Genomic DNA, 556,391 nt, shown 5'->3' on the forward strand with positions numbered 1-556,391 from the left:
AGTCCCAGATTCAGTTCTAAACTTGGCCTTAGGCTAAGGGCTGCCCCAGACCCTGAGTCTAACCCCATCAGAGACAAAACTCCAAACCCAGACCCATCTGAGGAAAGCTGCTAGCCTAGATTACAAAATGCCACTTAAGGGCATGGTTTACAAGCAGAGATCTGTTCTGGGAGATCCTGGGCCTCCCATGGGTACTGATGCCAGAATGTTCCCGGTACTGTTATGGCCAGTGTCTCTACCACTGGTTCTACTGGCTGGCTAGTCAACCCTCAGCAGCCCAGGCTGTGGCCCTTCTAGGCCACAGCATCTAGGCTAATGCAATGAGAGTGGTTTGGTGGCATCTGTCCAGTGAACAACATGGGCCCATGAGGCACTGAGGTTTGGCTCTGTCAGCAGAAAAGCCACAGGCTCCATGGGACCACTGGCTTCAGCCACTCTGAGGCTCTTGCTGAGGTATGGGGTAAGGTTGAGGGAACCCATGGCATTTGTCCCATTATTTAAAAAAAAAAAAAATTTTTTTTTTAACGTTTATTTATTTTTGAGACAGAGAGAGACAAAGCATGAATGGGGGAGGGGCAGAGAGAGAGGGAGACACAGAATCGGAAGCAGGCTCCAGGCTCCGGGCCATCAGCCCAGAGCCCGACGCGGGGCTTGAACTCACGGACTGCGAGATCGTGACCTGAGCCAAAGTCGGATGCTCAACCGACTGAGCCACCCAGGCGCCCCTGTCCCATTATTTTTGTAAACAATGTTTACTGTTTATATTTAGCTAATACATATTTATTATGGAAAATATGGGAAAAAGTATAAAGGAGAAAAAATTCACCCTGTAATTTCATCTACCAAGAGATGACCATTTTGACTTCTTGGGGTGTTTCCTTCTAAATTCTGTTATTTGGTCTAGGCATATGTATCTTTATATGTGTATTTTATAAAATTAGTTGGCTACTCTGTTGATGCTACAACATCCATTGGAGCCCATATCCTTGATAGGCTTCTGGAATGGGTCTCAACTGGTTAAGCCAATGAGCAATTTCCATTCCCCTAGCCATATGATTGGATCATGTATGGACTAATGAGATATAAGGAGACTTTTGCTAAGGGCTATTGGGAAAGAAAGCTTGCTTTCTCTCCTGAGAAGTTTACCAAAAAATATCATCTTCCCTTAATTAGATATGAATAAAGAAGCCTGTGGTGCTGTTGGCAGCCATCTTGACACCATGCAGGTAACTGGCCTAATGACAAGCTGACACTATGGAAAGCAGAATGGAGAGAGATCAGGTCTTGGTGACTTTATCAACAGGATCAAAACTCACCTGAAGCCCTCCCTGCCATTAAATTTTTTTGTTATTTGAGCCAACAGATTTCATTTATTGTTTAAGTCAGTTTAACTTGGGGTTTCGATGACTTGCAGCCCAGAGCATCACAACTCCCAACTGATATTACTGTTTATAGCTTGATTTTTTTAATACCATAACTATGAACATTCTCCATGTCATTCAACACTATGCTGCATCATTTAAAACAACTGCATGATTTTCTATCCTTTGGAGGTAGCATCACTTATTTAACTCATTCCTTGATGTGACATGCTTAGGTTGTGACTCCAGTTTTTCACTATTATAAACAGTGGTTTTGTGTTTTTTTAAATAATATATATTTTTAATATTTTAATTTTATTTTTAAGTAGGCTCCACAGCCAATGTGGGGCTCGAACTCATGACCCAAAGATCAAGAGTTGCATGTTCTCCTCTTGCACTGTTGGTGGGAATGCAAATTGGTGCAGCCGCTCTGGAAAACAGTATGGAGGTTCCTCAGAAAATTAAAAATAGACCTACCCTATGACCCAGCAATAGCACTGCTAGGAATTTATCCAAGGGATACAGGAGTACTGATGCATAGGGGCACCTGTACCCCAATGTTTATAGCGGCACTCTCAACAATAGCCAAATTATGGAAAGAGCCTAAATGTCCATCAACTGATGAATGGATAAAGAAATTGTGGTTTATATACACAATGGAATACTACGTGGCAATGAGAAAAAATGAAATATGGCCTTTTGTAGCAACATGGATGGAACTGGAGAGTGTGATGCTAAGTGAAATAAGCCATACAGAGAAAGACAGATACCATATGGTTTCACTCTTATGTGGATCCTGAGAAACATAACAGAAACCCATGGGGGAGGGGAAGGAAAAAAAAAAAAAAAAAAAAAGAGGTTAGAGTGGGAGAGAGCCAAAGCATTAGAGACTGTTAAAAACTGAGAACAAACTGAGGGTTGATGGGGGGTGGGAGGGAGGGCAGGGTGGGTGATGGGTATTGAGGAGGGCACCTTTTGGGATGAGCACTGGGTGTTGTATGGAAACCAATTTGACAGTAAATTTCATATATTAAAAAAATAAAAAAAAAAAAAAATAAAATAAAAAAAAAAAAAAAAAAAAAAGAGTTGCATGTTCTACTGACTAAACCAGCTGGGTTCCCTTGCTTGTTTGTTTGTTTGTTTGTTTTTAATACATTAAGAGATTTATTGCAAAAAACTGGCTTGTACAACTGTAGAGGTGGGTATGGCACACCTGAAATCTGTAGGACATGCCAGTAGTCTAGAAACTTCTGGGCAGGAGGGGCTGCTGCAGTCCATGGGTGGAATTTTCTCGTCCTCAGGGAAACTCCAGTTTTGCTTTTTGTTCCATAAATCCATGCCTCAAAACGCGAAAGCCAGAAGGTACAGGGAATCCAGTGCCCAGCGACACTCAGCAGCTCCTCCCACAGACACCACTGCCCATGCCTTGGGCACCAGAATTTGAGCCAGAGCATGGACCCTGAAGTCCACAGCTGGGTAAACAATGTTTTGATAACCTAACAATTGGTCCCTTCTCTGATGATTACTTTGGGCCAAATTCTGACAAGTGGAATGACTGGGTAGAAGAAATGCTTTTAGGGTTTTGATTTGTTGAGTCAAATTGCCCCTCGGAAAACTTGGATGAATTCACATTTCCACAGCAGTAAATAGAGTGTTAGACATAGCTTATCATGTCAATAGTCTGGACAAAACTAATTATATTTACAGCCCCTAATGTATTTACAAAGAATGGGTATTAAATAACAACTCTAATCCTATTATTATTATATCTTTACAATCAAGTCAATGAATGTGAAATAGCAGGGTATAAGCAAAGAAACCTGACTTCATCCATTAGGCTCAGTGTCTAGGGCCCATGACACTTTTAGAGGTTATGAATATGTTTTAATTTTCATTTCTTTTAAAATTAAAAGAAAAAAAACATATAATTAATCCAGTCAAGATTGTATTCATTTTTTTTAAATCAAACCAGTTGTAAAATGCAATATTTAATGTATATTTTATTTATTTATTTATCTATCTATCTATTTATTTATTTATTTTAATGGACGAAAAGGCCCAGGAAGGCAGAAATGCCTAAGGGTCTATGAAAGTCATCATGCAGCTTTGGCTTGATGTTGAGAAGGATTCTGATTCCGTCTAGATTTAACAAGAAAGAGCACGGTGATTAATTTGCTGTGTCTGCCTCAGACTTAAAGAGGGGAGGTGGTGTCCTTATCCAGTCATCTTTGGTTTGATGAGATGAGCACAGGGATGTTTCAGGTTCAAATCCCAGATCCACAACCTCATCGCTCTACTTTTCTAAGCCTGTCTCTCAACTTGCAAAACAGAGTGCACAGGACCTTTATGAGGTAAGAAATGAAATAATGAAAGCTAACAAACAATGTTCCCGGTACTGTTCTAAAGAGCTTTATGTGTATTAACACTTTTATCCTCCCAGCCCCTACAAAGTACGTAACATTGCACAGTTCGCCATCATGTGTACTCCAGGGGCTTGAAACCTAGATCAGAATTTCATCCAAAGCAATAAAAGACACCAACAAGAATTCCTCAAGCCTCAGTTTCCCCCATCTTCGAGTCGAGTGGTTGGCCCAGAAACTCCCTTGTCTGCATCCCTCCCGCGCCCCCTGCCGGCGTAAGGGAGCATTGTCTGGCCTCATCCTGCCGTAGCTTCTACGCTCTCGGCAGGCAGAGGGAGCGTGGACACTCTTGGGGCTGGAAAATTAGAGGCCTGAGGGCCAGAGGAGATTTCGGACCAGAGAAGACCCCGAACCTCGCTGGGAGAGAGCTAGAGGCCCCTGGGGAGGAGACAGACAGCTAGGGGCGTGGTCCCTAGCTGGGTGGGGCCTTTAGTGGGGGCGGGGCCAGCCGGTGGACCCAGACGTGGCGCAGGGGCCCAGCGGTTCGCCTCCTTCTTGCGGATCATCTTCGGCCCGGTTCCGATGCACCTCCCGCTTTCTCCACCACCCCTGCTGCTGCTTCTTGCGGCTCTTGCGGCTGCCGTCACCACCTTCCGGCCCGACTGGAACCGCTTGCACGGCCTGGCCCGAGCCCGGGTAGAGGTAAGTGCGCTGGTCCCTAGCTCAGGGACCACTACCCACAACCCTGTGGCCTTTTAGCCTTGGAATCACCGCTCATTTTGACCCGACGACCCTCCCGACTCCCAAATTCCCCTCAGGGCCAGAACCATCCCTCCCCTCTCCCCAGCCTCAGGACGTCCCAGCACCCACCGTGGCAGCCCCCAGACATGCGATCTTGCGGCCTGGAAATACGAACTCCTCCCCAGTTTCCCATCCGGCCGGACAGCGGGTCCCCAGACACACTGGCCCTGTCCCCTAACTCTACTCCGGGCCTGTGACTCTTCTAAACTTGCCCTCTGGAGCCCAACTTTACATCCTCCCATTATTCCAGTTTTTACTGGAATTCCTCCCCCACCCAGTTCCGGTTGTCTCTCCCTTGCCTGAGGGAAGGAAGACTCTGGGCGCTTGCCCCACCACGCAAAAGCCAACTGCATTACCAACACTTAACTCAGCAGTAGTCCCTCATCCTCCTCTGTGGGGAAATTACCCGCCAGAGCCCCTGTTTTGTGTGTGACTTGAATCATCACAGATCCTCTACGGGCCTTAGTTTACTGTCTGACAAAAGGAGGGGGAGGAGGAGGGAAGACTAGAATGGGTGTTCCTGGGGTCTGGACTCCTGCTGGGAGGTGGCACTCTCCCTCTGGGAGTGCTGGGGGAGAGCACCCACCCTCCCATGTTGGGGAAGCAACCAAATGGAGGGGCAGTTCTTCATGGGGTTAGACAGGGACCAGATGGCAGGTATCTCTAATGGGATCTCCCAGGGCAATTCCGAGCTGTTTACTTCTGGTCTGCCTTCACCCTGAGGCTTTAGGGGCCAAAGACCAGGCCTCGGTCTCTACTGCCTGAAAGAAGTAATCATTTCTTTTGGGCATTGATTGGGAGTGAGTCAACAGTCAGTAAGGTGTGCAGGCAACAGCCCCAAGGCTGGTAAGTGCCCTTTGGGTCTCTGGCCTTGCTCTTCTCTCTCCTAATGTTCAGAAGCCTCAGTTTTCCCATCTTTACAGAGTTCCCCCTTTTGCCCATAAGGAACCTCCATCTCCATACCTTGGGAGCTGCTGTTCCAGGGGTAATCCATAGCCCCACCCAACTCTGGGACGAGGGTAAAATGGTCTGGAGGGTGTGGTTGGGGCAGACATGAAGGACTTCTGACCTATCCCTTTTTGTCTCCCTCCAGACCTGTGGGGGATGACAGCTGAATCGCCTGAAAGAGGTAAGTTTGAAGGAAGGGGTCTCCAGCTCTGTCACCACTGAACTTGAGGGGAGGGTAACATCCCAAAGATTGGGTGGGGGAAGTTCCCTGGGATGGGAGTCAAGGGCGTGTGACCTTAGCAGGCTTCAGTTTCCTGTTGGTGTTTGAAGGTGGTTGGGGTCTGATGCTCTGGTTCTTCCCCAGGTGAAGGCCTTTGTCACCCAGGATATCCCTTTATAGTATCCTTTTTTTTCCGTTCTGGGGGAGGGAGAATGGGGAGGAGGATCTGGGAGAATCTCCTTCCACTTAACTTTACAGATAGGGATGACAAATGGTTTTCATCTGACAAGTGGAATTGATTGATAGTGACTGGCCAGAGAATTTCTAGGTGGTAGGCAAGAGAAATTGACTAGTGATGGTTGCCACTGACACAGAAAAAGAGGGCCCTTTGCTTCTTTGAACTCTAATTTCCTCACATGTAAATGTGGATCCCTACCCTACCTGGGCTAAAGAGGCAGCGCTATTCACTTTCTCTTCGTCGGTGGGAGACCCCACCTGCCTCAGGTCACCACAACCCACCTTAACAACTCCAGTCACAACATGGTAATGAAACATCTCCCAGGGGCAGACCCAGAGCTCGTCCTGCTGGGCCACCGCTACGAAGAACTGGAGGTGAGGCCTTGGAAGCCAGACGGGGGGCGGGGCTAAGGGCGGGGCGAGGTGCACTGACCTCCCTCTTCTACTTCAAGCGAATCCCACTCAGCGAAATGACCCGCGAGGAGATTAATGAGCTTGTGCAGGAGCTCGGCTTCTACCGCAAGGCGGCGCCTGACGAACCTGTTCCCCCAGAGTACCTGCGGGCGCCTGCCAGGCCCGACCAAGGCGCTCCGGCCCGCGCTGACCTTTAAGTCCGGGTATGCGGGCCCGCTCCCTCCCTCGCCTGAGCCCTGGGGACAGAATGAAGCGCTCAGTGTCCCGGGAACACCTCCCTCGCTGAGGGCCGACGCCCCGTCCCAGAGCCGGCAGAGATGGAGTTGGGGGTTCTTGCTAACCCCCCTTTCTTCCCTCCCCAGCTCAATTAAATCCTCTTCAGCCTTAACTGAGACTCGACTCCTTTGTTGCGGAAGGGTGGGGAATAGGAGCCCCCCTAAGACTGCCAGCATCCCCAAATACTTGGCTGCTGGAGTGGGGATGTGTGCACACCCTGCCAAGCTACCCTCCATTCAACCCCCAAGACAGGCTGAGAGGAGTCAGGGTCGTTGAAAACCAATAATTTATCAAAACGCAGCGTGTGTATGCAGGGCAAGGTGTCGCGACAGACAGGGCAGCAGTGGGCAGGCGCAGAGGGAGGGGAAGGTGCCTGGATGGTGGGGCATCTTGCCGTAGGCTGGCCGTGCGGGCAGGGAGGCTAGACATTCTTGCCGCGCAGGCGCAGCTCGTGGCGCCTCAGGTGGTTGTAGAGCGACTGCACATAGGTGAAGACGCACTTGGGGTCGGGCTTCTTGCCCATGATCATCATGTCCTCCACCTCCACCAGGGGCACGCAGTCCACCAGCATCCTGCAGGAAGGGGGCACGGGGGTACTTGTCAGCGCTGGCCCCGTTTCCTGTGGCTACCCTCTATCCGGAGGTCTTTTCACTGCTTGCAGCCTGTTGGTCTTCCATAAACTCCAGATTCTTGATTGAGTGCAGGGATAAAAGCTTTCTGGGAAGACAGGAAACCCCAGGGCCCACTGACCCAAGCCTAGAAGCATCACTATGGGGAGCTAGGCCTAGCAGGTGTGGGTGGAGATGGGAGGAGAGCCATGCCCCATCCCACTCCGGGCAGGGTCCAGGTCTCTACCCCTAGCCCTGGAGGTTCCTGACTCCAGACCTCACCCATATTCTCTCTGGAGGGCCACCTCCTGCATATCCTCAATGGCACACTCCAGCTGGCAAAAGCCTCTGGGTTGGGCCATTGAATCCAGAGGGGCCTTACCAATGGCACATCTTTCTCTGCAGCCAGGACCCGCCCCAGTGACCCTCTGGGCATCTCAGATGCCTGGCCTGGTACCTCCTGTAGAGAGGCATGGGAACCCCTGTCCTTGCCCCAGGGGACAATCCTGCTACAGGAGATATAAGACAGTGTGTGTGTGTGTGTGTGTGTGTGTGTGTGTGTGTAGTTCTTTAACCCTTACCCCCCTCCTTGGGTAGAGCAGGGGAAGCAGATGAGGGTCCCAAGCAATACAGACAGGACACCTACAACATGCTCAAGAGTGGGACCATCCATCTGTCATCCTCCAGAGTTCCAGCCATACTTTACAGAGGGAGACTGAGTCACAGAGCAGAATTCATTTGTTTCAGTTCCCATAGCTTGGTAGGTACAAGGCTGGGCCTCCTGGGACTTAAGTGCCCTAGCCCTGGGTGTTGACACCTGTCTGGAGCCCCTCTTCCCTACTGAAGAGTCATCTCCCCACTCTGGGGTGAATGGACTGCAGCTACTAAGCAACTGACAGCCCCAGAGCTCTAAAGCTAGAGTTTGCTCCCTGGCTCCAATTTCCCCTCCTCTCCCAGAGCAAGTCCTCTTCTGCCTTGCCCCCTCCCATAAGTCCACGTTAACTGAGTTTCCTTTGGCAGGGAAAGCATACAGGGAAGAACGGCTCCTATCGGTAACACACCAATGGGCCCAGGACTACCTTCCATCTTGTGCCTTCAAGGTCAAACCTGGGACCATGGTAGGACTGGAGCCTACTCCTAGCTCACCTGGACTCCTTCATAAAGAAGCTTGGGAGGCAGAAGACCTCTGTTTCAGTCCACACTGTACCCTTGATCACCTGTGTGTGCTAGCTAAAGCCCTGCCCTGTTCTGTGACTCAACTTTCCCATCTTTATAGCAACAAGTTCTCTGCCTCATTTGAGACCTTGGGAGCACTTAGATGAGTGAGGGGGTTTCTGACTCTGTTGCCGACGTGCTATGTGCCCTTGGCGTCTCTGCCCCAGACTGGACTTATTTTCCCAGCTATACTATGGTGAAGAAGGCAGCCTCTCTGTGCAGTTTCTTCAAACTGTGGCTATCTCTTCAGGGATCCTGGGCTCCCCAGCGTGGAGCTCCCTCCCGCCTCTGGTGTCTTCCCTGGAGACCTTATAAAGCCATTGTTTACACTGGGGCTCACAGCTCAGGGCTTCAGCTGCCCCAGTGACAGGCCAAACAGAGGGCAATTCGAGCAACAGCACGGCTGAGTCACACTTTCCAACTGGATCAGGGCTGGGCTGGGCCCCTTTCCCTCCAGGCCAGCCTGCTGGGCAGCAGCTTGTAAGTCCATATATGACCTGGAGACAAAACCAAACCCATCCTCCTCTCACCTGCATGGCTTATCTATGGGTGGATGTGTACACATGTGGGCTGCCCCCCACATGGCTCCAGGCCCTGAGGGGCATCTGAGTGCATCCCTAGCTCTGTCCCTGACTCATTTGGGGAATCCCCTCCCTCTGGGCCTTTGACTTTTCTTCTCTCTGCACAATGGGTGGGAAAAGTGATGGGGTAGAGAAAAGAGCCTCTAAGTGGGGAATATGGAGTTCTAGTTTCCAGCTGTCTCTTGACCTAAAACCTCCAAGACTCTGAGCCACCTCTCTCCCTTCTCTGAGCAACTTCTCTGGAATGGACAGTTAGCTCAGGACCTGAATTCCTACTGTAGCCATGAGGTAAGGTAACTAGAGAGAAAATGTCATAGCTGATTTGAAGACCCAGAACCCTAACCAGAAACATCTTCCTGTTATACTGGCCCTGCTCTTGAGCTCTCCAATGAGTGTGGCACCACCAATTCCCCAGTGCCCAAACCTGAGGCCTAGTAGGCTTTCTTGAGCCTCCTTCTCCCCCTACCCCCAATCTTAATCCATCAGTCAGCCTCTCCTACTTCTAAGTTGCTCCAGCTATCTAGCACATTCCTTCACCACCCCCCATCCCTCATCCAGATATTGTTCTAGAATGCTAACCAGACCCCTTCTGTTTGGAAATCTTTTATGACTCCTGTCTTTAGGAGGAAGTTCAAACACCTGTGGCCCCTTCTCCTCTTCAAGCCCAGACTAAACTTCCTTCCCTTCTGCCCTTCATATGCAGACTAAACTTCCTTCTCTTCTCCCCTTCATACCCAGACTAAACTTCCTTCCCTTCCTGAGTATGTATGCTATGCTCTCCATCTCTCTCGCCCCCGGCCCTGTACATAGACTCACCCCGCTGCCTGGGACTCCCTCTCCCTCCTCTAGCCTGAACTTGTTACTCAGATCCTAGCTTGGTTTGCACTTTTTTCAGATAGCTGTCCTGGACCTGTAGGCTGGGTCAGGTACCTCCTCTGGGGTTCCTTCCTGGGCTTCCTCCATCTCAGTCCTGCTCATGTGGGTCATCACTGCCCCATTAAAAGAATGGTCTTGCCTGCTAGGCCCTGAACTACCAGAAGATAGGGCCATGTCTGGCTCCTTCTGGCTCTTCTCGGGGTCCCCTTGCTTCTCCCACCCACCTCCCGGTCTCTCTCTGGGCCCCTCTGAGCAGATTCCAGCATACAGTGCAGGTAGGCGAGGAGGCGTTTCTCACCGTGGGGCCCCTGAGCAGGGGTTAGGACTTTTTGGTTTTTACCAGCCCCTTCTGGACCAGACAGCGGTAGAACTCCTGGATGTACGTGTACACGCACTTCCAGTCAGGCTCTCGAAGCCGCACCATGTCCTCTGTGTCCAGGAGCTGCGGGCAGTCCGCATGGGTCCTGGGGAGGATAGGGGGCCGGGAAGGGGCAGGGAGGCAGGGCCCAGGAGAGAAGAGGGGGAAGAGGCAGAGAAGAGAAAGGGGAGAACACAGAGACACACACATACACATACACACAGAGACAAGAGTTCAGTTACGTTCTCAGTGCTGCAGTCTGCCGGCACCCCCCGCATGCCTCTTTCCCATTGTGGACGTGCCGCTCACTACCCATCACTAATGGTGTGCAATGCAGACAGGGGTGGGGGGCCAGACCAGTCACAGGTGCAGAGAACTCTTGGGGAAAGCGGGAATGGGGTGGGGGGCAATGGCGTTGGCACTGAGGTTGGAGAGGAGGGCTGTGCCCCAGGGAGGGGAGGTGAGGGAGGCGTGAAAGGAGGTGGGGGAGGAGGAAGAGGAAGAAATCTGGGGGAACTGGAAAGAGAAAAGGAGAGAAGGAAAGACAGATGGAGGGTGCTGAGGGTGAGGTGAGCAGACGGGGCAACGATTCCAAAGTGGAGGGCTTGCTAATGTCCTATATAAGCCTCTGGCAACACCTATATAGGCTGGATGGGCACGGTGCCCAGGCCAGGAGCCTCCTTTTGGAATCTCCAGCCGGGATCCCGTGGGAGCAGGAAGCTCTGGTGATAGTGGGAGGAGAGCAGGACAGAGAAAGGGAGAGAGAGAGGGAGTAAGGGGCAGAGGGAGGATGGAGGGGATATGGACAGGGCCACCTGGTGGGCCTTGGCCGGGGCTGGTAGGCGGGCCGGCGGCTCCTTCGTTCCGGCGGGCACCTGGCACACTCAGCAGCAGGTGGGCAGGGTGGAGAGGACAGGGGCTTTCTGGGGAAGGGGTCTCAGCCGCTGTCTGACAGTGCAGCTGGCCAGCTCCAAGGGGCCTTGGGGCAGCTGGGCCTGGCCCAGATGCCCAGTCCCAGATGCCCAGCTGACACCAGCAGGACTGGGGCCCACACTTACTCAGCAGATGAGAAGGCCACCTCAAAGTTCTGACGCCGGTTCTGTGGGCTGAGCTGCCCATAGTCGAATGCCTCAGGGAAGAAGTTGTGCACCAGGGCACAGAAGGCCATCCCGTCACTCCAACTTGAGGAGAAGTTCTGGATGTCCACGTGCTATGTATGGGTGGTGGGAGGACTGGTCAGCTTCCCTATGAGTTCTCTGCCCCCAGCATTTGGCATTCCAGGCATAGGGCAACTGGGGTCAGAGAGGCCCTATAGCTTGCCCAAGGCTGCACAGGGGACGGGCAGTGGGAACACGAGCATCCTTTAATTAAGTTTGTCAACTCCCTTGTCTACTACTTACAGTCACAGAGCAACCAGGAGGCCCAGCACCACCCAGCTAAGACCATGGTTATGTCTCCTTCACTCCTTTCCTTACTTACAGAAATTTACCAAGCCCCCTCACCTCCACCCCTACCCCCAAGAGGAATGAGGGGGGACTCGGAGGGTGAGGTCTGGCTCTGAACTGGGCCCTCATTAGGCCCTCCCACTTAATCACTTATTCTTGGATCTAGGGTATGTTGTGCGTATTCCTTTGAGCCTGTTTCCTCATCCCAAAAGAGGGCTTCCATCGTCCCTGCCAGGTATGGGGACTATGAAAAGCACAGGGGGTGAGGAGTTCTGCCAAGAGGGAGGTGCGGAGCTTCAGGGTGGGGGTTGGGGGTAGGAGAAAGAAGCCGGGCTGCCTGGCCTTGTAGAGCTCACCTCATAACCACGTGTCTTTGCTCGGCACCAGTCCAGCAACATCTGCTTGATGCTGTTGGCATTGGGGACCCCAAAGCTGGTGGAACGCTGCACGGCTGCGCGGGGTCCACCAGGGCTGCTGCAGGGGCACGTCAGGCAGGTCACAAGGCGTGCTGGTGGCCAACCCAGTGGGTTCCAGGCCCCGCCTTCCCTGTCCTTCAGGCCCCTCCCAGCTCTGCTCCCACAGCGCTGTCCCGTTTCTGGCCCCACCCCATGCACTAATTAGGCCCCGCCCCGCCCCGCCCACTGTCGCTCACCCAGAGGCGCCTTCCTTCTCCAGCTTCTCAATCATGGCCTTGCGCGCCTGGGAGGCCGAGGTCTTGGGCAGGCTCTGCGCCTTCATCAGCTCTTTCTTTTTCTCTGCTTGGCGTTTCTCGAGTGCGGCCAGGCTGCCGGGCCGTGGGCTGGCCTCATCCTCGCGGTCGAAGATACTGGGGGGGTTAGGGAGGCGACTGTTAGGCCCCTCCTGAGCCTCAACCCCCAATTGCCAAGGGAAGGGACTTGTCGTGCTCCAGACTCTACACTCTGTGGTATATCCACAACCCACAAGCCGGCCTGCAAGGGAGTCGTCCTTATCACGTCTATTTTACAGGGTAGACTGAGGCTCAAAGGTGAAGAAGGTGGGAGCCACTCTTTTCCTTCAACAGACTTGGCCCTGGAGGCAGTTCTCTGAGAAGGCTCACTGCATGATCAAGTTACAGATGAGTTCAGATTCTGGGCACTAGCAACTAATAATACCTACCAGCATAATAATAATAATAATAATAATGATAATCATCATCATCATCATCATCATCATCTTATGTCTATTGAGCCTTTCCTATGTGCCATTTTAAATTTCACAAGGAGGGAGGGACCCTTATCATTTCCACTAAAGATGAGGAAACAGGCCCCTGGCCTCAGGTTTCAGAGGGCATGGGGGGCAGTGCACGAACACAGGTCTTTCTGAGTCAGAGTTCTTGGAGGCCTGTGGTTTCCAGTATGAATTCTGCTCCTAACAGCCTTGATACACTCTGTATGATAGAGGTGTACTCCTCCCTCATGGGGCTAAAGTGCAAAGGTGCTCTGTGACATGGGATGTGGTCTGCAGACACTGAGAAGTGGCAGTGCCACCAGGCAGCTCATTGGCAGGCAGGCCTCTCTAAGGGCTCAATGCTGTCACTGCCACTGAGAGCTGTGAGACCCTGAGCAAATCTCTGGCCTCCTCAGTGGTGTGGCTGAGGAATAGGTGAGATCATAAGGGGAGCAGGAGTGGTCTGACTCCTACTCTGACTCTCCCTGGCTGTATGCTTATCACCTTAAAGCACCTTGGTCTACCCCTCTGCAGAATGGGTATATAGTGAGGTCCCATGTGGCACTGACTCCTCTGTGGTCTAGGGATGGGTACCTATGCTCACCTGCCCATCTTCTTGGATGATGAAGAGGAGAAAGTCTTGGTTTGCACCATAGTACGGCCACCACCATCTGCAGTAAAGGGGAAGAGGAGCAAGGTGAGGGCTTGGGCCTGGACATCAGGAGATGGGGCAGGGGGCTATTGTGGGGGGGATGGTGGTAGCCTCAGGCAGAGAAGAGAAAGTGACTGCTGGACAGAGAGACACACAGATGAAGGTACGGAGAGAGAGCTTGAGGATGAGTCTGAGGAGGTGGGCAGGCAGTCAGGCACAGGGCGACACCAGGCGGCCTTACTCTCCGAGCGCCTCACAAAACTCGACTCCACCGTGGTGGTGCGGGCCGTCCGTGTGCCATCATCTGGAGGGGCAGGGGATGAGAGGAAGAATATGAGCCATGGGGCCAGTGGGGTGGATATATTCCCACCTGGAGCCCTGAGCCTTGCTTGGCCTCTTACTGGAGTGGACGAGCCGCTCAGTCTTGGTGACAGTGCTGACAGCTGAGCCATCGGCTGCCCGCTGGCTGTGCCTCGTGGTGGTCTCAGTAGCTGTGTTGCCACGGCCCTCCCCTGGCCGGGCCCGTGCCTCTTGTAGCCGCCGTTCCCGTTCCTTGTCCCGCTGGTCTGGGTGGGGGATGCCCCATGCATGCCCAGAAGGGCCACCCATCACCCACAGAGCAATATGTACGGGCACACAAGATGGGGTGGGGGGAGCAACTTGTTAGAAATACTGAAGACACAGGGGACAAGGGCCCTCTCTAGGAGTAGCTGAGGGTAAGGGGATAGCTATAACTTGGCAGGGGGTGGGGGAGAGGTGGTGTGTGGCAATGGACTCAGGCAGAAACAAAGGAATATGGAAGAGCTGAACTCAAAGGGGGAGTATTTGGATCCAAGAAGGGAATTTCTATGGGAATGAGTAGCTTTCAGAGTGAATACGCAGATCCAGCGAGGAAGTAGCGGAATTCAGGGAGGGAGAAGCTGAGTGAGGCTAGTAGCTGAGTGGGTCTTTAAATGAGTCTTAGGTGGGAGAAGAGCAGCTCGAAGAAGAAATATCTAGATCCAAGGAAGGAGTAATTGAGAGAGAAGCTGGCAAAAGGGGTGACTGGGCCTAAAGAAGTAGGTAGGTGGGCATAGGAGCCAGGTGGCCATCAATGGGGCCTGGAGGAAGCAGTTAGATTCAGAGAGTATCTAGAGAAGGAAACAAACCTAGAATCCAAGCAAATGAATAGCTGGGTCCAGGGAGGAAGTAGCTGGGCTCAGAGAAGGGGAAGCTGGGTAGGGGCAGAGCTACAGTGGTCATCAGTGGAACTCAAGGAGAGAAAAGCAGCTGCTGGGAGGAGTATCTGGATTCAGGGAAGGAGTAGTTGGCAGTATGTGGAGAAGCAATGGGATCCAAGAAGGAGTAGCTAGGAGAGGGAGTACCTGGGTCTGGGAAGGAGAAGAGAGGCTGGTTGGGGACAGTATAACTGGGGTGGTCAGGGGGAGAGATGTAGCTAGGGAAGGGAGAAGCTGGATCCAGGGAGAAGGAGGCAAGGGAACATTTGGGTCTCGAGAAGAAGCTGGGTAGGGCAGGTACTGAACTAGCATGTCCATGAATGGACCCCAGAGTAAAAGGAGCAGCTGGGGAATGGAGCAACTGGATCTAGGGTGGGGCAACAGGCTCTCTACCTCTCTTCTTTTGTCGGAGCTCACGTAGCGCAGCCCGGATGAGCTTCCGCTCCTCAAAGTCTGTAGTCTGATCCAGCTGCAGATAGAACCCCTGTCATTACCCACCTGGTGCCTGCTGGTCCCTGCCCCCTGCCAACCCCTAGTCCACCAGATCTGGCCATACCATCTTGTCCAGGATGCTTTCATCCTCGATGGCCATCAGCTCCTCAGTGTTCAGGGGACTCCGCGTCTCTGGTGCTTTGTCTACCCGGGTCTGCTCAGCACCGTTAGCCACTTCCACTTCTGCAGATGGGGGCTCTGCTGGCTCTGGCTCCATCTGCAGGGTGGGGAGTGGGCATGGACTTTAAGGAGGGGTGTGGACAAAACCAACCATGCCCATGCCAATGGTTAGGGGACCAGGCCCTGGGTCTGCTGGCATAGCCTTGGAAATAACTACTAACCAGTCAGACTGCCTGTGCAAAGATGGTCGTCTGGTGTCAGACTCAGAGAAGAGGCACTGACAGCCTTGTTGTAGGGCTTCCCGTGTACGTGGAATTGCGTTAATATAATTAACAGTGTCAATAACGGTGATTTTCATTTGGTAGTAAGCATTGTATAAACACTAGGGATTTTACGTCCCTATTTAATACAAGGGAAAACTGAGGCTCAGGGTAGCTGCATGACTTGCCCACAGTCCTAGAAGTGTGATGTAGCTTGGGGTCTGAGCTGAGCTTATCTCCTAAACCTGAGTTCTTTCTGCTGCTTCATTCCCAGCCTCCTCCCAAGCAGGCTGTGCTCTGTCCTGGAAGTTCCCAAGGCCTGAGCCCTCCTGGGCCAGTGCCCAGGCAGCACATGCCACACACACACACACACACACACACACACACACACACACCCCAAAGGGGCTGGACCAGGGCCCTTGGGCTCCTGACCAGGTGTCTGACTGGGACTGCACAGAGCCAAGTCCTCTCCGAAGCTTGCTCCTGCTCCCTGCTCCATACTGGGAACTACCCTCTAAAGGGCCTGTGGTCCCAACCTAGCACCCTACCCCTCCCAGGACATCTTCTAAGCACTTGCAGACAAGCCCCCAGCCCAACTATCACAGCCCCTCTCCTCCTGGCAGGGCCTCTCAGTCTGCTGTAAGGGTAAGGAGAGCTGAGGTGGCAGCTGCTCTAGGGAGACTCAGCCTGACTGGGACATAGTAGGGGTGGGGGTGGGGACTGGGCCCTGGCCAGGGGCTGCTAGGGCAGCCGCCATGCATGCCTCAGGGCCAGGAGCCTGGCACTCTCTTGCCTGAGTGTTAGAGCACTAGCACTCCAGTCCCCTCTGCAGATATGTAAACTGAGGCTCAGAGAAGGTAGTGGCACACCAAAGGTCAGTCAGCAGGGGCAGAACCTGCTCAAAACCACCCGTCCCCCCAGCCCATAGGGACTTACGAGACTGCTGCTGCGGGCAGGGCCAGCAGAGGAGCGGCGGCGGGTGCTGAAGGCAGGCGGGTGGGCCACAGGGGTCCCGGCATCCTCAGCCGCCTGGAAGAGGGCCTCGGGGTCGGCAGCAGCCAGGAGCAGCTCACTGGGCTCCAGCTCAGGCTCAAGGTCAGGCACAAGTGGGACCCCCAGGCGCAGGCTCAGCACCTCCACCTGCCTGCCCAGTGCATCCAGCCGCCGGCTCAGTGCTGCTGTCTCCACCCGCAGCTCTTCAGCTGCCCGGGCCACTGGCTCCATGGCCGAGGCAGCTGCCTCAGCTGCCTGGGTCACTGCTGCCCGCCCTGCCTCAGCCACTGCCCGCAGCTCTTCCAACGCCAAGTGTAATCGTTCCTCAAGGGCTGCAGCCAGCTCAGACCCGGGCCCTGGTACCCCCGGCATGGTGATGGCAGGGGCTCTGTGGTGGGATGACGATGGGGACAGTGGTAGGGACAGTTGCCTCTGGCTGGCAGTGTCAGAGTCTTTGCAGCTGGCCTGAGGGCAAAGGCAAGGGCAGTGGGCCTGCTCCGCCCCTGCTGGCCTCCCAGCCTCCCAGCCTGCCACCCGCCAGCTGGGGCTGTGGCCCAAATAGAAACCTATTCTGGGCTCCTTGTGGAGGGGGTTGTGGGGGAGGGGTGGCCTGTCCAAGCAGGCAGACGGCCAGGCCTGGTGCTGGCCGTGCAGAGATCACAGACTGGCAACACGGCAAAGCTGCACAGGTTCTGAAGAATTACCTAGGCCAGGGCCCCATGCCCCACAGATGGGGAAACTGAGGCAGGAAGCAATAAATGGGCCTGCCTGGGCCACCATTTGCATTAGCTGTGAGGATCCAGTCTGCCAGACTCCAAGAGCCTGCACTCCTTTGCCTTCATGCCATGCTGTTTTAGAAATCCTTGGACAAATGGAGGAAATGGAGGTACAGAGAGGCGGGACTTTGAGCAATCTGCTATAACAAGCATCTTGTCCCTGAGATAAATATCCTCTGGCCTGTCTGTGGTGCTTGAATACAACCACAGACTTTGAGCACATTTTAGGCACTTTTCTGCTTTCCCTTGATTCTAGATGGGGAAATTGAGATGCGTTAGTGGTATCACATGCAGGGCTCACTGTTTCACCTCCCACCCACTCCAAGGGCCTCAGCTACCATCCCCTCACTCTCTTGGCAGAGAGCAGTTAAATCCTGCTCTGTGGGGGTAAGGGTGCTTTCTTCCCCCCACCCTCTCCCTGTTACCCCTGAGAAGGCCCAAAGCTGGCTCTAGCCATCTCACCTCAACCAAAGTCCCATTCATTCCCTGGTGCAGCACAGAGGACATTACCTGGGCAGTCAGGCGGCCCACTGGGGATCCCTTCCCCAGCTGAGCTTCCAGCCAGCTGATCCCAGGCTCAGGAATGAATAATGGAGGGATGCGGCGTATTCAGTTCCCATGGCACCTGTTAGGCTGCTGCCTCACCTGACTGGCACCCCCTGCCTGTCCCCCCATCAATGTTTCTGTTCAACCCCCCTCCCCCAGAGATGTTGACGCAGATGGTAATCACTAATCTCCAATCTCCTAACCAGCTAGGCTGATCTTGGATGAGCAGATCAGCAGCTTTGCTTCTTGGGGCTGAGCTCCTGTATGGAGTAGGAGCAGGGGCACTGGGGCCATAGGAAGAGGGGGCAAGTCCTCACCATCCTCTCTGAGCTTGAATTTTCCCATCTGTTCATTAGGAATCAACCAACCCATTTTGGACTAAAGACCAGAGATCAGCATGTGAGAAGCTTGAGGCCAGTACAGAGTAAGCTTCTGACACACCTAGTGGCTTGATACACTAGGGTCTGCCTTTAGCTCTGCCACCAACTGGTTCTGGACTGTAGGTAGCCACCTTCTCTCTCTGGGCCTCAGTTTCCCCATGTGTTCAGTGGGGGAGGAATGGAGCAGAGGAATCCTGCTAGCCCTACATCCTGAAGCAGTTTATATAAGATTGATGGATGGTGACGCTGGTGGGGTAAGAAGGGGCTCACCTTAATGCCATAGCCTCCCCGGCTATCAGGGGAGGCATGGCTGAAGCTGGTGACGTGAGTGACGCTACCCAGGCGCGCCAGGGTCCCAGGGCTGCTGATATGGGTGATGGTGCTCTTGCCCCCACTGCTGGTGCTAAGGAGGGTGGGAGGCGCCCGTAGTCCCAGTGTCAGTTCTGGAGGAGGAGAAGGGCTACTGTTAGATCAGCTGGGGTGAGGGTAATGCCAGCCAAGGTTAATGGTGCCCCTTGCTCACAGCACATCCTTTGGAGACACCCTGAAGCCTGACCACAGCACTCGTTCTATATGCAGAGCTGGCTGCAAATGCTCATCCCCAGCAGTGGGGAGACAGGGGGGAGGCCTACCTGCCCTCTGGTTGCCTGTGGGCAGCAGCACTCGGCCTGTGGATGCCTGGCCACGGCCATCCTTGATCTCGATGGTGAATGTGGTCTTCATACTGGCCCCTGGCTCGGCAGTGCCGACAGGCACAGGAAGCAGGGCACTGGGCTCCTCTGAGCGGGCCACGGGCCCCCCTGCTCCGTTTTCAAGGGGCCTGGCAGCCAAGCCCCGCCTCCCGGGGCCCTCCTCCCGGGGGCAGCTCTGAAGCTGGGCCAGGGGCCTGGCTGCTCCACGTGGCTCCTTGCTGAGTCGGGAGGAGGTGTCGCTGGGGCCCCGTGAGGAGGAACTGTTGGAAGAGGAGGCAGGAGTAGTGCTGATGTGGGAGGGGCCCAGGAGTCTTGTGGGGGTCGAGGGACCCAGGACCAACCGGGGTGGACCCTCCTGAAGCCCAGCAGCCATAGGAGAATCAGATGTGAACTTGCGCACACGATCCCGCACGGAGCCAGCCCGCTGGAATGAGGAAGGTCCACTGGCAAGAGTGGTGGGCTCTAGAAGGGACAGGAGGGTTATCAGTGACTGGGTGGGACAGGGACTGCCCCAAGTCTGCAATAGTGGGAACAGGTAGTACCTCGGTTCTGGGCTGGCTGGCAGGGACTGAGCATGGACAGGGAGCGTTGGCAGGGACGGGGTCCAGCCAGGTCTGGCAGTTTGGAGAAATGGCCAGGTGGGGAAAGACAGAGGAGAGTGGATATGGAAGTTCCGCCTCTCATAAGTCTCTCCTTCACACCTCCTCAGCTTCCCAACCCCTTCCTGTATTCCAGCCTCCCCGTCCCATGTTGCACCTCCCATAGCTCCTGGCCTCCCCACTCAGCTGTATCTCTCTTATAGGCTCCTCCTTCTCCTCCTGCACTGACCCTAGGATGACTTGGACACTCCTGGGGGCTGGGGCTAGGCTTGGGCTGGAGGAAGGGTGCCCAGATCCTTCCTGCTGATGGGGATACAGGACACCCCCCGCCCCCCCCTCCTGTCCAGCACTGCCCATGGCCTCAGCTGGGAGATGGGCGCACTCCCTTATTGGGGAAAAGAATGTGCCTGAGGCCCGTTGCCTTTCAAGGCTGCAGGGAGGCCTCTGGCCATGGGATGGGGGTTGGGGAGGGCCAGGCTGGGGGTGGGGACACTTCAGGGCAGTGGGAGGAGTGTTAGGGACTGCCTCCTCTTGAGGAAGCTGAAGCTGTCTAGGCATTAGAGCCCATTTTCCAGACAGGGAAGGGGAGGCCTGTAGCTACCCCTATGGGGACCCTCACCTGCTCTCTTTGTGTCGGAGGGACCTTTGGTGGGGCCTTGGACAGCTGGGGGCTCTGTGGGGCCAGGCAGGAGCTGCAGGGGAGACATAGCATGGGCAGGGCCTGACTCCCAAACTGAGGAGCTCACCTGCTTGGCATCCCTGTCCCTCATCCAGACTCACCTTGTTGACCACCTGCCTCTCAGTGCTGGGGGTGGCTGGCAGCTCCTGGGGCTCAGGGCTGGTGGCCCTGGGTGGGCTGGAGGGTGACTCGGGGCTGCCCACAGCCTCAGCAGCAGGACACCGGGCCTCAGAAGGCTCTAGTGGAGGCTCAGGAGAAGCAGTGGTAGGTGAACTGACGGGTGAGGCAGGTAAGCTGGGTGTGCCCCCAGGTGGGGCCTGCACCAGGAGTGTCACTGTGGTCACATCTCGGCTGGTGCCCTGGGGGGTTGGGGTTGGCTCTGGGACCTCTGCCTGCTGCTTCTGTTTCTCTCGCTCTGGCACCTGTGGGAGACCCACAGGATGCAGTCAAGGCTCCCCAGGCTGGCAGGTGCCCAGGGCAGGGCATGCAAAGCAGAGGGGTTAGGCATAGCTTCCTGTGGGCACACCTGCACATGCAGGGGCACTGGCACACCATGGGAGGTCTCTGATACTCACTTCCTAACCTCCTGGCACTGCCTGGTCAAGTGTGGTTCAAAGAGGACTAGATACTATGCCAGGGGTTGCGGATGACAGGAGACCTCCTGGGGACTCCCAACCTTAACAGATCCCTGGAGCAGAGGCCTCTGACCCCTGATCCTGGCCTGGTTAATCAGAGTGTGGGGGGGGGGGGGGCAGCTTGGGCTGGGGTGGCAGGGAGGGGGAGTCCTTCAAGGACTGGGACCAGCGGCCTCTGCTGGCCACTGAAGGAACCTCCATGGCCCGACCTCTCACCCATACTCCCTGGAGAACAGTGCTCCACAGAGTCAGCTGGGGTGTGATATGTAGAGTCAAGCTAAGGATGTGGGCTGTCTGGAGGGAGAAGGACAGCCTCAGGCTAGGTTTAAGCTAGGGAGGTCAGGTTCAGATCTGCATTTCAGGGAGATTGCACTGGCTACTGAGTGGAAGCTGGATGGCCATGGTGGGGTGAAATGCAGTTATGGAAGCAGGCAGGCCAGCAAGTTGGTAAGGGAGACACACTCAGGAGCTGTGCAGACAGTCTGGCTTTGAGGGGAAGATACAAAGTCTGGATTGGGGGACATGTGGCCAGAGGTTATCCAAGAGACTAGGCAGAGGTGTGAGATAGTGTCCCCCAAACACCTCCCCACCCCATGAGGTACCAGTCTAGCAAAGACAAGTAGGTGCTCTGTGCTGCTGGCATCTGTGGGCACAGGACACTGGGCTACCCGCCCACCTTGCTCACATTCCTTACCTCACACCGTTCCAGCCTGTGTGCTGCCCGCCCCTTGCTCTCTTCTCTTGAGCCACTGTTGGGACGCCCGCTGCACAACCTCCCAGCCAACGTGGCAGCTGGAAGGGAAGGAAAACATGTCAGGTGAGTGGCCAGCAGGTGCTGTGGGTGGCATGCAGTAGTACACAGGGCAGGGCCAGGGCAGGGCACATACCCTCAATCTCCTGGGCCCTTATGCGGCGGATGGCAGCTCGGATCAGCTTGCGTTCCTCATACTCACCAGCACCTCGCAGCTATGGGTGAGAAACAGGCCGCAGGTGCTGGACTGTGGAGTCCAGGTCTTCCCCTGCCCTGCCACATCCCCTGCCCTGGGCCTCACCAGTGCAGTCAGCTCTTCCACGTCATTCATGGACTCCAGCTGCCCTGCCAGCCGCGCCAGAGCAGCTTGCTGCTCCGCCTCCTGCTGCTGAGAGCTGCAGGGACATCATGACTATAACTCCTACTGCCATAGCCAAGTCATGGAGGATGTGGGCTGAGGGTAGGGGCAGGACAGGGTACACAGAGGAACAGGTAGCTAAGCACACCCTCTGGCTACATGCTGGCACATGCATGCCCATGTACGTGAGCACTAATACCACAGGCTCAGACGTGTTATCTACGTGGGTGTGTCCAGGACTCCATGACTGGTGAGTGGTCCATGCCCATAAACATCCCTGTATATTCCATATGCCTGCCTATACTGCCATTTGCACACCCACATGGGCAGCGGACACACCTGTGCTCGTGCCTGCCTGCACAACACAAGCCGAGCCCTGGCACATACTCCTCCCACCTGCATGACCATCCCTCCCTGGCCACTCACTGCAGCCAGTTCTCCTTGTTGTCCTGCCGCTCAGCACGGAAGCGCTTGGATGCCAGGGCCTCCTCCTCACGCTGCAGCTCCTGCCGCTGCAACTCCCGGATGGCTGAGCGGATGCGCCGCCGCTCTGCCAGATCCGCTGTGACCTCCAACTGTGGGGCAGGTGGGGGTGAGGGGCAAATCATTTCGGCTGCCAGGGGCAGAGGGCGGGCACCAGCTGCCCACAGCTTGGCCTGGGCCACAATGAGTGGTCTGTCTCCACTCTCTCTGCCACATGTCTGTCACGAGCCTGCCCTCCCACCCACGCAGGGTCTCAGGGAGACCTGGCTTATGGAACCAGAGCTCTTGGACAGCCTACTGTGCACTATGGTTCACAGAGTGGGCAGCCAGCAACTGCCCATCTGTGCCAGGTGCCAAGCCAGGCACTCCTTCTTGAGATTCAACTCCTGTCACTCAGAGTCCTTCATCAAATTCCCAAGGGCCAGGGAGTATTGCAGGAAGAAGGAGGCTACCCTACAGGGCCCCAACAGTGTCCCTGGGGAAGGAAGGGTGATTAGGGCAGATGGAGTCCACCCTGTGAGCAAGGAAGACTCCCATGTTCTAGTCCCAAAGCACTACACTCTTGCTGGGGGTGGCAGCCTCATCCACACTGGACTGATGGGAAAACTGAGGCAGGGGCAGGTGCTCAGGAGTCCTAGTTTATTGCTTGGCTAGGGGCTATTTTTTCCTGCCTGTACTGGCCCAGCGCTATCCACCGTCAAAGGGGCCAAGGCCCAGAGTAGGAAGGTCAGTCCCTCAGATAATAGAGCTGCATTAGAGTCTACCCAGGGCCCTAGAGAGGGCATCAATGAGGGACAGGTGCTCCCACCAGCTTCTTAGCCCCTTAATTCCTGAGAAATTGGAGATGGTTGGTTTAACCACTCTCAGGAAAGGGCACCTTTTCTGGGCAGAGTCAGTCAATTCTGTTGCCTCCCCTACACTGCTACCACCCACCTCCCCAGCCCAATCTCAAGAGAGAGAGGACTGGCACAGGGACCCCAGGAAGATAATGGCTGAGATAAATCCCCAGTATGGGCCTGAGCCAAATAGGAGCAAGTATAGGCAAAGTGATTTCCTCTGTCCCCACTCCCCAGATCATTCAGGGGGAGGGTCCAGGAACCCTCTACTTCCTTTCTTTATAGCTCCTCCCCCATCATTCCTTCCTGTTCCCGGGTGGGGGTCCAAGTTACAACAGGGTGCATGGGCTGGCCCAACTCTGCCATCACTTGTCCCAGTCTGAAAAGAGTAGGGAGAGCCCCGGGGGACAGATCCCTCCATGGTTCCTTCAGGCTCCACATTGCTGAAGAGCTATGGGAGGGTCCCTGAGGCTCAGGCCAGAACCCCCAGCTTGCTCCAGCTTCAGTCCAGTCCTGGCTGGGTGGTCAGGAGCATGTCCTTAACCTCTCTGTGTCTTGTTTTTCTCATTTGCCAAATGGAACAATGACTCCCACCTCAGGGCAGTGGATGGGGATGGGGGCAGTGACTTGGGGTCCCCCCTTCATAGCTGTACATGCAGTAAACATCACCCCCTCCTTGGTTCCAACCACTCAGAAGGAGAGAGAGGCAAGGGCAAAAGAGTACAAGATACGAGATATCAGTAACATTGAGAACCTATCTAACAGGTCCTGCGCTGAGTCCCCAGTTTGTCCTAATCTCACAGAAACCCTAGGTACCTTATTACTCCCATTTGACAGATGAAGAAACTGTGGCTCAGTGGGGAGAAGTCATTTGCTAAAGGCCAAATGACCTGAGCCAGGATTTGAACCCAGGTTTCTCAGACTCCAGAGTCTGCCTTGGGCTGAAGATAGCTCTGTTGCTGGGGTGTGTCTGCCATGGTGGGTACCTCAAGGACCTTGGCATACTATGTTAGGAACCCTCTCGAGTCTAGACTAGAGATAGACCAGAGGGTAGAGACCGAGACAGACAGAGGATAAAGAGGCTAAGAGATAAAATGACTAGCCCTTTGTCTCCTGGGTACCCCTTCCCAATGCCCTGGGTTCCAGAGACTGGGTTCTTATTTCTGAAAACAGCCTGATGTGGAAACTTGGCTACCTCTGTAATCCCTAGGAGCCTCACTATCCCCATCTGGAAAGTAGAAGTCCCTGGTCCCTGTCTGATACTCTCCCCAAGTGAGTGGGATGGGGCTGGGGGAAGGACAACCTCATTCCACTGATCATTCCCCAGCATGACCTTTCCCCTTTGGGCCTGAAAGCAAAGGCCTGCCCACAGTAACCCTGCTGTGCGTCCTATATTCCCTACCCTCTCAGGCCCCACCGTTGTGTGTGGAGGGGGCTGTGGGAGGGAGGGAAGGAAGTACAAAGCGCCATTGTCCACCAGAGGGAAGGGGAAGGGGATAGGGCGGTTTCTGAAACTGCCCAGTGAAATTCTCCCGGGAGGAAAGAGGGCACTTCCTCCTCCTGGGGGGGGCGGGGGGGGGGCGGGTCTCCGGGCCTTTCTGCCCTCGCCGTTTCGGAGTAGGGGGTGGGGTCTGACCCGCTCTGGCTCTCCCTGGGCCTCAGTCTCCCCATTAGCACAATACAGGAGACTTTCCAGGCATTCGCTCAGTCCCATGGGGGACGGGCCGGCAGTGGAGCGAGGCCTCGCCAGGGGGCGCTGAAGGTCCGAAGGCTCCGGAACCGCCCGCCCTCCCAGGCAGGGCACGGCCCACGCCTCTCCCGGGGAGCCCAGCACTAGGCGCCCAGTCGGGAGCCAGACAGGAAGCCCCCCGCCACCGCCTGCTTTAATGTCTCTCGTTGCGGAGAAGAAATCGAAGTTCACAGAACTTAAGCAGCTTCCCTAGGTCACCCAGCTAGGCAGCGTCGGAGCCTGAACTTGAACCCGGGACTGAGGAGGAGGGCGTCCGGTATGTGGCGGAGGGGCACGCGGCGTGCCTGTCCCCAAGTGCCCCCATCCCGCGCAGGCACCCCCGCCTCGTCCACAGGAATGTGCGGGAGCGTAGGCCGGAAGCGGCTGCCCGGGTCCCCAATCGGCCCGAAGCTGGGGCGCCGGCCAGCTTTCCCTTATAAGGCCCGACCCCGCGGGGAGGGGCCCGGCTTGGGACGCCGCCGTTCTTGCCACGAGGCCGGCGGGAGCCAGGCCGGAGCTCTGGGCGGGACCCTCGGCAATGCCCGGGCGAAGTAAAGGCGGGAGCAACCGGTCTGGGGATGCGAAAGACTTTGGGCGGTTTTGCCGCCCCCAGACGAGGGGCAGCGAGTGGTTTAGTCCTTTCCCAGGGAGGGGGCGGGGCTGGGCCGATTACAGCTACCGCTCTGGCTTCTCTGAAAACCTAGCACCCAAACTCTGCATGGGGTTAGGGAGTGGCGACTGGAGAACCCTGAGCCTCAGAGTGGACCCCTAGAGATGGAGATGCGCGGGGACCTGGCTTTCTTTCTGGAACGCTCTGCGTCTACTACCCCCATCTGACTTCCTGACCTGAGGGGGGAGGTCGAGCTGACGTGGTGGGAACCCGATGGCAGACACACAGAGAGTCTAAGGTGCTGGTCTGACTGCCTTGGGTAGGTTATGGCAGCATTGGACACTGCCGAGTGACCCCTGCGTCCGGAAGAATGGTATGGGGGTGGGTAGGCCACTTGCCTTCTCTTAGGAAAGGTAAATCTTTTTTTGTTTTTAATTTTTTTTTTTTTTAACATTTATTTATTTTTGAGACAGAGAGGGACAGAGCATGAACGGGGGAGGGTCAGAGAGAGAGGGAGACACAGAATCTGAAACAGGCTCCAGGCTCTGAGCAGTCAGCACAGAGCCTGATGCGGGGCTCGAACCCACGGACAGTGAGATCGTGACCTGAGCTGAAGTCGGACGCTTAACCGACTGAGCCACCCAGGAGCCCCAGGAAAGGTAAATCTTTAATCCCACTCCCCCTCCACTGTCCACCCTCACAAGGGTCAAGGGCGGAGCTGGGAGGGTGGGCGCAGAGCTCTGGCCCCTCCAGTGCTGCAGCTTCCTGCCTTTGATAGTGGGTACATGTCTGCCCTCTTTGGTTGCCCTAAAGCCTTTCTGTGCATGGCAATGGGGGAGGGGGGAGGCTATGGTTAGATAGGGCCTCAAGAAAGTGAGGAAAGAGTGGGCCCATCCTTCTTCCACCCTAAGATCTGGGCCCATGCCTCATTCCATCCCCATGCCAACTCTAGGACCTACATATATGTTTGCACACATCTCCAGCTCCCATTTTACAGGTAAAGAAACTGAGGCTCAGAAAAAAATGACAGACTAGAAGTGACAGAGCTTATAAGGGCCCCCAAAGCCTGTCTCTTTTTATGGGCTCTTCTGACCTTGACTTACCTAAGATATGGTCCCCCATGGCCCTCTTTGGGGTTTGTTTGGATCCTGGCACTCTATCTTCCTAGCAGGGTGCCCTAAGGGAGGTTATTTCACCTCTCTGAGCCACAGTGCCCTCTTGGCTTTTGGAGCTGCTGTGAGCATTCTGTGAGATGGTCTAGCACCCAGCCTGACCCCTACTGTGCCCTGGCATTTTTAATCATTGCTGCTACTATTATCATTGGGCCAGCCTCCAGGGGTGGACACTGCCCAAACTGTTGCTTGGGAGAGCAAATCTAGCCTCCCCACACCTGTGGTTACACATGGGCGAGTCCTCAGCAGTTACTGTTTAAACAGGTGGTAGCAGTGGGGGGACTGGGAGGGACCAGGCCTCAGCACCTGGCACAGACAGGCACATGCTACTGGGTCCTCTGCATCAGCCATGCATAACAGGTTTAGCCCTGTTCCCCTGAGCCCTCATCCTACCCCCTCCTCCCTCCCCTCCTCTTGTCAGCTGAGAGGTAGCCTGGACAGGCCCTGCCTCTGACCTGGCTTGCCTGTTATCACAGCAGGGATGATCGGGCCACTTACCAGCTTCCGCAGGGCTCCTTCGTCCAGCCCAGCTAAGGCCTCATCTGCCATCACGATGGCTCCTAGCTCTGTCCGTCCCCTCCTGGTGAGATCCCTGGTGCCTGTGGCACCTGACACCAGCTCAAGGAATCTGCAGGGGACAGACATGAATCAGGCCTGCTGGGACCTCTAGAAACCACAGACACTTGGGCCCTGTGCCTCAGTTTCTCTAACCCATGATAATCTGTTGGTATCCCATTCTTGCTACCTGTGGCTGCTGGCTGGGGGTTGCTCTCTGCCCTAGGGTGGTATGTTGAAAAACTTAAACCAAGTGTGGGAGTCCCTGGTTCCAACACAGCGAACTCAATGCCAGCCTGCTGTGTGGCCTAAACTGGGCCCTCACCCTGTCTTAAGCATCAGAGAGCTTATAGGATTGAGAAGGTCCACCACAGCCATGCTCACCACTAGGGGGTGCCTGCCAGACTCATTTCCTGCCCCACCCACCCATCCCCAGGGCCTGCCCAGCCCCCACTCGGACCAAAAGCTCAGTCTCTGTGGGCTGAGCCCATATCCAAATCCTTGCTGCCACTTGCCCTCCTTACCCCAGGTGATTTAATCCATCGGAGGTAACCTCCTGTCTTCCAATTCTTGAGGGCAGCCCTCTATACACACTCCTCTTTTCTCCTCCCCTTCCTGCCCTCCCCCTGATGCCAGTTGCCCAGACCTCATGAAGCCAGGTGTCCATGCAACCGGCTCCTCCTGCCAATTTACACACTTAGAATCGAATTCCCCAGCTAGAATGGCCTACAGAACCTGACACGTCCAGCCTCTGGATAGGCAAACTGAGGATTGGAGAGGGCGGGGATTTGTCACAAGGGGAAAATAGGATTCCAAAGACCCAAAGAGCAGGAACGGATTTAATCAAAATCTTGGCCACTTCTGGCTTCTGAAGCCCCCTTCCAAAGTGCCCCTAGGGGCTTTTTTTGCTCCATCATTGCATCAAAATGGCCCCCTAAATCCTGGCCCAACCTCCTAGTGCAGCTCCTTCCTTCTTCCTGCAGCCCTCATGTCTATGGAATTTGAGGGCCCACAGCCTGACACACCATAGGTGCTTAGTTAATGTATGGTGACTGAAATGGCCCCAGGATTGCCACCCCCCCTCAATGATTCATCTCTCAGTCATGCCTTCCCCCTCCCCAGAACAGTCACTTGTCGAGTCACCCCATCCGGTAAAGGGGTCTGAGGGGGGCTCCTAATTCATACAGTTGGGGTTCTTCAGACCCTGCCAGTTCAAGTCGCTGCTTGCTTGTCCCATCCCCTTAGGCGTGGGTGGATGTCAACCACCCATCTTTCATCTGGGGGGGGGGGGGGTCCTTGCCTCTTATCTACCTACTTTGGGGTAATCCCAAGGGTGTCACTCAGCAATCACCAGATTTAGGTTCCATGGACACTGAATTCCCCCATGTCTACTGAAGGGCAGGGGTCGCTAATGCATAATCTAGGACGCCCAGGAAGTCCTTAGGGACTGCCGCTGCTGCGGGACAGGGCTCCCTGTCATACAAATAGTCTGGGGTCTCCGGGGATTAAGAGAAGCCTCAGAGTAATGTGGGACCTTCCCCAAGGCGTGTGCCCCCATAGTCTAGGGTCCCTGGGGGTTGTGGAGCCTCCTGGAGGTCCGTGATATCCTTTCCCGCAGTCTAGAACCTTATCTCATGGCTTAGAGCCCCCATGGATGGGTGGGAGCTTCCACGTCTGGGAGTCCCAGAACCCTAGTTCAGATATCCGGGTTCCACCCCCAGGACCCGTCGAGGGTCCTGGTGCCGCCCAGAGGCCTGCACACCCACCTCTCAGTCCGGCCCACCCGTCCGGCGCGGGCTCAGGTTAGGTCACTCGGGATCCGACAGATAGACTAGGAACGGTCAGGCGGAAGGCGCCGCGACCGGGATCCCAGTCCCCCTCAGCAACCGTCCCCGAGATTCTGCAAGCGCCGCCCGTCCAGCCGCGCCAGCGGCCCTGCCAGCCCTGCCCTGAGCCGCCACGGCAGCCAATCCTGGGGAGGGTCCCGCCCATCCTCGTGCCCCATTGGGGAAATTCAATTTGACGACCACGCCCCTGTAGCAGGCCCCGCCCCTCGAGGGCAGGACTGTAGGGGCTTGTAGTCTTGGGGCCACTGCCGCCGGGGCCTTGGCTGGTTGGGCGGTAGTCGGCAGGAGGACGCAGCTTTGCACTAAAGTCGGGGAGGGCGCCGAAAGCCGGGGTAAGTGGCTCGGGATCGTCCGTCTGAAGATTCGCGGAATCTTCAGAACTGCCCCTCTCCGCCATCCTCTTTGTTCGTGAGACCCTGTCTCTTCCCCCGACTCCGCCCCCTTCTCGCGTTAGCATTTGGGCTTGGCTGCCGCCCAGGCTGCTTTTGGGACACCTGGTCCCGGCCACCTCAGAGCAGGGACTGTGACCGGCACACCTCGACCCTATGTTGGTGCATCACAAAGAACATCTCAGGTGGAGCAGGATCAATCACAGTAACTTTTCCCCAGTCGATACACCTTTGAACGGACGTTTCATTCATCTGTCATGCTTTTCCCTCCCCAGCCCCCTGAGGGTGCGCTTCTGGTTGCGCTAGTCCTAAATGGGGAATACAGAGTCCATGGTCTCATTCAACAAATGGGGGAAATTGAGGCCCAGACAGAGACAACATGCCCAAGACAACACCTGGAATCAGCCAGAGGACCCAAGAGCTTAGACCCACTGGGGAAAGCCACTTCATGTCGTGCTGGAGGCCCAGGACCCTCCCACAGATCCACAGATCCAGGGTCATTGGACCCTGCCTGTTTAAGGAACCCGGGAGGTGGGGTCTGGAGTCCTGTCTGTCAAATAAAAACAATACCAACACATTTATTTTGCACTTGCCATGTACCAGGCATACAATCCCTATAACGACTGTTTTGAGCCCAACTGTTAATGCCCCATTTTACAGTTGAGGACGACAGCTGATAGGTAGTGGAACTGTGTGATTCATACCAACACCTTTTAAGTCCAGCATCTGCTTTTACCCATTGTGAGGTGGGGTTGTGGGGGAGTGGTTTCAGTGTACTGTCCCAGCAGAGCCCCACAGCCCTGCTGTCCAGATCCTCTGGGACCACCCATCCCACCTCACCCCCATCTAGAGAGACTCCCAGACTCTTAAAAAGTGTCAATTTCTTTGATCCCCACATCTTGAGAGGTGGTTCCACTTTCCACATGGGAAGACCAAAACATAGAGAGGGAAGAGACTTGTGAAGGTCACACGGGAGGAGGAGCAAACAGAGCCCAATCAAGGCTAACTTGATTCTACTTCAAACCTGGGGTGCCCCTTGGAACAGCCCGTTGGGGTGGGGCACACCTAGGCTAGCTGGGATTCTCAGGGCCTGCCTGAGAATGTGGCTGTCTGCTCCAATGAATGGCTTGCTTCGAGCTAGTCCCGCCCCTCACCCCTCGCCCCTTCCTGCAGGCTGGGAGGAACCACACAGGTGAGTGTGCTCCCACCTACTTAATCTGTCATGCGTGCTCACCAGGTGTTTGCAGTAAGGAAGAGATGCTTGGGTCCTTCCCTGCCGTCAAGCCCTCAGGGCTGGGGTCCTCTTCCAGACCTACCTGCCTGATTCTTCCTTCCTCCCTGTAAAGGGTGGGTGGGGGGGTGGGGATAGTGGTGGTGGTGAAACAAAGATCAAAGGTTAGCCGCATGCAGTGCTGGAGAAGCTTTCAGCCACAGTTTAGGAAGGAGTAAATAACCCATGAGGAGGGCCTGGCATTATCTGAGTACCTGTTGCATGTCAAACACAGGCTTTGCCCTATTGCAAGTTGAGCACTGTGCAAGACAAGTATTACCTGGATTTTACAGAGAAGGAAGCTTAGGGAGGTGAAGGCACCTTGGGCTAGTAATAGCACTCAAATGAGTGGAATTCTGCCTCATGCCTAAGGCCCTTTCCTCCATCTTGCTGCCTCTAGGATGGGGGAAATCCTGGAAGACTTCTTGGAGGAAGTGATGTGCAAACCGATCCTTGAGGAAGGATGCATAGAAATTCATCACCCAGAGAAGAGGGGGAAAGGCATTGTGGTAGGGGAATAGTGTGAGTAAAGGACAGGAGGTTTGTAAGTAGGAAAAGGAGGAGAGATGGGTTGTGGATGGAGCAAGAAATGGAGATAAGGGTCATCCCATCTGTGAAGGGCCCTGAATGCCGGGTGAGCAGAGTGAACATATCTTGTAGGCACTGGGGAAGCCTGGGCCTCATTCTATCCATCTGAAAAAGGATGGGATTGGACTGGCCTGCTTCTGGTCCTCCCGAGCAAGGGGCTATAATAGAAAGTGTCCAGATCCCTCCAGATCTAATCCTGGACTGGCAGAGCAGAGAGTGGCTGGAGCAGCTCAAGGGCCAAGGGTAATATTTTGCTCTAGTGCTTGAGTCTGAGAATAAATATTTTACCAAGCCAGCAGTGCCAGATCCCTGAATTACCCTGGCTTCCTCTCCGCCCCCCCCCCCCCCCCCCATCTAGGGTCCTGCAAAAACAGCCAAGGCCTGGGATCAGGAGGCAAGAAAGGTGATGGGTCTTAGCCCTGACTCTGCCCCAGGCAAAGATTTGGTCCTCTCAGAGCCTTGATTTTCTTATCTGCACAATGTAGGAATTATGGCCTGAGCTCCCTAAGTTCTCTCCCCCCAGACTAGACAACATAAAATACCAGGACTTTCAGGGAGACCCCACCTTGGGATACATTCACAAGTACCTGTGAGGCCAGCCAAGGCCAGAACCTTGGGTCTATGAGGGCATCCGGGGGGCTGCTGGTTACAGGGAAGGATGTAGGGTTAGGCATGGGTCGGGGTTGGGCCTGCTGGTGGGGTCTCACAGCCTAGTCAGAGTGGGGGAGACACAGTATCTGGACCCTAAAAGCTGTACAAAATGAAGCCCTCACTTGCTGTTTGGCATGCTGCGGGGATGGGGAAGGGCAATCTGGTGAAGGGAACAGCATGAACAAAGGAAGGGAGGTAAGACTGTGAGGATTTTGTTGGGGAAAAGTCAAGCAGGTGAAGCTGGAGCATGAGGTCCTTGAGGACAACTGGTCCTTACTGAGGTTGGCAGGATCCAAGGGCTGTGACCTTCCTCCTCATGGGCAGAACTGGAGGCCCCCATGATCATGGCCAGCAGCCCCAGGAGTAGGACTGGGGACCTGTTTGGCAAACCAGTTTGACAAGGCTGTCTCCTCTATGATGTCATCCAGCTGCTGTGTTCTCTGAGCGACAGTGCCAGATAAACTTCCGGGCTTGGAGTAGAAGGGGGCCTGGCCTTAAGTGCTGAGGGATGGGAAAGGAATGACTCTTCCTTGGAAACTTGGAGGCAAGTGGGCTCTGGGAAGGGGAAGGAGGCCTGAGATGCCCACTGTGCAGTGATGAACCCCAGGAACTCAGCCTCATGGAAAAAGGAGAGGATTCTGGATGGGCTGGCCTGGACCTCTTGTGATTTCTGGGAGTTCCCTGATGCCTGACATCCATCTAGGTTCATGACAGGGGCTCCATGGATTGGAGCATGGCTCTAGATCACCCTTATAATACATGAGAGGCTATTTTGTTATTGCCAAGACCCTCACAGCTTGAGCCCTGTGAGGTAGGACCATCATTATACAGAAGAGGAGACAGGCTCAGTGAGGCCGAGCCTTACTAGCACCTCATGCAGGATTTGAACCCAGAATCTTTATTCTTAACCATAGTACCCTGCTTTTTGCCATTTGGGATCTGTACCTGCCCACATGGGCCCTTGTCCTATTTCTTAACTATTCAGCATAGCTGCTGAATCTTGGCATCATAGAATCCTAGATGCCTGTGTTATGATCCAAATAGATAATCTGAGTCCCAGAGAGGACAAGGAACAGGCTTCAGGTCACATAGCAATTTGGATGTGGAGCCACTCTGCACCCCAGATCCCCAGCATCCCAAATCTCTTATTTCCCCCTTGGCCTGGCACGCCCAAGCATGAAATAACAATAGCTGGCACATATTGAGTGCCTATTATGTGCCATTCACTCATTTAATCATCATCACCACCCTGTGCAGTAGGTGCTAAGATTATATCCATTTGATAAAGAAACTGAAGCTCAGAGAGGGAAGGTCACTTGTCCAAGTTGACACAGCATGTTGGTGGCAGGGCTGGGATTTGAACCCAGCTGTGTGTCCCTTTCTCCTTGATGGACCCAATAGATCTCATTGAAAGCATGAAGACCTCTATGCCAGAGCGTAGATGGCCCCTTTGCAGGCTCCAGAGGTGAGCAGTGTCCAGTTCATAGTTTCCACACAGACCTGGTCTCTCTGGAGTGGGTAAAGTGCTGAGGCTGTGGAAATGTTCTGAACCTTCCCAGAGGAGGCGGCCACAGTGGGAGGGAGTGTTTGGTGCAGACCTCAGAGCCAAGTGTAGACGTGGCAGCTGGACCGGCTGCAGGCGAGGGAGGGCAGGCGGGGTGGGGCCCAAACCCAAACCGGCCTCCAAGCAGCTTTCCCAGCCATCCGCCAGCCAGGCCCGGCCCTGCCCACCCTTCTAGCTCCCCATCTGGAAATGAGAGGAGGACTCTGGGCCTAATAATAGCTGAGTGGCAGCAAAGGCAATGCCTGGAGCTGCAGCCAGTGGATTGCTAGGGTCCCCTACTGTCTTGTGCTGGCCTGAAACAGGTTTCAGGACTTTAAAAATAAAAGCGAGTGCTTATGAAGTATATGCATGTGCCAAGCTTTGTGCTAAAGCCTAGCTCACAGTAACTCACTTATTCCTCATGGCCACTCCAATAAGATAAGACTATTATTAATGCTATTTGATGGATAGAGAAACTGAGGCACAGAGACTTAAGCAACTCTCCTCTAATGATTATGGCAGCCTCTAATTGCTGAGCATATACATGTCTGTCCTGGATGCTGCACTAAGCATTTTCTGTGTATTTTTCCCATTTGAGGTATTATGGGAAAAACATTTATTTTTATGAGGAAAAAAGACCCAAAGAGAAAAGGGACTTGCCCAAAGTCATGTGGCTGAAGGGGCAGAGTTGAGACTCAAACCCAGGACTCTCAAACTCTAACCCAGGACTCTCAAACTCTAGGGAAGTTAGGACCTTGGCTTCTGGAATCAGATAAACCTGAGTATGCTGGGACATCACTGCTCCTTAGCCGTGTGGCTTTGGAAAATTGCATCACCTGCCTTAACTTCTGTTTTCTTCTCTGTAAAATGGGGGTTTGGTTGAGATGATACTAATACCACCTGCCAGATAGTAGGTGCCCATCTTGAGGATAGTGGGTTGTTTACATCGTGCATTTACATTATGTATTCACTCATTCAATTCTTTTTTCTTTTTAATTTTATTTTAATGTTTATTCACTTTTTGAGAGACAGAGTGTGAGCAGGGCAGGGGGCAGAGAGAGAGGGAGACACAGAATCGGAAGCAGGTTCCAGGCTCTGAGCTGTCAGCACAGAGCCCAACGCGGGGCTTGAACTCACGAACTGTGAGGTCATGACCTGAGTTAAAGTCGGACACTTAACTGACTGAGCCATCCAGGTGCCCCACACTCATTCAATTCTTACAGCAGCCTCCATGGTAGGGACTCTTCTTGTACCTGTTTTATAGAAGAGAGAGAAATGTGAGGCTCAGAGAGGAGAAGGGACTTGCCCAGGACAAACAGCAAGAGTCAGGATTGGAGGCCAGTGCTGTGATTCCAGAGGCTGAACTCTTCTCTCTTTACACTTGCTTCCTAATACTGAGGCACAGAGTGGGGTGTGGGCTATGCCTGGGTCACACAGCAAAGTAGGTCTTTAGGGACATCTGATGTATGAAGGCCAGGAGGGGAAGAATCATCTGCTAGCCCCAGTTTACTGCAGTCACAGACGCTTCAGGCTTGGAGCTCAAGATGTTCTGTAGTCTCAAATTTCTGTAAGGATGCCCTGTTCTTCCAAAGGCTAGAGCAAGTTCCAGATTTTGAGACCTCTTCCCCCAGGAGGCTAGGGTGCTAGATTCTAGGTTCAGCTTGCAGAGGTGGAAAGATTCCTTCTGGACGAAGAGGTCCATTTCTCAGAGTCACTAGCGAAACTTGGGGCTTGAAGAGTGCTTCAGGTTTTGCTTAAATCCCAATTCTTCCATTCACTATCTACTTCATCTTCCTGGGCCTCAGTTTCCTTGTCTTTCAAATGGGGGCACTAATACTTCCTGTAGTAGATTGTTTGCAAAAATTACTTCAATGCGGAGTGCCTGGGTGGCTCAGTCCGTTAAGTGTCTGACTTCTGCTCAGGTCATGATCTCATAGTTCTTGAGTTTGAGTCCTGCATTGGGTTCTGTGCTGTCAGTGCAGAGCCTGCTTCAGATCCTCTGTCTCCCTCTCTCTCTGCCCCTCCCCCCTCTCAAAAATAAACATTAAAAAAAAAAAATAACTTCAATGCTTTGCCTCCCTGTAAGCAAGCCCATTTGCAATGTGACCTTGAAACCCATCCCATCAGGAGAATCTATTTCCTTACCCCCTGCATCAGGGCTCAGCCATATGACTAATTCTGGCCCATAGAATTCAGGGAAGTTGACACTGCCAGTTCTGAGCCTGGACCTTAAGGGATCCTGTAGCTTCTGCTTGTTCTGTTGGAACCTTCTCAGCTGTCACATGAACAAATCTGGGCTGTGCTGCATGAGGATGAGAGACCACTGGAACAGGAATGAGTTGTCCTAGCTGAGGCTGTGCTAGTCAGTCACCAGCTGATCCAACAGCTGACCACAGATGAATGAGTAAGCCCAGCTGAGACCAGAAGAACCTTTGGCTGAGCCCAGCCCAAATTGTCAATCCATGAAATCATGAGTTAAATAAATGGTTACTGTTTTATTGCACTCAGTTTGGGGTGATTTGTTATGCAGCATTGCTGTGGCAATTAATAACTGGCATACACTTTTTATTAAGTTTATTTACTTATTTTGAGAGAGAGAGTACAAATGGGGGAGGGGCAGAGAGAGGGAATCCTAAGCAGACTCCACACTGCCAGAGCAGAGCCTGACACAGGGCTTGAACCCATGAACTGTGAGATCATGACCTGAGCTGAAGTTGGATGCTCAACCAACTGAGCCACCCAGGGGCCCCCAGTTTTGTTTTTTTTTTAATGTTTATTTGTCTTTGAGAGGTGGGGGAGGAGTAGAGAGAGAGGAAGACAGAGGATCTGAAGTGGGTTCTGTGCTGAGAGCAGAGCCGGATATAAGGCTCGAACTCACTAACCGTGAGATCATGACCTGAAATGAAGTCAGATGTTCAACTGACTGAGCCACCCAGATGTCCCCCTCCTTTATTTTAGTTTATTTATTTATTTATTTTTAAAATTTTTTTTTAACGTTTTATTTATTTTTGAGACAGAGAGAGACAGAGCATGAACGGGGGAGGGGCAGAGAGAGAGGGAGACACAGAATCGGAAGCAGGCTCCAGGCTCTGAGCCATCAGCCCAGAGCCCGACGCGGGGCTTGAACTCACAGACCGTGAGATCGTGACCTGAGCTGAAGTCGGACGCTTAACCGACTGAGCCACCCAGGCGCCCCAGTTTATTTATTTATTTAAGTAATGTTTACACCCAACGTGGGGCTTGAACTCATGGCCCTGAGATCAAGAGTCACATGCTCTTCCAACTGAGCCAGCCAGGCCCCCCCTGGTATACAGTTTCATTCAGTGTAATTAATGTAACAAACTGAAAATCTCAGTGGCTTAACCCAAGCAGAGTTTATTTTTTACTCACATAAAGTCTGATAAAGAGCAGCCCTCTCCTAACCCATTTCTCTTGGTAGGCACCTCTCTTCCAAGCAATGACTCCTTCAGGCCCTCCCTGGAATCCATTTTTGAATCTTCTGCATGTGGAAAGGGAGCCTAAAAATCAAATGAGGCTCACCTACTCTTAATTGCTTTGCCCAGGGGTGACATGTCATTTCATTGGCCAGAATGTAGCCACATGACTCTACTAACTGCAAGGGAAGATGAGGATGCGCCCTTCCTTTGTGCCCAGGAAGAGGGAACATGGTGGAGAACATAAAGCATTGTTTCTGCCACATTCTCTCTCTCACCAGGCTGTCATGAAGGGTCAAGCAGAGACCTAATATCTAAAAAGAATTAATTCCAGGGGTGCCTGGATGGCTCAGTCGGTTGAGTGTCCCACTTCAGCTCAGGTCATGATCTCACAGTTCATGAGTTTGAGCCCTGTGTCAGGCTCTGTGCTGACAGCTCAGAGACTGGAGCCTGCTTCGGATTCTGTGTCTCCCTCTCTCTCTACCCCAACCCACTCACATTCTGTCTCTGTCTCTCTCAAAAATAAATAAACATCAAAAAAAAAATTAAAAAAAAATTATTACCAGCACTAGCACAGGGTGGTTTAAATAAGGGACAAGTTATAGGTGAAGAATCTGAGGCTCAGAGAGGTTGAGGAATTTGCCTGAAATCATACAGCGAGCCAGTTAGTAGCTATTTTGTGGTAGTGAAGCATTCAGGACAGATCTAGAGTTGGACAGGTCTGGGTATAAGTCTCAACTCTCACTTCTTCACTGTGTGACATTAGGCAAGTTACTTAGTTTCTCTGGGCTTCAGCTTTCTCATCCACAAAATGAGGAGAGGAATAGTTCCAACCTCATAGGGTGGGGTGAACATTCAGGAGCTTATGTGCGTCAAGAGCTTAGCTTAGATCCTGGTATGTGAGCACTGCCTAATAAATGTGAGCCACCTGGACAGATGTGATGTTATTTCTGATCTTACCTTGCCAGGGTCAGCACATTTATTATGTTTTGTGCAAATTCTGTCCCTTCCTCCTACCTCTTGTGGTGTGTGTGAATGGTTTTATTTACTTGGTTAAGAGAAGAAAAAATTCCCTCGGTTGTATATTAGTCACTCAACAAACCTTTATAAGCACAAAGCCCCCAAGCACCCATGTCTATTCTGCTGACAGAAGTCTAAAATGCCCTCATTATTGCTTCCTTTAGACTACAGTTTGGCCCTGTAAAATTCATTCCCTTCCCAATCCACTTCTAGGATTGTCCCATCACTGAGAAAGGGGCAGGGCAAGAGGGTCTGGAGCTAATGGGCTCCAGCTGGGGAAAGGCCAGAGCCAGAGCAGACCCTGCTGGGTGTGTGGTCTGGGCATTCTGAAAATGTCTGCTCACACAGAAGGAAAGGTCCAAGATGGGAAAGAGGTGGCCTCCCCTCCTTCCCCATTTGACCCATCTCTGAGCCTCCCTTTGCAGCCAGCCAGTCAGAGGTTCGTGAGCATATGCTGAGACTTGACAGGTATTTTGGAGCTGACGGTCTGTGACTGGAGTTTGAAGGGTAAGAGAGTGGGGGGAGGGGGGTGGGAATGAGAAGGGAGAGGGGAGCAGGAACCAGACCAAAGGGTCCCTATGGGTGGTACTAGCCATATAATTTGTGGGGTCTGGTCCAAAATGAAAACATGAAGCCCCTTGTTAAAAAACAAACAAACAAACTATTAAGAATTTCAAGATGGTAACAGTAGAGCATTAACCCAAGCACGGGACCCTGGGGAACTGCACAGATCATACACCTGTGAAGTTGGTCCTGCCTATGGACCACAGTAAGAAGGACTTCACTGTGAGGACTGTAGGGAGCCACTGAAGGCTTTTGAGCTAGGGATGATAAGATCTGATTTGCATAAGCTTTAGTTGCTGTCTCAGACACCACACCTGGATGATATGGGACCCTCTTCTCTGCACTGGTGGCCTGATTGATTTTCCTGAAATACTTTACTCAGAATGTCATTCCCCTGCTCAAGAACCTGCAGTGGCTTCTACCCCCTAATCAGATCCAGCCCAAACTCCCTACACAGACACTCAAGGTCCTTCATAATCTTTCCTCACACGATTTAGTTAACCTGTTGCTAACACAGGCTGTGTGTGAATCCCAGAGATGATGAACTAGCCTGAGGACACAAAGTAATTACAGGAGGGCAAGCCAGGACTAGAACCCAGGTCTCCTGCCATTTGCCCATCCTGCCTTGGAGAAGTGTGAAACCTCACAGTGTGCTTTGTAACCCCCAACCTCGCACAGAACCTTGCACATGGTAGCTGCTCAATATGCCTGTGGCAGTGAGTTCCTCCTGGAGCACATCTTTGCCAGTAAGGGTGTTCCAGAATCCGGGATGTAGGTAGCATCCTTCCTCACTCCTCTCCATCACCCTTACACCTCTAGATATTCACCAAACCTCACCGTACCCATAGTGCCCATTGGGTCAGGTCCTGCCCATAGACATGTATCTGGCCTACAGGGCTTTTAAAAAGCTTTTTGGGGGCACCTAGGTAGCTCAGTCGTTTGAGCGTCTGACTCTTGATTTCAGCTCAGGTCATGATTCCAGGGTTGTGGGATCGAGCCCCACCTTGGGCTCCTCACTGAGCATAGAGCCTGCTCAAGATTCTCTCTCTCTCTCTCTCTCTCTCTCTCTCTCTCTCTCCCTCTCTCCCTCTCTCCCTCTGCCCCTGTCCCCCGCTTGTGTGTGCTCTCTCTCAAAAAAAAAAAAAAATTTAAGGGCACCTGGGTGGCTTAGTTCGTTAAGCATCTAACTCTTGATTTTGGCTCAGGTCATGGTCTTTGGTTTGTGAGATCGAGCTCTGCATCAGCCTCTGAGCTAAGAGTGCAGAGCCTGTCTGGGATTCTCTCTCCCTCTCCCCATCTCTCTTCCCCTCCCCCACTGGCGCACGCGCACGCGCGCACACACACACACACACACACACACACACACTCTCTCTCTCTCTCTCTCTCAAAATAAAGAAATAAACATTAGAAAAAAATAAAAAAACACTTTTTGAATTTGTTGTTGACATTTGAAAATCGGGAAATTTCACAGGATAATCTGCATTTTTATTTCTCCCTCGTCTCCAGCCTGGGTCTGCATTCCCCCAGGGTAGCTGCTTCCTTCTGAAGTGAATCCTCCAAGGGGTTCTGCCCTAAATCCCCAGTGGACCTGTGGAGATTGGGATCTTGAAAAGAATGCCTTACACTCCACCAAAGACCAGTCAGGATTCTGAAATCTGACCAATCAGGTGGATAACTCCCCCTTCTGGGGGCGGGGTCAGGAGAAGTAAACCCAGCCAAGTCTCTGCCAACAGGAAGGGGGTTCGCCCTGACCCCCTGTCCTGTCACTGATGTGGGTGGGAACCTGTAATGGGTCAGCTGGTTGACAATTAGGGAGTAATTAGTTACCAGCTAATTAATGCACAAGACAGCTAAGGGGCTGGGAGGAGAACGAGGGACTGAAGCTCAGAAAGGAACCTCAGGTCTCTTTCTGGAAAAAAATATATTTTCAATGTTTTTATTTTATTTTTGAGAGAGAGAGAGAGAGACAGAGTAGGAATGGGGGAGGGGCAGAGAGCAAGAGGGAGACACAGAATCTCAAGCAGGCTCCAGGCTCTGAGCTGTCAGCACAGAGCCTGACGTGGTGCTCAAACTCAAGAACTGTGAGATCATGACCTGAGCTGAAGTCAGACACTTACCCGACTGAGGCACCCAGATGCCCCTCTTTCTGGAAAAATATTAAGAGAGGGCAATAAGGAATCCCCAGGGTAATGTTTGAAAACCGCTTTTATGTTGTTGGAGATTTAAATGTCCCCCTACAAAGGACTTGATTCTTTTGAGAAGCAGATGGCTCTAACCAGGCTGTGGTGGTTGGGGCTGGAAGATAAGGAGTGGACTGAGGGAGAGTAAACCTTTCTTACCTTGGGGGGCAAACTGCTTTGTGGTATTTGGAAAGGTTCTTTGTTTGCAAAAACTAGAAACCTCCCTGGATCACATTGAGCAAAATGAGACTCTGCTGGAAGGCCATCAGAAGTGGTATCAAGATTATAAAAATTTCAAGGTAGAAACAACAAAGTCGTTGTTTCAGTTCAAATTGTTTTCTGCTTTCCAGACCTCCTTGTGATCAGCCTGTTGGTTAGAAGTAAACACTTCTTGCATTCAGAGTGTGGTCTGTGGACCAGCAGCTTTGGCATCTTCTGGGCACTTGGTGGAAACAGTCTTAGGCCTCACCCCAAACCTACTGAACCAGAATCTGTATTTCAAAAAGATTTTCAGGGGGATTCATGTGCACTCTGTAGTTTGGGTTTGTGGCCACAAGAATCAACTGGGTGATAGGAGGGAGGAAGTCTCTTAAACCTGAAGGTTCCTAGGCCTTTGAGAAGAGCTGTTGCCTTAGTGGTCTACAGGGGATGGTGTTTCCCAGGGCCCACTGGGGAGAGGTCAATAAAATTGGCAAATAGTCTTGAGATGCTGCCACAAATTCCTGCCCAGGTGCTAGTGGGGCAAGAGTCCAACCTACAGCAGCTTGCGTCCCAGATATTAGATGGGTGGGAGAAACCCAGGCCTGTGACTTGTCCAGGAGGAAACTGCTCAGGACCCAGGAGGGAATGCCCTGTATGCTGCTGGGTCTCTACTTAGAGGGCTCTATTTTGAGGTGCTCATCTGCTTGGCTGAAGGAAGGCAGAGGGTGGCTTGTGCTGATGTCAGAGCTGGGGGGCTTCAACCTTCCTTCTTTACTCTGGGCAAGCAGTTCCTAAAAGCTGCCCTTGGGACAGAATGGGAGAAGCAATATTGACTTGGTCCTATAGAAGTTCCAAAGCACTTTCATCCTCTATCATATTGATCTTCATAATGATCTGGTACAAAGAACCAGCCAAGCATGGATGGCTCCTGTCTCTGAATTCGGGGCACCTGGGTGGTTCAGTCAGTTAAGCATCTGACTTTGGCACAGGTCATGATCTTGCCATTCGTGAGTTCAGGCCCCACGTTGGCCTTTGTGCTGACAGCTCAGAGCCAGGAGCCTGCTTCGCATTCTGTGTCTACCTCTCTCTCTGTCCCTCCCCTACTCCCACTCTCTCTCTTTCTCTCTCTCAAAGATAAATACACATTAGGAAAAAAAAATTAAAAAGGTTGAATTCAACCCCAGGAGTGACTGTGACAGCTAAGGTTAGTGAGACTTGCTACTTAACTTGTGCCTCTTTCTTGGTTTGCTAAAGTCTTGTTCTCAAATTAGCAATTAGGAGGTTGAGTCAGGGGTGAGCTCATCCTTTGGCATTATGAAGTTGTTAATTTAAAGTATGCCCATGTTAGGGGTGCCTGAGTGGTTCAGTCTGTTAAACATCTGACTCTTGACTTTGGCACAGGTCATCTCACCATCATGAGATCAAGCCCCATGTCGGGCTCTGCACTGGGCATGGAGCCTGCTTAAGATTCTCTCTCTCCTTCTCTTTCTGCTCTCTCTCCTAAATAAATAAATAAATAAATAAATAAATACGTACATACATAAATGCATAAATAAATAAAGTATGCCCATGTTAGAGCTCTCTGTAAGAGACAAGTATCCATCCAAGCTTGTTCAATACTCTGTGGGGTGTAAGAGTTTCCTTTTCAGGGCCAACACATTATTGGAGGAAGGCAATTCCTACTTCTTCCACTTATTTCTATCATGGAAGAAAGGACCTCCCACCTGCCACCCATGGGTCCCAGGTGTCACTCAACACCTTGAGGCAGCTCCCAAAATTATAGACAGAGATTCTGGAGGAAATTGTCAGTCTCTACAGGGCTCACCTTTTGTCTCCAAAACTTATTAAATGACATCACAAATAAGGCTTGGCAAATAGGCTGAGGGAGTCTGGTCAGTGAGAACAGACAGAAGCCTGCAGGCATGGATGCAGGCAGGATGGAAATGAAGACCTATGATAGGTGGAAGTGACAACAAAGTGGAGATCCCCAGAAGGAGAATGAACAATCCCAGCTAGCATTACAGAACACTTTCAACAAGCATGGTTCTCCTTTATCCTTGGCAGCCCTGGATGGTAAGACAGAATTATACCCATTTTACAGATAAGGATCCTACGGTCTAACAAGGTCATGGGGCCATACATAACCAAGCCATTATCTTGGACCAGCGCTTAGTGGGTGTACAGTTGATGTTTGCGGAATAAAAGTAGAAAGTGTACATTTGATAGCACTTTTTAAATGATGAGAAATTTATATTTTTGTGTAGTCTTAACTATCTCCCCCACAAGATGCTTACTAATTACAAACGGGCCCTTTTCAACAGAGAAACTTGCCAGATGGCTCCTTAACCAAGTGATCGATGTTAACATCACTGGTAATAAATCACGTTGACAGAATGTAGCCCCTGAATGATGCACTAAGAAGGGTACAGCATTGCTTCTGTGGCATTCTTGCCAAAAATGCATAATCTTGATCCAATTATGAGAAAACATTAGACATTCAAATTGAGGGCTGTTTTGTAAAATGACTTACCATCACTCTTCAGTGTCAAGGTTACAAGAGAAAAGAGAGATTGGGGGAACTGTCACAGATTAGAGGAGACTAAGCAGACATAACAATTAAATGCAATGTGGGATTCTGGATTACAGCAAAAGTAAAACTGGCAAAATTCAAACAAGCTCTGTAGGTTAGTCGATAGTATTCTATTAGTGGTAATTTCCTGGTTCTGATTGTTGTATCAAGGTCGTGTAAGATGTTAATATTAGGGGGAACTAGGTGAGGGGTACAGAAGGTGAAGACTTTAGCAGAACTCTGAACTACTTTTGCAACTTTCTATAAGTCTAAAATTATTTAATAATAAAATATTTTATAAATTTGATATATGAATTATATCTCATTTTTTAAAAATAATAAAAATCTTGACAAAGTAAAGCATTACTATATAGCTTCTTCAGATGACACCTTCTCCTCTACCAGTACTTATTATTTTTCTCTTTGAATTTGAAATGGCATTTAGAATCTCTGTATATTCCACATATTCTCAGCTCAGATCTTCTTCCAAGAAGGTCTACTTGATCTCCACAGCTAGAAATCATGTCGTCTTCCCTTGAACTCCTGTGATACTTTATCTGCACCTTTATTAGGGCATTTACCATCTCCACAATGGACATTTATGATATTTTCCGCCCAGCCCTCTGGCCTAGATCTTCTTCCCTCTTCTGACTCCAACCATGACTTTTCATGGAAGCTGCCATGTTTTTACGGACCAATCCCAAGCCACAGTTGATTGGTCCAGGGGTAGACACCTGACTCAGTTGGGCCAATCAGACACTTTCCGGGACCCCTCCCCTCCCCCCTACTGGAACTGAGAAGTTAATTGATCTGTCTATGGTGGCATGAGTTATGAAACATGGGAGCTGTTAACCATCACTTTCTCTGCTACGTGGGGGAACCCTATCTGCCACTAGAGAGGGAAGACCGGTAACAGAGAGAAGCAGAGAGCGAGAGTGTAACCGAGAGAGACCTAATTCTATTTGTTTTTGGAGTTTTCTGTCCTTGCCAGGTGTAGGTTGGTTGGTTGACCCTACTGTCTACTACATAATCCCTAGAATCCAATCTACCAATAAAATCCCTTCCCCAAAAATCTGTATTAAGGTAGCCAGGATAGTTTTATGTAGCTCTCAACCCAAAGACTCCCAAAGAATATAGCTACTCTGAATGATTTCTGTGGATGTTTTCTCTCTCCCACTCATCTTGGAATTGCCAAATGCCCACTTAGATACAGTTTGCATCAGCCTGCGGCTAGGGAGAAAACTAGAACAATGTGGTGAGTTATAAAGGTAATTTTTTTAAATTGCTAGATTCTGAGATTAGTCCTTATTAAATTTTTTGGTGGGAGTAGAAAGTAATGCTTTATTTTTCCTTTTCTTTAATGTTCTTTGACAAATAACAAAATGTGGCCGCATTTGGGGAGAACACTTTACTGGGATGTAAAATCCCCGAGTCTGGGAAGCACCCAGGTAATGATTCCTCTGGGGCAGAGTTCTCGCCTGGCTCTCAGCACAGCACGGCTACCGACACATGGTAGGGCAAGAGGTACCTCCGAAACGAGTGAGATGAGCTAATGAGTTTAGAAAGCTGTTCTGGTCTCCTGCATGTCACGAGGGGATGATCTGATTCAGAACTGTTATAGCTTGTTCATTCACTTCATTCTTTTATGATTTTCAGATCAGGCCAGATTTCTTTATCTATCTGCAAAATGCCCTACTAGTCTTGCCTGACCTTTCCTTTCAAGTGGGCCTCAGATTCATTTTCTCTCTTTTTTTTTAATTTTTAAAATATATTTTATTTTATTTATTTTAGAGAGAGAGCGTGAATGGGGGAGGAGGCAGAGGGAGAGAGGGGCGGGGAGCGGGGTAGAGAAAATCTTAAGCAGGCTCCACGCTCAGCATGGAGCCTGACATGGACTAGATCCCATGACCCTGGGTTCATGACCTGAGCCAGAATCAAGAATCTGAGCCACCCAGGCACCCCCATTTTCTCTTTTATCCTTACATCTGTCTAGAGGTGGCTTGACTGGGAGGAGAGGTGAAACTCTCTTCTCAAAACGTGGAGGGTCAGCTTACTGTGATGGAGAGAGCACTGGAATGGGAGTCAGCATTGCAGCCTAATTCTGGTTGCCCCTCTGGCTGGTTGCTAATTCTCAGGCAAGTTGCTTTAGTTCTCTGAGCCTCGGTTTTCCCATCCATAAAATGGCGGTGCTGTCTAGCCTACCTTCTGCATGGGGCGGTTAGGAGGGCCTGAGCAGGCTTTTTTAGGCTTTGGCAGCAAACTGTAAACTGGGAAAGGGGGAGAATTGTTTTATAGGGGCAGGTGGAGGTATTTGAGTAGGGAAGTGATGATATCATAGAAATGGGAAGGTGGGGAAGTTGCTCCGTACTTCCTAGCTATTCCTAGCTATGTCTCTTACTTGCATGTGACCTCGCTTCTGTGTGCCTCAGCTTCCTCGTCTGGGGATAGCCACGTCCCACAGTCAGAATCCCGTACTGGACACCAAAGAACACATAGAGCTGGTGAGGGAGAGAGAGGCACTCCAGGTGGAGGAGACTGTAGCAAAGGCTTGGGATCAGGAATTATTGAGGCACAAATGAGAAACACTGGTCTCACGTGTTGTGTTTCATGGGTACAATAAAAATACTTCTCTATCGTGATGAGAATTAAGCAAGATAATGCAGGCAGAACCCTCAGCACAGACTGGCACATAGTAAACTCAGTCATGGCGCTCGTCCTTACTGCTGTCATTTTATTTTACAGGTAAAGGAAACAGAATCTCTGAAAGGTGATGTGGCTGGCCTAGTCACACAGTTATCAGAGTCAGGCAGGATTTGAATCCACATCTTCTTGACTCTAGAGGCCAGGCTCTGGACAACTGTGCTACAGTCGCCTGTTTGTGGGGCCTCTGCTCCCGACCCCAACTGTCTGCCTGACTCAGCAACTGTGGGTGGCCTTACTCCCGTGCGTGGGCAGCAGAGCTGGTAAGAAGCCTCCCAGTTCCTTGAAAACCAAATATGGCCATACCAGGCCCTCTGAGGCCTGACCCCCAGGCTGGGCTTGCTCCTGCCTGCTCCTCTGGGCCGTGGGGCCTTACTCCCCGTACAAACTGGTGGGTTTGCCCCAAAGGACTCTGGGAGAGCCTGTAATCAGATCCCCTTCCTCATAGGATCTTGTTGAGCAAGTGAGACCAGTGTCTTATCCATGCTGTAATAATTCCTAACTCCAAAACTTTGCTCAGGGAGTGCCTCTCTCTAACCAGCTCTTGTGCTTTCGTTGGTGCCCAGTGTGAGGTCAGGAATAGTTACTTCCAGACTGTGTGACTTAGAGTAAGATGCTCATCACATCCATCCATACCTTCCTTCCTTCCTCCCTCCCCTCCCCTTCCCTCTTTTTCCCTCTCCTTCCTACCTTTTCTCCTTCCTTCCTTCCTTCCTTCCTTCCTTCCTTCCTTCCTTCCATCCATCCATCCAGTGGGCACCTACCTGTGCCAGACACTTTATATATAGTCTCTCCTTCCAGACTAGAAGCCTTGCAGACCAGGTGCCAGGAGATAATTATTCAACCAATATCCTTGGGCAAGGCTTGTCTTCACTACAGTCCTGATGAGGCTCTTGTTATCACCTCCATTTCACAGTTGGGAAGACTGACATGAAGAGAGGGGAAGTCCAAAGGATGCCCAGTGGAGATGGGTGGCACTGAGACTTGAACTCTGATCCATTGGACTCTAGAGGCAGTTCTGCCCAACTCTTAATGGATGGACAGACTGTGGTGAAGGTCAGGTCCTAGGGGAGGGCTGGGACCACTTCTTCACTTCTTAGCTTCTGAGTAGTTCCCTTAACCCAGAGCCTTTCCAATGCAACTATCCCTCACTTTCCCTACTCCAGCCTCTCCATGGCTGATCTGATACTTGCTAGGGAGACTAGAAAGGATTAATTCTTTCCCTTGGTCCCCATTTCTGAGCCTTTGAGAGTGCCTGTCCTATCTCATAGCTTGCAAATCCTTCTCAAGGTCACCAGCATCCTTACCTCAGCGCTGCAGAGTAAGGAGGATCTTCCCCATGGTTCCAATAGGGGAACTGAGGCCCCTGCACTGGTCATATGTTACATCAGGGTGTGGCCCAGCTGGGCTTGGAATCTCTTGCTTCAAGGAGCTGAGCACAGAATTAGCTGCTAGATCTTTCTTGAAGCCTGGTATGAAGTGTTTAGAGTCCAGAAGATCCAGCTCTGCTTCTCACTAACTGTGCAGCCTTGGGAGAGTCACTTCACTTTTCAGAACCTTATCTTCTCCTCTGACAAATGGGGATAGGCTGGTACCCATTTGAGAGATATTGGGAAGATGGAAAAAAATAATGCTTGTAAATCACTTAGCACAGTGCCTGGAACATAGTGGGTGCTCAGACAATGAGGTTATTACTGTGCTTAGTGCCTAACATAGAACATCAGATCAGGAGGGCTATCCAGGCCAAGGGTAATTTACTAACATTCCTTTATCACTACTATGTGCCAAACACATTCATCAGGACACAATCCCTATAACTCAGTGCCATTTTACAGATGAGGTGACTGAGGCTCAGAGAAGGAAAGTGACTGGCTCTAACTCCCTGTCCAATCAGAGGAAGAGCCTGGGCCTGGACTCAAGTCTGTGTCTATAATGTCAGCTTTGTTTTGCTGGATTCTCCAACCTTATCATGCGAAGACCCAGAGAGGAAAAGGGAGTTACTCGGGGCTCCACAGCAGCTGGGAATAGGTCAGACCACACCGGGGAGGCCTTTTCCATCCTGGCAGCTCTGCACAGGTCTGGGTAATTCTCCAGTTCTAGGATTAAGACAGGAGCTTACTGACACAGTCACAGTCCTCAGAAGGGTCCCAGAATCTGGTCCACAGTCTCAGGCCAGCTGGCAGATCTCAGCTTCCCCAGAAGCCCCCACTCTACCCTGTGACCACCCCTTCCCCACCTCCAGCTTTCAACTTGTTCCCCCCCCCCGCCCCGCCTTTTTTTTTTTTTTTTTCCCAATCAGTTGAACCTTCTGCCAAAGAAAACTCGTTGATGCCCGCAAACCAGCCAGCCGGGGAGGAGGCTGCTCTGGAATGTCGGAGGGGGGTCACCAAGCTGTTTGTGAGCAGGCCAACACAGAAATGTGAGCAGCTACCTTTTTTGGGGAAAGTCAGAACTCCCTCTGTGGGAAAGGATCCAGGGAAGGCTATCTCAGAGGCTCGGGCCTCAGTTTCCCCTTGATCAACACCCCAGCATTTATGGGGTATGAGTAACTTCAGCTATTGATTCAATAGCTGTTGGTTGGGTGACTGCTGTGTTCCAGGCACTGAGCTGGCAGCTTGGGACACAGCTGACACAGAGCTAAGCCCTGTGCTCAGGGAGGCCTTTTCAGCAGAAGGCAGTGTCTTAGTACGTCTCCCAGTGAACAAAAGGCAGGTGCCCCAGGCCTACAACCCCTGATCAACACTCTTGGGGCTGGTCAGGTTTCAGAACTCAGAATTTTGGGGGTTTTAAAAGGTGAGCTGGGGACGCCTGGGTGGCTCAGTCAGTTAAGCGTCTGACTTGACTCAGGTCATGATCTCACAGTTCATGAGTTCAAGCCCTGCATCGGGCTCTGTGCTGACAGCTTAGAGCCTGGAGCCTGCCTTGGATTCTGTGTCTCCCTCTCTCTCTGCCCCTCCCCTCCTCGCACTCTGTTTCTCTCTCTCTCTCGAAAATAAATAAACATTAAAAATTTTTTTTAATCTGGTGGGGACTGGGCCCACCCATCTCCAATCAAATATATGAATATTGCTGTAGTGAGAAGTTTAAGTATTGAGTCTAAGTGGGGCCCCAGGTTTGGCCTCCACACGAGTTTTCTTCAAATATATGGAAAAGCCCTTGGATATTTGGGCTTTGTGGACTGTAGAGTTGAAGACAAGGGACTGAAGCCCTGATTCATCTCCCCATTTTCTCAGATGAGAAAACTGAGGCTCAGGGCAGAGGAGTCACATACCCCAGGCCCTCGAGCAAGCAAATGGTGCAGGTGGGTAGAATTCAGGTCTCAGTGACTCCACATTCAGAGCTTGTCACCAGCAGGGACCCTGGCTGGGAGAGAAGCAAGGGCTGAGTAGAGAAGGCTCCCTAGCCAAACCTCAGCAGCCCACCAGCCAGTCCTGCCAGGAAGGAGTTAAGAGCAACCTGGGCCTCCGCCAGGCCTCTGCACGGCGGCTCCTTGCAGGGCCTGCCTGTCTGGGGCCTGTTTACCAGGCCACACTTGCATCACTGGCTTCAACGTGCAGTGCAAACACACTCACATTCTTGGGTCATGAGAAATGCACAATTATGATGACATCATGCCCAGAGAGAAGATTTTCGCCAGCCTCCCTTCTGCCCACAGTCAAAGCTGTTTAATTAGCACTCTTAACTGGAACTCTTGTCTTGTAAAAACCAACTGGAAGAATTTATGGGTGGGGGTGATGGGGGTTGGAGTGAGTATGTGTGTGTGTGTATGTGTGTGTGTGTGTTTTAAGGATAAAAATAGCTCATCTGGGACTCCTTTTGGGGTATTTGTGAGTATCAGTGCACCACTGTTTATATTAAATCTATGTCACCCTGGACATTTTCGTCTGAATTTGGCTTGGAGACGGGACGAGAGAAACCACCCATGTCTTTTTGTTCCTTTTTGGGAAGGAGACACGTAGGCCAAGTAAAAGGGCCCTTGGAGACGATTTAGACCAACCATCATTATACAGCCAAGGAAAGGGAAGCCCAGAGAGGGGAGGGCCTTGCTTGAGGTCACACAGGCTCCAAGTTCTCACACCACTCATGCACTTTGCCACGCTGCCCGCAGCCCCTACTTTGGCTTTATGAGTTGGTTTTTCAGGGTGTTGCAGAGAGATACCTCTAGATAGAGCTTCCTGGATATCTTTTGAGATCAAAATGGAGGAAATGGTGGTGTTGGGGGTGTTGGTGTTGGTGTTGGGTGGATGTGGAGGTGGCCTGGGAGCAGAGGAGAGAAAGACTGGGACCACAGAAAGCCTCAACCTCACCCTCCTGCTCTCCCCCACCAAAAGGAACCTACCCTAGGCTTTGAAACATCTGTTCCTCTTCCAGGAACCCCCAGGCTTCCTTTAGCTCCTCCTTCCTAAGAAGTGCCACCTCCTCACTGGCTTCCTTCCATGACCATTGAAGACTTATTTCCCACCATGGGAGCTAGATTTTTAGCAAATGAAAATAGAAGACACCAGTTAAATTTGACTTTCAGAAGGGCACCTGGGTGGTTTGGTTGGTTGAGTGTCTGACTCTTGATTTTGGCTCAGGTCACGATCCCAGGGTTGTGGGATTGAGCCCTGCATCTGGTTCCACGCCACTGAGTGCAGAGCATGCTTGAGACTCTCTCTCTCTCTTTAAAAAAAAACAAACTGACTTTCATGTAAGCAACAAATAATGTTTTAGTAGGAATATGTCTCATGCAATATCAGGATACCTGGAAACCTTAGTCCCCTTCATCTTTATCATCACCATTGTGGCAGATAAAATGCTTCCCCACCAGCCTTCCCTCTCTTTCCTCATTAACTGAACCCTGATTTTTGTCTGGGGTGGGATTGTATCCCAGGCTATGAGTCAATCATGATTAGTCTAAGCTAGTCACAACAATCCTGTTCTCTTTTGCCTTTCCAGACTCCCTTGCAGTCAGGAATGGTCTGGTGGCCTTAAAATATGTCTGTAAATTTTTTTGACACCCTCCTTTTGAAAAGGTGGAAATTCATCCCCACAACCTTGAATGTAGGCTAGACTTAGTGACTCATTTCAAAGAGTGACTTCTGAGGGTAGGTCATGAAAACCATTGTTGCTGTTACCTTGCTCTCTTAGATTATTACTTGCTCTCGGGGAAATTAACCACCATAGTGTGAGGACACTCAACAGCCCTGTGGAGAGGCCCACATGGGAGGAAGTAAGTCCTGCCACTAGTAGCCAGCACCAACATGCCAGGCATGTGAGTGAGAGACCTGGAAAGTGGCTCCAGCCCCAGTCAAACCTTTGAATGTGGGCCAACATTTTGACTTGCAGCATCAGCCAGAGATATCTTTGTATTAATCATATATTTTTTAAGATTTGATTTATTTATTTTTTAAACATTTATTTATTTTTGAGGGAGAATGCGCATAAGCAGGGGAAGGGTGGAGAGAGAGAGAGAGGGGGAGAGAGAGAATCCAAAGCAGGCTCTGTGCTGACAGCAGAGAGCCTGATGTGGGGCTTGAACCCACAAACGACAAAATCATGACCTGAACTGAAGTCAGATGCTTAACTGACTGAGCCACCAGGTGCCCTAAGATTTTTTAAGTAATATCTACACTCAATTTGGGGGTTGAACTTACAACCCTGAGATCAAGAGTCACATGCTCTACCAATGGAGCCAGCCAGGCACCCCTATATTAATCATATTTTAACTTTTCTATATTTTATGATGTTTAAACATCTTTGGGGGGCCTTGCTGGCTGGTAAAAGACTGCCCCACCCAGAGCTAGCTAATTCCTAGAGACAGTAAACAACCTGTTGGTGAGCCCACCTTTTATGTACAAACCAACCAATCCTGAGTCCATACCCCCCTGACACTTCTTTATCTAACTCATATACCAAGCTAATATTTCCCTTGACTTAGATCATCCCAAAGCCAGGTACTAGACAACTAGGGACAGCCCCTGTGCCCTGGAGCCCACTGGAATTACCCAAACTACCCAAACATTACCCTGCCTTTCCTTGCCTATCCCACAGAAACCCTAATGAAGGTTATGGCCTTGGCTTTCTCTTGCTCCTTTCTGCCTCCTGATCAACACTGGTGCTTCCCCCTATGGCCCCACACACATGCTGTGCCTCTTGTTTCTAGGAGAACTGTGAGTAATGTTAAACTTTTCTTTCAGTGGCATCGAATTCTCCATGTCATCATGTAGTCATCTTTATAAATGAAGACACAGGCACAAATCGCCCCTAAGAGATCCTGATTCAGAACCACCAAACTACACCATCCCCAACTGACCCACAGAAACTGAGAGATAGGAAAATATTTACGGCAGTGTTAAGAATCTAGGTTTGGGGTTATTTGTTCCCCAGCAATGGGTAACTAATATGAACGTTCATGTAACCTAGTTCTGACTAGTAAGACATAGGGAAAGTATGCTAGGGTGCTTCTAGGAAGCTTTCCTCATAAAAGGATCAAAAGGGAGAGGAGAGCTCAGGGGTATTACCCTCCTTAAACAAGGATGATACTTATAGAAATGACAGCCATCTTGGGACCATGAGGCCCTGAAAATAAGGTTAGAGGAGTGAAAAAGTAGAAAGGACCTGTGTTGGGGCGCCTGGATGGCTCAGTTGGTTAAGCGTCCAACTTTGGCTCAGGTCATGATCTTGTGGTTTGTGAGTTCGAGTCCCACATCAGGCTCTGTGCTGACAGCTCAGAGCTCGGAGCCTGATGCCTGCTTTGGATTCTGTGTCTCCCTCTCTCTCTGCCCCTCCCCTGCTCATGCATGAGCTCTCAATCTCTCTCTCTCTCTCTCTCTCTCTCTCTCTCTCTCTCTCTCTCTCAAAAATAAGTATTAATTTTTTTTTTTTAAAAAGGACCTGTGTCTTTATAACATCATTAAGCAGGTGGACTAACTCTATGCCCACCTGCATCCAGATTTGCAGACAAGCAAGCAATCAATGTGGTTATGGTTTAAGCTACTGTATCCTACAACTTGCAGCTTAATGCATCCCTAACCAATATGGTCCGCATGCACAATAGCAACTCACTTAACTGGAGTAACTTGTGCAATGACTTCATCTATCTACAAGCTGAAATGAAGCTAAAAGGCCAACTGAGTACCAAAACCAATACCACAATGTCCATACCAAGCACCTTACTCTCAGATAAGCTTTCCCTCACGTTTACTCATAGCCTTTTAGCTTTTACTTTAGACACAATTCTAACAAGCATTTCTAAGGTGTCTTCTTGGGCCACAGTAGCTTGGAAATCAAATTCAATTCAATAATCAATCATTCGCTATTGTGCAAAGCACTGTGGGAGGCCCTGCTTGACACTGTGTATCCATGAATGAGTTTTAAGAGAGTGAACAACATGATCTCGTTGGTCAAAGTAACTTGGCCTGTAAAGTAGAGACCAGAGCGAGCCTGGAAAAAAGAAAAGAGAAAAGTTGCTAGTGAATGCCAATATATTAAGAAAATATATGTTTAAAAAGTATTTTTCCATGGAAAATTCCATTAACAGGACAAATCACTATAACTCTTCTTAATTGTTGCTAATACTGGTTTTCCAAAATACTCCACATACTTGTATGCTTTAACTTCCTGAATCCCTTAAAAGTTTTCACAAGTGAAATAGTGTGCCAGGCCTGGATCTGAGTTCAGAAGAAATGCAGAATGTAGCAATGCTAAGATATCCTGGTGCACAATTATTCTACCTGTATAGATGGGAATCTGAGGCCCAGGGGGAGGGAACAGCCCGGAGTAACACAGTAAACTAGTGGCAGACTGAGGACTAGAACTCAGAATTCTGAACTTTCCCTTTCTCCAGTCAGTGAGGAAGGTAACAGTCATTCCCTCAAACCACCCAGACATTTTCTCTTGTAAGGAGGAGAGTCTTCACCCTGCGCTGTCAGCTTCTCCCCACCCCCCCCCCCACCCCGAGTCAGGAAGCTCTGCCTGCCCAGGATTTTCCTGTGTGTGGGAAAGAAACAGAATGGGCAGATAAATCCTCCGAGGCTTGTTTTCAAGTACATGAGGCCCTCTCCCTGGCCTCAAGGCCCTGGCCAAGATGACCAATCCATTGACATGTGTTTTTGTGTGTTTCTAAAAGTAATTCAAAAGGATGTCTGTGCATCCCTGAAGCACAAGGCTGGACATGGTAGGGGAGGAGAGTATGGGTCATTGTTCCTGAGCACAGGGAGCTGCCTTAGTTTGGGTCCTCCCAGAAGTAGACCCTAAAACAAATATTTAAGTGTCAGGAATCTATCTGGGAAGTGAACCCAGGGAATCCCTGTCAGGGAGTGGGGAAGCAAGACAGGGAGTGGAAGTGAGCCAGTAGGGGAAACATTATCAAGGCAGTTACTGTGGTGAACAACCAGAGCTCAGCCCTACTAGGGACCTCCCAGAGACCGTGTAGGCCATACCTCAGCCATCCCAACCAAAGGGTTAGGGAGCTGGGTTGTCTATCCACCAATTTTCTATCCTTCGATGGCCAAGGGCTACTTCTGGGGGTGCCAATTCTTGGCACTTCCAGTGTGCTCCTGAGGCCAGAACAACACCATCAGGCATTCAGTGAGCAGCCTTTGGTGGGTAGAGGTGATCGTCCATGGGATAGGGGCTATGTCTGCTCCAGGAGTTGACCACTAATTAGTTTTACATTCACAGGAAAAGGTGGACACAGGCCCAGGAGACATGTCTCTCCCTCTGGGGAAGGATGTGAAGGGTGTGTACTGCAACAGCAGGGGCTTTTTCCTGTCCAGGCCTCCATCACCCCTTTCTTCTCGTGTCAGGGAGCCACATTTCTGTGATAGTCAGCTAGTATGCATGAATATCCATCTCTTCCTCTTTGAGGCCCAGCTAGACCATACTTCCCAGTCTCTCTTGTAGTTAGGAGGGGCCATGTTCTCAGACAATGAAATGTGAGCAGAAGGGATGTGCACCTCTTCCAGACTCGGGCCAAAAAGCCCCTCCACATACTGTCGTTTTTCTTTCTTTCCCTTTCTGTGGCCAATTTAGAGGCCAATGGTAGAACGTCTTTAATGATGCTTTGGAGGAAGATGATATCATGCAAATTACTGCACAAATCAGTACTGCTATTTGGCGTTAGTTCTAGGAGGAAAAAGGAACTAGGAAGCACTTTGCCTCTTGATCCAGGCAGAGGGAACAGCATGGGCAAAGGCCACGGGGCAGGAAAGAGAAACCCAAAGCAAGCCAGTGTAATGAACACTGGGAGAGCAATGAGGGACAGTGACATGAGAGGAAGGTGCATGATCCTGATACAAGATTAATGGGTTTGTGGGAGGTTATTTGATGGGTTTGGGACAGACACAGCCTTGGCAGCCTCCCCATCACAGGGGCAGAGCATCAGTTTAAGAAACCAGATTATAACTAGGAGGGGCTGAACCTAGTAACTTAAAATTTGTGTGTGGCTTAGATAGTCATGGAGTTGAGTGGGCTCCATGCCTGGAGTCCCCTGTCCCAGAGTCAGGGCCCCCTGCCCCTCCCAGTGAGGGAAGGGCTTTTCTGTGTTCCAGTCACAGCCCAGCCTCACCTTAAAGGATCATTCCCAGGTCACCTAGCCTGAATTTGGTGAGTCCTGAAATCAGGTGGCCCAGAACCTCTCTTGGGCTGAGTTCCTCTCATCCTACACAAATGACTCTCCAATATCAGACCTACAGGCTCTTCTTGTGGGCTAGCCTGGGAACCTCACCACATCGTTTTGTTAAACCTCAAGTGACTGACTTACTAATGAAGTGTTGGGCCGGAGCTGCTTGCCTGACCTCCGGGGCTGCTTTTTGCCTGCCCCACCCCCTCCCCCAAAGCAATGTCCTCTCGGGAAATGCAGCTGACCCAGCTGCATCCGTGGGAAGGCCTGGCCCCCACACCTCACCCTCCTAGCCCTGCTGAGGCCTCAGGAAATGACCCTTTTAGCAGCCACGAGCGATCCAGAGGACAATGACAGAGGGACGGAAGCCTGTTTGTCTCAGCTAACTTGTCCCCTTGGGTGGATGCCAGCTGCTGGAAATACAAAACTGAAGATTCAGTGGGAAAATATATTTTTTTTAAAAAAACAGACAATCCTATGGGCTTTAGCCAACTTCTGAGGCTCTGAGGGATTTTGTTTTCTTTGTGTGTGTGTGTGTGTGTGTGTGTGTGTGTGTGTGTGTGTGTGAGTTTAAAACATAAGGCTCAGAGCATCAAAGACTCTAAAGTTTGGAAGATCAGCTGTCCCACCCAAGCTGCAGGCCCCCCTGTGGCATCTGTCTTCGTGTGGCTGGGCCCCACCTCTCCACACCATTGTTAATCACATCACTCGGCTCTGGCACTGTCCCCACCCCACCTCCACTCACCACCTAGAAGCCCAAGAGCCCTTCTCAAACCCAAATCAAGTCACCCCTTCTAGGGCTCTGCAGGCCAGCTCTGCCTCAGCTCCAAGGGGCTTCCTCACCACCCTCTTTGAAACAGCACCTCTGAATTGTTCTCTCTCAGAGCACTCATTTTTGCTCTTAACCCCATCTGGAGTGATCTGGTTTGTTTACACATGCCCGGTGCATAATACATATTCAGTAAATGTTGACTGACTGAATGTTTTTCAGTGGTAGTTGCATTCAGATCAGAGTTGGCTCAGAGAATCCAGTGTTCATTGTATTGCAACAAACATTTTTATTGGCTACAAACTGCGCCAGGGCCGGGAGGCAAATCAATCAGGAATTCCACTCATTTATTTACTCATTCATTTAGAGGGTAGAGCCCTGTATAGGTAGTGATTCCATCTGGGGTTGGGTGGGGGGGGGGGCAGAGAACAGCTGGAAAACTTCATGGAAGAGGGGATATGGATTTTCCATCAAAAGAGAAGCCAAATGGGATGGTGGCCTGTCTAACTTGAAGGAACTGTCTCGTTTGGAAAGTGTGAATGTGAATGTGTTTAAAAAAGGAAGAGAACCATGGAGTGTGGAATTTGATTTATTCCCACTTTGGACTGCCAGGGAAGGCAGAGACCTGGTTTTATGTGGGGCTGTAGAGGGGACACTCAACCTTGTTTGCTGAAACAACGGAGGGATGAATGTAAAGGGCTGAAGTGGGGAGGGGGTGAAGTTGTTCTGTTGCCGTGGAGGCCTTGAATGGCATGCTAGGCAGCCCGGATTTTCCTCTATGGGCAAGAGTCTAATAAAAATAATGATTTTGAGAAGCCTGTTTTAAGGCTGATGTCAGTGACTCCTGAATTCCAGTTCTCTAGTGATGCAGACTACCACAAGATGCTTCTGGAAAATACAGTTGCCTGGGACCCATCTTGGGAGAATCTGATTCTCTGTAAGCTGGAGTTGGGGCCTGGTCATCTGCATTTTTATAACCTTTCCACACGTTCTCATCATTTACCAGGTTTGGTGACCACTGAGGCTCAGAGAGGTGAAGGCGTGTGTCCAAGGTTACCCAGCCAAACAGTGGTAGGTGGGGGGCCTTTGACCCAGGTCCATGTGGCCCTCCGTGTTTACCTGCTTCATCTGCAGCCTCCCTCTGGACTAGCTCCTTTCTCCAGTTTTCTTTTCTCCTGGATGCAAGAATCTGGGCCAGGGCTGAGGCTGCTGGCCCTGTTCTCCCTTCCCCTCCCCACCCCCAGCCTCAAAGGTCAGGTACCTCCCAGCCTCCTGCGGGCATGTCCATTTATGGCTCTGTTGTTCCAAAACGTGGCCAAATTTATAAACTCCCCCTTCCCAGAGACACGAAACAATTTGTGCAGAGTATAGTGCGGGGGCAGAGCTAGGAGCTTCATCCGGGGCGTGGACTGCAGCCCTGGCCCAAGCCCAATAAGCTTTGGCATTGGCCAGGCTGCAGTCCCTCCCTGGGCCTCAGTTTCTCCACCTATAGAGCAAAGGAACTGGACTAGATCATTCCTGAAGTCCTTTCTAAGTTTAGACACATCCAATTTACTGCTTACAAATGACAATTTCCTAAATCCACGGGCCCAGTAATTGTAAAAGATGGGCTGGAGGATGGACTGTAGCCTCTAGGCTCTTTTGCATTGCTTCTTTTCTTTCTTGCTTGCTTGCTTGCTTGTTTTAAGTTAAAAAATTATCCAAGGAGGGGCGCCTGGGTGGCTCAGTCAGTTGAGCATCCGACTTCGGCTCAGGTCATGATCTCACAGCTGGTGGGTTCGAGCCCCACAATGGGCTCTGTGCTAACAGCTTGGAGGCTGGAGCCTACTTCGGATTCTGTGTCTCCTTCTCTCTCTGTCCCTCCCCTGCTCGCACTCTGTCTCTCTCTCAAAAATAAACATTAAAAGAAATTTAAAAAGTTTTTTTTCAATGTTTATTTTTGAGAGATAGAGACAGAGCATGAGTCGGGGAGGGGCAGAGAGAGAGAAAGGCACAGAATCTGAAGCAGGTTCTAGACTGAGCTGTCAGCACAGAGCCGGATGCGGGGCTCGAACCCACAAACCATGAGATCATGACCTAAGCTGTTAATTGTCTGGCACTTAACCAACTGACCCACCCAGGCACCCCTCATGTTTTCTTTTCTTTAATTTTTTTTTTTTTTTTTGCTAATATTCCATTGTACAGATATGCTACATTTTGCTTGTTCATTTGCCAGTTGGTGGACTCTAGGAGTGTATCCAGTTTGAGGCTATTAGGAATAATATTGCTATGAATGTTTGCATGCAAGTCGTTATGTGGGTGTTCTCATTTCTCTTGGGTGGATACCTCATTCCCAACATTTTAAACTGCTCTGGCATCCTTCAGTGGAAGGACACACTCTGGTGTTGTAACCAGTCCTCCATCAATGGACATTTAGATTGTTTGCGAGGTTTTTATTCTCACAAACCCTGCTGCTCTGTGCTTCTTTGCCCCTCCATCTCTGGATGCATGTGCAAGAAGAGAGATGGTTGGGTTATAGAATATGGACATTTTACATTTGTTGAATTGTTCCCAAATCATCCTCCATGACACTTTTGCCTTCTCTTCTCTTCAAAGGAACAAGAATGGCGTGTGTGAGAGAATCCACTATAAAGTTATCACCATGACCCCTACCCTTCCCATTGAGCCGGAGGGACTGGACAAGGAGACAGGCCACTTCTGGATAAAAGTCCCTAGGTGTGGCAGTCACAAGATAACTGAGGTCAAGCAGGAGAAAGCAGAGGCTGTTATAAGGACTAGAACTCTTCCTCCCAAGTTCTCCTTTGCAAGCATATAGGTAATGAGCTCTCTGTCACTGGAAATATGCAAGTGGAACCTGGCCAATCATTTGGCAGAGGCTGTAAAGGAGCTCTCAAAATCTGATGGGAAACCGGGCTGTATGGCTTCTGAGCAGCAGTTTGGCTAAGGGGTTAAGAACATGGGCTTAGCTGGCAGTGGCCTCTGGTTTAAACCCCAGCTCTGCCATTTCCTAGCTCTCTTCCTTCCATCTTCAGGTAACCACGATTCTGACTCCTATCATCACAGATTTATCTTGCCCATTCTAGAAATTCATACAAATGTCATCACGCTGAACATTCTCTTGTATCTGGCTTATTTCATTCAATATTATGTTCATGAATTCCTGAGGGTTTTTTTTTTTTTTTTTTTTCAAATCTCCCTCCATTCAGTAGGGGACACTCACCAACATTTCATCTTTCATTAATTTCTTCCATCATTGAGTCACTCATTCAACAAATATTTCTTGAGCCCTTGCTGTGTGGGGAGGGCTGGCCAAACAGAGTAACCCATGGCAAAGACTGATGAACTCTGGGTCTCCCAGAATGTTCTTTGACTCAAAACTATTTTGGATACAAATTACAATGGTGAGAGCCCTACTCTGAACTACCGCAGTACCAGGTAGAATCCCCAATAGACAGAGGCTGCACAGCTCAGGCTCTGGCATCCATACACGGGCACTTAGTTGGTGCTTCATAGAAAATGGCTACAACTGTTCCCTTGGCACAGAAGCACTGTAAGGAGCAGAGACCTCCTCTTTTCTTTTTTTTTAAAGTTTGTTTATTTTGAGAGAAAGAGAGAGCACACACGTGAGTGTGAGCCAGGGAAGGGCAGAAAGAGAGAGAGCAAGAGAGAGAATCCCAAGCAGGCTCGTGCTGTCAGCACAGAGCCCAACAGGGGGCTCAATCCCACAAACAGTGATCATGAGCTGTGCCAAAATCAAGAGTCAAGAGTCAGAAGCTTAACGGACTGAACCACCCAGGCGCCGCCCTCCTCTTTCCTAATCCTTCACCGGACCTATATGTCCGGTACCATTTCAATCTACATTTGTCAATGAGGAAAGGATGCTCAGAGAGGTGAGGTAACTTTCCTGAGGTTGCACAGCTAATGAGTGGGTGAGCCTGAGATTCAAACCCAGTCATGCTGAGTGTCAAGTTTGAGCTTTCACCTCTGCTATGGGGAATCAGCTGATGCCTCCTCACCCTTCCTTTAAGCCAGAATCCCTCTGGACAAAGGTTGTGAACTTTGCTTTGCCATTTCTTGTTGTCTTTCTTCCACTTTTGGGGGGGGTCAACCCAGGATGTTTTCCTGGTCTTGGATTTTGTCTGTTTCAGCTTAAAATCATATTGGAGAGGGTAGGGAGAAGCAGAACTCACCAACAGCAACTCCTGCCCTGCCCAGCACCCTGGGCCTGGGTTCTAGGTGATCTTACTGCAATTTGTCCCCCACCATCCTGCTTCTTGCAGACTGTCTACCTTGGGATCCCCCTGGACCCTCACTCTAAGGTTCTATTAAGTGATCCCTAACGGCAGCATTTTCCTAAGTGATAGGCACAAGATTATACATCTGGGCTAGTTGTTACCAACGCCCTGACTCACCCAGCTCATTCCCATGAGTGAATGAGCCTTTCATTTCAACTGCTGGCTTTTAAAGGGCCACGCATCCATTTTTCCAACCACGTAAAAAAGAAAAACGTGGTTCAAAGAAGTAGTTAAGTTTTCTCCATGGGAGCAAATTTTCCAGGGAAGAAAATGTCAATCTTATAATACAATTGAGTGGCCTTCAAAAAATATTTTTTTAGCACATGAAAGTGGAGCTTCTGTGATAGAAGGAGGAGGGTTTTGGTTGCTGAGTGACACAGGTTCCCTCTCACTCCTTAGCTACCCACTTCTCTGTGACACTTAATGTTTCCACTGGATGTGGAACCCAGTTTGAGAACCTCTGAGAACACCCTGGCCCAGGAATCGAACCCTGGGTCTGAGCCCCAATGTCATGCTTCATTAGTATGTGACCTCAGAAAAGGGAGTGGCTTCTCTGGACTCAGTTTTCCCATCTGGGAAATAGCACAGTTGTACTAAATATAAACTTCTTTCTAGTTCCAAGATTCTGTGTTACTGGGGAAAATTTAGTATGAAGCAGTAAACTGTTGGAAATACAGACTTGTGGAAAAAAGAAACAAAGTTCTCTTGTTTGAGGACATCCAGTAAGAAACCAACGGCTATAAAAGTGCTGTCTAGGGTCGCCTGGGTGGCTCAGTGGGTTAAGCATCTGACTCTCTCTCTTTTTTTTTTTAATGTTTATTTATTTTTGAGAAGGGGGAGGGGCAGAGAGATAAGGAGATAGAGAATCTGAAGCAGTCTCCACACTATCAGTGGAAAGTCCAATGTGGGGCTTGAATCCATGAACTGTGAGATAATGACCTGAGCCAAAGTCGGACACTCAATTGACTGAACCACCCAGGCACCCCAAATGCTTGACTCTTGGTCATGATCTTGTGGTTTGTGGGCTCGAGCCTGGCCTTGGGCTCTGTGCTGACAGCACGAAGAAGCTTGCTTGGGATTCTCTCTCTCTGCCCCTCCCCAGCTCAGGTGAGTGGTCTCTCTCAAAATAAATAAATAAGCATTTTTAAAAAGTGTTTTCTTTTTTTTTTTTTAATTTTTAAATGTTTTATTTATTTTTGAGAGAGAAAGACAAGAGTGTGAGCAGAGGAGGGGCAGAGAGAGAGAGGGAGACACAGAATCCAAAGCAGGCCCCAGGCTCTGAGCTGTCAGCACAGCACAGAGTCTGATGCCGGGCTCAAACTCACAAACTGCAAGATCAGGACCTGAGCTGAAGTCAGACACATAACCGACTGAGCCACCCAGGCACCCCCCGCCCCCCCAAAAAAAAGTGCTTTCTAAGTAGAGGTGCTGTGGGTCTCCTTGCATGAATTGATAAATAAAGGTCAACAGTTTCATTTGCTTCATTGTTAGAAAGTAGGTTAATGGGTGCCTGGGTGGCTCAGTCGGTTAGGTGTCTTGACTCTTGATTTTGGCTCAGGTCATGATCTCAAGGTTCATAGGTTCGAGCCCCATGTCAGGCTCCATGCTAACATCGCAGAGCCTGCTTGGGATTCTCTCTCTGCCTCTCCCCGATTCATGCTCTCTCTCTCTCTTTCTCAAAATAAATAAATAAACTTAAAAAAATTTTAAGAAGTGGGTTAAGTCAAATCATTATGCCGTACAGCTTAAACTTATTCAGTGCTGTACGTCAATTACATCCCAATAAAACTGAAAAAAATGGGGATAATATTAAAGTGTTGAGAAAAATAGTACTCAGGAAAAATGTTCTCATAAATCAATGCAAAAAGTCACTAATGTCATTACCATATGTGGCAAGGGGAAACACTCTAGGGGGAAAAAAAAAGAAGAAAGTAGGCTAAAGTTGTCCCCTGCTATCCCATCTGTGTAAATGATTTGTCAGTAATCCTTCTCTCATGCTGATTATATGAAACATACTAAGTAATGAAAAGTCAAACAACATTAATATAGGAAGATACTGAACATCAGACAATTTAAAAAAAATGAAACATGCACTGCAGCCTGGATAACCAATTATTCCTCTTTGCTTAGATTGATTGGTTTCTTGGGACACAGGGCTTCTAGTGCTAAAACCAGGAAAATCCCAGGCAGACTGGGATGAGCTGGTCACCCACCTGACATATCACAGTTACTTTGTGCTAGACACTGTTCTGAACATTTTTCACATATTAACTTCTTAGATCTGCATCACACCCTTATAAGGGAGGTGCTATTATTATCTCTAGTTTGTAGATCCTCAGGGGGAAACTGAAGCTCAAAGAGGTAAGTGGCTTTTCCAAGGTCACACAATTGGTTGGAGGCATAGCCAAGATAAAAACCCACCCCATAAGTCTCTGATGCCTGTAACTGCTAATATCACATCAACTTGCTCCTAAATTGTGTCTTTGGCAAATCACAGAGCTGTGGCCAGTCTGTGACCAAGGCCAGCCAGGTACTCGGGAGACCCAGGCCTATCAGCTTCTTTGTATCCTGGCTTCCAGCTTGGTGAAATAAGGGGGCTGGTTGGGAACAATTTTTGTAAGCAGGAGAACTTGTCAGACAATCGGGACCCCAATATATAAAACAGACCATAGTCACAAAATTTACGTCGTCAGCATTTAGCTGGAAATTCTTTATGGTGTACAGAATTCCTGAAACTCTGCTCCATAGCCTGAGGCTTTCAGAAACAGAGTGTGAAAACTTGTGGCTTAATTGCTCTCTAAGGACTTTTGGGGCTTCAAAATTAAATCCAACTTTTAATTGAAACATTTCATTCGTTCATGCCACAAAAATGTTTGAACTGCGGAAGATTTGCCAGGTGCTGGTCCAGGCACTGGGGCATCAGAGATGAGCTGGACCAGGATCTCTCCACTCTGGCACTATTATTATTTGGGGCTGGGTAATTCTTTGTCTTGTCTTGTACCTTGCAAAATGTTTAGCAGCATTCCTGGTATCTACTCACTAGATGCCAGTAGCTCCTGCCCAGTGTGACAGCCTAGAATGTCTCCAGACATTGCCAAATGACCCGGGGCAGGGGGTAAAAATCAACCCTGGTTAAGAATTACAGAGCTAAACTTATAAAGATCTCTCATCTCGTGAGCTTATGTTCCCTGGGGAGAGACAGACAGCAAACATTTAAAAAGAAATGTGTGGTAAAGTGAAAATGGTGTGATGAGACAGATGTTACTGGGGACCTTCTTCAGCTGGGTGAGCAGAGAAGGTATCTCTGAGAAGATGATATTTGATCTAGAACTGGAATGTGCAGTGGGAAGGAGCCAGTTATGCAAAGATCTGAAGAAAGAGTGCTTCAGTCAGAGGAAGGACTGAGAGCAAAGGCTGAGAGGCTGGACAAAACTTGGCTTGATTAAGGTACAGAATGAAGGCCAGTCTGCTAGGAACATTGAGGATCAGGGCAGAGGCAGGAGAGATGAGCTGATGGGGTATGGAGGACAGGTAGAAATGGGAAGGATCAGTTCATTGAGGGCCTTACATGTCAAGGGAAGGAGGTTATTTTTAATTATGACCATCTGCTATGTGCTCCTGGAATAGGTCTGGGACACAAATGTGAATAAGATATCCCATAGAGGATGATACAATTAATTCTATCTGGGGTGAGTCTAGGCAGGCTTCATGGTGGAGGTGACATTGACGTACACTTGAAGGATGAACAAGAATCCATTATGTGGAGAAAAGGGAGCAGTGTAAATTATTTCCCACACACTATGCATGCGATTCTCTCTATGCGAGTTGTTAAATTGCTGGCTTCTGGGTCCTATCCCCAGAGGTGCTAGGGCCCAGGAATCTGTATTTAGCACAGCATTGTAATGATTCTGATACAGGTAGAGGTGACCCCACTTTGAGAATACTGCTCTGTCACTTTCCTATCACTTGTCTGGCGCTCAGCGGAATATGAATGTCTGGACAAGATTGTTCCAGTTGGAAGGCATTTACTAGTCTATTGTGTACCCAGACTCAGGGATAGAAAAGAAAGGCAGAAGGACCCAGTCTCTGCCTCTCTATGTCCCCAGTTATCCCTTCTCTTGTATGAGGAAACAGAGACTCAGAGGAGATAAATGACTTCCTCAAGATCACACAGCTTAGAAGAGGCCCATCTGGACACCAAATTCAGGCCAATGGACTCCCCAGTCCAGTTCTCTTTCCCCTCCACTAGCCATATTCAGGATGTTCTTCCCTGGAGATTTATCCATACACCATCCATGAAGCCAGTGTCTACTGATTTGAAAATCAACTCTGACTCGCACCAGAGGGAACGGATCAGTTCATTGAGCAGGCCAGTTGCCAAAAGACTGGGGAGGAGAATGTACACAGGGTGCCTCACACAAAGCTGTGAATGTGCAAGTGTCCCAAATGCTGGTTGTTTTTCTTCCAACTTGACACACATGGAGACGAAGGAAAAATATCCCACCAAAAATGTTCAGACCACAGGAAATATGTTGGCAACTGTCAGAGGTGTGGACAGGGGCTCTTGCAAGAACAGGCTGGTATGAGGCGGGAGCCAGAGATGAGAGTGGGCCTGACTGCTGGGAGTGTGACTAAGGGCCTTCCTTCCCTGAAATCCAACCTCCTTTCCTTGTTAAACCGGGTGTCTTTGCAGCTGAGACCACACCAGATCTGGAACTGGAGCTGTGTGAGTGGGTGATAAGCATGTAATTGTGTAAGCTTGCGATCAAATGAGTCTGTAATTGTGTAAGCGACTGGAGGAGTAATTGTGTTAGCACACGAGTGTGTAAGCACGTAAGAGGTACATGTGCAAGGAGATACGTGTGTGGCACGTAAGGAGGTAAACACGTAAGCTGGTAAGTGTGTCAGGATGTAATTGTGGAACGAGGTCAGGGAGGAAGCACCTAATGTGTGGGCAGAAAGTTTGTAAATAAGTAAACATGTAAGCAGGCAATCATATAAGTGGATTAGCATGTAAGTGGGTAAATATGGAAGCATATGAGCATTTGGCTGCTGCTTGAGGTGAGACATGCAGCTTGCACACACCAAGCTGTTTTCTGAATTTCAACCAGATCATGGTTTTGGCCTGTAATGTGGTGAGGTGACAACATCAAAGACCCATTCTAGAGTTTCTCCTGGCACAAAATAGCCTTAGGTCATTTGGGACATTATTTCTACTCACCACACCGTCAGGCAGGGCAAACAAAGCTTCAGTCTCAGTGTGCTGTAGGGCTGGTTCCCCAAATTGGCCTTAGGTGTCCATGAAGTGATTTCAGGTGGTACAAGGATAAATACCTTTTATTTCCCTATCAATCATTACATGCATTGTAGAGGAAAACTTAAAACTGGTCCTCCAAACATATTAGTGTGGCCATTGTGTTCTTAGAAGGAGTTAAAATTGGTAATACATGTCATTGAGTTTTGTAACATGATTGACCTACTCCACAACTGTGGCCCATATGGATAGCTTCATTTGCGCGCCAGTAAGGGCAGGAGCAAAGTCTCAGCCATAATAACTTCCATTCCATAACCAGGGCACTGGTGGGCAGTCCCATCTATCCACAGTGGCAGCAGCAAGCAGCAGCAGCAGCAAAATCCTGTGTTTCCTTGCTTTTCTGGTATCCAGTGTCATAGGGAGTCCTAGGCCCAGCGGCATCTGCTCAACCCCACCGCTGCCAGAAGGTCTTCAGTGACAGCAAGTGACCCAGAATAACACTTCTCCCCCACATATGGCACCATAAGGGACTGAGCAGGAACCTTAACATCACCAGAGGAGTGAAGCAGATTATTATAGCTGTGCAAGGGCTCAGAAAATTAGGCTGCCAGTGGAACTCAAGCCCACAGAAATAGGCCAGAACCTACACGTGAACAGGGTGATTACCAAAATAGAAGATTTTAGTCGGATCAACAGCCCCCTAATACAATTACCAAAATGTCCAGGATGCAATAAAAAACCATCTGTCAGGGGTGCCTGGCTGGCTCAGTTGGAGGAGTGTGTGACTCTTCATCGTGGGATCATGAACTCAAGCCCCACATTAGGTGCAGCGATTACTTAAATAAATAAAACTTAAAAAATCATCTATTATACCAAGAACTAGGAAAATCATGATTTGGATGAGAAAAGAATCTTAACACATAAGATGAAATAGACGTTTGAATTGTCTGACAAACAGAATTTTAAAGCAGCCATCATAAGAATGCTCCAACAATAATTATAAATTCTCTTGAAACAATGTAAAAACAGAAAATCTCAACAAAGAAATAGAAGTTATAAAAAGAACCAAGTGGTAGCTACAGAACTAAAAACTACAATAACCAAAATAAAAGCTCATTAGGGGAGTGGACATGATAGAGAATAGAATTGTGAACTTGAAGACAGGACTATAGAACCTTCTCAATCTGCACAGCAGAGAGAAAAAGGACTGAAAAAAATACATAAAAGACATCTGATAAAGGACTCATCCAAAATATGCAAAGAACACTTAAAACTCAACAATAAGAAGGTAAAAAAATTAAAATTTTTTTGATTAAAATTTTGTTAAAAAAATTGGCCAAACATTTAACAGACACCTCGCCAAAGAAGATATAAAGATGGCAGATAAGCATATGAAAAGATCATGCAAAATGGCAACCACTTTGGAAGACATCCTGGCAGTTTTTTACAAAACTAAACATACTCTTACATACAATCCAGCAATTGTGCTCCTTGTTATTTACCTAAAGGAGAGGAAAAGTACGTTCACACAAAAACCTATACATAAACTTTTATAGCAGCTTTATGTATAATTGCCAAAAATTGGAAAGAACCAAGGTATCTTTTTGTGAGGAATGGATAAATAAATTGTGGTACATACAGATAATGAAATACTATTCACCACTAAAAATAAATGAGCAATTAAGAAATGAAAGGAAAGACATGGTAAAACCTTAAATGCGTAGTATTAGGTGAAAGAGGTCAATCTGAAAAATTTACATACTGTATGATTCCAACTATATGATATTCTGGAAAAGGCAAAACTTATGTGGACAGTACAAATATAAGTGGTTACCAGGGGTTAGGGGTAGGGAGGGATGAATATGTAGAGCACAAAGGATACATATTGTTATACATTTGTCCAAACTGATAGACTATATAAAACCAAGAATGAACCCTAAGATAACTATGGATTTTTGGTGATAATGATGTGTTACTATAGGTTCATCAGTTATTAATAAATGTACCTCTCTGGTGAGGAATATTGATAAGAAAGGCCATGCATGTATGGGGCATGGCAAATAAGGAAAATCTATCTACCTTCATCTCAGTTTCACTTTGAAACTAAAACTGCTTCAAAAAAATTTTTTTTAAATATTGAAAAAAATTGAACAGAGACTCATGGACCTGTGGGACATGGATCTGTGGGACGATAACAAAGGATCTAACTTTCATATCATGTTCCAGAAGTGGAGAAAGAGTGTGGGACTAAAAAGGTGTTCAAAGAAACAATATTTGAAAACTTCTCAAATTTGGTGAAAGACATAAAAATATAGATACATGAAGCTTAATGAACCCCAAATAGGATAAACTCAAAGAGATCCACATCAAGGTACATCATAATTAAACTTCTAAAAACCAAAGACAAAGAAAAAAATAAAAGCCACCAGAGAGAAATGATACATTACCAATAAAGGAATATTACCTTCAATGATAGCAACTTTCTCATCTGAAACCATAGAATCAGGATGTAAATAGCACAACATTTTTCAACTGCTGAATAAAATAAAAAACTGTCAACCCCAAATCATATATCTGGTGAAACTATCCTTGAGGAATGAAGGAGGAAATAAAACCATTCTAAGATGAATGAAAACTAAAAGAATTTGCTGCTAGCAGACTTGCCACTAAAGAATGGCTAAAGTTTATTCTCTCATCAGAAAGAAAATGACAGAAGGTTTAGAAATTAAAGAGCAATGGAATGGGTAGAAATAAAAGTAAACTATCCTTCACCTCATGATTTTTAATCATATTTTATGATTGAAGCAAAATTTATAATATCACCTGATGTCGCACACAATGTATATAGAGGAACTATATAAGACAATTATCTCAAAAAAGTGGAAAGGTAAAGGGAACTAAATGGGAAATATCATTTCTAGATTTCACTCAGTGTGGTAAATATCAACACCAGTGGGCTGTGATGAATTACATAATTATATGGTAATACCTAGGAGAGTCACTAGAAACACTACAAATATATAAATTTGTATGTTATACATTCTGTACAATATATTGCACACTTCATATGTATATTGTGTCTGTATTCAAAGCAAAATACTCAAAAACATCATAAATCAAACTGGAACTCTAAAAATGTTACCTTTACCTAAATGTTTAACCTATATGAAGGTAGTAAAAAGCAACAGGATGAGAAACAAAGGGAAAAAACAGAAAACACATAATAAAATGGCAGACTTAAGCCTAACATATCAATAGTTACTTCAAAATTATGATCCAACTATATGCTGTCTACAAGCAATTCATCTAGAACATAGTGTATAGGTAGGTTGAAAGTAAAATGATAAAAAAGTTATATCATGCAAACATTAATTTTAAAAAGAAGGAATGACTATATTAATAGTCAAAAAATTAGAATTCAGAGCAAGAAAATCACTAGAAACAAAGAAGGACAATATTTAATGATAAAATGATCAATCCATGAAAAAGATATAGCAATCCTAAATGTATATGCAACAAACATCAGAGCTCCAAAATATACAAGCAAAAGTGATATAACCAGAAGGAGAAATAGATAAATCTACAATTATAATTGGGAATTTTAGCATATCATTCTCAGCAATTGATAGAACTACTAAGCAAATCAGAAGAGATTTGGAGAATTGAACAACACCATCAACCAAAAGGGTCTAAAGGACATTTATAGAGCTCTCCACCTAACCCAAACAAAATATATATACCTTCCAAGTGACCAAGGAACATTCACCAAGATGAACCATATCCTGGGTCATAAAACAAACTTAAACAAATTTTTAAAAATTGAAATCATACAGTGTATGTGCTCGGACCATAATGGAATCAAACTAGAAACCAGTAACAGAAAGACAACAGGAAAATCTCCAAACTCCTGGAAATTAAATTAAACACTTTAATATAATTCATAGGTTAAAGAAGAAATATCAAAGGAAATAAAAAAAAATTTAATGTTTATTTTTAAGAGAGAGAGACAGAGTGCAAGCAGGGGAGGGGCAGAGAGAGGAAAACACAAAATTTGAAGCAGGATCCACAAACTGTGAGATCATGACCTTGAGCCAAAGTCAGATGCTTAACGGACTGAGCCACCCAGGTGCCCCTACCAAAGGAAATTTTTAAAAAATATATAACTCAATGAAAATGAAAATATAACATATTAACATTTGTGGGATATAGCTAAAGCAGTCCTGAGAGGGAAATTGATAGCACTAAAAAAGTCCTTACATTAGAAAATAGTAAAGATATTAAATTAATAATCTAAGTTGCCACCTCAAGAAACTAGAAAAAGAAGAGAAAAATAAACCCAAAGCAGAGAGAAGAAAATAATAAATATAAGAGCAGAGAGACATGAAATTGAAAACAGAAAAACAAACAAACAAAAAAGAAAACAGAAAAACAATGGAGAAAATTAATAAAATAAAAAGCTATTTCTTTGGGGAAATATTTAAAAATTGACAAACCTATGGCAAGACTGACAAAAAAGAGAAATCAATATCAGGATGGAATGGGAGATATCACAACAAATCATGCAGTTATTAAAAGGATAATAAAAGAATACTACAAATAACTTCACTGAAGAAACAACTTCTAAGTTCAGAAACAACTGAATTTAGAAGAGATGAACTAATTCTTCAAAACCTATAATCTACCAAAGCTCAGTCAAGGTGAAATAGATAGCCTTAATAATGCTTTAATTATTAAAAAATTAAAACTTTAAATGCTCTCAAAAACAAAACAAAACAAAACCCTTCAGGCCCTGATGGTTTACTGGAGAATGTTACCTAACAGTCAAGGAATTAACACCAATTATGCACACTCTCTCCCAGAATATAAAAGAGAATTTTTCACTTCCTAACTCATTTTATGAGGCTAGTACTATCCCCATACCAAACACAGACAAAAGCAGCTCAAAAAGAAAAAAACTACAGATCAGTATTTCTCATATATTTAGACACAAAAATTCTCAAAGAATTTTTAGGAAATCAAATCCAACAATGAATAAAAAGAATAATATACCGCAACCAAGTGGAATTTATTCAAGGTATGCAAATCTGGTTCATTATTTGAAAATCAATTAATGTAACCCATCATTACATTTAAAATTGTACACTCAGGCCTAAGTCCAACAAAATATGAACAGAATCTGTCTGATTAAAATTATAAAATTCTGAAGAAACAAATCAAAGAAGCCCTAAATACTTAGAGAAACATATCATGTTCATGAATTGAAAGATTCATTATTACAAAGATGTCAATTCTGCTTACATTCATCTATGGATCTAACAAAATTTCTATCAAAATCTCAGCAAAACATATTTTTTTTAGACAGTGACAATCTTATTCTAAAATTTATATGAAAAGGAAAGGGCTCAATTTTATTTTGTTTTATTTTAAAGTTTATTTATTTTGAGAGAGAGAGAGAGTGCCCATATGTGAGTGGGGGAGGGGCAGAGAGAGAGAAAATCCCAAGCAGGCTTCATGCTTAACTTGGAGTCCAACACAGGGCTCAATCCCACAACAGCAAGATACAACCTGAGCCAACAACAAGAGTCAGATACTCAATTGACTGAGCAACCCAGGCACCCCAACCAAAGCAATTTTTAAAAAGAATAAAATAGGAGGAATCATTTTCCCAATGTTAAGGCATACTATATAGCCACAGGACCTAATGCAGGGAATGTCAATGGAATAGGATAGAGAATCCAGAAATAGATCCACATAAATATGCCCAATTAATTTTTAACAAAGAGCAAAAGCAATTCAATAGAGGAAGGATAACCTTTTCAGTAAATGGTGCCAAAATGGCAAGAAGAAAAAAAGAAAAAAGAAAACCTCACACCTTATAAAAAGCAACTCAAAATGAATTATGAACTAAAGTGTGAAACATAAAGCTATAAAACATCTGGGAAAAATAAAACATAGGAGAAAATCTTTGAAACCCAGGACTAGGCAAAAAGTTTTTAGATTTGATACCAAAAGCATTGATCCATACAGTATGTTAAGTGAAATAAGCAATTCACAGAAAGAAAAAAAAAAAAACAAAAACCCTACATGATCTCACTTACATGTCGAATCTAAAAAAGTCAAACTCATAGAACCCAGAGGGTTAAACAGTGGTTATCAGGGGTTGGGATGGTGGGGTGGGGGGCATGGGGAGATATCGGTCAAAGGGTACAAAGTTGCTGTTATGTAGGGTGAGTAAACCTTGAGATTTATTGTACAGCATGATGACTATAGTTAATAATATTGGAAATTTGCTAACAGATTTTGCATGCTCTCATCACCAGGAAAATAGTAACTATGTGAGGAGGTAAGTTAATTAACTTCACTGTAGTAATTGTTTCACTATATATGTACATCAAATCATCGTGTTGTACACCTTTAATATATACAATTTTTATTTTTATTTTTTAAATGTTTAGTTATTTTCGAGAGAAAGTACAAGTGGGGGAGGAGCAGAAAGAGGGGGACAGAGGATCTGAAGCAGGCTCTGCAATGATAGCAGCTTTAGTGCAGTGAGCCCGATGTGGGGCTTGAACCCACAAACTGCTAGATCATGACCTGAGCCGAAGCTGGATGCTCAACTGACCACCCAGGTGCCCCACAATTCTTATTTTAAAAAGCATGGTCCATAATGGAAAATTGATAAATTGGAGCTTGCCAAAGTTAAAAATTTTGCTCTACAGAAGACCAATAAGAGGATCAAAAGACAAATGATAGATTGGGAGAAAATATTTACAAACCACATATCAGACAAAAGAATAGTATCTTGAATATATAAAGAACTCTCGAAAACTGAACATTAAGAAAACCAAACACTCTGATTAGAAAATGGGGAAAAAACATGTACAGACATTGCATCGAAGAGGATATATACAGATGGCAAAAAGAAGCATGTACGAAAAGATGTTCAACATCATTAGACATTAGTGAAATGCAAGTAAAATCACCACACACCTATTAGAACAAAATAATACGGAATTATAACACTAAATGCTGGTGAGGATGTGGAGAAATGGGATCATTCATATTGCTGGTGGGAGTATAAAATGGTACAGCATCTCTGGAAAACAGTTTCTTTCAAAACTAAAAATGGACCTACCATACAACCCATCAATGAAAACTTACCTTCTTACAGAAACACATATACAAATATTCATAGAAGCTTTATTCATAATATCCCCAAACTGAAAATTACCCAAATGTCCTTTAGTGGATGAATGGTGAAAAAAACCATGCTACATTCAGACCATGGAATACTACTCAGCAATAAATAAGTAAATAAATAAATAAATAAATAAATAAAAACAAAAAGAACCTTAAGAAACTATTCATACAGGCAATCATTTGGTTGAACGTCAAAGTATGCTGAGTGAAAAAAGTCAGCCTCAAAAGGATGTGTACTGCACAATTCTATTTATGTGACATTCATTAAATACCAGCTATAGAGATGGAGACTAGATTAGTGGTTGCCAGGGATGAAGGATGGGTAGGGAGTGGAGTGGGTGTGGCTACAAAGGAAGCAGGAGGGAATCTTATGATGGTTCAGCCACACATGCAATAAAACTGCATAACACTACACACACACACACACACACACACACACACACACATACTCACATATACATACACAGACACAAGTGCATATCTGAATGTGTTCTGTGGATTATATCGAGATCAGCTTCCCGGTTTTGATATCAAAAGCATGGTCCATAAATTGTTAAATTATGCAAGATGTTGTCACTGGGGAGTCTGGGTGGAGTGCATGGGACCTCTCTGTACATTTCTTGTTCCTTCCAGTGAATCTATAATTATTTCAAAATAAAAATATTTATTTATTTATTTATTTTTGAGAGAGAGAACCATGTGTGCAAGTGTGGGGAAGGGGGAGGCAGAGGGAGAAGGAAAGAGAGAATCCCAAGCAGGCTCCAAGCTCAGTGGGGAGCCCAACACAGGGCTTGATCCCACCACCATGAGATTATGACCTGAGCCAAAATCAAGAGTCAGATGCTTAACTGACTGAGCCATCCAGGCGCTCCTGAAACAACTTTTTCAAGTGAATTGATTTAAAGAAAATTATTTTTTTAAGTTTGTTTGTTTGTTTGTTGAAGTGATCTCTATACCCAACCTTGGGCTCAAACCCATGACTCCAAGATCAAGAGTCACATGTTCTTTTGGCTGAGCCAGTCAAGCACCCTAATTTAAAGAAAATTATTAAGTGATGCCTGAGTGGCTTAGTCGATTAAGCATCCGACTCTTGATTTTAGCTCAGGTCATGATCTCACAGTTTGTGAGACTGAGCCCCACACCGAACTGTGTACTGAGCATGGAGCCTGGCTAGGATTCTCTCTCTCTGCGCCTCCCCTGCTCACCCACTCTTTCTCAAAATAAATAAATAAACATTTTTTTATTAAGTAAAGAATAAGGGGCACAACCTACAGTTGCCAAGATGCCAACGTAAATGAAAGAAGCCCATTGGGCATAAAAAATAAAAAATAAAAACCAGTGAAAATAAAGGACAAAACCTACACAATCATCTCAATAGGTACAGGAAAATTTTCTGACAAAATCCAACACCTAGTAATAATAAAAATTCTCAATAAACTTAGAATAGAAGGTTACTACTTTCTTACACCGTACACAGAAATAAATTCAAAATGGATGAAAGACCTAAATGGAAGACAGGAAACCATCAAAATCCTAGAGGAAAACACAGGCAGAAACCTCTTTGGCCTTGCTATAGCAACTTCTTACTAGACACATCTCTGGAGGCAAGGACAACAAAAGTGAAAATGAACTATTGGGACTTCATCAAGATAAAAACTTCTTCACAGCAAAGGAAGCAACAAAACTAAAAAACAACGTATGGAATAGAAGAAGATATTTGCAAAGGACATATCTGATAAAAGGCCAGAACCCAAAATCTATGAAAAAACTTGTCAAACTCAACACTCAAAAAATAAATAATCCAGTTAAGAAATGGGCAGAAGACATGAACAGACATTTCTCTAAAGAAGACATCCAGATGGCTAACAGACACATGAAAAAATGCTCAAGATCACTCATCATCAGGGAAATACAAATCAAAACCACAATGAGATACCACCTCACACCTGTCAGAATGGCTAAAATTAAACTCAAGAAACAAGAAGATGTTGGTGAGGATGAGGAGAAAGGCAAACCCTCTTACACTGTTGGTAGGAATGCAAACTAGTGCAGACACTCTGGAAAACAGTATGGAAGTTCCTCAAAAGGTTAAAAATAGAACTACCCTATGACTCAGCAATTGTACTACTTTTACTTGTATCCTTTATCCAAAGGATACAAAAGTACTGACTCAAAGGAGGACATGCACCCCAATGTTTATAGCAGCACTATCAACAATAGCCAATTATGGAAAGACCCAAAATGTCCATCAACAGATAAATGGATAAAGAAGATGTGGTGTACATATATACAATGGAATATTACTCAGGCATCAAAAAGAATGAAACCTTGCCATTTGCAATGACATGGATAGAACTAGAGTGTATTGCGCTAAGCAAAATAAGTCAGTCAGAGAAAGACAAATACCATATGATTTCACTCATGTGGAATTTAGGAAACACAACAGATGAACATAGGGGAAGGGGAGTAAAAATTAGGATAAAAACAGAGAGGAAGGCAAACCATAAGAGACTCTTAACTATGGAGATCAAGTTGAGGATTGCTGGAGGGGAGGTGGGTAGGGGAATGGGCTAAATGGGTGATGGACATTAAGGAGGGCACTTATGATGAGCACTGGGTGTTGTATGTAAGTGATGAATCACTAAATTCTACTCCTGAAGCCAATACTACACTATATGTTAACTAACTTGAATTTGAATAAAATCTTGGAAGAAAAAAGAAGAATTTAATGAAAAACCTATGGCTACCGTCATTATGGTGAAAGATTGAAATGCCTTTTCTGCTAAGATCAGAAACAAGGCAAGGGTGTCCACTTTTGCCACTTGTATGCAACATTGTACTGGAGGTTCTAGACAGGAATCAAGGCAAAAAGAATGAAATGAAATTAAAGGCACCTTTGGGAACAAAAAAGTAGACCTGTGTTTATTCAGAGATAACATGGTCATCATATAGAAAATCCTAAAGAGGGGCACCTGACTAGCTCAGTCGGAAGAGCATGAGGCTCTTGTGAGTTCAAGCCCCACATTGGGTGTAGAGATTATTTAAAATACATTAAATTTTTTTTTTAATCCTAAGGAATTTCCCTCCCATCACACACACAAACTGTAAGAACTAATGAATGAGTTTAGTAAAGTTATAGGATACAAAGTTAATATAAAGGAAAAAATAGTAGGGGTGCCTGGTTGGCTCAGTCAGTAGAACATGGGACTCTGGATCTCAGAGTTGTAAGTTTGAGCCCCATGTTGAGTGTAAAGATTACTTAAAAAATAAAATCTTAAAAACTGTTTTAAATGTTTATTTGTTTTTGAGAGAGACAGAGAGAGCACGAGGTGGAGAAGGGCAGAAAGAGAGGGGAACAGAGGATCCAAAGTGGGCTCTGCTGACAGAAGAGAGCCTGATGTGGGGATCAAACTCATGAACCATGAGATCATGACCTGACCTGAAGTCAGATGCTTAATCGACTGAGCCACCCAGGCACCCCTAAAAAATAAAATCTTAAAACAAAATTGTATTTGTCTACACTAGCAACAAATAATTTAAAAATGGAGTGAGAAAAATTATTCCATTCACATTAGCATAAAAAAAGAGAATAAAATGCTTAGGAATAAATTTATTAAAAGGAGTGCAAGATTATACACCAAAACTTACAAAACATTGCTGAGAGAAATTTAAGAATATCGGAATATATGGAGAGGCATTCATGATCATGGACTTGTTAGGATGGCAATTTCCCCCAAATTGATCTACACTTTCAATACAATCCCAGTAAAATCCTAGCAGGAGTTTTGTAGAAATTGTCATACCTATCCTAAAATTTATATGGAAATGCAAGTTTCTAAAATAGGCAAAAGAATTTGGAAAATAAAGAAGAGTTGGAGGACTTACACTGGCCAAATACAAACTCAACTGGCAAATTACTAGATATATATCAATAAAATAGAATCAAGAGCCCAGAAATAAACCCTTATGCTTATGGTCAATTGATTTGCAACAAACTGTCAAGACAATTTGATAAAGAAAAGGTAGTTTTTTTTTCAGCAAATGGTTTTGGTACAATTGGATATCAATATGCAAATGATGAATTTACACCCTTACCTCACACCATACTGAAAAATGAATTGAAAAAAGGTTACAGACATAAACTTAAGAACTACAGCTATAAACCTTTTAGAAGAAAACACAGGAGAAAACCTTTGTGTTCTCAGATATGAACTAAAATAATGATCCACAAAAGAAAAAACTAAATTGGGTTTTAATAAAATGAAAAACTTTTGTTCTGTGAAGCACACATTTATAAAAAGATAAAAAGACAAATTACAGATTGGGAAACATATTTTTGAACCATATTATTTGATAAATAAGTTGTATCTGTAACATATAAATAACTTTTACAACTCAATAATAATAACACAGTACACTTTTAAAAAATGGACTAGAACCCAACAACAGAAAATAAGAACTATACACCATGACTAAGTGGAATTTATCCCAGGAATACAAGGTTGGTTAACATCCAAAAGTTAATTAATGTAATACATAATATCAATAGAATAAATAACAAAAACTACATGAATATCTCAATAGATGCAGAAAAAGCATTTGACAAAATCCAACACCTTTCCATGGTAAAAACATTCAATAAAATAGGAATAGAAGGGAACTTCAACATGATAAAAGGTAACTATGAAAAGCTTACAGCTATCATCATGCTTAACACCAAAATTTCCCCTTAGGATCAGAAATAAGACAAAATGTCCACTCTTGGCACTTCTCTTCACCATTGTGTTAAAGGTTCTAACCAGAAAAATTAAGCAAGAAAAATAATTGAACTGGAAAAGAAAAAGTAAATCTGCATTTGCCAATGACATGATTTGTATATAGAAAATCCAAAGGAACAGGGGTGCCTGGGTGACTCAATTGGTTTAAGCGTCAGACTCTTTGATTTCAGCTCAGGTCATGATCTCATGATTCATGAGATCAAGCCCTGCATCTGGGAGCTCTCTGCTGACAGCACAGAGCCTGCTTGGTATTCTCTCTCTCCCCTCTCTCTCTCTCTGCTCCTCCCCTGCTCATGTTCTCTCTCTCTAAATAAATAAACATTAAAAAAAGAAGAAAATCCAAAGGAATACATTAAAAAAGCTTATAGTAGGAAACAAGTTCAGCAAAGTTGCAGGATACAAGATCAATATGCAAAATTACCAATTGTATTTCTATACAGTTGCAATGAACAATCTTAAAATGAAATTAAGAGAATAATTATATTTACAATAGCATCAAAAAGGAAAAAATACTTAGGAACCATTTAACAAAAGATGCACAAAACATACTCCAAAAAAAAAAAAAAAACCCATTGTTGAGAGAAATGGGAGAAAAATCTAAATATATGGAAAAAGATGTCATGTTCATGAATTGGAAAGTCTATACTGTTAAATGGTAATACTCTCCAAAATGATCTACAGATTCAACCCAATATCAGAATCCTAGCTGGATTCTTTGTAGAAACTGACAAGCTGATTCTAGATTTCACATGGAATTGCAAAGAGTAACCAAAACAATCTTGAAAAAAAAAAGTTAGAGAACTCACACTTCCTAATTTCAAAACTTACTACAAAGCAACAATAATCAAGACAGTGTGTTACTAGCATAAGGAAGAACATATAGATGAATGAAATAGAATTGAGAGTCCAAAAGTAAACCCATGTGTCTATGGCCAATTGATTTTTGACAAGGATGCCACCAACGTCATTTAATGGGAAAATAATAGTCTTCAATAAATAGTGCTGGGACAACTGGATCACTACATGCAAAAGAATGAAGTTTGATTCTTATCTCACACCATATGTAAAAATTAGTGAAAAATAGATCAAAGACATAAGTGTAAGAGCTAAAAGTATAAAACTCTTAGAAGAAAATAGAGGGTTATAGCTCATGACCTCGGATTTGGGAATGGATTCTTAGATATGCCACCAAAAGCATGAGGAACAAAAGAAAAAGAGAGAAACTGGACTTCACCAAAATTAAAAACTTTTGTGCTTCAAAGTGGAACAGTTTAAAAGCATAAAGTTGAACAAAAATCAAAAGGGCTACCCTAATGCTTCAATAAGACTCGATTTTATTTTAAATGTTAATTTATTTATTTTGAGAGAGAGAGAGAATGAGAGAACACGAGAGAGTGGGGGAGGGGCAGAGAGAGAGAGGAAGGGAGACTCCCAAGCAGGCGCCAGCTGTCAGCATAGAGCCTGACACAGGGCTTGAACCATGAGATCATGACCTGCGCCATGCTTAACCAACTGAACCGCCCATGTGTCCCTCAAGGCTCTATTTTAAAGTAACATTTTTCCTCTCTTCTGCAAACCTCCCCTCCTCCCTTCTTAGCCTTTTGTTTGAAGAACTCAGTACCACCCTAAAGACCTGACAGAGGCTGGCAGCAAGTACACGATTCCTGTCAAAACCAGCTAGACCCTGTATTTCCCCATAACCCCCTGCCCCAGCCCCTTCCTCTCGGCAGGTGTGCAGTGTTTTGAAGGCCATATCCTGCTGCAGCCTCCTGTGCCTGGCAAAGCAATAAAGCTATTGTTCTTCTTTATCCCAAACTCTGTCTTCATGTTATATTTTGGCTCCAGAGCATGGAGGTCGGTTTTGGACAACAAATTGACAATGCAAGAAAATGAAATGAAAACCCAAAGAATGGGAGAAAATATTTACAAATCATATATCTGATAAGGGACTGATATCTAGAATATATAAACAATTTTTATAACTCAATAATAAAAAAGCCCAATAACCCAATTTAAAAATGGGCAAAAGTGGCACCTGGGTGGCTCAGTTGGTTAACCTTCCAACTCTGGATTTTGGCTCAGGTCATGATCTCACAGTTTGTGAGTTTGAGCCCAGAGTCTAGCTCTGTGCTGACAGTGCAGAGCCTGCTTGGGATTCTCTCTCTCTGCCCCTCCCCTGCTCATGCTTGTTCTCTCTCTCATTCAAAATAAATAAACTTAAACAAAAATGAGCAAAAAACTTGAATAAGCATTTCTCCAAAGAAGATACACAAATAGTCAATACATACATGCAAAGATCCTCAAATTCGTTAGTCATCAGATAAATGCAAATCAAAACCATCATCCAGCACTTCACACTCACTAGAATGGCCATACTCAAAAAGTCGATAACAAGTATTGGTGAGAATATGAAGAAATCAGAATCCTTACACACTGTTGATAGGGATGTAAAAAGTATGCTGCTTTGGAAAACACTAGGCACTAAACAGAATTAGTGCATTACTCAGCAGATACACTTCTAGGTATCAACCCAACAGAAATGAAAATATGTCCACACAAAAATTTGTACATGAATGTTCATGGCAGCATCACACATAATAGCCCCAAACTGGAAACAATCCAAAATGCCCACCAATTGGTGAATGGATAAACAAAATATGGTAACAATGGAAAATTATTCAGCATAGAATATTACTCAGCAATAAAAAGTAATGAAATACTGATACAAGCTACAACATGGATGAACCTTGAAAACTTATGCTAAATGAAAACAGCCAGACACACATGGTCTCATATTATATGATTCCACTTAAATGAAATGCCCAGAGGAGACACATTTGTAGACACAGAAAGCAGGTCATTGTTTGCCCAGGGCTGAGCTTGAAATGGAGGTGAGTGTTTGCACTCACAGGGGAATGTGTTAGGGTGCTGGCAATATTCTAAAATAATTGTGGTGATGGTTGTATAACTTTATAAAGTTACCAAAATTGGTTTAATTGTATGCTTATCTTTGGTGAATTTTATTGTATAAATACCTCCATAAGGCTGGGAAAAAATCAGTAATGGGCCAAAAGTAGGGGGCGGGAGGCATATATGAAGCAGTTTTGGCAATATATAGATAGTTATTGAAGCTGGGTGATGGATAATGGGGAGTTGTAGTGGGTTGAATTGTGTCTCCTAAAAAGATATATTAAAGTCCTAACCTCCAGTATTGTTGAGTATGACCTTATTTGGAAATAGGGCCTTTGCAGGTGTAATCAAGTTAAAATGCAGTCATACTGGATTAGAAGGGACCCTCAATCCTATGAGGATACAATGAGAGAGGTTTAGAGACACAGAGACACACAGGGAGAACCCATTAGGTGAAGACAGAGGTAGAGATTGTTTCCAACAAGCCAAGGAACACCAAGGATTACTGGAAATCACCAGAAGCTAGGAAGAAGCTAAGAAAGCTTTTTCCCTAGAGGCTTCAGAGGGAGCATGTCCCTGCTCATGTTTTTACTTCCTCCAGAACTGTGAAAAAATTAATTTCTGAAAAAAAAAACCTTAAAAAAATAAAATAAATTTCTGTTGTTTTAAGCCATCCAATCTATGGTAATTTCTAATAGCAGCCATAAGAAATGAATACAGAGTTCATTGTACTATTATTTCTGCTTTTCTGTATGTTTGATATAATAAAATGTTAGAAAAGAACATTGCGAGCCATCTCAGAGGCCTCCATGTTAGGAACATTATGGGTCGTAGTGACTATGACACATGCCTACAGAGGGCATACCCTCTGTCTAAACAAGACCTCTCAGCTCCGGTGATTGCAGCACTGGGGAATAAGCATCTAGTGCTGCCAGGGCTTCCAATTTGTCCAAAGAAACTGGGAATCCATATTTTTCTGTGTGATTTCCTAAGTTTGAAATGTTTGTGGCTAATTTAAAATCTTAAAAACTTGTGTGGCTTTTCATTGCAAGACATGGCAACAGTGTGTGTGTGTGTGTATGTGTGTGTGCGCGTGTGTGTGTTTTAATCTTTCAAATCCCCTCCTAAAAACAAGAGTAGGATAGAGATGCCTAGGTAGCTCAGCCACTTGAGCGTCTGACTCTTCATCTCTTGATTTAGGGTCATGTCATGATCTCATGGTTTGTGAGATCGAGCCCCTCGTCCCGCTCTATGCTGACAGCATGGAACCTACTTCGGATTCTCTCTCTTTCTCAAAGTAAGTAAACGTTAAAAAAAAAAAAAAGAGTAGGATAACCAAAGAGCACCCCCCCACCCCTTCCCCCACATATACATTGTCCTTGTTTGGGCCAAACAGTCCTTGTTTCGGCCAACTAAGATTTCTGCTGGTTGGATTTTATACTCAGTTAACACTGGAAATACTGGTTTCTTAAGTGCCTATTATGTGTCAAACACTATGAAGGCATTTTATAGGTTGTATTTCTTTTAATCATCATGAGGTAGGTATTACTCGTGAGGAACTGTTTTTTTTTTTAAAGTAAGCTCTACTCCCATTGTGGGTTTTGAACTCAGAACCCTGAAATCAAGATTGCATGCTCTACCAACTGAGCCAGCCACGCACCCCTGATGAGTAAACTGAGGCAAAGACTTTGCCTGTGCTCTATTCCACTATAACCCATGAATTGTTTTGAAAGGTCTGTATCAACTGGTCTCAAAAGGATGGGCCCTGGAATCAGATAGATCTGGATTTAAGACACAGCTCTCAGGGTGCCTGGGTGTCTCAGTCAGTTAAGTGTCCAACTCTTGATTTTGGCCCAGGTCATGATCTCTGGTTCATGGGATCGAACCCTGTGTGGAGCCCCACATCAGGCTCCAAGCTATCATCATACAAGCCACTTGGGATTCTCTCTCTCCTTCTCTCTCTGCCCCTCCCCTGCTAGTGCTCTCTCTTTCTCAAAATAAATGAACTTAAAAAAAAAAAAAAGACTCAGGGGTGCTTGGGTGGCTCAGCTGGTTAAGTGTCCAACTTCAGCTCAAGTCATGATCTCACCATTGTGATTTCGAGCCCCTCGTCGGGCTCTGTGCTGTGTGCTGACAGCTCAGAGCCTGGAGCCTGCTTCAGATTCTGTGTCTCCCTCTCTCTCTGCCCTTCCCCGACTCGCACTGTCTCTCTCTGCCTCTCAACAATGAATAAACATTAAAAAAAAAGACTCAGCTCTCAAGTTTTTTTTTCCTTGTTGATAACTTGACTTATTGCCATCATCACCACTGGTATACCCTCTATTTTTCAGATTTGGTCTTTCTGTAGTTGGCAATTCACTGCATCCTCATGAGACACAGGAGATAGGTCCAAATCTCTGGCCCCTGCCACTCACAGGGCATTACTTGGATCATCGGAGCTCTCTGGAGTCTCTTTATATTCCAGCCGATTTTGATTTATTTTCTTGTTCATCCTGTAGTAACAGACTATTATTGTTGGCTTTTCTGCTTTCTTTGTTTTTTTTGAATTCTGTTGAAGGCCTAACGTTGCCCTTGTGATTCCCTTTTGCACCTTGTCATTTTTTTTGTTGTTGGATTGACAGGAAATGTTCTTCTCCTTCCTTCCTTTGGTGCGTGGGGTTGGCCGTTTCATTCTTATGCTTGGTTGTTCTACATTTATGCTAGGTTCTCCTGGTGTGCACATCCCATCACCATATTTAAGCCTCCCAGTGATCTATCCCAGGGTTCCTGACCTCTATGTGTGTATATACACATACCCTCCCACCCTCCCTTAGGCAACAAGGAGCCACACCCTTTGGCTTTGGTCATCAAGGCACTGTTCCAGCCAATGGTAGCCCTGGGGTGGCTTCAACATCACAAAGCACTACTTCTGACATCTCTGTGGGTGGGGAGATGTAGAGTTGATGCTGTTGTTGTTCCTTTGACACCCCTAAAGACTGGTCCCAAAATGACTTGCCATGCTTCTTTATCTCCCATATACAATTCTGATGGCAAACACAACATAGAGAGGGAGTTTCTTCCACTCATGCTCCATAGACACCCCTATTCTGTGGTTCATTCTGTTCTTCCTCACTCTTCACCATTACCTAGCATTTTGAATTTCTTACCAAAAAACTCTCTCTAAAGTAATAGGGCCATATTTAAGGCTATGGGATGGATTTATTTATTTATTTATTTATTTATTTATTTATTTATTTATTTAAATTACCCGTTGCTCATCATGACAAATGCACTTCCCAATCCACATCAATCATTTCACCCATCCCTCTACTTACCTCCCCTCTGGCAACCATCAGTTTGTTCTCTATAGTTAAGAGTCTCATCATCAGGGAAATACAAATCAAAACAACAATGAGATACCACCTCACACCCATCAGAATGTCTAAAATTAACAACTCAGGCAACAACAGATGTTGGAGAGGATACAGAGAAAGAGGATCTCTTTTGCACTGTTGGTGGGAATGCAAACTGGTGCAGACATTCTGGAAAACAATATGGAGGTTCCTCAAAAAATACAAAATAGAACTACCCTATGACTAAGCAATTGAACTAGTAGGTATTTATCCAAAGGATACAAACATGCTGATTTGAAGGAGTACATGCACCCCGATATTTATAGCAGTGCTACCAACAGTAGCCAAGTTATGGAAAGACCCCAAATGTCCATTGACTGATGAATGGATAAAGAAGATGTAGTATACATATACAATGGAATACTGTTCAGTGATGAAAAAGAATGAAATCTTGCCATTTGCAACAACATGGATGGAACTAGAGTGTAGTATGCTAAGCGAAATAAGTCAATCAGAGAAAGATAAATACCATATGATGTCACTCATACGTGGAATTTAAGAAACAACAGATGAACATAGGGGAAGGGAGGGTAAAATAAGATAAAAGCAGAGAGGGATGCAAACCATAAGAGATTCTTAAATACAGAGAACAAGCTGAGGGTTGTTGGAGGGGAGGTCAATGGGGGGATGGGCCAAATGGGCAAGGGGCATTAAGGAGGGCACTTGTTGGGATGAGCACACTGGGTGTTACGTGCTCATCATGAGTCACTAAATTATACTCCTGAAACCAATACTACACTATATATTAACTAACTTGAATACAAATAAATTTTTAAAAAAAGATTCTATTTTTTGGTTTTTCTCCCTCCCTCCCTCTGCAGCCTATGAGGAGATCTAAATCATCCCATTTCCCTACTATAAATCCCTCTTATGCACCTTGAAGACCAGTTACTTCTTAACTATCACCAGGCAACTTTTCCATCCACCTCCTTTTCCCCAGTGTCCATGTAGATTTCTTCAGTTTTTGTTTTCCAGTCTGAAATCATTGCCTTCAAGCAGTCAAGACTTCAGTGACTAACCTTCTCCACTGTGTATCCTCATCTTGTTTTAAATCTTTCACTTCCAGTCCAGCATTCACCAGCTCTGTCATGGTCATCACTGCCATCATTCTCTTACTGCACTCTCCTTCCTATGCAGCAGCTGTTGAACTTGGGAACTATACATCGGGTTTGGTGCCATGCTCATGAAGCCTGGGTTCTTCAGTAGGCTGGTGGTATCAAAGATGATGACACCTCCCATGTGACTCACTCTAAGCTTCAGCTCTGCCTTACAGGTCTTGTTGTGGGGATCCAGCTCCAAATCTTGCCCATGGTAGGCCACATCTCAGCTGTGCTTCTTTGAACTGGAGAGCACTAGGCCCACTCTTCCATGGGCTTTGCTGTAGGACAGGTCTATGCAGTTGGCTGGTTCACAGTCCTGCCTTGCCCCCGCAGATCTCCTGAGTTTTCTGGAGGCTCCGGCTCTGTTACAGAAACAAATGGCATTGAACAGGTTCAGCTCAATGGATTCCCCTTAGAAGTGCACAGCAGCCTCAACATTTTCTACATTTCCTTCTGTTTAGGGACACTGTGACTTCTCAGCTGACAAGTTAAACACTATTTGATTGTGGGTAAGATACTAACATTCCAAGCGTCTGTTTCCTTGTGTGTAAAATGGAGATGATATTAGTGCTTAATTCCTGGGGCTAATGAAGAATGAAAGAGACAGTATATGTCAAATGCTTAGTCTGGTTCCTATAAAGGCAACTGGGAACTAGTAAGCATAAGCTATCATTATTGTTATTGTTATTTAAAAATATTATTGATAGGTGCAAGGATTTGTTTATAACTCTCCCAGCACATTCAAAATTAATGATTACCAAAAAAGGAAAAGAGGGGCACCTGGGTGGCTCAGTCGGTTAAGCGTCCGACTTCAGCTCAGGTCACGATCTCACGGGTCCGTGAGTTCGAGCCCTGCGTCGGGCTCTGGGCTGATGGCTCAGAGCCTGGAGCCTGCTTCCGATTCTGTGTCTCCCTCTCTCTCTGCCCCTCCCCCGTTCATGCTCTGTCTCTCTCTGTCTCAAAAATAAATAAACGTTAAAAAAAAATTGTTAAATAAAAATAAAAAAAAAAAAGAAAAAGAAAAAGAAAAACCTAACTAGCACTAAACTTTCTACAAAATCCCCCTGTGAAGAAATCTTTCGGTTTTCTTTTCTTTCTTTCTTTCTTTAAAATGTTTTTTTAACATATTATTTATTCTAGAGAAAGAGAGAGAGACAGAGTGTGAGCTGAGAGAAGGACAGACAAAGGGGGAGACACAGAATCGGAAGCAGGCTCCAGGCTCCGAACTGTCAGCACAGAGCCTGATGCCGGACTGGAACCCAAGAACCATGAGATCATGACCTGAGCCGAAGTTGGATGTTAACCGACTGAGCCACCCAGGTTTTCTTCATTTTCTTTTAAGGCAAATGGATTACAATAGTTGTTTGCCATGTGTACAAATAGCACACGTTCTGTAAAATGCCATGTTGCTTTCCTTGATGGATAACACCTGTTGCCAGGGACAGGCTTCTTCCTTTTCACCATGTGCTGGAGCGGGAACTGTCCAAGAGATTCCTGGCCTCTTGACTGTTTCTCCCTGTCTGTCCAGCAGATGGCCACTGGAGTTTTTGTTTTCCTTCCAGTTCAATGCTGCAGGACTGACTTTTGAGGGAATAAGCACGTTCCAGGGCAGAGTCTGATTTGCTCAACTGGAACTTGATGTCCACCCCTGGGCCAATCAGCTGTGGTCTGGGAGGGTCATCTCTGTAGGGTGCTCTTGAGCACTGACTCTCTGAGAACAAGGGGCTTGGGTCATCAGGGCTGACAGGGTCATCCTGCTCATGCAGTCAGACAAGAGTTGCTGGGATGTACAGGTTGATGCCAGAGATGACAACCATGGCTCCCTGGAGCACATCCCTGGGAGATGTTGTTAATAATTTTCTTTTTTGGATATGCACCAAGTTTATTAATGTATTAATTAATCTAACCCTCTGAGGATTAAGACTTCAAAACAGAAGAGAAAGATCTTCACTTTCTACATCTTTGTGTTTAGTTTTTTTCTTTTTAATACACTTTATTTTTAGAACATTTTAGATTCATAGAAAAATTGACAAGATAGTATGGAGTACCCTGCATCTGATTTCCCTATTATTAACATCTTCCATTAGTATGATACATTTGCTTACAATTAGTGAATCATACTGATACATTACAATTAACTAAAATCCATACTTTATCCAGATTTTCTTAGTTTTCACCGAATGTCCTTCTTCTGTTCCAGGATTCCTCCAGGATACCACATCACACTAAGTTGTCATCTCTCCTTAGGCCCCTCTTGGCTGTGACTGTTTATCATATTTTCTGGTTGTTGGTGACCTTGACAGTTTTGAGAACTACTGGTCAAGTATTTTCTAGGCTGCTCCACTGTTAGGCTTGTCTCATGCTTTTGGGCTATTGGGAGGGAGACCACAGAGGTCTCCATTTTCATTACCTCATAGTAAGCATACACGATTTATGACTGTTGATATTGGCCTTGATCGCATGGCTGATGTAGTGTTTGTCAGGTTTCTCCACTGTCAAGTTACTCTTTGTTCCCCTTTCTATATCGTACACTTTGCAAGGAAGTCACTATGCACAGACTGTGCCTAATGGGTGAAGACTGATGCTCCCCCTCCTTGAGAGCAGAATATCTACATAAATTATTTAGAATTCTTTTGTGTATTAGTCCTAGAGCTGCCAATAACAAATTACCACCGACTGGGTGGTTTAAAACAACAGAAATGTATTCTCTCAGAGTTCTGGAGTCTAGAAGTCTGAAGTCAAAGTGTTGGCAGGGCCATGTTTCCTCTGAAGGATCTGGGAAAGAATCCTTCTGTGGCTCTTCCAGCTTCTGGTAACCCCAGGCATTACTTAGTTTGTGACAGCATGACTCCAATCTCTGCCTCAACCTTCACATGGCCTTCTTTGTGTATCTCTGTGTCCTCTTCTCTTCTTATAAGGACACCAATCACTGGATTAAGGGCTCACTGTAAATCCAGTGGAACAGCTGAAGATCTTTAGCTAATTCTGTTTGCAAATAACCTATTTCCAAAGAAAGTCACATTCTGAGGTTCCAGTGAACATGAGTTTTTGAGGGACACTATTCAGCTCATTCCATTCTGTGCAGAAGACTTGTCGTCTTTTCTCCCTTTTCTTAATTTATTCAATCATTTATATCATTATGGACTAATGGATATTTATTTTTTGCTTTGTGTCATAATCCAATACTACTTTTTTTCTTGCTCAAATTGTTTTAGCTTTGGCCATCAGGAACTATTTCAGTTGGTTCCTGTGACATATTCTCATTAATTTTTTTTTGAGTATTTCTTTACTCTTTGGCATTATATGATGATCCTGGATCATCTTGTGTATTTCCTGCACCTGTCCTAGAACCAACTATTTCTGCAAGGAGTTCTGGTTCCTTTTATTGAAGATCAGCATTAGAAACCAAGATCTGGACATTAGGCATTCTTGTGGCTACAGGAGTGTCATTTCTTTTAGGCCCTCTCAGCTGATAAAGCAAAAAATATTTGTGTTTTACTAACTATAACTATATACACACATGCACACACACACATCTATGCATTTTTCTATATATAGCTATATATATATATAGAGAGAGAGAGAGAGCTGAACATGAGCTCATGTTGATGTATCCAATACCACATGGATCATTCCAGGTTTCTACCTTTGGTTATCTGTAAACTCCTATTCCAACACAGAAAATTGCCACCTGATACCCATTTATTTAACCATTCTATTCCAGTATTCTTATATCAGAATTGTTAACCTGTACCCACATAGGAAACAATGATATCAATAGAGCAATGCTTCTGTGTAGTTCCTTTTGCCTTTAAGACTGGACTTATTCCAAAGATTTGTTTAGATCAGTACCCGATCCCCTTCAGTGAAGTTGTTTCACCTACTCATACATTCATAGAGTCAAATTCTTTTACCATGGCCTGCCTTCCTTCCTAGGATCCCCCAACTTCCTATGTGATTTTTTAAAAATTTGCAGACATTAAGGTTCACTCTTTGTGTGGTACAGTTCTGAGTTTTGAGAATTGCAATAATGAATTGTATCCACCATTACAGGATCATAGAATTTCATTGCCTTAAAATCCCCTGTGCCTCATTATTCATCCCTCTCCACGAACCTCTGTGTGTACTTTTCCAACACCACAAGCAATTAACTCAATTAACTCAATTCTGACACTATCTGCCTGGAGAGAGCTTAAGATCCCACAGGCTGAGGGTTCAGTCCTATAAGACACAACCTCCCACCCCCCAACTCTTCAGAAGCTAATCACAAGTCTGGGTTGTCATTTGTGCTTCTGACCAATCGGCTATAGACAGATATTCCCATGACCCATCCTTGGGTTTTACTAACTTGCTAGAGTGGCTCAAAGAATCAGACAAACATTTTACTTACCAAATTACCAGTTTGTTATAAAAAGATATAACTCAGGAACAGCCAGATGGGAGAGATGCATAGGGTAAGGTATGTGGGAAGAGACCCAGAGTTTCCAGAAGGCATTCTGGAATTCTCTTGTATTTCTATGTGTTCACCAACTTGGCAGCTCTCCAAACCCTGTCCTTTTGGGTTTTTTTGAAGGCTTCATAATATAGGTATGATTGAGTTGAATATCAAGCCCTTCTCCCCACCCTAGAGGTGGGGGTGGTGGTGGGACTGAAAATTCTAACCCTTGAATCACGTGGTTGTTTCTCTTGGCAACAAGCCCCCACCCTTAGGTTACCTAGGGGTTTTCCAAAAGCCACTTCATTCACATAACAAAGACACATTTTGTCACTCTTGTCACTTAGCAAATTCCAAGGTTTTTAGGAGCTTTGTGTCAGAACAGGGATGAAGACCAAATACTTAATTCTTTTTTTTTTTTTTTGTATTTTTATTTAATTATTTTTTTAAATTTACATCCAAGTTAGTTAGCATATAGTGCAACAATGATTTCAGGAGTAGAGTCCTTAATGCCCCTTACCAATTTAGTCCATCCCCCTCCCACAACCCCTCCAGTAACCCTCTGTTTGTTCTCCATATTTAAGAGTCTCTTATGTTTTGTCCCTCTCCCTGTTTCTATATTATTTTTGTTTCCATTCCCTTATGTTCATCTGTTTTGTACCTTAAGGTCCTCATTTGAGTGAAGTTATATGATATTTGTCTTTCTCTGACTGACTAATTTCACTTAGCATAATACTCTCTAGTTCCATCCACATAGTTGCAAATGGCAAGATTTCATTCTTTTTGATTGCAGAGTAATACTTCATTGTGTGTGTGTGTGTGTGTGTGTGTGTGTGTGTGTGTGCGCATACCACATCTTCTTTATCCACTCATCCATCGATGGACATCGGGGCTCTTTCCATACTTTGGCTATTGTTGATAGTGTTGCTATAAATATGAGGTTGCATGTGCCCCTTCGAAACAGCATACCTGTATCCCTTGGATAAATACCTAGTAGTGCAGTTGCTGGGTCGTAGGTTAGTTCTATTTTTAGTTTTTTGAGGAACCTCCGTACTGTTTTCCAGACTGGCTGCACCAATTTGCATTCTCACGAGCAGTGCAAAAGAGATCCTCTTTCTCCGCATCCTTACCAGCATCTGTTGTTGCCTGCGTTGTTAATGTCAGCCATTCTGACAGGTGTGAGGTGGTATCTCATTGTGGTTTTGATTTGCCAAATGCTTAATTCTTATTATAAATCACAATACCACAACTAGCATCCACTGATTATTTTACTGTCTCTACAGTGTTGTGTTGTCCAGCTGGAATCATACAATCATAGCCTTTTCATATCAGCTTCTTTCACTCTGTAATATGCATTTAAGGTTTTTCCATGTCTTTTCATGGCTTAATAGCTTATTTCTTTACATTGCTGAATAACAATCCACTATATCAATGTACCGTAGTTTAGTTATCCATTCATCTATTGAAAGACATTTTGATTGCTTCCCATTTGGGGCAATTATGAATAAAGCTGCTATGAACATTTCCATGCAATTTCTTTGTGTGAGGTGTTGATGATAATTTTGGGGTGTCTAGGGCATCTAGCTTTATCCCCACATTCTCAGCTATAGGATGAGAAACATCATTTACGGGTTTGCAGCTTTACAGTGGTGGTTCTGAGGGTCTCAGTCTATTCCTTTGGCTTAGAGAATCCTTCTTTCAGTCCATGGCTTTGACTACCCAACACATTGACAACTTGCCTGTTACCTGCTCCAGCTTGTCCCCAGAGGGCTCACTAATGTCTCACTGCTTCCTACTCCTCCACCTCCTTTCCACAAATCTCAAAATGAACTCATTACTTTCTATGTCAAATCTGCACTAGGTTCTTTATTCAATCACTTGGTGGGGGCACCCATCCCCCTAACCCCAATGCCCTCCTCTACTTCTCATATCCAGTCAGTTATCCAATTGGGGAGTTCACCCTGAAGTCTCCTCCTCCTCTGTTTCATCACCATTGATGCCACCTTAGGGAAGGTCAGAAAGCTCTTTTGATCTTTCCTTTTGATCTTGGTGCTTTTGAATCTTACCTTTTGAACTTGGAGCTTTATTTATTTATTTTAATGTTTATTTTTGAGACAGAGAGAGACAGAGCATGAACAGAGGAGGGTCAGAGAGAGAGGGAGACACAGAATCTGAAGCAGGCTCCAGGCTCTGAGCTGTCAGCACAGAGCCCAACACAGGGCTGGAACTCAAGGACTATGTGATCATGACCTGAGCTGAAGTCAGACGCTTAACTGACTGGGTGACTGAGCCACCCAGGCGTCCCTGAACTTGGTGCTTTAGACAAACCATGCCATTTGTGCCTCTGTGTCTTTTCATAAGCCCTTCCCTTTGCCAGCGTGTTGAGATTTGGGGGTGATGGTGGGGTTCGTGAGGTTCAGAGCCGATGGCCAAGAAAGATTCTTGAAGACGTCTTTGGTGCAAAAAGGTGATTTTATTAAAGCATGGGGACAGGACCCGTGGGCAGGAAGAGCTGCACTGTAGGGGGGCGGGGCGGGATGGGGACCATTTTATGGAGTCAGGGGAGAGGGAGCTCCAAAAGGATTTTCATATGCTAAAGACTCACAGATTATTGAAGGCCTAGCTATTGTCAAGCTAATGTTGTTTTGCCATCTATCAAAGCATTAACATTAAGACAGTAGGGAGTTCCTGGACTTTAGGCTGTTGATGGGATTGCCTTTTTCTTGTAAACTGCTTGAGACTCTATTCAGTTTAACCATTTTTCCCCATTTTCCTTTGTTTTTGGGCAGCCAAAATTCTTTTCCTTTGTTTTTGCCTGAGGAGTAACACATATCCCACTTTGGGGGGTGGTGTGTGTGCTAGCTTGTATTTTGCCCTCCATTTGCCTTGTGGTCCCTCTGTAATGCCCCCGATTTCGAATCCGAGAGACCACCAAGGAGCCGATACCAATGCAAATGCACGAGGGTTTATTTGCAAGCTTGAGCTTGGGCCCAAGTATACCCGACACAGCGGAGCAGGGACTTGGACCCCTAGGTTAAGAGGCGTAGCAGTTTTATAGGGGCCAGTGGCCAATGAGATTGTAACACACACAGAAAGTTGCATAGTCATGTCAGTCCACACACAGGTGGCCAATTGAATTACAATTTACCCTATAGTAACTGTTTGAATTTGCCTATCACTCTGGTCAGAATTGGCACGCAAGTTTGGCGGGCAAAAGGCGGGGTTTAAGAATTGGCGCGCAAGTTTGGCGGTTAGGGGTTCCGCATTCCTATATGAGCCGATTTCCAGTAAGGGTGTGCTTAGCGGCTTGACTAGGGTGGGGGAGTGTCTTAAGCAATAAGTAGGTCATATGGGGGTTATACATGAGATGGTGGGTGTAGCACAAAATGGAGTTAGTCTTGCTCTGCTTGTCCAGGCGTAGGGGATTTTTGTTAAATTCCTTGGGTCCCACACCTCATCAAGGTAACTTTTCCCTCCTTAACTCACTGGGCAATTCATATTCATCTTTCAAAATTCTGTTCAGGCATCTGGAAAGCTCTGTTTATCTTCTATTTGTACGCTTGCTACCAAAAGTGTGGTGTGCAAATGACCACACTTTTGACATCACCTGGAAATTGGTAGAAATGCAAAATCTCAGGCTCTATTCCAGGAGACCTACTGAATCAGGGGTCTGCCTTTTAAATGATCTCTAGGTGATGCATGTGCCTGTTAAAGTTTGAGAAGTGTAGCCCACTTCTGACACTGCACTTTCATTTTGACATGAGTTGCATTATTTTGTAACTATTTCTGTCAGTTTTCCCCTCAAGACGTGAGTTCCCTGGGGGCACCTGGGTGGTTCAGTCAGTTATGCGTCAGACTTTTGATTTAGGCTCAGGTCATGATCTAGTGGTTCCTGGGATGGAGTCTCATGCTTGGGATTCTCTCCCTCTCTCTCTCTCTGCCTCTCCTCTGCTCAAGCTCTCTCTCTCTCTCTCTCTCTCTCTCTCTCAAAATAAATAAATAAACTTCAAAAGAAAAAAAAGGCTGAATTTCCTGAGCTCAGAGTCAGTGTCAGGGTCAGGGTCCATGTACCATTCAGGGACAAGCCTAGTCTGTGGCAACTGAAATGGGGCCCAGATGTTTGTTTAACCTTCAGGGATTTTCAGACCTGGGTCCAAGCCCAGTGGCAAAAATTATAGAAGTGAGGTTCTTTTCAGCATTATTTTACTTTATCCCCACAAAGATGTTACTAAACAATGCATATCCTTTCCCCACTCCCCCTCCCCCCGCCCCCAGGATGAATTCATAAAAGAATAAATGGAAAAATGAACAAAGGTTTATGTATGAGAGTGTTTATCATTATAAAAAACTAGAAGACTTAAATGTCCAACTAAATGCAACCATTAAAAATAGTATTATAAGAATATATATTAATGGAGAAAGATAATGTGTATTATATAAAGACTTATAAATCTTTATAATTTTTGAAAGTGATAAATTATGAATTAACTTAACAAATCCAAAATATAGAACTCTATGTGGGTAAGTATTAAAAGTAACAGTCTGGGGGCTCCTGGGTGGCTCAGTCGGTTGAACGTCTGACTTTAGCTCAGGTCATGATCTCAGGGTCAATGGGTTCAAGCCCCACGTCTGGCTCTGTGCTGACAGCTCAGAGCCTGGAGTCTGCTTTGGATTCTGTCTCCCCCCTCTCTCTATGCCCTTCCCCCACTCACCCTCTGTCTCTCAAAAATGAATACATGTTTAAAAAAATTCTTAAAAAAAAAACAAAGTAACAGTCTGTCTCCCAGGGACTGTTAACTAAAGGTTAACATTAGTTATCAGATGTTAATTTCTCATCCACACATAAGGAGTGAAGTTATGTCCTAACATGGTGTTTAGTGATGGCTTCTAAAGTCAGTTCATAATGTAAAATTTTATTATTGTCAAAATTACCCCTAAAAGATTTCACATTTCATACAGTTCAGTATATGTGCTCTTAAGATATACTGTACCTTCTTTAGTAAGTCCACCTAGTTTTCCTAAATCAGATCATTTTTTTTCCACTTGAGTACCAGTTTGCATTTAGGGGTCAAGTTGCATTTCCATACACATAAATATACACATGTACACATATATCTCTATGTTTCTCTCTTTTTAATCTCCAAATCCTTTGAGTTATACCTAGGTAATTTAAATTGAACTCTTGTAGCCCATGTCTTGAGCATACTACAAAGACACAAGTTATGTCTTTCCATAATGTCACCCTTATTCTATCATAAAGCAAGGTTAATGTAATTGTTAACCAGGATTCCAAACTCAATGACATTTCAGTAGGCATTTACCTTGGCTTCACACATGTCACACAAAGCAAGGCACAATACAAGCCAGCACAACAAGATACAATAAGGGGTAAGAAGTTAATGAACTGAATACCAAATTGGTCAGTGAGCCTGCAGTTGAAATGAGGACTCAGTCTGGTCCAGGTCTGTTCTAGGGTGTTATTGCTCATGTTGAAGCAGTGGAGGATCTCTGTTATGTTCAGAGATCAATTGAGAGGAAGCTTTTTATTTTATTTTTACTTTATTTTGAGAGAGAGAGCATGAGCACGGGAGGAGCAGAGAGAGAGAGAGAGAGAGAGAGAGAGAGAGAGAGAGAATCCCAAGCAAGCTCTGTGCAGAGCCCGATGCATGGCTCAAACTCACAAACTGCGAGATCATGACCTGAGCCAAAACCAAGAGTTGGCTGCTTAATGGACTGAGCCACCCAGGCACCCCAAGAAGAAGGTTTGACGGAAGTTGCCTTTCAAATTCAGTCAGACATGGAAGGTTCAGCATCTAGAGAATCTGACAGTTGGCTACAAAAGTACTCCCTCCTTTTTTTTTTTTAATGTTTGTTTATTTTTGAGAGACAGACAGAGTGTGAGCAGGGGAGAGGCAGAGAGAGAGGGAGACACAGAATTTGAAGCAGCCTCCAGGCTCTGAGGTGTCAGCACAGAGCCTGACATGGGGCTTGCATCCACAAACCATGAGATCATGACCTGAAATCATGACTTGGCCTGTGCCCCAAAAGTCCTCCCTTCTTAAAGGAGTTTAATCAGCCCTGGGTCTTTGGAGACCATTTCTGGTTCTAGTGATTATCAGCTCTTGCTTTTTCCAGGCTTTCTTGGCTTTGCTGGTTGTCTGAGTGCCACCAGACTATGCTGGTTTCAGTGATATCTGGTCTTAGTTGCAACACCCTTGGCTGCTTATGTCACTGCTTAACATGAGTTACTGCTTGACATGAGTGACTCCATCTTGCTCTCTATACCCCACAAACATGAAACTATATTTTTTCTGTGATTTGCTTTCTTTAATATTTTTCCAAGTCCCTTCATGTAAAACTACCTTAATATTTTTAATAGCTATATCATCACTTATGAGGATACAATACTTTAACCACTCTCTTCCCTTGTTGACAGAGCTTTCCATTGCTTGCCATTTTTTGTTATTATGAACGATGTTGTGTGGAAATTAATAAAAGGAAACCTCATCTAGAATGAAGTCAGGGAGGTGCCTGGGTGGCTCAGTCGATTAAGCATCTGACTTTGGCTCAGATCATGACCCCACAGTTCGTGAGTTCAGCCCCACATCGGACTCTGTGCTGACAGCTCAGAGCCTGGAGCCTGCTTTGGATTCTGTGTCTCTGACTCTCTCTGCCCCTACCTGGCTCATGCTCTTTTCTCTCTGTCTCTCAAAAATAAAATAAATGTTAAAAAAAAAAAAAAAATGAATGAAGTCAGGAAGCTGACAGGGGGCACTCTCAAGCCCTATCACTTCTCAACTGCAGACCCTACAGGAAGAGACACACCTTACATGTGGATACTTCTTTACTATCCCAGCAGGAGGAAGGCTTTCCTCCTCCCCCAGCAACAGCTTAGTCAAGGAGAGACTGTCACAGCTCAGTCAATGAAAAGCCACTATACTTCAAACTCCCAATTTACTCCAATGGACTTTTTGTTTGTTTCTTTCTTTATTTATTAAAAATGTTTATTTATTTTTGAGACAGACAAGCAGGGGAGGGGCAGAGAGAGACAGAGACACAGAATCCAAAGCAGGCTCCAGGCTCTGAGCTGTCAGCCCAGAGCCTGATGCGGGGCTTGAACTCACGAACTGTGAGATCATGACCTGAGCCCAAGTCACTAGTTTAACCAGATGAGCCACCCAGGCACCCCAATGGACTTTTTGTTTATAAGAGTCCCTCCAATCTCCCCCTTTTCTCAATAACAAAGCATTCCTCTTCTTTGTTCTGTGGACTTGCCTCTATGGTTTTGCCATAGGTTGTTTGTCCCCGATTGCAATTCCCTGCCTTCCTGAACAAGCCAATTTTTGCTGGTAAAATAACTGGCAGTTTTATTTTTAAGGTTAAAGTTGTCATGAGCACCCATTAAAATATATATTTGAATTTTTTAAATAAAATAACATTTTATGATTTAAAAATAATGCATATTTGTGATTAAATTTTTATTTATTTTTCTTTTATAATTATTAACTTTTTAAACATTTATTTATTTTTGAGAGACAGAGAGAGGGCAGGGGAGGGGCAGAGAGGGGAGAGAGAATTCCAAGCAGGCTCTGTGCTGTAAGAGCAGAACCCGATGTCGGGCTCAAACTCACAAACCGTGAGATCATGACCTGAGCTGAAATCAAGAGTCAGCTGCTTAACTGACTGAGCCACCCAGGTGCCCCTATAATTATTCTTTTAAAACATAACTTATTTTTAGGGTGGAGTGAATTTTGTTGTCGTCGTTGTTGTTTTGTTTTAGTAGGCTCTATGCCCAAAGTGGTGTTCAAACTTAGAACCCCTAGATCAAGAGTCACATGTTCTACTGACTTAGCCAGTCAGGATCATCTGTGGTTAAATGTTTAAAGAAAATTACAGAAATACAGACACATACAGATGAAAATAAAAAATCATCATTTATTTCATCACCATGACATATGGAGTCTCAACTTTTTAAAATAAAACATTTAATTTATCTTACTAGAATTTAATAGAAGAAAAAGAACTGAAGTGAAACCAAAGTCTCCCTTTGCCTCCCTCAAATTCTTTCTTTCTTTCTTTCTTTCTTTCTTTCTTTCTTTCTTTCTTTCTTTCTTTCTCTTTCAGTAGACTTCATGCCCAGTGCAGAGCCCAGTGTGGGGCTTGAACTCACAACCCTGAGATCAAGACCTGAACTGACTGAGATCGAGAGTTAGACACTTAATTGACTGAGCCACCCTGGTGCCTCCCTTCTATAGCTAAAAAGAGATTCTGAAATAGTAAGGATGGGAACCCTGTGGGGTTTTTTTTTCACTTTTATTTTTTTATTATTATTTTAATTTTTTTAATTTAAAAAATTTTTAATTTAATTTTTTATTTTTTTAAATTTACCTCCAACTTAGTTAGCATATAGTGTAACAATGATTTCAGGAGTAGATTCCTTAATGTCCTTTACCAATTTAGCCCATCCCCCCTCCCCCACAACCCCTCCGGTAACCCTCAGTTTGTTCTCCATATTTATGAGTCTCTTCTGTTTTGCCCCCCTCCCTGCTTTTATATTATTTTTGTTTCCCTTCCCTTATGTTCATCTGTTTTTTCTCTTAAAGTCCTCATATGAGTGAAGTCATATGATTTTTGTCTTTCTCTGACTAATTTCGCTTAGCATAATACCCTCTAGTTCCATCCACGTAGTTGCAAATGGCAGGATTTCATTCTTTTTGATTGCCGAGTAATACTCCATTGTATATATATACCACATCTTCTTTATCCATTCATCCATCAATGGACATTTGGGCTCTTTCCATACTTTGGCTATTGTTGCTAATGCTGCTATAAACATGGGGGTGCATGTGTCCCTTCGAAACAGCACATCTGTATCCCTTGGATAAATGCCTAGTAGTGCAACTGCTGGGTCGTAGGGTAGTTCTATTTTTAGTTTTTTGAGGAATCTCCATACTGTTTTCTAGAGTGGCTGCACCAGCTTGCATTCCCAGGGAACCTTGTGTTTTTGATTAAACTTTGTTTACTTAATAGCTATAACTTTAAATTTCCATGTAATAAAACCTTGTCACCTGCCAAATGAAAATCAGAAGACAACTGTCATGGCTAAGTAGACAGTAAACACACACATACACTTTAAAAAAGATTTATTGAACAGAATAAGGATTTAAACCTGAACCTATTAGAAGAAAGCAATTGAGAAAGGCTGATCCAAGAAAAGATCCAATAAAAGTGACAGATTGCTTGTAGGGATTAAAAAAAAAAAAAAAAAAAGACATCCTGTGAAAATACTTATTCCTGCTAGTTTAAACCCAACAAAGTCAATCGTGAATTCAGAATATTAATCTTACTTCTCTATCCATTTTTTTTTTTTGTCCAATAAGGGATGGGCAGTTTCATACTTGTTAAAAAACAAACAAACAGCACTTTGCTATGCTTCAAACATGTACATTCAAGCACCTTGCTGAATGACCTGAGACCCAGGGGAATCTTGTAACGTTTTGGACTTACTTGAAATCAGATTCCTACTATCCGTGATACCGAATTTAAGGGTGACCATGTGCAAACACGGTTTGACAATCTGCTTTGTGAGCCAGCTAGACCATAAATCAGAATCTCACCTTATTTGATGCATTCTTTTTTCCTGCCCTTTTATTTACTTCAATTTTCACTCAGAGAGACCTGTGGAACTTGCATTTGAGTGGCATGGCTCTCCTGTGCCAGGAAGGCAATAAAGTCAGCTTTGTTTTAGACTATTTGGTGATTTTTGTTTCTCACTGTTTAAATCACAATCATGTCCAAAATCATGTGCATTTTAGCCTGACCATGATTTTCCAGTGTAGCTTGTATCTCACTCTTCACCCCACCTCCCTCCGCCAATTTTTTTTAATGTGTATTTATTTTTGAGAGAGAGAGACAGAGAGAGACAGAGAGAGAGTGTAAGCAGGGGAGGGGCAGAGAAAAAGAGGGAGACACAGAATCTGAAGCAGGTTCTAGGATCTGAGCTGTCAGCACAGAGCCCAATGAGGGGCTTGAACTCACAAACCGGTGAGATCATGACCTGAGCCAAAGTTGGATGCTTAACTAAGCCACCCAGGTGCTCCTTAACTTCCACCAATTTTCTTAACTACATTCTCCTTTTTTGGCAGAGAGTCTTGTATCTTCACTTAAAAAAATTTTTTTTTAATGTTTATTGTTGAGAGAGAGAGAGAGAGAGGGAAAGAGAGAGTGTGTGAGTAGGGGAAGGGCAGAGAGATGGAGGCACAGACTCTGAAAAGGCTCCAGGCTCTAAGCTGTCAGCACAGAACCAGATGTGGGGCTTGAACCTACCAGCTACAAGATCATGACCGGTGCCGAAGTAGGACGCTTAACTGACTGAGCCACCCAGAAGCCCTTATCTTCACTTTTAAGGATTTTCAGATTTTTACTTACTTAATTTGCACAATGACATCTATTTCTTTCTTACAGTTTTTGTCCCAAAGACAGCTAATATCCAATTCTGGTTTTGACAGATTGTATTGTAAGTCTGGTGAATAGCTGTTAGGTTGGATTTTTTTCAAACATTTTCTTGCTTTAGTTCCACCGTTCTTGGCTCTTTCTTTCTTTCTTTCTTCTTTTTGAGAGAGAGAGAGGGCACAAGTGAGTGAGGGGCAGAGAGAGTGATGAGAGAACCCCAGAAAAGTCCATTGGGGTTACCTGAAGCAGGGCTGGAGCTCACCCAATGCGGGACTTGAACTCACGAACTGTGAGAACATAACCTCGGCAAAAGTCAGATGCTTAATGACTGAGCTACACAGTCACCTGTTTCTTTTTTCCTGCTAGTCTTTCCCCTGGACTCCTTTATCAGTTTTGGAGTACTTTCTCAAGTGGTTTTCTTCAGAGGGAGTGTATAAGAGAAAGTTTCAGAGTCCCTGAAATATATCTTTTGTCCTCACATTTGCTTAACAGTATGGCTGGAGAGGGACTTTCCTTTCAGAATAATTTCTTCCATACAAAGTTTCATGTAAGAAACAGAATTTTTATTATTTTAACGATTGGTGTCAGAATTCATTTAAGGGAGGGGACTGTTTAAAGGATGGGAAAATATATACTGTTAAGTTCTTGTGGATAGAAGAGAATGGCAGGAGTGTTTGGGAGAGACCAGGGAGAAAAGGATATCAGCCACACTGCTCATTATGAGACAAGGCTGGAGATTTGAACTGGTTCCAAGAGAGCAGAGGATTGGAGGGGGTGCCTGTCTAATGCCCAGGATGTAGTGAAATATATGGCTGATGTGGTGCTTTTGAAGAAATACATCCATAAATTCTTTAATACTCCTGGGGCACATGGGTGGCTCAGTTGGTGAAGTGACTGAGTTGGTTAAGTGATCAAGAGTCAGTGACTCTTGATCTCAGCTCAGGTCTTGATCTCGGGGTTAAGAGTTCACACCCTGCATTGGTCTCCGCACTGGGCGTGGAGCCTATTTAAAAAATAACAACAACAATAACAAATTCTTTAATACTCCTCTCTTCAAGAGATAGGACTTAGTTCTCTTAAGTGTGGACTAGACTTGGTGATTTGTTTCTAATGAACAGAAGATAAAATAGAAGTAATGGTATGTGACTTTGGCACTGTGGCTTCTGTTTTGATTACAGGATCTCCTCTTTCTTGGAATTCTTGCTCTGGGGGAAGCCACATAACCACATAGAAGTCTAACTATCCTGAGACTGCCATGCTGAGGCGAAGCCCAAGCCAGTCATGTGGAAAGGCAGCGTCACAGAAAGTAACCCAACCTGCCTCCAGCTAGCCAACTGTTCTCAGCTTAGGTGCCATGCATCGACATGAGGGAGTCATCTTGGTCATTCCTGACCTAGAAGATACATCACAGAGAACAACTGAGGCCCCAGACAGATGGCCCTAGGTGAGCTGTTTCAGCCATCTATAGCCATATTAGGCACTCCAGTTGCCTAATATGTCTCAGATATCTAAGCACAGAGATGAATCATCCATCCTATATTCTGCACAATTCTGACCCTATAGAATCATGAGTATATTAAATGGTTGTTATTTTATACTATGAAGTTTTGGGGCGGTTTGTTACATAATAATAAACAACTGGAATAATCACACAATTATAAATGTTAAACTAACTCAGGCATTCTTTTTTAAAATCTATTTCTTTTTATTATTTAAAAAAAATTTTTTTAATGTTTATTTATTTTTGAGAGAGAGACAGAGTATGAATGGGGGAGGAGCAGAGAGCGAGGGAGACACAGAATCTGAAGCAGGCCCCAGGCTCTGAACTGTCAGCACAGAGCCCGACATGGGGTTCTAACCCATGAACCGTGAGATCATGACCTGAGCTGAAGTTGGATGCTTACCGACTGAGCCACCCAGGCGCCTCTAAACTAACTCAGGCATTCTTAAAAATATCTTTACTGGGGCACCTGGGTGGCTCAGTCAATTGAGGGTCCGACTTCAGGTCACAATCTTGTAGTGTGTGGGTTTGAGCCCCGCATCAGTCTGGTTGCTGTCAGCCTGTCAGCATGGAATCTGCTTCGAATCTCCTGTCTCCCTCTCTCTGCCCCTCCCCGGCTTACACTCTCCCATAAATAAATAAATCTTAAAAAATATATATTTGCTAAACTTTTTTTTTTTTTTTTATTGCAGGAATAACACCTGTTTGTTGTATCACATTCAAATATAGGAGTATTGTTTAGGGTTGGGACCTTGTGGTACTTATCTCCATGGCTTCAGTACCTAGCTTAAGGCCTGGACTTCCAGAAGCGTGATAAATTTACTGGATAAATGATTCTTGCCTTCCTTTTCTCATCTCCTTCCTTACTACCTTCCCTCTCACATTCAAAAGATCAAACCCTAAAAGTTCTGAAATGGTGCACCAGGGGTCGTTTTAGCTGCTCTGGGGGCCAAGGGATAATCAGACCTCATGAATGGTGGGCTGGCCAGGTCTCAGGAGAGGGGTGCTGGCTGTCTCTATTCCAAGCCCCTCTGAGCACCCCTCTTGGTTAGAGGTTAGGTTGTGGATTACACGAACCAAACTCTCCCAAGATTTTCTAGAGTAACAGATTTGGGGATATAACAGCTCAACTACAATGTTATGAGGCATTTGAAGGGGGGAGAAATTTCTGGATGACAGCAGGCTGTCTGGCTTTGGGCATGTCACCCATTCTCTGGCCTCACTTTTCTCTTTATGAGTCCCCTTTGCCAAAGCCCAGCCTGGGAAAAACCTGAGGTCATTAAAAGTGGGGTCCAGCAATCTCCCCAAATACCAAGAACAAGTTCACCCCTCCAATGCTTCAAATTCTTTAGAAAATGTGGGCTGACACTGTGGAAAGGACAAGCTACAAAACAGTCCGTACAGAGTGTTCTCTGTTCGTAACTTTATCTGGTCTCTCTGCATAGAACCAAACTGGGGGAGGCTGTTTGCCAATATGTTATCTGTGGTTATCTGAGGGGGTGGGAGGAAATTGTTCCTGGTAATTTTTATTTTCTTTTTGGTGTGCCTCCAGATGTACTACAATGAATATCTATTACTTTGCATAATCAAGAAATTAAAAAAATGTTTTTAGTAGACAATTTGGCATGTGTTCTTTGTCATGCTCAGTAGGTACACAAGCTCTTCTAGGTAGAAGTGAAAAAAGAGAGGGAGCCCTGTTAGAGGAGACTGTGATGTTTTCTAATGTATTAGCTTTCTTTCCATTGCTGTGTAACAAATGAGTTAGGGACTTAGAGCAGCACACATTTATTACCTCACGGTTTCTGTGGGTTGAAAGTCCAGGCATGGCTTGGCTGACTCCTCTTCTCAAGGACTCACAAGGCACCAGCCAAAGTGTTGGCCAGACTTCATTCTCATCGAGAGGCATGAATGGGGAAAAACCTGTTCACAAGGTCACTAAGGTTGTTAACAGAATTCAAGGCTGTAAGATCGAGGGCCCCAGCTTCTTCCTTTGTCTGGAGGCCACCCTTTGCTCCTAGAGGCTGTCTGTAATTTTTGCCATGTGGGCTTTCCCAACATGGCCACTTACTTCAACAAATCAGCAAGAAGAGCTAGTAGAACAATTTTGCTAGCAAGATGGGGTTTTATATAATGCAATGAAATCACAGAGGGACATCCCATCACTTTTGCCAGATGCTATTGGTTAGAAGCAAATCACAAGTCCCACTTCAGGGGGAAGTCCAACTGAAGCCCAATGGATTGCTCAAAGGTGTTGTTATGAACTGAATGTTGTGTGTTATGAACAGAATCGTGTGGAAGCCTTAACCCCCGGCATGGCTGTATTTGGAGATGGGACCCCTACAGAAGTAAGAGGAGGCACCAAAGATCTCACTCTGTCCTCTCACACACACATTGAGGAAAGGCCATGTGAGGCTGTTGCAAAAAGGTAGTCATCTGAAAGCCAGGAGGAGAGCCCTCACTACAAACCAAATTGGCAGGTCACCCTGATCTCAGACTTCCAGCCTCTACAACTGTGAGAGAATAAGTTTTTGTTGAGTAGACCATCCAGTCTGTGGTATTCTCTTATGGCACCCTGAGCTAAGACGGGTGTGAACGCCAGAAGGCACTGATCATAGTGGGGGCACCTTAGAGTTTGTCTGCCACAGTTAATATTGTGAAGTTGGCTGGAATTTTAAGTAAAAATTCCCAAAGCTTCTAGGTAACACACAGGATGTTAAAAAATGCAGACTGTTCTCAGTTTCTCATTCTGTAGGCCAGTGTGTGGCCTGGGAAGTTTTAATGAGCTTTCTCATGGTGACTCTAATGCTGGGGTAGGGAGACCACAGTTGAAGGTTAGAGTCAACAGCTTCAAATCCCCAGCCCTGCCATTTCTTATCTATAGGACCTGAGATCAGTGACTTCTCCTTTCAGCCAAAGTTTCTTAATCTGATATAATGTGGCAAGTTACTGAAATAAAAAAAAAACAACACCCTTTAATGTCAGTAGTTCCTTTCTGCAGCTGAGCCCTAGCAAAAGGAGGCTGGAATTTCTGCCTTATACCCCCATCCCCTTAGTGTTTAATGTTTCAAGGCCATGGAAAATTTGAAATCAGAAGGGGGACAGGATTTGGAACATGTTCAAACATGGAAGTGACCTGGGTCTTGCTTGTCCTTGCATTGCTTCTTTTTGGGGGGAACTGAAATAAACCACTGGCAGTGAAGAAGGGGAAGGTCCAGGTGTATGTCTGAGGAACTGAGGTAAGGGCCAGTGTCCCTGGGTACCAAAAGGAAAAGAAGTCCTCAGCCATAATGTCATGAGAAGGCAGAGAAGCCTCCATGTGGGGCCTGTTTTCTGACATTACAAAGAGTCCATGGCTGGGGTGGGGCTGTATGTGGGCAAGCTGACTCAGGGCAGTATTAAACGACCTATAGAGAGATAAAGACTTAAGGAACTTTTTGCACTAGGGCTAGGGAATAAAACTCACACCAGAAAGGTGTCAAATTAGATGATGGTGTAAACTGTAGAGCACAGCACCTGGCACGAACTAAAGGTTTTTTCTTAAATGAAAGTTATTATTCTATTATGTGAAAATCTCCTGGTTTGAATGCCTATAAAACTCTTACCTCCGTTATTTATCCACCACCATGGGTCCCACTGATTTCCAGGCTGAAAGAGATCTGTCATTTAGAGGATGGGGTTTTGGTTAGAAATCTGAGTAGAAGACCACCTACAAGCTGAGGGACTCAGGTTTTCCTCCTCTGTAATGACTAGAATATTCTGAGTATTAACTGAGTTAACAGGCAGAGGGCTTAGTTCCATTCTTAGCACTAATAAATGATAATTACTAGTACATATTATAATATTGATATACCAAATGCTGTCCAGAATTGGCAGACTGAGTGGCATGGATGTGTTTCAGGCTGTTAACCAAAGGGTATTTGAGAGAAATATACCACCAGAACCAGATTCCTGGGCATGGGGCCTGCATGCATATTTAGGACCCCATACTTAGGAGAGTCCTGTGCTCAGGAGGGCCTCACATTGGCTTAATGCTCTGCTGCTGCCATCTTGAAATTCTTTTTTTAAAAAATGTTTATTTATTTATTTATTTTTGTGGGGGGGAGGGACAGAAAGAGAGGGAGAAAATCTCAAGCAGGCTCTGTGCTGTCAGTGTAGAGCCCAACATGGGGCTCAAACTCACAAACTGTGAGATCACGACCTGAGCTGAAATCAAGAGTCAGATGCTTTACCCAACTGAGCTACCTAGGCACCCTAAGCCATCTTGAAATTCTTAATAATTTTTGAACAAGGTCCTTTGTCTTTTCATTTTGCACTGGGGTCCACAAATTATGTAACTGGACCTGTAACACCACATTTTGACTCAAGTTCATAGTAGTAACCTGCATATAGTTTTCAAATTTTTTACAGCCATTTTTCTTATGTCTCTATATATCTTGAGCACCTTCCTCCATAAAAAATTTCACAAGGTAGGGATAGAAGGTGGACACAATAGGATTAGGAAAAGGGGGAGAACCAGAGGGGGAGAGTATGTGAGGATCTTCTCCATATCAACTTGGTACACAGAGATGTGTAAAAGGAAGTTGGTTTCTTGAAAGGCCCATATGTGAGGAACATGGAAGCTTGACTCAAATTTTCTAAGTGGAAGAAAGACCAGAATGAGAGAAGCAAGGGAGGGGGAACAAGCAGGTTCTGCTTCTCCCTCTTAGGCCCAAGGATAAGCACAGAAAGTAAAGCCAAAAGTACCTACTTATCATAAAACAGGTCCAAATAGGCAAGGTCTGGCTCTGGAGGACAAAATATGATTAGAGTGGGGCTCTTTGCTTAAAAGAGGGGACTGGGAGAGGTATCTAGGCAAAAAGCCATAAATATAGCCTGAGCCCTCGTTCCCTTTTTGGGTGCCCAAGGCCCGAGGAAACAGCAATCCATTTGGCGAAGCGCTAAAAAAAACCTTGGTATCAACTTGCTTGTCAGCCAAGGCCAAGGATGCTTGCTTTTATAGACTTGAGGTTTCTTGAAATTTTCCACATTTACTTTTGATTACTGAAAGATTTCCCATCATTAGAGAAAATGAAATATCTCAGAGTGGCTAGGGGTTTTGCTTTGGGGCAGGGAGTGATAGGAAGAAGCCCTGTAATTAGATCCTCTGTAGGGACCACAGGAGGTTTGATGGTCTCCTGCCACAGGCTGCCTTTCATGGAGACCCCAGCTGGGCCCTGCCTTTGGGATGGCTTTCTGGGCTGTCTCAGCTCAGTGGTGATGGCGGCAGATATGTGTGGGTGGCCTTGGACTCTAATTTCATGCTTGTTTTGTCATAAACTTTTCAAAATTTGTGGTATAACTGATCACATTGTAAAATGAATTTTGTAACATACACACAACAATATACTTCAGCATAATTGTGCTGGTCACAATGCAACCAAAGGATTTAAACATATTAATTCATAGTACGCTACAGGCAATGTGTTCTGAAGATGGGACAGAAGTTAACACCATCTTGAGGACTGTAGTCATTATCTTTTGACCATGTCAGGAAATCTTTGTGGTAAGAGTGAAGTGGGCTTGATGGTCCTCCTATCATCCTCTCCCTCCCTCCCACCAATTCCGCAGTCTTTGAAGCCCTGATCTGTGTATATCTCCAGAGTCCTGGACCATCTAAAACAGCATCTGAAGTTGAATACCTTCTCTGGGAAAACTATTTTCTCCCCAAATCCAGACAGTCCCAGACATCTTCTGAACTTGAGAAATCAGAGTTCCTGTCCAAAGAAGCCAAGCATTGAGTCAGGCAAACGTAGCTGGATGTTTCTGTTCTGTTGCTTTTGCCCCAGGAGAATGACAATAACGAGCCTGGGGCTTCCCGAGGCCCCTCAGTGCTTGCCACTTGATGAAATTTGGCTTTGGCCAATTTTCCCTGACCTAATGACTAGGTCTGATTTCAGCTACTTTCCTTAAGATTCGAAGTCCTGGCAGTCCAGGATGGCAACCTGGGATAAAGCCATAGGTCTTCTGGGATAGTCAGAATTATACTTGAACAGAAAACAGAAAAATACCTTTTATTCTTGTTGGTGTGAATGATCAGGATTCTTAACTGTGACTTAAACCTGCTTGTTGTTGTTGTTGTTTTAAACGAGGAGCAGTTGGGAGTGCTGAGTCTCAATGTGACAGTGAAGTGGTGAGCCACTCATCTGTCTGGAGCATGCCCAGATTGGCCACCTGCTCTGACAGATGAGGAAGAACATGTTTCTATCAATGAGAATTGAGCCTCCTTAATCCAGGCTTTCTGCCACATTTGCTAACAGGCCAGCTGGCATGGGTGGCATCCAAGGACCTCAGCTCACAAAAGAAATGGAATGTGACATGTTTTGCTGCCACCAGCACTCCCAAGAGTGATAGGGCAAATAAGTAAGGAATTGATTTTTCTTATAAAAGAGATTGAATATGATGGCATGTATGCCATTGACACTGGCAAGTTGAGATTAAAAAGATGGCAGGGGAATGGCTGGCTGGCTGAGCTGAGAGGCTTCCAGGCTATTGTTGCCTTAATGTTACTACTAACAACAACTGCCATTTACTAAGGGCTTATTGGGTGCCAGGCACTGTGCTCAGTACTATGTGTCCCAATCCTCACATTCTTTGAGATTGGGACTGTTGCTATTCTTCCTTTTATGAATAAAGAAATTGGCTCAGAGAGGTTAAGCAGCTTGCCAGTGTCTTCAGTTCTGCCAACGCAGAAACTTCTGTGGCTCAGTCTACTGGAGTTAACAGGTTCTAAGTTTCTGCCTCTTATGGACTGATCTCATAATATTTTCTAAACATTACATGTCAGGTGCTGGTAATAAATTGAAATGGGATGGCTTAGGACTTTGTCCATTTCATGAAAAGAGAAGACAACTCAAATGAAATAGGTGAAAGTTGGATTTACTGGCTTGCAAAAAAAGGCCAGGGTTAGTTTAGCTTCAGGAATGGCTGGACCCCGGGGGGACAACGATATCTTTGAGGATGCTCTTTCTTAGGCCCCTGTGCATGTTCCATTCTCAGGCAGTCTCCTTAAGGTAGCAAGATGGTTACCAGCAGTACCAGACTGATAGCCTTACAGTTCTAAATTTGGTGGATCCAAAACAAAAAGAAATGCCTTTCTCCATTGTTTAAACACCCCCGCCCCCATCCTCTCACCTCTCAGAATTAACTTATAGTTTCTATACGATTGGTTTGGCTTAGATCATGTGTTCATCCCTTACGTAAATACCCTGATCAAGGGGCTGCAGGGCTCTGGTAAGTCTTGGTTATGTGCTCACCCTGGAGCCAGGGGTGGTTAGCATACAAAAAGTCCTGGAGGGAAATTCAAAAGAAGTGGCGTTGGATAATGAGAATACAAAAGCAAGAGATGTCTACAGCAGTGGGAACTCCGGGAGCATAAAGAATGGGCACCTGGCTAATAAAGCAACTGATTATGATGGGAGACACATGCCTAGTTCTTGACCTGACCAGTCATCCACCTAGGGCACTGCACTTTTTGTCAGTCCAGCTAGGGGGCAGATTGCTTCGGTAGCATAAAAATTAGAACAGATGGATTAAGAAGGTACTAATATTCCCATCAAAGTATTTGTGGGCAGATTAGGTTCAGCTGTGAAGGAGAGAAAACCTCAATCACCAATTAGGTAAAGAGGATAGAAGCTTGTCTTATAAACAAAGCCCAGAAGTAAACAGTTCAGGCGTATGGTGGCTCCATATTCATCACAAACCTAAGCTCCTTCTAGCTTGTTGTTCCATCACCATTCACACACAGCTCTTTCTCCTTCATAGTCTATGACATGCTCAAGTTCCAGCCACCAAGCCCACATTGCAGTCAGCAGAATGGAAGGAAGAGATGGGCACACATTCTTTTATGGACAAGTTGCAGCAGTTGCTCATGCCCTATTGGCTAAAATGTAGTCAGTGGGCTATACCTACATGCAAGGGAGGCTGGGAAATGTGTTTATTCTGGGCAGAACAGACACAAGGAGACAACCAATCTTTGTCAGAATGTGGCACCTTAATGAACAGCTCTTTGTTGCACAGAGTGGCCTATCCAAAGGCTAAGGACCTGTCACCTGGAAACCAAGCACGTTCAAAAAGCAACCCTAAATATGTAAAATGTAACTAACCATATTCTTTGTTGCCCTTTGAGGATCATTCTTCAATTAGCATATTTTAATTACAAAATGTCCAGTTGCAATTTAATTGCTTCTTTAAAAAATATATTTAGGGGCGCCTGGGTGGCTCAGTCGGTTAAGCATCCGACTTCAGCTCAGGTCACGATCTCACAGTCTGTGAGTTCGAGCCCCGCGTCGGGCTCTGGGCTGATGGCTCAGAGCCTGGAGCCTGCTTCCGATTCTGTGTCTCCCTCTCTCTCTGCCCCTCCCCCATCCATGCTCTGTCTCTCTCTGTCTCAAAAATAAATAAAAACGTTAAAAAAATTTTTTTTTAAAAATATATTTAAATTGGGGTGCCTGGGTGGCTCAGGTGATTAAGCATCTGACTTCAGCCTAGGTCATCATCTCACCGTTCCCGGGTTTAAGCCCCACCTTAGGCTCTGTGCTTACAGCTTGGAGCCTGTTTTGGATTCTGTGTCTCTTTCTCTTTCTCTTCCCCTCCCCCACTCACGTTCTGTCTCTCTCTCTAAAATAAATAAACGTTAAAAATTAAAAAAAAATACATATATATAATTTCTTATAAAGGAGTTCGTTTTTTATTTTAAAAAGGCATATATTTCCCACAACTAGTGAAACAATGCCAATATGTAGAAAGTACTAAATTTCTTCAAACTCTTCAGTTTACACCTAATAGTCTGTTGTGTGTCCACCTTTCTTTCATGATCATTTATTCACTGAGACATTTGTAGGTTTTGTTTTCACAAAAAGGGGCTCACGATATACATTATTCTGTAACTTTGTCTTTTCACTTAAACATATCATGGACATGCCACAAGAGCTAGAAATCTCACTTATTCTTTTATATAGCACCGTAATACTCCAGAGTGTAGCTGTTCTATAAATGATTCAACCATTCCCCTTTGATGGACTCTCAAATTGTTTCCATTTTTCTGTTACCACAGGCTGTGTTGCAGCTAATGTCTCCTACTGATGTCCTTGTATCTCAGTGCTTTTAGTTCTTTGAGACAGTTTTTCAAAGTGGGACTGCTAGGTTAAAAGATGCATTTAAAAATTGTAATTGATATGGCCAGATTATTTTAAAAGACTGGAACAATCCACATTCGCACCAACAATGTACAAAGTTGTCATTTGTCCTAATTATTGCCAGCACTGATCATTGTTTTTAAATTTTGCATCTGATTGACAGGTGACCAATGGTACTGGGTTTTGACTTACATTTCACTGACCATGTGTACACTTGATCCGCTTTCATATGCTTATCGAAATGCCAGAGAGAATAATGGTTTGAAGCATGGACTCAAGAGTCAAATTACTTGGGTTTGTGTCATAGCTCAAGACGTGGGACTACCTATTGTATGACTTGGGCAAGTTACTTTACTCCTCTGAGCCTGTTTTCTTAGCTGTAAAATAAGGACATTACCTATCTTCAAGGGTAAATAATACTTGTAAAGTGATTGAAACAATGTCTACCGCATAGCAAGTTCTAAATAAATGGTTAGTGATAATTATTGTTGATCTTTTACATTTCTTGCATTGCTATTGGGATGACTGTTTTGTAGTAATCAATACATAGGAATTCTCTGTATACCAGGGATATTAATCCTATTTCTGTCACTTGTGTTGGAAAATTTTTCCCATCTGTCAGGTGTCTTTTATAGAACCAAGACTTGTTCTCCCCAAAGTTGCTCATGTAGTCAAATATGTCTATAATTTCCTTGAGGGCTTCTAGATTTTGTTTTGCTTATGATTCCCCATCATAAGATTACAAAGTCTCTTAAAAATGCTTCCAATATTTCATCTTAACATTTAAATTTGTAGTCCCTCTGGCATTGTGTATCTTTTGAGTCAGGGATTTGGTTGCGTTTTAGGCATTTACTGTAGTTCTATATAGTAGTAACATATGATATTTAATTTAGAAACTTCATGGAAAGAGATATTTGGAAGAAAATATAGTATTCACAGAAATAGGTAATCAATTGGGTAGTTTTTTTTTAAATCTTTTAATGTTTATTTTTAGGAGAGAGACACAGCACGAGTGGGGGAGGGGCAGAGAGAGAGAGAGAGAGAGAGGGAGACACAGAATCTGAAGCAGGCTCCAGACTCTGAGCTGTCAGCACAGGTTCGAAGCGGGGCTCAAACTTATAGACTGAGAGCATGACCTGAGCTGAAGTCAGACGCTTAACCGACTGAGCCACCCAGGTGCCCCAATTGGGTAGTTCTGAATACCAATGGGTTTTGATTTTATTCTTTTAATGGAATCTTCTCTTTACATACAGGGAATCCGGGGCACCTGGGTGGTCAGTTAAGTGTCTGACTTTGGCTCAGGTCATGATCTCACAGTTCGTTGAGTTCGAGCCCTGCGTCGGGCTCTGTGCTGACAGCTCAGAACCTGGAGCCTGCTTTGGATTCTGTGTCTCCCTCTCTCTCTCTGCCCCTCCCCTGCTGTGCTCTGTCTCTCAAAAATAAATAAATAAATAAATAAATAAATAAATAAAAGAAACCACATGGAATCCTTTTTTCATATGAAATATTATAAGAAACTCCAATATATGAAGTTCAGCAGTTCCTGTTTGAAGTGGTGAAAGATAAAAGGCTTGAGTTAAGATAACAAAAAGCCTTGTAAACATGGATAAAGTTCCAGAATAAAAATTGAGATTTTATTCTGAAACAATTGGAGAACCATTAAAAGGTTTTAGGCAGGGAGTGACTCAATCAGATCTGCATATCAAAGATTACTCCAGCTGCTCTGTAAAGAACAGACTATAGTAGGACAACAGCAGAGACAGTGACACTAGAATGGCATCACAGTAGTCCTAGCAATAGATACATTGGACAAGGATGATAGAAGCAGACAGTTTTAAGGTATATTTATTTACATGATACACCAAGAGAGCTTAATGACTAACAGGGACGTCTGGGGTGACAGGGGAGAAGGAAGTGACAAGAATAATTCCTGTGTTCTGGTTTGAGAAACAGGGTGGAGGGTGGTGCCATTTATCAAGAACAGAACACTAGAAGAGCAGATTTTGAGGGGGAAAATGATGGGGTCAGTGTGAAGTATCTGTGTGTTCATCAAGCAGAGGGACATCCAAATGCCAGGTGGACTTTCAGATCTAGAGCTCAGGAAATACATCTGGGCTGAAAATAGGACTCTGGAAGTTATCAACATATAGTTGGACACCAAAGCCATGGAAATTGAGATTTTTCAGAGTAGGGCAAGAAAGCCCAAGACATAGGAGGGGCACTGATTCACTTGGGGTTCTCTGACTGTAAGCAACAAAAATTGACCCTGGCTACAAGGGCCTCTGCATATGGTTATACAGGGATATCTTTCGCAGCCATATGTAACAGCCTGTACGGCCAATGGAATTTATTGGAAGGATATAATAAGGCAGTTCCCAAGAATTAGAGAAGCTTAACATTCAAGAAAATCAGGAAATCTGGGCAACTGAGGAAGTCTCAGTAACATGAACTCATATGCCCCTTACAAATTATTTTCTGGTAGCATGGGAGAAGGGCAGTTTCCCAAAGGGAAGGTGAAGTGCTGCTTTCAAAGGAGGAAAAAGGCACTGGGCAGATGAATATAGCTGTCCATTATGTTACATCCTTTGGCTGTCCAGAACATGCATTCTTCAACATTAATAATTTTGGAAATGTTTCCATTCAATATACTGTAGAAAATGGATTCTTCTCCCCCAGGAGAGAACTTAAAAATAATTTCCACGTATCACATTCAGTGTCAAACCTAAGATCTCTGGGTGATAGTCTCTTTCAGTTATTAAACTAAGATGTGCCTTGAAATGTACAACTTATGCATCTGCTGGCATATTTCACCATCACCAACACACCTGTATACATTAGTGAAAAGACACTGCCAGTAGAACAGCTTTCTTATCCATTTAAAATTGTTCTATTGTCAACAGCTACCTGGCTATCCAAAATTTGCTGTCACTAGGCACATGCTTGCAAATGACAAGGGGGAAGTACCTGTACTGGCTCCTTTGCCAATAAGAATTGCTCATTTCCCCCACCCTGGGACACAGAGCAAGTTTTTGCTGCTTGTATTTCAGTCTCAGTTCCAGATCTTCCATGTTCCTCAGGGTCTGAAGCTTAATTCCCTGGTATCAATTCCTGTTATCATTCAGTAATTTGGATGCAAGCAATACAAACCTGCTTTAGCTAACAAATGAAAAGGGAACATATTTTATGGATACATGGGGGTCTATAAAAATCAAAGTAAAACTTGGGATGGCTGGGCCTTGACAACAGGAACCAGGGAACCAAGAGGGATGTACTTGCACCAATTCTGATATAGTTTCCTTGGAACACGACCATCAGAATGACCCGGCTCCTGATTTTGGGTCACCTAAGATTCAAAAGTCATCCCAAAGAAAAGTGGGGATTTATCACTAAAGGAAAGGAGAAATGACTCAGGGGAGGCAAAAATCAATGGATGACCATTATACTAATATTTAAATGATGGGGAGAAGAAAAGTATCTACAGTGGAGCATAGCCAGAAAGGCAGGAAGAAAATGAGAAATGTCACAACACCTAAGGGAAAAAAGAGTGCCAAGGTGTGTTGGGAGCAGTCTGCTGGAAGTTCAGGTAAGAGGTACCATGTACTGGACTTTGCAATAAAAAGGCCACTATCGAACTTGACTGTAGTGAGATAAGAATAATCAAGGATTTCAAAGAAAATGTGATTTTTCCCCCCTTCTACCTACCCAGTGTGAACACTGCAATAGGCCTTAGTAGATCAATATCAGTTAAGAACTGGTGAATCACTGATAAACACTGATACTATGATATCCTGATAATCCAAATACACTCATTTAAAGAGATAGGCTTGGATAATTAAAAAAACAATTACTGAATTCTGAGTTCCTCAAACAAGGTACAATGACCTTGTCAGCTTCAGTCCTGGATGATGAATATATTTACCTAAATATTCACTAACATGAAGATAGGTATTTTATATTTGACAAAATAGGCTTGGTGGTAAGTAACTTGCCAAAGTCAAACGATAAGCAATAAATTTAATTTTTAAAATTCTTTTATTTTAAATAAAGTTTAAAAGTAATGTGAGTAGTGTAAAATATTCAAATACAGAAATGTATAAAGTTGAAAGTCTCATGTAATCTACACTATTTGAAGAAAGCCATTAGTAGACTTTTCTATGCATCATAAACACAAATTTTTAAGTGAGTTCACACTATACATTTTTCTATTAATAGTTTCACGTAATATATCATGGCCATTTTCCCATGTCCATACACAATACATGTACTTTATTAATTTTAACAGACATGTAGATTTCCTTATATGGCTGAACCATATATTATTCAACAATCCTTTACGGATAAACACTTAGGTTTTCCTCTATATTTTTCTACCATGTAATTTTTATGCTTCTGTAGTAACTTAAACATTGTCACTTCTTGTTTCACTTTGTCTTCTGGCATGGAAAATAAATTTCAGTGTGGCCATGACCTCTAGTTTAATAAATATTTGGATTTGTCAAGTTTTGATATTGGTAGATAGTATTTAGTCAGGGCTGACTCAATTTTAAACAATAGAAACCCAACTCAAAGTAACTTAAAGCAAAAAAGGGTATTTATTGGCTCACATAACTGAAAAGTCCATAGGGATAAACTAGCTTCAGGCACGGTTGGATCCAGGGGCATAAACATTGTCATCAGGACTCAAGTCTCTCCATCATTTGGCTCTGCTTTCCTTTGCACTGGCTTCATTCTCTGGCTCATTTGATATGGTGGGCCCTGTTGGTTAGAACTTTTCATACTACAAAGTCAAGCAATCTCAGTAAAGAGAGCTCCTGAGCCTCTCCTCCACAGTTCGGTAAAACTCCTAGGGCTGAGTATCACTGGACCAGCTTGAATCACACGGCCATTCCAGAACCAATTACTATGGTGAAGGAGATGGACCATGCTGATTGATCAGGTCTGAATTACATGTCCACCCAAGAAGCTTAAAGTTAGGCCAGACTGTTTGAACCATGTGGACTAGAAACAGGGAAGTGGTTCCAAGAAACATCAGAGTTGTTACAATGAGATGGAATGAATGCTGGTCAATCAAAAACAACTGATGCCAATGATAAGACCAGATACTAAAAAAGTTTAGTCTGTGTTCAGTAACAGCTGGCATTGTTACTTTCTTGACAATAAAAGTATTCTGAAAAAACGTCATGAGTAAGTTTGTCCTGTACTCAGGAAGCTTGTAATCCATTTGAATGGAATAATCATATCCAATAGCATACTTTGGATGATGCAATAAAGTTTCAATAAAAGTAAAACTCAGTGGCCATGAATCTGACAGCCCAACCATCTTGCTGACATGAAGCAGGACAACTAGCCTCCCACTGGCAAATAGTTCTGTGAGACTACTGAAGTCAGTGGTAAATTTTAAGTTCAGTGGAAAGCTCTTGTGTTTCTTTAGTCTTTTCCCAAGTTGAACTGGAACATTTCTGTCATCTATTATTGCAGAAAAGAGGAATGGACAGAGCTTGTAATCTGCTATACTCCTTCAGATTGGGTAGAAAGGATCTCAGGTGCTGAAAATGATCAAATATATATAGGCATAGAGGCTTACTCTGCATTAAAAACAAAACAAACAAACAAAAAGAGGCTGCTGGTCAAGGAGTACATAGCATGGTCCTTCCAGTTATGAACAGTTAAGTCCTGGGGGCTGGGGGGGAGGTGAGGTGCAGGTTGCTTCTGTTCAAAATTCCCTGGTGGAACTGGGTGTAAGATAGGCTGATACCAGTTGTAGTCTTCTCAAGCACAGCCGGTCTGATTGCAACGTGTCAAAAAAGGCAGACGAGGGCTGAGTCAGGTAAACAGGTAAATAGAGTACCTTCAGCAGGGCTAGCCACACCAATAGCCAGGATGTGATCTGGAAGAATGGGCAGATTAATATCAAAGCTCTGTAAATTAGCTTTTACCCTGAGTCCTCCAGGGTTATTCCATAGGGTTGACTCTGGATACCATTTTCTGATCTTAAAGGGCCAGTCAGGTATAGCAGCTTTAATTTTCCTGTTTATCTGCCCAGGAACTTTCAGCTCAGTAGAAGGCTATATTCTCAATTCAGACTTGAGGTTCTGTTGAGGAGTCTATGCTACATCTGGGAATGACAAGGTTGGGAGAGCCAGATTCATCAAGGTTGGCCCTACTCTCTTTGGTAATCAAGTCTCCACCTTCTGAAACTCAGTCCATCTCTGAGAATCAGCTTATAAACAAGGCCTTAGATTGGTGGGTGGTGCTGCTGAGACTTATATTGAGATCTGAAGCAGGGAGATAGTAGGTAAGATCCTAGGTTTCAGTTTTAGGCTTTCTGCATTTTCAACTATCAATTCTTATACACAGAGTATATTAGACTCTTGAACAGATGATCATCCTCACCTTAAGCCCCTCATTTTGACAGGATTAAAGGGAATGACTGGCAGTGTAGATCAATGTCTTTTTCTGTAATGTACAGGAGAAAGAGAAAATTGAGCTGATGTTTTGAAGGTAGTAGAAAAATGGAGTCTGTAGATAACTTCTTATTAACAAACAATAGTTGTATATACAAGCAGCTAGTCATTAGATTTTTATTAGTTGAGGATGTGCAGGCCTTGTTTGATGATTTGTAGACAGAGTCATGTATCAGGGTTAGTCTAAAGAGTAAGAGACAAAGATACAAAGAAATCATTCCCAACATTTAACCAGTGCATTCATTAAAGTAGTTGAGGACAGCTGCCCCTTAAGTAGACTGTGAAGTAAGAGAATCAGATTTTTCTCATGACAAAAATCGAAGTCTACTTGTTTGACATGATCTGGTCTGGGAGTTCATGAATTGAATCCATCCTGCAGAAACAGATAAGTGTCTTAATGCCTGAGAGTATCTCATAGCAAGGAATGAAGTCAGCCACTCTGAATCAGTGTAAAACAATATTGAGACAGATGAAATTCCATTAAAATATCCACAAGGACAAGACACTGTGGTCTTGTGACATTAGGAAGAAGCTGCAGGAAGCTCTTGAGTCTACTGATAAAATTCTTAGCTGCAGGCTTTGTAGATTTTTTTTCAAGTCAGTCTACATTTTCAGCAAAAAGGTAGATATGCAACTTGAGATGCCCAGCAAGCAAGCTCCATGGCCTGGTCAAAAGGTCTACCTCCAAATAATCCTAACACCTGTAGTTGATGGTACCTGACATCAAAAGGTCCATCATAAAAGAACATCTCTCATTGGTTAGAAGAAAATCTTCCACAGGGTCACATTTAAAATCACATACATCAGAGGATGTTCAAAAATTGTCTCTTGTGGACCAGATGTTACCTGTAGTTAGAGCAGAATATTCATAATTTTGGAGCAGATATGCCAGTGATGGAGGAAATTTTGTTTTTTAAGGTTATTACCTCATTTATCCTGGAAACAGCAGTTAAACTGAATAAAAACCAAGGAGCAGTGGAACTGCCACTGGTTGAGTCATAGTGACTTGCAGTTTTGAGAATAACATGAATAACCAGGTACCTTTTTAGGTAATGTTGCCAGAATTTCAGTTCTGCTTTCATAGTTAATGGTTATCCCTTGCACACGAAGTAGAGTACCATGGCTGATGATGGGAGGTCCAATGTACAAGTTGGTCTTATATGGCCTCAACGAGGCATCATCAACTTTAGTACCAGCTTCAATACCTGGCGATTCAGGTATCCAGGAGATCAAGACTTCAAAGTTATGTATTTCAAGTACCACTAGAGCATGTGGTGTTTGTGATAGAAGTTGGGTAAGGGAGTGTGTCAGTGTAGAGTACGTATGCATTGCTCTCTGACTATATTGAATGTCAGGAATCACTCATTTGAAATCCATCTGGGGGTACAGGGCTGTTAATCTAGGTCCATTTGATACCACTTTCAGCCCACTTGACTACCCTGGGGTGGCAAAGATATGCCCATCTTCTTGCACTTTTCTGACTTTGCCCACAGTAAGCATTCCTAAGAATGTGCAGCATCAACTGAACATGGACTGGGTTGGGTAGAGGTACAGATCAGAATGCCATTCAGGTTGCACATGTTGTCTAGGGCAGTGGTTTTCAAACTGTGTTCTGAAGAATTCTAGGTGTTGTAAAGAAGTCTCCTTAGGGGTCACCATGGTGGTAAAGGAAGATGCTTGTGGCAGGTTTCAGGCCCCCCACTCCTGCTTCATCTACAGCAGCTTCTCTTTTATTCTGGGCTTCCACATAGTTTTCATTGAAAGGGCTTCATGGTCACAAAGCCTTTGGAAAACCAATGATCTAAGAATAAGTTGTTCACAAAATGCTGAAATACAAAAAATAGGTCACAGAAACCAGAAACTGTGAGCAAAGCCTGTGGTAAGCCAAGGTGTTTTCCTATTCATTCTTTCCTTAATATGGACCACATTACAGAATGATGAAGTTAACATTCAACTCTGCTATAAATTCTGATTGCCTCAAATTGGGTTTGTGACTATCAGTGAACAGGGCTATTGGTTTTAAGTGACAATAGCACTGGGATTTTTGCAGTCAGCATACAGCTGCAAAATGCTTTCATTTCTTTGCAAGTGTTATCCCAAGTCCATGGCTAGATGACTTCTCTTCAAGATCTTTGAAGATCTCAATGGGCCACAACTCAAATTCTATGAAAATATTATTCTCCTCCCCCTTTTCTCCCACCATCCTTTTCCTCCTTCCTTCCCTTCCCAATCTCCTCACCCACCTGAGATACAATGCCCTTAAACTAGGTTTACAGCACAATTTTAGGGACAGAAAAATATGTTGTTAAATGTCATGGAATTCAACCAATTTGGGGGCAAAATAAACTTTTCCCCATTCTCTTCCCACATATCCCCACAAACCTTCTAGAGGTTCCTTTCACAGAAAATAAGAGGTAATGGTCAAGATGTAGGACTCTCAGATGATAAAGACATATAAATTCAAGCAGTTATTGACAAAAGTAAGAAAAGAGGGTGGTGGTTTCAAAGATTCCATTTACTCCTGAGTCTTCAGGGCAATCAGGAAGCACTGGCTATACTGCTCCAAAGCAGTTTCTCTATTAAAAGGAATGCTCCCAAAAGAACAGTCTGTCCTTGATTAAACTTACTACACACTAAGCTAAATAGCTCAATGAGGCTCTTTGTTGCAAGTCTTCTGAGATCCTTTAATATGCTACACTCAATTGGGAAGGGAACACGTATTTTACCACCTTACAAGACTACACAAGCTCTACATATAGATGTTGTATGCATGCACCATATACATGCATACACACATATGTGAACAGCACTGCTCTAAAGAAATAGAGGATCCATTTTAAGTAAAATTTGAGGGATAGAGGACCTTAGATAAGATCTCAGTGTCCAAGAGTACTAATAAAACTTTTTAAAAAATTTTACAAAGAACAAAACATGAAAAGGGATTTCCAATCAGGCCATTTGGGAACGTGAGAAGACTATGTGAACAACGGATCTAGAAGTAGCTTTGTGTTTCATGTGGTGTAGTCTTACTGTCAGATGACCATGTGCCATGTTGACTGGATAAATCTACCACTAAGGAGACAATCTGCTTTTAAACCTTAGGGGTAAGTGCCATGGAATTCTGGCTTAGATGGAGCCATCATAAAATTACACTTATGACATCCTGACTGACTGAGGGCACCAGATCAGGAAGTGGGAAACTTTTCTGGGGTTACCAAACTCCAGTCATTTTAACACTGCAGGTAAAGTAGAGGCTAAATTAATTCCATGGAGAGAACTGGACTGGGAGTCAGAAGGCCTGACCTTTATCACTTCGTAGCTATGTCATCTTGGATAACCTTTAAACTTCAACTTCCTCATTTGCAAAAAGAAATTATAATCTATTGTGTTGTTTTGATAATTGAGATTTATGCATGTAAAAGTGCTTTGAAACTATAAAGTGCTATATAAACATAAGGGATTACCATGATAGGTTCTACCTGGATGTATCAAGAGGCCTTTTCTGGAATCTGATTGGAGCTTTGTGAGATGCTGTTAGATAAAGGGATTCCTTGGTAGAATTTCTTACATTTGTGTGAAAAGTTCTGGTTCCTGAGTAATCCCAAAGATGCTGTGAGTTCACTGTGCCTTTGTTTTAATTCCAGTATCTGCTGGTCATTATATCTGCTTTCTATTCAGTAGGCTACTACAGACTTGAAGTGGAAAAAGAATAGGGTCCCGTGATCTGGATAGGACCCTAGACACTTCACGAATTTCAATCATTCGAAATTGTGGGGCATGATCCAACGTCGTTCTTGAAAGATGTTACCATTCTTCAGTGTTGATAACTAAAAATCCCCTGGTCCAAATTTATTATGTGTCTCTGAAGGCTTTAACTGAAGAAACGAAATGCACACTCATGGAACAAACTGGGCCTTTTGCTGTGATAAAATAGCTTCAGCTATCTGGCTTGAATAGTTTGACTTCACTATAAAGGGCTGTGCTGAATCTGGGTAGAACAGGACAGGAGTGGAGGTGAAGGCCACATCATGATGGTTGAATGCCTCTTGGATCACCGTGGTCCACTGGAATGGTTCTTCTTCAGCAGTAAGGTGAAGGAATCACCATGGGCAAAAATCCAGGTACCAGATCTATAGGCTGATGGAACAGTACAAGGAAGGTGGTCAGAAGGTCCAGGTGAACACTCAGCCATCAGGAGGCACAGGACTGGAAGGGATAGGAACAAAACAGGTAAGATAACAAATGCACAGAATTACAAACACAGGACTCCTAACACTAGAGTGGGTCTACTGTCAGGATTATCAGCTGCTGGATGGGTACTAATTCTCAGTAAGCCTAACTAAAAAGCTGACAGATGGGAAAATGGGGAATAATAATAATTTTTTTTAAAAAAGCCTTCTGATTAACAATTAGTGATGATAAGAACAGAAACAGTTCTTTGGCAGGGACTGCTTCCTGACTCTTGAGAACAAACTGTCTCAGGAAAGCAGCAAACAAGGAACTGCCTTAAGTCTCATATTGTGGGGCAGTAATGTGACTGTATTCAGGCTGTTGGGCAGTGGTTTTGTGGGGGGGAGGGGGAAGAAGTGGCTCCATGGATAGCACAAGAACTGAATTTAAATTTACATAGAACACGAACCTAGATTTTGTCCTTCTTCCTTTTCCAATGCCTTGCTCAAATTATTTCAGGACCTTGCACTTTCAAAAGCTTTTACTTTGATTTTAACAAGATGCCATCTTGAGTGGTAGAGAATAAGGTACTTGGGAAATAAGGCACTGTTCTTTGCATCCTTCTGTTAAATACCCTATGCAACGTACCAGTTTCTCTTCCATGTTTGAGGGCTCCCTAAATCTTTTTAAACTTAGAATTAAAAAAAAGAAATACATGAAACACAGAAAGAAACATGGCCCATACTAGTGATCTTTTGCCTAATTAAGAGTAATTAGATTACCACACAGCAATTAAACAAATGCTTACTAAATGTTTATTCTGAGATAGCCTAGTCTCTAAATTACTCCTTTCTGTGAAATGCTTGATTACATATAGTAGTATGTGCAGCAAAGACTCTTAAAACAAAGCCTTTGCTTTCAAGGGCTTACTATCTGGAAAGAGAGCAAATGCTTGCAAATGACTACGAGGTATGCTCTGCATAGAGAGCTAAAAGGTAAACAACATAATACTCAAAAAAAAAAAAAAAAAAAAAAAGATAAAGTTAGGGAGACTCATGAAGAAGAGAATATCTGACTTGAATATTGAAGAAATGGCATTGTTCTGACAGGTGAAGAACCAGAGGAGAGCATTCCAGGGTAGAGAAGAGAGCATGAACGTTAAGTGCAGAGATGTAAGAATAAGGCATTTTGGAAAATAGCAAGTACCGTAGTTCACTTTGGATGGAGCGTCACTAGAACTTGCAATGAAGCTCTGGCAGAAACTCAGGTCTTCAAATTCCCAGTAATAGCGCTGGTGGCAGTGCTTGCTCCATTGTTGTCTCTTCTCAAATCAAGGTCAATAGCCCCCAGATTCAAAAACAAGTATGTTCAGCTCCAGAGTCCCTGTCACATCCTGACGAGCTCTTCAGGTCCCAGGTGCAGTTCTTGAAAATCTGGAAATCTGGAGTCCATGCCGTGGCTACACAGAAAAGCATCTGCTGCAGCTAGTGCAGAACACTGTAGTGAAATCTTTTCGGCCTCCTATCCTGGACAGCTCATGTTTTGTTACAGAATTTCAAGCTTTGAGTTCCAGTTGTTTTTTTTCCTCTTTTCTCCTGAGGAAAGCATCTTCTAAGATCACCACAGTCTTAAGATTCTTTTGAGGTACATCCAGATAACAACAAAGGAGCTAAAAGACCAACACATTTTTCTCTAAAACAGTCCTTTCTCTGGAAGTGAGATCATTTGTCTCTGCCCTTTACGTAAAAGGAATAGTCAATTGATTTTCTCAGACATTTGTATGAAATAACAAAACAGGTGAACACCTAACCAGACGAAATACACTTATATGTATTTATGTTCACTTGCTTAGAGCTGTACCACTGGTAAGCACCACTCCACAAAGAGAAAATGTTTGAAATACAACTGTTCAAACATTTCTATAGTGTTTGCTGGATAATGGCCTGGAATTTGATAAAAGCAGCTGACAATTAACAAAGAAGCAATAACTGGCATCTTGGCCATCTTAGTAACACACTTGCAAGCAAATAGAATACAAAGCAGGCCAGGAAAAAAGTAAGCACTGAAACACTTCCAAATCTACTGATTTTGAAGTTCAGCCGAAGTCATAACAAAATTTCAGAGAATGTTAACCTTCAATTAATAAAGATAAGCCCCCAAACATCTTCAAGAATTCCATGCCTGGTTTAGTCTGTTCCAGTGAGCCAGCTTGCTAAAAATCCACCTGCACCATTAATTAGCTGGACTCGGCAGCACCATTTAAAAATAAGCCTGCTCACTACCAACCGCAGAGACTAAAGATATACAATAGAAGCAAGTAATGGATCGCAACCATGGTCGTGGAAAATGGTCAATGAAAGGGAAAGGTAGTCAGGCACCAGTATAAGCAGCAGAAAAACAAGAGTTGCTGGGCCAAGGATTAAATAGGTTTCTCGATACTAGGGAACACATCCATTTCTAGTTTCAGCTGCTTTATATTGGGTGCCATTAAACCATACCATACACGTCAGCCAGCGTTCAGGCACCCCATGGTAAAAGGAAAGGACTCAGAATAGAAGCCAAGCAGTGGAGTGTTGTTACCCCAAATATCCATTATGCATAGAAACAGCTCACATATCCCAGGGATCCTAACAGGGGCTTCAAATCGGTTGTGAAGGGTCCCAAATGACATCTAGGCCTCAGTTTCCTCCTCGTGGCATTACGGAATTGTAGTTCTTAACTCTTGTGGGTCACATGTCCCCTTTTGAAAACTGGCTGGCGATGGATCCTCATTCCCCCAAATGCACACTCCCACTATTTCTGCATACAATTTCGGGGGAACTTGGGGGCTTCAAACTCCAATCCAAGGTTCCCAGGTTCAAAATCCAAGAACTGGGCAATTGCTAACTTTTCTTACAACTCAAAAAAAAACCCATTACAAACAATAATCATCCCTTACGTACACCGACGCTTTATAGTTTACAAAGCGCTTTCAACCCTACAAACATTGATAGGCAGAGGAGGAAACTGAGGCGCTGACAAATTACAGAGTGATTTGCCTAAGGTCACTCGGCCAGCTGGTGGCTAGGCCCGGAAGCAAACCCAGCTCTTCCGACTCCGGGGCTTGTCTCCCCGCCCCGGAGCTGCCGCCAAAGCTCCCGCCCCTCACTAAGGGGGCATGAGGAGGAAAAGACAAAGTAGAAAGCCCACCACCAACCATCCCCCAGCCCCCTCTTGTCCCCCCAACTGGGTCCTTGCAGGCCCCGAAGGGTGGCGCCAGGCCTCCACGCCGGCCCCGGCCACCCCCGCCTCCCCGGCCGCGCCAAATCCCGCCGCCGCCGCCGCCTCCCCGGGAGCGGGGCGGAGCAGCTGCCCGCCGCCGCCAACCACCCGGACGACTCCTCGTCGAATCGCAAACGCATAGGCCGCCGCCCGAGTTCTGCGTACGAGAAGAAAGACGCGGCGCGAGCGCCAACGGCCACCGGGCGCGCGCCGCGGCGGCCGGGCCTGCGCCCCAAGAGCTGGATGCCAGAGCAGGAGAAAGAGCCGCCAACCGATCGCTCGATCGACCGCGCGCCCGCTCCTTCGCCCTACCAGACCGGGGAGGGGGGGAGGGCGCGCCAGGGCGTCTTCGAGTTAGGGGCCTGACTCCCCGGCGACGAGACAAGATGGCTCCTCCGGTCCGCGCCGCAGCTACCGTCCCGGCTGCGTCGCTCGGCCCGCCCCCGGTACTGTTTCTTTAAATGGCGGAGAGGGTCATGAAAGCAGGAAGAGAGGCGCGCGCTCTCACGTGACAGGGGCGGGCCCGGCTAACAAGATCCGGTCACGTGGAGACACGCTACCCACCAATCAGGAGGCGTCGCATCAGGGCGGGGGCGGGAGGAGCTGTGGCTCTGTGATTGGCCTAATGCACCGCGGAGGCCTCGGGGGCTTGGGGCGTCGGGGAGTGCGCGAGGTGGCTCGGGTTGTGTGCTCCAGCGGAGACAAAGCAGTGGCTGAGGTGGCTGTGGCGGCTGCGGCAGGGGCGGCAGAACACCTATAAACGCCGAATTCTGTGGTGTTGAGTCCTGTCATCTCATCCAGCGCGGCGCGTGGGCGGCTGGTCTCGCGGCGGCGGCAGCGGCGGAGGCGGAGGCAGCACATGGTTCCAAGAGCGCGCTGCGGTTGTTGGGTTCCAATTCCGTGGGGAGGGACAAAGGCAGCTTTGAGCACCCGGCAACGCCGGGTCGGGTGCTGCGCTCGCCACCCTGCCCTCGATCCGGGCCTTGAAAGCTGGGACTAACTCCTCTCTGTGAGGAGGAGGAGGCGGCGGCCTCGGGACTGAGGCCCTGGAAGGGCCTGAGAGCCGGAGGCCTCTGTCTGAGGGAAGTGGGGGAGGGGCGCTGCCCGCCTGAGGTGATTTGGGCGGGTCAATTCTGAGGCGTTTTTGTGGGTCAGTGTGAGGTAATTTGACCCACTACCCTGAGGAGATTGCGACGGGACCGCAAGCTAGGTCTGGTCTGGGCTTTCGAAACGGAAGTCGCCGTCAGCGTCAGCGATTAGGAGACTTCAGTTGGGAGGTGGTGAAGGAAGCGGGAACTAACGCCATATGCACTCCGTCGACTTCGTGGCCGCCAGCCTGGGGCCTCTTTAAGAATCACAGGATCTTTGGTGAAGACATGGGTGGCTGTCCAGTTTTATGACAGAAGGTGGTAGCTTTCCGGATTGATAAATTTCCTGGCCGGAAATTTAGAGGAACAAAAAAGCTCGAAGAACGTGAAGATGGAGCAGTAATAAAACCTCTCAAGTCCAATACTGTCTACTCCAAGACCATCCACATTCGACTCCTTGAGCTATCGCAACTTAAACTAAAGCTTAAGACTACAAATCTATGACATAGTTTTCTTCAGAATATTACATCATAGTCATTAAGAAGATAAAAAAGCTTGGAGAGATCAATTGTAGTTTTAGACATCTCTTTCAATATATTTTGGATAGACACCAGTTAACCTTGTTTAACAGTAAGGAGCACAGACTTAACCAAACCTTTACTGGGAGGAATCCTGGAAAATCTATTCCATTATAAAGTTATAGTTCCCAGTTAGTGGGTGAAGGACTGGAGACCTCACCGCACTCATGGCTTTCACAAATTACAGCAGTCTGAATCGAGCTCAGCTAACCTTTGAATATCTACATACAAATTCGTAAGTATCCTTTAGGTGCCACTGAGGTCACTGATAACTCATTCCTTGATAATACGAAAATCATTTTCCCAGAAAATTCTGCTTTTTTTACTTTTTGGGATGTATCACTGGATGAGTCTTGAGCTCTGTATTGAAGAACTGAGATAAGTGAGATATTTGTTGCTAATCCAGAAGAATACAATCTTCATTTGTTGGATCAAAATTTATTTGATCAAATGCAAATTTTAGTTATTTGAAGTCAATATATTGAGGTGTTTGATAGGAATCCAACAAGTGCTGTTCTTTGGATCCCCAAGAGTTGGACTATTCTCATATCGACCTTCTTTTTAGTGACAACAGCCAAAACAGTTGGGTTATAACAAGTCTTTTTTTTCCTAACAAGAAAAAGAAAAGAATGAAGATCTTTAAATGACAACTTGTGAGAAGAAATTACTAATTTTTGTTGTCAGCAAACAGTTGGCTTTATCTTCCTGGGAAATTCGTCCCTAATTCCAATGAAATTTTTATGTGCTAGGCAGAAAATAGCAACTTGTTTAAACCCATAATTTAAGTAGCCTTTCCCCAAAATGTGTGCAAATCACAGAACACATATGGTGTTTATGTATGAGCTCATTAGGAGATTATCATTATTCCGTGTTGATCTGGAATGTTTCAGGGTTAACTGTTATGCCACTGTCTTGGAAGTAATTCAGTGGGGTCATAACTACTTAGTGTTCTAATACATTCATTCATCACTTTTGAGATGAAGGTAAGTATTCTACCATTTTAGTATTTGCAGAGGTGATGAGCAGCTACATGAATGGCTCAGAGATCTGAAGAACCGCTTTGAGGGTTGAGATGATAGACTTCAAACATCTAGTAACAGTAAAATAATTTTTAGCTTTTTATGGGAAAGGGCAACATGTTATGACGTCTGTAATTTTTTTTGCTTTTTTTCCTATCAAGTAAATAAAAGTTTTGAGTAGTGAATTGCCAAATGGTGATAGTCTGGTTTTATTTTTTGTTTAGGAAGCTTATTAGCGAACTAGAACTGGTTTTAGAGTAGGTACTGTAGGGCCTGAGAGGCGAAGTCTCATGCTACGGAAGATGAATCTGAAGCCCACTTAGATAGGTTGGTGATGCTTATTTAGCTAATTAATAACGTCTTGGGCAAGACCCTCAGTATCCTTTTTTATATTTGAATTGTGTTTAAGAACAAGCATTTGAAGGCCACTTAGATGTTCACCGGTGATTGTATTTAATAATTGGTTACTTCAGTTCTGAATTGTGGAATGAGGGGCCAAATTTGGAATGACAAGACTATATGATAATCTTGGAAGAGCTTCCCCAAAGACTTTTTGATAATAATAGTAACAACAATTAATTGCTTCTTGCCAGTCACTTTTAAATGTGTAAAATAATCCTTATAGTAACCTTGCTGGAGTAAGGATTATTCCTATTTTGCATTTGAGGAAACTGGGCTCAGAGTAACATGCCAGAAGTTACACATCTGCTAAGTGGCAGGTTTAAGGCATCAAGATTTAAGGCAATAAGTTTTACCTGGCCATAATGGTTAGTGTTTTTAGCTATCAGGCAGTACTAACTCTAGTCGAGTATACTTTTAAGGGCTTGTTTTCTTATAAAGCAAAGGGTTTACTTCCTACTTTGAAAGTCTATTCAATTTTAGTTTATCTCAAATTTTTTAATTTGAGGTTCTGGAATACTCTTATATTGCCATTTTATAACTTATTAACAATAGGTGAACAGAACTAAGGTATAGAATAAAATTCTAGTTAAGTCACTTGTTTAAAATACAACTGGAGAATTCTCTGTGAATTTGACTTTCCCATATTGACTTGGAACCACCTGCTTGCATGAACATTTGAGGGTTGAATGTATCATTTTGGAAGCTCTAGATTTTCTAATCTGGATCACACCTTTGAAGTTGTATACTTTAGGATGTATCTAATCCTGCCAGAAGAAAATATGAACCCTGGAATACCAAGATAAGTTGGTTTGTAACCAGTTTGAAGATTTATTTATCACGGTAATGTGACTAGAAATTCATTTCTAGAGGAAACAAATGTTTAAATTTTCCTAAGCCGTGACTTGTTACTCCTTATGATGGTAGATTGATCTTCTCTGTGTTAAGTGATGCAAGGTCACCTTCAGAAATGGGAAGATTTTTCTTAGAGTACCTTCTCCTTTGTTCTTTTACAATTTTTAAAACACAAAACCATTATAGAGTGTCTGACATCTACAATATTGCCATATTGTGAATTATGTAAGGTATGGCCCTTTGCTTACCTCCCGTGTAACGTAGACTTGCAGGTGGAACACAGGCAGACTAGAAGGATAGAAATCAGTGTGGTGCAATGGAGAGAGCATGCATAGGCTTGGGAGCCAGCCAAGCTTGGATTTGACTGCTTCCTGGTTGAGTTTTTGGGCAGATTGATTTCCCTGAGCCTCTGTTTCTTCATCTATAAAATGGAGCTAATCTGACAGTGTTTATGAGGAGTATGTTAAATAATGTTTATAAAGTAATTAGCTCATACATGGTACATGATGATCATTGAATAGATGGTGATTATTGTTTATTCAGTGTATGATTTATATAAACCACAAGTTGGTCAATATGGTAGCAAGTTGCTGTTTGGTGGTATTCATTAGACAGATACATTCTTAGGAGCATTTACTGGAGACAGTAAACATCTGTCTTGAATTTTTTTTTTTTTTTTGTATGATGTCTGTGGTAAGTGTTGATGGTTATTGGTTACATCAGCATTAAGGTTTAAAGCAGGCCTGCGAAATTTTCATAACATGAAAGTCTTAGTCTTGGTTATTTCCTTTTAATACTGGGTGTTGCAATTACGAAATGATAAGAGTTTTTGAATAAAAGGAGTTTTATACAGTTACTGGTCTTTAGTGGTGGGTTTTGTGACTGTTAGTAAAAAGTTCATGGCAATCTAGGTGCTAGACTCCAGATATAGTGATGGTAGTGATGTTCCTTTGTGACAAGATGCGTGTCTTATGTCACTGTTTGCAGTACTGCTAAGTGGTCTGAGAGAGCAGGATGCTTAAGTATAAGATGACTGCTTTCCATGTCTTTTCCTCTTGGCACGTTTGATAAATTATCTTGGCCATATGATACTTTGGTTTGTTTTATTTATATATGTAGTGAATGAACATAGAGGAACCTGTCACCTCTAGAGACTTAATAGTTTGGGGGACTTAAAATCCTGTTGAAATGTGGGTTCATGCTCTAAATATATTAAAGCTATTTGAATGTAAAAATTGTTGCTCTAGTTTCTCAGCTTTATTTTCTAGCAGTTAAGGCAATTAACTGTTGTCAACATCTCCAAGAACACAGCAGAAGCTATCACTGTATGATAGACTTGTGGATAATCTATTGGTTTAAATTCAGGCTGAATATAAATAGGGACACCATATTCCTTATGTAATGAGTAGATTTACCCGTGAATTTGTCACTGGAAATGCTGAGCTGCAAAACTATTTTGATCATGGCACAAATGGCATAAAAGCCAAGATCACTTGAAAGTGAGAGTTTGTTAAAAATCCTTGTCTTTTTCCAGATGGTTGACCTTTCTTTGATAACATGCAAAGAATCTTTACATCTGTGAAAATAATTTTCTTTGATACTTGCTCAGATATCTGTTTCAAATGCTAGCAAGCAATGAGTGTGCCTCTTTGAATATTATTTGAAAAAAGGAGAGAACTTATGCAGTCAGTATGTTTTTGATTCTTCTGATTTTAAAAAACATTTAGAACTCTGATTTTAGAATTTGTTAGTAGGACCCATTAATCAATCAGTTGAAGGTCTGGAGAAGAGATGTGTGTTGTCTCTGACTTTCCCAGCAGTTGTCACAAAAGGCCCCTTTTGTGATGTGTCAGTATACATCACAATAATACCCCTCAGCTACACTTTTTAAATTTTCTTATTTTTTTAATGTTTATTTTTGAGAGGGAGAGAGCACACGTGTGTGTGAGCGGAGGAGGAGCAGAAAGAGGGAGACACAGAATCCAAAGCAGGCTCCAGGCTCTGAGCTGTCAGCACAGAGCCTGACATGGGGCTCAAACTCATGGACCATGAGATCATGACCTGAGCCGAAGTCAGATGCTTAACTGATTGAGCCACCCAGGAGCTCCCACTTTATTTTTTTTAAAAAAAATGTCTATTTATTTTGAGAGGGAGTGTGTGTGTGTGTGTGTGTGTGTGCACACAAGCTAGTCAGGGGAGGAGTAGAGAGAGAGGGAGAAAGAGGATCCCGAGCAGGCTCCGTGCTGTCAGCACAGAGCCCAATGTAGGGCTCAATCCCATGAACCATGAGATCATGACCTGAGCTTATGAGTCTGACACTTAACTGACTGAGCCACCCAAGTGCCCCTCCCTTGGTTACATTTTAAAGATATTTGTTAACTTGTCTGAAATAGTTACGTGTGGAACAGCATTGATACTATGTGGAACAACAAAAGCCATTTGGAATGTTTTCTTTAAATTCTAAATATACAAGGCACATTTCTAAACGTCGTGTAGAAAGCAGTGAAAACTTAGCCAGAGATACTTTGTCCTTGCCCTGTTGAGATCTTGAATTCTGAATGTCTCTCATTTTCATGTGAAGCAGTTTTCATGTGAAGCAACCAGAAATATGTATTGCTGAGAAGCAGTCACCATTTCTTTTTTTTAATTTTTTTTTAATGTTTATTCATTTTTGAGAGAGAGAGAGAGAGAGAGGCAGTGAGCAAGCAAGGGAGGGGCAGAGAGAGAGAGAGAGAGCCACAGAATCCTAAACAGGCTCTAGGCTCTGAGCTGTCAGCATAGAGCCTGATGTGGAGCTTGAACTCACAAACCGCGAGGTCATGACCTGAGCTGACGCCTAATCGACTGAGCCACCCAGGTGCCCCTATGGTCACCATTTCTGTTTGTGATTTCTTTGCCCTGATAGTAAAGGGTATTAGAGTAAGTTTTGAAGACTATTCATATTCACTGTTTTCACTACCAAAGGCCAGTTCTTGATTCTTTGATGTATTCCAGAGATTCCTGCATATAAATTGTAGTCCCATTCTTATGGTTGTTCTGTTTGTTTGTTTGTTTGGGTTTTTTTGGTTTACAGGAGTTTTATTTCTGAATTTCCTTGACTATATTAAAGTATAACTTTTTATTGAAATAAGTATTGCAATAGAATTTGTTATTTTATATAACAATCCTCAAAATTAAAAAAAATTTTGAGGATGGAGAGTAATTCACTTTGTTAAGTTTTTAGCTACTTCTATTCAGACAGGAAAATGACTGAAAGCTTGAGAGCAAATGTTAGATTCACTTTTAAATTATATTACCTTTAGTAAATCACCTTTAATTTTCTAACATTTCTATTTCTTTAGTGTAGTAATCTACAGAATACTTCTTTGTTTCTTCAGATGATAATTTGAAGAATTTAAGATGATTCTAGAAACTTAAATATTTTTAACTAAAGATACATATGTTTTATGCAGGTGTTTTTTTCATAGAAATTGTTTTTCTTTAAAAAAATTTTTTTTAATGGTTATTTAGTTTAGAGAGAGACAGAGCGCCAGTGGGGGAAGGGCAGAGAGAGAGGGAGACACAGAGTCCTAAGCAGGCTCCAGGCTCTGAGCTGTCAGCACAGCCTGATGGCAGGGCTCAAACCCATGAGCATCAAGATCATGATCTGAGCTGATGTCTGATGCTTAACTGACTGAGCCACCCAGGTGCCCCTGAAATTGTTTTTCTTTTCATGTAAAATAATTAAGGATTGGATTTTGGTCAGAAGAATTTGAACTCTATTTTCTAAGTGAATTGGAGATAAATTTCTACTTTTTACTAAGACCTATTTATTGATGCCATCTTGGATTAGCAACAGATATAATCACTGATCTCACGGGGGAAAAGTTCTTCCTAAAATTCCAATATTTTTTTTTCCTTTTAGTAACAGTTTTAATTCAAAATTTGTAGTTGCAAAAATTTGTAGGTTTACTTGAGGGGAAACCAGGGTTTCTGGACAGTTCAGCTTTGGGTGTTTATTTTATAAGCAAATATTTTACAATTTGTTTTAAGTTTTACATGATATAGTAAGTGATCAGAGATCCTGGACACTGGTTATTTAATTTTGGTATATTTCATTCTAAATTTTTAGAAATTTTCACTTTAATGGCTACAACAGTTATACCAAAAAAAAAAAATATATATCAATGGGTATAATTTGTGTATTTTTGAAAAATTGATGATGGTAATGTACTTAGGTTAATGATTTTACATTTTCTTTAATCAAAAGTCAAGGTTTCTAGGGGGACGCATTTTACTCTTATACCTAAAGAGGACTATTATGGAAAATAGCACAAAGAGAGTGTAAGTGGAGAAGTAATTTAAGGATGCATCTTAGGCACACATATTTATTGAGTTATGAATAATAATGGTAATTGTGTATTTATCTAACCCAACTTTGAGCAGCCTCCTGGAAGAGAGATGACCTTGAAGGGGCTAACAGGGACCTTAGAACACACCACGCTATTGTCCTCCTAAGAGGAATTGTTCAACAGGGTCTTGGATTCCCTTCTTTAATGTGGAGAAAGCTGTTTTTGGCTAGAATTGGAAAGTCAGGAAATAGATTATCCTCTCCTTTCTCCTCACTTTCAAATGGAATATTTTGCTTATAAACTGCACAAAAGCAAATGGGTTTTCTTCTTTTACCAATAGATAACACACAAGTACTGATAAAGCAGAATGTTAGCAAGTCACCCTTTGAGCATGCTTAGAGATATGCGGAAACTGATAGCTGGTTAAGGCAATGAAAAATAAAATACAGACATTTTTCTAGACAGAACATGAGTAATGGAAAATGCTGCTTTTAAAATAGTATATACACATAGGAATCTTAATGCTTCAATGTGGGTTTCTTAACATAGTAAGAATAGACATGAGTAGACAGCAAGATTTAATAGATTAACATTTGAGGGGGCTTAGCAACTCTTAAAGGTTTCAAGTTGTGGGGAAATTTCAGTAGTGTAAAGTGACAATGCAAATGGCAATTTTAGATTTTCTAAAAACTTTTTAATATTTTATAACCTTGACTTATTAGGTGTCATAGTTCAATTCTGTAATTCTTTTGCTGATTCTTAGTATTTATCATTTCAGAACTACTCATGAATTCTTGTTTGGTGCTCTTGCTGAACTGGTTGATAATGCAAGGTATGTAGTCTTTTAGGCATACAGGCTGTGCTTGAAAACTTTTTGGGTCCTTGTGACTATTGTTTTCTGAAGACTTAGGAAGGAGACAGTTCTGTAAGCAGCTGCATTCCCTCCTAAGAGGCCTCTTACCCCAAAAGTATTTTTAATAGCGTGTTAGTTGATACTTCTACTTTACTTGATTAACTTTAATTGACCCATTGCTTGTCCTAAAAATAGTGAACTTATGACCTTCCAAGTTATCTTCCCTTGTGTATTAGAGCAAGATAATTGCAGTGAAATGCAAGGAATTAAGATAGGAATTTAGCAATCAAGGTAATGGGACAGACAAGATCTTATTTAATTTGTGTTGCCAAAAATGTACACCATCTAAAGTCTTTAAAATTATGCCAGGGTGTGTTCCTAAAATGTATATTTAATTGACTGTAGTTGATCAAAGTATCTTCTGTTATTAGTAGCTGTGTTTGGAAGAAAGTCTTCAGCACTGTGTTATATTGAGTTCTTAGTGATGGAAGTCTATAAATATTACTGTGCAAGACTAGAAAGTTAAGGTTGCCTCAAAGATAAACAAATAGGAACATCCAAATCATGATTTTGTTCATAATTATGAAAATATTCTCTCAGTTTTGTTTCTGAATGCAGACATAAAATTCAGACACATTGCTTATTGACCAAGTGTTGATGACTAATGAAGGAAGAGGGTAAGAATTAAGAATAGAGTACTTCCATTTTTTTTAATTAGTTAATTTATTTTGAGAGAGAGAATGCATATGTGCATGTGCACATGAGCAGGGGAAGAGCAGGGAGAGAGAGAGAGAGAGAGAGAGAGAGAGAGAGAGAGAGAGAGAGAGAGAGAATCCCAAGCAGGCTCCGTGCTGTCATTGTGGAGACTGACGTGAGGCTCAATCCCACAAACTGGGAGATCATGACCTGGACCAAACTTAAGAGTCAGATGCCTAACTGACTGAGCCACCTAGGTGCCCTGAGAGTAGAAGTACTTTCTAAACAGATCCCTAGTTAATGAGCTGCTGGGTAATTTTCTGTTTGTATCTATATCTATACTATAAATCTATGCTATTATTACTTTTATTGTTATTCACTGGACTGTTCATGAAAGTGTGCTTGTTAATAAGTTGTTTAACCAGAAAAGTTCCATTTTGTTTCAATCCTGGTTGAGTCATAATTTTTGTATTCAATTTAAAAATGCTGTAGCTTAATGGAACTATGACTTTGCCACTTATTAGCTTTGTGAGACCATGGTGTGTTGTGGCAGACTGTCTTTTTTTATATCCTATGGTGAATTGGAGATTCCTAGGAGTATATGTTCCTGTTCATGCACACATTTTGCTAATTTTTCTCATATTTGAAAATGTTTTTATGTTTTTAGGAATAGGTACATATAGAACTGAATGGACTTGAGTGGGTTTTTTTTTTCCCCACTTAAAACTGATGAAACTTAGGGTACCTGGGTGGCTCAGTCGGTTGAGTGTCTGACTTTGGCTCAGGTCATGATCTCACGGTTTGTGGGTTCAAGCCCCGCATTGGGCTCTGTACTGAGCTCAGAGCTTGGAGCCTGCTTCGGATTCTGTGTCTCCTTTCTCTGCCCCTCCCCTACTTGTGCTTTCTCTCTCTCTCTCTCTCTCTCTCTCTCTCTCTCTCTCTCTCTTTCTCCAAATAATAAAAAACCTTTAAAAATTAAAAAAATAAAATAAAACTGATGAAACTCTCCGTGCCTCATTTTCCTTGTCTGCAGTTGGCAGAATTGGACTAGATTACCTTCAAGCTGCTCTTGATGACTGAACTTGTTATTTCAGCTAATGGTTGGAGTCTGATGGAGTGCCCCAACTTCCTTTTAGGTTAGGATAAGATTATGGGCTTGTGAATTAGTATGTTGACTGTAGTGTGTATACTGTGAGACCTGATTTTTCATAGGCTTCGTGGCAGATGATTTTTTTTTTCCCTTAACATTTTGTGACAAAGAAAAATGGACGAGGTACTGGAATATTTTTTATGATTGCAATCAAGTGAGTGAGAGAAACACAGTTGTGAGTCATTTTTTAGTGTGTAAAGGGTGGTGTTCTTTCTTATTCTCTAGATGTTTTTACTGTGAAATCTGTATTTAAAAAATGTATCCAGGCCCTATGTGTCATGTGATTATTTTAAATAGTTCAGAGCTTCAGAAGTGTTTCACAGACACATAAGGAAAACAGTATTACTAAGTGTGAAAGTGTAATGGATACAGAATTTCTGTGTGACTTCCTGAAAATAGACTCAAAATAGTATGCATCCCACTTAAAATATTGTACATTTTGATGGTTGATACTTCATATTTTCAACTGGATCTTGATTTTTTTCTTTTAATTTTGCAGAGATGCTGATGCCACCAGAATAGATATTTATGCAGGTAAGTCTAAGTTACATGTCAGTCCTTTCCTCTGACATTCAGTTCCTTTGAATGAATTTATTGCTATGCCTAAGAAGAAATGCTTAAGAGCATGATTATTCCAGGTCACAGGTAGAAACAGGGCATTCCTGGTCAGGCATATAATAGAAACCAAAAATTTTGGTGTCCAGATCTATAGATCTACTTAAGTAGCCACTGAGAGATTTATGGGTTAATGGAGTAGAGTAGTGGGGAACAAAGTGACCAAGTACCAGTGATTTGATTGGTTGGCTTACTGATTGGTTGATTTTACTGCTACCTGAGGCCAAAAAGAGCTTATTGGAGGCCACTTCCTCTCTCTGCAACCTCAGCAAGGACTTGGAGGGTTGCTGGTGTCAGTTGCCTAAAACAGTTGGGTTAACTGGGTTGGTGCTGGAATTCGCTGAGATGTTCTCAGGCAGAAATGTCAGGTAGAAAGGAGGGCTGCTTTGCTTGGAATTTAAAGATACTAACAGTGTCTACTGTTTTGCTTATTTAATTGGCTCTGCTGTTGGGTAGTAAAATTCTTTTTTTCTCCAGAGTGGGTACAACAGTGGAAGAATTCTTAGTCATTATCATTGGCTTTTTAAAAATTTTAAATGATCATTTTTAGTTTGCTTTCTGTCTGTTCAGTGTTTGTACCAGCATGTTTTTTGGTAATTTGAATGCTAGAAATTTGGAAGGGGAATAGGGGAAGATAGCTTTTAAATCCAATTTGGCTAGCATACTCTGTTTTTCTGACAAACTCTTCTAAAGTCTTCTGAAAGGTTTAGGCTAATATTCTGAATAACATTGACTAACATCTGAGAATACTGGTAGTTTTTGTGGGAATATACAATTATCAGATAGCCCCTCTTCATGGACTCACTCATTGATAAATGGGAACAAGCACATAACTAAGAAGTGATTCTCAGAACTTCAGTGTTATATAATTATGATGAATCTCCCTAGATATGATGGATTTCTCATGCACATTTTCTTTAGAGCAAAGAAAATCATTCAGGACAGCTAAACGTCAGCTATACTGTTTAAATTCTGAAAGCCTTCTCAAAAAGCTATGCCGAAGTGGTGAAAATAAGACTTCTTTTATTTTTAGAAGAAAGGAACAGGAAAAAGGCATAGCAGAAGAGTCTTAGAAGATGGTTACTTAAACCCTAAGGCCAAATGGAGGAACCATTCCCAAGTTACTGTGTATCTTACATCTCAAGTGTGCTATGATGAGGAGCAATTACAGCTACCTCTGAAAGAATCAGCAGTTGTCTTAATCGTTGCACAGATGGTAAAGCAGAGAAAGGGCCTCTACTCCAAGTGACATTGAAAGGAAAAATCATCAGAGCTGAGTCTATTTGAAAGAAACAGTTTTAAACAGAAATCATCTCTGTCCCCTCCTTCCACCTTCGGTGGGTGAATTTCACTAAGAAAATTTTGTCCATTATACTCAAAATGGAGCATAACAGTTGGATTTCAATTTAAATGAAAAGGGCCAACTGTGCATTTATTCTGTGCTCAGTGTTCTTACTGCCGTTGTGCTTTGGGAGGAGTCCAGAGAGGATGTGATGGGGCCTTTTCTAAGTTCTCATTAGAGAACTTAAGTCTCTAATTGGAGAGACAGCACTCTGCAGATGATTAGAGAACAATAACTTGGTCTTAAGGGAGTTGTCAAGGCAGTTAAAGATTAAATGGTATGATAGAATCAGTAAGGACTACAGCATTTTGGAAAAAGACTTGATTTACTCCAAATAGCTCGAGATTGGGAGTCTTGGCTGAGGTATCACTTCACTCTTTTCTACCTCAGAGCCTTATTAACACATTCAACAAGAGGAATAAAAGCAACCTCATTTTACAAGTAGAATAATAAAATCAGTAACATCCTAGTACTATAAAGTTCTTATTGTTGGTACAGAGGGGAAAGTATTTTCCTGTCTCCCGTTCTGAAACTAGATTGATACTGAACTTGGAAATCCCCTCAAACATCAGATTTAGTTTGAATTCACTACAAATTCACATTTTAAAAGATTGTATTTAAACCTAAGAAGGTGACAAAGGAACCAGGCTCTTAAAGTGCAGAGGTGTTCACTCACCCAAAACATTCCTATGAGATGGGGTCATACCATAATGTGCCTGTCAGAAGTAGATTTGGTATTTTTATTGACTTTCTTGACTTCTTTGTATAGGAGTGTCACTTCTCAAAGAAAGGTCCCTTTTGTGATGCCGAATCATAGAAATGGAAAATTAGAGCATGTGAACCTGAAATGTATAGTGCTCAGATGGCAAAAGAACAAGAACTTGGATGTCATTTTATTACAACTTCTGCTGAGGACATTATTTTATCATCTCTGATTTTTGATTTATTAGCTCCATTGTACATTTCTTCTGCTTCTATTTCCTGTCTTCTCCCCAGTGAGAGTTGGATGATGGGATGTGGGATGTCAGGCTGATTTGGAGAAGCTAGACTTAGCCATATTGGGAGGAGCTTAGATGTGCATCCATCCAAATTTGTTCTGATAATCTTACATAGCTGCTACCAGGATCTGAGGCACAACTGCAAAGAAGGCAGTTTGGCTTTGCCCTCCCTGTCTTGGTTCCAAAATGTATGATGGGAGTGGAAGCATACAACCCCCAGCTGCTTAGACTCTCCTCTCTCCAGAACTCCCTGTTCTTCATCAAAATCCTTTGCTTGGAGACTTCATATATCACTCAAATGACTGACAAAGTAAATATCAGGTGTTAGGAATACATCTCTAACTTGTGGAATGTCTGAGGAGATTGTTTTAAGCAGGGATGCAATGGGTTCTTTATTCTCTAGTTCAGTGCTTCTCAAAGAGTGGTCTGTTGATGGACAGCGTCACCTGTGGAGCTTGTTAGAAATAAAAATTCTGGGGTGCCTGGGTGGCTCAGTCGGTTGAGCGTCTGACTTCTGCTCAGGTCATGATCTCGTGGTTCCTGAGTTCGAGCCCCACGTTGGGCTCTGTGCTGACAGCTTGGAGCCTGGAGCCTGCTTTGGATTCTGCGTCTCCCTCTCTCTCTGTCCCTCCCCTGCTCATGCTCTGTCTCTCTCTGTCTCAAAAATAAATAAAAACATTTTTAAAAATTAAAAAAAAAAAGAAATAAAAATTCTTAGGTACCACCTCAGATTCACACAGACTTTCCAGGGTAGAGCCCAGAATCTGTATTTTTAACAAGGTCTTCAGCTCATTCTTAACGCAGACTACATTTTGCTCTAGCTGTTACTCTTCTTGGTCTCCTGCTTAAACCCTCCTGATTACCTAACCTTCTACAGAGAGTAGCAGCTTTTGGACTCTAAGCTCTGTGAAGGCAGTGATCATATCTGTATTGTTTACTGTTGTTTTTATCACAGAGCCAGGCACAGAGGAAGTGCTCAGTAAATGCTCATTAAATAAATGAGTGATTAGGATAAGCATTGTAGCCAGGTAAAGATACCACATTGCATATTTACAAAGTTGAAGAAGTGACTGCTGTGTCAGCTAGTCTCTCTTGGCCCTGAGGCAGTGTTGCCCTTGATCATGGACTTGGTTACTACTAGCTGCATACAGGCTGTTGATCACTGTGTGGCCAGGAGGATCCTCTCTATTGGTGGATCTCTTAACCCTTGTAAACCATATGAAAAATCTTTAAAATGAAGTCTTTGAACAAGAAAGGTATCTCAGACCCCCTGTTAAGTGGTGATTTTGTGTTAAAACAGCCTGCAAATCCTGTTCTAACAAACACAAGGGCCTAGAGTAACTTCCTATTTAGTGTTCCAGAAATGCCAGTAATCTTTGAAGACTTTTGAAATGCACTTGGCTTGAACCAATTTCTGAATCCCGAAGCAGAGTCTTCATGTACATTTTATGGCTGAAGTGTACAGCAAATGGCTCTTGGTTAGATTTAGAACACTTTTACCATGTTCTGTATCTGACCCAGATTGAGTCTCCATGTGATACCTTGCTTCCTCCAGAAGGAAATTTTGAAGTCTTTTTGCACTTTTCTTGCACTTGCTCCTGCTTACTAGATCTCATTTGGATTCTCCATACTTTGATAAGAGGCACTGCCATAAGGAGAAATTTTCTTATCTACTAGTAGTACTTCCAGGAAGATCCTTGTTCTTGAACTTTCAAGAAGCACTTGTTATTAACGTTTTAGTAGAGCTAAATTCCTGAACACTTAGTGATACTTGAAAATCTCTGTGGTTTATAGTACTTTTGAAATAGCGTTTTAAATTACACTAACTAGTTCATTTAACGAAGGTGATCATGACTCCCTTGAATCTTTAGCCTTAGGAGAGGACAAAGAGTGTTTTAAATTGAGATTCCTCAGCTTGGATAGTGTATGAAGTTGGTGAACCTCAGCTTAGGGGAGACAAAAGAGTTCTCAGGAAGTAGTCTCCATAGCAGTCTTGGGCTTGTCTCCGTAGTAGCTTACATAGACCCTTCTTTTAATAGAAGTGCTCTCCTGATTCCAAAGCCCGTGCTGTTCCTCCTTTGCAACACAGTACTCATCATTGGTCAAAGGCACCTTGGAAACTCCAGTATGGTCCCCTTCCCTATTGGAGAATCTTTTCTTTAGTGTTTGTGAGATGTTTAGACCCAGACTACTTTGAGTAACCACCTGCTGCTGCAGAAGACAGCTACCGAAAGAAGAGGTTCTTCCACCTACTGAAATGGCAGTCAGTTTGTTTTGTTCCTTTCCTGTTGACCAGGAAGCCTTGCCATGGCTGCACTGTCAAAGGACTTCTTTTGTCAAAAGACTGCTCCTCCTTCCAGTTGAGCAAGTCCAGCTGGGAAACAGGAAGTTCTCACTACACCTTGTGCCATCTCATTCCTAGGTTAGGGAGCCATTTCAAGGACCCATACCAAGCAGAAGATGTGGCAATGAGTACATATAGCCCAGAAACTAAAGTTAGCCTGGGGCTAGTCACACATAGACATAGCAGTTTGTCTGGATAGTAGCTGTCACCGCTGTGCCCATGGCATGTCTGGCTTGATCGCTTTGTCTGATGGCTACCCCAGACTTAACCCACAAAGGAGATGCTCTGTTGAATTTGAGGAATATTGATAAGGTAGAGTGTGTAGTAGTTGGAATGCTTTAGTGGCTCGGGGTCCATGGCAGAGGGCAGAGGTAGAAGTAATCCAGGTGGAAAGAGGCAGAAGGATGATTGAGGTTTGTGTGAAATACATGATATTTAGTGGTCCTTGGTGTGGTTAGTCTAGTGGACCAGGTATTTCCTGCCCTCAAAGATTCTCTCAAGCTTTGTCATGAACTAGAAAGCATTGGAGAACCTTTGATAGTAAGGCCCACCCTCAAGGGCTCTGACATTTACTTCACACTAGCTAAGGCTGTTAGAAGGAGGAGCTAGATTTGGCATTCTAACCTTTTTGGATCAAACGTCACATTGGTATACATTCTGATTTTACCTGTGTTGCCACCCTCTGATAGGTAACTACCCAGTAATGGCAACTGCTTCTTTTACAGAAAGGCGAGAGGACCTTCGAGGAGGATTTATGCTTTGCTTTTTGGATGATGGAGCAGGAATGGATCCAAGTAAGTGATGAGATGATTGCTTTTTTGGGGGAGGATGTAACTCTTTTTACAAAAAACTTATCGTGTTGTTTTTGTTACCTCACTATTGTGATTAGAAGATCCATCTGGAGAGAGAGGTCTGTTGCAGGATCATAGGCTTAATTCCACTAATGGATTTGCCAGGTCTTGTCCTAGCATGGGAGATAGGATCTGAGTGGCAACCTGAAGTCAGTCAGATTACCTGTCTCTTGACAGTGTACTTATCAGCTTGCACAACATCCTAGAGCTAGAACTACAGAGGTCTCCCTCAGCCTTCATACCATGTTCTGGTAACAGAATAAGGTCATAATGATGGTGGTGCTGACAGGCCAGTCTGAGATTGCCTCCATTTGCCTCATGGTTGTGAATTTCTTTAGAAAATGTTTTTAGTAAACACACAGCCCTGCTTGGATTTAACAAGGTTCAGACCTTTGATTTTTGAGGATCCTGGGAAAGAAATGCAAATGCTTCACTTTCTTTTGTGCCTGCCACTTCAGGTGATGCTGCCAGTGTGATCCAGTTTGGGAAGTCAGCCAAGCGAACACCTGAGTCCACCCAGATTGGGCAGTATGGGAATGGGTTAAAATCGTAAGTATACTAGAAACCTGTCATAGGACTCCATACAAAATCAAGCAGTGCTCTCTTGCTTGTGTCCAATGAAAATTTTCCTGCTCCTTATTCCTTCATCACTGTAACTCTGGAACAGAAGAAAAGTCAAAAAGAAGTGGTAGTTTGGGGACTTAATAACTGTTGTTCTAAATCTGTAGTTTTCCTTACAGATTGAAAAGTATGAACATCTTAAATCAATTGGGGTGAGTGGAGTTGTAGTTTTCTCTTGGCAGTGTGCTCTGGAACCACATCTCTCCTCCTGAGGAAAATTCTTATTTTTACCCTGTGGTTGAGGTGGTTGTTTTTGGGGTTAGGATATCTGAGATGGTAAAGGGTTGTTTCATGTCACAGCACTGTTCCCTGAGCGCCTGCCATATGGGGATCCAGGGTGAGTAAAAGATCTGAACCCTCCCTCCCAGAAGACAGGGTCTCCACTCATATGTCCTGCTGGACTCTGTAGCAGGGACCTACCTAATGTCTTCAAATCTCTTGGGACTTCTTTCTCAGCCCTTGGTTCCCACTTGTTTGGTGTTTGGAATGTGTTGTTCTGATTTTCAGTGAAGCCCCAAGAGAAAGGTTTCTATTTCTGAAGTGCTCACTTCCAGCTGTACATACCTTTGGATGGAATAAGATTTAGAGTTTGTACAAATGGAATTCTGAGTCACGTTTCCAGTCTTGCTGTGGAAACGTGTTGTTTTGTTTGAGAGAGGATGGTGCTTTGGTTAGTTAACAGTATCAGTAGTCCCTCACATGCAGTGTGCTTTGGGTGTGTGGCAGGGGAAGAGAATGCTTACAAAGACATCAGGGACATGGTACCTGGACTTTTTGATTTGTCTTTCAGGGGAGAAACCAAATGGAAATAACAGGCACTTATCATGTGCCAGGCACCATGCTAAAAACTTTACTTGGATGATTTCGTTTAATTCTCATTATACCCCTTTGTGGTGTAGGGACTATTATTTTCATTTTCTACTGAGGAAATTGAGGTTTATGGGGATGAAGTGATTTCCCCAGAGTTATAAAAATATTGGCCCTAGCGTATAGCTGAGATAAGAACCAGGTCCTTCTGACTGCAGAGCTGGAGCTGTTCTCCATCTCACTTCAGTCACACAAACTAAAGTTCAAATCTCACCTCAGCCACTTAATTACTTCTTTGGCCCTCAGTTTCTTCCTTTGTAAATTGGGATTATAATACATACTGAATAAGTTAAGGATTAAATGCTCTCATTGCTGTGAGAGCCCTAGACTAGTTTCTGGATTTTTTTCTTTTTTAAGTTTATTTATTTATTTTGAGAGGGAGAGAGAGAGAAAGCAAGCAGGGGAGGGGCAGAGAGAGAAAATCCCAAGCATGCTCTGTGCTGTCAGCACAGAGCCCGATGTGGGGCCAGAACTCACAACTGTGAGATCATGACCTGAGCCGAAACCAAGAGTTGGATGCGTAACCAGCTGAGCCACCCAGGCACCCCTAGTTTCTGGATTCTTATTTTATTTCTCTTTTGATCTTTCCATGACAGATTTCCTGGCCTGATTCACTGGGTCTGTGGGTTCCGTGGGTTCCCCAGGTGATTCCAGCACCGGTGCTCTAAGTCCCCAATGACTGTAGTCTCCTAGAGTCAGTGTGATAGAAGAAGCCCTGACTTCCCTTCTGGATTATAGGCTAACCTCTTCCTAACTGGTTTTAGTAATTTTGTGACCTTAGGCAAGCTGTTTCATGTCTCTGAAATCTATTTCCTAATCTAGAAAATGGGGTTTTACTCTTTGACATTCTCTCTTACAAAGCAGGCTTAAGGAGCAAACAAAATGTGACTCTGACTGTGCTTAGAATTAGAAGACCAGGAAGTTGAGAGTGTTATTAGCATAATTTAGTACAATGATATTTGTAAAGGACCCATTGAGGTTGGAGCCATCTAGTGTTGAGAGTGTATTTATTTTGATACCAATTCAGATGTTGAAAAAGTGTTTCGGGAGGGAGTGATTTGTGCTGAGAATAGGGCTGAGAAGCAAGGAAGCCAGCAGACATGGTATTTTTGGGGTTGTTGCTCTTCAGCCTCCAAGGTCAGGTTCAAAGAGGGAAGAAAGAGGCACAAAGTGAGAGTTTTTGCCAAATTAGGGCAAGAGTAAGCTTTGACAGAAGGCAAGGTAATGTGCCTCATTTTGCCACCCATAAGCTTCAGAGAAGAAGGAGGAGGGCTGTGAAATTGTCAGGGGAAGGAGCATTGCCAATGTCTTAGGAACTAGAGGATGAAAAACAGAACTTGGCAGCCCCCAGGGTGTCTCTGGATAGTGTCCTGGGTGTTTTCCTGAGCATTTGGGGGAAATGGGACATGGCATTCATTTGTGTGTTTGGCATGCTAGCCTGGTTTGTATTTGTACATAGAAGAGAGTATTGAGGCTTCCCATTGCCATCCTCTCCCTGGGGTATTATGGAGACTAATGAGATAATAGCCATAAAGCCCCAGAAGCTACTCAGAAGAAGGGAGCTAAACAGTCCCATTGTTCATTGGGCAATGAACTGTTAGAACTTCTGCCCTGTTCCACGTTGCCCAGAAAGGCTTGTCCTTGCCTGTTCCTCAGATGATTGAATGTGGCCAGAGGAAGGAAGCAATTGATTCCATTCAGACTTTTGCCTTGTGGAACCCAGCCTCAAGGCACATTTCCCAGAACCAGTTGCATACGGAAGCAGGGACCACCTATGTCATAATGAGCTTGAGGTGGCAAAACAATTTTGAGACAGAAGATGGTTATAGTTCTAAGATATGAGCCAATTATAGGCCTTAAAAACTGTGATTAAGAATTATATTGTGTATGGTTGGGGGGGTCAGGTTTAGCTGAGCTTTGGGGTCATACCGTTGTTTTTTTTGTTGTTGTTTTTTTGTTTTGTTTTGTTTTTGAGAACTTATGAGCATAGATCGTGGGCTATGCCCTTGATGGCTCTGCCATTTGATGAGTGAATGAGAAATACCTGATGGGAACTGGATGTGGTCAGCATGTTGAAGGTGTCAATTCCTGGAGGGAAATTTGATGGTGACACATTCAAAGAGTACAGCAGCCCTTGTGTAGCTGAGATGAACCTGGTGCATGGGCAGCAGGATTACTTGTTACCATTGTGGCAGCAGGTTGGGGGTGACACTAACTTGGGGCTGACGATCGCTGGTGAATGTGCCCTAGAAGGGTGGTGAAGGAGCCCTGTATGGTGGGTAAGTGGGGTCAGGCAAGTTGTGAGGAGTGATGAAAGTTGATGGAAGAACAGAGGAATGAGGGCCGTGGGCCTCAGCTCAGGGTCCTAGGATGGAGGGAGGTCTTGAGAAGAGCCTCCTAAAGGCAGTTTTAGTCACATCCAGAGAGTGAATTTGCTTCTTTTTCAGATGAGTTTTTGAATCCCTGGGAGAATAATCCATTTTTGCTTCCCTTTCAGGGGCTCAATGCGCATTGGGAAGGATTTTATACTCTTCACCAAGAAGGAGGATACCATGACTTGCCTCTTCTTGTCCAGGACCTTTCATGAGGAGGAAGGCATTGATGAGGTAGGTCCTATCCTTATGGTTCGAGTTGCCATTTAACATTTTCCAGATCTGGGGCACCTGGATGGCCTAGTCAGCTAAGCATCCAACTCTTGATTTTGTCTCAGGTCGTGATCTCACAATTCATGAGTTTGAGCCCCGCGTCGGGCTCTGCACTGACAGCATGAAGCCTGCTTGGGATTCTCTGTCTCTCTCTGCCTCTCTTTCTCTCTCCAAAAATAAATAAACATTAAAAGCAAGCACACAAATAGACATTTCACACATCTGACCAGGGTCTTTCTGTAGGTCATTTGCCATCGATGCTGGACTCATTGAGGTTGCAGGATTGCAGCCACACCCCTGTTATTGGATTAGCTGGTTGGATGAATTGGTTGAAGCATCAGGCAGACCTTTTAGTTTAAGAGAAGGTAAAATCTCAAAGCTTCAGCGATCAGTTGTCCTGTTTCTGAGAATGGGGTCATCAAATGGCAGGAACCAAGGATTTGTACCTTCTTTAGAGCTGCAGCCTGAATTCATTCTGGCAGGGTGTCAATATGGAGTTGTTTTATCAAGGGGAGTGTTTTGGCTTCATAACTATGGGTGGAGACCACAGGCTGTAATAATAATAGGAACTAATAATTGGAGCAGCATAGTCTTTCCTATATGATGGTGATTTTGTGGAATGTGCTATGAATGTATTTTCCTTTTGAAGAAATATGTTGCTTTAATCGTCTGTATCAGAAGGTACAAGTCAGATCCCTATAGGGCCTGGGTAGGTAGTGAAGCAGGTGGTGAGTGTATGGAAATCATTGTTGTAAGTTCTTCACTAAATGGCAGATGACAAATAGCCCCAGGTCATCATTGCTATATTGGAAGGAAGTTCTAATGAATCTAGAATATTCTGATTTTAAAATGTGTTGGTAATTAACTATGCAAGCTAAACACATGCTCCATTGATTTTCTTTGTGGCCTGGTGGTTCACATATCTGCAGAGCTGGTCTGGTGAGGTCTGTGCTTCCTCATGGTGGGGATCAGGGATAGCCTCAGTCTTCCCAGCCTCAGACTGGACTCTTACCTTCTTACATGTGTGAGAAGTGGTGACTAGAGCTTTAAGAGGGGGTTAAGAGGGTTTGCAGAGAGAAATCCATGGCTGTTGCATAAATAGGTGAATTTGGTCAGGTTTTCAATCTGATTAATCTCTGGTGGTTAGCTGTGGGTAAATTTGTGCTGGCCCTGTTTAGATGAGCCTAAATCATAGCAAACTAGTTCATGTTGGGAATGAAAGGTTGTCTTTTTCTACTGCCTTTCCTTGGCAAGCCGGTGGATGTATTTGCCTTTTTGGTGCACTGCGTCAGTTCACCCATCATACATGGAGTGAGAGAGGTGCTGTGGCTGGAAAGAACAATCTCTTGGGAGAAGGTAGGGCAGGAGAACTTTTGCCCATGCTGCGATTTTCAGGAATGTTTCCTGATGGACTGTGGGTGGTAGGAGGTGGGTGGTGAAGTCCATGGAAATCATCTGTTCAAGGCCATCACCTTCCCTTGTGGGAAGGGACTTGGCAGAGGTGCCACCTGAAGAAAGGTGGTGGCCTCTGGAGATCAGGGAGGGTCAGTCAGGCTTGACCTCAGGGCCTTGGTGAGTGTGCAGGACTTAAAACGGCAAGCTTCAAAGGGATTTTAAGCAAAGGTGTAACAGTATCAGTATCTTTTATAAAAAGGTCAGTTTGGTTGTTGTGTGGTGATTAGATTGGAAAGATAGAGGTGTTGGAGTAAACTAGTTGAGATGCCCTGGCTATGTGTAGCCTGCAGGGCTGCAGTAGGGAGGCGAGAGATGTAGGAAGAATTGTCACCTCTTTAGCATGTGGGGCCCACAAACCTGATGTTTGATTAGCAGAAAGGGGAAGGAGGGTCACGATGCAGGTTCTGATGTGGCAGCTGGGGCATAGTGGGCTGTCTGGAGCTGGTGAAGAATGGAAGAGAGTGACATCCTCTTCTGCTAGTCTTTGCTGAAGAACTTAAGTTTTCTCCTGGACACGCAGTCGGGTCTGGGTCCAGAGCTTGAGGGGAGGCCTAGGCTCTGGAAACCTTGGTAGCAGATGAGCTCACCTAAAGGAGCATGCAGAGTGAGAAGAGGACTTGGGATCTCAGGGATGCTAACATTTAAAGTGTAGGAAGAGGAGAAAGTGGCAAAAAAGACAGGAGTGGGTAGGAGGAAAACCAGTAGAGTGGTGACATTGAAACTAAAGAAGTGTCCCAATGGCAGGGATGGGTGCCAGTGGAAATACATGCAGTTTAAAGTAATATTATTGTCAAAAAAACAAAAAACAAACAAAAAAAAGCTCTTATCACCTGGGGCTGCTGTGAAAAATGGGAGTTGCAGTGTGAGGTACAGATTCACAGAACACAAATGGAACTCGGTTCCCCTGGTGAAAAACCTAGGTTGAAATTTTTTCCTTACTTGGTGCTAGAAGGTCACTATTTTGGATTGTACTCTAGTGCAAACTCAGCCAAGATTTCAAAATAAGATCATTTTTGGCTGGTTAGGAATGTGTCCAAACCAGCTCTAGGGATGAATACCATCAGACATTAAGCTTCTTAGAAACCAGTAAAATCTCTTCCAACCCTCAACAGTTTTATCACCCTGGCACTTGTTAAAATGCAGTGTCCCTTTTTCCTTAGGTGGAGGGGGGCATGTGATTTGAACCTTTGAGGTATCTGGACTGGTTTGCTCTACAGAGGGGATCAAGCAGTCAGCCATCCCTAGGCTCTCATGGGCAGCTGGCTGGGGGAGGAGTACATCTAAGCCTGTGGGAGTGGCACTTAAGGATACAGTTTTAGAAGAAAGAGGATTTTTTTCCTCTTAGTTTTATTGAGGTATAGTTGATAAGGGTAGGATTTTTAAAAACATAAACATAAGATTAAATTCCATAATATGAAAGAGTATATTAAAATATGGGTACAGTTGGGAGAATAAGTATAAAGTGAACATGATAGCTGCCATGATAGACTGATACTAGGAGTTCCCAGTGTGCCCCTCACCAGTTGTATTCCTTATTGCACCTCTGAAGGAGCTGCCTTCAGGTAGGTTTTGTGATGATTGCCTTGTTTCTCTTTATAGTTTTGTCACCTGTATTGTGTGTACGCATTTTATAGAAGTGGGCTCCTACCATAGGTTTTTTTTCCACTTTGCCTTTTTCACCTAACATTGTTTTTGAGATCCATCCATGTTGATGTTAGTAGCTGTTAGTTTGTTCATTGTCGTCACTACACAGTATTCCGTTGTATAAATATGCAACAGTGTAATTTATCTATTCTGTATTGGATATTTGTGTTACCCTTACATGTTTGCTGGTACATAAGTGCGGAAGTTTCTGCTAGGATATAACCTGGGGATGGAATTGCTGAGTTGTAGGTTTATATGTATCTTTGGATTTACTAGATAATAAATATTTTTTTGGTAGTAGAGTAGAATTATTAGCAGATTAGGAGGATGGCCAGGGGCATCCCAAGGAGGGCACCCCTCATGCAGAGACCCCCCCCCCCCCAACAGCATAAATCAGCACATCCCAGAGGATCTAGTGCTGTGACACTGAGTCTTGGGAAGGGGCAGAAGCCACAGAGCCTCTGGTGCCAAGCTGCAAAGCTTGGACCTCACCACTGGGGCATTGTGGAGCCACTGTGGAGAGGGATGAGATGGATACACATTTTGGGGGAAGGCTGTTCTGGGTCCTCCCTCAAAGTATCTGCCCATGTTTACTCCAAAGGTGATAGTTCCATTGCCCACCTGGAATGCTCGCACCCGGGAACCTGTCACAGACAACGTGGAGAAGTTTGCCATTGAGACAGAACTCATCTATAAGTATTCTCCTTTCCGCAATGAAGAGGAGGTTATGTCTCAGTTCATGAAGATTCCTGGGGACAGTGGTAAGTAGGCTTTGAGCCTGCAGCCCCTAGAATCCAGTAGCTCCAGAGCCATGAGGAGTTTGGGGATGGGTAGGGGGCACCTGGAGAATGAAAGGATTTGTTTCCCAGGAACACTGGTGATCATTTTCAATCTCAAACTCATGGATAATGGAGAGCCAGAGCTAGACATAATCTCAAATCCAAGAGATATCCAGATGGCAGAGACTTCCCCAGAGGGCACGTGAGTGTGGCTGGGAAGGGAGGGAAAGCTCTGGAGGTGACTTCAGGGAGTGGGGGAGAGCTTGTTCCCTGAATTTCCCAGTATTGGAGTTGATGAAGCTGAGCATGCCCATGTCTTCTTGCCCCAAGCAGAGGGATGAATAGGACAGCAGCTCTTCAGCTAAGCCAAAAGAAAAGGTTAATTATCTCTGGTCCCAGTTCCTTGATTTGACAGAAAAAACCAGAGTCTAGAGAGGGGAGAGGATTTGCTGGGTCTGTAGTGGGGCCAGTGGTAGGGCCGGGTCAAGTGTCTGTGGAGTGCCTGTGCTGGAGACGTGAGGGGTGTGGTGCCCACAGTGAAGGAGCAACCCTTCAGGGTGGTGAGAGAAGCCAAGATGTGAGGTGGAAAGGTGAAGGGCCTGCAGAGAGTTTGTCCTACCTTACCTGTGGTCAAGCTGATTGTGGGGTAGGTGATAGCACTCCTTTGTTCCTGCCACCTCTAGGAAGCCAGAGCGGCGCTCATTCCGCGCCTATGCTGCCGTGCTCTATATTGATCCCCGGATGCGGATCTTCATTCATGGGCACAAGGTGCAGACCAAGAGACTCTCCTGCTGCCTGTATAAGCCCAGGTAGGGGCCTGCCCACCCTGGTCTGCTGTTTCCCTTGAGCTGAGAATGGGGCCTCGGCTGTGATTCTCTGGAGCATTGTTGGAATGATGCTAGGAATGATGATAAGAGGCTCTGGCAGTGTTGATTGCACTTGGGCCTTTAAGCTGCTTGTGATTTACCACGTAGAAACTTTTGAGTCCTGAGGGAGGGACACAGATGGCTGATAAGCTACGGAGGTTGGCTGGTGAAGCTCGTTGAGCATGAGTGCCTTCTCTGACATGGAGGGTGCCCTTGCCTGGCACCGTGAACTATCTGAGCCTCTCAGCTTCAGGGCCAAGGGGCCTTTAGACACTACACAGGAGAGCAAAGGCCCTGGCTGATTGCTGAGATTTATTTCTGCTATGAGATTAATGACACACCTGGTGAGTAGTGGGGTTGCTAATCAAAGGTGGAGCAAGGGGCCAGTGGAATAAGGAATTTAGTCTTTTTTGCTGAAATGTTTGTTTTTGACTCATTATCAGTGTAGCCTGGGAGGAGGCAGGAAGGCAGAGTGTTTCCTGAGTTGCTCGGGTTGCTGTCCTACCCCACTGCTGCTTGTGTCTTCAGGTTGCTTTTTCCCCTGTTCAGGATGTACAAGTACACATCAAGCCGTTTCAAGACTCGTGCAGAGCAGGAGGTGAAGAAAGCTGAACATGTGGCACGGATTGGTAATGCCCCCCACCCCCTGGACAGGAGTAGTCAGGTTGGGGTTGTCTGGGGAATACTTGTGGCCACAGCAGGATCCAAAAAAGCTCCGTCCAGCACCCAGGAGCAAGTTGTTCTCCTAAACCACTGGTCTGGTTCCTCTTGTACCCCTCCCCCTGCATGCCAATCCTCTCAGCAGTTTTTCTCCCCAGACTTTATTTTCTCTTTATCAGCCATTTATAGGAACTTATCTAAAACAGTGACAACTCTTCAGCTTGCCTAGAGTGAAGAATCTTACTGTCTTCTGGCCCAAATACTTGTGAAACTGATTATCCTGACTCCAGGGCAAAAATCTCAAGGTCTCTCATGCTGACAGGGCTTCGGGGCTGCTTGATGGAGAGTGATTGGCTGAGTACTTTGATAACTTCCTGCTCCTGCTGAGGCTGTAACTCTGGTTGCCTTGGGCAGTTTTAAGCATGTCTCAAGTATAAATAGTGCCTGTTTTCTTTAGGGCCTCCAAACAAAAGGATGTTCCTTTTCGTACCAACTCTACATTCCAGGCTGGGAGGTTGCTTTCCCAGCTGTCCTATTCCTTGAAAGTGCATACACATCTTGTCCAGTGGGTGCTACACTGTTGGATTCAGGAAGGATGACTAAGAATTTTGAACCTTTGAATTCCTTTTCATGATTTCTTCTGGGTTTTAGCTGAGGAGAAGGCACGGGAGGCGGAGAGCAAAGCTCGGACATTAGAAGTTCGCCTAGGTGGAGACCTCACACGGGACTCTAGGGTAAGGCCCTAGATCTGAGCAGCTGTTGTCTAGCATTTCTGGCATTAGGATCCCAGAGCTGGCCTGGCTCAGCTCCAGTCTAGTCATGAACTCCTTGCCCTAAAGCTGCAAAATGGGATGTTTCCATAATCACTGTTGAATACACTGTATGTGAGAATCTTGGCTAATCATTTCAACATCCTGACAACCATGTAAAGTGGATACTGTTAGTATTCTCAGTTTATAGAAAGGAAGACTGAAGTGAAGATGGTCGCTTGCCCTGGGTCACACACAGTAGTGACAGTCTGAGCAGTTTTCTACCCTTCCCTGTCTGACACACATGTCTGTAGACTATTATTTCAGTTGGGGGTGTTTCCTCCTTCACGTGAGTGAGCCTGGTCAGGTGAAACACAGCTTTTGAGTTTGTCCTCATCAAGACCACTTTCTGTAGAAAGAAGTAAATCTCTGAATGTGGTTTTGAATTCCTGTGATTTAAAGAAGTTTTAGATGTTTGTTATAATATTGCCTGCTGTGGCCCAGAGCACCTCCTCCCTCACTTGTGCCAATGTACATTTCTAGGTAATGTTGCGGCAGGTCCAGAACACAGCCATTACCCTGCGCAGGGAAGCTGATGTCAAGAAGCGGATCAAGGAGGCCAAGCAGCGGTGAGTGCCAGGGCTGGCTTTTGGTTTTTTAAAATTCTGTAACTTTTGTACTCATTATTGACAAAGAGGTTGGGGAATCCTTCTCCCTCCTGTGCCATTTTTGTCACAAAGATTGCTTTGAGAAAACTGTTGATGTTGTGATCCCAAATGCTTGTCACATGCCCACTGCAGGTTTCTTGGCTGAGGTAGGAAAAACCAGGGCAGGGCCAATCCCTGGAATTAAACACCAGACCTTCCTTCCTGGAAACTCCCTTTCTTTCCTTCCTTCCTCCCTCCCTTTATTCCTTTCTTTCTTTTCTTTTTGTTTCCTCACTCCCTCTCTTCTTTTTTTTCCTTCTATCCTCTCTTGTCCTTTTTTGTTTTTCCCTTTTCATTTAAAGGATGTAGAAAATGCTTATTGTATAAAACTTGTAAAGCACAGATCATTTAAGAAATAGGATTTTAAAACTCCCTTTTATTTATATTATTTGGTAATATCTTCTCTTAATATTTTATCTGTGGTTACAAATGTGGAATAATGCTGTAAATTGAGTTTTGGACCTTTTTCATCTGGAATGGGCACTTGTCCTGGCTCATTTGATTATCTCCATGTCCCACCTTATGTTTGGAGCTTCTTGGGGCTCTGGATCTCGAATTCCTGGGTTGCTGCTTCATGGCCTTCCTATCATAGGCATCAATTTCAGGTTTCTTCTAAGTCATTTCACTGCTCCATTCATCTGCTTTCCAGCTCCATGATTTTGTTGATCTGTATCACATGATAGTCTCTTCTCTCACACTCACATACACGTTCATTGTGCCGGTGAATTTTTGTCTTTTTAAGATTAATTACTGTCACGTTAGTAGAATAGGTATAACCTTGTGTTTGGTCCACCATGTAACTATCTTTGCAGCGATTTGTAGCCATTTCACAGTATCCCATTTATACTTAAATCCATCCCTGTTTTGTTACCAAAAGCCAAAGTCATATGCTTTTAATTTGGGATGTTTAGAGTCACTGTGCTTCATGTATCCTCACCAAGTCTAATAGGTTACACACCGAATGGAAATGCAAAACTTTTTGCTTAACATGTCTCAAGTTTCAAGCGTAAGCTAACATATCTTAAACACCATGGTATTTGTGTTTTAATGGGTTGATCTGCTTGAATTTATCTCATGTCTTCTCAGAGCACTTAAAGAACCTAAGGAACTGAATTTTGTTTTTGGGGTCAACATTGAACACCGGGACCTGGATGGCATGTTCATCTATAACTGTAGCCGCCTGATCAAGATGTATGAGAAAGTGGGCCCACAGCTGGAAGGGGGCATGTGAGTATTCCCCAAGGAGGACTTTTCAGCCCAAGGCAGATGGCAGGGAGGGTTTTGGCCAATGGGGTGACAGAGCAATGTCTTCTTTCTCCCTGCAGGGCATGTGGTGGAGTTGTTGGGGTTGTTGATGTGCCCTACCTGGTCCTGGAACCTACACACAACAAGCAGGACTTTGCTGATGCCAAGGAGTACCGGCACCTGTTGAGGGCGATGGGGGAGCATCTGGCACAGTACTGGAAGGACATTGCCATTGGTAATTACCTTTTTGTTCACTTCCAATCTTAAGATACTCTTAGCACCCAAGGGTGTGAATTTAGGAAGAGCGAGAGGCTAGCTCCTAATATGATGTGTGGGTGTTTGCTTTCTAGCCCAGAGGGGAATCATCAAGTTCTGGGATGAGTTTGGCTACCTCTCTGCCAACTGGAACCAGCCCCCATCCAGTGAGCTACGTTACAAGCGTCGGAGAGCTATGGAAATCCCAACCACAATCCAGTGTGGTGAGCCAGTGGTCAGAACCCCCTTCTGACTCCCATGTGATATAGTCCATGAACCTCTTTTACTGTACCCTTGCTGGCCTCCTGACTTGACTAACATTCATGGACTTTTGGTCCCACTGGGGATGTCTGTTTGGTGATGGCCCTGGGAGCTCAGCCTTGGGACTGTGCCAGGTTCTACCTGTCCCTCCTGAATGAGGCAGAAGGTATCTAACCTGCCAGACCTCATTTGGTTTGGTACCACATTGTTAACAGTGTGAGTAGTGACTGAGCCAGGATCCTGTTGGAGGGAGAGGGGCTGGGAGTGTTGAAAGTCCACGATGTAAAGTGTCTATTCTTGCTGGAATTACTGTCCCTGAGAAGAATTACTGTTCTTCAAGGGAGGCAGAGTTGAAGCCAGAGTGAAGATCTTTGCATGGAACGTCGGGGGGCATCTTTGCCTTGTGCCTGCTTGGGAGGAACCTGCTTACAATTGTTGTCGGGTATAGCTGATGTTTGTTGGGGTGTTTTCTGTGTCACAGATTTGTGTCTGAAGTGGCGAACCCTCCCCTTCCAGCTGAGTTCTGTGGAAAAAGATTACCCTGATACCTGGGTTTGCTCCATGAACCCTGATCCTGAGCAGGACCGGTGAGCACTTGTTCTAACAAGGAGATTGTGGGTATCTCCTATCTCTCCCACTATATTCTCTCCACTCTTTGGGTAAATAACTCACTGTACATCTTGAAGTCATTGCTGATATCCTCATATTTCTGTCTTGCTGCAAATAATAAGTGCCCTGGAAATACGAATACATGTCTGTCCTGCAGTGAGTATTAATTCTGTACATTTGAGAACCCTGAGGTTGTTATACTATGGTAAGAGAATGGGTTGCCTGAGGAAGAAGGACCATGTCCTACTTAGAACCCTGTTTTTTAAGTTTATTTATTTTGAGAGAGAGAGAAAGCAGGAGCCAGGGAGGAGCAGAGAGGGAGGAGGAGAGAGAATCCCAAGCAGGCTCTGCACTTACAGTGCCCGACGCAGGGCTTGAACTCATGAACCGTGAGATCATGACCTGAGCTGAAATCAAGAGTTGGATGCTTAACCGACTGAGCTACCCAGGCACCCCTAGAGCCCTATTTTGCTACAGCCGTCCTAGCACCTTTTCTCAACAGATGTGAGGCTTCTGAACAGAAGCAGAAGGTTCCCCTGGGGACATTCAGAAAGGACCTGAAGACACAAGAAGAGAAGCAGAAGCAGCTGACAGAGAAAATTCGCCAGCAGCAGGAGAAGCTAGAGGCCCTGCAGGTACATGGGTCATGGGCAATGGGCAGAGCCAGCCTGTATCAGGGATCTGTCTGGGATGGGACAGGAACCCTCAGTGACTCACTGGTTCTTGAGTACACCATGAGCGTTTAAAAAATTTTTTTAAGTGTTTATTTTTGAGAGGGTGAGGGAGCACGCACAAGTGGGGGAGGAGCAGAGAGAGAGAGAGAGACAGAGAGAGAGAGAGAGAGAGAGAGAGAGAGAGAGAGAGGGAGAGAATCTGAAGCAGGCTCCAGGCTCTGAGCTATCAACACAGACCCCGTTTCAGGGCTTGAATCCATGAACCGTGAGATCATGATCTGAGCCAAAGTCAGACACTTAACCTACTGAGCCACCCAGACACCTGGCCTTTTTTTTTTTTTTCCTTTTTTCTTTTTTCATGATGATCATTTTAAAAAAGCAAACTGTCTTATTTATATGTTCCCAAGTGGTCAGAAAATAAATATCCTACCATAGAGGTAACCACCACTAACATATTCTTCTAATTTTTTATGATTGCCTACATAGTCATAAATATATATATATATATTAATAAAAATATGGAGGTCATGACATATATATAATGTCATCACACACACACAAACTGTTTTTTTAGCACACAATTTTCTTGGGATAATTTTCCAGGAAATTTTAAATAATAAAAGGGTTTGTAAAATTTTATGGCTTTTTATAACTGCTTCCAAATTATCTTCCAGAAGATGTGTTAATTTCTGTTTTTTTTACAAGCAGAACATTTATTTTAGGGTATTTTTTGCACATTTGACAGACAAAGCTATGCATCTTAGAATGTATTTCATATTTCTAAATTGGATAATTTTTTTCCTTTTCTGTTTTTTCAGATTTATTTTTTTCTTAATTGATTTGTCAGGTTTTTGAGATATATTTGAGGTATTAATCCTTTATTGTATTTATTATAAAAGTTTTTTTTTTTTTTTTCTGGCTTCCCTGTCTGTGGAGATGGTCACACTAACCTGGATGTCTTATGCGTGCCTTCCTGTCTGCTGAATCTCACTTGTCCCTTCTGGCCTTGTCCGTTAAGCTTTTCCTACTTTTTCTGGCTTCTTTTGTAGGAATTTAGTTCATTGACACTTTTTCCTGGTCTCTCCAATGCTAGGTTAATCAGACATAGAATCCTGTAGTTTGCTGATGGTTTAGTGACTTTATTTTTTGTCTCCCCAGTGAGAATGGGAGTCTTATCATAGTAGGGAGTTCTATAATAGGCCTAGGTTTTCTTTTTTGTTTTCCCACTGTCCCAGACACATAGTAGGGATCCAAAAAGAGTTTTGTTTGAATGTACCAAGATATGCAAACAACCTCATCATCATGTTTCCTGTGCAGAAAACCACACCTATCCGTTCCCAAGCTGACCTGAAGAAATTGCCTTTGGAAGTGACCACCAGACCTTCCACTGAGGTAAAGCCCAGGCACAGGGGAGGAGCTTTTCCTTAGGTGTCTTGTGCTAGGATCAGTGTTCTCACTTTCTCTGGATCTTTTTTAGGAACCTGCACGTAGACCTCAGCGACCTCGATCACCTCCTTTACCTGCTGTCATCAAGAATGCCCCAAGCAGGCCCCCTTCTTTGCAAGCTCCCAGGCCAGCCAGCCAGCCCCGAAAGGCTGCTGTCATCAACACCACCCCAAAGCCTCCTGTCCTGGCAGCCCGGGAGGAGGCCAGTACATCCAGGCTTCTCCAACCACCGGAGGCACCCCGGAAGCCTTCTAACACGCCGGTCAAGACTGCATCCCGGCCCACCCCCATGGTGCAGCCACTATCACCATCTCTGCTGCCCAACTCCAAGAGCCCTCGGGAGGTCCCTGCTCCCAGAGCAATCAAGCCTCCAGTGGTCAAGAAGCCAGAGCCACCCAGTAAACTCTCCCCAGTGAGATGCTTTTCCAACCTGAACCTACCTTCAGTGGTGTAGGAGTGGAATCAGGCTGTGTCAGAACTGTACTGGGGGAGCTTTCTGTTGCCCTTCAGGAGGAGTCTAAATAATTGAAGGGAGTTCTTCACTGCTCCCTTTGAATATTGGTCTGCCATAAATTTGAGTCACTTCCATCAGCTTCTATGCTGTGGGCATAGGTTGGCAGCCTGGTGGCAGCATTGGTGGGCCGCAGCAGATGGTCAGTATGTTTCAGGGACATCACACCTGGCTGGCCAGGCAGACTAAGAGAGAAGTGAACTGAGAGGCTCCCCCTACGACAGCTTTGAGCAAAGGTCCTCGTGGGCACAGGGACTAGGAGGTTGCTGTGTACTGAGTAATGTCAGGGAAGGTTCAGCCCTGGGGGGGACTGAGAAGCATACAAGTAGAACAGCTCCTTTAGGCCAGATGAAATCTTCCTGCACCTCAAGGGCTGACAGGGCCCCTCACATTCCCTCTCCTGTTGCTGTAGACCACTCCTAGTCGGAAGCGGACTCTTGGGGTTTCTGATGAGGAAGAAGCTGAGGAAGAGGCTGAGAGGAGGAAAGAGAGGTCTAAGCGGGGCAAGTTTGCTGTGAAGGAGGAAAAGAAGGACTTGAATGAGGTAGGTGGTCCCAGGTGAGGTTAGATCCTCCTTCCCCAGGGTTGCAGTCTGCACCAGCTCTGTTTCTGTTTTGTGACCTCAGTCTTCCAGAAACCCAGTTCATCTCTGTAGGACTCTTAGTTATGCAGATGATTTAGAAACATGGTGTCAGGTAGGCTTCTGAGTGAGACTGGCTTCTGGCTCTAATCACAGGCTGGAGATCACATACAGATGAGGAAGGCTTGAAACCCTTTGCTTCCCTGTGTCTGTGATTTTCTGTCCTTTGTGTGTTATCTTGTTTATACAAGGTAGATGATTTAGAGAGCAGCTCTTGGTGAGGCATGGAGATTTAAACAGCCATATAATGCAATATGAAGTGATAGCTGATGACCCTGGGTGGCCACTCATGCAAAAATCTGCTCTTCAAGGGCATTGGGGATGCCTCTAACAGACTGTTCTCCTTGCAGCTCTCGGACAGTGCTGGGGAAGAGGATCCAGCTGACCTTAAGAGGGCTCAGAAAGGTGAGTTTGGGGAGGTTCCTGGCAGCCTGTGGGGGAAGCGGGTATTCGGACCCCTCAGCCAGCAACAGCTTATCTTAAAGACTCTTGGAGGCTTTCCTGGCTCTGAGCTTTTGTGCAGCAATCATTCCAAGTCTGATCCCAAGAAGAAGTCTGAAGAGAACACACCCTTATGTGTATTTTTAGCACAAATTTCTTGGCTTGCACCTCTAGCAGTCACTCATCCTGCTGCTCTTTGGTACCTTCATGGTAGATGGGGAAGGAGACTAGGGTGGCTGGGCTGCATGTTCCTGGAAAAGTGCAGGGCAAGCATCTAGGGATTCTTGTCCCTGCAAATCCTGGGGCTGCCTCTGTCAAGGTGACCCTGGCTGAGTGGGGGAGTCTATAGTTTTCTGACACTCACTCCATCCTCATTGTCTCAGATAAAGGGTTGCACGTGGAGGTGCGTGTGAACAGGGAGTGGTACACGGGCCGTGTCACAGCTGTGGAGGTGGGCAAGCATGTGGTGCGGTGGAAGGTGAAGTTTGACTACGTGCCCACAGACACCACTCCGAGAGACCGCTGGTAATGCCCCTTTCCAGAGGCTGACAAAATTGGCCAGGTGTGGGGGTGGGGGAGTGGGGGGTGGGTGTGTCCCTAGCTTCCCTGCAGACAGCCCATCCTGGGAGTCTGGGAGACACATAATAAATGCTGTGTGCCTCCTAGGGTGGAGAAAGGCAGTGAGGATGTGCGGCTGATGAAACCTCCTTCTCCGGAGTACCAGAGCCCTGACACTCAGCAGGAGGGTGGGGAGGAGGAGGAAGAGGAGGAGGAAGAGGAGGTGGTGGTGGCCCAGCAGGCTGTAGCCATGGCAGAGCCCTCCACTTCTGACTGCATCCGCATAGAGCCTGACACCACTGCCCCCAGCACCAACCACGAGACCATTGACCTGCTCGTTCAGATCCTCCGGTGCGTGTGTCTTCCCACTCGGGCTAGTAGTGGCTCTCCACCTTGTTCTTGCTGTTCTGAATTCCTGTCCCCACCTTCTTTTTTTAGGAATTGTTTACGGTACTTCCTGCCTCCAAGTTTCCCCATCTCCAAGAAGGAGCTGAGTGTTATGAATTCAGATGAGCTAATATCATTTCCTCTGGTGAGTCTGGCCTAATCTTTGGGGTGGTTTTTTTTTTTGTTTTTTTTTAACTGCACATGCCCTTGCCCCTTTGTGCTTGTGATTACAAGCTCTCAGCTGTGTTCCCACCCCCCAGCCAGTACCCCCCCCCCTTTTTTTTTTTTTTTTGCTAAAAGGAATAGGAGACTTACTGTAGAAAAAGAAGCAGCTTAGCTGGATATGATTGTGGTGTGCAGAAGCCGAGCACACCCTACCATAAGATGCTGGGGCTGAATCCTCATAGATAGAAGCCTAGTTTCACATTTTACAATGAATATGTCCTTCTTCCTCTATCCTGGCAGATGGAGTAAACTTGTCCCAAGCAATAGTGAAGAACGTAGGTTCAAAGTGCCTAAAAGTTGACTCTTAGAGGGAGGTAGAGATGTGTGGAAGCAAGCACTGGGTGGTGGTATGCTGTTGTGTCACAGGCCCTATGCTGGACCTTTTAATGAGCAACAAAAGAGAGTGCTGCCTGCAGGGGGCTAAAGATTTAGTAGAGACTGAATTTTTACCAGGTAGCTGGACAAGAGACCAATGAGAGCAGTCAGTGCTGTGGAAGCAGGTAGTTGGCCTGTGGCAGCCTTGGGGAAGGAGAGAGCAGCAGCCTGAAGAAGATGTGGATTTCTGCAAGTGCCTGTGTAAGTGATGGGCAAGGTTTGAGGCAGGGGAACTTTTGTGAGTGAGGTGCCAGAGGAATGAAAGTTCCTAAGTCAAGGCAGCAGGCATGTGGTGAGCATTTAGGGAAGAAGAGGGCCTGAGAGCCAAGTTATGGTGTGTCTTGAATGTCTGATCTTAGCTATAGTAGTTTAAACCTTGTGTGAAGTGGAGGGCCAGCAAAAGTTTGGAGCTTGGGGGTGTTGTTAGTCTGAACCTGGTCTAGGGCAGGGGTCAAAAAATTTTTCTGTAGAGGGCCAGTTAGCAAATATTTTCAGCTTTGTGGGTCTTAGAGTCTCTGTGGCGACTATTCCACTATTAGAGCGTGAAAGCTGCAGTAGATAATTTAAAGGAATGGATGTGGTTGTGCTTCAGTAAAGTTTTATTTATAAAAATAGGCAGCTGATTTGGCCTGGGGCTCTAGTTTACTGACCCTGTCCTAAGAGGATACCTCTGGTGGCAGATTGTTTGGGTGGATGGAAAATGTAAGGGCAAGGGGGCGGGTCCAGTCGTGAAAGGTCAGAGATGAGGGAACGGGAACAGGAACAAGAGTGGTGAAAGTGGACTGGCCAGTAAAAGGGCTGTGTCAGAGGTTGTTGACAGGAAGCAAGTGATGGGGGAGGAGGCAGAGGCCACATGCTTCCCTGTGTCTCAGGTCTGTGGGAAATGATGACAAAGCTATTAACTGGAGAGAAAACAGAGGGTGAGGGCAAGAGAGGTGATGAATTGTGATTTGTGTTGGGCTGGAAGCACCGGCACCTACAGTTCTGGTGATGTCCATTGGGCAGGTGGAGACTGGGGACTCTTAGTCCAAGTTCTCAACTTGGAGGGGCAGGAAGGCCAGGGCTGCAGATGGGATCTGTGACTTGTCTACATCAAATGGGGTAGATATCTTTATGGTTGGAATAGTTTAAGTTTTCAGGGAGGAGTTTCTAGAAAATAGAACTAGAATCAAAACTGCAGGGCTAGTATGTTCAAGATGTCAGGCCCACATGTGGCAGGTATGTGCTTGAGGAAAGAGATGGGGATTTTAACCTCCATTAGACAGTGAGGTTAGGAGTTGAAGAAACAGGCTCAGAGAGGTAGAGTCTGTTGTAATGGAGCCCAGATTTGACTCCAGGTGCTTCTTTAGGACAAGGGTCTTGCCCTTCTCCCAGTGCTGCCTTGCTTCCCTGTGAGATGAGAAGGCAGGTGCAAGCTAAGGAAGCTAGAGGATGGCAGAGCTCATGGCAGCTTCCCAGAAAGCTCCGTACCTCAACTCTTGACCTTGTTGAGGCTGCAGGTGCTGTCTGAAAGTTCCAGGAAAAAAAAACCGCTGATAGGCTGGCTAGGATGGCCTGGCATCCTGTCAGTCAGATTTGTTGCTTTTGGCCTAAGGTTGTTGCCAGACACAGAGCAAACTCTGGGTGCAGTGGGATCTCTGCTGCTCAGACCATAAACACAGCCAGAAGCATCTGAGCCAATGCTTGTAAAAGGAGGTATACCACCAAGGCATCAACTTTATAGTCTGCTGACCAGAATGTGTAAAATAAGTCAAACTGATTTTTTTTAATGTCACAGACAAAACAGTCTAATAGTCATTATGTTCTTGTCTGTCTGTAAAAGATCATCCTTTTTCCCTTCATGCTGGACTAGGAGTTCCATAAAGCCATCAGAAGGTCTTGCAAATGTTAGATTCATATATATGAATATATATGTTTAAAATAATATAACCATGCAAATCTGTGATAGAAAGTTAAAGAGTTAAACGAACACAGATCATGGGCTCAAAACATCACACAATTAAAGTTTTAATACTTTGGAGCCTGCTTGAACACTTAATTTGTGCTGCCAAGGTAATTATTTTCTACACAGAACTTGAAATTTCTCTTGCCATTTTGGTTTAATAGGATAATATTCTAAAATTGTAAGGTAAGTACTTGTAGCAAAATAGTTTTTAAAAACAGCAGTAAGGAACTGCTAAATGCCAAATAGCTCGTACATAGAAGCATGTAAATGCAGGAGTTGATATTACCGCAACGGTCAGTCAGGACCACTCATTTTCATCAAAATGGTTTTATCGTTCTCATTGGTGACTTATGAGTAAATTATGTTATAAATTTGAATTTTAAAAATAAACGTAAAGAGCTACTGCTCAAATTTTTTAATGAGATTCCATGTAACATTGCTTTTGAAGCAAGTTTTCTGCTACCTTTTAAAAGTTTGAAAAGCCTCATGTCTAGAGAAACTGCTAGTTAACATCATTTCCCCACACTTTGGAAGTTTCAGGTACTCAGGAAAGATAGTAAAAGCTCTGATCCTGCTTATATAAGTATATTATACAAATCTGAGGTATCTGCTATTGGTGGGTGCTTGATAAATGTTTCTGGAACAGGATTTTTGGTTCTGACATTGTGGGATGTGACTTGGAATGGACTGCTGAAAGGGCTGTGGTGAAGTTAGATGTGATTGAGCTGGGAGGGAGACTCATCTTTTTTGTGCTAACTGGAGTGGAAGAATCTTGCCTCACATTTCCTGACGGCTTGCTGTCTGCCAAGGCGTTTTGCTGAGTGCTTCACATGAGTAATCTCATCTCCATCCTCATGGCAGCCCCACGAGATGGGCATCGGGTCTTCCACTCTGGAACTAAAGAGCCCACTTGTCCCTTACATGGATATCCCTTCACACATCCTTGTGCCGAGCTACTTGGGGATACTAGTGCCTATCTAGAGGGGCCCTGGGGACCCCTGTAAGCCCATGCACTCACTCTCTGGGTTTCTCCCCTACAGAAAGAGTACTTCAAGCAGTATGAAGTGGGGCTCCAGAATCTGTGCCATTCCTACCAGAGCCGTGCTGACTCACGGGCCAAGGCCTCTGAGGAGAGCCTGCGCACTTCTGAGAGAAAGCTCCGAGAGACAGAGGAGAAGTTGCAGAAGCTGAGGACCAACATCGTGGCGCTCCTGCAAAAGGTGCAGGAGGTGAGCCAGGCAGCCCTCTCATTGCAGCTGGACCACCTGGTGTCTCAGGGAGGGGGGCCTGGGCACCTCCTGCTCCCTTCTCCCCACTCACAGGAATCTGTGGTTTCAACCCTGGCTGCACAGCATCCTGACCAAGAGGGCTGGAGGTGGTGCGGCTGCCTGGGCCTCATCCCAGCCAGACCCACGGTATCAGATTTTTGCCCTTGTTTAGATCTTCTGATTTATAGCCTGGTTTGAAAATCCTCCACGCCATGAAACAAAGATTTTCTCACTGTTCCAGATGACGCCCAGATGGGATTGGGTTGCCTAGAAGTGGGGAATACCCCTAGAGGGTCTCAGTCCTTCATCCAGGCAGTGAAAACTGAGGACATGACTCTGTGTCTGTCTTGTGGATACTGGGTGAACCAGATAGGCAAGATAAGGTCCCTATCCTCATGGCCCAACAGTGGTAAAGGACACAGAATATTGATTATGGGAAGTCCTGTGAAGTAAATACAAGAGAAGAAAAACAGGGAGGCCACTTTACTAGGGTGTTCAGGGATGGTCTGAGAAAGGGGTATTAATATTTGAGCTGAGAGTAGAATCAGTCATACAAGGTTGGCTGTGTGAGTGCTTTAGGCAGATGTAAGAGTAGGACCTGAGGCCCAAGGCAGGGAGTTGTGGGCCATAGGAGAAGAGGCAGGGCTTGTACAAGGTGGGATGTCCCTGGAGGGTTGTGGCACAATCCAGTTTGCAATCCAAGACATTTACTCTGTTGGTTGTAGGAAGGCCTGGAGTGGGGTGGAGTTAGAACCCAGGACTTGGGTGAGAGATTTTGGTGGCCTGATTCTTGGATGGTGACAGTGAGAAACACAGATTTGTAATATCTGAGGGAAAAAGGAAACAGGTGATTCTTCGGTTTGTCTTGAGTCCCTAGGTGAGGGAAGGTGGTAGCCTGTACTGAGATGATGCAACCTGGGGAGGGGGGGGGGTCGGTGCATTTGGCCTGTTTTGAATGTACTGATTCTTAGAAGCCTGCAACACATCTAAGGCAACCAGAAACCTGGGGTAGAGGCAGGGAAGTAGCAAGAAATCTGGGCGTCATCTGTGCATAGAGGATGGGGAGGGGGGAGAATGACCAAGATGGGATAGGCCTGACAGGGCGGAGGGGGAAGAGGAGGGGACTCTGGGCTCAGGCTCCATGGGCTGCAAGAAGGATGGGGAGGTGGTGGGCCCCCCCACCGCTTTCAGGCCCCCAGCTGACTGTTCCCTTCTATTCCAGGACATAGACATCAACACAGATGATGAGCTGGATGCCTACATCGAGGACCTGATCACCAAGGGGGACTGAAGGGCTCGGAGCCAAAAACCAGCTCCTCTGCCCTTCAAGGCAGAGCCCTCGGGGGGTGGTGTTTTGTTCTTGGGTTGGTGGACTTACCTTGGTTTGATTCACATGAAACATTTGTGCTTTTGGAGGGAAAAATACTCTGATTCTTTGAATCTTCCTCCCTAAGTTTATAAATATTTATTTTTTAAAAGAAATAAGATGCTGCACCTGCTGTGAGACCATACATTTTTTTTGGTAACTGTTGGGCAAAGAACAGAGAACTGGGATGCCAAGCTCCTTCTCTTGGCTCCTGGCTTCTCAAGATGTGGTAAATCCAGTGCCACCTGGAAGTCGGAGAGGCTTCAGGGGCAGGGCTGGTCTCTCCTAGAAGATGAACAGTGTTGGGATCTGAGGGGTGGGGGATGGAAAGACCCTCCAGAGTGGTGCTGCTTCTGGGGGCTCTAATCTGGGAGACCTCTGGGGGTAGTGGGTCAGGATAGAGAAACAGCACTGAGCAGGTCCTGTCTCAGGTCAGGGACGTGAATGTCGGCCCATCCAGCTGTCAGTCATTATGGCTGTGGCATTGTCCAGACAGCTTGGGGAAGAAAGAGCCTCCCATTCACCCTCCCCATCTACCACTCAAGTTCTCCCTGTGGCAATGATTTCTTCAGTGAACTGTGGACAGTGACATATTCCACTGCAAAAATTTGAGTCCAGGTTGAGTAGTAGATCTGACTCTGGTGGGTTGCACACTGAATGAATGTTTGAATTCCAAAGGATTCTTTTTGAGAAAGCCCCTTGTGACAGAACCCCTGGTGCTGATTTGGTGGTGACCTCCATCTGTGGGTTTGGCAGAGTCCGGAGAAAGCATGCTGCCTTAGATGGTGCTGGCTAATCTGGAGAACCTGCTGCTGCTGCTTTTACTGTTTTTCCCTGTACCTGGCCCCACCAGTCCCTGCTCTGGGCCAGACAGGAGAGGGGGTCACTGAGGCACAGGGACTCCAGAGGCAGCTCTTCAGGAAACACACCATGCCTTCCCTCCCTTCTAGTCAGGGCCTCACACAGCTGTGTCCCTCAGGCAACTTCTCAGGGTCAAAGACAAAGGCAAGAGTTGCTGAGTTTCTCTTTAGTGGTCATTGGAAAAATTTTGGTTTGATTTCCTCCAACTCTCTTCTGTCCTCTCTTTATCTGGGGACTTTGTGTTTTCTAGAGGCACGAGAACTATGACTTGGTACCACTGGTCTGTGATTCAAACCTTTCTTGGTGTGTTTCTGGCATCTACCTATCCCAGGTCAACAGTGGCCCACATGCCGCTCTGTGGAGTCTGCAGAAAACTGGGAGGCACTGGTGAGGGAAGTCTTTACCCATTTGTGTGTGGGTCCAGAAGCACCTGCAACTTGTGGGTTTGAGGCTTCCCCAAACCACATCCCTGGGGGGAGGGTTATTTAGGGAAATACCACTCAGAACCTGGCCTCTTCTTCTGGAAGATTCTCTGAGTCTTGGGGTTTGTTGAGCTGGTGATTCCTCTCCCATCCAGTTCTCTCTCATCATCCCAGGCAGCATGTGGTTCATTTTTGTCCCCAAACTTACTGTTTTAATCTAAAAGGAAGTTGGTTCTGCATTTTTACCATAGGATAATAGATAATACCCAAGTTTTTTTATTTACACACCTGTAATCAAAATGCAATACTATAAAACTTGGTGAGACTCCTGAACTCAGTCTGTTTTCTTCTCTTAGTAAAATTCAGCACCTTATTTCCTCTTCATTCTTTCTGCTACTATGGCTTTAAACTGTCTTCACATTCTTCCTCATCACCATCTTCCTTTTTCTGTCTTCACCCTCCTTAACATCCACAGAAACAGAAATGCTGAATTTTTTAAACATTTTAGCATGAAATTCTCGATGTATGCACTTTGCTTTTTTTTTTTTTTTTTTTTTTTTTAATTTTAGTACAAGCAGGGGAGAGGGGCAGAGGGAAAGTGAGAAAGGATCAAGCAGACACAGGACTCGATCCCATGACCCTGTGATCGTGACCTGAGCCAAAATCTAGAGTTGGATACGCAAGCTGCTCAACTGACTAAGCCACCCAGGCACACCCCACCCCCTCCACATCCACTTTGGTGTTTATATCCAATCACAGCTGTACTGAATGCAGCCTGTTTCCCAGACGGAGCTCCTGTCATTCTGGGTGGGAAGATAAAATGCAGTGTCTCTCCCCTTTTCTGTCATGGGACCTGCTTGGGATTGTCTGAGGTCTTGGGAGGAGGGCGTGGTCTGGATGGTCTGTGGCAGGAAAAGTCCATAGCACACAGCTGCAAAAAGGTGAATGTACAGCATCACTGTTTTTAAGGAATGGGAGCAATGGGGACTTTTAGTTTTTTTAAGTGACACATGCATACAGTAAAACTTCAAATAGTACAAAAATTTCAAACAGTACAAAATGCTACACTATGAAAAGCAAGGCTCCCTTTCACTCTTGATCCCTGAAAAGAATATTCATGCTGAGCATACAAATATACATCCACTCTGTTCTGTTTCTGCATGTTTCCCACTCAATGTATCTTGGAACCTGTTTCGGAATAGCCATATGGGTCTTTTTTCTTTAGAACAACCTCATAGCACTTCATTGTCTTGGATGTACTGTCATTTAAGAGTCTTCTACTTACAAACATTTGGGTTAACATTTATGGAAAATGCTATGATGTGTGTGTGTTCATTAATTCAGATCTGTATGTATGCATGGTAAATTCCAAAGAGAAGTGGCTGTGTCAAATGGTAGATACTAATATTAAAAATATTAAGGTACAGTCCAGAAAAACCCCCAGTTTTAACTCCTACCAACAGTGTATTCCCCACCCACCCTGCCTATACTTATCAGTATGCAGTCTCTTGCATCCTGTACTAATGTGAAAGGTGAAAAGTGAGGTATTTTTGAATTGATTTGGACTAATTTAAGGTTGAGCATCTTCATTGGTCAGTTGTGTCTCTGATGCAGGGCTGTAGTTCTGAATCTGGGTTAGGGACTCTACAAAAGAGCTTACAAAAAAAGATGAAAAACCAAGGAGTGAAGTCCTCAGGAAAAGGTTCACCTTGTATGATCCCTTCACACCCTAAGTGTCCCATGGATTTAGGATTAAAACCCCCCACTTTAGGGTCAATACCATATTACCTACTAATAGTATTACTAGGTCAGGACAAGGGTTTGATATGTTTGTTTACTCAAGGAAGGCATGAGTTAATAGGTTGAGAAAAACTTTTTTATATCTGAGTAATATTTTTTGGCTGTTCTTGTTGGGTCCAGTTCCCCATGTCTACATGACCACTTTTCAGATGTGGTTCAAGCAGTGGTAGCCAAGAGTTCATAGCTCTAAGGGTCAATTAGTGATAAGACTGATAAAGCTCAAATTTCTTTGCCATTTACATATTCTATGTACTCTTGTATTCTACAAGTCTTGACTGGAGTGGGCAGTGCTTCTTCAGTACTTGTCCCTGTTGGAAGGTGCTTCTCTAGCTGGGCCAGACTGTAAGAGACCTGTTGCTGGGTGGTCACCAAGGTGCCTGAAACATCCCTCACAATTCCACTGGAGGGTTCTGGCCTTTTTTGGAGATGGAAGCTTTCTTTGGATGATCACATTGCTTTTGTTTCCCTGAATGGGTCAATGGCCAGCTTGGTTATGAGAGGCAAGAGCTCCAAGGAACATGCTTTCTCTGCTGCCCTGTTTGAGGCTGCAGACTATTCTCTACCTGTTCTCAGCACAAATAGGGTCACCCTCCAGTGAGCAAGAAAAAGACTGGGCAGAGGAAGGGCCTGGCAAGGCACATCTCACTCAGTAATGAGCCAAAATACTGGTCAGTCTGTGGCCTTTTTCATCTGGAAACTTGGCAATGTGCCAGGCGTAATTAGGGCTCCTGGTGGAACCTGTAGAAATTCTACCAGCTCACAAGGCCTGAAACAAATCACTGCCCATCCTGGCTTATTTAGCCTCAAGGCTAGTTCTCTACCTGAAAGTTATTCAGAGGCACATTATAAATAGCCACTTATCTGGTGCTGGTCTGACAAGTTAGAATGGGGGTCCAAAGCCCTTATTGCCCTGACTCCGAGTTTTTGTGTCCAAGATTCACTGGTCTCTACCTGCTACCTACCTCTAGGCATTCCACTGCTTACTCAGTGCCCATAACCCATAGCTATTCTCATGGCCTAAACCATTTGGCCTGTTTCAGTATATCCTAATGGTGAGGAGGGGCAGGGCTTCCATCCAGCCTCCTTTGGGCCTGCCCTTCAGGTTTCGTATGGTACGTTCTGGCGCTTTGATATTCTGGGTAGCTGCCAGCCAAGGCCTCACACCACTGGGGCAAACTTAGACCACTTGATAGATGGGTCTGACAGACCTATCCTTTCCCCTTTGCTCTTTGGACTCGGCTGAGATGCTTCCATGAGACTTGGTGGGTCCACCTCCTTTCCAAGAAAGCTGTGACCAGCTCTAATCCACCACTTTAAATTTACTTTCCTTCCCTTTACATTTATGTTTTCCTCTAGTGAAGCTCTGGGCTCTCACTCCCCTCCCTAATGCCCCCATTTAAGACAGTCTGCCACTAACCGGGTTTGGGGCCCTGCGGTGGGAAGAGAACCCCTATTTGTTAGAAGGGAAAGCGTTTTTTCCTCTAAATCCTCTATCACAATACAACATGGGCTGGAGAGCAGGCTGCAGAACTGGCTGCAAATTCTTAACCTTGTCCAGAAGACGCGGCCGGGACCCAGCCGCAGTCCCAAACAAGCGCCGGCCTTCCAACCCGCCAACGATTGTGGTCCGTCGTCGAGGGCGCCCCTACGCCTGTTCTCCAGACCCTCGAGGCTGGCACGTAACAGCGCCTGCGTGATGCAGCTGTCCAGCACGTGCGGCTGCCCCCCCGTGCACCCGTCTGAGACAAAACGAGCCTGCCTGTGGGGTTGGAGCCCGGAGGCGCTCGGTGGGGGGCGGGGGGCGTGGAGGAAGCGTTGTGACCTTACGCAGATGTTCAAGGCTGGTCTCAGGGTCGAGATGTGGGGACCTCGCGGCACCACCGCAAGTATCCAAACTGGGGGCAAACAGGGTGGGAGGTATCGTCCCCAGGGGTTTCATATCCTAGGGCATGGGGGAAAGGCCTTGGGGATCCAATGGCCTGCCCACAACCCAAGCAGAAAAGTGGTTATTTAATTTATTTTTTTAAATTCTGGCGCCTGCATATTAAGCCCGAGAGTAGATAAAAAAATTTTCCCTGGTTGTTTCTTTAACTTTTTAAAGCCACTGCAGAAAGCATTTTTTGCATAGATGACTTTGTGGTGTGGTGGTTTTATATCTGCAAGACGGAGGACCTGGAAAGGAAGCTGCATGTTTTACGTCTTAAAATAGCCATTTCCAGGTAATTTTCCTTGAAGGTCCAGCCTACTTGCCAGCCTGTTGGCCTCTCCCAGGACCTGAGACCTCTTGCACTTCACAACCTTGGCCCATTTTCTACTGGTTTGTCTTAGCTTGGTAGAAGACTGTTACTTGGAAGGTAAACATTTTTAGGTTTTGGGGTTTCCTATCATGCTTAGGAAAACCTTTCCTCTTCCCTCCATCGCCATCCCTCAAACGTTCTCTTACTCTTTGTTGAAATACTAAAAAAAATTTTTTTGTCAATGGATACATTTTAGTTTAAGCAGTAAGGCAAGAGTCAAGCTTTGCTTCTTTTTCCAAATGGAAATTCACTATGCTCGCCCCATTACGTGAACCATCTTGGTCATTATTTATATTCCACTACTAGATGGGCTTGAGATGCCCCTTAGACATGTCAGTGAAGACATCCTGTTGGACAGGTGGTTCTGGTGTGAGAGGTGAGGTCCTAGCTGAAACTAGAATTTTGAGCATCATCAACATCTAGATGGATCAGTCTCCCCCCACCCCCCAACCTTTTAAAAAGACTTTTTTCCGGCTATTCTTAGAATTCATTCTGTTAAGTGAAATTTAAAATCATGTTACCCAATTTTTCCCATCCTTGCCTAAGAAAAAGTTCCATTGGGATTTAAATTATAACTGTATTAAATTTAGATGTAAGTTACGAGAAGGTTGACATTTTTATGACCTTAATTAAATATCCCCAGAGGATAAAAACTGGTTTTTCATTTGTCTGACTCTTTAAATTTTTTTTTTTTAACGTTTATTTATTTTTGAGACAGAGAGAGAGCATGAACAGGGGAGGAGCAGAGAGAGAGGGAGACACAGAATCGGAAGCAGGCTCCAGGCTCTGGGCCATCAGCCCAGAGCCCGACGCGGGGCTCGAACTCACGGACCGTGAGATCGTGACCTGAGCTGAAGTCAGACGCTTAACCGACTGAGCCACCCAGGCGCCCCTGTTTGACTCTTTAGATCTTACGATAAGATTTTATAATTTCTTCATACAAGTTCTATAACTTTCTCATTTTTCTAAGCATTTTATAACTGTATTTATCAGTATTGTGAATGGGTTATTTTTTCCATCTCTATTCCTGAGTATTAATATAGAGAAGACCAAACAACTTATTTTCTATGTTATGAACTCTAGCAGTTTTAAAAATAAACTGTGTGCGTTTTTTTCTTTTTAATAGATGCAAGGTGCAAATTTGCCAGTGTGTCAGTTTAATTGCCATTTTGCTTTGGCTAGAACCTCTGACGCAATGAAACAGTGTTGAATAATTATCTGGGTCTTGTTTCTGATGGGATGGAAATCTACATTAGGGTTGAACAGAATATATATTGGCTGTTGGTTTTGGTGAATGGCCTTTAAAATGTGGAAAGAATTTCCATCTTGTTTTAACTTGGGGCTTCAGTGGTGGAGCGGTGGCTGCCAGTCTTACCTGAGTGGAGCACCAGGGGGCACTAGTTACATAGACTGCAATGTGGGTTAGGGGCACACAACTGTCAGGCACACAACCTGGACTGTATGTTTTTTGTGTCTCCCCTCCCCCCCTTTAAGCTGCTATTTTAATAATTATTTTTATTAGACACTGAGTAGCTACAAAAGAATACTGTATTTATAAAATGTTTATATGGTAAGAATATGCAGTGTACACCTATCATCTTGTTTTTTTAAAAATACTTTTTTAATGTTTATTTTTGAGAGACAGAGTGTGAGTGGGGATGGGCAGAGAGAGAGAGGGGGAGACACAGAATCTGAATAAGTCTCCAGGCTCTGAGCTGTCAGCACAGAGCCTCATGCAGGGTTTGAATCCATGAACTGTGAGATCATGACCTGAGCTAAAGTCAGACCCTTAACCAACTGAGCCACGCAGGTACCCCTCTGTCTAACTTATTTTAATAAATCCTTCCCTAGAGGCACCTTGGTGGTTCAGTTGGTTAAGTGTCTGACTCTTGATTTTGGCTCAGGTCATGATCTCACACTGATAGCACAGAGCCTGCTTGGGATTTTCTCTCTCCCTCCCTCTCTGCCTCTCCCCTGCTCATGATCTCTCTCAAAATAAATAAATAAACATTGAGAAAAAAAAATCTTGAAGTCATGAAGATACTATTTTATATTATAGAGGCTTTATAGTTTTGTCTTTCACATATAGATCTTTAATCCACCTGGAATTGATTTTTGTTTTTGTTTTGTTTTGTTTTAATTTTTTTTTAACATTTATTCATTTTTGAGAGACAGAGAGAGACAGAGTGTGAGCGGGGTAGGGGGAGAGAGAGAGGGAGACACAGAATCCGAATCGGGCTCCAGGCTCTGAGCTGTCAGCACAGGGCCTGATGCGGGGCTCAAACTCACGAGCTGTGAGATCATGACCTGAGCCGAAGTCAGATACCCAACCGACTGAGCCACCCAGGCGCCCCTGGAATTGATTTTTGTATATGGTCTGAGGTAGAACTCTAATTCCTTCCTTCTTCCTGATTGTCCCTACATCCTTTAATGAAAAGTCTTATCTTTCTCCATTAATCTGCAGTGCTACCTCTCTTATATATCAAATGTTTAGATATGTATAAATCTGTTTCTGGATTTTTATTGTTACATTTGTCTCTTGTTTTTTCTATGCCAGTACCACACTGATTTAATTATTAGCATTTTACAGTAAGTTTTTATATTTAGTATAGCCAGTTCTACCACTTTTTATGCTTCAAGAGTGTCTTGACTATTCTTGGCCCTTTGTATTTCCATATAAATTTTAGAATTACTTAGTTAAACTCCATTAGAAAACCTGTAGGGGTTTCATTGGAATTGATTGTATGTGATCAGTTTGAGAAAAATTGATATCTTTTTAAGTCTTCCAAACCATGAAGATGGCATTGGTGTCCATTAATTTAGATCCTCCTTTCTTTGTATCTCTCAAGAAAGTATTATAATTTTCCCTTTAAAAGGTCTTATATTTCCTTGATTAGATATATCCTAGATACCTGTTGGGTTTTGATGCTACTGTAAATGATATTTTTAAAACTTCATTTGATGATGGTTTGTTGCTAGCATATAAAAATGTAACTGATTTTCATGTTATTCTAATTTATCTTTAGATTCTTTTGAGTTTTCTATTACATATCATCTGTGAGCAATGATAATTTTGTCAATTCTCACATTTCATATATTTTTCTTGCCTTATTGCATTGGCTAGGGCTGCCAGTACAATGTTGAATGTAAAGGGTAAAAGCAGGTATTTTTTTGTTCTCTATCTCACAGGCAAAGCTGTTTTTTTGTTTTTGTTTTTGTTTTGTTAGATACCATTCATCAGATTAAGGAAGTTTCCCTCTATTTCTATTTTAAAGTATTTTTTTTCCTTTTAAATATCATGGATGTATGTTGGATTCTATAAAGTGTTTTCTGCATCTATTGAGATGACCATGTCGTGTTCTCCTTTACTTTGTTAATGTGGTGAATTATATTTATTACTTTTTCATAGGGTAAACTAACCTTGCATTTCTGGAATAATGATTGTAAGTTTTCTATATTTCTAGACTTGTATATTGTTTTGAATTATAGATCATGTGACACTAGTTTGTAATTTTCCTCTATCCTACTGTCCTTGTTAGGTTTTGGTGACCAGATTATGCTAGTCTCAAGAAATGAGTTGGGGACTATTTCCTCTACTTTTGGGATAGTTTCTGTAAAGCTGGTTATTCCTAGGTCAGCTGTGTGTGGAGAATTTTGTGTATATATGTGAGAGGAGTTTTTTTTTTTTAACTGATTTAACTTTTTTTTAATGATTGTAATACTACTCAGGTTTTTCTAATTTTTGAGTCATTTTTAAGTTATATTTTTCTAGAACCTTATCTCAGTTTTTAAAGTTACTGTTATTTGTAGCGTATTTATGTATTTTTATTTCAAATATTGTTTTTTGGGGTTCATCCATTTCCTCTCTCCTTCCTTCCCTTTCTCTGTCTTCCTTATCAGTAAAGTCTTGTCCATTTTAGTTTTTCAAAGAATCAACCTTAGCTTAAATGGTCCTCTCTGTTTGTTTTTTCTTTAATTTCTGATATTTATTTCCTTTGAGTTTGTCTTAATGTTCATTTTCTTAGTCCGATTGGATGGTTAGCTCATCATTTTTAGTCTTCTTTTACAACATGAGCTTTTAATGCTCTAAGTTTTTCTCTAAGTACTGCTTTACCTCTATCCTAAGTTTTGATATGTGGCATTTTAATGTTTAACTATTTTATAATTTCTGTTGTTTTCTTCTTTGGTCCACCAGTTATTTAAAAGTGTATTTCTTTTTTTTTAATTTTTTTTAATGTTTATTTATTTTTGAGACAGAGAGAGACAGAGCATGAATGGGGGAGGGTCAGAGAGAGAGAGGGAGACACAGAATCTGAAACAGGCTCCAGGCTCTGAGCCGTCAGCACAGAGCCTGACGCGGGGCCCGAACTCACGAACCGTGAGATCATGACCTGAGCCAAAGTCGGACGCTTAACCAACTGAGCCACCCAGGTGCCCCTAAAAGTGTATTTCTTAATGCTCAAGAGTTTGGTCTGAGAATGTGGTCTGTATATTAGTCTTTTGAAATTTGCTGAGGCATTTTGACTGGCCCAAATATGTGGTTAATATTAATAAATGTTCCATGTGCACTTTAAAACTATATATTCTGCTGTTATGTGTAATACCCCATGTGTGCCCATTACACCAAGTTTGTGAATTGTGTTGTTGGAAACCTTGCTGATATGCTATGTCTGTCTGAGCTCTCACTACGTGGAGAGATATGTTAAAAAATCTTCCATTATGATTGTGGATTTATCTATTTCTCCTTGTGATTGTGTCCATTTATCTTGAGATGTTATTAGGTGTATAGGAGTTTTAGAACTTTATGAATTCTACCTTTTATCATTATAAAGTGACCTTTTTATTTCTAGGAGTTGACATACAGAAATACATTTTTGCCTTAAAGCCTATCTTGTCTGTATATTTATGTTTTTAGTGTATTCTTGTAAATAGCATATGGCCAGATTTTTAAATTCCAGATATTTTTGTTCTTACTTGAAGATTTAATTTACTTAAATTTTGTGTATTATTGTTGCATTGATAATTGACTTATGTTTGTCTTATTTTTAAATTTTTATTCCACCTTATCTGCATTCCTTTTTCTTCTTTCTTCTTGCCTTTAGATTGAAAAAATTTCCCCCCACATACAATGTTCTCCTTTGTTTCATAAATGTTATTCTTCCTTTAGCCATTACTTTGTATATTTCACATAATAGTTAACTCATCAAAGTCTACTCAAGACTCTCAGTATTGTTTTAATAAGTTTTTATTAAAAGATTTATTTTCCTTTGGTTCCTGAAAGATATTTTCACTGGGAATACTGACATTATCCCCTCTACTTTGGAGATCTCACTTTGTCTTCTTTTTTTGTTTTTTAGAGTTTATTTATTTTGAGAGAGAGTGCGTGTAAGTGGGGGAGGGGCAGAGAGAGGAAGAGAGAGAATCCCAAACCACACTGACAGTGCAGAGCCCAATGTGGGGCTCAAACTCATGAACCGTGAGATCGTGACCTGAGCCTAAGTCAGATGCTTAACTGACTGAGCCACCGAGGTGCCCCACTTTGTCTTCTTAACTAGGAAGTCAGCTCTAAGTCTGATTGGTGATCCTTGAAGGTAATTACCACTGCCCACCCCAAATCTGGCTGCTTTTAAGATTTTGTTAAGAGTCTTGCAATTTCACTATATTATAGTTAGCTGTGAATGTTTTTTTATTTACCTGACTAGGATGTGTTGAGATTAACTCTGTATGTTGGTGTTTCTCATGATTTCTTGGAAATTTTTTAGGCATTCACTCTTTAAAGATCGCTTCTGCTCCATTTTGATTAGCGACATATGGGACCTTCTCACTTTATTCTCCATGCCTCTTTTATATTTTTCACTTCTTTGTGTCTTTATGTTGCATTCTGAATACTTTTTTAAAAAAATATTTGAGAGAGAGCACGCATGTGGAAGTGGGGAGGGGGCAGAGAGAGACTACCAAGCAGGCTCTGTGCTGTCAGCTCAGAGTTGGATGCAGGGCTCAAACTCACGAACAGTGAGATCTTCACCTGAGCTGCAATCAAGAGTTGGGCGCTCAACCGACTGAGCCACCCAGGCACCCCAGCATTCTGAATACTTTCTTTAGTTCTTACTTCCATGTCACTAATATGCTCTTCAGTAGTGTAATCTGTTATAAAATTATTTTCAGTGAATTTTTTTCAATTTCTGGAAATTCCTTAGTTTATTTAAAAAAAATTTGAAATGTTTATTCATTTTTTTTTTAAATTTTTTTTTTTAATGTTTATTTATTTTTGAGACAGAGAGAGACAAAGCATGAACAGGGGAGGGGCAGAGAGAGAGGGAGACAGAATCGGAAGCAGGCTCCAGGCTCTGAGCCATCAGCCCAGAGCCCGACGCGGGGCTCGAACTCACGGACTGCGAGATCGTGACCTGAGCCGAAGTCGGACGCTCAACCGACTGAGCCACCCAGGCGCCCGTTTATTCATTTTTTGAGAGAGAAAGAGAGGCTGAGCGTGAGTGGGGGAGGGGCAGAGAAAGAGGGAAACAGAATCCGAAGCAGGCTCCAGGCTCTGAGCTGTCAGCACAGAGCCGGACGTGGGGCTCTAACTAACCTCAAGATCATGACCTAAGCTGAAGTCAGATGCTTAACCAACTGATGCCACCACAGGTGCCCCTGTAAGTTCCTTTTTTTAAAAAATGCCCTTCATTTTTAGGAATGAGAATTCTAGAAACCTATTTCTAGAAATATATTACACATGCTTATTTTATATTGTGTCTGATAATTTCACTACATGGAGGAGTTTTATGTCTTATTCTGCTGTTATTTCTGCTGTCCTGTGCTCACATGCCCACTTGTGTGCTGTTTCCTTGTGTCTTTAGAGATGTCACATTGTTAGCTATTCATTTTCCTTGCAACTTCCCATCTGAGATTCCATAAGGTCTGGAATGAAGGGGAGAGACTCCAGAGAGGCTTTCTTTGCTTCTCTTGTGGGACTGGGGACATTGCCATTTTGAGACCATGTTATATTCTCTGCTAGATGTTTTATTTGACCATCTGGGTAGTATATATTTGGGCTATAAAACCAAACCAAGTGAGGCCGTGCTCCTGATTACAAATTCTTAGGGGATTCTTTTCTGCTCTGCGTAGGACTGATCTTGTATTCGATTTTCCTGTATTTGATTTTGGATTCATCATTATATTGAAGGTATAGACCTTTGGGAGTCCAGCTTTACAGCAGACACCTCCTATTAGATACCCTACCTTGGAAGGGGCATTTGAGGCAGTGAAAACTTAGGCTCGCTGGGTACCGTAAGTGGCTCTGAGGGAAAAACAGACTTCAGAGTTCTTTCCATGTTTCTACAGTCACTTAATATTTGGCCCAAGTATTCCTTATATTCTTTCCAACTCATGGATGCTTTTAGGGTATTTTAAAGTGTTATCTAGCATGCCTAGTTTTACATAAGGGAAGGTTATCCAGGTACCTAGTCTACCATATTGGCAGAAAGATAAGTCCTCCTTGAACTGGTTGATGTAATGAGTGATTTACAATGAGACGCTTCCAACACTGACCCATTCTTGCATTTCTGTGGTAAACCTAACTTGGGCATGGGTTTACCAACTGAGGTATCAGTCTTTTGTATGTGGCTGGATTCTATTTGCTCTTTGGGCTTTTGAAAATTCTAAAAGTGAGATTGAAATATATATTCTATTTTCAAAAATATTTATTTCAAGATAGAGCATGAGTTGGGGAGGGGCAGAGAGAGGGAGAGAGAGAATCCCAAGCAGGCTCCATGCTCAGCACAGAGCCCAATGCAGGGCTTGATCTCATGACTGTGCTGAGCCCCAGCCCAGGGGATAAGGGAACCTCAGGCCTCCTCCCCCACAGTCTGTCAGGAGCAAAGATTTGGACTCTGGAGTTTGTGGGAGGAGTTTCCTGGGACCTGAGGTTCAACTCTTCCCCGTTGCATCTCTGAGGGCCCCTTACAATTTGACACTGCAGTCACACTTCCCAGTGGCCCCAGGGAGTGTCCACCTGAGCCTTTGCTCTGGTTGGGCCTTCTGGCCTGGAATTAATTCGACACCTATTTACTGAGCATCTCCTATGTGCCAGGCACAGGGGATGCTACAGTGTATAAGACATGATTCCTACTCTCATGAAGCTCACAGTCCACTGGGGGTGGGGGGTGGGGGAGAGAGTCAACAAATGAGTAAAATACATGGTATTACACATGGTGCCAGAATGCAGTGGAGAAAAATGCAATTCTTTTGGTAGCTTTCTAGCATGTTTGGGCATCTGCAGGTCAAGTCCACATCCCCTACCTTCTTCTTAAGAATTGCTCTATTTTTTGTTCAATTACTCTCTCATGCAAATTTCACAATCCACTTGTCAAGTGTCTGAAAAATATTGGTAGGATTTTGATTTGGATCATGTTGGATTTGTAGATTTGGAAGAACCCACATAACTGAGTTGGCCACCTATGAAGATGGTGTTTTTCCCTTTAACTCAGGTCTTATTACTCAGTAAAAATTTAAAGTTGTATCTATAAAGGTCTTTTGCATCTTTTTGTCAGATGTATTATGAGGCCCCTTACGGCCTTTGTTGCAGAATCTTTTCTATGACATTTTCAACTCAGTGATGGCTAGTGGATAGACTACTGAGTGTAGGCAGAACTTGTGTGATCTGGTCAGAGCGGTTTCTAGAACATCAACCTGATGTCACTCCCTGTTCAGAGCTCTGTCTGGCTTCACTCTAGGTTCTTCCTTTACTTTGCCTAAGTGGACTGGCTTCTGTCACCTCTGGGCCTTGCCCATGCAGCCTATCTTCTCCCCTGGCAGACCTGCTTCCACTGCCCTCCCCCATCTCGGGGTTCAGGTTCATACTGGGGTTGTCTCACCGCCTTGCCTCTTCTAGCCAGTGAGAGCTGCAGGACTCACCAGTGCCTGCCTCCTCACAGATGGGAAAGCAAGGCTTGGGTAAGGAAGGAGTTGTGCAGGGCCAGCCTTGGATCCCACAGTGCTGGGGTTTCAGGGCAGGCAGTTGGAGCCTGGCTCTGATGCCCCTGTGGTGCCCTGCCCCACCACATTCTCTCACCTGGAAGCACTGGCAGTGGGAGGCCCCCACCACAGTGGGCCAGACCAAGCCGTTCTTGGCCAGTCCTGGGAGCTAGTAATCCGAGTTGCTTGGCAACCTGGGACAACAGAAGCAGTCCAGGTCATGGTTGTCCAGTAACCTTAGAATTCACCAAGGTGGGTGTTACCTCAAAGAGAAGAGTGTGGCAGGTGCCATGGCTTGGCTCTAGACAGTCCCAGGCAAAGCTGTGACCCCTCTCCTAGGTGCTGTCTCAGCCCTCCGCAGCCTACCTGGCCCTGACCCTACCAGGTCTTCCACCCCCTTCTCACCCCCACCCCCTCATTTAGACTAGCTTCCCATTGCTGGGCTCAGTGCTGAGCAGAATAAAGCCTGGGGGCTCCTCCCCCATGCTGCCATACAGGTGGTCACCTGTTCTGTGCATCAGCCCCAATCCACCCAGTCACAGACTCAGGGACAAGGCCTTGGAAAACTCCAAATCCAAGGTTTTTATTACCGGTCAGAAGGTGCTCCCTCACAAACAGTGTGGAGAAGAGGTACATTGCACAGCTCTGCTGTGGGCGTGGTGGGGCCACCCTGCCCGCCCTGCCTCTTGAGTGGGCACCCTAAGGCATTTCACATGTTGGTGTTTTCACTTTTTTTATTTTTTTATTTTATAAAAACAAACGCAGTCCTGGAATATACAGAAAAAACCCTGTGATGAATTTTCAGGACCAAACTGAAGTGGGAGGGTTTGGAATGGGGGTTCTGAGGGGCTGGATAATGGCCACTGTGGCCCAGTACCCCCCTACCATTGGCAGGAGCCCTTGGAAGGGGGTCTGAGGAGAGGGTAGGACACAGCTGACAGGAGAGCCAAACTCAGACAGGGGTGCCCTGTCTTCATCATTTTTTAACTTCCACATACCATAGAAATTTAAGCAAAATAGCTATTTTTTATATATTCATATATCATATATATATAAATCAGGCAAATAAAGAGTTCAGGGGGTGCGGAGATGGGCACCCCGGAGGTGCCTGAGGCCGAGGCAGGACACTGGGCCTCTGGTGCCTGGGGGCACCAGCCCAGGCTGAGCCAAGTGTTTGTTCTTATTGCTGATTTGGGGCCTGGTTCTGGGGTGGGGAGCACCTGCAGGCCCTGCCCCCAGCCCTTCCTGACCTCTCTGGGGCTGGGGAGCAGCCCCCGCATGGCCAAAGCTAGGCAAGGGGCTGTTACCCTCAAATCTATCTGGGGACCCTTGGGCATCCCCTCCCCCACAGTGGGTGCTGCTGTAGCTCTGGAGACAACTGACTTGTGCTCTCCTGGGCCAGGTGGCCCTTCCAGTTCCCTTCTCTCTGGAGTCCTGTGCTCCTGGTGACCCTGCTATGTTGAGCTACAAAATGCTCCCTGCTCAAAGGGGTCTAGCTTCCTGATGTCTTAAAAAGAAGGGGCTCTTGCCAGGACACATTTGTGGCAAGAAAGCACACTTAGAAAGTTGTCTGCTAAGTGCTGTACTAAAAATATTTACTAAACATCTTGGCTGGAAAGAAAATGGAGATCGTTTTTTTCTAAAAAAGTCAAAAGTGGCTCCCCAGTGGGGGACAGTGCCTCCCTTGGTGGGGCTGGTGACTGGGGCAGCCCAGGGCCCGGGCCAGCCTGCCTGAGTTGTGGTAACTGGGAGCTGGGGTCCCAGTGGGACCCAAGTCCAAAATGATGGGGCTTGGGTGACCCAGGGCACCTGGGGGCTGGAGAGAATGCAGATCAGCACTTGCTCCTTCCAAGGTGGAAGCCCCAAAAAAGTGTTAAAAAAAAAAAAAAAAAAAAAAGGAAAGGGAAAAGGTGTAAGGGGGAGGGCCACTGAGTACTAAATTGAGTGTATTAAAGAAAAGGTGGACCAGGCTGTACAGGCGCCTGTATTTGCAGGAGGGGATGGAGCTCAGAAGATGTTGGGACACATGTGCCAGTCCTGCCTCTCCTTGGCCTCCCAGTAGCCGCCCTTGTACATGCAGGCCGTCTCCCCGGTCAGTGGGTCCAGCCTCTTCTCGAACCACAGCGGCACGTACACATCGGCTTCCTTCTCTGCTGGGCAGGCACAGTGGGCGTGCGGGTGGGCGGTGGTGTACTCCCAGGCTCTCTCCCACCCTTCCCCCCACGCCATCCCCCCGCCCCTAGGACCCTGCTGCCTTCCACCCTGTCCCTGCGGTACCCCTTCCCTCCCTCCCCCACCCCATCCCTTTCTTGTGGGAACCCGCTCCCCATACCCAGGGTACCTTCTCTCACCGCCTCCCCGCCCAGCCTCACCTTCCTCCGTGCCACAGCCCCGTGAGCAGGCCTCCAGCCGCCGGCGCCGCGACACGCGCTGCTTCTCCTCCAGCCGCTGCTTCTCCGTGTTGGCCTCGTCCCAGTGCCCCTTCTCCATCAGCCGCTGGTCTGGCCGCAGGCGGCTGTCCGTGGGCGCCACGCCCTCCTCGTGCTCGTTGAGGGTCAGGGCCAGCTCCGAGAAGTAGTACATGTTCTCCGCGTTCTCCCTGCGGCGGCACGGCATGGCTGTGTGAGGGCTCCGCACGGCCTCTCCCACCCCGCTGCCCCCAGGGTCCCCGTGTCCACCACCACGAGGAGGTGTCTTTCCTCCTCACATCTTGTGTACTGGCTCCACCGACCCGCATCAGTTTTGCTACCTTCTGCTTCTCTGGGCATTTGCCTATTTCTATCAGTTTTTCAAGTGGATCAGCGTGACGTTGTTTCACCATCCCCTCATTTACTACTGCTTTAATATCTGTGACATGGCGACGTCCTCTTTTGCATTTGTGATGTGGGTTATATATGCCTTCCCTCCATTCCAAACAGTCATGGCAGAGGTTTGTCCGTTCCCTTCCTTCATTGGTTGAAGATGAAACTGTTGATTCTATTTTAGGTTTTTCTGCTTTACTGAGTTTGCTTTTGTCCTCTCCTGCTTTGTTGGGGTTTATTTTGCTGTTCTTTTTCTAACTTCATGAGATCGTTGCTTATTAGCTCATGATTTTTCAGCTGTTCTTTTTGAGTATACACATTTTAGGTTACGCATTGCACTCCAAGTACTGCATTAGATGAATCTCACGGTTTTTATATGTATTACTTTATCAGGCAGTTATATTTTCTAGTATCTAATATCAGTGTATGTTCTTTGATTTGTGGATTAGTTTGGAAGCATATTTCTTGAATTTATAAACATCTGGGTTTTTTTTTAGTCATCTTTATTTCTAGTATAATTGCCATGGAGTCAGACAGTATGCCCGTATAATCTCAGTTCTTTAAAATTTGCTGAAAGGCCCAGTAAATGGCCAGTTTTTGCAGATGCTCCAGGTGTGCCTGAAGAGAATGTGTTTCCTGCAGTTGTTCAGTGTGTTCTACAACTGTCCAGTACATTCTATGGTTCAAACTCTTTTTTTTTTTTTATTTCTAGCCATTACTAAGAGAGGTATATTAAAATGTCATCTCTTGTAGTTAATCCATTGTAAATCAATCCATTTCTCCTTATAGTTCTACCAGCTTTTGCTGTAAATATTTTGAGGCTCTGTTTTTAGGTACAGGATACATTCAAACTTAAAACTCATCTTCCTAGTGAATTGAACCTTTATCATTATGTCCCTTACCTCTCGTCTTACCTTTTGTTTTAAAATCTGTTTTTGTGACATTAATCTAGCTACAGTAGCTTTTGTTTGTTGTATCTATGGACATCTCTTTTTGTATTCTGTTATTCCAGTCTTTATTTTCTTACTTAGATGTATCTCTTGTAAATCACATATATTTGGATTTTTAAAACTTATCTGAAATCTTACATTCATAATGGGAGTACTTAATGTAATTACTGATATGTTGGATTTAAATGTGTCTTATTTTGTTTGTTTGTTTTTTTTTTCTCCTTTTTTGGACCTCAAGTGCATAGCTTTGGATTAAACATGATCCTTGCTACATGACACCCTCTTTTTATTGGTCCTTGCATGGTGTGCTTGTATTAATGCAACTCTGCCACCAGAAAACCCTCTAGACAAAAGGTAGAATCCTGACAAAACCTACATATAATCATATGGAAAACTCATCAATCCATCTCCTTCTCAGGTAGCCATCCACAAGACTCCTGGGTTCATCAGTCCCTTGCTTACCATTGAATGTAATTTTATTGCATCTTTAAATAGTCTTAATTGGGCATGTATGTGTGTACGTGTGTGTTCATTTACATATATGTACATACATACTTGTTTTTAACTGTATAAAAAGAATTCCATGATATATGTAACCTTGTGGGACTTTTTTCCCCTTAATATTACATTGCTAAAATTTATATTGTTGCATGTTTCTGTTGTTTGTTAATTTCAACTACTGTGTAATATTCCCTCCTGTGACTAATACCCCAGTTATTCATTCAATAAATCTGGGTTGTTTAAAGTTTTTGCTTTGGAGTAATCTTATGCATGTTTCCTATTGTACATTTGCAGGAATTTCTCTTGTGTATATACCTAGAAGTGGAATTGCTGGGCTATAGAGTCGGTGATGTTCTTCTTTAGGAGGTAAGGCCAACCTGCTTTCCAACATGGTAGCACCAATTCACATTCCCACTAGTGATGCATAAGAGATATTGTGGATCTATATCATCTTCAACACTTGATACTGTCAGATTTTTTCTTTTTTTTCTTTTTCTAATTAAATGAAGGTAAAATGGTCTCACTGTGGTTTTGATTTGAATTTCCCTAATTACCAACGATGTTGATAACCAGTCCTATGATGACTGGTCATACGTGTTTCTTCTCGAGTGAAATTCTTGCTTGTGACTCGCACTTTTTCTGCTGGATGTTTTTGTCTTATTCATGGGTTAGGTGTTCTTGATTTTTTTAATTATTGTTTTTAATTGTGGTCAAATACTCTTTATGTATTCTCCATACTGATCTTTTGTTGGGTGTTAAGTATTGTGATTCTCTTCTGCAAGTTTATATATTCACTTAAAAAAATTTTTTTTAATGTTTATTTATTTTTGAGAGAGAGACAGACTGTGAGTGGGAGAGAGGCAAAGAGAGAGGGAGACACAGAATCTGAAGCAGGCTCCAGGCTCTGAGCTGTCAGAACAGAGCCTGACGCAGGGCTTGAACTCATGAGTTGTGAGATCATGGCCTGAGCTGAAGTCAGGATGCCTGACTGAGCCACCCAGGCGCCCCATATATATTCACTTCCTTTAGACTGTCTTTTAACAAGCAAAGTTTCTTTTTTTAAAATTATTTATTTTATTATTTATTTAAAAAAAATTTATATCCAAGTTAGTTAGCATATAGTGCAATGATTTCAGGAGTAGAATCCTGGGATTCATCCCCTACATATAACACCCAGTGCTCACCCCAACAAGTGTCTTCCTTAATGCCTCTTGCCCATTTAGCCCATCCCCCCACCAACAACCCCTCCAGCAACCCTCAGTTTGTTCTCTGTATTTAAGAGTCTCTTATGGTTTGTCCCCTCCCTGTTTTTATATTATTTTTGCTTCCCTTCCCTTATGTTTATCTATTTTGTATCTTAAATTCCACATATGAGTGAAGTCATATGATATTTGTCTTTTCTCTGACTAATTTCACTTAGCATAATACACTTTAGTTCCATCCACGTTGTTGAAGCAAAATTTAATGAAAAAAATATTTTAATATAGTTGAATGCATAAGTACTGTTCTGTGTCTTAAGATGTATTTCCTTAAGGTCTAAAAGATATTCATCTATATTTTCCCTTAGAGTTTAACCTCTTGCTTAACAGCAAGTTAAGCTTAATACTTTTTGTAAGACCTTTGCCTTGAGTCAATTTCTGTTATAATGTAAGGGAGAGATTCAGTTAATCTTTTTACATAAGGGTAACCATCTCCCCAACCCCCTTCAGTGAACAGTGCCATCTTTCCACACGATGCCATGTTACTTTTGTTATACACCAAAGATACATACATCCATGGGTCCGTTTCCAGGCTCACTGTTCTATTCCAGTTTCAAAATAAGTCTTGATGTCTAGTAGGGCTAGTCCTTATTTCTCTGTTGTTCTTGTTTAGAAATGTTCTGGCCCTTTATTCTTAAGTATAAATTTAAAAATGATAATATCAAGCAGTGAAAAATCACCATTGCGACTTTGTTTGATCTACTCTTTAGATACTGATGTCTTTGTAATACTAAGTCTTTCTATTTATGAACACTGTATCTTTATCCATTGATTTAGCTCTTTTTTGATATCTCAGTAAAGTTTTATAATTTTCCCTATAGAGATCTTGAATATAAGATTCATTACAAGGTCCTTGATGTTCTCTGATATAATTATATTCTCTTTTTTAAAAAAAATTTTTAATGTTTATTTTTGAGAGAGAGAGAGAGAGAGAGAGAGAGCACAAGCAAGGGAGGGGCAGAGAGAGAGGGAGACACAGAATCCGAAGCAGGCTGTAGGCTCTGAGCTGTCATTACAGACCCCGACATGGGGCTCGAACTCACAAACTGTGAGATCATGACCCAAGCTGAAGTTGGATACCCAACCAACTGAGCCACCCAGGTGCCCCTATAATTGTCTTCTCTTAAATTGTATTTTCTAGTTGTTTTCTTTTAGTGTATAGAAATGTAATTGACTTTTGCATATTAACCTTATACTAAGATACCTAAAATGCTTTTTCTGAATCTACTGAGATTGGTTTTTGGTTTTTTGTTGTTTTTTTTTTTTTTGAGAGAGAGAGAGAGAGAGAGAGAATGAGAATGAGCCCAGGGAGGGGCAGAGGAAGAGGGATAGAGAATATATATTTTTTTAATTTTACTTTTCAATGTTTATTTTTGAGAAAGAGAAACACAAAGTGTGAGTGGGGGAGGGGCAGAGAGAGAGGGAGACAGAATCTGAAGCAGGCTCTAGGCTCTGAGCTGTCAGAACAGAGCCTGACATAAAGCACGAACTCATGAACCATTAGATCATGACCTGCCAAAGTCAGACACTTAACCATCTGAGCCACCCAGGCGCCCAAAGAGAGAGAGAGAATCTTAAGCAGGCTCCACACTCAGTGTGGAGGCCGATGTGGGGGTTGATCTCATGACTGTGAGATCATGACCTGAGCTGAAATCAAGAGTCGGACATCTGACCGACTGAGCCACACAGGTGCCCCTTTTTAAAATAAAAAAACATTTTTTTCTTAATGAGATTTGTTAATGTGATGAATTAATTTATAGATTTTCTAATATAAAATCATCCTTGCATGCCTAGGATTAACTCAACAGGTCTGATTAGTGTTTTCTTTTTTATACACTGTTGGATTGGATTTTTTTGATGTCTTGTTTTGGAATTTTGCTGATATATTCATGAGTGAAATAGGGCAGAACTTTAATTTTCTTACTACTCTTCTTGCTTAGTTCAACATCAGTGTTATCCTGGCCTCACAGTATAAGAAAGGGGGAACATTTCTTCTTTTCCTTTGATCTGGAAGACTTTTATACAATACTAGGATAATATAGTTCTGGAAAACTTGGTAGAATTCACCTCCAGAATTATCTGGGCTTTGTGTTTCCCTTGTGGGGATTTTTAAATTACTGCTTCAGTTTCTTTAATTATTATAGGACTACTCATGGCTTTTTATTTCTTCTAGACTCAGTTCTTATTTTTCTAATTTGTGCTTCTGAATTTTAATGATCTCTTTGTACGTTATATGTCTTATTAAAGTCTTTTTTAATATTTATTTCTAGGAGCACCTGGGTGGCTCAGTAGGTTAAGTGTCCAATTTCAACTCAGGTCATGATTGCACAGTTCATGAGTTTGAGCTCTGCATCAGGCTCTAGCACTGCGGAGCCCACTTCAGATCCTCTCTCCCCCCCTCTCTCTGCCCCTCCCCTGCTCATGTTCTCTTTCTCAAAAATAAATAAACATTAAAAAATAATATTTCTATACTCTCTCTTGATCAGTCTTGCCAGTAGTTTTCTGTCAGTTTTTCCCCCCAAAGAATCAAATTTTGGCTTTTTAAACTCTATTTTATTTTTTTCTATTTCATTAATCTCTGCTCTTATTTAAAAAAAAGTTTAATGTTTATTTTTGAGAGAGAGAGACAGAGTGTGAACAGGGGAGGGTGAGAGAGAGAGGGAGACACAGAATCTGAAGCAGGCTTCAGGCTCTGAGTTGTCAGCACAGAGCCCAACATGGGGCTCGAACTCGCGAACCGTGAGATCATGACCTGAGCTGAAGTCAGATGCTTAACTGACTGAGCCACCCAGGCACCCCTCTGCTCTTATTTTTAAAGTCTGTTTTCTTCTTTCTTTGGGTTTGTATGTTGAACTTTCTTTAATTTCTTCAATTAGAAACTCAGAAAAGAAAGTCTCAAAATTAATGCACTTACATGCCTATTTCAGGCAATCCATTTCCTTTGAAGCGTTGCCTTTGTTACATCCAGCCAGTTTTGATATCTCTTCATTCTCAATTATAGGTATTTTAGAATTCCCATTCTAATTTATTATTTTACCCACGCATTATTTAGCAGCGTAACAAGTTTTTCCAAACATGTGGAGAGTTTTTCCAAACACTGTGGGGCTTTTTGTCACCTTGTTCATAACTTCTGACTTACCGTCTTATCATAGATGTGGTCTGTACACTACCTATGATTTTGTTGAGTCTTTCTTTAGGGTTCAGTACATGATTGAATTTTGCCTACACTCCATGTCTACTAGGGTAAAAAGTATGTTCTCTGATTGTTGCACCTGCAAGCATGTTGGCATCCTGTGTTGTTTTGATCTCCTGCAGATCCCTGTTGGCTCCCCCACTGCCGACCGATCAGCAAATGAGAGGGGTGTATTGAAATCTCTCTGTCTCCCACCACAGTGATGGATTTATCAATTTCTCCCTTTACTATCAATTCATGCTTGTATATTTTTGAAGCTGTTTCATTGCCTGCATAATGGAACTCTTAGATCTTCTTGAAGAACTCAGACTTTTATCATGCAGCAACTCTTCCATCCCTAATAATGTCTTTTTCTTATTAAAGTCTATTTTGTCTGATTTGAAGATAGTTATTGTAGCTTTTTTGGTGAGTGTTTCCATGATATGTCAATCTTTTACTTTCAACCTTTGCACATTTTTGTCTTTGACATCTCTTAGAAGATGCATGTATCTGGATTTTAAAAATCCACTCAATCAGTATTTTGCTTTTTGACTGGTGAGTGTCATCTATTTATATTTGTTATGCTTGGGCCTATTCCCACTGTGTTGATTTACTGTTCTTATTTGTACTTTTTCTTTTTAGTCTTTTCTTACTATTTGAAACATCTTATATTTGTCTCTTCCTTCCAATAAGAACTCAGCATTCCTTCATATCCCTCAGCCTCCTTTTCAACTCTCCTCAAACCCTGTCATGTCAACAATATCTACATCTTAAGTTCTGGATTATTATGGGAATATTTTCTCTTTTTCTTTGGTCTTAGTAATTGTTAAAAAAAAAAAAAACCCACAGCTTTTACTTCATGTGTCTGTTGCGGCAACGTCTGGACTTTTTTCTCCCCCTTTTAAAGTACTATGTCTAATACCTTTTTTATTGTGGGTTTTGTGTGGCAAACCTTCTGAGGCTGTTTGCTTGATGACTTTTTTTTTATGTCGTCATATTTAAATGATAGCTTGGTTGGTTAAAAATCCTAACTTTTTAATTTTTTCATCTTCATTACCTTGAAAATACTACTCCAAATATTGGTTATTGAAAGATCTGATGTCAGGGCTCCCAGGTGCTCAGTTGGAGAACAGGGTCTAACTATTTCTCTCTCCTTTCCATTTTTCTTTCATTCTTTTCCTTCTGGGATTCCAATTAGACACTATTTTAGTGGTTATTGTAGGAATTACAAATGTAGGAAGTACTTCACATGTGTACTTCACAGAAAGTAATACATGTCTGACTTCAGCTCAGGTCATGATCTCACAGTTTGTGGGTTTGAGTCCCACGTCGAGCTCTGTGCTGACAGCTCAGAGCCTGGAGCCTGTTTTGGATTCTGTGTCTCTCTCTCTCCGCCCTTCCCCTGCTCATGCTCTGTCTCTCTCAAAAAATATTAAAAACATTTTTTTAAAGAAAGATCTGATGTCAGTCTGATTCTTCATCCTTGACTGCAATCTTCTTGTACTCCTCTCTGGGAGCTATGAGAATTTTCTCCTTGGTATTCTTAAATTTCACTATAGTGTGGTCGAGGTGAAAGTTTTTCTTTCTCTCTTCTCTCTGAAACTCTACTAACTCTTCAACCCAAGGTCTCCCATCTCTTTGTTTTTATTCTGGGAAATTTATCTCCACTATTTAACTATTTCTCTCTCCTTTCCATTTTTCTTTCATTCTTTTCCTTCTGGATTCCAAGTAAACATTATTTTAGTGGTTATTGTAGGAATTACAATATGCGTACTTCACACAGCCAAAAGTTCATGTGCATCTTGCCCTCCTTGGGTAACACAAAGGCCTTTGAGAAGTTTCCCTCTTCCTACTTATGCGATCACACAGTTGTATTTTTTTGTTTAGATTCTAAACCCCACAAGACATCGCTGTTCTTATTTACTGTTGACTTAGGTTCACATAGTTTTTGTTCTTCATTCATACATCTCAGATCTTCCCTCGGGGGTCACTTTCCTTCTGCAGGAGGCATATCCTTTAATACAGGCCTGCTGGTGGCGAAAGGAGTTTCAGTCATAGTCTGAAAGTGCCTATTTCAGTTTCATTTTGTAAAGGTGTTCTTGCTGGGTGTAGGATTCTAGGCTGGCGGGGAGTCTTCCTGCACGTGGAAGATGTTGTTTGACCGTCTTCAAGCTTCCACTATTGCTGGGGAGGACAGAGCTGTCTGTCTGTCCCTCAGAAAGTAATACATGTCTTCTTCAAATCTGGCTGCTTAATATTTCCTCTTTGATTTAGTGTCAACAGTTCCACTGTGTGGATTTGGTGTGGAAAATTCTCTGATGTTTGCTCTTCAGATATGGTCCCTTTCCTTCCAGACGCTAACTAGAAGGCTGTTAGACCCTGCTCTCCAATGTGACAGGCACACAGCTGCCCTGGGGATCTTCCTGACACTCTGCACTCTTACGGGCTCCTGGGCTGCTGGTGATGCTGCTCCAGGGACTCACTCCGGGTCACGAGGTGGTAAGCTTTCTCCGTTAGCTTTCGTCTTTGCCAGATTGTCTGTCTGAAGTGTTTATTTCTTCTGACCTGGGTTCAGTTGATGGATTCTGTTAAGCCTTCCCAATGGAGTTCTGAAATTCAGTTACTTAATTTTTCCTTTGTAGAGTTTCTGTTTTGTGCTCTTTGGAATCTGCTGTGCCGCTTTTTATAGTTTTCTATTTCTTGTACTTATTTTCACATTTGGTTTTCATTCCTTGGAGTGTGGGGACTCTGTGCTTATCAGTCTGCTTAAGGTCTCTGCATAGGACTCGCTACCACCCGAGACTGTCACGCTTACTTACAGTTGGGTGTCTGGCTCCCACCCTGGGATGCCAGGCACACAACAAGGTCTCTGCCTCCATGCGGACAGAATCTTCCCAACCCCAGGGCCCGCCGCTCACTTCTTGTCTGGCTGAGCAGGGTCCCCTGCCTCCGTCTCCCCCTCCCTCTCTGCTCTTCGCCAGCCCTGCAGCCCCACTCACGGCAGCGGGTACTTCTTCCACAGCAGCTTGGCCGGCAGCGTCTGGTACACTGTCTTCTGCTTCCCATCCGAGCCGGGGCTGCTGGGGCTGCTTTGCACGATCTTGGCGCACTCCATCTGTTCGTCCCACGAACCTGACAGCACGTAGTGGGCTTTGCCTTGGCTGTCACTCACCACTCCTGTTACCTGTGGACATTGGCACTCTGGCATAGGCCTGCACTTCCCCTGCTCCAGACCCCTGGGACCCTGAGAGGCAGCCTTGCTTACCTTCCGGGCGACCTCTTTGGAGAAGTAGCTGTAGGGCAAGAACTTCAGCTGGCACCGGTCCTTGGTCTTATGGTTCACAATCTCGATATCCCCTGTCTGGTGAGTGAGGGTAGTGGTCAGCGGCCCAACTCCGGGCCACACACCCCCTCCCTGAGGGCACCCCCTGACCTGGTCGATCCAGAGCTTGCCCACGATGATGTTATGCACAGTCGAGGTGCTCTTCCTCCACACGTAGTGATTCCCACTGGCCTGGAATTCTAAGTGGATGGCACCTGGAGGCCAGATACAGGGTCAGAGGTCAGGGCTTGTCATGCTAGGCCCCAGCCAGCCTGCCTGCCCACAGTCCCAGGGTCCTGACAAGTGGAAGCAGTATTCATGTAGACTGGGGACAGGACATAGGCCAGGGAGGCATCCAGGAAGCTTGGGGAGGTGGGGAGCAGACTTGCAGAGAGACTAATGTCACTCCTAGAGGCCCGAGATGACTTCTGGGTTGGCAAAACCCTCCCCCTTATCCAGAATGTCTTTCTGTCCTGGGAGAGCACAGGGCTCTAGCTCACCTAGCGGCATGATGGAGAGGTATTTTCCCCGGAACTTGCTGGAGATGGTGATCTCCTGCCAGAGGCTCCAGCCATGCTTGGAGAACACGTAGTGGGCGGCTGATGGTGGGTGGTGGCTCACCTGAGACCAGACCCACAGGACATGAGTGTCTGCTGGACATGGGCCCAGGCCTGCCCCCCAACCAGCCGGCAGGGACAGCCTGCCCTGTGCTCGGCATGAACGGCTCCATGGCCCTGGGAGCAGGCCTGGCTGCTCCTCTACGGGCCACAAACCCATAGCAGCCGCTGGGAAGGATGGTGCTCTGAGTGGAAAAGCAAGGGTGTGGCAGTGGGACCAGCTTGGGTGGCTGTCCTGGCCTTGCTGTGGTCGAGAGAAGAGGGCTGAGGCATCTCTATGCTGGACTCGGGCTATGAAATGGGGTGATGACAAAGCCTGGCCTCAAGGACGCACCTGTGACAGGCTGTGCCGAGCGCTAGGAAGTGAAGTATGATGCTCTCCCGAAGGCTTCTGTGCCCACTTTCTAGTTAGCCTCCCCACTTGCCTGCAAAGGGGAGCCTCTACCAGTGTGCCATGTTACACAGGAGGCCCAGGCTGGGGAAGCCATTTCAACTGAGGGGCAGAGTTGGACCCAGCCTCCCTCCTGGCCGGCATGCTCCGTCATGGGAGTCCATGTCCGTGTCCTGCCCCGGGGCTGGAGGGCAGTGCAGCCAGCTGTGCACACCCACATGGGGCCCCCAGAACCTCCACCTTCCTCTCACAGACACTAGGGTGCCCCTGATGGCTGTCCCACCTGCCAGGACACCCCCATCAACTTCCCCTTGTTTGTTTTTCCTCATTTCTGTGGCTCCTTTGGTCGCAGGCTGCTTGGGCTCAGCCTCTCTCAGGCTTCTCACTTCCTAGGGCACCTTGTCACTGTATCATGGCCTCAGGCTCCTGCCTCGCAGCTCGGCTGCCCGCTGGACACCTCCACTCAGGTGGCTGTTTGGACTGACCAGAGCTCCTGACATGCCCGCCTGCATCTCTCATTGTTTCCTGTCACTGTAAGTGGCACTCACTTCCTTTCTAGTCTCAGAAGCACAGGCCAAACCTGCCAGCCACTTCTTGTTGCCTATAGTCAGGGCCCCACATGCCCTAAAGCCTACCCCACTGGCAAACTCAGGGACATGACCCCCAAGGGGCTGGCCCTGGAACTCTGTGTCATGGCTTCCTGCAGGCCAATGATAGAGTCTTTTTTTTTAAATTTAATGTTTATTTTTGAGAGAGAGAGAGAGACAGAGAGAGAGAGAGACAGAGACAGAGAGAGAGAGACAGAGAGAGAGAGAGAGAGAGAATTAGCAGGGGAGGGGCAGAGAGAGAGGGAGACACAATCTGAAGCAGGCTCCAGGCTCTGAGCTGTCAGCACAGAGCCCGACGTGGGACTTGAACTCACAAACTGCGAGATCATGACCTGAGCCAAAGTCGGGCGCTTAACCAACTGAGCCACCCAGGCGCCCCACAATGATCTAGTCTTAACAGCTGCTCACACCAAATTCTCTGCAGTCCTCCCTGGCCCTCTTTCTTGCGTTCCTCCTCTAATTCTTAGCAAATGCATCTAGAATCCATCCCTCCCCCTCACCAGGCCACAGTGGGTGGCACAAAGCCTCTTCGGGCTTCACTCTCTGCTGTACCCAGGGGGACCCCATAAAACAAGTCAGGTGTCATGATTCCTCCACCTGCCACATGGAGTGGAACCAGAGACCTCTGGCTGCCCCCCTGCTTCCTCTCTGACCTGTGTGCCTTTCTCCCTCTGTGCCTCAGCTGGCTTTCTAAAGGAGCCAGAACCATCTGCTGTACACAGTCCTATCCCTCCCTCCCCCCTCATGAGAACAGGTGCCCCATCTGCTCACTTCCCAGCAGCCTATATAGCACCTGGTACACTGTGGGCACTTCGTCAACTCTACTGAGTGAAGAAATGTGTTCACTTAGTAGTTCAGGCCAAGAACGCTGGGGTCATCCTTGCTGCCTTCCCTTGCCTCCCTCCCTCCCATGCCCTGTCTCCCCACATCCAAAGCATGGGCCAGTCTCCAGGCTCTACTTTCTAAGCATGCCTGTGCTCTGCCTTCCAGCTTCCCCCTGGTGCGGCCACCACAACCGCCTCCTGTAGGGCTACACTGCAGCCAGAATGCGCATTTTAAACTAGCCACCAGACCGTAATCCCAGAACAGTGCTTGGCACACCACTAACATTCAGCAGCCCAAGCAGGAAGCTCTATTTTGGGTGCCTTTACACAGCACTTGCCTGTGTCCTCCCAGCACCAGGGAGGGACCAAGAGAACCACCCCATCTTCAGACAAGGGTGCCAAAGGCTGAGGTGCTACTGCTGAGGCTCCCAGACTGCAGGGCCCGGTTTTGGCTCTGCTCTGTGGGGAGAATACACATCTCTGCGGGGAAGGCTTGGAGAAGGGATGGAAGCGAGCTGACCTCTGTCTCCCCCCACCCCCCCACGCCCAGGACAGGACCCCTGCGCCCCAGAAGCTCCTCACACCCCAGACCTGCACCGTCCCTGACCAGGGACCCCACAGGGTGCAGGCTTCTCTCTGCTTGCCACCTTCCCCACTCTAGCCCACCGGGACTCCCTAAGAGCACCCTCGCACATGTCCCTCGACGGCTGCCACATGGCTCCTGGCTGGGAGGGGGAACGTCCTCTTTCCGGCACACCAGCCCTGACTCTGTCCTTACCAAGGTGTCTCTGGGAGGCCTGTTGGGATGGCACGTTCCTGGACCTGCCCCTGTTGCAGGAGGCCCGCCTTCTGCCTGGACCTTGGTTTGGCCCCGTGGGCACCGGCACATTGGGGTCAGAAGCCGGTCCCATTCGTCTCGCCCTGCCCCCCAGGCCTGGCAGGAGCAGCTCGGGTGGAGTGTGAGTGGGCCTCACCTGCTCGCAGAGGGAGCGCAGGCCCATATCATCGAGGCGGTCCAGCTCAAAAGTCTCCCCCAGCATGGGGTTGAAGGGCTTGGCGATACGGTGCACCGTGGTGGAGTAGGAGGACACGGAGAAGGCGGCCACCAGGCACATCTGCTCCACCGAGCTGGTGCAGTGCACCGCCTTGTCCAGCAGGTGGTGGTACTCCAGGTCCTCTGTCAGCCGCTGGAGCATAGACAGGGGCTCATTAAAGTTGACCTGCGGGCGGGCGGGCGGGCGGGCGGTCAGGCCACTGCTTCCGGCACAGACCTGGGGTGGGCACAGCACCCTTGCCTTCCTCAGATGTTCACAGACTGCTGCTCAGATGGCACCTTCACAGTGAGGTTCCTCTGATGACCCTGTCTACAGCAGCGGCTCCATGCACTCACCTCCCCAGTGCCTCCTGCCTCGGTTTCCTCCACAGCCTCACCACTTTCTGACCTGCTGTACCTCGTACCCTTCATGATGGTTACTGTCACTCTCCCGTCCTAGAATGTAAACGCCATAAAGGCCAGGGTTTCTGACTTGTTGAGCACTGAGTCATAGAATCAGGTAGTGAGTGAGTGAGTGAATGAACGAATGAACAGATTGTGGGTTTTCCCTCTTATTCTGAGCTATTATGCAAGTGTTCTGTTGAAAGCTCCTGTGGATGCCCCTGCCCTCCAACCTGGCCTCAGACATGGCAGGGTTGCTCACTCCTTGTGATGCTGGGCTGCGACCTTTGGCCAGCCATTGGGCACAGCCAGTCTTCCCTGTGTTCTCTCCTTTCATCCTCCCAAACACTGTTATGTGGGTGCTGTTATTCTCCCCACTTTGCAGATGTGGACACAGAGGCCAGAGATGTAAGGGGTTTGTCCCGGCGCACACAGTGAAACCAAGTCTGGCCCAGAACCCCCAAACTCTTCCTCCTGGAGATGCCATCACAGCCCGGTGGCACGAGGATGGTGTAGGTGCTGGGGACAGATCCCAGCACAGAGGGGGGCCTACCCGTCCATACACACGGCCCAATCCTGCCACCCCCTTGTCTATGAGGTCAGGACAGCCAGGACATCGTGACGCTCTGTCAGGTGCAGAGGCACTCTGGAGGTCCCCACATCACTCCTTAGCTCCTTCCCTCAGAGCCTGAGACCTCTGCTGTTGGGGGATTTTGGCAATGTCCTTGAACACAGTTTGATAATTTGTTACATGCTCCTTGGGTATCATCAAGAAAATGACACCCAGCGCCTCTTGCCCTTCACACAGGCCATTACTTTCCATCCACGCAGAGAAGAGAGCCTACCAGGACCCACTGAGGCTGCCCTGCCCCAGCCCCCTACCGGCATGGGGATCTTGGAGAGCTCCCGGCCGATGCAGTTCTTCATGATGCTCCAGAGATTAAGGCTGTAGTTGGGTTTGTCAGGGATGCGGACACGTCTCTTGACTTTGGGGGGGCCCTTGGGCACAAGCGAGGCACCATCTAGCACCTGCCAGAGAGGCAGAATGTGCCTGTCAGTGGAGGCCAGCATGCCCCTTCAGCCCTCCCGCCCTGGCCCTCACTTCTACCCAGTGCGGTTAGAGGACGGAGCTGGCCACTGGCATATGGTTGGCAAAGGGCCAGGCTGGCTCCACCTGAAGCAGGGGGAAGGCAGCCAGGGCACCGAGCCCGCCCCAGCGGCCCTGAGCCCAAAGTGCCAGCCTGCCCTCCAGCCACCCTTGGGGTCTCTCCCTCTCACTCACATTGTCTGATGACGTCCAGTCCACTGAGCCTGTGGTTCCACCCTCGGCTTTTCTGCAGGGAACACAAAAGGGGAGGCAAGTTATTCATAAATCCTGAGGCCTCCTGGGGACATGGCCACCTTCTGTGCAGACACCTCCGGTGAGGTGCCAGGGGCAGCCACCCCAAGGCTGCTTCTCCAGTGGGGCATCTCCAGTTTGGGACATTCAGCTGGGCTGAGGGGCCCAGGGCAGCAATTTGGAGGGGCTCCCACCCACTGATGCCCTGTGGAAGCAGCTGCTCAAGCAAAGTCCCGTGAGGTCCCTGTACACAACCCCCTCCTGGAACTGGCTGACCCAGGACCCAGATGACACTGGGGATGGCTATATCCTCTGGCAGAGCCTCCTAGGCCCTCTGTCACAGACAAGACCCCACTGTGTCCTCACTCTCTGCTGGTCTGATTCCTGCACTAGACTGGGATTCCAGAAGGGCAGGACGTAGATCAGATGCATCCCTGTGTCTGAGTGCTTGTGGAGGGATGGTTGGCCAGAGCAGCAGGGGGCGCTATGGCCAAGGGGCCCAGGCTCTGAGGGAGCCCCAAGGAGGGGTGACCTGGGCCAACTGGGACAGGGGACAGGCACTTGGCAGTCAGGGCCTCAGGGAATGGGAAGGATTTATTGGTCGCTGGGGGAAGGGGAAGGGGACCAGAGGCCACCTTGGCAGAGGACCTGCCTGATGCCCAGAGTCCTCTGCCTGATGTCCAGAGTAGCTGCACCACCAGGGAAGGGGCTGGTTTGGGCCTCGGGGCCATGTCGGGAACCTCGGGAGCCAATGAAGAGTGTTGAGTATAGGGGTCACCCTGTTGGTCGAGTGGCAGCAGAGGGGCCTGGGGCTGTTGGCTGAGGTGTGGCAGGTGGCCAGGATGGGGGCAGGAAGGAGGAGGCTGAGCCGAGGCCCCTGGGGACTGCAGGTATGGGAGGGGTGGGTGGGGACCTGGAGGGATCCAAGAGGGTGACATGCTAGGTTATAAAGTGAAAGGAAATTCAGAAAGGCTAAGCCAAGCTAATTTTGAGAGCAAATTTTAAAATACTACTGGAAAATGGAACGTGACTGAGTTGGAAATACAATGTTGATAGGACCAGAAACTCCGGAAGGGGTTAGAGAGATCCGAACAGCTCTTCCCCTGGAAGAAACCAGGACAGGGAGGTGGTGACACATGTTGGTCCACAGATGCAAAAAAAGAAGCAGCCAGGGGTTTTTACCAGCCTCTGTGACCCCTGGACTGGGCTTCAGGGAGTCCATCCATGGAAGGCAGCGTGGGATGTGGCAGGCAGCAGAACAGATTTGGGGAGTAAGGTTGCTAGAAAGCCTGCACTTCCTCATCCACAAGGAGCTGAGTACCCTGCCTGAGGGCAGCCTGTGAGTGAGCCAGGAGACTCCGTGATTCTGATGTGCCCCATGGGGGAAGGTGGCAGTGAGCAGCACAGGCTGTGGTCAGTTAGGTCACCGTTCCAGGACTTGGAGCAGCAGCTCCTCCCCAGGCCATGGGGGTTGGGGGCAGACACCGGTGGGGCTCAGTGGCCTCCTCTCTGGCCCCCAGTGCTGCCAGACTCGCGAGCCTTCTATTGTTAGGGCCTGAAGCAATGTAATGAGAATAAAAGATCCTAATGAGGGAACTCCTAATTAGAGCAAAATCTACGTTCAAGCCCCAGGGTGCTGCCCTTTGACTCGGCCTGCCCACCCACATCTCTGCTTGTCTGGCACCAGCACGATCTGACCCATGGGCACTTCCTGAGGACCCCAGAGTCTGACAACAGCATCCCAGTTACTACTGTGCTCTACTGGGTATTCAGAAACATCCTGAATGAGCAGGTTTTTATGAAAAAATGAAACCAAGGCTTGGAAATAGAAAATAAATGGGACTTCCTGCATCTCTGGTCTGTTCTGGAATGCTGATGTACTGGAGGGAGTGGCTGGGACTGTGTGTAGCTCCGGAGGCAAGAATGAGCAGCCACTGCCTTCTAGGCCCCGGCCCTTGGGTCACAGCCTCAACCCCCACCTCCTCCGGCTGGAACTAGATCCAGCCACTGCCTTGTTCTCCGGCTCCACTTAAAATTAAACCCTGATTCAAACTCTATTTGGGCATTTTGGATCAAAGGAAGAACAGAACAAATCTAACCAAAATATAATTTGGAGCAAGGCTCGAAAGAAAGCCCCGAGTACAGAGGGTAGGAAGAACAAGGCAGGGAAGGCTAACCCTGGGAGAGGCTCCTTCCAGGGACAGCCAGCCCTGCCTGGAGAACCCACCTGTCCTCCTTGGCCTCGGTGATCACGGTGATGAAAGATGTAGAGTCTTCCATGGCATCGAAGTACTCGGTATCTTCATCTTCCTCACTGTCCTCTCCTTTGGGAGTTAAGAGGCTTCCTAGAGACACATGTAAAACCACCGCCTCAGTCTGCAACTCTGAAAACTCAACTGCCTGAGGAAGCCCAGAGCCCAAACGGTAACTTTCACTTTGGACCCTGCTCCTTGACCCCTCCCCTTGCCCCCTCCCCACTCTGGTCACCTGGTCCCCATTAACCTGGCTGTGGCTGCCCTCCCTCCCCTTCCTGGAATGAGTTTCCCTCTCGGTGCTCTGGCTCAGAGGCCTCCCTACTTCTGGAAGCCTCCCCTGATCTCTCAACATGCCATTCAGTCTGTCTAGGGCCAAGCTTCCCTTTGAAGGACCCCCTTCCTGGGGTACCTGTCACCCCCAGGCCAACCCCAGGGCAGCCCTGCCACAGAGGGCCAGTTAGGCTCACTGGACTCTTATGAGAACTAGAACTTAAACACAGGGAGATAATTGCCCTTTGAGGGTGGCTGTGGGACATACAAAGTCACATAAGCACATCCAAATGTGGGCATGTCAAGGGCTATGTGTATTAGTGGCCTGTGTAAGCAGAGCCGGCTGGCAGAGACAGGAGTAGGCGAAGCACCAGTTGGATGGACAGAGGCTGAGCAGCCCCGGAGCAAGGGACCTAGCCAGGCTGGGTGGCCCTCACCCACTCACCTTCGCTGAAGCTCTTGGTGGGGTTGGTGGCCCGGCCGGGGGCACTGCGGAAGGCCCGTTCGAGACTATTGTGCTGCTTGGCTAGCTGCTCAATGGTCTCTTCCAGGTGGATGCGCTGTTCTTGCTCATACTGTAATGCACGCTGCCATTTCCGGCTGTGTGTCTCTGCTAGTTCCAAGAAGTCCTTGCAGGCCTTGGGAGGGAGGAGTGGCGGTGAGCACAGGGCCTGGGGCAGCGGGCCTGTCCACCCCCACACCCCACCTGCCAGCTGCGGGTCAGCGAGGAAGGCCCTGGGGTGCTCTCACCCCTCCCCCTCCCTTAGTTGGGGTGCTCAGAAACACCTTTGCTGCCCCTTTTAGCTGCCATGGGGACATGGGGACCCTGGCTTTCTCAGAGCCAGCCGGGGGACTGGCATCTGCCCTGGCTGGCGTCCCACAGTCAGGATGCCATCTGAGAACACCAAAGCCGGGTGTGACTGGTGGATGCTGCTGCACCAGCAGCAGCTGGGGAGGCTGGGTTTCCATATGGTTGGGGCCCAAGTTCAGCTGCCACATCCTCACTGTGTGCTGGACCTGAGGTCTGTCACAACCTCTGTCCCCACTAGAGCCCAAGACCTGTGGTGCTCAGGCCAGTCCCCACCTTTGGCACAGAAGGAAGGAAAGCCACATTCTGCTGTACTTCCTGGTTTAGAGAGGTGAAGACTTGTCTGGCAGAGGAGCTGAGACTGGACCTTTCCCCAAGGTTGCCTTCAAGTCTGTACCACATAACTCTGCTTTTAAGTGAGGTTCCCCCTTCAAACTTGTGGCCTACATTCACATCCAGATTCTTTTCAGCTTCCAAGATTCATAGTGGTTCTACCACACTCTTATGAAGCAGGGGTTGGGCATTCTGCCCCTCTCATCCCAGCAGAGAGGAGGGCGCTGGGCTCAGTTGTCCCTGGAGGGCATTGAGGTCCGAGCCAGCAGCCTCTGGATTTGTCCCTTCTGGACTCCTTCAATGCAGTAGGAAGGGACATATATCCTCAGCCCCACCTGCATCACTGGTCTCTGGCCACCACTCCCCAGCTCTCCCTTCCCACTCCTGTTGCACCAGCCACAGGGCTCCACACACATTACATGCTGTCTGACCCTGAGGGTTAGAGTCACGCTTTTCCGGAGGGACAGAGGTACACAGCCCCTCGTCTGTGACACAGGGACAACGTGGCACTATCTTGAGGGCAGTCAGGAGGAACCATGGAGGTCCTGTGCAGTGACTGGCCAAGTAGCACACCACAGACACTCCCTCGGGGACACCACAGGCATCAGCACCTGCCTACCGGCTACCCAACTGCTGCTCAGACCTCTCTCACGTCTCCCCCAGGAAAGGCTCCTGTGCCAGCTCAGTCAGGTTCCCCCAGACACTCCTACTCCCACCCCCCCAATCTCACGTCTGCAAATTAGCTTCTCTAGTGACTGTGCTGGTTTCTCTTGGTCCCGCAGAACCCCCAAACTCAGCAGCGGCTCCGCACATTTGCTGGGTGAGGGAACACCCTCCTAGGGATGGGTGTCGGGGCCTCTCAGGAGAATGGGGAGGGACAGCGCCTCACCAGAGGGGGCAAGCTCCTGTGGGGAAGGGTCCCAGCCTGGGACCCAGAGGGCTGGCCGCCCAGCAGGCCCCAGCAGGCATCTCACTCCTCAAGCCCACCCCCTTGTGCCTTCCCGTCTCTCATCTCCCCTCCCAGCACCCATGTGGAGTGGGCTGGGCCAGGCTTCCTCCCCATACCCCCTCATCCCCACACACCATTCTAAAGATGTGATGGGGGCCCAAGGGAACCAGCAAAGTATAATGAAAAAGGCTTGTTATCAGGAGTGGGAAGGCCTGGGTTCCTGCACAAGCCACTCTGCCCCTCTGAGCCTGTGTCCTGTGATGCAGAACAGTAATATCGGATAGATCCTGTGCTCTCAGGTTCCCTGTCCAGCTTTGCCCAGGAAAATCCTTGAGGTAGGAGGAGTGGGATCATCCCCAATTAACAAATGAGGAAACTGAGGCTCAGTTTCCAGCAGCTGCCCTGCAAGGCTCTGGGGAGGAGGTGTATTCAGTCCACCTCAGATTCAGGGGCTTCCCCACCCTCCCCAGAATGTTCCCGCCTGGCCATACCTAAGCCACTGTAACCAGCTTCTCCAGAAGGGGCAGGGATTTATACTGGCAGGTGACCTGGCACAGGGTGGGGCGGGAGTTAAATCCTTACAAATTTAACAGGCTCTGGAGACAGTAGAGGCCGCACCCAGGGCAGCCGCAGATCCGGGGCTATTTTGAGTTTGCAAATTAAGGATCTATGAGGTTCCCCCACTGGTGTGGAGCTGCATTCATGGTCTGTCATGCAATTTGGGGATGAGGCCACGCCTGACTGGCCTGCGACTTGGAGCCAAGCTTTCACCACCCAGGGTCCCACAAGGCTTCAGTCCTTGTCCTGGGTCCCTGCTCCTCCCTCACCACTGCAGGCCTCAGGCCACATGGCTACCCATTCCAAAGGCCAAAGTAGAAGACACCTCTTTGCTGGGTCTGCACCAGTGAGTATAAGAAGTAGTGGTAGAGGGTGGGGGGCAGAGTATCCCCTGGAGTCCTATGAAATGGGTGGGTAGGGACCCCCCCCCACCCCATTCCAAAGATGGTGAAACCGAGGCTCCGAGGTCCCACAGCAGGAGGTAGCAGACCGAGACCCAGAACTCAGGTCCTCACCCCAGAGTTCAGTCCACCCTGAGCCGTTACTCCCTTGAGACTCCTGTCCCACATCCTCCTTGTCTCCCCACAGCCCTAAGCTCAGCCACGGTGCCCAGTCAAGCTAGTCTCAGTTCCTGCCACCTGTTTGCTGATCAAGTAAGGAGTCCTAACACTGCAGGGGTGCCGGCCGACTCTGCCACTGGCCCTGGCAGCTTGCTAGGCCCTGGCAGCTTGCTAGGCCCTGCTGAGCCGGGTGCACCGTGCATGTCAGAAGGAGGCCCAGTGCTGCTGGAGGAGGAGCACCCTTGTTTCCCTGGGTGGGCATAGGCATGGGGCACACCGCTCCAGGAAAGCCCCTTGCCGGGTCTCCTGTCCCGAGACTGAGGCCCAGGGAGAAGGGGCTGCCCAAGGGACAGGCAGGATGGGCCCCAGAGCCATGCTTCCCCCATAGAGCCAGGCCTGCATGTCTTGGGGTGAGGGTACAGAGGCCCAGGCTGTGCCGTACACACGGCCTTTTTATGGGCAAGACACACAATGGGTGCCTCAAGGTTTTCTGGGTTCTTCTCGGTCTGTGGGTGCTCTGCCCCGTGGCATGCTGCCTGTCCCCCTTCCCCAGATTGGCCTGGCAGCGGCACCACGCCCCTTACCTCCACCCTTGCCCTCCACCAGCACCACTCCTTCATACCTGCCACCATCACTCCCCAGTAGCCCTCTACAGTTCCTGTCGCCATCTCTCTGTCACTGGGCTTTGACACTGATGGGCACTTTGATATCATGTAACTGATGGCATTTAAAACAAGCCTGGTAAAAGAGCCACAGACCACAGTATAAAACAGTAGCCAGAGGTCATGGTAACTACCTCCCACAAATCCACGTCGGAGGACTCTATGTGGCCTTTGGGCTTTCTGGCTACAAAAGCAAAGAGGGAGAGATGATCATAGTGCAGAGATGAATTAGACTGCCTAACTCCCACCCCTGATGTTCTGATGTTCACGCACTCGAAATGCTTTAGAAGCTACCATCTTTTCTTCCAAGAGAAAATGGAATGTTTGGTGTATTTTGTGCAATAGCTGACAGCCTCTTACAGACCTGGCCTCCAATCCTCTCCAGACTCACCCCTCGGAGCCCCATCCTTCCCCACTCACATGTGGCCCATCAGACTCCTAGCTCATCTGCAATAAATGAAATGCCCCAGTCACTGTACGGGCTGTGGGGAGTTCATCCACCCCTTCCACCCTGATGTGCCTACCTGGTGTCCATCCTCAACTCCCAAGGTTTCCTCTGCCGCTGCCCACCTTCTCCAGGCCCCATCCCAGCCACGCCATGGAGGGAGGCAGGTGCTGGCCTGGCCCAGCTGCCCTGGAATGCTGAGCTGGTCTGTGCACTGTGCATTCACTAAGCTGGATTAGGCCTGGGGCCTGCTGGGGGGCCGGCTGGGGGCAGCTTCCAGGGCCCAGGGAGGGGCCTGGCTCACCCACACCCCGAACGTGGTCACATTTCCTCTCTGCCACACGACTCTCAGAGAGCTGGGGCCCAGCCTTAAGAGCGGTGCCCTAGGCCACCACGAAGCCCCTTCCCACACTGTACATGCTCTTAAATGATGCAAGAGACGAGGAATGGACAGAACAAGGAGGCTGGCCTCTTGGGCCGTGGTGTCCTCATGGGAAAAATAGAGGGCTGAACCCCAAGACTCCTACAGAGTCCCTGATTCCATGGCCCATTGGGTAATTGCCCTCTGGGTGGAAACAAGGTTCCAGTCTCCAAGCCCTGACCCTTCCTCCTACCCTCAGGGCTATCGAGAGGGTGCCCGAGATGAAGAGGTGCGGGGTCCTGCAGGCAATGCAGTTCTACCTCTGTGTGGAGGGTGGGGAGCCTGCTGAGCTGCCCCAAAGCAGAGTGAGAACCAAAAAGCCCAGGACAAAAAAGGCAGCCTCCCAAACTGGGGCTAGCTCTGCTCAGCAACAGGCTGGGGAGCCGGTAGACCATTCCTTCCCACGAGGGGCTCTCCCTTCTCAGAAGCCTCGCCTTGGTGAAGGGGGCTGTGAGGCCTGCCCACCTGAGCCGTGTGAGCTCCAAGGGGAGCTGCTGCTGGTCCTCCTGACAGGGATCCGGGGGGATGGACGCCGGGTCTCTGAGCTAGAAACCTTTGTCCAGCTGTGGCCAGGAGGAAGGAGGACAAACTCTAATCGCTTTTGTTGTCCCTAATCCTAATCCTGACAACGATCTCACTGCTCCCCAAATATGGGCGGGTGAGCAGGGCGTGGGGTCAGCCAGCCTGGGCCCCGTGCCTGTCCTGCCTGTGGCCCCAGGCAGCCCCTCAAGCTCTCAGAAGGGTCTGCAGAGCCGAGACCCTGCTTAAGCCTGGCCCCTGTGCAGTCACTGCCGTCCTAGATATGGGCTTGAGGAAGGAGCCAGGGGACTGCTGGACGCTGGGGCAGGTGGCCCTTGGGCTCATGGAGGAGGTGGGGAGATGGGACAAATGCCCAGAAGTTCTAGGCTGAGTGGGTTCCCTGGGTTGACAGGGGCCAGCTTGGTGACTGGCTCTGTATCTAGCCACCAGCGCACAGCAAATTCTGGTAACCATGGATGCAGGGAGGACAGGAGAAAGGGCCGCATTTCCACCTGCAGCCATCCAGGACCCGCCAGATGTCTGACTTCCATGTCTGGCCTGCAGGCACCCTCAGGCTTTGGGGCTCCCAGGTATCTGCCCCCCATGCTGCTGGGGCTGAGGCTGCCCACCCACCATCTACCCCACCATACTGGTCCTCACATGGCCAGCATGACTGTAGTCTTGCCTCTAACTGGCCTGTCATCATAAAAGTAGCAAACAGGAGGAAGTCGTGCAGACTCACAGTCTCTCTGAGCCACTCTGCATGTCCAGAAGCTCACACCTGGGGACACACTGAGGTCAACAACATCCCCTCTCCACCCCCGGCCCCCCACCAAGAAGTAGTAGGCTGTCCTCAGTACACACATCCTAAAGGCAGGTAGGGGAAATGTCGAGGTTCACGCTAGGCCTGCACGGCTCAGAGGCTACTATAGCAGGAGACACACAGCCATCTCAGGCCTCCAAGACCAAGAGTGGGGACCTCTGGAGCCAGGACAGTAGTGCTGGGCTAACCTGGGGCTTGGGGGTAGAGTCCCTCTGGGTCAGGACCAGCCAAAATGCCATGCTGGGTGTTCAGCACTGTCCTGGCCCCTGGAAACCAAGCCTCTCAGCAGGGGCTGGGCCAGCCACCTGCCTGTTCCCGCTCCTCATGCAGCACTCAGAATAGACTGCGCGACTCACACAGGGCTGAGCCCTTCCCAGACACTGAGGGGACGGTTATGGCTTCTCCTTGATGTGGCTCACTCATGGCATTGGGGAGGCAGCTTTTCACTTCAATTCAAACTTTAAAATAGTCCTTTCCACATTCAAAATAGTTTACCCCTTGCACACAGGAACCAGCACCATCTGGCCGCCAGTTTGCCAACCGATTTTAAACAGTTATGGAATCTATTTTTATTCATCTCCCCAGGCCTCAAATGAGCAAGCTGTCAGGAGCAGAATAGTGGTCAGCTGGACAGGAACCTGCCTACGGGCCCCAGAAGGACAAGGGAAGGCAGCTCCCCTCACCGCTGCTCTGTTTGGGTGGGTGCAAGGACCCCTCTGTGGTCTCCAAACAAGGCTGAGAGAAGCCTCAGAGCATTTCCAGCACAAATAGTTCCGATCTGGGACTTTATTTCTGTGGTGCCCCAAATCTGAGTGCTCTGAGTTGCTGCATCTATATTGCATACATCTCCCACCTGGCCCTACTTGCCCACCTGTCCCCGTCTGCCCCCACCTGTCCCTGCCTGCCCTGCAGTTTGCTCTTACAGCTCCCTTCAACTGGAGTTGGAGGCCCACTCCCTCCCAGTCTGAATGTGCTGAGTGCCTCCCTCCACAGGCTCTCCTGCGTCCCTGCCGCCGTCAGGATCCGCACCGTCATCCTGCTCAGCCAGCTCTCCGGCAGGCAGCAAAGGGTGTCCCTCGTGAGCCTCTTCCTTCCTCAGTAAACTGAAAGCCCCAGAGTGTGCTGTCTCGTCAGGCCCTTTGAGGTAGGCCTGATGGGTAACCATCTTCTGTTGGTCAGTACCACTTCCTGTCCCCATTGGGCACTTTTGGTCTTTGGTCTCCCGTGGGGCTCACCCACTGCCCGGCTCTGCTCACTCACTGGCCGCACAAAACTTGTTTCTGGGAAAGGCCCTCCTGCATCCTACCTGAATCCATGGGACTGACCACTGAGTCCATGTCTAGCATTGTGAGGGTGGAGGTGGGGGTCAGACAGCAAGGGCCACCCATTCCTCTAGTGGCCCATGCCCACACCTTGCAGTTCCCTGAGAGCCCTGATCTCTCCCTTCACATCTGATCTGCTGGCCCTACCGTCAACACACAAAGCAGCCGGGCTAGCCACGCTAGCTCCTCGCTGCCCCCTCCAGTCTAAGCCACCACCCCACCCCAGGGGACAACAGGGCCTGCTAAAGGGGCTCTAAGCACCTGCCCCTGCCTTGCCTGTAGCTCATTCTCCAAGCAGCAGGGGGCTCTTGCTAAAACGTGAGTCAGATCATAGTCCTTGGCTGTGGGCTCATTCAGAGTGGAAAGCACAGTGTTCTCCATGAGAGCACAAAGTCTCCTGTGAGTGGCTCTGTCTCCCCAGGCCTCCCCTCCATGATGGCCAGCACTCACCCCGGCCTCCCATTGCTCCAGGACTGCCTGAAAACCCAGAACTGGCTCTTTCCCCACCTCCTTCCAGGTTCCGCTCCGCTCCCCTCCCCTCCAGCCAGTCAGTGCCTGGGACCTCCCACCCCACCCCACCCGCCCATTCTGAAGATCTTTTCGCCTCGGACATGCCCTATCACCTGCATGGTTACATCTCCCCAAGGGGATACAGGTTCTATGAGGCTGGGCTTTGTTTCCTGTGTGCCCAGGGCCTAGACCAGGGCCTGACTGGATCACGGAGGGATCACGGAGGGCCTCTTGTGCCTCAGTGTCCACCAGCAGCTGCACATCGCCCTGTTGCAAAGTGCTCAGTGGGTGCGAGTCAGGCTGACCTGAACTCATAGCTCCTAAGGGCCATGGGGTGGTCACGTGGTTGGAGGAGCCAAGTCCTGGGCCCCAACACAAGTCATGAACTCTGAGGAGCTTCTCACAACTCGAGGGTGGGGGCTGTGTCAGGAGCAGTCTGCCTTGCTTGGGGGCAGCTTCCGCACTGCGAGGGCCCGGAGGAGCAGCCAGTAGGGAACAGAGGCTGCCAGCCCACCGAGGGGGCTCAGCACTGGAGGAAGTTGACACCGGCACCTGCCACACAGCCCTCAGTGCCTTCTAATTGGACTGTGGCTGCCACGGCCCAGAAGAGGAGCTGTGAGCTGGTGGCATGAGAAGGTTCCCAGGGCTCAATGGCAGGGAAGTGGGCCGCATGCAAGTCACAGAAGCACGACTTCCCCAGCCAGGCTCTATCGTCTGGGACCTGCAGATAGAGCCTGCTTCCACAGGCTGGGGGAGGGGAAACTGGCACTCGCATCACTCCAGGCTGGCCCCCTGGAGGGTCTCTTCTGCTGGGGGCAGGGGCCATGAGGCTGGAACGCAGGGCTCAAGGGCGACCCATGGGAAGCCCAGGTCACCCAGGAAAGCCCAGGTATGCTGGGCCTGGAGACAGGTGATGCACTTCAGCCCTTGCGCACAGACCCCACAGCCAGCACTGGGGACTGCCCAGGGGCCAATGGCTGTGACTCCAAGTGTTCATGTAATAGCCAGGCCTGCCACTCTTGGGCAAAATGACTGTTCTGGGCTTTAGGGTGGCACCTGAATAGTACAAATGACGCTGACGACAAGGAAGCCATGATGACACCAACCTCAGTGGCCACTGTGAGGAGCAAAGTACCGGGAAGAAACTGGGGCAGGCTGCCACCTTCCTGGAGGCCCGCCCTACAAGCCAGGACACTCTGCTTTACAGCAAAGATAAATTTACAGGAAAAGAGAATGAAACTGGAGTTTATTCTTTTCACTTTATGGAAACTAACACCCAAAGCATGAGCTACTAATATGTATTAATTCAATCATTTTCCACCTTAAACCGTGTGACCAGCTCAATGCTAGTATACCAGGCACATCTTGGTTCCCAAGAGGGATGCTGTTACAACAGGTGCACTGAGGTTCAAGACTCCTCCATCTAAGAACCAAAGTCATTTAACAGTGCTGTGAGGCTCCTCTGATGGCAGGCTAATCCAGTTACCCAAACAGTAATCCATGCAGGGGGCTGCTGAGCTGCCTTTGATCAGACTCACAAAATCCCCCACCAGGGAGTTCTGCCAGGACGACGCCATGCCACCGCGGCTCCTGCATTCTCACTACCTGCTTGCTCTCAGTCATTCGCTGAGGCTCCTGGACTCCGGGCACTGTGCTGGATGGGGAAGGTCCGGGGCTTCTGACAGGGTGCCCAGCCCAGCAGGAGGATGGGCAAGACGCTGCAGCACAAAAGTCCGTCAGATGCTGTGGCCCCACAGACAGATGTGGCCACTATTCACACTTCCCTTCCCTGCCTGTGAGTGACTTTCCTCACATGTACAGGCCCCACTCTGTGGCCACTACATTTGCAGGATGTGCCCTGGCACCCAGGATGTATAATTAGCACCCAAGGGTCACTCTCTTGGTGGGCTGTGGTCAGCTGGGCTTGAGCTCACCTTCCGGCTGACCGTGAACCTCCCCAGCCCTTCGCCGGGCCTTCTACACACTTGGCCTTCAAAAGTGGGCACGTGAGCTGCTATCCCTGCAGCTCCTTGAGAAGGCTGCACCCACATGTGACAGGGTGTCACTATGTGAGTCCTCTGGACTGTGAGCTCTGGGGGTAGGGCGGAGTCCCTGCCTGGTCCAAGCCCTGGGAAGGCTCAGTGGGAAGCTGCTCAGGTCTGGGTTCAATTCCCAACAGGCAGGACTTTCCTAACTGCATGAACCATGTGGTCACGGCTTCACTAGGTGATAAGAAGAGTGAAAGGGGTTGCCCTGAGTTCACTGCTGTGCTGCGGGCCAATCTCTGAGTCCTAGCAACCAAACCACAAGTAGAGGGAGGGAGGCTGGGGCTAAGTATAGCCCTCCTGTGAAAAACGCAGTTAGTTATGAATTAATTTCATAAAGCACTGTTCCTATTTCTCTGTGACCAGGCTGGGTCATTTCTCTGCAAGGTGGAGTGACAACGATGGCATGGGGCAGTGACACATGGTTCTGCCTGCCAAGGGCTGGGTACAGGGCCTACTTTCTGACTGACCTTGTTCAAGTGGGGAAATGAAACAAGAATGGCTTTGTAAATGGTGAACAGCAGGCAAACATGAGATGTTGCTACTTAGAATTGCTTTTCTGACATGACACCCACTTTGGTTGGAACATCACATATTTGGTGTTCCCACTGGGCTACTGTTGGGGACACAGGTGACTTGAGATCTGGGGGCACAGGGATGCCTGGGTGGCTCAGTTGGTTAAGTGTCCGACTTGGGCTCAGGTCATGATCTCCTGATCTGTGGGTTTGAGCCACACGTCAGGCTCTGGGCTGACAGCTCAGAGCTTGCAGCCTGCTACGGATCCTGTGTCTCCCTCTCTTTCTGCTCCTCCCCCACTCACATTCTGTCTCTATCTCTCTCAAAAATAAACATTAAAAAAAAAAAAAAGATCTGGGGGCACAAAGCCTGGTGAGGGGGAGATGTAGAATAACAGGGGAAACTCTGCACAGTGGGCTCAGTGAGGCACAGCAGTGCCCCTAGGTTCCAGGGGGTTCAAGCCAGAGGAATGGCTTTCCTGACAGGAAGCTTGGAAAGTCTTCTGGCCATGGTAACATCCATGTGGGGTTCTGAAGGATGAAAAGGGATCTACCAGGCATCTAAAGGGTGGAGAAATTTCTAGAAGGTATAGCATAGGCAAAGGCACAAAGAGGTGGAACACTGTGATACTGTTCAACCTTCCTGATCCAGAAACTTCCTCTGCGTGTCCTGTTCCCTCAAACACTTACAGAAAGGGCCATGCTTGACTCGAGGTGAGTCTCACTGCGCCTGGGAGCAACAGCACAGGAATGGGCTGTGTCACTAACCACAGTTCTTGGGGTCTTAGGAATTGTCCAGGGAGTGCTCTCTCCACCCTGTTAGGAGCTATGCTTGTGATATCAGTACCCTTTCCCAAATTTGAAAGAGATTTAATTGTCCCTCTGACTTTTCTCCTGAAGGCTGAACAACTCCAGATTCCTGGCCACTTTGGGGAAAAGTGAAGGCAACACAGCTGATCCCTCTCTATGTGGGAAGGGAATTTAGACATTTGGTGTCTGACAACCGTGTAAACTGCGCTCCCAGAGCTGACTCGGTTCCTGCCAGGTGAGGCAGGAAGCATCAGGAAGGGTCCCCAGTAGAAACACGGGCCTCTGTACCAGCCTGGGCTATTAGCACAGCCTGTTGGGGCCAACGCCACACTTCTGTGTGCACCCCCCACAATGGAGGTAGATGGGAGAGGTCCTCACATCAGCTTCATGCTAGCAGGTGGGCAGAGCCCAGCCAGGAGTATGGCTCTTGGTCACTTGGATCGACTTTCCTGGTGCCAGAACTGCAGTCTTCTGTAATCAACCCTAGGGGCTTGCTTCCCATCAAACAATTCATTATGCACTTATATGGCAAACTGTTTTTATGGCTTCCTAAATACAGACAAGTCTCTGATGCCTGATAAAAGACTGCTATTAAAGACGCCAGTTGAGAAGTTCATTATCTGGGAAAAGCCAAAACTGCTTACTCAAGACAAAGCGGCTTCAGTCTCAGGAGGCGGAGAGGCAGAGCCAGGGAAGCCTCACGTGAGGATGGCTTCTAGGATGGACGGGAAATACAAATGTACCATCGTGTCATTAAATGCTTAATATCTGTGCCTGTCACTGGAAGAAGTGTGGTGACCCAGACCCGTAGAGTCTGGGGGCTGTAAGGAGGCCAGCTGGCCGAGAGGGTTAACACAGGAAGATGACAGTATGACCAATGATGGGATTAACCCGCAGGGTGGCCTCACGGCTGTGACCCAGCAGCCTCTCAGCAGGCAAGCACCAAATACCCCTGAGTGCTGTGGACAAAGGTCTGCACTTGCTGAGCTCAGGGAGCCAAGCACTGTGGATGCTGTGCCTGGGAAGAGGGGCGCATGTCCTCAGCCCCAGGCCCCAGGGTACAGATTCCTAAGGCTTCCTCCTGCACCAGGGGTGGCTCCAGTGGCAGGGTGGGTGTGGGTGGTGGATGTGGTCTACTCGCCCCAAATGGACGGCCCATTGTCCCAGTGAATCAGGCTCGGGGCAAGTCTCTGATGCCCCGGGGTCTCTTTTGCCCAGGGGTCTTGGCCTGCAGTGGGCTCCAGCCTCCACCTTCCCACACTGCCCTGGATGTACAGCCTAGTCCCAACTCCTGACCCTGCTCTGGTATGAACCCCTTGACTTGGAGGCTGGATCCCCCATCTGGCGCTTGCTGGGCACCAGTACTGTCCATTGTCTGTGGCCAGCCTGATGGTCTGCCTGAACCACCTTCTCTGGACATGGGCCGCCTTCTCTGAGGTGGCCTCCATTTCTCCACATCTCCCCTTTCTGGTCCCTTTGCCAACATGCCACCCTGGTCCTGATGTGTTCCTCCTGGGGGCCGTCCCTGGGAGGAGGCTATTGCAGTGAGACCTGTGTCTGCATGGGAGAGGCCTAGAAGAGCATACACATCTCGGGGAAAAACTTACCAGGCAGAAGGGAGAAGGTCCCAGAAGCACAGTTAAGCATTATATTCTCTGCCACTAGGAAAAGACCCTCCCAGCTCCCAGTCACAGCAATGTGATTTCTAGAAACCCATGGAAAGCAATGACCCCCAAGGCTGTGCCTCTTAATTTACAGACCGTGGCTACTCATTTGGCTACTATCAGGTTGGTATGACCCATGATGGCAGGTTCATCTTTAAGCTCTTCTGGCTAAAGGAACCCCCAATGCCCATCTTCTACCCGCATACATGCCCCTGTGGTTACTGGGTCCTGATCCTGTTACATCTGAGTGGTGAATTAGGGGAAAGAGCAGTAGCAGTTGTTGTGGGTCAATGTGGCAGCTGTGTCCCTAATGTGTGGGCAGAGCCACCTGCTCAACTCGGGCCCTGGGCTTCCTCAGCTAGGCCCGAATCACCTGCAAGCCTCGAGATTCCAACCCCCACTCTGGTTTCCATCAGACAATCACAAAGAACACAGGAGGGAGCCAGCTTTGGGAAATGACCTGAAGCCACCAAGAAACGGAGTCCTGGTTTGTCAAGCACCCTGGCCACCCATTCAGGGACTGTGGTGCTGGTGTCGGGGAGCTGCTTCCCTTCTGGGGAGCCCTGGGCCAAGGCAGTGATGCAAGTGGGCACTTACATTGATCATAGCATTTGAGGTGATGCGGAAGAGGGTGGCCCGTTCGTTCACAACCTTCAGCTTCTCACTGCTCTCGTATGGGATTTTGAGGCTGTCCAGCTCACTCAGCGAGCGCTGGAGGGCGGCACCGTGCTTGGCGATGAGGTCATTGCACGTGCTGAGGTCGTCCAACTTCAAGGAGAGGCTCTTGATGGTGCTGTGTAGCTCGCTCTTGTCAGCTGGAGAGGCAGTCTCGTCGTCTTCGTCCCCAGAGTCATCTGTGGAAGGAAAACGAGTCGCCATGGTTATTAACCAACCAGCACAGCACCAAGGGGCCTACATGGCCTGGGCCCAGGAGGAAGGAGCAGATAGAGCCACTCAAAAGAGTGCACTGGATGGTGCCAGCTCCTGCTCCTGGCCAGCCTTCCAGGGTAGGCACAGGCCCTCCTGAGTCAGGGGGAGGGGATGCAAGGGGAGACCAGCTTGATGGACAAGGCCCGGCCTGCACTTTGGGGGAGAAGGCCTGCAGGCACCCGCCTGCATGTGGGGCACCAGTCCCCTAAGCTGCACCTTACAGGCCAGGGTGGACTGTGCTGGGTGGAGAGGTGGGGGCTGTTGTGAGGAGCAGCTCTCGTTGCAGACCAGGGACCCCGGATGAAGGCAGGCTCCTTTCCCTACATCACAGGCTCAGCCTAAACTGACCCACACTTTCCTGCCGGCCTCACTTTGCTCTCTGCCCATGCCCAGCCATGCCCAGCTGCCCCCTGTTCCCTGCGACACTTGAGTGCTTATGCTTGGGGCCTGTGTCTTTATAGCCTGAAACCTCCTCACACCTCCCCTACCTTCTCAGAGGTCTCACCCCTACCCAGCCCCAGCCCAATGCCACCCTATCTTCAAAGCCTGCCTGAAGACCCCCCAGGCCGTACTCCCCTGCCCTGTTTCTGCCCCATGTCATCTTCCCACAGGCCCCACCCAGCTCCCCTGCAGTAGCCGGGCCCCTCTCATTTATCAAATGTCTTTTTGTCCAGACGCTGGTTGTAGCATCTCCATGGCCTTGTCAGGCGAGGGACTATACCACCCCCCAGGGACAGACAGGTAGCTGAGGACCAGAGAGGTGAAGTCATGCCCCAGGCCACCCAGCTAGTCTGTCTGCCTTTACAGCTACCTTCTTCATGCCAGGCTGCTGGGTCCTCTGTGAGTGGGCCAGGCTGGTGCCCACTCTCCTCTGTGCCAACCCCTCTCACCTCTCACAAAGCTGCCCAGGTGCCCTTCCTGGGAGTCCGGGGTGCCTTGGAGCCCAGCCCACTGCCAGCCCTGGCTGTGTCCAAAGGGAGGCAGGGCTATGGGGACCCCGAGGGGGTGCACTGCAGTGGGTGGGGTAGGTGGGCAGCTCGCCTGGCCCCCGCTGCTGCTTTAATAGACGGCACAGGACAATAAAGAACCCAGAACCTGTAACTCCCAGGGGTTTCTGAAATGTCTTTCTTCAGAAATAATCAGCACAAAACTTTTTTTTTTGTAAAGGAAATCTGTAACCCAAGATACAAAATTAAAAAAAAAAAGGAGTATACTGTGACAGAATAGAGTTCTTCCCACGGCAGGCAGGGTGCGTGGGGGTGGCCACGGCTGAGTTACTGCTCTTAGCATGCCCTGAGCTGGTGGCAGTGCCAGGACAGCCAGCAGCGTGGGGCCTGGGTGGGTTGGAAGCTGGGGGTGCAGTGTCCACTGCAACCCTGTCCCCACTGGTCATGGGGGCTAGCGGCCAGCATCCAGGCTTGGGGCAGAGAGGGCTCTCCCTCTGCCCACCACAGCCAGCCCAACTACAGCGCAGAAATGACCCAGTGTCAGGAGACCACACGTGCTGGGTCAGTGTCTGGGCCCCTCGCTTGATCAGTGTGAATGCTGAGCCTCATGGTGGTCAGCAGACAGTGAGAAATGAGAAAACGCAGGTTCTGAGACACCGAGCCACCAGTTTAGGGCCCTGCTGTCAAGGGGGTAGAGCTGTTTCTGAATCCAGGTCTGTCTGGCTTAGAGCCTGGTCTCTCAGTTACAATGCAATCTCCTGTCACCTTTCCAGGTTCAACATGTCCAACAACCAGATTGGTCGGCCACCGACCTGTCAGAACAGCTGCAGTTGTATGCTGGGAGGGGTGTGTGGGGACATGCTGGCTGCGGGTCAGCCTGAACGGGACCCTCTGTGCTCTAAGCAAGAACTGATGAGAGGCATGACTAGGCTACCTCTGAGCATCTGTCTGTGTGGTGGGCAGAGGTGGGTAACCACACCTCTACTTAACTCGTTGTTATGCAGTACACCTTAGTAAGCAGCTCTTAGGGTCCAAGTTCAGGTCCAGTGGCCGGGGACATGAGGATGTACTTGTTCTGCTCCCAAGCTGTGAGCTGTGTTGTTCGGGCAGGGATGGGAAGATTCTTGGGTCAGCGGTTACTGACCAGCACAGTGTATTCTATGGGGATGGGCAATGAGAGTCTATCCCAGAGGGACAGTGAGATCAGGAGAATGAGGGAGGGAGGGCGGGTGTGTGGGCAGGGCAAGAGGGAGGGAGGGAGTGGGTGAGTGACGGAATGAATGATCTTGGGCTTTTCATGAGGCCCATCCACAATTCTCAGTGGCATGCATGGAGGTAGCAGGTCACGCACACCAGTGTAGTGTCTGGAGAGAGGCATGAGCAGCAGGAGTGAGGCACCGAGGAATTGACTGGAGAGGGGGGATGGTAAAGGGCCTCTGGCACAGCTAAGGAGCCTGGGCCTTCATCCCTTGGCAAGAGCGAGAGTGTGGGCATTTAAATAGAGGTCCCTGGGAAAGATGAGATGGGTGGTAAGTGGCAGGATGAGCAGACTGAAGGGCCAGAGTAGCCACAGGAGGCCAGGGGTTGGAAAGAACAGGACCCTTGAGCCCAGCCCAGATGTGCTGATGGCAGCACCCACCCAGCACCCACCGAGCCCCAAGGCCATGACCATCTAGTGATGGCCGCACTCCCAGGCAGTGCCCGTCCCCAGCCAGTCCTCTAAGAGGAGCGGGTAGATGTCACTCAGAAGCTGATGTGTGGCCCAGCCTCTCGCTTTCCCACAGGGTCATGGCTGTTCAGACATATTCCTGAGCATAGTGCTGTGAACCCCCACCCAAGCCTGGGTGGAAGCAGAGCTGAACCAGGAAAGGGACTCTGCCTCTAAAATGATGAACCCTGGGGCACCTGGGTGGCTCAGTCGGTTAGGCGTTTGACTTCGGCTCAGGTCATGATCTCACAGTTCATGGGTTTGAGCCCCTACGAGGGGGCTTTGTGCTGATAGCTCAGATTCTGCTTCTGCTTCTGTCTCCCTCTTTCTCTGTCCCTCTCTGTTTGAATTCTGTCCCTTTCTCTCTCAAAAATAAACATTAAAAGAAAATTTTTTAAAATGATGAACCCTGACCATGCTGAGTCCCCAGGTCTCAGTTTGGGGTCAGGGGTCCTTGCAATGAGCAGACTCACACTGGAAAGAGAGATGAAACTCATTATTAGAGATGTAAATAAAACTAATGTGATACTAGTCAAGTTAGAAAAAAGAATGAATGGTGCTGGATTAGCTTAGGCTTTCTGAAGGATAAACTGGCAGATACCCGTCAAGAGTTCTGAAAATGGCTCTTCAGGGGCGCCTGGGTGGCTCAGTCGGTTAAGCAGCCGACTTTGGCTCAGGTCATAATCTCGCGGTCCGTGAGTTCGAGCCCCGCGTCGGGCTCTGTGCTGACAGCTCAGAGCCTGGGGCCTGTTTCAGATTCTGTCTCCCTCTCTCTGACCCTCCCCTGTTTATGCTCTGTCTCTCTCTGTCTCAAAAAAATAAATAAACGTTAAAAAAAAAAATTTGAAAATGGCTCTTCAGCTTCTCCCTTTCAAGTTTTTTTTTTTTTTTTTGAGAGACAGAAACAGCAGAGGAGAGACAGAGAGGAGGCAGAGAGAGAGAGAGAGAGAGAGAGAGAGAGAGAGAGAGAGACAGGGAAAATCCCAAGCAGCCTCCATGCTGTCAGTGCAGAGTTGGACATGGGGCTTAATTCCATGAACCATGGAAATCATGACCTGAGCTGAGATCAAGGGTTGGACACTTAACCGACTGAGCCACCCAGATGCCCCCCCGCTTCTTCCTTTGATGGGGGGACTCTATTGGTGGGGAATTTGGTCCAAAGGAAGGCAAACACTTGTATGCACAAAGTTGTTCAGACCTATGGCTCTCAAGTTTATGGTCTTGGACTCTCACGCTTTTTATGACCCCACGTATCCCCTCTGTTCAGTCCCCATCTCCACAAAACAGCAAACACGAAACCATCCACAAATGTAAAATCCTATAGAAATTTTGCAGTTTTGTATATTAATACAAGAACAGCAGGAACTGAAATCTAGGGCCAAGTCAAAGCCATGCTCCTGGGCACAGAGGGCCCCCTTGCCTGCCTCAAAGCCCACGTGAAGGCCAGGATTTAGTACGCTGAGCAGTTCTTGGGGGTGGGGGCTGCCAGGTTGTCCTGGGGTGGTATAAAAATGAGGTGGTCAGAGTGAACAGGCATGAATGCTGCTTTGTGTGGCTGTCTTCCTTCTCTGAGCCTTGGGATCCTCGGGTGGACAGCAAAGACACCAACACCCACCTCACAGGTCTGGGATGCAACTGAGTGTCAGGTGGGCCACATCAGGTGGGATTATCCCCAGCGACAGCAGCGGCCACACCGAGGGGATTTCTGTGCATCTGGCCTGGGAAACGAGATGCAACGTTCAAAGAAGCACACCCTGGTTTTCATGTGGTGGCTGAACCCAATGCCCCTCCATGACCTTCTAGAAAATGCTGGTCCTTTAAATGGAGGTCTACCTGAGCACTGGGAGGGTGAAATGTTTTATCAGCCAGGACCCGGTGCCGACCTGGGCTCGGCCCCAGCCGAGTTTCAGTGGAGACTGGGAAGGAGCCAGTGGATCCCTAGCAGGTGGTGTCTCTGCATAAGGCCCAGGGGTTAAGCCAGGAGTGGGGGATTGGGGGTGGGAGAGCTGCACTGCTGAAGTGCTGAGGCAGGGAGGGAGGCCAGCGGGCAAGGATGTGGCCCCAGGCTCAGAGCCGTGGTGGCACCTTCTAGGGCTTCTCAGGGCCACTGTGGAGAGCATCAGAAAATGTCCTACTTTTCTGGGCCCCTCCTCAGCTGCTGCTTTGTCTCCATTCAGAACAACTGGTAGAGCTTCTGGGGAGGCAGACTCTGGCCCTCAGATAAAGGACAAGTGTCTAACGGTGAGGGTGGCTCAACAGGACAAGAGGAGGTGATGGAGGAGCATGGCTCCCAGCCCTCACTGTCTCCTCCACTCACTTCTCCTGTTTTCTTCACAGTTGCTGTCAGCTGATACAAGCATGGCAAGAGCATTCTGGCAGCCTCTTAGGCTGTCGGATGACACAGGATGGTTGTGGCATGGCCAGGATAAACCCAAGAAGGCAGACTGGTCCACAAACTCCCTCCAGAGCATGGATGCTTTTCCGTTGTGCCCACTGCCGTCAGGCCCATGCCTTTGCTTTCAGATGGGAAAACTGAGGCCCAGAAGGAGAGAGGTGCTTGGTCAAGGTCAGACGCTGGAGCAGCAGCAATGGCAGCTGTAATTTGCTTTGACTGAGCCCCCAGTCTGTCAGATATGGCCTAGACCTTGGGCAGGCTCTTTCCAAGTGGCTAAGGTGCATTTGTTGAGGGCTCAGAGCCTGGGTTTTTGGGCAGATGATCCAGATACTTCTCCCAGGAGGGGAGTACCTGGGGAGCACTGCTGCTATCAGAGCCTCCTCCCCAGGCGGTGGGAGGCTGGCCTCTGATCACATGTCACGCACAAGCTGCTGATATCAGGAGCCCACAGCGCTGAGCGCGGGCACTCAGGTCTGCTGGGGCAGAGTGCTGGGGCTCACTTTTTCTCTCAGCACAGCCTGAGGGTGGGGGAAGATAGGAGAGGACGGGGACTGCCTTTACTGGGCAGCAGGTGTGAGCAAAAGGGCCAGTGAAAGGACCCCAAAGTGCACATGGCACCTGCCCTTAGCTTGGTGAGGATCCTTCTGCCCATCCTTCCTGTCAAATCTCTATCCCTTCACGGGGCTCATCTTTCCCCTTCTCTCCGGGACATGCACTGTCATGCTGGCCCTGCAGTGCCCCTCACTGGCTGCCTCCGCCAAGCTCCCTGCAGTCAGTTGCTCTGTCTCACTCATTTGGCTTCAGGCTGGCTCTGCGCCTCGCTGGTGCCCTCCGGAAATGCTGCATGAGTTGCACTCAGACCCAGCTTGGGTCTCAGCAGCTCAGGAAGCAAGGTCTGGAAGAGGCAGCTTCCCGCAGCGATGAAGCAGCTGGATGAGATGGCAGCATCCTATCCTTGCACCCTTAGCACCCTCATTTTACAGGTGAGGAAACTGAGGCTCAGAGCAGGATGGATCCTATGTGAGTGGCAGAGTTGGGGTGTCACGTCCCCCCCTGCCCTGTCATGATGGCCATTTTCCACCCCTCAGTGCTGGCCACACTGCGGGGATCTCTGTGCATCTGGCCTGGGAGATAAGCAGTAAGGCCAGGAGAGACACCCTGGCTTCTGGGAGACCATGCACTATCCTCTAGTCCCGGAGCGAGTACCCACCCTCACCCTGCACAGTGATTTCTCTTTATTGCAGGACTAATGCATCTCATCTTGCCCTGCTGTTCCCAGCCGAGGTCATCTCATGCTCCCTCCAAAACTGTCAGGTTTGCCAGGAGGAGGACAGAGCCAGAGTGTCTGCACTGGGGGGGCCTGAGGACCCTGCCACCCTGCCCTCATCTCCGCGAGACGGCTGAGGCTCAGGGCAGGTGGTGTCTGGGCCAAGGCCACCAGAGTCAGGGCAGGAGCCCACATCCCCACACTGCTGGCCTCCAAGGACACAGCTCACAGAGGACAATGACCCCAGGGAACCTAACTTGAGGAGCAGTGATAGGGAGTACAGGAGAGCTGAAGGGGGCAAGATGAGGGCCTCTGGCAGGATGCAGGCAGCATGGGACTTCTGCACGGGCAATGCTCATGCCCCACTTTGCAAAGGACCGGCTTCTCCCCTTCTGTGCCTCCCAGCAGGGCTGCCAGGGCCATCTTGCTGAACTCCCACCTCGCTTCCCCAGGCCTTTGCTCTGTCTGTGTACGGCTGATCCCAGCACGCTAACACTCAGATCAAACCTTCACAGAAAAGCGACTAAGCAGGAATCCTGGTGAGTTGCATTGCCATCTAGAAATATCTAGAGATGTTTCAGAAGGCTGTGGCTTCTGAAACAAGGACGATGGACATGGAAGATGGAGAAGCCGACTCTGCTCTTCATCTTCCCCAGAGAGGGCGCTGGGCCAAAGAGGACCTGCACCTTCTAGCAAAAACAACTTCTCAGTAACTGCTGAGGAGGAGCTTGGCCTGACATTCCTTGGCCAGTGGCACTCCCAAGCCTCCTTCACTAAAGCAACAGAAGCAAATAGCAGCTCCAGACTATGAAACATGAAAGAACAACTGATCTGGCCTCCAAGGCAGACTCAGGACAAGGCACAGACAGCTCTTGAGACAGCGAGGCCATGTAAAAAAATGTTCCAGCCTATTCTCAGACACCACCATTTCCAGAAAAGTACAGATTCCTAAAATACCCATCAGCTTTCACCAGCTACACACCAGAATGAACTTTTTGTTAGAAGAGAATAAATCCACAAAACTCAGGTTACCAGTGTTATAAAGGCAGCAGTCACAACTTCTCTGTCCAACATGGCCAGGCCAGCAGAGTGTGGCAGTGGCCTCCCATCCACAGCAAGCTCTCTGAGTGTATGAGTTTCCAACACTTAGTTGCTATACTAGCTTGGCTAGTGTTCCCTGACCCCCACCCCAAAATTCATGTCCTTCCTGGAACTTCAGAATGTAAAGTTACATTCCAGTTACAGAGGTAATTGGTTAAGATGAGGTCATACTGGAATAGGGGGGGTCCTTAATCTATGACTGATGTCCTTATAAGAGGAGGAGAAAAGACACAGAAATATACATGATAACAGAGACAGAGACCTAGGGGACGGATGTATTCACAAGCCAAAGATCTATGCCAACTGTTGTCGGCAACACCAGAAGCTGAGAAAAGCCTGGAACAGGTTCTCAGGCCTTTGGAGAGCACGGCTGTGCCAACACCTTGATTTCAGACTTCTGGCATCCAGAATTGTGCAAGAATAAACTTCTGTGGTTTTACGCCACCAGTTTGTGGTGATTTGTGATGGCGACCCTAGGACATGAAAAAGACAGCTTAAAACAACGCTTATTCATTACCTTACAGTTGTTGAGGTCATAAGTTGTAAAATCAAGGTGTTTTAGGGCCCTGATATCAGCCCTAAAATCAGGGCTGAATTCCTCTGGAGGCTCCAGGGGAGACTCTGTTCCTGTGGCTTTTCTGGCTTGTAGAGGCTGCCCCTGTTCCTCGGCCTGTGGCCCCTGCCTCCATCCTCAAAGCCAAGAGAGTAGCATCTCTGCGACTCTCAGACTCCTGCCTCCCTCCTATAAGGATGCTTGTGATTCTACTGGGCCAGGTGGATAATCCAGGAGAGTCTCCCTATCTCAACATTCCTAAATACATCTGCAAAGCCCCTCTGCCATGCACAGGTTCTGGAAACTAGGCCTTGGACATCTTTAGGGGCCACACCAAGTAGCTGTGGCTGAGCTGCACAGCAGGCCACATTCTCACCTGTCCTGCATCATCATGTTTGATTTGCTGCCCTGGGGTGTGGTTCCTGGATGCTCTCTCATTAAATGTGGAGACCTCTACCTGGGCACAGAGGCCTCACAAATTCCTCTGTACCCCCTCAAAGCCCGGCACATATATCTTCCTGACCCAGGGAGGAGCTGGGTTCTGGGCCAGGCAGTCCTGCTTTGACCCCACGTGCTCTGGGTTAAGTGCGCTCATCCATATGCTTGGGGATATCAATACCTGCCCTGGAAAAGGATTTAAGCAGCCAGTGTGCAACCAGGGCAGAACTGGGAGTTACTGGTCTGTGGCCCACCAAGATCCCTGTCACCCTTATCAGTATAGCTCACTTTTGCACAGAACCAGTCTTGAGTTTACTTCAAATCGTAGAGGCTGGGAGCTACAGGGAGAGAGTCCCTGTATATTGGCTGTGCCCTGGCCCCTGCTCCCCACTCGGGCTCTCCTCAATGCCTTTAATATCCAGCTCTGGCTGAGGAGCCCGCTGGGGACCCGCACCAGGGCTGGGACCCTCATTCACCCTCTTTCACTGGGGGGCCTCCTGGGAAGGAATGGGTTGCTATGGAAATAGTGCAGTGGAGCCAGGTAGGCTATTTTTAGAAGTAGAGCTTTTTTTTTTCATCTTTGGAGGAAAATGGATCAGGTTTCTGGGTGGGGAAGCCCTGTTAGGGGCAGCAAACACAAGCTTGGAACTAACAAAAGGCTGTGAAGGCTGGTTTGGAGAGGGCAGGGAGACACGGTGGGGATGCGGGAGTCACAGGCCCTGGGGCCACCCCATATTGTACTACCTCTTGCTTGTTTCTCTGGGAAGCCTGGCTTTGCCCTCACCTGCCCATGAACTCCTTGGGATCAAGGCACGAGATGGCCAGGGGACCCCCCCCTCCCCTCACATGCTATGCTGGAGATATGCTGGAGATGAGGCCCTGGCTGCAAAGGGACCTCAGGACAGGCAAGGCCAAGGCCAGAGGGAGCCAAGCACACACCCCTCCCCCTCTGCACGTGCACCCAGCACTAGACTGGATGAGTTTTATGAGGAGGTGGTGCAGCGATGGGTCCTGACCACATGGAAAGAGGACAGGTCTATGGGGGTGGAGGGACAAGCACAGAGGCCCCAGCAGGGTCCTGGGCAGGGGGGAACATTGAGGAACATTCAGAAGGCTCATCCATCTCTGGGTGCCAAAAAGGCAGGAACTCCCCGGCCCCCACGCTCAGGCCCCAGCTTGGAGCAGCACCTGCCATTGCCCCTCTTTGCTTCTCCTTCCCGGCTCTTCAGCTCACCCTGTGCCTCAGGTGGAGACCTCACAGCCTCGGTGTTTTTCCACTTTGGCCCCATTGCCTGGATTTCTTTCCTCCTCTACTCTGTCTGGCAGATGGCTACTTCCCCGAGGCCTAGGACCCACGTTGTCTCAGTGTCTGTGTGTCCTTGCTCGCCCCAGGCTGGCCCCACTGGCCCTGTCCTGGCCTTCCACAGGGAGAGAGCCCCTGCCCCTGCCACATGGCTGGAGCCTGCATTAGTGCAGCATGGGCCCCACTGCACCTGGGGGCTGAGACCCAACTTCCCAGCGGCAGCTGCCGGGCACTTACATCACCAGCAGGACTAACCCTGACCCAGTGGTGCCCCCTTGAGCCAGCAACGCGGTTAATGGGGACAGGCACTGCTCCCTTTCCTCCCTCAGTGGCCACATCTCCCTGGGGCTCCCAGATGCCCCACCAGGAGGACTTTCATCCCCATCCTGAGCCAGAAGGACTCTGCGCAGGGAGCGCATCCTCGTAGTTTGCAGTCTGGCTGTGCAAAGAGACACCCCACTGCAGGGCCTCTGAGGAGACACAAACAAAGCAGGTATCACTTTCAAGTGAGAACTGCGGGGGCACTGCACTCTTGGCAGAAAACAGCCATTTCCAAGCTGCAACGTTAGTGCCCTGAAAATTCAATTACAGCAGGTTTGGTGGTTTTTCTTTAGATTTTGGGAGGTTTGTTAAGCTGCCGGAATTTGATCGCAGAATCTAATCAGCTGGCTGCTGAGAACAGAAACAGGCCTTGAGGCAGGTCTGCGGGATGTCAAGTGACTTCAGTGGGTCTGAGAATGAACAGCCTGGTTGCTCAGTGACTGCCTGCCCTGAGCTTCCATACGTTGTGTCGCTCCCACATCCAACACAGTACTCGGCAAGAATCACACCCAAAGAGGAAAGGATGGCGTGGAAAGCTAAGGATCATGCCCAAGACCCCAAGGCTCCCAAGAGGTGGAGCTGGAATTGGCAGCATGTACAGAGAGCCTGATGGCACCTCCCACTCCATATCCCTGGAGACGGGGGTCCTGCAGCAGCTTGCCTGCACCCAGCCCTGAGATGAGGCCCATGCCTGCCCTGGAGTGGGCAGGCAGGGAGGCGAGACTTACTGGGGCGGGGGGGGGGGGGGGGGGGAGGGGTGGCGCTGTGCCTCTGGTCCCCTGCCCTGGAGGAGACACACCAGCACTCTGCCCCACTCAGGCAAGGGGGAGAGGGAGGCTAAGAGGTATTTGGGTGCTCCCGAGTGCACAGGGAGCCTCGGACCTCTGACAGAGAAGGGGCTCAGGAGCCCCGGGGTGAGAGTGTTGGGGAGGGGACTTCAGGCTGGGGTAGGGCCCCGAGAGGCCTTTAGGAGGAGGTGGCTGCCTTACAGATGCATATACTATAGAGGGGTGATGCTACAGCGACAGGAAGGAGCCGGAGCACCAGGCCGGAGCACTGAGTATGAGCACTCCTGACATGCAGTGCATGAGGCAGGTCGGAGGCCTCGGTCCTGGACAGTGAAGCACATGGACCAGGTCACATGTGACAGGGAGCCACCGAGGGCTCATGGGCATGGGAGTGGCTGCCAAGGCACTGCCAGTCCTTCCTGACTGGGGAAGGTCTGCTTTCCCCTAAGTAGGTCCTGTGGGGCATTGGTCCTATAGGGAGTTCTGCAAAAAAGGAATCGATGATAGAAAACAAAAAACTTTGGAAAATAGGATGAATGACATCCCTCCCCAAAGGGGGGCAAGTGTGACTCAATGCTTGGAGAAGCTCGGCCTTTAGGGCACTAGAAGGTGGTCAGGATCTGATTGGACGGAAAAATCAGATAATAATAAATAATAAATTGTGAGATCCTAGCAGGCAGATGGAAAACACAAGCCAGAGTACCATCGTTGTCTTGGCCTTTGGTCTGTGACTCATCTCCCCTCCTCTTTCACTGGTGACCAGCACAGGGTGTGTTGTGGGCATCGGGGTCCCAGTGAGACATCTGGGCTCTCTGGCAACTTCCTCTGGAGTGGGGTACAGGGGTGGAACCCTAACTAGGGACAGCTATCAACAAGGCCAAGGGATGGGGGCTGAGGGATGGGTACCCTAGGCTGACATAGAAACTGGGCTTTCCTTCCATTCTGCTGGAGCTGCAAAGAGGCAGAACCCTCATCCCACAAACACATCTGTGGCAGCCAAATCTCTGATCTTCCCGGGAAAAAACACTCACTGGGACCCCTTGGCAGGCTACAGACTCCAGCAAGCAGAAGGCTGGCAAAAATCCCCAAGGGCAAAGAAACCCATCTCCTTTCCTCTCACTTGGAGGGGGCTGGGGCACAGGGTCAAAGCCAGGAGCCACAGTGAAGGGTGAAAAATAAGTACACACGACTGACAGGATGCCCACAGAACCTGGTGCCTCCCCTACTCAGCAGAAGGCTGTGATCAGGAGCCACACACACAGTATTCTGAGGATACTGAACAGCTCTGGAAGCAGGGCCCACCTCCTCCAGGGAAATGAATACTGGCACAGAGATGGAACATAAAAATAGAGGCGCATGCTCCAATTAGGGCAGCTGCTGTGATGCTGAGGCCAACCTGCCACCCACGGCCTCCTCCGTCCGGCAGAGTGCCTAGCCTACCTTGAGCTTCCACTTCTAGGGGGTGTCCTTGAAGGAATAGGGGTGCTGTTCAGGCTCTAGCACTGCAGGGAGCTGACCCCCCTCCCAGGGCTTCTGGTTCACTTGCCTGCCTTGTCTTGCTTGGTTTGAGTCTCGCCCCAGGGTCCCAAGGTGCAGAAGTGGGTTGCTCCCCGGCCAGCTGGAGGCAGTTGCGTGGGGGCTGGGCCCCATGCTACTGCAGCCCCCTCCCCCAGTGTAAGTTTACTGGGGCAAGAAGCTGCAGCTTTCACCTGAACCCTTGGTTAATGGGCATGGGACCAGGGAGAATGATCCTTTAATGGACCACAAGGAACCCCATCTGGGGGTTTTGCTCAGCGCAGACATCTGTCTCAAGGCCAAAGCAAGGGGAACTAAACTCTAAAGCAAGGTCTGGCAACCTACACGTGAGAGAGAACCCACTGATCTGTCCCAGACGGCGCCAGTGCTGTTGAGCAGGTCACTGGAAACTACTAGTTTACATTTTCCTGGCCTGTAAACAGCCACGGCTGCTTATCCTTGGAAACCATCTAATGCCCATGTAACCACACTAAAGAACTTTCCACATGCAGCTGCCTCTAGGCGTCAATGACAAGGAGTGAGCTGAGGCAGGGGGCCCCAGGGTGGGGAGAAGGGTCCCATCACTAGGAGCCATGTCTTCCTGGTTGATCCTCACACCCCCAAGCCAGGCACGGAGGAAATGCTAACTAGGAACCCGCTGAATGAATGGATGACACCAGAGACAACGGGTAGAAAAGTGTTTTGCGAGCTGCAGCAGCATGCAGGCATGAGTGGTGGGGAGGATTATGGTGCTCTGGGATTAGGAGAAAGGTCCAGGTTCAGGGTCTTCCTTTATGCTGCCCCTGGCTCTTGAGTTACGGCAGGAATCCAAAGTGAAGTGAATCACAACCCAGGTGCCCTGTGACTCACCCTCTTGGCCAGGCCTCACTACACAGTCCTTGCAAAGATCCTCTTTCCCACCCTGCAGACCTTCTCCGGGCACCCTTCCCCCTCTTCTGGCTGCAGGGGGGGCAGGTGGGGCCCCTGGCCCTGGCGGAACTCTGCAGGGAGGGCGAGGAAGAGACCCAGGGTCCCTGTCAAGGTGGAGTCTCATACCATGTTCCACTTTTTGGCAGAGAGGCAAATCCGTGTCTTAAACAAACAAGGGGATACAGTAGCCCCTCTCATTTAATTGCCTGAGTAAGAGATGTTCTCCCCTTTCATGAGTCTAGCAGACCTGGAATATATTACCACTGTGACCTTGTACAGCTATTTAATATCTTAACCTTCAGTTCTTCATCTGTAAAATGGGTTAATGCCTATAAAGTGGTCAACACAGTGCCACAAATAGCGGCCCTAATTACCTGGCCATAAAAATGATTCACATTTATGGTAGAAAAACTGAAAAGCTCTGTAGAGAAAAGCATAAAGTAGCAAAGAAACAATCCCCGGCAATTCTTAAGATAACCTCATCTGTCTGTTTGATGCCCGTTGTAACTCCTCCCTGCCTCACTCAAACGTGCTGTGCAGAACAGGGGCTGCCTCCCTCGTTTCAATTCCATGCCTGCCAAGTGACCAAGAACACCCAAATAAGAGACCTTTCTGGGGCCAGGAGAGCAGGTGGGAACTCTCATCACTTGAAAGCATGTGTCCCGGGGGCCTGGAACCAGGTTAACATCGTTACCAGCTCCCCACCAGTCTGCGTCCCTGGAGGCAGACCCTGAGCCCCGGCCAGCCAGGCATGCAGAGACTGAGCGAACAGACATGCCTGCAGAGCTGAGGACCGGGCTGGCAGAGGTGCCACCTAGGGAAGGCCTGTCTCTGATGGCAACACCAGAAAAGTACCCTTGGCAGGATATGTTTAAAGTAAACGGGCTCAGAGTGAGGCTGAGAGAAAGGGGTGGGGGTGGGGATTACTTTTGTGGAGGCTATTTTGGCTCCTCCAAAGCTCCTTTTATTCCTCTCCTAGTTCTGGGTCACTGTCCGTGCAACTGGGAGCCTGGCATGTGCTCTGTATTTGCCAGCATCTGAACATTCTTCCTGAAGGACACCAAGGACAGTGGACAGCCCTCCCTTGTGGGGGCTTTGGGGAAGCCAAAGGTGCCCTTGGGCTGCTAAGCGGGTGTGAGCCCTGACCCAGAACTGATGGGGAGAGGCCGATGTGAGGGTCAGTGAGGCCAAGAAAAGACCTAGAAGACTTTAAGGCCTTTCCAATTGCCAATGTAGTCCTTTGTTTTCTGTTTTCTATGTTCCTATATCATTAGGGAGGGTGCTGGGTGGGCACGTCCTTAGTTTAAGAGTTGGTTTGGACACCAAAAGACTGTGTGACTTTGAGCCAGTCCCTTTCCTTCCCTGGGCCTCAGTGTTTGCTCCTGTAAGAGGAAGGCCCTCTACTGGGCAGACCCCCTCACCTCTGCAGAGATGCCCTGTCAGCTGTGGTTAGATTCACACAGGCGTGCCCTCAACCCTGGGTCAGGGCCAGGGACCCCTCAGCCAGTTGCACTCTGAGGACGATATGACCATGTACACAACGGCTTCCTCTGGACTTGACGATTCAGCAGAATTGCTCATTTATGAAGAAGCCTTGTGAGCCAGGCCAGAGGCCAGGATCCATGGGCACCCCCACCACTGTGAGATGGAGCAGAAAGCTGACTGAGGATAACTGCATCCAGCCAGGCAGGCTGAGCCCAGATCTACCAGCTGGGGAGTCTGATCTGGGGCTCAAATCCAGAGTGGGGAGAAGGCAGAAGAGCTGAGGAAAGGTCTGCAGCAAGAAAGACTCGAGGGAATCATTCATCAGCACCCTCTCCCCTCTGCTCTGTGCCTTCCTCCATCAGTCAGTGTGGAAGCAGCTCCCAGGGAGGCTGTGTCCCTGCCCAGGTCCACCATCGCCTCCCTGCCCTGTCCTGTACCCCCACCTGCTGTACTGAGAGTGGGTGGTCACCGCCCACAGTTGAGGGACCCTACCAGCAGGACCAGCACAAACACCACTGCGGGAAGGTGGCTTCCAAGACTTGGCTTGGGGGGAAGCTATCCAAGTTGCTGCTAAAGAGGAAAATCAATCTGAAAATAATGAGTTCTCAGAAAAGTCCACATTCAGGAAGAAAGCTGCTTAACAGGAGCTTGGCCAGAGACAAACCACGTGGGATTTAGCCGGCCTTTTCCTCGAGAGGCTGAGAGTGAAGGCCATGAACCCAGGCTCCCCACAGCCCTGACCACCTGCTTGCCCAGCCTCCTTCAGAGGAGAACTGATTTCTACTGGGCCAGCGAGCTTCATTCTCAGGTTCTTGGCAGTTACATTTCTTGCTGTAAAGTAATAAATTGGTTTTTTATTTACTAAAAGAAACGGAAATTAGAAATTCCTACATGTGTGATCGTATTGGTCAAGAAACTAAAGGTGACTATTCCTAAAAACTAAAGGGAGCTATTTCTAACTGCCAAGTCCTGGTGACTAGGAGCTGGTTCCTAGGCAGGAAATACCACCTCAGGAAACCTTAACGGGGGCAGGGGGGGGGGGGTGTTACACAGTGGAAGTGAGAGCTACTGTGGGGCCAGGGGAGGGAAAAATCTGCTGAAGGAGGTAGGAGTGATGATAGCCTGCTGAGGTAGAGGTGGGGGTGGTGCGAATGGGAGAGGAAAAACCTCATCTCAGAGCACAGCCTGAGAGGAGGGCCACTTGCCCACACCCCAGTTCTGGGGCCCCCACTACTCAGCAGCTGCTCTGAGTCAGCAGGGGGGCTCCTCACAGCCTAAGCAACATCAGGTCCCCAGAGCTTGGCTGGGACCTTCCCCTCAACTGTGGAGCCACTTTGTGCCTAGGCTCTTCTCACATAGGCTGTGGGGCTGAGAGAGAAACACGGACACGCCCAGAGATGCACACACCACGCAGTCTGCGAGGTGTCAGAATATGATCCGGCAAAATCCAAAACCCCACAGCCAGGTGCACTTGAATTACAACCATTCTGCAGAGAGCCAACATCTTTGGGCCAAGTTTCCACACAAGACCCATTTCAGATAGGTTCCATGCTGGCCTAGTGGTGTTCCCCTTACACAGGTCATTCTGTGGCTAAGAATTTTCTGGTGTCCTTGCCCTAGGGCTACCCATGCTAGAAGGGGGAAAGAATGATGGAGCGTGTAGTGGGGGGCCAAGAGGCCTTTGGAGGGCTGTGCTGAGGAATATCCAAGGCCATTTAGGACCAGAGGGCCTCGGGGCCTTAGAATGGCCAAGTCCTAAAAAGAGCCCCTTTTCTGGAGCAGGTGAGCCTGAAGCAGAGGTCCCGGCAACAACGGCAGGGGCCACTGCTTGCTGACAACACAAGTTACTTTATAGTTCCTTAAGCACTCTGCTAGACAGTTTCCCCTGGGCTCACCACACCGCCGTGCTGTGGGCTCCACTTCCGGCCCCCTTAAATGTCAGGAGTGCTGAGAGGTACCATGAGGTAAGGTTCCTGTCCACAGTCATCTGTGAGCAGTTGTGACTCTGAGCCTTAGCTACTGGGGTCCGAAGAAGGGATGTGCCAGGGCAGTGGGCACATAAGCCAGAAGACAAAGAAGAAACAACTTCTTCACAGTTTGAAAGAAGAAAAGACCCTAGAATTATATAGCTCACAAAAATGTCTTTCAAACTTAAAGGCGAAAGAAAGTTAAATAAAATCTGAGAGAATTTGTGGCTAGTTGACCTGCACTGTAAGAAATGTTAAAGCAAGTTCTTCAAGCTGAGAGAAAATGATACCAAATGGAAACTCAGATCCAGACAAAGGAATGAGGGGTGCTAAAAAGGATAAGTATGTGAGTAAATATAAAAGATTCTGGTTTTATCACTTTTAAGTTTCACTTAGAGATAACTGATTGTACAGAGCAAGAAAAAAGTATATTGTGGGATTTACATCATCTTCAAAAGTAAAACAGGATACAGCAGAGAGGACTGGGGCAATGGAAAAGCATTGTTTTAAGGTTCTTGTAGCTGAAACAGTGTATGACCTGAAAGAAGGCTGTGCTACATTAAAGATGTGTGATGTAAACCCTAGAGCAACCTACCAAGGAGAGAGATGTATAGTTATGGGTTAATAAAGGGGGAAAAAATGGAATGCTAAAAATCATACCACAGATGGTAGGCAAAGAGGAAAAAAAAGTGCTTGAAAATAGACGAGACCAAAACATATAGTAAAATGGTAGATTTAAACCCAACCATATCAGTAATTACACTAAATTAAAATGGTCTCAACACTCTAATTAAAAGGTAGAAACTTTATTGGACTGTATAAAAAAACAAAACTCATGATATGCTATCTATAATAAAATCCCTTTAAATTTAAAAGCATAGATAAAATAATCAACCATACGCTTTCTACAAGAAACACACTTTAAATATAAAGATACCAATGGTTTAAAAGAAAAGACTGGAAAAAGAAACACCAGGAAAACAGCAATTATTATAAGACCAACATCCAAAAGGAGGCTTGAGGACAGAGATAAAGAGGAAAATTTCATAATGACAACAGATATCAATTCCTCAAGATGATACAAATTCCCGAATCTGCATGCATCTTAGGGCAGAGTTTGAAAGTACGTGAAACAAAACCAGAAATGAATGGAGAAAGGGACAAACCTACAACTACAGTTAGAGATTTCAGTACTACTTTGGTAGGAATTAATAGAAGTACAGAAAGTGAATGAGGATTTAGAGGACATGAATCTTCAAGTATCCTTTATTGGTCAACTTGACCTAATGGATATTTTTAGAACACTATACCCTACAATGGCAGGATACACATTCTTTTCAACAATTCACGAAACATTTCCCAAGTCAGTGCATATGCTGGGCCACAAATCAAATCTTAAATTTAAATTATAGGATGCATGTTCTCTGGTTGCTACAGAATTAGAAAGCAGTAACAAAAAAGTATCTGGAAAATACCCAAATACGTGGAAATTAAATCACACATGTCTAAATAACTGATGGGTCAAACAAATAACCACACAGGAAATTAGAAAATATTCTGAAATGACTGATGAAGAAAATGCAACACATTGAATCTGCAGGATGCAGTAAAAGCAGTGCTTGGAGGGAAATGCACAGTTTTAAATGCTTATTGTAGAAAAGAAGAAAGGTTTAAAAGATCTATTTATGATAATCTAAGATGATAATAGATCTGTAAGATCTATTTATGATGATCTATTTATGGATGATCTAAGCTTCTACCCTGAGAAACTAGAAAACGAAAAGCAAAATACACTCAAAATTAAGTAGAAGGAATAAAATGGATAACAGCAAAAATCAATGAAATAGAAAACAGAATAACAATGGAAAAATTAAATTAAAAACTTTGAAAAGATTTTCTTTGACATGATCAAGAAATTGATACTCCTCTAGCTAGAACAATCAAAAAAGAAGGAACATGCAAATTACCAATAACAGAAATGAAAGAAGAAACATCACTATAGCTCCTACTGACGTTAAAGGGGTATTAAAAGAATATGATGTAAAATGTTATGCCAATAAGTTTGACACCTTTGATGAAACGGAATATTTCTTGAAAGAACAAATTACCAGAAATGACATGAGAAAAAAAAAAGCCCTTTAGGAAGAAACTGAATTCAAAAATGAAAACCTTTCCCTTAAAGAAAACTCAGGTACAAATGGCCACACTGGTGAATTCTACCAAATATTTAAGGAAGAAATAGTACAATTAGTATACAAACTTTGTCAAAAAATAGAAGAGGGAGAAATAATTCTCATTGATTCTCTCAATGATCTTACGAGGCACTATTACCTCATCTTATGAGGTACCAGTAATATACATACCAAAAGTAGACAAAGACATTATAAGAAAAGAAAACTATAGCCCAAGATCCCTTATGAATATAGAAGCAAAATTCCTTGACAAAATATTAGCTGATAAAATTCGGCTAAAAAGGATAAAACATCATGAACAAGTGGGGTTTATCTTAGGAATGCAAAGTTTAACATTTGAAATTAATACAATTCGTATTAACAGTATAAAGAAAGTATAAAGAATCAACAGAATCAACTCAATAAATATTTTAAAAGTATCTGACAAGGGGCACCTGGGTGGCTCAGTCCGACTTTGGCTCAGGTCATGATCTCACGGTTTGTGAGTTCGAGCCCTGTGTCGGGCTCTGTGCTGACAGCTCGGAGCCTGGAGCCTGCTTTGGATTCTGTGTCTTCTTCTCTCTCTGCCCCTCCCCCACTTGTGCTCTGTCTCTCTCTATCAAAAATAAATAAATGTAATAAAAAAAATTTTTTTAAAGTACCTGACAAAACTCAATGCCCATTTAAGACAAAAACTCAGAAAAAAAAGGGAGACCTTCTCACCATTACATAAGACATCTATAAAAATCCTACAGTTGTCTTCATACTTAATGATGAAAAGTTGAACTTTTTCCCCTAAGAACAGGAACAAGGCAAATCTGCTCTCACTACTTCTATTCAATATTACACTGGAGGCCCCAGCCAGTGCAATAAGGAAATTAAAAAAAAAAATTAAATGCATATAAGTTAGAAAGGAAGAGGTAAAAAGTCTTTTAGGTACAGACAACATGGTTACATATACAGGAAATCCTGAGGAACCTAAGAAAAGCCACTAGAACTAACAGGTGAATTTAGCACAGGATAGCAGAATAAAAGGTTACATACAACAATTGTATTTCTATAACACTAGCAACAAACAGCTGGAAAATAAAAATTTAAAAATACTATTTATAGGGGTGCCTGCATCGTTCAGTTGGTTGAGAGTCTGACTCTTGATTTTGGCTCAGCTCATGATCTCAGGGTCATGGGATCAAGCCCCACAACGGGTTCCACGCTGGACTTGTTCTCTCTCCCTCTCCCCTCTCCCCCAGTCTCGTGCGCTTGCTCTCTCTCTAAAATAAAGTTAAAAAAAAAAAACTATAAGAGCATCAAAACCAGGTAAATTTAACAAAATATCTGCAAGAAAACACATAGCTTAGAGAAATTAAAGAAAAATAAACAAATATCATATTCATGAATTAGAAACTTCAATCAGTTCTCCACAAATTGATCTATAGATTGAATACAATCCCAATCAACATCCCAGCAGACTTTTTTGTAGGAACTGACATGCCAATTCTAAAATTTATAGAGAAACACAAGAAAGAACAAGAAATAGCCAAAACCATTTGGGAAAAGAGCAAACCTAGAGGACTGACACTACACGATATCATGAATTACTCTACAGCTATAGTCAAGACAGTATAGTATTGGCATCAGTATAGATTTATAATGGAACACAACAGAGTTCAGAAACAGACTTATAAATGTGTGATCAACTGATTTTCAAGTAAAGTGTCAAGGTCAGTCAATGAGAGAAATGCTTTATTAGAAAAAAATGGTGCTTGGGGCGCCTGGGTGGCTCAGTCGGTTAAGCGTCCGACTTCAGCTCAGGTCACGATCTCACGGTCCGTGAGTTCGAGCCCCGCGTCGGGCTCTGGGCTGATGGCTCAGAGCCTGGAGCCTGCTTCCGATTCTGTGTCTCCCTCTCTCTCTGCCTCTCCCCCGTTCATGCTCTGTCTCTCTCTGTCTCAAAAATAAATAAACGTTAAAAAAATTTTTTAAAAAAATGGTGCTTGAATAACTGGACATTCACATGGAGAAAAAAACCAAAACTACTTCACACCATACACAAAATTAACTGAAAGTGGATCTTACACCTAAATGTAAAAGCTAAAACTACAAAACGTGTAGAAGGAAACAAGACTATCTTGAGGAGTCAAAAAATTCTTAGAACACGAAAAGCATTAATCATAAAAGAACTGACAGATCTAGTCAAAATTAAAACCCTGTGCTCCCAGAAAGATATCATTAAAAATGAAAAGGTAAACCCAGAGATTAGAAGAACTTTTTCTAAGTACATATTCCTAAAAAAGAACTTGTATTCAGAATATATAAAGAACTCTTGAAACTTAATAATAAAGCAAACAGCCCCCCTCCCCCCCACCAACAGATTGCTAAAATATTCAAAAAGGCACTTTATGAAAAAATATATACAAATGACTAATAAGTATGTGAAAAGATGCTCAACATCATTAGTAATTCATGAAAAATAAATTAAACCTATAATGAGGGTGCCTGGGTGGCTCAGTCAGTTGAGCATCCGACTCTTGGTTTTGGCTCAGGTCATGATCCCAGAGTGTGGGAGTGTGGGATAGAACCCTGCGTTGGGCTCCACAGTGAGCATGGAGCCTGCTTAAGATTCTCTCTCTCTCTCTCTCTCTCTCTCTCTCTCTCTCTCTCTCCCTCTGCCCCCTTCCCCCACTCATACCATCCCTCTTAAAAAAAACTACAATGAGAAACCACTAAAACCACTAAATTCTCACTAGAGTAGGTGAATTTTAAAAAGACTAACAATAGCAAGTATTGGCATGATGTAGGGTAACTCACATACATTGCTGGTTGATGTAATGTGGTACAAGCATTTGGGAAAATAGACAGTTACTTACAAAGATAAACATACAATATGATCCATAATTCTTCTTGTAGGTATACCCAAGAGAAATAAAAATTTATATCCACAAAATACATGCATTTTAAATGCTCATAGCAGCTTTCTGGCTCATAGCAGCCCCAAAGTGAAAACAACCCAAATGTCCATTAACAGGTGAATACGGGTAATTGTAGTATATTCACACTATGAAAAACCACTCAGCAATAAAAAGGAACAAATTATGTATTCACACAAGAATGAACCCTGAAAACATCATGCTGAATGAAAGAAACCACACATACTATTATTCGATTCCATTATATAAAACTCTAGAACAAATAAAAAGAGATCCGTGTTTGTATGGGGCTAGGTATGAAAGGCACTGACTGCAAAAGGACATGAGGAAACTTTTGGGGATGATAAAAATGTTCTGTATCTTTTTTTTTTTCTTTTTTGAGTAGGCTCCATGCCAGCACAAAGCCCAGTGCAGGGCTTGACCTCATGACCCTGAGATTAAGACCTGAGTTGAGATCAAGAGTCAGACGCTCAACCAAATGAGCCACCCAAGTGCCCCAAAAATGTTCTATATCTTATTTGGAGTGGTGGCTATATAGTTGTATACATTTTTTAAAACTTGCAGAATGGTTCAAATCAGTTCATTTGATTGTACTTAATACATCAATAAAGTTGATTTAAAAAGAAAAAAGAGAATAATCACCTACTGATCCAGTTGTAGTAATATATCATACGGATATGCAGTTACATGTGCAGATATGTGACCAAAGACTGATGTATAATAAATGTACATTTCAGCATTGTTTGCAGTAGTAATGAGTCTATAAACATCTTAGATGCCTTTCAGAAGGGATTGGTTATTAAACTATGATACATGCATATAAAAGCATATTGTACAGATGTTAAAGAGAATCTATGAGCTTCTGTGTGATGTGAAAAAATGTTGAAGACATAGTCAATGAAAAAGATTAAGGGGCAGAACAGTATAGTATGATTCAGTTTACTTTTTAAAAGGATATCTATAATACATACATTTTTAAAGAGCACATAAGAAAAACAGTAGATAATACCAATGAAACCAAATTCTGATTCTTTGAAAATATCAATAAAATCTATATACTTCTAGCCAGATTGAGGAAGAATAAAAAAAGTATAACCTATTACTAATATCAGCAATGAAAGAGGGAACATCACTACAGACTTTAAAAGATAATAAGGAAGTACTGTGAATGAGTCTGTGCCCACAGATTCAACAACTTAGATGAAATAAACAAATCCTTGAAATACAAAAATACAGCAAGTTACTCAGTTAAAAAAAACAAACAAACACACGAGCAGTCTATTAAAAAAATTGATTTTATAGTTAAACATCTTTAAGGAAACTCAGGGCTCAGAAGGATCTGCTGATAAATTCTACCAAACACTTAAAGAAGAAATGGTATCAATTCTATACAGAGTCTCAGAAAATTAAAGAGGAGGGAATATCAACCGATTCATTTTATAAGGCCAGAATTACCTGATACCAAAACCAGGCAAGGACATTACAAAGCAAACACTGAAAAACCCTATAGGCCAATATTCCTCATGAACAAAGACACAAAGGTCCTCAAAAAAGTATTAAACAAATATAATCTAGCAATATATAAAAAGGGTAATACATCATGGGATGCTTGGGTGGCTCAGTTGGTTAAGCATCGGACTCTTGATTTCATTCAGGTCACGATCTCATGGTTCGTGAATTTGAGCCTTTGCACTGACAGTGCAGAGCCTGCTTGGGATTCTCTCTTTCCTTCTCTCTCTACCCCTACCTCACTCTCTCTCAAAATAAAGAAATACACTTTTAAAAAAGGGTAATTCATCTTGATTAACTGAAGTTTATCCCAGAAATGCAAACTTGGTTTAACATTCAAATATCAATCAGTGAAAGACAATCTAATTTAAAAATGGGATTTGAATAAATAAAAAAAATAAGTAAATAAATAAATAAATGGATCTGAACAGCCATATCTCCAAAGAAGATATACAGATAGCCAATAAGTACATGAAAAAAATGCTCGGTGTCAGTCATCAAAAGAAGAAAATAATAAGCGTTGATAAAGATGCAGAAAAACTGGAACTTTCATCCTAATGGGAATATAAAATAGTACAGCTGCTTTAGAAAACAGTTTTTTGGTAGTTATTACACAACTCAGCAATCCTATCTTAGGTATACACCCAAGAAAAACGAAAACATGTGTCTACATGAAAACTTGCACATGAATGTTTATTGTACAGTACTGTTAGTCATAATGTCCAAAAAGTGAAAACAACCAAAATGTCCATCAGCTGATAAGGACTACAGAGAAAGGAACCAGGACAGTGTCGGCACCAAGGTTTAGCTCCAGTGACCCCATTGATCAGATTGCTTCCGTCATTCCTTGAGCTTCACTCCCAACCTGAGTCTGCGAAGAACCACATCACAACCTCAGCCTCTGGCTGACAGCAATGTGAGTGAGCAGCTGGCGCGCAAAGTCTGGCCACAAGCTATGCCTATAAACCAGCACACAGCTGGGTGGCATGGCCCACCTCCTTCAAACAGGGGTGTGGGAGGAACTCCCCTACAAGAGAGGTTTTGGTAGTTTCCTTGCTTTTGCATCACTGCAGGAGCACAAAACCACATCCCTAGCCCCCACCCCCCAACATGAAACAGATAAGGAAGCCAAGGTCCTCTGGAGCTAAGGACAAACTATATACATTGGGACTGGGGTGAAAACTCTGTCTCTTGATCCCCAGCACACTGCACCACTCAAAAATACTGACTGATGACAGCTTGGGAACACAGTAATTCAATTTAGCATCTTTAATCTGTTGAATTGGTTCCTTAATCACATTACTCACTTAACATGTGTTGACTGTTGTGTGCCAGCTACCATGTGGGGTGCTGGGGACACAAGCAGCAGTCCCTAAGGATCACTAAGTCCCCAAGCCTCATTCTCCAGCCAACATCAACCTACTTCTTGGGGTGTCTGGTTCTCTCCTGTCCCAACTGCCCACTCTGTCTGCTAACCCCAGGTCATCTGTCCTGCTGAATCTTACCTGCTCTAAGGCAGCTCTTCTCTTGACCACAACTGCATCTCTGCCTAGAAAACTGCCCCAAAATATCAAACTGGTGGTAAATATCTTTGGAAAACTTTCCCTGAAATATCTCAAGAAGGAAAACAGGAGATGATTAAACCTCAAATGAACCAGATCTTGTTACATTTAAATTTTACTTACTTTCCCTTTGCCAGGCAAAGAAGCAGAAAGGGGAAAAGTCTTAAACTTTCAACTGGTAGAGCAACTGTGATTTGTATGTGATTGTTGTTCAGCGATGCAGAGTTCAGAGGCTAAGAGAGTGAGCTGTGATCCTAACTGCCTGAGTCCAAACAAGCCTGGCTCTGTCAGGGATGTAACCTCTCTAGACTCAGTTTTCTCATATGTAAAATGGGAATAAATATAAAATCACCCTGATATGCTACAGGACTTGATCTACAAGATATCAAAATGTATTATAAAGTGCTTAAGACAGCATGGTACTAGTAAAAGGGAAAAGCTGTCCTATGAAGTGAGAGAAGAGTCCCAAAGAGATCCAAGCATATGTGGAACTCTGATAGTTGCCAGAGGTAATCGAGCAGATCAGTGGGGGGAAAAAGAACTGTTCAATAAACAGTACCAGGCCAAGTAATTGACCACATGGGGAAATATGAAATTAACTACACATTTCACATCTTATCCAGAAATCAATTCTGGATGTATTAAGGACTTCATTGTGAAACTTTAAAACTTACAAGGAGAAAATATAGAAAAATATGTTATCTTTAGGTAGAAACCTAAGACTGAATATATCATTAGACTGATAAATTCAACTAAATTAAAATTAAGAGTGTCTCTTGACAGTGTGGTAATGGCATGAGGATATACATATAGATCAATGGGACAGAACTGAGAATCTAGAAACAAATCCTTACATTTATGGCCAATTGATTTTCTTTAAAAAAATTTTTTTTAATGTTTATTTATTTTTGAAAGAGAGATTGACAGAATGTGAGTAGGAGAGGGGCAGAGAGAGAGGGAGACACAGAATCTGAAGCAGGCTCCAGGCTCCGAGCTGTCAGCACAGAGCCTGATGCGGGGCTCGAACTCACTAACTGGGAGATCATGACCTGAGCCAAAGTCAGAAGCTCAACCTACTAAGCCACACAGGTGCCCCTATAGCCAATTGATTTTCAATAAGGACGCTAAGACAATTAAGTACAGAAAAAGTAATCTTTTTAAAAAATGCTGGAAAACACGCAAAAGAATGAAGTTGGACCCCTACCTCACACCACAGACAAAAACTAACTCAAAATGGATCATCCCCCTAAATGTTAAGGGCTAAAAGTATAAAATACTTTGAAGAAACACAGAAGTTAATCTTCATGAGTTTGGATTAGGCAGTGGATACCTAGATATGACACCAAAAGCACACATGACAAAAGAAAAAAAAATAGATCAATCAGACACTAACAAAATTAAAACTTTTGTGCTACAAATGATACCATCAAGAGAGTGAGAAGACATGAGAGGAAACATCTGCAAATGATACAGCTGATAAAAGACATCCAGAAAATATGAAGAACTCATATAATAAAACTCAAACAGTAGTGCCTGGGTGGCTCAGTCAGTTAAGTATCTGAGTCTTGATTTCAGCTCAGATTATGATCTCATGGTTCATGGGATCAAGCCCCACATTGGGCTATGAGCTGACACTGAGGAGCCTGCTTGGGATTCTCTCTCTCTACTTCTGCCCCTCTCCCCATGCTCTTGCACTCAAAATAAGTAAATAAACATTAAAAAAAAGTAACTTAAATAAAACATGGACAAAGGTTAGAATAGACATTTCTCCAAAGAAGATATATGAATGACCAACAAGTACATGAAAAAATGCCCAACATTCTTAGTCATTAGGAAAATGAAAATCAAAACCACAATGAGATAGCATTTCATACCCACTAGGATGGCAATAATAATAATAATCATAAAATAACAAGTGTTGGCAAAGAAATGGAGAAATTGCAACCCTAATACACTGCTGTCCGTGGTAATGTGAAATGGTACAGTCGTGGTAATGTGAAATGGTACAGTCGCGGCAAAAAACAGTTTGGTAGTGCCTTTAAAAAGTTAAACTGTATAACCCAGCAATATGATGGTATGACCCAGCAATCCCACTTGTGGGCATCTACCCAAGAGAAATGAAGGCACACATCCACACGGAAACTTATACACCAATGTTCACAGCAGCATTACTCATAATGGCCAAAAAGGAGAAATAGTACAAATGCGTATCAACTGATGAATAGATAAAATGAAATGTTGTATAACCACACAATGAGTCATTACATGGTGACAAAAAGCAGAGAAGTACTGATACATGCTACGACATGGATAAACCTTGAAAACATTATGCTAAATGAAAGAAACCAGACATAAAAATATATGACATTTATATGAAATATCTAGAATAGGCAAACCTATAGAGACAAAAAGTAGGTCAGTGGTTGCTTGGGGTTGGTAGAGGAGGGATGTGGAATGACTGCTATGGTTTCCTTTAGGAGGGACAAAAATATTCTATAATTTAGATTATGGTTGTACACCCTGTGAATACAATAAAAAACACTGAATTATACACTTTATATTAGTGAGTTTGTGGTATATGAATATTCCAATGAAGCTATTTAAACATTAGTGTGTTTAGGGGCGCCTGGGTGGCTCAGTCAGTTAAGCATCAGACTTTTGGTTTCAGCTCAGGTCATGATCTCATGGTTTCGCGAGTTTGAGAGCCCCGCACCAGGCTTTGCGCAGTCGGTACAGAGCCTGCTTGGGATTCTTTCTCTCCCTCTCTCTCTCTAACCTTCCCCTGCTCACACTGTTTCTGTCTCTCTCAAAATAAATAAATAAAAATTAAAATAAAATTTAAAAAATAAGTATGTTTATCAGAAGACATCATAAATAAAATGATACAAAAATACAAACTAAGGGTGCCTTGGTGGCTCAGTAGGTTGAGTGCCCGACTCTTGGCCTCAGCTCAGGTCATGATTTCATGGTTCATGGGATTAAGCCCCACACTGGGCTCTGTTCCTATGGGCATGGAGCCTGCTTGGGATTTTTCTCTCTTTTTGTCTCTCTGCTCCTCCCCTGTTCACACATGCTCTCCATATCAAAATGAATGGATAAACATTAAAAAAAATTTTTAAACAAATTAAAAAAAAAACAAACTAAAAGCTTATCGCTGACAAATGGTAGGTATCAAGATCATATAAAGAGCTCCTACAAAAACATAAAAAAAGACGAACTACCAACAGAAAAGTGCATTTCACATAAGATATATATACTCACCAATAAAATGCTTACACTATTCTGATATGAAGGAAATGCCAATTAAGATTATACAGAAATACCATTTAAGGGCCATCAGATTTGCAAGAATACATGTCACAAAACCAAGTGTTAAAGAGAATGGCAATCAAAGGGAACTCACCCATATTTACCCAATGAGAAAGTAAATCAGTACAACCATTCTGAAAAACAATCTGGTATTATTTTTCAAAACTCATCCTTTGTATATCCCATGACTGGAAATGGCTTACCCAGGTAACCCCTTGGCAAACTTTTGTACTTGGAGATGTGTACAGTAATGTTCATAGCAGCAAAGCTCATTACTGCCAAGTATCAGAAACATATCTCATGTCCATCAACAGAGAAAGGGTACATGAATTGTGATATAGTCACACAAAAGAATATTAGAAGCTGTGGAAATGAACAATAGCCACACCCAACAATGTAGATTAATCTTAAAAGCATAATGGTGAAAGAGAAAAAAACAAGTCCTAAAAGATGCATAGAGTCTGATTTTTATTTGAGCTAAAATAAAAAAATAAACAGTATACCTTCCAAACAAAATGATGTTAGAAATAAGACTATATTTTTTAAAAAACCAATCACATGATAAATACAAAATTTAGGATAGTGGTTCACTGCAGGAAGAAGAAGGAAGGTACAGGGGATAGGGTAAGAGGTAAATGGATATACGCAGGTAAGTGGTAATATCCTAGCTAATTCTTGGGCTAAATTCATTCACAGAATTATTCTATGCTTTGCAGGTGACATTCGTTAAATGCACATCATCTCTCTTTTGAATGTGTCCTCTCATGATGAGCCTAGTGTATACTTTTCTACATTCAGTACCATCCCATGGTATTTTTCCTGTTCAGTCAAGTACTTCTCTAAAAATTTACCAATATTTTAAGCTTCAAAACACATGTCAAACTCAAACGCATCTTCCCACGTTAGGGTTTAACAAAATTAAAATTATTTGTGGTTATCTCTGTGCAATAGAATTACAGGTGCTTTTTCTTTTCTTCTAAGTGCTTTTTCTTTACTAAATTTTCTACACTGAGCATGAATTATCTTTGTAATCTGGAAAAAATGTCAAAAATCATTTAAATAGCCAAATGGCAATGATTTGGGACTGCGTCCACTGATCTCACCTAGCAGTGGATGGCTGGCTCCGTGGATTCCCAACTGTGCCAACTGTGTGTTTCCAGGCCTCAGTTTCCTTGTCTGTACCATTAGCGCTAGGTGAATCACCTACAAGATCCCTCTAACTGTGACAGTCATGGATTCTGTGGCTACATGATTTTCCTTCGTATGGGTAACTGAACCCTTCTCAACTTAATGTGTAATTCACATCGATACCTTCCTGATTCAAACTTTGAAAAATATAAAACATGGAAAACAAACGAACGAACAAAATCCACGACTGTAAGGACACATTTCTCATGACAGTAAGAGCTAAACCAAGTCAAGGACCATTTAAGAAAGCTCCAAATTCTATGTAATTCATGGGGAGAATGCAGGAGGCACATTCCAGGAACTGTCCTCCAGGTCCCCTGCAGAATGCCACTACTGAGAACACACACCAGGGTTCACATACTCTCCTTCTTTGGAAACCCATTTGTTCCATTCAGAATGCCACCATGTTTTGGAGCCCCCTCTGAAGTTAACATTCCCCACCCCCACCCCCAGAACCCCTGCTGTTTGCAGGGGGAACATGGGGACTGGGATCAGGGAGACAGCTTGGCATTTCCAATTAAGAGCAAGTGCAACCAGCTACTGATTATCAGCAGCTATCTGCAGCCACTTGGATTAGCAACTTGTCTCTACAGAAGCAACAACTCCTCCTAGCCCTGGGCTGGCAAGAAGAGGCTCAGGAGGGGGAAGGCAAGACGGAAGTGGGAAAGGCAAAGGTGAAAGTGCACACAGGAAAAACAGCACAGGATGTTATTCAATATTCAGGGCAGTGAGGTACTTCTTGTTCTGCTTGGCAAAGGTAGATGAAGATGAGCAGGAGGGACAGCTCTCTATCAGAAAGAGCCACTAGGGGTCAGGGTGAGGTGTAAGTGGGCACGGAAATGGCCGCTGAGAAAAAGTCCAGGGCGGGGGAGACCTGGGAGGGTAAACAGCCAATGTCAGTCAAGAGCAGCAGGAGCAGGGCCTCATGTCAGAAGGCCATTCATATCTGGATCTGGAATCTCTGCATCTCAACTAGGCCTTAGGAAAGCTGAAGGGTGGATTCGGCACAGTCAGGCAAACCACTTCCAAACTCTCTCCACTGCCAATTAGATGACTCCAAGGAGTGGACGAATGGGGGCCACCACAGGCATGTGACCTGCACAGTCACACAGGGCCCAAAGTCAGAAGGTCCTCATGCTTGGTTTAATGTTCAGCTGCCTCCCTCTTGAAACTCTTTTTTTTTTTTTTAATGTTTATTTATTTTTGAAAGAGAGAGAGAGACAGAGCATGAGTAGGGGAGGGGCAGAGAGAGACACAGAATCCGAAGCAGGCTCCAGGCTCTGAGCTGTCAGCACAGAGCCCTACGCAGGGCTGGAACCCACAAACCAGGAGATCATGACCTGAGCCCAAGTCGGACGCTTAACTGACTGTGCCACCCAGGTGCCCCTCCCTCTTGAAACTCTTAATAATTTTCAAACAAGGGGCCTCACAAGTTAGGCAGAGGATCCTGCTAGGGGATGACAGTTCCAAGGACCATTTCTCAGAACCTCACCCACCAAGCAAAGTGGAGCAGTGCCAGGGTCCCAGGCAGTTCTGTCTGGCTTGGGTTCAAGCCATGTCCAATGTAAACCAACAACACTCATAATGCTACCCTTTGGGTTTCCACACAGGGCAGGAAAAGATGTAGCTGATGAGCCACGGAAGGGTAACCACAAATAATAATGAAATTCGTGGGTAGGAGGAAATTCATCCTTTCTAGTTAGTTAAATGCAAGTTAAAACACTAATAAGGCACAATCTTATGCCTGGCTAAAAAATACTCTCTCAGAATGATGGAAGGCTAGTGCAGGGCAGGGGGAGAGGACAAGATGTCCACACCCAGCCCCGAGAGCATGATGGACCAGAACACTTTGGGCCCAGGGCCATGGAGTTGCCAGAGGGAAGCAATCACTCTCTTTGACTCAGCAACAGTACTCTTGGGAATTTGTCCGGAAAGAGACACCAAAGAAAAATCTTATGTGCCAAAGATGCTCAGGCAGCAGTTTGGCTCTGGTGACAATCTGGGAAGAAATGAAATGTCTAACAGAAGGAAAAGATGTTCCACAGCCATTCAACAGATACTTCTTAAGCCTGTGATAACGTGGGAAAGTGCTTATGATGTACAAGCCATGAGAAAATGGTATTTTTTTTTTTTTTTGGTATCTCAATGATGTAAAAAGGATGTTTGCATAAAGGAAAAACACTGACTAAAAATAGAGACCTAAAAATAGCGATGTGAGTTATGGAAACACCAGGATCTTGAACATCTGGAATTGTTGCTTTAATGGTAAACAACCCTTAAAAATAATGAATGTGCAGGATGCAGAAGATTGGCCCAGATGAACCCCAGTTTGGCTAAGAATAAAGTCTGTGTGTGTGTCTGTTGGGGGAGGTGAAGAGTGGGCATGGGGGGGGGGATTTCATCACACAGAAAAGCAGCTTCTAAATGGTTAATGAGCCAAGAGTCATGCTCTAGGGGCCCCTCCAAACAAACTGCGCTGCTTCTGATGCAGGCAGAGGGTGGGACCCAGGGGGCTTTGCTGGCTGTCAGTTCTAGCCTCTCAGGGAAAACATCTGTCCATGAACCAGCTCCCACCGATAGCCACAAGGACACTGGGACCACCAGGCCAGGACGCAGAGCGCTGCCCACGTGGGGATCCCCCTTCCTTGAGTCCGTGGCCTCCTTTGACCTCACCACACCATCCAGCCTGAGTAGCTACTATTTCTGAAGATGTACGTCAGGTGTCATTATTCAACACACACGTCAGAGGAAAACAGGACATAAAAGGAAATTTATCTCTGGCAGCCTGAAGCCCATAACCTCATCTTTATTCATATTGTTCATCTATTTGATCAGATGCTGCTGCTGGTCTGTGCTGACTGGCACTTTACAGGAAAACCAGGCAGCCAGGGAACGACTTGTTTCTGCAGAGGGCAGTGCTGCACGCTGTAGGACACTCACTCATGAGGTCAGAGGAATAAGTACCTACTGCAAACCTCTCAGTCCCCATGAAGACTGACTCAGGCTGCCTCTTTCTCCCATGGCTTGGAGGCCTCTCTCTCTATTTTGCCGGCTTCCCTGAGGCCTCTGCACATAGCTTCACATGGCATCTCTGAGTCCTTCTCCCACTTTGGCCTATGCCAGGCTCCCTGCAGTCATCTCTCTTGGCATGGCACCTGGACAGCCCTCTCTCTCTTTGCCTAGAGACAACAGAGGTCGTTGTGTAATCCTTGGGGCCAAACATTGCTCTTAGGAAGTGTTGATATTAACAGGGCTGTTGCTTATGGTTGAGCTGGTTGCCCACTGCACAACCATAGGGGGCACCTTTCACAACAGACACTGTAGATTTGTTTTTATTACAACAGCAAATGAAGAAAAAAAGAGCACTGCTCTAACAAAATTAGTATACTACAACAGTTTCAGGTTAAGTGGAAGTAAAAGATCTTGAAGGAGGGGTGCCCTTTTCTAAAGATGGGCACCAAGTGGGCTCACTGCAGCCCTGCACACCAACCTGTGAACAATCAGTGAACCAGCTCCCCAGAGAACACATCACACTCTCCAGGCTCCTTGTAGCCACCAATGGCAACAGAACCCTGGCTGGGGCAGCCCAGGGCCCATTACAGTCTTGTCACCTCCATGCTGCCAGTACCCTCCTCACTGGCATGCTGTTGCTCAAGGGCACAGCCATGAATGCACAAGCAGCTTCTATTCTCTACTGTCCTCCAAGTAGAGGCCACTTCTGTTCATGACCCTCTTTTCCCTCTCAGCCCTCAAATCCAGCACAGTGGTCCACTTGCCACCTAGGGGCTCAGAGTTTACACAGGAAGCCTATTTGCAGACAGGGGCTTCTGCACAGCCAGTCCAGAGCACTGGGGGAAGCCCACTCTGCCCACCTTTCTCCACTCTCCCCCCCTTCCATTAGCTCTCTGTTCTCCCTACCCGAAGGCCTCCCCCTTACACATGGTGATACCCACATGCTCTCCCACGTGCAGCCCTCCTCAGTATCCCCAACATGTCGTTCTCTCTACCTGCGACGCCCCTGCATGCAGCCCATCCAACCCACCCACCTACTTAGCTGCCTGCCCACAGTGGGCCCTCCATGCTGGGCTCCCTGCCTACCTACCTTTCTCATCATTGCCCCCTGGCAGAGCTCATGGACTCCTGAGAGCTTCATGCTGTGTGAATAGGCTCAAATCTTCTCCACAGGGCATGAACTCCTGGGTTCTGAATTTGGCCAGCCAGGGCCATGCTCATCATCCATTCCTTCCCAGGGGAAAAGGGGTGGCAGGAGAGGAACCCATGTGGTGGCTCGGAAGGATGTGGGCAGGGCTCCAGCATGCCCAGCCCCTTTGGGCTAGATTCCTGTCACCTGGCTGTGGATGCTGTGTGTTCCATACAGCTACAGTCCACCAGTTCTTAGCATAGAGTGAATGACTAACCAGATTTCCTGCTAAAATAGAAAAAGAAAAATTCTACTGTCTTCTCTTACCATTTAATGCTCTTCACTCTGACCCAAAAGCATTGAAACATTTAAAACTTCCCCCTGGCATTTAGCGTTTTCAATAAGGAATCCCCCCCCCCCCCCAAATCACCACACTTAGCACTTCCCATGTTCTGCCCCAGAAATTGAGGCCCAGGCCTCACCAATGTGGCCTCTAGCTAGGCCAGGCTTGTTCAGAGTCCAGCAGATTCTTGGTCTATACCATTCCCTTGCTGGCCTTCCCCTGCCCCTTGACCACCCATTCTACTGACACACGATAAATGCTGGCAGAGCATGCAGGCTCTGGGTCCCACTTAAGCCTGTGATCTTGGGAAAGTCTTTTAGCTTCAGTTTCCCCATCCACAGAACGATACAGTACAATGATACAATAATCATCATATTTGCCACTACTGATTAAGCCCCCTTATGTGTGCCAAGGGCTTCACATTCCCTTTCATTTCAAGCTCCACAAAGTAATAGTAATAAGGATGAGCAGCTACCATGTGCCGGGAAGGTGGGGGGAGGGGCCTCTCATACATATTGATCCCCACCTCCCTCCTACAGGTATGCAGACAGAGGCTCCCACCAGGCAACATGCTTGTGAGAGAATGTCCTCCTTCCATGCATCACACCAAGTAATGGTGACCACTCGTGAGGTCAGATGTCCTTCCCAGGGCGGACATAAATGGGGTCAATGCTACTCTAAAGCCTCCTTTGTATAAGCCATACACCACCTGCAGAGCCAGCAGAGCTCACATCCTTTCCTGCCTACCTGTCCTTTTGGATCCAACCCACCAGTGAGGCTCTGCTCTGCCTCTTGCCTGTCAAGGGCCCTGACAGCTCGCTCAAGCCTAACTGAGCACCTGCCTATCCCCACCCCCTACTTGCCCACATCCTCATCCTCCAACACCCATCTGGGCACCACCTCCTCCAGGAAGTTCCTTATGATCTCCTACATTTACCTAAGAGCCCCCCTTCCTCACACCTCTGAGCTTCCCTGGTTGTTCCAGGGGAGCCACTTACCATGGTAGGATGAGAAGAGGCAAAGCAGGACAGATTCCACCCCTTGCTCCAGTATTTAAACTTATTTGTATTTTCTTTTAGAGAGTGTTTGTGTGTGTGTGTGTGTGTGTGTGTGTGTGTGTGTGTGTGAGCAGGGGACAGGGGCAGAGGGAGAGAGAGAAAAGAGAGAGAGAGAGAATCTTAAGCAGGTTCCATGTTCAACACAGAGCCTGATATGAGGCTCAAACCACAACGCTGGGATCATGACCTGAGCTGAAATTGAGTTGGATGCCTAACCAATGAGACACCCAGGAGCCTCTATTCCTTCAATCTTGAGTCAGGAGAGTTCCAGTGAACCAGGAGAAACCTGTTTCCCAGAGGGAAAACAGGAGGCTGAGAACCCCGGCTTCAAGGGGAAGACACCAGCCAAGAATGCTCCTGACCACTCAGCCTCAGATGGCCCTTCCCTCCATTCACTTCCATGCTGGTGGGTTGGTTATGGAATAGCAATTTGCAAAGGGCCAAGTACCAGGAGTAGGGGGCACATCACAGACACAGGTGGAACCCAGGCTCCACCTTTGGGAGCTTACAGCCTCTGAGGGGGACATGGCTTGTAGTCAAACAACCTGGGTCCGCTACAGGAGGCAGGCCCAGGAGAGGCCTGAGGGGAGAGGTAACCTTTGAGGGGTTTGGGGAAGCTTCAGGAAGAACTAGGATGGGCACAGGGCCTCCAAGGAAGAATCTGATTAACATGTGAGGGATGAGCAAAGGCATTCGGCTGAGTGGGCAGAGCAGAGTGAGGCTGGACTGGGTGGGCTGTGAGGCCAGGCCCAGTGAGGTCAGAGTTGCTAATCTCCAGGCACTGCACTAGGGGGCCATTCAGTACACACACAGAAAATGATTAGCACAGAGAGCTAGTCTTTCACTTTGTGCCTCAGTCCTTCTTCCCAAGGACCTCAGCAGACACCTGGGAGCACAATGCAGGGAAACACAAGATCAGTTGGCAAGCCCCAAAATGAACACAAAAGAACCCCACCTATGACTTTTTGAAGGACACCATACCCAACAGCAATTCTCAGCTGATGTTCCATGGGAAGCATTCTCTGAGAATGGTACCTGTTCTAGGCCTCAAAGATGCAAAAACAAACAAACAACCTTCATCAAAACAACAGGCCCTCAGAACAGTCAAGTACCTGGCACTATATCATACCTACACTCTAGAAGCTGGAGCATGCTTGCCACTGACTCTGTTGGGAGCCTGTGCAAAGATACCTGACTTGCCTGACCCCATAAACTTGCCCTTGATGATGGCTCATGTTGCTACCATTGCCCTGATCCCCTCCTGTTTCCATGACACATCACCCAGTCTTCGCCAAGCTCAGTTCAGCCTCTCTCCACTGTGCAAGTGCTCCCAATCAGAGCTGGGCTCAGAAGATGGAGGCTGGCTCATGGGTACACAGGGGCTCTTTGAGGCCACAAATGGGAAAGTGGCAACCTCAGCAGAGCTGCAGACAGGCCAAGGTCACCTGGCTCTGACCTCTGGTGAGTATTCATGGCCAGGGCAAGGGGTCCCTATTTTCTGCTCTTTCAGAACTTCAGTTAAGCATCCAACTCTTGGTTTCAGCTCAGGTCATGATCTCACTGTTCTCAGAGTTCACTGCTGGTGGGGAGTTTGCTTAGGATTCTCTCTCTCTGCTCCTCCCCTTCTCTCTCTCTCTCAAAATAAATAAGGTTTTGTTTTTTTTTTTTTAAAGAGAACTTTACATTCCAAAAAGATGCAGAAGTTCTATATACAACTGTCCACATGTGCACACACAAACAAATAAGTGAACGGCCAATGGCTGAATTCAGAGCTTACGAGAGACCCTGAATGGGCATCTCCCCATCTGTGGTTCCTGGCTCTGTTTGAAACACAGGGACACACAGATTGATTGATTGACTAATTAGTAGGTGTGGATATATATTATCTTATTTTAACTTCCCAGCAATCTTGCCAGGTAAGTAGGTTTAATGCCATCTTTTAGACAAGAAAATTGCAGATCAGAAAGGTCAAGAAGCTAGCTGAAGGTCAGGCAAGCACTGGAGGTGTGGTTTGACTAGCCCATTGCCCACTGAGGATCAGCCTCCCATCAACAGACCCCCCCAGGGCTCCTTTTCACAAGCCCAGGTCTGAGGGCAGGACAGACACTAGGCCTTCTCAACCCACTCCTCTCTGTCATTTACAGAGGCAGGAGCATCCCCCCTCCACAGAGGGACAGGGACTTGCCCATGGTCACACAGCCCAGCAGCAGAGTCAGGAGAAGTACTCAGGCCCCCTGACACCCTGGATCCATGGTGGGAACCCACCCCACGCAGAGTAATAGCCCATGTGATGAACCTCTACAGGCCCAGATGCCACCCTGCCACCTAAATGATCACTACCTGGATCTCAGCCCCTAGTGCCTAGGGCAGGCTGCTAGCCCAGCTCTCTCTTCAACCTGTACAATTTCACCGGGACCCTTCTCTGAGGGTAGATGTGTCTGGAATGGCCTCTCATTGCAATACCCTTCAATGTCTCTGAAAGGAGAAGGCCAGTCTCACCTCATTTGCAAGCTGGGGATGAGGGCCCCACCTGTGCCTGTTACACCCACACTTGAGGGGCCAAGAGGCTCCCACCTCCCAGAGCTGACCGCTAACCAGGTCCCCCGCAGGGTCCATCTCTACGCTTCTCATTCCGCTCTTTCTAGCTGGCCAGGTTTGCAAGCATTATCCTGCCCACAGAAATGTTCTGTTTGGTCTTACAGAATGTTTACTCACAGGGCACCAGAGGGACACACTCTGCAGTCTGCCCCCAGGCATCTGACATTGAGGCTGAATCCTGGCTGCTCTTGACCCACTGTGCTGGCTCCTGGGGCTCCTCCCACAGCCGAGCAAGCTCCCTTCCAGGTCCTGTTCTAAGCACCATGCCCACCCAACTACAACTTCCACAGCTCCTCATCCTCAGACCTACTGTGGAGAGTGGGACACAAGAGAGGTAAGAAGGAAGGTCTGGCCTGGAGGGGTCTAGCAGTCAAAGAGGTTACTCTTGGGGCGTGTGGGTGGCCCAGTTGGTTAAGTATCCAACTCCTGATTTCAGTTCAGGTCATGATCTCACAGTTTTTGAGTTCAAGCCCCGCATCAGGCTCTGCGCTGACAGTGCGGAGCCTGCTTGGAATTCTCTCTCTCTCCCTCTGCCCCTCCCCCACTCATGCCGTGTGTGTGTGTGTGTGTGTGTGTGTGTGTGTGTGTGTGTACAAAACAAAAGAAGTTACTGTCATCAGTCCTGAGGTACAGCTGCTTTTTAGCTTTCAGACAAAGATGAGCATCCTCACAACCAAGCAGAAAGCAAGTGGATATGAGGCCCAATGCTCCCTGTCAGCAGCCAAATGTTCAAGAGAATGGTGACCAAGAAAATCATCAGCAGGACAATAGAAGAAAAACAGCTTAATACCTAACTGTATATTCTCTTCTTTTTTAAAAAATTAACTCCAAAATTCACCTTCAGAATAAATTCATCCAAAATGATAACAGGAACATCATTTAAACTTTTCATTAAGAACATAACTGCATTAGAAATGACACTATATCCAAAATAAAAGTTGGAAATCAAAACCAATCTAAAACCAGAAGACATACTTTAGACAAAATTCACTTGGAAGTTTCTGTAAAGGATTCTCAAGATGGAGCCACAGCATCAGCTCCCAGTAAAATAAATTTCAAATGTTTGTAATTACAAACACTCCATGACTTCAGATGGTGTTTTCAGGAGACTCTGCATGATTAAACCTGACTCCAGGGCTGAGGCTTGGAGTCTACAACTTCAAGGATGTCTGCCCTAAACCAGGGCTTTATAAAGCTATTAGTGTGACCAGTCAGCAAAATTACAAGGCTCATTACAGATCAGAGGGAGTTAATTTCTAAAAGGAGCTCTTTCTAATAAATTCATGTTAAGTGAATTTAACTGCCTCTGTGTCTTCTAGATCTAGAGAGTCAAAGAACCCTATTTTTTCTTAGAGTTTGAAATTATAACAAACAATACGGTAAATACAGCAAGTTTCACTCGTGCAAAATCTCCAAAAATGCAAGTTTCAAGCATCAGGAACCGCAAGCAGGAGCTTCACCAGTTTGCAAGGCTTTAACCTTAACAACAGCTAATGTCCCCCCCCCACACACCGCAACACTGACAAAGGGCTCCCTGGCTAGCACGCCTGCACACCCCTGGGCTGTCGTTCAAGACACCCCTGGGCTGTCGTTCAAGACCACAAGACCACATTGCCTGCGGGCGGCATCCTCAAAGCTGGTCCTAGCTTAAACCCAGGTGGCCACTTACACGGACTCTCCTGATCTGTCACAGCTTGCTCAAAGGGCAAAGAGAAGTTGGTTGGATCATGCACTGAGCACAGCTGACACCACGGTTAGCCCCAGGACCCCAGGATGAGGCCCTTGGGGGCAAAGCAGCAATTCTACCAGCGCTCCAGGGGCACGCGGGCCCCAAGCCTACTCTGGGGAACTAAGTGGGGGGGGGGGGGGGGGTTACACAGGGACCGCCTCTTCCTTATTTCCAGAAAGCTCTGTATTATACTTTGTTTCTTTTGCAGCTGTTAATCAGTCGGACGTGTCTAGAGCCACAACCCTCTCTCCAAAATGCCCCGCGCTTGAAGCGAGTCCGGAGCGCACGCTGGCTAGGTACCGGGACAGGGGTTTCCCGAGGCTCTCCGTGCTCCCCACGCAGCGAGGGAGTGACATCAGAGACTCGAGTGGACTGATCATGTAGCCCGCCCGGCGCCAGGCGGGCGGGCGTGCGCAGGGATCCGAGCCTTTAGGCGGAAGCCGGGCAGCACTAACCCTTCTTAAATTTATTCAGGCAGCCGGAGCTGCAGAAGGAGCGCACGGAGGCCGACTCCCAGCAGCCGCGTCCCTTCATCCCCGTGGCGGGGCAGCCTCCGAGTAGCCGGGCGCTACATGGCGCCGGCCCGAGGCCCCCCACAGACGCGCGCACAGCTTGGCGGGCCTCCCGGCGGAGGTGGCGAGTGCTCTCGGTCCCGGCGCCGCGTTACCACAATGCACCACTGCTGCCCGCCCGCCGCCCGGTGCACGAGCCCGTTAACCCCGTCGGCGCCACAGGAGTCGAGCGGAGCTTGAGCTGCGGCCTCCCGGTCTCTTCTCCCTGGAGCGGGGGCCCGGCCCGCCCGCCGCCAGGTACCCCGTGCGACCCCGAGGGCATCCAGGTCGGACTCAGGTGTCCGGCGGGCTCCTCAATTAAACGTCACATTTTAATGAGAAAATCCGGCCGAAGGTGCCGCCTCCTGTAGCAGCAGGATTGGCGTTGCTTTATTTCAAAGGGAAAGGTGCCCTTGAGAGCTAAGGGCACATGGGAAATGAGGATGGCCCAGGGCCTGACGGTGATTCCAAGAAATCGGGGTCACTTCTGAGACCTGGTCACCCTCTGATTCCCCTGTGGCGCCCGGTGAGCCTGGTGCACCTGTTTCTGACCACCTGCAGACACCTGTCCACCGTCCTAGAGGAAGGCAACAGGCGGGGCCCAGGGAGCCGGCTACCTTGGCACTGCTACCGCAGGGCTGCAGGCACCTAGGAACAAGAGTCTCTCTTCTCTCCTCAGACCTCTCTGAACACAATTCGCCTGTCCAGCTGCCGACACGAGTTCTCCGTGGGATGTCTGATGGACAACCCAAACCTAACTGTCCAAGTCTGAGCTCCCAATGGCACCCCCAACCTGTGACCTCATCCTTCCCGCAGTCCTCCCCACCTCACCTAGGACACTGCCATTCTTCCAGTTGCTCAGGACAGAAACCTGGAAGTCACCCTTGACTCCTATGTCTCTTAGACCCACCTCCAGTTGGTCAGCACATCCTGACAAGCCATAGTCTTAGAATACAGCCAGGATCTCATCCCTTCTCACCACCCCCACTACTGCCATCCAGGCCAGACACACCATCATCTTCCCTGCGGATTCTTCCAGAGCCTCCCAGCAGGTCTCCTGCTTCCACTTTGGTCCCTCACAGCCTACACTGAATACAACAGCCAAAAGAATCTGTTCCAATGTATCTCAGACTCTTGTCACCCTTCCACTCTACATCCCCACAAACATACCTATCCTGTCTCCCTCCCTCTCTCAGCTTTAGCTACACTGACACCTTGGCTTGAACACTCACTGGAAGGCAGTCTAAGCCCAGGCTGGCCGTACTTATTGGCCCTGGCTCCCACCTTACTCTGCCCTGTTTGGATCTTGTTTCCCCCACTGGCCTACAGATTCTGGGCCCTAGGACTGGGTTTCAGCCCTTGTTCCACCCCTGACAAAGCCCTCCTCAACACCACCTCTTCACAGGAGTTCAGTCAAGGGAATTTACCAAATGTAATCTAATGCAACTGAGTCAAGTTTCATCAATTTAAAGGTTTTCAAATATTCATTGAAGCTCCTGTTATAATAAACTCAGGGTAAGCGGTGCCGGGTCAATAATTCCCTTCTGCGCCTTTGAAGCAACTGAGTATTTCTTCCACCTAGAGGATCAATCTAGAGCAATTGTGTTAGATTCGCTGGCCCAGGGGATATAAGGCATTTAGCCACTCTGGGCCTTGAATTTTTGGCTACGAAATGAAGAGCATGAGAATAATGCAAATGGCCGCCAGTGGAGGAGTGCTGACTGAATGCCACATGCTGGGCTTCAAGCTTTACCTACATTTCCTGCAGTGCCTCATGGTAATAGCCTTTGGTACAGTCCACCAACATCTTCTTTTACAGATGAGGAAACTAAGACTCTGAGGTAAAGTGACTTGCCTGGGGTCACCAGGCTTGGACCCAACCTGTTCTGGCTGACCTGGGAGGCACACTCTGAACCACATTCTGTGGGGTCCGTTAAGCAGAATATTGCTTCCCAGGCTCCCAGATGCCTCACAAGGAAAAGTGGGGTGAGACTGGAACAGTGCTCTGAGTGCTTTGGGAACCTTTCATGAACACACCAGCTATTTTTAAAAGATTTGCATGTAGAAGAACAATCCAACCCAGGATATTTAACCAGATACTCTGAGTTTCATGGACTCTGGAAGCTGGAAGAATCTTTCAAACTCAGAGCTGTGCCCTCCATCTCAGAGCTGAGGAAGGGGAAGGCACAGGGGCTGAGTACCTGGTGCCTATCCTCACAGTGAGTGGATGCTGGGGTCACCGACCCTGTTTCCTTTGTCCACTTCCCCTTACTTAGAGCTGTATAATGGAGAAGACAGGGAACAAAACACACCCAGGGAGGAAACTAAAACAGTAAAGAGAAATATGAAAGAAAATCATGCAGTCCTACTAAGGCAAACACATATCTTCTCCTTGCTACATAATTGTCTTCTGCTATAAGTGATGTCAAACAATTATCAGATTCTGCTCATGTGAAATATTTTAAAAATCTGCAACCTAGCTTCGCAGGCAGCCAGAACAGCATCTATTTGTCCTTAAAGGAGAAGATACACTAGCTGAAATGTCTTAGTTGACCCAGCAGCGAGAAATCCAAGAGACAGAGCAGGAGATGATGGATGGGTAATTCAGGCCCTGAGGCCTGTCAAAGTTTCCCTCCTGTCCATGTGTGGGTCAGGCTGAACCCCAGTCTGCTCCTGCCCCTCATCTTCATGCGTGCATAGAGGGCAGCTCCTGAACAGCTCCAGGTGGACAGCCACCAACATCTTAAACATGATGTCCTAAAATCAAGTGCACTAACTCTGTAACCTTCCTGAGATCCACTCACCCCAAATACCCTGCACTGACAATCCTGGAGGCAACTTCAACCCTGTCTCTAGGCTGTAATTGACCCTACATCAAGACCAGTTGATTTGGTCACGTCAGAGTTTTTGGCTTCCCCTCATGTCTATGGTGACCACTCCTTTGTCACAGCTCCTCTGGGCTGCTGCTGCTGCAACAGCCCCCTTACAGGCTGACCTCCTCACTTCTACTTGCTACCAGGACATTGTTACACAGGCTCTGTTTCCAATATGTTTCCTCCTTTGCTCAGTAATATGGCAGACACACCCACTCAGCCAAAATTCACACATACATATCTGTGTGTGTTTGTGTGCACATGCATATGTGGGGAAGATAGGTATACTTGTTGTCCATCCCAGTACTGGGGGTAACAGAGAAACTGGTTCCAGGCCTCAAGAGGGGTGGGGGAACATGTGGTAGCACACTGTAAAAACCACGGACGCACATCCACACCCTCCAGCCCAGAATAATGAATCCCCTGGGATTCATCACAAGTGAACAGTGGGAAAGGAGCACAAAGTTCTGCATCCAATGCCATTTGTTGCAAAAACCTAGAAGCAACCTAACAATATAACAGCAGGCAAATGTTTATTTCATCAACTTCGCGGAATATCACGGAGCCATTTAGACTTATGTATGTGATGACTCTGCAGAAATAAGAAACTGTGCTTAAAAAGAAAATGCTAAGAGGAAAAAGGCAAATCATGCAATATATTTATAATTGTGTGAAAACTATCCATACATGGAATGTTAATATAGTAGGATCATAGGCGAATCTCCCCCAGCCTGGGCTCCCAGAATGCCCCAAGGTTCTTTCTTTCCCAGGACCTAACTCGTCCTACTGTGGGGGTTCCTACTTACTTGTGTATCTCCCACACCAGACTGCAAACTCCTTAAGGGCAGAGACTGTGGTCTTTTCTTACTGCTCCCAGCCTCTAGCATGGCCCAGCACATGGTAGGCACACACTGAATGAATGAACACAGGAATAAACAAATAAATCAATTCATTGATAAATCAATCAATGAAAGCAACTTTATCAGGAGCCCTATTTGGCCCAGCCTACACACTCACACACTACCTTCTTGCCTTCCCAAGCTTTCTGTCACCGTCCTTCCCCTCCCAGCAGGTGGCCCCTCATAGATGGCATTTCTGGTGCACACCATCAGGCAGCCCCTTCCCCTCTGCACCTCTGCCCTTGACTGGACCTTGACTAGACCATGCAAAGGTGAGCACAGGCTGAGGAGGTCCCCAAGGGCAGGATCCAATGGCGGCTTCCTGACCTGAGTTGGTCACAGCCCTCCACTGCTGTGGGACTTTGGGACCTTTGGTTCCCCCTCTGGGCCTCAAACTCATCACTAATGAAGGGCTCAGGCCCTCAGGAGAGAGGCATTGACCTCTGTGTTGTCTGGAGAATCAACCTCTCCAAGGGCCTGCCTAGCATACATGTTCCTTGTGGAGGTATCTTAAGAATAAAGTCCTTTAAAACAGCAGTGTTCTAAGAATAGCTGCTCATAGATGCTGACTGCTATCCTCATTAATAAATGATTCTGCACCAAAGCCAAATAATTAATTTCAGAGCAATTTATGATAATGTGTTGCTAGGCAATTAAAATAAACTTCCGAGGGGGGAAAACTTCAATTTGTTGTTGATTATTTTAGATCAGAAAGATGGAATAGGGGAGAGTGCACTTGGTCAAACTAGCTTAAAAAACGGCAAACACAAGATAGAGTTCACTAGGGACAGTGCCTTAGGCCTGACTCTGCCTGCATGTCCCTTCTGCTGCTAGTAACAGCCCCAGAGACCACTTCTCTGGGAGCTGAGTCTGGTGGGCTTTGCTCTGGAGTGAGCCAGGGGCTACTGTATCCCTGCACATGTGTTTGGAAGAAGTGGCCTGCCTGAAGACCAGGTCGCCTAGAGGACCCCGTGGAGAACGAGGGTCAGGTCCCACCAGGCAGTTCTGAGGATGCTTGGCCTCTTTTCAGCCCTTTTTGTTCACAGAAGTGGCTGGCCCCCAGCTGGCCCATTCGATTGCTTATACCACTTATTGACCAAAAGGCCTTTTGCTTGTTGAGGTCTAAATAACACTTTGACCAACAAATCCCTCAAGACATCCAAAGGGCTGGGATTCCCAGGTGATTAGTATCCATTTGTCTAGTCTTCAATTATTTCTTTTTCAAAAAACTTATTTTAAAAAAAAGCAACAACAAAAATGATTGAAAATACAAGTCTATTGCAGAATGTTCCTCCTTCATGGAAAAAAAAAAGTACAAATTAAAGCAGCTCGGAGGTAGGTAGCTTTTTAAGTATATTAAAATGGCCCAAAATGTATTGAATTATTAACACCAAATGCAAATGAGATGGCAGTGAAGCTGGCATGCTCATTCATTGCTGGTGGCATGGAACAACAGTATGCTCATTCCAGAAAGAGATATTACAGCTCATCAAGGTGCTGTGATGATGTTGCCTTTCTCAACTCAGTAATCCGACTCCTGGGAATTTTCCCTCAGGAAATAATTCAAGAGAAGCAAAGAGCATTCAGTACAAAGACATTCATTGCATCATTATCTATAATAGCATAAATGGGGAAACTCAAATGCACAAAAATCAGACGGTAATTCAAAACATTAGAGTACATCAACTCAGTGGAATATTACACAGCCATTAAAATGATCATTATAAAGATAGACTGTTAGTTATAATGTGGGGTGAAAAAGGCAGAGCATAAAGGCCATATTCAATACGATGCCAATGATGTGAAATACAAGGGTATGTGCAGAGTGGGGAAGAGAAGGTAATGTGCAAAAGTCAAAAACAGTTTTGTGAGGGCGTGAGATTACTGGGGAGTTACTCATATTCCAAATATTCTTTATCTTACTGTGGAATCTTTGTCCACAACAACAACAACAATTGAGCAAGCTACATTCAGTCAAATGAATTATTTGAAACCCTTTTCCAAGGGGCCAAAGGAGGTACAGAAGAGTCAGCCAGCCGGGAATAGGTGCCCTACCCTGCTTAGGGAGCATGGAGTATGAGGCAATAGGATGGCAGGGAAACAGGATGGGTGGGACCAATGAACAGGAAGTCATGGCAGTGGAACCAAAGCAGTCCCAGCATCACTCAGGCTGCCCTGGGGAGGCCTGCACTTAGGGTTCAGATGCATGGGTCTGAGCACAGAGCTGCAACCTGCTCACCAGGTGACATGAACCAAGTGCAGGAGCCTCTCTGAGCCTCACTTTCCTGATTCTCATCCAGATACAGTGCTCGCTCCCTATTATCGGCTGAATTGTGTCCACCCAACCCAAATTCATATGTGGAAGTTCAAACCCACAGTGCCTCAGAATGTGACTGTATTTGGAGAAAGAGCCTTTAGAGAGGTGACTAAGGTAAAATGAGGTCATATAGGTGGGCCCCTATTCCATATGACTGGTGTTTTTATGCAAAGAGATCAAAGGGCACCTGGGGGGCTCAGTCGGTTAAGCATCTGATTCTTTTTTTTTTTTTTGATGTTTATTTATGTTTGAGAGAGACAGAGGGAGAGAGCTTGCTCCACAAGGAAGCGGAGGAGGGGCAGAGAGAGAAGGAGACACAGAATCCGAAGCAGGCTCCAGGCTCTAAGTTGTCAGCACCGAGCTCAACGTGGGCTCGAGCTCATGGAGCGCGAGATCATGACCTGATCCAAAGATGGATGCTCAACCGACTGAGCCACCCATGTGCCCTAAGCATCTGACTCTTGCTCTTGGCTCAAGTCATGATCTTTCAGTTTGTGAGATTGAGCCCTGAGCTGGGCTCTGCACTGACAGCACAGAGCCTCCTCGAGATTCTCTCTCTCCAACCCCCCCGCCCCTCCCTCACTTACTCTCTCTCTCTCAAAAATAAATAAATAAACTTAAAAAGAAAAGAAAGAAAGAAAATTAAAAAGAAAAAAAAGAAGAGGAGATCAGGACACACACAGACATGTGCAGACCGAGGGATGACCATGTGAGGAGACAACTAGAAAGCAACAACATATAAACCAAGGAGAGAGGCCTCAGAAGAAACCAAACCTGCTGACACCTTGATCTCGGACTTCTAGCCTCCAGAGCTGTAAGGAAATACATTTTTGTTGCTTAAGCCAGCCAGTATGTGGTATTTCATGGCAACCGGAACAAAGGAATACACCTCCCTTTGCAGAGCCACAAGGATGACATCACCAGCACGGGGCAGGAACTCAAAAGACATTTGGAAAAGTGAACCAGGTCTGAGGCAGGGTCTTGGCACCCCGAAAACCACTGCCTCAGACAAGGCCTGTGCTGAAAGACTGGGCCTCAATGTCTATCGGTGAGTTAGTTTAACTGTGAAGTTTAGAATGGCTATGGAGTTCTGCAAGACAGCTTCTGTGATCCTCATGGCAACTGGGATGAGGTTGGGCAGGAGAGACAACACTGTACATAGCTGGCAAAATGAAAGTTTAATAAAGTTAAGGGGTTTTATTCAAAGCCAAAGAGCAAAAACAGACCAGAGAAGGGTCACTAATGCAACATCTTAAACCTCCAAGCTCCACTTTTCCACACTACTAAAAAATAAGGCTCTGACTGATTGATCTTACAACACGAAAGCTTAGAAATTCCATAGCACCAAAGCCACCATAAATCAAGTTAAAAGATAAGCAACACAGAAAATACTTGCAAAATACATAATTGACAAAGGAGAAAGAACCATAACTCAGAATGAGCTCCTACAAATCAGCATAAAACCACAAATATCTAAACAGCAAAATGGCAATAAATATAAATATACAAGTCACAAAATGTGCATGATTGGTCAATAAACAGATAAAAATAGATTCAATCTCTATCAGTAATAAGAGAAATGCAATGACAACCCACACTGTTGGGACATATAAATTTATGCCCTCTTTTTGGCTGACAATTTGATAGTGTCTGTTGTTATCCATCATGGGTATCCACTGGATATAAATTGGCAATCCTACTGCTAGCAATCTATGCTTTGGAAAAACTTACACACATGCACAAATTTGCATGCACAAGAAGGTCTACTACAGCATTACAGTGAAACTAATAAAATGTAAAGAACCTACTGCCCATCAAGAGAGAGACAATTAGGGGCGCCTGGGTGGCTCAGTCAGTTGAGCGTCTGACTTCGGCTCAGGTCATGATCTCACGGTTTATGAGTTCGAGCCCCACATCGGGCTCTGTGCTGACAGCCCAGAGCCTGAAGCCTGCTTCAGATTCGGTGTCTCCTCCTCTCTCTGTCTCTCCCTTCCATGCTCATGCTCTCTGTCTCTCAATAATAAATGTTTAAAAAAGAATTTTTTTTAAAGAGGGAGATGATTAAATACATTATGACACACTTTAGAATTCCATGCAGTTATTTTAAAAATGAGATCGGTCTATATGTACTGACACATAAGGATCTCCAAAATATATCAGTAAGGGAAAAAGCAAGCTGCTTATCAATATGCAAAATACGATCTCATATATATATATATAACTATGTGTGTGTGGGTGTGTGTGTGCTTACATGGCTTTGTAAAAGCATGGGAAAAATCTGGAAAAGTATCACTGGTAACCAATGCGTGTGTATATTCCTTGGGAAGGAGGTACTGAAAGATGACTACGTTGTATGTTATTTATTCTAGAGTCATTTAAATATTTTACAATTTTGTATTTCCTAATGAATGTTATCGCTCAACAAATTAAAATTGGCAAGAATCAACTCCTGCCTGTGTTGAATTCTGAGACCCTACAAAAGACTCTCTAATGGTGGAAGGTCAGGCATGAAGGGAGGTTCATAATGAGTGAGTTTTGGGAGCAGGAGGGTCCAGAAATCACATCAGAGAAGCCACCACATCAGTGCACACAGACCAACCTGGAAGGCAGCAATCAGAGAGGGGCTGGATCATTTGACGCACCCGTGGCACAATCCCCATGAGGCGGAGGAACAGAGCCGCCCATGGTGACGGGCCCTGCAAAGAACGGACACAGATGCAACCAAGTGTGGGAGGCAAAAGGCTCAGGCACCTGTCATTTGGCCAGGTTGCAGGCCTCACCCCACCCTCAGCCACCAGGCTGTTGGTAGGTGCTCTTGCCTACAGACACCAGTGACCTTGAGAGTAGTGGCTATGGCTCAGGGATGAGGCTCAGGAGGGGCCGCCATGTTGATGTCCAGGCATCCACCTGTGCTCACTTCACCAGGGCTGCTCTGGGTTGCATAGTCCAGAGAGGTGTTAGGAAAAATGTCAGAAAAGGAGAGAGGACGTTGTAGGCAAGTAGAGACTGCAGATACAGGGAAGAAGTGACAGATAAGCTGCTGCTCAAAAGAGTCACCCCTGAATGCAGCAGCCCCATGTGATGCCCTCTCTAGTGCCCTTACTGTGGCAGGCATGAGTCACACCAGTGGCCCCTTTTTGAAACACCCTGCTTCCTGCTCCTGTGGCCACACACCCATTGTCCTCCACCCTCCTCTCTCCCTGCTCCCAGGCAAGATTCAGTCCTCACTCCCATGTTCTTCCCACTTCATGCTGGGTGGGGCCCAAATGATGGTGTCCATGCCCACGACTCATTGTCCTGTCTCCCTGTTCATGTTTCCCCATCTGTACCATCACTATGGTCCTCCCCTTCAAGCCCCAGATATCCATGGCTACCTGGATGACACCCACACTCAACCTGTCCCCACTGAGCCCAGTATCTTGCCTCTGCTCCCTCAGGACAACCTTTCCCTCTCCAGAGAATTCTTTCTGCCCCCAGGTACCAGGCTGGAGACTTGAGGGTCAGCTCCTATGTTCTCTCCCTCACCTTGGGCCCCTACATGCAATGCATCCCAAGTCCTGAGGACGTTAACTTCAAAATAGCTTCCAAATTCATACCCTCTTCTCCCCTCGGGTGAGTAAGCCACCCCCAGCTCACTTTCAAGGTCTCAGATTCTACATTTACCCCTTCTGATCCATCTTTCAAGCTGCCATGGAGACAATTTACTGAAAATACACCATCCACTCTGTCACTTCCCTTCCATGGGTCCTCGATACCCACAGAAGCAAGTTCAAGTTCAAACTCCTTGGCAAACCACAGCCAAACAGGAGGTAAGCCTTGTGGGCCTCAGCACTCCTTACTCCTTAGCTTCACCCCTGCTCCTCCCTCCCTTGCCTTTACTCACCTGGCTGAGATGCCCTGCCTTTCCCTCCCTTGGCTGGCTCCTGTCATCTCTGGATACTGAGTGTGGGCCCCTCCCTAAGGAGCCTTACTTGACAGCTGCCACCCCAGAGAGGGATGGAAAGCTATCTGGAGAGGGTCCTTCCTCAGGGTTCTCCTCACACCTTTGCCCATCACAAGCTGTACTCATCACACTGACTCATAAGGATCTTGTCTGTCCCCCTGCAAATAAATAGTGCCTTGAGGTCCGGGAAGGGGGCATACTCTCTGTATTAGCTTCCTAGGGCCACCACACACTAGGTGGCTTCAAACAACAGAAATTTATTCTCTCACAATTCTGGAGGCTAGAAGTCCACCATCAAGGTGTTGGTAGGGTCATGCTCCCTCTGAAGGTTGTAGGGAAGGATCTCTCCTTGCCTCTTTTAGTTTCTGGTGGCCCGGGGTGTTCTTTGGCCTGTGGAGGCATAAATCCAATCTCTGCTTCCATCTTCACATGGCCTTCCCCTCTGTGTATGTGTCTGAGTCCAAATTTCCCTCTTTTTAGAAGGACATCAGTCATATTGGATTCAGGACCATGCTCGTGACCTCATCTTAACTTGATTACATCTGTGAAGACCCTATTTCCAGTCACATTCACAGGTACTGAAGGGGTAGGTCTTCAATATATCTTTGGGGAGGGGGACACACTATAATCCATAGCCCTTACTTTGGTATCACTATTGCCAAGAACTGTTAATGGATGGCTGAGCCAGTGTGCTCTGGGTCTAGACAGGGGAGGAACAGTCAGATGAAGAAGGCATCTTGAAGTTGGACCTGGAGGAGATGGGAGGGAAGAAGCATGTCCAGGTGGAAGGAGGAAAACTGCATGGGAGAGGAGGGAGAGCTGGGCTGCATGAGAGGCCTTGGCTCTGTGCTTTGTGGTGCAGGGAGCTGGGCCAGTCTGCAGAAAGGCTTTCAGGCTGGGCTGAAGCATCTGCCCTGGTACTGTGGAAGCAGTAGGCAGCCATCAGGAAAGCAGTGACAAGAGCAGAATAAGTGTTCCTGAAAGATTAATCTTCCTGAGGCATAGAGGGGCAAGTCTAAAAGGAGCCCTCCCAATGCAGGGAGTTACCAATAATGAGGAACTAAACCAGGGCAGTGGCAGCGGGGCAAGGAGAGAATCCAGAGAAAATTGGTTGGGAGAATGGACAGGGCATGACCTCAGGCAGCAAGGAGAGGAAGAGGCTGAAGCTTGAAGGGGTTCAGTGGCCAGTGACTGAAAACAGCAGCCCAGGGAGAGCACTGTGCCTGCAGAAGCGGCAATCAGTTTAGCCTCATGAAATACCATTCAATTTAAAAAGCAAGCTCATGGGTACACTCATTAAGTAATCACTGAAGCAGGGCATGTGTGCAAAACAGCTGTAAGAGTCCACACACTTTGTAAATAACTCAAGTTTATGGGAAACAAACACGTCTTTTTATATCAATGCCTGGTACCCTGGCTGTTAGCAGCATGCATTTTGGAAGAAAGGTCTCAAGCCAAGGGAACTAGAAATTCAACTGAATAACCTTTAAATTACCTCATCACCTTGGGCAATGGAAATCAATGCAGTCTGCAAAGGGCTACCATGTGCCAGCAGAGGCCAGATGGAGCTGGTTCTCAGGCAGGGGATCCAGGGGCAGAGGGAGCTGTCCACCATGGGGGCAACTCTGGGATCAGTAGAGGTCCTGGGACTTCGGAGGCCCTTTCTGAGAGAGCTACCAGCAACACCCCAGACTTACCAGAGAGGCATTGCTGAGGCACAGCATTAGGAGAGGCTCTTGCCTTGGGGAATAGAATAAAGACCCTTCTCTCCACTCCCCCCACCTTCATGGATGATTCATTCCCTCTCTGGGCCTCAGGCACTTCATATCACCGGAGGATAGCCTCATTGATTTCCAAGGGCTCTTCTACCTTCCAGCTCTGCTTACGGCTGTGGCTACCACCCCTGTTGCCTGATCACAAGCCTCATCCCGGGTGGGGATGAGAAGATCTGGCAAACCTGAAAGGGAAGGACTCAGACACTAACTCCTCCAAGTTGTGATTCTGTACCGCTGATCCTAACCCCTGCTTTTTCTTCTTCCTCTGGCCACCCAGCGATGGGTGCTATCACCTCAGTGTGAGAAGGATGTACTGTGAGCCTGGAGATCAAGGCGACTCTGGGTGTGTTGCTCCCCTTTTCTGTGCCACCAGCTCATCTGTGAGGCCCTCTCCTCATGCTGGAGAGGTGGGTGCCACGGTCAGACCTTGGGCACCTATGATCTAACATCTGAGAATGTCTCCTCATTCACATGATAGGGATGGTAATAGTTTTATTTCACAGGGTTGTTATGAGGATTGAGTTACTACAGAAAAGCCTGGCCAGTGTTTGCTGCTAGTACCACAGGGTCTGGGGGACATAAGCAGGACGAGAAGACATGCATTATTGGAGGAACAGCAGCAGCCTCTCCCCACAAGAAAGCATCCCCTGCCACAAGTCCTTTCCTGGAAGGGGTTTCTCTGAACAGAGACCCCTCATGGCCTTTGACATTTAGGCTTCCTTCTTCCTGGAGGGAACACTCCCCTTGTCTCCTTTTGCCCAAGCTCCACTGCTGGTCAGCCAAGGTCCCTGGATGACAGCAGACCCAAGTACAGTCCCCACCTTGGGAACACTACCTCCAGCAGGACCAGGCTACTTCAAAGCAAACTACTGAGTCCTTTAATGGCCCTCACAGTTTCAGTATAAACATCAATGTGTGGGGATTTTTGTCTCAATATGCTCAGATTCTTCTAATAAGTGGTGATGGTAGGCCATGGCAAGAGATTTCAAGGATAACATTGAGCCCCTACAATCCTGTGCTGTTTACATACTAGGCAGCTGTTACTTTCTCTATTTTTCATATGATAAAACCGAGGCTCAGAGAGGCTCAACCACAGGATGTAGTTAGTAAGAGGTAAAATGGGAATTTTGAGGTCACTCAATCTACAAAGCGAGGCCTTTTTTCACCTCCTTTACACAACACAGCTGTGACCACCATCTCAAACAACAAGATGAACTGTATTCACCAAAATGAAATTTGTTCAATCGCCATATATTCATTACTATATCATGTTCTGTTGCTGTATATATCTTTATTTCCTGCCTTGGCCTTGAGAAATCCAGTCAGAAAAGTTCTGTTCATGTTTTCCATGCACATTTTATAATTTTACATAGATGCTGGCTTGCATGTGATAAAACCAAGTGCAGGACTTCTGAACAGAGACTGTGAGCTGGATCTAGGACTGTGTAGCATCTAGACAACCGTCAAATGTTATCTTCCTCAGTTACAGAGGAGAACTTGAGCCCACCTTAATTATTGAGGAGGTTTTAAGTTGCTCAGATTGTGAATAAAAATAGGTAGCCTGATGGCATTACAGGCAGAGAGCATGCTAAATATATGCATACACACCCCAACTTGATCTAGTTACAGAAAACTTTGGGCCTATAAATGTATTTTCAAAATAAACAACATGCAAAGCTCAAATATATTGTTTTCCCAAAGCAAAAGCAATGGCTTGCTGCTTGGCCAGCCTGCCATTATGCATTTTGGACTTGATATTTTTATGAACGAAGTCAGCAAGGATCTCAAAGTACAGTTATGAGTCAGTCATCCTTCCTGACAACTATTCTCTAAAGAGGTTTACTCATCTGGCCAAAATACAAAGTGTTGACATGGTAGGTAAAAACTTAACTACTGTAAACAAAAATGCTTTTGGGTGGGAAAAAAGTGGTGAAGAATAATGTAAATCAAGTACATGATAGACATGCAGTTATTATACTTTCTCCGGTATGACTTTTCCTCTCTTCAGAACACTGGCCAGAGATAAATGGTACCCGGTACCGAATGGTACCCAGTAATGCTACCACGTCCTTGGCATACATTTCCATCAGCACTGCAGCACCATTGCAGCTCACACTGACCCTAAAACCAGCACATCATCTCATACATCTTCTCTACCTCTCCTTCATTTCATCAGCACCATCATCAGGCATCCGATGATCCAAGGAAGTTGCCCACCAGAGTCATTTCTGATGCACATAGCTTAGGCTAGACAGTCAAAGCAAAACAAAGACCCCAGCCCTCCAGCATGAGCCTGTTGAGATTCAGAGGCTTCATTTACAGCCACCTGGTTACAATAAGCACTTTACAAGGCTTGGCATCTAGACTTCTTCAGGGCCCTGGAGGACAGTCCCTCCAACTCCACCCCTCCTTCCTTCCACCCCTTCACCTCCCCAACACACCAAAAGTCCTTTGTCGAGGCAGTAGAGCCCCCCAACAGCCCACCCATCAGGTTCTAGGAGTCAAGAGGTCTATCTGTCTGACCTTGCCAGGTGATGGAGATGGGAACCGAATGCTGGTGGGATCGAAGGCAGAGGTGACCCATCAAGTTTAAACACATCTCCCCCTTCAGTGATGGCTCAAGGCAGGAGGGGGGGCAGCTTTAAGGGCCGAGGAAGCTCAAGGCTCCTGGCTGGGTAGTTGCCCAGCCTGACCCCAAACTGCTTACTCAGAGGCACAGGCTGGCTGGAGAAGGGCTTTTCCTGTGACAGGCACCACTGGAGTTTAAAATCCCCTTTGCGTGCTGGGCACACACACACACACACACACACACACACACACAAACACATACACACACACACAGTAGCAGGAAGTGCCTGCCCAGTATCCACTCCAAAGCTCTTCTGCCTGAGTCCAGCTCACTTACAACAGCCAGGTGCACTGAAGTGACCCTTGCCCTTGAAGCTCTGGTAATGGCAGCTCAGGTGCCTAAGGAGACTGGAGGAAGGCAGGGAAAGGGCTTTACCTCTTGATTGAAGCCCCTGGGGAAGGCTCAAGCCTACCTTCCCTGCTAAAAGATGGCTGGCCTCTGTGTGGGCTATATTCCAGTGGCTGGTCTACACGGGGCCAATCCCCTGCACTGAAAGGGGAGAGTATCATCCCTGTGACACCAACCTGGGCAAACATCCCTTCTCAGTATCATATAGTGGGCTGCACCCAGGGTGGTGAAGGGGACATGCTTAGTGACTGCCCTTAGACTTCTAGCTAAACCCTTTGTCCCCTGGCTTGTGAGGGCAGAGGGGCCTGCCCTCTATCCCAGGACTGAGTAAGTGCCAGGGCAGAGATCTGATCCCTCAGTCCTGTAGGCTGCTCAAGATGAGGGCTAGAAGAAATTTACAATAGGTAAGGAAAATTTAAAAGCCCAAGAGATCCCATGCCTCAAGGACCCGCCTGCCCCATGCTTGCTCCGCTTGCCCCAACTCACCCCAGGAAGGGGCTCCCGGGTGTGGAAGTGGGTCTGGCCCCGAGGCTGTGGGGGCTCTTGCAGCTGCCGCCGCCGCCGCCGCCTTCCCGCCGCCGCGCTCTCAGTCCATCTCGGTGCAGTGCCGGCTGCCACCGCCGCGCCAAGCCCGGGAGAAGGACGGCGGTCCCCGGATTGGGTGTGTGCTACCCGGCGGCCCCGGGCCCGCCTCCCCGCCGCGGCCGCCCCTTCAGCACCGCGGATAGCGGCCAGCCCAAGCGCTCTGAGTGCAGCCCAGCCAAGAGGTGCCCTGCGCCCGGCTCCGTACGCCCGCCAGTCAGCCTGAGCGCGGCAGGGGCGCGGCGAGCCGCGTCTTCATTCCTCCAGCCTCCTTCCCACCCGCCTGAGGTGGCCGCCTCTCCCTCAGGGCCCCGCTCCAAGAGCGAAGGGCGCCGCGAGGCCACCAGACAGTCCGCGGAGGACGGGACGCGCCTCCTCCAGCCCGGTCTGGGGCAGGGACTAGCGCTCTCCTCCCGCTCAGCGGGCTAGACAAAGGCGAGCTCTCGGTGTCTGGATGCCAACGGGCGGCGGAAAGCTCAGCTCAGCCTCTTAAAATGCGGGAGCATGGCCCGGAACCCGACCCGACCCTAAGGGCGCTATCGCGGCTCAATCGAGGCCAAAGAAGGCTGGCCCTTCGCCTGAGTCCAGTGGGGGAGGGGCCCTTGGCTCAAGCCCTCATTTCTCCACTGTCATATGCCCCGAGGTTGTAAGGAGTTAACCAGTTAGAGTGTCTTGGGAACTAGGGGAGGGTGAGCCGTTGGGGTTCCATCCCCATCTGGAATCCAATTCCCTCCTCCACATCCTTGGTGCCAGAGCGTCAATCAACCAACAGATGGGACTGCTGGAGCCTGGTGACATCACGCAGAACGCTTCCACGTTTTTCATTTCTGTTCAAATCCCTCCTACTCCTCCTTGCCCCCTGCCAGGAAAGTTCCCAACTGAGAGCAGGGGCCCTAGTTCTGAGAGCCTCTGCCACAGATCAGAAACATGACCTGGGCCACCCTTACCTCTGCCCTCAGTGAGTCTCAGCTTCTCCTCTTGGCTTGTGGGGGTGGAGCAACCTTTGGTTCCAAGTCTGAGATAACTCAGCTTGTCTATCTGGCCAGGAAGAAAGAATCCACAGCGTGGACAGCCACCCCAGCCCTGTCCACTTCATGGCCCCTCTCAGGCCTTTATAGAGTACAAGGTGAGGGGGCTCTTCTTTCCAATCAGTGAAACTGACAACTCTTATCTAATTCTTTCTAAAGCAACCACAACTTTTATGCCTCATTAATTCAAATCCAAAGACATATTCATTTTTGCCATTTGGTTGAGTCCCCAGTTTAAAGGGGAAAACCAATGAAATGAGTTCAAGTCGAGGTTAATAAATGCTATCCAAGTAGACATGAGGCACTCTGCTCAAACATTCACAGATCAAGGCTGCTACACAAAGAGCCCAGAGCTGAAACCTTCAGGAAGAGCACAGCAGGAACAGGACTGAACATTTGCCATCCAGGAAATGTGGCAAGGGGCTGGGGAGAGTCAGGTGGGGGAAAGAGGGGCAGGGACTTCTTTAGTTTCCACATCAAGGAAGAATCACAATCCACATGTGGTGCCTTAAAAAAGAAACAAAACCACTACCTGTACCTTTTAACATCTTTTTTTTCCTCCTTTGAAAATTACTTCCAAGAGGGTTTTTTTGTTTTTGTTTTTGTTTTTGTTTTTTTTTTGTAGCATACCATCAAAATCCAAAGACAAGAAACAAGTCAGGTTCCAGGGCACAGGTTATGTGGGCTTTCTGCTGCACTGGTCACAGGCATCAGATGGGGGAATGGGGTGCCCATCTACCTCCCAAACATCCAACATTTGCCCAGTGGACATGTTGACTAATAGGAGGAAAATCTCAAGTCTTTCTTTGTTCATTTCCTCATTTGGAATTTAATTTCTTGAGGATTTTGTGACAAAGGATTCCTTCAATTTAACTCTTTTAATTGTTTAACTTATGGCACATTCAGCAATCACCAGCATGTCTGCATCCTTACGTTCCAGGAGATCAGAGAGGGACTCAGTGAAGCCCATTTCCACGGACACACATACCACTAGCACAAAACCTACAATTTCTACTGACACAAGAGGCTCACAGATACACTGAAGACCGTGAAACGTTCACGACTTGGAGCAAGAGAAACAATCTAAGCCACATAACAAGATTTTAAATTTCAGTTCAGTTATTCAGTTATTCTCTAGGTTCTGGAAAAGCCAAAAAACTGGAATACATTCCAATGATTCTTAACCACAAAGGCAGGAAGACACATCTGCCCAAGGCCCCATTCCTCCCTCTGCCTCAGGGCTCAAACCCTGCTCTTTGACCTCACTACAAAATCTCTTCTTTGTGGGCAGACTATGTCTGCCACTCCTGCTGACAACTACCAGTGTGGCTGGTAAATCCCAACCAAATCCATTCTTCCCAGCCCAGCTATACTTTGCTCCCTCTGCTATGCCCTGAAAACATGAGCATGTCCTTGGATTGTCCCCTCCTCCTCCCTTACAACCAGCCTGTCTCAGGTTTCACCAGTGCTTTCTCAGCCCACTCTTTCCTTCTCACCCAACTAGGGACCTGGACCTAGCCTTCTTCCTCTCCCTTGTCCACCATAGCCACCTCTTCCCTGTCCCCTCTCTTAACCTCCTCTCTGGCCATATGACTCTTCTTAAGATACCTAGGACAGGTACCTGTCTCTACCTCTGTTACAAGCCTAAAATGCTACCATCCCACTACTAACCATGCAAGGTTCAACTTCCAAGCCTAACCCTCTGGATCCTAGGCAGACATACCTTTTGTATTCCATTTCCCAGGCCGCCCTAGTGACAGTTCTGCTCCCTGGCCATGATGTCTCAGGTCTTTGCCTCATGACCCTGACCATCCCTTGCCAACTCTGAGAATCTGCTCCACTATCCCTTACCTGACATCCAAGTTCCTATCCACCCACTGGAGCTCCAAAGCTCTCCAGAAGTGCTCCCAAGTGCTGCTGTGGCCAATGCTGGGACTGGTGCTGGCAGTGCTTAGCATCCTGAGGCATGGCTCCTCATCTTGGCCTCCAGTTACACTTCCTTGAGTTTTTAGAGTACTCCCTGCCAGTACCATGCAGTACCAGACACTTAATCATTCCAACCATCTATATGACTACCTACCTGTCCCATGCCCAGGCATCTTACCTCTCCGGAAAGTCAGTAAGAGTTCTTGCCTTCTGTTTTTATGGCGGCCTGTCGCTTCCTAGCAAAGTGTTCATAGCACTATTGAGAGGTCCTCAATAGTTCTTGAATGAGCAAACTCAGCATGGGTAATACCAAGAAAAGGATAATTTTAAATCTAGTTTTGAATTTTATCTAATTCATATTTTCTTTGTCTTTCCTCACTCCCAGGCCACATCCTGCCAAGCTGAGCTTGGGATGGCAGGCAGGGGAGAAAGAGGCTCTAGGTTGCCAGAGAATCACAGAACAAGTTCCTTGCCAGTGGGTGATAAAGACAAGACTGATAAGGCATTCTGTGGTATGTTATTGCATAGCTGTATTTGGGACTCTTCAAGTAACTCTGTAAACCAAACGACAGGGCAAATTGGAGCTCACTGACAGGCTGGGGAACAGATATTCTCACCATAGCAATACCTGAAAAACATAGCTGTTGCCAGTGACTGCTCCATAGGAGTGGTGAGGGGCTGGACAAACAACAATTCATTTTCTGAAGAGTGGAAACTGTATTCACTGCTTCTATCAAAGTAGTAACTGACAGTACTCTAGGAACAAAGCAAACTGGCAACCAGCTATAAAAAAGCATCAGATGTGAAATCAGGCCAGGGACAGACTCCTACCTCTGCCATACACTAGCTAGGAAACCCAGGGCAAGTCAGTTTTGCACGTTGGGCTTCAGTTTCCTTGTCTGTAGTAAGAAGGCATTGGATTAACTAATTCTGGCAGTCTCTTTTACCTCTAAAAATTCAATAGGTCTTCAGAAATAAACCCTTATATGTATAGTCAAAGGTTTTTTTTGCTTTGTTTTGTTTTTTTTAGTCAGAGCCTTTTTGTCAAGGGTGCCAAGACCATGCAGTGGAGAAAGGACAGTCTTTTCAACAAATAGTGCTGGGAAAACTGCATGTCCACATGCAAAAGAATGAAATTGAACCGCACCTAACACTATGTACAAAAATTAACTCAAATGAATCAAAGACCTAAATGTAAGATCTAACAGTAAGACTCTTAGAAGAAAATATAGGACAAAAACTTCAAAACATTAGATTTGGCAATGACTTCTTAGATATGACACCAAAGGCACAGGAAGCAGAAGAAAAAATAAACAAATTTAAAAACTTCTGTGCATCTAAGGATACTATCAACCGAGTAAAAAGCCAATCCACAGAATGGGAGAAAATATTTGCAAGTTCTATCTGATATAGGGTTAATAACCAGAATATATAAAGAACTCCTAAAACTGAGCAACAAAAACCCCACCTGATTCAAAAATGGGCAAAGGACTTGAATAGACGTTTCTCCAAAGAAGATATACAAATGGGCAATAAACACATGAAAAGATGCTCAACATCACCAGTCATTAGAGGAATGCAAATCTAAAACCATAATGAGATATCACCTCACATCTATTAGAATGGCTAATATTAAAAAAAGACAAAACAGGGGTGCCTGGGTGGCTCAGCCGGTTAAGCGTCCGACTTCTGCTCAGGTCACAATGTCATGGTTTGTAGGTTCGAGCCCTGCATCCAGCTCTGCACTGACAGCTCAGAGCCTGGAGCCTGCTTCGGATTCTGTGTCTCCCTCTCTCTCTGTCCCTTCCCTGCTTGTGTTCTCTCTCTCTCAAAAATAAAAAAAAAAAAAACATTGAAAAAACAAAACAACAAGTATTGGTGAGGATGTGGAGAAATTGGGAACCACGTGCACTGTTAGTGGGAATATAAAATGGTGCAGATTATGGAAAACAGCATCATGGGTTCCTCAAAAAATTAAAAATAGAATTATCATATGGTCAAGGAATCCTACATCTGAGTACATACCCAAAAGAACTGAAAGCAGGGTTTTAAAAAGCTATTTCTACACCCATGTTCATTCATAGCAGCATTATTTATAATAGCCAAAAGATGGAAGCAACCCAAGTCTCCACTGATAGATGAAAGAAATAAAATGTGATATATACATATAGCATAATATTATTCAGCCTTGAAAAGGAAGGAAATTCTGACACATGCTACAACATGAATGAAACTTGAAGATGTTATGCTAAGTGAAATAAGCCAGTAACAAAAAGAAAAATACTTTACGATTCCACTTATATGACATATCCAGAGTAGTGAAATTCATAGATACAGAAAGTAGAATGTTGTCACGGGGGGCGGGGAGGGGGCTGAGATGGGGGGGGGACAGATTTATTGTTTCTTGGGTATAGCATTTCAGTTTTGCAAGATAAGAGTTCTGAAACAAATGGCAGTGATGGTTGAACAATATGACTATTTAATACCAATGAACTGCACACTTAAAAATGGTTAAAACTGAGGCACCTGGGTGGCTCAGTTGGTTAAGCATTTGACTCTTTGATTTCGGCTGAGGTTATGATCTCACAGTCGTGAGATGAAGCCCCGTGTTGGACTCTGTGGTGAGCATGGAAACTGCTTAAGATTCTCCTCTCTCTCTTCCTCTGCCCCTCCCCTCCTTGCACTCTCTCTCAGAAAAAAAAAAAAAAAGGTTAAAATTTCAGGGGTGCATGGGTGGTCCAGTCAGTGGAGCATCCAACTCTTGATCTCAGAGTCATGTGTTCAAGCCCCATATTGGGTGTGAAGCTTACTTTAAAAAATGTTTGGGGCGCCTGAGTGGCTCAGTTGGTTGAGCGTCTGACTTCAGCTCAGGTCATGATCTCACGGTTTGTGGGTTCGAGCCCCACATCAGGCTCTGTGCTGACAGCTCAGAGCCTGGAGTCTGCTTTGGATTCTGTGTCTCCCTCTCTCTATGCCCCTTCCCACTTGTGCTCTGCCTGTGTCTCTCTCTCTCTCAAAAATAAACATTAAAAAAAATTAAAAATAAATAAAAAATAAAAAAATAAAAAATGTTAAAATTTCAAATATGTGACATATTATGATAATATTATTAATATTAAAAAAATCTTATCTGAAGTATATATATTTATAGTGTGGAAGAGAATTTTTTAAAACATTGAGTATTTAGTTAAGCTTAATATTAGTTATTTCCCCTGTAAATACATTTTTAATGTTTAAAACAAATAAATTCAACGCTGAATACCATCCTTGTAGTTTTGACTGACCAAGGGGCTCTCAGTTAGGTGGATCCAAGCCCAAGAAATCAGATTTCCCTCAGCAGTTGCCAAGCAGCCACATCTACATATACTGGGGGCTCTGTGTCTTCATAGAGTCTGGTAAACTCTCAAAGACTTAATGTTCTCCCTGCATGAAGCCCACGGACAGTTAGGGAAACCTAAGAAAATATTACCAAAGAGAAATGTAAACCTTCAAATATGCAGATGGCTGAAATGTCAAGAGCCAGTAAGAAGAGCCACTTGGCATATCTAGTGTGCCCTAAGCAGCTTGATTGGCAAGAAGGTAACTTCAGAAAAACTATGATTAATAATTTTTAAAAAAATACAAAATGGATACATAGATGTAGCATTTCAACAGAACTGGAAATCTATAAAAGTAATCAGATAGACATTCCAGAATTTAAAAATACAATATCTGAAATTAAGAATTCATTGCATTGGCTTCACAACAGAATGGGTAAAGTAGAAAGCAGGATTAATGAACTCAAAGTCTGGTTAATTATAAATATCCAGAGAGAAAAAAAGATGGAAAAGACAGAACAGAACATAAAGGTCACATGGGCAATCATCAAAAGGTCTAACATACGTGTAATCTGAGTCCCACAGAGAGACAGATAGAGAATAAGTCAGAAGCAGTCATGGAGTGGTGCCTCCTTGGTGGCTCAGTGGGTTAAGCAACCAAGTTGATCTCAGCTCAGGTCTTGATCTCAGGGTTATGAGTTCAAGCCCCATGTTGGGGTCCATGCTGTGAGTGGAGCCTACAAAAGAAAAGAAAAGAAAAGAAAAGAAAAGAAAAGAAAAGAAAAGAAAAGAAGAGAAAAGAAAAGAAAAGAAAAAGCAGCCAAAAGAAAAGAAAAAGCAGTCATGGAAGAAATAATAACCATGAATTTTCCCAAATCTGGTTAGTCCACAGATTCAAGATGCTCAGTGAGCCCTAAGAAGGAGAACTATAAGTCAAACCCTATTTAGGCACATTACTAGCCAGTCCTAAAAATCAACAGAGGGAAAAAAAATAAACTTAAAAGCAGCTGGAGAAAAAAGAGATACATTATTTCAAAGGAGCAATAAGACTGTTGTCTTTTCAATATAAAATAGAGAAGAAAGAAGACAATGGGATCTTTAAAGCTTAAAAAAGGAGGGAAAGAAGGAAGGGAGGGAGGAAAGGTAGGAGGATGGACTGCTAATCTAGAATTCTATACCCAGGGAAAAGATCCTTCAAAAATTAAGGTGAAAAAGAGATATTTTAAGGCAAAATAAAAAACAAGAAGCAAAGAGTTGCACTGCTAGTAGACATGCATCACAAGAAATATTAAAGTTCTTTGCACAGAAGGAAAATGGTCCCAGACATAAGAAAAGTAATGCAGAAAGGGATAAAGAACATCAGAATTGGGGGGCACCTCGGTTGCTCAGTCAGTTGAGCATCCGATTTTGGGTCAGGTCATGGTCTCATGGTTCGTGAGTTAAGGCCCCACGTCAGGCTCTGAGTTGACAGCTTGGAGCCTGGAGCCGGCTTCAGAGTCTGTGTCTCCCTCTCTCTCTGCTCCTCCCCTGCTTACACCCACACACACTGTCTCTCAAAAATAAACAAACATTTAAAAAAATAAAAATAAAATAAAAGAACATCAGAATTGTTTTTTTTTTAATTTTTTAAAGAAATACTTGTTTATTTTTGAGAGAGAGACACAGAGCATGAGTGAGGGAGGGGCAGAGAAAGAGGGAGACACAGAATCTGAAGCAGGCTCCAGGCTCTGAGCTGTCAGCACAGATCCTGATGTGGACCTTGAACTCACAAACCATGAGATCACAACCTGAGCTGAAGTTGGACACTTAACCAACTGAGCCACACAGGCGCCCCCAGAATTGACTTTTTAAATGTAGCTAAATATAAGTAAATATTGCTTAAAATAACAACAATTATAGTGATCTGTGGAATTTATAACATACAAGTGAATGCATATAAAAACAAAAAGAAGAACAAGAAGAGATAAATGGAATTTAACTTGTGAAGTTCTTAAATTGGGAAGTGGTAAAATTACTAATTTAAAGTAGACTCTGATATATCAAAGATTCACATTATAGCCTCTTTTATTAAAAGAATAAGAGAAAGGGGGCATTAGGCATCCAACTCCTGATTTGGGTTCAGGTCATTATATCATGGTCATGAGATTGAGCCCAGCATTGAGCTCCAAGTTGGGCATGGAGCCTGCTTAAGATTCTCTCTCCCTCGGGGTACCTGGGTGGCTCAGTCGGTTGAGCGTCTGACTTTGGCTCAGGTCCTGATCTCACAGTTCATGGGTTTGAGCCCCATATTGGGCTCCGTGCTGACAGTGTGGAGCCTGCTTGGGATATTCTCTCTCTCTCTCTCTCTCTCTCTCTCTCTCTCTCTGCCTCTCCCCCTCAAAGTAAATAAACTTAAAAAAAAAAGATTCTCTCTCCCTCTCCCTCTGCTCCTCTCCTGTTCACACTCTCATAAATAAATAAATAAATAAATAAATAAATAAATAAATAAATAAATAGAAGGTATAACTAAGAATGAATAGAGAAGAGAATAAAATCACCAAAAAATGCTTGATTAATAATAAACAATGAAAGAGAAGGAACATTAATGTTGTAGCATATATCGGAATTTCCTTTCTTTTCATGGCTGAATAAAATTCCATTGTATGGATAGATCACATTTTGTGTACCCAATTATTGTCAACGGACACTTGGGCTACTTCCACCTTTCAGCTATTGTGAATAATGCTTCTAAGAATATGAATATTTGTACAACCCAAATCACATTTTAAATCAACCTTTTAGCTGAAACACAACCTTAATCACTTGTACTTTCAGTGTTCAGACAATGTAGTAGACAGTATGAAGCAGAGAACCTGAAGTCAGATAGACCTGGATTCAAAGTCAGTCTCCGCCACTTGCTGAGTGACTGTAACAAGTTTCTTGGAGAGTTACACATAATGTATGTGAAAATGCCAGGCACACAGCAGGCACACATGGTAGCAATTATTCATGTTATGCTCATGAGGTCAGAGCACCCTTCTGATGTCAGGTGGGCTGGGGAATGTCCCAGACTCTGGGTCCTCAAAGTACTGATAGAGAAGATGCCTGAGGCTTATGATTTTCATATTGTTTGTTTTTTCCCCAACAGGCAAAAAGACAAAACAAAACTTCTAACAGCTGCCAATCAACTTTTATCCTATAAAACATGTTGTCAACCAATGAGAATTTGCCAAAGTGTACTTTACATTGTGCTTAAAAATATTGTTTCTCTTCATCTGACTTTAACTGCCATGTGCCGGTGGCAAACCCAGATTATGAATGATTCATGCACAGACACAATGACTAATTAAACCCAATAGAGACTATTCATTAAAAAATAGAAATGCAAACTTTTACCCAAGGGTTTGCAAGTAAATGTCTGCAGGAAGCATTTGAGGAAGGTTTATAACCTCAGCTTCTTCAGTAAACAACACTGCAGATGGTGGATGAAAAGAATACTTGCATGCATAAACAATTTCTTATCATGCAAACCATGGTGACCGAAGTTTTTGTATACAGTTCCTAAATACTTAGGAGCTGTTTTGTTAAATGCTTATGTATACAGTTCCTAAATACTTAGGAGCTGTTTTGTTAAATGCTTATGGATGTTTTAATCATGAGCCTTTTGACTTTATTTCTATATTTTGGTGATGTCTATCTATGTACCCATTGATTAGGGGATAGGGTAGGCGGCTAGCTGGTATCTTAATAAAACTATTTACTGCAAAGGCTCATGAAATCCCCACTGGCCTGGACCCAGCCCTGGAACATCACTGTGACCCTCTCAGTCTTGCTGCTCTCTGCTAGCTAAGGCATCTGCCAGGCCACACTTTGTTTTTCTCTATCCACAAAGTGAAATTATGATTGACAACATATTTCACAAGACTGTGGCACAGATATGGTAAAGAGATAGGACTGTTAATATCTGGGAACCTGGAAAAGGGCAGTGTTTGAAACGGGGATCATGTTGCTCTTGACTGTCAAAGACCTTCCAAGCAATGGAACTTAAAAACCAATGAAACAGATCCTATTCCCCCTGGTTTCAGGGCAGCCATATGATACAATGAGGCAAATACAGAGATAATAGAAGAAACATCCCTTAACTGATTTTTAAATTGTTGATCCAAGAGCTTATCAGTCTTGAAATGACCCTTAACCACATTTGCCAGTGGATCCTTAGCAAGTTACCACATCTCAAACAATTTAACATATAAAGTATTCCCCCACCTTTCTTTCTCTCTTCTCTTCCTCCCTTCCCCTCCCCCTCCCTCCCTCTGTCTCTCAAATACAGTTTGCTACATCCCTTAGGGGTTGTTGTTTGCATGTCTTAAGAGTCTTGCTGAAAGATTTCCTGAGAGCCATAGGCTTACTGGTTATGAGAGCGATCAGCAGTAGAAACTGTGCTCTGTTTGTGTGCTCTATAAGACGTGTACACAACCTTTCTCTCTTCTCTCTTCTTTCTCTCTCAACCAGCCTTCAAAGTGATATCTACTTGATAGCTCAAGACTAATGTGGAGCTTCTGGCTTTGTCCTCTTTCCTATCTCCCTCCAAATCCATGATGGATTGTGTGTGTGTGTGTGTGTGTGTGTGTGTGTGTGTGTGTGTGTGTAAATTAGATATGCAGCCAAAACTCCTACAAATGGGTGATGCAGTTTCAAGTTGTCAAATCTTTTCTATCCCTTCTCTCCCTTTCTCCCTAAAAAAGGGGTCAAACAGAAGTGCCACATATTTTCATGGGGCAAGGTCTTTCTGGAACCTGGGAGTATGTGGAGGCAGAGGGTGACACTTGAAAGGATAGAGACAATAAGCTCTGCGAGTCATCCAGCCAACCACTGCTTCCAGCCCAAGGATCACACGCAGTCAGTCACGGCAACAAACTACAAGTCCACCAAGCCCAGGGGCCTGTGCCCTCCTTCTGAAGCCCAGTCACCTTGTAGCATGGAGACAGAGTCACCCCCCACCCCCACTACCCTCCTTCTAATGACAGCCATTGTCACATAGAGAGAGATGCACAAGAAACAACATGTGTTCTGAGATTCACATCCCTCCTACCCCCAAATAACATGGCACAAAATGAAATTAAGCTGTGTTCTAAATGGAAGCAGAGTTTCCACCAGAAGAGGAGGCAAAGCTGCTACAGAGAAAGACTCTCAAGCGCAGACTCTGTTCTTAGAGAAAAGTTCATCCTGCCTTGTGCTTTTGGGGTTAAAACTGAATGAAGTCTGTCTACCTTCCGGTCATTAGTGCTGCCTTCCAAAAGGCTGCATTCAAACCATCTCCAATCAAACCACTTCTTTCTCTTTAGGGTGACTTGGACTTGAGAGCCTCCAGTGGACTTTGGAGCCTTAGTCAATGCTTCTCCTATGTGGTGAACCCCAAGAGGGCACTGGGTTGTCCTGGGGCTCTTTTGATTTTTTTTTCTGATTTTGGTGTGCTCTGTAAGTTGATTTTTCTCTCTGAGAGTATCTGAACCGAGTTGGTGAGTTAATGGAAGGGAGACCTTGTTCCTCGTGTTAGCTACTAGATCCTGGAATTGGTTGGAAGATGTGCACTCTGGAAAGATGAGCCAGATAATTTATAAGAGGAAACAGATTTCACTGGCCTGAAATCCTGGTGTTTGAATGCACAGAGGATGCAGTCTCCACCTGCTGGCCAGTCTCAGGCCCTCCCTCTCTGGTCAGGACTGGATTTCTTCCAGAGCCCCTCCCCACAACCTCCAGCATGCATCTCAGAGATGGAAGAATAAACCTTCCAAGATCCTCCATCTAAGCTTAAAAATAGCACAGTTCTTTCCAAGAGGGTGCATCAACCAAAAGCTGAAGCTTCACCAGTCAATACCAGGAGCAGACATTTCACGTTCATTTTTCCTTTATGGCACAGTCTCTGAGATGGCCAACAGATAGTGCAGGCATACAGAGCAACGGCCTCATGACAAGTCATTTTGGCCCTTTCATGGTATTGCATGTAGATTTTCCCAAAGCTATTAAAAATTAATTATCACTCCCAAAGAAACCCTGAATCAAAAGTCAATATTTACAACTTACTAATTAACACGGTCTTTGGCATGAGAGACTTATTACGCTGGAGCCATGGTGCTAATCTAATTTTACATGAAAGGAGACGTGTAAATGCAGGAGCTCTGCAAGTCTGAGCCACAGCAAAATCATTTTATGCTCCTCTTTGAATCTGTCAGATTAAATCATACCAGAGGCCTTGGCTGGTTTGCCAGTCACCCCAGAGCACATTCAGCCTTCTGACTGAGGGCCCCAAGTGAAAGGGGAATAATGTGGCTAGAAGGTCAGGCCCTGGCTCTGAGCACACCATCCACCACCAGCTCTCCATGCTGCAGGGGGCTGGGTTTTCTCCACTGAAGGCTTCTCCTTGAAGGAAGATCTCCCAAGGGAACTGGGTGGGATTCTGCATCCAGTGCCTCAGGAGCAATCTCACAGGGATCGACATGGCACTAGGGAAATAGTAGATAAGAAGGGATGGTATCACTCCCTTCCCCTCCCCTTTCCCACTCAGCAGGACATTTCACAGCTGATCAAACTGTCCCCCCTACCAGCATCATTGCTGTCACTTGTGTTGGTGCCATACAGGCCAGGCACAGTGTTGATACTTTACACATCCTTACAACAGCCTGATTCTTCAAATAATGGAACTGGGGCTCGGGAAGATGGGGGGTTGGGTTAGATCATTTGTCCCAGGTCATGTGGCTGGAAAGTGACACAGCTGAGATCCCAATGTGGTTGGGTTCTGGTACTGAAGACACCATAAGGAACAAACAGGACACAGAGCTTGGCTCTGCCCCATGAAGCTCTCAACTCCCAGTGCTTCTCTCCTCCCCCACTGCCAGTGCACCCTGTCCCCAGTCCTGCCTCGCTCTGACACACTGTTCACCCCACAGCCAGAGGAGCAAAGCTGAGAGAGCCAGGTTCCGGAATAGCACGTTTCTTACAGACTCAGCCCTTCTTGGGATCCAGCGGGGAGTCTGGCTGGGAAGGCCTTTCATGATCCATGATCTTGCCCCTCCAGCCTCATGTTGGGACATCCCCACCCCATCCCAGCCTTCCCTGCTTGGGCCACTCTCAAACTATCTATAGCTCTCAGACAGTCATGTTCCTCTTCACCTCCAGACTCACTTTCACTTGTATTCCCCATACTTTACCAGGTCAATTCCTCCTTGACCTTTAGGCCTCAGCTTACACATCACTTCCTTAGGCAGCCTTCTCTGACCCTCCAAACTGGGCTAGGTGCCCTCTCCAGGTTTTAGCCTTATATGCCATCCACTGTGATTTTCTGTTGTCTGTTTCCTCATGGCAGGCAGCAAGGTCCCTGGCAGCAATGACTGGTTTTGTTTTCCATTAAATCCTCATCTCCTAGCACTGTCTAGCACAGAGAGGTGCACAGTAAATATTTATCATGTACCGACTTAAAATATACTAACTTCTATAAAATTTAGCAAGGAAGCAAGTTTTATAACTCAGAAATATTAAGCACTGCTTTAGATATAAGAGTAAAATTATTCAAAGAACAAAACATGGCCTACACATTACATGGGTAGGAAGGAAAAATTATCTACGATTAAGATGCAACCCCAAACAAAATCCCAAGGGGATACTTTAAATAAAACATATACTGATTCTAAAATTGATACAGAAGGGGGAAATCCCAATACATTTTTGAAATTAAAGTACAGTGTGGGAGGATTTATCTGACCAGCTGTCAAGCTACAGGGACTTTACTGTGGGATATAGGCAGAAGGAATGATAAAGAGATCAATGAAGAGTAGTATTCAAATGCAGAATAAATTCTCCTGGGAAAAAGGTGATACACTTTTGGAACACATAAAATTAGATGCCTACCTCATATCTTGCATAAAAACAAATTCCAGAGGCTATAACTTAAAACATACTCATTAATGGTCTCTCTTTTCCCAAGTGATTTGAATGTCACCTATATCACTAAGTGAATTCCCATAAATACATAAATCTATTTCTGGAGATGACATTCTGGTTTTAAGAATGAAAAACAAGGATTACCACCTACAGCATTTTATTTTTTTTTAAGTTTTTTTTTTTTTTTTTTTTTTTTTGAGAGAGAGAGAGGGAGAGAGGGAGACAGAGAATGAGTCGGGGAGGGGCAGAAAGAAAGGGAGAGAGAGAATCCCAAGCAGGTTCCGTGCTCTCAGCACAGAGCCTGACATGGGGCTTGAACTCACAAACTGTAAGATCATGACCTGAGTCAAAATCAAGAGTTGATGCTTAACCAGCTGAGCCACCCAGGTGCCCTCACCTATAGCATTTTAGTAAGTAACCACAGACACGGTTCTGTGAGACTACTCACTCAGGAGAGGACTGTGGATGCTTAATGCCCACCTCTGAAAATGCTGTCCCCTGCTTCTGAAGCCTCTTCATGGGAGGAAATAGTCATTCTGCAGATACACGCTGAAGACAACTTTCAATTAACGCGGTCCTAAGTAATTACAGTGAACATTTCTGAGACCCACGCTCTCCCCTCCATCACCTGCCTGGCTGACCCAAGTAGGTGTGGCTCTGGGAAGCTTCCAGGGTTCATGGGCAATGTTGGTAAGGTACACCAAGTAGAGAGAAAAGGCACATTTTTCATCAAGGTGCCACAGTTTTTCTATTTCCAAAAGACTCTCCATGAATTGCATTCTTATGCAAACATTTACAAAGGCAAAGATTTTATATGATCAGTCAGATTTGGGGAACAACACTGTTAGGAGTGTTATGGGGTTGTTTATTTACCTTTAGACAGACATATGCTCTCTGAACAGGCCTCCTGTTCTGAGATGTGATATTTCATGTCCCAGGGGAATGAAAACAGACAGAACCTGTGTCTGCAGTAAGCTGCCTTCACTAATTCCCCCAGGGCACCAACGAAGAGGGCAGTATGTGCACAGGTCTCCTACTTCTTGAAGCATAAAAAACAAAAACAAAAAACAAATTAAAAAATATATATAAGACAGTATAATTCCTGACAAAACATATAATCATTTTTTTAAAGGCAAAATGATTGCTCATCAAGAAAGCCTGTGCTCAACATTTCTTTAGGTTGTCCTGGGATGGTAGACTCAGTGTCCTCCAGCCTGGCCCCTCCCACACTTCTGGCAGGCATTTAAATAGTACATCTACTTTGGAAGACAGTTTGGCAGTTGCTTAGTTAAACATGTATCTACTACCCTATAGCCTAGCCATTGCAATCTAGGTGTTTACCCAAGAGAAAAGAAAGCATATGTCCATACAAAGATTTGGACATGAACGTTCATGGCAGCTCTATCTGTGACAGTTAAAACCTAGAAAAAAACCAAATGTCTACATCAACAGGCAATGGCAGACATTCTGTCCAACAATGGAATACTGCTTGGCAATGAAAAGGGAAAAACTAGTGATATATGCCACAACACGAATGGATTTCAAAATAGTTATGCTGGGGTGAAAGAAGACAAATAGAGCATATACTATACAATTCTATTTGTATAAAATTCTAGAAAATGCAAACTACCCTGTTGTGGCAGAAAGCATAAGTGGTTATCTGGGGAGGTAGGAAGGGCTGAAGAAGAATTACAGAAGGGCATGGGAAGACATTGGAGGTGACGAATATGGCCATTATCTTGATTGTGGTGATGGTTTTGTGGGTGCATATGTATGTCAAAACTTATCAAATCAGGCACTTTAAATATAGGCAGTTTATTTCATGTCAATTATACCTCAGTAAGGATTTTTTAAGTTAGTTTAGAGAGAGAGAGAGAGAGAGAGCATGAGCATAAGCAAAGGAGAGGGGCAGATGGGGAGCAGGGGGAGAGAGAGAATCTTAAGAGAATCTTATGCTCAGCATAGATCCTGATGCAGGGCTTGATCCCACAATCCTGGGATCATGACCTGAGCCAAAATCAAGAGTTGGGCACGACTAACTGAGCTACTCAAGCCCTCCAGTAAAGATTGCTTTAAAGACATATATTGAAGACCAAAATAAGTGGCTGTCCATCAAAGACCCCTGTGCTCCCCATGTCCTCCAGCTGGGACAGTGGCTGCAAGCCAGCAGGAACATAAGGCCTGGCACCTTCATGTTGTTGGACATCTCACGGCAGTTTCCCTGTCCACTGGGACTGCCAGCCCCAACTTCCCCTGCTGGGCAGGCACTCCTCCCTAGTCAGCCCATACAAAGCCAGTGCATAGTCCATCATCCACGCAGTGCCACCATTCACGTTCCCTGGGGAATCCTCCCCCAACTGGCTAGGACCTTTGTAGGAGGCAGAGGTGTTCTGACATAATTCAATTTGTGACCATAGATCACCTTCTCAAGATGCTTTTAGGCAGGACACCAGCACCATAGCTAATAAAAATCCAACTCACATGCTTTATTTCCCTCTCCCTGAGGTTCAGCGTAGTAAAACTGCTATTCCAAGAAAGCAAGAGAGTACCTGGACTTTTAGGAATCTGCATTAATTCTTTCAAGCCTGCAGAGCTCCATGGCCATCTACTGGGCAAATGTCCCTACCAAATAATAAACAAAATCATCCTTACTTGTTCCTGTCCTTCACTATGTTCTCATCCAGGGGATGCAACAAGGCCTAGCTTTGAAGCTGCAAAAGTCTGTGTTTGGATTTTTGTGCCACCATGCATTCACTGGATATTTCCTGAGCATCTCCTATGGCAGGCCCTGCACTCAGCACTCTTCTTGAAGTAGATAGTCTAGTTGCGCAGCCAGATGTCGATCAAAGCATCATTACTTCCTAACAGTGATTTCCAAAAAGGCACTGAGCTCCTCCTCTGTAAACAGGGAAAATGTTCCCTCCCTCTCAGTGGGATTACTTGACTCATGGAGATGGTGCCCCAGACATGCCCTGCACAGAACCCAGAACTGCCTATGGTCAGTCTTAGGACCTAGGTGCAGGGAAAGGACATCCCTTAATGGGTCTCCTTCCCTCTAAGCAGCCCAAGATCAGAAGGCTTCAACCCACTTCAGGGGCATTTTTCACAAAGAAACATGAAGAGTCAGTGTGTCTCTGGGGAGTGCAGGCTCCAAAGGAGACGTGGAGAGGTAGATGATAGATTTCCTGGCCGAGAGATCCCCAGGCTCCACACTGGCCTCTCCACACCCACAACTCAAGTTGAGGCCTGAGCCAAGGGACAGATGACTCAGAGTGTGGCAGGAACCACAGAGTTAACCAAATGCAGGAATGGCTGCCTTTGGGGGAGGATGATTTTTAATATTAAAGTAAAATTAATACATGGCATTTACTTTTGGGTTGCTTGGAATGAGTGCATGAAGCCTAAGGAATGGGAAGGTGATTTGACAGAAGTTAGATCCACAAATGCCAAAGAGATTCAGTGAAAATGGTGTAATGGTATCTTAATGGCCAGGGTGCCCTACAGCGGAATGTGGCAAGTGCCAGAGCTACAGCCCAGTGGCATCTTATAAGCATCGGTTTGTTACACAGAGTAGGGGCTGAGTAAAGCTCACTGATGACATTTGCAGCTGCTTTTCCACTCACCGGTGCCCAAATTTGTCCCCAGGAACTGCTGCAAGGATGATCACTTTACTGTGTTTGAGAAGAGATGGATCACTATGGCATACTTACTGCAAAAGCATTGGCATGGGCATGCAAGAAATGATACTGGGTGACTCGCGGTTTTCAGATAACTGCACCCTTCAGTTCACCCAGGGCTGTGAGCCCCTTAAGGGCTGAATGCTCAGCCTGAATAATCATTCAATTCAAGCACCTGTGTTTGGTTTTAAATAGACTACAAATAGATCAAAATTTTTGCTTCATGTTGAATGAAAATCTGACTGGCACACATGAAATACTCCTCTGAAAGGGAAACTGACAAACAAAGGAATATTGAAGAGCAAGGAGATAGCCTGAGGAGTGGGGATGAGCTGGATTTCTGTGTAGGGAGGAGCTGGGAGCAAACGTGAGGGAGAGAGAACAAGCTAAGGTCAGTGCCACCAGGGATGGGCCAGGGCGGGTGGCAAGAACCAGGGAAAAGAATACCCAACCACCAAAGGGGCCACGGTCCTTCTGCCTCAAGTCTGTTCCTGCCGCTCAAGCACAAGACTGAACCCCTCCTTTGTTCCCTTGGCTCTATTTCAAATTCATTCTGGAAAGGAGCTGGGGATACTTAAAGGAAAAAAAAGGTGCTTCCTTTCTATCTGGAGCTTTCCCAGGGAAGGACAGGATATGTGTTGTTGTCAACCAGAGTCACTTCTGTCCAGCCACTGCAGCAACAAGTGCATCTAGGAGGTGCAGGGGGCCAAGGTGGTTAAGACAGAAAAGCATCAGTTTCCTGAGTAAGCTGAAGCCCAGCCGAAGTACAGAAGCAGGCCAGGTGGCAGTGCTTCCTGGGATCACCTTTTGGAAGCTTTGTCAAATGTCTGTGGAATGCCACTCGGTGCCGGGCAGTGGGCACTGGGAGTAAGTAGAAGGTGGTGCTGGCCCTCAAAGAACCCACAAGCCAGATGTCCAAGCTGTTAGGGTTATGCACAGTCCCCCAATAAAACAAGATTGACCAGTCGCCCCCAATTTATGAACAGTTATTTGTAAATTATACACATGTTGTACTATTTGACTTAACCCTTTATGCTCTAGTACCCTCCTGCAGGGCACTCATCCCCTTCTTGAAAACAACTGGGCTGGAGGGCAGTGGAATCAAGAACCACAGTACCGTTTGCACCCCCTCCCCAACACAACTTTTCCTAGGAAAGCATCACAGGAGAGGACAGCTGTATGCATGGACATTATATTCATAACAGGCCATAACTGGAAGCTGCTCGGTGTCCAGTCGAAGGACAGCAGGGTGAGAAAACTAGGGCTAGAAGCAAGCATAAAAAGTGATCAGCCAAGGCCGCAGAACAGCCTGGAATACTAATGCTGTGAAGCCGAGTGAAATGAGAATGTGGTGGTCACCACAACTTCAGCTGTGTGGGGGTAGGAGTGGAGGGTGGGATATGAGTGGGGTCTCAAAGGCATGGCCATGGCTGGAATCATGGCATTACTTTCATTTCTTCTTTCCATTGTCCTTTAATGCCACTACAATGTCTTTAATAGCACAGGAGGTCGTTTACATGAATGGCAGAGGTTGTTTTTTCTCACTAGTTCTCTCTTCCTCTCCTCTTCTGAAAGAGTATCGATTTCCTACCACCAGCTTCCTACTTCCTCCCTCACCTCCCCGAGCTTCCAGACTGATGAGCCAGCCCAGCTCCACTAATGGGGCCTCTGTCTTCCTGCACTTCGAGGCTGTGGCCATCACTCTCCCCGACAGCTCCATGCCCTCTTTCGGCTCAAGGTCCTGTGGGCTGTCATAGTGGACGCCACACCACAGCATTTTTCTCCTGCATTTGGTTATCAATCAATGGCCTTGAGCTGCTGTGGCATCTGAGAGACCCTTCGCCCAGTGTGACAGAGCATTTCTATACAAATAGGAAGTAGTGGGACTTTTACATGAGCTGTGGCAAAGGATTAACACACAGACATTTCCAGGGAGTACTTTCTCTTAACCAACACATCCATTTTCTGCTAAGGACAATGTAAACTGGAAGCTTTATGAGGGATAACTTGGCAATGGAATCAAAATGGAAAACACACACCTGATCAAGTAATTTCTTTTCTAAGAATTAACCCTTCAGAAATAATCACACTAATGCCAAAAAAAAAAGAAAAGAAAAGAAAAAGAAAGAACAGAAATGTTTGTGCCAGTACTTTTTTTTGATAATAAGGAAACATTGCAAACAGCCTAAATGGCTAAAAAGTATTTAATTAAATTATGCTATATCCATTCAGTGGAATTTATGCACCATTTAAAATTATGTTATAATTAGATATTTAAACAGGTGATATTAGAGAATTGTCATTTCAGGTGTATTAGTGGTCCTGAATTTACACTTTTACAAGAGTCCTTGTTTTTTAGAGATACACAGTAAGCTGTTTACAGATGGGGCTTTAAAAAAAATAATAGGTGGGAAAGAAGATTAAAGGAGATGGGGGAAATAGGGAGTGACTGTTTAATGGGTATGGGGTTTCTTTCAGGGGTAATGAAAATGTTTGGCACAAAAACAGACACTCAGATCAATGGAACAGAATAGAGAACCCAGAAATGGGCCCACAAATGTATGGCCAACTAATTTTTGACAAAGCAGTAGAGAATATCCAATGGAATAAAGACAGTCTCTTCAGCAAGTGGTGCTGGGAAAACTGGACAGCGACATGCAGAAGAATGAACCTGGACCACTTTCTTACACCATACACAAAAATAAACTCAAAATGGATGAAAGACCTCAATGTAAGACAGGAAGCCATCAAAATCCTTGAGGAGAAAGCAGGCAAAAACCTCTTTGATCTTGGTTGCAGTAATCTCTTACTCAACACGTCTCCAGAGGCAATGGAAACAAAAGCAAAAATGAACTATTGGGACCTCATCAAAATAAAAAGCTTCTGCACAGCAAAGGAAACAATTGGCAAAACTAAAAGGCAACCGATGGAATGGGAGAAGATATTTGCAAATGACATATCGATAAAGGGTTAGTATCCCAAATCCATAAAGAACTTATCAAACACAACACCCAAAATACAAATAATCCAGTGAAGAAATGAGCAAAAGACATGAATAGACACTTCTCCAAAGAAGACATCCAGATGGCCAACCAACACATGAAAAAATGCTCACCATCACTCATCATCAGGGAAATACAAATCAAAACCACAATGAGATACCACCTCACACCTGTCAGAATGGCTAACATTAACAACTCAGGCAACAACAGATGTTAGTGAGGATGTGGGGAAAGAGGATCTCTTTTGCACTGCTGGTGGGAATGCAAACTGGTACAGCCACTCTGGAAAACAGGATGGAGGTTCTTCAAAAAATTAAAAATAGAACTAGCCTATGACCCAGCAATTGCACTACTAGGTATTTATCCAAGGGATACAATACAGGTATGCTGTTTATAAGGGGCACATGCACCCCAATGTTTATAGCAGCACTATCAACAATAGCCAAAGTATGGAAAGAGCCCAAATGTCCATTGATGGATGAATGGATAAAGAAGATGTGGAATATATATACAATGGAGTATTACTCGGCAATCAAAAAGAATGAAATCTTGCCATTTGCAACTATGTGGATGGAACTAGAAGGTATTATGCTAAACAAAATTAGTCAGTCAGAAAAGACAAATATATGACTTAACTCTATGAGGATTTTAAGACTCAGAACAGATGAACACAAGGGAAGGGAAGTAAAAATAATATAAAAAAAAGGGAGGGGTAGGGGTGCTTGGGTGGCTCAGTCGGTTAAGCGTCCGACTTCAGCTCAGGTCACGATCTCACAGTCTGTGAGTTCGAGCCCCACGTCAGGCTCTGTGCTGACAGCTCAGAGCCTGGAGCCTGTTTTGGATTCTGTGTCTCCCTCTCTCTGACCCTCCCCCGTTCATGCTCTGTCTCTCTCTGTCTCAAAAATAAATAAATGTTAAAAACTAAAAAAAAAAAAAAAAGGGAAGGGGACAAAACATAAGAGATTCTTAAATATGGAGAACAGAGGGTTACTGGAGGGCTGTGGGGGGGGAGGCTAAATGGGTAAGGGGCATTAAGGAATCTTCTCCTGAAATCATTGTTGCACTATACGCTAACTTGGATGTAAATTTAAAAAATAAAATAAAATACAATAAAATATTTAAAAAAAAGAAAAAGTGCTTTGGAACTAGATAGAGATAATGGTTGCATGGCACTGTAAATGTGCTAAATATCATTAATGGTGAATTTTATGTTATGTGTATTTACCACAATAAAAAATAGTAATAGGGAATACAGAACATGGGGTGAGATAAGATTGGCTGTAATTGATAATTGTTCAAAAGTGAGTGATAAGAACATTGGGCTATATGTGTGCATTTATATACATTTATGTAACTTTCTAGGAAGTTTATGCAATAAGTGATGCCGTAGATGTATATTTATTAGCATGGGATGTCCACAACATGCTGAGTTTAGGGACTCAATTACAAAACTGAATACTGGGAATTTCCCCCAATGATGTGAAATTATATACCTAGATCTAAATGCACATATATGCATAAATAAAATGTTTGTGGGGTGCCTGGGTGGCTCTGTCAGTTAAGCATCCGACTCTTGATTTTGACTCAGGTCATGATCTCACAATTTGTGAGTTCAAGCCCCACACCAGGCTTCTTGCTGACAGCATGGAGCATGATTGGATAGATCTCCCCCTCTCTCTGCCCTTCTCCCATGCGTGCGCTCTCTCTCTCTCTCTCTCTCTCTCTCTCTCTCTCAAATAAATAAATAAACCTAAAAAATAAATAAAATGTTTGTAATTCTGTTCAGTAAAGAACATTTCAATTTCACAGCGATCATTTCTGGGTTAGTAGATTTGAGATTTTTCTCCCTTTTATCTATTTTTTCAGTATGGTTTACTCTTTTCTTTTTCCACCGGTATTTTTTATAAAAAAAATAAAGCTTTTTTTCTTAAAAGGCAGAAATGCACTTCTAGAATCCTGATGGAATGGTCCTGGATAATGGCACATTCCTAACAAAAGCCACCTGGAACCTGGCACTTACTCCACCAATGACAATGGCTGTCTATGATGACCATCACCCCATGGAGGGGCAGAGGAGGGCCCAACTTTATTGTTGAACACCTCTGCCAATGACAACCCCAACGGTGACCCCCAGGCACTCTTTCTTGACCATATTCCTCCAGACTCATAGCCACCCTGTGAAGTCAGCTGGGCCAGGACCAAGGCTGTCCCTATTTCAGAGATGATGATGCTGAAGCCAGTGCCCACATACCACAGCTGAGAAACTAAGGCCGGACCCAGCCACATATGGACTCTTCCTTCTCCCAGGAATGATTCCTCATTAGTGGTTAGGACCCTGCTGCTAGGGGCTGAGGCCAGCCGCCTACCCAGGAGGTAAAGACCACTATACATTGATCTTGCATAAAGAAGCAAAACCCTAACACATGTAGTATTGCTCACAGCCAAGTGTTTCCAGCCCCTACTGCATTTCTTGTGAACAGCACCCACTGGAGGGCTAAATACGGTGACCACTGTTGGTGACTTAGCAACTGCCCATTCCTAAGGACACTGATGCTCCCTTGCGGTTTCTCTAGATTAGCTGCCTGGAGTTACCGTGAAGTCCCTCCTGATCTCCCACATTCCCGGTAATGCCCTTCAGAAGGACATGCTCTTCAAACTCGGCTCTGTGAGGATCCCCCTGCAACTTATCCGAATGGCCTGAAGGCTCCACACCCAGAAAGTATGAATGAAAGGAACCACTGTGTCTGGTCAAAGCACTGGACACCCTCTTCTACATTCATTCTTTCATCTATTCTTCCTCCCTCCATCCCTTGCTTTATCCACCCAACAAATAGTTGCTGCATGTCTACTCTGAGATGGGAGAGGCCTAGGCACCAGGATTATCAGGGAAGTCAGACATTAAACATATAAGCACACAAGTGTATAATAACCACAGTGTGGTGAGCTCTACGAAGGAGAGGCACCAGGGGCTGGGAGAGCACCCGCTGCAGGTGGGAAGCAGCTGGGCTGGGCTGGGCTGGGCTGGAAGGTGTCCTACAGAAGAACACTCGTGACATAACAGCCATTCTGTATGTGCGTGACACTGCACAGTGTGTGGGGCTCACACCAGCTGTCTAACTGCCTAGGGGCTCTCGTTTCCCTTCTACAGACAGGAACCTGAGTTCCAGAGAAACAAAGGCAACAGAGGACAGCATTCAGCTGAGGAGAGGGAAAATCAGACCTTACCATGGCATCAAAGCCAGGCCTAACCAGTCACAGGCTTCCCTGGAGCCAGCAGGAGGTGCTAATATGATGGTGGGGCTCTAGGGCTTCTGTGGTCAGGCCCTGAAGGTGACTCTTCTGGCAGAGCTCACAAGACAGCTATGAATAGGAGCTCTCTGCAAAGGCAGAGCTGCCTCATCAATGACAAGATGTCTCATGGGCCAGTCTGGCCTCCCTATTTCTGGTATTTAACAGAGATGAGGAAAGACGGGTTCATTGTAGCTGCAACTCTTCCAAAGCAGGCATGGCACCATGACTCAAGAGCCTAATTAAAATGAAAATCCCATTCCTCAAGAGAGGCCGCCTCATCTCTGAGCAATCAAGTGTTTCCGATTGCCTTCTACAGAAAAATGTAAGTTAAGGTATGCTAGCAGGAGAGGAAAACCCACCACTCAGTCATCTAAAAGCAGAACTCGCCCACCAGGATCTCAGCTTGCAGTCTCTATCCTGGCCCTGCACGAACCCACTAAGAGGATTTCTTCTCTTTCTATAGAAGGCTGCGTCCCAGGCTACAGGAGCTGCCAACTCCTGTCGGGGCAGCCAGAGGTAGCCCACATTCAGCCTGGCTCTCAGGGCTTGTGGCTGCCTGTTGGGTCAGCTTCACTCTTCCCTGCTCCCATCTGGACTAACGCAGCCTACAAGCATGCAGCACTGTGCACACCAAACATCTGAGTGCTGGACAGAATGTTCTTTCTGCATCCAGGCATTAGGGGTACAGCTTTTGTTCTTTCCATGAGAGAAGAAAGGACCCCTAATGTGGGGGCCCCTGGAGAGCAATGCCAGCTAAACAGGCAAGAGCAAACCCAGACCAAGGCCTGTGAAGCCTTCCAGGGAGGTGGGGAACAGGGAGATCATGAAAATGGCCAGGCCCTGCCCCCTGTCCAGCCCTTGCCACCCTCAGGCTCAGCCTTGGTTTCAAAGCTAATGCTGACCTCGGGTGACAGCTCTGGACCAATGGTTCTTAACCCTTTTGCAGTAGAATCTACTTTTCAAATAGATGTCCTTCACCAGACACCACCAGAACAAGGGAAGCTACTTAGGCTGACAGAGTGGGAAGAGGCCAGCCCAGAGCCCCCCAACACTGGCCCAAGGTGCAGGAATTATGCCAAGGCCCTGGGCTGCCAGGGCCACTGTGCCCAGGTGTGCCACACGTGGACCGTGCTGCTGAGAGCCAGTCTCCATTGAGCCCAGCTCTTTCCATGCTCACAAGGCCCTCCCTGACAACTCAGCCACTTTTGAGGAGGCTCCAGAAGTTTCCATGACTCCTGCCTCTGCTTCCAGGGGACTTGTCTTGCCCCCCAATGATTCTCTTCCACAATTCATGGTTATCGCACCCACCTGTTGGCCTGGCCTCCCTTCAGAGCCGGGTGTGAGCTCACTGAGGCTCCTGGATCTGGGCTGGATATGGGCAAGGGGCAGCCACAGAACATGTAGAACCCATACAGCTGCTGTCTACCCTCTTGTTCTTTTTCCTGCTCCTGTTCCTGCTCCTGCTCCTGGTGGGGACAGTGAGGAGCCACTGGATAGAGGCTGGAGATGGTCAGGGTAGGGTCTACAGAAGAGGTCATATCTCAGAAGGATTTCAGAGGGGGCAGGATTTCTCCCTCACTAAACACATTCAGGTTGCCCTCAGGTATGACCCTGTCCCCTCTAGCCACACCTGATGGGACCAGGACTGGGTACCTGCTCCAAGCTGCTCTGGGGCCTCTCACCCAAAAATTTGAAACTGGGGCACAGAGACAGCAGCACAAAGCTGGGCACAGCCAGGGCAGGGCAGGCCCACTGGCAGAACAAGGTTATAGGAGGAACACAGAAGCCCACCTGCACAGGGGAAGAAAACAGAAGGGACACCAGAAAAGAGCCAGAAATGGGAGAGTCAGAAGCAGCAGCTGCCGACACATTTGGTCCCTCTAGGATACACTCTGGGCATAACTCCCTACTTTTCCTTAGGATAGTTTGAGTGGGTTTTAATTCTCTGCCACTGACCCTGAATAGAAAATCATGACAAAATAATTTTTTTTAATGTATGTTTATTTTTGAGAGAGAGATAGAGTGTGAGCAGGGGAGGGGCAGAGAGAGAGGGAGACACAGAATCTGAAGCAGGCTCCAGGCTCCGAGCTTTCAGCACAGAGCCAGATGCTTAAACTCACAAGCTGTGCGATCATGACCTGAGCCAAAGTCGGACACTCAACCGACTGAGCCACCCAGGCTCCCCGACAGAATAATAATTAAAAATTAGTAAACAGGTCCCTGTCTACAAAGGTGCTTCCAGTGCAGTTAGGAGACATCCCCACATGCATGAGACCATCACACACAGATCTGTTGCCAACTGGGGATATGGGCTGAAGAGCCAAGGAAAGTGGGTGGTAGTAATGACTGACATTGATCAACTGTACCACATGGTCCCCTCTCACCTAGAGTTGTTTTGTATTCTTTTATTATTGTTGTTCTTGTTATTTATCCTCATAACCATCTTGTGATACAGATATTATTCTTCCCTTTGAGAGGCAGGGAAATTGAGGCTTTGAAGGTCTCATCCAAAGTCACAAAGTGACTCAGAGCAAAGCCAGGATTCCAAATTTTGCACCCCTTTTACTTATCCACACCCCTTCACAACACCATGCAATTGAAACTCAACAACTTCCTGGGAGTCCAGCAGAGCCCAGCCTTCCACATCTATATCCCAGAGTTCCTAGCCTTGACCTTTCAAAGTTTATCTCCAAATCAAATCTCAAACTGGCAAAGTAAGGTGCAGAAGGAACCCAGGAAGATGTCCCAGACAATGTGTCTTGGGCTTACGTCACATGTCCTGACCTGGCCCCCTGAGCCCTCTGCCTTGGGAGCTAGTGACATAGTGAGCTGACAGCCTCACCTGTGTCCAAGCTTGGCACTCATGCCCACAGATACACAAGCAGGTTAATATCTAGATGGTAACAAAATATAAGCCTATGAATCTGAGAATTACAAAGGAGAGTGCTATTATGTCCTTCAGTTACAAAGAAAGCAATTAGTAATCAAGGTAATTCCCTGGGCAGGAAAACAACTCTTAAAACCATCTTAATGGTAAGACTGTATCAAATGTAGACAGTGACTGTTTTGTCTACTTTTTAGTCAAATGACTATGACCTACTAACCCTCTTATGACGACCACCTCCCAATGCAAACACATTTCAGAATTCCTAGTTTCTGCTGAAATAAGAGGGGCATCTTTAGGCTGGCTCCTGGGCTTAGGAGGCAGGCAGAGGGTCTTAAAGGAAGAGCTGGAAGTCAGAACAGACGCAGCCTATCATCCTCACTGTGAAAATCCAACTCAATTTCTCTGAGGACTGAACATCAATCTCTTTAAATTCTGCACATACGTTCAAACTCACCGGTGACCCATTTACCCTGAGCCTCTTTCAGCTAGCACTGATTTATATGAGTCCCTCGGGGGTAAGCTGCTGCCATCTGTGTGGGTCACAGGGTCACATCTAAATCCAAATTGTCAACACCCCCTACAGAACAAATACCATCATGTTGCTAAGTTCCCTTCTGGTGCCTCTTGCCCTTGTTACTTGAGAACTGACTCTAGCTCATGACCTGCTCTTTACCTTGCAGGGCCTCCTGTCAAGGCCAAACCAACAGGAGTCTCCATCCTTCCATGACCTTCTGAGCCATGCCACGCCCTGCTTCTTTATGAAGGGCCAGAATTTTCTCCCAGCTGAGGGATGCTAACTTCCTCTTTGGTTTTTTCAGACTCTGAATAAAGCCCTGCCTTCTCTGCTGGAAGTACAGGTGTGCCCCCCTTTCTCAGTCACTGCATTCCTATTTCTAATTCCTTTCTACCCTCTTGAGCACCAGTGAGAGCACTGGTTCCCTTAAATAAACCTCATTCCAAAGCACTGTTAATTTTTTAGATGTGATAACTGTATTTGGGTTATGTTAAATTTTAAAGAATGAGTCCTTACTCTTTTAAAGGTGCATCCTGGAGCACATGGGTGGCTCAGCCAGTTGAGTGTCCAACTTCGGTTCAGGTCATGATCTCACAGTTCATGAGTTCAAGTCCACATCAGGCTCTCTGCTGTCAGTGTGGAGCCTGCTTTGGATCCTCTGTCCCCCTCTCTCTCTGCCCCTCCTCCACTTGTGCTCTCTCAAAAATAAAATAAAATAAGATAAAATAAAATAAAATAAAATAAAATAAAGGTACATCTGAAATATTGACAAATGGAATGACATAATGTCTGCAATTGGCTTCAAAATGACACAGGATGAGGGAAGAGGATGGAGGTAGAGACAAGGTTGAAGGACAGGCGTGTGGGTTCCTGAGACTCTTCTGTCCACTTCTCTTTATGTGTTAAATTTTCCATAACAACAAAAAGGTTTTACAAAATCCCCTCCCTGGGATTTTACAGCATCCTTGAGTCCAACTGTCCCACCTGAGCTTTTCTCTGCATCCTTTTCAATTGGCGCATGTTTACTGAGCAACTACTACACTCAAGGTATTGCTAAAGCTGCAGCATAAAATTGACTGGCCCTGCCAATGAGCCCTCAGAATGTTGTCCTGTCCTGCAGAGTCCTGTCCTTTGTTTTAACAAAGTCTCCAAAGCTTCATTTCTCCAACTGGGACTGATTTTTCTCTCCTCCAAGCCAAGGTGGACAGTCAGGGCCTCCCCTTCCCTGGCCACATGGAATGGAGTGAGCCCAGCTTCCTGTCCTGGCATCACTAAGGGGATACCGACTCCTGTTCTTCCCTCACTCCAACTGAATGAGGTGGCCCAGGTGTGGGGCAGGGCAGAGAAGAGTTTCAGAGAAAGAGAGGCTGACTCATCCACATTTTGGAGGGTTTGGGTGAGGTCAACCACTCTGTTTAGCAACTTGTGGACAAAGGACCAAGGGCCAGCACATGTCCTGCCTCCCTTCAGGACCAGAAGCATAGAGAGAAGTACTGAAACCACTAGAGGCTCAATGCATGGACATAGGACACAGCCTTGTCCAAAGAGCTCCAAATCAGAAACCAACTTCCTTTCCAAACTAGGCACAGATATGTTGATTTGTTAAGAAGTCTGTGCAGCATTCTCAGGGAAGTCTGAACTCACAGCCAAAGTGGGGAAGGAATTTCCACCATGAGCTGTTGACCTATCAACATGCAATTTGCTGCCCTCCCTCCCAGGTAATGCTAAATGTTTCTCCTGGGGCCACCATAGAAATGGAAGCCAGTCCCATCAGTCAGTAACACCCTTCACTACCATCAACTTCAATAACCAATAATTCACACCCATATTCCCATTCTCTCAGTTCAGTAAGGACCAGGAAGAGAATCTGATGAGTAAAGGGTATAGCACTCCCAATATAGATACAATCTCTCTTCTCAGGTAGAAAAAAGGCTGCACCTATGCCTGGAAAACAGGGGCCAAGAATTTGGATACGAATGCACCTGGTGATCACCTTACCCTGTCTCTTTTGCCTCTCTATATCCACTGCATTAAATAAAAATGTGGGTAAAACAGAACTAAATCCCCATTCAATGGAAACCAGGAAATTTGGAAATGGAGGAATCAAGCCAGCTGTGGCAAACAATGCAGGGAGTCTGAACAGATGATATTTCTTTCTTTTTTTTTTTTTAACATTTATTTATTTTTGAGACAGAGAGAATCAGAGTGGGAGCAGGGGAGGCTCAGAGAGAGAGGAAGACACAGAATCCAAAGCATGCTCCAGGCTCTGAGCTATCAGCCTGACGCAGGGCTCAAAACAATGAACCATGAGATCATGAGCTGAGCCAAAGTTAGATGCTTAACTGACTGAGACACCAAGGTGCCCCTGAACAGGTGACATTTCTTAACATGAGCATTGTGTGGAACACTTATTAAAAATGGGGATTCCAGAAAAACACAGGGGTTCCCAGGCACCACATGACCATGACATAAGAATCTTGGTGGTCCTCCCCTAAGACTTTTAACATGCTCATCCCAGGGTACTTTATGCCCACCTACCAAAGTTAAAGAGAAGTTACTCAGGTTGTGTGTGTGTGTGTGTGTGTGTGTGTGTGTGTGTGTGTGTGTGTTGTTTAATCAATGCCAGTCAATATTTTACTAACTTAATAAGCTCACAAGAGACCTCATTACACCTTCTGGCCAACTAGGCAGATAGGGATCTTCCTCTTTGGGACTGAGGGATCTGAGAGCTAATAACTTGAACGTGACTGCATTTTCCCTTTGTGCTAAAAAGGGCACAGCCCTGTCCCCACCCAATCTCTAGGGATTGAAGATGGAGGCAGTGGCCACAGAAGAACCCACCATGGCTCAGTACTTGCAGGCATTCTCCAAACATTATAGGACAACTCCTTGCAACAAGACACCCTGCATTTGAGGAAGTCATTCCTTCAAATGGAAAGAGAAGAGTGTTGAGCAGTCCAGGAAGAGACCACCATTTCTCCAGGCCACTTGCATCCCAGCACACAAAGGCAGCAGGTTTTCCAGGAACTATTTACAGAGCCAGAACAAACCCACGTTCCCCAGGAATTTATTTCCACCTCTGGAGACCAGGGCAAACAGGGACAGAAAGAAAGCCTTTGAAGTCCTACCTTTTAGAGGATTTTCATTTGGGAGCAATTGGATGGCAGACTGCCCAGATACTCTTTAGGGTCAACCCCTAGGGCCAGCAGCCACCCATACCCCCCTCACCCCCTTGCTCAAATGCCAGCCTTGGTTGCTCTACAGGCAGAATCTGGGATGCCTGGGATAATTCCAAGCATTGGGCTGTGATGTCAGAATAGGGCTATGACATCAGTGTGTAGATAGGCCAGTCTGGGGAAGCTGGGTACAAGAGAGGGAGCCCCTGAGGGGCTGGACTAGCCCCCTAGAAGTAAGGGCAAGGGAGAGAGGTGGCTGGCTCTGTGGTCACTTATTGTTTCTCTCAGAGCCACACTGGGAGGCAGACCTGCAGATCTTCTAAAAATGATTCACAAGTACTGAGAGGTAAATTGCAAGCATGCTTGCCCATGCTTCCTTAGATAGCAACTTAGGAGCAGAGAAAGTGAACAACCATCCTCTAGCTCCCCCCTGCGTCAAGTGAAAAAATACTCTCTATTTTCTGACTGGGAGGTTCAACTTTGGACCCCACCCAGGGAGTCAGGAGCACAGCTCCCAAATGGGTTGAATATCATGGTCTCCCAGGATATAGTTAAATGCAGAGACATAAAATGCAAGACAATCCTTACATTTGAATTCCAGATACACAATAAATAAATTTTAGTATATGCCCCAACTATTGCACAGGACATACTTATATTAAAACATTATTTGTGAGGCATCTGGGTGGCTTAGTCGGTTAAGCATCCGACTTCGGCTCAGGTCATGATCTTGCAGTTTGTGGGCTCAAGCCCCACATCGGGCTCTGTGCTGACAGCTCAGAGCCTGGAGTCTGCTTTAGATTCTGTGTCTCTCTCTCTCTCTCTCTCTCTCTCTCTGACCCTCCCCTGCTCACACTCTCTTTCTCAAAAATAAACAAACATTTTTTAAAAACACCATTATTTGCTGTGTATCTGAAGTTCAGATTAAACTAGGTGATCTGTATTTTATCTGCTAAATTTGGCACTCCTACCTAAGGAGATTTTTTTTTTTTTTTAATATATGAAATTTACTGTCAAATTGGTTTCCATAGGAGATTTTTTTTTTTAATGCAGGTACCCTCCCCCCACCCTGCTCAGGACTGTTCTCATTCATTCAGATTTATCAGGGCAGGGAGGCCTGGGAACCTGTATTCTTTTAAAGCTGCCAAGATGGCTATTATCAGTAACTACAGCTAATTGTTCTTGGGCATTTGCCAAGCCAAGTGCTAAGTTCTTTCCATGCATTACCTAATAAGTTAGTCCTCACAGCACCTCTAAGGGGTGGTTCTATTATTAAGTCCATTTGACAAAGGAGAGAATGAGGCAAAAGACAGCAAGCAACTTGCCTAAGGTCACACAGCTGGTAAGTAAGGTAGGTAGCCATGGTTTGAGCCCAGGGAGGCTGGCTCCCAGGGACTTAGAAATCTTTGAACTGGAAGGACCCTGGGAGGCACATAATAGAAGCCTCCAGTGAACTGACAAATGGGGAATCTGAGGCTCTGGGAAGCCCATATTCATATTAACCGCTAACTACTGTGTACACGGGGCTAAGCCAAGTTGCAGAGAGCAAGCATCTGGCCCCAGCAGGAGGCTGGCTCAGGGAAAGTTTCCAGAATGGTCTCTCCTTGAAGAAGAAGCAGATTTAAAGGGAAGCAAGGTGTGGGAAAAGGGCTGGGTGCTAGGGAAAAGGGTTTTGCAGGTAAGAGGTTCAGCATGCCTGGCAACAAGCAGTGTGCTGATGAAGAGAGGGGAAGCTGGGCAGGTCTGGAGGGCAGGAGAGAGCCAAAGAAGGAATACGAATCAAAATTGCATTTTGTTTCAAATTAGCCTGCAGCAAATTTTACTTTTTCGTCATACAGTTTTATGCATTTTAACACATGTGTAGATTCATTAAAACACCTCCACAACTAGGACATAGAGTAGTTCCATCACCCTCAAAACACTCCCTCATCCTGTAACTTTGTATCACACCCTCCCTCCACCCCTCACCATGGCAATCACGGATCTGTCCTTCATCTCTACAGTTTTTACCTTTTCCAGAATGTTATATAAATGGAGTCATACAACTTTTTGAGAATGGCTTCTTTCACTTGGCATAATGCCTTTGAGATTCATCCAAGTTGTTGCATGTCTGGGTAACTCATTCATTGTTATTGCTGAGTGGTACTCCATTATGTTGTGGAGCTGAGTTTGTTCAGTCATTTACCCATTGAAAGACATTTGGGTAGTTTCCTGTACTTTGCCATTAAAACCAATGCTGTTCTGTATGCAGGCTGTTGAGTGAACCTAAGTTTCCATTTCTCTAGGATAAATATGCAGGGGTGTGACTGCTGGGTCATATGGTAATTGCATGTTTAGCATTGTAAGAAACTGCCAAACTATTTTCCAGGGTAGCTGTACCATCCAATATTCCCACCAGCAATGTATACGACAGATCCTTGCCAGCATTTGGTATCATCACTATTTTTTATTTTAGCTCATGTAATAAGTATGCAGTCATATATTATAATGATCTTAATTTGCATTTCTCTAATAGCTAATGATAATAATCACCTTTTCATGTATTTATTTGTCAACTTTATCTTCTCTTCAGTGAAATATCCGTTCATTTTTTTTTCCCATTTATAGTTAGATTGTCTTTTTATTGTTGACTTTTTAGATTTCTTTATATATTCTAGATACTAGTCCTCTGTTGGACAAGTAGTTTGCAAATATTTTCTCCCAGTCTGTACTTTGTCTTTCTATCCTTTTGATAGGGTCTTTTGCAATGCAAAAGTTTTCCAATTTGAATTCCAATTTATTAAGGTTTTCTTTTATGGAGTGTGCTTCTCATGTCTTAGACACGATCTCATCTCTGAGAACTCTTCATCTATCCCTACATCCCAAAGATATCCTATGTCGTTGAAAGTTTTATAGTTTTACATTTAAAACTATGCTCCATTTTGGATTAATTTCTGTATACTATATGGTGCTTCGGTTGAGGTTCATTTTTTTTGCCTATGGATGTCCAGTGACTCCAGCATAATTTGTTGAGAAGACTATTTTGCCTGCATGAAATTTCTTTAGTATCTCTGTCAAAAAATCAGTTTGGTGTATTTGTGTTTATTTCTGCTTTTTTTAAATTCTGTTAGTTTGTCTATAGGTCTCTGTTTCTCCACCAACATCATATTGTCTTGATCGTTCTAGCTATATAGTAAAGTCTTAGCATCGGGTAAAGAGATTTCTTCCAGTTTATTTTAATTCAAAATGTTTTTTGATTTTTTAATGTTTATTTATTTTTTTAACTTGTTTTATTTTTTATTTTTTAAAATTTACATCCAAATTAGTTAGCATATAGTGCAACGATGATTTCAGGAGTAGATTCCTTAGTGTCCCTTACCCAGTTAGCCCATCCCCCCTCCCACAACCCCTCCCGTAACCCTCAGTTTGTTCTCCATATTTATGAGTCTCTTCTGTTTTGCCCCCCCCCCATTTTTATATTATTTGTTTCCCTTCCCTTATGTTCATCTGTTTTGTCTCTTAAAGTCCTCATATGAGTGAAGTCATATGATTTTTGTCTTTCTCTGACTAATTTCAGTTAGCATTTATACCCTCCAGTTCCATCCACATAGTTGCAAATGGCATGATTTCATTCTTTTTGATTGCCAAGTAATACTCCATTGTATGTATATATAGCACATCTTCTTTATCCATTCATCCATCGATGGACATTTGGGCTTTTTCCATAGTTTGGCTATTGTTGCTAGGGCTGCTATAAACATGGGGGTGCATGTGTCCCTTCAAAACAGCACACCTGTATCCCTTGGATAAATGCCTAGTAGTGCAATTGCTGGGTTGTAGGGTAGCTCTATTTTTAGTTTTTTGAAGAACATCCATACTGTTTTCCAGAGTGGCTGCACCAGCTTGCATTCCCACCAACAATGCAAAAGAGATCCTCCTTCTCTGCATCCTCACCAACATCTGTTGTTGCATGAGTTGATAACATTAGCCATTCTGACGGGTGTAAGGTAATATCTCATTGTGGTTTTGATTTGTATTTCCCTGATGATGAGTGATGTTGACCATTTTTTCATGTGTTGGTTGGCCATCTGGATGTCTTCTTTGGAGATTTTTTTCAAAATGGTTTTAGCTGCTCTAGTTCCTTTGTGTTTCCATATAAAATTTAGAGTAAGTTAAAAAAATATCTTGCTAGGATTTTGATAGAAATTGTTTTAAACACATAGATCAATTTAGGGAAAACTCACATCTTTACTATGTTGAGTCTCCCAGTCCATGGATATGGTATGTCTTTCCATTTCTTCAGATATTTGATTTCTTTTCATAAGCATTTTGTAATTTTTAGCAAACAGATCCTGTACAAGTTTTGTTAGATTTATACTTAAGTATTTCATTCTGAGGAAATAATAAGTGGTATGGTGTTGGTTTTTTTAAGTTTAAGAGAGAGAGAGACAGACAGAACGAGCAGGAGAGGGGCAGAGAGAGAGGGAAAGAGAGAATCCCAAGCAGGCTCTTCACTGTCAGCTTGCAGCCGGACTCAGGGCATGAACTCATGAACCATGAGATCATGACCTGAGCTGAAACCAAGAATCAGACAGTTAACCGACTGAGCCACCCAGGTGCCCCAATGGTATTGTGTTTTAAATTTCTGTTCCCATATGTTCTTTGCCAATATATAGGTATATGATTGATTTTTGTTTTTTGATCTTATATCCTACAACTTTCTTGAACTCACTTATTAGTTCTATGCACTTTGGGGAGTTATTTAGGTTTTTACTGTTGAGTTTTAAAATTCTTAACATAGTTTGGATACAAGTCTTATATTGAATATATGATTTGCTAGTCTATAGCTTAACTTTTTTGGTCTCTTTGCAGTGTCTTTTGCAGAGTAAAAGTTTTACATTCTTGATATATATCAACATATCAATTTTTTTCTTTTATGAATTATGCTTTTGATGTCATGTTTAAGAGATCATATTTAAGAACTTATTGCTTAATCTTAAGTCACAAAAGTTTTCTCCTATGTTTTCTTCTAAAAGTGTTATAGTTTTGTGTTTTATATTTTGAGTTAACCTTTATATGAGTAAGGCTTAGATCAAGATACTTTTTTAACATATAAATGTCTAATTGTTCCAACATTACTTGTTGAAAAGATTATCCTTTCTCAATTGAATACTGCTTTTGTAACTTTGTCAAAATCCTACTGCCCTTATTTGTGTAGGTCCACTTTTGGACTATTCTGTTCCATTAATATACGTGTCTCTTTGCCAACACAACACTATCTTCATTACAGTTCTTTATAGTAAGTCTTAAAATTGGGAAATTAATCCAACCTTATCCTTTTCAAAATTGTTTTAGATTCTCTAGTTCATTTGTCTTCCCATATAAATTTATAATAATCTTGTCTACAATGAAAAAAAATCTTGCTGGGATTTTTATTGGAATGGCATTAAATCTATTGATCAATTTGGGGAGGACTGACATCTTTGTCAGTCTGTTGAATCTTCTGATCCATGAGCATTGTATGTCTCTCCATTTATTTTGGTCTTTTATCTGCATTTTATAGTTTTTGGTACACAGATACTATATGTTTTGCAATATTTATACCTAAGTATTTCATGGGGGCACATTATAAATTTTAAAAATTTGGTTTCCAAAGGCTCACTGCTAGTACACAGAAATATATTGGGGCACCTCGGTGGCTCAGTCGGTTGAGTGTCCCAACTTTGTCTCAGGTCATGATCTCATGGTTTGTGGGTTCGAGCCCTATATTAGGCTCTGTGTTGACAGCTCAGAGACTGGAGCCTGCTTTGGATTCTGTGTGTCTCTCTCTCCCCATCCCTGCTCACACTCTGCCTCTCTCTCAAAAATAAATAAAACATTTAAAAAATTAAAAAAAAAGAAATACAATTGACCTTTGTGTATTGATCCTGTATTCCATAGCTTTGCTAAACTCACTTATTCTAAGAGTATTTTTGTAGATTTCTTAGGATCTTCTATATAGCTATCTTGTCATTTGCAAATAGGGGTAAGTTTTTGTTTCTTCCTTTCTAATCTGAATGTCTTTGATTTTTTTTTCTTGCTTTATTATACTGGCTAGGACTTCTAGTATGAAGATGAATATGAGTTATGAGGATAGACATCCCTGCCTTGTTAATGATCCTAGGAGTCTTTCACCATTAAGTACAATGTAGGTTTTTTAAAGTTGCTCTTAATCAGGTGGAAGAATTCCTTCACTTGGAGCAATTCCCAGTTTGCTGAATGTTTTTACCATGAATGATACTGAATTTTTTCAAGTGCTTTTTCTGAATCAATAGACATGATCATGTAGTCTTTATTCGGACCATTAAGATGGTGATTACATCGATTGATTTTCAAATACTGAATCCATATTGCACAGCTAGTATGAATCCCACTCAATCATTGTGTATTATTCTACTTATATATTGCTATATTCAAATTACTAATAGTTTGTTGAGGACTTTATCATCTGTGTTCATGAGAAATATTGGTCTGAGGTTTCCTTGTACTATCTTTGTCCAGTTTGATATCAGGGTAATGCTGTCCTCATAAAATGAGGACAGATTAATGCAAATGGTGTTATTCCTTTTTCAAATGTTTGATAGAACTCGCCAATGAAATCACCTGGGCCTGAAGATCTCTTTTTTTTTTCCTCAATGTTTATTTATTTTTGAGAGACAGAGAGAGACAGAGCATGATCGGGAAGGGGCAGAGGGGAGAGGAATACACAGAATCCGAAGCAGGCTCCAGATTCTGAGCTTTCAGAACAGAGCCTGATGCGGGGCTCAAACTCATGAACTGCGAGATCATGACCTGAGCTGAAGTCAGACACTTAACCAACTGAGCCACACAGGTGCCCCTTGATTTCTTTTTTTTTTTTTTTCTTTTAAGCTTTTAAACTATGAATGCAATTTTTTTAATACTTAAAGGATTATTCAGATTATGTACTTGATCTTGGGTACATTCTGGAGTTTATGATTTTTGAAGAACCAGTTTATTTCATCTAAGTTGTCAGAATTGTGGGCAGAGTTACTTGTAGTATTCCTTTATTATTCTGTCATGTCTGCTAATTGCTTCTTTCATTCCCAATGTTGATACTTTGATATTTTCATTTTAGTAGGCAATTGACCTAGTTGGGTTCAAACCATAAGTTCTAATCAAACTCCTCCTGGTGATGGTTTCATTGTCAATTCCCCTTTCCATACCTTTGTAGTGCAGTGAATCGCTCCCTCATATATGCCAGCCAGTGGCCACTGGGACCTTGGTATTCACGTGGGTTTTAGGTCAGTTCTCAAAGTATGCAATTTAGGATCTGAATTATGCATGTGCAGCTTGGATGTGAACCTAGAAGTTCATAAACAACTTTATGGGGTCACCTTACCAAGCTCCTCTCTGTAATATCTTGGTGTTTCCCAGTTCCCAAGGGCTCTCTCTTTCTGTCCTCTGGCCCACAACTGGGGCTTAATTTACTTATCTCCCCTGCCCATTTCCCATAACTGCACCCACATCTGGGGCCAAGTGGATGGGAGGAGAAAGAGAAGACTGCAACAGGTCCTCACTCACCCTCTTGGGACCATAGCCCTTTCTACTGGAGAGGAGAGTTCCCCTCAGAGCTTGAGGGGCCTGCACCTCCTGCTGCCACCATCACTGCCAGGAGAACTTTCCTGTTACTTGGGTCTGAACAAGAGGGCTTGTCCTGGAGCTCTCTCTGTCTGCTTACTCAGCGGTCTCCCCTGAGTCCAGACTGGAAAATACTGGAAGGAAAAAAGTTATAAATTCACCACCTGTTCAGTGTTAATTCAAATTATGGTCTTCTCCAATCTGCTTGTGGCTATTTAATATCTAGGGTGCTTAAACAGCTCTCCCACGCATTCTGTCCAGGTTTTCTAGCTGCACAAAGTGAAGTATTCTCATTTCATCCTACTCAGAACTGGAATTGGGCTGAACTGAATTTTAGAAGACTTACTCTGGCTGTTGGAGTCTCTCGAATCCACAGTCTGGGAACCCAGGTGGCCGAACCAAGGTAGAGGCCATACAGGTGAAGGACAGCAGGCAGATACAAAACTGTTCAGGGCTGGTGCTCACAGGATCTCATGACAGCTGAATTTGAGAGGTGAAGGAGGGCAGGAGTAAACAGGACACTCAGGTTTACTACTTGGCCAACTTCCAGATCTGGAAGATAACCTAAGACTACGATGAGGGCAGTTTCAAGGCAGTGGGCAGTGGGTCAGGTGGGGCAGTGGGAAGAAGCCAGGAGAGGAGTTGAGGCTACAGGAGAGAAAGAACAGCGGTGTAGCCAGGTCCCTTTGGAGTCACACAGGGGTGCATGCAGGGAGGTTGCTAAGTCTGACGGCAGAGAGCTGAGGTGGTCCAGAAGGTGGGCTTTTTGGTTCTATGGAATGAGAAGGAGGCAAGGTCTTTTTCTGGAGTGTAGTGAGGATATGTAGAGTGGCAAGGACTTCAAGAGTCACTAGAAGATAGGGAAGGAGGCTGTCAGGGGAACCCCTAGAAGGGCTGGCACTAATAAAGGCCCAGGAGAAGCCCTGGGTCTGAGGGTGTGCTATCTATATGGTTGGGAGGGATTGACCCTAAAGCTTGACTGTGTGGCATGTGTACCTTGGCTCAGCAAAGGGGCCCTACTAATGCTGCCTGAAGGCAGAATGTGCAGTACTGAAGGGTCATCACCAAAAGAGCAACAGCCTCACTGCTGTCAACTGAACAGCTACCACACTCAAGCTGCTGAGCTGAGCAGTTTGTGATATGATTTAATTTATTCCTCTTGACAACCATAAGTGGTCTTTATCAATAGACATGCTTTGAGGGTAAGGAAGCAGAGTCACAAAGTGGTCAAGCAACACTGCCAAAGTGACCCAGCTAGCAAGTGGCACAGCCAGGATTCAAGCCCAGGGTTATCCATTCCTGGGCTGCCACACGGTTAAGCAGAGGGTACGTGGGTGTGACAGAAGCTAGACAACCAGGTGAGGGAGGAAGACCCTTCCAAGGAGGAACTGAGAGATAGATACTGGGCCAGGCTAAGCAAGGGAGAAAAAAGGAAGAAGGCAGCTGCAGGAGGAGGAGCCAGGGTCTAGAAGGGAACTGGGAGGGTAGCTACTATGGCAACCAGAAAAGGGCCAGCCTCTGACTTCAAATTACTGAGCCAGAGCCCCAGGGTCCAGAGGTAGTTGTGTCGGGGAGGCGGAAATCTGAAGATGAAAGAGTGTGCCAATCAGAGGGCAAGGCCCAGGAGCTTGAGGACAAGCTCCACATCCAAGCTCCCTGTTGGACCTGAGGGCTGAGATGGTGGAAAGCAATCCCAGCAGGGGCACCAAGATGCCAGGATTTGGATGAATGACAGCCTTGGGGAGGTGAATGCTGGAGATGGGCATGACCCTGGTCCTAGTCCCCAGCCCCTCTCAGACCTAGGGGGCTGCCTAGATGTAAGTTCATTTTCCTGATTGTGTTCTTCTCCCTGGAGGTACCACATCTGATGAACCCACAGGGACCTTTTTAAAAAGATGAGTGATTGAGGGGCGACTGGGTGGCTCAGTCGGTTAAACGTCTGACTTCGGCTTAGGTCATGATCTCACGGTTTGTGAGTTCGAGCCCCATAACAGGCTCTGTGCTGACAGCTTGCAGCTCGCAGCTTGGAGCCTGGAGCTTGCTCCCTATTCTGTGTCTCCTTCTCTCTCTGCCCCTCCCCCACTTGTGCTCTGTCTCTCTCTATCAAAAATAAATAAATGTAAAAAAAAATAAAAAAATAAAAAGATGAGTGATGGAGCAAAGGCGCATGTGCAAGCCAGCCCTAGCAGGCCCAGCACAACCTCAGAAGATCCAGCCACTAGATGGCAGCTGTAAACATCAGATAAAGCCTTCCATAGTCAAAGGATACCTGCATTTAGAAGCTACTAAAAGAGCAGATCATCCAGTCCTGGGGTTGCCTGATTCCACATCAGAATATCAAGAAGACTCCATGCCCTTCCTTACACAGATTCTTCTAGCAACACACAAGAAAAGGCTTGTGAATCTGAGATGAAGGAAAGACTCTCCTGAAACACTGGTGAGCTCTGCTCTTTCTGGTGACATGGGGCTCTGCCCATCTCCAGCCCGGCCAGAAGGTCCCCTGATCAGCTGCCCAGGACATCACCTGAGGCCCCAGCCACCAGCCTCCTAGAGCTCCATGTGCTCACTCTTCCCAGGCTCCCCTCATCTGGCATGCTGCCTGAGGCGGGAAGCCTGACCATTCACTAGCTGCAGCCTATGCAGGCGTAGATGTTGTCTTGAGCATTCCATGGCAACTGGGCAGAGGCCCACAGGAGTACACAAGCAGGATGATCCCAGATTGGGGTTTGGCAGGTGGATATGCTGAAAGGTCAAGAGGCCAACAAGGGCCTGGCAAGGAAGGGGCTTCATGGGAGACCCATGGGAAAGGCTGCACAGCGGGAAGGGTGGGTGGACAGAAGAAGGCAGGGGGGTCAAAGGACAAGGGTCTTCGGGAGCTTGAAGACAGATGTGGGGACGATCAGTAATGGGGACAGCAAGATATGGTCAGCAATGACAAAACAATGGAAGACTTGTGAGGGGTAGGGGGAAAGGGGACAGTCCTAAGAGATGGCCAAAGATGATGCTAGAACTTGCAACCTTCAGTGAAGTTGCAGGAGATAAGGGTGAGCAGCAGGAGCCCTGCATGCAGAGCAGCTCCACGTAAAAGAGTCAGGCACTTCTGGGGCAGGCCACCACCTGACACAGGCTTCCCTGAAGCTGAAAAAAGAGCCTCCAAGAAAGAACAAAGGACATGGGGAGGGGAGCAGGGTATGTCACAGGGTGCGGTGTAAGTGAGGGGCACAGAGAGAAGGCTAGGGAGGGAAGAGCCCTCCAGCACAAAGGAGAAACAGAGGACAGTGGCTGAGGATAGCAGGGACAGGTGGGTTCATTTCTTCCTAAGAAGCAGTAAGGACAATAAATAAGGAAAAGAGAACTCCATTTAAAACAAGCCAATAAGTTTTGTTGGTTGTTTCCTTTGCTGTGCAGAAGCTTTTTATCTTTATAAGGTCCCAGTAGTTCATTTTTGCTTTTAATTCCCTTGCCTTTGGGGACGTGTCAAGTAAGAAATTGCTACAGCTGAGGTCAGAGAGGTCTTTTCCTGCTTTCTCCTCTAGGGTTTTGATGGTTTCCTATCTCATCTTCAGGTCCTTTATCCATTTTGAGTTTATTTTTGTGAATGGTGTGAGAAAGTGGTCTAGTTTCAATCTTCTGCATGTTGCTGTCCAGTTCTCCCAGCACCATTTGTTAAAGAGACTGTCTTTTTTCCATTGGATATTCTTTCCTGCTTTGTCAAAGATTAGTTGGCCATATGTTTGTGGGTCTAGTTCTGGGGTTTCTATTCTATTCCATTGGTCTATGTGTCTGTTTTTGTGCCAATACCATGCTGTCTTGATGATTACAGCTTTGTAGTAGAGGCTAAAGTCTGGGATTGTGATACCTCCTGCTTTGGTCTTCTTCTTCAAAGTTACTTTGGCTATTCAGGGCCTTTTGTGGTTCCATATGAATTTTAGGATTGCTTGTTCTAGTTTCGAGAAGAATGCTGGTGCAATTTTGATTGGGATTGCATTGAATGTGTAGATAGCTTTGGAAGCGTCTGCACAGCAAAGGAAACAACCAACAAAACTAAAAGGCAACCAATGGAATGGGAAAAGATATTTGCAAATGACATATCAAACAAAGGGTTAGTATCCAAAATCTATAAAGAGCTCACCAAACTCCACACCCGAAAAACAAATAAGCCAGTAAAGAAATGGGCAGAAAACATGAATAGACACTTCTCTAAAGAAGACATCCGGATGGCCAACAGGCACATGAAAAGATGCTCAACGTCGCTCCTCATCAGGGAAATACAAATCAAAACCACACTCAGATATCACCTCACGCCAGTCAGAGTGGCCAAAATGAACAAATCAGGAGACTATAGATGCTGGAGAGGATGTGGAGAAACGGGAACCCTCCTGCACTGTTGGTGGGAATGCAAACTGGTGCAGCCGCTCTGGAAAACAGTGTGGAGGTTCCTCAAAAAGTTAAAAATAGACCTACCCTATGACCCAGCAATAGCACTGCTAGGAATTTACCCAAGGGATACGGAAGTTACTGATGCATAGGGGCACTTGTACCCCAATGTTTATAGCAGTACTCTCAACAATAGCCAAATTATGGAAAGAGCCTAAATGTCCATCAACTGATGAATGGATAAAGAAATTGTGGTTTATATACACAATGGAGTACTACATGGCAATGAGAAAGAATGAAATATGGCCCTTTGTAGCAATGTGGATGGAACTGGAGAGTGTGATGCTAAGTGAAATAAGTCATACAGAGAAAGACAGATACCATATGGTTTCACTCTTATGCGGATCTTGAGAAACTTAACAGAAACCCATGGGGGAGGGGAAGAAAAAAAAAAAAAAAGGTTAGAGTGGGAGAGAGCCAAAGCATAAGAGACTCTTAAAAACTGAGAACAAACTGAGGGTTGATGGGGGGTGGGAGGGAGGGGAGGGTGGGTGATGGGTATTGAGGAGGGCACCTTTTGGGATGAGCACTGGGTGTTGTATGGAAACCAATTTGACAATAAATTTCATATGTTGACTAAATAGATAGATAGATAAATAGATAAATAGATAAATAAATAGATAAATAAATAAATAAATAAATAAATAAATAAATAAATAAATAAATAAATAAATAAAACAAGCCAATAAAAACAAGGTAGTTGCCTGGGCGCCTGGGTGGCTTATTCAGTTAAGCATCTGACTCTTGATCTTGGCTTAGTTCATGATCTCGCAGTTTGTGGGATCGAGCCCTGCACCAGCATAGATGCTGCTTAGGATTCTCTCTCTGCCCCTCTCCCTCTCTCTGCCCCCCTCCCTCTTGTGCTCTCTCTCTCAAAATAAATAAATAAACTTAAAAATAATTTTTTAAAAACCAAGGTAGTTGCCAAAATGAGCACTGCCCTCGACAGAGATTTTGCGAGGCATCACCATCGCATGGACATGGAGGACTGTAACAGCATCTCTGGGTCCTGCGGATGAGATGCCACAGTAGCTGCATGCCACCAGGGCAGGCAATCCCAGCCCTAGCAAGAACTGGTCCTGTAGGGTCTTGGCCTTCTGACCTCATCCCTTGAGGCATTTTTAGAAGTTACAGTCAGCCTTGGGGCCTGGCTGCCTATAGCACAGCAGGCCAAAGGGACCAGGTATAGCAGCCAGAAGGCCAGGACCCAATGGGAAAGCAAAGGCTGGAGAGAAGTGAACCATGTGGCCTGGAGTCAGCGAGGGGCAGGGCTCAGAGTACACCATCAGGGTGGACCCCACATCCATGCCTGCTGTTGCTCTCAGTTCAAGTGTCCTCCTGACGGTGGCCCTGTTCTGTAATCCTTCCTTCCACTGTTCCCTTGTGAAAGGCTCCTCAACCTGCCCCATCTGATAGGGGTGCTCAGCTTGCCTCTCTCATCCCATATCCTCTGTCCCCTCCTTTGGGAGTACTGGCCTAGGCTGGGCTGCCACTTAATCCAATGCCAGCTCCCTTTTCCCACAATGGGTTCTGGGGCATGTATCCCTGTGTCCTTGGCCTCCTTCTCACTCTGCCTTCAGGCATAGCTCATCTCAACCTCCAATGGGTCAGGGACACCATGGCTGCCTACTCTCAACCCCAGTCAGAGAGCTCCTCCAAGGCTGGGTCCAAGCCTGTGCCTGCTCATCTCTGACTTCCCCACACATGGCCCAGCCCCCAGTGTAAGAGCCTTCACTAAGCAAAAAGGAAGAAATCTAACATTGATTGGAGAAAAGACCATTGGATTTTAGGGCATTTGACAGGACATGATGCTTCAGTGCTTCCAAATCCTTATGATAATTTGAAACATGTGTAAGTAATTTGCAGGCAAATAGGACCTTGCCCAGGAAACGCCCAATGATAGCTGTTAGCCAAACCCTTTTTCAAAGGGGTCCAAATAACTGAAGTATTCAAATCTTCTGATGCAAGGTCCCTGGGCAAAAAGTTCATTCTGCTGTATGGGGGATTCTGCCACTGACCAAAGGTGCTCAGGCCTCCTGGGATGGGCACGTGGCTTCTGTGCTCTGGCTGCTGAACCAGTCAGTCCTCCTGGCTAAACTCTCCCTTCAGGAGCCCTGTGCACACAGCCAGATGGAGGCCCTAGCCCCAGATATTCCCAAGCCCACCCCTACCAGACTGTTCTCAAACCTCCCCTTGGTGACTGCCAGGCTGAGGGACGATGCAGCCCAAATGCATGCCGTGTCCCCAGCCACAGAGAACCCCCACAGTCCCTGAACACATCCTCTCCTCTGCTCCAGACATTCCCACTGCCTGGATAGTCTTCCTTCTTCCCTTCTCTCCTCACCTCCATCTCCATATTTCAAGCTCTTCTCTGTCCCTCAAAACCCAGCTCAGGTCTCAGCTCCTACAAGTAACCTTCCCTGACTTTGTTCCCCTCTCCCACCCATCCCAGTGGTGACAGCCTCCTACCTTACACTGTGCTAACTCACCTGCAAATTACTCTAACCTCCATGGGAACTGTCACGCCTCGTTCATAAAGTTTGAGTTCATGTAGGACTGTGCCATTTGAATGACATCCATTCCCTCTGAAATGTTAATATACAAGAGCACATACTGTGCAGAGGTCTATTAGGGGTTATTTTTTATATAATAAAAATTATTGTGGCCTGGAAATAGGTGGTTCCCTCCTTTTGCCCATTTTAATCTTTTTTTTTTTTTTTTTTTTTAAGTAGGCTCCATGCCCAGCATGGGGCTTGAACTTACAACTCTGAAATTGAGAGGTGCGTGCTCTACTGACTGAACCAGCCAGGTGCCCCCAACTTTTGCTCATTTTAGACAACTGGCAGGTTAAAGCCAGAAATATAAAACTGGAAGAATATTCCAATATAGCAATATACTCAAGAATACAATATTCCAATATACTCAAGAATATTTACAAAGATGGCAAATAAAAATATAGATTAATATTTTTAAAAACTGGAAGAGCTCAAAAGGCCAAGTTTCAGGTGCCCAAGAGATCAGTTACTTCTACAGAGAGCAAGGGAAGATATGCACAGCTGAGGGGTGGGCTCCAGGAGTGTGTCCAGGTCCTGGGCTCTGCAGAAGGTCCACAGCTAGGGCAGGGCTGGCAGGGGAAGGGCCACTGTCACAGCACCCAGACTCCTGACTGACACAGACACTCCTTTAGGAGGTGCAGGCATACCCTCAAGGTGATCATGACTCGTCCCTCTGCATCCACCAGTGACATGTCCCCACCCAGAGGGGAGGGCAGCTGCCTTCTCAGAGATGCAGCCCCCTGGGGCTGCTGTGCCACATTTCATGCTGTTGGAGGTAGGTCATTTTAAGACAGTGAAAGAATATTTTTCCCCTTCCCTTTTCAAACACCCTGGGGTGCTTGACCTTCTGCGGTTGATTCTGTCATATCACTTACTACCAGCTGTGGGCAGGATGATTTATGAGTGCTAGGGCACACTCCCCAACAACAGTGCTGGGATGAGTGGAATTACTAGCACCCATAGCAGTACACACCTCCCATGTGTTATCACATAATCCTCCTGGCAACTGAGCAGGAGTGCCGAAGATGAGGAATCTGGAACTCAGAAATATTCACTGGTTTGACCAAGGCCCCAGGGCTGGATGGGAGCTCACAGAAAAGCCTTGCCAACCACCCATTTTACAGATAGAGTGAGGTCCCAAGGGACACAGTGACTTGCCCAAGGTCAGATCTGACCCTCCTTGACTCAGCACCCTGTCCATAGTACCACAGAACATTCTACCAAATTTGGAAAGTGAATGGCAAAAGAAACACAAAGTAGCCCAGAAAGACAACCTTGGAGTCATGAAGTACCCTTGGGACCCCCAGCCCCAGCCCAGCTCTGTGCTGGAACCTCCCATCATGTCCCCTACCAACACTTTCCCTTTTGTAGTCCACTGATTTGTTTCCCAGACTAAGCAGAAATCGGTCTCACCCCTTTTTCCACTGGTTCTGCTTATGTCTTCCAGTGCCACAAAAACAAAAGCAAAAACAGAAACACAGGTCTGCATCCTTGTTCACATTCTCTGACCCTTCAAAATTTCAATATGAGTAGGCTCTACCTGGCCTTCCCTTCTCCAGATTAAACGTCATCAGTTCCTTCATCTGTTCTAGTGGTGACAGGTATAGAGAAACCACAACACCCCAATCCTCCTCTCCAAGGACGATTCTAGCATGGACAAGGGTGTCCTGGCTGCTCTGCACACTGGCCCCACAACAGATCCTCCAGTGCCAAGCCCAGTGGTGGGCCCTGAGGTCACCATGGAAACAAGATACACAGGATCTCTCTGCCCTGGAGGAACTAAGGTTTTATGAAAAGGATGGATAATAAGTAAATAAACAAGTCAGTCAACTAATAATGAAAAATTGCAGTGGAGAAAATAACAAGGATTCTGTCATGAAGCTGTCCTAAGAAGGGAACAACTTAAAACACTCTTAAGTGTTATTAAGCTGAGACCTGAAGGATGAAAGCCAGGCAGGCCAAGAGTAGGAGCAGGAGTGTTCTAGGCAGAGAAGGCCAACGAGTACAAAGGTCCTGAGGCAGGAGCTGAGTATAGTGAGGAGGGAGACAGGCGGGGAAGGAGGCCATAGACTGTCATACAGCATAAGGAGCTCAGATTTTACCCTAAGAGCACTGACAAGCCACCTGAGATTACTGTGTGTGTGTGGTAAAATATACATAACATTTAACATTTTAAACATTTTACGTATATAATTCAGTGATATTTAGTACATTCACAATGTTGTGCAACCATCACAACATTTTCACTACCCAAAAAGAAATCCTGTACCCACTAAGCAGACACTTCTCAACCTCTTTCCCCAGTTCCTGGCAACCACTACTCTGCTTTCTGTCTCTCTGGACTTGCCTATTGTGGACATTTCATGTGAACAGAATCATAAAACATATGGCCTTCTGTATCTGTCTTCTTAACGTGTGTTCAAGGTTCATCCATGTCATAGCATGCATTAGTACTTCATCCCTTTTCCTTGCTCAGTAATATTCCACTGAATGGACATAGCACACTTATTCATTCATTCATCTGATGATGGACATTTGGGCTATATTCACCTTTTGGCTCTTGTGGATAGTGATGCTATTAACATTCATGTACAAGTTTTTGTTTGAAAACATGTTTTCAGTTCTTTTTTGCTTGAAAACGTGTTTTCAGTTCTTTCAGTGTTCAGTTCTTTCCACTGAATGGAGTGGAAGTGCTAGGATCATAGAGGTAATTATGCTTAACTCAGTGAGAAAGCACTAGAACATTTTCCATAGTAGCTGCACTATTTTACATTCCTACTGGCAATGTATGAGGGTTCCTATCTAACATATCCCTGTCAATGCTTACTTTCCATTGTTTTGTTGCTGGGTTTTTGTTTTTGTTTTGATAATAGCCATCCTAATAGGTGTGAAGTGGTATTTCCTGATTCAGATTTTCATTTTCTTAATGACTAACAATGTTGATTATCTTTTCATGTGTTTATTGGCCATTTGTGTCTTCTTTGAGGAAATGTCTATTCAAGTACTCTGCCCACTAATATTCTGGATACTAGCCTCATCAAAAACATGTCTTGCAAATATTCTCTCCCATTCTGTGAGTTGTCTTTTTCCTTTCTTAATAAATGTCCTTAGATGCACAAAAGTTTTAAATTTTGATAAAGTGTAATTTATGTATTTTTTTTTTTTTTTTGTCTTTGGCTGCCTGTGCTTTTGGTGTTATATCTAAACAACCACTGCCAAACCCAAGGTCATGAAAATTTACTCCTTTTTCTTCCTTCGGGTATTATGGTTTTGGCCCTTATATTTAGGTCTTTGATGCATTTGAGTTAAGTCTTTGTATATGGAGTGAGGTAGGAGTCTAACTTCATTCTTTTACATGTGGACATCCAGCCATCTCAGCACCTTTGTTGAAGAGACTATCCTTTCTCCATTGAATGACCTTGGTACCCTTGCTGAAAATCCATTGATCATAGATGTATAGTTTATTTCTAGACTCTTAATTTTATTTCATTCATCTGTATGTCTGTCCTTAGGTCAGTACCATACTGTTTTGATTTATAGTAAACTAGCTTTATAGTAAGTTTTGAAATTGAAAAGAGTTCTCTTAACTTTGTCTTCCTTTCCAAGATTGTTTTGGCTACTTTGGGTTCCCTGGAATGTTTTTTTCTACCTCTAAGAAAAAAGGTCATTGTAATTTTGATATGGATTATACTGAATCTATACATTGCTTTGGGTTGTATTGTTGTCTTAGTAATATTAAGTCTTCCAATCCATGAACACAGATGTCTTTCCATTTATTTAGGTTTTCATTAATTTCTTTCAGTAATTTTTTTAATTTAAAAATTTTTTAAGTTTTCAGTGAAATTTCATATCCTTGGTTAAATTTACTCTTCAGAATTTATTTGTTATCATACTTAAAGGAAATTGTTTTCTTAATCTCTTTTTTTTGGATTGTTCATTGTGGGTATATAGAAATATAAGTGATATTTGTTGATCTTGTGCCCTGCAGCTTTGCTGAATTTGTTTATTAGCTCTCATAGGGTTTTTCTGTGGATTCTTTGGCATTTTCTATATGTAGAATTGTATCATCTATGTGCCAATAGAAAGTTTTACTTCTTCCTTTCCAATTTTTCCTTTTGTTTCCTTTTCTTGTCTAGAACTTCAAGTACAATGTTAAATAGTCATGGTGAAAATGGGGATCCTTGTCTTGTTCCTGATCTTAGGGGAAAACTTCAGTTTTTTACCATTGAATATGATGCCAGCTGTGGGTTTTTCATAAATGGCCTTCATCATATTTGATGTTTTTATCAAGAAAGGGTGTTAGATTTTGTCAAATCCTTTTTCTGCATCAATTGAGATGATCACATAAGTGAGGATTTTTTCCTTCAATCAGTGAAGTATACTATATTGATTGGTTTCTTATGTTGAACTGCCCTTGTAACTCCTGGGATAAATCCCACATGGTCATGGTGTATAATCCTTTTGATATGCTGTTGGATTTTGTTTGCCAGTATTGTGTTGAGGAGTTGAGGGGTTGAGATGTTGAATCTATATTCATAAGGGATAATGGTCTATAGTTTTCCTTTCTTGTGATACCTTTGTTTGGCTTTGGTATAGGGGCAGACTCACAGAATAAGTTAGAAAGTGTTTCCCTCCCCTTAATTTTTTTGGAAGAGTTTGAGAAAGACTGGTATTAATTCTTCTTTAAGTGTTTAGTAGTGGGGCGCCTGGGTGGCTCAGTCAGTTAAGCGTCTGACTTCGGCTCAGGTCATGATCTCACAGTCCGTGGGTTCGAGCCCCGCATCGGGCTCTGTGCTGACAGCTTAGAGCCTGGAGCCTGCTTCCGATTCTGTGTCTCCCTCTCTCTGACCCTCCCCTGTTCATGCTCTGTCTCTCTCTGTCTCAAAAATAAATAAATGTTAAAAAAAAATTTAAAAAAAATGTTTAGTAGAATTCATCAGTGAAACCATCTAGTCCTGGGCTTTTCTTTGTTGGGAGACTTTTGAGGACTGATTCAATCTCTTATTACAGAACTGCTAAGATTTTCTATTTCTTCTTTAGTTAGTTTAGTAACTTGTGTGTTTCTAGGAATTTGTCCATTTCATCTATGTAGTCTAATTTATTGGTGTACAATTGTTCATAGTATTGTTTTATAATCCCTTTTATTTCTGTAATGTCAGCAGTAATGTCCTCACTTTCATTTCTGATTTTAGTAATTTGAGTCTTCTCTCTTTTTTTCCTAGTCAGTCTAGTGGAAGGTTTGCCAACTTTGTTGATCACCTTAAAGAAGCAACTTTTAGTTTCATTGATTTTTTTTATTATTTTTCTATTCTCTATTTCATTTATCTCAACTCTGATATTTGTTGTTTCCTTCCTTCTACTAGTTTTGGGTTTAGTTTGGTCTTCCTTAAAATGTAAGATGTAAAGCTTGATTACTGATTTGAGATTTTCTGTCTTTTTTAATGTATATTTTATAGCTATAAATTTCCCTCTGAGCACTGCTTTTGCTGTATCCCATAAATTATGGTATTTTTTTAATTTTCTTCTGTAATTGATTTCTAGTTTCATTTCACTGTGGTTAGAAAAGATACTTTGTATGATTTCAATCTTCTTAAACTTATTGAGACTTGTTTTGTGGCCTAACATTTAGTGTATCATGGAGAAATTTCTACATGCACTTGAGAAGAGTATGTGTGTCCCACTGTTGTTGGGTGAGTGTTCTGTATATGTTTGTTAAGTCTAGTTGGTTTATAGCACTCAAGAGGTGTAAGTAATGCAGTGATATGATCAGATTCCCACTTTTTAACATGTCATTTTGCCTGCTGTTTGGGGAACTGACTGAAAGCAGGAAGACAGTGAGGAGGTTTTCAGACATTCAGGTAAGAGGGGATGGTGCCTGGACTGGGGTTGTGAGGGGTGGCAGAAAAGCTAGAGAGCAGGCTTCCTGATGGATGAGAGATAGTCCATAGCCTAGGAAGGGACAGATAGGCCTTGGGATGACCTGAAGGGGGTCCATCTGGAGCACCATCTATGCCCTTGACCCAGCTGGTAGCTATGAGCCAGAGTCAAGGAGAACCACACTAGGCTGTCTTCCCTTATTTGGGGTTACCTGAATCTGACCCCATGTGAAAAGTTGCAAACCACAACTCTTTAACATCAGCCTGAGAACTGTGGGAGAAAGATATTGCCTTGCAGAGATACCACCACAAGAACTCTTTTTCAAGAAATAATCAGGTAACCCCAACCTTTTTATAAAAGCACAGTACCTTTTTGAAGTCTTCACCTTCACATGCATTAGTTCATTTATGTTTCAAAACACCAAAAGGAGAGGAATCCTACCATTTCTCATTAACACAGAGCAAGTGCTACCTTGAATTGTACCTGAATGTTTGCCCTATGTTCCTACCCAGGAGGCTAACCCCTTGAGAACACAAGACATGTGCTATGTCTCCAGCCCCTGACCATGCCTAAGGGGTATGAAACGAAGGAAGGTGAGCCTGAGGCAACTCCCTCAGGGGTCTCAACCCTCTTAGAGGAAGTCCAGGCTTAGAAATTACTAGCACTTCCCAGCTGAGTTAACAAGTACTTCCACCCCAGGTGCAGAAGAAACTCTGTCCATTGGCTGTCCCAGGAAAATTGTTCCAGAATGATGAATCCAATAAATACTACCTGCTACATTATTTTCAGAAGGTTCCTAGAATATGATTCAATTATTTTTTTCTTTTTTTTTTAATACGAAGTTTATTCATCAAATTGGTTTCCATACAACACCCAGTGCTCATCCCAACAGGTGCCCTCCTCAATACCCATCACCCACTTTCCTCTCCCTCCCACCCCCCATCAACCCTCAGTTTATTCTGTTTTTAAGAGTCTCTTATGGTTTGCCTCCCTCCCTCTGTAAATTTTCCCTCCTTCCCCTCCCCCATGGTCTTCCGTTAAGTTTCTCAGGATCCACATAAGAGTGAAAACATATGGTATTTGTCTTTCTCTGTATGACTTATTTCACTTAGCATTAGAACTCTCCAGTTCCACCCACGTTGCTACAAAAGGCCATATTTCATTCTTTCTCATTGCCAAGTAGTATTCCATTGTATATATAAACCACAACTTCTTCATCTATTCATCAGTTGATGGACATTTAGGCTCTTTCCATAATTTGGCTATTGTTGAAAGTGCTGCTATAAACATTGGGGTACAAGTGCCCCTATGCATCAGCACTCTTGTATCCCTTGGGTAAATTCCTAGAAGTGCTATTGCTGGATCATAGGGTAGGTCTATTTTTAATTTTTTGAGGAACCTCCACACTGTTTTCCAGAGCGGCTGCACCAGTTTGCATTCCCACCAACAGTGCAAGAGAGTTCCCATTTCTCCACATCCTCTCCGGCATCTATAGTCTCCTGATTTGTTCATTTTAGCCACTCTGACTGACATGAGGTGATATCTCAGTGTGGTTTTCATTTGTATTTCCCTGATGAGGAGTGACATTGAGCATCTTTTCATGTGCCTGTTGGCCATCTGGATGTCTTCTTTAGAGAAGTGTCTATTCATGTCTTCTGCCCATTTCTTCACTAGATTATTTTTTTTTTCAGGTGTGGAGTTTGGTGAGTTCTTTATAGATTTTGGAAACTAGCCCTTTGTCCAATATGTCATTTGCATATATCTTTTCCCATTCCATCAGTTGCCTTTTAGTTTTGCTCATTGTTTCCTTTGCAGTGCAGAAGCTTTTTATCTTCATGAGGTCCCAATAGTTCATTTTTGCTTTTAATTCCCTTGCCTTTGGAGATGTGTCAAGTAAGAAATTGCTGTGGCTGAAGTCAGAGAGGTTTTTTCCTGCTTTCTCCTCTATGGTTTTGATGGTTTCCTGTCTCACATTCAGGTCCTTCATCCATTTTGAGTTTATTTTTGTGAATGGTGTAAGAAAGTGGTCTAGTTTCATTCCTCTGCATGTTGCTGTCCAGTTATCCCAGCACCATTTGTTAAAGAGACTGTCTTTTTTTCCATTGGATATTCTTTCCTGCTTTGTCAAAGATTAGTTGGCCATACTTTTGTGGGTCCAGTTCTGGAGTCTCTATTCTACTCCATTGGTCTATCTGTCTGTTTTTGTGCCAATGCCATGCTGTCTTGATGATTACAGCTTTGTAGTAGAGGCTAAAGTCTGGGATTGTGATGCCTCCTGCTTTGGTCTTCTTCTTCAATATTACTTTGGCTATTTGGGGTCTTTTGTGGTTCCGTACAAATTTTAGGATTGCTTGTTCTAGCTTCAAGAAGAATGCTGGTGCAATTTTGATTGGGATTGCATTGAATATGTAGATTGCTTTGGGTAGTGTTGACATTTTAACAATATTTATTCTTCCAATCCATGAGCACGGAATGTTTTTCCATTTCTTCGTATCTTCTTCAATTTCCTTCATAAGCTTTCTATAGTTTTCAGCATACAGATCCTTTACATCTTGGGTTAGATTTATTCCTAGGTATTTTATGATTCTTGGTGCAATTGTGAATGGGATCAGTTTCTTTATTTGTCTTTCTGCTGCTTCATTATTACTGTATAAGAATGCAACTGATTTCTGTACATTAATTTTGTATCCTGCGACTTTGCTGAATTTATGAAACAATCATTTTAATTATTTCATTTTATTTTACTCATGAGAAGCTAGAAAGAGGAAACTCATTCTTCCATGACCATCAGTGCTCCTACACTTAGCCAATGGGTGTCTTGAGCCATGTCATCCACACCACCAGCCACACCACCCACCATGTCATCCACCACAGTGGCTTTCCATAGACCTCCAAACAGAAAGCACAGGTCCTACTGGGGGTCCCAGCACAGCCCATGCCTGAAATGGCTCCAAAACCCTCCTTCACTGAGAAATGGAGTGGTATCTTGGGGATCCTGTGTCAAATTCAGCATCACTGTTGACACATCAGAGTCACATGAGTGATGATCCCAAGGAAAAATCACCGGGGGTAAGGGGGAATCCATGCTCCAAATATGTGAGACCAAAAGAGAAGGTCAGAATGATATTAAACGACCACCAATGTGCACTGAGAAGCTAGTGCTGGGGGAGACCCCAATACAATAGACCAGGTATGGGGCATGGTGACTGACATTACCAGTCCCTCTCATCCTGTTTTGTGCTAGAGGTCCTTCCATAGGACTCAATGTCTCCCCAACCAGCCTGTGAGATAATCCTGGAGCGGAGAGGCTGTGATTTGTTCTTACATGGAGCCCTGCCTTCCTAAAAGAACCCCACATAGGTCTGAGAAAACACACGCCATTTTGCTTTAACTTCAGAAGAGTTACAGCTTCCCAATATCTCCTCCCCGAGTGTGTGTGGACCTAGTTTTCACCCATCAGAAACATTTGCTATCACTCTGGGTGGACACGGCTATGGGAGGCAGACATTCTCACACACTGCTACAGTCATCTGATATTACAACCCCTATGGAAGTTAGCTTGACAATCTCTCAGAATTACAAAGGCACACTGCTATTAACCCAACAACCCTACTTTCTAGAATGTATACTTTATACTTTTACAAATGTGAAACAAAATGCAAGATTACTCATTGCAGTGCAGCATGTCATAGCAAAATAAACAACCTAAATGTTCATCAACAGGTTTTGGGTTAAATAAACTATGATACGTCCATACAACAAAGTACTATACTGCTGTAAAAACAAGGAGGAAGCTTTTTATGTACTGATAGGGAAGAAATTCCAAGATACATTGCTAAGTGGAAAGAAAGGAAGGTGGAAGACTGCATTTATTTTAAAATAAGTACCAATTTTAATAAATATGTAAAAGACACAAGGTAGCTCTGGTTGCCTCTGGGAGGGATAATAGGGTGGTTGGCTGGGAACAAGAGTCAAGGGCAGGTGTCACTGCATGTGCTTTTGAAACTTCTGGTTTATGAATCACATAAAGACATGACATATTAAAAAATAAATGCATGTATTAAACAATTAAATGTCTTGCTCAGGATATCTGAGCTTGTCTACCACCTCAGCAAAGACAACAGCTCTGGCTAAATAGCTTTCAATCTCCATAATGGGCCTGGGAAAAAGTCTGGCCCACGGCACAGGTACATGATCCTGGACTCCCACCTCTGCTGCTGCTTCTGGATCTCACTCACTGCAGCATCTGAAGGTTCTGTTAAAATCTAGGAACCATACTTGCCCAAAGAAAGATACACACAGCCCTCCTCATCACAAATATTTCTATCCCAAGACCTGTCCACCCAACCTTGACCACCTAAGCATCTCATTGCTGAGGACACACAGAGCTGAATGGGAAGGGTAAACACATATCCCAACCTTCCAGGGTTGGTCTGGACTAGCCTGGGTCTCCTGGTCACCACCACCCCCAAACACTTTCAAGTCCCACTCTCTCTGTATCCATGACACTGCATGTATACCCGCTCACCAAGTGCTCACTACCTGAGTGGCTGCTCATCATGCAGACAGCCTTGGCCTTGGCCAGCTCCAGGGCGGTGATCCACTGCTGCCGCTCTACCTCCGAGCTGGCCTTGAGGTGGTAGGTCCTTGCCCCACTGGTCAGCACGATACTGCAAGAGTCCTCCGTGTCAAAGTGCGCGGTGGACAGGTTGATGGTGCCACGACAGGTGTGGGCCATTTCACCCTGATTTCTGTAGGATGCAAGAGAAGGTATGGGGTGAGGCTCCCAAACTCAATACCTCTAGACTGCTCAAGGCAAATCCTCAGAACCTCAGACCCTTAGAACTGAGAGAGTCCCTGGAGTCAGAGCAGGGAGATAATGTCTGATGGGATTGACTGGTAGGGGCTTGGCTGAGGGGCGCTCAGTGGGGAGATAGCAAAGGGAGGAGGGCCCGCATTAGTGCCAACTGCAGGGCATGCTGGCTGTGGGTTAAGCCCTTGCAGACATGAGGAAATGGAGAAGGGTGACTGTCTAGAGACCTGTGAGGCAGCATAGACCACTAACTCCAACCCAGCCTCCTTCCACTAAGTCTCAGAACCACAGAGCTGGAGCAGGATGGCAAATACCACTGAAACTGAGATTAGAGACCCAGAACCCCAGAGGGTGGATTTGGAGGCACACCCTGCCAGGAGTGACCTAGGAACAGAGATCCACAGAGCAAGGATGCCACCACACTCTTCTGGCCCCACAACAAATGGGAAGAAGGCAATGGCGGGACTAACACAGTGCTGCCTCATGACGGACATGACCTTAAAACCTTTGCTGGTTATAAGATTATGGAGCTAATGGTACCAAAGTAAGGGGAAATGGAAGTGACTGAAGTGCAGGCCATTTCCAACTGTGACCAATGTCTAAAAACAGATCCAACCATCATGACTGGATCTACCTAACTTAGTCCTTCACATACTTAAAGGAAATTTGGAACCATCACAACATACCAAATCTCTTTTCACAGAGAGTATTGGAAAAGGAAGAGCAATTGGTGGTCAGCATGTAACACAGCCAGTGGCAGAAGCTCATTTGGCAAATTCTGCTGCCCTTTGATGCTGGCTGTTCCTCATGTTATTTTCTTGATTCTTCTACCAGTTCTAAAGTCAAATGACTTGACACTCAACAAGACATTCAGCTTTTATGTGAACAGCTTATGCCTTTTCCAATTCCCTCCTGCTTTGGCTACATTCCTTAGAGAAGATGACATAGTTTATACTTGAGGAAAAGTCCCGCTCCTAGGTGCTGACATGTTCTACTTGAAGAAAACTTCTAATTAACAAAACTGGCAAAGATGAGCATACCTGTTGGAAGCCTGCCCTTTTTGATTCAAGGACTTTTTGGCTAGAGGCTGTTCAGGTGTTAAACAATACAGTAACTAACCAAAAAGGCCACTATGGCTCAGCTCAAAAAGAAGGCAGGGAGGTGGTGACCATTCTAGGCAGGGGGAACAGAAAGGGCAAAGAACATAAGGGAAGGTGAACTTTACAGGTTTCAAAAAAGAAGAAAAGTTTCCATGTAGTAAGAGCATTGAGAACAACAGAGTGAATGAGAAAAAGGTGAAGCTAGAAAATTACATAGGGGCCAGATGCAATACCTTGCGGGTTATGTTAGGATTTAGACTTTTATCTCAAAATTAAAACAGTGGGCCTCCTAGGCCTAATGTTAGGAAAGAAGCAGAGGTGGCCAAGAGTTACAGAAATTCCTATGGAAAACGGGGAATAGAAGTACCTGGTATGAGATGGGATATGGAAGCCAGGCCACTGTGTGGTATCAGAGTGGGATGGAAGTTATCCAGTGGCTATTGTATTGGATTACAACCCATCAACTAAAATAAATACCCCTGAGTTCATGCTGATATAAGCAAATAGTTGAAGGGATAAATAAATGGGGAAGAAGGGACAGATCTTCTTTAATAAAAGTAGATGTGATCACAGATATAGAAACTCACTAAATGCAATGTAGGATTCTAGATTGGATTACAAGATAGAAAAAGACATTAGAGAAAAACTTGTGAAATATGAATAAAGTTGGAGGTTTAGTTAATAGTATCATATCATGTTAATTTTCTGGTTTTGATAATTGTACTTTGCTGAGATAAGATATTAACATTAGGGGAAGCTAGATGATGGATACTTGAACTTTTCTATAAGACTCCTCCTCCTCTTCCTCTTCTTCCTCCTCCTCCTCTTCCTCCTCCTCCTTTTCCTTCTCCTCCTCCTTCTCTTCCTTCCTTCCTTCCTTCCTTCCTTCCTTCCTTCCTTCCTTCTTCCTTCTTCTTTCTTTCTTCTTTCTTCTTCTTCCTTCTCCTCCTCCTTCTCCTCCTCCTCTTTCTTCTTTGTAGATCACCAGTTTATTTTAAAAGTACACAACACAGGAATAGCCAGATGGAAGAGATAAGTAGGAAAAGAGTGTAGAGTTTCCATGCTCTCTGAGCATGCCACTGTCCCCATATCTCCACATGTTCACCATGAAAACTCTGGAAACTCTCCAAACCACAGTATAAGTTATTTCAAAATTAAAAATAAAAATTTTAATGCTGCCATCACACTCTTCCCGGAGTCATAGCTGAAATGAAGTCTGGTGGCCAGAACCTGAACTCACTTGCTGTCAGGCTCAGTGACAGGGTGGGTGGGATATGTTCCCAATGTTACTGAAGAACAGAAGCCCTAAGTCCCTATTATAAGGCCTAGCTCTGGACTGGGCTCTCCAGAGTGAGGTGCAGGAACTTTGAAAATCACTAGAGGGTTGCCTGTGTGGCTCAGTCAGTTGAGCATCTGACTTTGGCTCAGGCCATGATCTTACAGTTTGTGAGTTTGAGCCCCACATTGGGCTCACTGATGTCAACATGGAGCCCTCTTCAGATCCTCTGTTCCCCTCTTTCTCCAACCTTCCCCAGTTTGCACTCTCTCTCAAAAATAAATAAACATTTAAATAAATAAATAAATAAATAAATAAATAAATAAATAAACAAAACTTAAGATTTTTTGTAAGGTTTATTCATTTTTGAGAGACAGAGCATGAGCAGGGGAGGGGTGGAGAGAGAAGGAGACACAGATTCTGAAGCAGGCCCCAGGCTCTGAGCTGTCAGCACAGAGCCTGACCTGGGGCTCAAACCATCAGCCACAAGATCATGACTTGAGCCAAAGTCAGATGCTTAATGAACTGAGCCAACCAGGTGCCCCTTAAGTAAAACATTTTTAAAAATCACTAGACAAAAAGTAAAGTTGTGGGTAAGGGTCAGGGAGGGAGAGAGAAACTCCCCACTCAAGACAAACTGGAAACCAAACTTTAAAATCAATGAAGAAAATCAATGCTAACAAAGAAGCCAACAAAGTCAAATGCTCAGCAGATGAATCACTTCAGACAAAATGGATGTATCAGAACAATATTTTAAAAATGAATGTAAATAGGTTTAATATTCTAAAGATGAAGGAATAATATCAATAAAAGAGAAATAATTTGTGAAACAAAGCTGGTAAAAATGAAACAAGAACAAGTAGACATGAAAAAGTAACAGGGAATTTCAGAAAATGAAAATATAAGCAGATAAGCTTTACCAGTCACCCAGCATCCACATCTAAATTTAACCTTAACTCTGTGTAACTAGAGTTACTTTTCATTAAAAGATTTGAGGGGAGATTGATTTTTCATTTTATTTTTCTGCATTATTGGAAGAAATTATGTAGCAAAACATAGGAATTTAGGAATTAAAGGTCCATTAAAATCATCAAGGTCCAATATATTTACTTGTCTTGGAATTTAACTCTGTTCTTTTTTCTTTCGTTTAGATGTTTTGTGGTCAATCCATTTTCCACTAGTAGCCAAAGTGATATTTTTTTGTCCTGTTACTCAGTTTTTAAGATTTCAATGCCTTCAAAGTAAGTCACAAAAGGGTCCAAAATTCAGAGTCATATCATAAAATTCAGGTTGTTTTTTGGGAGTGGTGCACCTACCCATGTTGTATATAAATTTTTGTTTCTCCCATTGTAAGTTCTGGCTGAGGTAACTTCTCCTATGAGAGTCAACCTTCCAGGGCCACCCAACAGTCCAGATGGTGGAAAGGTTAAAGTCCCACTCATGGCACACTGTGGACTTGGGTCTGCAAGCTGCAGTGGCAATTCCTATCCTATCCACCCTGGAAGGAGAGCTTTGGAGGTGTGCAACAACCCAGAACCGTCTATTCTCATTGAGCCCTAGGCATATTTAGTGCCTCAAGACAAACCAGGCCATGTGATAGGGTTTGCCAGTTATATGAGAGCTCATATCCAGCACACATGATCAAGTATCTTCTGCCAGTTTTTAAAAGAATATGTTTTGTGGCATTACTTTACATTCAGTGAATGTTTTAAGTATTTAGAACAAGTAGAGACAAAATATGGAACACCTGTAGTAAAGTTAACTGTAAGAGAGGCTACCATAACAAACATTCTTCTAAGTGAGTCACACTGACTCTCAACCAAATAATATTCAGCTGTTCTGATGGCCAGTGTCCTTGCCAGAGATAAGAATATGACATCAGCTATCAGAACTTGGAAGCCCGTAATGGTTTATATAGGACTTCCTAAGCACTAACTTAGCTGTAATAGTTAATGTAGCATTTTGGCTAGTGACTACCCACCTGTATTGGATATAAACCTTGTGCACCAGCTCAGAGACCCCTTACCACCTCCTTTATTATCTCTTGGTACCCCATGTGGCTTGGGACACTCCTCCATTTATGAGCTTGGAAGGATGCTGAATCTCAGAGTGTGGGATCTGGCTTCTTGAGTGGCCATCAGGAGGCTAGATTTTTGCAATCCACTAGTTTAGAAAGGTTTTCACCTCACAGGCTGAACAATGACCAGTGGGAAGTGGGAAATAGATGGGAAGCAGGCAGATAAATACTCCTCATTCTTCCCTCAGTGGACCTCTCCAAAGTATGCTTTATGTTTGAAAACCTTTTGGAGAAGTCCATGAGCCCAGAGAACGAGTAGCTCCTATGACCCTTGCAGTCTGCTGTGAGGTCATAGCCAACCTATTAAAGTATTGCATCATTTTGTATCTTTCCCTTACCTTTACCTTTCTGCCTCCACATCACCAATGCTCGTCTCGCTGAGTGTCCAACCTGTCAGCAGGAGGGACTGACACAACCTTCAAGGCATAACCCACTCTTTGGGAAGAATAAGACATCCATCAACTAGATCAAACCGCTTTCACCTTGGTGGGGCAGGGGGAGGGGAGACTGAGCAATTTGTCCTTACTGGAATCCATGTGTTTTCTGGTAATAGGGTTGCCTCCAGCAGCCCTATAGTCCATAGTTATCAAATCCTCATATGCCTGCCTGGATTCTCATAGGACACAGCCTCAGATTAAGTCACTCACTTCAACTAAGGAAGTGAACCAATAACTCCTGATTGGAGTTCGCCTATCTTACTGTGAACCCTGCTGCCACTCGGGAGCAGCCAACCTGACAGAAGAATGGAATGGCCTAGTGAAGGCTCAGCTGGGGCACCTACTGGGGAGATGTCTATGGGCTTGAGCATCAATCCCCCAGGATGAAGTATATGCCCTGAACTGACAACTGATATCTGGATGACCTGTATAATTACAGAAGATGGGTCCAGGAGTGGCCCTGTTCACTGTTACACATAGTGACCCCTAGCAGAGTCTATGCTTCTCATCAGCTGGGCTAAGCTGGGTTAGAGGTTCTACTTCCAGGGAAAGGGGAAACACAACACAATAAGGCTTCCATTAAATCGGAAGCTGATGCTACCCCCTGGCCACTTTCTGCTCCTCCTGACAGTGACCAACAGACCAAGAAGGGAGTGACAATACTACTGGGTCGCTAATACCAACTTCCATGAAGATTTAGGTTAGTGGTACATATGGGGATGGGAGAGGAATGTCTGGAATAGAGCTGAAGGGATTCCCCCAGAGACTCTCTTAATACTTTTATGTCTGGTAATGGTTATTAATGGGCAAGGCAACAAGGAACTCAAACCCCTCAGGACAAATGTCACAGACCAGCCAAAGTGCTAGCAGAGAATGAAGAGGATCTAGAATGGGGGGGGGGGGGGGGGAGGAAGATGATGAATATCAATTACAGCATTGGGACCAGACATAGCAGCAGCAAATGAACTTGTTTCATAGCCTTCTTACTTCAGTTTTCCGGGCAACCTCAGTTAGCCACCAGGAAGGGGACTCTGTCATTGATTGGACTTGCACCTCCAAGGAAGGGGTAAAGATGTCTTCATTCTCTCAAGAGAATGGATGTCCCCACATCGTAGTAGGAAAGCTGACACCATGGGAGGGCACAAGAGGACCTGAGTAGCGCAAGGTGTGAAGCATATTGGACACAAACCTTGTGCACCTTCTCAGATTCCCTCGACCACCTCCTTCTCTGTCTCTCTCGGTCGGTACCTCAGCCTTGCCCAATTGTCCTTCCGCTTCTGGACTTTCATGAAATGCCACAGTGGGAGACAGGAGGTGGAAGCAAAGGGGGCAGATAAATTCCACCTCCATTCTTCCTTCTGCAGACTTCTCAGAGGTGTGTTTTCTCCTTGCATATCTTCTGGAGAAGTCCATGTGCCAGACCTGCTGTGTCTCTCTGCAGCTCACTGTGATGGGACATCCATCCTTCCACTTCCTGTTTCTGCCTCACCACCTTGGGACCGCATCTCTCAAACAGAGTGTCAGCCCTTTTATCCTTGCCTTGGCTCTGTTGTCTAGAGGACCTTCATAAAAATTGTCCATAGGCAGGAAGAAAATTGATAAGCAACAAATTTGAATCCAGACACACAGAAAGACAAAATCTACTAATTTGGAGCAAAGCACTTATCCTTGTGTGTGACTTTCATTCAATTGCTAGCTCAAGCTGAGTCTGATTCACCCGGCAAATTCCACTCTAATCTTCCAAATCCAAATTCAGCAAGTACTTCCTATGGGCTACTATATAAAGGAATTGTGCTAGAAACTGGAGAGAGGGTAAATATAAAGATAAATGAAACACATTTTCGGGCCTCAAAGAACATTCCATCTTGTGAAAGAGACAGACCTGTAAATGGTAAACTGCTATTTAATAGGCAGGGGAAAATAAACTCAAAGTAAAAGGAGCATTTACTTTATGAAAATTCATTGAGTTGTGTCCTTATAATTTACCTACTTTTCTGCATGTATGTTACACACATACAGTATGTTGTATGCTACATACGTAGCCATTGTTAATAAACAGTTTGCTTTAAAAACAAACTCAAAATGGAAGGATAAGTCGCCAGTGGTGGGAGCTCAGGAGACAGAATGACACTTTCCTTTCCAGATGGATCAAGGAGGTACATACACTGGAGCAGAATTTCAAACAATGAGGGGACTCTGCCCAGGCAAAGGCTAGGAGGAGGACCAGGCCAACCCAGAGCAGCGATGTGGAGGCATGTGGCTCTGGGAAAGCCCAGGGATCTAGGACAGCCAAAGGAGAGGGTCTACACATGGCCAGGCTTGACGATGAGTATTGAGTTAAACTGTGCCCCCCAGGAAGATATTGTGAAGTCCTAACCCCTAGTACCTGCAAATATGACCTTATTAGGAAATATGGTCTTTGAAGATATAATCAAGTTAAGATGAGGTCATTAGGGTGGGCCCTAATCCAGTATGACTGGTGTCCTTATAAGAAGAAGAGAGAGAGACAGAGGCACAGAGGGCAGTAGAGATGGGAATGATGCATCTACAAGCCAAGGAGCACCAAGGATTACCGGCAAACATCAGAAGCTAGCCAGGCCTGGAAGAGAACCTCCCCTACAGCCTTCAGAGAGAGTACAGTGCTGCTAGCCCTTTGATTTTAGATTTCTAGCCTCTGGAAATGTGAGGCAGTAAATTTCTGCTGTCTTTAGCCACCCAGTTTATGGTGTTTTATTACTGCATCCCTAGGACACTAAACATGATGGCTGAACAGATGAGTGCAGGAAGGGCCCTTTGGAAGTTCCCATACAGCTGAGCTGGTTTATGTCTACATATCGATCATGGGACTGCATTTCAACCCCCACCCCCAATCTCCACTGAGAACACTCAGTCACCACAGCACCCATATGGCTCTTTTTTCCCTAGAACAGCCCTGCCCCCAAACCACCCATCGCAGCTCAGAGCTTTCCCCTTTTCCTATACCATTGAGGTTGGAGCACCCAAAATGACCCGCAGCAAAGATTCCAAGGATTCAGGTTCCATCAATGACATGACACGTATTAACTGCAGAAGCAAGTTAGGATGGAACTGAGCAGGAGAAAAGTTATTCATTGTGGTGGCAGGAACTGTGACAGAGGGAGCAGGATTTTGTTGCCATCGGCTTCCTGATTCCGTGGCTCCCTGCAGCAGCAGCCGCCTACCAGCAGAGCTAGTGAGAGTCTGGGGACCCTCAATATTCCTGACTTTCAGCTTCCAGCTGCTTTTCCAGCCCTCCCAGCAACTAGGAAGCTACCTCACCCATGGCAGCATAGCCTTTCAGCTAACACTAGCCAGACTCATTTCTGGTATGTGCAGCTGAGTCCTGGCCAAGGCACCTTCCCAGAGGCTACAACATCTCAGAATGAATATCCAAGACTGCAAATAAGGTTTGATGTGTGCTGTTTGGGATCTCTAGCTACCAAGGCACCCATAGGCTCATCCCATGCATTTGCAAAGATTTTAAAATCTGGATCCAGAGATGCAAAATGTATAGCCAACAACCCAATTTAAAAATAGGCAAAAGAGGGGCACCTGGGTGGCTCAGTCAGTTAAGCATCTGACTTTGGCTCAGGTCATGATCTCGCAGTTCATGGGTTCAAGCCCCACGTCGAGCTCTGGGCTGACAGCTCAGAGCCTGGAGCCTGCTTTGGATTCTGTGTCTCCCCCTCTCTGCCCCTCCCCTGCTTGTATTCTCCCTCTCTCTCAAAAATAAATAAACATTAAATAAAAATAAAAATAGGCAAAGGATTTGAACAGATACTTCACAAAAGAGGATCTCTGAATAACTAATGAACATATGAAAAAGGGCTCAACCTCATCAGTAATTAGTAAACATACATGTGCACCATGATCTAGCAATTCCACTCCTATGGACCTCCCCTTTAGGGATATATGCATGTGGTTACCAAAGACATGTGCTGGAGTGTCTGCAGCATTCTTCTTAAAAGCCCCAAACTGCAACAACCCACATGTCCATCCATACTAGAATCGATAAGCAAATGGTGGCTTATCCAATTCATGGCTTATCCAATTGGTAGAGTATTATACAGAAATGAGAATAAATCCATAAGAACCACACAAACGACCTGGAAGAACCTCAAATATAATGTTGAGCAGAAGTCAGACACAAAGAAAACGTATTGTGTGAGTCTACTTAGACAAAGCACAGTTACAGGCAAACCTAAGCTCTGGGGTGAGAAGTCAAGGTAGCAGTTACCCTTGAGGAGCAATGAGTGGAGGGGAGACAAGGGGAGGCTCCTGGGGGTGGGGGGAGCTGGTCATGTTTTATTTCTTTAGCAGGGTCAACGGCTATCTAATGTGTTCATTTGGGGAACATCTCCTGAGCTGTATATATATTTACCACTTGTCTCTATGCATATCAAACCTCATTAAAATGGCATTTAAAAAGAACAGAGATGCAGGGAATCCTTTCCTGGCAGTGGAGGCAGCAACAACTGGTTCTCTAGGGCAGCAGAAGTAGCAAAGCCTAGGGAGCATCAACATCCAGTGCCCAGGTGGCAAAGTCCTCTCCAGGATAGTTTTGTGACATGATTTTGGTCATAGACCTGGCTACTAGCCTTCTTGTTCTCACCTTCCCCCCTCTGAGACCTCTGTCCTCCTACCTTTCCAGGAATCCTGTCTGTGAGTTCCTGAAGATCCTTCCAGTAAATACATCTTTTTTTTTTCCTTAAAATATCCAGAGCTGGGTTTCTGTTGTTCTGCTAGGACAGGTGGACAGCGGCCCCAGAAGGGATGTCAGAAGGCAGAGAAGACAGTGAAGAAGGTTGTACAAAAGACACATGCAGGAGAAACAGATTTCGGTTATCTCTCAGGTCATGGGGATGCTGTTAGGATCCTTCCAGATCTAAGTAACAAAGCTCAGCTTATTCATTCTAACTACCACATCCTGAGGACTTACCTTAGAGGTGTCTCACATGGAGTAGCCACTTAAGATGTGATAGGAAAGGCAGGAATGACCTCCTTGTTCCAGAGGCAGAGGCTGAGGCTGAAGCTTGGCTAAGTGGGCAGCTCATTGCAGGTTCCAAAGGGGACCAAGCCAGTCTCACCCATTCACCTGCAGCCCTGTCTCTTACCCAGACGGGTGCATGGACTTGTCCCCAGGCTTCATTTCTACTCTTAAAAGTCATCAAAGCTGGTTAGGGGCACCTGGGTGGCTCAGTTGGTTAAGTACCCAACTCTTGATTTTACCTCAGGTCATAATCTCATGGTTCATGGGATCAAGCCCCTCATCAGGTAAACATTAAGAAAAAAAGTCATCAAAGCTGGTTAAATGGTGCCATCCAGAAAATGCTCAGTATGGCAACTGTCAGAAGTGGCCAAACAGAAGCATTTACTGTGCAGATGAGATTGTCACCATGAGACCTGACACCGTTTCACTTTGCTTCTGGCCTCATTCTTTTCCATTTAGAGCTTCCCTCGAGAAATGCTCAAAAAATGCTGCTGCAAATTCTACAGGAAGGACATTTCCAATGTAATTTTTTTTCAATAAAAAAGGAGACTTGGGAGCCATTCTCCCGTATCTGAAATTCACATTGCTGCATGTTTACACAAATGGAGGATGACAGATGGTGATTTACAAAGGCCAGTACAGGGGCGCCTGGGTGGCTCAGTCGGTTAAGCGTCTGACTTCAGCTCAGGTCACGATCTCGCGGTCCGTGAGTTCGAGCCCCGCGTCGGGCTCTGGGCTGATGGCTCAGAGCCTGGAGCCTGCTTCCGATTCTGTGTCTCCCTCTCTCTCTGCCCCTCCCCCGTTCATGCTCTGTCTCTCTCTGTCTCAAAAATAAATAAAACGTTAAAAAAAAAAACAACAAAGGCCAGTACACTTATCAATACAACTTACATCTAGGTAGTACCTCACTTTCCATGGGAGGCTAGAAAACAGGATTCCTTCAATCCTCGCAAGAACACATAAAGTAGGCAAAGCAGACATTGATTTGTTTAGCAAATATTTATCAAGTATATTCTAAATGGCAGGCCCCCGCAGGAGGGAATTAGCCTCATTTTATAGCCAAGAAAGGGGAGGAGGCCAGGAAAAGGTGACTCATGTTTCCCTGTCCATAAAACTGGTAAACAATAAGGGGTACCTGGGTGGCTCAGTCAGTTAAGCATCTGCCTCTTGGTTTCAGCTCAGGTCATGATCTCACAGTATGTGAGTTCATGCCCCACACCAGGCTCTTTGCTGACAGAGTGGAGCCTGCTTGGGATTCTCTCTCCCTCTCTCTCTGTCCCTCCCCTGTTTGCTTGCTCTCTCTCTCAAAATAAATAAACAAACTTAAAAAAAAATTTTTAACTGTAAACCAATAAATCCAGGCTGGAACTGAGTTTCTCTGCCACCAGCACAGGGCTCTGTCCATGCAGAATACTGGGGTATCCATCCAGAAAAATGTTTTGCTTTACCTGGTCATTGTTTCTATTTGCCACTTGCAAGTGAGAACACACTTGTGACCTATCCTGTCCCTGCCCAGGTCAGAGCTAACACGTGGTGAGAGCTCAGGGATGGTGGGCAAGCTGAGTGAATTAATACAGGAGTGTTACACAAGTAAAGGAATAAACCCAGGGAGATGACCCAGTCCTGGAACCACCCAAAGTCCTGTCAAACTCACATTCTTAAGGTAGAACAGTAGGGTAACACCCTACCCTTGAACATCACTCACTGAAAAACCACTAGACCCTTTTTGTGGTTCCACCAAAATGTTAGAATACCATGTACTAGCCACATATAAGGTGGTTCCTAAGAATATTAAGTGAAAATCCTGTCACAGAATATTAAGCAAATACTTTACATCTCAAATTTAGACTAAAATGTCTCATCAGGTAGAAAATGGATAAACATGCCACTTTTGCTGCCAATGCAATAACAACAAACCACAATATTTTCCCAAGTTACTGCACTTTTAAAGTGTGATGTTGGTCAGGCAAAAGCCTGACCCCTGGACTTCACCAAGCAGAATTCCAAGTCCTCTCCAGCATGCCTCCTCAATCTCTCTCAAATCCACCCCCTTCACCGAAGCTGTCCCTCTCAGCCCTGCACTGGGCCATGGTCATCTCTCACCAGGACATACCCACAGCTCCTCCATCAGCCTCTGCCTTGCCCCTGAAAGTCCACTCGTGCTACATTTTTCTAAAACTTCAGTCTGAGTCTGTCAATATGCTGCTTTAAACCTTCAACTAATCTCCTCTTTCTTTTCTTTTCTTTTCTTTTTTCTTTTCTTTTCTTTCCTTTTCTTTTCTTTTCTTTTCTTTCCTCCTCCACCTCCTCCTCCTGCTGCTGCTGCTGCTGCTGCTGCTTCTCCTCCTCCTCCTCCTTCTCCTCTTCCTCCTCCTCCTTCTTTTTTTTGTGTGTGTGTGTGCTTTTTTTTTTTTTTTTTTTTAGAGAGAGTGATAGAGGGAGAGAGAGAATGCTAAGCAGGCTCCATATCCACACCCAGCACGGAGCCCCATGTAGAGCTTGATTCCAAAATGCTGAGATCATGAACTGAGCTGAAATCAGGAGTAAGACACTCAACCAACTGAGCCACCCAGGAGGCCCTAATATCCTCTTTCTTCAGGACAAATTTCTTGCTCCTGAATAAGACTTACCAGCTCTTCCTGAGCTAGAGTAAAGTGCCACAACATTTTTCAAGGGCTGAAAGTAAAGAACTGTCAACTCAGACTCCAGTGAAAATATCCTCCAAGAATGATGGAAAGGTAAGGTGATTCTCAGATGAAGGAAAACAAACATTCTTCTAGACCAGCAGACCTACCCTAAAAGAATGGCAAGAGAAAGATTCTCTAGAAATAAAGGAAATGATAAAAGAAGGAATCTTAGAACATCAAAGAGGAAAAAAGAACATGATAAACAAAAATATGGATTAAGACAATAGATATTTCTTCTCTTGAGTTTTTAAACTATGTTTGATGGCTAAAGCAAAAATTAAAACACTGTATGATGTGATTCTACATATATATAGAGGAAAATGTAAGACTACACTATCCTATTAATAGGGGAAGGTAAAGGAACTTACAGGGAAGTAAAGTTTCTATACTTCATTGAAACTAATTAAATGACATCAACAGATGTGATACATTATATATATATATATATATATAATATATTTATATTAAATATATTTATTTATATATTATTTATATATTATTTATATATATTATTTATATATATTAAATATAAAATAAAATATAATTATATATATATATATATATATATATATATATATATATATATATAATGTGTGGAGGAACCACTAAAAAAGTTATCCAAAGATATATACTCAAAAACACTTTAGAATTATTAAATATAGTTACCATATGATCCAGCACTTCCAAGAGAAATATAACAAAGAGAAATGAAAACATACGTCCACACAAAAACCTGTACACAAACTTTTATAATAGCATTACACATAAATGGTGGAAATAACCCAGATATCCATCAGTAGATGAATGGACACAAAAAATGGTATGTTATACCGTGAAATTATATTCACACAATGGAATATTATTTAGCTATAAAAAGGAACAAAGAACTGATATATGCTACAGCTTGGATGAACCTTGAACATAGTGCTAAGTGAAAGAAGCCAGTCACAAAAGTCCATGCATTGTACGATTCCATCTGTATAAAAGTCCACAAAAGGGAAATACATAGAGACAGAAAGTATATGAGTGGTTGCTTAGGACTGGGGGGAGATTCAGGGGTGGAGAGATGGGTAAGGGAGTGATAGCTAAATGGTATGGGGTTTCTTTGGGAGGTAATGAAAATGTTCAAAACTTGACTATGATAGTTGCACATATTGGTGAATATATTAAAAATTATTAAGTTGTAGACTTTAAATTCATGGTATATGAATCATATCTCAAAGATTAGAACAAGAATAACAACTGCAATACACCAAAAGGCACCAAGTCAAGAAGTTCATAATGATGCTTAAAAAATAAGTCATTAGTGACCCTGGAGAGATGCTAGAGGTCCAACTCATTTGTCTGATAACTGGTGAATAAAGGAAATCATGGTGCATTTTTCCTACTGTTTCCATAGTAACTAAACTATTGGGTAACCAAATGGTTAGATGAGGGGAAGTTTCTCTTTATAGAATTATTTTCACTAATAACTACAAAAGGAATGATAGAATATTATCATTTTGCAACCTGTACTGAACTAATGGGTCTAGGAATTTGTCCTCAATGACTGCTGGTGTGTATGTGTGTATGTATGTGTGTGTGTGAGAAAGAGAGGGAAGAACTAGACAACACGTGTCCCCTTTTAATATATCTATGAATCATTTTGCCAATATAATTGAAACTTACTCTGCATTTCTATTCATCAGTTTACAGTAAATAAAGGAGATAGAAGGGTATCATAAACAGCATTATGGAGATGAAATCAGCAAAATCCAGTCTGTGGGAAACTACAGAACAAATGACCTATTTTTTTTCAACCAATAAATTGCAAGAGAAAAATAAAGAGATGGGGAGAACCTATAAATCAAAGAGACTGGGGAACTCCTTCTCCTTTCCCAGGCTGTGCTCAGCCATGAGCATCAGGGCAGCCAGGCCCTAAGGCAGAGAGGTTTGGCTGGTATAACCAGCAATATCAGCAATACCAAGGTCAAGAAAATTCATCCAATATGACTGGGTGTGGAGGAACAGAGGAGATTTGTTCAGCATGGCTGGAAGAGTAGTTTTATATAGGAAACTGAGAAAATAAGTAAATATATTAAGGATAGTGGGAGCCAGAGCTCTTATTGTTAGATTCTGAAGTTGGAAATATGGAAGGGGAACATGAGGAAAAAAACTGTCTCTATCCACATAGAAAGCCTAGAAGTAGTGATGTCCCAATGACAATAAGCACACCCAGCACTCAGAATTTGGCTTCTAGATACCACTTTCTACTAAAAGGAACCAGGGCTCATTAGAAAAACACACAGTCCAGTACAAGATAAACCAGGGACATTTTGTTGTGCCAAAAGTAAGGAAATGTCCAGAGTGATAGGAAATGTCAAAAGGACACAGGAGCAAAAGACTCCTCCTATCCAAAGCTGGGACAATTTGAGTATCAGTATAAATGAGAGTTACTGATAATAACTCACTGGATGAGACAGAAATCCATGAGGTCATATTGATAAAAACAGATGAGCAGACAAATAAATAAAAAGCTCCTCTTTATAGTACAACACCTTCTAATAAATATGCAAAGAATGGTTATAAGAAAAACCACCAACTGGCAACCATCAAAATGATAACTTATTTGATTTGGCCAAGAATAACCAAAGTGTACTAAAAACCAGGGGATGTGTTAAAGAACAGGGTTTTACCTAGCTTCAAAGTGTCTCCCCATAAAAATACATTCTAATTCTGGGGTGCCTGGGTAGCTCAGTCAGCTGAACTTCTGACTCTTGATTTTGGCTCAGGTCATGATCCCACGGTCATGGGATTGAGCCCCATGTCAGGCTCCATGCTGGGCATGGAATCTGTTTAAGATTCACTCTCTCTCCCCCTCTGTGCCTCTCCCTGCTCACATGCTCTCTCTCTCTCTAAAAATATAATACATCTTTTAAAAATACATTTTAATTTAATTCTAATTAATTACACATTATTATATCAATTATATTCTCATTTCATTCTAACTAATCATCCCAATTAACTACACTATAATTTAATTCTAATAAATTACTTATTGATTCTAATTGTTTATAATTCCAATTATTTATTAATTCTAATTAATTAGTTCTTAGTTCTGATTAATTACTTATTAATCAATAATTATAAGTTAGCTTTACAGTAGAGAAATCTGGCAAACACCATCCTAACCAAATGATAAAAGTTACATCACTAGTAGTAGGACAATCAACATCATGTGCCTCTTGATATGGTGCACTGTGAAGGACACAGTAGTGTATCCTGTGGTGTTCCAAAACAAACGCAGGCCCTAAATCTAAACATAAGGGAACACTGGGCAATTCCAAATTGAGGCACATTCTACAAGGTAACTGGCATATATTTATCAAAAATGTTCATGTCATGAAAGACAAGAAAAAATGGAGGAACTATTCCACACTGAAACTCAAGTGACAAGACAAGACAACCAAATGCAATCGATGATCCTGGACTGGCTCTTGTACCACAAAGGACATTATTGGGACAAATGGCAAAATCTGGATGGGGTCCATGGATTAGATGGTAGCATTGTATCAGCGTTTACACTGTGAGTATAGGAGAATGCCCTTATATTAAGGAATACACACTGAAGTATTAAGTGATAACAGGTATCATGTCTGGAACTTACTTTTAAATGCTTAAGAAATATTATATATAAATATAACATAGAAAATGATAAGGTAAATGGAGTATAGCAACAATTGGGGGTTCTCAGGGATGAGTACATAGGAGTTCTCTGTGCTATTCTTGAAACTTCCTGCTAAGTTTGAAATTTTTTCAAAACAAAAAATTTATTTAAAAAATCTGGTGAGAAATATCAACAATTGCAATAAATGGACCTTATTTGGATCCTGATTTCTAGAAACTGTAAAAAATGTTTTTAAGTCAATGGGGAAATTTTAATATTGACTGAATATTTGATAACATTAAGGAATCATTGTTAAACTTTTGGGCTTGTTAATGCCATTTTGATTACGTTTTTTTTAAAAACCTGCTATCTCTATAGAGAAACTGAAATATTTGCAAATATTTATTATTAAAATTATTTTTAATGTTTATTTATTTATTTTTGATAGAGAGAATGCACACGCTTTGGGGAGGGACAGAAAGGGAGGGGGGAAAGAAGATCAGAAGCAGGCTCTGTCTGTGCTGACAGCAGAGAGGCCAATGTTTGAACTCACAAACCTGTGAGATCATGACCTGAGCCAAGATCAAGAGTTGGATACTTAACCAACTGAGCCACCCAGGCGCCCCTCTTTATTTATTTTTAAGCAAATTCTACACCCAACATGGGACCCCTTATTAAAGTTATTTTTAATTTAAATCATTTTTAACTTAAATCATTTTTAAACTTAGTCATTAAAATTGGATTAAAGGTATCTTGGATCTGCTTCAAATTAAGTGAGGGTGGGGAGACCATAGACTGATCCAAAAGTAAGACTTGCTCACATTGAGTGATGGGGACACGGGGCTCATCATACCAACATCTCTACTTGTATGTGTTTGAAATTCCCCATAGTAAAAAATAAAATCCATTTGAAATCCATTGCATTGGGTGCCTGGGTGGCTCAGTCGGTTAAGCATCCAACTTCAGCTCAGGTCATGATCTCACAGTTCGTGAGTTCGAGTCCTGTGTCAGGCTCTGTACTGACAGCTCAGAGCCTGGAGCCTGGTTTGGATTCTGTGTCTCCCTCTCTCTCACTGCCCTTCTTCTGCTCATGCTCTCTTTCTCTCTCTTTCTCTCTCTCTAGCTCTCTCTCTCTCTCTTAAAAATAAACATTAAAAAAATTTTTTTAGTTAAAAAAAAAAAAGCGATCCATTGCATTTTAAATTCTTCCCTGTGTCGGGGCGCCTGGGTGGCCCAGTCGGTTAAGTGTCCGACTTTGGCTCACGTCATGATCTCGCAGTTGTGAGTTAAAGCCCCACGTCAGGCTCTGTGCTGACAGCTCGGAGCCTGGAGCCTGCTTCGGATTCTGCATCTCCCTCTCTCTCTGTTCCTCCCCTACTCTCACTCTGTCTCTCTCTCTCTCTCAAAAATAAATAAAGATTAAAAAAATTTTAAATTCTTCCCCGTGTGTAATGGCAACCAACAGCAGTGCTGAACTGTTTTTTTAAAGGATTTTTTTTAATTTATTTAATTACTTACTTATTTTTAAAGTTTACTTATTTATTCTGAGAAAGAGGAGAGAGAGCATGTGCAGGGGAGGGACAGAGAGGGAGAAAGAGAATCCCAAGCAGGCTCTAGGCTGACAGTGCATAGCCCAATGCAGGGCTTGAACTCATGAACCCATGAGATCATGACCTGAGCCAAGATCAAGTCAGATGCTTAACTGACTGAGCCACCCGGGCATCCCTATTTATTTATTTTTAAGTAAACTCTACACCCAACATGGGGCTTGAACTCACAGCCCTGAGATCAGTCATATGCTCCACCAACTGAGGCAGCCAGGCACCCCTGGGCTGAACTACTTTAATGATGAAGGGGACCTCTTGAGTCCCAGTGAGCCTGGCACAGGAATGAGGCTGTGCACTGAGTGTCTCAGGAGGAGACAAAAGATGACAGGTCCCCAGGGCAAAGGGATGGATCTATTTCAAGACCTAGTCATGGGTACAGAACAATTCAGGATAGTTGAACAGATTTGTTTTTTTAAATCATCGCACAATCTCTGTAGCTGCAGCCACAATCTACAGAATGTTCTAGCAACCTAGATTCTTCCTTTTACAAGTGATCTGTTAGCTTAAAATTTCAGCAACACTAAACATATCCCCCTACCAAATACTACCTAAACAAAGAAGGTTCTAAAAAAGAAAATCAGCTAGCAAGCTAAGCAAAAGACTAGAACACTACAAATTAGAAGTCAATTAAGGAAACACTTAGATTGAATTTTAACACACCAAAACCAATTACAAATTTAAATGCACAGATTACAATATAAACTTACAGATCTGATGGTGAGACACATAATTTATTCAGGAATTCTATTCCTTCCTTTCATGGCCTCCAGTATTATGAACACTGATATTAATATTAGATGGAATAATCTTATGTGAAAGTGACTCCCACTGAGCTGCCAGCAGAAATGGCAGCTAAACTCCAATCAAAACATGACAGCAGCCTGCAAAACTGAAGGTCTCACACCACAGGCAGCCACAGATTTCCCAAACAGAGACTGTGTTTAAAACAACTCTCACCCCCACTTGTCATGTTCACTGTTTCATTCAGTCAGTGTGGCAGGCCAGGTAGTAGGTTCAGACCATTGAAAAAAACAGCACAGGTCCAGGCCTCCATGGGGTGGTGGCTCTCCTGGGCCCCCAGAGAATCCAACAAGAGTGAATGACCTTCTGTCTCTCCTCCACCATTTGGACTGAATGAGGGAAGGGCCCTGTCAGCAGAGAGGGGTCTTCCTACGAACACGTTTCTGAACTCCAGAAGGATAGTACACAGCATGGCTACACCCAAAAGAGCCCTCAAATATGTCTTCTCCATCCTCTGGCAAATCTAGCCCTGCTTTCCTTGATTGTACATGTTAAACAGGAGTGTGAGGTTAAACAGGAGGTTTTCACTAGTTAAGCATTTACTACTAGCAAAATCCTTACATTCAAAACATCTCTTTCACTTATGAAAGAGTTTACCAAGTACTTCCTCATGGTTTGTTTTGAACAGTCAAGTTGGGCTGTTTATAGATCACAAAAGTGGGGGCCACAGAGGTTTGGAGACTTTCTCCCACATTGGCAGGGACGATTGTGTAACTAACAGGGTACTGTGGAAATTACATAGTCAAAAAGGTCAAAAAGGCTTTAAAAATTGTGATTTCTGCTTGCTCTCTCTTGGATCACTCTCTCTGGAAAAAGCCAGCTGCCATGCTGTGAGGACACTCAAATAGCTCTTTGGAGAGGTCCAAAGAGAGAGGCACCGAGGCCAGCATCACTTTGCAAGGCACATGAGTGAGCCATCTTGAAAGTGGAGCCTCCAGCCCCAGTCAAGCCTTCAAGTGAGTGCAGCTCTCATGAGACATCCCAAGCCAGAATCACCCCAACTAACCGCCCACTCAGGAATTCTAGACCCACAGAAACTGTGAGATAATGTTAATTGTTGTTTTAAGCATTAAATTTTAGGATGATTTGTTATGCAGCAAGAAAGAATACACAGGAACACAGAGCCAGCATCTCTGAGGATGAAGAATATGCTTCATGGAATGGATAAGTCCATCCCTGTGGGACAGAGAAACATTCCATTGAGCATGGATGTTGCCTGGAAACCCATCTCAGCTCAACAGAGGGAGAACTTTCTAACAGTCCAAGTTATCTAAGGAATACCAGCTTGTCTTGGGAGATAGGTCTGTTCTCTGTCACCACAGAGGTTTGCTCAGAGGCTGGTGCTGATGGGGCAGATATGCCATAGGAAGAAGTCAATGAACAGAGAGATGGTTAGATTGGATGACTTTTAAGTTCCTTTCCTACCAAAGATTCTTCCACTGCCACACCATGCAGGGACCTGGAGAACCTTGCTCACCAGCTTCCTAGGCACCAATGACATGCCCGTACAATGTGTGTCTGGCTAACAGTTTCTAAAAACTGATTCTTTCTGGGAGGAAGCAGACAACACATGATCTACTGGTCCTGCCTTCAAACAGCTGTACATGCACATGAGTGGCATATTGCCACCAAGTACAATCTAGGGCTGACAGGGGAAGGGAGGCAGGAGGGCTTCAGCCCGAAGTCATTAATGTCTAAAAGGTTGCAAAGGCAGGGCACATTGTGAGGCACTCAGGTAAATGCAAGTGACAGAGAAAACACTATGGAAATCTGCTCAGGGGTTAAGAATGCCCTAATCACATCTCCTGAAGGCAATGACTCAGTAAACTGGCAGGCAAAATAAATTCAAACTTAGAACTGCAGGACTCAGAAGGAAATTACTTCTGTGCCTGCATCTGGCAAAATAATTTCATTTTCTAAAAATGGAAAATTCAAGGAAAATGTCTTTTTTTATGTTTGTTTGTTTGTTTGTCTGTTTATTTATTTATTTATTTATTTATTTATTTAGAGACAGAGAGAGACAGAGCATGAGCAGGGGAGGGGCAGAGAGAGAGAGGGAGTTACAGAATCCGAAGCAGGATCCAGGCTCTGAGCTGTCAGCACAGCAGGGCTCAAACTCACCAGCCGTGAGATCATGACCTGAGCTGAAGTCGGACGCTTAACCGACTGAGCCACCCAGGTGCCCCAAGGAAGGTGTCTTTCTTGTCACAGCATGTGAACAATGTAGCAAAAGGTGGTACCCTCCCACACTCAGCCTGCTTGCAAGTCTCCCCAAACTGGGAACAGGAACACACCATTAGCCCATCTGTGGCTCAGCAAAACCAGCCCCAGCTCCAGCTGCCTGGACTCTGATCTCTAAGCCACTAAGTCAATAGACATTTCCATGCCATGCCCAGATCATCTTTGATATTTCATATCTCTTCCAACTTCTTTTAATCAGCTCCCCATCAAATTCTCAGGAAGCTGGGGCTAAAAGGAACTCCATAGGTCTCCCAGTCCAGCCCCTTTATTTTACAGATGATTAGTGGGATCATTGGAAGGAAGGTTAGAGGCTGGGATAGACTGAAGTATTTTCCCCAATTCCTAATGTCCTTCATGAATTACAATTACATGTCCACACCCTTTGTCATTGGACTTTGGAGGATCACTCACTACAGTGGGGAGTGGGTCCCCACCGGCCCCACTGATATTGGAAGAGGCCATATGCCTTGATTCAGCCAACAGAATGTGGACCAGAGTAAAGGTGTGCGGGCTCGAGCCAGGGTGCTTCCTTTCCTGCTCGGCCTCCTACACTTCTACCATCATGGGGAGAAGACTGACTCTGCTAGCCTACTTGTTCAAAGCAGAGGAGTGTCCCAGGTGCTGCTGCTGGAGGCAGAGCTGCCCCAGCCATCTGCAGATATGCAAACAAGAATAAACCCCCCTTGCTTTAAACTTCTGAATTTTGGGGTGATTTATTTTGGGGCTGCCTGATCCAGGAGTACAAGTGAGATGAGGACCCAGTTCTAACTCTCATCTAACCTCTCCCCTGTTAAGAATACACATGGGGTGCCTGGGTGGCTCAGTCGGTTAAGCATCTGACTTTGGCTCAGGTCATGATCTCACAGTTTGTGAGTTCAAGCCCCGCATCGGGCTCTGTGCTGACAGCTCAGAGCCTAAAGCCTGCTTTGTGGATTCTGTCTCCTGCTCTCTCTGCCTCTCCCCTGCTCGTACTCTGTCTCTCTCTCAAAAATAAATAAAACATTTTTAAAAAATTTAAAAAAAAAAAAGAGTACACAGAGCCCACTGTCACTGTGGTGTGACAGTAGAGGAAGAAACCAGAAGATGATCTTGGAGAGGCAGAGACGAGGCTGGTCCTAAGAATAAGCAGTGGTTGTATGTATTTGGGATGCTTAGAAGATGAAAAAGGAGTCTCTTGTGCCAAAATGCAGATACCTGTCAGCAATCTTTGTCAGCAACCCAACTGACTGTTTTTGATTTCAACCCACTTTCTCTTATGCTATCACAATCATTTTTTTTTTTTTTGCAAGTGGGGGGCTTAGTAGCTGGTTACAGCAACCTAGAGATATGGGAAGGGAACTTAGATGTCTGTTTTCTTGGATAAACTTCCCACAGTCCCAGACAACGGAGCTGCAGGTGGACCCTGAAATGGCACAATGTCCTATCCAATAAGTATACATGTTTTCCAAATAGGTTTGATTTTCATCCTTGCATATATGGTGCCAAGGGTACTAAGACCACTCAATGGGGAAAGGACATCTTCAGCCAATGGTTCTGGGAAAACTGAATGTCTACATGCAAAAGAATGAAATTGGAGCCTTGACTGACTCCAGGGTTGGGACAAGACAAGTGCAAGAAGAGCCTGGAACATGTTTTCAAGCTAGACACAGGAAACTCTTAATCCCATCAGAGTCCTATCCAAAGGACTCCAGAACCAACTGAAGAGGCCCCCCTGAGGGCAAAGACAAGGCAGGACAATAGAAACATCATTAAGTGCAATACAACAGTGGGCCGACACACGGCAAACATGTTTGTATCCATGAGATGATAGTGGTTTTGAGAAAACAAACCAAACAGATTGGTCACCATTAGAAGATAAGAACCAACTCATGATTTTGAAATCTTGTGATTAAAGGGAAGAACACATTACCTCCTGGATCAAGTTTCTAGATCCATCTGCTGAATTAAAGAACTAGAGGACACAGGAACTTGTTAACTGACACGAAGAGAATGCAATCAGCAACACCCAGACTGTGTGAAATTCTATGGGTGGACCTCATTTTGGTCCTTGTACAAACAAATGTATCAAAAAACCATTCACAACATTTGAGACAATTAAAACTGTGGACACTGGATATTTGGTGATAATAAGGAATTATTATTATTTTTAGTGTAACAATGGTATTGCAGATAAGTTCTTAAAAATCCTTATCCTTTAGAGAGATATACTGAAACATTTACAGGTGAAATGTGATATTTGTGATTCACTTTGAAATGGTATTGGCAGGAGACTGAGATGAAATAAGATTGGCCAGAAACTTAGTAATTGCTAAAACTGGGTAATGGGTGCACGGGGGGTTATTATACTATTGTCTACTAATGCATATGTTTAAACTTCTTCACCAAAGTTTTATTTATTTTTTTAATGTTTACTCATTTATTTTGAGAGAGAGAGAGAGAGAGTACACAAGCAGGGCAGGGGCAGAGAAAGAGGGAGAGAATCCCAAGCAGGCTCTGCACTGTCAGCACAGAGCCTGACATGGGTCTCCATCCCATCAACCATGAGATCATGAGCCAAAATCAAGAGTCCAACACTTAACTCGCTGAGTCATCCAGACACCCCACTCCAAAGAATTTTAAAAAAATTTTTAATGTTTTATTTATTCTTGAGAGAGAGAGAGAGAGAGAGAGAGAGAGAGCGCACGAGCAGAGGAGGGGCAGAGTGAGAGAGGGACACAGAATCTGAAGCAGGCTCCAGGCTCTGAGCTGTCAGCACAGAGCCCAGCCTGGGGCTTGAACTCACAAGCCGTGAGATCATGACCTGAACGGAAGTCAGATGCTTTACTGACTGAGCCACCCAGGCACCCCGATTAAATACAAATGAGTACAATGAATTCTCAATAATGTCACATATCCTTGGTTCACAATAAGCCTCAGGAAAGGAGCGAAAATCTGAGCGATGTATAGCCTCTGTGGTCACTCCATTTCTCCTGGCAATTCAGTGATGTCCCCTGGGCTATTGCAATAGCATGTTGAGTCTTTATAGCATGTAAAAAAAATAAATAAATAAAATTACAAAAGGTCTTCTATTAAAAAAAAAAAAAAAGACTTCACAGGAATTTGAGACTCTACTAAGTAGAAGACACTATGCCCAGAACCCCAGGGAACACTACAGTGAGAAAACACACCCCCAGGCTATGGAGGGGAGGAGCCAGGTATTAATCTTATAGAGGGAGATAAACCAAAATCCTGCTAATAGGGGTGCACAGCCAAATGATATAATACGAAACAAAAGAGCGTCAGAGGAAGAATGGTTCTGCCAGCCCAGCTCGTCACAGGGGAATCCAGGCAGGTTCATCCTGAGATGACTTGGAATTAAGACTGTCAGTTAGGATGTCTATAGCAATGAAGAGGGGATGAAGGGATGGCCAGTATAGAGATTTGAATAGGATACTGAAGGTCATGTGGTTTGCAGAGGGGAAATAAGGCAAATTAGATAGAAGAAGGGTCAAGGCCAGGGGATTGAGAGAGAGGGAGGGGGAGAAAGGGAAGGGGCACTCAGCTGGGAAGGACAATGAATGGTGAGCCCAGGAAAGTCACACACTATATTTCAGGAAGACAGTACCTACTGCTGCTTCAGAACAACACAATCTGGCAGTTTTCTATGCAAGCTCAGCAATGCCATATGCCCTCTTCTTGGTTTAGGCAATGGCCCAGCAAAGCAGATCAAATGGTATGAGTCAAGATTGTTAAATCAGCCTTCAATGCGCAGAGCTGTGGCTGAGCATGTGATGAGGTGTCAAGAGGAATGAAGCTTAGTGATCAGAACTCTTAAAAACGGAAACAGACGCAGGAAGTAGTCCCATATAAAAGAAAAAAAAAAAACATACAACACCCAGCATGACCCTGAAACTCACTGACAGTTTGCTTCATGTGTATGATTATGAAAGGAGCCTCTTAAAGCCACATCTCTGAGTGGTGACACCTGGTATGTGTGATTCACCACACATCAAGCTGCCAATTTCAATTTTGTTCGGGGTGTTTCTTACCATCTCCTACTCCTTGTATGTGAGTTTACAGTATAGTGTACTTCTTTCCCCCTAGGACAAGCAGACATTGATCCTAGTTAAGGAACCTCACACCCTTTTCACAGACCTGTCTTTCTTTGCTGACATAGTCTATGAACTATACCCCAGAAGACTACAGAGGCATGAAAGCTGCATGCTTGGATACCCAACTTCCTGGGAGCTCCCCCACAACACTGTGTCTGAACTGCTGGCCTTTTACTTAATGGCCAAGATGGGTACGGATTCCCCTCCTCCCCTTCCTCCTCCACCCAGTGGTCTGATCGTGGTATGCATGTCTATCTCCCACACTGCCTTATAGATCGTTGGCCCTCAATAAAAGATACAACCAGAGCTGGTGTATGCTTACTGTCGCAAATGTTCCAGACTGCTCATCAGGCCCCAATCTTGGATTAACAGACCCTTCCCGAAGAAGGCACAAGGGTCAGTAGCAGCTGAAGAACTCACACCAGACATTCCATCAAAGGCACATAAGTACTTGCAGAGGAAGGAAGTCCATGTAGCAAGTGTACCCTAGACATATGCAAAATCCAAGTCACCAAAGGGTCTTGGGGAAGGTCTAGATTACAAAAGTGTCTTTGAAACGATAAAGGGACAACCAAGTGACCAGAGCTCCATAGAGAAGGCCCTCAGACATACAGAGCAGCAGGCCACACCCATACCCTGCACGACTGGCACATGCTTTCTCCAATAGAAAATAAGAAGCCACTCTGCCACTCAAAGCCAAAGGTAAGCACTTACTCTCCTTGAACCAGAGCAAGTGTTGGCCCTTACCCCTGCCTGACATCACTGAAGTCTGCAAGGAGGAAGGAAGTCAGAGCTGTGCAGAAAAGAATTAACACGGCTGGCCTGAGACCATTTATCCTTTGAAAGGCCTGCACCTGAGATTTGCCCTTGGCCGGCATCTGGGAACCTGGATTTGGGGAAGGCCCCCCCTATTCACTAACTGCTAAAGGTGGCTCACTGTGCCTAAACTACTTGTACAAAACTGTGGTCTCTGCTGAATACCTTCTTTCCTTCTGGGAGTCTGGACTTTGGGTATATGCCAGGCAGAGGGTACCCATGTGGTCAACCCCCAGTAAAAACCATGGCCACTGAGTCTCTAATGAGTTTCTCTGGCTGGCAACATTTCACATGTCATTGCTGGAGGAATTGAGCATGTTCTGTGTGACTCCACTGGGAAAGGACTCTCAGAAGCTTGCACCTGGTTTCCCCAGACTTCGCCTCATGCCCCCTCCTTCCTCTTGCTGATGGTGCTTTGCCCCCTTTCACTGTAATAAAGCATAGCTGTAAGCACAAATAGATGCTGAGTCGTAGGAGTCCTCCTAGCTCCTTATGTAACCTGGAGTTAGTCGACACAAGACCACACTAGGGGTCTCCCCAATGTGAGGTGGTGGAGTTCGTGAGCTGTCCCTGGTGCTGTCCATGAGCTCCTACTTTTTGTTCCAAATAATAGAACAGCACTCCTGGTCTGCACTCCTCACTGAAACCATAAGCTGGAAATCCCTCTGATATCTGCGGAGAATCCCACAGATGTGAGGGCCTATTACCTGATTGGTTCTAACATTTTGGGGTGGGAGCCTCACCTCTGATTCATGGCCTGCTTCCCACAGGGTCTTACACATGGAGCGTGTGCAAAGCAAACCTTCTGGTGAACATGAAACTAGTTTTGAAGGAGCGATAAAATCACAAAAAGCCCTTTTAATAGCTTTATCTTTGCTCCCCATTCCTCCAACTTTATGAAGTGACAAATCGTCTTAGGTATATAGAGACCATATGCACAAACACTTGTAACCCTATGGGAATACAAATGAGGAACACAGAAAGAGGTTACTGTTTCATTGAAAAGCCTATTTCAACACATTCAAATCTGTCAACATAATATATCCAGATAATCTCTATTTTATGACTGTAGCTTTTCTGGCACGCCAGGCTTAAGCCAGTAATCTCCCACTTATCATCCAAATCTCCTTCCAGCAAACAAGTTTTTAAAACTGAAAACAAATTAAGAAAATCCAAGTTTGGCACTAACATACTTGGCTTTCTGAAATCTCATAAAATTGCTGGCAATTCTCATTCATTCACTTACTCATCCATTCAGATTAACCAAGCTACTGAGAACATGCCAACAGCAAAGCACCCTGCTAGGCTCTATGCAGAATACAAAGATGCTGCACTTGGCCATGATGTTCCTTTGCTGCAAAGCTATCTGCAGAGATGCCTACGGGCACACTGTGTGTATGTGGCACCCAGAGAAGGAAGACATGGCCCTTGGATCAGTCAGGGGCCACTGTGGGCATTTCAAACAGGAGAAAACCAATGCAGGGATGTATGAACACAAGGGATGGAACTGTTGAAAAAGAATCCTGAAGAAGACAAGGCAACTCCAGGGCCACTGGGTGGGGATGAGCTGTCCAGAGCAGAATTTGGAAGCTGGGACACCAGTGAAGCAGAAGGCAGACCTGAACCACAATGTGGCACTAGGAATGGAGAGGAGGGACTAGAGGAGAAAGACAGGCAGAGCTCACAATTCCATTTGATGTCAGAATAGGGAGGGAGGAGGCAGCAAGCATGACTCAGAGGTTTGCAGCTATTCATAGAAAGAAAAGTTAGCAGGAGGAGCAGGCTTGGTGGGGAAAATTACAATTCGTGTCACCAGACCTTGCTAAGAATGTTGGTGTGTACTGTGCTTCTCCAAAATATGCTACCAGTCCACTCACGACCTTTTTGCCACACCCTTATGCTAAATGTGAAGAAAATAGACTTCAAACAAATGTGGACACATTAGCAACCAACGCATTTCTTCTCAGCTTCCTAACGGTCTCACGGTATGAAACACTGAATGATATTTTAAAGCCGAATCCAATGTGGTAAGGCCACCATCTTCTAGGGTAGAGACCCCAGTGGCTTAACCTGCAGACCTGCACTCTTAACTTCACGTTTTTCAGGGACATTTTGCAACTTTCCCATATCTGTCCTATGAGTATTACCTAAAGTGACATTGAGGACACTACTATTTCCTGGCACCCAGTCTCTGTGATAGTGGCTTTTGAGAGATGGTCTTGCTGGAAGAATGAGTGCATGATCCATCCTAGAGGCAAAGATGTCTTAGTGTGCCATCTTCTCTCACCTGGCCACAACCCCACAATGGGCCCAGCTCACCAAATGTTCAATGGTCTTCCTCACCAAAAGGCTTTCAAATTTTACTCTCACTTGACTGAAGCCTTCTTTCCTACAGACCCAGACTAATTTCTTTGAGGCCTCCCTTGCTAACTGTCTTAGCCATGCCTACCTGCACAGATCAGCCTGAACAACAAATAAATTAAAACACATGCTCCTGTTTCAAATCATTTCCTGGGAAACAAATGTCATTTATAGTGTCACTGAATAGGCAACTGGTATAAACAAAGCTGAATTTTGCTTAACCAAATCAATTTTGTCATTAATGTCGATAAAGCAATATGCGTGAAATGGTCTTTCCCTAAGGACTTGCTGAAGATGATACCTTTGAAAATTCCACATCATTTATGAATTCTTCCTTAATGTCATGTAATCACATGTTCTCTGTGAGATGAGAGAACTAGGGATACATGGGAACCAACAACCAAAAGAAGAAAAAAAAAACTGAGCGCAAACCATATTCTCTTTGTTTGTATCCAAACAGATATGTGATTAAGAATGCCAGCAATAGAGGGGCACCTGTGTGACTCAGTCAGTTAAGCTTCCAACTCTGAATTTTGGCTCAGGTCATGATCTCACAGTTTGTGAGTCCGAGCCCCACATCTCCACTGTCAGTGCAAAGCCTGCTTGGGAGTCTCTCTCTCTCTCTCTCTCTCTCTCTCTCTCTCTCTCTCTCTCTCTCACTGCCCCTCCCCTGCTTGTGCTCTCTCTCTTTTTCAAAATAAATAAATAAATAAACTTAAAAAAAAAAAGAATGCTAGCAATGGAATAAGAACCGTAACTCCTGTATTTATTTATATTCCTAGCACATTGTTGGAAAGAAGTAAATACCTGCCAACAATTCCTGATACTTCCCAGAAATTGTTTTTACATGTGACAATATTTAGAGTATTTTTTTAATCCTGATAACATGACTGTTACTAAGCCCAGCTGTTGGCACTATGTACTTTCTCTCACTATGTACCTAGAATAAGCTTAAGTGATCAAATGAGCTTCTCAAGCAAAATCCAGGACAGAAGTACCTGAAGAAGTCACACTTAATAGAGAAATTCTAATCCAAACCTCCACTAACTTTCCATTAAGGTAAAAATAATGAGGAATTCAGGCCAAAATGACAAGATACCATAGTATGCCTATTTGATTGGTAAAAATCAATGCTGATGATACCAAGTGTTGCAAAGAATACAAATCCACAAAATCTATTAACCGCCGGTGGGAGTCTAAATTGATACAACCGCTTTGGCCAACAGTTTGGGCATTATATAAGGGGAATTTTCACATTCCTACAACCTGGCAATTTCACCCAAGAGAAACCCCTGCATGTGTACTAGAATTATCATGGTCACCCATCAACAGGAAAATGCATAAATGAAAGTGGCACACTCACATCCTGGACTGTTATACAGCAGTCAAAATGAGTCCCCCCTCTCCAAATCATATATTGTACAATACTCTTTTTATCAAGTTAAAAATGGCTGAAATGAAAAATATGGGGCTTTTAAACTGTACATAAAGGAGATAAAACTAAATAAGAAGGAAAGAAAGAGGATAGTGAGCAAAATTTGGGATGGTGGCTACCCTGGAGGGAGGGAGGCTGGAGGATGGGATTAGGAGAGAGAGCACAAGAAATGTGTGCCCACATTTTCTCTGAAGACATTTCTCCAAACACCAGGCTTCACTTAGTTAAAAAATAATAATAAAATAAAATCAGAGTGGTCTTTCCAAAAGGGAAGCTTGTGAGAGAAATGGCTCTGATTCCTTCTCCACCAGGGCGCATCAGCCCAACAGGTTAAACCTGGCTCTACCTGGCCCCTAAGGAAGAGAGATCATGAGCAAAAATTCTCTCACCCTGTCTTCAGTCCACAAGCTTGTACCTTGCCTCTCTTCCAGCCACACACACTTAGAGAACTACTGAGAGCCGGGGTTCCAGGGAGGGTGAGGAGAGAACACACATGAGCAGGCACAGACAGAGCCCTGGGTAACCCACCCCACTGCTGTCAGCACCGTGAGCAACAGGCCTACAGGGCACTCAATCCTTGACCACAGCAGGCAGGATGGCAGGATTCAGATCAGAAGCAGAGACAGGAGAGCGGTGTGGTGTCAAACATCTGAACTGCTGAGAAGCACGAGGAGGGCCAGACCAAAGGGTATTCCAGAGGGCAGAACAGAAGTGCCAGGAAGAAGTGGCAATTTTGGCTCCGCTTCAGAAGGGCCTTTTCTGTACTTGGAGACTTACCCATCTCCAGTGGCACCACGTACAAGTGGGCACCTCTGGGTAAGCCACTGAAGTTTGGTCATTTGGCTTCAGTTTCTCTTCCTATAAAATGGGAATGAGGACATATTCATGGAAAGGCTCACATGGGACTAAATGATGGCACAGGGCTGTACAAATGTCAGGAATCATTCACTCCACCCAGACAAGTCAAATAACAATTCTGCCCATCTTGGAGTCTAGAAATGTCCAAAAGCAAAACTACAGAGCCAGACTATGCAAGGACACACACAAGAAACTTGTTCCCTCCCCCTCCACCCCACAAACCAGTATCTGTCCCCACAACCTTATCAGCAAGCAATAAGAATTTTTCTTGTTACCCAAAGAATCTGCACATTTAAGATAACCTTGAAATGCCAACTGTCTACACACAGTTATTTTTAAGAAAAGAAAATGGGACATCTTTGCCCTTTCAACTAGAATAAAACAAAACAAAAGTGAATGCAATCAGGTTTTACTTCCACTAGAACCGGGGGACCCCATATTCATAAACATTACCTTGATCCCTATAGGTTAGTAATACCTGGTAAATACAGATGATTCAACAATGCTAACTCAGAGATGCGTGGGCATCCGGACACACATCTGGGACAGGCACAGACCATGGAGTACTAAAGGCCCAGGTCAGAATCTCTCTCCATTGCCTATTGGGCCAGTGACTCCTGACAAGCTACATCCTCCTGTCAAATCTCAGAACCCCTCATTTGTACAACAGTGTGGTGGTGAGGACGATGTGAATGTAACGTAAAACAGTGCGGTCTATAGCTAACAATGACATATTTATAGCAAATCACTGATGATCCCTATCATTGCATGTCTTGGTGAAGTGTTTATACACCTGACAGAGAATGGTAAGTGGGATAAAACACCATTTGGAAAAGGGTCTCTTTTCATTTGGTTGCCTAACTCTAAGAACACTGTTCTGTGTGATCCGGATGGCACAGCTGAGTGAGCTTAGGGGCACCAAGACATCACATGAGAAAAGCACATGAAAAGTGTCAGCTTTCTCCCTTTTCGGGAATTAACAACAGTGATCCCCATTTTGGAGTGGGAGCCATCACTTAAGTCCAGTGGAGCTCTTGAATTCTCAGGGGCATCATAGACTGAAACATCCTCTAGAAGCTGTGTCCCAAGAAAGCTGGAGAAGGTCATATAAATCCTATAGTGAGTGACCTGAAGGCATACTGCTTGGCCAAGTGAAGTGACCAAGGTGACCTGAGTTTCAGCAAACAGCAAGGCAGGGCCCTCATGTTTGCAATGACAATGGAGCAGTTCTTCTCAGACCGTGGTCCAGAGCAGCAGCATCTGGGAACTTGGGAGAAATGCCAAATCTCAGGTCCTCCTAGACTCACTGCCTCAGAAACACAGCAGAGGGGCAAGTACTTTGTGGCCCTTCTGGGAATTCTGCTGCTGGCTCAGGTTTGAGGACCAATGGCATAGAGTGATCTAAGACCTCGATGTTGAAACTAACCATCCCCAGGAAATACACTAAGGCAATAGCCAGTAAGAAAGGAGAGAAAGCCTTCAGTATCTTTCCCCCTTTCATCCATTTCAGTGGGCAGTGTTAGCTATCTCACTACCCGACTTCAATTTTGAAACCCATGCTGCTTGAAACCCAGCAGGACACTTCTGGTTCTCCACAGAACGCTAAGATGGGCCCTTAAAAGGCAGACACTGTATCTGACGCATCTGTGAGTCTGCTGTGCCCCTCCCAAGGCCTGGCAACCAGGGGTGTCAGGAAAAGTGGGAAATAAACTAAATGACCAACTAAGGGGGGAACAAACAGTCCTTCCCATAGTGGGTCCCAAGGACTGAACAAGGTGACTGTCCCCCTCAGTCCTTAACACAATGATCTTAGCTCCTGAACCAGAATCAAAGACTTTGGGGGAACTGACTCTGATTGGCTGCCTGAGGTTCCACAGTTACCAAGACCAGAGGGGCCTGGAGGCCCCAGAACACTCTCTCCCTCCATGTCCCCACTCACTCCTTTAACCCAAGCTTGTCAGAGGTCCTGTCAGAGGAGGTGGAGGTGAGGGGCGGGGAGCTCCCCCATTAGAGGTCAGGGCCCCCAGCCTTTAGAGGTTGGCCAGAGATATTATTTCTCCTGCTAGGGGCTTGTTCCCAAACATCCCTAGGCTAGTGGCAGTGTCCTCCAACCCTAGACGCCCTCTGTCACCATCACTGTAGCATCACCACCCTCCAACGTCAGATGCCCCAACTTGGCACATTCCTACCTGTAGTAAGACAGCAGGCCGTTGCTGAGCACGAACCAGCGCCGCTGGTAGCCTTTCAGGTAATTGGTCCACTTGAGCAGCCAGCCCTTGAAGCTGTCCAGAGGCAGTAAAGCCATGGGCGCAGTGGAGGTCGTGCCAGTCCCTGACACTGGAACCCCAAGAGGCGTCCTCGCCTGTCCAGGCCGCCCAAGGGGTAGCGGCTTTGACGCCGGCAGCGACCCGGGCTCGGGTTTGGTCCAGGGCACGCTCCCGGCTACTGGCCCGAGTGCCGGTAACTGCTCTGGCGAGGTCTTGGGAAAGGGTCCAGCCCCTACACTTGAGCCCAACTCTTGCCAGGGCCCTGACCCCCGCCCCAATCCCAGCAGCAGTTCCGTTCCCGGTCTGGACTCTGGCCTTGGGTCGGACGTCTTCTCAGACGCAGGCTCCAGTCTTGACACCGGCTCAGAAACTGGCTCCGACACCTGTTGTGACACAGGGTGCCGCTCAGGCTTCGGCACTGGCTGGGGCTGAGGCTTGGGCTGGGGCTTGGGCTCCGGCCCGGGGCCAGGCGTGGAAGCGCTCATGCTCGGCGCCGCCGTGTGGCAGGACAGGCAGGGGACAACCGTGAACAGCGACGAGAGTCCGCGGGAGCGGCCGCCACAGCCGCCGCCTCGGCACAGAGCGGCCGCTTTCCCCATAGAGCCCGCCGACCGGAGCGCGGCCGAGTCGCGGGGAGGGGGAAGCGGGAGGCGGAGGCCGGGGGCGGGGCCGGGGGCGCCGTCACGAGCGCGCGGCACGGGGCGGGGGCACGCGCAGGTCCCCTCGCGGCCCCGTGCGCCCGGCGCTGCCTGCGCCAGCTGACTGTTGTCCTCCCCGCGCTCAGCGGGCCAGACTTGGACCCTTGTCCTTCTCTCGCGTCGCCAGCGCCTGGCTCAGGTTTGGCCCTGGGAAGGCTCTCTGGAAACACCTGTGGCGCTAGAGCTTGGCGACGGGCGACGCGGAAGGGACCGCGCGCTTCAGGCCACCATCCCTGCCTGCGCCCCAACCCGTGCCAGGCGCTGGGGGAACAATGATGAATGCGGAGCCCGCCGGCTTCCAGCGCAGCTCTGCCTGCCGCGCCCAGCGCCGGCGTTCCCTGTCAGGGGTGGGTTCGCTCCCCAAAACCCAGGAAAGCGGGGGTGGGGCGGTGCGGAGAGCAGGTGGTGCCGTGCTCAAAAACCGTGAAATGCGCCCGAAGCACCGGGACCCAGCCGGATGATGCTAAAAGCTGAGGAGGACACCCACCGCCCCCAACGGGAGCCATTACCTATCTGTGGGTCCTTACCACCACCACCACCCTCCCCGCCCCCCGACTAGCCGACGATCTGTCTCAATGGCCGAAGCCACGGCCGCCTCCGCCTCCTGAGCAAGCTGGCCTCTAGTTCAAGGCCAGCAGGGCACTTCGCTGCAAGTGGCGACATAGTTCAGGCTCTCTAAAGAATAGAGAGTTTTTGTAAACTGAGCGTTTTAAGTATATATATAAAGGAACATCTAAAAGCAGAATTCTTAACTTGGACCTCCTGGATATCCTGGGTAATCTTGGCTGGCTGGCTGTGAAGCTTCTGCCATAGGCTGCAGAGTTTTATGTATCTGTGCGTTTTTCTAGGGAGACGGACCACGGTTTTCATGAGATTCCTAAAGGAGTCTATGATACCAGAAAAGTTAAATATCACTGATTTTTTAATGTTTATTAATTTTTGAGAGAGCACACGGGGGCGTGCTCTTTTAATCTATTAAGTATTAGTATTAATATTACATATATTATTATATTATATATTGTATAATATTAATCTATTTAATTAATCTAGTAATAAAATAATAAATTTTATTAATTTTTGGTGGGGGTGGGGCAGAGAGAGGGAGAGAGAGAATCCAAGCAGGCTCTGCACTGTTAGCGGAGCCTGACCTCACCAATGGTAAGATCATGACCTGAGTTGGATGCTTAACCGAATGAACCACCCAGGCGCCCCTAAATAATACTGATTTTTTTTTAATTTTTAATGTTTATGTTTGAGAGAGAAAGAGAGAGACAGAGTGCAAGCAAGGGAGGGGCAGAGAGAGAGAGAGAGAGGGAGGGAGACACAGAATCTGAAGCAGGCTCCAAGCTCAGAACTGTCAGCACAGAGCCCAATGTGGGGCTAGAACTCACAAACTGTGAGATCATGACCTGAGCCAAAGTCAGATGCTTAATGGACTGAGCCACCCAAGTGCCCCAATAATACTGATATTAAAGGGAAAGGTTCATGGCTACCACAAATAATGGGAAATACAAATGGAAATGTTAGATTTGGAACTCCTACCCAGACCCTTCCATCTCTAGACCTCTGTGCAGGCTCCCCTCTGTTCATCCTAATGTGTCTTACCTTCCCTTTGCCCAGTTCTTTCTTGATCTTTGCTTGTGATAAGACTGTCTGTGCAGGGACCATCCTCCTGCATGAAGTGATAGACTGAGCAGAGCAAGTTGGAAAGTCCTAGAAATGGGTTGTGTAGGCACTGCCCAAACAGAACTCCTTGCCATCTTTGCTGGTGACTCTGGGACCGGCCCTTGAACGGTGATCTTACCTGCAGATTTTTGTGGGCTCTGGAGTGCAGACACCTGCTTCTCTTGATGTATCGGCTAAATACAAAGATGGCCCTCAAACTTCAGTGTGTGGAGTCAAGGAAAAATGGTTGCCTCTGAGAACTGGGCAATTGGGGAATGGAGCTGCCCCTCCCCTGTTTGCTTTTTTCATTTATATCCTTTGAACCTTTTGAATGTTTTAACTGTGTGTGTTTCACATATTCAAAAAATAATAATTGTTTCAGCTCATCCCAAGGAAGCTTATTAGAAATTCAGTTTTCCATCCCCATCTCCCTGGGATTCTGAGTCAGTAGATCTGGGATGGAATCCAAGAGTGTGCATTTTAATGAACTCCCCAGGGGTTTCTGAAGTGGGTGGATCATTGACCACACTTTGATGGACAGTGATGTGGAGGGAAATCTTGGGCTTTGTGCGTCAGATCCACTACAGAAATCCCAGCCCAGCCACTACCTAGCTATGGGAACTTCAGCCACCTCACTTAGCTTCCTCTTGCTCATCTGTAAAATGAGGATAATAATCCCTACCTCACTGGCTGAGAGTAATAAAATCATGTCTGTAAAGCACATTTGGCATAGTAGGTGTTTAGTAAGTATTTTCTAGCTATTTAACTAGAGGGTGCTCTGTGAAATGTATTAAACAGAAGCCAGAGCAGGAAGAGATGAGACCAAGGTTAATAAGCTTGGAAAATAGCCACAACGATAGGAAAAGCTCAGTGCCTGCTATGTATGTGCCAGATGTGTTTGCAACCCCAAGGAAGGAAGCCAACTATTAAAAGTTTAATGATCTGTTTTGACTACTTCAATAAATGGATGATAGGATCTAAGTCACCTGCCAGAGTGAGTGAAGAAGGTGTCACAGAAAGGGCAAGGTTTGGGGGGTGGGGCGCCTGGGTGGCTCAGTCGGTTAAGCATCTGACTTTGGCTCAAGTCATGATCTCACTGTTCATGGGTTCGAGCCCCATATCGGGTTCTATGCTGACAGCTCAGAGCCTGGAGCCTGCTTCAGATTCTGTGTCTCCCTCTCTGCTCCTCCCCCACTCGCCCTCTGTCTCTCAAAAATGAATAAACATTAAATTTTTTTTAAAAAAAGAAAGGTCAAGGCTTGCACTGAGTCAGAGGGGCAGGAAGTGGAAGGGCATTTAAGACAAAGGAATCAGTGTGCACAAAGTCCCAAATCAGGAGAGAAGACCTTGTCTGGGAAATGACAAAGAGCTCAGCATATTTGAAAAAGCTGGAAAGGAGATAAAACAGGGAGCTAAGCTAGATGGGCACCATACAATCAGGAATACCCTATATCGTACAGAAAGTGGGCCTCCTGGGCACTGGGGTCTCCTGGGAGATTTTTTTTACATTTAAAGTGCCAGATTCCACCTAATGGAGAAGTGGCTGTCTCCAAGTCTGGGGCAGGAAATATGCGAGATGAGCCTGCCTGAGATATTTTGTCATGCCAGAAAGTAAAGAGGCTAGTCAAGACTGCTGTGTGTCAAAAGGACTCAGATGCCATCTTTAAAGGGACTCCCACAGGCCAAAGACAGGACAACTTGAGCATCCAAAAGAATAATGATTACAATGGGTCAAAACACCAAATATATAAAGATCCAGAAGTTAGCCCCACAAGTTCCTAAAGTTACAAAAAAAAAAACACAAAAACAAAAACAAAAACTTATAGGTTGCTTTTGGTGACCAGCACCAATTCATTTTTCTGAAAACTGAAAATAAAGAGAAAGAATTAAGGCTGTATCCTTCCTTTCTTATACAAACCCTATCTCATAGTGACCAAAGAGTTTATGAGGGAAAAATCTTTACAGACGTATTAGCTAATGAATGCAGAAGGAATAATAAAATTAGTGGCGCCTAGGTGGCTCAATCGGTTAAGTGTCCGACTTCAGCTCAGGTCATGATCTCATGGTTCATGGGTTCGAGCCCCACGTTGGGCTCTATGCTGACAGCTCACAGCCTGGAGCCTGCTTTGGATTCTGTGTCTCCCTCTCTCTCTGGCCCTCCTCTGTTCACGCTCTGTCTCTCAAAAATAAATGTTTAAAAAATAAAATAAAATTTAGAAGAAAACATCATCTTTTGGCAACCCCAAATGAAATAATGGATCCAGGCAATGATCATCAAAGCTTCCTAGTGATGGGGTATATGGGCAACTTCATAAAGACTGATCAGGCTGTTGTCAGCTGAATCTACAGATGAATCTCACATCACTGAAAGTGAAACCACAGGATATTATGTGCTTCTGGATATGACCCAGTAGGAAACTCATAGCACCACCTATGAAGTATTTTTACTTCTCCCTCCTTTTCCCTCCAAAAGAAACCTCTAAACCTGAAACTAATCAAGCTTCTGGCTTGATCAATACAAAAGAAATGCCGAGGACAGAGGAACATGCTAAATGACCCAAGGAGTCAATCAGTCAAATTCATAAAATAGGAAAATCTAATCAGCAAAACTAAAGGGCAACCGATGGAATGGGAGAAGATATTTGCAAATGACATATCAGATAAAGGGTTAGTATCCAAAATCTATGAAGAACTTATCAAACTCAACACCCAAAAACCAAATAATCTAGTGAAGAAATGGGAAAAAGACATGAATAGACACTTTTCCAAAGAAGACATCCAGATGGCCAACAGACACATGAAAAAAAATGCTCAACATCACTCATCATCAAGGAAATGCAAATTAAAACCATAAAATAAGAAAATCTATATTCAAATGGCCTATTCAATAAATACATGGCCTAGGAAAAATGATGGAAAAAGGAAAATGTTATCAATTTTAAAGACTTAAGAGACATATCAACCAGATGCAGTATGTGAACCTTGTTTGGGTCTTGATTCAAACAAACCAACTGTAAAAAATATATTTCCAGAACAGTCGGGTAATATTGAACAAAGAGTGGGTTTTAAGAAATATTAAGAAATTGTTAATTTTGCTATATGTGTTATAATGGTATTGTGATTTTTTAAAAGGATTTATCTGTAGAGATACATTCTGATGTATTTATGAGTGAAATTATATGATATTTGGATTTAATTTAAAATAATACAGTTTTAGGGGCACCTGATTGGCTCAGCCAATTAAGCATCCCAACTTCCCTTAGGTCATGATCTCATAGTCCATGAGTTCGAGCCCCATGATGGGTTCTGTGCTGACAGCTTGGAGCCTGGAGCCTACTTCGGATTCTGTGTCTCCCTCTCTTTCTGCCCCTCCCCTGCTTGCACTCTGTCTCTCTCTCTCTGTGCGTCTCTCTCTCAAAGATAAATAAACATTTAAAAAATTACAAAAAATAATAATAATACAGCTTTAAAAAGAATGAGGTGGGTGGGGAGCAGATGAAAAAAGAATGGCCAGATGTTGACAGTGTTGAAGTTGGGTGATGAGTACACAGGCATACATTATATTGTTTTCTCTGTTTTTGTGTAGGTTTGAAAATTACCACGAAACTGCTTTTGTTTTACAAATGTTGGGCCTTTTACAGAACTCACCTCCTACCTTTCCAACAACTCTGTAAGTTCCCCTATGTTTACATAATAGGAAATTGAGGTTCACAGAGCTAAAGGCCTGCCCCCAGTCACACCATGGGCAAAAGGGAAGCCAAGATTCAAACAGAAAGTTTTCTATCCACAAAGCCTGTCCACCTGTGCCAGAATAGAGATTCCAGACACCTGCCTCCCACCCCCAAAAGAAGCCTTCCCTGACTGTCCCTGAGGACCTTAGGAACAGGAAAATCCTAAGAGTGACAGTCAGTGAAGGCCCTTGTGAGCTGAAAGACCCTGGGATAGCTGATCCAACCTCATGCAACAGAGCTGGCCACAGCCACCACTTACCCCTGAGGTCAGCTCAAGGTCACATTGCTAACTGGATAAGAACTAGGCCTTTCAGTTCCCATTGGTCTCTGTTCAAAATCCAGACAGATTCTCCTATAGGCTTGTAGGCACAGATGTTGACAGTAGTTTGTGCCTCATTTTCCCCAGGAAAGGATATGCATGAGCTGAGAGGGAGGCAGGACGGCAGGTAGCTAAGAGCACAAGTTTGGAAGGAAGGCCTCTGTTCAAATCCCAGGTTAACCACTTTCTGGCTGTATGGCCATTAGTGAGTACCTCGTAAAATGAGTTGGTGTGGGTTTCTTCTGCTATTACACAATTAGGTCTGTTGTACCTCTGGCCCTTTTGCTAAATGAGAATACCTGGCTGGAAGCCCTGTGTGAGGGAGAATCACAGATAGCAGAGTCAGGAGGCCTCTATTCTGTGGTGCCAACATCCACACTGCAAGCTCTAGGTGACTAGTAAAAAAATTTTTTTTTCATATTTTATCATTTTTTTTGAGAGCAAATATGAGCAGTCAGTGTGTGTGTGTGTGTGTGTGTGTGTGTGTGTGTGTGTGTGTGTGTTGAGAGAGAGAATCCTAAGCAGGCTCCACACTGTCAGTGCAGAGCCAGATGTGGGGTTCAATCCCATGGACTGGGAGATCATGACCTAAGCCGAAATTAAAAGTCGGATGCTTAACCGACTGAGCCAACCAGGAGCCCCTGACCTCAGATATTTAATTCAATTTCTTTAGAGAAGAGCCATACTGTTTTCTGCCTGGGAGAAATGTTACCTGCACTTTGGAAACTTGAGTATAGAGAAGGGTAGGACAGTAGGTTGGAGCAGTTATCCAACCCCCCCTCCATTCCCATCCACCCCAGGTTGTGTATGAGTTTATTATATACTGAGTAGATACAAAACAATATTATAAACTATGTGTAGGGCATACAAATAACAGTACAAGTGACACCCATGAGATTACTAACTAGCTTAAGGAATAAAATGTCCTATTTTAGTTCCCTTTTCTCCCTCCTCCCTTCTTCCATAACCTATTGACTTTGAGCCCAAAGCCTCCATGGATTTTTTCAAGCCAACTGACTCCTGTCTCCTCTTTAGTTGGCTAAGAGAATATTCTCGACTGCTACTTCCACCTGATACATTCATCAAGAGCTCTCATCCTCTTCCACATTCCAAGCACCTGTTGAAATTTCTCATTCATCAGTTATCCATCTTTAAAACTGAAACGCCCCAACATGGCCTTACCAAGCCCCCTTAACTGTTTTCTTTATCTCCGACAGAATTTGTCACCTTCTAAATGATTTCTTTGGTTTATTTATGTCTCCTCTTATTAGAATATAAGCTCCAGGATGTCAGAAATTTTTATCAGATTTATTTCACTGCTCTACCATCAAGGCCTAGAAGAAGACTCTTCATATAATATGACTTCAATGAATACCTGTTAAATAAAGTCTTCTTTCTAGTTCTCTTGGCTGTTGAGTGTTTAGTACTTGTAGAATTTACTATACTTCTATTTCACTGGAGTCTCAAGAAAGATGGGAGCCCAACATGGGTGCTACTGGTGCCTCCTGAACTAGAAGTCTCAAAGTCAGTGGTTCTTAATGTGTGTGTGTGGGGGGGGGGGGAGGGATTGTGGACTCTTATAAGATTTTGATGAAACCTACAGAATCTATAAATCAGCATTTACATCTAAAATTTTACATATAGTTTATGAAGACCATGAACTTCATCTTAAGGACCTGTGATCTTAGAACATTTCTGGAAAGATGCATAGAAACTGTTAACTTGGTTGTCCCAGAGAGGAGGAAGTGGGAAGTTCTCATTTCATTATGTACCCTGTACATTTCAATTTTGTATAAAGTGTAAGTTTAAAGTTGTAGAAACTAGTTAAATATTTTAAAGGAACCTATGTTCTGGCACTTAGGGGTGATCACAAACTCACATGTCTTCAGGGGCCAGGGAGGTAAACGCACTTGGCCAATGGTGGTGGTTGGGGCTGTTGCTAATCAGAACTTGGATATCCCACTCAAAGTGCTTAACTTTCACAGCACGGAAAACATGGTGTTGATCAAACTCGATATCCCCACTGTCAGCCCTGAGAGGACTATTGGTTAGCAACCTCTGTTTTGCCCTCTGCTTAGAGTGATAGAAATCCTAGGTTGTGTTTGAAAACCTTTCTGGGTAGTCAAAGAATCCTCAGTGCTAGGGTATGCAGAATCTCTGAAGCGGTAGAAGGAAAAAGAAAATAGAAAACCTCTTGGAAATGACCTGGGAGCTCCAGAGAAAATGGTGGTGCATGACACAAATTTCACAAAGGGGTAGCCAAGTCTCCCTTTTGCCTATTTGTCCAACCCCTGCCTAGTGGGACCTCCCAGTCCCATTAGAGAACAAAGGGAGGATGGTAGACAATGACAACACCAGGTATGAGAGACAGATGGGGTGGGTCTAGGTCCAGGAAGGAGAGCTAACCTCAGGGCAGGCTTCATGAAGGTGGACCAGGAGTCAGGCCCTGAAGGGTCTGGGCTGAATATCAAGTGGAGAGGTGGGAGGGCTGTATTCCTAGCAGAGTAAACAGTAGGATCAAAGGTTCCAGGTAGAAAATCAAGAGGCCTCTTTGGAGAAGAGAATTCATGAGGTTTGGCTCATGGGAAGAAACACAGGAAATAAGCTTGGAAAGCTAGGTTCCACAGGATGAGGTGCTCCTGGTCCTCTAATTTACATTTGGAATGAAGCTAAGGAACTGTTTTTTCCCCTGTGACCACTTCATCCTGCAGAGCCTGTGTACTTGGCCCCATAGAACCACCAGAGGAAGGCTTGGTTGGGGTCCCCCAGTGACTGACCACTGCTCCATGACCAGGTTCCCCCAGGTAGTCATTGACTTACAGAGGCTCTGAGGCCCTGAATGGGTTATAGATGTATCTCAGTCCATCCTCTTCCTCCTGAGCAATTAACTAGAATTCAGGGAAGAGAGAAGTCCATCAAGACCCAGAGATGGGATGTATGTTGCCCAGGGTCTCAGAGCAAATTGGGGGGCTCACTCTCCTCTTTTTTTCTCTGGCTGTCTCTTAAAAATAAAAAAGTTTATTTATTTATTTATTTTGAGAGAGAGAGAAAGAGAGAAAGCATGTGCACAAGCAGGGGAGGGGCAGAGAGAAAGGGAGAGAATCCCAAGCAGGCTCCTCACCGTCAACATGCTGCCTGACACGGGGCTCGATCCCACAAACGATGAGATCATGACCTGAGCTTAACCAACTGAGCCACCTAGGCACCCCGCACCAGGCTGCCTCTTGAGGTTACATGTCAACTCCAAGTACATCTCAACAATCGCCACCACAATCCTCTTCATATTTACCCCATGAGGTGCCAGGCCTCATATCATGTTCCTGATGTGAGCATTAGCTCACTGAGTTCTAAGAACAAGCCTATAATGTAGATACCACAATTATTCCCATTATCAGATGAGGAACTAAAGCTCCAAATGGGGGGGGGGGGTGGAGGGTAAAATAGCTTTCTCCTGAGAGATAGAGCTGAGATTCCGACTCAGAGTCATGCAACTACAGAGCCCATGTACATCAGATGAATGAAACCTCACTGTGGCAGTGAAGAGTGAGGACACATGAATCCTCAAGGCTTGTGGGCAGCATTTCCAGTGGCTAAAGGGTTGAACAGGGCAAGCGCAGCCCCAATAGTTCTTCCTGTAGAACCCAAAGGAGGTACCAGCCACCAACAGCCAGGATTTTCATCTGATTCATTTTCCCCCACTAGGGACTATTCAAATGTAACCTCCATGAGGGCAAAGGATTTGAGCCAGCCAGCAGCTGAGAGATCTAATGTGAATGATGGAGGGCAGGAGGGCATGTGCACTTGAATGACAGTGACTTGGTGACAGAACCTTTAAAATGCTCCCAGATGAGCAGAGTGGCTAAAGTAATCTCATTAGGAATTATTCTGCCAAGTGATAAATAACATTAGTAAAGCAAAGTTCAGCCTGAATTATCATTTGGGATACACCTGGATTAGCTAAGAGCAGGAGTTTCTCCCATCCATTCAAATGCAGTTATTTATGGGGCATTATGTGTGCAAAGCCCTTTGCCACATCTCAGGAGCTGAGAACTGGAAGGAAGTGCAGGTATCAGCCACCAGGTTGCAGGTGGGAAAGCTAAAGCCCAGAGAAAGTTTACTTGAGAAGGTAGGGAGCCCCAGGCCTGCTTCTAGCTCTGCCTCCTCAGCCCTCACAGCTGGGCAGAATTCCAGTCATCAGCTGGACCAGGCTCTGTACTACAATACCCAAAGTAACACTTCTCAATTCAACAAGGGGCTGGACTGGGATAGGTCCCCACCTCTCTGTGCTATGGGTCCCCAGGAATTGAATGACTTGGCCTCCCTCCCTGACCCCAGCACACAAGCTCCTGCCTTCCAGCAGATCCTGACTGAGCTCACAACTGTCTGCTGACCCCTTGTGGTCACTGTGGGATCTGTCCTGGCCCAGTAGCCTGGGCCTTGGTTGCTCCTCTGGGACATTCTGGCCTAGTAACCTCACTTCTCAAGGCACTTTCCCACCACTTACCTTGTGGGGTCCTCCCTACAATCCCAGGAGGCTAGGAGAGCCAGGATCCCCACTCCCACTTTACAAATGAGTGGCAGCAACCTGCAATCCAGTCCTAAATCCACCATAAATTCCTTACTTAACCTTGACAAATCAGTTCCCCTCTCCCTGCCTCACTTACCCACCAGTAAAATAAGAGAAGTGACCAGCACCAGGCAGCCCTAAGGTTTTTTGAGCCCCACAAACTCCCAGAGTGGAGAGGTTACTTGCCCACCCAAGGTCAGAGTGAAGCCAGGCAGAAGCACTCCCAGCCGGCAGGCCACCCCACTTCTCCCCACTGATCAGGAAAAATGAGAGGCATCACAGCAAACAAGAAAATGAGTTCTTCCACCTTTGTGTTCTGATTATGTGCTGAAGGGCCACATGGATAGTTGAGTGGATGGATGGATGGATGGAGGAATGGATGGATGGATGGATGGATGGACGGACAGACGGACTACTGGGGTGGATATGTAAGAATTCTGGGTTCACTCTGAGCTGTAGCTGTAGCAGCCAGCTGCCTCCCCCTGCTCCCTGACAAGCTGTGGCTATAATTCTAGCTGTCTAGCCCCTTGGCAGCCCACATTCCCCTGCTGGGGTTCCAAAGCCACTGCCCCTGTCTGACAGCCTGGAGCTGGGACCCACCATGAGGGGATTGAGTCTTCATTTAAGACTTCCACCCCGCCATGTCACTGACCACCGTGGCCAACAGCAGTAGCCAGGAAGAAAGTCAGGGGCCAAGGCCATGAATAGGCCCACAACATGGGTATCCCTCACAGAGCAATTTCTGCAGCCAACAATGGCTGGAATTGGGTTCGGTGCTGATAGTGAGGCTAAGGATCACCAGAGTGACTGGATGGTATGGAAAGAGTGTGCCCTATGCATTTCATGGGCTGGATCAAACCTACTGACTCTGAGCAAGTTCCTTAGCCTCTCTGTGCCTTGGTTTTCTCACCTGTGAAATGGGCATCATACCTGACAACTATTGTGAGGATTGAATAAGGTAAAATATGAAATGCCTTGCATGAAACAGGTGCTCAGTAAATAGAAGCTCCCTCCTTTTGTTCCAGGTCATGGAGAAATTCTGGAAGGAAAACAAGGTCCACTGTGCACCCAGTACATTTTATACACTGGGAATTTTTTCCAAGTACTCTAAAGTAGTGACATGCATGTGGTGATAGAGGAGGAGGGAATGAAATGTATTTTCAGCAAGAATTAAAGGTGTGCTGAAACAGACTCGATCCCTTTCAGAGAGATTATATTCATCTGTGCCCTGCCCTCAGCATAGCTCCTCAGACACAAAAGAGATCCCACAGAGATTTCCTGAGGGTGAAACTGGGAACATGTCTTCACAGCTAGGGGGCAGTAGGTGGGACTCCTGTGCCCTACTTCATCTCGCTCATCTCTATCTCCCTAGCCCAGCCTAACTCTCCTTAAACAGACTATCCATCCCAGGATCACTGACAAGGTCTTCTTAGCCACCTGGCAGAAGGCAGACCTGGGCTTTAGTCCAGCTGCTATTACAGCTGAGGCTCCTGCAACACCATCTGTGAAATCATGCTCCAGAAGGCTCTAGGTCCCAGGCCCTCCACTTTCAACTAGAGTAATAAAGATGGGGAACTTAACACATGGTGGTTAGGAGATGGTCTTCAGAGTGAGACAGGCTTAGGGTAGCTTTTGTCACTTATTAGGTGCCCAACCTTAGACAGGATTCTTACTCTCTGAGCCTTCTCACCTATAAAATGGGGCTAATAAAATTACCTACTTTGTCATTGGGAGGATTCAATGACTCATTTTTGAAAAGAACTGAGCCTTGTGCCTGGCACATGAGTGCTAAATAAATGTTAATATGGCAAAAGTCTTGATTACCATAATGGGCTTCCAGGCAAAATTTCATTTGAACTAATAGTTTCACACGTGTGCATGCATGTATGTGTATCCACCGAACTAAAGAATCTCTAAACCTCCTTAACTTCAAGATTCTATTTCTTGAACAATATCATCCCATCCAATACCCCTCCATTCTTTCCTTGCTGATTTTTCTTCTCTTTAAACTTCTTTTTCCCACCCAACAATTAAGTGGAGTCTCCAGAATTCTACCACGTCTTGTTCCCTGCTTAAATGCAACATCCCGTTTTTTTTAATTTAAAAAAAAATTTTTAATGTTTATTTATTTCTGAGAGAGAGGGAGACAGAATGCAAATGGGAGAAGGGCAGAGACAGAGGGAGACACAGAATCTGAAGCAGGCTCCAGGCTCTGAGCTGTCAGCAGAGAGCCCAATGCAGGGCTCAAACTCACGGACCTCGAGATCATCACCTAAGCCAAAGTAGGACGCTTAACTGAGCCACCCAGGCACCCCTTTTTAATTTTTTTTTTAACATTTATTTATTTTTGAGAGATAGAGAGAGACAAAGCATGAGTGGGGGAGGGTCAGAGAGAAAGGTAGACACAGAATCCAAAGCAGGCTCCAGACTCCGAGCTGTCACCACAGAGCCCAACAAGGGGCTCCAACCCACAAACTGTGAGATCATGACCTGAGCCGAAGTTGGACGTCCAACCGACTGAGCCACCGAGGTGCCACAACATTCCCTGGTTTTTAATGTGAAAATGGGAAGACTAAGTCCACACAATCAGAGGTGAAGTAGTGACCTATAACATGACTCATTAGGTTGACATCTCAGCTCCACCACCTGCTCCACTCCCAAGGATCCCCCAATCCTTCCAGCCACAGCAAGAGGATGCAAAGACCCTCAGCCAAGGCCAGCCATCCAGGGGAGAAGGGTGCGTGTGGCTGGAGGCTAGACTGGGGTAAGGCTCAGAGAGAATGCATTATATGAGATCCAGGAAGCAGGGAGATCCCGGGGAAAGTTTGGAGAAAGAGGGGCTGGGGCTTCTCTGTGTGTCCTGTAAAGACTCCAGGATCCCCAGAGCCTTTCCCCTTTCCTGGTACATCAGCTGATGGTCAAGGGAAAATATTTGTGGAAAGGAAACAAATACACCAAATTTAGGAAAGACACCAAAGCGCTAACAGTGGTTGATCTAACAGAAGAGGTCTTTGGCAAATGTGGTCATATTGCTTGTATGATAAAATTTAAACATTGAAAATATTTAAATAAAATTTAAATATTGAAAATCAATTATTCTAATCAGTTGTGATCAGCCAAGGAAACAGATAAGAGTCTGGGAAAAGACTGCTTTTACCCCTACTGAAAAGCAGCACACTCCAGTTCTCAAAGGAAGACCATAAAGGAGGAAAAGAAAAACATGATGAACATCTCCCCCTCCCCCTCCATCTGCAGGCTACCTGGGCTGGGGATTCCTGGAGATTCAGCCTAGAGGAAGGTCTGCTGCCAGGCAGCAAGACTGGAGAGGGCATGGTGAGGACAGGATGAGGACAAGTGAGGAGGACTTCCCCAGGAAGACTTCCGAAAGCCACTGAGAGTACTGATGTCCTTACCTAGCAGGTGTTGTGATGCAGAATGACCACTCCATGGCAGTCAGGAGACCTGCTTCTAGGTCTCTGCCATTAACTTGCTGCATGACCTTGGGCATATCAGGTCACCTCTCTGGCCTCAGTTTCCTCATCTGGAAAATGAGGGGACTTGGTTAACTTAAAAAATATATATATCCTAGGCCCTTGCTCTATGCACTGTGCTAAAGCTATAATACAAAGAGGAACCGGTCATTTATTAAAAAAAACCAAAAAAACAAAAAAACACCAAGTGGCTACTCCATTTACTAGGCATTGTGGTTACAGATGAGTAAGTCAGGGTTCCTGCCATTAAGACATTCACAATCTGGTTAGGGAGACAGTGAGCAAACAAGAAATGGCCAACCACATACTCAGTGCAGACAGAGGTGTGGGCACAGGAAGGAGTGGCCTTTTCCACTGGGGCCAGGTGGGTCAAGTGTCACAGAAGAAGCCTGGACTGAATCTTGGAGGATCCTTCGTCCCTGCTCTCGAAGTCCGTACCATCTAATCGGGGTTAGGACAAATGCCCAAACAGCTACCACATAAGGCAGAATGAAGCCACTCTGGGTAATTCAAGTTCAGAGGGGAGAAGAAACCCATGTGACAAAGGCAGGGTGGGAGAAGGGTCAGGCAGGAGGCAGAGGAGGTCAGAAACACTTTGCATGAAATGGCATTGAGATAAACTTAGAAAGATGAAGAGTTTTCTGACAGCCCTGGGGGGCTGAAGGAGTGTTCTGGATAAGGGGCCTGTGCATGTAAAGGCACAATGTGAGGACTGTCAAGAGTGTAGTTGGAACAGCAGGCAGGCCAGGAAGTGAGAACTGGCAAGGCTGGAAGCCAACGGGACCCATCATGATAAGAGCCATCAGCAGGCCCCAGGCCAACCACACCACACACCACATCCTCACACCAGTTCTTGGAGGTTCTAGCCCACTCTTTCAGATAGGAAAACAGAGGCTCAGAGAGGTTACAAAGTCACACAGCTGAGGGATAGCAGATATAGCCCTTAACCTAGGTCTGTCCAATGCCCCACCTTGACCCCCTTACCGCTAGGCAGCGACACTATTGAATCCTTCCCATCTAAGGTACTACTGTCCCAGGACACCTGGCCTAGCATTTCACTTCAGACACATGGGTACCAGAGGTCGATCTTTGCCTTAACCATGGAAACCAGCTTGATTCAGCCTCCTCCCAGTTAGGCAGCTACGGGACCTTCAGGATCACCTTTACCAGAACAGATGGGATGGGTAGGGGAAGGAATATTACAGTGGCTGAGGGTTTTGGTGCTCCACTGTCCGCTGATCTTAGTTTATTATGGTTCTGTGATGGTGTAGGCTGGCTAGTTTCTACGTCTCCTCCTCCTGTAGTCTAGTGTCATCATGGTTCAGGGGCAGATTATTCTGCCTTGACTAGGGTGGCTGGCTTTTCCTGTGAGGATGGAGGTTGAACTGGACCTTGCATACTTGGATGCTATCCAGGTACTGCTGGATGTTCATGGATTCCCGTCTCCAGCACCCCAGCTTTCTGAGCTGGTCGGTCATGAACTTTTTCTTCAGATGGTCATAAAAGTGGCTCATCTTTCTCTTGGTCTTGTCTGAAGCTCTTATCTGACAAAAAACAGAGGCGACGTTAGGATGAAGAGGCTACTTCACAGAAAGAGAAATGCTCATGCTGCTGATATGGGGGTGGAAAATGTGCCAGACGGACCCAATATTCCATAAATATATTGACTCATAGGGAACCTCAGTTTCCCTATTTGTAAAATGTGGGCATTGAGCTAGATTACCCCTAAAGTACCTCCAACAGTCTGCAGCCCAGGGGCCTGATTTTGACCTCAACATCTCTATTTGAAAACTGGTCAGAAAGAGGTGCGGGTGGGGAGGGTGGAGGAAAAGACCATCTTGTTCCTCCTCCTCCTCAAATCCTATCACCCCGTCCCTATGATTCATTCAGTGCTTACCACATACTGTCTGCGACATCCTCTGTATCACACTGAACTCTACTTATTTCGTCTATCATATCATTTCTGTCCTGTCCCCAACAAGACTAGAAGCTCTGGGAAGGCACATTCTCTATCTTACTCACTCATGTACTTATTCCAATGAGCTAGCTGTGAAGAGGATACTAACAAAAATCAACCACAGGTCTTCATAACAACTACAACATAGTCAGGAAGGTGGGGCACATGCCCAAATATTTCTAAGTGAGGCACAGAGTGCCATATCCCTAAAAGTACAGAGTTCAAAGAAGGGAGATATCAAGAAAAGGCTTCTGTAAGAGTGACATATAAATTGGGGTTGGGTTTTGAATGATGGGGAAGCGTTGGGCGTGTGAAATAAGAATCAGGTGGGAGGTGATCTTGGGGTTGACATTTTCACAAACTCTCCCAGGGACTCTAAAAACAGATGCTGTCTCAAAACCCAGCACAATATAAGCAAAGGAAAACTCCATAAAGGCCAGTCAGTGTTGCCATGATTATGTGACAAAGGGAGTTAAAGAACCTAAGTGGATCTTGGGAACAAGGGATAAAGAGGGAGGGTGGGTGATTTCTCTTCGTGTGCTCAGATTATTCCCAAGACACAAGCCCTTTGCTTTCTTGTCAAGGTCCTGAGAAATCAGTGGCTAGTCAAAGCTGCCTCTTTTCCTAATGTGCCTTTTTTCCTTTCTGTGGGGAAGACTGCCATGCTGGGCCCTTAGCAAGTCACCAGGTCTACAAATAAGGAGAAGATAGTCTTTGTCCTTAAGGGAAGATGTCCCATACCGTGGTCAGTCAGACCCAGGTTTGCAATTCTACAATGATGCACTGTATGATCTTAATGAATTTACTCCATCTCTCTGAGCCTCAATTTCCTGAACTAGTAAGTAGGTTAATAATACATAATGGACACTGAGTATCTAAAATACATAAGGGCTCGATATAGCTTTAAAAGGAGAACTTCTGGATGGCTTGGAGGGTGTTTGGCACAGCCCTCTGGTACATATAAAGCACCTCAGGAGAGTCTCCAGTTACAGTATCTCAGGGATCCTCAACCCATTTGCCAGAGGTATAACATCCCCTCCCCCACTGGTTATAGGAATTGACCCCCAATCCATCCTGGGCCAATCAGAATAGCTCATACCCGCTGGCCACACTGACCGGGGCAACAATGGACCAGTGACACACCCTGGGCCAATAGGTGTCCTTCTCCAGGAATTGTCTAATGTGAGCAACAGTGGAAACGCTCCATTTCCTTTCTAGGCTACAGGCCAAGGTTTCCTGGGGCCATGCTCCCCAGGGATAGCCAGCCAACATGCAAAAAGACACAGGAAAGAGATGAAAAGGGAAAATGGAAGATACATCCAATGGTATTGGAGCTCCTGGCTCCTCTCATCCCAAACATTGGTGATCCTGCCCTACCTATCCTTGATTATGTAAACACATTGTTCTCCATTTACTTGTACTAGTTCAAGTTCAGTTTGAGTCACCTGCAACCAAAAGGATCCTAATAGATCCTAGTTTACAAATGAGAAAGAGTCCTACAGGAAATGTGATTCCCCAAGATCACACAAAGCTGGCTTGCCCATTGCCAAGTCCACCCTCTTTCCACTAAACTGTGCCATTGAAGTTTAGCAGAAGGAGAAACACCCAGACCCCTGCTCTTCTTTTGGCCTCTAAGACCTTTAAGAGGATTTAGCATCATCTCCTGAGCCTCTTCTACTCTTTTTAATGTCAGAATCTCATAGGCCCATCCAGATTTGGGCCTGGAATGTTGGAGAGAAGTCAGTAGAGTCAAGAAGGGGGCAGCAACTCAACTCTGGGCTGCCTGCTCTGCTTGAAGAAATGAGTACATTCTCATAGTCCATTGTGTTCACCAGCCTCTTCCTAGTGCCCAACACAGTGCCTATCCCAAAAAGCCCCTAATGATATATTTAATGAATTAATTGAGCCTGTGTGGTGAAAACACTGTTTTCTCTCCCATTCTTCTGTGGGCTTTTGGGTAAGCAGGTCTAACCCTACTTAAAAGCAAAAAAAAAAAAGGGGGGGTGGGCTTCAGTTCTCCTCCAGAAAACAGGGGGAATCTCTGAGGGAAAAAACAGACCTAATAGTGTTGATGCCACTTCAAACTCTAAGACCCAAGATTTCTTTCTACAGGATATAGTAGAATCCACTTATGGATTCCCTAAATAGAGAAATAACATGATTGGAGGGGGGGAAATGCCACAAGAGCCAAGAAACATAGAATCCTCTCCCTAGCTCCCGCAGCCCAAGAATAGCTAGGACATCTGGGGTAAATCAGTAACCCTGAATCTCAGTTGCCTCCTCTGTAAAATGGGACTAGCTTTAAAGCACCTTGATGGCCCCCTATCACCTCTGAGATCTGTAATCTGCACCCCCCAAGGCTACTGGGGAGAGTGAAGTGAACACGGGTCAAGCCACTAATACCCTCTAAGCCAAAAGCTTTTGATGACTTTACCTCCATCTCATAGACTCGTTGTGCACTGAGGTTGTCACGAATAATCACCCGGGGTAAGTTGCTCTTGGGTAAAAATTTTTTCACTGCTGCTTCACTGGAATTCATTAAGCTGGAAATGGAAGGGAAAAGTGGGGCAGGGTGAGATGGCTGGGGCCATATGGCAGGGCTAGGACAGGGACTGATTTGCTGGGGTCCTAGGGGAATGACTAAGGCTTCTCCAGGATATTCTTAGGAGAGACACAACTCTGTCATAATTGTCAGAGGAGCAAAGGAGTAGGCCTAGGCTACTCCTCTTGCAGAAAATGCACTAAAGGGGTATTTCCTGGATGTTGAAAGGAAAAGCCATCCTGAGAAGGATGTAGAAAGGCCCAGAGCAGTCCACAAGAAAAGTGTGAACAGGACTCAGAACTGTCCTCAGAAGCAGCCATCTTAAGGAGAAAATGTAGGATGAGATGGAAGGTGGGGGTCTTAGTGGAAAGGAGCAAAATTTGTATGATAAGGGTCAGAGGGAGGTGAGGAGGGGAGCATTTGCTCCAGAGCCTAAGTCTAACAAAGACTGGAAGGGGGAGGGATCAGGGGAAGCAGGGAAAAAGAGAGGTTTGGAGGTTAGGCTGGTTAATAGGGAAATTCTAAGGGAAGAAGGTTTGGAAAAAGTCTAGAAAAGTGAGGGAAGTCTGTGGTGGAGAAAGGTTTGAGAAAACTCTCTGAGATGAGAAATAAAGATGGGATGGGAGGGAGGCGGGTGGGGTGGGGAGGGGAACAGAATGGAGCCAAGTGCTCCAGGTGAAACTAGAGATAAAAATTTGGCCAAAATGAAGAATTTTGGTCAAAAATGGATATGCCAAGTTTTCACTTTTTGATAATTTGGTTGCACCATGAAATGGTTTTGCAAATATGTACCTTTAAGTGTTTTTGCCTGTTTCAAAATAATTCTTCATATTTTGTTTCTAAATTTTCTTTCTAAAATTTGTAAACTAAATGTACAATAGGGAAGCAATTGAATAAATCATAATTAGGTCATGCAATAAAATACTATGCAGCCATGAATAAAACAGACATCCATGGTGTATTAGAGGAGGGGGAGAAGATAGGTAACACAAGAGTGAACTTTGTTGTGACAAAATTTTCCCCTAAAAGATGTATCACTATGTTGTGGCACATATATATGAATGGATCTGGAAAAATATACACGGTGGTTGTATGTGGCCATACATTTTGCTTGTTTGTCTGGTCTGGTTTTCCTGTAAGTGTATATTACTTTGATAGGACAAAAAGGGCAATTTTTAAAGGTTAAAACATTTTGAAGGATTAAAAAATGTTTTTCTAGTTTACTTTCAGCCAATTTCAAACTATCGTTTTATGAATGTTTTTACATTTTCAGACTAGTATAAACAAATGTCCCCAGTCCCGCATTTACATTTTTCTGACAGCAAAGGCATGAAATGAAAAAGGCTCACATACAAAAAGATGCTCACATACGAAAGTCTCCTAATTCCTATTTTTTTTTTTAAAAAAAAAGACCAAAAATATTTAAAGATAATATAAAACACTCTTCACCCACTCAGTGGTGCACCAAATTTACCAATACTTCCTGAGAAAATTTAAAAAGGGGGGGGGGGGGGGGGCAGTGACTGTACATATCCCCTTTCAAGTAATAAGTGGTCATTTTGAACCAAATTGCTTTCCAACCCAAGGCCTTTGTGGGAGCCTAGAGGATGCTGCCAGGGTTGTGGAATGGACGGGAAGGAGGGGAAGTTGGAGTCTGTGGGGACTGGAGCTGAGCTGAGGGGCTTTGCCAGGACTACTGGGGAACAGAGAGGCTGAGGACAGGGATGTCAGAGGCCTGAGGGGGCCTAGGACTTGCTAGGCTCTAAGGAAATTCAAGGCTGGCCCAAAGGGCGCTGGGGACCCTAGCGCCACGTGATGTCAAGCTTGGGTGACTGAAGGGCCGGGAGATTTGGAAGACATGTGGGTGGGAGATGGAGATTCCAACTTCTCCTGGGAGTCTGGGCTGAGGGCGTTTGGGCTCCCGGGGATGCGAGGAGCTGGACTGGGAAGGAGCTGGGGGGCTCGCACCTGCGAGAAATCCAGACTCTCTTGTAGTTTCACGAAATGCCAGGCTCTGAGGGGCTCGGGGCTCTGGGAGAGCCGGGGGGGGGGGGGGGGGGAGTCCCAAGGGCCGCTGTGGGAGCAGGGATCTGAGAGATTTCCAGGTCTGAGCAAAGCCCTGGGCACCTGGGCCGCACCTGAAGAGCACCGGCAGCTGCGCTGTCCGCGGCCGCAGGAAGCAGATCTGCGGGTGGGTCCCTACGTTGATTTCGGGGTGAGAGCCGAGCCTATCGCGCTGGAAGGTCCAGGCCGGGGTGGTGCCGGAACTGGTGGTGGCCTGAGCGGCGGTCGAATAACCCAAAGGCGAGCCCAGGTTCCATGTGACCGAGGGCCTGGGTTGCTGGGCAGCCGCGTTTACCACACTGGAGAACGACTCAGAAATGGTAACCAGATGATAAGCCATGCTCGGAGGGCGCGGGCGGACACAGAGTGAGTCCCAGGGCACACACGTTGCGCAAACCCATGAGCGTTGCCCGGGGGACTAGGTGGGACCTGGAGGCGGGACTTGTGCCGGGAGCCCCGGAGGCTGCGGACGCGGCAGGATTGTCCCTCGGCGGCCGCCGTGCTGCGCCGGGCGCGTTGCCGTGGAAACGAGCTGGGCGAGACTCAGCGGGCTGCGGAGAGCGTGGCAGATACTACCTCTCCGCTAAAACTGATGTGGCCTGGGCGTGATCGAGGGGCGGGTAACCTGGCGAGGGCGGGCGGGACAGCTCCAGAGAGCGGAGAGGAGGCCGGGGTTTCTCCGAAGACCCGGCCCTGAGGATCCCTCACCTCGAGGAAGGACCATCGCTATGGAAACCAGAGCGTGGGGCGGCCCGGGATTGTGGCTCCCGGATGGTGGTGACCGGTCTTCTCTCTCCCCGAGACACTCGCCCACTTCGGGCGAGATTGCTTCCTGAACGAACCTGCTCTCTCGCCCACGAGAGAAAGGTAAGATTATGGGGGTCTTAACACCCAACAGGCGAAAGAGCCTATTCCAACATTAACTCCCCCAGGAAACCTATGTGACTCACCCCTGGAAGGGGCTATTTGCTATTGTCAACCCGTGGACCTCGTTCCATGCTTTTAACCCAGTATTAATGAACGCCCCGCGGTGTTTGCCGACTTTTCTCGCCCATAATGAGACCAGAAAGATCAGCTTTAGGACCTTGCTTCGTGACCCTAGATAGATCCTTTTCTCCTCTCTATCTCACTTTCCCCGTGTGTATAATGGAGATACTAACTCCAGACACCAGCCTGTTATGTTGGTTTGAAGACGGAACCAGATGAGGGAAGCCAAAGGCTTTGTAGGCTATAAAACGGTGAAATTAACCTCCACCACCCTCCCCTTCATGCTGAATATTTTTCAAATCTTTGTGTCATTTCTTGAGGCAATCATTGCGACTCCCTCACCCCCAGCCTGAAATAAATCCTTTTACTCTTCACTCCCATAATCCCCTGCATTTCAACGTCCTTAACAGCAGCTAGTTACCATAGCTTACTCTGTGCCAGGCCCTGTGTTAAACACTTTACCTAGGTTACCTCATTTCATCCTCAGAAGATCCTTATAAGATAGGCACTATTTTCCCTGTTTTCCAGCTCTGTTGTGCTTCTTATTGTCTATTTAATGTCTTCTGTCTCTCTTACTGGACTTTTTGCTCTGTGAGAGGAAGAGCCATGACTCTCTTTTACACTTGATTTCCCCGGCACCTAATACAGACCCTGATAAATATTTCTTGACTAGCATGAAAATGTCTCCTCCCATCACTACCCTCACCTTCAAGAGAAGTGTCTTCTCTGCAAACTTTTTGTCACTGTGATCAATAGCATCCTCTATACCTGTTGCCCACTGGGCACTAATTTTGGGGACCCTCAGTCCACTTTTCTCTGGATTTTCGGGTGATAAAGATCCTTCATTTTGGGTAATGGACATCCCATAGCATTTAGGCTTTCAACTGAGTTTTGAGGGGATTTTTCTCGGCCCCCACATGACCTTTACAACAAACACCCCATCTGCCATTCCTGAGGTGAGCCTCATGCTTTGGGGCATTGGCTGGTGGGATTTGCCTATGTAGCCTTTGGCCATCCTCTCCAGCAGCTTAGGAATCATTCTTACTTCTACTAAGCTCTTCGCCCAAATTCTAGACAAAAAAAAAGCCAGGGAACTCATCTTTTCCAGAAGATCTCTCAGAAGGCAGAGTTGTGGCTATTAGAGTCATTCCTTCGTTTAACAAATATTTATCAAGCACCTACTTTTAGGGACACAGAACTTAGCATTAGTGATATGGTAGAAGTAAAGATAGTTACAGTGAATCTCAATAGAACTCACAGACAAATCAAGGCAAAACCCCATCTTCAGGAAATGGTAGGAAGAACACCACTTAGGGCTTAGAAAGCCTGGAGCAGGGACTTGATCAAATGTGGGAGAGGGGTATGGTTCCAGGAGGTTTCCCTCAGGAAGTGACCCTTGACTAAGATCCCAAGTCCTCTGCTGAATGGAATAGATCAGGATCTGATAGGCTTGTAGGGAAAGAGGGTTCTGGGCTGAGAAAGCAGCAAAGGCCCTGGGCCAGAGAGAACCAGGTGTCCATAAGGCACTGCTAATGGCTCAGCCTAGCTAAGGCCCTTCAGGATGTAGGAAAAGCTAATAAGAGGCTAGAGATGGGCAGGAGCCAGACCACAAATGGCCTTGACAGCCAAGCCAAGGGGCTCTATCTCATCCTGACAGTGGGCATCCAGTGAAATATATTAAGCAGGGGAACAGAACTTCTGCTCCTCATTTGTCTATGCCTGATGAAGGCTGCTATTTGGCCTTGAGCAGTGTGCTTTAAATATGAATACTCCTATTTCAGTGGAACATGTGAAAATGTGCTATTTTTTTACAGCTATATTCAAGACTAGGAGAGTGAAGGGCCAGGGATTTCTTAGGAGAAAGCAGGGCTATGCCCCTCCATGGGGTGCATGCCACAGCCCTGCTGCACGCAGCATCATGCTGGTGTAGCTTGTCTACCTGAGGCCCCTCTGCTTCTCTGCACTTGCTCCTGGGAGCTGCTATATAGTGTGCCTTATGCTGGCTTCCAGGAAGCTTTCAGCCACCCTCTTCCCCAGGCATTCCTTAGAGGCAAGGTGTAGGAACTTGGTTAGTGATGTAGTACTCTGTGATTTACGTCACTTTTACAGGGGCACATCTGGTCTCTTCAAAGGGATAGTTCTTGAAGGGGGGAAGCTGAGACCCTACGTCCTCTTATACCACTAGTGACTCCCAGCACAGTAGGCTCTGGTACCATATCACTGGTTCAGAGTCTCATGATTTAAGCATAAAGTCAGAAGAGAAGGAAAGCTGTGTGAGTAGTTCCCACTTAGAGGGAGAAGAGGGCCGTGTGAACCTAGGTAGAGAGGCCAGGCCACATCTGATGGACACCAGTCAGCCTACCCAGCTAGAGACATGGAACCCTCAAGGGAGGCCTTGAGTTCCAGACTTGAAGATAAGTTCTCTGGCTAATTCTGCTGTGATGGCCAGAAGACCACCTTGGGGATTCTGCTGTAGATCCATCCATCCATTTCCCAGGAATCCCCTGCAGTTGGCTTTCTGGCCCAGCTGGGCTCCTGCTCTCTAAACATTCTCTCCCTCCTTGCAGTTTCCCATGGCACAGCCTAGCAGAAAGATGCAGCCTTTGTGCCTCACTGGCCGCTGACCCACTGGCCTGATGACAGCACCCCCGTGTACCTTTCCGGTTCAGTTCCGGCAGCCATCAGTCAGCGGCCTCTCACAGATCACCAGCAGCCTATACATCAGCAATGGGGTGGCTGCCAACAACAAGCTCATGCTCTCCAGCAACCGGATCACCACGGTCATCAATGTCTCGGTAGAAGTGGTGAACACTTTATACGAGGACATCCAGTATGTACAGGTGCCGGTGGCTGACACACCCATCTCACGTCTCTGTGACTTCTTTGACCCCATTGCTGACCACATCCACAGTGTGGAGATGAAGCAGGGCCGCACACTGCTGCACTGCGCTGCTGGCGTGAGCCGCTCAGCTGCCCTCTGCCTTGCGTACCTCATGAAGTACCATGCCATGTCCCTGCTGGACGCCCACACGTGGACCAAGTCATGCCGGCCCATCATCCGGCCCAACAATGGCTTTTGGGAGCAGCTCATCCACTATGAGTTCCAGCTCTTTGGCAAGAACTCCGTGCACATGGTCAGCTCCCCTATGGGAGTAATCCCTGACATCTACGAGAAGGAGGTCCATTTGATGATTCCACTGTGAGCCATCTCACCAGCCTCTGTGCCCAGGTCAAAGGTGCAGATCTGCTGTTGACCGAGATCTGAACTTAAACGTTCTACTGTTGTTACAGAAAAAACAGATGATGCCTTTTATAAGGATCAGAAAAAAAAGGAAAGGTGCTGTAGTTTTTAACCTTATTATCCATATCTTCAAAGATTAAATTCACTAACTGTACGATGGTGCAGGTAAGTTTCCTACCCTGTGAGTGACAGGTCATGGCTGCTGGCCAGATGGGAGAGAGAGGCAAGTGCCCAGGTCAAATGGACCAGTGCCTAAAGCATATGGCAAGCTTGGAAGCCTGCTGCCCTCCCGCAGACCGACCAACCCACAAACGAGTCAGCCACCATTCCACTTCACTCTTTCAAACCCAAAGCCAGAGCCTTAAGCATCATGGCGCCTCCTGTGCCACTCACAGTCAGTGCCAGCCTACTAGATAAGTGGCCTTCAGGTGGTGCTCTGGGAGCCCTGGGGACCCAGGCCAAGCCTGCTTCTACCTTCAGCCACAGGGACCCAACTCTGGTTTTCTGGATTGGATTTACACATGACATAGTTTTCAAAGAAAGCATTCCATTGTATAAAACTAAAAAAAAAATTTTTTTTTAGTGCTATTGTAGGTGGCAAGGTCTCAAAGTACCCATGGCAGTCCCCTGCCGGCCTTTGATGGTGGCATTAGTTTCCTTCTTAGAGGCACACGTGGAGAGCAGGCCTGACATCAGGCTTCAGGGGTTCCTCTCACAGGTCTTGATTTGGAAGGCCAGAGCTGCCGACTGGAACCTAGCCTTATCACCTCCTCCCTATATGATTTGGGACCTCTTGGAGCCTCAGCTTTCTCATCTGTCCAAGCAATTACAGCCCTTTTCTCCCAGCGTTGTCATGAAGATTCAGCAATTCCTTAACTTGGTGCCTGACACATGGTCAGGGCTTATGGTAGCAACTCTAGGCATGAATGATGCTTTGGCCCTGCTGGTCCTGGTTATCGCAGTCATCCTCACAATGGCATTTCCCCTATCTTTGCACAACCCTTTACTGTTTACAAAATGTTCTTCCAAAAAGTCCTCCTGTGTGGAAAAAAAAAAAATGGTTTAAGTCCCTTCACACCCTACTTTAGAAGAGGCCTAGCTTCTTAGCCTTTTCAGAGTTCCCATTGCATTTAATCCATGCATGCCCTGGGGGTCCTAAAGCAAGGGGCACTCTTCCAGATTCCCCAAAAAGGCCTTGTTTAGATTGCTGACCACTAAAGCCAGTGCCCTGGTCTGGCTAACCACCTGGGTCTATGAGGGCACATGACAAAGGGACAAATGAGTGCGCCCAACCTATAGACCCTGAAATCCAAGATGGTTCAAACCTCCCAAGGACCTGAGGATCTGACTCAAGACCAGCAATTCTAATCCAGAGGTTTTCAAATCAACAATATAGGAGACAAAAGCACAACTTCTCTGTGGGTCGAGTCCAGTGGAAGCCAAATGCCTTCTACCCCACCCCCACTTCCATGACAGGCATGCCCAAGGGTACAATTTTAGAGTGTGGGGGAGAAGGAAAATCACTGCTGTAGACTGACTTCTCATTTTATAGGCGAATAAACAGATCCCCAAACACCAGGGCTGGTGTGGCAGAGCCCCCACAAAGCAGACTTTCTGGAAGAAACCCAAGTGGAAAATTTCTTCTATAGCCTTCTTAAAAAGAAATTGATTGGGACATGTTTTATCTTCATTTTTAAAAAAACTTTGAATTAATATACCATAAAATTCACTTTTTTGTATGTACAGTTCTGTTTTAACACATTTGTGTAACTACCTCTGCAGTTAGAACACAGCAGTTCCATCACCCAAAAAATTATCTGATGCCACCTCTTTGTTGTCAAACCTTTGCTCCACTCAAGCCTCTGGCACACACCAATCTGTTCTCCATTCCTGAAGATTTGCCTTTTCTAGAATGTCACATCCATAACATCATAGAGGATGTAATCTCTGGAGACTGGCTTCTTTAGTATGTCTTTGAGATTCATTCAGGTTGTTTTTTATAGCTAAGCAGTGTTCCAATGTGCAGATGTACCACAGTTTGTTTTTTAACATTCACCCATTGAAGGATATTTGGGTTGTTTCCAGTTTGGGGTGGTTTTGAATAAAACTGCTACAAACATTTGTGTATAGGTTTTTATGTCAACATAAGTTTTCATTTATCTAGGGTATATGCCAAGAGTGGGATTGATCAGTTATATGGTAAAGGTTATATTTAACTTCATAAAATAACTACCAGACTTCCAGAGTCTGCAGACTTCCAGAGTCTGCAGACTTCCAGAGTGGCTGCATACCGTTTTGTGTTCCACTATGAGAGATCCACTTCCTCACTAGGATTTGGTATTGCCAATACTTTTTATTTTAGCCATTCTGATAGATGTGTGGTATTAGCTCAATTTGCATATTCCTAATGGTTCATGATGGTGAGCATCTTTTTGTGTACTTAATTGCCTTCCACCTGCCTTCTTTGGTGAAATGTCTATTCAGCTCTTTTGCCCATTTTAAAATTGGACTGTTTTCTCACTCTTAAGGGTTGGGAATTCTTTATATATTCTGGATACAAGTCATTTGTCAGATATAGATTTGTAAATATTTTTCCCAGTCTGACTTGTCTTTGCATTTCTCTTAGAAATGTCTTTTGCAGAACAAAAGTCTTTCATCTTGATGAAGGGCTACTTGCCAATTTTTCCTTTTATAGATTGTTGTTTTGGTGTCATGTCTAAGAATTCTTTGCCTAGCCCCAGAGCACAAAGCTTTTCTCCAATATTAAAGATTGGGGGGTTAAATTTTTCACTTATTTTTATTATCCTTTGGTATAAGGTGTGAGGTTTAGTTTGAGGTTCATATTTTTTTTCATATAGATGTCTAATGGTTTCAACTACATTTGTTGAAGACTGTCTTTATTGGTTGCATTTGCTCCTTTGTTTAGGTCTATTTTGGATTCTTTATTCTGTGTAATATATGTATCTTTCTCTTCACCTGTACCATAACTGTCTTGATTACTGTGGCTTTATAGTAAGTTTTAAAGTCTGATAGTATGAGTCCTCCAATTTTTCTTCTTTAAAAAAAATTGTTTGGGTTATTCTGGTTTCTTTGCCTTTCATATGAATTTTAGAACCAACTTGTCTGTATCAACAACAACAAAAGTAAACTACTGGGATTTCAATTGAAAATGTGTTAAATCTATTGGCCAATTTGGGGGAGAATTGCCATCTTTACTCTGTTGAATCTTCTGACCCATGAATATAGTATATCTCTCCATTTAGTTAGTCTTTGATGTCTTCCATCAGTGTTTCGTGGTTTTTCAGTATACCAATCTTATAGATTTTACTGTATTTATACCTAAGTATTTCACTGAGAGGGGGAATTGTAAAAAAAAAATTTTTTTTTTAATGTTGGTTTCCAATTGTTCATTGTTGGTACCATATAGAAATACAATTGATTTCTGTGTGTTGACCTTGTATCCTATGACTTTTCTAAGAACATTTTTGTAGATTCCTTGGCAATCTGCATGTAGACAATCATGTAATATTCAAACAGAAATAGTTTTATTTCTTCCTTTCCAATCTGAATGTCTTTATTACTACACTGGCTACAACTTCCAGTATGATGATGAATATGGGATGAAAATAGACATTCTTGCTTTGTTTCTGATCTTAGAAAATGTTCAATCTTTTACCACTAATTATGATGTTAACTATAGGTTTTTGTAGTTAAGGAAACCCTTTATTAAGGTCAGGAAGTTAGGGATGAGTAGGAAAGTATTTTCTCTTCTTCTATTTACTGAAAGAGATGTATGAATTGGTGTTATTTCTTTAAATGTTTGATAGAATTCACCAGGGAAACTGTCTGGACCTAGAGATGTCTTTTTCAGAAGTATTTAACAATGAATTCAATTCTTTTAATAGTTAGAAGGTTGTTCAAGTTATCTCATCTTGGGTGAGTTTTGGTAGTTTGAGTTTGGTGAGTTTTGAATTTTGAGGAATAGCTCCATTTCATTGAAATTGTCAAATCTATGGATGTAGACTTATGTGTGGTATTCCTTATTAGCTTTATTATCTGCAGGGTCCACAGAGATATCACCTTTTCATTCTTTGTGCTGATAATTTGTCTTCTCTCTTTATTTCTTTATTAGTCTGGCTACAGGTTTATCAACTTTCAAAGTCTTTTTAAAGAACCACCTACCGGGGCACCTGGGTGGCTTAGCCGGTTAAGCGTCCGACTTCAGCTCAGGTCATGATCTTGAAATCTGTGAGTTCGAACCTGTGTTGGGCTCTGTGCTGACAGCTTAGAGTCTGGAGCCTGCTTTGGATTCTGTGTCTCCCTTTCTCTCTCTCCCCCTTCTTCGCTTGTTCTCTTTCTCTCTCTCTCTCTGTCTCAAAAGTAAATAAACATTAAAAGAAATAAAGAACTACCTATCTTGTTTTTTATTTTCTCTATTGTTCTTCCCTTTTCTACTTCTTTTTTTTTTTATTTTTTATTTACATTTACTTATTTATTTTTGAGAGACAGAGAGAGACAGAGCACAAGCGAGGAATGGGCAGAGAGAGAAGGAGACACAGAATCTGAAGCAGGCGCCAGGCTCCGAGCTGTCAGCACAGAGCTGGACGTGGGGCTTGAACTCACAAACCACGAGATCATGACCTGAGCTGAAGTCAGATGCTCAACCAACTGAGTCACCCAGGTGCCCCAATCCCCTTTTCTATTTCTTGATTTCTGTTCTTTATTATTTCTACAATTCTGCTTGTGTCAAATTTATTTTGTTCTTTTTTCTAATTTCATGAAGTAGAAACTTAGATTATTGATTTCAGACCTGCATCCCGTAAATTTTAATATGCTGCATTTTCATTTTGTTCATTTCAGAATATTTTCTAATTTCTCTTGAAATGTCCTCCTTTACCCATGTATTATTTAGAAGTGTATAGTTTTAATTTGTAAGTGTTTGAAAATTTTACAACCATCTCTCTGTTATTGGTTTCTATTTAATTCCATCATGATGAAACATCATAAGAGGACATCATAAGTCGTATGCTTTCATTTCTTTTAAATTTGTCGGGGCTCCTGCGTGGCTCAGTGGGTTAAGTGTCCAACTTCGGCTCAGTTCATGATCTCTCAGTCTGTGAGTTCAAGCCCCACATTGGGCTCTGTGCTGACAGCTCAGAGCCTGGAGCCTGTTTCCGATTCTGTCTCCCTCTTGCTCTCTGCCCCTCCCCCACTCATGCTCTGTCGCTCTTGCTTTCAAAACTAAATTTTAAAAAAACATAAACTTTTTTTTAATTTGTCAATGTTTACTTTATCATGTAAGATGTGGTCTATCATGGTGAATGCTTTATGTGCACTTGAGGAAAAAAGAAGGTTATTTTCGATAGAGTGGTCAATAAATGTAAATTTATTGATTGAAATTTATTGATTGATGGTGATGGTGGTGTCAGTTCTTTTACACTCATCCTGATTTTGTTTACTTATTCTACTGATTACCGAGAAAAGAGTGTTGAGATATTTATCTGAAGTTGTAGATTTGTCTACACCTCCTTTCAATTCTATTAATTTTTGTTTCATGTATTTTGAAGCTTTGTTAGGTACATACATATTTAGGATTGTTATGTCTTCATGGTGAATTGACCCTTTTTCAATATGCAATGTCTCTTTATCCTTCTTAATTTTTTGAAGTCTACTTTGTCTGATATTAATATAGCCACTCCAGCTTTGTTTTGAGTAGTATTTGCATACTTTTACATCCTTTTACTTTGAACCTACTATATCATTATATTGAAAATGGGTTTTTTTGAGACACAATATGGTTGCGTTTTGTTTTTACACATCCAATAGGTCTTTAAATTGGTGTGTTTAGACCAAAATTATCAATATTTGGATTTAGGTCTACCATTTTGTTTTCCATTTGCCCTCTTTTCTATTTGTTTCCCTTTTCCTGCTCTCTTTTGGATTATTGAATACTTTTAAAGTATTCCATTTTAATTTTATATAGTTTTCTTAGAGGTTACACTAGAGAATATACATACTTGACTTTTCAGAATCTATTTAGAATTAATATCTTAATCACTTCCCTTTGATGTTCAGTGGATAATGTATTAGTTTTCTCTTGCTGCTGGAACAAACTGCCACAAACTCAGTGGCTTAAAACAATACCTATCAATATTTCACAATTTCTGTAGGTCAGAAGTCTCGTTGGGCTTGACTGAATCCTTTGCGTAGGGTCTCACAAGGCCAAAATCAAGATATTTCATAAGGCTGAAATTACATGCATTTTTTTGTTGTTGTTTTGTTTTGTCTTGTTTTTTACTGGAGGCACTGAGGAAGGATTCTGCTTCCAAGTTTATTGAAGTTGTTGACCGAATTCAGTTTCTTGTAGTTGTAGCACAAAAGACCCATTTCCTTACTAACTGTCAGGTGGGGGCTGGTCTTTTCTCCTGGAAGCTGCCCACATTCCTTCAAAGGCTTTCCAGCAGGTTGAGTCCCTCTCACACTTTGAATACTGTGACTTTTCCCTCTGTTGCATCACTCTAAATCTGGCCAGAGAAAATTCTCTGCTTTTAAGGATTCATGTGATTAAATTAGGCCTGCCCAACATTCCAGATTATATTCATATTATTTTTAATGTTTTCATTTATTTTTTATTTTTGAGAGAGAGAGAGAGAGAGTATGAGTGAAGGAGAGGGGGCAGAGAGAGAGGGAGACACAGAATCCAAAGCAAGCTCCAGGCTCTAAGCGGTAAGCACAGAGCCCGACACAGGGCTTGAATTTGTGAACCTCGGGATTATGACCTGAGCCGAACTCAGAAGCTTAACCGACTGGGCCAGCCAGGCACCCCCGGTAATCCTCATTTTAAAGTCCATAAGCTCAATTAGATCTAAATGTTCCTTTTGGCATATAAAGTAACATTCACTGTTTCCAGAAAATTGGGCAGGACATCTTTGAGAGGGGTGGGCATTTCACCCACCACGGTTAATTTCTATTGATCTATCTTCAAGTTTACAGACTTTCCTCTATCATCTCCATTCTGCTACTAAGGCCATCCAGTATATTTTCTAATTTTGATGAATATAATTTCTTAGTTTAAAACTTTCTATTTAGTTTTTTTCTATAGCTTCTATTTTTCTGCTAAGTTTTTTCATTTCTAAAGTCTTTTTCCAATAATTCCGTCCAGGTCATCTCAGTGTTCAGACTTTCTTCGTTCTTTCTACATAGAGTAATTTTGGATTGTATCCTGAACATTTTGAATACTATGTTATGAGGCTGTAGGTCTTAGTTAAATCCTATGGAAAATGGTGAGTTTTTGTTTTAAGAGGCAGTTGCCCCATTGAGGTTCAGTTCTGATCTGCCTCCTATGGACTGTTAAAAACAACACTACAAACACAAAGCACAAAATGGAGTCATTTATGCTGAGCCCCATGTCACCAAACTGAGACTTTATTTAATTACAGTTTTGGCTCTACCAGAAATGGAATATTAAACCAGTCAATCAGAAGTTGCCTGATCAGTACTAGTTAGGTAATCTGCCTGATAAATCCCTGCCATCCCCTAAAGAAAAATTACCTTGCAATAACCTACCCACTGTTTTGCCTAAAATAACTTTCTTGTACCTGCTCCTGTTTAAAAATGTCTTTCATTTTGTACAATTCCTTGGAGCTCCTTTCTTTCTGCTAGATTGGATGCTGCCAGATTCATGAATTGTTGAATAAAGCCAGTAAGATCTTTAAAATCTACTCATTTGAAGTTTGTGTTTTAAAAGAGCCATTGTTCCAACGTCATTTCAATTTTCAAAACTTTTGCAATGTAGTTTAGATCTGTCCTAAGTTTGTGCCACTCAGGGGCCAGTCTGAAATCTGGATAGTCTACCTAGTTTAGTTCTGGAAGTCATTGGAATACTGTTTAGAGTCAGATCCATGCATGGAGCCTACCAGTTCATATGGAACTTTATGGGATCTATTTCTCAAGCTCTGTCTTCTCCACGATCTCTGCCACACTTATGAGTTTTCAAGACCACCCATTCCCTGTTCCTCCAGCTAGAAATCAGGGCCTTTTGGTCTGCCTGCTCTGCAGCATACATTCTGTGACTGGGTCTGCTCTGGGGCCAAGCAACAGGACGAAGAGATAAAAGGTAATGAGAATTCCTCCCCCTGCCCCTCCCTTCCTCCCTCCATACACACTTTTCTTATGGCGACAGTTCTTTTGGTCAGAGAGCAGGATTCCCCTCAGAGTTTGGTGTGCTTTCCCAGCTGCCACTGCCACTGCTGCTGCCCTGAGTTCTAACTTAAGTATGAGGCTTGCCTGGGGATAGGGCAAAAGAAGAGAAAAGTCGGGGTGGGGGGGGGAGGATTTCCCTTACTTTGTCCTAAAGGGGCCCTCCTTTCTACTCCTCAGACCAGGAAGATGGCTTCTCTTGGACTGTTTTCTTCCACATCCAGTGCACAGGTCCAGGAGTCACGCTGCCTCTGAGACCAGGCCAGGAGATACAGGAACAAAAAACAAAACAGGAAGCTCACCGCCAGATTGTTAATACTTCAAGATCTGATTCCCTTTCCCAAACCACCTGCTACACTTTCATTTTCAGAGTCCTCAGAGAGCTGCTCCATTCTGTCCAGTGTTTTTAGTTGCATTTGGGGGAAGGACAGATGATGCTTACTCTATCTTACTCAGAACTGGAACCCTAAGAAATTTATTTTTAAAAATATGTGCCCATTTGCAGAAAAAGGAAAACAAATATAGTCCACCTACAATACTATCTTCAGGCAATAACGAAGTCAGCATTTTAGTGTACTGGTATATTTCCTTCTATGCATTTTTTTTGTAGTTGGAGAAATATAATTTTGGATCTTCCTTTTGAAAATAATCTTTTTAATTTTCAGAATTGGTTGTGGTAGGACCAGGATTTCACATCCTAAGTGGAGGAGGTAGAGATCAAGGGCTCTTGGGAGGGTTCAAGTCCTTTTCCCAAAAAGTTCGCTTCATTCCTTCAGACTCAGGAGAGTAGCCCTTTACTCAAACAACATAGGAAAAGTAGGTCATGTTGGAGCTTTGACATAGTCCTGTAATAGGAGAAAATGAAGTGATCCTCACAGCCCAACATCCTGGCCTGGAGCAGGGATTCCAGGTCTCTGTGAGACTTTATGAACCTTTAACTTTCCCACTTTATTTTTTTTTAAGCTTATTTATTTATTTTGAGAGAGACAGGGACTGTGAGAGTGGGGGAGGGGCAGAGAGAGAGGGAGAGAGAGAGAGAATCCCAAGCAGGCTCTACACTGCCAGCACAGAGCCTGATTCAGGGCTCAAACTCATGAACCTGTAAAATCATGACCTGAGCCAAAACCAAGAGTTAGACACTTAGCAAACTGAGCCACCCAGGTGCCCCTAACTTTCCCACCTTAAAAGTCCAGAATTACTTTCTTTCTTTATGATGAATTAAAGAATTAATGTGGTTTAAGAAGTTTCTGTGAAATTCATAATACCCTGTCAGATAAATAGTGACATGATAGTGGCCCTGGTGATTTCCCTGAACGACATGTGTTAAGATGGTGATCCTATTACAAACCCCAAGGACAGTTAGCTCTCGACCCTGAAGCACACAACCCTGCTTACCTATCTCTGGGATGTTACATCCAAATGCCCTAAGAATCCTTCAAACTCCACCTCTGGATTTAGGATCTATATCACGTAACAAGCTTGAAAGAGAATCAAAAGATGGATTTTCATCCTGCTTTGTGAGTTCAGGCAGACCCTGGAATTTTTCTGGAATTCTGCCCGCTCTGTAAAATGTGAGTGACAATGGCATCTATGGTGATTCTAAGAATGTGTCCCACAGACCTCCAATAACAGAAAGAAAAACTGACCAAGGGCAGGGTGAAATCCATCACCATGTTTATGCTGAGGCTTGATTTCCCTCAAACTCCTTCTAGCCAGTTCCTGAGTACAGCAGGGATGTACTCAGTAAGGCAGACCCGGTCCTAGGAGACGTGGGACTCTTCTGGTTGGCTTCTTTGGCTCAAGGACTCTGATGGCCCTGCCGAACCTTCCTTAGACTGCAGCATGGTCAGGAACGTTTCTCCCCAACCATGCTCCCCTCTCTCCTCCACTCAGAGTCTGATTTAAATCATGATCTGACAACTCTCCCAGCCTCCCCAGCTTCCTTCCCATTTTCTCTCACAAACATTTGCCCTCATAAAACCCTTGTACTTTTCATTCCACCTTGGTGTCTCCTTCTCAGAGGACTCAGAGTAATACACCATCCTACCCACCTCTCAGAGTTTCCAAGAGACACCCAAAAGCAGAAAGCTCTCAACACATGTAACAGCCTCTTGCCACAAATCTTTTTAGACTTTCCCTTGACAAAACATTTGTAATTCTTTCCCCCTGAAGACAAAAATGTTTTGTTGACTGAGCTGGGGGATACCTGGCTGGTAGCTTCTATGACAGACACTCCCTGTCAACCTGGGCCAGACACTGCATACCTCCATAACTTCACACCCTGGCTCTGTTCTCAGAGCACAGTGGGGAGCAGGATATGGCAGAATCCAAAAACTTAGGAGGTGAAATCCTAGCCCTGCTGTTCATTCTTTGCATAAGATTTTTGCTATGGTCTGAATATTTGTGTCCGCACCCCCCACTCAATTCATATGTTAAAAACTTAATGCCCAAGATGATGGTATTAGGAGGCAGGGTCTTTGGGAGGTGTTGGGGTCATTAGAGTGTACCCATCATAAATGAGATTAGTGCCCTTATAAAAGAGGCCCTAGAGAGCCAGCTAGCCCCATCTGCCTTGTAAGGATACAACAAAGTGACCCAGAAAGAGGCCCCTCACCGACCATGCTGGCACCCAGGTCTCAGACCTCCAGTCTCCAAAACTCTAAGAAATTTCTGTTGTTTATTTCTTACAGTTTTGGAGCCTGTGGAATTTTGTTATAGCAGCCTGAACAGACTAAGATAATCATCTTGGTTCTTCCTCCTCTTTGGGCTTTAGTTTCCTCATATATTTGACAAGGACTGAATTAGATCTGTGGTTTTCAAACAGGGTTCCTGGGAAATTTAGCAGCAATGCCTCAGGGGTAAGAGGTTTCCTGGTTCATCTAAGGCCACTCAGCTTTCATTTGCTCTCCGACTCCAGCATAGTATGCAGGGACAAGTGTTCTTCCACCAAAGAAAGTTTATGTACAAAGAGAAATGGCCTAGTCCAGGCAGCAGGTGCTGCTGGGCCAGAATCTACCCAGTTGGGATGCTTGGCAGTGCTTAGAGAAGGAAGGAGGGGCACATGAGGGTTGTGGCTGTCAGGAGCAGGCAGTAGGAGGTCTAGATACTGGAAGGTTCCATCAGGCACCGGGAGCAGATCTGGCCTCATATAATTGGAAGAAATCAGAGGGAGGGAGCTTGGAGATATCAGAGCATCCAGGGCTTCAAATAGACCAAGGAGTCTGCAAGTGGGGAGCAGAGAAAGCAGCCTCCAGCCCTCATTGAGCAAACATTTGCCAAGTGACCATGGTGGGCAGGATCATATAGTATTTTATCAGGGAGGATGCAGAGGTATGGTTGACAAGATCCACCTGGAGCAGGAGGCTCCCAGACTAATTCCCCATGGCCCCAAGCTGTGTCCTCCTCAATCACTCACTCAGCCAACATTCACTAATGTGGTAGCCAGCCTGAGATGACCTCAAAGATCCTCTACTCTTGGCATTCATGCCCTAATGGTAGTCAAGGTGGGAGGGCCCATACTGAATGGAGTTGACCTAAGCTAGCAGAGAAATAACAGTATTAGAATTAAATGATAAATGAAGTATTAGAGAAATGAGTGTGACTTTTGAGATTGAGTCAAGAAGGACATTGTGGCTTTTTGCTCTCTTTATCACTCACTCTGATGGAAACCAACTACCATGTCATGAGGACACTCGAGATGCCTTGTGGAGAGGCCCATGTGGCAAGGAACTGAGGCCTCCAGCAGCCATGTGAATGACCCATCTTGGAAGTGGACCCTCCAGCCCCAGCCAAACTTGCATATGACCACAGCCCTGGCCGATATCCAGAATTATTCCACTAAGCCACTGCCAAATACCTGACGCACAGAAACTGTGAAATAATTCATATGTGCTGCTTTAAGCCATAATGTCTAGGGATAATTTGTTACCCCAAACGTATACAATTTATGGTACTCTGTGCTGTGCCCAAAACACTGTTCTCATTGTCATCTGAACCACTACAACACCTCTTCCCTGGTCTTTCTACCTCCTGTCAATTTCCCCTCCACATAGGATCCAGACTGTACTAAAGGGCCATTATCAGGACATGCTTATTGAACATCATGGCTCTTACCTGCTCAAAACCTCTCATGGCTCTCCATCACATTTTGTGTTATTTCCAGGACGTATTGGCAACTGAGCAGGAGCAGTGAGATGGTGGAGTTTCTGGCATCCCAGAGCTGATTTTGGAGCAAAGCAGGGAGCGAAAAGAGTCCTTGTTTGCACTGGCCCCCTGGAATGACAATCCAAGGGCCCCCTGGGGAGGCCGGGAGGGGCCTCCTGGCAGCTGGGGCTAAGACAAGGCAGCAGCTTTGTTCTGAATCCACAATGGCAGGATGCCCAGCACAGACCCAGCTTCCCTGGCTTCCTCCAAAGCAGGGCAAGGGGGCGGGAGCTAGGGCATCCACCCCGCTGTGCTCCAAAAGCACTCTCTGGGGGCTCTCAGTGTGCAGTGGAAGGCTGGGTGGGAGGGGGATGGCTAGTGTGAAAAGCCTTGGGAAGGAACTGTGAAGTGTCTGTGTGAGTTAGTCTGCTAACATTTCTTAAGGCCTATTAAGTTTCAGGCACTATTGCTAAGCACTTCCTACACATTAGCCCACTGCAGCCTCCTGGAGCTAGACAGGGTTGGGTTCTACTGCTGCCCCCACTTAACACACAGAGGCACAGGCGAAGGCCTTTTTCCCGGGTCACGCAGCTTAGACACACCAGGGCTGGGGTTTGAACCCAAGTCTGACCCCTAGTATTCTCTTCCACCTACTCTATCCATGCCAGGTATTGGTACTGGGGAGACAGCTGTGAGCAGGACAGCTGTCTTGGCCCTCCCAGAGCCCCTCCTGGTGGAGAAGAGAGGTGATAAACTAGTTCTGAGAGTGGGATGTGCTCAACGCCCCACCAGAAGTACAGGGAGCTGGGCTGACCTTTAGCTGTGGCTCTCAACTCAGCTTGGCATGGGGCAGGGCAGCAGTGCAGTTAGGAAAGAGTTTCCCAAGGAGGTGGACATCTGTTCTCCTGGGTACAGACATTGAGGCGTGGAGAGGCAGAGTGACTTGCCCGGGGCAATCATCTAGTAAGAAGCAGAGCCTAGAGGGGCAGGGGCCCTTGGTGGGGATCACCCTCCACTAAGCCTTTCCTACCAGTTATTCTGGCAATCCTCACTACCCACTCCTAATGAAATAACTCTGTGATGCCAAGAGAGACCAAAACAGGTCACACTATGAGAAAGGGTTTTCTGATGGGGGGGGGGGGGTTGTGCTTTAAACATGACCTTGAGGGAATCTCCTCAATGCGGGATGGTCCTGAGTCTGGTGACAAGCCAGCCCCCCGCCAAGCACAGCTCCAATTCCCCCCTGCCCTATCCCCACAACCACCAAGGGCTGGCTTTGATCTGCCGGGTTTGGGGATGGGGGTGGGATAGGCTCACTCTTCAGCCAAGCATTCCATGAGGACCCAGGAGCCAGGGCAAGGGTGCTACAGGGAGGATCTTGCTATGGCTGTGGGCCCTCTTGAATGGGGGAAGGGTCCTGGGTACCAGTGAGGTTCTGCCGAACCAAAGATATCTAATCTGTCCTCTCTGGCCAAGCCTCAGAGCGGAGGCTGGAAATGCCCAGGCTGCACAGGGACTGGGCTGGGCCAGTGGCATCTCTGAGTCACAGGCAGGGTGGGTAGTGAGTGACTCAGCCTGGGCCCACTTCCCCTCCACAAGGCCAGCAGGGTGGAGGCCAGGGCCAGGAAACCCTGTGCCTGTCCTTCCCAGGCCAGGTGCCTGAAGGAAGTCAGTGAGGATGGAAGGTAGAGCCCAAGGAGAGGAGAAGTGAGACAGGAGCCTGGTGAGGCCACAGGGGCCAGACCCCAGGGATCTTATGGTCTGGGGCAGGAAGTTCTGACTTTGTCCCAGAAGCAGTATAGAGCCCCAGAAGGTGTGTGTTTTAGAAAGATCCCTCTGGGGCTATGTGGAAGGTGGAGTGGAGGTGCCAGAGCAGAGCAGGGAGGAAGCTACTGCCACCATCCAGAATATGAGCAATGGTGGCCTGGCCAGTGGAGGGACTTTAGAGAAGGGGGCTAGGTTGGGGACCCAGACAGGCTATGACAGGTGAGGAAGGATGTCCCCGTTTCTGGGTGGGTGGCTGGTCGCCAGCAGGCCCAGAGCTCTCCCTGTATTTCCTTGGCTGTAACCCTGAGCAATGACACAGGTATACAAGCAAAAATAGTTTATTTAAGGATGGAAGACCCAAAATTGGGGGGCCCGGGGGGTGAGGCTACAGCAGCTGCCTGGAATTGGCATAGATGACCCCAATCCCCAGGGGATCCCAGCAACAAAGAAGCCCTTCCCTGGGCCTCCTAGCTGCCTCCCCCACTTCCTGGAGGAAGGATTGTGCAATCGCCAAGAATCATCATCGTCGTCATCAGAACGTGGTGAGGTTTTCCAAATTTTTGGAGTAGTAGTTGATGCTAATCATAATAATCAGTCCGACAAGCACAGTGACTGTGCCAGGTCTGGACCCACCATCCAGTGGTGAGTGAGGTCTGTGATGAGAGGCAGGCAGGGACAGGAGGTGGGTGTCTGGGAATCCCCATGCCAGCTTCCAAGGTGGCCTTTCCAGAAGGCCCCTCTCTCTCCCATGGCCCCAGTAGCTGCCTGCTCTCCACTTTTCCCATGGCCACTGGCCGAGGTTGGATTCAGGCTGGGGCTGTTCCAGGAGCCCACATATTCCCCTAGATGTCATAGACCCTTGCCAGTCTGGTCCCTCCGCCAGAGGCCACGGCGGGCAGCCCAGGAGGCCACGAACTCGCAATTGTGGTAAAGGAACATTCCTGAAAGGGTGAGTGCAATGCCCACATAGCTGAGGGCGCTGAGGCGGCTGCCAAACAGGAGCCGGGACAGGATGAGGTTGCCCACGACAGTGAGGTTGCCCAGGACATGGACGGTGAGGGCAGAGGTGAGAGCCAGCAGGGAGAAGCTGGCCAAGTTGTAGAGCACGGACAGGAGGCAGCTGATCAGGATGCAGGCCCAGAGGTGGGAGTTGGTGGGAGCGGGCGGCGGTGCCACACCAGCCTCCAGCACCAGGGCCGCGCCCGCCAGCAGGCAGAAGCTGGGCAGCGAGGTGGCATACAGCAGGGTCACCGCGTCCAGCCTCTCCTCCTGCAGTAGGGCACCTGCAACCAGGACAGCAGCCATCAGCAATCGGAGGCAGACAACCCCCACTTGGCTAATCCGGCATGGCCTCCGGGGCCCATCACTCTGGAAGCCTGCCTCAATCCCTCGGGCAGAATCAGTGGCTCCTGCTCCGTAACATGACGGACAAGAACCCAGTCACACCACCTGGGTTGTGACCTGTATCCACTCCTTACCAGCTGTGACCTCGTACTTAACCTCTGTATCACCTGCAAAGTTCGGTGATAACCACACCTAATACGCAGCATTGTTGTAAAGATTAAAATAGATAACATTTATAAAGCCTTTGTAAGGTAAATGCTCAGTAAATGTAAAAAGATATGATCAATAAACATGAAGCATGGCTCTAAAAAAAATCTTCAGGGGCTCCGCAGCCCCTGGAGAAAAACATCCGAGGTTCTTAACCTGCTCAGAAGGTCCTGTGCCAAGGGACGCCGACCCACCTTTCTTGGCCTTAGTCCTTACCACACCCACTACCCCACACCACAGCTCCCACCACCAAAGCAGGGACAGACCAGTAGAAGGTCCCAGCTCCGCCACTGACTAGCCAAAAAAAAAAAAAAAAAAAAAAGGAGTGTTACAATAATGAATTGTTTGAGTCAAATGGTGGGTTCATTCATTGCTTCATTCACTTATGACCCCTGGGATGACTAAGAACAACAAGAAAGTCATTGTTTGCACTTGGCTGTCACTCACTGTTTATAACTGATCACTAAGGCTTGTCAAGATGAATCCAGGCCTAAGAGGAAACCTTTTAGTTTTGCAGAGGAGAGGATCCTACCAGCTTGCATACGTGTGATCGTCTGCCTGCGTGTGTGTCTGTGTGTGCACATATGTGTTATTGCCCAGCTGGTTCGCAAAGGAAGCAGTGCCCATCACCAAAGTCAGACACTGCTTCGGTGAAATGATAGTATCTGCACGGGCAATGATGTTTTGGGGCCTCCTCCAAGCTTTAGTGGAGAGAGATGAGTAATTGATGGAGGCCCCCCTCCCAGGGCTCTTGGAGCCTCTGTGCATTTTCTGACACACGGTTTCCAAAGAGCTACAGGGGTGCTTACTCATAGGCTAGAAGAGGAAAACTGTATTTCTCTCTCTCGATTTCATTTTGATGTTTTGGCTTTGTTCTCTAGGCAACAGTTCCTCCAGCATTTCTAGAAATGAACAGATAATTGAAATGTCTCCTGCTCATTCACTCCAAATTTAGCACCATTACAAGCAGTGTGTGGCTTGTACGTTTAAGGTCCAATCGTTGGAAGGTGTTTAGGGTTTCAGGTGAACTTCACCTCTGTGAGGCAGCCAGGGAGGAAAGTCCTAACCTCCCCCCACCATCCCCAGCCCCTTGTGCCTATTCTACATCCCACCCAGCCCTCTGCCTCCCTTCCCTGCAGCCCAGGGGAAAAAGCAGTGATCCTCCACCACAGGCCACTCACCCCACCCAAGCCCCCCCAAATGCCAGCCTCTCATCCTGCCTCCTTGATGACCCCTCCCCTGTTAGCCCCACCAAACCCTCTATCTCAACCTCTCCTTCTCTAAAGGCATTTTTGTTTCAGCATCTGAACATACCCAGGCTTCTGCCACATTCAGACAAACATGTCCTCTAGACCCTCTGTTCCACTGCCTGCTGGCTTATCCCATTTTTGTTCCTTCACTTGCTGTGTGACATCACACAAGTCACTCTGTGTCTCGTCTCCTCATGTGTGCCTGGGGAAGGTGACAACAGCCCCCTCACTGGAGTGTGTGAGATGCTGAGCTTAGGGACTGGTGCCCAGCAGCAACTGCTCACTATGACAGCTGTCATGATCCCCCACAGAGCTCCTGCTGGCTGACACCTGTGCCCTGGCAAGGTCTGCTTCCCACTCCCAGAATGCCCTCCTGCATAGAGTTGGGCACAGTGGGGGCACATAGTGAGGGCTCAGCAAGTGTTCACTACTACTATGATCTTATTTTTATCATCATTGCATGCCTCCTCCCCCAGGTAGCCTCCCCTGGTCTCCCCAGGAGGAAGAAACCGCCCCTGACCACACCTGTGCCCACCTTGGCTCTAGAACTTTTCTCTTGCCATAGTAATCTGTTTCTGAGTGCATCTCCCCACCAGCCGGAGAGCTCAGGCAGGGATCAGGTCAGGTTGCTCTCTGATGCAGGTGGGTACAGCTAAAAGCAAGTTCAGCAAGCTGCCCCCCCACTTTCCAGTCTTTTTGTGAGTGTAGACCCCCTGGGCCTGCAACTGGCCTGGTCGGAAGGAAGCTACTGGCCCTGCCTGTGGCTGCCTGGATGCTCCTCTTCCTGGACTTTCATGCCTACTGCCATGGAGTCTGCTCTCAGGAAAGGAGCTGATATCTGTCATTTACACTCTAGTCTGAATCTGGAACCCCTGGAAGTAGACACCTCCTCTTGTCCAAAACCCAACTCATTTCCTGGCTCCAGTCTGTTTCTCCCCATCCCACCTCTGTTGGTAAGGCCTCCTGCCTCCCAAGCGCCCTCCTTAACACTCTAGGCCATGTAGCCTAACCAGCCTGCCAATTATTCTGTCAGAGCCATTACAACACCACCACCTAAGGAGTACTTGCCCTGTTCCAGGCCTCAGGCCAGGTGTTGGGGACAAGGAGATGCCCAAAACCAGTCCATGCCCACTCAGAGCTCCTGTCTGGGGGGACACAGACAGGTAACCAAGTGGCTACAATACAGGACATTCAGAGTTGTGATAGGGGAAGTAGAAGGTGCTGTGGGAGCCTGGAGGAAGCACCCAACCAAGCCACCTCGAGGGCCAGGCAGTTGACACTTGAGAGAGAAGGCTGGCAACAGCCAAGAAGCAGCCCAATGCCAGGCACCTGCTGTTCCGTGCCCGTGTGCCTGTGGCCTGGGCGAGAAGCACTGGCCTCAGCAGGCATGGCATGGGCCTGGAAGCTGGGGTCTTCCCAGGTAAGGTGGGGGGGCAAGAGGTCAGGTTTCCCATTGCGACTCCTGCCCAGAGTTCAGGCCCGAGCTTAGTCACCAGCTCTCATGTAACTGGGAGGGCAAAAATAGAACTGAGCTTTGGCCATGCCTCAGGGCCCAGTATGGGGACAAGGCCTCTGAGTGCTGGCTCTGAAGATGCCAGGGCAGGGGCTGAGCTCTAACTTCAACTTTCTCTTGCCTTCAGGCTTCCCCAAACCCCAGCCTAGCACCCTTGGAGCCCCCTCTTCCTTCTCCCAGGCTTGGGTCAGAGCTGGAAGGGAGAGAGAGCAAGAGACCCCTGGGACTCCCAACAACTCCAACCCTCCTCCACTGAACAGATAAGGAGACTGAGGCCCAGATAAGACCCAGATCTGCTGAAGGCTGACCAACAAGTATGAACAAGGGTGTGGCTAGAACCCAGGCCTCCTACCCCAAATGGGCACCTTGCCTTCCCCAGCCTCTCCCTTCAGTTGAGGAAGAGAGAGAGTGAGGACTGTGACTTGGATGCCCCTTGATAAGCCACAGGAAGGCGTCCTCCACCATCAGACACAGTGATTTGGCAGGGTCTAGGCCTGGAGCCTCCACTTCACCTTCTCCCAGAGCCCCCTGGCTCCTTTCCTCAGAGGTGAGGTGACCCGGGGCACCTCTAGGTCTCAGTTCCATGGGCTATAAAACAGGGATGAAGGTGGTGGTTGCCATGACAATTCAAGGTCAACACCCAGCATGGGGCCTGTTACACTGCAGCTCCCACTAAATATCACCTCACCTCCCAGATCCCGGCTCAAGGTCTTGCCCTCTTTCTCTCTCCCAGGCCCCCACTATCAGATTCCCCTCTGGGTCCACAGCCTTATACCACATCACTTGGACAGCATGGAGTCTGACTGCCTGGGTTCAGATCTTGTGTCTGCTGCTCACTGGCCACATGACCCAGGACAAGTCTCTCTACCTGTCAGTGGGAACAATACTGTGCCTCCCTTAATCAGGGCAGTATGGAGATCCAAAGAGATAAAGGGCTTGAAAAAACACGAGACACAGATCAACGGCAACTATTATTAAATATCAGTTGGGGTCTAGAGCCTAAGTTTGGGGCCTGGAATTCACTGAGCTGTTGGCCCTTTCTGAGTCTCAGTTTCTGCCTCTTCCAAAGTCATGAACCTCAGTTCCTTCATCTGGAAAATGGGATAACAGCCATGCCCCTCCCAGGATGACCCAGGCCACACAACCACCCCAGTCCCCACCTCCTCAACCACTCACTCTGCTGAATGGACTTGAGGCCACGGAGGCAGGTAGCAGCCAGCAGGAAGCCACAGCCAGCAGGAGGTGTCCGGAGCTCACCAGCCAAGCTGCAGGCAGCCCCCAGGCAGAGTGGGCCCATGGCAGCAAATTGTAGCGGGTGGTGGCGACGGCCGAGCAGCAGCGCTGACAGGGCCAGTGTGATCAGTGGTGTAGTAGTGGTGGCCAGTTGTGCCAGGTCTAGGGGCACAGCGCTCAGGCCCACGTTGCCACAGGCCATCGAGGTGCCGAAGGTGAAGCTAAGCAGCAGCACTTGGCGGCGGGTGCGGCTGGGCATGGGGCGCTGTGCTCCCCAGCGGCATGCCAATGCTGCTGCCAGCATGTGCAGTGCTGAGAGCAGGAGGGGCCGCCCGAAGCCATGCACAGTGAAGATCCACTTGTTGAGGCTCGACATGCTGGCTCCTGCCAGCAGCCACACCAGCGCTGCCACTGCCACCCTGACCCGGCCAGGCCGACCAAGGGCCTGGGGAGTGTCGGGGGGCCACTCGGGGGACCCAGCCGCCCGAGCACCACTGGCCACTGCCACTGCCTCCGCTGAGGTCATCCTGCCGTCATGGTGCTCCAGTGGGCAGCGACACATCCGTACCAGTGGGTCTGGGGCAGAAGGACAGCTCCCCAGTGACCAGCTCTGGGCCACCAGAGAGTCCCACTCTGGGCCAGGCCTGATCCCAAGTTCCTCGGGTCCTGGGCCCAGTCTCAGACAGGTTAAGGCACTGCTTCTTGTGCCAGGCCTGTGCCAGCCAAGGTCCAGGAGCTATGCTGTATTCCTGGCTCGGGCAGGACAGAACCCAGGTCGTAGCTGCTGGGATGCCAGGCTCTCTGGTGCTCCAACCTGGCCTAGTAAGCTGCAGGCACCTCTGCTCAGTCCTAGGTGAAGTCTCCACTCTTCTTCCCGCTTTTAAGCCCACTCCACAATTAGATGGAACCCTCGTTCCTTTTTCTCTTTGGTCCAGACCCCGCGACCTAATGCTTGTTCAGGCCGGGCCCAGGCCTGGCAGGGGCGATCCGGGCACACGCTCCCGGTGGTGCCCGGTGGTCGCGGCTCGCTCCCTCCGCCAGTGCGCCCAGGCCCTGCGGCTGGCTGACACACCGGCCCGCGCTCAGGCTGGTGCCAGGCGACGAGCTCGGCTCGGTTAGGCTGCGGCAAGGCCTGTATTTTAGCCCCGGCTCCGGCTCCAGCTCCTGGCGGCTCCGGCTCCCGGCGGCTCGGGCTGCGGCTGCGGCTCCGGCTCCGGCAGCACCTCCCGCCAGGCTTCAGCCCGAGCCGGCGCGGCGGGCGAGGCCCCGCGCCCTAGACCCCGCCTCCACCGCCGCCGCCCGCGCCCCACCCGGAAAGTTGGGGGGAGCCCCCAGCACCGCCCCTGGCCAGGCACCGCCCCCGGAGCCGGGAGGGCGGTCTCGCTCCGCCCCCACGCCGCCTGCTCACAGCCCCTCCTCCATCCTCCAAGAAGTCCTCCCCTCAGCCGAGCCCCCCAGCTGGAGTGTTCAGGCTGCCTATTCCTTACTCCTCCCACCAGTGCGGGATCAGACCCCTTCACACCCAGCGCCAAGGCAAGCCCCCATAGAGACCAACACGAGGCGGGGACAATAGGGTGCCTTTCTGAGGGATCTCAATAAAATCCCCCAGCCTCACAGGAGACTGCACCTTCAAGGACCCCCACCCAGGAACCCCCATTCCAGGACCAGTCTCGGGGCCACACGATCTCTGGCTACAGTTACTCCGTGGGACCTCGGCATCCAGATGAGTTGGACCACCGGCCCCTTAGGCCCCTCCATAGCCCCTCCCTACTCTCAGCACCTCCTGAGTCTCCCAGCCCAGGGCCGGCCCCTTCTAGGCAGGCGCACGGAAACTGAATCACCAAGGCCACCGACATTTGTGGAAGCGGGGTGCCAGCCAGCATTTATCCCTAGCCAACAGCCCGTGTCCCGTCCCCTGGGCACTCAGAACTGACTCATAGCTGGGCTTTCTGGGGTCCACCCTCTGCCCCCTAACAGGACAAAGAGCCCTGGGTGGGCTGGGAGCCAGAGCAGCAGCCACTAAGCCCTTGCCCCTGTTTCGGTCTCCGTTTTCCCATCTGAACAACGGATGCTCTCTGAGCTCAGAGTTGGGTAAACAACGCACCCCAGAACAGAACAAGCTGTTTCGGATTCCAGGCTCGACTCTTGAGTTCTGAAGTGTGCGCCAAGAACCAAGGTGGAATGAATGCCTGGAGCAGGTAGGTGCCCACTGCCAACTGTGAGCCTCTTTCCTGACGTCCGGCTTCCTTTCCTGCGGAAGCTCCTGCCCACTGGAACACGCTCAACCTTGGCCTGCTGTCTGACAAGCAAGTCCTGATGACCGCAGCCTGTTCTGAGGAACAAGATCTCAAAGGGGAACCACTTAGCTCGGTCCGCTGCGCCCCGCCGTGGTCAGACCGCGGGATGACAGCAAGCGTCCCCCAAGCCCCATCACAATCACGGGGCAAGGATTAGTACCGTGTCCTCCCCCGACGCTTGTCCCCAGCTTCACTGGAGGCCTGCTGAATCATACGGTTTCTGGTGGGCCCAGGACTCTGCATTTTTACACTTGCCTCTGGTGATTCTGATGCCTGCTGGAGCCTGCAAATAGCTGCTTAATAGCCCAAATTGTAGGGTAAGGGATTTCTAGGTCAAGGACTAAAATAAGGGAGTATTTGGACAGGGTTTTTCTAGGAAGGGTTGTGGGAGAGAAACTGAGCCAGCCAAGGGGGCAACCTCCCTCCTTCCATATTTCCTGAAGAAGAGGAATCAGTGTCGCCTAAGAGTTATATTCTTTTTGAGATTGTCAGTTTTCCAGTGTTTCCTTTAATTAAAAAAATAATAATGATGATTTTAAAGATAGTAAATACCCTGACCTTCTCAGAGCTGAGCTCCCAGGGAGTGGTAAACAGTGTTTACAACTCCTCCAAGACCGCCACAAAGCAGCTCACCTCCTACCCGCCCTGCCTGGTAAGGGATGGGCTATGAGTAATGAAGATTAGTCAAGATAAGGCCTGAGTGGGCCATGGCAGGATAGAGAGAGCTGCCCCTGTTGTGGTGGGAGGCGAGGCAGAAGCTGAGAGCACAGCCCAAAGCAGGGGTTGTGCAGCCTGAGTGCTGGTGAGGGCATTCAGATTAGTTTTGCCTGGGTCCAGAGCCCCAGTTTTTTAACCTGCCTTGACTTGTAGGCAGCAAGATTCTCTATAGAATATTTCCTTGTGCAAAAATGGGAGCAGGGGGCTCCTTCCATATCCCTGGGGTCCACCCAAAAGCCCAGAGCAGCCTCTCCTTGCCCACAGACTCCCAAATCCCTTAGATCCAAGTTCTGCCCATGGGGGGCCCAGGGTACTATGGGAAGCAGGTAATTCAGGGAGGGACTCTGGGTGGCACCAGGGGCAGGAGAACCCATTTCTAGCAACTGTGCTACAGAGGCTGTGGGAAAGACCTCTCCTCTGGTCACTGCATGTCCCTAGATAAATCACTGCTAGGACCTCAGTTTCCCCATCTGTGATATGATTATGATAGGAGAAGACAGGATTCAGTAGGCAGAGAGGAAAAGATTAGGGCCTGAGGTCCCTGTGTGGGGAAAAACACCTATTTTGGAACAATGCCGGGAGTGTCCAGGTTCCTCTTAAGAGTGTAACAGGCCCCAGCTACTCCACCTCAGGTTTCCCTTCTGGAATTTGACAAAAGACCTAAGTATGGCCATTGACCATCCCTCACCACCAATCAGGAATGGACAACCCAGCACCTAGAACTATCAAGCCAAAAAAGGTAGAACTTGGAAAGGAACAAGGGGGAAAGGAAGGGGGAGGGCTGACCAGAACCTTATAAAACAGGGACCCTTGCCTTATAGTCCTCGGGCGTTCACTTTTGAATGTCTCTTCTCTGTAAAGAGAGCTTTCCTATTCTTCTTCCTTTCTAATCTTATATTCTAATAAACTTTTGCCAGCTGTTCATTTTGTGTCCACCTCTTCATTCTTCAAAGCAGTGAGACAACGAATCCTGGGTATTGTGGTAAAAAAATCCTGCAACATGATGAGCTGATAAGCATGAACATGCTATGTAAACCCAGGCACCATCACATAGCTGTGAAAGAGGGGAAGTGGTTTGTCTGGAGGTCTACAGATCTAAGTTAAGGCTAAATACAAACCTGGTCCCCAATCCCCAGGGAGGGCCTCTGTTTATCTCTGTTTATCTCTTACGGTGGGGCCCTGCACCAGACATGATTGTGCTCTCACACACACCCCTTCTCAGGGGACCAGTAGATTGTGCCAGACTAGACACCTAGCCCAGAATCCACAGGTGGGCTGGGCTGGGCAGACCCCTCTCCAGGCTATGGGACATGGGCTGAGAAAATGAGAGGGGGCTGGGAAATTGAACTGGAAAGTGACAAAGTCACTGCTGGGGCCACATTCAGAAGAAGCTGACTGAGGGGGAAGATACAGAGAGTAGGGAGCATTAGCAGAGCTGAAGGAACGTTGAGCCCCAACTTCTGTTTCTCTACCACCCTTGGCTGCCCCTGAGTTGGTGAGCTGGGTTTTTTCAGCAAATAGCCTTTGATTTGAGCAGGACTGAGTAGTCCCTGCTCCTCAGAGCCAAACACATCCTTGACTACAATAATCCCTTTGGAAGGGGTAGATCACACCTAGTACATATGCCCTTGAAAGCCTGTGCAGGGGGCTCTCCCTAGCCTGGCCTGAGACCTGCCACTGCAAGCAGGTGAGGAGGCAGCAGGGTGGTACAGTGGCAAGTGCCCGAGGGCTGGCATCAATGGCTCTGACACCTCCAGGCTATGTGACCTAAGGCAAGCCTCAGGCCTCTCTGAGTCTCCACCCTTCTTTGTCAGGATTGTAAAACCGAGAGGAGCACGGAGCAGGTTCTGAAGCCTCTGAGAAGTGCTCCTGATGGTGACTAAGGTGGGGCAAGGGAACAAGCGCTCTGGGGTTCTGGGCACATACATTTCACCTTCAAAGCAGGCTGCATATCTTCATTTGGCTTTCTGGTACTTTGACGTTTGTTTCAATATAAGAATTTTTAAATCGCCTACTTCCCCTTCCAATCCAGATGCTAAATATTTGAAACTGGAGCCCTAGGAAGAGGCATATATGTAATATGCAGGTTTGATAACTTTGTAGCACTGTAAAACTTGACATGCTGTCTATCAGAAAGCCCCTCTGAGACAAGCCCCCTTCCTAACCTCGGTGAGGTGGGGCATGTGGGGTGCCTCCTTGGCCTGAACCCCACTTCCTGAGGTCCCCGAGGTCAGCTCGGGGTTCAGGGCCCTCCCACTAACAGGCAAGGTTCTGGGGCCTGGCTGCTGGGGCCTGGGGTGGTACCCTGACTGTGTGTTGGGCAAAGCAGAAGCGAGAGCCCAAGCTCTAGGGTCCTGGGCCTCAGGTTGCCTTTGGATTCTGCCATATAGTCATAACAACCATGGGAACCCCCAACTTTCAGTGTTTGAGTGGAAGAGCCAGGAAGCCACCCCAGGCCAGGTCTGTCTCCTAAGGCACGTCCCCTGCCTGACATTGTGGGTGAGTCGCATGTCCTCTTTGAGTACCAATTTCCTTAACTGTAAGGCAGAGATGGAAACAAAAATATCCACAACCTCAGAGTCATGCAAGAAAGTGTCTAGCAAGTACATGCTCCCTAAACAGCAATCACCTTTGCTACGGCCTGCATCACTCCCTCAGCACCCAGGAGAAGGCTCACCCACCTTCCTTTGCTCCCCTGCAGGTACCTCTTCCTTCTGTGTTCCAGCCCCCGGCACTCACTCGCCAACTTGAGGCATCAGGACGCTGGGGCAGGTGCACAAACACTTTAATCATTTCATAGGCAGGGTTTGAGCGTCTCTGCAGAGCCCCCACCAGCTACTATGCCACAGCAAGCACTGGGGCCACCGCCATGAAGGTGGAGTTGAGAGCTGGGATCAGGGCTGTAGCCCCTGGGCCATAGAGGTCTCCTTGCAGGGCTTCAATCCCAGAGGGGCAGTCCTCATAGCACCAGTAGCCGGTGACTTCTCCTCCTTGTGTTGAGGAGTCGGAGATGCTTTATACCCTACAGACCATGAATGGCCTTCAAAGGATGCCTGTGTGGCCAGACTGGGCCAGACTGGAGCAGACAGCCCTCCCAGGGAAAGCGCTTGGTTAACTGATCCAGGGTGGATGATAGCTTAGGACCTTCGCAAGGGTGGTAGCTGGAATGATCCAGGGGACCCTATCCAAGTGCACATGAGGTAGCAGCAGGGTTGGGCTGTTACAGCGATGTCTGGAGGGAAGGCGGAAGCCCAGGGAGTGGGCAAGGCTGCTGGGGTGAGTGAGCGCAGAAGCTACCAGGTAGCCAGCCTCAGCTCAATGGTTTCTCCATCCTTGGGGGTGTATTCAGCAATACCTGCAGAAACAGATTGAGCAGGGGGGTTAACAGGGAAGAGAATCCTATCCCCAACCTCTTCTTATGGACAAGCACCCTGAGGCCAGGGTCTATAAGATCCACTCAGGGCTTGGTGGTGGGAAAGTGGGAACTATCCAGAGCCAGTCTGGAAACTGAAATTAGCTGTAACCTCGGGTCCCTAAGGCCCACAGGCTTATTTTAAGGTGGGGGAGCCCCCCGCCAGGGGAGTATACAGGACAGCATTCTGGATAACTAACACAGGGTGAAAGGAGCCAGAGACCCCTTGACAACACCTGGTGGGCAGGGTCACTGTCTTCATAGTCCCCTGTGGGGCCAATGGGAAGAGGGACTTGCTCAGTGTGGTCTGAAGGAAGAACCAAGACCATGAGTGAAGTCTCCTTCAGGGCCAGCCTCTGATCACTAGAGACAAAGCAGGCTCCAGCATGATACCTGGGTTCAAGCCCCAGCTCTTCACTCATCAGCGGTATGACTTTGAGCAAGTTATTTAACCTCTGTGAGTGCTAGTTTTCCCATCTCTGAAATGGGGACAATAATGGTATCAACAACCAGGTATTCCTTTTTCCCCATGAGAGGGGGTTCAAGCTGGACTGGAGGGCTAGGGGGTGAGAGATAGAGGACACATGGCCCACATCTGCCTCATGATTGGGTTGTCCCAGGCTACCCTCCCTGCGCCACCCCCTTCCTTCCCCACAGCCCAGCCTCAGTAATTAGAGGCCAGATCTGGGGTCTCCATATGCCACATCTTTGTTTTATTACTCAATCTTCTCAGAAGCCAGGCAGAGAAAGAGAATGCTTTTTCTTGGACTCCTTCAGAAAGTCCCACATTCTGGAAAGCACTTAGCTCAATTCCTGGCACATGACAGGTGCCCAACAGAAGCTCCAGGTAGCAAGAGCAGGGACAGATGACCCTCAAGAGTCTGCCTGGTGACTGGGGGCTGATGCACAAGGATGCTCATGACAGCTTGAGGTGTAAGAGTTAAAACTGGAGACACCCCAAATATCTAGCAGAAATCAAGAAGTTGCAGCCTATCCATCTCACCCCATGCCCCACCGCAGCACCCAGTGCCAGGGCAGGCCCTGACTGGCCTAAACCAGGTGTGTGGCAATCCTTGCTCTCCAGCCAATGGTGAGTGCAGAACCTGAACCAGCTCCTAGCAACAGGGATGGGTCCAGGAATGTACCTGTGTCCCAATTCCACCTTTGTCTGCTGGGGGCAAACAAAGTTCTAAAAGGGAGCAGCTCTGGGAAGACATAAGAAGGTGTGGAAGCCAACAGAGAAAGGAGTATGGAGTCACAGGGGAGCAGGGCTGGAGACCAGGTTACACCAGCCCTGAAGTCCTCACTCCAAGACACTCTGGACTTGGGTCACAACAACCCAATGGATGGCATACAGTGGAAGCTAGTTTGCATCATGTTTCCTGTTACTTGCAGCTCAAAGCATCCTCGTGAGTGATATATTCTACGTGGCTATTACAAAGGAAGGGGGAAATATACATACAGCAACACAGAAAGATGTCTACAATACATTAAGAATGAAAAAAGGGGCGCCTGGGTGGCTCAGTTGGTAGAGCATGTGACTCTTGATCTCAGGGTCATGAGTTCAAGTCCCACACTGGGCACAGAGCTTACTTTAAAATAAACAAACAAACAAATAAATAAAATGTTTAAAAAAAAGAACAAAAATTAAAAAAAATAAGTTGCAAAACAATATACAGGGCTCTGCCATGCAGTATGCTAGCACTAGCCACATGCAGCTATTCAGTGTTTGAAATCAGTACAGAAAAAGCATGCAAAATGTCACTAATAATTTTACATTGATTATAACTTGGAATGATAATATTTAGGATATATTTGGTTAAATAAGATACATTATTAATATTAGTGTCACCAACTAGAAAATTTAGAATTACACATGTGCCTTGCATTTTACTTCCGTTGGACAGTATTGCTACAGAGCATGGCTCCATTTTTATGAAAAAATAAACTCATGTATTTAAAAAATTAGGTATAAAAAAATACACCAACAGTTAAAAACAAGAAATAAAAAGCAAAAACAAAAATAAACAAAGAAAAAAAAAAAGAAAGGAAAAGAAAATATATCAATAATTAAAAGAAGTTATTTCCGGGTAGCAAATTATAGGTGATTTTAGCTTTCTTTTTTGCCTGATTTCCTAGAGTTGCCACAGTAACTTACATAAAAATTCTTAAGCATTCAGTTAAATAACGTACAAGCAACCTTGAGCATCAGTGATTATCTGAGGCTGAGGCCCAGAAAGATTCAGAGGAAAGCTGAGGTGTGCTGGCCTCACTGCAACAAGGCTGGATGGGGGAGATGTCCAGAGGTTGCTGGCCACCAGACCTACCCTGTAGCAGTGGGGTGTCAGGGGCTCGGAGGAGCTGCCAGAACTCACGTTCCCCAGCTTCTTTTCCCATCACAGAGGTCAGGAAGGGGCCTGACAAGGTGTTCTGCGTTCCATACCTACCAAAGGGACAAAGAGAGGGAGAAGTGACTTTTGCTTCCACTGACCCAACAGCAGGAGCAGAACTGCCCCCACCAAGAAAGTCCTGGCCTCTCCCTTAGGGCCAGAGTCCTTCCCAGGCCATAGGCCTCACCTCCATGCCTCCTCTGCAGCCCCCTGACACTGCCCACCCAGGGGACTTCACCCCCTCTGCATTGACCAGGACCATGGCCTACAGGAAGGGACGCCTATTATATTAACAACTCAGCAGCTGCCCCCTCTCTGGGAGCTGATGTTGCAGGGGTGACGGTCAGAAGATGCCAGCCCCATATATAAGATGCCAATGCCCAATGAGAGAGGGTGAAGCCAGCATGCAGATAAAAGCAGGAACATGCGAGATGGAGACACCTGGTGGTGGCATTGGGTCTCTGGTTCTGGAAATTTTATGACTCAGTGGCACTCCCCTCTTCTTGTGGCAAGATTGCTCAGTCTTCTCTCTGATTCTACACACCCCATGCTCCCCGTTACCAGAGAGAGTTGGAGTTAGATTTCTGACCTTTGCAACCAAGAGACTCCTTATTCACACCACCCCCACCCTGAGCTCCTGGTCTCCAACTCTGTGTTTCTCCAAACCATGTGGATGCTGCTGCCAAAGGGATCCTCTTAAATCCATAGGCCATGTTCTTCCTCTCCCCAAAAGGCTTATCAACGTTTCTGTCTTAGAGAGGGAGGGTTTTTACAGTTTTAAGAAACAGAAAACCACTCATGGTGACTTAGTCAAAGGGAAAGTGTTATTTGAGGGGGTGTCATGGAGCAGTCCCCATTGCCCTGTCATTCCCTAACTCTATGGGTCCGTGTGGCTGCTTGGGGCACGTCTCTCTGTTTCTCTCTCCTCTCTTTCTCTCAGGAATCTCTCTGCAGTCCAGCTTTCCCTGCCATGCATTCATGTGCCGTCAGACATGGCCTTCCTGCCTGGCCTCTGCACCCAGTTCAGACACCTACTTCCACTAACAGAATTGCTTCTCTGATTAATATCCCTGATGTCTTCTCAGAGGCTTTGGAATTCTGAATTAAAACGTTAAGTTCTTTTTTTTTTTTTTTTTTTTTTTCATTTTGATGACATTTTACAGACAGGAAGGCCAGCAGGTTCTGGGTAATCTCAATGCCTGCTGGACTGTGGCCTGCCAAAGGTGCTCGGTGCGTGTGGCCGTCTGGGACTGTGTTGGCTCCCAGCAGTATTGCTGTATGAGCTGCAGGCTACCAGGAAGAGAACTGAGGTGGGCTTAGTAGGTAACTCATCACAGGGAGTAGACCAAGCCCATCTGACAATAAAAATTCTTATTCTTATGAAAGCTAACATGTATTGAGCTTACTAAGTGTGGGACCCTGCATATATAATAAGCATGTTCCATGTCTTCTTTGTGCACTAATTCCTGGACTATTTGCATGGGCCCCGTGAGGAGCAGGGCACAGCTGGTGTCTTCAATGGCTCATTGCAAATAACGGGTTCTGGGCCGGTAGCTGGGGAGTGGAGGAGCTGGGATTCCAGTGTGGGTGCTCTGCCTCCAGAGCATGTTTTCATAGCTATGGAACAACGCTGGCCCATGGCTGTCTGTTTCCACTGCAGCGTGAGCTATCAGGGGTGGAGAAGGTGGAAGCAGAGCCTGGGCCGGCACCTCTCTTGAGGGAACATTCTCTTCCATCCTCGTCCCATCCAAGTTCTGTTTCAGGGATGTGGGGTCAGGAGGGGGTGAGGGCTGGGAGGTGGGGGTCTCACATGAATCCTCTGAGCTTCTGGGCCTTCTTAAGGACATCTTCCAAGGAGGACCCAGCAGGGACAGAGATGGAGTTTATGTATGGTGGCGAGACACTGGGGACGTTCAGCACGACACTGATGACCTCTTGGGTCTGTGAAGGGGTCTCCACAACTGGTTTCAACATGACTATGTCAGGGAGAGAGGAAGGGGCAGTTGGTGTGAGGGCAAGGAGCCAGGTGTTGGTCTTCCTTTCTTCCCTCGAAGACACTGTGGCTCGTCAGAACCCCTTCCTGCCCCTTGGTCCCATCTCAGCCAGCACCACCAGCTGCCATCCCAGCCTCCCCTGTCCCTTAGCCCCCCAGTCCCCCAGCTGCCCAAAGTTGGGCCCCTCACTGGTTTTTCTGCCTCCAGTATCCCCCTTCCCACATAGCACCCCACATAGCACCCCAGAGGGCTCTTTCTAGAACATGCATTTATTCATATGACTCCCCTGTTACCTCCGAAGGTCTTCCCTCTTCATTCTCCTGCCTGTAAGCCCAGCTGATTCTCCCAGACCCTACTCTCTAGTAAGACCTTCCCCAAAATTTCAGTCTTTTCCACCTCGGTGCCTTTGTTCTTGCTGCCTCCTCTCTCCTCTGCCCTTGCTACTTTCTTCCTCCACTAGCAGATCCCACTCTCCAACTCAAGTCCTTCTCCCACATGAAGCCCTGATTCAAGCTGCTAATTGGAACTCATTAGGATGTATCAGAGCTACCCAAAATGTGTCTCTCCCATTCATTCATTCAAACATTTCTATACCGGGCATCATGCAAGGGGCTGCAGATTCATGGCCCACCCAGAGCTCTCTATTTGGTATCTCTCTCCTCATACTGTGGCTTTCTAGAAGCTGTGACTGAATCTTAGCTGACAGTATGTCCCACGTGCACCCCCAAACCCCCGTTGACTCAGCAAATCAGGACTAAGCAACTTCCCTTCCCTGACACATGCAGACTTCAGGAAGGGCCCTGCAGACTGAAAAGAACAGGGCTCCCCTGAAAGGCCTAGCTACCTCTTGGTGCCTCACAGTCTGGGGAGATGAGATCCACATAGCTCTTGCCATTCAGGACAGGCAGCAGCTGGGAAATCATGAGAGCATTCTGGAAGGCCCCATCCTGCACACTGGCCAACAGAGCAGCCCTTGCCTTAAGGCACGCTGTGCCCAGCTCCACCCCAGGCATGGAGGACTTCATCAGTAACTGGTGACAGAACGGGGAAGAGAAGGAGGAGGTGAGGTGGGTCAGCTGGCATGGAGGGGGCAGGTCTTCCAGCCTCTGACCAGGCCACCTCCCACCAAACACCAGGGTGGGCTATGGCCCCAAGCTCTCCTTCCTACCTGTAGTGCCAGAGGGGTGCTGTAGACATTTCCAAAGTAGCCCTCAGGGGTCTGGGCCTTTAGGATCTTCTCTCGTATGTTCTCAATGGCCCGGGTGATCTGGTGTTTCCGATTGGGGTTGAGGTTGGAGTGCTCTAGACAGGTGAAGGCCAAGCCTGCCATGGCCACTGTGTCTGCAAGGGACAGAGCCAATTGGGGTCAGACCAGGCAGGGCCCTGGAGCAATAGGTGACCACCCAAGGCCTCGAAGAAGGGCCATAATCAGATCAGCAGTTTAGAAAGTTTTCACCAGCTAAAGGGAACAACTCAGTCCAGTGTGCCTAGAGTTTGCTCAGTTTGGCCACTGTAAGTCCAGAGTCCTGGAAGCCCCTTAGTTCCAGGCAAATGGGGATGATAAGTCACCCTACCCCTGTCTATTATTTAAGGGTTAGAGGTTAGGGAGAGAACCTGGAGGAGAGAGATCCAAGAGGACTTTATCTTACACCACTCATTCCCAAACCTGCCTGCCCTTTGAAATCACCAGGGAAGTCTGGAACTCACTGATAGCTGGGTCTACCTCCAGCTAGATTTAATCGGTCCAGGGAGCTGCCTGGGCCCCAAGGTGATTACTGTGTCCACAGTGGTTTTTCTACAAGCCTCGGGCAGAGAAAGCTTCCTACTGCCTTCTTTCTGGGGCACCTCCTTGCCCTCCCAACCTACTCCATCCTACCCCCACCCTATGTGAGGCACACACACTCACTCACAGAATGCCAGAACTGAAAGAGACCCTGAATCACAGTGACAAGAAAGGGCACTGGAAGCCCAAGGTCACATAGTGAGGTAGCAGTTCCAAAATCCACGTCTCAGGCTTCCAAGCTCATATAATGACAAGATCATAACTATGTATCCAGAACTTCTCTGTGCCAAGCACGAATCTAAGTCCTTTATTTATAAGGCATCTTCTATCAAGATACTGCTGGGAGGTTATTTTACAGGACAGGCTGAACCATAAAGGCCAGCTGGCTTGCCCAGGGTGTCCTACAATCAGTGTGTGTGACAGAGCAGGGGTCAGGATCTCAGTTCAGCATCAACACTGGCTCACAACCACTGTACCACACTCAAGAGTCCTCACCATTTCACTCCTAAGGGACTCATGAGGAGGGGCCCCAAGGAAAGGTGATCTTGGGCCAAGGGGTAGAGGCCCTCAGTTGGGGCTGGGGACTAGAGGAGTGCCAGCCTGGCTTTAGCAGGGTCTAGCCCACTCACCCACAGAGAGGTGGCCCTGGTGGAGATGCTGTTCATGTTCCACGGCATACAGGAGCTTTCCCACCACACTGTCATGGAGCCGCTTCTGGTGAACACACAGGGCCAGGATGCCCAGGCCATACTGATAGTAGCTGGTGTGGGGCTGGCCCTTGTTATTGTGTCCTGGGAGGGAGAAAACCATGGGGCAGGGGCTTCATACCAGTGCTGAAGATCCACTACGTGTCAGGTGCTGTGCTCAGAGTGATGACCAAGCCGGTGGTGACCGGCCAGGCACAGCACAGCCAGGGTCTCCAACAGTAACACAACCTGTACTCATGACAGCATGATTAGTACTGAAATGTGGACCGAAGTCTCTGGGGCCATATGGTAGAGGTCTTTGACTAGCTGGGGAGTCAGAGCAGGATTCTCTAAGACAGTGATGCTGGGATGGTGGGTGGGGGGGAGCTAAGGTGGAGCAGGAGTAAGCTAGAAGGGGAGGGAAATCTTCTAGATAGAGAAAACATATATTAAGACCTTGATCTGCAAGCTGAGAGATCAGTGTGGCCAGAGCCAGAGGGGCAGGTGAGTGGGTGAGCCAGAGAATGGGAGAGTAGGTCTTAGAGAGGAGAAGAAGGGCAGACAGACTGGGCTTGAGGTGCTGTGGACACAGCAGTGGGCAGCCTGTGCAGGGTTTGAGCAGGGCTAATAACATCAGATTTATATTTAAAATGCTTGCTCTGGCTGTCATGTGCCGGGCCAAATCAGGAGGCAAGACAGTTGGCAGAGAGAGGCTGAGGAGTAAGTAGTACAGGGGCTATGCCAGGGGTCGACAGTCAGGTCAGTCATGGTGGCTGAGCAGTAGAACTTGTCAACAGAGTATATGTAGAGTGCAGGAAAGGCTTGATCAAGGATGGCAACTGCAGCAGGCCCAAGCCTCTAGGTGGATAGTGACACAGGCAGAATGGGGGGTAGGAAAGAAGCCTGAGGAGAAAACCCAAAGTTCTGACTTAGATGCTTCCCCACAGAATACTATCTGATGAGCCCCAACCCCCAACACTCGGCAGACCACGTCCCCCTCACCAATGGCCTTTTTCTCATCCTCCAGGAACCGCTTCAGCTGTGAGACCAGCCTGTCCCCCTTGCGGCCCTCAACAAGCTCACAGTTAGCCCTGAGAGCTAGCAGGTAGAGGGCCAGCTGGCCCATGGAGGGCTTGTCCTGGTAGTCACTGTTGTCATCGTTGAAGGTAAGCCTAGGAAAAAGCCAGTTAACAACACTTCTGTAAGAAAGTGCCACCCTGGTGAGCCTGGCTTGGGGCACCCCCCTCAACATCATAAAGTGAAAAAAAAACCTAACAGTAAGAAACTTTCCTAGAACTGCCCAAAGCAGATGTAATCAGCTGTGCAAGTTGTAAGGTGCATGCCACACATATTTCATAAAGATGAAAAATTAGACTCAAGGACAAACCCTGAGGGTTCTCACATCCAAATGACCTGTGATTACCCCACCATTTTGATCACACTTTGCCTACACAGTCTTCCCTTTCTTCCCTCTCCCTGCCCTGCATCCACTCTTTGAGAGGGAGTCCAAGCAGGACAGGCTTCATGGTGTTCCTGATCCTTCACCTCTCATTCAAACTCCCACAGTGAGCCTCAGAACAGGTCTTCCTTAATGCCCCTGGAAAGGGAGCACAGAGTTACATGCTGCTAGATGCTGCTTCTGGGCTTAGTATGGAAGATTGCAGTCATGGATTAGTGATGTCTGCCTCAGCATGGGAGGGAAGCACAGACGGATGCTGCTTCTGGGCTCAGTATGGGGTGGGGGGCAGAGGGGGAACTGTGGTCATGGATTAGTGATGTCTGCCTCCAATCTGGTCAAGCCAACCCCATTCTACAGATGGAGGAAGTGCCAAAGGAGACAAACTTGCCCAAAATCTCCCAACAAATCAATGGCAGCCCAAACGAGAACATAGTTCTCCTGTCTTTTAGGATGTGGAGCAAGGTGTGGGGAAAGGAGAAGAAAGTGAACAGCAATACCCCAGGAGGCTGTGCTGGTAACTGAGTTTGAGGATGTGCAGATAGAAGGCCTCCCTGGCCCCAGCCTGCAAGCTGGAGAGGCGCAGACCCACGTAGATACTGGGGTTCAGGTGCTCCAGAGAGAGCCAGTCCATCCAGGGCAAGAGGCGCTGGCCCAGCCTCTCCACCAGCTTGCTATTCACCTGTGGTATTTCTTAGGAAAGAGAACAGACCAAGTGAGGTCACAAGGCCAGGCCACCAGCAAGGAACTGCTTTTACCTTACCAGGGCCTTCTCCGGGGTATAAACAGCTCTACTCCCTCTCCATCCAGTACACACCCTACTTGTATGGGGAAATATGGCTGTAATAAAAGGCAGTATGTAAATAGGGGAAAGTAGATTTCCTAGAAGAGCAGTTGGAGTGGGCCAGGGAGAGGTGGCGGGCTGAGGGCAGAGGAAGCTGGTACCGGGCAACCAGTCTGCCATCAGGAGTAACAGAGAATGGAGGCCAAGCCGTGTGATATGCCCTAGCCACTGTGCCCGACCTCACTTGGTCCTCATGCCAGCCCTGTGGCATAAGTACTGTCATCATTGCTTTGCACAAAAGAGGAAACAGCCATTCAGAATTAGGTTGTGTCTTCCAGAAGGTTGCACGGCCAAGGATAAACCTGCCTACAAAACCCCTGTTCTCTGGTGCTTGGCTAAATTCATGTTCTATCCATTTACACAAACTGCAACCCACATGCAGAACATGTTACATACCCAGTTTTAAAACTCTGCTGGCTGCCTATGGCTAACTGGGGCTGCCTGGTGAGCTTCCTCTGTATAGATCTCAAAATAATGCTTTTCCTATCACATCTGTTTAGGTGAAGGGGACCTGAGATTGAGGGGTGAATCCTTGGAAAGCCATCATTGTTTACAACCATTTCTCTGTGTGCTTTGGGATTTGCCTGAAACTGTGTAACCAAAATGCTGACATACCAGGGGAAGCCTCAGGGATATTTTCTAGCTCCAGCTGACTGCTGCCTTCCACCCTTAGGGAAGGAAACTTGAGCTCAGTAGGTGGCCCTGGAGGCACTTTGGACTTTTCCCCATTTACTGCCTCCCAGTTGCTGTAGGGCTCCAGCTACTTCCACTGGGCCACATCTCAGGATGCTGGGCAGGCCACCCCTCCCAGGAGATTCAGCAATGGAACTGCCAACCAGAGCTCTTCACCTGCCTCTTGGGCCTTCTGATACGAGGACAGGGTTCCTCTCATACAGGCCCACCTTCCTTGGTTTGGGTCCCACCATTTTTTTTTTTAAAGTAATCTCTACCCTCAACGTGGGGCTCGAACTCACGACCCTAAGATCAAGAGTCCCATGTTCTACAGACTGAGCTAGCCAGGTGCCTAATGGGTCCCACCATCTTATGCCTCTTTTCCCAAAAGTCACAGGTATTTGTTGCTACCTGTGGAGGTGGTGGGGGTAAGGGGTAAGGGTGACTTTTCTTTCTCTTTCTCTTTCTCAGTGCCTTTCTGTATCTGCTTCCATTTCTGTAGGTATTTCCCTCATTCTCTCTGGACCTGTCTTAGTCTCTACCTCTTTCAGCCTATCTCTCTGGTCATCTGTCTCTCTGTAACTCTCTTTCCCTCTCTCTTTTCTTCAAACTGGTAGGGGAGCCTCACCCCCATTCCAGGCTTTGACCTCCAGCAGATGAGTCAGCCCTGGGGTTACAAGTGATAAAAAGAGGAGCCAGAGCTATAAAGAGAGGCTGATAACCACAATTCAGCCTCCTTAAAAGGAAGGAGCCAGGCAGATTCACCTCAGTAATAAAAGTGGCACTGGGCAAGCTCCCTCCCATGGTGCCTCCTGCTCACAGGGCCACCCAGCGTTGCCAGCTGACTGGCTTTGACATTCAGAAGCATAGAAGCCTACCCTGGGCAAGCATTAGTGCAGCATCCTTGTCAATTTCACAACTGCACAGAGCTTTAAGCTGGTAAAGCAGATGTTGTGGGATCCTTCACACCACACCAAGGAGGAAGGCCAGGAAGCATTCTTAGACCATTTTGCAGGTGAGGGAATGAGGGTTGGGCAGGTAAGTGGCTCAGCAGTAGTGGGCTGTACCCCCAAATCCTGCCCAGGGCTTCTGTCTAGACTATGGGCCCACTATTGAATGGTTCATGCCCAGTGAGGATGAGGACTGGGTCCCAGGTCTCCCCTGGGGACTATCTAGACAGGAACCAAGATCCAATAGTGAGGGGTCTGGTTGCACTTATGGAACACAGGTTGGAGGCTCCTGGTGCTCAGGGAAGACCCTGGCCTGGAATTCTGAGAACTGAGTCCAGCAAAGCCCCGACAGGTCACCGGGCTCCTCCAACCCTTGACAGACTCATCTGTCACTTGGACATGACTGAACCTGCCTCTCGATTTCTCCAAAGATCACAAGAGACACTGGGAGTGAAAGCATATTGCACAGTGTAAGGCCATGGGCAGAATATAAGGAGGGAGGAGAGGTGGGTAGCCCCAGAACACAGAGGCTTCCCTGCCTGCCTTCTGCTTTCTGCCCATCACCAGTGCACAAATAGCCCCAGGCCTGTGTGCTCAGACTCCCAAGGATTCCCAGAGAGACTCCTGGGGACACGGGCACACAGAGCTGAAGCAGCCAGGCTCCTATGCTAGTATGCAAATGCCTTGCCATGACCTGCCACCTGTGCCTCTCTCGGGCTTGTCTCCTGTAACAGTGACTGCATACTAGCTTCCCTCTGCCTGGGATGCCCGTTCTACCCCCCAAACACACTCCTTTTCTTGCCAGCTCCTTTTCTTCCTCTGGGCCTCAATCCCCCTGTCACCCCTGGTCCTCAGAAATCCTTTCCTGAACACTCTTCCTGAATCAGTGACCCCCAGCTCTCCACCTCCATGCCTGGCTCACTTCCTTTGGTGCTTACCACGGCCCCCAAATACAGCACTGATTTGTCTCTTGACTTCTTTTGTCTGTCCCCTTTACTAGAACAGATGGACTAGGAAGACAAGGACGGGACCTGTCTTGCTCCTTGTTCTTTCCCTAAAGTCTAACACTGCACTGACACAGAGAAGTCTTAGTCAATGCATGTTGAATGAATAAATAAACCCATGAGTGAATGAATGGGAGCATTTTTGCATGGTGGGCTATCAGACATACACAGTTGACCCTTCAACAACACGTGTTCGAACTGCATGGGTCCACTTATATGTGAATTTTTCTTAATACAGTATAGTACTTTAAATGTATTTTCTGCGGTGCCTGGGTAGCTCAGTCACTTAAGTGCCTGACTCTTGGTTTTAGCTCAAGTCATGACTTCACAGTCTGTGGGTTCGAGCCCCAATCTGGCTCTGCACTATCAGTGCAGGGATTCTCTCTCTCTCCCTCTCTCTCTGCCCCTCCCCTGCTCACACTCTTTCTCTGTCTCAAAATAAATAAACTTAAAAAAAATGTACTTTCTTTACCTTGTGATTTTCTTTTTTGTTTTTAATATTTTTTTAATGTTTATTTATTTTTGAGACAATGCAAGAGACAGAGTGCAAGCAGCGGAGGGGCAGACAGAGGGAGACACAAAATCGGAAGTGGGATCCAGGCTCTGAGCTGTCAGCCCAAGGCCGACGCAGGGCTCGAACTCATGAACTGTGAGATCGTGACCTGAGCCAAAGTCGGATGCTTAACTGACTGAGCCACCCAGGTGCCCCTATGCCCCTACCTTGTGATTTTCTTAATAATATTTTTTTCTAGCCTACTTTATCATAAGAATTCAGTATATAATACATATAACATACAAAACATGTGTTAATTGACTGTTTACCTTATCAGTAAGGCTTCTTTCCAGTCAACAGTAGGCTATTGGTAGTTAAGTTTTAGGGGAGTCAAAAGTTATACATGGATTTTTGGCTGCATGGAGGGTTGGCAGCCCTAACCCACGTTTTTCGAGGGTCAACTATAACTAATCTCATTATAGTGTGTCAAACACTGAGGTCCAGCTAAGTCCCAACTGTTAATGAAGCCCAAAGGGGCAGATATAGTGCACCCTCCCACACACCCCAGCCTACTTCCCCAGGTATTATATAATCAGGGGCTCGGACATTATAGTCCTCCCTCCTAAGGACCCAGGAGAAAAGAGGCGCAGGGTAGATCTTGTTACTCACCGCAGATATCAGCGAGAGCCCCCAGGCCCCCAAGCAGGAAGAGGAGGACCCCAAGGTGCCCCATGGCAGGAGCAGGTGGGTGAGCAGCAGGCGGGAAGCTGGACAGACTCCTAGGGCTGGTCTTGCAGAGGCTTTCCTAACCACAGCTGGTCACGGCTCTAGAAGAGGCAGCTTCCTGTCACTGATTAATCCCTCCACGCCAAGCAGCAAACTGCTAAGTCAACAGAGAGAAAGAGGAAAAGATCTGTAGCTGAGGGAAAAGGAAGGGCAAAGAACAGAGGAAGGAAGGGCAGAGCAGTCTTCCTGGAGGTAGGGAACGGCACCGGGGGGTGGGGGGGTGGAGGGGGAGGGGGGGCAAGTAGGAATGGTATGAGACACCTTGAGGCCAGCCACATTCTGTCTTGCTGCCTAAAGAGCCCTGGGCAAGCACAGAAGGCCTGACATCTGATCTGCCCAAGTTTGTCCAACTGTGCCTGTGTGGTATCCCTTTCACTGTTCCAGCTGTGGACAGGAAGGACTGGGGTGCCTACCTGGTACCCCCCACCCCCAACAGAAGGAGACCCTGGAAGTGCTCACCCAGTTCTGGGACAGGGAGCAAACAGAAAGCTGTAGTGGTCACATGAGTGACTGCTGGCGTCAGCTGTTCTCTGCCTGCCCGCCCAGAGTTGGGGGTGGGAGGGGCTGGACCCAGGCCAGTTTTCTCAACCGGCCAGGAAAGCTGGAGGCCTCCTGAAGACAAAACGAAACAAGGAACAGGATTTAATCATTTGAGACACGAAGCCCTGGGTAGCAGGGCTACTTGTTAGGTCTAGGAAAGTAACCTTAAAAAAATCTGTAAGGAGAAGAGAGAACAAAGGATTCCTCATCTGCCTAACTACACAGGAGAATCAATGTCTAAAAGTTAACCCTGGTGGTACTGTGTGGCCTTGGCCAGGTCACTTAACCTCTCTGAGTTTGAAATAGTTTCTTCTGTGTGAGATGACAGGGTTGGATGAGATCATTCTAAGCTCCTTTCCAGCTCAACTTGTGAAAATGTTATGATCTTAAAACACCTATAATCATTTCCTCTAATGAGGAATGCAGTCATATTATGGCTAATTGCCAAGGTTTAGCCTTTCAAGATAATCTGGTTTTGTGCCTGACTTATCACAATTCAAGCTCTTGACATTGATAAATACAAGTATATGTATCTGTTTACAGAAATACTTTACAAATTAAAATTAGATTCTCTGGTGCAAGAAGACTGGGTGTGGCCCATAGGAGTGAGGTTCTCGGGAAGGAGGGAGGCCAGCTGGAGGCCCAACATCTGCAGATTCTCACGTTTGGACCTCCAGGGGACCCTCAGCAATTTCTGTGCAATGGAGTTGTCTTGATCTGGGACAGGACCGTCCTGGCCCCCCAACCCTCTGCCTGTGGTGGGTGGTGGTGATTCTGATTCCTGCCACTTCCAGGAAGGCAGCCTGGAGGACGTGACCATGATGGAGGAACTCCCCATCCCCCAGCCTCTGGTGAGAAACAGTTTCCTTTAGGAGGATCACCTCTGATTCCCACAGACTCAAAAGTACTGTGGTGACCAACCAGGGAGGAGGCACATATCCCATAGCTTATCAGAAACAGAATCACTGGGGGCAAAGCTGGGCTGTTTTAGGTAATACCATCTAGAAAAGTGAAAAAGAAAGATGACTAAAATGTTTGGTTCAGGATTTCTACTTAGGGATATACACCAAGAAAGTAAAAGTTAGCTTGGAATGAACAAGTGAAAGTCTGCCCTGTCCATGCATCGGGACAGGTACCGATAAAGTCAGCTGCAATGTTAACAGGAAACATTTTTCCCAAGGTCATGTTACAGCTATAAAGTGTCCCAATAATCATGTTCTTTGAGTGACTATTACTTTTTTACTGAGATTTCTTTGTTTTCCCCCTAAAATCATAAATTTGCTATTTGAAATCATAATTATAAGAAAGAAACATGCCTGGAGGAGCTAACTCACTTTGACACAGAGAAGCAGCCTCAGGTCAGGAGTTTCTGGACACAACATTACACACCCATCCTTGTAATCTCCAAGGGAACAGGACTCTGGGTCCACTTTGCTGTCCAGGTCTGAAGTTGACCCCTCTCACGCAGCCCTGCAATGCATTGAGTCTATCAAAACACTGCTTGGTTTACGTTTCATCTAACCACAGCCTTTTGCCAAATACTTCAATAACCTCTCTGTTTGTGTGGTCAGACCCCCATAGTTGCTCTGCTCCACAGAGGAGCCTGCAGATTCAAAACAGTCCCAAGGATCTGTCTGAGAAGTTCTCTTGGGACCTGCCAGCAGGGATCCAGTGTGTTCTCTCCAAGGGTCCTGGTCAGAACAACCAGCCTTTGAGGATGGAGGGAGTTTCAGGTGAAAGAAGGAAAATAGCACTGCTAGGAATTTAGCCAAGGGATACAGGAGTACTGATGCATAGGGGCACTTGTACCCCAATGTTTATAGCAGTACTCTCAACAATAGCCAAATTATGGAAAGAGCCTAAATGTCCATCAACTGATGAATGGATAAAGAAATTGTGGTTTATATACACAATGGAGTACTACATGGCAATGAGAAAGAACGAAATATGGCCCTTTGTAGCAACGTGGATGGAACTGGAGAGTGTGATGCTAAGTGAAATAAGCCATACAGAGAAAGACAGATACCACATGTTTTCACTCTTATGTGGATCCTGAGAAACTTAACAGAAACCCATGGAGGAGGGGAAGGAAAAATAAAAAAAAAGAGGTTAGAGTGGGAGAGAGCCAAAGCATAAGAGACTCTTAAAAACTGAGAACAAACTGAGGGTTGATGGGGGGTGGGAGGGAGGGGAGGGTGGGTGATGGGTATTGAGGAGGGCACCTTTTAGGATGAGCACTGGTGTTGTATGGAAACGAATTTGACAATAAATTTCATATATTGAAAAAAAAACTACAATAAAAAAAAAAAGAAGAAGGAAAGGCTGTCAGACAGGATTACTCAGATTGTCTGATGTTGCCCAGCATTGCATGGATTAAGATAGTCTAACAGTCTTGTGTCACGTGCAAGTCTGTTTTCTCTTACTAACCTGGAATCCAGACCTTTGGAGATGGGAAACTTGCTAAGTGGACATTTAACTCTTTCCCTGTAGCATTCTTTCCTGGATTTTGATAGTTAGCCATTAATAAGCACTAAAATGGAATGAGCTTGAACCATATGCCTACCACTGTGCTAAGCAGTTCACAAACATTCTCATCTGATCCTAATGAGAAACCTAGGAGTACAGTATTACACTCCCATTTTATAAGAAATGGGCTTGGACAACCATCTCAGCACATGGCAGAAGGAAATGGTAGGTCTTTAAGAATGTACTTCAGGGGCACCTGGGTGGCTCAGTCAGTTAAGTGTTCAACTTCGGCTCAGGTCAAGATCTCGCCATTCGTGGGTTTGAGCCCCAAGTCAGTCTCTGTGCTGACAGCTCAAAGCCTGGAACCTGTTTTCAGATTCTGTGTCTCCCTCTCTCTCTGCCCGTCTCCAGCTTGCTCACTCTCTCTCTACCTCAAAAAATAAAAAAAATAATAAAAAAATAAAAGAATGTACTTCAAACCTAGGCTTCAAAGAATTCCAAAAGTCAAAGAGATAAGACAATGTGAACAGTAACTGAACAAAATATGTATGGGATTGGAGCTCTGGGCTGGCTCAGTTGGTGGAGCATGCAACTCTTGATCTCAGGGTCATGAGTTCAAACCGAAGCCTACTTAAAAAAAATGTATAGGATCTATACGTAGAAAACTCTAAAATATTGATAAAATAAATCAAGGAAGATCTAAATAAATGGAGAAATATCCTGTGTCCATGGACTGGAAGATTCAATATTGTTAAGATGTCATGGTGACACTGATGTCAATGTGATCTAGAAATTCGAATGACCCCATTCAAAATCCCAGTAAGCTATTTTGTGGATGTTGATAAACTGATTCTAAAGCTTGCATGGAGAAGCAAAATACCGAGAATAATCAACTACTGAAAAAGAACAAAGTTGAAGGACTGACACTATCTAATTTCAGGATTTACTATAAAGCTACAATAATCAAGATGGTGTTGGGGCACCTGGGTGGCTCAGTCAGTTAAGCGTCTGACTTCTGCTCAGGTCATCATCTCGTGATTCATGGGTTTGAGCCCTGTGTCAGGTTCTGAGCTAATGCTGACCACTCAGAGCCTGGAGCCTGGTTCAGATTCTGTGTCTCCCTCTCTCTCTGCTCCTCTCCTGCTCACGCTCTGTCTGTCTCTCTCTCTCTCAAAAATAAATAAACATTAACAAATATATATATGGTATAGAACTGGTGAAATAATCAATGGATTGGCTAATGGAACAGAATAAAGACCCCAGAAACAGACCCACACAAAAATTGTCCACTGATATCTTGACAAAGAAGCAAAGGAAATTGACAATGGAAAAAGGATAGTAATTTTGTGCTCTAGTACAACAAATGTGCTAGAACAAATTGGATGTCTATAAGCAAAAAAAAAAAAAAAAAAAAAAAAAAAAAAAGTCTATGTAGGGATATGTCTTATTAAAAAAATGAGAGCTAAATGTAAGATACAAAGCTATAAAACTTCTAGAAGAGGCAATAACTTTTTATTTCTTATTTTCATTTTTTAAGATTTTTAAATTTTTTAAAAGTAATCTTTACCTCCAACATGGGGCTCAAACCTATAATCCAAAGATCAAGAGTCACACGCTCTACTGACAGAGACAGCCAGGCGCCCTGAGGTGATGACTTTTTAGATACAACATCAAGGTCATGATCTGTGAAAGAAATAACTGATAAGCTGAGCTTCATTAAAATTAAAAACTTCTGCTCTGCTGAGAACACAGTCAAGAGAACGAGAAGACAAGCCATAAACTGGGAGGAAATACTTGCAAAAGACATTTATGGTTAAAGACTGTTATCCAAAATATACGAAGAACTCTTAAAACTCAACATTAAGAAAACAAGCAATCCATTTTAAAAATGGGCAAAAGACCTGAACAGACCCTCATCAAAGATGATATATAAATGGCAAATAAGCATCTGAAAAGATGCTCCATGTCATATGTCATTAGGAAATTGCAAATTCAAACAACAGTGATACCACTACACACCAATAGTGCTCAAAATCCAAAACACTGATAACATCAAATGCTGGTGAGTCTGCAGATCAACAGAAACTGACACTCATTGTTGGTGGGAATGCAAGGTGGAACAGCCACTTTGGAAGACAGTTTGGCAGTTTCTTAAAAGCAAAACATAGTCTTACTATCAGATCCTGCAGTCATATTCCTAGCTATTTACCCAACTGGAGGTCCACACAAAATTCTTCATGTGTAACTTTACAACAACTTTATTCATAATTATCAAAAACTGGAAGCAACCAAGATATTTAAAAAAATTTTTTTTAATGTTTATTTATTTTTGAGACAGACAGAGAGAGAGAGAGAGAGAGAGAGAGAGAGAGAGCATGAGTGAGGGAAGGGTAGAGAGAGGGAAGCAGGCCCAGGCTCTGAGCTGTCAGCACAGAGCCAGAGCCGGGGCTCAAACCCATGAACCGCGAGATGATGACCTCAGCTGAAGTCAGATGCTTAACTGACTAAGCCACCCAGGCACCATCCCCCAAGATATTCTTTAATGGGTAAATGGATAAACAAATTCTCACACACATATATAATGAAATATGGTATAAATTTAAACAGCAATCAAAAGAAATGGGAAAACAAGCCACAAAGACACACAAATGAAACCTAAAGGCCTATTAATGAGTGAAGAAAGAAGAGAGTCTGAAAAGTCTACCTAGTATATGATTGTAATATAACATTCTAGGAAAGGCAAAACTATAGAGATAGTAAGATCAGGAGTTCCCAGAGATTAGGGGGAAGAAGCTAGGGTAGGGAGATTGAATAGGTAAAGCAATAACAGGGCATTTTTTTAGCACAGTAAAACTATTCTGTATGATAGTAATATGGTGGATACATAATATATGTATTTCTCAAGACTTATAGAACTTTACAACACATAGAGTGAACTTAGTGCATGCAAATTAAAAAAAATGATTGAGGAGATCAGGGGATTCCAGGATAGAAAGCAGAATGTGATAAGCAATCTAGTCTGTATTACCAATATATGAAACAACCTCACTGAAGGGGTGGAGGAAAGGATGCTGACCTAAGAAACTTTGAAAATGAGTGGGATCGTAAGAATAATGGCAAAAGGATTTGCACATAAGCACTGTACACTAAGTTGTATATCATGAGGGTATGAGTTAATTCTGATACTATTAGGCATGTGTACTGGAACTGAACAATTAAGTAAATGGATGGCAGATTATAGAAGGTAGGTTTCTCACAGCTGGAGTGGGAATTTACAGATAAGCAAGGGGAGGTTAGAATGATCCAGATGATAACGGATTAGCGCTGGAGACATCACTATGAAGTCATATTTAGCTCAACGTAGACAAAGATGGTTACATATAGAATATGTATAGATTTGTGTGTACAAAATAGAACAGTATTGTGAAAATTAAAAAAAGGAAACCTTGTTTACAATGGCATTGGGAAGCCAGCAGGGGGAGCTCTCGTGGCCTACCACTTGTCTTCAGTTGCAGACCCTCTAAGAGACTTTGCACGTGGATACCCTAGTGTCCTAGCTGGAGGAAGGAAGATTTCCTCCTCCCCTGGCAACCACATAGCCAATGAGAGACAGTCAAAGTTCAGCAAATAAGAAGCCACTATTCTTAGAACTCCCAGTCTACTCCAATGGACTATTTACAACAGCCCTTCCAAATCCCCCTTTTCTCTATAAAAAAGTGTTCCTCTCATTTGTTCTCCTGACTCACTTATGGTTTTGCTGTAGCTTGCCTGTCCTGGATTGCAATTCTCAGCTATTCCCAAATAAAGCCATCTTTTGCCCGTAAAATAATTGGCACTTTTACTTCTAAGGTTAACAGCGTACATACATATATTTTTTGCTATCAGCTGTGAAGGCCTAGAAGCAAAGACACCACAGTAGCAATAAGATTACCTAGTGCCCAGATTTTGATTTATAATACTATTCTCCAATAAGAGAGAGGAGGGCTCCCTGGAAAATAGCCTGATTCTAGGACTGGGGCAAGAAATATACAAGACGAGCCTGGAACACCTTATAGTGCCAGAAAGTAAAGAAGTGTGTACACGCCAGCCCTCTCTCTCTCTCTCTCTCTTTCACACACACACACACACACACACACACACACACACACAGAGGCATGTATGCATCTGATGGAGTGTGCCAAGGGAATAGAGAAGTCAATGAAAAGAACCCCCTAATGGCCTAAGCTGGAACAATCTGAGCAACAAAATAAAGAAGTATTAGAATATAACTCCCAAAACAACAATATCATTAAGTCCATACTGATTTAATAAATGATTGAATAAGTAAACAAATGGTGCCATAGGCTGCACATTTATGTCTTCCCAAAATTCATGTATTGAAACTTAATCCAATCTGCAACCAATGTGATGGTATTTGGAGGTGGGGCCTTTGGGAGGTGATTAGGAGCCCTCATAAGTGGAATTAGTCCCCTTATAAAAAACACCCCAGGAAGCTCCTTTACTCCTTCAGCCATGTGAAGAACACAGTGAAAAGACAACTGTCTACAAACCAGAAAGCAGGTCCTCCCCAGATATCAAATCTGCTGGCATCTTGATCATGGACTTTCCAGCTTCCAGAAATGTGAAAAATGAATTTCTAGTGTTTATAAGCCACCTAGTCTACAGTATTTTGTTATAGCAGCCTTAACAGACTAAGACAAATGGATAAGAGACAAATATCTTATGCAGAAGAACTCCAAATAATGTGTGTAGATATTCTGCCTTCTTGAAGGGGGAGCATAACTCCCCACTCCACAAGTATGGGCTATGCATAGTGACTTCCTTCAGAAGAGTACAGTATGGAAAGGAAGTGGGAGGAAGAGCAACTTTACAGTGGAGAAAAGATATAAATCCTCAGAATGAGGAATACCAGTGAATCTCAAGCCAGAGAAATATAAACAAATCCAAACTTAGATACACCATAACAAAACTAAAAATTCAAAGATAAAGAGAATATCCTAAAAGAAGCTAGAACAAAACACATTTCCTACAAGAAATAATAATTCTACTGACAGATAACTTCTCACTAGCAACAATGGAAGCCAAAACACACTAGATTAATGTCTTCATTGTGTTGAGAGAATACACCATTGGAATGGTATTCTATACCATTGGCTGGAATTCTATACCCAGTGGATCTATCATTCAAAATAAAAACTGGGTAAAATGAAGACATTTTAAGACAACCAAAAATCAAGAGTTTACCTGAAACAGAACCTCACTAACATACCTCCAGAAGAAGGAAAATGTTTACAGAAGGAAAGTCTAAGATGTAAGAAAGAACAAGAGCAAAGAAAATGTCAAGCTTGAGGACAAATGTAAACAAATATTGACTATGTAAAACAATGCAAATAATGTCTAATATACAGGGCATAACATCAAGATAAAAATAAAGTACAATTGTATATAAGTGTAGAGGGTTCAGATTGGAATTAAAGGAAATAAAGGTCTGTGTATTTTTCCTGAGAAGAATAAAATAATGATTAACTTTAGGATCTGCTAAGTCAAAGGTGTAAGTTAAAATTTGGGGGTAATCATTAGAAGAACAGAAACAGTATATAAACTATTAGAGAGAAAAACAGAATTAGTATGGGGAGAATGAATCCAAAAGAAAACAAAAAGCAGTAGAGGGATGGGGGGGCGAAACCTAGAAAAAGTGAATAGATAGAACAAAAGTTAGACAGAAGACATAAACCCAAATATATCAGCTATCACAGTCCATGTACTAACAGTGTCTTGAGTCTACAAGGAGAGGATAATTTGAAACTCTACCTTTGGTACTTTCCTAGACTCCACCCTATATGTCTCATCTCTTGGCTGATTTTAATCTGCATCCTTTGCCTGTAATAAATTGTAAACATGAGTATAACAGCTTTCACTGAGTTTTGAAAATCCATCCTTCTAGTAAATTATCAAACCTGAGGATGATCTTGGGAACCCCTGAACTTGTAATTATTGTCAGAAGTGTGGACTATTCCCTATCTTCCCAGTTGGTGAACTTTTTGCACTATCTAGTCTCCACCAAAAATAACATGGATAAAGTATGGCATATTCTGTATAGCAATGAGAATGAATGGACATTCACACAACAATAAGGATGAATTTCATAAACATAATGTTGAATGAAAGAAGCCAGGCAAAAAAGAAAACAACATGGAAGGAAATAAAACGTCCATGGCTGTCTCGGTGCTCCTATAGAAAACCCTAGTCTCCTAAGATGTGGACATGTATATGATATAAAGATAGGCAATGCTCACTTTCACTTCAACATTCAACTTTTCAGGTATCATGAGAGTTTAATCTGTAGCCATTTGTCTAGTTAATTTAAGTCCTATCCAAAAGCATAATAAAACTTCTCTTATTTCCCTGAGAAGGCCACTTGGGTACAATCTAACTAGGCCCCTGGCTTAAGCTCCCAAGGCTCCAGGAAGACTGGAGTGCTATTCTCCCCATGTACTTACTTGTCAAAATGGATAAAGCCCAGATACCCCAAACATCTCTACATCATAAGAGCCAGATACTAGGGCTTATCCAGTTCTTGGAAGGATGTATTTACAATCTGTCAGATTAGGGTAAGTACCTAGGAGCTTTTGCATTCAGTGTCCAACAAACAGAGATGTTTCTCTTTCAAGAGGGAAGAAGAAGGCAGCTGCTTTTTTCCTACATATAGAAGTGGGGAAAATCCATTGTTTTCCATCTCTCACTTATGAAGTATGACTCACCACTCACACAGAAAGCCTCCATTAGCTGTTACTGAATTGTCTGTGGGTCTAGGTGCAGGGAACCAATGCTACAGTGCTACTCTAGCTATTGATCTGGTTGTGGGTATCAAGCAAAAATTCTTTCCCTTACAGGAGTACTGATGCATAGGGGCACCTGTACCCCAATGTTTATAGCGGCACTCTCAACAATAGCCAAATTATGGAAAGAGCCTAAATGTCCATCAACTGATGAATGGATAAAGAAATTGTGGTTTATATACACAATGGAATACTACGTGGCAATGAGAAAAAATGAAATATGGCCTTTTGTAGCAACATGGATGGAACTGGAGAGTGTGATGCTAAGTGAAATAAGCCATACAGAGAAAGACAGATACCATATGGTTTCACTCTTATGTGGATCCTGAGAAACATAACAGAAACCCATGGGGGAGGGGAAGGAAAAAAAAAAAAAAAAAGAGGTTAGAGTGGGAGAGAGCCAAAGCATTAGAGACTGTTAAAAACTGAGAACAAACTGAAGGGTTGATGGGGGGTGGGAGGGAGGGCAGGGTGGGTGATGGGTATTGAGGAGGGCACCTTTTGGGATGAGCACTGGGTGTTGTATGGAAACCAATTTGACAGTAAATTTCATATATTAAAAAAAAAAAAAATTCTTTCCCTGACCCAGAGGCCTCATGTTTTTGCAGTGTTTATATATAAAATTACATATCTGTGAGAGTGGGTTAACACCTTGGACCCTTCACAGTTCTTAACAAAACAATCCAGAGTCAATTGATACAAAGTTCAAAAACAGGCAATGCTAAGGTATAATTTGGGAAGTCAAATTAGTGATTCTCTTTGAGGAATAGGAACTAAAAGGAAACACAGTTGGGAGGGCTTCCAGGTTGCTGGTCACATTCTGTTTCCTTATCTGGGTGCTGGTTCTATGGATATGCTTACTTTGAACCATCAACAAGCTATGAACCTATGACTGGCTATGTTAGTCCAGGTTCTCCAAGAACAGATGCCAAGATGAGATTAGGGGTGCACAGGATTGACTGGGGAGAATTCTCTGGGAGGGAGCCAGAGGAGGCCAAGGGACCCATCAGCCTGGGGTACAGGTCTAAACCCTGTGAAGGAGAGAGGGAAAGAAGGAAATAAGTAAGGGAAATCAAAGGCTGGTGTATAGCTCTAAGAAAGTTTTAACAAGACTGATAATGAGCCCTCAAATCAGTCACTACAGTGTCTGTGTCTGAAAATAAGCTTTTTAAAAATTGTAATAGAAGTGCTTGACATTAAACTTTTGATTGCCAAGGCATCCATTTCAAGGACATTCATCTGAAATAAACATATTGCCAACTTATGTGATCCAGTTACTAGCTAACCAAACAGATAAGGAGAGAGGCAGTCCCCATTCATGCAGTCTCCGTGTTATTAAGCCCTGGATAACCTATATGACTGCCCATTGAGCGACCCTGCTTTTCTCCTCTGGTGCCCTATTTCCTGTTCTTATGTTTTTAATTTGCCAATGAAGAGTGAAACCTCAAAACCACAGACAACCCATCCTTGACCCTAATAAAGGCAAAACCCCTCGTGCATGCTCTATCTCCCTCTACCCATGACCTTGCTGTATGGCCCTGGGCATGTCATGTACCCTCTAGAATCTGTGAGTAATAAACCTTTTTTTTTTTTTAATCTCCCTGATGGTTATTGTTGAGGTATGTTTTGCAGTCATAATAGAAAGCACAAGGGCCAGTCTGACCACAACACTGGCTCCAGTCTGGGCAATGTCTGTGGGGGCCCACCACAAGTTGTACAGCCCCAGAGGAGTGCCTCACATTCCTAGCTGAGAGCATCACTATCAATAGCTGAGATGGACACAAAACAATCACCCAGTAGAGGAGTCCTGTGATCCTAAGGAACAAGTCTGTATCCTTGCTGTGCTCAGTCATTGGCTGAGAGCAGCCCCATGGGAAGAGTCATCTTGGCACTAACATGTGATAAACCTCATAGCACAGCTGGGGCAGTCAGACAATTGTGCTTCCCACAGTAGGAGATCTAAGGGGTGTGTTTTGCAGCCATTACAGTCCACCCCTTGTGCTATATATATTGGCTTCTCCACACAGGTTCAGGGAATAGCTCCACAGGCCTCTTTTCCTGAGCAGAACTTTAAAAGAGGGAAGTTTGTGGAATAAATTACAACACCCCATTGTTTCAGTTGTTCTCGGGGTTGCAACTGGTACTCCTCCTCTCTGTCTTCCACTATCCATTCTAAATTTACCTGACCCTCAGCTCTCAACTCAGCAGGTCTTGATGGCTAACTCAGTGGTGTAATCCAAACCTTATTGCTGAGGGTCCTGAGCCCTTGGAATGCTGTCTTCATGGCAGGGCATTCCATGTGTCCACTCACAGCTGCAATGGGCAATGGAATACAAGGAAGCTCCCACAATTCACCTGTGCTCTGTACATATTGCCCCATCCCCACTGAATAAAGTGACCTGACCTCTTCTTCCAGCTGGTCAGAGTCAATTACTCCTACCAGTACAGTGACTCCTTTTCAAACCCGATGGTCCCTGGACAACAAGAGGTCAAAGCATCCAGGTGGCAGCCATAACTTATAGTTCAATGGAACCTTTTCTGTGGATCCTGGAAAAAGCATGTTCCCTTTGAGAACCAGGGTCTCCAGCTCTGCAGAGCCCAGAGTTATGAGGATGAGAAGTATAATATCCTCCCAGTGGGTCATTGGGTATAACTGGAATGAATTCCCATTGTTGCAGAGTATTTTCTCCAACCTGATGCTTCAGCTATGCCTGTAGAAGACCATTCCAGTATTCTGTGATGCTGGCTGCTTCTGGATGGTGCAATAAGTGATACAACCACTGAATCCCATGGCCACCTGCTGACTCCTACATAACGTTACATGTGAAATGGGTCCCCTGGTTGAATGAAATGACATGTATCAGGAATTCCATAGGCTGCTGGATAATGATGCTGGCTGAGACTCTCCAGGCAGAAAAGACAAACCCTTACCCAGATTATGTATCTATCCCTGTGAGGACAAACCAGTGACCTTTCCAGGACAAAGAGTGTACACTGTGGCTAAACTGCCATTGAGTTGCCAGTTGTCTGCCTCAAAGAATAGTGGCATATTGGGGGATCAGTGATTTCTCTATTACTTTCACCATCACATCCATCAACATACATCTACCCCACAGCCAAACCATTAATTACTGCCCAGGAATCTATGTGTGTTCTTCTCTTGGGCCACTTTATCTTCCATATAGAGCAGAGCACTGGTTACTGCCCCACCCATTGGGAAGATCTTCCATCTCTACTGTCTTTCAAGACCAACCCTGAAAGTAGCTATGATGTATCATCTATGGTCTATTTTTGCCTTGTACCTGTATACTGAGCCTAGTCATCCATAAATCAAGCTTGAGTATTTTCCTCCTCCTTCAGCTAGTCAAATGGGACCTCCATACAGCCTTTGGTACAAAGTGAGGAGGGATTCTGGAGCAACTGTTGTGTGTAATAGAGAGGCCTTAGGCTACCTGTTCATGTTGCTTACTTGTGCCCTCTGGTCCCATAAAGGCTTGGTTATACTTCCCACCATGAAAAACACTATGGAGGTTCCTCAAAAAATTAAAAATAGAGGGGTGCCTGGGTGGCTCAGTAAGTTAAGCATCTGACTCTTGATTTCAGCTCAGGTCATGATCTCACAGTTCATGAGTTCAAGCCCCATGTTGGACTCTGTGCTGTCAGTGCAGAGCCCGCTTAGAATTCTCTCTCCCCCTTTCTCTATGCCCGTACTCTTCTCTCTCTCTGTATCTCTCTCAAAATAAATAAATAAACTTAAAAATTTTTAATTAAAAATAGAAATACCATATGATCCAGTAATTTTACTACTGGGTATTTGCCCAAAGAAACCAAAAACACTCATTTGAAAAGATATATATACCCCTATGTTCATTGAAGCATTATTTACAATAGCCAAGATACAGAAGCAACCCAAAGTGTCCATGGATAGATGAACAGATAAAGAAGATATGGTATATGTTGTGTACAATGAAATATTACTCAGCCATAAAAAATAATGAAATCTTGCCATCTGGGACAACATGGATGTACCTAGGTTGTACTAAGCTAAATGAAATAAGTCAGACAGAAAAAGACAAATGCCACATGATTTCACTCATATGTAGAATCTAAAACAAACAAAGAAACAAAACAAAGCTAAACAGACTCTTAAAATACAGACAACAAACTGGTGGTTGCCAGAGGGGTGGCGTGTTAAATAGGTAAAGTGGATTAAGAGATACAAACTTACAGTTATAAAATAAATAAGTCATGGAGATGAAAAGTATAGCATAGAGAATTTTAAAAAATAGTTTGGTATAAGGATATACATACAGACCAACGTAATAGAATGGAGGGACCAAAGATAAACCCTCGCATATATAGCAAATGATTTTTGACTTGTTACTTGTCTCATCACCTTTTTTCCCCATCCATTTCAGCAAGGTTGTTTCATACATTTGTAAAACCTTTAGACTGTTTTGTCACATTCTGCCTTCCATGCTGGGATTCCACCAGCCTCCTAAGTGGTTCTTTTTCTGTGGTTAATTTGCACACAGTAAGATTCACTCTTTGTGCTGTGACATTCCATGGGTTTTGACAAATGCATAGTGTCATACATCCTCCTATACCGTATCACACAGGATAGTTTCACCACCCTAAAAAACTCCTTGTGTTTCATCTATTCAACCCTCTTTCGCCCTTACCACCAAACTGCTGTCAACCATTGACCGTTTAACTGTCTATAGTTTGCCTTTTTCAGAATGTCACAAGATTGAAATCTTAAGATATGTAGGCTTTGCTGACTGGCTTCTTTCGCTTAGCAATGTGTATTTAAGATTTATCCATTCTTCTCATGGCTTGATGACGCATTTCTTTTTATTGTGGAGTAATATTCATTGTACAGTTTATACACAATATACCATAGTGTGATTTGTTTATCCATCCGCCTATTGAAGGATATCTTGGTTCCTTTTAAATTTTGGCAATTATGAATAAAGTTGCTGTAAATATTCAGGTGCAGGTTTTATGTGTATATTTAGTGATGAAGGAGCATAAGGCAAGCTGACAGGCTGCAAATACCCCCACACACCCCACACACCCCACAGGGGGGATATGTGTGATATTCCTCAGGCGGCCCAAGAACAAAGGAAAGGGGAAAAACAAATGGTTAACTGGGAGAGATCACAGTCATGCAGGACCCGAGTCTCCATCTATTTACAAATATCTTAGTAAATCACAAGAAAAAAGCAATCTCATCAATAGCCTAATCTCCAGAAAACTATAGACTCCGTTTCCTGGTGCCCCAACACCACCCCTCCATAGTGATGTGAGAAACAAAGGCAGAAGGAAATGACAGGTAGAACTAAATTTCCTTATAACCTGCAGCCCATTGAGAAATACTTGAGGTTGGCAGAGTAAAAAGTTTCTCCAGGAACTCCTTATGTCTTAATGCTAATGCTTTGCTGGAGGGAAAAACCTTAGCCTGACAATAGGTAGGCCTCCAGGATCCTGCGAGTCCTCTATAACATATGAAAATCCCATTGGAAACTTCCCCAGGACTTTGACCTCCACAGTATATAACCAGTCTCTTCTCATGTTCCCCGGGCAGCTCTTTTCTGCCCACGGGTCCTTTCCCCGTGCTTTAATAAAATCACCTTTTTGCACCAAAGATGTCTTCAAGAATTCTTTCTTGGTCATCAGCTCCGGACCCCACAAACCCCACTGTCACCCCAAAAACCTCATCATTTTGTAAGGGTTAAATTGTAGTGTAGGGCTAATGCTTAGCTTGAAAAATAACAGCTTTGTGTTGACACTGAAGGTTAAGAGCTAACAGCCTTGCTTTGCTCTGGTAAACTATGCCTCATACTCTTGTAAATTAGGCTTCACCAATTAAGGAAACAAAAGTTCAAAGAAAAGAGCATCAGAGGCAGGGTCAAGGAGATCGACTGGTTGCAACTTAGAGGCAGAAAGTCTAAAGTAAACACCTCATTAGGCAACTGTTTCTAACTCATCTGGAAACTGTTTCTTTGTTCTGTTCCCAGGTGATGATAAAATGATGTGATCAGTTATAAAAACTCTGTACCCCAGCTGTTCGGGGCCGCACTCTTATCAAGAGTGTTGGTCCCCGATCGGTCGGCCTTGCCTCTCATTGTAATAAACTTTGTTGTGACTGTCACTGGTGCCCGTAGCATTCTGTTTCAGGAGTCGTGTGGATGCAACAATTTAATATTCACATCAGTTGAGTAAATCCCTAAAAGTGTTGTTATTGGATAGTATGGTAACACCACATTTAGTTTTGTAAAAAAAACAAAACCTGCCAAACTATCTTCCAAAGTGGCTGGATCACAATTGTCTGTTTAAAAAAATAATTTAACAATATTTATATCAACAACTACTTTGTGTTTTCCCCATTTTACAATTGAGGAAGTGTGGTACAGAGGGGTAAAGTGGCTTGTCCACAGCTTGGGATAAAGCCAGATGTGTCTACCTGCAGAGACTGGGTTCTTCACCCACAATGGTGAAGAATGAATTCTGTGAGTGCACGGGAGGAAGAGAATAAAGGCAAAAGGAAATGTAACTAAAATTAAATTTCCTTACAACTTGCAGCCCATTAACAAATACTTGAGACAGGCAAAGTAGGACATTCATCCGGGAACTGACAATTGTCTTTTAAAGTTAACGCCTTGCTAGAGGCAAAAAGCAACCTTAGCTTTAAGATCGCAAGACCTCCAGGATCCTATTAAGTCTTCTTTAACATAGGGAAATTCTTTTGGAAACCTCCTTTCTCTGTGTCCCTCCTCAACTTAAAAGTGTATAACCAATCATTCCTCACAAATCCTGGGTGGCTCCTTGTACCCATGGGTCCTGTCCCCATGCTTTAGTAAAACCATCTTTTGAAAGAGCGGACCTAGGCCAGCCGACTTCATTTTGTTCTGTGTCCTCCATCTTGAGTGACTATATCCCCGACATGGCCCCCTTTTCCGGGAAAACCACAGAAAGAAATTCCAGCTCAAACCTCAGACCACGCCTCCTCCCCTTGAGTAACTTCCCAGCTCACCCCTTCAAACTTCCCGTTCAAGCCACACCCAGCCACCTGCGCAACGGGACTCTGACCCTTCCCCAGCCAATCGGCTAAGGCCATGACCATTATCCCACCAACCGCCCCTAGATCCCTATAAAACCTTTGTGCTTTTGAAACTCGCTCTCTCTCCGGGATCTCACCGCTGCGTCGGTGCAGGTAGGGGATTGAGCTCGAACTAGCTTGAATAAAGGCTCTTTGCTTTTGCATCGGACTCGGCTCCCTGGTGGTCTTTGGGGATCACGAATTCTGGGCATAACACTTTTTTGCACTGAAAATGTCTCAAGAATTCTTTCTTGACCATTTGCTCCCAGAGCCCACATCATATTACATCAGACAGATCTAATGATTAAAAACCTCTTCCCTCACCCTCTTGCACTGTTGGTGGGAATGCAAACTGGTGGAGCCACTCTGGGAAACAATGTGGCGGTTCCTCAAAAAACTAAAAATAGAACTACCCTACGACCCAGCAATAGCACTGCTAGGAATTTACCCAAGGGATACAGGAGTGCGGATGCGTGGGGCACATGTACCCCAATGTTTATAGCAGCACTTTCAACAATAGCCAAATTATGGAAAGAGCCTAAATGTCCATCAACTGACGAATGGATAAAGAAGATGTGGTTTATATACACAATGGAATACTACTTGGCAATGAGAAAGAATGAAATCTGGCCATTTGCAGCAATGTGGATGAAACTGGAGGGTATTATGCTAAGTGAAGTAAGTCAGTCAGAGAAAGATACCGTATGTTTTCACTCCTATGTGGATCTTGAGAAACTTAACAGAAGACCTTGTGTAAGGGTTAAATTGTAGTGTAGGGCTAACCTGTAGCCTTAAGAAATAACAGCTTTGTTTTAACACTGTAGATTAAGAGATAACAACCTTGTCCTATCAATCAAGGGAACAAAAGTTCAAGCAAAATCAACTGGATTAGTTTGATTGGATTGGGGCTGTTTCCACCCCCATCTGGGAACTATTTCTTTGTTCTGTTACCAGGTGATGATAAGACGATGTGGTCGGCTATAAAAACTCTGTACCCCGGCTGTTCGAGACCGCGCTCTGGTCAAGAGTGTCGGTCCCAATCGGTTGGCCTTGCCTCTCATTGCAATAAACTTTGTTGTGACTGTCACTGGTGCCCGTAGCATTGGGGGAGAGGAAGGGAAAAAAAAGTTACAGAAAGGGAGGGAGGCAAACCATAAGAGACTCTTGGATACTGAGAACAAACTGAGGGTTGAGGGGGGTGGGGGAATGGGGAAAGTGGGTGATGGGCATTGAGGAGGGCACTTGGGATGAGCACTGGGTATTGTATGGAAACCAATTTGACAATAAATTATATTATAAAAAAAAAGACAGCTTTTCAGGCACAGAGGTTAAAGCTTCTCTGTCTTATCCCTACTTTTAATAAAAAATAAGACAAAAAAACTCTTCCCTCTATGGAACTAAAATCTGCCTCACATTGTCCTGGAGTTACACAACAGTTTCCATAAGACAGGAGGGAACTAAGCCTTACATGCCTGAATTGAGCCTGTCTACAGCTCTTCAGGCAGTGGAATGTGAATTCAGCAGTGGGTTCTTCAACCAATTTACCTTGGGTGCAGTGACCTTGGGTAAGTCCTTTCACTTCCCTGAGACTCAGATACCTATAAATATCTGGTACCTATATGACCTCGATTTTGAGCTCTGCACCTAAATGTACAACTGCTTTCCTAGATACCTCCACTTGTGTCTTCTACTGACCCCTCAAGGTCAATGTAAGCAAAACAAGGTCCCTCCTGTGAACAGGACCAACTGATACTAAGAATAAAGGCAAAAGAAATGTAGAAAAAACTAAATCTCCTTACAATTTGCAGTCTATTGACAAGTACTTGGGACAGGCAGAGTAACCTTCCTCCAGGAACTCAACTGCCTAGATGTTAATATTTCACTAGAGACAGAGGCAACCTTAGCTTGACATTAGCTGACCTCCAGGATCCTGTAAGTCTTCTTTAACATATGAAAATCCCCTTGGAAACTTCCTTTATCTCTAACCGCCCAAGATACAGGTTAGCAATCATCCTCCAAGCCCACTGATTACCTCTGAAGGGTCTCATGACTTAAGAGTTTACTAGACAGTAGTAAATGACCTTACTTAATAGCAGCTAGCCCCTCAAGGTGCTGGAAGCTTTGCTTCCGAATTCCTTAGAGACTTACACTATCCCTAACTCCTAGTAACTAAAAAGTATATAATCTCACTCCTCACAATCCCAGTGCAGCTCTTTCTACCCATGGGTCCTGTCCCCATGCTTTAATAAAACAACCTTTTTTGTACCAAAGACGTCTCAAGAATTCTTTACTGACCGTTAACTCCTGACCCCCATAATATCACATCACCAGCTACATGATTTATCAGGGGCAGTGTGAAATGAAAATGCAGGGTGCCTTGTTAAAAAATTGTTAAGAATTTCAAGACGGTGGGACAACTGGGTGGCTCAATCGGTTGATTGTCCAACTCTTGATTTCAGCTCAGGTCATGATCCCAGGGTCGTGGGATCAAGCTCAGTGTCAGGCTCTGTGCTGAGCATGGAGCCTGCTTAAGAATTTCTCTTTCTCCCTCTGCCCTTCTCCCCCCACTCGCATGCTCTCTCTCAAAAAGAGAGAGAGAGAGAATTTCAAGATAGCAATGGAGAAAGTACTGGATCAAGCACAGGGCCAGGAACAACTGCCCAGGTCACATGTCTCATACAGGTCTCACTCCCATCTTCCTTTTAGGAACCAGCCACTACTGACCTCTTGTGTCCATCATCTCCTTTTGTCCAGTCACACCCTCCAGGCTCCAGTCATAATGGACTTCTGCAATCTGTCATTCTTCAAATCACCCAAACTTTTGCCTCTGGCCTGGGCAGTCTCTTTCTCCTTCATCCTTGCTCCACTCCTATTGTCCTCAGATTCTTTGTGAAACACTCCTCAGTCTTCTGCTGTTAACATCACATGCCCCTGGTTTTCCTCACACTTCTCTCTGGCAAGTTTCTTCAAAGTCTTTGCCAGCTCACTTTGCCCTACCTGGTTTTTATTTCATTTTTCATTGTTTGTGAAATTGCTGGATCTTTATTTTAGCTTTAGTTTAAGGTAGATAATAGACTTCACATAGTTCAACACAAGCATCAGCCAGTGTTTAACGTCTGTCTCTACCTCTAAAGGATGAACTCTGTGACCATCACTTTGGGCTAGGTCAGATTCACAAAAGCATCAAAGTTAAACTTTCAAGGCAATATCTAAATGGGAGTTTGGAGGCCTTACCACACTGATGTGGAGAAAAAAGGCAAAAGGAAAAAAAATTAAACTTCCTTATAATTTATAGCCCATTGACAAGTACATGGGACAGGCAGAGTGACCTTCCTCCAGGAACTCAACTGCCTTAATGTTTTGCTAGAGGCCAAAGGCAAACTTAGCTTGACATTAGTCCAACCTCCAGGATCCTATAAGTCTTTTTTAACATATAAAAATCCCTATGGAAACTTCCTTTATCTCTACCATTCCTCCCAAGATATATGTTAGCAATCATCCTCCAAGCATATGGCCCACTGATATATATCTGAAGTGTCTCATGACTAAGGGTTTACTAGACAGTAGTAAATGACCTTACTTAACAACAGCTAGCCCCTCAAGGTCCTGGAAACCTTGCTTCAAAACTTCTTAGAGACGTACACTATCCCTAACTGCCTCCCAACTTGAAAGTATGTAATCAGTCACTCCTCACAAACCCATTGCAGCCCTTTCTGCCCGTGAGTCCTGTCCCCATGCTTTAATACAACCACCTTTTTACACTGAAAATATCTCAAGAATTCTTTCTTGACCATTTGCTCCCAGACCCCAACATTTCACATCTTTCAGGGCCCAACGTGGGGCCTGAGTCTTCTCATCTGGACTCTGAGGCTAGGTGCAAGATTCATGAGTATCTCCTCTTCTATTCCTTTACTTTCATTCCAGGAGCTTTTCAAGGAGTATGGTCTTATCGGAACACTTTCATGTCAATTGTTCAGGCTGCAATGCTCTAGCCCCTGGCTGCTTTATGGGGAGGAATTAAAAGCCTGCCTTTTGACTCGAAGTTAGTACCATGGCCAGAATGATAATAAGACCCAGAAACTTTTTCCCCTCTCTTCATTCATGTCCTTATACAAAGGTGTCTGTCTTGGGCACAGGACAGCCACCTAAGTCACAAGGACGGCTGCAAATCTTGACTCCCATGTGAGGTTTCCTCCTAATTGGTCTAATGTGATCCCCTCCACATCTCTGGTTTAGCCACTTCTGGCCACAAGACCTCCACTCAGAGCCAGCCCAAACTAGTACCCAATTGAATTAAAACCCAACCAGGAACCATTTCTTAGGGAACGTGGCTTTAAGGATTACATGTGTTAGAAAGTTTTTCAGACCATAATGGATTTCTACCTTTATTGTTTCCCATCAATGCTCCCTATTAACTACTTAAATTACAAAATTGGGTAATTTCCCCCTTTAAAACTTTTCTAGTGTTTTCCATGGGTTAAAAAGGGTAGGTTCTTTAAGGCATGGCATGGCATGGCATGGTGCAGTGTGTCACAGTATCTCAGCCCATACACCAGCACCCATTTGTAGTCTAGAATGCAATAGGGAAGCAGGGGACTGCTGGCATCCCTCCTACAGGTCAGGGCACTGATCATAGTGATTTCATTTGAGGGACACCTCAGGTCACTTTGACACCAGGAACTTCTGACATATCCTGCATGGGATGCCACCTGGGAGTTGGAGGTGATTTTTTGGGTAATGGACCTTCTTTACTTTTCTAGGATCTTCTTCAGTTCCCAAGGACTCTTCCTTTTAATGCACTGGAAACAATTCAGATTGCAAAATTTAAGAAAAGCCTGATCTTCTTCTGTAACATTGGATGGCTTTAATACTCCTTAGGAGACGAGGAAAAATGGTTCATTAAAGGAACATTAAGCTTCAATAAATCAGTTAGATTTCTTCTGCAGGAAACAGAGTAAATGGATGGAATGTACTCTATGTCCAGCCCTGCATGGCCCCAAATCAGAACCCTGATCTAAGGGCATTTTGCAGAATGTGTTTGGCCACTAACCAGGCTGGTAAACTCCCTCCTGACAATGGATAATAACTATCTAAATAGGTTTCCTCCTAAACCCAGGTTGCTGGAGGAAACACAGACCATCCCTAACGAAGGGGATGCTGACCCTCTCTCACTGTTCCTCCTAGTAGATGTGGGGGCTTCTTCTTCATTCATTTCCTGGGTTAATGGCTATGATCATTGGAGCCAACTGTGGTTAGTCTACCTTGGGATGGGGACTTTAAAGAATATTCCCAAGCAGCTGCTGAAACTCCTTGTATCAGGGAAGTTTTCTGTTTTCTCTGGCCTGACATAGACAGCCTACTTTTACTTGTTGGAGGAAAAAACATGGCATCTGCTCATCTGTCTGAGATGATAAGCTTTAGAACCAGAAGTCCTCTTTCTGGCCCTCAGGCGGCCCCTCACTTCTTCTGCCTCCCTCTCCCCCTCTTCCTGTTTCTGTACCACGTTGGGTGTAGTCTGCATCACTGGCTCCTGTACCATTCTGCATGCCTCTGGCACCATGGGCTCCTCCTCCTACCCTCACTGTCAAGGAATGAAGAGCACCCCCTTGAAGTGGGTGAACTCCACCCACTTCAGATTTCCCCACTGGTGCCCCAGGTAAAATTGACATTGGGGAACAAATTGACTGACTTTTAAGGACACCCAGGTGGAACATAGTTGGTATTTAAACTAATTTAAGTTTGTGGTTTAATTAAGATAGACATGTCTTCGGAGTTATCAGCATTAAATTTGAAACTTTTATTCTACCCTGGTTTACTGAAGGTTAAATTAGCTCATGTTACCTGTTGCAATTTGTCAGCAAAACAGTGACTTAAAATGGTTAATTTTGTCTGTCTCAATGTTTTCATGGGTAATTAAGACAGTCTTTGGCAACCTGAAACTTTAAAGTTTTGCTTGGATGATAAATTGGATTGAATTCATTGGACATCTAGACCTTTTCCAAATAGGAGGGAGTGCTAAAGCACTGATTCCTGCATGTAGGTTTGTGCTTTTGGCTTCTTATTGCAAAGAAGGTAATATTTGCAGATATTTGCATCTGTTGGAAAACATGCTTTGTGCTTAAATGTATTCATAAATTTGCTATCTAAAGAATTCTGGCACAACAGACAGTTCACAATTGATTAGTACTTAGTTTTCACTAGAGACTAAGACTTCTAAGAGTTAAAATTCTGCTAAATGTAATTAAGACTGATAGATATAAGGGAAACAACTCTGTATGTAGGGAAAGTAGGAGATGTATGAGAAAGATATAAGGAACAGGAATACATTTTTGTTGAAGGAAAAAGAAAGTAATTTTGTCCTAAAATGAGACTGGCTGTTTGGAGAGAAATGGATTGGGGCAAAATCTGAATACAAAAGCAACTTGTAGAAGGTTTGTGAAGGCAAATCTTTGGAAAGGAATTTTATGTGTGGTCAGGATGGACTAGATTGAAATGAATGGATTTAAAAAACAATTTTTAAAAATCTTTATTTACCTTTGAGAGAGAGAGAGACAGAGAGAGAGTGCAAGAGGGGGAGGAGCAGAGAGAGAGGGAGACACAGAATCCAAAGCAGGCTCCAGGCTGTCATCACAGAGCCCAACACGGGGCTCAAACCCACAAACTGTGAGATCATGACCTGAGCCAAAGTTGGACATCCAACGGACTGAGCCACCCAGGCTCCCATGAAATGAATGGATTTTAAAAGTACACTTGTATAAGACTGAAAATCTGCTTTCTCCTGTTAAAAAGACAAGGTTTTCTTGGATTGCTGATCTGCTCTTGGCAAGAAAATGTAAACAAAGTTGTTTTTTCTTTGGCTGCCCAGAAAAACCAGTTTCTATGTTTTGTTTTTATCAGGTCTTTGATGATTCCTAATCCTACTTAGGCTTGTGCTTTAAAACTTTCTGAGGTTTTTAAACAAACTTCCCCAAGATTTAAATCTTAAGCTCAGTCTCTGACTAATTAGGCTTGTTTATTTGGTATGCTATGTTCTGGTATAAGGTCACCACTTGATATTCTGATTATTGAAGTGTTATGTGTCACAGAAATAACTGAATTTCCTTGTCAATTGCATTATAGTCCTTTTGTCATTTGTGAAACGTGTTTAATCTCCAAGGAGATTCATAAAAAGGTCTTTTGACAAATACAGGTATTTGGTATCTTTACGATCCTAAAACTGAAGTGGGGAATAATTTCCAGAACTAACTAAAAAGCTGCATTCAAACTGAACAAGAATTAGTAACATGGGACTAAATGAATTAAGGAAGAGGATTACAGTTGTTGTGACTCTTGTTTGAAACACTGCTGGTTCTCTAATGTTGGCTCCTCCTGATTAAGGAAACTTTCTCTTAAGATAACTATGACTTACAAAAATGTAATGAAAGTATTCATTTGTGAACAAATGGAAGCACTTTTTCTCCCTACCTGAACCCTCTGAAATTCAAAAAGTCTCAGTATTTTTCCCCCATGGCAATTATAATCCTTTGCATAAGTTCAGTAAGAAGCTGCTCTCCTTGTAACAAGACACCACTGGAAACACTGTTTTGTTGTTGTTGTTGTTGTTCTTGTTGTTTTAATTTTTTTTTTTTACGTTTATTTATTTTTGAGACAGAGAGAGACAGGGCATGAACGGGGGAGGGTCAGAGAGAGAGAGGGAGACACAGGATCTGAAGCAGGCTCCAGGCTCTGAGCTGTCAGCACAGAGCCCGACGCGGGGCTTGAACTCACGAACCGCAAGATCATGACCTGAGCCGAAGTCGGACGCTTAACCGACTGAGCCACCCAGGCGCCCCATTGTTGTTGTTTTTAAACCAAGGCTTTGACTGGAATGTCATATTTGAGAGAGACATGCATAGACTCAGATATGACCAGATGGCTTTAAGGAATTAAGGTTGGCTTTATGGAGTCAATAAAGCCCTTAGAAATGTTGGCCTGATGCCTTGCTTATAGAGTTCCCAGCAGACTTACCAGGTAAGTAAAGAATGTCACTTCCTGGCAGGTACAGAAACCTCAGGATATTGCGGGGATCTTGAGAAGAAGAATTTGCCCAAATCTACAGCTCTTTCAAGTATGTCTGATGGCAAGTGTTCGGCTTGGCTATTGGCCTAGAGGGGCTACTAAAAGTTTAATCTAGATTCCTTATTAAAGCTCCAGCCAGGGGCGCCTGGGTGGCTCATTTGGTTAAGTGTCCTACTTCAGCTCAGGTCATGATCTCACAGTTCATGAGTTTGAGCCCCATGTTGGGCTCGCTGCTGTCAGCACAGAGCCTTCTTTGGATCCTCTGTCCCTCTCTCTCTCTGCCCCTTCCCTGCTCATGCACGCACTGTCACTCTCTCTCAAAAATAAATACACTGTAAAAAATAGAAAATAAGAAAAGTTGATTAATAAAAAAAAGGAAAAAAAAGAAAAAGAAAAAAAGTTCCAGCCAAACAGATTTTGAAAGATCTGTACGATCAATCACTATTCTTGCCAAACTTATGTAAACAATTAGGCCAAGTTGGTTAAAATTGGACTTGTTTTACAAACAAATAAGTCTTGATTTGGCTATCTCTGGAAATAAGGGTGAATTTAAAGAAAAATTATGTTTCAGGAACACACCTTTGCAGATGTTAAATTCTAGTTTTGATTGTCTTTGAATATTTGTTAGTTGTCTAAGGTAGACAACTTGAGGTTTACTTCCAAAAAATTGCCACAATAGCTCATGTATAGACAATCTTCATGTTTGTTATTCTGTGGGGATAATAACAGGACCCCATGGGCATATGATTATTTGAATAGCCAGAAAATGGGAGGGATTCCTCAACAATTGTATAACTCAACTATAATCTTGACCAATTCTGTGTGGCTGGGATGAAAAAATCACTTCTTAAAAGCTGTTGTAGACTCTGGGTCTAAAATTCTCTTGTCTAGCAAGAGAGCAGAACACAGGATTAAAAGCGAGAGACGGCTAATGTCCTGGAAAAGACAAGAGCCCCAAATAAGGGTCCTTGCCCTCTATTTATTAAGATCAGAAGGCTTACAAACGTGATGGGCGTGCACAAAGAGACAAAGAAACTAGGAACATTAACTTGGGGATGTGAGGGAAAAGGGGGTTTTGAAGATATACGGTGTTTGGGGTTTGGGTCAATATAAAACAAAATCCTGGCACCAGGCAGATGGGCAGATTGTTGTTAACAGCAGACAGGAGGCACCCTGTCTTTATCTTAGCTAGCCTAGGGGATAAGGCAGATAGGGGGAATAACCTGAGGGTTAACAAGACAACTTTTCTTTTGTTAACCATTTCCACTCTGGGCTGCTTCACCTGCAGTGCAGAGGTCTGTAGCTCAATTTACCAGTTAACCTAACTTCGTCCTTTCCTCCTGTGAAAGCAGCTTTTTGCTATAGTACTAAATTGGGGGATGCTTCCACCCTGAACACCTAATCTTGTTTACCTCATATACCTTTGTATTGGGTGCTTTTGTGCCCCTCCCTCTCTATTCTGGGGGCTCTGTGCCTCCTCTATTTGGGGTGCCTTTGCACCTCCCTATTCCAGGTTGCCAATCTTATTTACCCAAACTCGGGTGTAAGCATCCTATGGCTTTGTATTTCTTTATGCCTTGTTAACCTACTGGTGAAGCCCAGGGGATTCCTACGTTTATTCCCCACAAAAAGCCAGAGTGCACCTCACTCCATGGGGTTAACTATGGACTTGTGGAGATAATGGATGGCCCCACTTTCCTTATGACTGTATTGGATATTGCACTTGGGGATGCCCATATCCCCAGACAAGTCTTCTCCTACTTGCCAGTGATTCCTCATAATTAGGATATTGTTAAAGTTAGACATCAAACAAAGAGGGTTTCTTGATGGTTTTATCCCTTAGCCATATTTGTCCCAGGAGTTGCCTCTAATGATATAAAATTGCAAGTAGAGGCTTCAGCCAAGCATACAACAGCCGCCTTCAACCAGACCCAACTCGTAGTCAACCACAAATTCAAAAGGTGGCCCTCTAAAACCGAATGACCCTTGATATCCTGACTGCATCCCAAGGAGGCCCAGAATTAGATGGCTGGCTCCTAATGAGACCCAATGGCTATGCAGCTCTAACCTGTGGTCATGGTTTCCCCCAAGCTGGATAGATTGCTGTACTCTGGGTTTTGCCTGGATGCACAGATGCATTATTAGAACCATTACCAACCCAGCCAACCTTCCAAATTTAAAACAACCATGGACACATTCTGTTGCAACAAAAATATTACTGGGTTTCTAACTGGCATGAATACTCAAATGGTCACTTTATTATTTTTTAAGTTTATTTTGAGAGAGAGCAAGCACGTGCCCAGAAAAGGGGCAGAGAGAGGAAGAGAGAATTTCCTTTCAGTGCAGAGCCTGATGTGGGGCTCAGAGTCACAGTGAGATTGTGACCTGAGCTGAAATCAAGAGCCAGATGTTCAACCAGCTAAGCCACCCAGATGCCCCTCAAATGGGCACTTACAAATGATCCCTCTCTTTCCTTTAATGATTGGTTAAACTCCTAGACTGGAGATGATTTTTGTCAACTATCAAAGGACTCTTATTTGGGCTTCTTCTTCTTTTTGTTATTCTAATCATGTTTTGCTCTTTTCTCCCATACCGCCCACCTGGTGAGCAGGCTCCTTCACTGCCATATCTTCAAGTTGGCAGATGATCCCTTCCACTCAGGGAGATCCATATATGCAGTCTCCCTTAGATTCAGCTGCCTCTACTTTTCATAACTCCTATATATATGTCTCCAAGTGACCATAGGTAGGGACATCTCTACACCCCTATTCAGCAAGAAGTTACAGAAGATAAGACCTTCCAACCTCAGCAACCTTAAAGATTTTAGGGTCAAGATTATTCGGAGGGGTGGGGCAATGATTTGGAGAACAAAGGCAAAAGAAAAAAAATTAAACTTCCTTATGACTTACAGCCTACTGACAAGTACTTGAGACAGCCAGAGTGACCATTCTCCAGGAACTCAACTGCCTCGTTGTTAATACTTTGCTAGAGGCAAAAGGCAATCTTATCTTAACACTAGCCCAAAATCTCCAGGATCCTGTAAGTCTTCTTTAATATATAGAAATCTCTATGGAAACTGCCTTTTTCTCTAGCCTCTCCCCCAAGATATATGTTAGCAATCATCCTCCAAGCATACGGCCCACTGATACACATCTGAAGGGTCTCATGACTAAGGGTTTACTAGACAGTAGTAAATGACCTTGTCTTAGCAGCAGCTAGCCCCTCAAAGTCCTAGAAACCTTACATCCAAATTCCTTAGAGACTTACACTATCCCTGCCTCCAACTTGAAAGTATATAATCAGTCACTCCTCGCAAACCCAGTGCAGCTCTTTCTGCCCATGGGTCCTAGCCCCGTGCTTTAATAAAACCACCTATTTGCACCAGAGACATCTCAAGAATTCTTTCTTGACTGTTGGCTCCCAGATCCCAACATTTCACATCACACACCATCTGAAGGTGGTGTGAATATTTGCATAAACCTTGTAATTATCCTTTGAGGAACACATACGGAAGACATATGTACATTTAAAAAGCTCAAATGTGCTGAATGTACATTTAAAATACCCCAAGTTCCATAACTCTACTTGGCCTTTTGTCATTTTTCAATCCACCGCTAAGGCTGGGTATATATGAGTGGCTTCTCAAGTCACTATATTTCTGTGAGGAAAAGTCTGCTTTTGATCTACTTTATCCCCACTAAGAGCCAAAGAACCAAAGGAAAACCACACAGGCCAGCGGGGAACAGAGTCCAGCTTCACTCAGCGCCCCTGGCGGTGGCTTTTCCTCCACGGAGGCCAAATTCCCAAGTTCCCACGACGCCTAGCAACCGTTACCGGGACAACGCCACTGCCGCTCACGCACCTCAGAGTGTAGCCGTCCTTGGAATCCCAGAAGGTACTGCGCTGCAGCCGCAGGGCCTTCCGCCTCCCTCCATCCCAACATGCAACGGGGCTCATAAAGTCAAGCGATCGTCATCAGGATGTCTATAGAAACGCCTGAAAATCTGCGTTCGCTGAAACATTAAAACTGTCTAAAATAGGTCCACAGATGGAAAAGAACTCTAAAGAGAGGTCTCAGTGAATTTTTTTTCCAGAAAGTTCAGTAGTAAATTTCGAGGAGGAAAGTCAAATAATTCCCCAGACTCGCTCAGGCACCTCATCGAGCAGCCCGCGCAGACCAGCGGCGTAGGGGCCTCGGGACCCTAAGCGGGGCACGTTGCGGGAGGAAGTGGCGCCGTCTGCCCACGGGGCGCTAGTAGACTCTTCAACGTGGAGCCATGGGAGGCCTAGAGAAGAAGAAGGTAAGTGGGGCATATGACCAGGCGGGGTGGCGCTGGGGGGCGGGGGGCGGGTGGTGGGAGCGACGGAGCCAGGGGACTGCGCCTTTCCCGGCCTCAGCCCTTCATGCGTACAGAAACGGCTGGGATCAGCGCAATGAGAAACAGCCACGAGATGGGGTCCGAGAATGGGCGAGGACGGCTATTCGTCCGATGAAGTTCAGGAAAGAACCTTGGAGTAGGGCTGTAAAACAAAGTTGGTGTTGCCAAGCAAAGCTTCACCCCAAATGCAGCCCCGGTCGAAAGGTAACTGTTTACTGAAACAGTAATAAACATTATGAGAAGTTTATCGTTAGGTCAAGTTTATCATTTCCAAAACTTGTTATTCTCTCTTCTGTTAGACTTGCCCTTGACATTGGAGAGGGAAACGTAAACAAATGGATGTGGACACCAACAAAACAATCACAGATTGTTAAATGTGATGTGAAAGATAAGGCTGGTGGATAGAAAAAGCTACTACTTACTTTAGTTGGTGTTGTCTTGGAAGGTCTCTCCTATTCAACATTTAAGCCTCAATCAGAAAGTTCAGAAGATCTCACATGGGTTCTGGGCCATGGGAGTGCTTAGCGAGCAAACCTGGCAGGGGAAACTCAGTGCCAAGACCCTTAGGTGGGAAAAGCTTTCTGTGTGCGAGGAATTAAGACATCAAGATGGCTTAGGGTATAGTAAACCAAGGGAAGGGAAGAATGGCATTTGGTGAGGTTGAGGTTAGACAGGGACCAGATGTATAAGGCCTGTGAGCCACAGTGAGGAGCTTGGATTTTATTCCAAGTGCAGTACAACTCAGCTAAAGGGAAAGTACCACGATACAGTTTTTCAAGGGTTTCTTGTTGCCGTATGGAGAATCACCTTAGTGGTATGAAAAGATGGGGGAAGGGATGAAGGTGAGGAAGATGTAGTTGTCTTGTGTTTTCTTCAGATTGAAAGTTTCTGTTGCCTGTTTATATTTAACCCAATACACTGTTGAACAACCAGTAAGTGCTAGTGTTTAGAATCACAAAGATTTAAGATAGAAAATTTTTCCTTGCAGCACAGGTGCAGATATGTAAACAAGTCACGACAGTTATAAAGCTGGGTTTCACAGCCATTTTGAGCCACATAATGCTTTGTTGTGGAAAGACATGTCCTGTGCATTGTAGGATGTTTAGTATCATCCTGACTTCTTACACACTAGATGCCAGTGCCACTCAACAACCCAAAATGCCTAATTCCCTTCCCTCCATCTCACACACACCCAGGGAGTAAAATCATCCCACGTGAGAACTATTTATCCACTTGCTATTTAGAAGGATAAGCATAATGACAGACATATATGTAATGGAAAACACTTTTAAACCCAACTTTCTGAGACAGTCTGAAGCTCATCTTTGTGTCCCCAGTGGACGATGTCTGGAAAGAATAAATGAAGGTGTGTTTTATGATGGGGGGTGATCATAAACCTCTTGAGGGGCTATAGGTTTATCTCTTTAGAGCTGGACCTGGCCGTCAGGTCCCTGCTGTTTTACTGCAGAGGATGGTCTTGTTTGGAAAGGACACGCTTGGTACCTTGAACTGCTACTCTTTATCAGGAATACAGAGATATGAGCATGAGGCAGCATTTTGGCACTACAGACATCCACATGATTGCATCAGACAGTATGCTCCTTAGGGGCAGGTAGAGACCAGGCCTTTTTTGTTTTCCTTGCTCTCATAGCATCTTGCTTAATATTTGAAACATAGTAGAGATCCTCTTATTTTCTGTTAAGTGAATGAATGATGGAGGGGAGAGGTTTTTTGGCTTAGGGCATGCATTTTCAACCAGATATCACCCCCAAAGGAACAAAAATTTGTTGAAGGGATCTTAGATATTTCAATGGTTTGTGGCCCTCTAAAATACCACATTAAACAGATCTTTGGTATGTCTGTAGTATTAATATTTCGTGGGGCTGTGAGAGGGGATGATTAAGGGGGAGGTCTAAAAAGCCTTCTGGTGGTAAGGGTTGGTTATAGTGAAAAAGTTGAAAAAACCAGTTTAGGGGATTAGGCACTGAGGCTCAGGACTCAGACCTACGTTTGAATCCCAGCCCTTAAAAATCTGTGTGACCTGGACACAAGCCATGGTTGTTGTGAGGATTAAATAAAATAATTGCTGATCAAAGTAGCCAATACTTAGAGCCACTACTAAGTGCTTTTGGTATAGCACCTGATCCATAGCAACCTCACGGTCCCCAGCATCATGCAGATGTGTGTGTCCTTTATGCTGAGTACTGCAAGGACAGTACAGGAGAGCTTGTTCAGGTAGGTGGACTCCTTCCCTGTAGCATTTCCTGTCCCAGAAGCCTATCAGCTGGTTATGCACAGTGATAGTTGCCCCTAGCATGAGGCATGCCCAGAGATTGATGCCATCACTGCAATCATTGCTAATGGTCACTTGGGTTTTTTTCTCCCCAAGTATGAACGAGGCTCTGCCACCAACTACATCACCCGAAACAAAGCCCGGAAGAAGCTGCAGCTGAGCCTGGCCGACTTCAGGTGAGGTTGGAGAGGAGTGGCATAAGGGGGCCACGGGGGTTCCTGAGCAATGAATCATGCTCAGTAATGGTGAAAACTCAGCCACATCCCTATCTTCCCTGTGCCACCACAAACTGTCCAGAATTCTGACATTTCTCATTCTCTTCCTCATCTGGCTTTGCTGTAAGTGAGCTGTGCTTTGCCAGGTGTGGTCTCTAGGGAAGCTGGAGAATGGGTCATGCCACCCTTAATCATCAGAATGGGTCCACTGGTACAAGGCATTGCTACTCTCTGGCTGGGTCTTTGTCACCCATTCGCTCTGTTCTGGCAGAAGAGACCCCTGATCCTGCACCTAGGGGTTCTCAACTCCTCATAGAGTCAAATCATATCTTTCCACAGCCTGTGGGCCCTGCCACATGGCCCACTTTTAGTCACGCAGCACTTTTCGCTCCTACAGCCTCTGTCCTTCCTAGGATGCCTTTCCCTCTACCTTTTATATGGCTGAAGTGTGAGTTTCTCAGCAAGGCCTTTCCTGACTCCCTTTGTGAAAAAAGGATACCTGCCATCTGGCCCCTGTTAGCATTCTGATTGTTTCCTTTCTGGTGCTTGTGACAGTCTACATTAGGTGGTTTTGGGGGAACTTGGGATTGTCAGATCCTGCACTAAGATGTGAATTCTTTAAGGGCAAGGCCCCCATTTTCATTGTTCACTGCTGTTTTGCTGGCCTGATGTGGCCAGTGCTTAGTACATTTACCTACAGAAGGAATAATTTTTATCTACCAGGCGGCTGTGCATCCTGAAGGGCATTTATCCCCATGAACCGAAACATAAGAAGAAGGTTAACAAGGGCTCCACAGCAGCCCGAACTTTTTACCTTCTCAAAGACATCAAGTTCCTCCTCCACGAACCTATTGTCAACAAGTTCCGGGAGTACAAGGTAAGGCCTAGGCTCTAGTGTCTGGATGGGGTCCATCGCTGCTCTGTGACCCACCACCCATGACCTTGGGCAGATTGTTTAACCTCTCTGAGCAAGCCTATGGAAGGGTGAAGTAATTCTACCTCAAAGGAATGTCTTGAGGATTAACCAAATGAGATCACATGTGTGGAAATCATTTGCACAGAACCTGGCAAATGATTAATGCTTTACCTGTTGTACCTTTCCCCTGGGTCTTTTGGAAGAATAAATTTATTGCCTTTGAAGCAAAGGTGGTACTATTTGAGCGGCTTTTTTTGTGTATTCTTCTTTGCCCAAAGAAACCGCTGCTTTTCGAATTCGTTCTGGAATTGCTCCCAGGAGATCAAGCTTTTTATTCCACGAATAGAAACTATTAAATGCTTAAATACCACAGGGAAAGTAGAAACCTCATAGACCAAATGCAGGTAATTGAGAGTAGACTACTGTTACTGAAGCCTTCACTGAGCTGCAGGGCCAGGCTGAGGCCCTGTGCTAGGAAGGGTGAGGCACCGCCTGGTGGCTACAGGAGACTGGCCAGCGCCTGCTGCTGGCCCTCTTGTGGAAAATGGCTGTCTTGGAGCTGCTGTTCACGACACTAGCAGAGGCAGCTTTAGAGCCTTTGAAGAGCACCAAGGGCAGGCCTGACCAAAAGTACTTATAGGGAAGAAATCAGTTGGCTTGGAGGACCTTCTGGGCCCATGCCTGGCCTCGGCTGCATTTTCCTGTGTGACCTAGCCCCATATGTGGGTCCGTGGCTTGCTTCATGCCCGTGCAGACTGGTGCTGAGAATGAAGGCCAGCCTTCCTGGCCCTGAGCTGCTTTGCTGGTGAGTCACTTGGCCTCAGTTGGAAAATAGAGCTGAAAACATGTTTTCATGTAAATGTGAGGAGTCAGCCTTCTAAGTGGTTATCTCTGGTCATCCATCATAGGTGCAGCAAGCTGGCTCTGCTTATCAGTGTGGGTCAGTTTTGATGTTTTTTGGAGTTTGCTGTTTTATACATCCTGGGCTTGAGGGGGTCAGATGGCACAGACAGCTGTGGTCAGCTTCAGAAAGCCTTGAGAGCCCTCCTGCCCCATGCATCCCTCTTCGATGAAAGAGGGGTTTCCAGGAGCCTTTGGTCCCAGTATCAGTGATCTTCTGTCGCCCAGGTGTTCGTCCGGAAGCTCCGGAAGGCCTATGGGAAGAGTGAGTGGAACACGGTAGAGCGTCTGAAGGACAACAAACCAAACTACAAACTTGATCACATTGTCAAGGAGCGGTGAGTTGGGGACTCAGTCCAAGCACTGGGATTAAGACCAGGACCCTGCTTATGTTGCTGGCATCCTTTTGGAGGAAGCCGACCAAAAAAAAAAAAAAAAAAACCAACCAAACAAACAAATTGCTATAATGATTGCAAGTCACGGCAAGAGCCATGTGGGATGCTAACAGTGTAAAGGGATCTGGGGGACATATGTTAGTTACAGGTTTGTCAGATAAGTCTTTGGGGGCAGATGTTTCAGCCAGCCAAAGGAAGCCTGGTCAAAGCAGAGGAAACAGCAGGTGTATAGGCCCTGTGGTGATCGAGAGCCAGAGTTCTGGGAGTGCACACCAGGCACATGGTCACACCTGGCAGACATGGCTGGCTGCCTCTGATCTTAAGTGTTTTTTGCCCAGCCTACTCAGCAGTCCCACTCATCCATTGACAAAGTCAGTGGTTCTTAACCAAGCAGTTTTGGCCCCTAGGAGACATTTGGCAATGTCTGGAGGCACTTGTGGTTCTTGTGACTTGGGCTTGGGGGGCAGGGGAGGAGTCTTACTGGTGTTTAATGGGTAAAGGTCGGGGATGCTGCTAAACAGTCCCCACCACACAGAACAACCTGGCCCAAATTGTCAGTAGTGGTAAGGTTCTGAAATTCTGGGCTAGTGAATGTCTGCTTTCTCTTGGGGGCTGATGGCCTGGGAACACTTAGTTCCAGGCTGGATGGACTTGGCTCATTGAGTCAGGCCAGCCATGGGCTAGCATGGGAAGAGCCCTGGCTTAGGAGCCCAACATGTGTCCTCACTATAGCTCTGCAGCCTGGGTGGCCTGAGAACAGTTCCTGCTCTGAGCAAGTTCTCTCAGAGAGAGACGATAGCTCCTGTCCTGTGTGTGACACACAGCTGTTGTGTGGAGCAAATGTAAAATTACACATACAAAAAATCAAGTGTCTGGATTCATGCCCATACCAGGTGGCCGTGTGGTTGTGGTGTTCCAAGTGTGTGTCACCCCCATTTCCTTAACCATCCGGTTAAAAAAAAAACAGGTGGCTCAGGTGCTATTTCTACAAAGGCCCTGGATTGGTGGGTTTGTCAATGAGGTGTAGAGAGGAAAACTTTGAGGCACCAGAGGGGGCCAGTTGAGGTTCCCACCTCCACACAAGAAAACCGGATGCCTCTCTTCCTGTTGTCTTTGGAGAGGCCCCTGCAGCCTTTCTTCCATCTTGGTATGGTTCGAAGATTGGCAGGTTCCTCCTGAGGAACCTGCAAGGAGTGTTGCCCTGGAAGGACTATGGCCACCTCTGGTCTCGTGGCTTTCAGAGTTCCTTTTTGAAGCAGCAGAACCCTTTCTTCAAAAGAAAACTTCCTGGAAGGCAGTTAGGGTGCCAGAGGCCCTGACAACCACTCTGGCTGGGGGAGGGAGACCTGAGGCCCTGTCTGTCCACTTGTCCCCAAGTGTTTCCAGGGAGCTGCAGGAGCCCAGTTTTAAACCAATAGTCTGTTCCAACAATGTCATTTTCCAAATGATATCACTAGGGTTGGGTGAGGCAAAGGGACCCATTCTGGGTCACAGCTGGGACGAATCCAGGTGTCCTTAAATGTACTCCAGTGTCCTCTCCATGACCCAGGCCCCCATCCCTCAGCAGGGCAGATGTGCCGTAGTGGATCCTCCACCGCCATGGATGGCTCATTCTCGTCAGCTTCCTAATTTACCACAGGATTCCTGGAGGCACTTTCTTGCTCTGACTTTTCCTGCCCCAGGATGGAAAAAATTCCAGCATTTTTATCATCTGGTTCTAATTGGTTCTGCAAACTTAGAGGTCTGGGTGGTGAGGCACAAGACATAACCCACTCTGGTGACCTGTGGCTGGGCCAAGCTGTAAGTGCTGCTGAGTGTGGGCAGGCCCCACCCTCCCCCTTGGTCCACTAGGTCAGCATCACATTTTTCTGCTTTCTGTTTTGGACATCCAGATATATTTGCTTTGAACTGCAGTTTCCACCTTGAAAAAGAGTTAGCGAGCCACTGACTCGGTCTACCCTCTTTGGCCACAAATAGAAATGGGTCCAGGTGGAGACTGGTGAGCAGTGGGTGTCTTCAGAACCTCCATTGGGATTTCTCTGGTCCTCAGAGCTAAGTGGGCATTTCCTCATTCCATGGTTCCTCCCAAGGCTATAGGGAAGCTGGCACTGCCAGGCCCCTGGGCTTTGCCCAACTTTGTGGTCAGGAGATGAGAGTGGCAAAGCCTGATTGGGAATGGGGCCTCTGGGGTGACTAACAGGGTGGGCAAGGGATTCAGGGTCCCCCTTGAAACCCAGAGTGACAAAGCCTCTGGGCACTGTTCTCTTGGTCCTGCAGGTACCCCACATTCATAGACGCTCTACGGGACCTGGACGACGCCCTCTCCATGTGCTTCCTCTTCTCCACCTTCCCACGGACTGGCAAGTGCCACGTGCAGACCATTCAGCTGTGCCGCCGGCTCACTGTGGAGTTTATGCACTATGTCATTGCTGCCCGTGCCCTGCGCAAGGTAAGCCCAGGGCCTCCTGGGGAAGGGGGGACCGCCCAGCTCCCTCCTTTGCCTGCCCTTTTCACCACACTGTCTCTCCCCATAGGTCTTCTTGTCCATCAAAGGCATTTACTACCAGGCTGAAGTGCTGGGGCAGCCCATCGTGTGGATCACACCGTATGCCTTCTCCCATGATGTGAGTATGCTCATGGGGAAGGCAGGGGCCTGTGCTGGGCCATTGCTCCTTCTCTGGCTCCTACACAGAGATGAGGACTTGGGCAGGGTGGGGGATTTTGTTGTCCTGCATAGTCCAGCATGTGCTGGGTTCCTGCGTGTGGCCGGGGCTAGGATGTGGGGTGAGGAGTGTACTGCACAGCATCATAGTAAGAACTGGAGTCAGCCTGTCTCCAGCATCCTCCAGCTGGGTGACCTTGGACATGTTCTGCACCTCTCTCTGCCTCAGTTGATGTGCTTCCACTTTCTAAGCCTTGTCCTGAGGATATAAGAAAAAATAAAATCTTTCAAAGTGCCTGGCCCTTTGGGGTTGCTGAGTGAACAGTGAGCAACTGCCAAGGCTTGGATGAGCCTAACCCTACCCTCAGACCCATGGGGTCGTCATCTCACTCTGCCACTAGTGGCTGCCAGACCTTGGCCAGGCTGCTTTGCGTAACTCCTCAGCTTCCGCTGACCGCTACCCAGGGCTGGGGGGACTGGGAGAGATGGAGGAGGATGAGCACATGAGAAGCTTTTAGCACATGGTACTACTTATTCATTTTGGTTTAAACTGGGAATTTTTGGCAGGGATCCACAGAAATCCTGGTTTTGCCTCCTCGTGGGACAGCATTAGCCTCTATTCCCCTCCACAGTCTCGGTCAGGCTGTCCCTCTGCCTGACTTGTCATCTTGTGGGCCTGCATTTGACCCAGTTTCCTGCCTGTGCCTTGAGCAGCAAATGCACCAGCCTGGCTGGACAGTGTGTTCACCTGCCAAGTTATCGGGTGCTCCAGGTTGAGCTGGGGGTCTGGGCTCCTCCCCTTTACTCTGGGTTGGCAGGGGTCCGAGGCCAGAACCCACTCTGACCACAGGGCAGTGGAGGTGTTTGGGGGTACGCTGCAGTCTATGGGTAAGAGGCAGTTTGGTCCTCAGCAATCCCCTCTTCCCACTCTTCAAGGCAGTTGTGTGCCAAAGCCTTTGGCCCTTCCCTCTTCCTTGTTCCTTCCCTTCTGTCCTCCTTCCTCCCTGTCTTCCTGCCATGCTTCCTTCCTCTCTGGCCCTCTCTCTCCTTCCTTCTCTCTGATGTCCCACCCCCGTGCTGCTCAGACTGGTCTTTGTATGTCCTCTGGGTAGTGAATAGGGCCCTGTGGAGGCCAGCCTCCACACAGCTGACCCTGGGGGAAGGGAACAGACTGCCCATTCCTCCTTCCTCCCTGGCCAGCTTACTGCTACTTCCTCTCAGCAGGAGAATGGGGGACCAGTCCTGGGTCATAGCTGAGGCCCTTGTGTCCTCTTTCCCTGAGCAGCCAGTGCTGGGCTCTTCAAAGTACGACCCAGGCAGGCAGTAGGCGGGGGGGGGGGAGGGGGTTGGAGGGACCCTGCTCAGCACTATGCAGTTCAGAATGGAGTTGTCCTCAGATGCTCTTGGAAGGATGGAGGTGTGAGTAGGGGGACAGGTGGGGTACCTCTTGGTCCCTGCATCCTCACACTCACACTGCCCAGTGGCAAGATACAGAAACAGTTCAAAGTCACAGGCATGGCCAGCATAAAAAGGGACGTTGTGATCACTACTAACTTTGACATTGCTCGGGATATCCTGCCATCCAGGTCCCGGAGGTCAGCAGAGCTGGGCTAGCCTCCCGGGTTGTTGGGGGCAGTGCTGCTCAAGAGACGAGGCTGTTTTTCTGGCTTTCAGATCCTTTCCGTGTTTTGCTTTATCAACTCCTCAAGGGCAAAGATGAGTCCTTTGATGTTCCCTACTTGCTGGGTTGGCTGCTCTTGAGGGTAGCTGTGTGCCTTTGCCCCAAGCAAGCAGCTTTTCTCCCATCATTTCTCCAGAGCTTCCTGGGGCTGAGCCAGGCAGCTGTTCCACCCTATCTTGGATCCTTAAGTTGTGCCTTTGTCTCTGGCTTGGGGCTGGGGCTGAGTTGCTGAATTGAGTCTCCATCCCTCCTGCCAAGGCTTGAGGATGCTGAGTTCTGTCCACCCAGGGTGACAGACTGCTTGCTGCAGGGCCACCTCTCCCAGCTGGACTGGCGATGGGGCGGGGCTCTGAGAGGCTAGCAGCTTAGGCCTGGAGAAGACATTTAATGAAGATTATGGGATGACTGATGCATAGGAATGAGCTGTGACCAGACTGGCCTGGAAGGCCACCTCTGTGACCGAAGTCTGGTCTGAGCTGGGATTTATAGGATGATTGGGGAGTTTGGGCAGGGGCAGGGGAGCTCCATCCAGTCCTGGGAGCAGCATGACAGAACTTTCCCTTTTCTCCTTTTCATCTCCCCCTTTCTGGCTCAGGGATTTGGACTGACCTCAGGATGCCCCTAACCTTTGGGACCCCTGTCCAGAGCCTCAGCCAAAATGCTCCCGGGTAGAACATGCCACATGGCTCCTTCTCATGGAACAGAGCTCTGAAGGCAGGGCTACCATGGTAGAGCTTCAGGCAGGCTGGAGTCCCCTGCCCCATGTGGGTTGTCCGTGCTGTCTTTCCCCTGTACCTGCACCTGCACTGCCAATGGGTCTTCTGTGCCCCCCAGCACCCAACAGATGTTGACTACAGGGTCATGGCCACCTTCACCGAGTTCTACACCACTCTACTGGGCTTTGTCAACTTCCGCCTCTACCAGTCGATCAACCTGCACTACCCGCCCAAGGTAGGACCCCAGCCTGGGTCTTTCTCAGTGTGCAGGGGCTGTGGCCCTTCTCCCCACATGGATGTAGGGGGCTGTGGCATCTTCTCCCTCTGATCTTCCCCCTGCCTCGCAGCTGGAGGGTCAGGCCCATGTAGAGGTGAAGGCCAGTGAGGACACCTATGCCTTGGACTCTGAGAGCTCTATGGAGGTGAGAGAAGCTTCCAGAGCACTGGCCCTGTATCCCCTCAGAAGGGTGGGTCCTGGCCTGGGGGTGGGACTGTGCATGGCTAGATGAGTGGGCTCGGGGCTTGCCCTTGCAACGCAAGCCCACTGATGTCCCAGAACTGTTGCTGCTCCACCTTCCCCACCCTGACCGTGCACGCAGACAAGATCTCCCACCTGCAAGCAACAGCTCTGCTTCTTTCCTATAGAAACTGGCGGCCCTTGGTGCCAGTCTGGCCCGCATGGTAGTGCCTGTGGAGGAGGAGGCTGAGGTGGACGAGTTTCCTGCTGATGGGGTGAGGACTGCGTGCTGGGGTAGTGGCGGGCGTTGGGACTGAGGGACCTAGATGGAAGCTGAGGACCATCTCCGCCCTCTGCCCTCCAGTGCGGGTGTGGGCAGGTCTGATGGTGCCATGGCCCCTTTTGTGGCAGGAGATGACAGCACAGGAGGAGGACCGCAGGAAGGAGCTGGAGGCGCAGGAAAAGCACAAGAAGCTCTTTGAGGGCCTGAAGTTCTTCCTGAACCGTGAGGTGCCCCGCGAGGCCCTGGCTTTTGTCATCAGGTGGGAAGCTGATGGCATTGGCTCTGCCACACTCTGGGCTGCGTCCCGCCCCGGATGCCCGACAGTAATATCAGGGTGGTGTCAGCATCCACCCCTCAGGGCGCTTGTGCAGATTCACCTGTGTGGGCTTGGAGAGTGCTTGGCTCACTCTGGAGTACGTGGCAAGCACTTGTCAGAGGGCAGCTGACACCACTTTCTCACCAGCTTAGGGCAGGCCTCCACTGGGCTGGCACTGGATATGTTAGCCTGACGACAGGGCTGATCCTGGTGTGGGGTAGGGACAGGAGTGTCCCGGGAGGGTGAGCTTGTGGGCCAGTGGGTCCCAGGACAGCCACTTCATACTGAATACTCTTGTGGGCTCCTCCTGTGCCTGTAGGAGTTTTGGGGGGGATGTGTCCTGGGACAAGTCTCTGTGCATTGGGGCCACATATGATGTCACAGACTCCTGCATCACCCACCAGATTGTGGACCGGCCTGGGCAGCAGACACCTGTTATTGGCAGGTAAGCCCCCAAGGCTCTCATCTTCCTCCTCCTGTTTGGGTTTCTGGGTGTAGAGGTCTGTCTCAAGCGCAGATGCAGTGGGGCTTCCGGTTGCTTCCATGACCTGTCTCCACCACCAGGTATTATGTGCAGCCCCAGTGGGTGTTTGACTGTGTAAATGCCCGGCTCCTCCTCCCCGTGGCGGACTACTTCCCTGGAGTGCAGTTGCCTCCACACCTCTCACCCTTCGTATCAGAGAAGGAAGGAGATTACATCCCTCCTGAGAAGCTGAAGCTGCTGGCCCTGCAGCGGGGAGAGCACCCAGGTGAGTGGGCCAGGCGATGGGGTGGATGGGTGCCTCCAGGCTGGTTTTGGCCTCGGCCCCACCTGTTTGTTTCCCTTCTTGGCTACAAAGATAGCAAACTCCTGAGAGTGGGCAGCAGGGGCACAAAGCCCTTTAAGCCTACCTTTGGAGTAAGGCTTAGGAGAAGGCAACGTTTGTATTCTATGATCACCTGTTGATGTTGAGAGTAACTGAGCACGAGTGGTCTGGAAGTTGTCATCAGTATTTATATAGGAGGTGGCAGAGCTCAGGAGGAGGCGCCTTGAGTTTCCTCTGAAGGTGTTTGGGGCTGTGGGGAGAGGTGCCGGAAGGAGCTGTGGTTGGGGCAGCCCTGCACCGTATCTGGAATGTCTTCATGGCTGAGGAATGTGGTGCCTGGCCCCAGTTCTCACCCTGCAAGGAGGAGAGCAGGCTCAGAAGTCGTTGGTTATTTACAGGAAGTATGGATGAATCTGAAGAGAAGGATGAAGAGGAAGACAATGATAGTGATGGTGATGAAGGGGGAGAAAACGAAGAGGAGGAGGAAGAAGATGTGGAGGCCGGTTCAGAAAAGGAAGAAGAGGCCCGACTGACAGCCCTGGAGGAGGAGAGGATGGAGGGGAAGGTACTGGGAAGCTGACTGGGGGTGCAGTCTGGAAAGCAGCTCCACTGGCCATCTTTGGTACCAGCCCTGGGCCAGAAGGGCAAGAGCCAGGGGACTGGTGGGGGTGGGGCATCTGCAAGTGTTGACCCTGTGTCCCCAGAAGCCCAGAGTGATGGCAGGCACTGTGAAGCTGGAGGACAAGCAGCGGCTGGCCCAGGAGGAGGAGAATGAAGCCAAGCGCCTGGCCATCATGATGATGAAGAAGCGGGAGAAGTATCTTTATAACAAGATCATGTTTGGCAAGAGGCGCAAAATCCGAGAGGTGAGTCCCTGCCATCTGCCTGAGACTCCAGGTATGGCCACCAGATGTGGCTGCACATGTGAACTCTGGGGCCAGCTGGCTCTCCTCTGTGCTGATTCCATCCCTTTTGTAGCTTATGCAAGTGGCCTGTTACCTGCTGATAGGATTGGATTGTTTTTCATTTTGAGGCATTCTTAGAAAATATCCTTGAGCGCATCCCTTTGAAGTCTCTGCAGGGTAAATTCTTAGGCATGTCATTGTCAGGTTGAGAGGCCTATGTGTGTTTTGTAGTAGGTATTGCCAAATGGTCCCCAGGGGAAAAGACTACTGTTCCAGGTTGACACCTCCCCAGCAGCCTGGTGAAGGTTTGATTGGCACTCAGCTTTCCCAAGGAGAAGGGTAAATGGGGCAGTTGCCTCTGGCTCTAGGAACGTGGGATCCTACTAACTTGCTGTGGGCCCATAACATAATAGAGTCATAAAGGCAAAGGTAAAGGCATGTTTAATGACCTGAGGTGGTTCAAATAATTGTTTTTTCTCCTGGTAATTTGCTTTTTTAGTTTCTGTGGAAGCTCTGCTTTTAAGGGATGGCCTTGAGTAGGAGAAGTACCCTACAATCACAGCTTGATCCCCCTTTGCTCCTCACAGGCCACCAAATTGGCAGAGAAGCGGAAAGCCCACGACGACGCTGTGAGGTCTCAGAAGAAAGCCAAGAAGGCCAGGCCCGTGTGAGTGGTGGCAGCCTCTTGATGGGCGAGGCCCGCTCCTGGCAGCTGGACTTGGCACAGGCAGGCCAGAGGACCCAGGCTTGGTGGCAGACCAGAGTCTCTTCTCTTTTCATCCCCTTCCTCCCCCTGCCAGCCCTGGCTTCCTCTCAAGCTCTCTGGCTGGATCCCCAGCCTCCCTTGGATGGAGCTCCCTGCTGGTGGCTGGGCAGAGGAGAGGCCTTTGTGCCCAGCCCAACTTGATGCTCCCAGGAATCAGTGACATGGGGGGCAGGACCAGCCCCCCACCAGTTGCTCCCTGTTCCCTGGTTTTCTGTAGTGCACCCCTCCCTGCAAGGTTGGACTGGTGATTTTCCTGCTGCTGTGTTGGGGTGAGGGTGAGGAAGCATTTGTTATTAAACAGCTGGAGTTTTGGAATGATTGAATTCTGTGTCCCATTAGCCTTCTTGGGGTTGGAGAAGGGACACCTAGTGACGTGGAGTCTACCCTTTGTTCACATTCCAGCCCAGGTACTTTTCCCCTGTAAACATTGCTTCCTTGTGTGTAAATTAGGGGTAGAAATTCTGGAGCCTCTCTGGGGAGCCAGGAGTGCTGTAGGTGAGGAAGGTTCAGTGATAATGTTATGCAGACTTAGTATCAAGGTCTAGAAAGTAAGGTGCTCTATAAATACCAACTGTGATTGTTATAACTTTCTGCTGGAGTAAGACCAGAGGTGAAAGCCAGTGCCTAAAGGATTTGTGAGGCTTGAGTTGAGGGGTACCTAGCTTTACCTTGTTGGCTCATGGTCAGAACTACCCAGTAACCCCCAGTGTGGGCATTGCCACCAGTCTGACTTGTGACCCTTGCTGGGACAGCCTTACAGCTTCCCACCTGACCCTGACAGTGCCCTTGCTGAGGCCTGGAGAAACATGCCTTTGCCTAGACTGCTAGGATCCCACTGCAGAGCCAGGGCCAGAAACCAGGGCTCAGGGCGGTGCTCAAGGCTATCAGGAGCTGGGGCCAGGGTATTGGAGTGTGGCTTTGGGATGGGGTTCCATGTCCCCCCAGTCGGCACCTGAGGGCCTTGGCCTGTGCCCAGTCTCTCTCAAAGTGTTTTGGGCAGTGGCTGCACCGTGTGCAGGGGGGAAGACCACAGAGTTTGGCAGGCTCTGGCAGAGGGACCAGAGAACCCAGGGCCCCCCTCTTGGCTGGGCCTTGCTGTGGGTGGGGAGGGTTATGTTCTACTCTGGCATGCTCATGGGGATAGGGTGGTATATGTCCGTGCAGAGGCAGGGATGGGGTCAGGGCCTCTGGAGCCAAAGCCTGCTGCCCTAGGGAATGAATGCCTTGGGCCTGCCTCGGTGCATGTGCATCCCAGGACCATGGCAAGAGTGCCAGGGCAAGGCTGGAAAGCAAGCCCATCAGATATGGAAAAATCCCCGGCAGCCATGATGATGTGGAATTTTCCCCATTCCAGAGTCGCCCATAATGGTGGGGGCAGTGGGGCTCTGACGTGGCCCATGCCCCACTGAGTGGCCACTGGTTTTGCACTGCCCACAGCTGGAGCTGTGCATTCCCAACTCAGGCGGGCACTACTTCCTATCCTTGGTCCTCTAGGGTGAGGAGGGAAGCCAGGAACTGAAAAAAGGTGGATGGGGATGGGGCACCTGCAGCCTGTGCTATGCTCAACTCTTATGGGCACCCTGGAGAGGTGTGGCAGCTGAGACCTCCTAGTGGCATGACTGGTTGCAGATAGGTCCCTTGTCTGAGCTTCCCTCAAGGGTTCTGGCACGACCCCCACCCCTCTTATCCACATTTTGGACCTCAGAAATATGTCCCCGGCTTGCCCTGACTCTTGAACCAGGAGCCCATACCTTACATTGGATCTTTAGGGTTCCGGAACCCCCAATAAAAGTTCAGCAATTGGTCTAGCCACCTCCCTTTTCCCAGAGCTGGGCTGCCCTCATCACCACCACCACGCCACCCCGTTTCCCAGGCACCCTCGAATCCCCTTCCGGGGCTGGGAGCTCAGCCCAGCCTCAGGGTCCGGCGGTGGGACAATGGCCCCGTTGGCGCTTCCGAGACAAACGCGCCTTGTTGAGCCGGCGGCGGGGGCGCGGCGCTGCGCTCGGGGACGCTGAATGCGGCTTCTGTGCGTTCCGGGCGGGCGCGGAGGGGCCGGGAGGGGGCCGGGGCCAGGGCGCCTATTGGCCGCAGCACCGGGGGACGGGCCAGGCGGCCGCACCTGGCCGGAGTAAGTGCGGCGGCGGCGGAGGCGGGAGCATGGTCCAGGCCCGGTGGAGTCGGGGGCCTGGGCGGGTACGCCCCGCCGCCTAGTAAGGGCCCGGGCGGCGCGGCCCGGGACGAACCAGCCACGCCAAGCCCGAGGAGAACGGGGCCAAGGTATGTTCTGGGGGCCCAGGACCCACCGCCAGCTTGTGCCCTGCCGGGGGTCTCTCGGCCGGTACTACCCAAACCTCCAAACTGGGATCGCAGTCAGACTCAGACTCAGAGCTGAGTGTTTGGGGAGTGCTGCACAACTGCTCCAGGGTCCCAGTGCCCCTGCCGGCTGACAGAGGGTGGGCAGGTGGGGGCAGGGAGGGGGCAGGTTGGTGTGTGCCCTGCCCTTGATTTCTTCCTCATAGACCCCTGTCCAGGGTTTTCCCAGTCCTTGGATGTGGGGTGGGTGGAGCTGGGTTGGAGCTGGAAGTCCATTAATGATTAATCTTGGACACAGCAGCCTGAGCTCTGGAGGAGGAAGGGCAGGGATCTCCCCTGTTCCCACCAGCGCTCTCCCCAAGGAGGAGGGGCATCCAACCAGGGGCTAGGGGCCAGGAGAAGGGATGGGTCCCCTCTGCTTGGGGAAGGCCCTGTCCTAAACCACAGAGGGGGCAAGGCCACCAAAGAGAGGCATGTGGGAGTAGGACAAACCTTGATATCCAGGAAGGGCCCACAGGAAATCCAGCCAGTTGAGTTCCCAGGACCAGTGCCCAGGAGGGGGTCCAGCTTGGTCTGTCCCCTCAGTATCAAGCCAGTATTTGGTCACAGCACAGAGTAAGACTGTGGTCTCTTCCCAGTGGAGCCCTTCTCCCCACCTGTCTTGAGCAGGAGAGGGTATGATCACACATCTGGCTGCAGTAACCCACACCAGTGGGGGGGAGGGAGAGAGGGCTGCAGACCTGACACCTGATCGCCTGTGTTGCCAAGGTGACAGGTGCCATGAAAATCCTCAGGAGGACAGTCCAGTTGGGAGAATCCAACCTCTTCCTTTACCAAGGGGGTGACCCAAGGTCCAGGGAGGGTAAGGCACGAGTAGGCCTGGGCCAGAGCAGCCCCAATACTGCTGCACTGTATTTTGCCCTGCAGCGGAGGCATTGCTACCATCCCCATTATCCTTACGGAGAAACTGAGGCTCAGGGCAATTCAGTGACTTGCCCAAGGTCACATAGTTCAAAGGTGACTGAGTTGACTACAGATCACAGGAGTCCTGTCCCAGCCTGCATCTCAGGACCAAAGCCCTGCTCAAGACCTCTCTGCTGCTCTGGGGTCCTGGGCTCTTGGATCTGCCTGTGCTGCCCCAAACCCCTAGCTCAGGACCCCTCCCCCTCCTTGCCTTCCTAGCTCCCAGCTCTGCCTGACACTCAGGGGGTGGGCAGGCTGCTACCCTGGGAGCAGAGACAACAGAGCCCTGTTCCCAGCTGCCACCTCGGGCTGCTTCATTCCCTGCTTCTCACTCAGGCAGAGCCCTGCCTGAAGGAAGCTCCCTGTGGACAAAGAAGCCTGCCTGCTTCCCACATATCCCCTTGTCCAATGGACATGGGTCTGCTGTTTGAGAGCATGGGTTGGAGGCCCTCTTGTCACCCCGCAAGAAAGGGGTGTATCCCTGACAGTCCCCACTCTGGGCCCTAACAGACTGGTGTGTCACCCCAGTGAGAGGCAGTGATTAACCTGGGAGAATGAGACACAGATGGTAGAATTCCAGGCATGGCAGCAGGCTTGGGAAGGGCTTCTTGCTTCACTTTGACTGAGTGAGGAATATGAAGAACGACCCCTTTTGTGAGCCTTATTCTACTCCAGACGGGAAGGGCGGGCAGGATTGAGCAGAGGTGTCCATGGGGATCAGTGGGCTGGGGGCTGGAGGAATCCCCAGGTGAGGAGTGATGGTTGGAAAGAACTGGCGTCCCAGACAATACCTTCTTTTCCACCTGCCAGTTCCAGGTGGCTTGGGCACTCCCAGGCCTGGTCCCAACAGTGCCCTGACTTGTCATGGGACCTCGGGCAAGTCTTTTCTTATCTGTGCCTCAGCTTCCCCCGATGTGAAACCTGGGGGTTAGGGAACTTGGGTTTGGAGCATGGGAAGTACGAGTGTTTGGATGAGGAGGGTAGCCTCCCAGAAGTCTGCACTGGTGGGTTCTGTTTTTCCTGCCAAGTGGGTCTAGAAGGGTCATGATAATAATCTGAGGTATGAGCAAAGGGCTCTGCATGCCTTGTCTCATTTGATCCTCACAGCAAGCCCTTGAGAGGGTCAAAGTATTCCCATTTTTAAGAGGTGAGGCTCAGAGAGGGGAAATCACCTGCCCAAGACTGCCCAGCGGGGGAGTGATGGAGCCAGACTTCATAGCCAGAGCATCTCAGCCTCTCTAGGAGGGGAGAGGCAGGTGGGAGGACCTAGGACGTGGTGCAGAGCAACTGCTCAGCACTTTGGAAAAACCTTTATATTGTTACATATTTTTATGCAAACAAGTGCATGACATTCCTTTAAAAAACATTTCAGTCAGGGTGCCTGGGTGGCTCATTCAGTTGAGCGTCCCACTTTGGCTCAGGTCGTGATCCTGTGGTTCCTGAGGTCGAGTCCTGAATCAGGCTCACTGTTGTCAACACAGAGCCCGCTTCGGATCCTCTGGCCCCCTCTCTCTCCCTGTCCCTCCCCTGTTCATGCTCTCTCTCTCTCTCTCAAATATTAAAAAAAATAAGTAAAAACAGTTCAGTCATGCTAGAAGATACAGAGAATGATATTACCAACCTCCACCTACTCACCTCTGGTGTTCTCAGTAATTTTGGTGCCAATAAAGAAATGACTGACTTCTTGGTTAACCTGTTCTTTGCCACTCTGAAGCTACTTTGGGGCAACTCCAGTCTGGTGGTGATTTTGCCCAGGCAAGGCAGTGTAGCAGGAAGAGCTTGCCTGTAGTTCTGACTTTGCCCATTTAGCCCCTCCACAAGTTTCTGAGCCTCAGTTTTCCCACCTGTCACATGGGCCAGCAGGTGACACTGGGAAACCTGTTGAGGTCCTAGGTATGGGTGCCATTTGAAACAGTAAAGACAGGTGACCCTGCAAGTTCAAAAAGTGCTTTCCGAGTCTTCAAAGACATTGCCCTCTTGTCAGTCAGCTGCCAGGCCTGGTACCCAACTGGCAGCCATTCCCCCAGCCAAGGGGGCAGTAGGAACAAGATGTCAGGGCTGACAGTTTGGGGGGGATCCTGCAAGCCAGCAAGTTGGGGTTCAGCTTAAGTGCCTCTCTGGGCGATCCTACCCATCTCTACTCCAGCACCCCACTCCAGAGGGACAGAGTGAGGAAGCTTCTGGGTCCTTGCAGGTCACTGCCCCAGGACTCCCAGGTAGAGGACCAACCTCTCCCTTCTGCACCTTTAACTGTGCAGCCCACACTTCCCAGATTCTCTGTCCCATGCCCCTGCTGCCTTTTCCCCACTGTAGGACACTGAGGCTCAGAGAGGGCTATGGTCACACAGCAAGGTGGGGTATGGTTCAGACTAGCCACTTCTCCCTCCTTCACCAGCCAGACTAGTTTTTCAAAATGGAAATATCTTTATTTTTCATTTTAGTTTTTTTCCCCAAGTAATACAGACTCTTGGTAAAACAAAATTATATATGTGTGTATATATATTTTCACTTCATTATATATTGTGGACACCATTTAAATGAATACATAACAAACCATGGGGTTAATGGCACGTAATATTTTTAACCATCCCCTATCATTGGACATTTAAGTTGTTTCTCTCCTCTTTGCTAAACTTTTGCACCCATCTCAGATCTCCTGTTAGATTATCTTCTGTGAACAAATTACCACAGATGGTATTGCTGGGTCTGAGATTGGACACTTTTAGAACTGTAATAAGTTGCTGTCAAACCTGCAGTCCGAGCACCGTAGGGAGTTTTTTTGCTCCACTTTTGAAGTGTCCTCCCCATGAGATTCCCTTCCAGCTACAAGAAACAACCCTAGGACACCCTCACCCGTTCAGCTTCTCTGCCAGAGCCCTGTTGCTATGCACACTGAACAAACAGCATTGATGACCAACAGTCAGGGAATGGTTCATGGGGAGCAGTGTTCCACAGAATGTTCTACAGGGAGTGGCTCTAGAGGCAACCTTTATCTTTATCTCCTTGGGGGGCTCTTTCCCTCCCTGCTCTCTTAAGCTCAGGGCTCTTCACCTTCCTCACCCTTTCTTTGATGATCCCATCTGCCCCTCCGACCTCAGTCCCCACCTCTGTGCCCATGACCCCCAACCTCTTTCTCCTGAGGTCTCCCTCTTATGCTCCAGGCAAGGGATCCTATTGCTCTTTGCACATTCTACAAACATCCCCCACACACCCCAGACTTAACTGGTCCTAAATGGAAACTGAAAATTGAAACACAACTCCAATAGTAAACATACGGCTCTCTTATCTGCCCCCCACTCAGGGACTAGCTCCACCCCCAGCCAGCCGGTCACCCAGCAGGAGTTCTTCCCTCCCCTCTTCCACACCCTATCACTCACCAAATGTTGTCTATTCCATGGCCTACAGATGGTTCCAGTTCATTCCCAGTGCTTTCCTTGGTCCAGGTCATTTCACACCTGGACAGCTATAACAACCACTGTCAAGGTCTGCTGGCTTCTCCCAGTCCTTCCCCACCTCTACTGTTTGTTTTCCATCCAGCAGCCTGATGGGAATCCCATCTCCTCACTCCTCTGCTGAAGACCTTCCCAGGGTTCCCCATTGCCCACAGGATCCAGCCCAGATTCCTTAGCATGCCTCCCAAAGTCTTGCATCTCCTGCCTGCCCCTGCCCCCTTTCTGGCTGTGCCTCCAGTCTCCCCTGTACACCCAACCTCTGACATACACACATACTGGACAGGCCAGCCAAGCTGAACATTTGTTAGTTTCTCAAGTCCCCTGGGTCTTTGCCAATCCAGGCAATCCTGCCTCCTGGCTCATTCTAGGGTAACAAGTGCATTAATTAATGCTAGCTGCTGTAACAGACAAGCCCCAAGTTCCAAAAGGCTTGACACACTGGAAGTTTAGTTGTCATTTTGAAATGGGTGTTAGGACTGGGTGTTGTATGGAAACCAATTTGACAATAAATTTCATATATTAAAAAAAAAAGAAAGAAAGAAATGGGTGTTAGGAGAGTGGTCAAGCGAATACCAGGCTCTCCCATTCATAGCCCTGCCCACTTCCAGATCCTTAAAGACCACCTCATTCATCCAGCCTATGGGAAAGGAGACCACAGAGAAGGCCTGCCCACTTAACATCAACAGTTATTATTCTGCTTACATTCCATTGGCCAGAATTCTGTCACATAAGGACACTGAACTGCAAGGGAGGATGGGAGATGTAGTTTGGCCATGTACTCCAGGAGAAAAGGGAACTAACTGCCTTTAAATTGGAAAACATGCAGCAGCTTCTGCTACCAGGGCCCTGTAAGCCCAGGAAGCTTCCCTGACCATGCTTTTCCTGCTCCCCAGGCTGGATCAGGTGTTTGTGTTCCAGCAAGGCCCACCAATGTGTCCTCCATCACAACCTGCAGCTGTCTGCTCCTCTCACCCCCAGGAATGTGAGCCCGGAGCTCTGGCACAGGACAACATGAACCCCAGCACTGGGCATGGTGCAGGTGCTCCCTAAGTATCTGTGGAACAGATCAATTTAAAACTCATTGTGGTCATGAAAAAGATATCCACAATCTATTGATATGTGGGAGGGGCCTGGGGAGCAAGTTAAAAACAAAATGTGCTTCCCTGAAGAGACCCTTCTGTCATCTGTATGGGTTAATATAGACAGAAAAAACACGGGGAGGCTTGTGCTAAAGTTTTAAGGACAGTGGCCTCCTTTAAATGGTCTTCTTTACATTTTTCTGTAATTGTCTGATTTTTTTTTTCAGTGAGCATGCACTGCTTTTATGATTAAAATAAGTTTTGCCAGGGTTTAGGGGTTGAGCTGGCCAGAGATGGTGTCACTATCAATATTCTGGCAGGGCTGGAAGCATAGGTTCTGCTATCTGTGCTTCCTACTCTAGAAAGCTTTCCTTCATGAGGCTCTTCTTTACTGGCCTTCCCACCCCACCCATGACCTCACCTTTGGTTCAGGAGCCTGAGCTCCACTCCCACCTGCCTGAGGTCCTTAACCTTGTGTGTCATATCTGGTCCTTGAGACTCAGCTCCCTCCTCTATAAACTAGAGGTGGTAACAGGGCCTCCCAGTGGCAAGGATTAGGGGTGTGTGTGATGCATGGGAAGTCCCGGGCACCAGACTGTGTTTGGTCAAAAGTCCACACTCATAAACCACCTCTCTGCTGTTTGATGCCTGCTCTGCCCTGACTCACGCCCATACATTTATCTGTCTTCAGACTAGCTTGGTCCAGGACAGATAAAACGACTCTACTCCATGCCCTGGACCAATCCAGCACTCACAGATATAAGGACTCTGAACCTTCCCAGTGGCTGTTTAAACTCTGGTATTTCATGGGTACTTGAGGGTTGCTCCCAGGCTGTGTGGGGCTCTGGGGGAAAGAGCAAAATGTCAGAGCAGTGTCAGATGCCTGCTGTTCCCTGGGAGGAGCTGGCAGCCGCTCAACTTATGACAGTGCTCAGTGTGGGATACATGATTGTCACAATAATGGTCACTATTAGCTGAGAGTGACACCTTGGTCCCTAGAGCCTCCCATGCCTGAAGGAAGGGTGTGAGGTGCTTTTCTGGGCATCCTCTGTTCATGGGCAAGGCTGAATCCAGACCTGAAGACAGACCTGAACCCAGCTAAGAGCGAGGCGTAAAAGATTTCAGTGCCTGGGCTGAGCCTGAGGGCCACTGGGGTTTGGGACTAGGGCCCCTAGAACTGCCTCTTCCTGTCAAGACCTTGGGAAGTATTGGCAACTGCAGTCAGGACAGGCATGATCCATACTGCCTCTTTGATGAAGGACTTGGAGCTCAGAGAGGTGAAGTCTCATCAGATACCTCCTCCCAGAGCTGGTCAGGTTTTCCGCCTCCAGGAGGCCTCCCAGGCTGGGTTACTTGCTCTCTGGGCTCCCAGAGATTTTAGACAAACCTTGGTCTCTGGTTGTGTCTTAGAATCTTGAAGCCTTGGAGTTTGGCAAGTCTGCATTTGGACTCTGGCTCTGACTGCCCCCTGCTAACTGTGTGACCGTGGACAGATGAGTTCACCTCTCTGAGCCTTGGTTTCTTCACCTTGTGAGTGGGCTAATCCTGGTGCTTCCTGCCTAGGGCAGGCATGCAACTTAAATGAGGTGCAGCTTGAGGAGCAATTAACCTCCCTGCCCCACTTGCCTCCCTGTCCCTCCCATGGCCTTTGAGCCTGTCCCAGACTCTCTGCAGGGCTCTGCGGCTGCTTGTGTCCTTTATCCAAGGACACCTGAGACCTTGCTGAGCCCTTGGATGAAGGAGCTGCCTGGCTGCTGAGGTCTAGAGACAGTCAGGGACCACCCAGAGGGTGCTCCTGGCAGAGGGCCAAAGCAGCACCTGCAAGGTATAGACACATGCCACCTGCTATCCCCAGGGAGGGAGCTCATGAATATTCACACCCGCTGGAGCGTGAGGGAGCCAGCCAGAATACTGCTGGGTGTCATTGGAGCGTTCCTGTTTCCCAGTGACCGCAGAGGCAGCCTGAGAGTCAGACGTGGCTCATAAAGGGAGAGGAAAGGGGCAACCAGCTACGGCCCGAGGTGAGTGTGTCTTCCTCCACTCCTGCATTTAGGTCCCTGGGAGAGCAGGACACCTGGAACCAAGGCCTGCCAGTAGTGATGCTATAGGACAGAAGGTTTACCATCCTGGGCTCGGTTTCCCTATGTGCACACTGTGAGGATGAGTCCTGTTTCTCCTTCATTCTCCAAAAGATGCTGGTCCAACCAAACAGGAGGATTGCTGGGCCTGGCCTGGAGCCAGCTGTCAGCACAGATGGAAGGTGATGTGGCTAGGGTAACCAAGAAGGACCGGAATAGATGGGGTGGACTAGGGAGGGGGTGCCATCTACCCTGAGCGCCTGGAACTGTCACGACCATAGGCAGAGGAAGAGAGACCCAGGTTCTAGTTCTGTCTCTGCTATGGCTGTGCTATGTGACCTTGAGGGTGGCCCTGTCCTCTCTGAGCCTTAGCCTCTCTGCCGTCTGTCTTCCAGATTGGAAGCTGTGAGGCTTGGGCCACACTGAAATTGTGCCTGGTACCCCATGGCCTTGGACCTGGGGCTTTTAGCTGACTGCAAGCCTCCATCACGGGCCAGTGAGCACACACCTTGAAGCAGCTGTGACTGGGACCTGGGAGGGTAATAATAATGATGATAATAATAATAATAATAATGGTGGCAGCTCCTGCACAGGGAGTGTCTGCTCTGTGCCAGCCCTGTGCTGGGCACTTTCCTTGTGAGATGCTTTCTGCAGAGCACCCTGTGATGGAGAGTTGGTGGCATCATTTTGGAGGAGAAACTGAGACCCAGAGAGGGACACAGCCTTGCCTAGGGCACACAGAAAGGAAGCAGCACAACTGGGTTTCAAATCCAGGACTCTGGTCCCAAGGTGCTGGCTCCAGGTGCCTCTCATATGTGTGACTCACACATGTGGCTCTCACACTTGTATTAGCCCTGGCCACGCTCTGCTCTGAAGGTCAGGGGGGTCATTCATCAAACATTTACCAGGTGCCAGGCTCCAAGAGCTCAGGGATGAGTTAGCTTCAGGCTTGCATGTGGCTGGGCACAGAGGAGATCTCTCCTCCCATAAGCCTGGGACTGCGAACCAGGACTGGGCCCTGGTCAATAGTGATAATAATAATTAATATGGATTGATCTCCATTTGTGTGCATGCATTCTCTCATTCAAATCTCAGTCTCATGACTATTTCCTTTCTGCCAGGCTCCTGGCTGCCAGCCAGCCCCTCTCTGGGCCTCGGTCTACCCAGGGGCTCTGCCTGTGATTACCAAGGACCCTGTTTGCCCCTAACTTGCTGTTGTGTGTCCATTGTACATGTGAGGAGACTGAGACTCTTGAGAGGGTGAGCGACATGCCTAAGTTCACAGAGGCCAGGCAGGAAGGAAACCACTAGCCTTGAATGCTTCAGGCTGACACAGTAGGGACCAGCCACCAAGGCCCCCCATCTCTCCACTCTTCATCCTAGCTGCTCTAGCCCAGCCCACAGAGGCCAGAACCTGCTGTGCTGCTGAGAGAGAACCCCATTAGCCACACTGTGGCCTCCTGCAGTGGATCTTCTGGCTGCACACACACTTCCTGCAGGCTTGGGACCAGGCCTGGGACGTGCCAGGCAGAGGCTGTCATGGACAGAGCTGGAACCTGCATATTGGAGGCCGACAGACTTGGGCTTCAATCCCAGCCCTGCCCCCTGCTTTACCTGGGCAAGTCACATCACCTCCTGGAGCCCCAGTTTCCCCATCTGCAAAATGGGGGTGACAGTGGGGTCTGCCTGGCAGGATAGCTGAGCAGAACCCATGAGATGCTCTAGAGAAACCCCTGTCCAGGGCCTGCCTCATAGCAGGGGCTCAAAAGTGAAACCTGAGGGCCGGCATGGTTTGAGGAAGCCCAAGTGGTGGAGTGAAGTAGTGACGCCGTGATGGGAGGGTTGGGGGCGCTGTCCTGGGCAAGTCTAGGCAGAGCCTGATTGGTGGTTTTGGGAAGCTGGTCTGCCCCCTACTGCTGGGCCTCCACCCCAGAGCCTGTGCCTTCAGCTTCCAGATTTCTGGAAAGTGCCCTGGTGAGTGGTGCTGCTGGGACAACGGTGGGCCCTTGGGATCTAGGGAGGGCAAGAATTTTACCCTTCCCTGTTTTAAAGTCAGAGAACCTGAGGCCTAGGGCCTCATTCAGGGTTTGGGCCCAAGTCTGAGGCTCTGGCCTGGCCCAAGGTTCTGCCCTGTTTCCCCCTAACCACCTCCTCGCTGGGCCCCCAGGGAGCGGGAGGCCAAATGCGGCACTTGATGCATGGGGCCAGTTTGTGCTTGGTGGGGGACAGGGAAAGGGGGGAGGAGACGGCGGGGGGCTAGCAGCCACTCCTTGTTCAGGAGAGCCCACCCTGACAGACCAGGAGCAGGTCCCCAGGAGCTCAGGAGGGAAACAGCTAATACTCTTTGAGAGAGACCTATGTGCTAATTGCTTTGCCTACTCCCATCTCTGGAAGAGCCAGTGAGGGGGTCTATCAGCTTCCCAATTTCAGAGGTGAGAAACTGAGGCTCTCAGTGTTCCTGTGATTGAAACACAGGCCTGGGGCTTCCAGAGCCTGAGGTCAGCACCTCCCCCTCCATGACCATACTGTCTAGTCACCTTACCCCACCTGGCAAGCTTTATGACCTATTATTTAAACATATTAAATATATTTTATTGCCTTTTTATTAAAAAATCCATATTCCCTTTTGGGGCATCTGGGTGGCTCAGTCGGTTAAGCGTCTGACTCTTGATTTCGGGTCAGGTCATGGTCTCATGGTTTGTGGAGTCAACCTCCACCCCCCAACCACTGGTTGCCTGCTTGGGATTCTCTCCTTTTCTGCCCCTCCCCTGCACATGTGTGCTCTCCCTCTCAAAATAAACTTAAAAAAATACATAACTCCTTTTTAAAAAAGTAATTGTTACAGAAACGCATAATATTGAAAAATATTCCATTATGTACCCCTTTCCAAGCTATGTAGAGGATACTACGGCTCAAATTTAGAATATTGCCCTCCAGTTGTTTCTGGGCCTGCATGTATATTTACCTATATATGCATATGGATGTGGGGGCATAAAGTTCTGGAACTTTCTTTTTTCACATTGATAGATCATGTGCTTTTTTTTTTCTAGGATTAAAAAAAAATTTATTTATTTTGAGAAAGAGAGAGAGAGAATCCCAAGCAGGCCCTGTGCTGTCAGTGCAGAGCCCAACTTGGGGCTCAATCTCACGTGAGATCGTGACCTGAGCTGAGATCACGAGTCGGTCACTTAACTGACTGAGCCACCCAGGCGCCCCAGATCATGATGTTTTTTTGAGTCAGTCCACTTAGCTCTGCCTTGTTTTGTTATTTGGTACAGATGACTCCATCTGGGAAAAGGCCTTGGTTTGTGTAACAGTCCCCCCCTGCCCCGATGGACACAGATTGTTTCTAGTTTTTCAAATTTCTGACTAAGCTTCTATGAGCACCGTTACATGTGTGACTTTGTCCAAGTGTTTCTGTAGAATAGTTGGAATTTGGAAAGCTTATACCTTCCTCCTTTGATAGAATAAACGGCTTCTGGAAACATTCTCCCCCATCCTCATTTACTCCTGACCTGTCCACCTTGCCCACCTAAGAGTGAACAGGGATATGTCATTGTCATGAGGGAAGCCAAATTCCCTCTCGCATAGTTTCTTCCTCTGCAACTTGTTTCTTCATGTCCTTTCCGGTGACGAGAAATTTCTAGATAAGCAGAAGACTCAGGGATGGGTGCTGGCTGGTGGGGTTGGCCTGGAGTGCTCCTTCTCTAAGAAACATTTATGGGTGCCTTGGGTAACTTTCCCAGAGGGGAGTGTGGGGTCCTCCTCCAGGCTGGTTATTTAGCCTCTGCCCCAGGGATGGTGGGAACGTGCCATGCGTGTGGTCACGGGGCAGCATGCATGACTTCTTGTGGCCTCAGGGGCCCAAGGCCCCCATGCAGCTTGTGTCAGAACAGGAGTGGAAAGTTTCGTGCCCTGGTCTTATAGCTAAAGGGAGGTAGGAAGGCATCCTGAGCCCTAGCTCTCTCCTGGACTCCCATCCCTCAGCATGAACTACCTCCATTACAGTTCATGCCTCATTCCTCTGCTATTAGGGTTGCCACAATTAGACTAAAACTAGACTGAAAACTTTCCCCAAGCCCGCCCCCCCCAAAAAAAAAACCAGGACACCAAACTAAATTTAATTTTCAGATAGACATTGAATAATTTTTATTATGTCCTGTATAATATTAAAATTAAATTTTATTCATTGTTTATCTGAAATTCAGGATTACCTGGGCAAACCTGCCTGCTGGAAATTAGAGAAGAGGTAGGCATGTGGGCAGAGGCTGTGCTGTGTGACTTGAACCCTCTCCTTCCTCGCTCTGAGCCTCAGTTTCTCCATCTGCCTGCCCTACAGACGCAGGGACATAGGGGCCAGCGAAAGGAGTGGAAGAGCCTCAACCCTTCACCAGGCAGCTGGGAAGGGTGGCACGGGGAACAGGTGGGACTGGTTAGGTCCTTTGAAAGGTGAGACATCCAGGCCCTGGGAGGTCCCTGGCCCCAGGCCTGGGGGGACAGGGCATTGGGAGAGGGTCTTCTTCTCCATCTTAGAAAATGATTTCATTATGAAGCACAAAAATGTACAAGAAATACACTGGTGAACACCCAGGTATCCACCGTACCCTTCAGCTTAAAAATTAAAACCAAGGGGCACCTTGGTGGCTCAGTCAGTTAAGCATCCGACTTCAGCTCAGGTCATGATCTTGCAGTTCAAGTCCCGCATCAGGTGAGCTCGAGCCCTGCTTCAGGCTCCTCACTGACAATGTGGAGCCTGTGTGGGATTCTCTCTCTCGGCCCCTTGCTTACTCTCACCCTCTCTCTCCCCCCAAAAAATGAAAATTAATTAATTAATCAATTAAAATATTTATTTTATTAAAAATTTGTAATGTTTATTTAATTTTGAGAGAGAGAGACAGAGCAGGAGTGGGGGAGGGGCAGAGAGAGAGGGAGACACAGAATCCGAAGCAGGCTCCAGGCTCTGAGCTGTCAGCACAGAGCCCGATGTGGGGCTCGAACCCACAAACTGGGAGAACATGACTTGAGCTGAAGTCTGCCGCTTAACCAACTGAGCCACCCAGGCACCCATCAATTAAAAAAATTTTTTTTTATTAAAAATTTTTTTTTAACGTTTATTTTTGAGACAGAGAGAGACAGAGCATGAACAGGGGAGGGGCAGAGAGAGAGGGAGACACAGAATCGGAAGCAGGCTCCAGGCTCTGAGCTGTCTGCACAGAGCCCGACGCAGGGCTCGAACTCACGGACCACGAGATCGTGACCTGAGCTGAAGTTGGACGCTGGACCGACTGAGCCACCCAGGCACCCCTAAAAAAATTTTTAAAACCAAACCAGACAGTAGAACCTTCTCCCTTCTCCCTGTCCCATTGCCAGGTCTCTGTCTGCGTTGGCTTTGCCCACTGTCTGTCTGCAACCCTGTTTCTCCCTCTCCATGTGTTTGTCACTCTGTCTCTGTATAGACCTTGCTGGGGGCCACAGAGCTGGCAGAGGCCAGTCCCAATGTCAAAGGTTGCCCCTCAACCCAGCCAGGCCTGGGGTAGCAGTGGAGGCTCCCTGGGGCCGGCCTCCTAATGCTTGCCCTGTTCTCTGCTCCCTCAGTTGTCTGAGATGCCGCTGCCGCAGAAGAAGCGCTGGGTGTCCATGGCCAAGGGGCTGGTGCTAGGAGCACTCTTCACTAGCTTCCTGCTGCTGCTGTACTCCTATGCTGTCCCCCCGCTGCACGCTGGCCTGGCCTCCACGTGAGTGGCCCTCCTGGAGGGCCAAGGGGCGGGAGGGTTGGGGTGAGGGGGCACCCTGTACCCTGCACCATGCTGTGCTGGGCAGAAGTTGTACTGAGGGCAGAGCTTGCTGTGTAATCCTGGGCCTCAGTGTCCTCATCTGTGAAGTGGGCATAATAGAGCCTGCCTCGTGGATCATGTGAAGAAAATAACACTGTCTGTGTACAGGGCTGGGATTATCATCTGAGGTTGCAATGGGGCTGGGAGGCGGGGGTGACTTGTCCAAGAGAACTCACTGGCACAGGGCCGAGATTCAGACTGCGGTCTGTCTGCCTCCAAGCCTGGCTCCTAGCCATGAGGCTCTCCCACCTCCTCGTGGGGCTGCTCAGCCCAGGCCTGGCATGGCTTGTGCTCTTAGTTGGTGGTATTAAGTTGAACTAGAGGAAATTACCAATTATTGACTTTCTGGTCAAAAACTGACCTACAAAATATGTGGTTCAACCTAATCCTCGTTCATGATAAATGTAGGATGTGGTGGCCATGGATGAGACAAGAACCAGCAAGCTTGACCTCACACCAACACTGCAAATGGAGCCTGTTATTTTCCCCATTTCATAGATAAGGAAAGTGAGGCCCAAGAGACCACACCACCTGCCCACGCATCACAGCCTGGACACAGGCCTGTCTGGTCCCCTGGCCTGCCTCTCCTGCTATCACCATCCTCAACAACCCTGATCTTTAGATACCAGTGGGCAGGGGGTGCTGAGTCCTGAGGGCCCCAGCAGACCCTGAGGCTCTCCCCACCATTTCATCCACAGCAGGACCCCAGAGGGCGCAGCACCCTGCTCCCCGATCCCGGGTGAGCCAGAGGTGCCCACCCTCGCCAACGGCTCTGCAGGAGGGTGCCAGCCTCGGCGCGACATCGTGTTCATGAAGACGCACAAGACGGCCAGCAGCACGCTGCTCAACATCCTGTTCCGCTTTGGCCAGAAGCACGGACTCAAGTTCGCCTTCCCCAACGGCCGCAACGACTTCGACTACCCGGCTTTCTTCGCCCGCAGCCTGGTGCAGGACTACCGGCCCGGGGCCTGCTTCAACATCATCTGCAACCACATGCGCTTCCACTACGACGAGGTCCGGGGCCTGGTGCCCCCCAACGCCACCTTCATCACCGTGCTCCGCGACCCAGCCCGCCTCTTCGAGTCCTCCTTCCACTACTTCGGCTCAGTGGTGCCCTTCACGTGGAAGCTCTCGGGCCACGACAAGCTGGCCGAGTTCCTGCAGGACCCAGACCGCTACTATGACCCCAACGGCTACAACGCCCACTACCTCCGCAACCTGCTCTTCTTCGACCTGGGCTATGACAGTGGCCTGGACCCGGGCAACCCACAGGTGCAGGAGCACATCCTGGAGGTGGAGCGCCGCTTCCACCTGGTGCTCCTGCAGGAGTACTTCGACGAGTCCCTGGTGCTGCTCAAGGACCTGCTGTGCTGGGAGCTGGAGGACGTGCTCTACTTCAAGCTCAATGCCCGCCGCGCCTCAGCCGTGCCACGCCTCTCCGGGGAGCTGTACCAGCGCGCCACGGCCTGGAATGTGCTGGACGCCCGCCTCTACCGCCACTTCAACGCCAGCTTCTGGCGCAAGGTGGAGGCATTCGGGAGGGAGCGCATGGCCCGCGAGGTGGCCGCCCTGCGGCGCGCCAACGAGCGCATGCGGCACATCTGTATCGACGGGGGCCGAGCCGTGGATGCCGCCGCCATCCAGGACTCGGCCATGCAACCCTGGCAGCCGCTGGGCGCCAAGTCCATCCTGGGCTACAACCTCAAGAAGAGCATCGGGCAGCGGCACGCGGAGCTTTGCCGTCGCATGCTCACGCCTGAGATCCAGTACCTGATGGACCTCGGTGTCAACCTGTGGGTCACTAAGCTCTGGAAGCTCATCCGGGACTTTCTCAAGTGGTGACATCTGGCCCACCGGCAGCCCCCTCTGCCCGCTGCATCGCTGAGGAGGGGCCGGGCAGGGGCCTGCTGGCCTCCCCTGTGCCCTCCTGGTGCCACCCCGGCTCTGGGGGTAAGGTGGGGCTGCTGCAGGGGCGCAGCCAGCCAGGACTGGGCCCAGGCACACAGGGCCTGAGATCAGTATTTGACTAGTTATAGCTTTTTTAAAAGTTAAATCTCCTCCCCTCCAAAAACGAATGTTCTGTTTCCTGCCTCCTCTTAAAGGGGAGACTTGAGAAGTAAAAGAATTTGATGTTGTGTTTTTTGTTAATCAGCCTCAGTGGTGCTGACTGATGGGGCCCTGGGTGGGAGGTGACTGAGGATGGGGGGACCCGCAAGAGAGCATGGCGGGTACCTGAGAGTGTCTGTGGGACAGAGCCCAGTGACGTGATGGGGTTTGATGTGCACCTGTTACATGCTGAAGCCCTGAGTGGTTGAAGGACTCCCATGATTTACCAAGACCTGGAAGAGCGTGTGTGTGTGTGATCATCCTGGGGCTATTCCAGTCACTTACTCCAGTTGAACATTGGTTATGTGCCCAGCGTTGGGCTAAGTGGGTTGGTTATCTCAGTTCATCTTCGTCAAAACTTAGCAACGTGGGAACTGTTATTTTCTCATGCCAGAGATGAGGAAGGGAGCTCAGAGAAAGTCATTTGGCCAAGATCACACAGCAAGTAAGTGGTAGGACTGGAACAGAGGCCGGGAAGGATGGTGTGTGCAGCCAGATTTGAGACAGTCCAAGTGGGGTGTGTGTGTGTGTGTGTGTGTGTGTGGTGTGTGACAGGGAGTACTTGGTGTAGCACTGAACAGCAAGCCCCGGGCCCAGGCTGAGTTCCTTGTGTAATCTCATTAATCCTCACAATCACCCTTTGCAGTAGGCACAGTTACCATCCCATGTTACAGATGTGGGAATTGACATTCTGAGTGACAGCAAAAGGGACTTTCCCGAGATCTTGCAGGTACACATTAGACCCAAAACTAAACCTTCTTCTCCCTGGGACCCCAGATGCCTTGCCTCAATGCCTGTGCACCCTGTGCCTGTTTACCCCATCTCTCCACTGACCACTCCAGGCTGCCTCACCATCTGCTTGTACTCCACCCTGCCCAGGCTCTGGGTTTCCCCCTTCCACCCTGGGGTTCAGTTTAATTAATCCAAAAAAAATTGGCATTTATCAGATAGCTGCTGTGCCCCCCAGCCCTGAGCTGGCCCTGAGCATACAACAGTCAGCAAGTTGATCCCTGCCCTCCTGGAGCTCAGGTCCAGAGACAAAGATAGAGGCCAAGCAATCAAGTCACATTGAGTATGACCAACCAAGGCGGGGATGCATCAGTTCTAACCATCTGTCTCCCTCGGCCTCCCCAGGGGGACAACAGCCCTTTCTGGGGCACGGGACTCTTAGATCTCTAACTAAGAGCCAGCAGCCAGACACGAAAGGCAGAAACCACAGCCAAGTGACTTTATTGGAGACCTGTCTGTACCAGGCTCCAAACCACATGCTTGCACACCTTATCTGAATATCTACAGCATCCCAGCTTTATAAACCAAAGCTCAGAGAGGTTAAGTGACCTACCCAAGGCCACACATCTAATTAGTGCCAGTACCACATTTCAAAGCCAGATTAGTCAGCTCTTATCTTAACCCCTCCCTGAGTTTGAGTCACTGTTTCTCCTGGGAGCAAGTTTCTGGCCCAAACAGGCTGGGAAGAAGTTAGGGTGACCAGCTGTCTCAATTTCCTGGGACTGTCCCAGTTTTTGCACCAAAAGGTCTCACATCCCAGGAAACTCCTCAGTCCTGGGCAACCAGGATGGCTGCTCAGCCTGGAACAGTTTTGACCCCACCAGCCCCCAGGAGCTACTGTCTATACCTTCTTAATGTTTCTTTGCAGCAAGCAATAAGCACATCTTTGAAGGCTTTAAATCATACGGAGAAAACTAAGCAGAAGAAAGAAAGAAAGAAAGAAAGAAAGAAAGAAAGAAAGAAAGATATTATTGACTCCAGATTCATGAGATAATCCCCCTCCCTTTTTAGTAATCAAAAAGAGATGTGACTTAGTGCAATATGATAGTATCTTGGGTTTGTGGAACCCCATAATTTTATTTCATTGGACTTTTAGGGGCCTAAAACTGCCAATAATAATATTATATGTCATCAAATTATTTATTATTAATACTGGCACTTCTAAGCCCTTAGGGATCCAAGGAGAATAAATCTGGCAAATAATAGATGCCAAGAATATAAATTGTCCCATTAGCATTTACTATCTGCCTGATTTGTTTTACGAACATTATAGTTATTAACTCATTTATTAACATAATTAATATTTAACAATATGTAGTTGCCTGGTACTGAACAAGCACTCTGCACCATACAGGAACATGGACAATTCCCTTTGCTCTCCTGAGGAGGCAGCCAAAACTCAGAGAAGCTGAGTAACAAGCCCTACGGTCACTCAGCCAGGCAGCCATAGAGGCAGGATGCAAACCCAGGTCTGTCAGACACCAAGGCTGGTGTTTGCAGGCTCCAGACCTTCAGTGCCATTCCAGCCGGCCATCTCAGCCTCAGGACCGAGGTTTTTTCCATGGTTGAAAATGTATGAGGTCTCCGAGGGGCTCAGCAGCTCGTAGCTCTCAGGAACCAACCTGCTCTAGCCACACCTGGCAGCAGAGGGCGCCATGGTGCCAAATTTGGTCTCAGCCTGTCAAGACATTCCCAGCAGCGGGGGCTGGGGGCACCCACAGTTAGAGCTGGGCCTAAAAGCGAAAGCCAGGGTGAGGGTCATGCTGTTCCCTGGGAGAAATTCAGTGGAACTCCCTGTTCCTCTCTGTTATGGGATGAATTGTATCCCCTAAAAAGATATGTTGAAGTCCTAACCCCCAGTTCCCTATGACTGATCTTATTTGGAAATAAGGTCTTTGTACATGTAATCAAGTTAAGATGAAGTCATTAGGGTGGGGGCTAATCCAATATGGCCATAGCTGGTGTTCTTAAAAGAAGTGGCAATGTCATGTGAAGCTACAGACACACAGGGACAGTGCCACGTGAAGACAGGCAGAGATTGGCATGATGCAGTTATAAGCCAAAGGCTGATGGTGACCTCCAGAAGCTAAGAAGAGGCAATGAAGGATTCTACCCAGAGTCTCAGAGGGAACAAGGCCCTGCTGACACTTTGATTTTGGACTTCCAGCCTGCGGAACTGTGCAAGAATAAATTTCTGTTGTTTTAAGCCATCCAGTTTGTGTACTTTGTTACAACAGCCTCAGGACACAAACACATTCTCTGTGCCCAGGGCCCTGCTCTGGGTCAAGCCTCTGCCCCTTACCTGGACTCCCTCCCCGGCTCCCTCCCCCAGGCTTGCTCCTGTGATCCACCCTTCACCTGCAACCAGAGGCCATCCTCTGCTCCGAGCCCTCCATGGTCCCCCTTTCCCTCGGGGAGAAGCCATGCAACTGCAAGCATCTGCGGCTTTGCACGTGCTGTTCCCTCTACTATAAGGCCCCTTTCCCACTGCAGGTCTAACACTGCTGAGTGTTTTCAAAGCAAGCTCTGCTGCCTCCTCTGGACATTCTCTGACAGCCTAGCCCTCAAGCTAGCCTGGGGCTTCTGGGCTCCCCCATCTCAGTCCTGCTCACTCAGGGCCACAACTATGGATACGTTTGTCTGCGAGGCCCCGATGGTATGCTCCTTCAGGACAGGATCTTTGTTTGTCTTAACACAATCAGCCTCTAGTGCCCAGTCCATTGCCTGGCACACAGTTGGTTTTCAATTAATATTGAAAGAGGAAAGAAAGAAAGAAAGAAAGAAAGAAAGAAAGAAAGAAAGAACATAGCGATAAAGGAAAGAAGGAAGGAAGGAAGAGAGGAAAGAAGGAAAGGAGGGAAGGTGGAAGAGAAGAAGCAGAAAAGGGAAGGCAGGGAGTGCCTGGGTGGCTCAGTCGGTTAAGTGTCTGACTTTGGCACAGGTCATGATCTCATGATTTTTGAGTTCAAGCCCCACTTCAGGAGAGCTCCGCTCCAAGCTCCTCACTCTCTCTCCCTCTCTCTCTGCCCCTCACTCACGTTAGTCCCTGCTGGGACTGAGCTCTGCTTTATATCCTTAGTTACCCTCCCTGTATACCTGCCTCCCATGTTTGGTCTCACTACCCCCACTGCCCTACTTGGGTTTTCCAGGATCACCTCTGGAATAAACTCCCTACACTGGAACCCTTGTCTCAGGGTCTGCCTCTGGGTGAACAAGACTAAGACAAGTACCTACTGTGTGCAAGACCCCCTGCACACAGCATGATCTTGTTACCTGACCGAAGTAGGTCCGCTCCTTGGTGAGCTATAGGAAGAGACTACACCAGGTGGCCTTGCTTCTCAAAGTTATCTTTAATAAGAAGATCACAGGGAATAATTCCCAAAGCAGTGACTCCCTGAACAGGAGTAAATAGGCTCCTTTTATTAGGGTTTGGGGTGAATATTCAGAAAGAGATTTTAACATTATAATGAAGCTATCTGTTGGGCATTTAATCACCTGCATAGGCATGGTCCTCAGATGTGTCTTTTCCTGTTCCAGAAATTTGTCAGTTAGTTTCCAAAAGATGAAATTGACAGTTAGGCAGAAGCTTCCAGGAATTTCCTGAGTTTAGGGAGTCAGGGGGTCTTGCCAGTAACAGTCTCATGTGTCCTTGTCTTGGGCTCTGGCTTTCTGCTTGTCCAGAGGGTATGGAGGCAGACTATAGCCAGGAGTCCCCCATCACCCATCACCGCTCACCCAAAGGTCAGGCTGTACATTCACCTGCTGGGTCTGGACCTGGGGCGTCTCCTCACCCTGAAGCCACGTGGCCTAACAGCTGTTTGAATCATGGACAGTTGCACCTGATACATCAGGTGGTAGATGGAGCCTGGGACAATTTGGGACACAATGACAATGGGTTCCAGGCCTTTGTTGGGGGTGAGCAGAGGCCAACCCAGCTCAAGGAGGCATCTGATGGGACCATAGGAGTAGAGAGTGGGGAACTGAGGCAGGATGGACAGCAGCCCCTATGTATGTGTGTGACAACAGATGGTGTCCTTCCAACACACCCACATCAACACCGTGGGGAAAGCATCACTGTCCTCATTTTACAAATGACTTTTTGAACCCAGGGCAGCAAGTCTAGGGGCCAGTGCCTCAGGCATCTAGCAAGGAATGGGCCCTACAAGTCACCTTGAGGTAGAGAATAGAAGCCCGGCAGGAAGGGGCTCTCTGGGGAGGGGTAGGCATGGCAGGCTGCCACTGGGTAAAAGACAGGAGGTCTGGAGGAGGTCACAGGGCAGGACCTGGACCCCAGAGCAGAAACTCAGACGCCAGCCTGGCCACCTTGTGTTACGGGAGAAGACTTTAGGCCAGGTAAGTTGGTTTCTTCTTCTGGCCTACACTGTCCTCAGTTTCTTCTTCTGTCCCAGAAAAGGCAGCACCCAAGGCCCCTGAAGTCACTCTGAGCTCTATAGCTCTGGGTTTCTTCCCAACTCTGAGAGTCTTGGTGGCCAGAGGCCACACCAGTGCTATCCATTAGAAATATAACACAAATCACAAATGCAAGACAAATGTGTCATTTCAAATTTTCTAGTAGCCACATTCAAAAAAGTAAAAAGAAACCAGTGACATAAATTCAATAATATATTTTATTTAACCTGATACAGTCAAATTATTATCATTTCAATATGTAATCAATATAGAAATTATTACTGAGATTTTTTGGGGGGTGGGTACCAAGTCTTTGGAATCCTATGTGTATTTTGTGTATGTCATACTCATAGCAGATTTCAGTTTGGACCAGCCATATCGAGTGGCTCATATTGGATGGCACAGGTAAGGACTGCTAGCCCTGTGAGGGGAGCCTGGCATGGCAGGTCACAACCTTTAGCTGTGACTAGGAAGCAGGAGCAGGTGTGAGTTTTCGTCTCTAGACTGTGAGGAGTATCTCATAGGATCTTAGGGTCCTTCCCTTGTGGTTGCTAATGGCAAGTGTGGGCTCCAGTGAAATTCACACACTTTCATGAACATTGAGGGAGTGACTGGGCAGTGGAGGTCCCGACTCCCGCCCTCGAAGTGTTCCATCAGAAAGAGGGCATATTCCTCCCAGGCCAGGAATAAATCCTGTTACAAGACAGCTGGGGTCAAGAATTGGGTCCAGATCTCATCTGAGCAAATCAAGTCACAAGTTCAAGCCTCAGTTTCCTCACCTGGGGAACGGGTATAAAAGCAGTATCATGTCAGGGTTAATTTAATGCTTAGTCCAGAGCCAAACACTCCTTTGTGTCCTTGAAGACAAAGGTTAACAGCTCATTTGGGGTAGGGGGCCCAGAGAAAGTCCTTTGAACCCTCTTTTAGAAGCTGAGGAAACTGGGACCTGGAGAAAGAGGAAGTGACCCAATCAAGGCCACACTGGAGCTGCTGACTTCTTGTCCAGTGCTCTTTCGCCACCAGATTCATCACTATTGAAGTTTGTCTTTGGCCCACAGTCAGCAACCAACTCTTGGGCTTGCCTGTGGAAGATCCTCTCCCAGGCTAGGTCAAACTGCCCTTCACTCAGGCCTGGACAATGGGCTCTGGGCCAGATGTGTGATCTGGCTCCCAACTCTGCTACTTGCTGGCTGTGTGATGATGGTCGTGCAAATTGCATGACCTCTTTGAGCCTCAGATTCCATGTAGCACCACAATCTGCTCTGAAGATGGGGATTACAGGTGTAAAGAGGGCCCCTCCCTGCCCCTATAGACCTGAGGGAAGAGTCTGGCACATAACCCCAAACTGCATTTAATCCACATTTAATCCTTTCTGAAGCTTTGGGAAACTGGCTTGTTATTATCCCATTTCACAGAAGGAGAAAGCTAATGCCTGACTTGACCCAAGACTTGGCTCCTCCAGCAGGAATGGGTCCTCTCCTAAGGGCAGGTGAGATCTGAAGGCCTGAGGGGTGCTGGCACTACAGAGCACCTCTGACCTTGGTCTTTCCCAATCTGTCCCTCATTCTGGGATAATATCCAGGATGTGCTATCTGTCCTGCCCACCCTGATGACTACTCCTTCCTACTCTGGCTCAAAGTGAGGATGGAGGGTGGAGTGGGATGAGGTCAAGGGTAAAAAGAGGAGTGTATTGTGTATCTATTGCTATATCTACATCTGTTATAACAAGTTACTCCAAAACATAGCCATTTATTTAAAACAACCATAAACATTTCTTATCTCCCAGTGTCTGTGGTCAGGAATTATGGTAGAGCTGACTTGTTCCGGCTCAGGGTCTCCATTGTTACAGGTGAGATGTCAGCCAGCACTGCAGTCATCTGAAGGGTCAACATCATTCCTGCAATATCCTCTTGATTACGCAGGTCAGTCCTGCTTGGTGTCAGAGGGGACTGAACAAGGCCATGAAAACCAGGAGTTGTGGATCATTGGGAACCATTTTGGAGGTGACTACCGCAAGGAGTAATAATAATTACTGCTATCTTTTGAGGACTTATTCTGTGCCAAGCACTGAGGAAGATAATTTTTGTTTATTGTCATATATTGTTGTTTTGTATTGTTTTGGTTCTGGTTTTGGTTTTGTTTGTTTGTTGTTTTTTTTTTTTGCACAACAACCCAGTGAGGAAGATACTATTATCAGCCCCATTTTTCATTGGAGGTAACTGGCTCAGAGAGGTTAAACCACTTGATTAAAGTCACTCAGCCAGCAAATGGCAAAGCCAGGTCAGTCTGATGTTAGAGGCCAATTGTTTAACATCCTCCCAGAGAAAGAGTTTGGAGAAAAGGATAGGGAAGAGGTTTGCTCTTGAGATACATATTGGAATCCCAGGAATCTGAATGCACACAAAGGAAACCCCTTGTCCATGGCCCTGAGAATGTGGCAGGAGTTCTTGGACTCCTTCTCCATAGGATAGGGCTGGAATCACTTTTGGCTGCTGCGAGGAAGCCAATATAAGCCATTTGATGGTCACACATACCCCAACTATTGCTGAGTACACAAAAATTCCCATCCCCTAATGGAGCAAGCATGCATGGAATACTTAATATGTGATGAACAGCTTTTGTAAATCTTTGAGGGCCACTTGCCTCTGAATGTAGTCTAGTTTATACAAGTTATGACACTTTCTCAGCACAAAGCCTTTGCTCGGACAGTTCCCTCCACCCACAATGCCCCTCAGACAGCCACTAAATCAGAAAAGAATCCCTCCTGGAGTCCTAAAGACCCAGTCTAATCCCATCCATGCCTCTTACTAGCTGGGTGGAACCCAGGACAGGTGACTGAGGTCTCAGTTTCCTCGTCTGTTCATGAGAAACTAGACTCTCTTGTCTGCCCACCAGGTCCATGTGAAGTCAATGCAGTGATCAATGCTGGGGCTCTGCAGACCAAGTGAAACCACTCAGTTCTCATCAGCCAGGGGCACTTAGCAGAAGTGCTGCAGAAGCAGGAGTGTGAGCCCAGAGGAACAATTCTGGCTCCAAGAGAGCCAGGGGATCACTGCAGCAGCTGGGGTTGGCCCTGGGGCGAAGGACTGGGTTGCCAGCCTATAGGGACTGCTAAGTAAGACCTGATTTGCATTTGTTTCTAACATCCATATTTTTCTGATTATGATATCAGGGCACGCTTATCATGGAAAATCTGGAAAGTGTAGATAAAGAGAAGCACCATGAGGGTTATAGAAATAACCTGTAATCCCACCATCACCATTATATATTTACATATAATTATTTTTTCACACAATTGAGTTCCTACATTATATACTGTTTTGTTCACTGCTAATTTCAGGAACCTCTCTCCAAGTCATTAAAAAATTTCTTTTTCCCAGGGCGCCTGGGTGGCTCAGTCTGTTGAGAGTCTGACTCTTGATTTCAGCCCAGGTCATGATCTCAGGGTTTGTGAGATCGAGCCCTGCATCGGGCTCTGCGTCTGCCAGCGTGGAGCCTGTTTGGGATTCTCTCTCTCTCTCTGCTCCCCTCCCTCCCTCTTTCTCTCTCTCTCTCTTAAAAAAAAACTTTTTTTTAATCTTAAAAAAGATTTCTTCTCTAGTATAGGTATAAGGCTGCAGAATGTTCCAGTGGGTGACTCTATGTGATTGATTTAAATGCTCCCTTCCTGGAAGCCCGACTTTCAGTTGGACAGAACTGGTTCCATCTGCTCCATGAACCTCTTGAATTATAAATTTGAGGACTGAAGAGTGGCTGGCAATGGTGAAGTGCTCTATTGTCACGTTATTATTATTTTTTTTAAGTTTATGGGGCACCTGGGTGGCTCAGTTGGTTGAGCGTCCGACTTCGGCTCAGGTCATGATCTCGCAGTCTGTGAGTTCGAGCCCTGCGTCGGGCTCTGTGCTGCCAGCTCAGAGCCTGGAGCCTGCTTCAGATTCTGTGTCTCCCTCTCTCTCTGCCCCTCCCCCGCTCATGCTCTGTCTCTCTGTCAAAAATAAATAAACATTAAAAAAAAAACATTAAAAAAAAAATAAAGTTTAATTATACAGGGATATCTGAAAATATTCTCATTATAAAAAATCCAAACCTTTCTGATAACATTGAAGCCTCCTGAGCCCCCCAAAATAATCATTGTCACCAGTTTCTGTGTATCTTGCAGACTCTTTTCAATACATTTTCATGCATACACAGAGAAATATGCATATAAATATACAAAATATAACATAGAATAGGAGTACCTGGGTGGTTCAGTTGGTTAAGCGTCTGATTTCAGCTCAGGTCATGATCTCGTGGTTCGTGAGTTTGAGTCCCATGTCAGGCTCTGTGCTGACAGCTCAGAGCCTGGAGCCTGCCTCTAATCTGTGTCTCCCTCTCTCTCTGCCCCTCCCCCACTCGCACTCGATCTCTCTTTCAAAAAAAAAACATTAAAAAAATTTTTAAGAGTATAGATAGAATATAAACAATATAATAAAATAGAAATACCAAGAATACATGATTTAATATATTATAAGAATTATTCTGCAACTTGCTCTTTTTATTAGATAATACATATGGCTTCCAGATTTGTCCATCTGAGAATGTTTTAATACAACTTGTCCTTTTTAATGATTGTATAGTATTTCACAGGGTAGAGGGGTCAGCATTTACATAACCAGCCCACTAGGGGTGGACATTCAGGTTGTTTCCAATGTTTCATTATTATGAACTCTTCAATGTGGAAAACCTACACACTTTCCTTACACAAATGTGTGAGTGTTTTTCTCAGGTGGATCTCAAGAGGTGGGGCCACTGGGTCATGGGCTGCCTTAACTGAGAGGTAAGAAAACTGCACTCTAACAGAGAAGGGAATGGCTCAAAGTCACAGGTTGGTGACTGTGGAGATGTGACCTTTTGGGTTATCCACCTTATGGTTTTTTTTTTAAGTTTATTTATTAATTTTAGAGAGAGAGTGTGTGTGCATGCACAAGTAGGGGAGGGGCAGAGAGAGAGGGAGAGAGAGAATCCCAAGCAAGATCTGTGTTGCTGTCAACGCAGAGTCCAGTGCGGGGCTCGATCCCATGAACCATGAGATCATGACCTGAGCCAAAATCAAGAGTCAGACCCTTAACCAACTGAACTACCCAGGTGTCCCTCCTCCTTATGTATTTTAAGTCATTCACAGTCTGAACCAGTAGTTCTCAAAGTGTGGTCCTGGAACCCTGAGGGCTCCCAAGACCCTTTCAGGGGGCCCTCAAGGTCTAAACTATTTTCATAATAATATCTAGATGTTATTTGCCTTTTTCACTCTCATCCTCTCATGTATATACACCAGAGTTTCCCAGAGGCTACATGATGTGTGATGACATTCTTGCTCTGAATCTAAGGGACTGCATTGGGTTTCTTTTATCACTGGTGTGGTAAGAATTTTTCTTTATGCTAATTGATGTTTTAATTTTTTGTTTATTTATTGCCTCCTGGTATCTCTTGCCCATTTTCTAGAAAAGTATTTTTGCTATTGATTTATAAGTGCTCTTTACTTATTAAGTGCATTGACCTTTTCTGTCATATTTGTGGCATGTTCCCCAGTTTGTAGTTTTCCTGCTATCTTTGGCTTTTGACTTTGTATTATGTTACATTCATGGGGCTTTTCCTTTGGTTTCTCCATTGCTTTTATGTTTCAGTAGTTCATACCTATTGTAGGATACGTTAGATACTTTCCTCTGCTTTTTTTTTTTTTAAGTTTGTTTTGAGAGAGAGAGACCACATGAGCATGAGGGAGGGGCAGAGAGGGAGGGAGAGAGAGAGAATCCCAAGCAGGCTCTGAACTGTCAGCGAGGTGCCCAGTGTGGGACTTGAACTCATGAACCATGAGATGATTACCTGAGCCGAAATCAAGAGTCAGATGCTTAACTGACTGTGCCACCCAGGTGACCCTACCTCTGCTTTCTTCTACTTTGTTCCTACAATAACATTCCTTTGTCTATGGACCACCATTGGCTATCTCAGAGCAGCTTGTGGGAGAACTGACACAAGCTTGTCCCCAGTTCTGGGGGTGCTGGAGCTGTAGATGCTGAGGGGAGAGGCTGATTGGAAGTTCAGTCTCTAAGGGAAAGGAAGCCCAGGTCAGAGATAGCCCCTCCTCGGCTTTGGGTTCCACGAGGCGCTAGTCTGAGTCCCTACTAAGATGGCCAAGGGGCCAACACCTGGACAGATGAGGGCAGGGTGCTGGGTCTAGAGGGGCAGGCCTGGGGGCAGGAACTGGTCAACACAGGTGCATATAGTAAACCCCCAGCCTAGATCTACAGTCTCTTAGCTTCTTCCCCTAAGGGCACCAGAAGCATGCCAGGGATAGGAAGCAGTATGCCACACGAAAGCACTGGGCTTGGCGTCTCTTGCCTCTTTCAAGCCTTCCTGAGACCCCACAGGTCCCCTCTCCTCCTCCCACAGGCAATGGAAGCAGGAGCTGCCAAAGTTCATCAGCCCTGAGCAGCTGCCCGTGGAGTTTGGGGGGACCATGACTGATCCTGATGGCAACCCCAAGTGCCTGACCAAGGTACCGGGTGCCCAGAGGGTGAGAAGGGAGGGCTGATGGCTGGGGTCAGTGCTCACTCAGCAGCCCTCACCCACAGATCAACTATGGGGGTGAGGTGCCCAAGAGCTACTACCTGCGCAACCAGGTGAGGATGCAGTATGAGCACAAGATGACGGTGGCCCGAGGCTCCTTCGTGCAGCTGGAGAACGAAATCCTGTTCCCGGGCTGTGTGCTCAGGTAGGGATGGCGGCCACTCCACACCTGGGCCCGGCTGGGAGGGGCCCCGGAGCCCCAGCGGGTGGTCATTAATAGGGCCCTGTCCCCTGCAGGTGGCAGTTCGCATCACATGGGGCAGACATCGGCTTCGGGGTTTTCCTGAAGACCAAGACGGGTGAGCGGAAGCGGGCGGGGGAGATGGTGGAGGTGCTCCCCATCCGGCGCTACAAAGCCCACCTGGTACCTGAGGACGGGAGCCTCGCCTGCCTCAAGGCTGGCATCTGTCAGTATTGGCAGCGAACAGCTCCACTAGGAGCTGGGGGGCTGGAGGCAGGAGCCTCAAGGTGCATCCAGGCTTTGCCACGTGGGGGCCCCTGGCTCCGGTAGATACAATGTATAGCCGGCTTCAGGCTCTCAGGCATGACAATGGCTCCCTGGTCTGGGTCCTGGTACAAGGATTTACACCATGGAGGATGAGGTCCTGGGTGGGTCACCCTGTCTGAATGTCTGTCTCTCAATGCAGATGTCTTGAGGTTTGATAACACTTACAGCCTAGTTCATTCCAAACACATCAACTCCACTGTGGAGGTGCTGCTCACTGACCAAACCTTTGTGAAGAAGACAGAGAGATCCTGGGCAAACCTTGTGGCTCCCACAGGCTCCCCTTTGATCTTTGGGTCCACAGTGAATTCACAGCCTTCCCTGGCCAGACCCCCTCCAACCTCCCCAGGGATGGGAATCCTACAACAGCTGCTCCCAGCCCATCTGTCACAGTGGGTCTGCGTCTTAGGACCGTGTCACTGCTGGGACCGTGTCCCGGTGGCCAGACAGCCACAGCGAAGCAACCAAAACACTCTATCCTCCTGGGACCTCAGGCTCAGTGAAAACTCTAGGCTCTTTTCTATGAGCCAATACCAAGTCATGAGTTACTGTTCTAACACTTGAGGTATAGTAAGACCAACAGATCTGGAAACAATTGCCGTTGAAAAGATAATTTATTATTACTCACAGTTCCCAAGAGGAGGAGATGGAGATGCCAAGCCACAGAGAGCCACATGGAGAAATCGACAAATGGAAGAAACGTCAGGGTTCCTCATGAGGTAGAGGGGGAGAGGAACAGGGCGGGAGTTTTAGTTATGGTTTTCCCTGGAAGGAATGGGTGTGGCAGGGAAATCATTAGGATTAGCTAGTTTGCATAACGTCAGCAGGCTCTGGGGCATAGGGACTGCCCTACGTAATAGGGTGATCAGGGCAAGGAAATAGTGTGGCCCTAAGTGCTAGAGCCAGCACTGGAGGTGGTTGGAGTGTAGGCTCTGTATTAGTTGGTTTGCATTTGAAAAGCGCAATCCTGGGTGAGTTGTTTGCTATCTCTAGGAACTGGCTATCCCTGGGAGACACAGTTCCTCCCGGGGTCAGCAAGGCCCCAGATGTCAGAGCATCAGAATATAGAAAATAGAAGACAAGGTTGATACAGTTAATACAGAAGACAAGGCAATACAGCAATCACCACTCTGAATTGAAATTCAGCCTCAGGGGCACCTGGGTGGCTCAGTGGGCTGAGCTTCCAACTTTGGCTCAGGTCATATCTCATGGTTCCTGAGTTCGGGCCCCACATAGGGCTGACTGCTGTCAACCTGTCAACGTTAGAGCCCGCTTCAGATCTTCTGTCCCCCTCTCTCTGCCCCTTCCCCACTGGCATTTTGCCCAAAATAAATAAATATTTTTAAAAAAGGAATTCAACCTTAGAGCTTTCCCCATCTAGAAAGAAATTTTGACTCATAAACTTTCCATTCCAGTGTTAGGGCATCTGAGAATGTCTTCATTGTCTGGTTCTCCATCTAAACTCTCCCTTAAGATTTTATTTTATTTTATTTTATTTTCAGTTTATGTATTTATTTTGAGAGAGCACAAGTGCACAAATAGGGGAGGGGCAGAGAGAGAGGGAGAGAGAGAGAATCGCAAGCAGGCTCTGCACTGTCAGCGCACAGCCTGACACAGGGCTCAGACTCACCAACCGTGAGATTGTGACCCAAGCTGAAGTCGGAGGCTTAACTGACTGAGCCACGCAGGCGCCCCTTCATTAAGGTTTTAGACTCAGCCTCGGACTGAGCTGATGTCAGGTCCCACGGGCGCATTAGGTTAGATCTCAACAGAGATTCTGGCCTAAGCATTCCACTACTCACACACATTGTCCCCGCTTGCTGTCAGTATGGTAGCCAGCCAAACTACTTCTTTCATTGGCCACTTGGCAAACATGGCCAAATATGGCCACCTGTGCAAATACGGAAATGTGGGCATTCAACAGGTCTTTCTTAGTGACCCCACATAGGCTCCTAGGGGTCATTGCCTTCATTTTTAAGGGCTCACCATAATCCACCCCTACTCAACAATCTGTCCCAGAATTTTGGTAGCAAGTTTACTCAGCTGATTCCTGATTGGCTGGTTCCTACCATCCTCCATGATTCTACCATGTTATCTCGCACAGACGGCACCAAGGAACTGGGGTTGGCAGGGAGGGGAGGTGGTTGAGGGAGGTTAGCTGGAGGTGCCATGTGGGCTGCAGCTTAGTGGGGGAGGGGAGGGCACTGGGGAGCCAAGGCAAGGGTCGAGGGGTTTCCCATGATCTGCCATATCCCACCCATCACCCCATCTGCTTCTAGCATCTGCCCTTGCTACAGTCTTCTTGAAACGTGGGCCGAAGGCCAGAGCCATTGGCCAGATAATGGACACGTCCACAGCTGTCCCCACCTGCCTCCTCTCCCACTGTCCCCCCATCCAAAGCCTCCACTCCAGGCTCACCCTCCCCTGCCCCAAATCTCTGTCTTTGTTCAAGCTGTCTCCTCACCTAGAAGGCCTGCCTTTCTTCCCCTGTACAAATTTTCTCTCCAGCAGGCAGTGCTGAGTCAGAGTGAGGGCATGTACTTAGTAATTTATACCTGTGAGACTCTTTCTTTTTATCATACAATCCTGGGAGCTTTGACAAACGCATACAGTCCCATAACCACTGCCACAATCAGGACACATAGCAGCTCCATCACCCCCCAAATTCCCTCCTGCTATCCCTTTGAGAGGTTTTGGAGTGGTGGGGGTCTGGAGCTGATGGCCAAGAAAGAATTCTTGAGATATCTTTGGTGCAAAAAGGTGATTTTTATTGAAGCACAGGGACAGGATCCCTGGGCAGAAAGGGCTTCACTGGGGTTGTGAGGAGTGACTGATCACATACTATGGAGTTGGGGGAGGTAAAGGCAAAAGGGAGGCCTGTAAAAGGACTTTCATATGCTTCTAAGATAATGGAGGCTTTGTTATTGTCCCGGTAAGGTTGTTTTCCCTCTAGTAAGACATTAACATTAAGACAGTAGGCAGTTGGGGCACCTGGGTGGCTCAGTCAGTTAAGCAAGCGGCTGACTTCAGTTGAGGTCATGATCTCATGGTTTGCGAGTTGGAGTCCTGCCTTGGGCTCCAGCTAGAGTTCCAGACTCATATCAGGCTCTCTGCTCCACACAGGGCTCTGCATGCTGACAGTGCCTGCTTGGGATTCTCTCCCTCTCTGCCCCTCCCCGACTTGTTCTCTTCCTCTGTCTCTCTCTCTCTCTCTCTCTCTCTCTGTCTCTCAAAATAAATAAATAAACTTAAAAAAGAGAAAGACAGTAGGGAATTGCTGGAGAAATGTTATACTCTGTATATGCCTTAATTCAATGAGCAACAGGTTATAAAGAAATTTAATTTTACCTACCATTTCCTTCTTGTTTTTGTTCCCCACAACACTATGGAGGGGAGGGTGATGTTGGGGCTCCAGGAAACTGAGTCTATAGGTTTCTGGAGATAAGGCTATTGATAAGATTGCCTTTTCTTGTAATTTACTAATACATTTGTAAACTGACAGAGACTCAGGTCCTATGTGACTGTGATCTCGATCAGTTAACCATTTGTTTTCGCCTCTTAGCTTTAGGGCAGCCAGGAGTGCCTGAGGAACATCACACATATCTCATGGGGTGGGGGGAAGGGGGTGGTGTTCGCTAGCTTGTGCTTTGTCCTCAGCTTGCCTTATGTTCCCTCATCACCTTTGTGGTCAACCCCTCCCCCAGTCCAGCCCTGACAACTGCTGATCCCCTCCCCCAGCCCAGCCCTGACAACTGCTGATCTGTTCTGTAACGCTGCGGTTGACTTTTCCAAAATGCCATGCGGATGGCATCATACAGTATGTGGCCTTTTGGAGCTGGCTTTCTTCACTCGGCATACTGCCCAGAGATTCATCTGTGTTGTTGCATGTGGTTGGTTCCTTTTTGTGGCTGAGTAATATTCTGTTGTGCCGATGCACCACAGAGTGTTTATCCGTTTCCCAGTTGAAGACTAGCTGCACTTCCAGTTTGGAGCAATGACTAATGAAACTGCTAGGTGCATTTGTGTCAGGTTTTGGTGTGATCCTGTCTTCATCGATCCAGGGTAAATGCCCAGGGGTGGGATCACCGCTGAGCTGCTTGTTGGGGTATGTTTAATGTTGTAGGAAACTGGCCAACTGTTTTGCATCACTTTGTTTTCCCACCAGAGTGTTTGAGGGCTCCATTTGCTCCACATCCAGGGCCTTGATATTACTAGTTATTCTGGTGTAGCTACTCTAGAAGGTACGTGGTTATGTTTCTGTGGTTTTAATTTACATTGCTAATGACTAGTGATGTTGAGCATCTTTTCGAAAATAGGGCACAGTCTGTGAGATAAGGCAGACCCAAGTTCAAGTCCTTTTTCTGGCACTTGTCTGACCTTAACCAGATCTCTCTGAGGCTGTTTCCTCACTGGAAAGTGGGGAAGCCAACAGTACTTAGAGTGGCTGCTATGAGGAGAAATGAGAGCCACAGGCACAGAGCAAGTGGGTGGGGAACAGCAGCTACTAATGGGTGCTGATAACAAGTGTTAGAGACCTACCTGCACCTGTCCCACAAGCCTTGCCCAGACAGCTTCATCTCTCCTGCTGTTCTCCCCCTGGCTAGCCCAAAAGTCCCTCTGTTATTTACCCCAGCTCTGATCTCCCAGTGTACTCCGGTGCCCTCCACCATCTCCCCTCAGCTGGCTGCTGGCGTCCTAGTGTGGCCAACCCTGACCCTGATCTCTTGCACATAGGACTCAGTGACCCCCCTTATATCTGCCCCTGAATTTTACCTTCTCACTTACCCTGTTCCTGGACTTTCTTCTCTTAATTCAGCCAATAGCTCAAAACACCTGCTCTCCTCAGGCCATTAGAGAGCCGTCCCCCATTCCCCCCTGCAGGGACTGCTTGCCAGATCCGGAGCACGTGTCTTATGTTCTCTGTGGCCCCGTCCAGCCTGGGCTGATTCAGTGCCCATTGGTTTCCACTGCCATTAGCTTGTGAACTTACACATCTTTCCATAGACTCTTTGCTCTGGGTGGTGAGTGCCCCTCCAGACCTGGGAGAATCATCCTTAGTAAATGATCTTGCATCTATTCCAACTCAACAAATTTCATGGAGTGGTAACGCAGACTGCAGCCACCCACTTGGGCTCTGGATGCTGGGCATTAGGCCTGCGAACTATCCGGCTCTCAGAATATCCCCCATTCTGGGGTCAGTGCAATCTTGGCCATGAGGCAATGACTCTGGCAGCAGGGTAAGAAGCCCCCTTGTGCAGTGCATGTCCCCCCCACCCCTGCTGCCCTGGCCAGGCCTGGGATTGTCCACTCACCCCAGGCCTCCAGGACACCACCACCCTGCAGCCATATAAGAGGCTGCTAGTGTACCTTAGGGGCAGAGAGGAAAGGAAGCCTAGAGGTCTTCTTCTGGGAGCACACATGGCCCTTGGCCAAGACCTGGGTGGGCTCCTGGCCTGAAGGACCTATTGTAGGCAGCTGAGGGTTGGCAGTACGTGCAGGAGCTCCTAATGTTTCCCGTCCACAGTTTCCACTGACCGTCTCCAGCACTGGGCCAGTGCAGGGCGTGGAGCTGTTGCTTGCTGAATGAATAAACGATGCCAAGTTCCTCCTCCTCTGCTGTGCGTAGGGCTCTGATGAATTTCTGGGATGCTCTGCTAAGAGGCTCGTCTTCTGCACCATAACCCCAGGGGCTCCTGTCACACCCATGGTCTCCTGGGCCTGGGCTTCAGGCTGTCAGCCAAAGGCAGCCTCTGTGAGCAGAAGCCCCCCATGTCCTGCAACCTGAACTCAACAAGCAATGGATGTTCGACCAGCCTCACCACCAGAACAGGCCTAGGGGCTGAGCCTTCCAGAGTTCAGGCTTCAGAAAACTAGTCCCCCTGCCAAGGACTGGGGAGGCTTTGGTGTGGCTCCACTCACAAGGCTCTTCCAAGGCCTTGATGCTCATTCTACAGCTCCTGCCTCTTCTAAAGGGTCCCTACTCATCCTTTTGTCTCTCTTTCTGTCTCCTCAATCCTGCCCTACACCTGGGCTTAACTTTCTATTCCAAAGACCCTCTCTTCCTGTCTCTCTATGCCTTCCCACTGAGCATGTCCTGTCCAGAGGAGATGGCCAGGCCCCACAGGGCCTGTGTGCTGACACTTCCCAGATGGGACATCTGGGGTTGGGGAGAGCAGGGACTCCAGAGTCCTGGGCTCTTTGTGCTTCTGCCTTTAAGAAAAAAAAAATTGTGTTCCTCAAAATTAAAAAAAAAAAAATTTAATGTTTGTTTATTTTTGAGAGAGACCGAGAGACAGAGAGACAGAGAGTGAGTGGAGGAGGGATAGAGAAAGAAGGAGACACAAAATCCAAAATGAGCACCAGGCTCTGAGCTGTCAGCACAGAGCCTGATGCAGGGCTCAAACCCATAGACTGTGAGATCATGACCTGAGCCAAAGTTGGCTGCTTAACCGACCGAGCCACCCAGGTGCCCCTGTGTTCATCAAAATTTAAACATAGAATTGTCATATGACCTAGCAATTCTACTCCTAGGTAGATACCCACAAGACTTGAAAAACAAGGGTTCAGGGGCGCCTGGGTGGCTCAGTCGGTTAAGCATCTGACTTCAGTTCAGGTCACAATCTCATGGTTCATGAGTTTGAGCCCTGCATTGGGCTCTGCTGACAGCTCAGAGCCTGGAGCCTGCTTTGGATTCTGTGTCTCCCTTTCTCTCTGCCCCGCCCTTGCTACTGCTCTGTCTCTCTCACTCTCTCAAAAATAGATAAACATTTAAAAAATTGTTTTAGAAAAACAGGGGTTCAAACAAAGACTTGTACACCCAGGTTCACAGCAGCACTATTCACAATAGCTAAAAGGTAAAAACAACCAAGAGTCCATCAATAGATGAATGGATAAATACAATGGGTATATCTACACAATAGAATAGTATTCATTCATAAAAAGGAATGAAGTACTGATACACATTATAACATGGATGACCCCTGAAAACATTGTGCTAAGTGAACAAAGCCACACACAAAAGATCACATATTGTATGATGCATTGAATGTGAATTATCCAGAATAGGTAAATCCAGAGACAGAAAGCATATTGGTGGTTGCCAGAAGCTGGGGAAAGGTGGGAAATGGGCAGTGATTGTTTAATGGGGGTTCTCCACACCTGGGTGGCTCAGTCAGTTAAACATCCGACTTCGTCTCACGGTTTGTGGGTTCAAGCCCCGCGTCAGGTTCTGTACTGACAGCTCAGAGCCTAGAGCCTGTTTAGGATTCTGTCTCCCTCTCTCTCTGCCCCTCCCCAGTTGTGCTTGCTCTCTCTCTCTCTCTCTCAAAAATAAATAAACATTAAAAAAATTTAATAGAGTTTCTCCTTTTGGGTTGATGAAATGTTTTGGAACTAGGTAGAGGTAGTGGTTGGACAACATTTTGACAAATAATGCCACTGAATGGCACACTTTAAATTAGTTAATTTTATGTTATGCAAATTTTACTCCAATAAGAAATTTTTTAAAAATAACATTTGTGGGGGCACCTGGTTGGCTCAGTGGGTAGAGCATGTGACTCTTGATCTCAGGGTTGTGAGTTTGAGCCCCACATTGGGAGAGAGTTTACTCAAAAAACAATAAGTAAATAAAAATAAAATAACACTTGTGGATTCCTTCATCTCAAATATATAAGCAATACACATGCAAAGAAATAAAATCCATGGGAGATACGAGTTGGCCACATAGTCATGGAAAAATAAAGAACTACATAAAGAACAGAAGGGCTGACCAACTTTATAAAGTCAGACTTTATAATAGGTGAGAAGGGGGTCAAAGAAGGGGCCACACACAATAACCAAGAAGAAGGATGCGTCAATAGTATGTTCCAAGACTGTGCGGTCCAATACAGTGGTAATCAGCCACGATTTAAATTTAAACAACTAAAATAAAAAATTCAGTTCTTCAGTTCATTAGCCATATTTCAAGGACTCGGTAGCCACATGTGGTTAGTGGCTGCTGCAAAGACTTTATCCTTGACCAAGTTCAGCATGGCTTCTAGCTGCTTGTGCCCATGTTCCTAGGATTGCCCCAATTCCCTTAAAATGCCCACTGACAAGCTTGCAATTATAAATGCTTTCTCTACCCCTTTGAGAGGTAAATCATCTACCACCCAAAACTATTGCATCAAGGACCTGAAAGCCATCTCTTTCAAAGTCAAACATTCAAGAAGATGACTTTTGATCCTGCTCCCAGTTCCTGTGGGAGGGTAAAAGCCTAAGTTGGGGGGTGGGAGTGAATGGGAGGGAGGATGCTTACTCCAATTAGCACCACTACCTCCCTAAAAATACAAGAATTTTGTTTGCCTTAACTAGTTAGTGTCTGGCTTTGTTGCTCCTTGGCATTACCAAGTTAGACGGCGTGGACATAGGACATGTCATCATTGGGGAAAATTCTATTGGGCAGTACTATATAACATGATGACATCACGAAATCTTCCCAAGGGAGGGGGGGCCCCTGAGCCAAACTGATCCTTTATCTCCTTGGAGAGGACACCTCCAAATAGCTCAACCAATGAAGCAGAATATTTAAAAAGCAAATCAGACCAATGATTCATAATAACAGAAAAGCATAAAAAGCCATTTTGGAGAAAGGAAGGGCACTTTAAGTTGTAAACAAACAAGTGAACCGTGTGTAAAAGGTGTGAACTTTAAGTCTGACTGAGGTAAAAAGTAAAGTTTATAGACAGTCAATTCAGTCTGGCTTTAATCCCCTTGGGAGAAAACCCCAGATTCCGTGCTCCCCTAGTCCAGTTAATTGGCCTGTAACTCAGAACTGTGACACCAAGAAGTATTTACATTTTCACTTGGGCCTATTCAAATTACAACTCCAACAAAATAAAGTGTAACATTGAAATTCAGCAGAGATGTCAAATTATAGAGCTGTAATCCTGTGGTTATGTTGTAGGAAGGTATGAAAGAAGTATAGAAATAACCAATAAACAAATGAAGTTCAAGTGGAATATTTAGGAACAAGCTTAAGTATTATTGTAGCAATTTTGAGAATCATTGGATTTCTGCCTTTGCTGTTCAAAGTATTTGAAGTGCTCAAAATTACCACTTGTAATGAGTTGGTAATTTACAGGTAGAGTATAACTCCCACAGACCAGTCAGGCACTGAGCAACTTTCAGCCTTCATATTCCCCAAGCAAGTTTGCCAACAGGGTGCCGGTTTGGGATAGAGATGAGACTCTGACCTGTCCCTGATCACTGTTTGCTCTCTGTTTCCTCTCCCACATCCACCATGAATTTATGCAATAGCCTCCTGACCAGTTTCCTGCTCTGAACATCTGCTCTGTCATTCTTCACTTGGGCCCAGGGTTATCTTCCTGGCACAGGGAGAATCATCAGTTTCTGCCTCTAAAGCTATCACTTTCTTTTTTCCTTCCTTCCTTCCTTCCTTCCTTCCTTCCTTCCTTCCTTCCTTTCTTTCTTCAGAGTGGGGCAGAGGGAGAGGGAGAGAGACAATCTTTTCCTTTTAGTATTTATTTATTTTGGGGAGAGTGCAAGCAGGGGAGGGGCAGAAAGAGGAGGAGAGATGATCCAAAGTGGGCTCTGTGCTGACACACTGATAGCAGTGAGCCTGATGTGGGGCTCAAACTCATGAACTGCGAGATCATGACCCGAACCAAAGTTGGACGCTCAACCGAGCCACCCAGGTGCCCTGGGAGAGAGAGAATCTTGGGCTCCTTGCCCAGCACAGAGCCTGATGCAGGACTTGATTTCATAACCATGAGATCATAACCTGAGCCAAAATCAAGAGCCACCCAGGGACCCCTCTAAACTTTCAAAGGCTCCCCACCAACGACAAGGCATGGCCCAAAGTCCCCAGCATGGCCTGAAGTTCTTTCATGACCTGACCTCAATCTTTTTGAAGTCCCTGCCCTCATGGCCCCTCTCCCCTCTCTTACCTCTATGAGTTTCTTCGTCTCTACCCAGAATGTCTTCTTCCCGTTCCCACCTTAGAGGCCCAGCCCAAAGACCATCTCTTCTGGGGGACATTTCAGGACCCCCCTAGTGCAGAGTTCTTGCTTATGTCTTTACTAAAACACTCTATCTTCAGGGATCCAAGACAGGTAGTGTTTAAAGATCCAGGCCTTGGGTACAGACAAATAAGGGTTCAAATCCTAGCTCTGGGTCTTACTAGCCTCTCAGTTGCTGCCCATGTAAATGAGCACATGGGTCCAATGGTGAGCACAACAAATATGGCCTGTGCCTTCATGGGGCTGACAGTTAAGGGGGTGAGTCAAATAGTCGAACCAAGGAATGTCTAATGAGAACAATATTCTGGAATAGAGGATCACGGTTCTGTCTGAGCATTTAACTGGGGATCAGAGAAGTTGAGGCAGCACTAATGAGGCAGTGCAGGAAGAGGAGGCAAGGAAAGAGTATTCAAGTTGAGAGAATGGCGTGTGCAAAGGCCCTATGGCAGGAGAGAGCAGCAAGGGGAGAGAGAGATAGCTCTATACACTCCCTACCTGATGTTCTGTGGCTTGGGAAAGGCCAGAGACCTCCTGGCTTTTGTGAGGGAAGAAAGATAGAAATGCAGTTGTGGTCCCAGACCCCTAACCCATGTTTTTCCTCCCTGGTCCCAGGTCTTTAGGGTTGTTGGTCAGGCTCCCACTGCCCACCCCTCCCTCTCCCAGACCCTTGTGACTACCCCCCTTCTTAGAGTTAGAGCGTAGAGGATATGTGGCCACACCAGACCCCACCTTTTCCTGGGGTCATCCTGAGTTGGTGGTGGGAGCCAACAGAACTCTCCCCCAGCTGCTGTAAAGCCTAATCTCCACTTCCCAAGCAGGCTCAAGCATGAGGCCACACCTGCCCTGGGCATCTGTGTCAGGTAGATACTCCTTTCCAAACTCTGCACCTAGGGTAACCCAAGCCACATCCTACATATTTGGAGAGACATTCAGTGGCATCTGTCCAGCCAACAGGTCTGAAGGGTAGGACTGATTTAGCCATGATGTGGAGGGGCAGAGCAGGCAGGGGCTCCTGCAAAGAATGATCCCACTCCAACAACAGAGATGCCATTCACTCCCACAGAACTTCCTTCAGTTGGTAGATTTCAGGCTTGAATTAGGACTGCAAGCAGAGCACTTATGGCCCCTGAGAGATGCCAGGAGTTTCCAGAGCACCCAGAAGGTGGGTGGGAGAGGAAGTGCAGTGAGTGGTCAGGAGGTGTGGGATTCGGGTTACATACCATGATGATACCATCATTGTGGTTTAGCTTCTCAGCCCATGGGTCAGGGGGGACCAAGGGAATGAGCTTGAGAAGGCAGGGGGAGACAGGCACACCATGGAAGAGGGGAATTATCTGTCCCTCAAAGCACTGGAACCCAGATGGTTAGAATGAAAGTCCTCCAGGGTGTCTGGGTGGCTAAGTGGGTTCAGCGTCTGACTCTTGATTTCGGGTCACGATCTCACGGTTTGGGGGTTCCAGCCCCAAGTCCGGCTCGGCACTGTCAGTGCAAAGCCTGCTTGGGATTGTCTCTCTGCCCCTCCCCTGCTCTCTCTCTCTCTAAGTAAATAAATAAACTTAAATATATTATATATGAATAAAGAATATGAAAATTCTTTAAAAAAAAAAAAAAAAGAATGAAAGTGCTCCACAACCAGCCAGTAGATGACGTTTGAGGAGGTGGCATAGTGCTACAGGGTCAGGGGGAGGACATCTGCCCCTGTTAGCATGACAGGACTTGAGGGTAACCTGGAAGCATGGAGCTCGGCAGGCAGAAGGACACGACATGGGCGATGAGTGCCTGGACCGGCACCAGCCTGCCTGGCTTTGCTGCTTGCTGGCTCTGAGACCTCAGAGGCTCCTTGAGCTTCAGTTTCCTGGTCCCTAAGGGGGGTGATCACAGTGCCAATCTCAGAATGTGCCAGGAGGACTACATGAACCAACCCTGCACTGTTCAAGAAGGCAACCACTAACCACCTGTGGTAGTTTGCTAGGATCGCCCTAATAAAGTACCCCAAACTGAGTGGCTTATGCAACAAAATTTATTCTCTCACAGTTCTGGAGGCTGCAAGTCCAAGATTAAAATGTCAGCAGGCTTCATTCCTTCTGAGGGCTGAGGGAGAATCTGTTCCCTGCATCTCCCCTGGCTTCTGATGGTTTCCCCACAATCTTTGGCATTTCTTGGCTTGTAGAAGCATCACCCCAATCTCTGTCTTCACCCTCACATGGTATTCTCCCCGTGGGCATGTCAGTATCCAAATTTCCCCTCTTGTTAAGGACACCAGTCACAGTGAAATAGGGGCCCATCCTTCTCCAGTATGACCTCATCTAAACTAATTACATATGCAATGACCCTGTTTCCAGGTAAGGCCACATTCTGAGATACTGAGGATTAGGGCTTCGGCATACGAATTCGGGAGGGGACACAATTCAATCTAAAACACCACATGTGGCTCATTGAGCGTTTGAAATGTGGCTGGTCAGAGTTGAAATGAAATACTACATACTAAGCTGAAATACTACATACACACTGTATTTCAGAGGCTTTGTACAAAAAAAAATGCAAGATATCTCACTATTTATTTTTTAATGAGATAATTATCTTCTTTATGGATCGTGTTTACAGGTGACAAAATGATAATATTTTGGCTACCCTGTGTTAAATAAAGCATTATTAAAATTAGATTTTTTTAACATGGCTGCTAGAGAATTTGAAGTTACCTTTGTGAGGGTGTCTGGGTGGCTCAGTCGGTTAAGCGTCCCACTCTTGATTTTGGCTCAGGTCACCATCTCATGATTGTGAGATTGAGCCCCGAGAAGGACTCTGCACTGGGTGTGGACACTGCTTAAGATTTTCTCTCTCTGTCTCTCCCCCCACCCTTCTCTCCCTCAAATAAATTAAAAAAAAAAAAAATTAAAGTTACTCATGTGGCTTTCATTATTTATCTACTGGACAGTACTGAACTAATATTTACAAAGCCCTTGGAACAGGCCCGGCCCAAGGGAAATGCCTATAAATGCTGTTAAGTAAAGGCTTCTCTTTGGAGGCGACTTGTTACTTGTGGCATTTTAAAAATACGACTTTCCCCACTTCTCGGAGACTGGGAAAAGTTGGGAACATATTCCTTGCCTGGACTTCCTTTTATTGAATGGATTTTGTTGTCTATTCTGGAAGCATATGGCATATATAACGTGGTCTCATCTTTGCCAAATTGTTCCATGGTATTTGTTTTTCTGTGTCATTATAAACTCTTCATCAACCACATTAAGCACTGTGGTTTCTGGAAAAATTGTTTCCAATTTTCCTATTAACAATGCACACATAACTTTAAGTTGAAAATCCTTTCTGTTGGGCACCTGGGTGGCTCAGTCGTTTAAGCGTCTGACTTCAGCTCAGGTCATGATCTCACAGTTTGTGGGTTTGAGCCCCATGTCGGGCTCTGAGCAGACAGCCCAGCGCCTGGAGCCTGCTTCAGATTCTGTCTCCCTCTCTCTCTGCCCCTCCCCCACTCTCTGTCTCTTTGTCTCTCAAAAATAAACAAACATTAAAAAAAAACTTAAAAAAAAATCCTTTCTGTTAGTTAGGATTGTTATTGGACAAAGTGGTAAACTATTGAAGGATCCAATGCATATTGTCAGGTCGTTTTCTAGAAAAGGTGAATTAATTACCAGTCCTGCCAGCAATGTATACATATCTCCATTTCACCAGCTTCTTCCTTTATTTATTTTTTTTTAATTTAATGTTTATTTATTTTTTAGAGAGAGAGAGAGAGTGTGAGCGGGGAATGGGCAGAGAGAGAAGGAGACACAGAATCTGAAGCAGGCTCCAGGGTCCAAGTTGTCAGCACAGAACCTGGCCAGGGCTTGAACCCACGAACCGTGAGATCATGACCTGAGCTGAAGTCCAGAACTTAACCGACCGAGCCACCCACGTGCCCCCAGCTTCTTCCTTTATTATCAGATTATTTAAAAAAAAGATGGGTGTGTGTGTGTGTGTATGTGTGTGTGTGTGTGTGTGGTTTGGTTTGTTCTGAGGCTGATTTAGCCAGGGGAAAAAAAGTATCTCATTGCTTGTATACCCATTTCTTTGATGACCTGGAATTTGAGCATTTATCCATTGGATTATTTCCCCTGTGCATTTCCTCTTCTGACAGTGTGTTGAGTCCTTTGTCCATTTCTTAGTGCCTTACTATTTTTTCTTATTAATTTACATGCATTCTTTATAAAAATATCAATTTTTGTATATTATTTTTACAAATTCACATTAGCAAATGCTGACTTAGTTGTGTGTCTTGTTTAACAGATTTTTGCATTTTTATGTAGTCAAATCGACTGTCCCCTTTGTGATTTCTGTCATTGCTTTTAAATTAAAAAAAAATGATGTTTATTTATTACTTTGAGAGAAAGAGAAAGACAGCATGAGCAGGGGAGGGGCAGAGAGAGAGACACAGACACATAATCCAAAGCAGGCTCCAGGCTCTGGGCTGTCAGCACAGAAGCTGAAGCAGGGCTCAAACCCACAAACTGTGAGATCATGACCTGAGCCAAAGCCGGCCACTTAACCACCTGAGCCACCCTGGCACCCCTGTCATTGCTTTTAAACAAAGACCATGCCCTTCCAGAGATGGGCTGTCAGTTTCACTTTCTTTTAGCTTTTTACAATGTTGTTTTTTTCTATTTGAGCGGAGAGGGAAGGACAGAGAGAGAGAGAGAGAGAGAGAGAGAGAGAGAGAGAGAGAATCCCAAGCAGGCTCCATGCTCAGCACAGAGCCCACAATGGGGCTCAATCCCACCACCCTGAGATCATGACTTGAGCCAAAATCATGAGTCAGACGCTCAACTGATTAAGCCACCCAGGCTACAATTTTTTTTTTAATTAAGATTTTAAATCCCTCTAGGACAGTGCTGTCCAAATGAAATAGAATGCAAATCACAAATGTGAGCCACACATGCAATTGAAATTTTTCTGGTAGCCACATTTTTTTAAAAAGTAAAAAGAAAAGAGCACAGAGGATTTTTAGTGAAAATAGTAAAAGTATTCTGTATGATACCACAATGGTAAATATATGTCACTACATATTTGTCCAAACCCACAGAATGTACAGCACCAGAAGCCCTAATGTAAACTGTGGACTTTGGGTGATAATGATGTGTCAGTATAGGCTTATCAGTTGTAACAAATGTCCCACCCTGGTAGAGACTGTCCATAGTGGCAGAGGCTGTGCGTGTGGTGTGGAGAACAGAATATATGAGACGTCTCTATACTTTCCACTCAATTTTGCTGTAAATCTAAAACTGCCCTAAAAAATAAAACTTATTCATTTAAAAAAATTCTAAATTATAAAAAATATTTTAAAGAAACAGATGAAATCAATTTTAATAATATATCTTATTTATCCCAGTATTTCAAAAAAAGTATTCCAATATTATAATCAATGTAAGAAATTAATTAATGAAATCTTTCATTCTGGGGGTGTTAAGTCTTCACAATTTAACGTGTATTTTACACTTACGGCACATCTCTATTCCGCGAGAGTGACGAGCCAAGGTCCCAATACTTAACAGCCCCATGTGGCTCATGGCAACCAGATTGGTCAGTACAGGTCTAGAACTTGGTTCAGCCTCCAGGGAGGGCAGAGGGAGAAAGGTTCTGGTGGCTTGATTTACCTCCTCCTTCAGTTTCCACCTGCTACTCTCTTGAAAATTCCTGCCCAGCCAAGCTGTTTTCTCACCTTTTCCATGACCTCTGCCTGGTTCCTGGATGCCATCCTGGCCACCTGTGTCAGCCGCCTCCCACCCTTGGCCTCCTGACTCCTCCATCACCCCACCTGGGGCTTCCAGCCATCCACTGCCACCTCCCATTCCCCAGCTTTCAGGCTGTAGATCTTACCCAGGAGCTCACCAGCGTGGGGCCGTCCCAGAATTTCCACCTCTGCAGCTCCCTGCTCTGGTGAAAGCATCAATAATAATAATGATGATACAATATTCCTAACATTGCACACTGACTGGTGGTGCAATGCCAGGCTAACCCCTGGTGGATCATCTTATCTAATCCTCCTGACCATCTTGAAGTCTGGAACCATTTGGCACATAAAGACTTCTATCAGCCAGTGAACACAGACAGGGCCCAGCCTGTGTTCAAGGCAAGGGGAGGGAGGATGGCATCCCTCAGGGCAGAAGGTCCTGGGGATCACCTAGAGCGTTGAGCCAGGTTTATAGAAGGTCCCTCCATATTGCGGGGGGTGGGGGGTGGGGGGGGTGGGGGGTGGGGAAGGATCTAGGTGTGTTCCCCAGAACTTGCCCACATGTCCTTTATGCCCGCCCCCCTTCCCCTACCACGCAGGAACCTGTGGAAGCCTTGGGATGAGGACGCCTGGAGGTGGTGACACCTACAGCCCTCCCCTGGAGTCTGCGCTCTTGGAACCCTCTGGAGCCGGTCACCTCCCAGCCCCGGGTAGGGTGAGTCCTGGCCACCGCCGCCAAACAACCCAAGGGGAGGGGAGAACTGGGCGGGGCGGGGCAGGGCTGGTCCTCTCCCGTCGGGGCGGGACCAACATCTGATCGGCGGGGCAAAACCAGGCGGCGGCGAGGCCAGGCTGCGGGCCGAAGACTCCAGACACACCAGCGCCCCGCGACCCCCTGCACCCACGGGCACCATGAGCGGCCGAGTCGGGGACCTGAGCCCCCAGCAGCAGGAGGCGCTGGCCAGGGTGAGGGGCTTCGCGGGCGGGAAGGCTTCGGGAGGGGGCGAGCTGCCTGACGCTGCCCACCAGGTCTGGAACCCCCGTTGTTCCAGAAAAGGGACCCAAGAGAGCGCCCGCCCCCTTCGGGACGCAGTTGCTGATGCGGCCTTATGCGGGACAGCACACTTGAGCCCTTCCCTGGGCTACCCGCGCGGGGGTATCCGGCTTTGCACTCCTGCCCTCTCCGGACCCCCGGGCTTTGGCCCTTGTCCCCTGGTTGTGGGGGTAGGGTGGTGCTGCCATTCCTCTGGGGAGTCTCGGGCAGACAGACTAGCAGATCTCCTGCCGGAATTGCAACATTTGTTAGGTTTCTTTTTGTGCCTTTCTGGCTCCCCGGGGGTCCAAGGCTTCTTCCTATTGTCAATATTTTCATTAAACAGGAATAGGCCAGCTTTGGTGACAGTCCTGCAGGCTGCCTCTGAGAGTGTCACCCCACGGGGAAAGAGGAGCATATTCAGGTCTTAGGTGCCACAGCATTAATTTGGTTTGCAGATGGCAAGACCTAGAAACTGTGACTTCGGGTTAGGGGAGTGAGGGTTACAGGCCTGGCTTACACTTTGGACAGCTTCAGACTTGTGGAGAATAGTTTCTTTTGTGACTCCCACCCTGGGAAGGGTCCTCCAGGGAAGAATGAGGATCCCTGATGAAGGAGGGGAATCCTGGGTGAATTCCTAGCAAAGTAAAGAAGGGTCCCAGGTGAAGAGTGGGGTCCCTGAGTGAATTGCCAGGTCAAGGAGGAGGTGCCAGGAGCTGAGGGTCCTGAGCTGAAGGAGGTGTCCCCAGGTGAAGGAGGAGGGGGAGTCCTCTGGTTAGCCTTCTCCCTCCCCACTGGCAATGACCTCAAGGAAGCCCCAGCCACTAGGTTCATGGGAAGGGCTGGGCACCTGGACTTGGGGGTGAATTATGATGGTGATGCTTGTGGGTCAAAGAGCTTTAAGTAATGTAAAACGAGTTTATTCTTATTTTATCCATCACTTAAAAGAAATGAATGGTAGTTGTTTTAAAATTTAGGGAAAAGGGAAAAGTAGGATAAAGAAGAAGTCACCCATGGTCCCAGAGGTCTAGACAACCATGCCTAGGAGTGTTTCCTTCCAGCTTTTTCTGAAGCCTGGTTTTTACCACCTTTGGTCGCAACTGCCAGAGGCTACTTTCTCCCTATGGCATCTTTGTTAAGATAGTGTTTTCTTTAAGTTACTCGAGACCCTCTCCAGCACCTGCTTAGTGGCTTTCTCTCTTACTTGATGTGCTTTCCAAAGATGGAGTGGCGTTGGGATTGGAAACTGTGGAGTCCTCCTAGCCTTGCAGCTCCCCCACTCTGTCCCTGGGGAAGACCCTCCACCGCCAGCCTCAGTGTCCTCATCCACAAAGCAGGGATGTGACATTTGCTCCTCTTGCCCTAGGGCACATCCTGAGGTTCAAAGGAGGGACTCTGGTAATCTGGAAGGGCGGAGGGGTGCAGAGTTACTGTTTCTCCATTACTGTTACTGCCTTCGCTCCCACTAAAAAACCTCCTCGAAGCCCAGAGGTTGCAGTTGATCAATGTGCGAGAACCTCCATTCCAGGAGCCTGGGGGTGGACTGGGGGTTATGATAGCACATGCTGTCATTCATGTGACTGGTTAACACTGGAGATGTTTAATCCTATTATTCGCTTTTAATTATGTGAGCAATACATGAATACATTCTTATTTGAAACATCATCCATGAAGCTAAAGGAGGTTTGGTGGATGGCTGTCCAGCTAGCTTCCTGTGGCGTTGCTAGCATTGGCTTCTAATCCCAAATTCCCATGCACGGGTCCCCCTGCAAACCCGCTCCTCCAGGACTTGCCTTCAGCTCCCTTAGTCCCCATGGAAGTGAGGTCTCTTCTCCGTCCCAGACCTGAGCCTCAGTCCCGTGCCCAAACTTTCAGTGGCTTCCCCAAACTTTGTCGGTAGGAAGAAGCTCTGGCAGCAGGTCAGCCCCCCTCTTTCTCCAGCCTCCATGGCGCCTGATGAGGCATCCCTGGCTTCTATTTCAGTTCCTCCCTGCTGACCTTTGCCTGGGGTTGTTTCCACAAAGACTCCACTGTCCAGAGCTCCGGGCAGCCCAAGTTTGCTGAGTGCCCACATTTTTTTGGCACCTGTTGCAAGCCAGGACTGACACTAAGTGCTTTACCTGTGCACACTCCTTTGATTAGCACAAGTTTATCTTTATCTCCACTTCACAGATGAGGAAATTGAGGCTCGGAGTGGTTAAGTAACTTGCTTCCAAATTTAGACCCTCGAGATACGGTATATCGAGGGCAAGGTTCCTACGATGTTCTGGTTTGCTCACATCAGCTTTTCCAGGGATCTTTCTGAAAATAAGGATGGCAGGGCTCTACCTCAGACCTCTAGAATGATGATCTTGGGGAGGTGTAGAACCTTCAAAGTTTGAGAAGGACCCAACTCTTCCTGCCATGGTGGGCTGAGGGGTGCCCCATTCTCAGGTGGCAAAAAGGTCCAGGCAGCTGCTGTTAGCTGTGCAGGGTCCCCCACCCTGCAGGGTCCCTGGACAGGACTGACTGGCAGACTGAGTTTGGGAAGGGTCAGGGATGGGGTGGGGAGCACAGGGGTCATGGGAGCCCCTTTGACCATTGTATCTCCCCCTCAGTTCCAGGACAACCTCCAGGACCTGCTGCCCACCCTGCCCAATGCTGACGAATACTTCCTCCTGCGCTGGCTCCGAGGTGAGGCTGGCAGCGTCAGGGGGCAGAGAGGGAGAGAGGGCAGAAGGGTTTCAGGAAAGTGGGTGGGGCTTTGGGAGACAGTGGAGAACGTAGGCCCTGGAATCAGCCTGCTTTGGACTGGAGTCTGAGCTCCCCTCCAAATCAGCATGGCATAAAAAACCCATTGAGCCTCAGTTTCTTCATCTGTAAAGTGGGGATAGGGCTACCTCCCCAAGGGTTGTTGTCAGTGTCAAATGCCAGGCACTGGGTGGGCATATGGTCCAGGTGAGGTTAGAGTTCACACCTGGGAAGTTCTCAGGATGACTGGCCTGGCCAGGCCTTTGAGTCTGATAACCCTGAATATACTCTGCACTGCTTGCCTTTGGGTCTGTCTCCAGTTCCTTGAAGACAGGGCTGTGTCATCCCCCTGGGGAACCTGGAAACTGAGCAGGTGCCCGGCAAACACTTCAGGAAGTCGATGCAGTTAAAGGTAGAGAAGCAGTTTCTTCTAGGAATTGCCACAGTTGTGGTGTAAAATTAGAATAACGGGTGTAAAATTAGAATAACAGAAACCTTAGGGAAAAATTCGTTTCAACTCAACACACCCCATGGGATGGATTTTGAACTTGAAATGGGAGAGAAGTCAGAAGCCGGGCTGGAAAGTGCACACACAGTGTGGTGATAATAACCAGCCTTGGACTCAGGCACACATGCTATTGAATCCCAGCTCTGCCCCTTGCTAGCAGTGTGCCTATGGCAATTACCCACTGTGTCTCAGCCTTACTTTTCTCTTCTGGGTAATGGGTGTAAAACTTCTTCCCACCTTCAAGACGCTGTGAGTCAGATATGAGGTCAGGGTCGTGCACAGCGCCTGCACAGAGGAAACCCTCCCTCCCTCCTGTTCTGTTCTGTTTGGTTACTTTTTAAAATTACCATTTTCTACAAACTTTTTTTTTTAGGTTGGTTTGGATTTACAGAAGTGTTGTGAAGATAGTACAGGAAGCCCCCATATACGCTGCACCCAGTTTCCCTTGTCAACATTTTTCATTCCTATGGTTCATTTGTTACAATTAATGAGCCAATATTTTTTTAATGTTTTTATTTCATTTTTGAGAAAGAGACAGAGTGTGAGCAGGGGAGGGGCAGAGAGAGAGGGAGACACAGAATCTGAAGCAGGCTCCAGGCTCTGAGCTGTCAGCCCAGAGCCTGATGCGGGGCTTGAACCCATGGGCTGTGAGATCGTGACCTGAGCTGACATCGGACACTTAACTGACTGAGCCACCCAGGTGCCCCTTAATGAACCAATATTGATACGTGACTATTAACTAAAATCTCTACTTTATTTAGATTTCCTGAGTTTTTCTGTTCCAGGATCCCACCTAGGATGCCACATTAAACTTGTTAGGCGCTCTCGGCTGTGGCAATTTCTATTCTGTTTTTGACAAGTTATGTCCATGTCATTCTCTTGGGCTAAAGAAGGAGTGAGGACAGTAGATTCCTTTTTTTTTAAGTAAAAAAAAAAAACAACTCATTGAGAATCTCTGGGATGGTAGTTATCGCCTCCCGACCTACAGGGAGGAACCAACATTGTAGGAAATCGCTCAGAAATCACACAATCCCAACATCTCTGGCTAACACAGGAAGAAGAAAAATCATTTCTCTGAAAATTGGTCAGGCTTTGTTCATCCAAGAAGGGTTGGGAGGACAGATGCAAAAGGGACCATCACATGATACTGGGGGCGAGATGGGGGTATGTTGGACCCCAAGCTAGCTTCTCAAAAACCAGGGGAGAAATAGACCCACTTCTTCTCTGGGGGTGGAGTTCCTGGTCACCAAGAGAGTTTCTTACCTTGATGAGGCTGTTGCTGCCCCAGGGAAAACTTTCATTCTGTAGGTTCAAGACAAGGTTGTCAGCAGTGAGATAGATTATGGTTCTGTGATGTGGCAGTTGTCTTGGAGATGTTCTGGGCTGCCTGGATCTTGTGAAGTTTGATATAGCAGGGTTCTTGCTCAGGGCGTCTCCAAAGTGAGCAGGGTGGGGTTAAGGGTTCACACAAGGCCCGGTCTCAACGCCTGACCCCATCCTTACTCCTCTAGCCCTTCTCTGGGCTGTCAGATCCAAGGTGGTGCTCAGATGGCTCGTGCCTAGTCCCACCTTGGCCCCCAGACAGTAGATTTCTTGAAGCCCCTTGATACAGCATCAGACCTCTCTCCTCCTTTGGAGTCTTTCTGGGGTTAAAAACCAACTTTTCAGGTACCCGGTGTGTCCTTGAGAAAGGAGTGAAGTCACAGACCCTGTAGGCTGCTGGGTCACGGGAAAGGAAAAGGACCTAAGGAAAAGGACACCTAAGGACACCAGGTGTCCTGATGCCTCCCATTGTCTGTTGTGGCAGACCTGCTGATGTGGCCCTGTCCCCTTCAACTTCACCTCTGTAGCCACTTCCTGCCTCACTAGCTCAAGACCCAGGCAACAGGGAGAGTGATCACTGGGGCTGAACTTGGAACCTTCCCCCTCAGTCCAGACACAGAGAACCCTCTCTCTGAAGTCGCTTCCCTTTGTTTTCTTTATCTCCATTCCATGACTGTGTCCATCTCTCCCAGTCAGATGCCAGCCCCATGAGGGCAGGGACTGTGCCTGCCACATACCTCCAGCCTGACACATAGTAGGTGCTACTAAAAAAGTTGTGAGGGTCCATCAACAGCACCCAAACCACTTTCTATAGAACAAGAAAACACCCTGGTTCTCTGTAAAAAAATCTATAGACACCACAGAGATTTTTTAAAAAGCTAATAAATATTAAAGGGGCACCTGGGTGGCTCACTTGGTTAAATGTCCGACTTCGGCTCAGGTCAGGATCTCGCAGTTCGTGAGTTCGAGCCCTGCATTGGACTCTGTGCTGACAACTCAGAGCCTGGAGCCTGCTTTGGATTCTGTGTCTCCCTCTCTCTCTGCCCCTCCCCCACTCATGCTCGCTCTCTCTCTCTCTTTCTCTGAAAAATAAATAAACGTTAAAAAAAAGTTTAAAAATAAAAAAGTAAAAAAAAGTAAAAAGCCAATAAATATTAAAGACACGTAAGTGGTACTAAAAAGCTTCCCTCCTTCCAAAACTCAGACCCCAATGGCTTTACAGGTGAATTTTTCCAAAGTTTTAAGACTAGCTAATACCTACTTTTATAAATTGCTTGAGTTGCTTTAAAATATATAAAAAATTGAAAGTTGGGACACATGGGTGGCTCAGTCAGTTAAGCCTCCAACTCTTAATTTTGGCTCAGGTCATGATCTCACAGTTGTGAGATCAAGACCTGCATGGGGCTCTATGCTGGGTGGTGGAGTCTGCTTAAGATTCTCTCCTTTCTCTCTCTCTCTCTCTCTCTCTCTCTCTCTCTCTCTCTCTCTCTCTCTCTCCTTCTGTTCCTCCCCTGCTCGCATGCACTATCTCTCTCTCTCTCTCTCAAAAAAAAAAAAAAAAAAAAAAAGTGAAAGTTACTTTATGAGGCTTGAGTAAGTTTGATTCCAAAATGAGATCAGGACAATAAAAGACAATTCTAGGCTTGTTTCACTTATTAATGTAGATATAAGGAAATCTAAGTAAAACATTACATAATAGAATCCAACAGGGTATTAAAATTACACAGCATGGTGAAGGGGAGTTTATCTTAGGTATGCAGGAAGAATTCAACTTTAGAAAATCTATCAGTGTCATTGCACACATTAATAGAATTAAAAATGAGAATGATGTGGCTATCTTAATGCAGGAAAAACATTTGAAAAGGTTCAAATCCTGTTTATAATATAAAAACAAAATAAAAGTCTTACCAAACTAGAAATAGAAGGGAATTTCCTTGGCTTGGCTTGGTAATGCTCATGTAGCAAAAATCTTACAATACATGTTATGCTTAAGTAGAAGGTTTAGATTCATTTTCTTTAAAATCAGGAACAAGGAGGCACACCTGGGTGGCTCAGTCGGTTTAGCATCCAGATTCAGCTCAGGTCATGATCTCATGGTTTGTGGGTTTAAGCCTCACATTGGGTTCACTACTATCAGCACGAGTCCACTTCGGATCCTCTGTCCATTCTCTCTTTGCCCCTCCCATTCTCATGCTTTCTCTCTCAAAAATAAATAAAACATTTAAAAATAGATAGATAGATAAATAAAATCAGGAACAAGGAAAGGATGTCAAACAACATTACAGTTTAAATAGAACTAGACCCTTGCCAATGTTATAAGGGAAGAAAAAAAGTAATCAGTGGTATAAAGACTAGAAGGGAGGAGTTAAATTTCTTTTCTAAATTTAGAAATTTTGTTTTTAAAATAAAGCATCATATTTTCAATTAAAACGAATTTATTTCTTCAAAAGAAGTAGTCACAACAATAGTTTCTATTTACTAAGAAGTTACTGGGAGCCAGGTGATGTGCCAAGCACTTTACATGTTTTATCTCATGTCATCCTTTGAATACCTGAAAAAGATACTATTCCTACTTAGCAGATTAAAAAACTAAGAGTCAGAGAAAGTAAGTGAGTTGCTCAATGTTGCACAGCAAATAAAAGGACAAAACTAGAATTCAGACCCAAGTCTGTCTGACTCCAAAGTCCATGCTCCTCACTAGCCTTAACACTGAGGAGGTCTGTGCTCCCATGGGGACGTCAAATATTACAGGTTAGATCAGCCTCTGGAATGAACAGTTTAAAAAGTCCTGGATACTGAAATCAAGGACCTCCAACATCTTCTACAGGATTAAAGATCCTTGCTTTTACTTATTTATTTAATGTTTTATTTATTTTTGAGAGAGACAGAGACAGAATGTGAATGGGTTATGGGCAGAGAGAGAGGGAGACGCAGAAGCAGAAGCAGGCTCCAGGCTCCGAGCTGTCAGCACAGAGTCCGACGTGGGGCTCGAACTCACGAGCTGTGAGATCATGACCTGAGCTGAAGTCGGACGCTCAACGGACTGAGCCACCCAGGCGCCCCAAAGATCCTTGCTTTTAAAAATAATGTCTAGGGGGCTCCTGGGTGGCTCAGTCAGTTGAGCGTCCAACTTCGGCTTAAGTCATGATCTCACAGCTCGTGAGTTCAAGCCCCACGTCGGGCTCTGTGCTGACAGCTCGGAGCCTGGAGCCTGCTTCGGATTCTGTGTCTCCCTCTCTCTCTGCCCCTAACCCATTCGCATTCTGTTTCTATCTCTCTCAAAAATAAATTAATATTAAAAAAATTAAAAATAATGTGTAGACCCCCAGTGTATTCTCGGGATGTCATGAAAGGCTCAGGCACCCCTGCTATTTCCTCATGAGTTTTCAGGAAACTGTCAGTTCTAGTCCGGCCTCAAGCCTCCTCTTACCTTGGCTCTTCTTGCAGCTCGGAACTTTGACCTGCAGAAATCTGAGGACATGCTCCGGGAGGTGAGGCCCCATACTCATGAGTGTCCTGCCTCCCACACACTGTACCCCAGGGATCATCGACAAAGGGTGGGGACTCTTGTCCTGTCCTGTTCTCATGTGTTTCCTCCCTTCCTCCTTGGATCCCTTTATGCATCAGACCTGGGTCTCCCACAGCCCTCCTCCTGGCATTGCCATTCCCGGTTCTGTGAGTAGAGCCTGGGGATGCTCTTGCAGGGTCTTGGGGCTGTAGGCAGAGGGACTTGGCCTGATGCCCTCAGGTGCCCTCAAGACCTTTGTAGCAGGCAGTCCTCAGGTCCTGCAATTTCTCTGCAGCACATAGAATTCCGGAAGCAACAGGACCTGGACAACATCCTCACGTGGCAGCCCCCAGAGGTGAGCCCCATGGAGCACCCCCAAGACAGGCAGATGTCCCTCAGACCTCCTCACATCCAGCCATCTGATGGAGCAGGGACATGGCCTAGTAGACTGGTTTGAGTTAAGATCTCACCCCCATGCCCAGGTGATCCAGCTGTACGACTCTGGTGGTCTGAGCGGCTATGACCCTGAAGGCTGCCCCGTGTGGTTCGACCTCATTGGGACCCTTGACCCCAAGGGTCTTCTCCTGTCAGCCTCCAGGGAAGAGCTGATCCGGAAGCGCATCAAGATCTGTGAGCTGCTTTTGCGGGAGTGTGAGCTGCAGAGTCAAAAGGTAAGTGACTGGGTCTAGGATGGGAAGCATATGGTGGACCCGATCTGTCCAAAGGGTGGCACCAGGACCAGGTAGGAAGGACACCCTGCCTCTGCTTTTCCCCAGGCCTCAGCACTCTGGGCCTTGGTGGAACGTGGCTTCTCCCGAAGTTACCCATCCATGAGCATCTAACATGTGCATGGCACTCTCTGCTGGCAGGTGCCAAGGAACACCAAAGCCCTTTCCCCTCTGACCTTGGGTGAGAGGTTGACCTTGGGTGCAGTGAATGCTCTAGTTCTGTTCCCTGAGAGCTCTAGGAACAGTGGATGGTCAGCTTTGCCTATGGAAAAAATGTTCCCAGTTGTAAACTGCATAACTATAACACCTGACAGGGGAGCCATTGCTTTGGGTATCCCCAAGAACAGTGACCCTTGAAACTTGGTGCATCCTTTGTGGATCCCTAGAAGCTAATATGGAATTACTACAGAAAAAAATATTGAGTTCTGTGGGGCATTGGGATTCCAAGCCAAGAAGGACCCACACCCACCTGTGCAGATCTTCTCTTTGCCCTGGCTCTGTGTTTCCCGGTTCATACCCTTCAGAATGAATCCAATGCCAAGCATGATCTGTTGGCCTTGAGTCTAAGTGTCTACATGAGCCTAAGAAGAACACTGGCAGGGAGCTCTCATGTCACTGTGGGATGAGTTGCCTAATGACGAGGACCGGGCGTGCATCCCCAGTGTCTGTCATGGTGTCAGACACAAAGTAGGCCCTCTGCACAAAGATGTGTGGCAAGCCTAAGAAAATTGCAAAGCACCCTATTCAGTGCCTAGTTTGAACAGATGTGTGTCTTTCGAACAACGTGGCTGACCTTATGAGGTCACAACAGTATCTTCTACTTCATGGACGTTTCCAGTTGGAGCTGATAATTGTGGTGATGATAATACTAGTAATAACATCTGCTGATATTTACCAGGGACCAGCGTGTGTCAGGCACGGGGCTCTTTGTGAGTTATCTCACTGAATCTTCACAGAAATTCCGTCAGAACCTGGAACTATCCCCCCTTCACAGAGGAAAAAAATAAGGCTCAAAGCGCTTAAAAACCCACCCAAGGCCACACAGCCTGCCAGCAGTGTAGCTCTGGTTTGACACACCATGGGACTGCAGACACTGTGCTATTGTACGTGAAGATGCCCAATGAGCGATGAGTGATATCTTTAATTCTACAGTTAACTAATTCCAGGCAATTGTGTTGAGCAAACAGTGGGATAAAGGAGACTGTGCCAGTGCTCAGATGCAGTATCTTCTTAGATCCTGGGTGGGCTCTGTTTAGAAAACTCTGTGGGCAATTGGGGTTGAAGGTAGCTGGAGGGTGGGAGCAGTGAGTTCCAGGTCTCCCTGACCAGGACCTCCTGGCTGGAGTTATTGTCTGACCTATGTATCTGTGCTGTCCCACGTAGCTGGGCAGGAAGATCGAGATGGTATTGATGGTGTTTGACTTGGAGGGGTTCGGCCTGAAACACCTGTGGAAGCCAGCTGTAGAGATCTACCAGCAGGTAGGTAGGCAGCTGGCTCGAGGCTAATAGGGAGCCACTCTCCACACCAGCTTCCCATCCATGGAGGAGGAATTGCCCCCCCAGAGGCCCCCAGAGCAGCCAGAGAAGCTGGCCTGGGGTTTCCCTCTCCAAGGAGAAAGAGGAGCACGAACATCACAGAGAATGAAGTACATCTCATGGGGGAAGTGGATGGCTGGGGGCGTGGGGGTCGGCATGGGCTCTGGTCTCAGCAGGATTAGAAGCCACCAAGTCCAGGCATAGAGTGTGTTGGAGTGTGACCTTGACGAGACTTTTCTTGCCACAGTTTTTTGCCATCCTGGAAGCAAATTATCCTGAGACGCTGAAGAATTTAATTGTTATTCGAGGTGAGCGCATAATGGGAATGACTCTTTGGGGAAGGGGGAAGGGGAATAGGGAGGAACAGTGGACAAATCACCCAGTACAGGGCTTCTCAAGCCATCCTTTGAGAAGGTCAGGTTTTTTGTTTTTTGTTTTTTCAGTCTGCCTTTCACAGACCGATACTTTTGGAGTATACAAACTCATGCTCTGGTGCGTGGCAGCAAATATCAAATAAGTTCTGTTTCTAAACATACACCCTTATTTTCTTTACCTCTCTCGGTGTGGATTGGTGGTAACAGACAGTTCGTGGATCACACTGGTTGATAGACGTGCGCTGAGTGGGCATGTTCCCTGTCTGTGATGGTTGTAGAGTGAGGGGGCCACCATGTGTGTCTTGGGGTCAGATGATCTGCTTTCCAATCTAGCTAGCTCTGTGATTTTGATCAAGTCTACTTAACCTTACTGAGCCTCAGTTTTCCCAACCCGTAAAATAGGGGTGCAGTGGCACCTCCCTGTAGGGCAGCTGTGAGTTTAAATGAGACGCTTTATGGAGGAGTCACACAGAGTCTGGGCCATAGAAAGCACCCAGTAAGTATAAGTAATTCAAGTGGGACGTGAGGTCTAACACAGATGCCACATCAACTTGTACCCCAGAGAATTCCAAGACAACTTGGGAAAACTGTGAGTGTGGAAAAAAAAAAGAGTCACCATTGGGAAATCCACATTATTGGCAGCCTCCAACTGGGTAGGGGAGGCACCCATTTATTGAGAGCCAGACACTATGCCAAGTGTTATGCATACATTGGTTAAATTTCTCCATTTTCTAGTTAATAGCACTAAGACTCAGAGAGGGTGAGTAACTAGCTGAAGGTCACACAGCAGGAAATAGCAGAATCTAGATCTATCCAACCCCTGTCCAGCTTATGCCCTTGGCCATGACTATACCTCCAAGTCCTCTAGCCCAGCTTCCCAAAGGAGCTTCATGTGTTTCAGCCCCCAAGCTCTTCCCTGTGGCCTTCAACTTGGTCAAGATGTTCATGAGTGAGGAAACACAAAGGAAGATAGTGATTCTGGGAGGTGAGTGACCTGGTGTCCTGGCTGTACCTGTCTCCGCATCTACCAGAGAAGCAGAGGTCAATGTGAAAGGCCCCATTTCTCCCTGGCTCATCCTCTTTACTCAGGTACTGACTTTGGCCTGACCCCTGCTGGCCTTTGCACACTCAGATGATATTTCAGCCCAAGACCCCAGCCTGAGTGGCCATATAAAGCATTTGGGTGTTCTCTGCAGTAGGTGCATAGGGGAGCAAGCCAAGGTCACATCAGGTTTCCTCCCTGGACTTGGCTCCTCTCCCTTCTGTCAAGCATCCCTGATTTCCCCACAGCTCCCCCCCACCACCTTACTCCCACAGGCAACTGGAAGCAGGAGCTGCCGAAGTTCATCAGCCCTGAGCAGCTGCCCGTGGAGTTTGGGGGGACCATGACTGATCCTGATGGCAACCCCAAGTGCCTGACCAAGGTACCGGGTGCCCAGAGGGTGAGAAGGGAGGGCTGATGGCTGGGGTCAGTGCTCACTCAGCAGCCCTCACCCACAGATCAACTATGGGGGTGAGGTGCCCAAGAGCTACTACCTGCGCAACCAGGTGAGGATGCAGTATGAGCACAAGATGACGGTGGCCCGAGGCTCCTTCGTGCAGCTGGAGAACGAAATCCTGTTCCCGGGCTGTGTGCTCAGGTAGGGATGGCGGCCACTCCACACCTGGGCCCGGCTGGGAGGGGCCCCGGAGCCCCAGCGGGTGGTCATTAATAGGGCCCTGTCCCCTGCAGGTGGCAGTTCGCATCACATGGGGCAGACATCGGCTTCGGGGTTTTCCTGAAGACCAAGACGGGTGAGCGGAAGCGGGCGGGGGAGATGGTGGAGGTGCTCCCCATCCGGCGCTACAAAGCCCACCTGGTACCTGAGGACGGGAGCCTCACCTGCCTCAAGCCCGGCGTCTGTAAGAGCTGTAGGATTCATTGGAGTCTGTTTTCCTCCTTCTGGCAGAGAAATGAGCTGATATCTCTTGCCAGGCTGTCCTGTTCGCCCTCTATTTCTGGCTCTCGGGGAGGGTGTGGGGGTATGTGTGAGCTCCTAGGTCCCGTGGTTGCCAGGGGAATTGGCTTCAGGGTGTTGGATCTGGTGAGTGGCCCCTGGGTGTGGGTACAAAGGCAGAGATGCATTTTGGAAAGTGGGATGCACAGCCCAGAGCCATAAACTCAACTCCTGGGAAGCCCTTACACAGCACTCAACAGGCTAAGAGACAGGTTAGTAAACAGCCGTGGGCTTAGCTTCCGGGGTCCCAGCCTGCCCAGGAGTATAAGCAGACCCACTGTGGGAGTCCCAAAGAGATGATTCTTCCGTGTGCTTATCCTTCATTCTCAGGCCACCCAGGCCAGATGAACATTCCCCAGGAACCGTGCTGACCTCCCGCCTCTATCAGCAATAGAGCTAGGAGAAGGGGAACCCAAGGTTGAGGAGCACAGGTTTTACTAATGCTTTGGCTTAATACATACCTAGTTCACCTTTGTGGAAAGGGAGAATTAGAAGGGTGGAGCCCGAGAAATCTGGATGACTTACCACCTCCCAGAGTTCACTTTGCATCTTGGCGTTGAAGGGAATGCCTTCTTTGAATGGCGAGACGGAAAAGTGGCTTATGGAGCTCAGCCCCCTCCTCTGGCGAGAGCAGGGCTCCTCTCTGTGTTGGAGCATCAGGATAAGGGAATCCTAGTCCCTCCCATCCCTAGCTCGGCACTCATTAGATAGTTCCATCAACCTCTGTAGGCCTCAGCTTCCCCATCCTTAAAATGGGGATGATAGTACCTTCTGTGGGGCTGCTTTGAGGATTCAGACAGCTGTGAGCGCAGATGTGATGCCTGCTGCATAGAAGGAGTTGGTGCATGCCGGCTGGTTATTATTATTCCTTTAGTTAGCACAAGGAGATGGTCCTGAGCAGTGGGCTGGGGGCTGGGGGCTGGGTCGTGGCTGACCCTCCACCACCCACAGCGCATTCTCAAGGGCACCAGGCGTGCAGATGAGTTGGGTTTACTTCGCCTGACGACTTCTCCGTCCTTGCAGACATACTGCGCTTCGACAACACCTACAGCCTGATACACACCAAGAAGGTCAGCTACACTGTGGAGGTGCTGCTCCCGGACAAGGCCTCTGAAGAGAAGATTCAGGGTCTTGAGGCGAGGAGACCGTCCCCAGCGCAATGAAGACCCCTGATACCTCTCAGTCCCTGTGCTCTTCAACCCCTTAGTACCCCCTCCCTGTCCCTTTCCCTCCTGAGCAGCATGGTGTTTGGAGGAGCCACCCCCCTCCCCGCATCACCATCTCAGCTCTTCGTGGGCTCACCTGGCATGGTGGCAGAGCAGGAAGAGGACATCCAGCTCATAGGCCACCTTGAGGATTCAGACAGGCACCTGATCCTCTGTTTGCAGAGACTGAGAATGGGGACGCTGAGGATGAACCAGGAGCCACTGAGGGAGGGTCCTGCCCACAGAAGCTGCCCTTATGTCACTCCTGATGAGGTCCACCAGTCTCAGGACTCACCCACACCTAGCGACCCGGCTTGGGGGCGTGTGCATGAGTCCCAGGCCAGGCAGGGAGCACAGCATCAAGTCTGAAGAGCAGGGAAGCCCCCATCTCTGCATGTGGGGGCTCGACACGGATAGACAAGGCCAGCTGGAGGCAGCTGGGTGGAGGGATGGGGCCAGCCGGGTGGTGGAGCTGAGGGTCTTGGTTCTGGCAGGGCACCAAAGCCTCTTCAGAGTCTCCTTACTGCCTTTGGAGGGAAGATCAGAAACGGAGCATGAGGCCCAGCGGGGATAACCATCAGGAAAAGCCACGCTCAGCCACACAGAGCTAAATGGGTGAAGACTGAGTCTCTCGGAATTCTCAGTGACCCCCGCCTCCTCCTCACCTGCTGTGATCCAGCTGACATTCAGCTTGGGTTTTTCTGGCTCTGAATAAGGACCAGGATCGTAGCAGAGCTGGAGTGAGGTGGAACATGCTGGAATAAGGTAGAACGCACCTGGGTGGGGCTGCCATCCCAGGGTGCTCATCCTAGACTCTGATTTACTTCTTGGAGAAACATCAAGCTTTTCCTCCATCTTTGTGTGTCACTAGAGGGACAGCTAATGTCTGCCAGCTCCCCACCAACCCACCCCAAATGAGACTCCGTAGCTGGCCAGTGATGGCTTCCATTTCCCAAAGGCTGGCTCTCCTGGTGCCCCACGCCCACAGTCAGGACCGCAGTCCGCTCTCCTGGACAAACCGCACGCAGCAGAGCAGACCTTGCCCGGGATAAGCCAGTGAAGCTGCTGAGTGGTCAGATGTCCCTGTCAAAGGGGATCCTTGCTGCAAAGGATTAACATCCTGGCCATCGAGACCCTTGCCAGAGACCGGAAGCTTCAGCAAACAGCAACATCCAGGTGCTTTGTGAATAAGAAGCCAGTTCTAGCCCCCTTCTTGCTCTCAGATTCTGTGATTTCATTTTCACTATTTAATAGATTTCCTGATTTCCCAGGGCCTGTTCTCCCAGGTAAGAAAATGATGAGGCTTGTGAAGGTGGGTCTTCAGGTGAGCTCTGTGAGGTCCTTGGGGCCCCAGGCCCGCCCTCTGTGGCAGCTGCATCACCCATGGTTCAGCACATAGTCTGAACAGGGGCTCTGCTGCTGTGAAAAGCAAACTAACTAAAGGAAATAAAATACGAAAAGCTGGTGCACTGAGGCATTCCTGGCCCAACAGTGTTTGAGGAGTTTGGCAAGAAAAAAACTTTTGTGCCAGCTCCAAGGAGATAGCTTGGGGCTGTCAGGTGAAAATCACAAGACATCCTTGTGTCCAAGCGCCGCTCCTGCATCCCCGATGCAAGAAGCTTTCCCAGCACCCCCACTGCACTGTGTGGCCACCCTCTGTACAGCCTCCCCAGATGCAGAGACACTTGGGTGTTCCAGAGCCATCTTCCCACTGGGCCGGCAGGGGTTGTAAGGTTTCCCCTGACAAGTTTCCCTGGGCCCACCTGTTGTCCTGACTGGGGGCTCACAATGCCTCCCTTCAACCTCACAACCCCGGCCTAAAAACAAGGTGTTCATGGATTTGAACCCTGATCCTTGCTTTTCCAACCACCCACGCTCATTTTCCACCATCAGCACAGCCTCTGGTTTCCTTGTAGGTAGCAGATTGGCTCACACCATGCCCAAGGGTTTAATTTGCACGGGACTGCCTGGGGAGTAGCAAGTCACAGAGGGGTCGGGTTCAGGGAACCAGTGATGAATCTCGGAGCTGGCAGAGTGCACCTCATGTTAAGCAGTGAGTACAGTGGTCACCTTCGGAAGTGAGGACAGGACCTCCTATCTGGCAAGGTGGACAGGGGGCATGTCCTCCACAACTCCATCCCTTACTCAATACCATCACTTCTTTACAGGAAAAAAAAAAAAAAAAAGTAGCCCAGAGAGGGGCTGGCTCACCTAAAGTTTGCTTCTTCCTTCCATTCATTCATCAATGTTTATTGAGTCTGTCCCCAGTGCCCAGGCACTGCAGGCCCTGGGGACACCGGGGGTGCTGGGCTTACCCGACTTTGTGAGCAGGAAGCTTGCCTGTATTGAGGGAGGCCAAAATGACTCTGATGGGCATTCTCAGGTGGGCAGCTTGGTGGGGCAGGAGCCAAATTCTGGGGGAGCATCCAGCAAAAAAAGCCTGATGGGGGATCAGACATGCTTTGCCCAAGGCAGGAACCCCTGAAGGGAGAGCTGAGGGTGTGGGCAAGCCTTCCAGACTGAGGAATGGGGTGAGGGCAACCGTGGGGTGTTTGAAGCCAGAAGAAAGCCAGGAGGGCCCTTGGGTGATGCAGGTAATAGGTCACTGATGTTTGCTATTTCTTTGTGAACAACTAAGTACACATTAGGTAGTCGTTAATAAAACCATTTCATAATGGAGGTTACAAAACAGAGACTTATTGTTCGTCAGGAAAGAATGACAAAATCTTGGCAGGAAGCCATGGATCAAAACTCTTGCTCAAAATGAGGTGGTTGGAAATAGGCCTTACCTGTCCAGAGGAATGGGGGCGGGGTCTGTCCTTCCCCAGGGCGTATCTCCTAACTGGAGAGCCCCACAGTCTTCCAGGGCAGGCAGGCGGATAAGCAGGGGGGTACCGCTAGGGTTTTTTGAGGGCACTTGGAAAGGCTCCCTTGCCCCCAAAACTCTACCTCAGTTCAGCTCACGTTCCAAGTCCCCAGGCCAGAAGGGACACCAGTGTGGGACAATCACAGCGGCCCAGAACAAGTCTTCAGCAGGGCTCCAGGCCATGGTCCTCCACAGTTTGTACAGCTCCTTTACATGCATCCCTGAAGCAGACAGGGATTATAGTCAGGAAACCAAGGATCAGTGAGGGGGAGCGCCTTGGCCAAAGGCTGAGTATCCTGTGGCAGAGTTAGAGCCAGCACCCGGGTTAGCTGCCAGGGGTGACCCGGCCCTGTGTTGCAAGGGAGGAGAGGGTCAATGCGGGCAGGTGTGCTCCTGCCAGGGAGGTCCAGCCTGGGCCAGAGGGCACACAGTGGGACACAGTGGCACTGACCAGAGCCTGAGGAAGCTGCCTCTCTGTGGGTTGGGACAGTGCCAGCTCCGCTCCATGCCTACCGTGTGCCAGGCCCAAGCTGATGCAGGAAGCATCATCCCCTGTTTACTAATGAGGAGGGGGAGGCCTAGGGCAGGAAGTGACTTGTCATGTCTCACAACATAAAGAGGGGAAGGTAAGACGTGAAGTGGGGTTCAGGGGTGCCTGGCTGGCTCAGTTGGTTAAGCATCTGATTCTTGGTTTCAGCTCAGGTCATGACTTCACAGTTCATGAGTTCAAGCCCTGCATTGGGCTCTGCACTGGCAGTGTGGAGCCTGCTTGGGACTCTTTCTCTCTGTGCCTCCCTCACTCGCACTATCTCTCTCAAAACAAACTCAAAGAAAAAAAGACGTGAAATGGGGTTCACCAATCCAGATAGGCCAGGTGCTAACTGAGCACACTGGGTGAGCAGGCTTCACACTTGGTGACCTCAGAAAGCAGGCTTGAGCCGAGGGCATTCAGCTAACATTGGCGATCTCTGCTCTCAGCCACCGGGGGGTAGTGTTGAGCCAACTATGCCTCTTTCCCTGTGGCAGAAGCAGGAACCAGGCCCCTCAGCATCCTGCTCACGAAGGCTGGTTTTACAGGAGGGGTGAGACAAAATTCACTGGGCCTGAGCTATTTGTGGGCCCATCTGGAGCAGCAGAAAGTGGTGGTCCCATCTTGGTTCAGATCCTGGTTCTGCCACTTGCCTGGCTTTCTTTCTAAACCTCTGCGGGCTCCATCTTCTATCCCGTGCCTGCCACCCTAGTCAGGGCCTCCATCATCTCTTGCTTGGATTATTAGAAAGGAGTCCATGAGTCTCCCTGTGCCCATTCCTACCGCCTCCCATGAGAGTCCACAGGACAGCCAGACAAAATCTTTCTGAAATGAAAATCTGATCATCACTTCCTGTATAGGCCCTTCACTGGCTCCTCATGTCCCCCCCAGGGAAAGTTCAGTTTCACTGGTGGCTTATAAGGCTCTCTGTGACCTGGCTATGTCACCCTCATTGCAGTTGCACCCAACGACTTGAATTCACCAATCTATCAGACTGGTTTCTGCGTCCCTGCTTTTGCTCATGCTGTTCCCTCAGTCTAGGACTCCCTTCCCAGTCTTGTTTTGTTCACCCTCAAGGTCCTCAGGGCCTTCTTTGCCTATCCCACCCCCCTAGTCTCTAGCAGAGTTAGAGTCTCTTCTGCATGCTCTTGGAGCAACAGGGCCAGTGTTTATCATGCAGTAGAGTCATTATCTGCCTTGTGTCTGTCTCCTATTCCCCACCAGCCACCAGTCCAGGCTACACTCCCCAGATGCTCAATAAAGCCTTGCAAAAACAATAGATAACCATATACTGAGCACCTATGTAGGCCTGCTGCCCTTGTGCTATCTTGTTTAATCTTCATGGCAGCCTTGTCAAATAAATATAGTCATCTTGGTTATATAGGGGAGGAAAGTAAGTCTCAGAGACAGTTATTTGCTCAGTGATGGCATAGGACTGGAATTCAGGGGGTGCCTGGGTGGCTCAGTCGGTTAAGCATCGACTTCAGCTCAGGTCATGATCTCACAGTTTGTGGGTTCGAGTCTCGCGTTGGGCTCTGTGCTGACAGCTCAGAGCCTGGAGCCTGCTTCAGATTCTACCTATCTCTCCACCCCTCCCCAGTGCACACTCTGTCTCAAAAATAAATAAACATTTAAAAAAATTTAAAAAAAAAAAAGACTGGAATCTAGGATGTTTGACTCCAGAGCAAGGTGTCTCCCTTGCCCATCCACTCCCAGAAGTTGGGTCATACCAGGAGCATTGCCAAAAAGCGGAGCATAACAGCATGACTCAGCACCAGCAAGAGACCCAACGAGAGGGTTGGACAGCCACAGAACAGAGGAGTAGGAACCAGAAAAGAGTGGCTCGGCTAGCTGTGCCCTCGTCCTGGAGTGGATGGTAGGCTGGGTGACCAGCCTGACAGTAACTATAAAAGCCAACATTATTGGGGCACCTGGCTGGCTCAGCTGGAAGATCATAAAACTCTTGATCTTGGGGTGTAGAGATTACTTTAAAAAGTAAATAAACTTTAAAAAAATAAAATAAAAGCCAGCACTATTGGCCACTTACTGTGAGCCAGGCAGTGGGTGGTTACTGGCTTCTAACCATTTCAGTAGCCCTATAAGAGGGGGATGTTATTTGCCCCAGTTTACAGGTGAGAAAACTGAGACTCAAAATCATACAGAACATTAAAGGTGAAGCCAGGATTCAAACCCAGGCACCCAGGCTATGTTTCAGTACCATCCATTTCTGAACTACTTGGGGATTATTTGCTCAATGTTGGGAGAGGAATTAAGCTGCTTGGGTGGTTTTTTTGTGGTCACCCCCAGACTGAGCCTCCCCCACAGTACTCTTGGGCACTCCAGGTTTCCCAAGGGTGATAATAAAAGCAGAGAGCAGTTTGGCATGAAGAACTCAGAATACTCAATACTCTTATGGTGCCCCCAGGTATTGTGAGAAGGGATATGCCAGCTCCTGCTCTGGAAAGTGTATAAGCTACCCTACTTTGCAGTCTCCTTCACTATCCGCCCCCATGTTCCTATCACCATAGCAACCCATTCCTATGATAAGCAGCATATGAGAGAAGGAAGGAAAGAGCTTATGAACTTGACCAGTCCAGTTTTGTCACCAACTTAGAGAGTTCTTTGAGATCTCCTCCAGCAAGAGTTTTGATTCTCCGTGGCTCTTGGCACTCCATGGTGCAGACATCAGAAGCAACTGTACCGCCAACATCATCGTCACCACTGTTATACTTAATTTTATTCTTTGATCAAGAAAGGAAATTAAACAATGAGGAATATGTACCAGAAAAAAAATTAGAGCTGCCAATTTCAGCCAGGTTGCAGAATACAAGCGTAGTATGCAAAAATCAGTTGTATTTCTACACATTGACAAGGAACATTCAAAAAATGAAATTAAGAAAACAATTTCATTTACATCAGCATCAAAAAGTAAAATACTCAAGAATAACCTTAACTAAAGTAGTGCACGATTTGTACACTGAAAACCACAAAATATTGTTGAAGGAAATTAAAGACTACATAAGTGAAAAGACACCTATGTTTATGTTTCAGAAGGCTTAATACTGTGAAGGTGGCAATATTCCCTAAAGTGAGCCACAATTTCAGTGCAATCTCTACCAAAATCCCAACTGCTTTTTTTTGCAGAAGTGGACAAGCTGATCCCAAAGTTCATGTGGAAACACAAGGGACTCAGAATAGCCCAAACAATCTTGGAAAAGTAAAATGAAGTTAGGGAGGACTCACACTTCCTGATTTCAAATTTAATACTAAGCTGCTGTAGTCAAAAACAATGTGGTACTGGCATAACGATAGACATACAGACCAATGGAATAGAATTGAGAGTCCAAAAATCCACTCAACTATGGTCAAATGATTTTCAACAAGTGTACAAAGACCATTCAATGGGAAAAGAATAATCTCTTCAACAAATAGTGCTGGGACAAGTGTACTACAACATGGATGAACCTTAAAAACATTATGCCAAGTGAAAGAAGCCAGTCTCAAAAGACTCTATGATTCTCTTCATATGAAATATGCGGAACAGGGAAATCTATAGAGATAGAAAGTAGATTTGTAGTTGCCAAAGGCTGGAGTAGGGGAGCAGGGAATGGGAAATGACTGCTAACGGGTACAGGGGTTGTTGTTTTTTTTTTGGGGGGGTGATGAAAATGTTCTATAATTAGATAGTGCTGATAGTTGCACAACCTTGTGAATATACTAAAAATCACTGAATTGTACACTTCAAGGATAGTGAATTTATGGTATGTGAATTATAACACCACAGGTTTTTAAATTTTTAAAAAATTATTTATTTTTGAGAGAGAGAGCGTGCAAGAGGAGGAGGGGCCGAGAAACAGGGAGAGAGAGGATCTGAAGTGGGCTACACGCTGAAAGCAGAGACCCCAACACAGGGCTTGAACCCATGAACCATGAGATCATGACCTGAGCCAAAGTTGGATGTTTAACTGACTGAGCCACCCAGGCACTCCTAAAGTTTTTTAATTTAAGAAGGAGACAAAACTGCCCAAAAGTATAGATGGGAAGTATACTGTCTCAGATTGCTACCCAGAGTGTCATCAGAACTCTGGTGAGGCACCCCCAATTCCCCTCCATCTCCCCTTTTCAGTCCATCCCCATCTCACCTTACAGCCATCTGAACCCTTCCTACTTGCCTCTCCCCAGCAACAGTCACCCCATGGTGATGCTTCTCCTGGGCCCCCTCTGTACTCACCCAACTGGTTCTGGTATGACCTATCTAGGGGAAGGTGGACAGAAATGTGACCATGCTGTGGCCCAAGGGGCCTGAGGGGCAGCCTTTTCACATTTCTTAGTAACCGCCTAGAAGGAGGGATTCCAGGGTGTGGTGTGGGTCGCCCCATCTGCCCCCCTGCCACTGTTTGCTTCTGTGGCTGTTGCCATGTTCCCCTGAGAGTTTGGCAAGCTAGTAGCTAAATACAATCTGGGGATTTACTTGGAGAAGACATGTACTGGGTTTGGGGGTTGGAGGTTCTCCTTTGCCAGGGCCTTTGTTTCAGAGGAGGAAAATGAATTCTGCTGGCCTCAAAACACTCTGTAGCCCGAGGGGTGTGGACCCAGGCTTCCTAGCACACGATGATGATTTAGACCATTTATTGAGCACTTACAATGTTCCAGACACAATGTGCCTGGAACAAATGTGGCTTCCAAGGGAAGGCGAGGTTGGGCTGTGGTTCTGCTGCAGGTTCCACAATCAAACAGGTTTGGGTTCATATCTTGGCTCCCCTTTTCCTGGCTGAGTGACCTCGGAAAATTTTCTTAATCTCTCTGATCTTCCATTTGTTTGTAGAATGGGGATACCCTTATCTATTTCCAAATGGTCCAATAATGATGTAATAATACTCAGAGGAAATGCTCCACAAATGGGAGACTGTGAGCTCCATGCAAGCAGAGACCTAATCCATCTTGTTTACTGCAATATCTCCAGCATTGCACACACTCCTCACTTTCCCACCCCCATGACTTTGCCCATGCTGGTCCCTCCACCTGGAATGCCCTTTCCTCTACTCCAATCCACTAACTCACATCCTTCCTTTAGCTCAAATACCACTTGCATCCCATTGGAGTGACTTCTGTGTCTGGGTCCTCTCCCTGATTAGGATGGAAACTCCTGGAGCTGAGACTGTGCAACAACAGAGCACTTAATTGCCTGGGCTTAACTCTGGCTAAGTTACTTAACTTCTCTATACCTCAATTTGCTTGTCTGTAAAACAGGCTTAATAATGGTACCTACCCCTAGGGGTGTTCTGAGGCTTCAACGAGGTAATGCATTTAGGATGGAGCTTGGCATGGAATAAGCCTTCAATAAGTGTAGTGAACCCGCACTGTTCAATATGGTAGCCACAAACCACATGGGGTGATTTAAAGTAAAATTCATTAAAATTAATCAAAATTGAATTTAATTCAATTCACACTTAAATTTCCCAGCCTCACTAACCATTTTCCTATCTAACTAGAAGCTACCAAATATGTCCAATAGGACAGCCCAAATACAGAACATTTCCATCATTGTGGAAAGTTCTATTGGATGCTGCTATGAATGATGATGCTGTGGGCGCAATAGGCACTCATCCTGGCCCTCCCTGCCCAGCCTCTGATGTCCCTAGAAATAACTGGGGCACCTCACATTAGAGGGATGAGGGAGAGAAAGGAGACTGGTGGGAAATAGGCAGGATTAGGGGCTAATGAGAGAGCAGTGGAGAAACCCAATCTCCATCTGCCACCAGCCTGGCAGGAAGTGGGTGTGGACAGCAGCCGGGGGCTTTGCAGAAAGAGGCTGGAATGTGAAGTGGGGTGGGGCTGAGGTGTGGAGTTACCTAACTGCTCCTGAGTATGCCTGGCCAGGTGCCTCAGATGGAAGGAGATGGCCAAAGATGTCCCCCCTTCTCCTGGGCCAGACTCTATCAGGGCCCAGAGCAAAGAAGGTGTGCAGCACTAACTGATGTCAGCTGGCCTAAAGAAGTCCCAAGATAGTCCAGGGATGGGAACACAGGATGCTTACAGACAGGGAACCTGGGAGAGCCCTGGGCTAGCCAGGGGCCATTTCAGCCCACCTGGACCACCTCAAGTCCTGGAAGAGGTGACCACATGGATATGCTGTGATCTCAAGCAGATGCACTTCTGGTTTCTTTATAGATAGCCATTGACAATGTGGCCTCTGCTCTCTTGGAGTTTCTGGCAGCTGGATAAGAATAATCCCTTAGATGTTATGACCCTTGACAGTCTATATGTCTCCTTAGATCTTCCCTCTGACTGCATAAGGACAGGGCAAGCACTGATAGCCCCATTCCATAAATGAGACAAGTGACATTCAGAGATGTTACCCTGAAAGGGATGTCTCATAGAGGAATGGGGAGGAGGGCCGGGCCTCGCAAGCATGTCTAATGGTGGAACATCAAGCAGCATGACAGAAATTAAAAGGCAGGGAAATCCTCTGGGCTTCCTTCATCACCTTGCATACTTGGTGGACACCCCTCACTGATCAGGTGTTTGAAATCCCAAGGGTGCCTGGGTGGCTCAGTAGGTTAAGCATCCGACTTGACTCTGTCTCCTTAGATCAGGAGACAGATTTTGGCTCAGGTCATGATCTCACAGTTTGTGAGTCTGAGCCCTGTTTTGAGCTCTGTGCTGACAGTATGGAACCTGCTTGGGATCCTCTCTCTCTCCCTCTCCCTCTCTGCCCCTACCCAGCTTGTGCACACTCTCTGTTAAATAAATAAACATTTAAAAAATCTCAAAAAACACCCTCACTGTCCCCCAAGACTATCAATATGCACCACCTCTCCCTTAGGGCCCAGGGCATGAGGGATCACAGTGATGGGAAAGCAGGCAACAGGGTGGGGGTGCTCAGCCCTTCCTCATGCTGAAGGTTCAGGGCCAGCATTGCATCATAGAAATCCTATGATCCTGTGGAAAAAAACAAACCTTCAGCAAGGACACATTTGAGTTCCATTTTTCTGCCCTAGCCTGTCTCTTCTTAAATATGGATGCTTGATGAAAAAGGATGTGAGTTTCCCACCCCCAACAAACTGAATGAATTATTTACTGGACTGGCCAAGTCCCTGACTCTTACCAGTCAGAGCTGTGTGTAGGGGGTGACCTTTGCATAACTCCAGGTGTGGGGTCTCTTCATTAGGGAGATGGGGAGACTGAGGATGGGAGAGAAAGAATGCCTGCAGGGAGAAGTCCTCACTCCTCCTGACATTGCCCCCTTCTCTAGAGGTCTGGGAGCATGGATGGAGGTTTTACAGGCACCCAGCCTGGACAACCATGCCCTCTGGCATGCTATCCTGTGCCCGCCTGCCCCCCAGACCTGTCTCAGAGCCAAACACGGGACCTCACTTAATCCCAATTATGTAATGTGCAATCCAACAGTTGGCTAAGGAGGAGGGGCCTGGAGCCACACCCAGGAGTGGGGCAAAAGGCTCTAGCTGGGTCAGGGCCACAGATCAAGCTTGGCTTCTGCCTGAAGCGGCCCCCACTCCTCCAGCCGCATCCAGACACCATGAGTGGCCGAGTCGGAGACCTGAGCCCCAAGCAGGCAGAGACCCTGGCCAAGGTGAGAGACCCTTTCCCTGGAGCCCCAGAAGAAAAGGGTTGAAGGGCAAGGGGAGGGGGTGGCCAGAGCCCTGGCCCACTCTGTTGGCTTAGAGTGTCTTTGATATTTTCCCTTTACTGTCACCTTACCCAGGGCCATGCTCCAAAGCGGCCAGGGACATCAGCTCTGTCCAGGGCAGGAGTTGATGGAACAGTACTGCATCCAAGCAATAATAGTGTGTGTGCCAGATCAAACTTGACTTCTCATGTAGGAACCAGAACTAGAGAGCTCTACCAAACAGCTGCCCCCTTCCTATCCCTCCCAGGCCCCTTAGGTGGGAGACTAAGGATGCTAATGGTCTGCACCTCTGAGTCTGTTCCCCCTCCTTCCCCAGGACCCTGAAAGACAAACTGTCTGGAAGAGCGAGATAGGGCAGGGTGTGTTGTCATCCCCATGGTCAATGGGGAAGGGGACACGTAATCACTAACCATGCTTTTGTAGAAAATGGAATGAAAAAAGGCAGAAGCCTTGGTGAGTCAGCACATGGAAAGAACTATGGATACCTCCATACTCCAATCCACTTGCCCACATCCCACCCACTAATTTATCCTTTCTTTCATCCAACCCTGCACCCCACCCACCCATCTATCCATCCCCCCTGCTCTCTATTCACCCACCAATCTCTCCTTTCTCTACTCAACTATCTCTCTCTCCTTCCATCCATTGATTTCTCCTTCCTTCTTTTTCCATCCACCCACCCATTCCTCTATTCATTCTTCTTTCTATTCATTTACTTAGCATCTATCCTTACTTGCATTCACCTACCCATCTATCCATATATCCATCCAATGATCCATCTCTCCTTCTACCCATCTGCCCACCCATCCTTCTACCATTATGCACCAGACTGCATGTGTAAGAGAAGGGATGATGAAAATAACTATTGGGTCTGGAGCAAAGGCTAAGTGCAGAAGCCACTTTAACCAGCATCTCCCTTCCCAGTTCCGAGAAAATGTGCAGGATGTGTTGCCTGCCCTGCCCAATCCTGATGACTATTTCCTTCTGCGCTGGCTCCGAGGTGAGGGCAGAGGTTGGGGTGTGGGGGGTGGATCAGGTTGAGGGGCAGCAAGAGGGGCCTTGTCCCAACTGTTCCACAACAACTCATGGCTCTCAGAATCCAGCCATGCCATCTCACTTCATATGTTCAGGTCCAGGAGAAGGGAGGGTGCAGAGAATGAAGGTCCTTCCCCAGGCCCCCAGTGCCATGCCTAGCTCCTCACAGCCCAGAACCAGGACGAGGTAACCACAAGGTAGCCTCTCTGTTGCCTCACACCTTCCTTCCATCTTCACACAGCTCGAAATTTTGACCTGCAGAAATCAGAGGCCATGCTCCGCAAGGTGAGACGCATCCACCCCCAGAGATTTGGGGAAGGGCTTTGTGGGGGGCAATCCATGTCTTGAGCCCCCATCTCAGAGGTGCTGGGAGCCTGTGAGACCTTACCTCTCCTCTCTCTTTCAGTACATGGAGTTCCGGAAGTCCATGGACATTGATCACATCCTTGATTGGCAGCCCCCAGAGGTGAGCCAACAGCCCCCCCACCACACACACATCCCAAGTTTTTACAGACACAGCATTCAAACAGCCTCTGGCTCACTGGAAAGCATGAGTGAAGGCCAGAAAGCCTGGGAAGCTTGTGGAACAGCCCACAGGCCTACAGGCACCTCTCCTATGATAATTATGAATATTTTCTGGGTGTTTATGAGATTCTGACCTGAGTTAAAACTTTAGCCGCATGAACTTATTTAGTCCTCACAGCTCAATGAGGTGGGTGCAAGTGTCCCCATTTTACAGATGCGGACACTGAGGTCCAGCAAAGGTTAAGCAGCCTACCCAAAGTCCCACAGCCCCAATGTGGAGCTGGGATTTGAATTCATGAAGCTGGGTTCTTCACCACCACAGTCAGCTTGTGCCTCTGAGCCCTCACCTCTAGGGTCTTGCTCAGAACATCCTGTCTGGTGGGAAAGAAACTTAACCCACTAAGGAGTTGGAGAGAACAGTCCCACCCATTGGCACCTTAGTAAAACAATGGACATGGTTGCATTTGTAGAGCGTGAACTGTGGGCCAGTCACTGATACTGGGGAGTTTCCCCAACAGTCCCCTAAGGAAGGAAGTATCTAAACCATTTTACAGAAGAGGGAATGGAACGGGACTCAGAGAGATAGTGTCACTTGTTCAAGGATGCACAACAAGGAAGCAGTAGTGTCTGTATTTGAACCAGATATGTTGACCTTCAGAATCCATGTTTTCCATCACTAAACCTAACTTCTCTCAATGGAAAAGAACGTGGGAGATGTTGCAGGGTGGGGGGTGGGGGGTACTCCAGAACATTAAGGACTCCAGAAGCCTTCAGCCAGGCCCAGGTAAGGCCTGGCTCTGCCATGTACTCATTGTAAGGCCCTCCCTTGAAGGTCCCTTAGTTTTCTCACCTGGACAATAGTGCCACCTTCAGGGAAGGGACAGTGATTGTATCATGTTGTGTGTAGGCTTGGGCCACCCAAGTTAACCTAGTCTGGGGGTCTCCGGGAGGTGAATAATGCCAAGTTCTGTGTATCTTTTCCATGCCCAGGTGATCCAGAAGTACATGCCTGGAGGCCTGTGTGGCTATGACCGGGATGGCTGCCCCGTGTGGTATGACATCATTGGACCGCTTGACCCAAAGGGCCTGCTCTTCTCAGTCACCAAGCAGGACTTGCTTAAGACCAAGATGAGGGACTGCGAGCGCATCTTGCATGAGTGTGACCTGCAGACAGAGCGGGTAAGGCCAGCTCCTGTGTGGGGAGGTGAGGCTGCCAGGGAACATGGTCCCAGGAATACACCTGTGCTCTCTACTATCACCCTCAAAGAACTCTGGAGTTTAATTTCAGCTCTGCTGCTTCCTAGCTGTGTGGTCTTGGAGAGTGGTCTCCCCTCTCTGAGCCTGTTCCTCACCTATAAATAATAAATAATGGTTGCAAAGATTAAATGAGATAATGCAAATGTATGGCTCAGCACACACAGCCTCATGCATATTTCTCAACCCTAGTTACTGTTATTCCCTCTGAGGCTGCCCCTTCTGTTCCTTCTGTCTGGATAACTCTACTTCCAGCACACCCCTACCTCCCACACTCCCCTTGGCTCTTTCCCTTCTATCTTTCATGTCTCAAACTTAGATGTCACCTTCTCTGATGTCCCCGTCATATATGGGTTAACATATATTCTCACAGTTCCTGTGCTGTTTATTTGCAGCGTCTATCTCAGAACTTATAGTGATCTGGTTGCTTGTCAGTCTCTCTAAGCAGGCTGTGAACCCTTTGAGGACCAGAACTGTGGATTATTGAGTATTATATGTTATACTCTCAGTGTCTGGCACAAAATAGGTGCTTCATAAATATCAGTTGGACAAATGGAGGGATGAATGGATGATTGAATGGCAGTAAGAAAGGATGGATGGGTGAATTGATGGATGGGTGGGCCAATTAATGGATGAATGGACAAATGGATGGATGGATGGATTATAAATGGATAATGGATGAATGGATGGATGGATGGGTGGGTGGATGTGTGGGTAAATGCATTCACTGTTTTGTTCACTTGTTCAGAGTAGGGGACAGGAAGAATCTCTGAGGGGTCATGTGCTAGGGTCACCATTTCCCAAGTTTTGAGCCTGCACCCTAAACCTGGGTACTGGTCTTTATTTTCATCCTTGCAGCTGGGAAAGAAGATTGAGACCATTGTGATGATATTTGACTGCGAGGGCCTGGGACTGAAGCACTTCTGGAAACCTCTGGTGGAAGTGTACCAAGAGGTGAGGAGAAGGCCCCTGGGTGACCCCTGCCTACTTTAATGATGAGTTCGGTCTGCAGTGACCTTCTTGCTCACTCAGAGCCAGGATTTGGTAAAAGACAGTGGACTTTCTGGGCCCCAGCACTGTGACTCAGGACCTAAATGGCCTTAATGTGTTTCCTGAAAGAGCCCACAAATCAGGCCTCAGATTCAACACTGTACTGACACCACCAGGACCACCTTCTGCCAACCCTTCCCAGCTCTGTCATCCCTAGCTCTGTGACTCCAGCAAGTCACTTCACCCCTCCATGTTTCAGTTTCCTCACCTACAAAATGGGGACACTGATATTCTGCATTTCAAAGGGATGTAGGGATATTCCAGTGAGTTGATATATAAAATGTGTACACAGTGCTTGGCAAATAATGAACATTTAATATACAATAGTCATTAATATTGCTATACTATAATTACTATAAGATTTACTCTAAAAATAATTATTATTAAAATGTGGTTGTTATAGTCTGAGGTGCGAAGCTGTCCTCCAGAGGCCAGTGGAGGTGATGAAAAGAAGGGAAACCCTCTATCTCTCTTTGAACACTCCAGATGGGAGATTGCAAAGGTGATGGGGATAGGAGAGGATGAGATGTAGGCTCTGATGGGGTCTTTCTTGGTTCCACAGTTCTTTGGCCTCCTTGAAGAGAATTACCCGGAGACCCTGAAGTTCATGCTCATTGTGAAAGGTGTGGCAAGTGACTTCACTTTTTTGTACCTCTGTTTCCTCATTTGAGCCCTGGGGACAACAAAAGTGCCTTCTTTCCTGGGTAGTAGTGAGGCAGGTTGGTTGCTTGGCTTCATAAAAATCACTTAGAGTGCTTGGAACAAAGTAAGTGCTCCATAAATAGCAATTTCTATGGTTGGCCTTACTGCAAGAAGAGGCAGTTCCAACACTAGCTCTTCTAGGAATCCTCCCTCTTTTCTCCCACCCACATTGATCTCTCCATTCCCAAACTGCTTGTGGTACTGGCATCTGGAACATTCAAGTCTGGCCTCTCCTGTCTGCTGTCTTCTGGAGGCCTCTAGTTGTCTTATGTGTGTTCATCCTGGTTTTTTTCCTGAGTTGTCTGCTCCTTGAAGGCAGGGCCTCTGATTTTCCACTTCTGTTGTATCTTTTGTAGGCCTGGGACCATGTGGATGTTCAATAGGTATTTGTGTTGTTGTTTGAGTGGATTGGTAGATGGAAGAGTGTGTGGATATTTGATGGTTGGCTGGTTAATTGGTTGATTTGTTGATTAGCTGTTTAGTTGATTGTCTAGTTTACTGGCAAGTTGGTTGGCTGTCTAGTTGAATGACTGGTGTTTGGTTGGATAGTTGGTTGGTTGGTTCGTTGGTTGATTGGGTGACTGGTTGGTTTGTTGTATAGTTGTTAGTTTGGTCGACTGAGTGATCAGCTGGCATTTTTGGTTGAGTAGGTAGGTGAGTAGCTAGTTGGCAGATTGGTTGGTTGGCTGACTGGTTTGTTGTTTGGCTAGATCTTCTGCTGGCTGCAGAAGGTAATTGGCTGGGTGGTTAGCTGGTTGCTTAACAGGCTGATGGGTTTTCTGGTTGGCTGATTTGATAATTGGTTGTTTGACTATTTGGTAGGTTGGCTGACTGGTTGCTGGTTGACTGGTGGGCTGAATAGAAGATAAGTTGATTGACCATTCTGTTGGTTTGTTGATAGATTGGATGAATGATTGGGTGGTTGGTTGCTTGCTTGTTGGCTGGTTGACCAGTTGTTGAATGGTTTGTCAGGTGCAGGGCATTTTCCAATTGACTCCTCCATATGATTGGCTATGAATGTTATGGAGAGAATGGCCCAATGGAATTATTTTCTCCTCCATTATCTCTGCTTATATCTCTCCAGCCACCAAACTGTTCCCTGTGGGCTACAACCTCATGAAGCCCTTCCTGAGCGAAGACACTCGCAGAAAAATTATAGTATTGGGAAGTAAGTAATTCCAGTTCTATCCCCTGAGCTCTGTGCCACTTAGACTCAGAAATGTGTCCCCAAAAGTGAAGCGAAATGTATTTTACATGACAAAGTCTTTCCAGTTACCTCTGCTTCATTCCCTGTCTTTGGTGACTAAGGCCTTCACACCTTCTTCTTTATCAGTTTCAGTTTGGTTGATAGTCAATCAACCAATGAGCCTATGAGCCTCATTTTCCTTTCAACACTCAACACCTCAGTGCTTCTAAAGCCAATTTGGGCTGGGGAGGATGAGGAAGAAGAGTAGAAGAGAAGATGTGATTCAGAGAAGGAAAGGTCAATAAATGTGACTTATGTGCTGTATGGTCCCCCACAAGGTCCTTGACCTCATAAGGCTTTAAAGTCTCCTTGAGAAGGGAACCTGGGTGACTCAGTAGGTTAAGCATCCAGCTTTGGCTCAGGTCATGATCTCATGATTCGTGGGTTCGAGCCCCACGTCAGGCTCTGTGCTGACAGCTCAGAGCCTGAAGCCTGCTTTGGATTCTGTCTCCCTCCCTCTCTACCCCTCCCCCACTCACGCTCTGTCTCTCTCAAAAATAAACATTTTTAAAAAAAAAAAGTCTTCTTGAGGCAATTAGATAATTCTTATCTTCATTACTCATGACTGGAAGACCCTCAAATATGTGCCAACCCATCACCTAGGAGGAAACATGTTTCCATAGCAACATAATGCTGAAAGACACTTCCTGCAGTCTGAGGCCTGGGAAGCTGAGGAATTGGCCCTGGAAGCCTAATCCTTGTAGGGTTTCTCCCCAAACTCAGGTCCCCCTGGTGGGAATGAGGGGCTGACAAGTCCCCTCCATGTCTGGTAACAACTCTTCAACCCCTCTGCCCACAGGCAACTGGAAGGACGGTTTGCTGAAACTAATCAGTCCCGAGGAACTGCCTGTTCAGTTTGGGGGGACTCTGACTGACCCAGATGGGAACCCCAAATGTTTAACTAAGGTATAAAGAGCCCCAGACAGGGGAGGGGAAAGGAATAGAGCTGAGTTCCTTTCTCACCCAATCATTCATTCCACAAATGTCTATGGAGAAACCCCTGTGAGCCAGGTATTGAGCTAGACAGTCCCAGCCCTACCATCACCGGGCTCTCAGAAGCTGTATAGGCAAACAAGAAATGAGGAAAATTTGACTCAGAGGGATGAACTGGAAGGGGAAGTTTCCAGAAGAGGCCTTGACCCTGTAGGGTCAGGGAAGGTTCCCCAGGGGGTGGGAGAGGATGGGGTGAGCAGGATACTTCCAGAAGATGTTGAAAGCATCTCAAGCAGATGAAACAGCGCAAACAATGCAATGGCCAAAAGAGAGAAGCAAGCCCATTTTGTCCTGTGTCTGCAGATTAACTATGGTGGGGAGATCCCCAAGTCCATGTATGTGCGGGACCAAGTGAAGACTCAGTATGAGCACTCAGTGCAGATCAACCGTGGCTCCTCACACCAGGTGGAATATGAGATTCTGTTCCCAGGCTGTGTCCTCAGGTAAGCGCCAGGCCACCAACCCATCCCTGGCTGTGTCTTAGACCCTCAAGTTCCCATCAGACTGAGCAGGAACTTGTCCTCCTCCCGCTCATCCAGGTGGCAGTTCTCATCTGATGGTGCAGACATTGGTTTTGGTGTTTTCCTGAAGACCAAGATGGGGGAGCGACAGAGGGCTGGGGAGATGACAGAAGTGCTGCCCAGCCAGCGCTACAATGCCCACATGGTGCCTGAGGATGGGAGCCTCACCTGCTCAGAAGCTGGTGTATGTAAGTCTACACTGGCTGGGCCCCAGCTCTGGAAGGCCACCTGTCTCACAGTTTAGAGGGAGAAAAAGAGGGTCAGTGACCAACCCCTTCCCCAGGAACATACAGCCTAGGTTAGTGCTATTCATTCACACAGTTGTTCATTCAGGCCCCACTCTCAAGCATTTGCCACACACCAAGAGCCAGAGACACATAGGCCTTGCAGGGAGTGAGAGCACTCAGGACACAGGCAGAGAATAGGGCAGATGCAACATTTTGCAGGAGGAAACTGGGGCTCTGAGAAGTAAATCAACTTGTCCAGAGCCACAGAGCTGAGTGTGATGCCAGGGTCCCACCTCAGCTTCATGGTAGCTGCATTACACTGGGCAAAATCTTACCAATCCAGACCCTTAGCTTGCTCATCTGTGAAGCAGAGGTTACAAACCCTGCCTTTTGGGGTGGTTGTGAGGAAGTAGAGGGTGTACACAGGCCTTAGCCAGCATCTCACTTTATCCAAGGAGGCTGAGAGGCCTTTGACATTCTCAACTGCCCACCCCACACCTCTATCATGCGATGTCCAGGTGTAGAGACAATAGGATGCAATGGCCATTGTTCTCATTGTCGGTTGGAGCAACTAAAGCCAGCCTGGGCACATGCCAAGAGGAGGTCAGTGTCTGTTTGCAGACATGGCTCAAGGGTGGCAGCTCCCATGGGAAAGGGACAGGAGTAGTGAGAACTTGCCCCAGCTTAGCAAACACAGCAATTAGGAATAGAGCCTGTCATCCCTCTGGTGGCCAGGGCAGAGACATGGGGAGTATGAAGCCAGATCTAACTACCCATCTGTCCATTTGTTCCCCCAGATGTCCTGCGCTTTGACAACACTTATAGCTTTGTCCACGCCAAGAAGGTCAGCTTCACAGTGGAGGTGCTGCTCCCAGACGAGGGCATGCAAAAGTATGACAAGGAGCTCACCCCTGTCTAGGCAGCCCCCCCACTTCTCAGAGACCCCTGACCCTCTCCTTTGTCTATCTATATACTATCCCCTCAGAAATTGATCATTACTCCTCTTGACACTGAGACTAGTGAGTAGAGAAAAAGCTGCCTTGGGGAAGACTTATATGCTGTGGTTAGATCAGGAAAGGTATGAGAGGCACAGTTTTGGAGGATGCCAAGATTGCATAGGGGAAGAAGCAAGGCAAAAGCAAGAGGTGAATGTCACTGAAACCCAAGAAATAGGAAATGAATCCTTAGCTTTTGTCCTCACTTCTTCTAAGGCATTTGTGCGTGTGTTTGAATTTCTTCCCTATCATCTATGAGCCACGTGGGTTACAGGTATATCTAAATTCTTTTTACTTCTACCCCATATACAGTAGATGCTCAGTGTATACTTGTGAGGTTGAATTAAGGTAATGAGCAAGTAATTCATGGGTATGCCTGACAAGAAGGAACCTTAACCCGGAGCAGGTTTCAGCACCTCGGACAGAGACAGGGCTGTGGAAGCAGGGGACTCTCCTGCAGGACCCAGGTGATGTAGCCCCCAGGTTTCTGGGAGTGGCTGCCCCCTCAGGTAGGTAGGAGATGCTTGCATAAGGCTTTGTCTGACTCAGCACACAGCTTTCCCAACCCATCACTCTGACCCTTACCCTTTTCCCTTGGAATTCACAGCTTATATTTTAAACAATTAAAGAAATTTTACTGGAAGCAAAGGAAGTCCTATTTGGTTCTAGCTGCTGCCTGGCACTAAAATTTAAAAATCACAGCTATCATCTGGTAAGTGATGTCTTGCATATCACACATGGTGCCAAGTGCTTAATGAATTTAGCCCATTTCACACTCAAACCTTCCCTGGGACCACTTATCATGGTCATCTTATGGATAGAAAACTAAGGCTTAGAGAGGTGAAGTCACTCCCAATGTCATACAACTCTTAAGTGGCAGATTCAAGATCCAGGGTTTTTGTTGTTGTTGTTATTGTTGTTGTTTCTTTATTCCGAAGACATTGCTCTTAATTGTCCCTTAATACCACTTCCTAAGAGCCTACTTACACAAAGAAGGAGAGAAGGAATGATTTGTTTGTCCTAGAGCTTCCAGTAGATGTGTCCTTAGTTGACACCCAGGACAAAATATGTGTTATGCCCATTGGGAAGCTGAGGCAATAGAGACCCACCAGTACTCAAGTGCATAATGTTTGTTCAAGGAAACTCATGGGAAAATGGGCCAGCTTCTAAACTTTATGTTTCTAAACCTTATTCTTCTAAACCTAGCATGCTGTCCACTGTTCACATGACCTCTGAGAAGCATGACCCTCTGACACCCACTATGGCCCTGGGTGACTGAGGGAGAAGTAGGGTCTCCCCGATGTTCCTACTCCAAGTCAGGGACACGGAGACACAGGCTTGAGCCCTACATCCTGACACACCCTTGCCAGGAGGAAACAAATTACACAGAGAACATGGGTGGGTGGGAACCAAAGGGCTAACTGGTCCTTGGGAATGGGTTGCCCAGGACCAAGGCTGCTGGAGTGAGCCAGAGTGGGAGGCCTGACTCTGAAACCAATCAAGCAAACGTTCAGCAGAAGCTAGCACTTTCCATCTGTGCTTACAGGTACAGGATTTTGGGAAACTGAGCTCCCAAAAGGCACTGGCCTTATTTCCTTTGGCCCATGCATAGCAGAAATAGCACTGAAGTTAAGGCTACCCTCCCCACCTGCTCACTCCCACCAAATTCATGTTACTACAGCAACATGCCAGAATAAGACTGCCAACTCTCAGAGGTGGGGAGGGTGAGGGAGGGAGAAAGAGAGGAAAAGGAAGAGAGGGTTGTCAGATTTATGGGGGGAAATGCAATATTTGGGACATACTTAAAATTTATTGTTTATCTGAAATTAAAACTTAATGGGACATCCTGTATTTTATCTGGCCACCCTACAAATGAGGGAGAGGGGAGGGTGAAGCAAGGGAGAAAGGGAAGAGGAGGATGGGCTCACTGTCTTGGAAGACTGTAGTAGCATCAGCAATGTGGGCCAAGGGGTCCTTGGGAGAGGTTGGCTCAGGCATCAGTGGTGCATGGTAGATGGACATGGCACTCTCACCCTTGCCCCCGAGGGAAAGGATCCCACATAGCAGAGGGGTCAGAAAGAGGATAAGGAGGTGGACCTTTGCACCCTCGAAGCCGAGGCAGCCATAAGCACCACTGGATGCCCTCATTTGCCCCACCTCCTCTACTGCTGCTCAGGGATATCACTTTGAGCAGAAGGGTACTTGCTACCAAAAGACAGGGCAGCACAGGGAGCCCAGGCCAGGGCTGGAGCTGAGAACCAAAAAGTGTCCCTCAGCATCTGCTGACACCCAGCCATGGCAAATCAGCTCCCACCTCATTTCCACCACCAGTGGAGAAATAGCCCTCCCCAGCTCCCAGCCTCACTCAGGGGCCATTTAGCTCCAGTTCTGAATGTCCAGGAGGTGGTGTAGGGGGAGGGGAAAAGGCCCTACTTCATTACCTTGGCTGACGGACACCCCATTATAGCAGTGGTCGGCAAGCAGTATAGGGGCAGAAAGACTGAGGTCTGCATGCTCCCTACAGTGTGTGAAGGTTAATTACCTTTCAGTTCCAAAGGCCCAGAACTGACTGGGAAGGAAAGGCCTCAGCTTCCCTTGGTAGCTACGGGCTGTTTCCCATAAGAGGGATCAAATTTGGCAGTCTGGGACACTTACCATGCAGGCCCCAGGCCAGGGCAACCCACAGGCAGAGAACAAGCCAAATGGTGCCAAACAGGCACCTTCCTCAGGAAGCCACCACTGCAGTGGCCTCTCCAGAGAGCCCACTTTCACATCATGCAGTTAAGAGGTCCGATTCGTCCCCCAACACACGGTGCTAACATGCACAAGTGCCAGCCAGAGAGAGTTAACCCAAGACCAGAGCACTAGAGAAATAGAAAATTTTATTGTGTGTCAAGAGTGGTTTAGTTGTCTTCTGAAGGGCCTGCTGCCTCCAAGCTTTCCTTGATGGCAGACTGGGACACCATATCAATCTCTTCCCCAGAAGAGGGTCTCTCCATTGCTTCAGCCAGCCACTGGTTTCAACTCCTGGCATCGTGGGTCTGCCAGCATGCTCCCTAGGCAGCCAAGGGGAGAGTGCAGCACAAAGGCCTGGACTAACTTCTTCAGGGCCAGTAGGAATAGGATCAGTAGCAGAGTGACACAGCTGAAGGCCAGCACCACTGCCACCAAGTGCCTCAGTGCCTTTCAAGAGGCTGGGAAGGATGGGCCAGAGAGTGGCTCAGGACTGCCTGGAGGTTAGGGCAGGCCACACAAGACAGCTGGGGCAGACCTTGAGCCCAGAGTTATTCAAAGGAGAAAAAGAAAAACCAGGAACATGTGGGGAAAAACAGGATGTGGCTTGGGATAAGATAGGGCAGGGAGATCAGGACCAAGAGCAAGTGTCCACGAACCTGGATGGTGGAACCAGACCTTTTGGGGCCTAGGCTGCCTCCCAGCCCTGCACCTACTTTTAAACCATGACATCAGCAGCTTCTTGATTGTCAGTGGCCGCACGACTACCATATGGGTGTTCCCTTCGCCTGGAACTCTGTGGAGGGGAAGCTGTTAGCCCTGGCATCTTCCTCTCCTCCCAGCCCTTGGCAGAGACTCGGAGCCAGGTAACTCCTAAGCAGGTGTGTGTTCAACTACTAAATGGGGGCAGGGGGCAAAGGACAGTGAGCTGTCACTTAACAGGGTTTAAGAGAAAATACCTAAAGAGCACAAATATCCATCCACAAGGGACCGAATAAATTCTAATACCTCCATTCCACGGTTCGTACGGTCATAAATGTAAAAGAGATATCTGACCTACAGAGCTGTCTGCAGAGTATCATAGAATACTGGAATACAGAATAAAAACTGGACTATTATATTAATGTGTATATACAACAAAAGCTGTCTGGATATGGTTACACTAAGATGCTAGTTAACAATGGTCTGAGTTGTAGGTTTAGATCTTTTTGAAGTCTCTAAATTGTCTTGGATGGTTACATACTTATTATATTTGTTTGGTAAAGGAGGACAGGGTAATATTATTAGTGTACATATCATGAGGTCCTGGCACCAAGCAGGGTTGCCCTCACCAGAGCAAGCTTCCTCCTCAAGGCACCCACATGGGTTACCCAACAGCCCACAGCCCATCCCACCCAAGCTACAATTTCTTCCTGGCCCCTGCCCCCTGACTCACCACCTTGCTACCTTCCCAGCCCAGGGGCTGTGCCCATGGCAGATTCAGTAACATCCATCTGCCCACACAAGCCGAAGGCCCCCAATAGCCCCTCTAACCTGGTCCCGCTCTGCCTTACCACGGCGCCGGCCTATTTTTGGGTGGGAACAGCCAAAGTCACAGCAGTCACACACAGAGCTCTCCCACTTATCTGCCAGTTGTCAGCTGCCAGTGGTCCAGACAGAAAGACACACTCAGTCAGGAGGGTAAGAGGGGGACAGTCTACCCCATGTCCGATTCCAGCATGGCAGTATTAGCTGGGTGACAGCAGGCCATCACTTGGCCTCCCTGGGCCTTCCTCTCCGTGGTTTGCCTATACTAGGGAGAGGCCACCTTTATTTCCAGGGTAAGGATTTCCACTGGTCCAGATGAAGCATCCCAGTACAGGGCCAGGTGAGGCCTTTCAACCTCTCTCCATTGGCCAGCTTCCAGGACTTAAGGCCCACACATCATGGCAGCAAACATGCTCATTTTAGAAATGGGGGTCCTGGAGACCCAAAATAGTGAAAGGGCTTGTCCAGCATCCCATAGCTTGAAACAAAGAACACTCACCTGTATGAGGAAGTGTTATAAAAACAGGATTTCCGACCAGACTCAAAGGGTCTTGTCCAACTCCAGGTGCTCAGTCAGCAAGTGATATACACCTGGAAGGATGGATTAAGGAAGAATCTGGGACCCCAACACCCACTTAGAGGCTCCTCCTGGGCACCCATGGCCCCTGACAGCCACCCACGTGTAGAACCATGTTATACCTTATTTATCTCCCTGAGCTGGGCACTGCAGGGAGGAAGTCAGGCCAGTCTGTGGAAGGCACAGCCCTAGTGTATTACAGGTCCTTAGAGGGAAAGAAAATTCTTATTTTCCCTTATCTATGAGTATTTTCTCACTGCAGCCCTGGTTTCGAACAGGGCCCTGGTTAAGCTACCACTTGGTCAGACGCTGGGTTCTATGTAGCTGTTAACTTTCATAAGAGAATACAAAAATGTTCTCCTATGCAGAGAAATGTGCTTAATGTTGAGAGTGGGGGCCAGACACAAATTCTGTAATGGCACATAGAATCCTATTTTATAGGGGCTGCTGGATGGCTCAGTTGGTTAAGTGTCCGACTCTTGGTTTCGGCTCAGGTCATGATCTCACAGTTCGTGAGTTTGAGCCCCGTCAGGCTCAGTGTAGACATTGCAGAGCCTGCTTGGGATTCTCTCTCTCTCTCTCTCTCTCTCTCTCTCTGCACACCCCCCATTCACATGCACTCTCACATGCTCTCTCAAAATAAATAAACATTAAAAAAAGAATCCTATTTTACAAAACACTAACTTAGCATATATACAAATATTAGTGATTCTCAGGATTTCAGGATTTTCATTTCCTGTTCTATGCATGAGTTAACAAGTAATATCGAGAAAAGAAAGAAAGCGAAGAGTCAAGTGTCAAGTATGGCTCTTTATAAATAGACATACACTTAGGAAATTCCAGTGCCATCTTGGGACAACCATCAAGCAGTGACGGTTGTCTGCTGCACATCTGTACTTCCCATGATGACAGTATCTTAGGAAGATACAAAGGAAGGAAGCTCCAAGTAGCCCCAGGCTTTCAGCATCCAGAAGGACAGAAGCCATGGTTACCCAGGTTCTCTCACTCATAATCATATTTATCAAGATCTCTCTGGGGTGAGTGGTAATTCCCAACACCCACGCCCAACATGCAATCCTTGAGCCAGGCCTGATCCCAAACTTGATCCCACACATGGAAATGTGAGACCCTGAGGGACTCACCTTATGGTCAGAGCTGCAGCCAAAACCAGTGCTGTGGGTGCTATCCCAACTCTGGATCCCTATGCCACTGCCATTCTCAGGGGTTAGGGTTGCCAGATAAAATTCAGAGCACCCAGTTAAATCTTTCAAAATTTAGTATAAATCAGTCTCATGCAATATTTGGGACATTTATACTAAAAAATTCATTATTTGAAATTCAAGCTTAACTGGATATCCTATATTTTTATTTGTAGACCCTATCAGGGGATCCAGCACTCCCTTTCTGGGCTGACCTCCAGCTCTGCCCAAAATAGCTCTGGGAAAGGAAGCAAAGTAACAGGAAGAGAGTCCCCAACACCTCCAGCTGGGCCTGAGGCATCGTCCTCACCTCATTCTCTTCCACATCATTGTTGAGCATGAAGGTCTCCACGCTGAACTATAGTGTCTCGTTAGCCTGCCTGGACCAAGGGCCAGACCTGGGGCCTATTGAGAGGAACCTGGGGGACAGCCAAGGGGACCACAGGGATCTTCAACTCAGAGACTGGCTGGAACAAGTTTCCCGTGAATCCACAGAGGGGCTCATACTATGGGACTTTCTTGCTCCTTAAAGCCTCATTAAAGAATGTCCACCCCATTACCAGAGTTCAAGGACAGTTGTGTTTAGCCTGAGCAAAGGGCAGATGTTACAAAATCAGCTACAAGTGACAAGACCCTAAGGCCTCTATAGTCACTCAACAGCTTGCATCCTGGCTGGCAAGAACAGCCCATCCTTTGCCAAACTCACAGCCCAGGTGGCAGGTTCAGACCCAGACAAGTTTAGATCAGACACAAAAAAAGGCTGGTCACCAATGACCAAGTACAACAAGATAGACCCCTCGACATTATCACACCAATGGCCCAGCTCAGCAAGACATCAGGGTAGGGATAAACCCTTGCCCTCCCTCTTACTCCCTCTGTAGCCTCTTAGACCCTCAGTTGAAGACAAGGGTGTATATTCTCTGGGAGTGGTTCAGGTAATGGCTCTGAGAGCCCACACACTCATCCACGTAGAATTTCATGGCCTAGTTTGACACAAGCTGGATGTAGGCTTCAAGAGTCAGCCATGAGCCTTCTACATGGGGAGGTGGCAAGGCATCTGGGGGAAGAGAGGGAAGAGGGTTATTCCTGGTAAGTAGTCATGGCCACCTCCTAACAAGTATATACTGCATGCCTGTTAGGTCACAACCATAATTCCATTTATTCCTGAATGGTCCTAGAAGTGTTTGCTAGACCCATTTTACAGGTGGGATGATGGAGGCTCAGAGAGACGGTTGAACCTCAGTTCTCCTCCCCCAGTCTCATCTACCAAATGGGTATGCACCTGTTCCACCAAGGGCAGAAGACTGAGGCCAGACACAAGATGGTATAGGTAGACCACACTCTGACCTCCCCCTTAGGCAATCCTCGGGGGTCCACACTCCATCCCCTGCTACTCATATACACAACAGCCCAAGACTCACCATGCAGTACCTGGAGAGTCACCTGCTGGGGCTTTGAGATACAGGGGGAAGGCTCCTGGAAGGGGTTCTTCAGAGGGCCATGCCGGGTCAATGACAGGCCACCTGCAGCAGAACTGTTTACCTCCTGCCCAAGGAGTGGCTTAGGCGGAGTGGTTGCAGAGAAAGAGGCACCACAAATCAAGGGGGTTCGGTGGGTCCCCACAGCCAGACTGAAGGGCAAGCCCTGGGCAAGTTACCCCAGGGGAGGTAATGGGGGTGGGAAGGCCAAAGAGAAGCTGCTCAAATGAGCTTGACCAGCACTGAGTATCATCATAGCTGCCATTTGGGGCAATTTCACACATACTTGGTGAACTGCACAACCACTTCTATTTTTCAGATGTGGACACTGAGGCAGAAAGTCCTGCTGCCATCTGCCCATGGGTGTTACATGCAGCTTCTCAGCTGCAGAACTCAGATTCAAACTCCCAAGCAAGGTCTCTTCCAGAAATATATTTAATGCAAAAATTTTTTATTTTCTTATAGTTTATTTGCTTTTGATAGAGGGAGAGACACAGAGAAAGAGAGCAGGGGAGGGGCAGAGAGAGAGGGAGACACAGAATCCAAAGCAGGCTCCAGGCTCTGAGCTGTCAGCACAGAGCCCAACATGGGGCTCGAACTCATGAATTGTGAAATCATGACCTGAGCTAAAGTTGGATGTTCAACTGACTGAGCCACCCAGGTGCCCCAGAAATATTTTTTTAAATGTTTATTTACTTTGAGTGAGAGAGAGAGAATGTGTGAGCAGGGGAGAGGCAGAGAGAGAGGAAGAGAGAGAGAGAATTCCAAGCAGGCTCCTAGCTGTCAGCACAGAGCCCAATGTAGGGCTCGAACTCCTAAACTGTGAGATCATGACCTGGTCCAAAATCAAGAGTCAGACACTTAACCAACTGAGCCACCCAGGCGCCCCTCTTCCAGAAATATTTAAAGGTTGGAGTTCTCATATGGCAAGACTCCAAGGATACCAAATGGCATTAAAAGAAAACCTGAGTTTGGGCGCCTGGGTGGCTCAGTTGGTTAAGCGTCCAACTTCAGCTCAGGTCATGATCTCATGGTTTGTGGATTTGAGCCCTGCGTCCGGGCTCTGTGATGACAGCTTGGAGCCTAGAGCCTGGAGCCTGCTTCAGATTCTGTGTCTCCTTCTCTCTACCCCTCCCCCACTTGTGCTCTCTCTCTCTTTCAAAAATAAAAATTTTTTTTTCAAAAATTAAAAAAAAAATGAAAGCTGAGTTTACCTTTCCCTATTTCTTCTCGTCTGTGTGAGCAATGGTGTAAAAGCACACTCATCCCTGCATAGCCCCAATTAATTCTTTTTACCATTTGGGCTCCTGACCACCTTGCCACCCTGTCTGAAGAAGGATATCTCATCCCAGAGGGCAATGGCAGACCAAAGACCAGAAAGGAGTTTTAGGCTTTTTGGGCGTTCATTTGTTTTTTTTTAAGATACGAATGTAAGGCATCTGTTTAGCGTTTGCTAGGTGTTTACTGCATGACAAGCTCTGCCTTAGAAGCCAGGGGTGCATAACTGGGGGGGCCTCTGCCCTCCAAGTTCGCCTGGCTGGGGACCCCGAGCCTCAAGAAGCAGGACTGCCTGGACTCCAGGAGGATCCTGCTCAGCCTAGGACAAGGCTGAAAGACTCCCAAGAAGCAGGGTGAAGGTCAGGGAAGAAGAATGGGTGACCCAGGGTTCTAGTGTCATTAGCTCTCAGTGGGGGAAGCAGCAAGGAACTCCAGGGGGTGGAGGCGTTAGGAGGTGAGGCCAAGTGTTGAAAGGCAACCAGCACAGCCACTCACAGGCCATCAGGAAAGAAGTCCCCTCCTCCAGGTATCCCCAGGATGCCAAGTCTGCTCCTGCTGCTCCTCAAGTTATCCTCAAGGGGGCTCACCAGGTGCACTGCTGATAGGGGGAGGCTCAGCTCAGGGATGGGGGGGAAGGACCCCCACCCAGCACTCCAGGTCCCAAGGGATCCCCATTGCCCAGAACTTACCCAGCTGCAGCAAGACCAGAGCAACCTGCAGAAGGCCCCTGGGGGTGGTGATAATGAAAAGAAACACTGCTGCCCCCCCTCCACAAGCCCCCTTAAAATGGTCCAGAGGAGGCTGGGGAGGGAACAAGCCTCCTCTGGAGCCCACAGGTGAGCCTAGGGCATGGCTGAGCTGGGCACAGGCCAAATACTTCCACACTCCCCCATCTGCCTGCAGTGCCTCCTGATTTTAGAAAAGATACCAACGTCCTCCTTACTCATGAGGATTTAGTGAGGTCTGTAAGAGTTAATGCTGATGGAAGGCTTACCGCACAGTGGGCTTCATGTTCTCATCTGTAGGATGAGAACCTACTGCACTGGCTCTGGTGGAGGTTGTATAACACAGTGCTTAGTACAGTGCCTGGCACACAGTAAGTGCTCCATCCATGTTTGCTCTCAGTCTTTCATACCTCTTGTCCAAGGGGAGGGAGGGGCATGATGATGGAGGGGGCTGCACAGCAAGATGATGCTGTCTGGAGAAAAAGTCGAGAAGCGTTCATGGGGCAGGTACCATCAGAGCTGGGGCCGGCAACAGAAGAACATGGAAGCGGAGAGGGCACAGCCTGGGTGAAGGCACAGAGGCTAACGCACAGGGCACATCCAGGGAACGGTGAGGAGTCAGCAGAGGCAGGAACGAAGGTGCAGGGGTGAGTCGTGATGAGAGATGAGGCTGTCAAGGCCTCAAGGCTCTGAATGCCACGCTGAGGTGTTTGGACTGGATCGTGGAGGCTGCCTGGAGTCATTCGAGGTATAGAACAGAAGGCCCTTGGGGAGATTCAATCACCAGCACGATCAGCTCAGAAGAATGTTCCTTTATGCATTGGGCATTTAAGAAGTTCCCAAGATCTTAGTTCGTACAAATAAGACCACAACGATCACCTTCAGCTGCACATCTTTGGACAATCATCCAATTATTTCCTCTGAATAAATTCTTAGGGAGTGGAATCCTTGAAGCATATAACTGGCATAATTTATATCTGGATTAGTCATCAGATGGAATGATTCAATCAATTGCCCTTGAAGTAGAGGTCTCTTGACACACTAATAATGGACAGTGTTTGTGGAGCTCTCTCTGTGAGCCCTGCTCTGGCTGAATGCTTTGTGAGCCATTTCTCCTGTAATCCTGGCAGCAGTTTTAGGAGCTCATTATAGAAGATTGTATGGTGAGGAAACCGAGGCTCAGAGAGGTTAGGTAACTTGCCCATGGTCACACAGCCTGTGAATCAGCTCTGCCCTTGCTGTGTAGAGAACCATGAGTTGGAAGACAATAGGAACAGAATCAGAATTGGGCTGGGGGGAGAGAGGTTAGGGGAGGAGGGAGAGAGGGAAGTTGGAAGAGCTGGAGAGAATGTTGAGTTACGTGGGAGGGCAGGTAAGGGTGGGGGACAGACTGTGTGAGCTTAGGCTAGTGACTCCAACTCCAAGAAACACAGACCTATGATGTGGTTGTAAAGAGTAAATGAGCCACATGGCAGGAAGTGCTTAGCACAGGACTTGGTGCAGGCCCCCAGGGGTTCACTAACATGCTGTTCTCAAAAACCCCGGAGGCAGTTTGAAACAGCCAACAAAGCATGTTTGGTGGTGCTGCCTCTTTGTGGTGATACTGAGCATTGCATGAAGTGGCCACGGGGAGACCCAACTCCCAGAATGCTCTCGGACAAAGGCCTGGGGGGCATTGGGAAAAGACAAGCCTCCCTGCTGGTGAATCCCAAAAGGGGCCTGCCCCTCCTTTCAGGCAATGGAGGAAGTATCGGGCTGGAGGGAGCCCAGAGGAAGCTACCAAGCCAGTACTAGGGGGTCAGAGGGTACTTTGAGGGGGAAGGAATTGAGTAGGCTGTAGTCAGGGGGAGGGAGGGTGGGCCTACAGTGTGAGGTGGGGTAAAGGTTGGAAGGGAGTGTCCAGTAGGAGGGAACACTGTATGAGAAAGCCCAGTCAAGACAAATGTCAGATCTAAGAAACCAAAAAGGACAGAATGGCTGAAATGAAGATTTAGGGGAAGGGGCAAGGGTGGGGTCATCCATACCAT

At 46.6% G+C, this 556,391-nt stretch overlaps 13 protein-coding genes and 3 long non-coding RNA genes across 61 annotated transcripts; 10 read left to right on the forward strand and 6 right to left on the reverse strand.

The window, feature by feature from the left end:
* The first annotated feature begins 4,077 nt into the window (after nt 1–4,077).
* On the forward strand, nt 4,078–6,729 carry SELENOM (selenoprotein M). The gene is made up of 5 exons (XM_007082564.3): nt 4,078–4,423; nt 5,616–5,651; nt 5,835–5,869; nt 6,224–6,302; nt 6,380–6,729. Exons 1-5 carry the CDS (start codon nt 4,304–4,306, stop codon nt 6,536–6,538), a joined length of 429 nt encoding a protein of 142 aa, XP_007082626.2. The 5' UTR covers nt 4,078–4,303; the 3' UTR covers nt 6,539–6,729.
* A 157-nt stretch (nt 6,730–6,886) lies between these two features.
* Nucleotides 6,887–32,568, reverse strand: SMTN (smoothelin). 11 transcript variants are annotated; one of them, XM_042961926.1, is made up of 22 exons: nt 32,446–32,567; nt 30,894–30,997; nt 27,367–27,496; nt 22,465–22,613; nt 21,982–22,075; nt 21,817–21,895; nt 21,624–21,721; nt 20,396–20,716; nt 20,235–20,307; nt 19,559–19,651; nt 19,358–19,478; nt 18,957–19,276; nt 18,595–18,767; nt 15,314–15,466; nt 15,151–15,226; nt 13,942–14,106; nt 13,782–13,844; nt 13,493–13,559; nt 12,353–12,526; nt 12,057–12,174; nt 11,314–11,465; nt 6,887–7,189 (listed from the first exon to the last, which is right to left on the reverse strand). In XM_042961926.1, the coding sequence occupies exons 3-22, from the start codon at nt 27,415–27,417 to the stop codon at nt 7,039–7,041; spliced, it is 2,691 nt and encodes an 896-aa protein (XP_042817860.1). In that variant the 5' UTR covers nt 27,418–27,496; nt 30,894–30,997; nt 32,446–32,567; the 3' UTR covers nt 6,887–7,038. The 11 variants fall into 11 exon arrangements, with proteins under 11 accessions (XP_042817860.1, XP_042817858.1, XP_042817854.1 ...); XM_042961923.1 differs by adding an exon at nt 10,196–10,361 and having other exon boundaries at nt 7,101–7,189; nt 18,957–19,478; nt 32,446–32,568; XM_042961925.1 differs by lacking the exon at nt 6,887–7,189 and adding exons at nt 7,196–7,334; nt 10,196–10,361 and having other exon boundaries at nt 18,957–19,478; nt 19,559–19,630; nt 32,446–32,568.
* On the forward strand, nt 29,492–59,863 carry LOC107179661. 3 transcript variants are annotated; one of them, XR_006209826.1, is made up of 5 exons: nt 43,030–43,183; nt 46,422–46,642; nt 47,296–47,435; nt 48,679–48,798; nt 59,348–59,863. It is a non-coding gene; the product is annotated as an uncharacterized LOC107179661 (long non-coding RNA). The 3 variants fall into 3 exon arrangements; XR_006209825.1 differs by lacking the exons at nt 43,030–43,183; nt 47,296–47,435 and adding an exon at nt 29,492–29,602; XR_006209824.1 differs by lacking the exon at nt 47,296–47,435.
* Nucleotides 59,864–115,811: 55,948 nt separating this feature from the next.
* Nucleotides 115,812–125,800, reverse strand: LOC102950174. Of its 2 annotated transcripts, XR_006210237.1 has the most exons (3): nt 123,083–125,599; nt 121,186–121,912; nt 115,812–119,532 (listed from the first exon to the last, which is right to left on the reverse strand). It is a non-coding gene; the product is annotated as an uncharacterized LOC102950174 (long non-coding RNA). The 2 variants fall into 2 exon arrangements; XR_001510321.2 differs by having other exon boundaries at nt 115,812–121,912; nt 123,083–125,800.
* Nucleotides 125,801–126,085: 285 nt separating this feature from the next.
* MORC2 (MORC family CW-type zinc finger 2) lies at nt 126,086–165,581 on the forward strand. 5 transcript variants are annotated; one of them, XM_007082559.2, is made up of 27 exons: nt 126,086–127,038; nt 134,186–134,239; nt 136,606–136,640; nt 142,131–142,199; nt 142,715–142,805; nt 146,242–146,350; nt 150,090–150,249; nt 150,358–150,469; nt 150,951–151,076; nt 151,683–151,762; nt 152,445–152,527; nt 153,086–153,171; nt 154,336–154,476; nt 154,575–154,729; nt 154,845–154,973; nt 155,492–155,597; nt 156,122–156,254; nt 157,611–157,685; nt 157,771–158,151; nt 158,663–158,794; nt 159,241–159,295; nt 159,715–159,856; nt 159,998–160,240; nt 160,328–160,421; nt 163,862–164,050; nt 164,144–164,236; nt 165,312–165,581. In XM_007082559.2, the coding sequence occupies exons 1-27, from the start codon at nt 126,971–126,973 to the stop codon at nt 165,378–165,380; spliced, it is 3,210 nt and encodes a 1,069-aa protein (XP_007082621.2). In that variant the 5' UTR covers nt 126,086–126,970; the 3' UTR covers nt 165,381–165,581. The 5 variants fall into 5 exon arrangements, with proteins under 5 accessions (XP_007082621.2, XP_007082622.2, XP_042819185.1 ...); XM_007082560.2 differs by having other exon boundaries at nt 164,174–164,236; XM_042963251.1 differs by having other exon boundaries at nt 163,862–164,041; nt 164,174–164,236.
* A 14,943-nt stretch (nt 165,582–180,524) lies between these two features.
* OSBP2 (oxysterol binding protein 2) lies at nt 180,525–371,781 on the reverse strand. 5 transcript variants are annotated; one of them, XM_015537686.2, is made up of 14 exons: nt 357,261–357,972; nt 324,360–324,568; nt 213,094–213,350; nt 199,998–200,190; nt 199,255–199,372; nt 196,971–197,022; nt 196,571–196,717; nt 195,228–195,473; nt 192,314–192,434; nt 191,925–192,028; nt 191,757–191,852; nt 191,491–191,675; nt 182,181–182,407; nt 180,525–181,958 (listed from the first exon to the last, which is right to left on the reverse strand). In XM_015537686.2, exons 1-14 carry the CDS (start codon nt 357,935–357,937, stop codon nt 181,816–181,818), a joined length of 2,775 nt encoding a protein of 924 aa, XP_015393172.2. In that variant the 5' UTR covers nt 357,938–357,972; the 3' UTR covers nt 180,525–181,815. The 5 variants fall into 5 exon arrangements, with proteins under 5 accessions (XP_015393172.2, XP_042817926.1, XP_042817927.1 ...); XM_042961992.1 differs by having other exon boundaries at nt 180,525–181,961; XM_042961993.1 differs by lacking the exon at nt 357,261–357,972 and adding an exon at nt 371,732–371,781 and having other exon boundaries at nt 181,722–181,961.
* On the forward strand, nt 356,971–365,154 carry LOC122232519. 3 transcript variants are annotated; one of them, XR_006209845.1, is made up of 4 exons: nt 356,999–357,055; nt 357,138–357,319; nt 363,288–363,371; nt 365,023–365,154. It is a non-coding gene; the product is annotated as an uncharacterized LOC122232519 (long non-coding RNA). The 3 variants fall into 3 exon arrangements; XR_006209844.1 differs by having other exon boundaries at nt 356,971–357,319; XR_006209843.1 differs by lacking the exons at nt 356,999–357,055; nt 357,138–357,319 and adding an exon at nt 358,075–358,383.
* Nucleotides 371,782–371,843: 62 nt separating the features above from the next.
* Nucleotides 371,844–378,834, reverse strand: CD3H5orf52 (chromosome D3 C5orf52 homolog). 2 transcript variants are annotated; one of them, XR_006209842.1, is made up of 4 exons: nt 378,447–378,834; nt 376,201–376,309; nt 373,013–373,353; nt 371,844–371,859 (listed from the first exon to the last, which is right to left on the reverse strand). XR_006209842.1 is itself a non-coding variant. In XM_042961996.1 (3 exons), exons 1-3 carry the CDS (start codon nt 378,710–378,712, stop codon nt 373,156–373,158), a joined length of 573 nt encoding a protein of 190 aa, XP_042817930.1. In that variant the 5' UTR covers nt 378,713–378,834; the 3' UTR covers nt 371,964–373,155. The 2 variants fall into 2 exon arrangements, 1 of the variants encoding a protein (XP_042817930.1); XM_042961996.1 differs by lacking the exon at nt 371,844–371,859 and having other exon boundaries at nt 371,964–373,353.
* Nucleotides 378,835–378,932: 98 nt separating this feature from the next.
* DUSP18 (dual specificity phosphatase 18) lies at nt 378,933–384,685 on the forward strand. The gene is made up of 2 exons (XM_007082558.3): nt 378,933–379,239; nt 381,927–384,685. The coding sequence occupies exon 2, from the start codon at nt 381,996–381,998 to the stop codon at nt 382,560–382,562; it is 567 nt and encodes a 188-aa protein (XP_007082620.1). The 5' UTR covers nt 378,933–379,239; nt 381,927–381,995; the 3' UTR covers nt 382,563–384,685.
* A 12,359-nt stretch (nt 384,686–397,044) lies between these two features.
* SLC35E4 (solute carrier family 35 member E4) lies at nt 397,045–403,485 on the reverse strand. The gene is made up of 2 exons (XM_007082607.2): nt 402,200–403,485; nt 397,045–397,992 (listed from the first exon to the last, which is right to left on the reverse strand). The coding sequence occupies exons 1-2, from the start codon at nt 402,816–402,818 to the stop codon at nt 397,559–397,561; spliced, it is 1,053 nt and encodes a 350-aa protein (XP_007082669.2). The 5' UTR covers nt 402,819–403,485; the 3' UTR covers nt 397,045–397,558.
* A 4,553-nt stretch (nt 403,486–408,038) lies between these two features.
* On the reverse strand, nt 408,039–423,750 carry TCN2 (transcobalamin 2). 4 transcript variants are annotated; one of them, XM_007082557.3, is made up of 11 exons: nt 423,615–423,750; nt 422,200–422,352; nt 421,624–421,834; nt 417,492–417,684; nt 416,538–416,707; nt 415,479–415,640; nt 414,235–414,407; nt 413,911–414,097; nt 412,883–413,048; nt 411,010–411,125; nt 408,039–408,625 (listed from the first exon to the last, which is right to left on the reverse strand). In XM_007082557.3, the coding sequence occupies exons 3-11, from the start codon at nt 421,685–421,687 to the stop codon at nt 408,564–408,566; spliced, it is 1,293 nt and encodes a 430-aa protein (XP_007082619.2). In that variant the 5' UTR covers nt 421,688–421,834; nt 422,200–422,352; nt 423,615–423,750; the 3' UTR covers nt 408,039–408,563. The 4 variants fall into 4 exon arrangements, with proteins under 4 accessions (XP_007082619.2, XP_007082618.2, XP_042817541.1 ...); XM_007082556.3 differs by having other exon boundaries at nt 421,624–421,837; XM_042961607.1 differs by lacking the exons at nt 422,200–422,352; nt 423,615–423,750 and adding an exon at nt 422,002–422,106.
* A 27,119-nt stretch (nt 423,751–450,869) lies between these two features.
* On the forward strand, nt 450,870–464,758 carry PES1 (pescadillo ribosomal biogenesis factor 1). Of its 3 annotated transcripts, none has more exons than XM_007082554.3 (15): nt 450,870–451,046; nt 453,514–453,593; nt 454,356–454,509; nt 455,677–455,786; nt 458,121–458,292; nt 458,378–458,467; nt 461,021–461,137; nt 461,250–461,324; nt 461,548–461,634; nt 461,771–461,901; nt 462,278–462,403; nt 462,523–462,707; nt 463,163–463,329; nt 463,469–463,630; nt 464,257–464,758. In XM_007082554.3, the coding sequence occupies exons 1-15, from the start codon at nt 451,023–451,025 to the stop codon at nt 464,338–464,340; spliced, it is 1,764 nt and encodes a 587-aa protein (XP_007082616.2). In that variant the 5' UTR covers nt 450,870–451,022; the 3' UTR covers nt 464,341–464,758. The 3 variants fall into 3 exon arrangements, with proteins under 3 accessions (XP_007082616.2, XP_042817540.1, XP_042817539.1); XM_042961606.1 differs by lacking the exon at nt 450,870–451,046 and adding an exon at nt 451,191–451,328 and having other exon boundaries at nt 463,472–463,630; XM_042961605.1 differs by lacking the exon at nt 450,870–451,046 and adding an exon at nt 451,192–451,328.
* A 1,761-nt stretch (nt 464,759–466,519) lies between these two features.
* On the forward strand, nt 466,520–482,292 carry GAL3ST1 (galactose-3-O-sulfotransferase 1). 14 transcript variants are annotated; one of them, XM_042962943.1, is made up of 6 exons: nt 466,520–466,715; nt 472,060–472,205; nt 474,101–474,266; nt 478,663–478,772; nt 479,919–480,058; nt 480,856–482,292. In XM_042962943.1, exons 5-6 carry the CDS (start codon nt 479,928–479,930, stop codon nt 481,997–481,999), a joined length of 1,275 nt encoding a protein of 424 aa, XP_042818877.1. In that variant the 5' UTR covers nt 466,520–466,715; nt 472,060–472,205; nt 474,101–474,266; nt 478,663–478,772; nt 479,919–479,927; the 3' UTR covers nt 482,000–482,292. The 14 variants fall into 14 exon arrangements, with proteins under 14 accessions (XP_042818877.1, XP_042818874.1, XP_042818879.1 ...); XM_042962940.1 differs by lacking the exon at nt 472,060–472,205 and adding an exon at nt 478,532–478,572; XM_042962941.1 differs by lacking the exons at nt 466,520–466,715; nt 472,060–472,205 and adding exons at nt 473,298–473,522; nt 473,656–473,775.
* An 11,333-nt stretch (nt 482,293–493,625) lies between these two features.
* LOC102963004 (putative SEC14-like protein 6) lies at nt 493,626–494,979 on the forward strand. Its single transcript, XM_042961551.1, has 6 exons — nt 493,626–493,663; nt 493,889–493,994; nt 494,071–494,210; nt 494,303–494,472; nt 494,713–494,825; nt 494,920–494,979. The coding sequence occupies exons 1-6, from the start codon at nt 493,626–493,628 to the stop codon at nt 494,977–494,979; spliced, it is 627 nt and encodes a 208-aa protein (XP_042817485.1).
* Nucleotides 494,980–511,142: 16,163 nt separating this feature from the next.
* On the forward strand, nt 511,143–527,137 carry LOC102972081 (SEC14-like protein 4). 4 transcript variants are annotated; one of them, XM_042962718.1, is made up of 12 exons: nt 511,143–511,277; nt 513,942–514,017; nt 519,353–519,462; nt 519,709–519,768; nt 519,896–520,084; nt 521,525–521,620; nt 521,925–521,985; nt 522,953–523,036; nt 523,369–523,475; nt 523,552–523,691; nt 523,784–523,953; nt 525,072–527,137. In XM_042962718.1, the coding sequence occupies exons 1-12, from the start codon at nt 511,224–511,226 to the stop codon at nt 525,209–525,211; spliced, it is 1,287 nt and encodes a 428-aa protein (XP_042818652.1). In that variant the 5' UTR covers nt 511,143–511,223; the 3' UTR covers nt 525,212–527,137. The 4 variants fall into 4 exon arrangements, with proteins under 4 accessions (XP_042818652.1, XP_007082614.2, XP_042818650.1 ...); XM_007082552.3 differs by having other exon boundaries at nt 519,353–519,396; XM_042962716.1 differs by lacking the exon at nt 525,072–527,137 and having other exon boundaries at nt 523,784–524,284.
* An 8,970-nt stretch (nt 527,138–536,107) lies between these two features.
* LOC102971791 (SEC14-like protein 3) lies at nt 536,108–545,490 on the forward strand. Its single transcript, XM_007082551.3, has 12 exons — nt 536,108–536,242; nt 537,224–537,299; nt 537,576–537,619; nt 537,741–537,800; nt 538,850–539,038; nt 539,972–540,067; nt 540,726–540,786; nt 541,950–542,033; nt 542,911–543,017; nt 543,408–543,547; nt 543,644–543,813; nt 544,650–545,490. Exons 1-12 carry the CDS (start codon nt 536,189–536,191, stop codon nt 544,769–544,771), a joined length of 1,203 nt encoding a protein of 400 aa, XP_007082613.1. The 5' UTR covers nt 536,108–536,188; the 3' UTR covers nt 544,772–545,490.
* Nucleotides 545,491–556,391: the final 10,901 nt, after the last annotated feature.

The sequence above is a fragment of the Panthera tigris genome, chromosome D3 (assembly GCF_018350195.1).
Source record: "Panthera tigris isolate Pti1 chromosome D3, P.tigris_Pti1_mat1.1, whole genome shotgun sequence".
NCBI classification, from domain to species: Eukaryota; Metazoa; Chordata; class Mammalia; order Carnivora; family Felidae; genus Panthera; species Panthera tigris.

What these genes read in the sequence shown, in the direction of transcription:
- CD3H5orf52 (XM_042961996.1), bottom strand. Translation starts at nt 378,712, where the DNA reads ATGGCTTATCATCTGGTTACCATTTCTGAGTCGTTCTCCAGTGTGGTA. An exon ending in CAGCTGCCGGTGCTCTTCAG is followed by an intron (nt 376,310 to 378,446) that starts GTGCGGCCCAGG and finishes TTCCATTTCCAG; the next exon opens with CTTAATGAATTCCAGTGAAG. An exon ending in AACGAGTCTATGAGATGGAG is followed by an intron (nt 373,354 to 376,200) that starts GTAAAGTCATCA and finishes GTTTTTTGTCAG; the next exon opens with ATAAGAGCTTCAGACAAGAC.
- SMTN (XM_015537691.2), bottom strand. Translation starts at nt 27,417, where the DNA reads ATGGCAGATGAGGCCTTAGCTGGGCTGGACGAAGGAGCCCTGCGGAAG. An exon ending in AAGGAGCCCTGCGGAAGCTG is followed by an intron (nt 22,614 to 27,366) that starts GTAAGTGGCCCG and finishes CCTGCCCCACAG; the next exon opens with TTGGAGGTCACAGCGGATCT. An exon ending in AACAAGGAGAACTGGCTGCA is followed by an intron (nt 22,076 to 22,464) that starts GTGAGTGGCCAG and finishes ATGTCCCTGCAG; the next exon opens with CTCTCAGCAGCAGGAGGCGG.
- GAL3ST1 (XM_042962943.1), top strand. Translation starts at nt 479,928, where the DNA reads ATGCCGCTGCCGCAGAAGAAGCGCTGGGTGTCCATGGCCAAGGGGCTG. An exon ending in CACGCTGGCCTGGCCTCCAC is followed by an intron (nt 480,059 to 480,855) that starts GTGAGTGGCCCT and finishes TTTCATCCACAG; the next exon opens with CAGGACCCCAGAGGGCGCAG.
- OSBP2 (XM_042961992.1), bottom strand. Translation starts at nt 357,937, where the DNA reads ATGGGGAAAGCGGCCGCTCTGTGCCGAGGCGGCGGCTGTGGCGGCCGC. An exon ending in CATGATGAGCAGCCACTCAG is followed by an intron (nt 213,351 to 324,359) that starts GTAGTGAGCACT and finishes TTCCTTCCACAG; the next exon opens with ATGACTCTGGGGACGAAGAC. An exon ending in CACCAAGAGCTTCAGCGAAG is followed by an intron (nt 199,373 to 199,997) that starts GTGAGTGGGTGA and finishes ATGTGTCTCTAG; the next exon opens with GAAGCCTCTTAACTCCCAAA.
- PES1 (XM_042961605.1), top strand. Translation starts at nt 451,236, where the DNA reads ATGAAGTTCAGGAAAGAACCTTGGAGTAGGGCTGTAAAACAAAGTTGG. An exon ending in CGTATGCCTTCTCCCATGAT is followed by an intron (nt 458,468 to 461,020) that starts GTGAGTATGCTC and finishes TGTGCCCCCCAG; the next exon opens with CACCCAACAGATGTTGACTA. An exon ending in GCCCTGGCTTTTGTCATCAG is followed by an intron (nt 461,902 to 462,277) that starts GTGGGAAGCTGA and finishes CTGTGCCTGTAG; the next exon opens with GAGTTTTGGGGGGGATGTGT.
- LOC102963004 (XM_042961551.1), top strand. Translation starts at nt 493,626, where the DNA reads ATGGCCAAGGGGCCAACACCTGGACAGATGAGGGCAGG. An exon ending in CTGCCTCAAGGCTGGCATCT is followed by an intron (nt 494,473 to 494,712) that starts GTCAGTATTGGC and finishes CTCTCAATGCAG; the next exon opens with ATGTCTTGAGGTTTGATAAC. An exon ending in AGAAGACAGAGAGATCCTGG is followed by an intron (nt 494,826 to 494,919) that starts GCAAACCTTGTG and finishes CAACCTCCCCAG; the next exon opens with GGATGGGAATCCTACAACAG.
- DUSP18 (XM_007082558.3), top strand. Translation starts at nt 381,996, where the DNA reads ATGACAGCACCCCCGTGTACCTTTCCGGTTCAGTTCCGGCAGCCATCA.
- SLC35E4 (XM_007082607.2), bottom strand. Translation starts at nt 402,818, where the DNA reads ATGTGTCGCTGCCCACTGGAGCACCATGACGGCAGGATGACCTCAGCG. An exon ending in CCTCAAGTCCATTCAGCAGA is followed by an intron (nt 397,993 to 402,199) that starts GTGAGTGGTTGA and finishes TCCTGGTTGCAG; the next exon opens with GTGCCCTACTGCAGGAGGAG.
- LOC102972081 (XM_042962716.1), top strand. Translation starts at nt 511,224, where the DNA reads ATGAGCGGCCGAGTCGGGGACCTGAGCCCCCAGCAGCAGGAGGCGCTG. An exon ending in AGCAGGAGGCGCTGGCCAGG is followed by an intron (nt 511,278 to 513,941) that starts GTGAGGGGCTTC and finishes TCTCCCCCTCAG; the next exon opens with TTCCAGGACAACCTCCAGGA. An exon ending in CTGTAGAGATCTACCAGCAG is followed by an intron (nt 521,621 to 521,924) that starts GTAGGTAGGCAG and finishes TTCTTGCCACAG; the next exon opens with TTTTTTGCCATCCTGGAAGC.
- MORC2 (XM_007082559.2), top strand. Translation starts at nt 126,971, where the DNA reads ATGGCTTTCACAAATTACAGCAGTCTGAATCGAGCTCAGCTAACCTTT. An exon ending in ACCTCACACGGGACTCTAGG is followed by an intron (nt 152,528 to 153,085) that starts GTAAGGCCCTAG and finishes GTACATTTCTAG; the next exon opens with GTAATGTTGCGGCAGGTCCA. An exon ending in CTGGAAGGACATTGCCATTG is followed by an intron (nt 154,730 to 154,844) that starts GTAATTACCTTT and finishes TTTGCTTTCTAG; the next exon opens with CCCAGAGGGGAATCATCAAG.
- LOC102971791 (XM_007082551.3), top strand. Translation starts at nt 536,189, where the DNA reads ATGAGTGGCCGAGTCGGAGACCTGAGCCCCAAGCAGGCAGAGACCCTG. An exon ending in AGGCAGAGACCCTGGCCAAG is followed by an intron (nt 536,243 to 537,223) that starts GTGAGAGACCCT and finishes CTCCCTTCCCAG; the next exon opens with TTCCGAGAAAATGTGCAGGA. An exon ending in GTGACCTGCAGACAGAGCGG is followed by an intron (nt 539,039 to 539,971) that starts GTAAGGCCAGCT and finishes TCATCCTTGCAG; the next exon opens with CTGGGAAAGAAGATTGAGAC.
- TCN2 (XM_007082557.3), bottom strand. Translation starts at nt 421,687, where the DNA reads ATGGGGCACCTTGGGGTCCTCCTCTTCCTGCTTGGGGGCCTGGGGGCT. An exon ending in TACCAGCACAGCCTCCTGGG is followed by an intron (nt 416,708 to 417,491) that starts GTATTGCTGTTC and finishes GCTTTTTCCTAG; the next exon opens with GCTTACCTTCAACGATGACA. An exon ending in TGACACCCCACTGCTACAGG is followed by an intron (nt 408,626 to 411,009) that starts GTAGGTCTGGTG and finishes CTGTTTCTGCAG; the next exon opens with GTATTGCTGAATACACCCCC.